Source organism: Mytilus californianus, unplaced genomic scaffold (genome assembly GCF_021869535.1).
Source record: "Mytilus californianus isolate M0D057914Y unplaced genomic scaffold, xbMytCali1.0.p SCAF_12, whole genome shotgun sequence".
In the NCBI taxonomy this organism is placed as follows: Eukaryota; Metazoa; Mollusca; class Bivalvia; order Mytilida; family Mytilidae; genus Mytilus; species Mytilus californianus.
The window spans coordinates 27,108,427-27,626,583 of NW_026262604.1; the positions used below are offsets into that span (position 1 = coordinate 27,108,427).

At 33.1% G+C, this 518,157-nt stretch overlaps 5 protein-coding genes across 7 annotated transcripts; 2 read left to right on the top strand and 3 right to left on the bottom strand.

Annotated features, from left to right (window-relative positions):
• Window positions 1-4,988: 4,988 nt before the first annotated feature.
• LOC127721615 (sortilin-related receptor-like) lies at window positions 4,989-304,682 on the bottom strand. Of its 2 annotated transcripts, XM_052228397.1 has the most exons (11): window positions 304,594-304,682; window positions 17,215-17,299; window positions 15,865-15,993; window positions 14,949-15,074; window positions 12,944-13,078; window positions 12,298-12,426; window positions 10,501-10,629; window positions 8,087-8,215; window positions 7,184-7,372; window positions 6,030-6,133; window positions 4,989-5,110 (listed from the first exon to the last, which is right to left on the bottom strand). In XM_052228397.1, exons 2-10 carry the CDS (start codon window positions 17,279-17,281, stop codon window positions 6,039-6,041), a joined length of 1,128 nt encoding a protein of 375 aa, XP_052084357.1. In that variant the 5' UTR covers window positions 17,282-17,299; window positions 304,594-304,682; the 3' UTR covers window positions 4,989-5,110; window positions 6,030-6,038. The 2 variants fall into 2 exon arrangements, with proteins under 2 accessions (XP_052084357.1, XP_052084359.1); XM_052228399.1 differs by lacking the exon at window positions 14,949-15,074.
• On the top strand, window positions 40,016-47,433 carry LOC127722372 (uncharacterized). The gene is made up of 3 exons (XM_052229252.1): window positions 40,016-40,055; window positions 45,583-46,664; window positions 47,420-47,433. Exons 1-3 carry the CDS (start codon window positions 40,042-40,044, stop codon window positions 47,431-47,433), a joined length of 1,110 nt encoding a protein of 369 aa, XP_052085212.1. The 5' UTR covers window positions 40,016-40,041.
• Window positions 48,872-53,220, top strand: LOC127721616 (uncharacterized). The gene is made up of 6 exons (XM_052228400.1): window positions 48,872-49,123; window positions 49,447-49,623; window positions 49,851-50,027; window positions 51,058-51,302; window positions 52,335-52,497; window positions 53,149-53,220. The coding sequence occupies exons 1-5, from the start codon at window positions 48,920-48,922 to the stop codon at window positions 52,390-52,392; spliced, it is 861 nt and encodes a 286-aa protein (XP_052084360.1). The 5' UTR covers window positions 48,872-48,919; the 3' UTR covers window positions 52,393-52,497; window positions 53,149-53,220.
• A 124,272-nt stretch (window positions 304,683-428,954) lies between the features above and the next one.
• Window positions 428,955-473,193, bottom strand: LOC127721632 (uncharacterized). Its single transcript, XM_052228402.1, has 19 exons — window positions 473,008-473,193; window positions 472,470-472,649; window positions 470,513-470,578; window positions 468,355-468,623; window positions 465,680-465,766; window positions 458,618-458,715; window positions 457,678-458,005; window positions 453,333-453,418; window positions 447,690-447,762; window positions 446,074-446,277; window positions 445,173-445,399; window positions 444,570-444,870; window positions 443,567-443,722; window positions 440,031-440,226; window positions 437,877-438,064; window positions 434,587-434,841; window positions 434,194-434,218; window positions 432,966-433,077; window positions 428,955-430,610 (listed from the first exon to the last, which is right to left on the bottom strand). Exons 1-19 carry the CDS (start codon window positions 473,075-473,077, stop codon window positions 430,433-430,435), a joined length of 3,099 nt encoding a protein of 1,032 aa, XP_052084362.1. The 5' UTR covers window positions 473,078-473,193; the 3' UTR covers window positions 428,955-430,432.
• A 14,758-nt stretch (window positions 473,194-487,951) lies between these two features.
• LOC127721633 (von Willebrand factor A domain-containing protein 7-like) lies at window positions 487,952-511,401 on the bottom strand. 2 transcript variants are annotated; one of them, XM_052228404.1, is made up of 21 exons: window positions 511,332-511,401; window positions 510,653-510,912; window positions 509,529-509,645; window positions 508,862-509,035; window positions 507,179-507,251; window positions 506,659-506,750; window positions 504,176-504,367; window positions 502,277-502,495; window positions 501,620-501,739; window positions 499,919-500,086; window positions 497,471-497,589; window positions 496,602-496,761; window positions 496,081-496,151; window positions 494,697-494,850; window positions 493,910-494,076; window positions 492,922-493,033; window positions 492,282-492,477; window positions 491,463-491,532; window positions 490,724-490,932; window positions 490,012-490,138; window positions 487,952-489,102 (listed from the first exon to the last, which is right to left on the bottom strand). In XM_052228404.1, exons 2-21 carry the CDS (start codon window positions 510,879-510,881, stop codon window positions 488,812-488,814), a joined length of 3,060 nt encoding a protein of 1,019 aa, XP_052084364.1. In that variant the 5' UTR covers window positions 510,882-510,912; window positions 511,332-511,401; the 3' UTR covers window positions 487,952-488,811. The 2 variants fall into 2 exon arrangements, with proteins under 2 accessions (XP_052084364.1, XP_052084365.1); XM_052228405.1 differs by lacking the exon at window positions 511,332-511,401 and adding an exon at window positions 511,156-511,287.
• Window positions 511,402-518,157: the final 6,756 nt, after the last annotated feature.

Here is a 518,157-nt window from a genome sequence, read left to right on the forward strand (position 1 = left end):
CACAATTAATTTGTGATGATTCATCAACAAAACAGCAAATTTCATCTTTATTACTTTATCATAAAAAGAGGTACGAAAATATATCATGAACATGTCATCTAAACAGAAAAAAGGACAGAGAAAAAAACATCACCAGACTATTTTAAATATGATTTTAACTTTAAAACTCATCGCAAAAACTAAAAGATGGATAAAAACGCACATACACAAACACTTTAAATCAAGTTATGTATAAGACCTAAATGTCTAGAGGGACCTACAGAAAAGCCAACACACAGACAACAGTAACTACAAACTTATCTACGTATATTAATTCAAACACAGACCTTTAGTCAGCAAATTGATAAACAACTATTTTGTCCTTCAACTGTAAAAAATCTTTGCACGAAGTGAACGAATTTAATAACATTAATGAAGCAACGAGACAAGACATATGGTATATTAATGTTATTTAAATTAGCTTTTAAAAAATTATCCTCAGTAACTCGTTATTTTGTATGGAAAACATTCTGGTGGCGTTTAAAACATTTAAGGATTGTAATAACAAGTTACATTATTGATTGTAATTGCAATAATTTTATGTCAACGAAAAGTCATCGACAGTTTAGAAATTAATCAGAAGGTCAATCAGATAATATTATATCAAGTAGATAATTATATATGCTTTGAGTAGTTTCCGTTCATAATTATATTCCGATCTGTTAGGCAGTAACCTTTTGATTTTCGGGGGAAGGGGGCTTTGGATTTTTTTCTGAGACAATGTTTTTTCTGCTGTTTTTAAGGCCATTTCCTGTCAACAGAAAGACACAAAGCAGGGCCAGAGCTGCAAAGAAAATGTGCCTCTCAAAAAGTGGTACCAGTAGTTTCCAATTGCCTTCTTTGTTCAGAAATATTACAGTGCATACAAGTATACCATCCCCGGCGCCTTTCTATCCTGCTCCAATACCTTGCAGACTGTGGAAGCAACTATTAACTAGCTTGAAAATTTTGAATATGTTCTTTGTTGCAGTTTTACTTTTTCAGTTTTTGTTTGTTTTCCATGCTTTAAATTGAGTTGTGTGAGACCTGTGAATATCTTTTGTTATCAAAAATAAAATGTTTGATTGATAGTTTGCCATGTACATGTATATTTTGTATCCCCCTAGTCAGGTATGGCTTTTAAATTCAATTTCATTTTATAAACTTGTAAGGGCATGTAAATATTCTTCAGCTTACCCTTTGGTATGAAGGTGCCATGGCCGTTGATGTAGGAACCATGGATACCACTTGGTGATAATTATCCTAATTGGATTGTTGTCTCTTTGACTTAATATTCCCAATTTTTATTTATTTCATTGGTCATTTATAATTTTGCCATTGTGTCGCTGAATACTGAATAGTTTTAGTTGACTTCAAACTTACTACATGCATGCAACTTTATATTGAGTATGGTCGTACTCCTAGATAGATGACTATTGGGTTGCTGATATTATAAATCATAGAAATTTTATACTGATAGGGATACTATATACATTTGATGCAACTATATATGCTATTAAATGATTTAATAATAGAATCAAACCTTATATTCCCCTGTCACTTTTCAGTCAGTTAAAAATACACGATGTCCAACTTTGTTTTCATATTTTAAATTAGGCAACAATTATTAATTTTTAACAAACTTTTTTTTCTATACAGTAATGCGTAAAATAATTTGTTTCCCACATTTCCCAGAAACAAACTTTTTGGAATGCTTTGGACGGAACATCAATTTGCTAAATTACAGATTATATAAACAAGAATATTATTTTACAATTGTTTTTGGCAATATGAATACACATAAAAGTAGTGACGAAAAACAATCATCCCCTAGTTGAAGAAAATGTGCAAGATGTATTAAACCCTAGGATAATGAAATTTAGCAATAAAAGAAACACATTTAAAAAGTTGACTTAAAAGGTCAACCGACAAAATGAGGGCATGTATATGTTATATCAAATAGTACTCAGTCCCGTGACTAGACACGATAAACATGAATTAAAGTTTCTTCAAAGACAACTGATGACCTGGTTCCTGTATTTGCAAATTAAAGTAAATTGTGGCCGGGTTTGAATAGATATGTGAATACTCAAACGTCTCCCTTACTTTTGATGTATTACTGCAATATCAAAAACATAACCGAGAAGACCGCATGATAATTGGCCCTTCAATTTTAACTTGAAAATTAAATATATGTTTAATTCCTTTCTACAATAATCTCATGTATAATTACAATAACAGTCTTGATCTTCCAACATTGTTTACTCATTCGTATATGATTAAAAAATGTTTAATGTCGTACTTGAGAGTCTTCTAATGAGACAAAAAAACTTACCAGACAAACAGTTGGATGATTGGCAATTACTGTAAAACGTTAATTTGACAAATACAGCAGTGTTATAAGTAACTTGACATGCACCTCGTCCGTCCGAAAACGGAAGTGCATCATTAATGTTCATGTCAGCATATAATAAAATAAGGCAGTATAAGTATGTATCAATAAAATGATCTAATGTTCCCTTCCTTTAATTACGTATTAAGTTAATAGAGGAAAGCAACTACATGTATCCCAATCATTAAGTTATCACATTAAACTTTACGACAAAAGAGATGATTTCAGCTTCCCAATTGTGAACTTTCCATTTCTATGTAGCAACATTCCAGCAGCGCCTGCATACGGAGTATATATCTCCCAATTGATACGATATTCCCGGGCTTGTGTTTCCTATCATGATTTCCTTGATAGAGGATTGCTGCTCACAAGGAAGCTATTAAACCAAGAGTTCGAAATGGTGAAGTTGAAGTCATCCCTTCGTAAATTTTACGGACGCCATCACGAGTTGGTTGACCGTTATGGGATAACCGTTTCACAGATGATATCGGATATGTTCCTTATGTCGTAACTACAATACCCTTCCCTTTTCACGAATGTGACTTACCAAATTAGACTATTTACCGGATTTGTAATAACATAAGCAACACGACGGGTGCCACATGTGGAGCAGGATCTGCTTACCCTTCCGGAGCACCTGAGATCACCCCCAGTTTTTGGTGGGGTGTGTGTTGCTTAGTCTTTAGTTTTCTATGTTGTGTCATCTGTACTATTATTTGTCTGTTTGTCTTTTTATTTTTGGCCATGACGTTGTCAGTTTGTTTTCGATCTATGAGTTTGACTGTCCCTCTGGTATCTTTCGTCCCTCTTTTTTAACACAATTAATTATTGACAGTTCGTCAAGAAAATGCCATCTTTTAAACTTTATAATAAAAAGAAGTACGAAAATCTATCATTAAAATGTCATCTAAACAGTAAAAGGACAGAAAAAAAACATTACCAGACTATTTAGATTTATTTATATATAAACTTAACTTTAAAGCTCGTAGCGAACTTACTGTTAATAAATTGTAAAAGTCGGACGAAAACGCGCGAACACAAAATATAAAGTGATGTATACCACCTTAACACATGGAGAGCTATTTTTCCAAAGGGACCTACATAATAGTCATATCTATATAATGTTTACAGCTTGAAAGATTTGGAATCTAGATTCTAAATATTTCTGAATTCATCAACGGAGAAATGAAGAAAGTTTGTCAAAAAATCATGCCAGTATGGAAGAACTGACTACTGAGTTTTTGACATACTTTAATTATAAATTACCAAAATGTATGCAGTAGAATTTCGTCCTTCTTTGTTTAATTTCTATACAAATATGTAAAAATGTACTGATTGTGTTCTGTTGCGTCTTGTGAAGCTTTAACTGTATTGGCATCATGGTAATGCATGCACAGAGTTAAACGTTAATCTTGTCGCTACACTAGCTCGTTCCGTTTTGACTTTATGCAATCTTCTCGTATATTTGTAATTTTGGCTTTTAAATTCAACAAAGATTGTGCGATTGTACACAATTTAAATAATGATGCCTTCTTATGGCAATGTGTAAGTATAGCTGTCTACTGATGTGATAACAGCACATAACACCCTGATTGAACCTTTATCAAGTGCAATCGTTATCGAAAGCCAAAGTATAAAAGTTATAAAACCCGCTGTTTAAACTGTCCAATCTTAACCTTACCTGAGGAATATATCACCTTTCTATTGACAGAAGTAAGTAATCTAATATACTAGAAATTATAAAAACAATGAACCATACCAATAATGTCAATATTTTTCTCTATTCGGTCCAGCCTTTTTTTTAATAGTTTATCCTGACTGTTTTTACATAAATTGTCATCCTGCCCTTAGTGCTGGAGGAATCAATAACATGTATTAGAGTTTTATTTTGAAAATTGTATTCAATGAAAGAATGTATTTCCATGATGTATATTTCTGATTCATTGTTTTGATTTTGCATTACAATTTGGGCTGTAAATCCACATCTTAAGGTATCGTCTTCATGGAAAAAAATATTGTTTTAACTATATACAGCCATCTCTCAAATTGGTTAACAGTTATAGCCTTCAAACCAAGTCAACCTTTTTAAAATATTACAAAAGGGTAGCAGGAAAAGCAATATTGGACAGTTCACCAAACTTTTCCGAACAATAAATGCTATGTTTAGAGAGCTTGAATAGTACAAGCACAAGATGCGGTAGGGTCAAACCGGTTTGAGGTGAGGACATACTTCTTTCCATGCATATATGTTGGACTGAAATCAAACACAAAAGACATTTACAGTCTTATATGATGATTACTTAATTTATCAATCGAATAAACGACGTCGAATATTTTTGAAAGCATGTTTAAAATGTGCTCGCTACTACAGGAAGCTATAGATCATGAAATCGTGTACGTGATAAGATAATGCAATGACAGCAAATAACTGTTAAACATGATTTTGTGTTTTCAAGTTATTTCTTTTTTTTTACAATAACAGATTAAGAACTTTTTTTTACAATACTACATGCAAATGTTACACTTAGGGAAAGGACTATTCAGCAATAAAAACACTACTTCGGTAAAACATCAACGATACGATAATCAGAAATTTATTTATATTTAAAATGTAGCACGATTGATAACAAATCAATCAAACGGAGTTAACTGCTTTTTCTTCAGCACATTTCATTAGTAAGCAGTAAGCCATAGCTACACCTGAAAATGGAAGTTCCAAGTTAATGACTATTTTGGCGGGTGTGATTTTGCATTGCTTAACGACGTGTTTTGGTATTAATACATCCAACATTCATGTATTTGTTTATGATGTTTCGGTTGAATATATTGTTAAGTCTTATCGTTTGTGGTTTAAACTCTGTATGTTCGGTACATTTCACATATGTCGTATATGTTAGTATAGTTAATTTTCATTTTCCATGGATAAAGTATTGTATTAGCCAAACAATTATGACGTCGTCACAGCATTTCTTTTCTTTTAAAAAGACTTCTTTCAATACCGTTTTAATCATGATAATTGTTTGGACTAGTATTGTGAAATAATTGTATGAATTTCAAGATTATATATACGTTACAAAAATACGTCACTGTCTGTGATGTCCTGTGCTATCGTTAATGGAAGATGTTCGTTGTTATTCTGCGGTTTACATGTAGTAACGAATATTATATTATATATTTGTGCATTTCTCTGTGCTGAGTGTTCTTCCATTTGTTTGTGCTGTATTTCTGTCACGTTGTGTTGTCATTTTAGCAATATATTTTTTATATTGCCATGTAAGCGGGGGGTTTGGCTAGCAATAACAGCAGGTTCAACCCACCATATGTTTTTTAAAATGTCCTGTACCAAGTCAGGAATATGGCAGTTGTTATCAAATTGTTTCAATGTATGTTGGCGTTTGTTTTTGTTGCATAAACATAATAGCTAAATTCATCTAAGCTCACCTTTGTATGAGAGAGAATATTATAAATTATGTCACAACCCAAGTGCGCTCTAAAGAGCTGATATAACTGCCAGTTTAACGTTAACATGTTATTTGGAAAATATTGTTAATCATATAGTACATAATGTCATAATTGATACGTATTATCCCTTTTTATCATAATTATATATTAATATTACCTTCATAGTTTATACTCCAGGAGTCATCGCCTTAATGGTAACTTTCTGTCCTACGCCCAATTTGTTATACGTTACGACGCTTATTGAATAACTAGTATTTGGTTCTAAAAAAAAGAATACTTTAAGTTGGTTGTTTGAAATCCCAAAATCTTACCTCATGTTGTCTTGTAATACGCCGCATAGTTGACAAATTACACTTACACCTGGTGCAATTGTTAAAGACGTATGTGTAATATCTATGTAAGGCAGATTGGGATCTAAAGTTTAATCGATAGAACAATTCGAATTTAACCAAAATGTAGTTTATCCTTTTTTTTCAATATGATAAAGCGTTTGACTTTATGGGTGCTGGACAGAAAGAAAACAAAATATAAAATTAAAAACAATATGAGAGGATAGCTTTCTAGAAAATGATTAGAAACATGTTGGTCACACGACACGCTTTCTTGCTACACAAGTATATTTACTACACATTCATTTATAAAAAAAAAGTTATTTCACCTTGTATGGTTTAAAAGAATTTTTCAAAACAAAAAAATCAAATCAAATGCAACGTGTTCCTTTTAAAATGTTTCACATATTGACTGCATGAACACCGTAATTCCTTTAAAATCACGTGACCTATCGATAAACGGTCAACAAAAGATCGGTAAAATGAATTGATATATACTGCTAATATAAGATTTGAATACAGATTTTCTAACTGTCCAATTTGTATGATTTTTTTAATAATATTCCTTTTGGAACACTTGTTTCTTTTTTAAAAGAAATCGGAATATATTTCAAAATTTGAATTTGTTGTATCAGTTTAAAATGATTTTAAGTTTTTATCATGTTATTGTATTGATAAATTGTAATTTGTAAATAAGTATTTTCGCTTTAATAATTGAAAGACTTTTTGTCGGTTAAAAATAAACAACGTTTTGTTATACTATTAAAAATAGCTCTCGCCGCGATACAGCCTTTTGTGCTGATGCGGCGTAAAGCAATCACAAATCAATCAATTAGTCTAAATTTCCACCGATACCAACATAACCAGTAACGTAACAACGTTTTACGTTTTCTCTTAATTGTGTTGTTCTACATCTCTGGCATTCAAAACATTTTTTTTATCAGGGTATATTCAAGTCATCTGTGTAACAATAAAATATTACCTAAGTTATTGATTATGTGCATGATTCTGCTTGGTCCAAGGTCTTGTGTATATCTTAAACTTGACAGTTCCTTGCCATAAATTATTTTGTATCCACTTGCAGATCCAGCAAAGTCTGGCCATGCCCAAAATACTTTGATATATCCTTGATACGGTATTGCACGTAAATCTTTAACGACTGGGGGTAGCTCTGGAATAGAATAAAACCATCATATTAAAACTCTTAAAAGACATAAAACTAAAGTTTGAACACAACGAGCCCCACCAAAACAGGGGTTGATCTCATGTGCTCCGGAAGTTAGTTATTCAAACAGAATAAAATTTCGTGAAATGACGAATGCTGCACACATTTTTTTTTATTGATCAAAATTCGGACAAAGGATTCAATGTAGGAAAAGGTCAACTATTTCATTACAACAGACTAAAGACCCCTCAAGTTATTGCAATGATTCTCTTACTTGCAGATACCGGGAAATCGGCGTAAACGTCTTAAATTCTTGATATCGTAGATGTTCATCTCGCCCAACCGAAATGACGCACTTAACAAGGAAAGCGTACCTTAGACTAAAAATATATGAGAAAAACTTTACAATTCGTTGTACTAGACTTCCCCAGAACAATGGGTACGATATTGATATTTAATCAAACTAAATGTCATATTAATGTTTCTGAGATGGATGAACAGTTCAGCCTATATAGCTCACATTCCGTATTTTACTGTTTTATAGGAGATAAAGTGTGGTTGCAATAGGACCAAATGATGTTTACAATTTTAGAGCATTGTACGGCTTTCATAAATAAGCTAGCCCGTACCCATAAACACGTAACATAACCGTAAGTAGTAATCTAGTTGATTGAAACTGCGTGAACGTTATGGTCAATAGAATTAATACTAATGACTTACTGTTTTGACAAATCTCAGGTGATTCGTCTGAGTGGTCCCTACATTCGCTATCACCAGTGCATGCCATTCCATCAGGAATACACTGTATTCCATCGGCACATTTAGAGTACCCAGATATACACTGTCTGTCTTGTAAAATATAAAAGAGAATGACATATACATCTAAATAAAAATATTTCAATTTTAAAGTTTTGTTAATCCCCTTTGGCTAAATTTTGAGTGCTTTGTTGATTTGTGTAGCGGCAGCCACTACAATAAGATTATACATGATCGAAAAATAACATGTTTCCATATAAGTTCTTAAGTTTCCTCAACAATTTGTATGCAAATAGGTGAATCGTACACGGGTTTTTGCCTTGTGATTGTGTAATGATGATCTTTGGACTTTTAGTTTAAAAAACATAAGCGTCACATTCTTTTTTGAATTTGCCGTGTTCTGTATTTTGTATACTTTTTTATTTAACCTGAAAATTCAACCTCCAAGATGCTTCCCTTTATGCGGATTGACATATTTTTATACCCCAGACTCAATTTAAATACATAATTGACTAATTTTAATAGCATTAATATGCTAAGGTTTAAAATAAATGTAACAAGTTTGAAAGCACAGTTTTTGTGAGGTTTATGTAAAGGCTTGCACATTGACTGGTTTGTGAAGCAGCAATTTGCCAATTAGTTCAATAGTGACTTTGTTATTTTACTAATTTCGAACAAGAAATTAGCCTACAATTTCAATGAAATTGTCAATTTTCAACTTCCATTGATAAAAATAATCAAATTGAATAAGAAATGTTAATATCGTTTATTTTTTATGATTTATTATTTTAGTTCATGTATTTTATTTGTTGGGAACACAATTCAGTGTTTTATTCTTGTAAGTAAGATTAATGCAAGTAATTATTAGGTACATTGATTATCATTGATTTAAGATTGATTGATTGGTTGATTAATTAGTTTTTGCTTAACGCTGCCTCAGCACAAAAAGGCTTTATCGCAGCGATGAAATTAAAAAACACAAGAAGTTAAATATACCTGAAAACCATTAGTTATATGATTTTTCAACCGCAGTGAAATAGAGGCAGTTGTAGATATCTTAAGAAAGTAGAAAATTACATTTTTTTTACATAATTATATGGTTCTGTTAACCTTTTGATCAACTATGGCAAATATGCTTGACTAAGGAAATATACATCATTCTCCGATAAAAAAGACTTATGCTTAAGAAAACATAGTAAGAAAAAATACAAAATATGGGTTTCTGTAAAAGGACCGCGATACAGGGCGGGGATTTGGACGATCACTGGAAGAAACGGATGCATTTTGAATAGAAATCAAGCCTTGCAATGCCCCAGCAAAGGACTCTTAAAAGTTGTTGCCATAGTTCTTAACAAGTAGGATGTGTGTCACTGTCACTACACTAGGCGTTGAATTTAATGTCCCTATTCTGACCGGTCGTGGCTGCGAAATTATACATCCCGCAAGATAACGGACGACCTAATTTTGCCACGGTTCACTTTCGAAGGAAGAAGACCATATTTCAATCCCCCAGATACCTTCGTGGCCTCTTTACTTTGAACCCTCCAAGGGTGACTCGGGAATAGAAGTATGGTCACTTGGTCTTCTTCCGACCGGCAGTAAAACTCTTGCCAAAGTGGGGTGTCCGTTTGGCTGTGCGGGATGTACAAGTTTGCAGCCACGTCCGGTCAGAATGGGGACGTTAAATCCAATGCCTCTTTTAAAGGGAGTGCCACGCTCTCTGCACGTTAATAACCCTTGCTACAACTCTTTGATGGGTCCGTAGGTGGCCTGTTGCAAGGCAAAATTTCTGTCCCTATCCAATTTACCCTCATTTTCAAGTGGCAGTCCAAATTTCCCCGACCTTCATTCCGGATGGCCTCTATTACAAGACCTACCTATTGTATTTATTGTTAACTTGTTCTCGTCCTGAACATGCATGAAATATTTGCCACTGGACGGTAAGCAACCAACAATCAATCAATCAATCTTAACTTTGAACAAAATTTTGCATATAGCGTAGAATGAAAATGGGTTATATGTCCACTCCGGTTTACTATGTACAATGTAAATGAGGAATGAATTACTATTACTAGTATATCTTCAAAAGAATGGTGGAGAGTTGTGTTTTACAGTAAAAATTGTACGTTATATGATAAATTATTTTGTTTTTCTTTTTACGAATTTTATGTGATATTTAAGTTTTATTATTTATTAAAGCTCTATTTGGCTTCAAGTAGGCATGCAGTATCATTTACAAGTTTTCACTTTTTCTTTAAAATGGTTAAGCGAAATAGATATCGTGGATGAAGGGATGAGTTCTATTGTATGACATCAAACATGGCAAGGGTCATCTTTAAAAAGATATTCAGATCTTTTTGAGAATAATTGTATTATACCTTGAGTGCACAGTTCTGGGTTCTCGTCTGATTTGTCACTACAATACCACCAATTGTCACAGACACGCATTTCGTATATACACTCGACTCCATTGGCACACTTCCATAAACCATATTGACATTGACTGTCTGTTATGATATGTTAAAAGGATACATATAAAGATAAGTCACAGATAAGGATTGGATCACGCTGTGGAAGACAGGATTCCGGAAATTATATATATTTGCATTAACTTTTCTATCTAAAATGCTAACATCACAGTGTATCCTAAACTCTGACCGACAAAATGTCAGACAAAAATTCATTCGGTCAGACAGAAATTTCGAGATTTTTTAGTTGAAAATATAGTAGAAAAGGCCAAATTTCTTTTTCGGTCAGACAAACTCTAAAACAGTTTGGCACAGACTGAGTCGTCAAGTTTTTTTTTAGTTATTACAGCCGGGCTTCATAGTAATTGTGAAACTACTTGCTCTTGAGTGTATAATTGAATTGGTTGGTCATTCTAGAGAGTATATACAATCTAAGTCTCATGAATCATGCAATATTATTAAAACGGTTAACTTTTCTACCATTTACACAAATACTCCTCATTCAAAACTAACCTACACGTTGTTCTAACTTTGAAAAGAAAAGAATGGCCAACGTAGATTCAAATATCGTGTTTCAAGTAGAAATAAATGGAACTTTGTGAAAACACCACTCTGATTTACAGAAAACATTATCTGAAACGGACATTATGCAGATGTTTAAAAGAAGCTAGTATTATTCTTTAACTTCACGTTTCGTTATATAAATTTTGTCTTCTCACTGAATAATTCAATGTTTAGTGACTAAGATAAACGCATGTATCCCACTCAAAGTAAGGATACAAAAGACTCAGCTATTTCTAATTTAAATCTGGACTAACATCTACAAATTGACAATGAGGGTTTGTTGAAAAACAAAACCAACTAGAAAAGAGAGGATATCATCTTTCTTATTGTGAACCTTTCATTTCAATGTAGCGGCATTCCAGCATCATCTCCATATAAAGTATTTATCTCTCAGCTGATACGGTATTCGAGAGTTTGGGTTTCCCTCACAGGCACTTTTGTCAGAAATTTTTTTCCCTATATACCTTAATATAACACAAGGTACTTAACTCGCATTTTTGCCTTTAAAAAATGTCACCCGGTCACGAAATTCCTTTATATTTCGATTTCTCGGATGTCAACCCCACTAAAACTTGTTACACCGTAAACTTAAATTGAATTATCTACACAATGGTGTATAACACGCCAACCTTTGTTGTCGGAATCATCCGTAGCAGGCTTACCCAAGTATGTAACCCGTAATTATTTTGTCTACCTACACTCGATTGGAAACATAAGACTCGCATGATTGCAAGTGTACTTACTTGCGCACACCATGGCGAAAGAAGCAGACTCTTCCTACCCTTCAGGAGCACATGAGATCCTTTCGATTTTTTGGTGGGGGTTCATATTGCTTGGTCTATAGTTTTCTATTGTTATGTTGTATTTTGTACACGGTTGGTCTTTCGGTCGTTTTCGACTGACGAGTTTAACTATCTTTTGGTATCTCCTCTGCGTCTGGTGAAAGCATATGCATACTCTTTCAATCAAGAAACCACGAATAATCGTTTTACAAAATTATATCAATGAACCGAGTTATGATTTAGTGTCACAGTTGTTTTTGCGAAATGATTATGACGTTAGAAATTGATTCATCCACTTACCATTTTAAATCCGTTTATTTTCTATTTCATTTTTTATTTTAATTTTATTTGTTTTACTAACCCTTTGTACAATTTTGCGGTGCTTCATCACTGCCATCGGGGCAGGTCTGAAATCCATTACACATTTCAGCTTCATATACACAGTGAGTACCATCATCACACTTCCTTGCGTTTGCACCGCAATCTGCATCTGCAAAAAAGTATACATATAATACATATATATATATATCAGATTGGATTTCTTCCTGGTACACGATATCGAGTAAGCAAGAAGGCATAAAATATATCGCAAATAATTGATCATTATTTAACAATGAGCAATTACAATCTCGCAATACATACCAGGTATTTGTCAGCTGCATTTATAAAACTTTTAATATTTCGAAGAAAAAAAAGGGTTTTTTACACTAGGAATATATTACCGTAGCTATATTTGGCAAAATCTTTCGGAATTTCAGGTCATCAGTGCACTTTAACGTTGTGTTTTATTTGGTCTGGCTTTAATTCAGGCGTATTGCGTACATAATCGAAAGCCTGGAATCTTTGATGAGGTTATTTACACGTCATATTTTATACTATTTACTTGTTAACATTAAGATTTTAATTATTCTTTACTTTGAATGTTTTCAAAGAAGAAGTCTAATCTCAAGGAAGTAAAAGAGGGACGAAAGATACCAGAGGGACAGGGAAAAGTAAACTGCACTGACCTTTACAAAATTCTTCGTCCATATCAGAGCCATCATTGCAATGATTACGCCAAGTAATATCCCGACACATAGCATCTACCCTAAAGCATTGTTGTCCATCACGACATTTTATGTATCCATCCAAACATTTATAGTCTGAAATAAAGAACTATACATCTGTCAAAAAATGGAACAAGGACTTTTAAAGAAAGGGTAACATAATAAAAAATGACAATGAAAGGGCAAAAATTGACTTAATATCGAAGTACGATTAATTATCGACAATTTATTTCTATAATGGTTTTCTTAAGTCTAAAGCTTAACGTTCCTCTTTATTACTGCGATATAGAGAAGGTTTGATGTGTGTAGAAAACGAGAAACTAACATGCAAAGGAGTAACCATATAACTTCAAGGAGAGGGGGATGGTTATGATATGAAATCAGACTTAGAAAAATAGTTATTATACGATTGCACGTGCTTGCGTCTTTGCCTGTATATTTATATTTATATTAATGTTTACTTCAGGTCCTACAAACTACGGAATTCTTGATGATTATTTCGATGACGTCTAGTCTATGAAGTCCATAAATTGTAAACTATTTTTTAATGTTATTTGCAGAAAAGATCAATTGTGTTATTTCTAGATGCCGTATTTGTCATATTAGAATAACACATACAAGAATATTACCACAATGTTTACCTAACGATTGCAAGTATACCATTAAACATGTTACTTTTACAAATTATGACTTGGATGAGAGAGCTGTCTCATTGGCACTCATACCACATCTTCTTATATCTATTTAAGATAATGTATTGATTTTTCTAGAAAACATTGTAATGCAAATAACTTGTATGATGTATTCAATATTATTCATGTTCAAATAATTGTTTAATTATGAAAATGAATTCCAAAAAAATCCAAATATAAACAAGATGTACAAGTTTAAAATGATATTGGTTTTTATCACATTATCTTTTTGTTGAATTTTATTTGTAAATAAGTAATTTCGTTTAAAGTTTTAGTAAATTGAAATACTTTTTTTCTGCTTTCTAAAATTGTTTTTTGTTTTAATATTTGAAATTGCGTTCGTCGCTATATAGCTGATGGCCTTAGTGAATATCTCTGAGGTTGATCAAATATTTTTCTATTATGGTTGTGGCCTGTTATCTATTTCTTGCATGAATAGATATTTCTTGTATCACACTGCACAGAGTGTGATACGATCATCTGCGTTAATTTGATTGGATGATCATCATCACAAGAAGATATTACGGCAATTCCAATGGTTATTCGTTAGGGTAAATGATGACTTTCAAAGGCTACATTTTGTCGATGGCAACGGACATTGTGATTTCTTCAATAATATACAAAACATTCAAACATTTCACCTGACAATCTTCTTTTTGTCAAATTTTATTTCCTTCCGAAGCGTACAAAAAGTGTTAAAATGTCTGATGTTGAAGTTTGACACCGGAAAAGGACATATGGCGTCATACTGGTATATGCAAAAGGCTAGATCGACATTTCGCGGAATTTTTCATTTCAGACATTCAAGAGTGCTGACCATAAGAGAAACAGGTCTAACAACTCATTTAATTCAATTTAATGATAAACGAGCCTTCGGTTAGTTATGTTTACTATTTATATTAGATGACAAGAGTTGATATCAATTAATATCCAATTTTTACAAAGTTGTTAAATCTGTTTCTCTTATGTTGAAATTAAATAACTCGAGTTGATATCAAGCGATATCCCATTCTCACTCGTTATGAAAACACATATAAGTATCAAACCCAAACGCTAACAATTGTATAACGGAATTTAGTTAGAACAAAAATAAAATAAGACAAACTAAAAAAATCATTGCAGGAAACGTAAAAAAAAGATCAAAAAAAGCAAACACTCAAAAACAAATTATACTTTTTGCCTATGTACTCCTTTCAAATATGAACACGAAGTCAGATGACCATAGATGATAAGCAGATCCTACTTTCTATACATATATATTCCCTTGAATTTACCTTGACAGAAATCTTCATCCTCATCGCTACCATCCGTACAGTCTACTTCTCCGTCACAAAACTGGTGTCTGTACAGACATTGGAATCCGTTAGCACACTTTGTTCTATATTTTGAACATGTATATTCTGAAACATATTGATACACATTACAATAAATAAAAGTTCTCAAATGTTTTTTTTTTTAATTATATGATAGATTACAAAAAAGTAATCTATAGGGAGCACAAAAACTAAGCAAGAGGCTCTTAAGGACGGACCATTATCGCTCATCTGTCTTTGTATTGTTGATAATTTCTTTTTCAATTTCAAGTTTCTACTTATATAAACGGTTTTTAAGTATAAGAAATCGTTTCATGGCAATAACTTCTTACACGGTTTCGTTAATATTTGGCATTTTTTGTAGATCTTGTACTGTAGATAATTTTTGCTTTTTATGTTTCTACTAATCTATTAGATTTTGAGAATATGCCAAACATTATAAAATAAGTCTAAAATTGTCCTTCCCATACTAATCATTTGTCTATAAAATTCCAGACAATTCTTTAAGGTTTTACTGATCAGTACGGTTTGAAAATAATAGATTTTAAAGTTCAAAATTTATTAAAAAAAATCATTTTATGCCAATAATTTTTTAAATGGTTTCGTGAGTATTTGGCATTTTTGTAGATCTTGTATTGTAGATATTTTTTGCTTTTTCTGTGTCTACTGATCTATTAGGTTATGCCAAAAATTGTAAAATAAGTCATAATTGTCCATTCACGGAAATAACATACTAATCATTTGTCAATAAAATTCGCATTTTGAGGGAACTTGTGAGCTTATTAATTTGTTCCAAATGGGTCAAATAATGGTCATTATCGTACTCCCTCATTTTTTTCAAATTACTCGAAACATTTTGTCATAGACAATCGCATACCTGTACAATTGGCCTCATCAGAAAGGTCAGCACAGTCCGTCTTTCCGTCACACCACTCATTCAGCCAGACACAATCGTTATAATCAGTACTACAATGTTTGATCATAACGAAATTACACGTATCATCATCTGCAACAAAATAAAGAAAACATGACTTTAACGTGTCTTATCGTTGTTGGTATTATTATACACCGTAGGATATAATGTTTTTAACCCGTCCGTCCGTCCATCCGTCACTCCCGTTCTTGTCATCACAACTCTCTGGAACCGCAAAACAGAATTTCATAAAACTTTGTAGATAATAAGGACATACTATGTAGAAATGCATATCGACAGGAAATTATGATTCAATTTTTTATTCTAGGAGTTATGCCCCTTCGAACTTAGAATTTTGGCCGAAATATACTAGCGCAACAGTTTGTCATCGGAACTCCTCTGAAACCACATAATAGAACTGTCTTCCCATATTCCTCTTATCGTTTCAAAGCAAATACATAGCCAGATGAACATACGGGTTATGTGTGTAGTCTTGTTTTAATTACTGTATATTTAAGGCAAGCATGCTCCTTGTTGATGTCGGTTATATTATTTTTATAATATTTAGCTCTATATTTTATATCAAATAGCATTAACGTATTTACGCAACTCAGCAACTCTCTTTTATTATCAAATACACAGGAAGTTACAATCCTAAAAAGTCTGATTTAAAAATTTCGCAAAAGATGTTTATAGAAAATATTTCTTAACAGCATACATAAAAACAAAAGAACTTACGTGTCCCACCCAATATTCCCATTCCAATACTTAAATAGTAAGAGCACAGTAATTAAGTATTAAGACCGGCAGTAAAATCCTCGCCAAAGTTGGGCGTTCGTATGGTTGTACAAATTCGCAGCCACGTCCGGTCAGAATGGGGACGTTAAATCTGATGCCTCGTGTATAGAGAGTGCCACGCTCTTTGCACGTTGGGAACTCATGCAACAACTCTTTGAGGGGTCCGAAGGCGGCCTGTCACAAGACTAAAAGTCCCTATCCAATATACCTTCATTTTCCAGTTACAATTCAAATTTCCCCGACCTTCATCCCGGACAGCTTCTGTTAGGGACCTACCTATTGCATTTATAGTTAATTTGTTCCCGTCCTGAACATGCGTGACATATTTGCTACTGGATGTTAAGCAACCAACCAACAATCAATCAATCAATCCAACATGTCCAAGGCATATTACACCTATGTTTAATCCTTGCTATCTTGTGAATTAGCGGATATATTACGTCGCAGGTGTAAACTTCCGAAAGTACACCAGCAGCAAGAGAACGCTTTTTATGTGATATTAAAATCATGGCTTACATGTTCTTGCAATTGCCAACACCATTGTAGTCAGTATTAATATCTTCAGGTTTCTTGATCCCATCATAGTTGTGAACTTGTCCACCTATAAAATAATAGAAAGCTTAATATTAATGACGTCAGGTGTTCCTTAAATTTTTTAGAAGAAAATAAAAGGTTAAAAAATGACCACATCTCCTTTTTTGTTGATGGCACAAAACTTTAAACAAAATGGAGTCAATTGGAATAATACTCTAGATGAAGGACAGACTTCCCATGTTAGAAATACATTATACCTAATTGTATGGTTAAAAGTTCATGACAAAATGCCAAAAAGTAAATAGTTGAGATAGTAAACATACTTACCTGAATACTGTGGATTCATTTATTGTCGAGGATTAAGAAAACTTTTTTTACTACCAAATGTACTTGGTTGACCTATATTTATGAAATCTATGAAAACTGGTATCCCACGAAAATTGATGAATCCACAGTGTGTAACAGTAGATATGGTTAAGTAAATTACAGTGTTAAAAATAAAGACCTGATGTTTAGAGAAGGAATAATAGAGACACAAGGATGTAACAGGTCAGGTTTAAAAGATTAAGAATACTTTATACCTTGACCTATAATGGTTTACTTTTATAAATTGTAACTTGGATGGAGAAGTGTCTCGTTGGCACTCATACCACATCTTCCTATATCTACTTATAAAAACAAAACAAATATTCTAAATGTGCCTCCTATAAAAGAAAATCTTCGAAGCTAGAAATTTTGTGATGTTTATCATTCTTATTAAAGAACCGAGGCATGTTGCAAAAAGGTAGAGCCAGTTTTCCTTTTTTTTTTTGTCTCCACATAGGGTCAAATGCTTTTGTTTTTATTTTGTTTAACTGGAGTCAAATATGAGGATCTAAATAAAACAGATTAAAGATTTCAAAATTAATTTAAACATATTTCTTTAATCTAATTATTATTTATCGTTAACCATTGATATTGATTGATATTAGACGATATCAAATGAACCATTCATACAATGGGTAGATCCTGAAGTAGAGGTTGACGTGGTGGATTTCAGGTTATGAAATTGTAGACTATAAAAGAGTTGTTGCAAGGGTCCAAAGCGTACAAAGAGCGTGGAACTCTACACGTGTACAATGCCAGTCGGGAAAAGGAAGAGAGATGATTAAATTACTATACGTCTTGGGGTTCATCAATGTTAAAGACAGTTTTGATATATCGCAATTTTACATTATTCGAAAAAAGTGCATTTAAAAACCATCAGAAAACAACTGAATCGGTTTCAGTTGGACCCATTAAATAAAAACAAAAGCTAAATAAATAAAAAAAAAACAAAAAACACAAAAAAGAAACAGGAATATAAACATCGCAATAATTTCTGAATTTACAGTAACAAATTTATTTCACAATGCAGACCAACACCAACCACAAACAGCCGATACCATCTACAGACATCAACGAACAACATATGGTCAACAAAACTCGAACTTGTAAAGGTACACAATGTGGCAATGTGCGAGAGCTGTCTACATATTGCTGAAGTGTGGTATACAATATGTAGGACAAACAGGACGGTATTTTTTTTAAACGAACACAGGAACAACTATACCTCTTCCGAAAACCTTAGAAATTCAAAAGTATAATTTACCAACATTTAGGTAAACACAACCAGAATATTAAATTTATAAGATCCCAACCACTCGAAACGATCCAGAAACAACAAGGTCAATCGCTTAAACAATTTGAAGATTCGCTTAAAATTATCGAACTGTCTTGGATTAATCGACTGCAGACAGCATACACCTGGGTCTAAATGACAATATACTTGGTCAAGGGACATATCTTAAACTTCTTCTATTGATATCATGAATATTTTTGATAAAACACAACGTAATAATAGGTCTTATGACAAACGTATTAATCGAAATCAACGAATTAAACATCGTATAAATTATACACTTGATGATCTATTTATATTTAAAAACAATGGTAGGTATCAGCTATTATGTAGACTGGGTCAAATACAAATTAGTAAATTACATAATATTTTCAAGGAGTGTGACAAAGTCTCGTTCTTCAGCCCACTGTAAGAATATTTGCGTATAATTACAGCTTTTTGCCACCATAGGTTGTTCCCGCGTATCGATAAACCTGAGGATCATAAACGGTAGTTTCTGAAAATTAAATATATTAACAGCGGTATTGATTTCATCATTTTATCGAGTATATTTAATGGCTCTACCATTCAAAACTTTACACCTCCCTATTTTGATAAAACAGAACCACCTATTATTTCGTATACATACAAAAAAAACCAGCAGAAATTTAATTTTTAATTATACGTCAGTCACATCAGACGTAGATGTAGAAAATAAAACTCATCTAACTTAAAAATGTGAATCGTCGAATTTTAGATATGATCCATATGGCCATGTTATTACGGGGGACCTCAATATCATTCAAGGGGGTCTCATTGGGGGGTTCTGATCCCGGATCCCGATTACTGTTTTGTCAGATTCCCGTATCCCGCTTACACTATGTACGTAAGCAATTCTCATTTTTTTGTAATTTCCCGTGTTCTGCTAGACTTCATTTCCCGTTTTCACGGCACAATAATTTGACTTTCACGTGTCACGCTTACAAAAAATCGGCAATCCCGGGTCACGCTTAGACCCCAATGAGACCCACATTCAAGACCGAGAGGTTAAAAACTATTTGAAAAAGGACCAAAATATCGTCCTCCATCTAAAATAGAATGGAAACAGTGTCGTTAGGTCACAAAAGACGCTCTTTCTTCGTATTGTAAAAATTGGTGTAAACGGGAAAAATCTGATAAAAAATCCGTTGATTCTTATTTAAATAAATGTATGAATGTTGTGGATATTCGAATATCAAATTTTGAAAATAATTCAGAAATAAAAGAGTACTAATACGCCTATTTCTAGAATAAGAAACAAACTTCAAGAACTTTCAAAGCGGTTGGTAATTGTACCGGCCGACAAAGCAGCCAACAATGTGGTGGTGGTATGCCGTAAATACTACATGGACGTTCTTAAGAATGAAATTTTAAATTCATCTACATTCAAGTCCGTGCGCTCCACAGAGAGTCATATAGTAAACAACCATATCATAACCACATCACAGCTAAAGGCCTCTTTTGAACATTTGAAGGTCCCTACTATGCATTGGTTACCAAAACTACACACACAAAAAACAACCAAAAAACCAGTAAAATATCCTTTCATCTCGGCCTATAGTAAGTGTTCTATAACAAATCTTTCAGTGCTCATTACTAGTTCCTTAACTACCATCAAAGAAATTATCATTAACTTTTGTAATAAAATATATGAAAATAGTGGAATTATGTTTTAGATAAATTGCGTGCTTTTGATGGTACTTTTGAGATTCTGTTGACAGTTTTGACTTTTTTCAACTCTTTACACTACACTTCCACACAATCTTATCAAACAAAAGTTTTCCTATTTAATTAAATGGTCGTTTGGTAAATCTAAATGCAAAAATATTTGCTGCAACTCATTTGAAGCATTCTTCTCTAATGAGAAAGGTAAATATGCTAGATATACTTACTGGAGGTGTGATGAGATGATTGCTTTTAATTGATAAATTCAACAACACTTGCAGTTATCTTGATGATTTTTGTTCGTTAAATTATCAAGATCTTTCTAAATATACTTCCGAATAGCTGTCCTTTCCTAGATTTAGATATTTCAGTTTTACACGGGAAACTTTTTACTAAAATTTACGACAAAGGGACGATTTATCGTTCCCTATTGTTAATTTTTCTTTTTTTGGATGGTGATGTTCCAATGGCACCATCTTCGGTGTTTATATATCATAACTCGTTCGCTATGCCCGTGTCTGTTGTGACGTTTTGGATTTTAATGAACGTAATCTATGTACTACTTGTAAATTATTTAGTCAGGGATTTCGTTACCACAAATTACTTAAAACCTTTACTAATTTCTTCCATAGATATACAGATTTGGTTTTGAAGTTTGGTTACCTGTAGAAAAAACTTATTTCAAACGGGATAGCACCTCCTCATTTTTAAGGAGATGTTTTTTTACCGAGCCAGGAAATTTTAAAACGATCCGGGTAAACTTATCGATCCTTTAAATAAACTTATTCTAAAAGGTTGCCAATTCAACACTGTAATTAGATCTTTGAATATTGAATTTATTTGTATTAACATTGACTTTTTTATCAATAAATTAAAAGCAAACTAAATATTATTGTTAATAAAATGAGAATAGAAATGGGGAATATGTCAGAGACAACAACCGGAGGCCACCAATGGGTCTTCAACGCAGCGAGAAAATCCCGCACCCGCAGGTGGTCCTCAGCCGGTCCCTAAATAAAATTGTTTACTAGTTCAGTGAAAATGGACGTCAAACTAAGCTCCAAAAAATATATAAATGAACTAAAATTAAAAAAACATACAAGGCCTGAGGCTCCTGACTTGAGACAGGCGCAAAACTGCGGCGGGGTTAAACATGTTTTGTGAGATCTCAACCCTCCCCTATACCTATAGCCAATGTAGAATAAAGAAACAATTAGCAATACGCACAACTACGTAAAACTCAGTTTAGAAGAAGTCCTAGTCCGATGTCAGAATAGGTAACAAAAGAAACTAAGCAAAACGACAATGATACACAAATTAACAAAGGACAACTAGCAGTTACTGACATGCCAGATCCAGATCTCTATTAAACTGATTGAAAGATTATGTCTTCATCATATGAAAATCAAGTACATATGCACATTCATAGCTCTACAACCTGTCGATACCTGTATCTTGGCATTGCAAAAGGTCATGTATTTTTTCTCTAACAGTTTATGACGTCTTTATATTAAATATATTGGATGTTGGATGTGTATTGATTGATAATTTAGTCTTAGATGCATGATTTTTTTAATTAGTTGTTATTGGCTTTGAACTTGCTGTCAGTAACTTCGAGTACTCTCAGATCTGTACTTACTTTTTACACATTGTGATTTGGATGGATAGTTGTCTCATTGGCACTCATACAACATCTTATTTATATTTAGTGTCTTTTTGTTGTTGGGATGTACAAGTACCCGTCCACGTCTACTGTGTTTTTGTTAGATGTATTTCTATTTGTATCCATCTGGTGAGTTAAGCCTTTTTCAACTGATTTTTATGGTTTGTTCTTATGTTGTACTGTTACACCACTGTACGCCCGCTAACATGTTTAACCCCGCCACATTCTGTATGTGCCTGTCCAAAAACAGGAGCCTGTGATTCAGTGATAGTCGTTTGTTGCTGTGTTATATATTTGTTTTTCGTTCATTATTTTGTACATAAATTATGCCGTTGTTTTCTCGTTTGAATTGTTTTGCATTTGTCATTTTGGGCCTTTTATAGCTGACTATGCGGTATGGGCTTAGCTCATTGTTGAAGGCCGTACGGTGACCTATAGTTGTTGTTAATTTCTTTGTCATTTGGTTTCTTGTGGAGAGTTGTCTCATTGGCAATCATACCACAACTTCTTTTTTATATTAGATTAGTGTTACGTGACAACAAACCATTAGTTGTCAGCCTTGACCATACACAGTGTAACTCTCTAATCTTTAATGAGTTTTTCCCGACAGAAAAAAAGGAAAGGAGGAACCCTTTTAACTGATTTGAGAGTTCAAATACTCTTGTTTCAACTTTTTGGATCTATTCAAGAAAGTAGGATAAGAAAAAGGGGCATCTTATATTTTTTTTAAACAAGAAAAATCTTATTTACAGAAACCCGAAGGGTTGACGGAATTATAGAACTATGAATATTCCTGAGTATTCTCCCGACCGGAAGTAAAACCCTGAAAGTGGGGTGTCCATTTGGACGTTTAGGGGTGCAAGATTATAAAATTGCAGTCAAGTCAGATCAGAATAAGGACTTTAAGTCCAATGCCTCTTGAAGAGAGTGTTCCATGCTCTTTGCGCGATGAGAACAATTGCAACATCTCTTTCAGAGGTCTGTATGTGGCCTGTTGCAAGTCTTAATTTCTGTCCCTATCCATTGTACCCTCATTGTCTATTGCATTCCAAATTTCTATTGTTTATCGTTAATTTGTTCTCTTTCTGAAGATGCATGAACTATTGGTCACTGGGTGTAAGGCAAACGATAATCAATCATTCTTTTTCACAGATAGGATTATGATGCACGATATCTAAAAGTATTTGATATCTATGACCCTGTAATAAAAGTGAGTTTGTTTGAAGCCAATGTTACGATGATTTAAATAAGCTTAATAAGAGAGTAAAATCGATTCAGAATGAGTTGAGGTTGAGAATTATAAATCTTAAAATAATTTTTTTTTTTTTTTTTTTAATTTATAAATTTTATTGCAACTTTGCTGTTAACAATTTACTCAATCTACAGCTCCAATTACGTATCCCTTTAAATTAGTTATTGAATATCTAGGGAACGATATTCAATAAAGTATATCTATAAAGTAAGTTATATTAATACAGATCAATACATTAGAACAATTCTACTTTTTTTTTTAACCGGAATACGGTACGTTTTTTAACCTATACAGTGTATATAATTTTTTTATTAAAGCTTCACTGAACCGCGAAATTGATGATGTATTGATATTTGATACTGATAGCATGACTCTTTAGCCGACAATAGAATTTTTAACTCAAAACATTTTGTTTTGTTTACACCACTGAATTATATAAGAAGTCTTGGATGATGAGGTAAGAATGTTTTTTTTCACACATTATTTTTTAACAGTAAATGTTAGTTTCTATGATAAAGCCGAAGATCGGAAGTTGATCGAAAGTACACGTGGTTTTCAAATTATACTTGTATGCAGTAACGTTGCATTGTGTTGTGTATTCTGCTCCGCCTTGCTCTCCTGCTCATTATAATTTTGCATTGTGAACAGGAATAAACATATTTAATAACAATACTTATTCAGTGTAGCTGTAATAATTCATAAAAGAGTAAAATTGCGAATTTCAGTTAATGCACACCAACTGACTGGACACATGTGCAGTCATGTATTAATGAGGTCACAGCTAAGACTTTTATCTAATAATTATCATTTCATTTAAAGTAATTCGAAATATTCCCTTGTTTTAAGTATTATTTTCTTGTTTTTTTTTTTTGCTTCTGATTTTATTTATGTTAATAATGTCCCAGATTTCATTTTTGAAGATATCAATGACCTTATCTTTCTTGTCAGACATATAATATGCTTTATAGATGGAAAAGAAAATTATAGTTAATAGATAGTTCATATCAAAATAAGCTTCATCTTCAATTTTATAGCCGGGTTACTAAACTTTCAAAACTAAGTATATGCTTATCAGTTCTTAAAAATACTAATAGCTGGTAAACTTTATGCCAATAATGAACATTATATGAACAGGAAAAAAAGAAGTGTTTATAATCATCATGTTGCTTACAATGGAAGCACAAACCACTTGGTACTTTTTTCCATTTATAAAGTAATTCATTACAGGCTAATATATAATGTATTATTTTCCATTTAAACATTTTAAATTTGTTGTTTTCAAGGTAGTTAAATATTTTTTTCTAGATGCTATTGATGTGTTACCTCGGTTGATTCTAAATTTCTAGATAATCGTGTTTACTCCAACAAATCTCCACCTAAACATATTTAATGTTAATTTCTTGGAACACCGGATTCCATTCGTGTGGATCGCGCATGAATACATCTCAGTTAACCAGACTTTAGTGTCAAGATATGTTACGAAATTAGTTTCGGCAGCATGGTATAGCCACCCCTACAAGTATTTTCAACAGAATTTGTGGTTTTGGTATTGAATTCCGTTTTCATTTATTTCAAGATAAAAAGACTTTAAACATTTTAGATAGTTAACATGTTAGAACAATATGCTGTTATCTTTTCAGAACCTCCTAGTACACATATAAAGCGGTGTCAATGTACATTTTATATAGTATCCCCCTCCAGTTTAAATGTTTGGCCTCGGTCTTCTACGATGATATAAATACTGGTCTTCAAATTTTGCATGGCTGGTGCAGTACATTTGATACTGTTTTATGTAATTAGTTACATTAGAAATTGAGCATTACCTTTATTGCTTTCAGCAATATACTGGCAATCATAATATATATATATATATATATATATATATATATATATATATATATATATATACTCACAAAAGGCACATTGGCTGTACGGTGGTACAAACGTAGATAAAGTGGACTTTTTAAAATCTCAATTTTTTTATTGTGTAGACTAGATAGGCAATCCATATTAAGTATTTTTCAGTATATTTATTCTAAGAATTGAATAGAAGATTTTATTTTTTAAATAATTTATTTTTGGGAGAGATAGGTTTCTGAATCCTTATTTGGTATTGCCAAAAAGCCACCTTAACTTTGACCTAAATTTAGAAAGCCACTTTACTAGAATTCATTCTTGAACCTACAATTGGGATATAAGGTGGATTGTTGTCACGTGATCAGAGAGGTACAATAGTAGATAAGGTGTACAGAGATATACAGATTATGTGACGTCATTGAAATATATTGGTAGATAAAGTGGACATCGTGGTTACAACGGGAGTTAAAGTGGCTGATCATCGAAAATATATATATAATCGTGGAAATTCCAATACGTCACAAAGCAATATGGCGATTGTTTACATCAATGAGATGACATGTTAAAACATGAAAAGGAAAATTTTTAATAACATTCTAATGTGAATAAACTGCATGTAAACGTAAGTGAAACTATATATCAAATATGTTACTTACATATGTAGCATAGAATGATAAGTATTCTAAGAGGCTTACCTATCCTTTACAAAAAAGTCTTTGAAATTGAAATGGAATAAACTTAAATTCGGCAATTTATCAAATAGTTTGAGGGACAGTATATCAAAGCTAATGTATTTTAACGTACAATGAAAAAGAATATTAATTGTGGTAAATGTAACTAATATGTGTTGCATGAATATAAATATTTGAAACTTTAATATTTTCACAACCGTAAAAAATGTTGTGATTTTTCTTTTAAATATTTGGAATTGTATTTTAGAACCAGAATTTGCGTAATAATATTCGTATTCTTGAACAGGTAAAAGAAATTACAAAAAAAAATCGTACAGTACAAAGAACAAAAAAATCCAACATCAACACCCAACTCCTCAAAATTTTTCAGGACAATTTTAACTTCATTAAGTATCACAATAAGCAGGTTTGCCACTACTGTATTTGGTTATAATACTATAATATATATACCGACAAAAGATGTAGTTCTGATTCCTGCCTTCGCTACCTTCTCAATATTGTGATGCCTACCCTAACAAATGTTATAAGCCTTTTTAGTCAAATACTGTTTAAGTCCATATATTTTTGGTGAAGCAGTGTAAAACTCAAAACTTGTTACTTCATAAATAAAAATTTAAATAATAAAGTAGTATAATGTATTTGTGCTGTATTAATTAAAAATTCTTAAATTTGTTAAACGATTTTTTACTAAGATAGAATTGTGTATTAGCATTGAAAATTGTGCATTAATATTTCACTTTTAAAATAATGTAAAGGTCACAACAAAAAGACTTAAGGGTGTTCAGATTGAACCGTAGGAACTACAGAAAGGTCCTGGGGAATTGCACACCTCAATGTTTGGATTGTTATAAGGTTAGGACAACTTGTAAAACAATGGGTGCTTTTTAGCTGGAATCATTATTTTATATGATTACAATGTGTGTACTCAGTGTAAATAAAAGAAAACAAAACAAGTCTTAGAAATAAAAATTATAACAAAATGAACACATCTTTCTATACCTATAGGAACTTTACATAATTCTGCATTTTCAACCCTTTTTTTAATTCTCCCAATAAAGCCTTATATTATGGTAGTATAATATCTGTACATTTATATCGACATAGAAATTCAAAGTATCAGGTCCATTCGCACTCATAACACGTTCGAACGCTACACATTTGCAATCCACACAATCGCGCCCTATTTTTGCAAATATAGGTTACATTGTTAGATGCTTTTAAGATGTATTTATCAAAATATTTCTATTATCATAAAAAAAAAATGTTTAAATGATTTTTTTTTTTTATAATTAGATAATTAATAATTAAATGTTTATTATTTTAGATAATTAATAATTATATGTTTATTATTTATGATCACTGTTAATTGGTCATGTTGGTATTTGCAAAACTAATTTTGTATCTGTGTTATGTGTTTGAAAAACATGATTCAAGTTATAACTAACTTTGGTTTACATATCTTAAAAATTCTAGGGATCTTTTTGATTTGGAAAGGACCGTACATGATTTTAATGATTATGACAATTTGTATCATCATGACACTATTCATTATTCATTTCGTAAAAATAATAATAATAAAAAAACACTTAACTACTCTAAACTGGGACAATTACACATAATGTACAAATATTAGTTTTAACACAGTAAAAAAAAAACATTATCTTTATTATTTAGCAATACAATAACTAAAACATGATGAAAAAAATTATTCAATACAAAACCTTTAAAAAGGATGCAAAAGTGAAAGAGGTCGAACATGAATGGGAGCAAACGTGATTTTTGGTGAAAAGATCCGGTTTCGAAATTTAAACATATTGTTGCGCTGCCAAAAGCAAAGTGATGGAAGCTGACAGAGGAAAAGTTTTATTTGTAACAAACTGCTATAGCTGACTATGCTGTATGGGCTTTGCTCATTGTTGAAGGCCATACGGTGACCTATAGCAGTTAATTTCTGTGTCATTTGGTCTCTTGTGAAGAGTTGTCTCATTGGCAGCCATACCACATCTTCTTTTTTATATGCAACGATTTATCAAGATTTTCCTGCCTTAATACCTTCAATGTATAGCCATACTTTATAAACATTAAAAGAATAAAATAAGAAAAATAAATGCGATAAAAATTTATTAACTTTATCAAAAGACACAGTATATGGAACAGACAAATAAAAACCTACCTTGGATCCATGAACTACTATACCAGTACAAAAAATAAAAACAAATTAAATATAAAATCATAAAAAAATATATAAATTTGTCAAAAAAAATGGTTTAGGCATGAAATTACCCTCTTTGCCATGTCATTATCAATTTGTTTTTGACTTATGAATTTGAATATCCCATTGATGTCTTTCGCCTAAATTAGCCTAAAATTGTTATCGTCATTTGCAAAATTTTATTCTTGACCTACAATTAGCTTAAACCGTATGTCAATCGTCAACTAATTGCAACATAAATCAAACTATTATTCTTCAAATTTTTTACCGTAGACTTTAAATCTTTAAAATGTATATCGTTGTAATTCACCTTATTCATGTAGTTTCTGAATTCAATTAATCACAATATTTCTTGTTTTTTTTTTATTGGGGGACTAACATTTGATATCCTAGTTAAGCGGGGAATTTTTCTGGATCGGTCATTTATTTTCATATGTTGCTATGCATGGTTATATTTTTGTGCGGCTGTGCTGCATGAAAATTTACTTCACTTTTGTACACATTTGATTCCAGCTTTACTAAATCCTAACATATGCACTATAAATTTATAGTTTAAGGCAGATATATTCTATTTTTGGTTAACTCCTCTACAGCTGATATCATACTGACTTAATTTACTCCCTTTCTTTATGTTTTTGTTTTAATTAACTTTATTTATATCTTTTAATTTTTTATATATTTTAATTTTTTTAACTTTTTAAACATATGATATAAACATCCCTCTGTCTCAAAGAAACTCAAATGTTATTTTTAATCCTAAATCTTAACCTAGGTAGATCTATAAATGATGCAAACAAATCATAATTTTAAATACTTTTTTTAAATCCACAGTTATCACATGTATATAAAACTTTTAAACTTAAACACCCCACCACACTATGTAAATATCTTTGTAAATATATTTTAAGTGTTAAACCTATATCCTAAGTGAGGGTGCTCCGATATATAACGGAGGAAAATACCTGCACAGAACAGTTGAGAGCTGGTACCTTTCAACCTAAAGACTCGAGTGCGTAGTTGAATTTGCCCAGTCTGGTTACCAGATCTATTTTCTGGTTTCTGGTTCTAGTACATGTCTGCGTCGCGAGACAATCCAGGCTAGTTCCTTCACTTGAAAGGGACCAGCTTATTTCATAACCGACAAACAAAGTAAATGCAATATATTATATGTAAGTATTGTAGAAAATCCAGACAATTTTCAATCAGCCAGAGCACATCAACATGTACTTGCATTTGGGTGTTTGTGCTACGAAAAAAACAACAAAAGTATTGTGAGTTCGCAAAATCACTGATGTCAAAAGACCAAATATAAAAATTGGCAACTATCACACAGTATTAAAGCCATCCAGTAAGTACAGTATACATTGACATTGTACAATGTCAATGTATACTGTACTTACTGGATGGCTTTAATACTGTGTGATATAACACAAGAACGTAAAACACCTCAAATTCTTTTTCCCAAACTAGCATGTGGACCCTGTAGTCCTTATGTAGTACAAAGGTACACATGTAGGAATCGAGGATGCTTCAAATATCTACAACAATTGGTTCTAAATCAGACCCCATTCATAGTCCAAATTACTGCAACAGGAAGGTGTCAAAGCAAAAAATTGAAAAAGCTTTTCAAGACGTCATAATTTGGGTTGCCCGATATTCTGACACCCCACTATTCCGATGCCCCATTGGTCCAACACCCCAATAGTCCGACAACCCATTGGTCCGACACCCCATTGGTTTGACACCCAATTAGTCCGACACCCCAATAGTCCAACAATGGAAGGTACATTACTGCCTTAATAGAAAAATTATTTCATAGAATCGTTTTTGGCGTGGTATTTGAACTACTCTTTCTTATAAGTATGTCAAAGAAACAGAAACAGATAATACCATATCTCCCATCTGGTATTTAAGAAATACCATTACAATATGCATATAAAGCAATCGAGAACCTTGCAAGTTTTGGTTAACAGTGTGATCTATGGGAAAAACACTCCACTAAAAAGAAAATGTAAAGAACAGTCCTCAGTATAGTGCAGTCTCTCATTGTTCACATAATTTAGTCTCGGAAACTGTCAATACCGAAAAAGTATCATTTGACCATGGGAAGCGAATATTGTTTTCAAGGAAAATGATTTCTGTTCATCTACACTGTCATGACTGTACACTAACTTATAGATCGAAAACTTTTAAAACTGAAAGTTGTCCAGTTGTTAATTGATAATACATGTAGTATAATCGAAAATAAGTGAGTTTAAAAGTTTGTTCGAAACATCGATAGTAAAATTGTTCAATCACTATATATGAAGACTGTATTGAGGTTGAAACTTCAATAAAACGGATGAAATTTGCTGTCAGAATGAACTTGTATTATAAATACATGAAACATTTGCCACTGGACATTAAAAAAAAAAGAATCATGTACAAATAGCCATGGGAATGTACATTTAATATCAGCAATTAGATTTGTAATTGCATATCATAAATCAAACTCTTTTTATGTACATTGTTATTTCCATTTGAGTTTAATTTTTCCTCTTTAAAAACTAATGGGTTGTCTTTTCTTTCCACTTTACAAATGATCGATCACCGGTCGAAATTTAAATCGATTGCACAGCAAAAGCAAACACGTTGCGTGAAAATAGCTCGAGCAACCCACAAAACTTCTCTGACATTGAGACAGGAATGCAAAGAGATTTAGGATGCAAGAACCCCTCAAGAATAACAACTTTTAATAAAAAACAAGACTTTACATGTTCCAATCTATTATGTATCTTTTTATAAAAAGGAGGGAAAACATGAAACCTCCTTGCCCTTCTATACGACAAGATTATTATGTCTCCATGCTTTGCTTTATCACAAAGTAAAATCTAAAAACACTTTGACCAGAGTATAAGGAAAATTTTGTTTAATTTCTTGACAAAAAGATTGTGTCTCTGTCAGCAGTCAGAGCTGTATGGGTCAATTCCTATACAAATCACTTCAAATTATATTCTTGATATTGTTTTATATATATGTTTTTAAAACAGGCCTGTTAATTAAATTTATTTTTCTTTTTTTTTTTCCAAAAATGTCTATTAACAGTTATTATCCATAACATCGTTTAGTTGATATAGGTGTTTTTCTGAATTTGAAGCTGACTTAATTTCTTACCGATTCTCTCCAAATAATCACAGTTTTTTTTAGGATTGATATTCAGTTAACAAACTATTTTCCTGTTTGAATTGTTTTACACTAGTCATTTTGGAGCCCTTTATACATGTAGCTTGCTGTTAGGTGTGAGCCAAGGCTCTGTGTTGAAGGCCTTACTTTGACCTATAATTGTTAACTTTTTATACATTGATTGTGACTTGGATGGAGAGTTGTCTCATTTGCACTCATACCGCATCTTCTTATTTATATAAAAGAAAATATGAGATTTTTTAGTGGCGGTTTAACGTCAAACATCAAATATTTCACTAATATTCAGGGCAACAACATATTGACACGAAGACACCAATTTGAGATTGGCCTGACCTGGGACATAATATATTATACTATTCTAAGGTCTGACGGCCCAACAAATCCTTAAAAGGCCGTCAGATGTCAGAACAATATGGGACTGGAAGATATATCCTGCGTTATACAGACCGACATGCTAAGTGGGATATTAAGGTGCATTTTCTTTGCTTCGTATCGTTTTTTTTTTTTTGAGCCTGCGACTTTTGTCGCAAAAGCCAGACATAGCGATCCTACATTGCGTCGGCGTCGGCGGTGTCCACAAATATTCACTCTGTCATGTCTGTGGTTAAAGTTTTTGAAATTTTAATAACTTTCTTAAACTATCCTGGATTTCTACCAAACTTAAACAGAAACTTGTTTATGATCATAAGATAGTATCCAGAAGTAAATTTTGTAAAAAAATAAATCCTGTTTATCCGTATTTTACTTATAAATGGACTTATTTTTTCTGCCAGTTAACATTACATTCACTCTGTGGTTTAAGTTTTTAAAATTATAATAACTTTCTTAAAATATCCTGGATTTCTACCAAACTTGGACAGAAGCTTGTTTATGATCGTAAGATAGTATCCAGAAGTAAATTTTGTAAAAAAAGATCCTGTTTATCTGTATTTTACTTATAAATTGACTTAGTTTTTCTGCCAGTTAACATTACATTCACTCTGTAGTTAAAGTTTTAAAATTTTTAATTACTTTCTTAAAATATCCTGGATTTGTACCAAACTTGGACAGAAGCTTGTTTATGATAAAAAGCTAGTATCTAGAAGGAAATTTTTCAAAAATTTATTTCCTGTTTTTCCGTATATTACTTATAAATGGACTTAGTTTTTCTTCCAGTTAACATTACATACAGTCTGCAGTTAAAATTTTTAAAACATTTATTAGATTCATAAACCATCCCGGATTTTTACCAAACTTGGACAGAAGCTTCTTACAATCAAAAGATAGTATCTAGAGGAAAATTTTTAATAATTTTTTCCCCATTTTTGTTGAGCCTGTGACTTTTGTCGCAAAAGCTAGACATAGCGATCCTACATTCCGTCGTCATCTGAATTAAGGGATAAATCATCAAGCAATGTAAAAATTATCTTCTTTATCATTTGTTCATTCAATAAAGTTATGTTTCAACTCTTTTATAAATCTATAGATTTGATTGTATACTGTATTCATTTTTTAAAAGCATAACTTTTTTCATACATTTCAAACGTTTTATTTCATTAACTGTAAATCTATTATGTGCATTCCCCTATCACACAGAAAACATGGACAACAGCAAAAGTAGGCGAGACACTGGGTTCCGCGAAACCCTTACGAATTTTTTTATAATAAGAATAGAATAATACAGTTATTTACATTTTGTACTTGTCTCAACTTGGCAGGAAATAATGTATGATTGATTGATTACGTCACTATGTACATGGTTTATATTCGTGATATTCGGGAGTATCAGGACGGCAACAGAATATGTCCATTATGATTATGCAAAATAGGTCTTCAAATATAAATAGCCTATTTAAACAGAGGACCGTGACAAAGATAGGGCAAAAAAGGTGAGAGAGCGAAGTAGTGCTAGTACATGTAATACAGGAAGTGTAACAGGTTGTTATGACATAGCTAAAAATACTAAATAAAATTGAGAATGGAAATGGGGAATGTGTCAAAGAGACAACAACCCGACCATAGATCAGACAACAGCCGAAGGCCACCAATGGGTCTTCAATGCAGCGAGAAACTCCCGCACCCGGGGGCGTCCTTCAGCTGGCCCCTAAACAAATATGTATACTAGTTCAGTGATAATGGACGCCATACTAAACTCCAAATTATACACAAGAAACTAAAATTAAAAATGATACAAGACTAACAAAGGCCAAAGTATACATCTCGTGCATGAGACAGTCAGGGGTACTACTTGTACAAGTAATTTTTATTTACTTGAAGAAGTAAATATTAATATACTTATATAAGTAAATTTGTAGGATACTTATACAAGTGTATTTTATTTACTTGTATAGGTAAATTATTTTTTGGCTTAGTTATGTCCCTTAGACATTCAGATTTTTTTACTTATACAAGTAAAAAATTCATCCTATCTTCTTTTGTTGAATTCTTAGGACTTCTTTGCTCTAATAGAATTTTAAATTGTCTGTCCTTTGCAGATGTCTTAACTTATCATTTAAGTGTAATTTCATGGACAATGAAAATCTCATTTGTCTGTTATCTTCAGAACACTGCTCATTTACAAGCCCCCAAGGAGCAATTTTTTAAGGCCTTGCGCAAATACTTAAGATCTTTGCGCAATCAGTTTCTTTGTTGAATTAATGAGATGACACATTGAACTCTAATAAAAAATTATGAGCTAACCTGGGAAAAATCAATGGCATGTTTTTACATCTCAAAACTTGAGAATGTTTGTGGGATTGTAAAAAATTTTTACTTATACAAGTGAATTTTTTATAAAATTAAGGGGAGATTATTCAAACATTATAATTAACTTATACAAGTATATTTTTTTTACTTCTTCAAGTAAATAATGATTACTTGTACAAGTAGTACCCCTGAATGTGAGAAAACAGTTTATGGACTCCACATTCTTGACATAGCACTCGCGACAAAATTTGTTAATATCATTAAAATAATATATTTATGTGGCATAGAAGTATAAAAGGGGATAGATAATATGTATGGACCTTGTAAATGCAGGCTAAACAAAATCTGGTAGAAATTTGTTGTTACATGTATGAGTAAGCATGGTAAGAGCAAGCTTAAGGACAGGTTTGATACAAATCAGAATAATGTATATTACCTAGTGCTCCATATGATGTCTTTTAGTGAGATTTTACATGTACCTTGTGAGCTTGCAAGTTGCAGAAGGTAGAACTGATTTTAATTGTGTGGAATCAAGTATTGTTTACTTGTGGCTGCTAAAATGGCTTAGATAAAAATCTGGCACATCATATCAGTCTTGTTCTATACAAGCATTTATAGTATCACTATGGGTAGTACCAGGACAACTACTTAATATTCTGGTTGATAATTTTGGCATGATTATCTATTTTCATCAAGTTGTATGAACAATAATTTACGTTATCTTTTTTTATAACACATATTAATTTTATTGCACCTTTAATCCGTTAATATAAAAATAAGGAGATGTGGTATGATTGCCAATGAAACAACTATCCGTCAAAGTATAAACATGTTAAATGAAGTGAATGTAAGCATTAACAAGTTTGAGCTTTTTAAAAAGCTGTGGACTGCTTCGCTTTACCCTAATTTATGGTAATATGTGTGCATGTGGTTGTTGAATTAGTATTCTGGAGGTGTGCCTATATTGGCAGAAGTTATAAAATACAGATAATGCATTTTTGTAAACATTGTATAGGAACATTGTTTAGCTAAACAAATCGTGCATATTGCAGATTAACAAAGCAAATAAACACGTATTAATAATTGATATTTCAATATTGAATTTCAGTGTGCAATATATGCATAATAAAACGAACATGAACTAATGACAGTTGATCGGAATACACAGTTAATTTTCCGGCATTTGGTGTCTTATCCTGAGACAAGAAAAGTCTGTAATTCTTTATCTCATTTAAGCCAATAGCTGTTGCTGTATCTCAGCCGCATCATAAAGCAACCAATCAGAATTTATATGTGATTAGTAATTATTTCAAGATGGCTTGTTTATCGACTGAAACTAATAGCTCCGCACTGTGCGAAGCAATTATAGGCACTTGTATGGCCTTCAACAACAGAAAAACACATACTGTATAGTATTGTCTATAAAAGCATGTTTACTGTTAACAATTTACCTATTCTATTTATATAGCTTCAATTAAGTATGCATATACATATGAGTTTTTGAATATTTCGGGAAACTATTCAATAAGGTAGACAAATTTAGATACATTGATCAATGTTGATATTGTAAATTCAGAAATTATTGAGAGGTTTTTATTGTGATTAATGCGACTACGTGAGAAATATAGAATAAAGGACTTTTTGTTTTTGATACTGACTTTATCATGGTAAAATATATTTTACAGTGATAAAGTCAGTATCTTAAACATGTTAAACAAAAAGTCCTTTATTTTTTTTATCTGTAATTATGAAAAAATGAAAAATACTATAATAAAAAAAGAAAAGAACAAACAATCTACAGTACTTTATTGTGTTGAATCACAGCGAATCACACTTGACGTCACAGGTTGCATTACACCATTTGAAGTTTGTCATAGTCATGACAGTGCATAAAACATGTTGTTCTCTTTCACAAAGTATTGAAAATGAATAATTAATGCATGCGTTCCATTGTTTCTGCTTTAAACATGCCTTAAACAATGCAGAATGTCATGAATGTATTGCAAACATACCGATAAGTCAAATTTCTTTTATCTGTATGATGCAGTAAAGGGCCAAGTGAGCTTTTCTCATCACTTGGCGTCCATCGTCCGTAGTTATCCGTTAACTTTTACAAAAATCTTCTCCTCTGAAACTGCTGGGCCAAATACAACCAAACTTGGCCTAAATCATCCTGAGGGTATGTAGTTAAATGTATCCGATGACCCTGGCCATCAACCAAGATGGCCGCCATGGCTAAAAATAGAACATGGGGGTAAAATGCAGTTTTTATATGACAGCAAAAAATTTATTTGGATCGTATAATGGTATGAAGTCGTAATCATCGTCTGCGTCGTCATCCGAAGACACATTGGTTTCCAGACAATAACTTTAGTTTTAGTGAATGGATCTGTATGAAATTTTTTAAGAAGGTTCAATACCACAAAAGGAAGGTTGGGATTGATTTTGGGGATGATGGTCTCCAGTCAGGGATATAACTCTATAGGGTTATTACAGAAAAATAACATACATTTGTTATTGTGGACTAAAAAATCAAAGAACTGTGATAACATATGTATGTTACATGTTTCAAAGGGACAATATACATCACTAGTTTAGTTAAAATGCATACAAGTTCTATTGATATTACTATTGTCTTTATGTATACTTAACTAAAGAAAGATATAACAGTTCGTAGTTCGCCAATTTTGCATAGTACACCTATATGTTATTACAGAAAAAATATGCCTGTAATAACTAAAGGGTGTTATCACAGCTTCTCTTTTATCACTCCAAAGCATTTTCTCAGACATACATCATGCTTAATTACAATGTATTTTAATTTATTGTAAGAAATAATGACCAGAGCATGTAATGAGGTTCTGCGCAAGCTTCCCAGTAATTCCCAAGTGTCTCATATTATAGGTTACATTCCTTTAATAACTAAGCTATGTTATTACAGCTAATTTTATCCCTTAAAAGCCTCGTCTCATTGATTAACCATGGTTATTCAATAATGTATTAATATAATTAAAGAATTAATTATCAAGGCTATGCATTTAGTTTCTGCGCAAAGTCTCAAGAGTTCCCTAGAGCCAATAATAAATTAAAATATTTTTGATTTATTTTACAAGTAACAAACATATGTTATTGCAGATTTAGAAAATTTAAGGAATAAAGAGTAGACAACTCATGAAAGTATCTGTAATAACACACACAAGTTATTTTCTGTAATAACCCTATAGAGTTATATCTCTGACTGGTCTCAACTGTTTAGGAATTAGGGGCCCAAAAATAGTCCAAAACAAGAATTTTTCTAGTTTCAGGATAATAACTTGTGTATAAGTATTTCGATTGCTCTGAAATTGTACCACAATGTTTAATACCACAAGTAGAAGGTTGGGATTCATCTTAGGGGTTATGGGGCCAACAGTTTAGGAATTAAGGGCCAAAAAGGGGCCAAAAACAAGCATTTTTCTAGTTTCCAGACAATAACTTGTGTGTAAGTTTATGGATCCCTCTGACATTGTAACACAAGGTTCCATATCACAAAGGGAAGTCTGGGATTGAGTTTGGGGTTAATTGCCCAAAACATGTAGGAATTAGGGGCCAAAAAGGGCCAAAAACAAGCATTTTTCTAGTTTCCAGACAATAACTTGTGTTTAAGTGTATGGATCTCTATAAAATTGTACTACAAGGTTCCATACTACAAAGGAAAGGCTGGGATTGAGTAATGGGGTTATTGCTCCAAGGAGGGTTTCAAAAAGTAGGGGGGGGATTTTTTTTCCAATTTTTTTAAGGGATACATATTTTTTTTTCAAAATTTTTCATATTTCGAATTTTTGAAAATTTTCAAGAAGAAATCTTTCATTGCACAGTATTGCGCAATAAATTTGAAAGATCTTTGACCACATTTATTTTGTGTCAGAAACCTATATTATGTCAAAAATTTGATCACAATCCAAATTCAGACAGTATCAAGCTTGAATATTGTGTCCAAATTTGCCCCAACTGTTCAGGGCTCGACCTCTGCGGTCATATCAGGCTGCGCTCAGCGAAGCATTTTATTGGCTTATATCTCTGAAACTAAAGCATTAAGCATGTTAAGAGCAAATTTGACATGCGGTAAAAATGTTCATCAGGTCAAGATCTATCTGCACTGAAATTATCAGACGCATCAGACAACCCCTTGTTGGGTTGCTGCCCCTGAATTGGTAATTTTAAGGAAATTTTGCAGTTTTTGGTTATTATCTTGAATATTATAATAGATAGAGATAAAATGTAAACAGCAAAATTGCTCAGTAAAGTTAGATCTACAAACAAGTCACCATCACCTAAACAGAGAATTTTGTCATGAATTCTTTTCTTGTCTTTAATGTTGTAGAGTGTCCTTTGTTTAATATGCACTGCAGCACATAGACCAAGGTGAATGACACAGGCTCTTTAGAGCCTCTAGTTTTACATACATGTAGCAAAGAAGCATACGATTTGAATCATTGTTTTAGAAGTTCCGGTAAAATCTGTTATTTACTTGTAAATTATCAGATGGATAATTTCCTTTAAAATCACATCTTATCCTTATACGCTTGGCGTTCAGCCAGAAGACGATCACACTCATTCATGATTTTAGGAAAGCACTCTGAAAGCAGACAATTATTTTTTCAGGTGTGGGCAGCATGTTTGTAGATTATCTGAAAGCTCATGTCTTGTTAACCTCATAATTATTTCAAATATTTCAATGAATGTAACTCGAGCTCAACTTTGGTCTATTATTTAGTTTTCATGTTTTTTTTTCAAGTCATGTCATTTATTTTTCAACCTGGACCGTTGAAATATTGAAGGCCCTACCGTAACCTGTAATTTGTTCACTTATTTGTTTTTCGGTCTATGAATCATCATAAATAACTGTCGATACATTGGCAATAAAATCACATCTCCTTGTCCCATAAAAAAAAGATAAAAAAATGTGTATATTTTATTTTTTTGATTTTAGGGTCCATCCTGTGATTGCGGTACCTTTTTGGTCACCATTTATGTGTTGCGTCTAAATATGAATTGTAACACTTTATAGTGACTGAACAGGTTGAAAAAATCCTCCTCGAGAAACAGAAAAAGAAGACACATTGGAACAGCACCATACTATTTAACATTCAAGCTAAGCTGCTTATAGATAGATCTATAGGGATAGTAAGGTAAGCTATCAATAGATTAAATAATAAAGGGGATATATGAGTCATTCCACGGTAGTGGCTAAAAATAGACTTCTCATTTAAAACAAGTAAAAACTAAGTCTTTGGTCTATATTTAAGGTCATTTCGTAATGTTATGCTTTAAATAGCATATCAAAGAAATAAAAGAAGATATAATTTCGGTTGTTAATGTTTTTTTAAATATATTTTGAAACCAGTTTATGATGAAGTAGGGTAAAATAATCGGCCATTTTCTGGGACATCCTTGGTACGGTGTTTTCAATTATACACAAATACGTTATATTTGTATATTTATGTTTTATTGAGTAATCTATGGTGAAGTAGATGGTTTAAACCGTTATTATACGCGATTTTGTTGGAGAAAAATAAACAAAAAAGGTAAAAATATTGTTTTGAAATTAATGTAAACGATCGCTACTGTCGTGTCCACTGTCAAACCCAAAACTAATGGTCTCAGGATTTTTAATTGTAGGTGCCATGCATGAGCGATTATGTTTAAATGCACCAATTATGTCTTCTCTGTGTAAAATGTGAAAACAATAACATAAAGACGTTCCGTTGACACGTGATCGTAATTGAAATGCACCGGCTGACATTCGCGTCCAGTTTGTAACGATCATTCATTCACCTATATTTTCTTACTGCGCATCAGCAAAACCTCAATTTTTGTGTTAGTGACATAGCATGTGCACATGAATCATTGACGTGTACAAGCGGGGAACACAAATGGAATATGGCGGAGAATGGGTAGGTAACGTTTTTGTGTCCTGAAATTTAACGATCGACACAAGTAACGATCATTCACAGTTCTTTATTAATAGTTGAAGTATTGTATAATAATGCAAATATTTACCAGTCCTATGAAGAAGAAATGTATAAAGTCTATCGATATCCACGAACTTTATATTTCCCTTGGTTACAATAAAAAAATGTTTTTATATTATCATGCAAAAAGACACCGTTTTAAGAAACGATTGTTACATACGGACACTTAGATCTTGTGTCTAGGTAACAATCAAGCAAAATTGTGGAAAACACATAATTTTTAAAGCAAATATTAATGGTTAAATATACCACGGACTTTAATGTCACAAGTTTTCATTTGCATACATGCAAATACACTGCAACTATTGTAATGCCTACTAATGACAATACAGTCCCTATTTCTGTGATGATTGTAACATTGAGACACCAAATTATGTAGCGATTGTTACAAATTAGACACAAGAATTCAAAGTGATTGTAACATAGGGACACCAAAATTATGCGTCTCTGTAACAATCATGTTGAATTGCAGAAAAACATGTTTATTTTAGAAAATATTTATGTGCAGTAATGCCATCTTCATTTTAATGGACTTTAATGTCAATTTTTTTCATTTACATACTTGCAAAATGCTCTGTAAATATTGAAGTGACAATATAGTCACTATTTTTGTGATGATTGTAACATGGAGACGCCAGAATAAAACACAATTGTTACATTGAGACTCCAAAATTTTAAGTGATAGTTACACAGGGACACTAAAATCTTGAATTGCAGAAATAAACATGTTTATGTTAGACTTAATAAATATTATAATGCCATCTGCATTTCAAATGTCAAAAGTTTATTTTTGCATACTCCCAATGCACTGCCACTATTGTAATGATTATACTGGCATTTCTGTGATGATTGTAACATTGAGACACTAGTACACCTAAAGATTGTTACACATGGACACGAAGATTTTATATTTAAACAAAGATCTTGTTGCATTAAAGAAAATATTATATTTCAGGAAAAATTTATTGAAATAAACTTTGCGCAATAATATCGGATAAGACTAAAATGTAGTGTGATTGCCTGATACCGAAGAAACCACTTTAAATCCGGTATATTATATACGTTTCATATACTATACTTCCACTCTAAGAGTGGGGGCTATATTGCAATCACCTTGTATAAAAATCCGTCTGTTTGTCCATTTGCCTGTTAAATATTTTTGTCAAACACTACTTCAAATTAATGAGCGGAATGACCCATACTTGGCCACCAGCTTAACAGTGATGAGTTGTAATGTGTGAATATAAAAAAGAAGATGTGGTATGATTGCCAATGACACAACTCTCCACAAGAGACCAAAATAACTCGGAAATTAACAATTATAGGTAACCGTACGATCTTTAACAATGCGCAAAGCCCATACCGCGTAGTCAGCTTTAAAAGGCCCTGAAATGACAAATGTAAAACAATTCAATCGAAAAAACTAAAGGCCTTATTTATATAAAAAAAACCAATATGTAACACATAAACAAACGACAACCACTGAATTACAGGCTCCTGAATTGGGACAATCACATACATACATAATGTGGTGGGGTTAAACATGTTAGCAGGATCCCAACCCTCCCCCTAACCTGGGACAGTGGTATAACAGTACAACATAAGACCGAACTATTAAAATCAGTATATGGATGCCTCATGTTACGAAGTTTCCGTCAGTCACATGTCTAATGTCCTTGACCTCATTTTCATGATTCAGTGACTACTTGAAAAAAAAGTTAAGATTTTTTGTAATGTTAAATTCTCTTTTATTATAAGTAATAGGATAACTATATTTGGTATGTGCGTACCTTGCAAGGTCCTCATGCCTGTCAGACAGTTTTCACTTTACCTCGACCTCATTTCATGGATCAGTGAACAAGGTTAAGTTTTGGTGGTCAAGTCCATATCTCAGATACTATAAGCAATAGGTCTAGTATATTCGGTGTATGGAAGGACTATAAGGTGTACATGTCCAACTGGCAGGTGTCATCTGACCTTGACCTCATTTTCATGGTTTAGTGGTTATAGTTAAGTTTTTGTGTTTTGGTCTGTTTTTCTTATACTGTATGCAATAGGTCTACTATATTTGGTGTATGGAATGATTGTAAGGTGTACATGTCTAGCTGGCAGGTGTCATCTGACCTTGATCTCATTTTCATGGTTCAGTGGTCAAAGTTAAGTTTTTGAGTTTTGGTCTTTTTTTCTAATACTATATGCAATAGTTCAACTATATTTGGTGTATGGAAATATTTTATGATCTATTTGTCAGTCACGCAGGTTTTTTTTTACCTTGACCTCATTTTCAAGGTTCATTGCTCAGTGTTAAGTTTTTATACGACTGCAAAAAAATTTTTGTGGTTGTATATTGGTATGACGTTGGCGTCGTCGTCGTCGTCGTTGTTGTCGTCGTCGTCCGAAGACACATTAGTTTTCGCACTCTTACTTTAGTTTAAGTGAATGGATCTCAATGAAATTTTACCATAAGGTTCAATACCACAAAAGGAAGGTTGGGATTGATTTTGGGGGTTATGGTACCAACAGTTAAGGAATTAGGGGCCAAAAAGGGGCCAAAAATAAGCATTTTTGTAATTTCCAGACATAACTTGTGTGTAAGTGTATGGATCTCTCTGACATTGTACCACAAGGTTCCATATCACAAAGGGAATGCTGGGATTTATTTTGGGGGTAATTGTCGCCAAATTTTAGGAATTAGGGGCCAAAAAGGGGCAAAAAACAAGCATTTTTCTAGTTTCATGACAATAACTTGTGTGTAAGTCTATGGATCTCTCTGAAATTGTATCACAAGGTTCCATATCACAAAGGGAATGCTGGGATTGATTTTGGGGGTACTTGCCTCCAAATTTTAGAAATTAGGGACCAAAAAGGGGCAAAAAACAAGCATTTTTCTAGTTTCATGACAATAACTTGTGTGTAAGTGTATGGATCTTTATGAAATTGTACTACAAGGTTCCATATCACACAGGGAAAGCTGGAATTGAGTTTCGGGGTAATTGCCCAAAAAGTTTAGGAATTAGGGACCAAAAATAAGCATTTTTCTAGTTTTCAGACAAAAACTTGTGTTCAAGTGTATGGATCTCTCTGAAATTGTACTGTGAGGTACCATACCACAAAGGGAAGGCTGGGATTGATTTTGGGGGTAATTCCCTCAAAATTTTAGTAATTTGGGGCCATAAAAAGGCAAAAAAACAAGCATTTTTCTAGTTTCAGGACAATTACTTGTGTGTAAGTGTATGGATCTTTATGAAATTGTACTGCAAGGTTCCATATCACAAAGGGAAAGCTGGGTTTGAGTTTGGGGGTAATTGCCTTAAACGTTTAGGAATTTGGGGCCAAAAAGGGGCCAAAAAATAAGCATTTTTCTAGTTTCCAGACAATAACTTGTGTTCAAGTGTATGGATCTTTCTGAAATTGTACTGCAAGGTACCATACCACAAAGGGAAGGCTGGGATTTATTTTGGGGGTAATTCTCTCAAAATTTTAGTAATTAGGGGCCATAAAAGGGCAAAAAAAACAAGCATTTTTCTAGTTTCAGGACAATAACTTGTGTGTAAGTGTATGGATCTTTATGAAATTGTACTGCAAGGTTCCATACCACAAAAGGAAAGCTGGGATTGAGTTTATGGGTGATGAATCATAAGGGGGTTCAAAAAATTTGGGGGGGGGGATTTTTTTTCCTTTTTTTTCTTTAAAATTTACCATTTTAAATTGGTTATTTCTGATTTATATATAAAAAGCAAATAATAATGATATGGTTTGAATAGGTAAATTAAAATTTTTTAAGTTATTAGACCACTTTCATTCTGTGTCAGAAACCTATGCTGTGTCAAATATTTAATTACAATCCAAATTCAGTGCTGCATCAAGCTTGAATGTTGTGTCCATACTTGCCCCAACTGTTCAGGGTTCGACCTCTGCGGTCGTATCAAGCTGCGCCCCAGCGGAGCATTTTATTGTGTTTTGGTCTGTTTTTCTTAAACTATAAGCAATAGGTCAACTATATTTGTTGTATGGAAGAAATGTTAGCTGTACATGCCTGCCTAGCATGGTTCATCTGACCTTGACCTCATTTTCATGGTTCATTGGTTAACTTAATGTTTAGTTTACTTGGTTAATGTTAAGTTTATGTGACAGTTGTAATAAAGCTTTATATTTAGGACTATCAACATAATATCAATGATTAGTAAAGAAGGCGAGACATTTCAGCGTGTGCACTCTTGTTTATCAGCTCATAGACATAATTTTGTCATGTGATCGTGACGTCATCAACGTTTTTTCATGATTTACTCCGGTTTGAAATGGAATTAAGAATTAAATTATAAGAAATGACTGTAATATTTTTTCTGCCTATTCAAAATAAGATATAAAATGTGGTGCACACTTTAAATAACCCGCTACGCGGGTTATTCAGTGTGCACCACATTTTTTATGTTATTTCTTCATAGACAGAAAAAATATTACAGTCATTCCTTAAATACATTATCCTATGACATGGAATTATTCAATAAATTTTCATCTAATAGGTGTAATACCACCAAATCATAGTACGTCACATCCGGTTGCATACGAAAATAGGTCGAAAAAAAATATTCCCTTGAATTTGACAGTTGTAAGTTATTGATCCTACATTTCATTGCAGTAAAACATTTCTGTGTCATAAATATATATCTTGGGTTTTTCAAAGCACCATTATTTTTTTATTTGGGGTTTCTATAGAATATTTTGTTAACTTGAGGTTGCATGGTTACTAAAGCTTGTACACAGGTTAAAAAAGGGGGAAAATTTGATTGGTTAACTTCCAGTGATGGTTATTGTCTTATATGCAATGAAATGTTATGTGAATTTTTTTCTATAGTACTGGACAGGATAAAACTTTACTCATGCCAAGTATTTCTTTATTTGAAACAAAGATAAATTCTGCACATTTTTTTGAAAAGTGCAAATTTAATATAGACTAATAGGGGAAAATCAATGGTGGTATTACACCTAATAGCAAGTACATGTAAGGGCGAATAACCCTCAAAATTGACACTTAGCGGTAAATAACCTTTTCAGCCATTTGTTTTTGCACAATTATCTCCCCCATAAAGATTATTTGACATCACATTTTCAGTCATGGTTCATTGACTTTGAAAATTTTTCAATAGTTTTCATGTTTAAATGTTGCTGTTTTAATTTAAACAATTGCATTAAACTATCAAAATTGCATATAGGCGAGACATATCCCTGTGTCAACAGTTTATTACATTATCACATTTCTAAGTATAGTGAACCATAAAAATGAGATCAAAGCCTTTATTTAACATACAATTTAGAAAGATCATACTATAAGGAACATGCACATACCAAGTTTGAAGTTGATACGACTTCAACATCATAATAAACAACTTTTACCAAAAACATCTGGGACAGACCAGAAAGCATAATGCCACTGTATTATTTCTTTCAGGTCGTTTTTACGCTTAAAGTTGAGGTCGCAAATGCGGCCACAGATCAGCAATGATGTCCAAACAAATACCATACATTTATCAGAATCTGCATCACAAAAAAAAACTGCTGCACAAAGGTCAAAGAATTACAGGGACAAAATAAAACAAGACCCTGAAAAATATATTGCATACTTAGAAAGAGAAAAAGAACGAAATAGAAAATGGAGGGAAAATTGGTCTTCTGAACAAAAAATCAATCAGAGGGAAAAAACGAGGTTACGAGTACGTAAATGGGGAGAAGAAAGAAAACCAGAGGAAATTGTTAAATTAAAAAAAAAACCTAAACCAAAAACACGTGCACAAGTAAGTTCAGAAAGAGAATACTGGCAGAGAAAAAAAGAAGAACAACGAGCAAAGTACTCAAGCCAAAAGAGAAGAAGAATTAATGAAAAAAGGCGGTTGCAATACAAATTGAATAAATCCAAGAGCACAACTGAAAACCTAATGCCAGCTGAATCAACAGAAACTCACCAAGGGTATTCAACAAAGGAAGCAGAAAGAAAGGCTGTGTACAGAGCCTCGTTGCATCTACCTTCATCACCTGAAAAGTTTGCATCTGTAGTTGGGGGGTTGACTGCTAAGGCAACTCCAAGAAAAAGAGAAGCATTGACCAAACATGGCCTTTTACTGACACCAACAAAAAAAAGACATCTTAGGATAAGCCAAGAAATAATCTGCAAGATGAAAGATGATTTGCATAAAACCAGAAAACATCGCACTAAGGAGGTTTTAAAGAAAAGAAGACTTTTAACTAGCTTCATACTTAAAGATGCTGAAAAGAGAAAGGCTGGCATTTCTTGGAAATTTGCAGTTAAATGTTCAAAACTTAAAGATGTATGGGAAGAAGATTCTGAAACACCAAAAAGAAGTGATGCTTTGACAGAAGATACAATTGACAAGATAGAAAAATTCTACAAAGATTTTGACACTGTATGTCTGCCGGATAAAAAACAGGCATCATTGAAATCTGAAGAACCAAAAAGAATCTTGCAGAGCAGTTTAAGGGACAACTACAATGAATTCTTTAAAGAAAACCAAGAATGTACATTAAATTTTTCCAAGTTCACTGCACTAAGACCCAAGACTGTACAGACTATGAGTAAATCTATTTTTAACAATTGTCTTTGTGAGTATTGTACAAATATTCAATATAAAGTAAAGGCACTAAATATTAAAGGAATTAACACCAGATATGACTTGTTAGCAAGAACTGTATGCCAAAAACCAGAAGGATCTAGATATTACAAAATTGAATGTGTTAAAAGGTTATGCAAATTATGTGGGGTAGATAAGTTTATTTCCCAGTTAGACTTGAACAAAAGGCATATTATACAATGGTATAAATGGGAAACGCAGACGTATATGCATGCAAATGAAAAAAAATCAAAGAAGGTTCTAAGTTTAAAGAAAGAGAGTGTCAATAATTTCCTTGAAGAGCTCAAAAAAGAATTACAGCCATTCAGTGCTCACTTAAATACTGCCTGGTGGCAACATGACCAATTCAGACATGTGACACAGAATTTGCCGTCTGATTGGACTGTTTTCTGTAGTGATTTTGCAGAAAATTACACATGTATATACCAGGATGAAGCACAAAGTGCACATTGGTCTCATGACACAGTTACTCTTTTCAGCATTGTTGCCTACATCAGATGCAAATTCTGTAAGTTAGTCGTAACTCAAAGCATGATCTATGTGTCAGAAGACAAAAAACATGACTTTCATTATGTTCAACATTGTATTTCATTGGCAAACGAGTATATACAAAGAGTTTATGAGATTAAATCTAAGAGGCAGATTCACTTCAGTGATGGAGCAGCATCACAGTTCAATTCGAAAACCCCATTTGCAGATGCTCTTCACAGCAAATCAGACTTTGGTTTTCCTGTTGAGAAACACTTCTTTGGAAGCAGGCATGGTAAAGGACCATGTGATGGTGAATTCGGGGTTATTAAAAGAATTGTAACAAATGCTGTAAAAAACAGAAAAGCCATGGTGAAAAATGCAAGTGAATTCTTTGATTTTGCAGAGGCAAATTTAAGACGGCCAACACTAGACTCGCAGAATGAATGTTGTCATTTTAGAAGAAATTTCTTCATAGTAAAGGAAGGTGATGTCAACAGAAAACGCCAAGAGAGGACCAATGTGAAGGCTGTTCCTGAAACCAGACAACGTCATTCTGTGAGGGCTTCCAATGATTCGGCTTCTCTAGAAAAGCGCACACTTAGCTGTTTTAGCTCAACATGCATACAAGGATCTGGTTCCTGTCATAATGTAGACATGGTAGAAGGTTGGATAAAAGAGACACAAAGAAGACAGTTGAACAAGAAAGACACCTCTAAAAAAAGTAAGAAAGTTGACAAGAAAAATGTCAAAGGTTTGTTTAAGGAAACTCCTAGAAAACAGTTGAGCAAGAAAAACCAAAGAGCAACTCGTTCAAATAGCCACAAAAAAAGCAGACTCACAAGAAAGAACACAGGATTTACCAAAACAAAAAGAATTTAACAGACAAGACACAACAGTTGAAGAATTGCACTCTCTTGAAAATACCTCACCACAAATCAATGAACTATCAGTCAATATTGCAAGAGTGCAAGATGATAAGGACACTCTTTTTGAAGTTATATTACAAACTTTGAAGAGCTCTACTACAGTAGATGACATGATGATTAAAGGAACTGAACTCGCAAGTGTAATACCACATCTTAGGTGCAACAAAGATGAAGACATTTCTATTTCTGGAAGTGGGTTACATATTGACAAGTTCGGGATGGAACTGTTGCCGGCTGATGTCAAGGAAGAAGGATATTTCCCTGCAAGTGTACTTGGTGATGGAAATTGCTTGCCTAGGTCTGCTAGTGTGATAATGTATGGAACAGAAAACAATCATACGGAACTACGTGCCAGAATTGCATTAGAACTGGCATGCTATTTGCCGCTGTATGTGGACCATACATATTTAAGGAGAGGTGAACAACTATCTGATAAAGAAGCGCTTGTTCTCCCAAAGTCTTACGTTATGTATTCAGAGCTGTATACACCTGGAGATATAATTACTTCATCTTTGATAGAAAGAACACTATTTGAAGAGATTAGGAAAGTATGCAGTGCAAATGAATTCATGGGAATTTGGCAGATTTTTGCACTTGCATCAGTTTTGGGAAGGCCTCTGCAATCAGTTTATCCAAATCGTGGAAATCCAAATGTGAGAAAAGATCTCAATCGATCAATCTTGCCAAGGGAATGGAAAGCAACACACCTCCATATATCCTCTGGTCATCAAACAGAAATGATGAAATGACATATGCTCATTGGATTCCAAACCATTTCTGTCCAATTTTGAAGATGTCCATAAATGATGATGTCCTTGAATACAGTACTGACACTCTTGGAGATATAGACCTGGAAAACATCAGCGGGTTGTCTGAGCAGCTGGCTTCATGGGTCATGGATTTACTTGATGACAGTGATTCAGACGTCAGCAATAACCAATATAATATGGTAAATATTTCTATAATGTTAGATGTGTTCATGATCATACAGTAATGGACAATGATGGAGCAACTTTTTTTTAATAAGTTGTTTACTTTATTTAGCCTTTTTAACTTTATTGGATTCCAGCGTCACTGATGAGTCTTTTGTAGACGAAACGCGTGTCTGGCTAGATACAAAATTAATCCTTGTATCTATGATGAGATTTTTAAACAGTTAATGTATTGCTTTCACTTGGTACGTGGATTTGTTTTCACTTGATTATCACAGTGTGTAAGAATTATATGAATTATATGCTATTACATGCATTACAATTTCATGCTGTTTTTCAGGATGAGACCACAGCTGATCAACACTCCTCATTGGATAAACTGACAGATAACCAGTCCTCGATGACAGTTAAACCCATGGATGTCCAAACTTTTGCTTCAGTTCAACCGGAAGAGGCTCTGATGTCCAACTTGCAGGACAACAGTGAACAGAGCAACAATAGTATTGTTGTGTCTAAGGTATCTATATTTGTTATGTAAATTGCAGACCCAGACTTTGGGCATGATCATACAGTTATAATGGACAATGATGGAGCCACCCATTAAAAATTTTTTTTAAATAAGCTGTTTTAGACCCATTAATGTATTGCTTTCATTTGGTACGTGGATCTTTTTTGTCTTGATGATGAAAGGTGTGCAAGAATTTTATGCCATTACATGCATTACAATTTCATGCTGTTTTTCAGGATGAGACCACAGCTGATCAACACTCCTTATTGGATAAACTGACAGATAACCAGTCCTCGATGACAGTTAAACCCATGGATGTCCAACCTTTTGCTTCAGTTCAACCGGAAGAGGCTCTGATGTCCAACTTGCAGGATAACAGTGAACAGAGCAACAATAGTATTGTTGTGTCTAAGGTATCTATATTTATTATGTAAATTGCAGACCCAGACTTTGGGCATGATCATACAGTTATAATGGACAATGATGGAGCCACCCATTAAAAAAAAAATTAAATAAGCTGTTTTAGACCCATTAATGTATTACTTTCATTTGGTACGTGGAACTTTTTTGTCTTGATGATGAAAGGTGTGCAAGAATTTTATGCCATTTCATGCATTACAATTTCATGCTGTTTTTCAGGATGGGACCACAGCTGATCAACACTCCTTATTGGATAAACTGACAGATAACCAGTCCTCGATGACAGTTAAACCCATGGATGTCCAACCTTTTGCTTCAGTTCAACCGGAAGAGGCTCTGATGTCCAACTTGCAGGATAACAGTGAACAGAGCAACAATAGTATTGTTGTGTCTAAGGTATCTATATTTATTATGTAAATTGCAGACCCAGACTTTGGGCATGATCATACAGTTATAATGGACAATGATGGAGCCACCCATTAAAAAAAAATTAAATAAGCTGTTTTAGACCCATTAATGTATTGCTTTCATTTGGTACGTGGAACTTTTTTGTCTTGATGATGAAAGGTGTGCAAGAATTTTATGTCATTTCATGCATTACAATTTCATGCTGTTTTTCAGGATGAGACCACAGCTGATCAACACTCCTTATTGGATAAACTGACAGATAACCAGTCTTCGATGACAGTTAAACCCATGGATGTCCAACCTTTTGCTTCAGTTCAACCGGAAGAGGCTCTGATGTCCAACTTGCAGGATAACAGTGAACAGAGCAACAATAGTATTGTTGTGTCTTAGGTATCTATATTTATTATGTAAATTGCAGACCCAGACTTTGGGCATGATCATACAGTTATAATGGACAATGATGGAGCCACCCATTAAAAAAAAATTAAATAAGCTGTTTTAGACCCATTAATGTATTGCTTTCATTTGGTACGTGGAACTTTTTTGTCTTAATGATGAAAGGTGTGCAAGAATTTTATGCCATTACATGCATTACAATTTCATGCTGTTTTTCAGGATGAGACCACCACTGATCAACACTCCTTATTGGATAAACTGACAGATAACCAGTCCTTGATGACAGTTAAACCCATGGATGTCCAACCTTTTGCTTCAGTTCAACCGGAAGAGGCTCTGATGTCCAACTTGCAGGATAACAGTGAACAGAGGGACAATAGTATTGTACTGTTCCAAGAGAAGCCCTTATATGACCAGCTCTTAGTCTCTGAGCACTACACTAAAAGATGTAATGAGCAACAGAGGTAAGGAAAATATTAGTGATGAATAGACTTGTTGTTTTAATGTACATAAGACAATAACATTCAAAATCAAGGAGTAAACAACAGACATTTACAAACAGTTAAAGTAAGTAAGTAACAACACAAACTCCACTTAAAACTGGCAGTGAAATCAGGTGCTCTGGAAGGGTAGGCATTTCCTGCACCGTATAAGGCACCTGTTGTGTTATTTCTTTGTCCAGTCCTTTAATGATGGAAGGCTACTTGTGACTGAGGAAGAATACTAGATACAATTTCTGACACACTTTTGTCATAATGGCAGATCAGCTCATGATGGCTATGATAAAATTTCTTGAGTGCTGACTGTAATTCCTGTCCAAGTAATGTTTCTACATATGTCTGATAACCATGTATGCAACTGTTCATAAATTATTGAAGTTGACTTCAGATATCAGTGTAATTATTTGTTCATAATTCAGCTTCCAAATTTACTCAACTTTATATTTACATTGTATTAGTTATATGAGTGGCAATATTTGCTTATTGCCCAAGGGACAAAAACATACCCTGCTGTTGTAAGTATTGCAGTTTTGTTCAGTTTAAGTTAAAGTTTTATTATGTTTTACTGTTATATTTTCTAGGATTGTTTTGCAGAAACTTCTAAATGTCTAATTAACCACTATTTTGTATCATACTTTTGTAAAAATTTTGAATTTCCAGAATTTTAATAAAGGGTTCTTGTATTCTAGATTGATCTTTAGTTCAAATAATTAGATATTATACATGTAGTAGGTTTTATAATTTCTATATAATTACATAAATTTCTAAAATGTAACTTTAAATTACACAATTTTAGAGGGATAAATAGTTAGTTTACACATATCATAATTATTTGTGATTGGGGTTTGCAACAACATCAGCTTACAGTTGTAATAAGCAGTTGCTTTAACTTTTTGCTGATCTGATGACATTGAACTGTATGGTATCGATATATAAGTGGTTGTTATTTTTTATACCTTTTTGAACAATAAAAAAATCAATACTGTGTTGTTTTAGGTTGATGTGTGGCCCTATGTTTACTTCTATACCCACAAGAAGGAGGACTTGTGGATAAGTGCATCGATACGCCATTCCATAATATCATCAGAGGTGGTCAAACCAATAGACCCGCCAGATGTCTGTTTGATTGGAACTAGACGATTTATGTACAAATTCAAAGGTAGATATGAGATTATTTATTAAACATAGTTGACATTATCCAAAGATATAGATATAAAAAAAATACAGTGTTTAAACTCAGATCACCCTTTTACAAAGTAATTCAAGTCCGATGTTTGTGAGTGATAGGCCAAGTCCACACATACAAATAGAATAAGTCATAAATTATAATTCCAAAAAATGTTCAGTGATGATTCTGAATTATACCCTAAACTAAATTCAAGATGATCTATAACACATACATTGACATATATATTGAATGTGTAAATTTGTGTCCTGGCTGATACCAATTGAAACAAATACCTCAATTGAATGTAAATTTTTAGAGCCATTTGTTCACCAAGTATGTGGAAATTCATGTACATAATACATGTACATGTAGATAAAGTTATAAATCTTTCCAAGAACAACCAAGAAATATATACATTGTTTGTACTGTACAATGAAGGAATACATGTACCTTAACAGTTCAGATGTTCACACACACAGAGCAATGTTATTTTATTCATATAAATTTATTAATTTGGTTAAAATAGATATTTTGCCACACATGTATCATAGCAAAATGTAATATATATATATATATGAATACTATAATGAAAAGTTCAGTTAATATCAAAAGTTAATGCTGTACCATTTTCCTCTTTTGCAGATCTTTGAACTTCAGGAATCTGTGCCAGAGAGTGTTCCAAGTTTTATGTCAAATAAAATATTTGGTTAACGTCTTTATGCTTGAGTTTTACTACTGAAAATTTATTCTTGATTCCCTGTGTTTACATCTCTTCATGGCTTTACTTAGTACTTATAATGTACATGTGTTCTGGGTAGCCCTTTAAAAATCAATTTTAAAACTGTATTAAAGATTCCATTTCACCGAAACTCCCTCCCAGCGGTTCCATGTTATTGACCAATGCGGAACAAGCAAATCACTGCCCACCTTAAATATATATGTTATTAACAATTAAGAAATTATGAACTGACATTTCATAAGAATCTAGACAACCAAAGCATGAGTAAAAAAGGGCAATCAATGGACAAAAGACATAACCAGGTGCAGGTCTGTGGTTTTCTCTGGGCACTCCGGCTTCCTCCAATAAAGACTGGCAGCAACAAAAAAGCCTAAATGCAGTGGTTAAAAGTGGTGTTAAAACACAAAAAAACAATCAATCAATATAGCAAAAGAGATATTCTAGATAGATCTAGACATTAAAAAACTCAACACAGAAAAAAACAGACCCCCAATAGTGTATTGATCACTAAATTTACCCCTATGGTGTTTCAATGTATTAATTACTAAATTTATTCTTATGGTGTTTCAATGTGTAACAGACATTTGGTTCGCTCAAAATTTGTCCACATAACCTAGATTTAGACCGAAAAGAAAGATTTTTTGATGAGTTCTACACATTTATAGGTCAGTGGATGCTTTCTACAAAACTCAAATGACTATTTGAACATACAACAGGTTCTATAATTGTACGGGGGCTGTTACATTCTGTGACGATTGTTACATGGAATATTTAGACTTGTATTGAATTTCAACATCCTCTTGTTTAGTAGATGTTATATCTATTCTTTGTATAACTATTTTGATGGAGTTTCTATAAAATTCATTATCAAAATATAAGAAAACTTGACGCTTATTTTTTTTATTAGGATATTAGTTTTTGACACAATTTTTGGTGTCCATTGTAATGATCGTTACATTTTTTACAAATTTTCTTATTTTTCTATTCCATACTCATAAAAAAATAACTTCGTATATTTTTCACTAAAACTATCTCTTTAAATTGTTTTCAAAAGGCAGTTTATATTGTGTTGTCTCTGTGTTAATCTATAATAGGTTAAACATGAATAAGGATGTTTCGTGAGGCTTGGTCAAAACTGTAGAGAGTCAAACATCCAAAAAAAATAGTATTGAGACACTTAACAGAGAAAATGTGCATTAGGTTCAATGGAATGAACTGAAAATGCATAAACTTAATAGTCACTATTACAAAATATGTGTATTTAAATCATTTTACTGGACACCAATGTAACCTACGTCACTTTCCCACAGTCATTTTTCAGAAGCACATTTTGGCATTTTATCTGCTTAATTTTATCTTTTTATTATCAATATCATGTAGTTAAACGTTTAAACTCTCTGTTATATCCAGTTATGGCATTATACTATCACTTTAAAAAAAAAAAAAACACTGTCCCACTTTTTGAAACCACTATTGTGGAATGACTCTAATAACGAACTTTTTCAGTTCAAATTTTTAACGCAATTTAGACAAAACTGTTCAAATAAGCTAAACAAACTTTATTTAAGTCATTATATGAACAGCGTTGTAGGGTGACCAGAGGTAACCAACGTCAATATATGTGTTTTGTGACCAGAAGTAACGAAAGTGAATGATTGTGTTATCTGAGCATTATTGTAAGGTGACCAGAGGTCAACATAGTGAATATATGAACAAGGTGGCCAGAGGTAACCAAATTAAATGAGCGTGTAATGTGACCAGAGCATCATTGTACGTGGACCAGAGGTAAACATAGTCAATATGTGTCTAAGGTGACCAGAGGTAACCTAAGTCAATATATGAACAGCAGTGTAAGGTGACCAGAGGTAACCATAGTCAATATATGTGTTTGGTGACCAGAAGTAACCAAAGTGAATGATTGTGTTATGTGAGCATTATTGTAAGGTGACCAGAGGTAACCAACATCAATATATGTGTTTGGTGACTAGAAGTAACCAAAGTGAATAATTGTGTTATGTGAGCAATATTGTAAGGTGACCAGAGGTCAACATAGTGAATATATGTACAAGGTGACCACAGGTAACCAAATTAAATGAGTGTTTAATGTGACCAGAGCATCATTGTAACTGGAACAGAGGTAAACATAGTCAATGTGTGTCCAAGGTGAACAGAGGTAACCTAAGTTAATTTATGAACAGCGGTGTAAGGTGACCAGAGGTAACCAACGTTAATATACATGTTTGGTGACCAGAAGTAACCAAAGTGAATGATTGTGTTATGTGACCATTATTGTAAGGTGACCAGAGGTCAATATACTGAATATATGTGTTTGGTGACCAGAAGTAACCGAAGTGAATGATTGTGTTATGTGAGCATTATTGTAAGGTGACCAGAGATCAACATAGTGAATATATGTACAAAGTGACCAGAGGTAACCAAATTAAATGAGTGTGTTATGTGACCAGAGCATCATTGTAACTGAACCAGAGGTTCGCATAGTCAATATGTGTCCAAGGTGATCAGAGGTAACCTAAGTCAATATATGAACAGCGGTGTAAGATGACCAGAGGTTACCATAGTAAATATATGTGTTTGGTGACCAGAGGTAACCAAATTAAATGAGTGTGTAATGTGACCAGAGCATCATTGTACGTGGACCAGAGGTAAACATAGTCAATATGTGTCCAGGGTGACCAGTGGTAACCAACGTAAATATATGAACAGCGGTGTAAGGTGACCTGAGGTTACCAACATCAATATATGTGTTTAATGACCAGAAGTAACCAAAGTGAATGATTGTGTTATGTGAGTATTATTGTAAGATGACCAGAGGTCAACATAGTGAATATATGTAGAAGTTGACCAGAGGTAACTTAATTAAATGATTTTGTACTGTGACCAGAGCATCATTGTAACTGGACCAGATGTTAACATAGTCAATATGTGTCCAAGGTGACCAGAGGTAACCTAAGTCAATATATGAACAGCAGTGTAGGGTGACCAGAGGTAACCATAGTCAATATTGGTCCTGGAACAGAGTTATCGTCCCTTCAATTTCGGTGTCTACGAATATAGTCCCTAGTGTGAACAGTGTGTTTCTTGCTATTTTTTTTATACCCTTTCCACATTTATTTCTTCATGTTTCTTGCCTCACATAGCAATTAGGGGAATGAAACTACACTGTAAAAAAATTAGGTCATGGATTTTAGAGTAAAGAAGTGATTTGGTCCAAGTAAAAATGGTTAAAAATTAGTATCTCGGAAGCTGTCAAAAGAATTCAAGACCCCTTTAACATAAAATTGTCCATATTTTGAGTTTTCTATAATTTTGCTATAATTTGTCCCAAAAGTAGTACACCATACTGTAAAAATATTATTGAGAAAGCGCAGGTGGGATTTTTTTAATTTCCATTTATTGTCTAAAAGAAATGCACTTCGAAATAACTGTGTTCTCCGGCCTTTAGTTGAAATGACCCGAGGTAACCAACGTCAATATATGTGTTTGATGACCAGCAGTAACCAAAGTGAATGATTGTGTTATGTGAGCATTATTGTAAGGTGACCAGAGGTCAAAATAGTGTATATTTGTACAAGGTGACCACAGGTAACCAAATTATATGAGTGTGTAATGTGACCAGAACATCATTGTAACTAGACCAGAGGTAAACATAGTCAATATGTGTCCAAGGTGACCAGAAGTAACCTAAGTTAATATATGAACAGCGGTGTAGGGTGACCAGAGGTAACTAACGTCAATATATGTGTTCGGTGACCAGAAGTAACCAAAGTGAATGATTGTGTTATGTGAGCATTATTGTAAGGTGACCAGAGGTTACAAACGTCAATATATGTGTTTGGTGATCAGAAGTAACTAAAGTGAATGATTGTGTTATGTGAGCATTATTGTAAGGTGACCACAGGTCAACATAGTGAATATATGTCCAAGGTGACCAGAAGTAACCTAAGTTAATATATGAACAGCGGTGTAAGGCTACCAGAGGTAACCTAAGTCAATATATATGTTTGGTGACCAGAAGTAACCAAAGTGAATGATTGTGTTATGTGAGCATTATTGTAAGTTGACCAGAGGTTACCCAACGTCAATATATGTGTTTGGTGACCAGAAGTAACCAAAGTGAATGATTGTGTTATGTAAGCATATTGTAAGGAAGCATTATTGTAAGGTGTAATTAAATGAGTGTGTAATGTTATTTACACTGCTGAATGTACAGCGCTAAGAGTAATTTTAATTTTTTATATAGGGCGCTATATAAATTTTCATTATTATTATTATTATTATTAATGTGACCAGAGCATCATTGTTACTTGACCAGAGGTAAACATAGTCAATATGTGTCCAAGGTGACCAGAGGTAACCTAAATAAATATATACGAACAGCGGTATAAGGTGACCATAGGTAACCAACGTCAATATATATGTTTGGTGATTAGAAGTAACCAAAGTGAATGATTGTGTTATGTGAGCATTATTGTAAGGTGACCAGAGGTCAACATAGTGAATATGTGTACAAGGTTACCAGAGGTAACCAAATTAAATGAGTGTGTAAGGTGACCAGAGCATCATTGTAACTGGACCAGATGTTAAAATAGTCAATATGTGTCCAAGGTGAACATATTTAACCTAAGTCAATATATGAACAGCGGTGTAAGATGACCAGAGGAAATCATAGTAAATATATGTGTTTGGTGACCAGAGGTAACCAAAGTGAATGATTGTGTTATGTGAGCATTATTGTAAGGTGACCAGAGGTCAACATAGTGAAGATATGAACAAGGTGGCCAGAGGTGACCAAATTAAATGAGTGTGTAATGTGACCAGAGCATCATTGTACGTGGACCAGAGGTAAACATAGTCAAAATGTGTCCAGGGTGACCAAAGGTAACCAACGTCAATATATGAACAGCGGTGTAAGGCTACCAGAGGTAACCAACGTCAATATATGTGTTTAATGACCAGAAGTAACCGAAGTGAATGATTGTGTTATGTGAGCATTATTGTAAGGTGACCAGAGGTCAACATAGTGAATATATGAACAAGGTGACCAGAGGTAACCAAATTAAATGAGAGTGTAATATGACCAGAGCATCATTGTAACTGAACCAGAGGTTAACATAGTCAATATGTATCCAAGGTGACCAGAGGTAACCTAAGTCGATATATGAACAGCGGTGTGAGGTGACCAGAGGTGACCATAGTCAATATATGTGTTTGGTGACCAGAAGTAACCAAACTGAATGATTGTGTTATGTAAGCATTATTGTAAGGTGACCAGAGGTCAACACAGTGAATATATGTACAAGGTGACCAGAGGTCACCAAATTAAATGAGTCTGTAATGTGACCAGAAGATCATTCAAACTGGACCAGCGGTAAACATAGTCAATATGTGTCAAAGGTGACCAGAGGTAACCTAAGTTGATATATGAACAGCTGTGTTAGGTGACCAGAGGAAACCAACGTCAATATATATGTTTGGTGACCAGAGGTAACCAAAGTGAATGATTGTGTTATGTGAGCATTATTGTAAGGTGACCAGAGGTCACTATAGCGAATATATGTGTTTGGTGACCAGAAGTAACCAAAGTGAATGATTGTGTTATGTGAGCATTATTCTAAGGTGACCAGAGGTCAACATAGTGAATATATGTACAAGGTGACCTGAGGATCCAAATTAATCGAGTGTGTAATGTCACCAGAGCATCATTGTAACTGGACCAGAGGTTAACATAGTCAATATGTGTCCAAGGTGACCAGAGGTAACCTAAGTCAATATATGAACAGTGGTGAAAGATGACCAGAGGTAACCATAGTAAATATATGTGTTTGATGACCAGAAGTAACCAAAGTGAATGATTGTGTTATGTGAGCATTATTGTAAGGTGACCAGAGGTCAACATAGTGAATATATGTACAAGGTGACCAGAGTTAACCAAATTAATCGAGTGTGTAATGTGACCAGAGCATCATTTTAACTGGACCAGAGGTAAACATAGTCAATATGTATCCAAGGTGACCAGAAGTAACCTAAGTCAATATAAGAACAACGCTGAATGGTGACCAGAGGTAACCAACGTCACTATATGTGTTCGATGACCAGAAGTAACCAAAGTGAATGATTATGTTATATAAGCATTATTGTAAGGTGACCAGAGGTCAACATAGTGCATATATGTACAAGGTGACCAGCGGTAACCAAATTAATCGAGTGTGTAATATGATCAGAGCATTATTGTAACTGGACCAGAGATAAACATAGTCAATATGTGTCCAAGGTGACCAGAAGTAACCTAAGTTAATATATGAACAGCGGTGTACGGTGACCAGAGGTAATCAACGTCACTATATGTGTTCGGTGACCAGAATAAACCAAAGTGAATGATTGTGTTATGTGAGCAATATTGTAAGGTGACCAGAGGTTACCAACGTCAATATATGTGTTTGGTGATCAGAAGTAACCAAAGTGAATGATTGTGTTATGTGAGCATTATTGTAAGGTGACCAGAGGTCAACATAGTGAATATATGTTCAAGGTGACCAGAGGTAACCAAATTAATCGAGTGTGTACTGTGACCAGAGCATCATTGTAACTGGACTAGAGGTTTACATAGTCAATATGTATCCAAGGTGAACCAGAGGTAACCTAAGTCAATATATGATCAGCGGTGTAAGATGACCAGAGGTAACCATAGTAAATATATGTGTTTGGTGACCAGAAGTAACCAAAGTGAATGATTTTGTTATGTGAGCATTATTGTAAGGTGACCAGAGGTCAACATAGTGAATATATGTGTTTGGTGACAAGAGGTAACCAAATTAAATGAGTGTGTAATGTGACCAGAGCATCGTTGTACGTGAACAAGAGGTAAACATAGTCAATATGTGTCCAGGGTGACCAGAGGTAACCAACGTCAATATATGAACAGCGGTGTAAGGTGACCAGAGGTAACCAACGTCAATATATGTGCTTGGTGACCAGAAGTAACAAAATTTAATGATTGTGTTATGTAAGCATTATTGTAAGGTGACCAGAGGTAAACATAGTGAATTTATGTTCAAGGTGACCAGAGGTAACCAAATTAAACGAGTGTGTAATGTGAACAGAGCATCATTGTAACTGGACCAGATGTTAACATAGTCAATATGTGTCCAAGGTGACCAGAGGTAACCTTAGTCAATATATGAACAGCAGTGTAGGGTGACCAGAGGTAACCATAGCCAATATTGGTCCGGGGACACAGTTATCGTCCCTTGATTTTCGGTGTCTACGAATATAGTCACAAGTGTGAACAGTGTGTTTCTTGCTATTTTTTTTATACCCTTTCCACATTTATTTCTTCATGTTTTATGCCTCACATAGCAAATAGGGGGATGAAACTACACTGTCAAAGAAATTGGGTCATGGATTTTAAAGTAAAGTAGTGATTTGGTCCAACTAAAAATGGTTAAAAATTAGTATCTCGGAAGCTGTCAAAAGAATACAAGACCCTTTTAACATAAAATTGTCCATATTTTAAGTTTTCTATAATTTTGCTATAATTAGTCCCAAAATTAGTACACCACACTGTAAAAATAATATTGAGAAAGCGCACGTAAGATTTTTTAATTACCATTTATTGTCTAAAAGAAATGCACTTCGAAATAACTGTGTTCTCCGGCCTTTTGTTCAAATGACCTGAGGTAACCAACGTCACTAAAAATGGTTAAAAATTTGTATCTCGGAAGCTGTCAAAGAATTCAAGACCCCTTTAACATAAAATTGTCCATATTTTGAGTTTTGTATAAGTTTGCTATAATTTGTCCCAAAAGTAGTACGCCACACTGTAAAAATATAATTGAGAAAGCGCAGGTGGGATTTGTTTAATTTCCATTTATTGTCTAAAAGAAATGCACTTCGAAATAACTGTGTTCTCCAGCCTAATAGTTGAAATGACCCGAGGTAACCAACGTCAATATATGTGTTTGGTGACCAGAAGTAAGCAAAATGAATGATTGTGTTATGTGAGCATTATTGTAAGATGACCAGAGGTCAACATAGTGAATATATGTACTAGGTGACCAGAAGTAACCAAATTAAATGAGTGTGTAATTTGACCAGAGCATCATTGTAACTGGACCAGAGGTAAACATAGTCAATATGTGTCCAGGGTGATGAGAGGAAACCTTGGTCAATATATGAACAGCGGTGTAAGTTGACCAAAGGTAACCAACGTCAATATATGTGTTTGGGGACCAGAAGTAACCAAAGTGAAATTATGTTATGTGAGCATTATTGTAAGGTGACCAGAGGTCAACATAGTGAATATATGTACAAGTCGACCAGAGGTAACCAAATGAAATGAGTGTCTTATATGACCAGAGCGTCATTGTAACTCGACCAGAGGTAAACATGGTCAATATGTATCCAGAGGTAACCTTAGTCAATATATGACCAGTGGTGTTAGGTAACCAGAGGTAACCAGCGTCAATATATGTGTTTGGTGACCAGAAGTAACCAAAGTGAATGACTGTGTTATTTCAGCATTATTGTAAGGTGACCAGAGGTCAACATAGTGAATATATGTACAAGGTGACCAGAGGTAACCAAATTAAATGAGTGTGTAATGTGACCAGAGCATCACTGTAACTGGATCAGAGGTAAACATAGTCAATATGTGTCCAAAGTGACCAGAGGTAACCTAAGTCAATATATGAACAGCGGTGTAAGGTGACCAGAGGTAACCAACTTCAATATACATGTATGTGTTTGGCGACCAGAAGTATTCAAAGTGAAATTATGTTATGTGAGCATTATTGTAAGGTGACCATAGGTCAACATAGTGAACATATGTACAAGGTGACCAGAGGAAATCATATCAAATCAGTGTGTAATATGACCAGAGCATCATTGTAACTGGACCAGAGGTAAACATAGTCAGTATGTGTCCAAGGTGATCAGAGGTAACCTTAGTCAATATATGAACAGCGGTTTAAGGGGATTAGAGGTAACCATTGTCAATATATGTGTTTGGTGACCAGAAGTAACCAAAGTGAATGATTGTGTTATTTGTGCATTATTGTAAGGTGACCAAAGGTCAACATAGTGAATACATGTACAAGGTGACCAGAGGTAACCAAATTAAATGAGTGTGTAATGTGACCAGATCATCATTGTAACCGGACCTGAGGTAAACATAGTCAACATGTGTCTAAGTTGACCAGAGGTAACCTAAGTCAATAAATGAACAGCGGTGTTAGTTGACCAGAGGTAACCAACTTAAATATATGTGTTTGGCGACCAGAAGTAACTAAAGTGAAATTATGTAATGTGAGCATTATTGTAAGGTGACCAGAGGTCAATATTGTGAATATATGTACAAGGTGACCAGAGGTAACCAAATGAAATGAGTGTGAAATGTGACCAGAGCGTCATTGTAACTGGACTAGAGCTAAACATCGTCAATATGTTTACAGGGTGACTAGAGGTAACCTAAGTCAATATACGAACAGCGGTGTAAGGTGAATAGAGGTAACCAACTTCAATATATGTGTATGGCGACCAGAAGTAATGAAAGGGAAATTATGTTATGTGAGAATTATTGTAAGGTGACCAGAGGTCAACATAGTAAACATACGTACAAGGTGACCAGAGGAAACCACATCAAATGAGTGTGTAATGTGACTAGAGCATCATTGTAACTGGACCAGAGGTAAACATCGTCAATATGTTTTCAGGGTGATCAGAGGTAACCTTGGTCAATATATGAACAGCGGTTTAAGGGGATTAGAGGTAAACAACGTCAATATATGTGTTTTGTAACCATAAGTAACCAAAGTGAATGATTGTGTTATTTGTGCATTATTGTAAGGTGACCAAAGGTCAACATAGTGAATATATGTACAAGGTGACCAGAGGTTACCAAATTAAATGAGTGTGTAATGTGACCAGATCATCATTGTAACCGGACCAGAGGTAAACATAGTCAACATGTGTCTAAGGTGACCAGAGGTAACCTAAGTCAATATATGAACAGCGGTGTTAGTTGACCAGAGGTAACCAACGTAAATATATGTGTTTGGCGACCAGAAGTAACCAAAGTGAAATTATGTTATGTGAGCATTGTTGTAAGGTGACCAGAGGTCAACATAGTGAATATATGTACAAGGTGACCAGAGGTTACCAAATTAGTCGAGTGTGTAATGTGACCAGAGCATCATTGTAACTGGACCAGAGGTAAACATAGTCAATATGTAACCAAGGTGGCCAGAGGTAACCTAGGTCAATATATGAACAGAGGTGTAAGGTAACAAGAGGTAACCAACGTCAATATAAGTGTTTGGTGACCAGAAGTAACCAAAGTGAATGACTGTGTTATGTGAGCATTATTGTAAGGTCACCAGAGGTAAAGATAGCGAATATTTGGACATGGTGACCAAAGGTAACCAAATCAAATGAGTGTGTAATGTGACCAGAGCGTTATTGTTACTGGATCAGAGGTAAACATAGTCAATATATGTCCAAGGTGACCAGATGTTACCTAGATCAATATATGAACAGCGGTTTAAGGGGATTGGAGGTAACCATTGTCAATATATGTGTTTGGTGACCAGAAGTACCCAAAGTGAATGATTTTGTTATGTGAACATTATTGTAAGTTGGCCAAAGGTCAACATAGTGAAAGTATGTAAAAGGTGACCAGAGGTAAATAAATGAAATGGGTGTGTAATGTGACCAGAGCGTCATTGTAACTGAACCAGAGATAAACATAGTCAATTTGTGTCCAGGGTGACCAGAGGTAACCTTGGTCTATATTTGAACAGCGGTGTAAGATGACCAGAGGTAACCAACGTCAATATATGTGTTTGGTGACCAGAAGTAACCAAAATGAATGATTGTGTTATGTGAGCATTATTGTAAGGTGACCAGAGGTCAACATAGTGAATATATATACAAGGTGACCACAGGTAACCAAATTAAATGAGTGTGTAATGTGACCAGAGCATCATTGTAACCGGACCAGAGGTAAACATAGTCAATATTTGTCCAAGGTGACCAGAGGTAACCTAAGTCAATATATGAACAGCGGTATAAGATGAGATGAGGTAACCATAGTAAATATATGTGTCTAATGACCAGAAGTAACCAAAGTGAATGATTGTGTTATGTGAGCATTATTGTAAGATGACCAGAGGTCAATATGGTGAATATATGTGTTTGGTGACCAGAGATAACGTAATTAAATGAGTTTTCACTGTGATCAGAGCATCATTGTAACTGGACCAGATATTAACATAGTCAATATGTGCCCAAGGTGACCAGAGGTAACCTTAGTCAATACATGAACAGCAGTGTAGGGTGACCAGAGGTAACAATAGCCAATATTGGTCCGGGAACACAGTTATCGTCCCTTGATTTTCGGTGTCTACGAATATAGTCACAAGTGCGAACAGTGTGTTTCTTGCTACTTTTTTATACCCTTTCCACATTTATTTCTTCATGTTTTATGCCTCACATAGCAAATAGGGGGATGAAACTACACTGTAAAAGAAATTGGGTCATGGATTAAAGTAAAGTAGTGATTTGGTCGAACTAAAAATGGTTAAAAATTAGTATCTCGGAAGCTGTCAAAAGAATTCAAGACCCCTTTAACGTAAAATTGTCCATATTTTGAGTTTTTCTATAATTTTGCTATAATTTGTCCCAAAGGTAGTACACAACACTGTAAAAATATTATTGAGAAAGTGCAGGTGGGATTTTTTTAATTACCATTTATTGTCTAAAAGAAATGCACTTCGAAATAACTGTGTTCTCCAGCCTTTAGTTCAAATGACCCGAAGAAACCATCGTCAATATATGTGTTTGATGACCAGAAGTAACCAAAGTGAATAATTGTGTTATGTGAGCATTATTGTAAGGTGACCAGAGGTCAACATAGTGAATATATGTACAAGGTGACCAGAGGTAACCAAATTAAATGAGTGTGTAATGTGACCAGAGCATCATTGTAACTGGACCAGATGTAAACATAGTCAATATGTGTCCAAGGTGACCAGAGGTAACCTAAAATTGAGAATGGAAATGGGGAATGTGTCAAAGAGACAACAACCCGACCATAGAACAGACAACAGCAGAAGGTCACCAACAGGTCTTCAATGCAGCGAAAAATTCCCGCACCCGGAGGCGTCCTTCAGCTGGCCCCTAAACAAATATATATACTAGTTCAGTGATAATGAACGCCATACTAAACTTCAAATTGTACACAAGAAACTAAAATTAAAAATAATACAAGACTAACAAAGGCTAGAGGCTCCTGACTTGGGACAGGCGCAAACATGCGGCGGGGTTAAACATGTTTATGAGATCTCAACCCTCCCCCTATACCTCTAGCCAATGTAGAAAAGTAAACGCATAACAATACGCACATTAAAATTCAGTTCAAGAGAAGTCCGAGTCTGATGTCAGAAGATGTAATCAAAGAAAATAAACAAAATGACAATAATACATAAATAACAACAGACTATAGCTACTAGCAGTTCACTGACATGCCAGCTCCAGACTTCAATTAAACTGATTGAAAGATTATGTCTTCATCATATGAATATCAGGCACAATCCTTCCCGTTTAGGGTTTAGTATCATACCATCATAACATATATGAAAAGAACATAACCCGTATCATACCAACAACTGGTTTTTAAATAAATGTGTTTAGTGCCGATGCAAAGACCCTATAAGTGAATCAATATTAACGCCAAAATATGCAATCTTTAATGACCTGACAACAGTATCGTAACTATATCCCATCTTAATAAGTCTATTTAAAGGTTTTTTTTAGCTTCAGAGGTGAATACTGACATTTTTGTGCTTTATAAAGAATATTTCCATAAAAAATTGGATGTGAAATACCTGAACGTATAAGAAGTCTGCATGTTGAGCTATATTTACGAATGATGTCCTTATACCGATGATAAAATTTAGTAAATGTTTTGACTAGTTTGTGATATCGAAAACCCTGGTGTAATAATTTTTCAGTAATACATAAATTTCTCTCGTTAAAATCGAAAACATTGTTACATACACGAGCGAATCGTACAAGTTGAGATATATAAACACCGTAAGATGGTGACAAGGGAACGTCACCATCTAAAAATGGATAATTAACGATAGGAAATGAAAAATCATCTCTTTTATCATATATTTTAGTATTAAGCTTTCCGTTAATGATATAGATATCAAGATCGAGGAAAGGGCAGTGGTCATTGTTAGTATTAGCTTTATTTAAAGTAAGTTCAACAGGATAAATTTCTTTAGTATACATACTGAAGTCGTCATTATTGAAAGCCAAAATATCATCCAAATATCTAAAAGTATTATTAATTTTGTGTATCAGATGTTGTTTCGATGGGTCTTTGCTGATTTTTGTCATAAATTGTAACTCATAGCAATACACAAAAAGGTCCGCAATAAGTGGTGCACAGTATATGAACAGCAGTTTAAGTTCACCAGAGGTGACCAATGTCAATATATGTGTTTGGCGACCAGAAGTAACCAAAAAATGAAATTATGTTATGTGAGCATTATTGTAAGGTATCCAGAGGTCAATATAATTAATGTATGTACAAGGTGACCAGAGGTAACCAAAAAAAATGAGTGTGTAATGTGACCAGAGCGTCTATGTAACTGGACCATGGGTAAACATAGTCAATATGTGTCTAGGGTGACCAGAGGTAACCTAAGTCAATACATGAACAGCGGTGTAAGGTGACCAGAGATTACCAACGTCAATATATGTGTTTGGTGACCAGAAGTAACAAAATTGAATGATTGTGTAATTTGAGCATTATTGTAAGGTGACCAGAGGTTACCAACGTCAATATATGTGTTTCGTGATCAGAAGTAACCAAAGTGAATGATTGTGTTATGTGAGCATTATTGTAAGGTGACCACAGTGTAAAATAGTGAATATATGTCCAAGGTGACCAAAGGTTACCTAAGTCAATATATGAAAAGCAGTGTGAAGTGACCAGAGTTGACAATAGTCAATATATGTGTTTGGTGACCAGAAGTAACAAAATTGAATGATTGTGTTATGTGAGCATTATTGTAAGGTGACCAGAGGTCAACATCGTGAATATATGTACAAGGTGACCACAGGTAGTCAAATTAAATGAGTGTGTAATGTGACCAGAGCATCATTGTAACTGGACCAGAGGTAAACATAATCAATATGTGTCCAAGGTGACCAGAAGTAACCTAAGTCAATATATAAACAGCGGTGTATGGTGACCAGAGGTAACCAACGTCAATATATGTGTTCGGTGACCAGAAGTAACCACAGTGAATGATTGTGTTATGTGAGCATTATTGTAAGGTGACCAGAGGTAACTAACGTTAATATATGTGTTTGGTGGTCAGAAGTAACCAAAGTGAATGATTGTGTTATGTGAGCATTATTGTAAGGTGACCACAGGGCAACATAGTAAATATATGTCCAGGGTGACCAGAGGTAACCTAAGTCAATATATGAACAGCAGTGTGAGGTGACAAGAGGTGACCATAGTCAAAATATGTGTTTTGTTACCAGAAGTAACCAAAATGAATGATTGTGTTATGTGAGCATTATTGTAAGTTGACCAGAGGTAACCATCGTCAATATATGTTTTTGGTGATCAGAAGTAACCAGAGTGAATGATTGTGTTATGTAAGTATTATTAAAAGGTGACCAGAGATCAACACAGTGAATACATGTACAAGGTAACCAGAGGTAACCAAATTAAATGAGTGTGTAATTTGACCAGAGCATCATTGTAACTGGACCAGAGGTAAACATAGTCAATATGTGTCCAAGGTGACCAGAGGTAACCTAAATCAATATATGAACAGCGGTGTAAGTTGACCAGAGGTAACCAACGTCAATATATGTGTTTGGTGACCAGAAGTAATCAAAGTGAAATTATGTTATGTGAGCATTATTGTAAGGTGACCAGAGGTCAACACAATAAATATATGTATAAGGTGACCAGAGGTAACCAAATGAAATGAGTGTGTAATGAGACCAGAGCGTCATTGTAACTGGACCAGAGGTAAACATAGTCAACATGTGTCTAGGGTCACCAGAGGTAACCTAAGTCAATATATGAACAGCGGTGTTAGGTGACCAGAGGTAACCAACGTCAATACATGTGTTTGGTGACCAGAAGTAACTAAAGTGAATGATTGTGTTATATGAGCATTATTATAAGGTGACCAGATGTCAACACAGTGAATAAATGTACAAGGTGACCAGAGATAACCAAATTAAATGAGTGTGTAATGTGACCAGAGCATCATTGTAACTGGTCCAGAGGTAAACATAGTCAATATGTGTCCAAGCTGACCAGAGGTAACCTAAGTCAATATATGAACAGCGGTGTAAAGTGACCAGAGGTAACCAACGTCAATATATGTGTTTTATGACTAGAAGTAACCAAAGTGAATGATTGTGTTATGTGAGCATTATTGTGAGATGACCAGAGGTCAATATAGTGAATATATGTAGAAGTTGACCACAGGTAACTCAGTAAAATGAGTTTGTACCGTGACCAGAGCATCATTGTAACTGGACCAGAGGTTAACATAGTCAATATGTGTCAAATGTGATCAGAGGTAACCTTAGTCAACATATGAACAGCGGTGTAGGGTGACCAGAGGTAACCATAGTCATTATTGGTCCGGGAACACAGCTATCGTCCCATGATTTTCGGTGTCTACGAATACAGTCCCTAGTGTGAACAGTGTTTTTCTTGCTTTTTTTTTAATACCCTTTCCACATTCATTTCTTCATGTTTTATGCCTCACATAGCAAGTAATGGGATAAAACTACACTATAAAAAAATTTGGGTCATGGATTTTAAAGTAAAGTTATAGTGATTTGGTCCAACTAAAAATACATAAAAATTAGTATCTCGGAAGCTGTCAAAGAGTTCAAGACCCCTTTAACATAAAATTGTCCATATTTTGAGTTTTCTATAAGTTTGCTATAACTTGTCCAAAAAGTAGTACACCACACTGTAAAAATATAATTGAGAAAGCGCAGGTGGGATTTTTTTAGTGTCCATTTATTGTCTAAAAGAAATGCACTTCGAAATAACTGTGTTCTCTGGCCTATTAGTTGAAATGTCCCGAGGTAACGAACGTCAATATATGTGTTTGGTGACCAGAAGTAACCAAAGTGAATGATTTTGTTATGTGAGCATTATTATAAGATGACCAGACGTCAACATAATGAATATATGTACTAGCACTACAAACTGCTCCAGTCTGAAAAGACCAGTTTTTGTGCTCGACCAGTAAAGTCGAGCACACATTTTACTCGACTAGTTTCGTTATTGTCTCGACAGTACTTAACTGTACTTAATTGTTCTCGACTAGGTCTCGACTTTACTTAATTAGTCTGATTCAGTACTTGATGATCTTGGTGTAGTCTGAAATGGTCTCGACCAAGGCTCGATCAGTCTAGACCTGTCTCAACCAGTCTCGACCTGTCTGGACTAGTCTGGACCTTCAAATTTAGTCTTCACTGGTGTAAATCAGCTCATCTAACTAAATTATATATAGATCTTACAAAATACTAGTCTATTTGGTAGTTTGATTCATTGCTGTGAAATGAAAGAATTTAATTAATAGGTAAAAAAAAAGATTAAATTCAGATAGGCATCTTTAATTTTTTTTATAACTTTTTCAAATCAACTTGGATTTTCATCAAACTATGAAGCTATCTTAGCAATATATTGATCTTACTTAATCCCAGGTCATTATGTAGTTTGATGTATTACTGTCAAATTTAAGATTTAAATTAATCTAGGTAAAAAAAGTTAGGATTTGCAGTTTGGACAAAATTCAGACAGTACACTTAAATTTTTTTTATAACTTTTTCAAATCAACTTGGATTTTCATCAAACTATACAGCTAGCTACCTTGGAAATATATTGATCTTACTGAATCACAGGTCGTTATGTAGTTTGGTGTATTGCTGTCAAATTTAAGAATTAAATTAATCTAGGTAAAAAAGCTAGAATTTGCAGTTAGGACTATATTCAGATAGTACACTTTAATTCTTTTAATAACTTTTTCAAATCAATAGGATTTTCATCAAACTATACAACTATCTTAGTAATATATTGATCTTACTGAATCCCAGGTTGCTATGTAGTTTGGTTATTGCTGTTAAATTTTAGATTCAAATTAACCTAGGTAAAAAAAGCTAGGATTTGCAATTTTGGACAAAATTCAGATAGTACACTTTAATTTTTTTTATAACTTTTTCAAATCAACTTGGATTTTCATCAAACTATACAGCTACCTTAGTAATATATTGATCTTACTGAATCACAGGTTGTTATGTAGTTTGGTGTATTACTGTCAAATTTAAGAATTAAATTAATCTAGGTAAAAAAGCTAAAATTTGCAGTTAGGACTATATTCAGATAGTACACTTTAATTCTTTTAATAACCTTTTCAAATCAACCTGGATTTTCATCAAACTATACAACTATCTTAGTAATATATTGATCTTACTTAATCCAAGGTTGTTATGTAGTTTGGTGTATTGCTGTAAATTAAAGATTCAAATTAACCTAGGTAAAAAAAGCTAGGATTTGTAATTTCGGACAAAATTCAGATAGTACACTTTAATTTTTTTTATAACTTTTTCAAATCAACTTGGATTTTCATCAAACTATACAGCTATCTTAGTAATATATTGATCTTACTGAATCATAGGTCATTATGTAGTTTGGTGTATTGCTGTCAAATTTAAGGATTAAATTAATCTAGGTAAAAAAGCTAGAATTTGGAGTTAGGACTATATTCAGACAGTACACTTTAATTCTTTAAAAACTTTTTCAAATCAACTTGGATTTTCATCAAACTATACAACTATTTCAGTTATATAATGATCTTACTGAATCCCAGGTTGTTATGTAGTTTGGTGTATTGCTGTTAAATTTAAGATTCAAATTAACCTAGGTAAAAAAAGCTAGGATTTGCAATTTTGGACAAAATTCAGATAGTACACTTTAATTTTTTTTATAACTTTTTCAAATCAACTTGGATTTTCATCAAACTATACAGCTACCTTAGTAATATATTGATCTTACTGAATCACAGGTTGTTATGTAGTTTGGTGTATTACTGTCAAATTTAAGAATTAAATTAATCTAGGTAAAAAAGCTAAAATTTGCAGTTAGGACTATATTCAGATAGTACACTTTAATTCTTTTAATAACTTTTTCAAATCAATTGGATTTTCATCAAACTATACAACTATCTTAGTAACATATTGATCTTACTGAATCCCATGTTGCTATGTAGTTTGGTTATTGCTGTTAAATTTTAGATTCAAATTAATCTAGGTAAAAAAAGCAAGGATTTGCAATTTTGGACAAAATTCAGATAGTACACTTTATTTTTTTTTATAACTTTTTCAAATCAACTTGTTTTTTCATCAAACTATACAGCTATCTTAGTAATATATTGATCTTACTGAAACCCAGGTCATTGTGTGGATTGGTGTATTGCTGTCAAATTTAAGAATTTAATTAATCTAGATAAAAAAGCTAGGATATTTGAAATATATCTTTTATTATAATTTGGGATAAAGTATATATGATATAGTTATATAATTTCTTAAATGTTTTATCCCTTTTTTATATATTTGATATGAATATATCAAAAAGGGATCAAACTTTAAAGAAATTGTTAAAATATTTCTTCTGATTAGTGGTGATGTATAAAGCAATACCTCCTGCTTGGGGAAACTTATTAAAAAGATCACACCTACCAGAGAGTTCTAAATTCTAAATAACATTCATTCAAAATTGCAACATCCTGTTAAACTTAAATCGCAGAGTTTTTTTAATTCACTAGAAAAGTAATACACGAGTTTAAGAAAAGTAGGGCTTTCGTTTTACCTGTAAAACTCACTTAATTAAACCATATTAAAGTGGTTCTTGTATGCCATGTCTTTAAATTTGATTAAATTACATTTTTACTGTAACTTTGGAACACATTTCCTTTTTTAAAAGGTTATCTAGGATTGTTATCAATATATGTGTTTGGTGACCAGAAGTAACCAAAGTGAATAATTGTGTAATGTCTGCATTATTGTAAGGTGACCAGAGGTCAACATAGTGAATATATGTACAAGGTGACCAGAGGTAAACAAATTGATCGAATGTGTAATGTGACCAGAGCATCATTGTAACTGGACCAGATGTAAACATAGTCAATATGTGTCCAGGGTGACCAGAGGTTTAAGGGGACAAGAGGTTACCAACGTCAATATATGTGTTTGGTGACCAGAAGTAACAAAATTGAATGATTGTTCTATGTGAGCATTTTTGTAAGGTGACCAGAGGTCAACATAGTGAATATATGTACATGGTGACCAAAGGTAACCAAATCAAATGAGTGTGTAATGTGACCAGAGCATCATTGTAACTGGACCAGAGGTAAACATAGTCAATATGTTTTCTACGTGACCAGAGGTAACCGAAGTTAAAATATGAACAGCGGTGTAAGGTGACCAGAGGTAACCCACGTCAATATATAGGTTTGGTGACCAGAAGTAACCAAAGTGAATGATTGTGTTATGTGAGCATTATTGTAAGGTGACTAGAGGTCAACATAGTGAATACATGTACAAGGTGACCAGAGGTAACTAAATGAAATGAGTGTGTAATGTGACCAGAGCATCATTGTAACTGGACCAGAGGTAAACATGATCAATATGTGTCCAGCGTCATCAGAGATAACCTAAGTCAATATATGTACAGCGGTGTAAGGTGACAAGAGGTAACCAACGTCATTATATGTGTTTGGTGACCAGAAGTAACCACAATGAATGATTATGTTATGTGAGCATTATTGTAAAGTGAACAGAGGTCAACATAGTGAATACATGTACAAGGTGACCAGAGGTAACTAAATGAAATGAGTGTGTAATGTGACCAGAGCATCATTGTAACTGGACCAGAGGTAAACATGGTCAATATGTAACCAAGGTGACCAGTTGTAACCTAAGTCAAGATATGAACAGCGGTGTAAGGTGACCAGAGGTAACCAACGTCAATATATGTGTTTGGCGACCAGAAATAACCAAAGTGAAATTATGTTATGTGAGCATTATTGTAAGGTGACCAGAGGTCAACATAGTGAATATATGTACATGGTGCCCAGATGTAACCAAATCAAATTAGTGTGTAATGTGACCAGAGTGTTATTGCAACTCGACCAGAGGTAAACATAGTCAATATGTGTCCAGGGTGAGCATGTAACCTAGATCAATATATGAACAGCGGTTTAAGGGGATTAGAGGTAACCAACGTCAATATATGTGTTTGGTGACCAGAGGTGACCAGAAGTGAATGATTGTGTTATGTGAGCATTATTGTAAGGTGACAAGAAGTCAATATAATGAATATATGTACAAGGTGACCAGAGGTAACTTAATTAAATGAGTTTGTACTGTGACCAGAGCATCATTGTAACTGGACCAGAGGTAAACATAGTCAATATGTAACCAAGGTGACCAGTTGTAACCTAAGTCAAGATATGAACAGCGGTGTAAGGTGACCAGAGGTATCCAACGTCAATATATGTGTTTGGCGACCAGAAATAACCAAAGTGAAATTATGTTATGTGAGCATTATTGTAAGGTGACCAGAGGTCAACATAGTGAATATATGTACATGGTGCCCAGATGTAACCAAATCAAATTAGTGTGTAATGTGACCAGAGCGTTATTGCAACTCGACCAGAAGTAAACATAGTCAATATGTGTCCAGGGTGACCAGATGTAACCTAGATCAATATATGAACAGCGGTTAAAGGGGATTAGAGGTAACCAACGTCAATATATGTGTTTGGTGACCAGAGGTGACCAAAGTGAATGATTGTGTTATGTGAGCATTATTGTAAGGTGACAAGAAGTCAATATAGTGAATATATGTACAAGGTGACCAGAGGTAACTAAATTAAATGAGTTTGTACTGTGACCAGAGCATCATTATAACTGGACCTGAGGTTAACATAGTCAATATGAGCCCAAGGTGACCAGAGGTAACCTAAGTCAATATATGAACAGCGGTGTAAGGTGACCAGAGGTAACCATAGTCAATATTGGTCCGGGAACACAGTTATCGTCCCTTGATTTTCGTTGTCTACAAATATAGTCCCGTGTGAACAGTGTGTTTCTTGCTATTTTTTTAATACCCTTTCCACATTTATTTTCTTCATGTTTTATGCCTCACATAGCAAGTACGGGAATGAAACTACACTTAAAAAATTTGGGTCATGGATTTTAAAGTAAAATAGTGATTTGGTCAATTAAAAATGATTAAACATTAGTATCTCGGAAGCTGTCAAAAGAATTCAAGACTCCTTTAACATACAATTGTCCACATTTTGAGTTTTCTGTAGTTTTGCTATAATTTGTCCCAAAAGTAGTACGCCACACTGTAAAAATATAAACGAGAAAGTGCAGGTGGGATTTTTAATTTCCATGTATTGTCTAAAAGAAATGCACTTCGAAATAACTGTGTTCTCCGGAATATTAGTTGAAATGAGCCAAGGTAACGAACGTCAATATATGTGTTTGGCGTCCAGAAGTAACCAGAGTGAATGATTGTGTTATGTGAGCATTATTATAAGGTGAGCAGAGGTCAACATAGTGAAAATATGTACAAGGTGACCAGAGGTAACCAAATTAAATGAATGTGTAATGTAACCAGAGCATCATTGTACACATCAATAATCATTTCAACTGGGTGTATGTAAGTTGCATTGGTTTGTACTAAAGGTACAGTTGATGTGTACATCAGGTAGACAAAGCCTGTCGAAAGTTTTGATGGTAATACACATCAATAATCTCCAAAGTTAGGTGTATGTAGATTGAATTAAACTGTATTTGAGGTACAGTTGATGTGTACCTCAGGTAGACAAAGCCTGTCCAAAGTTTTGATAGTAATACACATTAATATTCATCAGATTTGTGTGTATGTAAGTTGAATTGGTCTGTACTTGAGGTACAGTTGATGCGTACCTGAGGTACACTAAGCCTGTTGAAAGTTTTGATGGAAATACACATGAATACTCATCAGAGTTGGGTGTATGTAATTTGCATTGGTCTGTACTTGAAATACAGTTGATGCGTACCTCAGGTAGACAGACCCTGTCAAAAGTTTTGATGGTAATACACATCAACATTCATAAAAGTTGGGTGTATGTAATTTGAATTGGTCTGCACTTCAGGTACAGTTGATGTGTACCTGAAGTAAACAAAGCTTTCGAAAGTTTTTATGGTAATACACATCAATATTCATCAAAGTGAGGTGTATGCAGGTTATATTGGTCTGTATTAGAGGTACAGTTGATGTGTACCTCAGGTAGACAAAGCCTGTCGAAAGTGTTGACGGTAATACACATCGATAGTCATCAAACTGATATGTATGTAAGTTGCATTGGTCTGCACTTGAGAGACAGTGGATGCGTATCTCAGGTAGACAAAGCCTGTCGAAAGTTTTGATGGTAATACACATCAATATTCATCAGAGTTGGGTGTATGTAAGTTGTATTGGTCTGTACTTGAGGTACAGTTGATGCGAACCTGAAGTAAACAAAGCCTGTTGAATGTTTTGATGGTAATACACATCATTTACATCAGAGTTGGACATATGTAGATTGAGTAGGTCTGTACCTGAGGTACAGTTGATTTGTACTTCAAGTAGACAAAGCTTTCGAAAGTTTTGATGGTAATACACATCAATAATCATCAAATTTAGGTGTATGTAGATTGAATTGGACTGTATTTGAGGTACAGTTGATGTGTACCTTAGGTAGACAAAGCATGTCGAAAGTTTTGATAGTAATACACATCAATATTCATCAGATTTTGGTGTATGTAAGTTGAATTTGTCTGTACTTGAGGTACAGTTGATGCGTACCTGAAGAACACTAAGCCTGTTGAAAGTTTTGATGGAAATACACATCAAAACTCATCAGAGTTGGGTGTATGTAATTTGCATTGGTCTGTACTTGAAATACAGTTGATGCGTACCTCAGGTAGACAAACCCTGTCAAAAGTTTTGATGGTAATACACATCAACATTCATAAAAGTGGGGTGTATGTAATTTGAATTGGTCTGCATTTCAGGTACAGTTGATGTGTACCTGAAGTAAACAAAGCTTTCGAAAGTTTTTATGGTAATACACATCAATATTCATCAAAGTGAGGTGTATGCAGGTTATATTGGTCTGTATTATAGGTACAGTTGATGTGTACCTCAGGTAGACAAAGCCTGTCGAAAGTGTTGACGGTAGTACACATCAATAGTCATCAAAGTTATATGTATGTAAGTTGCATTGGTCTGCACTTGAGGGACATTGGATGCGTATCTCAGGTAGACAAAGCCTGACGAAAGTTTTGATGGTAATACACATCAATATTCATCAGAGTTGGGTGTATGTAAGTTGTATTGGTCTGTACTTGAGGTACAGTTGATGCGTACCTGAAGTACACAAAGCCTGTTGAATGTTTTGATGGTAATACACATCATTTACATCAGAGTTGGACATATGTAGATTGAGTAGGTCTGTACTTGAGGTACAGTTGATTTGAATCTAGTAGACAAAGTTTTCGAAAGTTTTGATGGTAATACACATCAATAATCATCAAAGTTAGGTGTATGTAGATTGAATTGGACTGTACTTGAGATACAGTTTATGTGTACCTGAGGTAGAAAAAGCCTGTTGAATGGTTTGATGGTAATACACATCACCTACATCAGAGTTGGGTGTATGTAGATTAAGTAGGTCTGTACTTGAGTTACAGTTGATTTGTATTTCAAGAAGACTAAGCTTTCTAAAGTTTTGATGGTGATACACATAAATATTCATCAGAGTTGGGTGCATGTAAGTTGCATTTGTCTGTACTTGAGATACAGTTGATGTGTACCTCAGGTAGACAAAGCCTGTCGAAAGTTTTGATGGTAATACACATCAATATCCATCAGAGTTGGGTGTATATAAGTTGCATCAGTCTGTACTTGAGGTATATTAGATGTGTACCTCAGGTAGACAAAGCCTGTCAAAAGTTTTGATGGTAATACACATCGCTATTCATCAGAGTTAGGGGTATGTAGATTTAATTGATCTGTACTTCAGGTACAGTTGATTTGGTACCTCCAGTAGACAAAGGCTGTCAAAAGTTTTGATGGTAATACACATCAGTATTCATCAGAGTTGGGTGTATATAAGTTGCATCGGTCTGTACTTGAGGCATATTAGATGTGTACCTCAAGTAGATAAACCCTCTCAAAAGTTTTGATGGTAATGTACATCAATATTCATCAGTGTTGGGTGAATGTAAGTTGAATTGGTCTGTACTTGAGGTACAGTTGATGCGTACCTGAAGTACACTAAGCCTGTTGAAAGTTTTGATGGAAATACACATCAATACTCATCAGAGTTGGGTGTATGTAATTTGCATTGGTCTGTACTTGAAATACAGTTGATGCGTACCTCAGGTAGACAAACCCTGTCAAAAGTTTTGATGGTAATACACATCAACATTCATCAAAGTTGGGTGTATGTAATTTGAATTTGTCTGCACTTCAGGTACAGTTGATGTGTACCTGAAGTAAACAAAGCTTTCGAAAGTTTTTATGGTAATACACATCAAGATTCATCAAAGTGAGGTGTATGCAGGTTATATTGGTCTGTATTAGAGGTACAGTTGATGTGTACCTCAGGTAGACAAAGCCTGTCGAAAGTGTTGACGGTAGTACAAATCAATAGTCATCAAAGTGATATGTATGTTATTTGCATTGGTCTGCACTTGAGGGACATTGGATGCGTATCTCAGGTAGACAAAGCCTGTCGAAAGTTTTGATGGTAATACACATCAATATTCATCAGAGTTGGGTGTATGTAAGTTGTATTGGTCTGTACTTGAGGTACAGTTGATGCGTACCTGAAGTACACAAAGCCTGTTGAATGTTTTGATGGTAATACACATCATTTATATCAGAGTTGGACATATGTAGATTGAGTAGGTCTGTACTTGAGGTACAGTTGATTTGTACTTCAAGTAGACAAAGCTTTCGAAAGTTTTGATGGTAATACTCATCAATAATAATCAAAGTTAGGTGTATGTAGATTGAATTGGACTGTATTTGAGGTACAGTTGATGTGTACCTCAGGTAGACAAAGCATGTCGAAAGTTTTGATAGTAATACACTTCAATATTCATAAGATTTGGGTGTATGTAAGTTGAATTGGTCTGTACTTGAGATACAGTTGATGCGTACCTCAGGTAGACAAACCCTGTCAAAAGTTTAGATGGAAATACACATCAACATTCATCAAAGTTGGGTGTATGTTATTTGAATTGATCTGCACTTGAGGTACAGTTGATGTGTACCTAAAGTAAACAAAGCTTTCGAAAGTTTTTTTGGTAATACACATCAATATTCATCAAAGTGAGATGTATGCAGCTTATATTGGTCTGTATTAGAGGTACAGTTGATGTGTACCTAAAGTAGACAAAGCATGTCGAAAGTGTTGATCGTAATACACATCAATAGTCATCAAAGTGAGATGTATGTAAGTTGCATTGGTCTGGACTTGAGGTACAGTTGATGCGTACCTGAAGTAGACAAAGCCTGTTGAATGTTTTAATGGTAATACACATCGCTTACATCTGTGTTGGGCATATGTAGATTGAGTAGGACTGTACTTGAGTAACAATTGATTTGTACTTCAAATAGACAAAGTTTTCGAAAATTTCGATGGAAATACACATCAATATTCATCAAAGTTAGGTGTATGTAGATTGAATTGGTCTATATTTTAGGTACAGTTGATGTGTACCTGAGGTAGACAAAGTCTGTCGAAAGTTTTGATGGTAATACACATCAATATTCACCAGAGTTGGGTGTATGTAAGTTGCATTCGTTTGCAATTGAGGTCTAGTTGATGCGTACCTGAAGTATACTGAGCCTGTTGAAAGTTTTGATGTAAATACACATCAATACTCATCAGAGTTGGGTGTATGTAAGTTGCATTGGTCTGTACTTGAGAAACAGTTGATGTGTACATCAGGTAGACAAACCCTGTCAAAAGTTTTGATGGTAATACACATCAACATTCATCAAAGTTGGGTGTATGTAATTTGAATTGGTCTGCACTTGAGGTACAGTTGATGTGTACCTGAAGTAAACAAAAGTTCTGAATATTTTGATGGTAATGCAAAACAATATTCATCAAAGTTTGGTGTATGTCAGTTGGATGTTTCTGTACTTGAGTACAGTTGATGCGTACCTGAAGTAGACTAAGCCTGTTGAAAGTTTTGATGGGATTACACATTAAAACTCATCAGAGTTGGGTGTATGTAAGTCACATTGGTCTTTACTTGAGATACAGTTGATGTGTTCCTCAGGTGGACAAAGCCTGTCGGAAGTTTTGATGGTAATACACATCAATATTCATCACAGTTTGGTGTATATAAGTTGTATCGGTCTGTACTTGAGGTATATTAGATGTGTACCTCAAGTTGACAAAGCCTGTGGAAAGTTTTGATGGTAATACACATCACTATTCATCAGAGTTGGGTGTATGTAATTTGAATTGGTCTGCACTAGAGGTACAGCTGATGCGTACCTGAAGTACACAAAGCCTGTTGAATGTTTTGATGGTAATACACATCATTTACATCAGAGTTGGACATATGTAGATTGAATAGATCTGTACTTGAGGTAGAGTTGATTGGTACTTCATGTAGACAAAGCTTTCGAAAGTTTTGATGGTAATACACATCAATAATCATCAAAGTTAGGTGTATGTAGATTGAATTGGACTGTATTTGAGGTACAGTTGATGTGTACCTCAGGTAGACAAAGCCTGTCGAAAGTTTTGATAGTAATACACATTAATATTCATCAGATTTGGGTGTATGTAAGTTGAATTGGTCTATATTTGAGGTACAGTTGATGTGTACCTCAGGTAGATAAAGCCTGTCGAAAGTTTTAATGGTAATACACATCAATATTCACCAGAGTTGGATGTATGTAAGTTGCATTGGTTTTCACTTGAGGTCCAGTTGATGCGTACTTGAAGTAGACAAAGCCTGTCGACAGTTATAATGATAATACACATCAATATCTACCAGAGTTGGGTGTGTGTAAAATGCATTGGTTTGCACTTGAGGTCCAGTTGATGCGTACCTGAAGTACACTAAGCCTGTTGAAAGTTTTGATGTAAACACACATCAATACTCATCACAGTTGAGTGTATGTAAGTTGCATTGGCCTGTACTTGAGAAACAGTTGATTTTTACCTCAGGTAGACAAACCCTGTCAAAAGTTTTGATGGTAATACACATCAACATTCATCAAAGTTGGGTGTATGTAATTTGAATTGGTCTGCACTTCAGGTACAGTTGATGTGTACCTGAAGTAAACAAAGCTTTCGAAAGTTTTGATAGTAATACACATTAATATTCATCAGATTTGGGTGTATGTAAGTTGAATTGGTCTGTACTTGAGGTACAGTTGATGCGTGACTGAAGTACACTAAGCCTGTTGAAAGTTTTGATGGAAATACACATCAATACTCATCAGAGTTGGGTGTATGTAATTTGCATTGGTCTGTACTTGAAATACAGTTGATGCGTACCTCAGGTAGACAAACCCTGTCAAAAGTTTAGATGGAAATACACATCAACATTCATCAAAGTTGGGTGTATGTTATTTGAATTGATCTGCACTTGAGGTACAGTTGATGTGTACCTAAAGTAAACAAAGCTTTCGAAAGTTTTTTTGGTAATACACATCAATATTCATCAAATTGAGATGTATGCAGCTTATATTGGTCTGTATTAGAGGTACAGTTGATGTGTACCTAAGGTAGACAAAGCATGTCGAAAGTGTTGATGGTAATACACATCAATAGTCATCAAAGTGAGATGTATGTAATATGCATTGGTCTGGACTTGAGGTACAGTTGATGCGTACCTGAAGTAGACAAAGCCTGTTGAATGTTTTAATGGTAATACACATCGCTTACATCTGTGTTGGGCATATGTAGATTGAGTAGGACTGTACTTGAGTAACAATTGATTTGTACTTCAAATAGACAAAGTTTTCGAAAGTTTCGATGGAAATACACATCAATATTCATCAAAGTTAGGTGTATGTAGATTGAATTGGTCTATATTTTAGGTACAGTTGATATGTACCTGAGGTAGACAAAGTCTGTCGAAAGTTTTGATGGTAATACACATCAATATTCACCAGAGTTGGGTGTATGTAAGTTGCATTTGTTTGCAATTGAGGTCTAGTTGATGCGTACCTGAAGTATACTAAGACTGTTGAAAGTTTTGATGTAAATACACATCAATACTCATCAGAGTTGGGTGTATGTAAGTTGCATTGGTCTGTACTTGAGAAACAGTTGATGTGTACATCAGGTAGACAAACCCTGTCAAAAGTTTTGATGGTAATACACATCAACATTCATCAAAGTTAGGTGTATGTAATTTGAATTGGTCTGCACTTGAGGTACAGTTGATGTGTACCTGAAGTAAACAAAAGTTCTGAATATTTTGATGGTAATGCAAAACAATATTCATCAAAGTTTGGTGTATGTCAGTTGGATGTTTCTGTACTTGAGGTACAGTTGATGCGTACCTGAAGTAGACTAAGCCTGTTGAAAGTTTTGATGGGATTACACATTAATACTCATCAGAGTTGGGTGTATGTAAGTCACATTGGTCTTTACTTGAGATACAGTTGATGTGTTCCTCAGGTGGACAAAGCCTGTCGGAAGTTTTGATGGTAATACACATCAATATTCATCACAGTTTGGTGTATATAAGTTGTATCGGTCTGTACTTGAGGTATATTAGATGTGTACCTCAAGTAGACAAAGCCTGTGGAAAGTTTTGATGGTAATACACATCACTATTCATCAGAGTTGGGTGTATGTAATTTGAATTGGTCTGCACTAGAGGTACAGCTGATGCGTACCTGAAGTACACAAAGCCTGTTGAATGTTTTGATGGTAATACACATCATTTACATCAGAGTTGGACATATGTAGATTGAGTAGGTCTGTACTTGATGTACAGTTGATTGGTACTTCATGTAGACAAAACTTTCGAAAGTTTTGATGGTAATACACATCAATAATCATCAAAGTTAGGTGTATGTAGATTGAATTGGACTGTATTTGAGGTACAGTTGATGTGTACCTCAGGTAGACAAAGCCTGTCGAAAGTTTTGATAGTAATACACATTAATATTCATCAGATTTGGGTGTATGTAAGTTGAATTGGTCTATATTTGAGGTACAGTTGATGTGTACCTCAGGTAGACAAAGCCTGTCGAAAGTTTTAATGGTAATACACATCAATATTCACCAGAGTTGGATGTATGTAAGTTGCATTGGTTTTCACTTGAGGTCCAGTTGATGCGTACCTGAAGTAGACAAAGCCTGTCGACAGTTATAATGATAATACACATCAATATTTACCAGAGTTGGGTGTGTGTAAGTTGCATTGGTGTGCACTTGAGGTCCAGTTGATGCGTACCTGAAGTACACTAAGCCTGTTGAAAGTTTTGATGTAAACACACATCAATACTCATCACAGTTAAGTGTATGTAAGTTGCATTGGCCTGTACTTGAGAAACAGTTGATGTTTACCTCAGGTAGACAAACCCTGTCAAAAGTTTTGATGGTAATACACATCAACATTCATCAAAGTTGGGTGTATGTAATTTGAATTGGTCTGCACTTCAGGTACAGTTGATGTGTACCTGAAGTAAACAAAGATTTCGAAAGTTTTGATAGTAATACACATTAATATTCATCAGATTTGGGTGTATGTAAGTTGAATTAGTCTGTACTTGAGGTACAGTTGATGCGTACCTGAAGTACACTAAGCCTGTTGAAAGTTTTGATGGAAATACACATCAATACTCATCAGAGTTGGGTGTATGTAATTTGCATTGGTCTGTACTTGAAATACAGTTGATGCGTACCTCAGGTAGACAAACCCTGTCAAAAGTTTTGATGGTAATACACATCAACATTCATCAAAGTTGGGTGTATGTAATTTGAATTGGTCTGCACTTCAGGTACAGTTGATGTGTGCCTGAAGTAAACAAAGCTTTCGAAAGTTTTTATGGTAATACACATCAATATTCATCAAAGTGAGGTGTATGCAGGTTATATTGGTCTGTATTAGAGGTACAGTTGATGTGTACCTAAGGTAGACAAAGCATGTCGAAAGTGTTGGCGGTAATACACATCAATAGTCATCAAACTGATATGTATGTAAGTTGCATTGGTCTGCACTTGAGGGACAGTAGATGCGTATCTCAGGTAGACAAAGCCTGTCGAAAGTTTTGATGGTAATACACATCAATATTCATCAGAGTTGGGTGTATGTAACTTGTATTGATCTGTACTTGAGGTACAGTTGATGCGAACCTGAAGTAGACAAAGCCTGTTCAATGTTTTGATGGTAATACACATCATTTACATCAGAGTTGGACATATGTAGATTGAGTGGGTCTGTACTTGAGGTACAGTTGATTTGTACTTCAAGTAGACAAAGCTTTCGAAAGTTTTGATGGTAATACACATCAATAATCATCAAAGTTAGGTGTATGTAGATTGAATTGGACTGTATTTGAGGTACAGTTGATGTGTACCTCAGGTAGACAAAGCCTGTTGAATGTTTTAATGGTAATACACATCACTTACATCTGTGTTGGGCACATGTAGATTGAGTAGGACTGTATTTGAGGTCAAGTGGATGTGTACCTCAGGTAGACAAAGCCTGTCGAAAGTTTTGATGGTAACACACATCAATATTCACCAGAGTTGGGTGTATGTAAGTTGCATACGTTTGCAATTGAGGTCCAGTTGATGCGTACCTGAAGTACACTAAGCCTGTTGAAAGTTTTGATGTAAATACACATCAATACTCATCAGAGTTGGGTGTATGTAAGTTGCATTGGTCTGTACTTGAGAAACAGTTGATGTGTACATCAGGTAGACAAACCCTGTCAAAAGTTTCGATGATAATACACATTAACATTCATCAAAGTTGGGTGTATGTAATTGGAATTGGTCTGCACTTGAGGTACAGTTGATGTGTACCTGAAGTAAACAAAAGTTTTGAATATTTTGATGGTAATGCAAAACAATATTCATCAAAGTTTGGTGTATGTCAGTTGGATTTTTCTGTACTTGAGGTACAGTTGATGCGTACCTGAAGTAGACTAAGCCTGTTGAAAGTTTTGATGGGAATACACATTAATGCTCATCAGAGTTGGGTGTATGTAAGTTACATTGGTCTTTACTTGAGATACAGTTATGTGTTCCTCAGGTGGACAAAGCCTGTCGGAAGTTTTGATGGTAATACACATCAATATTCATCAGAGTTTGGTGTATATAAATTGCATCGGTCTGTACTTGAGGTATATTAGATGTGTACCTCAAGTAGACAAAGCCTGTGGAAAGTTTTGATGGTAATACACATCACTATTCATCAGAGTTGGGTGGATGTAATTTGAATTGGTCTGCACTTGAGGCACAGTTGATGTGTACCTCAAGTTAACAAAGCTTTCGAACGTTTTTATGGTAACACACATCAATATTCATCAAAGTGAGGTGTATGCAGGTTATATTGGTCTGTATAAGAGGTACAGTTGATGTGTACCTCAGGTAGACAAAGCCTGTCGAAAGTGTTGATGGTAATACACATCAATAGTCATCAAAGTGAGGTATATGTAAGTTGCATTGGTCTGTACTTGAGGTACAGTTGATGTGTACCTGAAGTAGATAGTGCCTTCTTAAGTTTGGATGGAAAGATACATTAATATTCATCAGAGTTGGGTGTATGTAAGTTGCATTGCTCTGTACTTGAGATACAGTTTATGTGTACCTCAAGTAGACGAAACCTGTCGAAAGATTTGATGGTAATTCACAACACATCAATATTCATCAGAGTTGGTTATATGTAGATTAAATTGGTCTGTACTTTAGGTACTGTTGATTTGTACCTCAAGTAGACAAAGCCTGTTGAACGTTTTGACGGTAATACACATCATTATTCATCAAACATAATTGTATGTACATGGAATTAGTCTGTTCTTGAGGTACAGTTGGTTGCACTTCAAGTAGACAAAGCTTTCGAAGGTTTTGATGGTAATACACATCAATATTCATCAAATTGAGGTGTATGTAGATTCAATTGGTCTGTATTTGAGGTACAGTTGTTGTGTACCTGAGGTAGACAAAGCCTGTCAAAAGTTTTGATGGTAATACACATTAATACACATCAGAGTTGGGTGTATTTAAGTTACATTGTTCTGTAATTAAGATACAGTTGATGCGTACCTCAGGTAGACAAAGCCTTTCGAAAGTTTTGATGGTAATACACATCAATATTCATCAGAGTTGGGTGTATATAAGTTGCATCGGTCTGTACTTGAGGTATATTAGATGTGTACCTCTAGTAGACAAAGCCTGTCGAAAATTTTGATGGTAATACACATCACTATTCATCAGAGCTGGGTGTATGTAGATTGAGTAGGTCTGTACCTGAGGTACAGTTGATTTGTACTTCAAGTAGACAAAGCTTTCGAAAGTTTTGATGGTAATACACATCAATATTCATCAAAGTGAGGTGTAAGTAGATTGAATTCGTCTGTATTTGAGGTACAGTCAATGTGTACCTCAGTTAGACAAATCCTGTCGAAAGTTTTGATAGTAATGCACATCAATATTTATCAGTGTTGGGTGTATGTAAGTTGCATTGGTCTGTACTTGAGATATAGTTGATGTGTACCTCAGGTAGACAAAGCCTGTCGAAACCTTTATTTGTAATACACATCAACTTTAATCAAAGTTGGGTGTATATAAGTTGCATCGGTCTGTACTTGAGGTATATTAGATGTGTACCTCAAGTAGATAAACCCTGTCAAAAGTTTTGATGGTAATACACATCAACATTCATCAAAGTTGGGTGTATGTAATTTGAATTGGTTTGCACTTGAGGTACAGTTGATATGTACCTGAAGTAAAGAAAGCTTTCGAATGTTTTTATGGTAATACACATCAATATTCATCAAAGTGAGGTGTATGCAGGTTATATTGGTCTGTATTAGAGGTACAGTTGATGTGTATCTCAGGTACACAAAGCCTGTCGAAAGTGTTGATGGTAATACACATCAATAGTCATCAAAGTGAGATGTATGTAAGTTGCATTGGTCTGCACTTGAGGTACAGTTGATGTGTACCTCAGGTAGACAAAGCCTGTTGAAAGTTTTGATGGTAATACACATCAATATTCATCAGAGTTGGGTGTATGTAAGTTGCATTGGTCTGTACTTGAGGTACAGTTGATGCGTACCTGAAGTAGGCAAAGCCTGTTGAATGTTTAGAAGGGAATACACATCACTTATATCAGTGTTGGGCATATGTAGATTGAGTAGGTCTGTACTTAAGGTACAGTTGATTTATACTTCAAATAGACAAAGCTTTTGAAAGTTTCGATGGTAATACACATCAAAATTCATCAAAGTGAGGTGTATGCAGATTGAATTGGTCTATATTTGAGGTACAGTTGATGTGTACCTCAGGTAGACAAAGCCTGTCGAAAGTTTTAATGGTAATACACATCAATATTCACCAGAGTTGGATGTATGTAAGTTGCATTGGTTTTTCACTTGAGGTCCAGTTGATGCGTACCTGAAGTAGACAAAGCCTGTCGACAGTTATAATGATAATACACATCAATATTTACCAGAGTTGGGTGTGTGTAAGTTGCATTGGTTTGCACTTGAGGTCCAGTTGATGCGTACCTGAAGTACACTAAGCCTGTTGAAAGTTTTGATGTAAACACACATCAATACTCATCACAGTTGAGTGTATGTAAGTTGCATTGGCCTGTACTTGAGAAACAGTTGATGTTTACCTCAGGTAGACAAACCCTGTCAAAAGTTTTGATGGTAATACACATCAACATTCATCAAAGTTGAATTGATATGTACCTGAAGTAAACAAAAGTACTCGACGTACACATCAACTGTACCTCAAGTACAGACCAATTCAGTATACATACAACCAACCCTGATGAAAACTAATGTGTGTTAAAATCAAAATGTTCGAAAAACTTTGTCTATTTGAGGTATACATCAACTGTACCTCAAGTACAGAACGATTAAATCTACATACAACCAACCCTAATGAATACTTATGTGTGTTACCATTTAATCTTGAGAATTGTCTACTTGCGGTACATATCTACTGTACTTCAAGTACAGACGAATTCAATCTAGATACACCCAATTCTGATGAATATTGATGTGTATAACCATCAAAACTTTCGACAGGCATTGTGTACTTGAGGTACACATCAACTGCACCTCAAATGCAGGCCAATTAAATCTACATACACCCAACTTTGATGAATATTGACGTGTATTACCATCCAAACTTTCGACAGGCTTTGTCTACTCGACGTCCACATCAACTATACCTCAAGTAAAGATCAATTCAATATACGTACAACCAACCCTGATGAATACTCATGTGTGTTACCATCAAAATGTTCGAAAGGCTTTGTCTACTTGAGGTGCACATGAACTTGCCTCAAGTGTAGACCGATTGAATCTACATACAACCAATCCTAATGAATACTTATGAGTGTTACGTTTTAATCTTAAGAATTGTCTACTTCCTGTACATATCAACTGCACTTCAAGTACAGAAAAAATTATCCTACATGTAACCAATACTGATGAATATTGATGTGTATTACCATCAAAACTTTCGACAGGCTTTGTCTATTTGAGGTACACATCAACTGTACCTCAAGTTAAGACCAATTCAATCTACACACATTCAAATATAATGAATATTGATATGTATTACCATCCAAACTGTAGACCGGCTTTGTCTACTTGAGGTAAACATCAACTCTACCTCAGGTACAGATTATTCAATCTACATACAACCAAATATAAAAAATACTAATTATATTACCATTAAAACTTTGTAGAGGCTTTGTCTACATAAAGTGCACATCATTTGTATCTCTTGTACAGACCGATTGGATCTAAATACAACTAACCCTGATGAATACTAATGCCTCTTACCATTAAAAGTTTTAAGAGGCTTTGTCTACTTAGGTATACATCAACTGTGCCTCAAGTACAGACCAATACAATCTACAAACAAGCAACACTGATGAATACTAATGTGTGTTACCAGTTAATCTTTTGATAGGCTTTGTCTACTTGAGGTATACATGAACTGTACCTCAAGTACAGACCTATTCAGTCTAGAAACATCCAACTCTGAAGAATATTGATGTGTATAACCATAAAAACATTCGACAGGCTCTGTCTACTTGAGGTACACATCAACTGTACCTCAAGTACAGACCAATTCAATCTAGATACACCCAACTCTTATGAATATTGATGTGTATAACCATCAATACTTTTGACAGGCATTATGTACTTGAGGTACACATCGACTGCATCTTAAATGCAGACCAATTCAATCTACATACACTCAACTTTGATGAATATTGACGAGCATTACCATCAAAACTTTCCACAGGCTTTGTCTACTCGACGTACACATCAACTGTACCTCCAGTACAGACCAATTCAATATACATACACCCAACCCTGATGAAAACTAATGTGTGATAAAATCAAAATGTTCGAAAGACTTTGTCTACTTCAGGTATACATCAACTGTACCTCAAGAGTAGAGCGATTTAATCTACATACATCCAACCCTAATGAATACTAATGTGTGTTACCATTTAATCTTGAGAATTGTCTACTTGGGGTACATATCAACTATACACCATGTACAAACAACAAACCCTGATGAATACTAATGTGTGTTACCGTTTAATCTTTCGTTAGGTTTTGTCTACTTGAGGTATAAATGAACTTTACCTCAAGTACAGACCAATTCAATCTACATACACCCAACTCTGATCAATATTGATATGTATTTCCATCAACACTTTCGACAGCCTTTGTCTAATTGAGGTACACATCAATTGTACCTCAAGTTAAGATCAATTCAATCTACATGCATTCAAATATAATGAATATTGATGTGTATTACCATCAAAACTTTCGACCGGCTTCGTCTACTTGAGGTAAACATCAATTGTACATCAAGTACAGATTATTCAATATACATACAACCAAATATAATGAAAAGTAATAATATTACCATCAAAACTTTGTAGAGTCTTTGTCTACATGAAGTGCACATCATTTGGATCTCAAGTACAGACCAATTGGATCTACATACAACTAAGCCTAATGAATACTAATGTCTGTTACCATTGAAACTTTTGAGAGGCTTTGTCTACTTGAGGTATACATCAACTGTGGCTCAAGTACAGACCAATTTAGTCTAGATACACCCATCTCTGAAAAATATTGATGTGTTTAACCATAAAAACATTCGACAGGCTCTGTTATCTTGAGGTGGTACACATCAACTGTACCTCAAGAACAGACCAATTCAATCTAGATACACCCAACTCTGATGAATATTGATGTGTATAACCATCAATGCTTTTGACAGGCATTTTGTACTTCAGGTACACATTGACTGCATCTTTAATGCAGACCAATTCAATCTATATACACCAAACTTTGATGAATATTGACGAGCATTACCATCAAAACTTTCCACAGGCTTTGTCTACAGGACGTACAGATCAACTGTACCTCCAGTACAGACCAATTCAATATACATACAACCAACCCTGATGAATACTAATGTGTGATAAAATCAAAATGTTCGAAAGACTTTGTCTACTTCAGGTATACATCAACTGTACCTGAAGAGTAGAGCCTTGAATCTTCATACATCCAACCCTAATGAATACTAATGTGTGTTACCATTTAATCTTGAGAATTGTCTACTTGGGGTACATATCAACTATACATCATGTACAGATCAATTCAATGTACGTACAACGAACCCTGATGAATACTAATGTGTGTTACAGTTTAATCTTTCGTTAGGTTTTGTCTACTTGAGGTATAAATGAACTGTACCTCAAGTACAGACCAATTCAATCTACATACACCCAACTCTGATAAATATTGATGTGTATTTCCATCAACACTTTCGACAGCCTTTGTCTAATTGAGGTACACATCAATTGTACCTCAAGTTAAGACCAATTCAATCTACATGCATACAAATACAATGAATATTGATGTGTATTACCATCAAAACTTTCGACCGGCTTCGTCTACTTGAGGTTAACATCAATCGTACCTCAAGTACAGATTATTCAATCTACATACAACCAAATATAATGAAAAGTAATAATATTACCATCAAAACTTTGTAGAGTCTTTGTTTACATGAAGTGCACATCATTTGTATTTCAAGTACAGACCAATTGGATCTACATACAACCAAGCCTAATGAATACTAATGTCTGTTACCATTGAAACTTTTGAGAGGCTTTGTCTACTTGAGGTATACATCAACTGTGCCTCAAGAATAGACCAATTTAGTCCAGATACACCCATCTCTGAAAAATATTGATGTGTTTAACCATAAAAACATTCGAAAGGCTCTGTTATCTTGAGGTTGTACACATCAACTGTACCTCAAGAACAGACCAATTCAATCTAGATACACCCAACTCTGATGAATATTGATGTGTATAACCATCAATACTTTTGACAGGCATTTTGTACTTGAGGTACACATCGACTGCATCTTGAATGCAGACCAATTCAATCTACATACACCCAACTTTGATGAATATTGACGAGCATCACCATCAAAACTTTCCACAGGCTTTGTCTACTCGACGTACACATCTACTGTACCTCAAGTACAGACCAATTCAATATACATACAACCAACCCTGATGAATACTAATGTGTGATAAAATCAAAATGTTCGAATGACTTTATCTAGTTCAGGTATACATCAACTGTACCTCAAAAGTAGAGCGATTGAATCTACATACATCCAACCCTAATGAATACTAATGTGTGTTACCATTTAATCTTGAGAACTGTCTACTTGGGGTACATATCAACTATACATCATGTTCATACAACCAACCCTGATGAATGCTAATGTGTGATAAAATCAAAATGTTCGAAAGACTTTGTCTACTTCAGGTATACATCAACTGTACCTCAAAAGTAGAGCGATTGAATCTACATACATCCAACCTTAATGAATACTAATGTGTGTTACCGTTTAATCTTTCGTTAGGTTTTGTCTACTTGAGGTATAAATGAACTGTACCTGAAGTACAGACCAATTCAATCTCCATACACCCAACTCTGATAAATATTGATGTGTATTTCCATCAACACTTTCGACAGCCTTTGTCTAATTGAGGTACACATCAATTGTACCTCAAGTTAAGACCAATTGAATCTACATGCTTTCAAATATAATGAATATTGATGTGTATTACCATCAAAACTTTCAACCAGCTTTGTCTACTTGAGGTAAACATCAATTGTACCTCAAGTACAGATTATTCAATCTACATTCAACCAAATATAATGAAAAGTAATAATATTACCATCATACATTTGTAGAGTCTTTGACTACATGAAGTGCACATCATTTGTATCTCAAGTACAGACCGACTGGATCTACATACAACCAAGCCTAATGAACACTAATGTCTGTTACCATTAAAACTTTTGAGAGGCTTTGTTTACTTGAGGTATGCATCAACTGTGCCTTAAGTATAGACCAATTCAGTCTAGATACACCCAACTCTGAAGAATATTGATGTGTATAACCATAAAAACATTCGACTAGCTCTGTCTACTTTAGGTACACATCAACTGGTCCTCAAGTACAGACCAATTCAATCTAGACCCCCAACTCTAATGAATATTAATGTGTATTTACATCAAAACTTTCCACAAGCTTTGTCTACTCGACGTACACATCAGCTGTATTTCAAGTACAGACCAATTCAGTATACATACAACCAACCCTGATGAATACTTATGTGTGTTAAAATCAAAATGTTCGAAAAGCTTTGTCTCTTTGAGGTATACATCAACTGTACCTCAAGTACAGACCGATTGAATCTTCATACATCCAACACTGATGAATACTAATGTGTGTTACCATTTAATCTTTCGTTAGGCTTTGTCTACTTGAGGTATAAATGAACTGTACCTCAAGTAAAGACCAATTCAATCTACATACACCCAACTCTTGATGAATCTTGATGTGTATTACCATCAACACTTTCGACAGGCTTTGTCTAATTGAGGTACACATCAATTGTACCTCGAGTTAAGACCAATTCAATCTACATGCATTCAAGTATAATGAATATTGATGTGTATTACCATCAAAACTTTCGACCGGCTGTGTCTACTTGAGGTATACATACACTGTACCTCAAGTACAGAACGATTGAATCTACATACAACGAACCCTGATGAATACTAATGTGTGTTACTATGAAAATGTTCGAAAGGCTTTGTCTACTTGAGTTACACATCAACTGTACCTCAAGTACAGATCAATTCAATCTACATACACCCAACTCTTGATGAATCTTGATGTGTATTACCATCAAAACTTTAGACCGGCTTTGTCTACTTGAGGTAAACATCAATTGTACCTCAAGTACAGACCAATTCAATCTACATACACCCAACTCTTGATGAATCTTGATGTGTATTACCATCAACACTTTCGACAGGCTTTGTCTAATTGAGGTACACATCAATTGTACCTCGAGTTAAGACCAATTTAATCTACATGCATTCAAGTATAATGAATATTGATGTGTATTACCATCAAAACTTTCGACCGGCTGTGTCTACTTGAGGTATACATACACTGTACCTCAAGTACAGAACGATTGAATCTACATACAACGAACCCTGATGAATACTAATGTGTGTTACTATGAAAATGTTCGAAAGGCTTTGTCTACTTGAGTTACACATCAACTGTACCTCAAGTACAGATCAATTCAAACTACATACACCAAACTCTGATTAATATTGATGTGTATAACCATCAAAACTGTGTGTTACCATTTAATCTTTCGTTAGGCTTTGTCTACTTGAGGTATAAATGAACTGTACCTCAAGTACAGACCAATGCAATCTACAAACAACCAACACTGATGAATACTAATGTGTGTTACCAGTTAATCTTTTGATAGGCTTTGTCTACTTGAGGTATACATGAACTGTACTTCAAGTGCAGACCAATTCAGTCCAGATACAAACAACTCTGAAGAATATTGATGTGAATAACCATCAAAACATTCAACATGCTCTGTCTACTTGAGGTACACATCAACTGTACCTCAAGTACAGACCAATTCAATCTAGATACTCCCAACTCTAATGAATACTAATGTGTATTACCATCAAAACTTTCCACAAGCTTTGTCTACTCGACGTACACATCAGCTGTATCTCAAATACAGACCAATTCAGTATACATAAAACCAACCCTGATAAATACTTATATGTGTTAAAATTAAAATGTTCGAAAAGCTTTGTCTATTTGAGGTATACATCAACTGTACCTCAAGTACACAAAGATTGAATCTACATACAACCAACGCTAATGAATACTTATGTGTGTTACCATTTAATCTTGCGAATTGCCTACTTGCAGTACATATCAACTGTACCTCATGTACAGATCAATTCAACCTACATACACCCAACTCTGATGAATATTGATGTGTATAACCATCAAACCTTTCGACAAGCATTGTCTACTTGAGGTACACATCAGCTGTACCTCAAATACAGACCAATTCAATGTACATACAACGAACCCTGATGAATACTAATGTGTGTTACCATCAAAATGTTCGAAAAGCTTTGTCTACTTGAGGTACACATCAACTGTACCTCAAGTAGAGACCGATTGAATCTTCATACAACCAACACTGATGAATACTAATGTTTGTTACTATTTAATCTTTCGTTAGGCTTTGTCTACTTGAGGTATTAATGAACTGTACCTCAAGTACAGACCAATTCAATCTACATACACCCAACTCTGATGAATATTGATGTGTATTACCATCAACACTTTCGACAGGCTTTGTCTAATTGAGGTACACATCAATTGTACCTGAAGTTAAGACCAATTCAATCTACATGCATTCAAATATAATGCAAATTGATGTGTATTACCATCAAAACTTTTGACCGACTTTGTCTACTTGAGGTAAACATCAGTTGTACCTCAAGTACAGATTATTCAATCTACATACAACCAAGCCTAATGAATACTAATGTATGTTACCATTAAAACTTTTGAGAGGCTTTGTTTACTTGAGGAATACATCAACTGTGCCTCAAGTACAGACCAATTTAGTCTAGATACACCCAACTCTGAAGAATATTGATGTGTATAACCATTAAAACTTTCGACAGGCATTGTCTACTTGAGGTACACATGAACTGTACCTCAAGTACAGAGCAATGGATCTACACACAACCGACCCTAATGCAAACTTATGAGTGTTAACTTTTAATCTTTAGAATTTTGTACTTGCTGTACCTATCAACTGCACTTCAAGTACAGACAAATTCAACCTACATACAACCAACTATGATGAATATTAATGTGTATTACCATCAAAACTTTGGACAGGATTTGTCTTCTTGGGTTAACCATCAATTGTACCTCAAGTACATATTTTTCAATCTACATACAACCAAATATGATAAAAACTAATTATATTACCATCAAAACTTTGTAGAGGCTTTGTCTACATGAAGTGCACATATTTTTTATCTCTTGTATAGACCGATTGGATCTAAATACAAAATGTACAACAAACCCTGATGAATACTAATGTCTGTTACCATTAAAAGTTTTGAGAGGCTTTGTCTACTTGAGGTATACATGAACTGTACATCAAGAACAGACCAATTCAGTCTAGATACAAACAAATCTGAAGAATATTAATGTGTATAACCATCAAACATTCAACAGGCTCTGTCTACTTGAGGTACACATCAACTGTACCTCAAGTACAGACCAATTCAATCTAGATACACCCAACTCTAATAAATATTAATGTATATTACCATCAAAACTTTCCACAAGCTTTGTCTACTCGACGTACACATCAACTGTACCTCAAGTACAAACCAATTCAGTATACATACAACTAACCGTAATGAATACTAATGTGTGTTAAAATCAAAATGTTCGAAAGGCTTTGTCTACTTGAGGTACACATCAACTGTACCTCAAGTGCAGACCGATTGAATCTTCATACAACGAACCCTGATGAATACTAATGTGTGTTACCATCAAAATGTTCGAAAGGTTTTGTCTACTTGAGGTACACATCAACTGTACCTCAAGTACAGATCAATTCAACCTACATACACCCAACTCTGATGAATATTGATGTGTATAACCATCAAAATTTTCGACATGCATTGTCTACTTGAGGTACACATCAACTGTACCTCAAATACATACCAATTCAATGTACATACAACGAACCCTGATGAATACTTATGTGTGTTACCATCAAAATGTTCGAAAGGCTTTGTCTACTTGATGTACACATCAACTGTACCTCAAGTACAGATCAATGCAACCTACATACACCCAACTCTGATGAATATTGATGTGTATAGCCATCAAAACTTTCGACATGCATTGTCTACTTGAGGTACACATCAACTGTACCTCAAATACAGACCAATTCAATGTGCATACAACGAACCCTGATGAATACTAATGTGTGTTACCATCAAAATGTTCGAAAGCCTTTGTCTACTTGAGGTACACATCAACTGTATCTCAAGTACAGAATGATTGAATCTTCATACAACCAACACTGATGAATACTTATGTGTGTTACGATTTAATCTTTCGTTAGGCTATGTCTACTTGAGGTATAAATGAACTGTACCTCAAGTACAGACCAATTCAATCTACATACATCCAACTCTGATGAATATTGATGTGTATTACCATCAACACTTTCGACAGGCTTTGTCTAATTGAGGTACACATCAATTGTATCTCAAGTTAAGACCAATTGAACCTATATGCATTCAAATATAATGAATATTGATGTCTATTTCCATCAAAGCTTTCGACCGGCTTTGTCAACTTAAGGTAAACATCAATTGTACCTCAAGTACAGATTATTCAATCTACATACAACCAAATATAATGAAAAGTAATAATATTACCATCAAAACTTTGTAGAGTCTTTGTCTACATGAAGTGCACATCATTTGTATCTCAAGTACAGACCGATTGGATCTACATACTACCAAGCCTAATGAATACTTATGTTTGTTACCATTAAAACTTTTGAGAGGCTTTGTTTACTTGAGGTATAAATGAACTGTACCTCAAGTACAGACCAATTCAATCTACATACACCCCACTCTGATGAATATTGATGTGTATTACCATCAACACTTTCGACAGGCTTTGTCTAATTGAGGTACACATCAATTGTACCTGAAGTTAAGACCAATTCAATCTACATGCATTCAAATATAATGCAAATTGATGTGTATTACCATCAAAACTTTCGACCGGCTTTGTCTACTTGAGGTAAACAGCAGTTGTACCTCAAGTACAGATTATTCAATCTACATACTGGGCCTCAAGTACAGACGAATTTAGTCTAGATACACCCAACTCTGAAGAATATTGATGTGTATAACCATTAAAACTTTCGACAGGCATTGTCTACTTGAGGTACACATCAACTGTACCTCAAGTAAAGAGCAATGGATCTACACGCACCCGACCCTAATGCAAACTTATGAGTGATAACTTTTAATCTTTAGAATTTTGTACTTGCTGTACATATCAACTGCACTTCAAGTACAGACAAATTCAAACTACATACAACCAACTATGATGAATATTAATGTGTATTACCATCAAAACTTTCGACAGGATTTGTCTACTTGGGGTAAACATCAATTGTACCTCAAGTACAGATTATTCAATCTACATACAACCAAATATGATAAAAACTAATTATATTACCATCAAAACTTTGTAGAGGCTTTGTCTACATGAAGTGCACATATTTTTATCTCTTGTATAGACCGATTGGATCTAAATACAAAATGTACAACTAACCCTGATGAATACTAATGTCTGTTACCATTGAACGTTTTAAGAGGCTTTGTCTACTTCAGGTATACATCAACTGTGCCTCAAGTACAGACCAATTCAATCTACAAACAATCCACACTGATGAATACTAATGTGTGTTACCAGTTAATCTTTTGATAGGCTCTGTCTACTTGAGGTACACATCAACTGTACTTCAAGTACAGACCATTTCAATCTAAATACACCCAACTTTAATGAATATTAATGTATATTACCATCAAAACTTTCCACAAGCTTTGTCTACTCGACGTATACATCAAATGTACCTCAACTACAGACCAATTCAGTATACATACAACTAACCCTGATGAATACTAATGTGTGTTACCATCAAAATGTTCGAAAGGCTTTGTCTACTTGAGGTACACATCAACTGTACCTCAAGTACAGATCAATTCAACCTACATACAACCAACTCTGATGAATATTGATGTGTATAACCATCAAAACTGTCGACATGCATTGTCTACTTGAGGTACACATCAACTGTACCTCAAATACAGACCATTTCAATGTACATACAACGAACCATGATGAAGACTAATGTGTGTTACCATCAAAATGTTCGAAAGGCTTTGTCTACTTGAGGTACACATCAAATGTACCTCAAGTACAGATCAATTCAACCTACATACACCCAACTCTGATGAATATTGATGTGTATAACCATAAAAACTTTCGACATGCATTGTCTACTTGAGGTACACATCAACTGTACCTCAAATACAGACCAATTCAATGTACATACAACGAACCCTGATGAATACTAATGTGTGTTAACATCAAAATGTTCGAAAGGCTTTGTCTACTTGAGGTACACATCAAATGTACCTCAAGTACAGATCAATTCAACCTACATACACCCAACTCTGATGAATATTGATGTGTATAACCATAAAAACTTTCGATATGCTCTGTCTACTTGAGGTACACATCAATTGCACCTCAAGAAACGACCAATTCAATCTAGATACACCCAACTCTAACGAATATTAATGTGTATTACCATCAAAACTTTCCACAAGCTTTGTCTACTCGACGTACTCATCAGCTGTACCTCAAGTACAGACAAATTCAGTATACATACAACCAACCCTGATGAATACTAATCTGTGTTAAAATCAAAATGTTCGAAACGCTTTGTTTATTTGAGGTACATATCAACTGTTCCTCAAGTACAGACCGATGGCATCTACATACAACCAACGCTAATGAATACTTATGTGTGTTAATATTTAATCTTGAGAATTGCCTACTTGCGATACATATCAACTGTACCTCATGTACAGATCAATTCAACCTACATACACCCAACTCTGATGAATATTGATGTGTATAACCATCAAACCTTTCGACAAGAATTGTCTACTCGACGTATACATGAACTGTACCTCAAGTACAGACCAATTCAGTATACATACAACTAACCCTGATGAATACTTATGTGTGTTAAAATCAAAATGATCGAAAGGCTTTGTCTACTTGAGGTACACATCAACTGTACCTCAAGTACAGACCGATTGAATCTTCATACAACCAATACTGATGAATACTAATGTGTGTTATCATTTATTCTTTCGTTAGGCTTCGTCTACTTGAAGTATAAATGAACTGTACCTCATGTACAGATTAATTCAATCTAGATACTCCCAACTCTGATGAATATTGATTTGTATAACCATCAAAACTTTCGACAGGATTTGTGTACTTGAGGTACACATCAACTGCACCTGAAATTCAGACCAATTCAATCTATATACACCCAACTTTGGTGAATATTGTCGTGTATTACCATCCAAACTTTCTACAGGCTTTTTCTACTCGACGTCCACATCAACTGTACCTCAAGTACAGACAAACTTCAATATACGTACAACCAACCCTGATGAATACTAATGTTTGTTACCATCGAAATGTTCGAAAGGCTTTGTCTACTTGAGGTGAACATCAACTGTGCCTCAAGTGCAGACCGATTGAATCAACATACAACCAATTCTAATGAATACTTATGAGTGTTACCTTTTAATCTTTATATATAATTAGTATTGTCTACCTCAAGTACAGACCAATTCAATTTAGATACACCAAACTCTGATGAATATTGATTTGTATAACCATCAAAACTTTCGACAGGCATTGTGTACTTGAGGTACACATCAACTGCAACTGAAATGAAGACCAATTCAATCTATATACACCCAATTTGGTGAATATTGTCGTGTATTACCATCCAAACTTTCTACAGGCTTTGTCTACTCGACGTCCACATCAACTGTACCTCAAGTACAGACAACTTCAATATACGTACAACCAACCTTGATGAATACTAATATGTGTTACCATCAAAATGTTTGAAAGGCTTTGTCTACTTGAGGTGAACGTCAACTGTGCCTCAAGTGCAGACCGATTGAATCAACATACAACCAACCCTAATGAATACTTATGAGTGTTATCTTTTAATTTTTAGAATTATCTGCTTGCTGTACATATCAACTGCACATCAACTACAGACAAATTTACACTACATGTAACCAATACTGATGAATATTTATGTGTATTACCATCAAACCTTTCGACAGCCTTTGTCTATTTGAAGTACACATCAACTGTACCTCAAGTTCAGACCAATTCAATTTAGATACACCCAACTCTGATGAATATTGATTTGTATAACCATCAAAACTTTCGACAGGCATTGTGTACTTGAGGTACACATCAACTGCACCTGAAATGCAGACCAATTAAATCTATATACACCCAACTTTGGTGAATATTGTCGTGTATTACCATACAAACTTTACAGGCCTTGTCTACTCGACGTCCACATCAACTGTACCTCAAGTACAGACCGATTGAATCTTCATACAACCAACACTGATGAATACTAATGTGTATTACTATTTAATCTTTCGTTAGGCTTTGTCTACTTGAGGTATAAATGAACTGTACCTCAAGTACAGACCAATTCAATCTACATACACCCCACTCTGATGAATATTGATGTGTATTACCATCAACACTTTCGACAGGCTTTGTCTAATTGAGGTACACATCAATTGTACGTGAAGTTAGGACCAATTCAATCTACATGCATTCAAATATAATGCAAATTGATGTGTATTACCATTAAAACTTTCGACCGGCTTTGTCTACTTGAGGTAAACATCAGTTGTACCTCAAGTACAGATTATTCAATCTACATACAACCAAGCCTAATGAATACTAATGTATGTTACCATTAAAACTTTTGAGAGGCTTTGTCTACTTGAGGAATACATCAACTGTGCCTCAAGTACAGACCAATTTAGTCTAAATACACCCAACTCTGAAGAATATTGATGTGTATAACCATTAAAACTTTGACAGGCATTGTATACTTGAGGTATACATCAACTGTACCTCAAGTACAGAGCAATGGATCTACACGTAACCGACCCTAATGCAAACTTATGAGTGATAACTTTTAATCTTTAGAATTTTGTACTTGCTGTACATATCAACTGCACTTCAAGTACAGACAAATTCAACCTACATACAACCAACTATGATGAATATTAATGTGTATTACCATGAAAACTTTCGACAGGATTTGTCTACTTGGGGAAAACATCAATTGTACCTCAAGTACAGATTATTCAATCTACATACAACCAAATATGATAAAAACTAAGTATATTACCATCAAAACTTTGTAGAGGCTTTGTCTACATGAAGTGCACATATTTTTATCTCTTGTATAGACCGATTGGATCTAAATACAAAATGTACAACTAACCCTGATGAATACTAATGTCTCTTACCATTAAACGTTTTAAGAGGCTTTGTCTACTTCAGGTATACATCAACTGTGCCTCAAGTAAAGACCAATTCAATCTACAAACAATCCACACTGATGAATTCTAATGTGTGCTACCAGTTAATTTCTTGATAGGCTCTGTCTACTTGAGGTACACATCAACTGTACTTCAAGTACAGACCAATTCAATCTAGATACACCCAACTCTAATGAATATTAATGTATATTACCATCAAAACTTTCCACAAGCTTTGTCTACTCGACGTATACATCAACTGTACCTCAAGTACAGACCAATTCAGCGTACATACAACTAACCCTGATGAATACTAATGTGTGTTACCATCAAAATGTTCGAAAGGCTTTGTCTACTTGAGGTACACATCAACTGTACCTCAAGTACAGATCAATTCAACCTACATACAACCAACTCTGATGAATATTGATGTGTATAATCATCAAAACTGTCGACATGCATTGTCTACTTGAGGTACACATCAACTGTACCTCAAATACCGACCTATTCAATGTACATACAACGAACCCTGATGAATACTAATATGTGTTACCATCAAAATGTTCGAAAGGCTTTGTCTACTTGAGGTACACATCAAATGTACCTCAAGTACAGATCAATTCAACCTACATACACCCAACTCTGATGAATATTGATGTGTATAACCATAAAAACTTTTGACATGCATTGTCTACTTGAGGTACACATCAACTGTACCTCAAATACAGACCAATTCAATGTACATACAACGAACCCTGATGAATACTAATGTGTGTTACCATCAAAATGTTCGAAAGGCTTTGTCTACTTGAGGTACACATCAAATGTACCTCAAGTACAGATCAATTCAACCTACATACACCCAACTCTGAGGAATATTGATGTGTATAACCATAAAAACTTTCGACATGCTCTGTCTACTTGAAGTACACATCAATTGCACCTCAAGTACAGACCAATTCAATCTAGATACACCCAACTCTAACGAATATTAATGTGTATTACCATCAAAACTTTTCACAAGCTTTGTCTACTCGACGTACTCATCAGCGGTACCTCAAGTACAGACCAATTCAGTATACATACAACCAACCCTGATGAATACTAATTTGTGTTAAAATCAAAATGTTCGAAACGCTTTGTCTATTTGAGGTACACATCAACTGTACCTCAAGTACAGACCGATTGAATCTACATACAACCAACGCTAATTAATACTTATGTGTGTTACCATTTAATCTTGAGAATTGCCTACTTGCGGTACATATCAACTGTACCTCATGTACAGATCAGTTCAACCTACATACACCCAACTCTGATGAATATTGATGTGTATAACCATCAAACCTTTCGACAAGAATTGTCTACTCGACGTATACATGAACTGTACTTCAAGTACAGACCAATTCAGTATACATACAACTAACCCTGATGAATACTAATGTGTGTTAAAATCAAAATTTTCGAAAGGCTTTGTCTACTTGAGGTACACATCAACTGTACCTCAAGTACAGACCGATTGAATCTTGATACAACCAATACTGATGAATACTAATGTGTGTTACCATTTATTCTTTCGTTAGGCTTCGTCTACTTGAAGTATAAATGAACTGTACCTCATGTACAGATTAATTCAATCTAGATACTCCCAACTCTGATGAATATTGATTTGTATAACCAAAACTTTTGACAGGATTTGTGTACTTGAAGTACACATCAACTGCACCTGAAATTCAGACCAATTTAATCTATATACACCCAACTTTGGTGAATATTGTAGTGTATTACCATCCAAACTTTCTACAGGCTTTTTCTACTCGACGTCCACATCAACTGTACCTCAAGTACAGACAACTTCAATATACGTACAACCAACCCTGATGAATACTAATGTTTGTTACCATCGAAATGTTCAAAAGGCTTTGTCTACTTGAGGTGAACATCAACTGTGCCTCAAGTGCAGACCGATTGAATCAACATACAACCAACTCTAATGAATACTTATGAGTGTTACCTTTTAATCTTTATATATAATTAGTATTGTCTACTTGCTGTACATATCAACTGCACATCAAGTACAGACAAATTCATCCTACATATAACCAATACTGATGAATATTGATGTGTATTACCATCAAACCTTTCGACAGGCTTTGTCTATTTGAAGTACACATCAACTGTACCTCAAGGTCAGACCAATTCAATCTACATACAACCAACTATGAAGAATATTGATGTGTATTACCATCAAAACTTTCGACAGGCTTTGTCTACTTGAGATACACATCAATTGTACCTCAAGTTAAGACCAAATCAATCTACACACCTTCAAATATAATGAATATTGATATGTATTACCATCAAAATTTTAGACCGGCTTTGTCTACATGAGATAAACATCAATTGTACCTCAAGTACAGATTATTCAATCTACATACAACCAAATATAATAAAAACTATTTATATTACCATCAAAACTTTGTAGAGGCTTTGTCTACATGAAGTGCACATCATTTGTATCTCTCAAACAGACTGATTGAATCTAAATACAACTAACCCTGATGAATACTAATGTCTGTTACCATTAAATTTTTTGAGAGGCTTTGTTTACTTGAGGTATACATCAACTGTGCCTCAAGTACAGACCAATGCAATCTACAAACAACCAACACTGATGAATACTAATGTGTGTTACCAGTTAATCTTTTGATAGGCTTTGTCTACTTGAGGTACACAAGAACTGTACCTCAAGTGCAGACCAATTCAGTCCAAATACAAACAACTTTGAATTATATTGATGCGTATAACCATCAAAACATTCAACAGGCTCTGTCTACTTGAGGTACACATCAACTGTACCTCAAGTACAGACCAATTCAATCTAGATACACCCAGCTCTAATGAATATTAATGTGTATTACCATCAAAACTTTCCACAAGCTTTGTCTACTCGACGTACACATCAGCTGTACCTCAAGTACAGACCAATTCAGTCTACATACAACCAACCCTGATGAATACTAATTTGTGTTAAAATCAAAATGTTCGAAAAGCTTTGTCTATTTGAGGTATACATCAACTGTACCTCAAGTAAAGAACGATGATCTACATACAACCAACGCTAATGAATACTTATGTGTGTTACCATTTAATCTTGATAATTGCCTACTTGCGGTACATATCAACTATACCCCATGTACAGATCAATTCAACCTACATACACCCAACTCTGATGAATATTGATGTGTATAACCATCAAAACTTTCGACAAGCATTGTCTACTTGAGGTACACATCAACTGTACCTCAAATACAGACCAATTTAATGTACATACAACGAACCCTGATGAATACTAATGTGTGTTACCATCAAAATGTTCGAAAAGCTTTGTCTACTTGAGGTACACATCAACTGTACCTCAAGTACAGACCGATTGAATCTTCATACAACCAACACTGATGAATACTAATGTGTGTTACCATTTAATCTTTCGTTAGGCTTTGCCTACTTGAGGTATAAATGAACTGTATTCAATATACATACATCCAACTCTAATGAATATTGATGTGTATTACTGTAAACTTTTTCGACAGGCTTTGTCTAATTGAGGTACACATCAATTGTACCTCAAGTTAAGACCAATTGAATCTACATGCATTTAAATATAATGAATATTGATGTGTATTACCATCAAAACTTTCGACCGGCTTTGTCTATTTGAAGTTAACATCAATTGTACCTCAAGTACATATTATTCAATCTACATATAACCAAGCCTAATGAATACTAATGTCTGTTATCATTAAAACTTTTGAGAGGCTTTGTCTACTTAAGGTACATCAACTGTGCCTCAAGTACAGACCAATTTAGTATAGATACACCCAACGCTAAAGAGTATTGATGTGTATAACCATTTAAACTTTCGACAGGCATTGTCTACTTGAGGTACACATCAACTGTACCTCAAGTACAGACCAATTCAATCTAGATACACTCAACTCTAATGAATATTAATGTGTATTAACATCAAAACTTTCCACAAGCTTTGTCTACTCGACGTATACATCAGCTGTACCTCAAATACAGACCAATTCAATGTACATACAACGAACCCTGATGAATACTAATGTGTGTTAAAATCAAAATTTTGAAAGGCTTTGTCTACTTCAGGTACACATCAACTGTACCTCAAGTACAGACCGATTGAATCTTCATACAACCAACACTGATGAATACTAATGTGTGTTACCATGTAATCTTTCATTAGGCTCTGTCTACTTGAGGTATAAATGAAATGTACTTCAAGTACAGACCAATGTAATCTACATACAACCAACTCTGATCAACATTGATTTGTATTACCATCAACACTTTCGACAGGCTTTGTCTAATTGAGGTACACATCAATTGTACCTCAAGTTAAGACCAATTGAATGTACATGCATTCAAATATGATGAATATTGATGTGTATTTTAATCAAAACTTTCGACCGGCTTTGTCTACTTGAGGTAAACATCAATTGTGCCTTAAGTACAGACCAATTCAGTCTAGGTACACCCAACTCTGATGAATGCTAATGAGTGTTACCATTTAATCTTTCGTTAGGCTTTGTCTACTTGAGGTATAAATGAACTGTACCTCAAGTACAGACCAATTCAATCTACATACACCCAACTCTGATGAATCTTGATGTGTATTACCATCAACACTTTCGACAGGCTTTGTCTAATTGAGGTACACATCAATCGTACCTCGAGTTAAGACCAATTCAATCTACATGCATTCAAATATAATGAATATTGATGTGTATTACCATCAAAACTTTCGACCGGCTGTGTCTACTTCAGGTATACATCAATTGTACCTCAAGTACAGAACGATTGAGTCTACATACAACCAACGCTTATGAATACTTATGTGTGTTACCATTATATCTTTAGAATTGCCTACTTGCGGAACATATCAACTGTACCTCATGTACAGATCAATTCAACCTACATACACCCAACTCTAATGAATATTGATGTGTATAACCATCAAAACTTTCGACATGCATTGTCTACTTGAGGTAAACATCAACCTCATGTACAGACCAATTCAATCTAAATACAATAACTCTGATGAATATTGATGTGTAAAACCATCAAAACTTTCCAGTCTTTTTCTACTTGACGTCAACATCAACTCTACCTCAAGTACAGACCAATTCATTATACGTACAACCAACCGTGATGAATACTAATGTTTGTTACCATCAAAATGTTCTAAAGGCTTTTTCTACTTGAGGGGCACATCAACTGTGCCTCAAGTGCAGACCGATTGAATCTACATACAACCAACCCTAATGAATACTTATGAGTGTTACATTTTAATCTTTAGAATTGTCTAATTGCTGAACATATCAACTGCACATCCAGTACAGACCAATACTGATGAATATTAATGTGTATTACCATCAAAACTTTCGACAGGCTTTGTCTATTTGAGGTACACATCAACTGTACCTCAAGGTCAGACCAATTCAATCTACACACATTCAAATATAATGAATATTGATGTGTATTACCATCAAAACTTTAGACCGGCTTTGTCTACTTGAGGTAAACATGAATTGTACCTCAAGTACAAATTATTCAATCTACATACAACCAAATATAGTTAAAACTAATCATATAACTATCAAAACTTTGTAGAGGCTTTGTCTACATGAAGTGCAAATCATTTGATTGATTGTTGGTTGCTTAACCTCCAGTGGCAAATATTTCATGCATATTCAGGTCGAGCAAATCATTTGTATCTCTTGTACAGACTGATTGGATCTGAATACAACTAACCTAATAAATACTTATGTGTGTTACCATTTAATCTTGAGAATTGTCTACTTGTGGTACAAATCAACTGTACCTCATGTACAGATCAATTCAACCCACATACACCCAACTCTGAAGAATATTGATGTTTATAACCATCAAAAATTTCGACAGGCATTGTCTACTTGAGGTACATGTCAACTGTACCTCAAGTTCAGACCAATTCAATATACATACACCCAAATATAATGAGTATTAATGTTTATTACCATCAAAACTTTTGACAGTGTTTGTCTACATGAAGTGCACATCATTTGTATCTCAAGTACAAACCAATTCAATATTCAATCTGTCGAACTTAATGAACAGGAATGTCTTTTACCAAAAACAATTTTGACAGACTTTTTCTACTTGACGTACAAATCAACTTCACATCAAGTACAGAAAAATTAACCTACATGTAACTAATACTGATGAATATTGATGTGTATTACCATCAAAACTTTCGACAGGCTTTGTCTATTTGAGGTACACATCAACTGTACCTCAAGTTCAGACCAATTCAATCTACATACACCCAACTATGATGAATATTGATGTGTATTACCATCCAAACTTTCGACTGGCTTTGTCTACTTGAGCTACACATAAACTGTACCTCAAGTTCAGACACATTCAATATACATACACCCAAATATAATGAGTATTAATGTTTATTACCATCTAAACTTTTGACAGTGTGTGTCTGCATGAAGTGCACATCATTTGTATCTCAAGTACAAATCAGTTCAATATTAAATCTGTCGAACTTATGATTAGGAATGTCTTTTACCAACAACAGTTTTGACAGCCTTTTTCTACTTGACGTACAAATTAACTGATAATCAAGTACAGATCAACTACGTTTACATAAACCAAAACCTAAGAAACATTATTGTGTATTACAATCAAAACATTCGAAATGCTTTGTCTACTCGACATACACATCAACTGTACCTCAAGTACAGACCAATTCAATCTGCATACAACCAACCCTGATAAATACTAATGTGTGTTACCATCAAAATGTTCAAAAGGCTATGTCTTGTTGAGATACACATCAACTGTACCTCAAGTACAGAGCGATTCAATCTACATACACCCAACTCTGATGAATATTGATGTGTATAACCATCTACACTTTCGACAGGCATTGTCTAATTGAGGTACACACCAATTCAATGTACATACAACCAACTCTGATGCATACTTATATGTGTTACCATCAAAATGTTCGCAAAGCTTTGTCTACTTGACGTACACATCAACTGCACCTCAAGTATAGACCGATTGAATCTACATACAACAGACCCTAATGAATAATAATGTGTGTTACCATTCAATCATTCGATAGGCTGTGTCTACTTGAGGTATACATGAACTGTACCTCAAGTACAGACCAATTCAATCTACATACATTCAAATATAATGAATATTGATGTCTATTACCTTCAAAACTTTCGACCGGCTTTGTCAACTTGAGATAAACATCACAGATTATACAATAAACATACAACCAAATATGTAAAAAAAAAATAATTCAAAACTTTGTAAAGACTTTGTCTACATGAAGTACACATCATTTGTATCTCAATTACAGACCGATTGGATCTAAATACACCTAAGCCTGATGAATACTAATGTCTGTTACCATTAAAAGTTTTAAGAGGCTTTGTCTACTTTAGGTATACATCAACTGTGCCTCAAGTACAGACCAATTCAATCTACAAACAACCAACACTGATGAATACTAATGTGTGTTACCATTTAATCTTTCGATAGGCTTTGTCTACTTGACGTATACATGAACTGTACCTCAAGTACAGACTAATTAAATCTACATATACCCAACCCTAAGGAATACTTATGAGTGTTACCTTTTTATCTTTAGAATTGTCTACTTGCTGTACATATTAACTGCACATCAAGTACATACAAATTCAACTTACATACAACCAATACTGATAAATATTGATGTGTATTACCATCAAAACTTTCGACAGGCCTTGTCTAATTTAGGTACACATCAATTGTACCTCAAGTTAAGACCAATTCAATCTACATACATTCAAATATAATGAATATTGATGTGTATTACCATCAAAACTTTTTAGAGCCTTTGTCTACTTGAGGTATACATCAACTAAGCTTGTGGAATGTTTTGATGGTTATACACATTAATATATTGAATTGGCCTGTACTTGAGGTACAGTTGAATGTACCTCAAGTAGACAGAGCCTGTTGAAAGTTTTGATGGTTATACACATCAATATTCTTCAGAGTTGTTTGTATTTAGACTGAATTGGTCTATACTTGAGGCACAGTTGATGTATACCTCAAGTAAACAAAGCCTGTCAAAAGATTTAATGGTAACAGACATAAGTATTCATCAGGGTTAGTTGTATGTAGATTCAATCACTCTGCACTTGAGGCACAGTTATTGTGCACCTCAAGTAGACAAAGCCATTCGAACATTTTGATGGTAACACACATTAGTATTCATCAGGGTTGGTTGTACGTATATTGAATTGATCTGTACTTGAGGTATAGTTGATGTGGATCTCGAGTAGACAAAGCCTATCGAAAGTTTGGATGGTAATACACGTCAATATTCATCAAAGTTGGGTGTATGTAGATTTAATTGGTTTGCATTTGAGGTGCAGTTGATGTGTACCTCAAGTACACAATGCCTGTCGAACGTTTTGATGGTTATACACATCAATATTTATCAGAATTGGGTGTATCTAGATTGAATTGGTCTGGACTTGAGGTACAGTAGATATGTACCGCAAATAGACAATTCTCAAGATTAAATGGTAACACACATAAGTATTCATTAGGGTTGGTTGTATGTAGATATAATCGTTCTGTACTTGAGGTACAGTTGATGTATACCTCAAATAGACAAAGTTTTTCGTACATTTTGATTTGAACACACATTAGTTTTCATCAGGGTTGATTGTATGTATACTGAATTGGTCTGTACTTGAGGCACAGTTGATGTTTACGTCGAGTAGACAAAGCTTGTGGAATGTTTTGATGGTTATACACATTAATATTCATTAGAGTTGGGTGTATCGATGTTGAATTGGTCTGTACTTGAGGTACAGTTGATGTGTACCTCAAGTAGACAGAGCCTGTTGAAAGTTTTGATGGTTATACACATCAATATTCTTAAGAGTTGTTTGTATCTAGACTAAATTGGTCTATACTTGAGGTACAGTTGATGTATACCTCAAGTAAACAAAGCCTGTCAAAAGATTTAATGGTAACAGACATAAGTATTCATCAGGGTTTGTTGTATTTAGATCCAATCGGTATGTACAAGTGATACAAATGATGTGCACTTCATTTAGACAAAGCCTCTACAAAGTTTTGATGGTAATATAATTAGCTTTTATCATATTTGGTTGTATGTAGATTGATAGTTTGTAATTGAGGTACAATTAATGTTTACCTCAAGGAGACAAAGCCGTTCCAAAGTTGTGATGGCAATACATATCAATATTCATTATATTTGAATATATGTAGATTGAATTGGTCTTAACTTGAGATACAATTGATGTGTCCCTCAATTAGAGAAGGCCTGTCGAACGTTTCGATGGTAATACACATCAATATTCATCATAGGTGGTTGTATGTAGGTTGAATTGATCTGTACATGAGGTACAGTTGATATGTACTGCAAGTAGACAATTCTCAAGATTCAATGGTAACACACATAAGTATTCATTAGGGTTGGTTGTATGTAGATTCAATCGCTCTGTACTTGAGGTACAGTTGATGTATAACTCAATTAGACAAAGACTTTCGAACATTTTGATTTTAACACACATTAGTATTCATCAGGGTTGGTTGTATGTATATTGAATTGGTCTGTACTTGAGGTACAGTTGATGTGTACGTCAAGTAGAAAAAGTCTGTGGAAAGTTTGGATGGTAATACACGTCAATATTCATCAAAGTTGGGTGTATGTATACTGCATTGGTCTGCATTTCAGGTGCAGTCGATGTGTACCTCAAGTACACAATGCCTGTCGAAAGTATTGATGGTTATACAAATCAATATTCATCAGAGTTGGGTGTATCTAGATTGAATTGGTCTGTACTTGAGGTACAGTTGATGTGTACCTCAAAAAGACAGAGCCTGTCGAATGTTTTGATGGTTATACACATCAATATTCTTCAGAGTTGGATGTATCTAGCCTGAATACTTCTGTACTTGAGGTACCTTTCATGTATACCTCAAGTACACAAAGCCTATCAAAAGATTAAATGGTAACACACATTAGTATTTATGAGTGTTGGTTTTTTGTAGATTGAATTGGTCTGCTGAATGTTTTGATGGTTATACACATCAATATTCTTCAGAGTTGTTTGTATCTAGACTGAATTGGCCTATACTTGAGGTACAATTGATGTATACCTCAAGTAGACAAAGCCTCTCAAAAGTTTTGATGGCAATACACATCATTGTTCATTATATTTGAATGTATGTAGATTGAATTGGTCTTAACTTGAGGTACAATTGATGTGTACCTCAATTAGACAAGGCCTGTTTAAAGTTTTGATGGTAGTACACATCAATATTCATCAGTATTGGTTGTATGTAAGTTGAATTTGTCTGTACTTGATGTGCAGTTGAAATGTACAGCAAGTAGACAATTCTAAAGATTTAAAGGTAACACTCATAAGTATTAATTAGGGTTGGGTGTATGTAGATTGAATTGGTCTGCACTTGAGGTACAGTTCATGTATACGTCAAGTACACAAAGCTTATCGAAAGATTAAATGGTAACACACATTAGTATTCATCAGTGTTGGTTGTTTTTAGATTGAATTGGTGTCTACTTGAGGCACATTTGATGTATACCTCAAGTTGACAAAGCCTCTTAAAATTTTAATGGTAACAGACATTAGTATTCATCAGGGTTAGTTATATTTAGATCCAATCGGTCTGTACTTGAGATACAAAAGAGAGACGAAAGATACCAGAGGGACAGTCAAACTCATAGATCGAAAACAAACTGACAACGTCATGGCCAAAAATAAAAAGACAAACAGACAAATAATAGTACAGATGACATAACATAGAAAACTAAAGACTAAGCAACACGAACCCCACCAAAAACTGGGGGTGATATCAGGTGCTCTGGAAGGGTAAGCAGATCCTGCTCCACATGTGGCACCCGTCGTGTTGCTTATGTTATTACAAATCCGGTAAATAGTCTAATTCGGTAAGTCACATTCGTGAAAAGGGAAGGGTATTGTAGTTACGACATAAGGAACATATCCGATGTCATTTGTGAAACGGTTATTCCATAACGGTCAACCAACTCGTGATGGCGTCCGTAAAATTTACGAAGGGATGACTTCAACTTCACCATTTGGAACTCTTGGTTTAATAGCTTCCTTGTGAGCAGCAATCCTCTATCAAGGAAATCATGATAGGAAACACAAGCCCGGGAATATCGTATCAATTGGGAGATATATACTCCGTATGCAGGCGCTGCTGGAATGTTGCTACATAGAAATGGAAAGTTCACAATTGGAAAGCTGAAATCATCTCTTTTGTCGTAAAGTTTTGTTTTCAACCGACCCTCATTGTCAATTTCTAGATGTAAGTCAAGATATGAGGCAGACTTAACTGTATCTGTAGTATCCTTTATCTCTAGTTCGATGGGATAGATTCGTTCAACATAGTCACCAAATTTTGTATTATTTAGTGAGAGAACATCATCTATATAGCGGAACGTAGAGTTAAAGGATATTGCTAACTTCTTATCTCTCTTCCTAAGAAGCTCCTGTATGAAGTCAGCCTCATAATAATAAAGAAACAAGTCGGCAAGAAGAGGGGCACAATTGGTTCCCATTGGAATTCTGACACTCTGTTGAAAAACACGTCCTCCAAACGTAACAAATATGTTGTCAATCAAGAAATCAAGCATCTTGATAATGTCAGTTTCAGAGAATTTTTTGTTTTGAATCAGAGTGATTCTTTACAAAGTAGGATTTATCCCTCCCCAAGACAAGATACTTGTATCTACATTGGCCATTCTTTTTAATGAAACAAAGTAATACCAACTCTTTCAATTTGTCTTTTAGTTTGGAATGGGGAATACTTGTGTAAAGTGTAGAAAAGTCAAATGTTTTAATACTATTGCAAGATGAGAGAGTCTTAGATTGTATGTACTCTAAAAGATCTTTGGAATTTTTTAGTATCCACATCTGATTCCCGCCACCTCTAGAATAGGCAGTTTCACAATAACTTTGGAGCCCGGCTTTGATTGCTGATAAAATAGATGTTAATAATTTAGAATTAGGTTTCGTGGAGCACTTGGAAGACCCAGCAATATACCGTTGTTTGTAAGGACACTTATGTAGTTTAGGTATCCAATACAGTGATGGAAGATCCAGTTCTTCGTCTTTGGTTGAAATTCCAAAGGAACACAGAACAGAGCTATGATTATCTAGGGTTTCCTCTTTGGTAAGTGTCGTGAGGGTATATGTTGAGTTTCCAAGTGAATTGTCAATACCTAATTCATTTATCAAGCAGTTTATGTAATGATATTTACACACAAAAACGATGTTGTTTGGGGCTTTATATGCGGGGACAACAACATATTTGTCATGGAGGTAGGACAAAATTTGGGTCTTTAAAAATTGATGTAGCTTGGGTATTGATATGCCCATTTAGTTTCTTAATTCGGATTTGTATCAACGACCTCTCAGCCTTAATCCATTCGGAAAGAGTATCTACGTCTTCTTTCTCGCGTTTAGCCCATTGCCTGGCATAATCCTCGACTGAATCCATCAGTATTTTGAAGTTGTATTTACAATTGATGGATTTAGGCTCACGATATTTCGGACCTTTGGATAACAAATTTCGCTGGGAAGTGTTATTAACAATGTTGAGGTCTCCGGTAATAACGTGGCCAGCCGGATTATATGTGAATTGGGAACTAGCACAGGTGCGATCAGGAGGTTTAGACTTGAAGTCGTCAATGTTGAGATCCTGCAAAACGTGTTTGTAATTGAAAATTTTAGTTGCAATTGGTTTGGTATAGGTATAAGAAATTATTGGTACAGACTGATCTTTAAAATAAGGAGCTATTTTCGACTGAACTAATTTATGATGAAGGATATTGCCTAAGTTGACGCCATCGAGACCTATGTTGGCAAAGGAAAGTTTAAGAAAAGATCTTTTCTCTTTTTCATCTTTTCCAATGCGAACTGGTTTGAAAAGTCTGTGACTTGCAATATCCGAAATAATAGCTGTAAGTTTGTATTGGTTTGAATGAGGGTTTGTAACAGTGGTTTCCAAACATAAATTGAACGGAGAATGAAGTTTTTAAAGGGGTAATGAATACAGTTTCGTGCGAATGTGATGAATACCTAAGGGCTTTTGTATAAATGGCAGCAAGTCATTAATAGAGACATCATGCAAAGTAGGTGATGTATAATGACGATGACCATGACTGCGTTTACGTCGAGGAGTAGAGTTGAAAATATTCATCACATTCACCGAGCTACAGGAAGGACTAGATAGTATACCTATACCATCAATTTTGTCATTGCAACCATATGGTGTCGCAGTTCCCAATTGTCGAATCCAGTAGTCCTCTTTTTGTCTACGGAGAGGCGTTGCAAGTTGAGTATTGTTAGTCTTGTGGTATATTTTTTTGATTATACGAACTGTCATAGAAACGATGGAATAATCAGGCTGATTAAAATGCTGGTACAGAATGTCGTTTGCATTGAGGTTGATATCTGTTCTATGGCCGCACATACGTTTGTTTAGCCTTCCTTTCGTTTCACCGACGTAAACCAATCCACAAAGGTTACACTCTAATCCGTAGACGACATTTATAGATTTACAATTCAGATCATCGTAACTTCTAGTAAAGTAAGACTTTTTAGTTAAATTGCTAGTGAATTGAGCGTCTGTTATTAAAATTTCACAAGTTTTGCAGCCATTAGTTCCACGTTTCGAAATGAGACAGTGTTGTTCAGAGTCATCAAAATCCAAAATGTCTTTAAGGAGAACTGAACATGGCTGTGTATGTGTACTATTGCTATTGTCACTAGTATGATGATCTGAATGCGTCATGTTTGGGATATTTGTCATGTCTGGAGATGAGGGAACACCTGCCTTATCAGACGACACCGTGTCCATGGTGACGTCTGTTTCGGACCTTTTTATACTGGGCGACGTCCGAGCCAGTATCCTGTTACATCTCCGTAAATTCATGCAATTTTGCTACTGGGCGGATGATGTCCTCGGGGACAAAATGTCCACCAGCAGAGACATCGACCCAGTGGTTATAAAGGAGGGACGAAAGATACCAGAGGGACAGTCAAACTCATAGATCGAAAACAAACTGACAACGTCATAGCCAAATATAAAAAGACAAACAGATAAATAATAGTACAGATGACACAACATAGAAAACTAAAGACTAAGCAACACGAACCCCACCAAAAACTGGGGGTGATCTCAGGTGCTCCGGAAGGGATGTGTACTTCATGTAGACAAAGCCTTTACAACGTTTTGATGGTAATATAATTAATTTGTTTAAAATATTTGGTTGTATGTTGATTGAATAATCTGTACTTGAGGTACAATTGATGTTACCTCAAGTTGACAAAGCCGGTCGAAAGTTTTGATGGTAATACACATCAATATTCATTATATTTGAATGCATGTAGATTCAATTGGCCTTAACTTGAGGTACAATTGATGTGTACCTCAATTAGACAAAGCCTGTCGAAAGTGTAGATGGTAATACACATCAATATTCATCAGAGTTGGATGTATATAGATTGAATTGATCTGTACTTGAGGTACAGATCATTTATACCTCAAGTAGACAAAGCCTAACGAAAGATTAAATGGTAACACACATTAGTATTCATCAGTGTTGGTTGTATGAAGATTCAATCGGTCTGTACTTGAGGCACAGTTGATGTATACCTCAAGTAGACAAAGCTTTTAAAACTTTTTAATGGTAACAGACATTAGTATTCATCAGGGTTAGTTGTATTTAGATCCAATCGGTCTGTTTAACAATTTAAAATTATGTGCACTTCATGTAGACAAAGCCTCTACAAAATTTTGATGGTACTATAATTAGTTTTTATCATATTTGGTTATATGTAGATTGAATAATCTGTACTTGAGGACAATTGATGTTTACCTCAAGTAGACAAAGCCGGTCTAAAGTCTTGATGGTTATACACATCAATATTCATCATTATTGGTTGTATGTAGATTGAATTGGTCTGAACTTGAGGTACAGTTGATATGTACCTCAAGTAGTCAAATCCTGTCGAAAGTTTTGATTGTAATACACATCAATATTCATCAGTATCGGTTGCATGTAGGTTGAATTTGTCTGTACTTGAAGTGCAGTCTAAATGTACAGCAAGTACAAAATTCTAAAGATTAAAAGGTAACACTCATAAGTTTGCATTAGGGTCGGTTGTGTGTTGATCCATTGGTATGTACTTGAGGTACAGTTGATGTGTACCTCAAGTAGACAATGCCTGTCGAAAGTTTTAATGGTTATACACATCAATATTCTTCAGAGTTGGGTGTATTTAGACTAAATTGGTCTGTACTTGAGGCACAGTTGATGTATTCCTCAAGTAGACAAAGCCTCTCAAAAGTTTTAATGATAACAGACATAAGTATTCATTAGACTTGGTTGTATGTAGATTGAATAATCTGTACTTGAGGTACAATTGATGTTTACCTCAAGTAGACAAAGCCGGGCGAAAGTTTTGATGGTAATATACATCAATATTCATCATATTTGAATGCATGTAGATTCAATTGGTCTTAACTTGAGGTACAATTGATGTGTACCTCAATTTGACAAACTTGTCGAAAGTGTAGATGGTAATACACATCAATATTCATCAGAGTTGGATGTATATAGATTGAATTGATCTGTACTTGAGGTACAGATCATTTATACCTCAAGTAGACAAAGCCTAACGAAAGATTAAATGGTAACACACATTAGTTTTCATCAGTGTTGGTTGTATGAAGATTCAATCGGTCTGTACTTGAGGTACAGTTGATGTGTACCTCAAGTAGACAAACCTTATCGAACATTTTGATAGTAACACACATTAGTATTCACCAGGGTTCGTTGTATGTACATTGAATTGGTCTGTATTTGAGGTGCAGTTGATGTGTACCTCAAGTAGACAATGCTTGTCGAAAGTTTTGATGGTTATACACATCAATATTCATCAGAGTTGGGTGTATGTAGGTTGAACTGATCTGTACATGAGGTACAGTTGATATGTACCGCAAGTAGGCAATTTTCAAGATTAAATTGTTACACACATAAGTATTCATCAGCGTTGGTTGTATGTAGATTCAATCGTTCTGTACTTGAGGTACAGTTGATGTATACCTTAAATAGACAAAGCTTTTCGAACATTTTGATTTTAACACAAATTAGTATTCATCAGGGTTGGTTGTATGTATACTGAATTGGTCTGTACTTGAGGTACAGCTGATGTGTACGTCGAGTATACAAAGCTTGTGGAAAGTTTTGATGGTAATACACATTAAAAATATTCATTAGAGTTGGGTGTATCTAGATTGAATTGGTCTGTACTTGAGGTACAGTTGATGTGTACCTCAGGTAGACAGAGCATGTTGAATAATTTGATGGTTATTCACATCAATATTCTTCAGAGTTGTTTGTATCTGCACTGAATTGGTCTGCACTTGAGGTACAGTTCATGTATACCTCAAGTAGACAAAGCCTATCAAAAGATTAACTGGTAACACACATTAGTATTCATCAGTGTTGGTTGTTTGTAGATTGCATTGGTCTGTACTTGAAGCACAGTTGATGTATACCTCAAGTAGACAAAACCTCTCAAAACTTTTGATGGTAACAGACATTAGTATTCATCAGGGTTAGTTGTATTTAGATCCAATCGGTCTGTTCAAGAGATACAAATGATGTGCACTTCATGTAGACAAAGCCTCTACAAAATTTTGATGGTAATATGATTAGTTTTTATCATATTTGGTTGTATGTAGATTGAATAATCTGTACTTGAGGTACAATTGATGTTTACCTCAAGTAGACAAAGCCGGTCTAAAGTTGATATGTACAGCAAGTAGAAAATTCTTAAAATTAAAAGGTAACACTCATAAGTTTGCATTAGGGTCGGTTGTGTGTAGATCCATTGGTCTGTACTTGAGGTACAGTTGATGTGTACCTCAAGTAGACAATGCCTATCGAAAGTTTTAATGGTTATACACATCAATATTCTTCAGAGTTTGGTGTATTTAGACTAAATTGGCCTGTACTTGAGCCACAGTTGATGTATTCCTCTAGTAGACAAAGCCCCTCAAAAGTTTTAATGATAACAGACATAAGCATTCATTAGACTTGGTTGTATGTAGATTGTATAATCTATACTTGAGGTACAATTGATGTTTACCTCAAGTAGACAAAGCCGGGCGAAAGTTTTGATGGTACTACACATCAATATTCATTATATTTGAAGGTGTGTAGATTGAATTGGTCTTAACTTGAGGTACAATTGATGTGTATCTCAAGTAGACAAAGCCTGTCGAAAGTTTTGATGGTAATACACATCAATATTCATCATAATTGGTTTAATGTAGATTGGATTGGTCTGAACTTGAGGTACAGTTGATGTGTACTTCAAATAGACAAAGCCTGTCGAAAGGTTTGATGGTAATACACATCAATATTCATCAGTATTGGTTACATGTAGGATGAATTTGTCTGTACTTGATGTGCAGTTGATATGAACAGAAAGTAGACAATTCTAAAGATTAAAAGGTAACAGTCATTAGTATTCATTAGGGCTGGTTGTATGTTGATTCAATCGGTCTGCACTTGAGGCATAGTTGATGTTCACCTCAAGTAGACAAAGCCTTTCGAACATGTTGATTGTAACACACATTAGTACTCATCAGGGTTGGTTGTACGTATATTGAAGTTGTCTGTACTTGAAGTACAGTTGATGTGGACTTCGAGTAGACAAAGCCTGTAGAAAGTTTAGATGGTAATACACGACAATATTCACCAAAGTTGGGTGTATCTAGATTGAATTGGTCTGTACTTGAGGTACAGTTGATGTATACCTCAAGAAAACAAAGCCTCTCAAAAGTTTTAATGGTTACAGACATTAGTATTCATTAGGCTTGGTTGTATGTAGATCCGATCGGTCTGTACTTGAGATACAAATGATGTGCACTTCATGTAGACAAAGACTCTACAAATATTTGATGGTAATATTATTACTTTTCATTATATTTGGTTGTATGTAGATTGAATAATCTGAACTTGAGGTACAATTGATGTTTACCTTAAGTAGACAAAGCCGGTCGAAAGTGTTGATGGTAATACACATCAATATTCATTATATTTGAATTCATGTAGATTCAATTGGTCTTAACTTGAGGTACAATTGATGTGTACCTCAATAAGACAAAGCCTGTCGAAAGTGTTGATGGTAATACACATCAATATTCATCAGAGTTGGGTGTATGTAGATTGAATTGGTCTGTACCTGAGGTACAGTTCATTTATACCTCAAGTAGATAAAGCCTAACGAAAGATTAAATGGTAACACACATTAGTATTCATCAGTTGGTTGTATGAAGATTCAATCGGTCTGCACTTGAGGTACAGTTGATGTGTACCTCATGTAGACAAAGCTTTTCGAACATTTTGATGGTAACATACATTAGTATTCATCAGGGTTCGTTGTATGTACATTGAATTGGTCTGTATTTGAGGTACAGTTGATGTGTACCTCAAGTAGACAATGCTTGTTAAAAGGTTTGATGGTTATACACATCAATATTCATCAGAGTTGGGTGTATGTAGGTTGAAATGATCTGTACATGAGGTACAGTTGATATGTACCGCAAGTAGGCACTTCTCAAGATTAAATGGTAAAACACATAAGTATTCATTAGTGTTGGTTGTATGTAGATTCAATCTTTCTGTACTTGAGGTACAGTTGATGTATACCTCAAATAGACAAAGCTTTTCGAACATTTTGATTTTAACACACATTAGTATTCATCAGGGTTGGTTGTATGTATACTGAATTGGTCTGTACTTGAGGTACAGCTGATGTGTACGTCGAGTAGACAAAGCTTGTGGAAAGTTTTGATGGTTATACACATCAATATTCATTAGAGTTGGGTGTATCGAGGTTGAATTGGTCTGTACTTGAGGTACAGTTGATGTGTACATCAAGTAGACAGAGCCTGTTGAAAGTTTTAAAGGTTATACACATCAATATTCTTCAGAGTTGTTTGCATCTAGACTGAATTGGTCTATACTTGAGGTACAGTTGATGTATACCTAAAGTAGACAAAGCCTGTCAAAAGATTTAATGGTAACAGACATAAGTATTCATCAGGATTAGTTGTATTGAGATGCAATCGGTCTGTACAAGAGATACAAATGATGTGCACTTCATTTAGACAAAGCCTCTACAAGGTTTTGATGGTAATATAATTAGCTTTTATCATATTTGGTTGTATGTAGATTGAATAGTCTGTAATTGAGGTACAATTGATGTTTACCTCAAGGAGACAAAGCCGGTCCAAAGTTTTGATGGCAATATATATCAATATTCATTATATTTGAATATATGTAGATTGAATTGGTCTTAACTTGAGGTACAATTGATGTGTCCCTCAATTAGACAAGGCCTGTCGAACGTTTTGATGGTAATACACATCAATATTCATCATAGTTGGGTGTATTTAGGTTGAATTGATCTGTACATGAGGTACAGTTGATATGTACTGCAAGTAGATAATTCTCAAGATTAAATGGTAACACATATAAGTATTCATTAGGGTTGGTTGTATGTAGATTCAATCGCTCTGTACTTGAGGTACAGTTGATGTATAACTCAATTAGACAAAGCCTTTAGAACATTTTGATTTTAACACACATTAGTATTTATCAGGATTGGTTGTATGTATATTGAATTGGTCTGTACTTGAGGTACAATTGATTTGTACGTCGAGTAGAAAAAGCCTGTAGAAAGTTTGGATGGTAATACACGTCATTATTCATCAAAGTTGGGTGTAAGTAGACTGAATTGGTCTGCATTTCAGGTGCAGTCGATGTGTACCTCAGGTACACAATGCCTGTCGAAAGTATTGATGGTTATACTCATAAATATTCATCAGAGTTGGGTGTATCTAGATTGAATTGGTCTGTACTTGAGGAACGGTTGATGTGTACCTCAAGTAAACAGAGCCTGTCGAATGTTTTGATGATTATACACATCAATATTCTTCAGAGTTGGATGTATCTAGACTGAATAGGTCTGTACTTGAGGTACAGTTCATGCATACCTAAAGTAGACAAAGCCTATCGAAAGATTAAATGGTAACACACATTAGTATTCATCATTGTAGGTTGTATGTAGATTGAATTGGTTTGTACTTGAGGCACAGTTCATGTATACGTCAAGTACACAAAGGTTATCGAAAGATTAAATGGTAACACACATTAGTATTCGTCAGTGTTGGTTGTTTGTAGATTGAATTATACTGCTGAATGTTTTCATGGTTATACACATCAATATTCTTCAGAGTTGTTTGTATCTCGACTGAATTGGTCTATACTTGAGGTACAGTTAATGTATACCTCAAGTAGACAAAGCCTCTCAAAAGTTTTGATGGTAATACACATCAATATTCATTATATTTGAATGTATGTAGATTGAATTGGTCTTAACTTGAATTACAATTGATGTGTGCCTTAATTAGACAAGGCCTGTCGAAAGTTTTGATGGTAATACACATCAATATTCATCAGTATTGGTTGTATGTAAGTTGAATTTGTCTGTACTTGATGTGCAGTTGATATTTACAGCAAGTAGGCAATTCCAAAGATTAAAAGGTAACACTCATCATAAGTATTCATTAGGGTTGGGTGTATGTAGATTGAATTGGTCTGTACTTGACATACAGTTCATGTATACGTCAAGTACACAAAGCCTATCGAAAGATTAAATGGTAACACACATTAGTATTCATCAGTGTTGGTTGTTTGTAGATTGAATTGGTCTCTACTTGAGGCACAGTTGATGTATACCTCAAGTAGACAAAGCCTCTTAAAATTTTAATTGTAACAGACATTAGTATTCATCAGGGTTTGTTGTATTTAGATCCAATCGGTCTGTACTTGACGAAGCCTAGTCAATCTCTGTAAAAGGTAATCAGAGGTAACCAAAGTCAATATATGTGTAAGATGTCTAGAGGTAACCAACGTCAAAATATGTGTTAGGTGACCACATGTAACCAAATTCAATATATGTGTAATGTGACAAGGACATCATTGTAAGGTAACCACAAGATACCATAGTCAATATCTGTGTAAGATAACCAGAGGTAACCAAATGAAATATCTGTTTAATGTGACAAGAACATCATTGTAAGGTAACCACAAGATACCATAGTCAATATCTGTGCATGGTGACCAGAGGTAACCAAAGTCAATATGACTAGAGGTAACCAACGTCAACATATGTGTAAGGTGACCAGAGGTAACCAAATTAAATAATTGTGTAATCTGACCAGATTATAATTGTAAGGTGATCAGTGGTAAAACATAGTCAATACCCTTGTAAGGTTACCAGAGATAACCAAATTAATCATATGCGTAAGGTGACAAAAACATCAGTGTAAGGTAACTAGAGGTTACCAATGTCAATGTATGTGTAAGGTGACCAGAGTTATCCAAAGTGAATTTCTGTGTAGGGTGACCAGAGGCAAAGCCTTTCGAAAGTTTTAATGGTAACACACATTAGTATTCATCAAGGTTTGGTTGTACGAAGATACAATCTGTCTGTACTTGAGATACAGTTGATGTGTACGTCGAGATGACAAAGCCTGTCGAATGTTTTGATTGTAATACACATTAATGTTCCTAAGGTTTTGGTTTATGTACACGTAGTTGGTCTGTACTTGAGATTCAGTTGATTTGTACGTCAAGTAGAACAAACCTGTCAAAATTGTTGTTGGTAATAGACATTCCTGTTCATTAGGTTCGAGTGTATGAAAATTGAATTGGTCTGTACTTGAGGTACAAATGATGTGTGCTGCATTAAGCCAAAGCCTGTCCAAAGTTTTGATTGTAATATACATTAATATCTATGATATTTGGGTGTATTCAGAGTGAATTGGTCTGTACTTGAGGTTCAGTTGATGTGTATCTCAAGTTAACAAATCCTTTCGAATGTTTCAATGCTAACATCCATTAGTATTTATCAGTATTAGTTGTATGTAGATTCAAACGGTCTGTACTTAAGATGGAGTTGATGTGTACCTCAAGTAGACAAAGCCTTTTAAAAGTTTTAATGGTAACGCACATTAGTATTGATCGGGGTTGGTTGTATGTAGATTCAATCGGTCTGTACTCGAGGTCCAGTAGATGTGTACGTCGAGCAGAAAGAACAAGAATATCATTGTAGGATGACCAGAGTGAAGCCTAGTCAATCTCTGTGAAAGATAATCAGAGGTAATAAAAGTCAATATATGTGTAAGGTGTCCAGAGGTCACCAACGTCATAATATCTGTTAGGTGACCAGAGGTAACCAAATTAAATATATGTGTAATGTGACAAGAACATCATTGTAAGGTAACCACAAGATGCCATAGTCAATATCTGTGCAAGATGACCAGAGGTAACCAAATCAAATATCTGTGTAATGTGACAAGAACATCATTGTAAGGTAACCACAAGATACCATAGTTAATATCTGTGCAAGGTGACCAGAGGTAACCAGTCAATATGACTACAGGTAACCAACGTCAAAATATGTGTTAGGTGACCAGAGGTAACCAAATCAAATATCTGTGTAATGTGTCAAGAACATCATTGTAAGGTAACCACAAGATACCATAGTCAATATCTGTGCAAGGTGACAAGGAGTAACCAAAGTCAATATGACCAGAGGTAACAAACGTCAATATATTTGTAAGGTTACCAGAGGTACCCAAATTGAAAAATTGTGTAATCTGACCAGATTATAATTGTAAAGTGACCAGAGGTAAACATAATTAATATCCTTGCAAGGTTACCAGAGATAACCAAGTTAATCATATGCGTTAGGTGACCAAAACATCAGTGTAAGGTAACCAGAGGTAACCAAAGTCAATGTATGTGTAAGGTGACCAGAGTTATCCAAAATGAATTTATGTGTAGGGTGACCAGAGATAACAAACGTGAATATATGTGTTAGGTTACCAGTGGTAACCAAACTAAATATTTGTGTAATGTGAACAGAACATCAGGATAATGTGATCAGAGATTACCAAAGTCACAATTTGTGTTTTGTGATTAGAGGTAAAGAAATCGATATCTGTAATAGGTGATATTGTGTAACTAAAGTTAACATCTGTGTAAGTAAGGTGACAAAAGATTACCACAGTCATATCTGTCTAAAAAGAACCAGATTATCCTTGTAGAAGAGGGACGAAAGATACCAGAGGGACAGTCAAACTCATAGATCGAAAACAAACTGACAACGCCATAGCCAAAAATAAAAAGACAAACAGACAAATAAGTGTACAAATGACACAAAATAGAAAGATGACCAGGGTGAAGCATAGCCAATATCTGTGCAAGGTGACTTGAGGTACAGATGATGTGTACGTCGAATAGACAATGCCTGTAGAAACTTTTGATGGTAATACACATCAATATTCATCAGTGTTGGGTGTATGCAGATTGAATTGGTCTGTACTTGAGTAGCAGTTGATGTGTAACTTAAGTAGGCAAAGCCTTTCGAAAGTGTAAATAGTAACACACATTAGTATTCATCAAGTTTTGGTTGTACGAAGATACAATCGGTCTGTACTTGAGGTACAGTTGATATGTACGTCAAGTAGACAAAGCCTGTCGAATGTTTTGATTGTAATACATATTAATGTTCCTTAGGTTTTAGTTGATGTCAACGTAGTTGGTCTGTATTTGAGATTCACTTGATTTGTACGTCAATTAGAAAAAAACCAGTCAAAATTGTTGTTGGTAATAGACATTCCTGTTCATTAGGTTCGAGTGTATGAAAATTGAATTGGTCTGTACTTGATGTGCAAATGATGTGTACTGCATGTAGACAAAGCCTGTTCAAAGTTTTGATGGTAATATACATTAATATTTATCATATTTGGGTGTATGTAGATTGAATTGGTCTGTACTTGATGGGCAGTTAATGTGTACCTCAAGAAGACAAATCCTATCGAATGTTTCGATGGTAACACACATTATTATTCATCAGGGTTGGTTGTATGTAGATTCAATCGGTTTGTACTTAAGGTGCAGTTAATGTGTACCTCAAGTATGAAAACACACATAAGTATTTATCGGGGTTGGTTGTATATAGATTCAATCGGTCTGTACTTGAGGTACGGTTGATGTGTACGTCGAGCAGAAAGAACAAGATTTTTCATTATAAGATGACCAAGGGGAAGCCTAGTCAATCTCTTTGAAAGTTAATCAGAGATAACCAACGTCAAAATATGTGTTAGGTGACTAGAGGTCACCAAATCAAATATCTGTGTAATGTGACAAGAACATCACTGTAATGTAACCACAAGATACCATAGTCAATAACTGTGCAAGATGACCAGAGGTAACCAAATCAAATATCTGTGTAATGTGACAACAACATCATTGTAAGGTAACCACAAGATACCAAAGTCAATATCTGTGCAAGGTGACCAGAGGTAACCAAGGTCAATATGACTACAGGTAACCAACGTCAAAATATGTGATAGGTGACCAGAGGTAACCAAATCAAATATCTGTGTAATGTGACAAGAACATCATTGTAAGGTAACCACAAGATACCATAGTCAATATCTGTGCAAGGTAACCAGGGGTAACCAAAGTCAATATGACTAGAGGTAACCAACGTCAATATATGTGTAAGGTGACCAGAGGTAACCAAAATAAAAAATTGTGTAATCTGACCAGAGTATAATTGTAAGGTGACCAGAGGTAAACACAGTCAGTATTCTTGCAAGGTCACCAGAGATAATCAAATTAATCTTATGCGTAAGGTGACCAGAACATCAGTGTAAGGTAACCAGAAGTAACCGAAGTCAATATATGGCAAGGTGACCAGAGTTATCCAAAGTGAATTTCTGTGTTGGGTGACCAGAGGTAACCAAAGTGAATATATGTGTTAGGTGACCAGAGGTAACCAAATAAAATATTTGTGCAATGTGAACAGAATATCAGGATACGGTGAATAGAGATAACCAAAGTCAAAATCTGTGTATTGTGATCAGAGGTAAAGAAATCCATATCTGTGATAGGTGATATTGTGTAACTAAAGTAAACATCCATGTAAGTAAGGTAACCAGAGATTACCACAGTCATATCTGTCTAAAAAAAACCAGATTATCAATGTAAGGTGACCACGGGGAAGCATAGCCAATATCTGTCCAATGTGACTTGAGGTACAGTTGATGTGTACGTTGAGTAGACAATGCCTGTAGAAACTTTTGATGGTAATACATATCAATATTCATCAGAGTTGGGTAAATGCAGATTTAATAAGCCTGTACTAGAGGGACATTTGATGTGTATCTCAAGTAGACAAAGCCTTTCGAAAGTTTAAATCGTAACACACACATTAGTATTCATCAAGGTTTGGTTGTTCGAAGATACAATCGGTCTGTACTTGAGGTACAGTTGATGTGTACGTCGAGTAGACAAAGCCTGTCGAATGTTTTGATTGTTATACACATTAATGTTCCTTAGGTTTTGGTTAATGTAAACGTAGTTGGTCTGTTCTTGAGATTCAGCTGACTTGTACGTCAAATAGTGAAAACCTGAAAAAATTGTTGTTGGTAATAGACATTCCTGTTCATTAGTTTTTATGGTATGAAGATTTAATTGGTCTGTACTTGAGGTACAAATGATATGTACTTCGTGTAGACAAAACATGTCCAAAGTTTTGATGGTAATATACATTAATAATTATTATATTTGGGTGTATGCAGATTCAATTGGTCTGTATTTGAGGGGCAGTTGATGTGTATCTCAAGTAGACAAAGCCTTTCGAAAGTTTTAATGGTAATACACATAAATATTCATCAGAGGTGGGTGTTTGTAGATTGAATTGGCCTTTACTTGAGGTACAGTTGATGTATACGTCGAATAGAGAAAGCCGGTCGAATACTTTGATTGTAATACACATTATTGTTCTTTTGATTTTGATTCATGTATCCGTAGTAGGTCTGTACTTAAGATTCAGTTGAGTTGACGTCAAGTAGAGAAACAAACTGTCAAAAGTGTTTTCGGTAATAGACATGCATGTTCATTAGGTTCGAGTGTATGAAAATTGAATTGGTCTGTACTTGAGGTACAAATGATGTGTACTTCACGTAGACAAAGCCTGTCCAAAGTTTTGATGGTAATATACATTAATATTCATTATATTTGGGTGTATGTAGATTGAATTGTTCTGTACTTGAGGTGCATTTGATGTGTACCTCAGGTAGACAAAGCCTGCCGACAGTTTTGATGATAATACACATCAATATTCATCAGAGGTGGTTGTATGTAGATTGAATTGGTCTGTACTTGAGGTACAGTTCAAGTGTACCTTAAGAAGACAAATCCTTTCGAGAGTTGAAATGGTAACACACATTAGTATTCATTGTGTTGGTCTGTACTTGAGGTACAGTTGATGTGTATCTCAAGTAGATAAAGCCTGTCGAAAAAATTGATGCTAATACACATCAATATTCATAAGAGTTGAGTGTATGTAGAGTGAATTGGCCTGCACTTGAGGTACAGTTGATGTCTACGTCGAATAGAGAAAGCCGGTCGAATGTTTTGATTGTAATACACATTATTGTTTCTTGGATTTTGGTTCATGTAAAACATAGTAGGTCTGTACTTCAGATTCAGTTGATTTGACGTCAAGTAGAAAAAAAACTGTCAAAATTGTTATTGGTTATAGACATATCTGTTCATTAGGTTCGAGTGTATGAAAATTGAATTGGTCTGTACTTGAGGTACAAATGATGTTTACTTCATGTAGACAAAGCCTGTCCAAAGTTTTGATGGTAATATACATTAATATTCATTATATTTGGGTGTATGTAGAATGCATTGTTCTGTAGTTGAGGTGCAGTAGATGTGCACCTCAAGTAGACAAAACTTCTCGAAAGTTTTGACAATAAGACACATCAATATTCATCAGAAGTGGGTGTATGTACATTGAATTGGTTTGTACTTGAGGTACAGTTGATGTGTACCTCATGTAGACAAAGCCTATCGTAAGTTTTGATGGTAATACACATTAATATTCATCAGAGTTGAGTGTATGTAAGTTGCATTGGTCTGTACTTGAGGGGCAAATGATGTGTACTTCATGTAGACAATGCCTGTCCAAAGTTTTGATGATAATATTCATTAATATTCATTATATCTGGGTGTATGTAGATTGAATTTGTCTGCACTTGAAGTACTGTTGATGTGTACAACAAGTGGACAAATCCATTCGAAAGTTGCAATGGTAACACACATTAGTATGCATTTGGGTTGGTTGTATGTAGATTCAATCGGTCTGTACTTGAGGTATAGTTGATGTGTATCTCAAGTAGACAAAGCCTGTCGAAAGTTTTGGTGCTAATACACATCTATATTCATTGTTGGGTGTATGTAGATTGAATTGGTCTGTACTTGAGGTACAGTTGATGTGTACGTCGAAGCCGGTCGAATGTTTTGATTGTAATACACATTATTGTTCCTTGGATTTTGTTTCATGTAAATATAGTACGTCTGTACTTGCGATTCAGTTGATTTCACGTCAAGTAGAAAAAACAGTCAAAATTGTTGTTAATAATAGACATGCTTGTTCATTAGGTTCGAGTGTAAGAAAATTGATTTGGTCCGTACTTGAGGTACAAATGATGTGTACTTCACGTAGACAAAGCCTGTACAAATTTTTGATGTTAATATACATTAATATTCATTATATTTGGATGTATGTAGATTGAATTGTTCTGTACTTGAGGTGCAGTTGATGTGTACTTCATGTAGAAAAAGCATGTCCAAAGTTTTGATGGTAAAATACATTAATATTCATTATATTTAGGTGTATCTAGATTGAATTGTTCTGTACTAGAGGACAATATTTATCAGAGTTGGGTTTATTTAAGTTGCATTGGTCTGTACTAGAGGTACATTTGATGTGTACCTCAAGTAGCCAAAGCCTGTCGAAAGTTTTGATGGTAATAGACATCAATATTCATCAGCGTTGGCTGTATGTAAATTGATTTGGTCTGTACTAGAGGTACAGTTGATGTGTACCTCAAATAGACAAAGTCTGTCGAAAGTTTTGATGGTAATAGACATCAATATTCATCAGAGTTGGATGTATGTAAGTTGCATTAATCTGTACCTGAAGTGCAGTTGGTGTGTACCTGAAGTAGACAGAGTTTGTCGAAAGTTTTGATGGGAATACATATCAATATTCATCAGAGTTGGGTGTATGTAAGATGCATTTTTGTCTGTACTAGAGGTACATTTGATGTGTACCTCAAGTAGACAAAGCCTATCGAAAGTCTTGAAAGTATTACACATCAATATTCATCGGAGTTGGGTGTATGTAGATTGAAATGATCTGTACTACAGGTACACTTGATGTGTACTGCAAATAGACAAAGCCTGTCGAAAATTTAGATGGGAATACACATCAATATTCATCAGAGTTGGGTGTATGTAAGTTGCATTGATCCGTACCTGAGGTACAGTTGATGTGTACCTCAAGTAGACAAAGTTTGTCCAAAGGTTTGATGGGAATACATATCAATATTCATCAGCGTTGGGTGTATGTAAGTTGCATTGGTCTGTACGTGAGGTGCAGTTGATGTGTACCTCAAGTAGACAAAGCCTGTCGAAAGTTTTGATGGTAATACATATCAATATTCATCAGAGTTTGATGTAGGTAACTTGCATTGGTCTGTACGTGAGGTGCAATTGATGTGTACCTCAAGTAGACACATCAATATTCATCAGAGTTGGCTGTATGTAAATATTTGGTCTGTACTAGAGGTACAGTTGATGTGTACCTCAAGTAGACAAAGCCTATCGAAAGTCTTGATGGTATTACAGATCAATATTCATCGGAGTTGGGTGTATGTAGATTGAAATGGTCTGTACTATAGGTAAAGTTGATGTGTACCACAAATAGACAAAGCCTGTCTAAAATTTGGATGGGAATACATATCAATATTCATCAGCGTTGGGTGTATTTAAGTTGCATTGGTCTGTTCTAAAGATACATTTGATGTGTACCTCAAGTAGACAAAGCCTGTCGAAAGTTTTGATGGTAATACATATCAATATTCATCACAGTTTGGTGTATGTAAGTTGCATTGGTCTGTACGTGAGGTGCAGTTGATGTGTACCTCAAGTAGACAAAGCCTGTCGAAAGTTTGGATGGGAATACACATCAATATTCATCAGAGTTGGGTGTATGTAAGTTGCATTGGTATGTACCTGAAGTAGACTAAGACTTAAGAAAGTTTAAATGGTAACGCACATTAGTAATCACCAGTGTTGGTTATATGTAGATTCAATCGGTCTGTACTTGAGTTAAAGTTGATGAGTACGTCGAGTAAACAAAGCCTGTCGAAATTTTTGATTGTAATACTAGTACACATTAATGTTTTATATTTTTTGTTTATGTAATCATTGTTGGTCTGTACCTGATGCTCAGTTGATTTGTTCGTCAAGTAGAAAAAGCATCTCCAAAGTTTTGATGTTAATATACATTAATATTCATTATATTTTGGTGTATGTAGATTGAATTGTTCTGTACTTGAGGTGCAGTAGATGTACTACTCAAGTAGACAAAGCCTGTCCAAAGTTTTGATGATAAAACACATCAATATTCATCGGAAGTGGGAGTATGTAGATTGGATTGGTCTGTACTGTTGGTACAGTTGATGTGTAACTCAAGTAGACAACTCCTTTCGAGAGTTGTAATGATAACACACATTAGTATTCATTAGGGTTGGTTGTAAGTAGATTAAATAGGTCTGTACTTGAGGTAAAGTTGATGTGTACCTCAAGTAGACAAAGCCTGTCGAAAATTTTCATGGTAATACACATCAATATTTATCAGAGTTGGGTGTTTGTAGATTGAATTGGTCTGTACTTGATGTGCAGTTGATGTGTACTTCATGTAGACAAATCATGTCCAAAGTTTTGATGGTAAAATACATTAATATTCATTATATTTGGGTGTGTCTATATTGAATTGTTCTGTACTTGATGTCAATATTTATCAGACTTGGGTGTATGTAAGTTGCATTGGTCTGTACTAGAGGTACATTTGTTGTGTACCTCAAGTAGACAAAGCCTGTCGAAAGTTTTGATGGTAATACACATCAATATTCATAAGAGTTGGGTGTATTTAATTGCATTGGTCTGTACATGAGGTGCAGTTGATGTGTACCTCAAGTAGACAAAGCTTGCCGAAAGTTTTGATGGTAATACAAATCAATATTTATCAGAGTTGGGTGTTTGTAAGTTGCATTGGTGTGTACATGACTCTTGAACTCATATAATATAAAAACCATTGTCTGAACCACATTTCCGTTAGACCATCGGACTTTAGTGTGATATCTGATCGCACTAAAACACAAACAACCATCGCACTTTAGCGTGACCATCGAACTTAAGCGTGACCATTGCACTTTAGAGTCCAACATACATATAAGCTATTGCTTATAGCATCTTAGAAATAGACTTTATGTAGTTCAGGGGTATAGAAAAATAAAATGCTCTCAGGGCGCAGCTTGATACGACCGCAGAGGTCAAACCCTGAACAGTTGGGGCAAGTATGGACACAACATTCAAGCTTGATACAGCTCTGAATTTGGATTGTGATTAAATATTTGACACAGCATAGGTTTCTGACACAGAATGAATGTGGTCTAAGAACTTAAAAATTTTAAATTGGACATTCACCTATTATGGTCCAATATCCAAAATCTAAATACATGGTTAGATTCAGCATATCAAAGAACCCCAAGAATTCAATTTTTGATGAAATCAAACAAAGTTTAATTTTGGACCCTTTTGACCTCAATGTGGACAAAGTTGATAACGGGGCCCAAAAATCTAAATACATGGTTAGATTCAGCATATCAAAGAACCCCATATATTCAATTTTTGTTGAAATCAAACTAAGTTTAATTTTGGACCCTTTGGACCTTAATGTAGACCAATTTGAAAACGGAACCAAAAATTAAGAATCTAAATACACGGTTAGATTCGGCATATCAAAGAACCCCAATGATTCAATTTTTGATGAAATCAAACAAAGTTTAATTTTGGACCCTTTGGACCTCAATGTGGACCAATTTAAAAACGGGGCCCAAAATCCAAAAACTTAATACACGGTTATATTCAGCATATTAAAGAACCCCAAGAATTCAAGAATAAAACCCCATTGAAATTGATCAAGAAATAAGCAATTTATAAGAAGTATCTTCTTTTGCACAATACTGTGCAATTGAATATTTCTTGCTATTGCGCAATACTGTACAATTGACAATTTCTTGCTATTGCGCAATATTGTCCTATTGGATATTTCTTGCTATTGCGCAATACTGTGCAATTGAAGATTTCTTGCTATTGTGCAATACTGTGCAATTGAAAATTTCTTGCTATTGCACAATACTTATTATATAAAAATTTACACATCCTGTTTGGTGTGTATCTCCTACCATATCATTATTATTTGCTTTTAAATATAAATCAGAAATAACCAACTTAAAATGGAAAATTTAAAAAAAAAAAAAAAAAAAGGAAAAAAAGAAAGAAAACCCCCAAACCCCCCCCCCCCCCCACAAATTTTTTTAACCCCCTTATGATTCATCACCCCCAAACTCAATCCCAGCCTTCCCTTTGTGGTATGGTACCTTGCAGTATAATTTCAGAGAGATCCATACACTTGAACACAAGTTATTGTCTTGAAACTAGAAAAATGCTTATATTTGGCCCCTTTTTGGCCCCCAATTCCTAAACGTTTCAGGCAATTACCCCCGAACTCAATTCCAGCTTTCCCTTTGTGATATGAAACCTTGTAGTACAATTTCAGAAATATCCAAACACTTACACACAAGTTATTGTCATGAAATTAGAAAAATGCTTGTTTTTTGCCCCTTTTTTGGCCCCTAATTCCTAAAATTTTGAGGCAATTACCCCCAAAATCAATTACAGCCTTCCCTTTGTGATATGGAACCTTGTGGTACAATGTCAGAGAGATCCATACACTTACACACAAGTAATTGTCTGAAAGTTACAAAAATGCTTATTTTTGGCCCCTTTTTGGCCCTTAATTCCTTAACTGTTGGTACCATAACCCCCAAAATCAATCCCAACCTTCCTTTCGTGGTATTGAACCGTATGGTAAAATTTCATGGAGATCCATTCACTTAAACTAAAGTTAGAGTGCGAAAACCAATGTGCCTTCGGACGACGCCGGACGACGCCAGACGACGACGACGACGACGACGACGACGCCAACGTCATACCAATATACGACCAAACATTTTTTAATTTTTGCGGTCGTATAAAAATGACAGAATTTTCTTATACTTTGTGAACTTAAATTTTGTAGCATGGTAATTGAAAAAATCCAAAAAAAATTGGGTGTCACCAGCCATCTAAGAGATTTTTTGACCTCTGAAAATGAGTGCAAATAGGCTATATGGATATATAGGGAAAATGGACATAAAGCCTCTTTGATTGAATTTTCACAGCAAACAAAAAGACAGACGTTGCTCATTTTTTCATACTGAAAAGTTTGATGTCTCTATTTTATGAAATTGGAATAAAATTTGGGGGTCACCGGCCATCCAAGAGATTTTGTTACCTCTACAAATGAGTGCAAAAAAGGCTAAATATAGGAAAAATGGACATAAAACCTCTTTGATTGAATTTTCACAGCAAACAAAATGACAGAAGTTGCTCATTTTTTCATACGGAAAAGCTTGATGTCTCTATTTTATGAAATTGGAATAAAATTTGGGGGTCATCGGCCATCCAAGAGATATTTTGACCTGTGAAAATGAGTGCAAAAAGGCTAGATATAGGGAAAATGGACATAAAACCTCTTTGATTGAATTTTCACAGCAAACAAAAATGACAGAAGTTGCTCATTTTTTCATACTATAAAGCGTGATGTCTCTATTTTACGAAATTGGAAAATATTTGGTGGTCACCGGCCATCCAAGAGATTTTTTGGCCTCGGTAAATGAGTGCAAAAAGGCTAAATATAGGGAAAATGGACATAAAACCTCTTTCATTAAATTTTCACAGCAAACAAAATGACATAAGTTGCTCATTTTTTCATACTGAAAAGCTTGAAGTCTCTTTTTTATAAAATTGGAATAAAATTTTGGGGTCACCGGCCATTCAAGAGATTTTTTGACCTCTGAAAATGGGTACAAATAGGCTAATTTCTGAATGGATATAGGGGAAATTGGAAAAAACCTCTCTTTTTGAATATTCACAGGAAAAAATTACAGAAGTTGCTAATTTTTATGCCCCATCGTAGCTGAGGGGGCATTGAATTTTACCCTTGTCCGTATGTAAGTCTGTTCGTCCGTATGAACGTCCCAGATTTGATTTCCGTTCTCCAGCTTTTATTTGCCTCAACCAAATGTTATGAAACTTTATCAAAATGATTTTACCACACAACACACACCAAGTTTTAATTTTGTTGGTGTCACTTTAACCGTTCTAGAGTTATGCCCCTTTACAAATTGAAAAATTGCTGAATTTTTCCTTTCCTTTCTCTAACTTTAGTTTGCTTTTACCAAATGTTATGATTGATATCTTGCAGTTTCCTTCGCATTTTCTTATCAAACTTTGAAGTATTATTAAGTATCATGTGCAGATTAGATTTCGGTGTAAATAGGCTGTGTTTGCTTTAAATATAAGACTCATTTCTAGAGGAGCACCAACATAAAATATTATGTAAATGAAACATGGCATTTTCTGTTTATTTTCTTATTATGATATGAGCTCGAATGTCCCATTAGTATGGTTAATCTTTCTTTTATCACACATTAAAGATTCATATAAATGTGAGCATTTGTTCTTGTTTTCTTTTCATTTCTTTTTAATATTAAAAAAATACATTCCGAATAAATTTGACAAAAAATAGACTTACCATCACTACCACACATAATCAGCACAGTAAGTGCCCCTCTTTTTCCACTCCATTTGATTATCCAGTATTATGTGGTGATTATAATTATAATTGTTTTTTTTTGTGTGTTACCGAGTTGATTTAGGGAATTAACATGACTAAGCATATTTCTTGATAGAAGTGAAACAACAACATGTGATCTAATACATTTATTTTATTTTCAATGGATATCTGTTCTTACGTTTGTTTGTACATATATAATTAAATAAAGATGCCAAATAAATAACATGTTTTTCTCAGTTAGAAATCGTCCGTGTACATTCACGCCAACCATTTTTCATTTTAAGATAAATAATAGATTTTGCATTTTGCTCTGCAACTTTTAAAGGTAGTTGGTTTGAAAAATGTAACAAAAATCTATTGAAGTCACTTTCGAAAAACCATTTGCTCTATGAGATTTGAAAATTGTTATTTTCATGAAATTATATTTTTGATTTCACGAAGATATTGAAACAAATATCAATAAGTTTGTGTTAAAAATGATTTTATTTTGTCAAAAGTTTAAATATAGTAAAACATTTGTATTTGCTTGTTTTAGAAAACAAAACATATTTCAATCTCATTCTTAAAAGCAAATATTGAAAATGCTGACCTTTAGCATTTTTCAATTTCACTTACAATATTGAAAAATGAAAAATGCTCTAACGTGGAGCATTTTTTCAATTCAACTTACAATATTGAAAAATGAAAAATGCTCTAGTGTGGAGCATTTTTCAATTTGACTTCAAATATTGAAAAATGAAAAATGCTCCAACGTGGAGCATTTTTCAATTTGACATTTGATATTGAAAAATGAAAAATGCTCCAATTTTTCATTTTTCATTTTGCTGTGCAATATTCAAATTTGAAAAATTTTCATTATTTAAATGTCTAATAATGAGAACGAAATGTAATTTGTTTCAATATAGGCGTTTTAAATGTTTAAATTGTTGACACTTTTTATTAAATGTTATACTATTTCCGTTTTCTTTTTTCTTGTTTTAAGCGCAATATCTTGAAGATATTTTTAAGGTGTGTGTGTGTGTGAACTATGTGTGGTATCAACAAATTCCGAACAAGAATGGTACACTGACAAGTACGATAATGACCACAAAAAATCATTCTTTCTTTTTATCTATATATCTAGCTGTCTTTGTAGCTACATGTTTATATCTATCTTTCGATCTACCAATCTGTCATTCATTGTTTCTATCTATCTGACTTTTGTTTATCTTTGTCTTTTCTTTCTTTGAATTGTCGGGGTTGAAATCTTTAATTTAGTTCTCTCGAAGTGAAGAAGTCACTTGTTTACATACATGTACATGTTGTAAGAATGGAAGAACTTTTATCGTTCTTTACTACTCCCAAATGGCATGACAGGGACTTGAACCCTACAAACATTCTAAAACAGTAACTTTCTTTTCTGTACCTGTCTACTAGTATCCCAAGCTATTAATTTGTATGAATGTATTACAGTTGTGGTTCTTATTCAATTTGCTGTCAGTCAAAACTTATTTTTTCATCGTTTTATTAAAATCTTGACCGTGTTTTTCCTCGTTTCTTTTATTGTTTCGATTTTTGGGTTTCCTATAATAATGATGATAACAAACTAAAAGTTATAATTAGTTTATTTCGCTTCCTCTACCTAGTATTTGTTTAGCAACCAACAATCAATCAATCCAGCTCTTAATTATTTGTAACAAACGTATATACACGGCCGTCACTCGGCTAAACGAGAGATTGGTCGGTTAATCTATGTTGAGTATGCGGCTATATCGGCGGTTGGTCTGTTAATTGGGTTTGCTAAAGTCTGTTAATCAGGTGTTATCGAGAAAATACTTGCAAGTTCAGTATGTTTCATTGTATAACTTTTTAAATATATTTTTTATCATAAAAATTATTCATGTCTGACAAAACAATTCAATGTACTGAATCCAGTGGTGTAATTATTTTTTTTCTAGCTTCGATAAACAATCAATAAAATGAAAAGGCGGGTTACTCATCAATAAATTTATACACATTTTACACACACACAAAATGTACACAAAATGACAACTTGGCTGAATTTACTTGCATGCAATATTTTGAACATCGAAAAAAGACAGGCATTATGTTTGTTAACATATTGATATCATTGTGTGAAAAATCTACACGAAAATCTGTATTTTGGTGATATTAATCAATTTCTATTAAAAACCTGGTTTGTTAATGGGTCGGATGTATAAAACCCGGTCTGTTATTTGGTCTGTTAAGAGTTATGAATGGCAATGAAAATATAATTTGATTGCTTTATGGGGAGTTATCGGATCAAATGGGTAGACTCAAGACGAGTGGCTAAAATATACGGAAACAACACATGAACAATGAAACATAAATTTAGACAATGGAAATTGGAAATTGATAAAAATGGTTTCGAAAAGTGTAATATTAAAGTAATATTAATTTCATTCAAGAATGGTCGCATATATCATGTGAATTCTGTTTCGTTGTTATGAATGACACCAATTTGTCATCTACATTGGTAACCAGTATATACATCATTTTTATAGTTCGTTCTTATGTTGTACTGTTATACCACTGTCCCAGGTTAGGGGAGGGTTTGGATCCCGCTTACATGTTAAACCCCGCCACATTATGTATGTATGTGCCTGTCCCAAGTGAGGAGCCTGTAAATCAGTGGTTGTCGTTTGTTTATGTGTTACATATTTGTTTTTCGTTCATTTTTTTTATATATAAATAAGTCCGTTATTTTTCTCGTTTGAATTGTTTTACATTGTCATTTCGGGGCCTTTTATAGCTGACTATGCGGTATGGGCTTTGCTCATTGTTGAAGGCCGTACGGTGACCTATAGTTGTTAATTTCTGTGTCATTTTGGTCTCTTGTGGAGAGTTGTCTCATTGGCAATCATACCACATCTGCTTTTTTATATCAGAGATAAACGTCGTAATGTAACTAAACATCAGTAAGTAAAATATATTGGGATGCTAAAATATATATAAAGAATAGAGAAAGAATAATGAGAAAAATAAATAAAATGTAGAGAAAACAGAAATAAACAACATCCCCAATCCGGACCCTCATGGTATACACGAGAATCTGGATGGAGACGCAGAATATAGAATAATAGTTAAGGACAGTAGAGAGTGATGCAATGCTCAAAATGAGAGAAAAATAACAATTGTTTAAGAATACAGACATGAAACACCCCTTTTTATTATTTAGACCCTCCAAGATGATTGTTAAAATAATTTTTGGCATTTATTCCACATCTCCTTATTTTTAAATTAATAGTATAGACAACGATATCTATATAGATGCTTTGCAATTTTTTTACTGTATATCACTTTATGTTATTTGAGACTGGAGTCCGATAAACATTGGCCTACTGTCAACCGCTGAATCTGATAGCTCAGTAAATATTGTAAAGTGCAAACAAAACAAAATTTCAGGCGGAGGGGGTGGTTGAAACAGTAACGGATTGCAATGTACTCAAATTGGTGACAAATGCTAGAATTTTACAAGCGCACAACTGCATTTCTCCTCTGCACTTATGTAGAAAGGAACTAAACGGAATAAAATGAATTAAAACTTAAGATAATCAAATGTAGCTGCATTCGCTTCTTTCCATTTACTTCTTTAAAATGTTTTGTAAACAACATATGATTAAGTAATAGAACAAAAGAACCAATTGGATGATGCTGACGAATTATGGTTTAACGTCCAGTGGCAAATATCATGTCCATATGAGAACGACAACACGTTATATGTACCCGGTGTTGTATAAGACAGACACTTTCAGTCGGATTTTTGAACGTGCTTCTTTGAACAGACACAAAAATCAAGGCTGATTGAAAACGTTAATAATAAATTCATGCATATTCCAGAAGCCAATCCATATCACGCTATATTGCAGTGACACACCTTTCAAAAAAATACAAAGAAAGTCAAAATAAAAATGCTCTTACTACAAGGATATTGTTGCACCGTATTGTCATTTTTTTTTTACTCAAGTACATCTCATTCTTAACTTTTTTAATGGGAAATTATAAAGGTAGCAAAACTATTGTCGTGGCTAAATAACCCTTAACTGACACAATTTTAATTGTCCAACCCATTAACAGGCTTTATTCCCCTAATAGTCACTAAAACGTGGTATTACTCACGTTATGTTACGATTATGAAATATTTACTAATGTCAATTTATTTTTTAGAACCAAAGTACTATTTTGTTTCCTTTAAATGATATTTAAAATTGTTTGTTTCGCCTTTTATTAAAACAATTGCTATGCGTATAAGCATAAATACCACATACTTGCGCGAAGCCTTTTAGTTTTACTGAAGTTTGCGCAGACTATGAAATGTTTTGACAGGTGGAAAATGTTCTGTGATAGATATCATTTTGTCAGACACTTTTCTTTTTTTTTATTTGGTTCTTATAATATGCCAAAAATCTGTATATTTAACAGAGTTGAACATTTAAATTGTGCGTTTTACTCTTAACAGACGTATAACCGACCCGATTAACAGACCAACCGCCCATATAGCCGCATACCCAACCGCATAGATTAACCGACCAATCTCTCGGTTAGCCGAGTGTCGGCCGTGATATAATGGTCTTTTTTTTTATAATTATTATTTCTCTGCAGGGAAGGATGTTTTGGAATATTGTTTCATATCATTTTGTAATACGCTTACGGAAATATAATTGTGCAAGGTTTAACTTAATGTAAATGGCAGAAAGTTCATATACTTGGTAGCATAGCAGTCATTACTCTCCTTTTTATGTGACAATATTTAAGAGTTATGGAACTTTAACCACTGTAGGGTAAAATCAACTGTTTCATACTAATTACTTTTCCCTGAATTATAAATAAAAATCAAACTTTCCTTTCTGTTGTCAGAATAGGAACGAGAATTGGACAAAGAGACAACAACCCGACCAAAAAGCAAAAACAGCCCAAGGCCACTAGTGGGTCTTCAATACAGCGAGAAAATCCGGAAGTCGTGCTCCAGTTGGATCCTTTACACAAATGTGTACTAGTTCATCGAAAATGGACGTCACATTAAATTCCGAAACATATTAATAAACGTTAATAAAAAAATATATATACAAAACGAACTAAGGCTACCAGCTTCTTTTTCATTCTATTAAAGTACTTAACTTATTTATAAGTAGTTTGTGCAAGCGAATGTACTTCCAGTGTGACTTTCAAAAATAACTTGATAGTTGCTTAAGGTATATCATACTTTTCAAACGATTCGGAAGTTGACATAATATATGTATAGAGACACCTGTCTTCTGTTGAATACAATATAAGTGCTTCGCAAGAGACTTTTGGCTATGTGTTTAGTTGGGTTGTTATTTCGCTGCCGTGTAAGCGACATCTTTTTCTGTTCATATCAGTATATATCAAATCGTCGTGTTGCGATGTAATAGATAAAAGGTATGAAGAGAATTATAAAGCCATAGTTTTAATAGAGATTCTGCTGAGAATACTAACTTACAGAAAAAAATTGATAAAAAAATTAGCTGTCGATATATTTGATACATAATTGATTTATAATCGTAACAGGTGTCGATAATAAAATTACAGTAATTTTTTTGGTCAAAATCCATTGCAATTGTACTAACTGATTTTGTAGGCACAGACACATGATGGTTTATAGGTTGTTATTCGCTGTGAACTAACTATCACGAACTTCGAGCACGCTTATATCTGTACTATGTGTTTAGTCTTTTTTATAACTTGTTTCTCGGTTTTTATACGCCCGTCTAAGACGGGAAATATTATGGTATACCGTTGTCCGTCCGTCCGTTGTCCACACTTCGGACAATTAATAAAAAACGCTTCCACCAACTTTTATGAAACTTTGTTGAATTGTTTATATCTATTGACGTAAGCTCCCTTTTGATTTTTATAAATTTCAAATTTTTCGTTTCCATGTTATGAAATTTTATCCTTAAAAAAGGGGGGATTTTCCAGTTTTAGGACAATAATTCAAAAATGCTTCCATCAACTTTAATGAAACTTTGGTGAATTGTTTATATCTATTGACGTATGCTCCCTTTCGATTTTTATAAATTTCAGATTTTACGTTTCCGTGTCTTGAATTTTTATGCTTAAAAAAGGGGGGATTTTCCAGTTTTCGGACAATCACTCATAAACACTTTCACAAAATTTTATGAAACTTTGGTGAATTGTTTATATCTGTTGACTTAAGCTACCTTTCAATTTTTATAAATTTCTGATTTTACGTTTTTCAGTTATGGATTTTTATATTGAAAAAAGGGGAATTTTTCCAGTTTTTGGACAATAACTCAAAAACACTTTTACCAACTTTTATGAAACATTTACATTTTTGGAGTTATTCAGTCTTATTCATAAAAAAATGAGGTTTTTTTTTCAGTTTTTCGGATAATAAATCAAAAATGCTTTCGGCAGTTTATGATGAAACTATGGTGACTAGTTTATATCTATTAAACTAAGTACCCTTTTGTTTTTATATAATTTCTGATTTGATGTTGTACAGTTGTGGAATTTTTTCTTCTTACGCTAATCATGTTTTCATAACGACAATACATGCACGATTTATCCGATTGCAACACGATCTTAACACGGTTCTTCTGCGATTATAGAACGCTCTTACATCGATCAGTCTACGACCTTTCCACTTTCATACCGCGATCTAACTACGCTCTCATCAATAAGGTCAACATCATGTTCCATATAAATACTGTTCCATATAATTCCTTCTAATTGTCATTAACACGTAGAATTCTCGAAAACAACACAGGCATACCACCAAAATATACCAGAACTAGTGGTCGTGATGGTAGGGATAGAGGTAGAATCAGAGGAGCCCCTGATACGAATTCTGATCCAGTAGACATGTCGGATCAACCAATCCAATCTGATTCACAACGCATTGCTGATCCATCGAGATCAAATGACGATATTTTATTGAACAATAGAGGAAATGGTATAGATGTGTCAAGCATGGTTGTGCTCATCAGACTTTGACATGGTTCCGTGGTCAAAGTTAAGTTTTTGATATTTGGTCTTTTTTTCTAACACTATATGCAATTTGTCATCTTTATTTGGTGTAAGGAAATATTTAATGATGTGCATGTCAGTCTGGCAGGTTTTATTTGGCCTTGACCTCATTTTCACTGTTCATTGCTCAGTGTTCAGTTTTTTAGTTTTGGTCTGATTTTCTATAACTATAAGCAATAGGTTAACTATATTTGCTGTATGGAAGAATTGTTAGCTGTACACTTCTGCCTGCCATGGTTCAGATCCTTGACCTTAATTTTATGATTCATTAGTCAGTGTTTAGTTTTCTCGGTTAAGTCTGTTTCTTAGAAACTATGAGCAATAGGTCAACTATACTTAGTGATTTATTGTAAGGTGTACATGTATTTCTTGTTTTGTTTATATGACCTTGACCTCATTTTCTTGGACCATGTTAAGTTTATGTGATAGTTGTAGTAAAGCTTTATATTTAGGACTATCAACATAGAGGGTGGGCAGGACCTTTTTCGGGACGTCGGGATCGGGTGTTTTTAAGCTCGGGATTTCGGGATTGACCCTTTCGGGATCCGGGATTTCTTTTTTCAAATTCCAGGATGTCGGGATTTAATTTTTATACGCCCGTCTTAATTTTGACGGGACGTATTATGGTATACAAATGTCCGGCGTCCGTCTGTCCGTTCGTCTGTCCGTCCGTCTGTCCGTCTGTCCGGCGTAAACATGTCGCACCGTAACTTCAGAACGACTCATCCAAATTTCATGAAACTTAATACAGTTGTTCCTTATGATGGTCAAACGATCTGTATACTTTTTGGTGAAAATAAGATTAAAACTTTTTGAGTTACAGGACTTTGTAACTAAAACAGGGGTGTGTTTTTTTTTTCAAATGTCGCGCCGTATCTCAAAAACGATTTATGATACTTGCTTAAAACTTCACACACTTCTTAGTTATATTAATCTTAAGATCTGTATAATTTTTGGTGATGATTCAAAATTTTATTTTTGAGTTATTGAGTATTTTGTAAAAAAGGGGGATGGGGTTTTTAACATGTCTCGCCATATCTCAAAATCGATTTATGATTATTGCTTAAAACTTTACACACTTATTAGTTATATTAATCTTAAGATCTGTTTACTTTTTGGTTTTTATTCAAAATTTTATTTTAGGAATATTGAGTTTTTTGTAAAAAAAAAGAAGGGGGGGGGGGGGCTTTCACATGTCACGCTGTTTCTCACAAACGATTTATGATAATTGCTTAAGACTTTACACACTTCTAAGTTATATTTATCTTAAGATCTGTATACTTTTTGGTGATGATTCAAAATTTTGGTTTAGAGTTATTATTGAGTTTTTTGTTAAAAAAGGTGGGTTTTCATATGTCACGCTGTATCTCAGAAACTATTTATGATTATTGCACACAAGACGAAGTGCGTATCATGCGATCATGACGCAGCTGTTTATTTTTTTATTCGGGACCTCGGGATTTCATGTTTTTAAGCCCGGGATTTCGGGATCAGGACCCATCCGACCCCCTCAACATAATATCAATGATAAGTAAAGAAGGCGAGACATTTCAGCGTGCGCACTCTTGTTGTAATTTGAGAAATTTTAAATAATTTGATTAAAACATTTATCGATATTGCCTCTTTGTTGATACTATCATATTTTTTGTAGCTCGTCCGCTCCCATTTTATATTCGTTATGTAAACAGAAAGTCACAACTGTTTTGTTTTTTAACAGGGATCACGAAACTTTAATCCTGTTCCATATCAGGCTGATAATTTTGGGCATAACATTCATCTTGATCAAAATGAATCTTGCAAGTAGCCCTCGAAGTGGGATATAGAGAGGGGGTGATGTTGAGGTTACAAAAAGGGGATGTTGGATATAGGATTATAAAAATTGGGGTAATGAAATCAAGGGGACAACAAAGGTGGGATCTGGAGAAAAAAAAGAGAAATTTAGGAAAAGGCGCACACCGAGTCACTCCGAACTCATTCACGTTGATGAAATAAAATTCCATCTGTAATATCGGAATAAGATTTTAGTGTTGTTCAGACATAATAATTTTGTACCTTTTGTTTTTTTAAACAGACAATACCTTTTCTAAAATTGACAATGGAAATGGGGAATGTGTCAAAGAGACAACAACCCAACCATAGAACAGACAACAGCAGAAGGTCACTAATAGGTCACCAATAGGTCTTCAATGCAGCGAGAAACTCCCGCACCCGGAGGCGTCCTTCAGCTTGCCCCTAAACAAATATATATATACTAGTTCAGTGATAATGGACGTCATACTAAACAAATTAAACACAAGAAAACTAAAATTAAAAATAATACAAGACTAATAAAGGCCAGAGGCTCCTGACTTGGGACAGGCGCAAACATGCGGTGGGGTTAAACATGTTTTTTGAGATCTCAACCCTCCCCCTATACCTCTAGCCAATGTAGAAAAGTAAACGCATAACAATACGCACAGTAAATTTCAGTTCAAGAGAAGTCCGAGTCCGATGTCAGAAGAGGTAACAAAAGAAAATAAACAAAATGGCAATGATACATAAATAACAACAGACTACTAGCAGTTACTGACATGCCAGCTCCAGACCTCAATTAAACTGATTGAAAGATTATGTCTTCATCATAGGAATTGTGACTTAGAAGGCGAGCTGTCTCATTGGCACTCATACCACATCTTCTTATATCTAGAGAAACGTAAACTAGCTTCACATTTGAAGTTCATTTTTAACTGAAATGCCACCTCACATTCATTCCAGATAATAGAAAATCTGTCTCAAAATGAAGAAAGTAATCAGCAATATCAGTGTTGACAACATCAAACCTATTTTGACTATACATTTACCAAATAAACCATACTATAAAAATAAAAGACCACAGGAACAATTATACACCTAAATCTTCAAAACTTGTCTCCTAAAGACAGTCGTATCTAATTCCACCAAGCACTGACTCAAATGTCTGCTTCATTCCTGATTAGTTTCCCAAAATAATGTATTTCAGTTAAAAACAGAAAAAATGCTGTAAAATTCAACATCCAACTCGCGGGACCAAAATGTAGCATGAGTAATTTTGATTGAGATTCGGAGATGTGGACCACAGCTTGTTCTAGTTGTAAACAGAGACGATGGATGCCAAATGTAAAAGCACTATTGGTATCTAAATAGCTAAGTAAATAAAAACCAAAAACAGTGAAAATTATATCATTTTATCTAGTTAAGAAATGGTGCATTCAATGACTTCCAAAATAAGCCGTATTCAGATGGAATATGGTATATTCATCAACCTTATACAGGGAGACTGGGAGTAGAACAGCTTTCCTATGTGTTGTTTTTATCTTTACACCTTTTCTAGGTTGTCACCGAGGGTATCACCAAACCCGTAGCCAGTGCATGAAAGTACGAAATTTTATGTTAATAAAATTTCCTGTTTCAATATTTTTTTATTTACTTTACATTCACGTCAGCTCTCTCGGCTTCGAGTATTTTATTTAGTCATTGGGGGCTCAGGGAACATTGTTTTTGCTTTCTGCTATGCATAATCCTTTGGGTAGTCACAACAAATACGTGTTTTTAAGAGCAGACACAATTATGCTTAGATGTACACACAGGGCAATTGCTCAGATCTTATATTCAATGTACATTAACTTTTAAAAGAAGTTTACAAATGTTTTGCAACGATGCAAATACTAAACTTGAGAGTAAAAATAAATATCTTTCTCAATGAATTCAAGATATCAATATCTATTTAATTTAATAGATATATAGAGAATATTTAGTTAACCTGAATGTAAATAACAAAATAGGGAAATATAAAATTCATGGTTTTAAACAAGGGAAATAACAATTGCATAATAATCCTGCGCCACATCAAATAATTTTGCTGGTGCGTTGTTGTTCTATCTTATCGGGGTAAGGTAATAAATGTGTATATACAGGTTCACACATACACACATGTGTATTATATTTAAAGCATAAAAACAAAACTTCTAAAGTGTTAACAATGAATGAAAAAATTATTTGATTATCTATTTTTCAATATCTTTGATAAATTTGAAAAATGAAAAATGCTCCTCTTTGGAGCATTTTTCATTTTGTCAAACGATTACAAAAATTGAAAAATGCTCCACACAAAAACATTTTCATTTTTGAGAAAATTTTCTTTAGACGAAAATTCAACCAATACGGGACATTTTTCATTTTTCAATATTTAAAGGCAAATTGAAAAATGCTCCACATTGGAGCATTTTTCATTTTTCAATTTAAAGGCAAATTGAAAAATGCTCCAGGTTGGAGCATTTTTCATTTTTCAAATTTTTAAGGCAAATTGAAAAGTGCTGAAGGTTAGCAATTTCAATATTTTGTTCTTTAGAAGGAGATTGAAATTTGTTTTTTTCTAAAGCAATCAAATTCGAATGTTTTAATTTATTCAAACTGTTGATAAGATGAAATCTTTTTAAGACAAACTTATTATTACTTTTTATATTATCCTCGTGAAATCAAATAATGTAATTTCATGAAAATTACAAATTTAAAATCTCATAACAAAAATGATTATTCAGAAGTGACTTCAACAGATTTTTGTTACATTTATCAAACCAATTAACTTTAAAATTTGTAGCGTATTTTGCAAAATCTATTTTTTCAGCTTAAAATGAAAAATGTATGGCGTAAATATACACGGTCTAGAAATACTGTTTGTAGTAGCTAGGTTAAATAATTTCACTGAATAAAATTTGCAAAAGCCTTGCTAATAATATACATTTTTAAAAACATTAAGACATTTTGCTTTGGACTTCAACATGACAAATTCTAGATTTAACCCTAATTTGGTTTATTATACAATTCTTTGCAAAATGTAGATCATAATGAATATGTGTAAAATTTCATTAACTATGTTCAGCACAAACATTGACCTAACCAATAAGTGAATACATGTATCATCTTGTAAACATCAAATAGTCATGATTGAAGTCATCAAAATAGTGTTTGTTTGAATATATTTGCCGTAACTTGTATAAGTCTTTCTGATATCATTTTATCCCATATTCAATCTTTTAAAGATGGAGATCTCCTTCTTTCCCATCCACAGAGGTAGGAGTATAATTATGCCAGACATCTCATTCAAAATTTTACTTTTTGAATATACAGTATTTTGATACTTCTGTACAAACAGATGAAAGTATGTTATCTATAAATAGATTTTTTAAAGTTCCAACAGCAATAACATTTCTAAATAACATTGGATGTCTTTTTACTAATATAAACACCTGAGAGACTACAATTGTTCCTGCTGCTTTTTTATAATTGTTAAGCTATTTTCCAAAAATTTCTATATACTTGTTCTAATTGCCTGTACAAGCAATAAAAAAAATCCACCAAAATATATATAAAAAAACACAGAAAAGACTAAGATTTATAGAACTGTTAACTCAACATATTTTGAAACTCTTATCTCAAGTTGAACTTTTTTTCAAGAAACTGTACAGTCAAAATTTATCATACTATGTTCATACAGTCTATCTTTATGATCAAAATTTGGGTTATAGCTGGATAGATTACTTCACTGGATTATGTATGCATTAAAAACTCAAATGCATCTCCTCCAGTAAGAAATGGTTTTCCAATCAACAATAAATTATTACACAAACTTAAAAAAATTGATATCTAAACAAATTCAAGGTTCATATAAAGTTGTATAACTATCAAAACTATTTGGTTTATATCATGAAGATATGTCTACAATACATTTACAAATATTACAGCAGGGCTCACACTACCATTTACACTAATTTACAGTACACATTAATGTCTATCTCTGATCATGAATTTCAACAAAAGGTTAGTTAAGGTAAAGTTCTGCATAACAACGATCAATTTTCTAATTCTTATCATACAGGAGGAATAATATTTTACGTTAAAACTTCATGACCTCCCATGTAACTGTATCATATGCTCTTAAAGTATTACCACTGACTGACTACCTTAACAAACATATTTTTCCTTTACTTGTGACTAATTAGATACTCATATACTCTTTGTATAATTATTTTGTTTGATGTCACTCTAACTACCCCAGTTGAAGACTTTTCTGTCATTAAGGCTTTGAGTCCTGCCATGTCATTTCGTTGTACTGCTAATTGGAAATGTTGAAACCTTAGGTTAGACCTTTTGGTCTTTAGTGCCATAGCTTTTGACAGACATTTTGATTGAACTAGCTCTTCAAAAGTTTTCAAGTTGGCCAATTGCATCTGGTATAACTGAGGGTAGCTAGGTGAAAAAAGCAAGTTCACTAATAAATTGAGAAACATTACCTTTCTCAGTGACTAAATTAAAAAGTAATTTTGTGTCATACACAGCATTATGAGATTCATACTGTTGACTAATAGTTTATCAACGAGAAAAGACTGGCTATAAGATGACAAGCCAGGTGAAACGAGTTTAAACAAATTCAAAGAGTCTAAAAATGCAACAGTTCTTGCACATAGTTCACTGTACATATTCATAGATTTTAAGGTATGAAATAAAACATGGCAGTCAAATCGTTTTATATTATGTCCTACCAATACAGGTTTATCTGTGAAACTTGACAAATACAAATAAGTTAAAAATCAGTCATTCTTTCATGTTTATGCTTATAAACAACAGCATTACCATTGTAATACATTTTTTGTCCTACAATAGTGATTTTTGTTATTTCTGATGCTTCTCTTGAAATTTGTTGGTCTGGAAATATATATCGACTGAAGGAACTGTCTTTGATGCATGCAGCTATCTGGGTTATATCAGAATATATACCTGAAGTTAAACATTTTGTTTATTATTGTTCATCTAAACTGTAAAAGGTATTTCGAAAAAGCAATTAATTGTCAAAAAATTATAAACAGGACTAAGTCTTCTATCCCCCTCATTTGAACTTTCGTTGATGGTCTTATTGGCAATTATACCACATCTCCTTATTTCATATCTCTCTTCATTGAAATAACTAAAAAAAAAAAGTTTTGCTCCACTGGTCTGTAAATATTTTTCTAAAATTATCATCTTTGTATTTTATCTCACTTCCAAAATAAGGTAGATGCAAAGTGTAAATTGCTAAAAAAAATGAAAGAGTTATTGCCCCTTAAATGTATTGTTTCAGCAATTTTCAGTTTTTGGTTTTATTTCAACTAAAAGAAAAAAAGAACATTAGAATAATCATCAAAAGCAAGCTAAATTATCAAGGTGAGTCATTCATGATCCTCTTAATATACTTTATTCATAAGGCAGCCAAAATGCATTGACTTTAAAATTTGGCTTTACACAGTATATACAGACATTGATAATGTGTTTCTGTAGATATTGTTATATCTTTGATGTCATGAAAAAATCCAGTTCTTTCAATTTTAATATTATCCACTGAAATATTTTTTTATAATTGAGGTAACTCATTTCTGAAGTATAATTATGTATAACATACTTAAACCATTTGTCTTTAATCAAAACAAACTATTGGTGCATCATCTATGTTGTAAAGGTTTCAGCTTCAGGAACTGCAGGTATTTCTTCTATGTCTATTGTTGCAAAATCTTCTAACCCTAATTAAAATAATATATACCAAGTCTTTGAAAGAAAATAATTTCAACTTTATAAAATATCAAAATCTACTAAAATTCATTAATATTTTGTGACTAAATTGTCCCAAAAATTACAATACTTCAGAAGTCTGGTAAATTTCATGATTACATCTTCATGTTAATTATATAACTTTAATGTCTGGCTGAAATCTCACGCATTTTCACAGTTGGTGATTAATTGCACAGTCACTTTATAATTTGAAAACTTTTTTGACCTGGAGACATAAAAATATATACATGAATATTACATATGCATGGACCTGATGGTGTTGCATTCTTCTATTTGGATATAATGATCAAATGTATCAAAGGTTATTTTATATATCCTAAGCCTTGTTTCTATTTTAAAGTATATATTGATGCTATGTTTCTATTATAATAATAATTATGTATATTGACCTCTTCAAAAGTAAAAAGCACATCATACTTTCTGTCAATATAAGAATTATTACCGATTGAACTGTGGTATGTTCTCCCTTCTTTGACTTCAGCCACTGTTGTTTTTTGTAGGCGTTTCTTTTTGAGAACTTTATGTTGTTTTTTTCCCTGTTTGCTTTTTAATCTGTTTTTGTTGCCCTCTCTCTTCTTGTTTAATTTATTACCCCTGCTTAGGGTCTCATTTCCAGGTGACAGGCCTATAGATGTGTTTAACTGAAAAATCAATTCATTTAAAATCATGCAAGTCTTTATCATCTTTATAATAATTCCTTAAAAAAATCATATTTTGTATGCTTTTGTAATGAAAGTTGAAGGCATTTTGTAGTATGAATATTACATTTTGAGCAGCAATAATCAATCATTGAATAGAATTCGGCAAAATTGAGATTAATCTTGACCTGATGTAGAATAATCAGAATATTTAACCAGGAATCTTTAACAGTTGATATCATAATGTATTGGTTTTTTTGCTCATTTTTAAAGGCTGTAAAAGTAAGGGCTTTTCCAGAATTAATTTATGGGAAGGAGGACAGCACTTTTATTAAAATTTGATGGGTGGTGGTTATCCAATGAAAGATTGCCTGAACATTTATATGAAATATCCAATTTAAAATGTATGCATGGTTGGGTCAAATAAAAAGTGCCTTCCTACCCCCCCTCATTTGCAATCATACCGTATTTTCTTATTTTTATATTTTTTTAGTTTATTTTTTTTAATAGAGAAGTATATATATATATATATATATGAAGTGAGATTGCATTTATTACATGTTCATTGTGATTATTAAAGCCTTAATGTAAGTTGCTAATTTCTGTTCATTTGTCTTAATTGCAATTAAGTATAGGATGTTTATCAAATAATACCTCAGCAACATAATTATAACCCTCATTCTTTTGGAGTACGGCTGAGCTGACTCTGTAATTTAAAGATGCTGATGTGGAGAAATGTTTGGTTTTTAGAGCTTTGAGAGCAATTAAGTTATTAAAGCTTTCATTTGCCTGTGATGAGCCCAAGTTAGATAGCTTTTTAGACTGTGGAACCATTTTTTGAATAAACAGTTTCTCAAGATCTGATCTGTGTTCAGACGAACATAGGTCTTTTCCACGAGGAAGATTTGAATGGATATAGGAATCCTTGTCTTTAAGGTATCCACACCAAGTTTCATTGCAGTTATCATGTTCGCCAAATATGTGTTTTATTGATGCATGTAGGCCGTCCTCAATACCACTTGGATTACCTACATTCTGGTTGACAACGTATGTAAAGTTTTTAACAATTGCGTCACAAACCATTCCAGTTAACTCTTTGTGTTTTGGCTTTAGTTCATTTATCTTTGAAATAATGTTATGTTTGAAATGATTTCTATCACTTATTTTTTCCATTTTTGAATTGGGCATTATTAATCGCTTGGCTCAGTCAAAACCTGTGGAATCATCATCTCCTACTACTTCTAATATATCCACTCCTTTTTCATCTAATTCCTTTAACATTTCGACTTCCATATCTGGTTCCATACCCTGAAATAGTTTTTAAAATAATGTGTATTCAGTAAACATTTAGATGATACCACAACCCCATATTTGATTATCAAAAGCCTTAAACTTTGCATTGACAAAATTTTTTGTAAAAATTCCTCAAAAATGAAAGCGTACAAGGTTTGATTAATTCAACAGTTGTATCTAACAATTCTAATAATCTGTCAATTATTTAAAATTGAAATGTTTTGGAAACACTAAAGAATGAATGGTCCTCACATTCACTTTCATCAACTAAACATTGAATATGCCAATTCAAAATTACAACTTATTTTCAAAGTAAATATTGAGGTGTTGTTTGTTTTCACAATGCAATGATGGCGGGACGTATCATGAGATATCGTTGTCTGTCTGTTCTTCTGTTGTCAACATGTAGGACATTAACTCAAAAACGCTTTAACTAATTTGCATAAAACTTTGATGAATTGTTATATATATTGATGTGAGATCCCTTTGGTTTTTTATAAATTTTAGATTTTACATTTCCGAGTTATGGGGTTTTATTCATTAAAAAAGGGGTGATTTTCCAGTTTTGGACAATGACTCAAAAATGCTTTCAGCAATTCTCATGAAACTTTAGTGAATTGTTTATATCTATTGATGTAAGCTCCCTTTTGATTTTTATACATTAGAAATATGACATTGAGAAGTAATTGAACTTTTTCTTTGAAAAAGTGATGGGCGTATCATGTGCTCATGGCGCAGCTGTTTATTACCATTGTTATTGCTTTCATATGGTAAATACCTTTGCCGAACCACTCCAATTCTTTCTACACTTATGTTGTCGTGGTAAGACACCTCTGCCCTTTGCCCTTTCACAAATTCTACAGCTTGATATGCGAACCTTATGGTTTACAACTTTGCCTGTGGTTTTTCCAATCAGTGTTGAAACTTCTTCAAAATGCAACATATTGAAGTTTTATATCTAAATCACAATGTTCAAGCCAAGATTTGAAAAGAACAGGTTTATATTGAGCATATCAAAGAACCCCATATACTAAAATGTTGTTGCTCATGAAATGTACAAAACCGAAGAGTTATGGGTATTTTTTTGTTTTTTTCATTTAACAAATTGCAAATATGTGGCTTTGTGACCATTTTGAAAAAATAATGTGAAAGTTTGGTTTAGTTTATATCTGTATATTATATTTGTTCAGCATCTACCAGTACCTTGTTTAAAGAAACTTTAAACCACAAAAAGAAGAATATATGCTGTATTATTTTTATTAGATTTGAGATTTTTTACCTTGACTTGTTGAAAAATTTAATAAATGGTCAACTAATGAATGACGAAATCTAGAATGTAGCTTGATGAAAGATAGGAAAACACCTTAAGAGTTGTTTGTTATACTCTAAAGAAGGCTAAAATATCAACAATCAATACATTCTATAGAATAGAAGCAGTAAAGTTATAATTTTTGTATCAATTTTAATTGATATTTCTGCCTTTTTTGCAGAGTTATCTCCCGTTTTCAATGCAAATCTCCACAGGAATTTTAAATCATGATTTTTTAGTCTTCCTCAAGTAAGAATATATAAAACTTTTTGCTGTGTATATTTGGGGTATAATGCCTGGACTAATGGGTATGACTATGCGGTATGGGCTTTGCTCATTGTTGAAGGCCGTACGGTGACCTATAGTTGTTAATTTCTGTGTTATTTTGGTCTCTTGTGGAGAGTTGTCTCATTGGCAATCATACCACATCTTTTTTTTTATAATGGGGTATATTCCAAAAAGAAAGTAACTAATATTTAACAAGCAAAATGCATTTCTATAGATCCACCCCACCAGGTGATCACACTGAATGGACATGAAATAAGCACTGTCATTTTTACCTGATAAGCTGTAGTACGATCGGCCAGATCCTTTTTTCTGCCAGCATGTATCAGTACTTATGCATATTCCACTTCTACTGTCTGTTTGATCTTCTAATTTAATAGGAAAAAAACGCACATATAATATATATATATATATATAGAAATAAGCAGTAATTATAGACCACTTCTGTAATCCACTTTGGTCTTGACTGTCCTTAACTAGTGTGATTAATTAATATCAATCTTGGTATAGTCTGTATAATTGATTCGAAAAATGCTCGTCCAGTCTTGACTCTGTCTCGACCTGTGTCTACAATCTTGATCTTCAAATTTAGTCTAGACTGGTCTCAATGAGCCTATCTAACTATATAATGAATTTTATATTAATTTTACAAAATTTCAGGTTATTTGGTAGTTTGTTCATTGCTGTCAAATTAAAGGCTTTGATTAATAGGTAGAAAAAAATAGAATTTTCAGTTCTGAATAAATTAATATAGTGACCTTTAATTATAACTTTAAATTTTTCCAATTAACTTAGATTTTCATAAAACTTTGCAGCTATCTCAATTATATATTGATCTTACAGAATGCCATATTGTTTGGTAGCTTGGTGTATTGCTGTCAAATTAAAGGATTTCATTAATAGGTAAAAACAGCAAGAATTTTCAGTTTGGACTAAATTCTGATAGTCACATTTAAATTTTTATAAAACTTTTCTAAATCAACTTGGATTTTCATTAAACTATATAGCTATCGGAATTATATGATGATGTTATAGAATGCAAGGTTGTTTGGTAGTTTAGAGTGTAGCTATCAAATTTAAGGACTTAATTAATTGGTTAAAAAAAGCTAGAATTTTCAGTTTGGACTAAATTCTGATAGTCACCTTTAAATATTTTCATAACTTTTTCAAGTTATAATTCTGATTTTTCATCAACATCTTTAGCTATCTCAATTAAATATTGATCTTGCAAAATACCAGGTTATTTGGTAGTTTTCGCAACTTTTGTTTATTGCTGTCAAATTTTAAAATTTAATTTATAGGTATCTTTATGCATTTAGACCAAACTGAAAATTGTGACTTTTTTTTACCTATTAATTAAATCCTTAAATTTTATGGCAATCAACAAAATAGCCACATTACCTGCATTTTGTAAGATCAATATATAATTAAGATAGCTGTATAGTTTTATGAAAATCCAAGTTGATTTAGAAAAGTTAGAAAGAAAATTAAAGGTGACTATCTGATTTAAGTACAAACTGAAAATTCTTGCTTTTTTTTTTGGTTGAGATTGTAGAGACTGAGTCCAGACTGGTTGAGCATTTGTCGAGACCATATTCAGACTATACCAATATTATCAAGTACTCATCAGGCTTATAAAGTAAAGTATAAGAAAATGTATATAAATACAAAATAGCCATAATTGTTATCAAACCTGTTGTGGAATTCAATATTTCCCTTTGCAAGTGTCTTTGTTGTGACATGATGGCCTGATTATCAAGAACACTGCCGGCTTCATTTTCTCTAATTTTCAAGGTCTTTGCATCTATGCAATGGACATTAAGTGATGACAAAAAGTTTTTGAGCTGAGTCTCGCCAATACCAGTATGTATCATTTCTGTATTGTTTATTAAAAGATGTTTAATAAAAATGAATTGTGAATACATCAAAAAAATTGGTTCAATGTGTATTTTTTAACATGTTTAATGAATGAAGTGTTTTTCACAAGGCCTTTCATCATCACTACAAATTCTGTAATTGAGGCTATCAGAATTGTTTTTTAATGTAATATGTATATGTGAAGCCTAGGTGGTCGAGTGGTCTAACGTGTTGGATATAGTGCAATACGATTTTGTGCCACAATATCTCAGTAGTATGAGTTTGAATCCCGGCGAGGGAAGAACAAAATAAATTTGCGAAAGCAAATTTACAGATCTAACATTGTTCGGCTGATGTTAAGATGAATTATATATTTATATACCAGTAGACAGATGGTGTTATAAATGTGTTTGATGCTATAATTTATATATTAAATCCAAGATATAATTAATGATTTTGTACATGATGTGCTTTTTTTTTTCATTTTTCTCAATCAAGTAATTCTTTCTGTCAGTATTGTTCTTTTGTATTACTTTAATTGTTATTTTCTTATTATGTTGCCCCTTCAAAAGCGCCTTGTTTCTTCAATTTGAAATAAAGTATAATTTATATGTTATTCTTCTATACATGTACAGATGTACAGGGTTATGTTTTTCTTATATATTTTATGATAGATATAGGAAGATGTGGTATGAGTGCCAATGAGACAACTCTCCATCCAAGTAACAATTTAAATAAACTGCTTCGCTGAGCGCAGCTGGATACGCTCGCAGAGGTCCAACCCTGAACAGTTGGGGCAAAAATGGACACAATATTCAAGCTTGATACAGGTCTGAATTTGGATTGTAATTAAATATTTGATATATTATAGGTTTCTGAATAAATGTAGTCTGAGAACTTGAAATTGGTTATATGAAAGATTTCTTGCTGTTGTGCAATACACTGTGCTGTTGCGCATTACTTAGTAAATCTGTAGTCAGACTATAAACAAATAAAATCTTATAACTCGGAAATGTAAAATCGAAAATTTATAAAAATCAAAAGGGAGCTTACAATATAGATATAAACAATTTACCAAAGTGTCATAAAAAATGCTGAAAGCATTTTTGAATTATTTTCTGAAAACTGAAAAATCCCCCTTTTCGTAATGAATAAAACCCCATAAATCGGAAACGTATGGTCTGAAATTTATAAAAAGCAAATGGGAGCTCATGTCGATAGAAATAAACAATTCACCAAAGTTTCTTGCAAATTGGTAAAATTGTTTTTGAGTAATTGTCTGAAAACTGGAAAATCCCCCCTTTTTTAATGAATAAAACCCAAAAACTCGGAAACGGTAAATCAAAAATTTATAAAAAACTAAAGGGAGCTCACGTCAATAGATATGAACAATTCACAAAAAGTTTCATGCAAATTGGTGAAATATTTTTTGAGTTATTGTCCGAAAACTGGAAAATCCCCCCTTTTTTAATGAATAAAACCCCAAAACTCGGAAATGGTAAATCTGAAATTTATAAAAAACGAAAGGGAACTCACGTCAATAGATATAAACAATTCACCAAAGTTTCATGCAAATTGGTAAAAGCGTTTTTGAATAATGTCCGACATGTTGACGACGGACGAACGGACAGACGGACTGACAGACTGTCAACTGTATACCATAATACGTACCGTAAACGGGCGTATCAAAAGTAAACCATTATAGGTCAAGGTACGGCCTTCAACACGGAGCCTTGGCTCACACAGAACAGCAAGCTATAAAGGACCCCAAAAATTACTAGTGTTAAACCATTCAAACGGGAAAATCAAAGGTCTAATCTATATAAAAACGAGAAACGAGAAACACGTATGAACTACATAAACAGACGACAAATAGTATGATACTAAACCCCTAACGGGAGGGATAGTGTTGATATTCATATGATGAAACATAATCTTTCAATCAGTTAAATTGAGGTCTGGGGCTGGCATGTCAGTAACAGCTGGTAGTCATTTGTTAATTTATGTATAATTGTCATTTTGTTTAGTTTCTTTTGTTACCTATTTTGACATCGGACTCAGACTTCATTTAAACTGAGTTTTATGTATATAGCCATGCTGTGTGTTTGTTTTTTCTACATTGGCTTGAGATCTCACAAAACATGTTTAACCCTGCCGCATTTTTGTGCCTGTCCCAAATCAGGAGCCTTTAGCCTTTGTTAGTCTTTTATGATTTTTAATTATAGTTCATATTTATATATTTCGGTCTTTCAGAGTTTACATGTACATGATGTAGCTATATTTATATAGTATGACGTCCTTATTCAATGAACTAGTACACATTTTTGTTACGAGACTAGCTGAAGCATGCCTCAGGGTGCAGGATTTTCTCATTGTTGAAGACCCATCGGTGGCTGTTTTCTGCTCTTTGGTCAGGTTGTTGTCTCCTTGACACATTCCCCATTTCCAGTCTCAATTTTACAACAAAGAAAATGTTATGCTATTTTATAAATAACAGATTTATGATGAGATGAACATAAAAGAAAGTCAACAGACACTACTATTTTTCCAGAGGACTAATAAAAATGTCAGGTGACATATGTGCGGTTGGGAGGGTTAGAAACTCTACATGAAAGAAACCTGTTGCAGCTTTCGTATTGACATCAAAAATTCCAACACCATTCATTTCTCTCCCAAAGTGGACCTTGCCTAGTTTAATTCTGTTTAAGGTTTGACATGACCAGTGTTTACAAATAATGTACACTATGCCGGTCAGACCATAGCACCGGACTCCCTTTATTTTGCATCATGCAAATGTAAAGGTAAACTACATTCTCTGCAACCTTTTAGCTGGTTAGCCAATGTGTCCAGTTCGGTCACTAGTCTACAGTGACTTAACGGTACAAGATCAGGTGGTATATATGTTAGGCCAAGTAAATCTAATTAGTAGATTTTCATCCAAATTTTTGAAAAAAATGGGGTGGGTGGGAGGATTTTATTTTTTATTTTTTATTAAATATGAAACGCTCTTGTGACGTGTTCTTCATATATGCAAGTGTAATAATAAGGTTCTATCATGTATATACATGTATAACGAATCAAACATAAAAAGAAATGCAAAAACCAAAATTTGAAACAGGAAGTTATTAATGAAACGAAATTATCGACAGTTACCGGTAACGAAAATGAACAAAATCCGGAAATCGTAAATTTTTCAAAATAAAAAAAAATGGGGCGGAACGATTTCAGAGGGGCGGGCCGGGATGAAAATCTATCAATTAATTTAAATTGGCCTTAAGTCATCATCCGTTAATGTGCTTGCTGTAATGTTCTCTGTTGGTGCTATGGGCTTACAAAATGTAGCATAGGAATGATCTGATACTCGGTTGTTGTTTTTATGTTTTTGCAGAACTCTATCTAGAATTAATTTTGTTATTTTTTTGACAGATTTTGTTTGTGAGAATTGCCCCTTGTGGTTTCTGATCGACGGCATAATTTCTTTAGAGCAGACTATTATTTATTGCGATTGTCGCATTGCGAAATTAACATCTTACCTCCATGGCCATTTTTTTCAAAGGGTGCTCCGTCACTTTCAAGTCCAGTTTCAGTGATGTTAATTTGTGAGCCGCTTAATAATACACCAAAATGATTCTCAATATGTATTATTCCTGAGAATCAAGTCAGTCATCTTAATAAGCGGTTCACTTGTTTCATATCTTCTCTTTTTTCTTGAGATTTTTTTCGACTACTCACCATTCACTTTTACCGGAAGTAAACATGCTACATTTCGTCATATAATAAGATAAATTAAACATATTCGTTTCATTGAATGATTGCAAAAAATATTATTCAAAGTAAGTTATCCGCTGAAAAAAATTGTTTACGAATGTTTTTTGTATTTATCAGGTTATCGTAAAAATATTTGTTTACGACAAGAGAATGCGTAACTTTCTGCGCAGAAGGCGCGAAAATTTAAACCCCCGAACTACCTTTACCAGGAAAACATAGCGAGGATAGGTTCAAATGAAACATTCCAGACAATGTACACCTGATAATAATTCAATGCACCAAAAATAGTGCCTTGTTGCTTTTAATATCCAAGAGAGACACTTACCCAAGAAAACTAAGTATTGACCAATGCACAATGAAAATGAGGTCAAGGTCAAATGAAACCTGCCAGACAGACATGTTAATTTTACAATTATTCCATACAACTAATAGAGTTGACCTAGTGTGTACAGCATTTGAAAAACAGACCAAAACAAAAACAATTAACATTGACCACTGAATCATGAGGTCAAGGTCAGAGGAAACCTGCCAGACTAACATGTACACCTTTCAATCATTCCATAACATGCATATAGTTGACCTACAGCTTATGGTATCTGTATCTGAGAAACAGACTTAATAACATAACTTTAACATTAATCACTGAATCATGAAAAGAGGTAGAGGTCAGGTAAACTGTCTGTCAGAACCCATATACCAAATATATAGAGAATTAAACTAGAAGCAAAAGAGCCTGTGTCACTAACCTTGGTCTATGTGCATATCCAAAATTGTACAGGAAGTTCAGAGACTAAAGCTAAAAGCACAAAAAAAATGGTGAAAATCGTCATAAAGAGCAATAATTCGAATAAGGAGTTTTGGACAATTTCCTCCATTCCATATTTAATTGTAGATCTTGTCTTCCTGATAATTGTTTTCTAATTTAAGTTTCTATCTATCTATCATAATTTATAGGATATAAGACAAAAATATATACTAAATATATAGAGAATTAAACTAGAGGCTCCAAAGAGCCTGTGTCACTAACCTTGGTCTATGTGCATATCCAAAATTGTACAGGAAAATAGACTTCATGAAAAACAATCTGTTTTGTTATCTTGTATAGCTGATCATTAAGTCTGTTCACATTCTCTCTATCTTGTTAAGTTTTTACTCAAAACACAAAAGACGGTTAAAAAAAAATCCTTATTTAAGGGCAATCACTCCTTAAAAGAGTGACAGCCTACTAACTATATCGGCAAAATTTGACTTGTTAGTATATCTTGACTTGTTGATCATTTTTGTGATTTAAAGTGTCTATTTATCTATTATAAGTTCGGAGATAAAAGCCAAAAGCACAAAAAAAATGGTGAAAATCGTCATAAAGAGCAATAATTCGAATAAGGAGTTTTGGACAATTTCCTCCATTCCTGATTTAATTGAAGATCTTGTCTTCCTGATCATTTTTGCTAATTTAAGTTTCTATCTATCTATCATAACTTATAGGATATAAGACAAAAACACAAAAAATTGGTAAAAATCATCATCAAAGGCAACAACTCTAAGAAGGAATTGATTTGAACGTTTCAACCATTAGACTTATTATAGAACTTGTCTTGTTGATCATTTTTGCATTCTAAAGTCTATCTTTATCTATTTTAGATTACAAGATAATAGGCAAAAATGAAAAAAATGGTAAAATTAGTCTGACAGTTTTGACATATCAGGACAATTGGTAAAGCTCAATGTTCTGAACATTTTAGCGGCTGTCAAATTTTCTCTTTTTATAGCAGTTTCAAAATAACAGACAAAACTTGCATTTTACCCCTATGTTCTTTTTTTAGCCATGTTGTCCATCTTGTTCGGCAGTGGGTTCACAAGACACATTTTTAATCAGATACCCTAATGATCATTGTGGCCAAGTTTGGTTAAATTTGGCATAGAAGTTTCAGAGAAGATTTTTGAAAAGGTTAGCAGACAATGTACAAATTGTTATTAAAGGGCAATAACTTGAATAAGGAGATAGATGTAGGAGGATTACCTCCATTCCATCTTAATTAAAGATCTTGTCTAGCTGATTATTTTTGTTATTTAAGTTTCTATCTATCTATTATAATTTTTAGGATAAAAGGCTTAAAGGCAAAAAAATTGGTAAAAATCATCATCAAAGGGCAATTACTCTAAGAAGTAGTTGACTGACTATTTTCACCATTTGACTTATTTGTAGAACTTGTCTTGCTGATCATTTTTTCTGATTTTATGTTTCTCTATATCATGTAAATCTATCATAGTTTTTCAAGACAGTAGGCAAAAATGAAAAAGAGATAAAAATTGTCATTTAAGGGCAATAACTCCTATTAAAAGTCGTCTTACAGTTTTGACATATATGGACAATTGGTAGAGTTTAACAATTTTGTAAGTTTTGCTACTGACATATTTCTCTATTGATAATAGTTTTCAAAATAATAGACAAAACTCACATTTTACCATTATGTTCTATTTTTAGCCATGTCGACCATCTTGCTTGGTAGGCGGGGTCATAGGACACATTTTTTACTAGATACTCCAATGATGATTGTGGCAAAGTTTGGATAAATTTGGCACAGTAGTTTCAGAGGAGAAGATGTTTGTAAAAGTTAATGGATGACGACAACGATGGACGGCGGACGCCAAGTGATGAGAAAAGCTTGAGCGGCCCATTTTTTTATCAAGCAGTTGCTGAACCATGAAAATTAGGTCCAGGACAATGGACATATGACCATGGTGACAGACAAGTACTTTGTAACATAAAACACCTACATTCAAGGTATGAAGCATCCATGTCTTCTTACCTTCTAAAGTATAAAGCTTTATACAAATAGTTTATGCCACTGCTGCCGGATAGCAATCCTTAAGTCTTGCATGTCACAGGCCTAGGGGAGACAAACTAGAGGCTCTTAAGACCCTGTGTTGCTCACATGTATCTACTGTGGTTTTGGAGGTCATGTAAAATCAGTTTGAAATCAAAATAAATAGTATTAGATACCCTAATACAGATTGAGGCCAAGTTTGGTTTAATTCGGCCCAGTAATTAAATTTAAAGCAGGTCATCCCATTGTAGTCTTAAAATATATATAGTTACTGAAGACCCCTTATCATTATTTTAATAGTTTTTGTGACCGATTAAAATTGTTTTTTTACAATTTTCCCATAGACTTCTATAGTAAACCCCTTTGTTCTATTTTCAGCCATGGTGGCCATCTTGGTTGGATTACAGGGTCATCGGATATATTTTTCAATCAAAATACCATATTGAAAATTGTGGCTTAGTTAAATTCTATTTGGCCCAGTAGATTAAGTGGAGAAGATTTTTGTAAAAGATTACAAAAATTTACGAAAAATTGAGAAAATTTACTTTAAAGGGCAATAACTCATGAAGGGGTCAATTGACAATTTTGATCATGTTGACTTATTTGTAGAGCTTACTTTGCTGAACATTTTTGCTGTTTACAGTTTATCTCTATCTAGTATAATATTCAAGATACCAGTAATGACCAAAAGCTGCAAAATTTCCTTAAAATTACAAATTCAGGGACAGCAACCCAATAACGGGTTGTCTGCTTCGTCTGAAAATTTCAGAGCAGATAGATCTTAACCTGATGAACATTTTTTCTTCATGTCAGATTTGCTCTTAATGCTTTATTTTCAGAGATATTAGCCACTTATGTTGCTATGCATTGTCAAATATATCTTTAATATATATTTTGTTTATTTTGTCAAAATTTTATTTTTGATTTATTGTACATTTTGTAAATTCTTTTTATTTTTACATTTAAGCAACAAACAAAATATAGCTTTCTATTTTGGTAAATTTTCTGATTTTCTTTTACTTTTGGAATTTCTTTCGGTGGAATTTTACACTACAACCATATTCATTTTGAAATGTATTTTTTCTAATTGAGACACAGAAACGTCCATATTGTCATTACAAAGTCTAAGACCAGATATTTACACATATTAGCTTCATGAGAAATATTTAGGAAAACAGCTGACATTGACGATAAACCAAGCCTGCATAGATCTTCCTAATGGCAAATAATTTGTTCATTGGATGTCTCCTCAGTTTTTCGAATGGTTTCTAGCAATGCAATTCTCCAATTGTATCTTCTACCGTAACACTGTATTCCATTTGTTTGAATGGTTGCAAATGGAGACAATAAAAAATCAAAGCCTTAAAAGCTGTTAAAGCAATTGCTGCATAGTTGATGTTTTTGTGACTTTTATTTTTCATCCACATGTAAAATAATTAAACCTGACATTCTATAAAGTTTCTCTGTATCTATTATGGTTTTCAATTTAGTAGGCAAAAATTAAAAAAAATGGTACAAATTTGTCATTTAAGGGCAATTACTCCTATAAGAAGTCATCTGACAGTTTAGACATGTATGGAAAATTGGTAGAGCACAACAATCTGAACATTTTTACTCTAGGGTCAGATTTTCTCTCTTTATGATGGTTTTAAAAACTAGAGGCTCTTGAGAGCCTGTGTCGCTCACCTGTATTTACTGATGCTTTGGAAATCATGTAAAATAAGGTTAAAATCATAATTAATAGTATTAGATATTAGATATTATAATGATATCTAAGATAATAACAAAAAATAAATGTGGATAGTGTCCACATGTGGACACAGATGATGCCCCAGCTTGCATATCATATAGTTATAAAGGGACATAACTGAAGAACAGTAAAAGTGACGCTACCCAAATTTGAACTTGATCTGAGTTTTGTGTGTAAGTCTCATAACATTTGGTTGAGGCTAACTTAAGTAGAGAACAGAAACTAAAAATTCAGCAATTTTTCTATTTATAAAGGGGCATAACTCAATAATGGTTAAAGTGACACTACCCAAATTCAACTTGATCTGTGTTTTATCAGTGGAAGTCAAAATTAAACATTGCATTGTATAAAGCATTGATTGTAGTTGATTCAACTATAATCATGGAAAAAGGAAGATAACTCCAATTTTAAAAATAACTTGATATTTAGAAGAAAATAAAAATTTTGCAATTTTTTCCATTTTAAAGGGGCATAACTCTAGAACGGTTAAAGTGACGCCACCAAAATTCAAACTTGATCTGTGTTTTATGGTAATAAGCATTGTGTATAAGTTTCATAACATTTGGTTGAGGCAAACTTAAGTTAGAGAACAGAAACTAAAAATTTTGCAATTTTTCCATTTATAAAGGGGCATAACTCTAGAACAGTTAAAGTGACGCCACCAAAATTCAAACTTGATCTGTGTCTTGTGATAATTAGCATTATATATAAGTTTCATAACATTTGGTTGAGGCAAACTAAAGTTAGAGGACAAAACTAAAAATTTTGCAATTTTTCCATTTATAAAGGGGCATAACCCTAGAACGGTTAAAGTGACGCCACCAAAATTCAAATTTGATCTGTGTTTTGTGGTAATAAGCCTTGTGTATAAGTTTCATAACATTTGGTTGAGGCAAACTTAAGTTAGAGGACAGAAACTAAAAATTTTGCAATTTTTCCATTTATAAAGGGGCATAACTCTAGAACAGTTAAAGTGACGCCACTAAAATTCAAATTTGATCTGTGTTTTGTGGTAATAAGCATTGTGTATAAGTTTCATAACATTTGGTTGAGGCAAACTCAAGTTAGAGAACGGAAACCAATTTTGGGACGTACGGACGGACGTACGTACGTACAGACGGACAAGGGTAAAACTTAATGCCCCCACCTCTACGGCAGGGGCATAAAAACTGCAAAATTTCTGTAAAATTACTAACTCAGGGGCAGCAACCCAACAACGGGTTGTCAGATTCGTCTGAAAATTTCAGGGCAGATAAATCTAAATCTGATGAACATTTTTGCCACATGTCAGATTTGCTCTAAATGCTTTAGTTTCAGAGATATAAACCAACAAGAGTGCACACGCTGAAATGTCTCGCCTTCTTTACTAATCATTGATATTATGTTGATAGTCCTAAATATAAAGCTTTATTACAACTGTCACATAAACTTAACATTAACCAAGTAAACTAAACTATGACCAATGAACCATGAAAATGAGGTCAAGGTCAGATGAACCATGCTAGGCAGGCATGTACAGCTAACAATTCTTCCATACAACAAATATGGTTGACCTATTGCTTATAGTTTAAGAAAAACAGACCAAAACACAAAAACTTAACACTGAGCAATGAACCTTGAAAATGAGGTCAAGGTCAAATAAAACCTGCGTGACTGACATATAGATCATAAAATATTTCCATACACCAAATGTAGTTGAACTATTGCATATAGTATTAGAAAAAAAGATCAAATCTCAAAAACTTAACTTTGACCCCTGAACCATGAAAATGAGGTCAAGGTCAGATGACACCTGCCAGCTAGACATGTACACCTTACAATCATTCCATACACCAAATATAGTAGACCTATTGCATGCAGTATTAGAAAAAAAGACCAAAATTCAAAAACTTAACTTTGACCACTGAACCATGAAAATGAGGTCAAGGTCAGATGACACCTGCCAGCTAGACATGTACACCTTACAATCATTCCATACACCAAATATTGTAGACCTATTGCATACAGTATAAGAAAAACAGACAAAAACACAAAAACTCAACTATAACCACTGAACCATGAAAATGAGGTCAAGGTCAGATGACACCTGCCAGCTAGACATGTACACCTTACAATCATTCCATACACCAAATATTGTAGACCTATTGCATACAGTATAAGAAAAACAGACCAAAACACAAAAACTCAACTATAACCACTGAACCATGAAAATGAGGTCAAGGTCAGATGACACCTGTCAGCTAGACATGTACACCTTACAATCCTTCCATACACCAAATATAGTAGACCTATTGCATACAGTATAAGATAAAGAGACCAAACCACAAAAACTTAACTATAACCACTGAACCATGAAAATGAGGTCAAGGTCAGATGACACCTGCCAGTTGGACATGTACACCTTACAGTCCTTCCATACACCGAATATACTAGACCTATTGCTTATAGTATCTGAGATATGGACTTGACCACGAAAACTTAACCTTGTTCACTGATCCATGAAATGAGGTTGAGGTCAAGTGAAAACTGTCTGACAGGCATGAGGACCTTACAAGGTACGCACATACCAAATATAGTTATCCTATCACTTATAATAAGAGAGAATTTAACATTACAAAAAATCTTAACTTTTTTTTCAAGTAGTCACTGAACCATGAAAATGAGGTCAAGGACATTGGACATGTGACTGACGGAAACTTCGTAACATGAGGCATCCATATACAAAGTATGAAGCATCCAGGTCTTCCACCCTCTAAAATATAAAGCTTTTAAGAAGTTAGCTAACGCCGCCGCCGCCGCCGTAGCTGCCGCCCGGATCACTATCCCTATGTCGAGCTTTCTGCGACAAAAGTCGCAGGCTCGACAAAAACTGCATTTTACCCCCATTTTTAACCAAGTCGGCCATGATGGTTGGAAGGCTGGGTCATCGGGCAAATTTTTTAAACTAGATAGCCTAATAATGATTACGGCCATGTATGGTTAAATTTGTCTCAGTAGTTTCAGAGAAGAAGATTTTTGTAGAAGATTACAAAAATTTACAAAAAAATGTTAAAAATTTACTATTAACTCCTAAATGGGTCGACTGACAATTTTGGTCATGACGACTTATTTGCAGATCTTACTTTGCTGAACATTATTGCTGTTTACAGTTTATCTCTATCTATAATAATATTCAAGATAATAACCAAAAACTGCAAAATTTCCTTAAAATTACCAATTCAGGGGCAGCAACCCAACAACAGGTTGTCAGATTTGTCTGAAAATTTCAGGGCAGATAGATCTTGACCTGATAATCAGTTTTACCCTATTTCAGATTTACTCGAAATGCTTTGGTTTCAGAGATATAAGCCAAAATCTACATTTTACCCCTATGTTCTATTTTTAGCCATGGCGGCCATCTTGGATGATTGGCGGGGTCATCAGACATATTTTTTAAACTAGATACCCTAATGATGATTGTGGCCAAGTTTGGTTAAATTTGGCCCAGTGGTTTCAGAGGAGAAGATTTTTGTAAAAAGCTAACGACAACGGACGACGAAGACGACGACAATGGACGCCAAAGTGATGAGAAAAGCTCACTTGGCCCTTCGGGCCAGGTGAGCTAATAATAGACAAAACTTGCATTTTACCCCTATGTTCTATGTTTAGCCATATGCAAGTCGGCCATGTTGATTGGCAGATGGGGTCATTGGACACATATTTAAACTAGATACCCATATGATGATTGTGGCCAAGTTTGGTTAAATTTGTCTCTGCAGTTTCAGAGGAGAAGATTTTTGTAAAAGAATACAAAAATTAAAGAAAAAGTGTTAAAAATTGACTATAAAGGGCAATAAATCATTAAGGGGTCAATTGACAATTTTGGTCATGTTGACTTATTGAAGATCTTACTTTGATGAACTTTATTGCTGTTTACAGTTTGTCCCTATCTATAATAATATTCAAGATGATAACCAAAAACTGCAAAATTTCCTTAAAATTACCAATTCAGGGGCAGCAACCCAACAACGGGTTGTTTGATTTGTCTGAAAATTTCAGGGCAGATACCGGTAGATCTTAACCTAATGAAACATTTTAACTTATTGTCAGATTTGCTCTTAAATGCTTTAGTTTCAGAGATATTAGCCTAAAATGCATTTTACCCCTATGTTCTATTTTTAGCCATGTCGGCCATCTTGGGTGGCAGGCGAGGTCTTCAGACACATTTTTTAAACTAAATATCCCAATGATAATTGTGACCAAGTTTGATTTAATTTGGCCCAGTAATTTTAGAGGAGAAGATTTTTGTAAAAGTTAACACAGACAACAACGTCAGACGACAGACAACAAGTGATGAGAAAAGCTCACTTAGCCTTTTTGGCCAGGTGAGCTAAAAAAAGTGTGGAAAACTGATTATTTGAGTGAATTTTCTAAGTCAAAAGACCATAACTCTGCACAAAATCATCAGACTGGAACAAAATTCAAACTTGATCTGTAACTTGTCATGATTATTAAAATAATACACCAAATATCAAATCAATAACTTCCAGCACAAAGGAACTAGAGGCTCTAAAGCACTGGTGTCGCTCACCTTGGTCTATGTGCATATTCAACAAAGGACACTCTCAACATTGTAGACAAGATATAATTCATGACAAAAATCTCTGTTTTGAAGACCTTTAATTGTTGATCATTTAGGCTTCAGACAGACGGAACGAGTGCAAACCTAAAGTCCCCTTTGACTTCATCGGTAGGGGACTACTAAAGGGAGGTTATCTTAATAGATATAAACCAGTCACCAAAGTTTCATGAAAACTGCTCAAAGCACGTTAAAGATATTGTTCGAAAACTGGAAAATCACCTCCTTTTTATGAATAAAATCCCATAAATCGAAAACATAAAATTTAAAATTTATAAAAATCAAAAGGGAGCTTATGTCAATAGATATAAACAATTCACCAAACTTTCATGAAAACTTTAGAAGAAAATGCAATGTGGATTCATTATTATTCATTGGATACCAATTTTCGTGGATTTCGTAGGTACAGGTGAACCATGAATTTTAATGTTCAGCATATTACAAATTTTCCATCAGGTTGTATGCAGACTTGAAAAAAAACCCTCAAAAAAATAAATGTTTACGAAAAAAATACAAGTTTTTATCAATCCACAAAAAATTGATACCATGAAAATAATGAATCCACATGTACAGTAACTGTTATTTTCAAAGTCGAATGCCAGTAATTTTTCACAAAAATCAGTGGAGCAGATCCACAAACATAAACTCGATCTATAACTCTATAAAATCAGCTAATTATTAAAGTCGTTTAGAAAAAAGTCTGCATAACTATTGTGGAATGACAGATAAAGGTAACACTACATGTATGTGGCCCCGACCACTTTGTGGTGGGGCCATAAAATCACAGAACATCATATCATACCCTTAAATGCATTGAAGTTATCATCTACATGTACTGCTTCTTCATCTCTTTAACCATCATCCCTCTAAAAATCAAAAAGAAAAAGTTAGAGATAATGTTTGACTCACAGTGTAACAAAAAGTACAGTCAATTGAAATCTACAAGGATATATTGATAATCAAAGTTGTTAGTGCTGTGAACCAGAACATTTTACATGAACAACTACACATGTAAACTATAACATAAAAAAAAACACAAATCAGCATTGTTGGAAGATCTCTTTTCAAGTATCAAAAGGGATATTCATGTGACTTACTTTATAACTGCATGATATTGAATTGTAACCTTATAAGGCTCATAAATCTTTTCAGCCATCTAGGTATTTGTATATATCATTTTTTAAACTTTTTTCACTACATAAACTCTCGTAACAGTAAGGCATACATTTTTTGTCAAGAAATTCCATCTGCTGAAGTGTAGGTTAGACGATACTTGGTCATGTTTTATGAAGATTTAAAGCCCAAGGCATAGCAAATTGTTTTGATTGGAAGAAATTGCAAAGTAAACATTTTAATTGTTGCGCACTTGTAACTGGAAGTGATAACACTAATTAACCAAAGATCAAATGATCTGACAACAGATTAACAATTATCTTCAAAGGTTTTAATTGGGTCATTAACATATCATTTAAAGAATCAGTCACATAAAAAATGCTACAAATTTAATTTGAGTTGTAGAATTAATTCTTATGAAATAAACTAGAGGCTCTCAAGAGCCTGTGTCGCTCACCTGTATTTACTGATGCTTTGGATCATGTAAAATAAGGTTAAAATCATAATTAATAGTATTAGATAATAGATATTATAATGATATCTAAGATAATAACAAAAAACTGCAAAATTTTTGTAAAATTACTTACTCAGAGGCAGCAACCCAACAACAGGTTGTCTGATTCGGCTGAAAATTTTAGGGCAGATAAATCTAAATCTGATGAACATTTTTGCCACCTGTCAGATTTGTTCTAAATGCTTTAGTTTCAGAGATATAAACCAAAAACTGCATTTTACCCCTATGTTCTATTTTTAACCAAGTCGGCCATGATGGTTAGAAGGCGGGGTCATCGGACAAATTTTTTAAACTAGATACCCTAATAATGATTATGGCCAAGTATGGTTAAATTTGTCTCAGTAGTATCAGAGAAGAAGATTTTTGTAAAAGATTACAAAAATTTACGAAAAATTGTTAAAAATTGACTATTAAGGGCAATAACTCCTAAAAGGGTTGACTGACAATTTTGGTCATGACACTTATTTGTAGATCTTACTTTGCTGAACATTATTGCTGTTTACAGTTTATCTCTATCTATAATAATATTCAAGATAATAACCAAAAACTGCAAAATTTCCTTAAAATTACCAATTCAGGGGCAGCAACCCAACAACAGGTTGTCAGATTTGTCTGAAAATTTCAGGGCAGATAGATCTTGACCTGATAATCAGTTTTACCCTATTTCAGATTTACTCGAAATGCTTTGGTTTCAGAGATATAAGCCAAAATCTACATTTTACCCCTATGTTCTATTTTTAGCCATGGCGGCCATCTTGGTTGGTTGGCGGGGTCATCGGACACATTTTTTAAACTAGATACCCTAATGATGATTGTGGCCAAGTTAGGTTAAATTTGGCTCAGTGGTTTTAGAGGAGAAGATTTTTGTAAAAAGCTAACAACGACGGACTTCGGGCCAGGTGAGCTAAAAAGCAAATCAAATATGAAATTATTATTTTTTTTGTGTATCAGATTTATGAGGAGATAAAATGAACCCTTCATCGTTTCATATCATCACCAGAATGCTGACTTTCATCAATCAAAACAAATTTTTCATGAGAATTAAAAGTTTAAAGTCGTACAGTTTATTTTTTTAAAAGATGAAATTGGTAAAATTCTGGCTGAAGTTGTATATATAGTTCATGGTGCGTTTGCTGTTGTTAGATGTATTCTCTAAATTTCCATGTCTTGTACAACAGTTGTTATATTTCGTGGATAAAGCCAAGCATGAAAACCATGAAAATTGGAATCCCACAAATAAAAGTACTTTGAAAGTAATTCTATCAAATCTTTTAGGGTCCCCAAAAGCATTGATAAATACTGTCTGGTGTAATAATACAAGCCGTTTTGGACTAAAGAGTCGCCAAGAGCATATTGATATGAGATAGGGAGATCTACAATTGATGAAAACTTCTTCTGGAGAAGAATATCTTTAATACAATAAAAGAAACACAAAGACAAGAACTGGTGCAACCAGAGACTAGAAACCTTTCCACCAAACATGTTTGAGAACAAATTTTGAGGTAATTTTGTGTTAATATATACTGTAAGCTAAAACTTATTGTTCCATGCTTGCTATTTCAACAGACCTTTTTTAAAGAAGGGTTTATTAGTGCAAATCATATGGTGAGGATAAATGTACTAAATCAAAAATACATATTCATGTTTATGATAAACTCAGCATAGATACCAGATTGAAATATTGTATGATTTTTTTTTTTTTTAAGGGGGGGGGGGGGGGGGTAATTCCATTTAATTATTTTAATTTTAAGAAAAAATACAAGATTGTTTTTATTCTTTCTAGCTTTAAAAACATTGTTAATCAAATTTTGATCTACTCATTTATATTTATAACTCTGACTACATGTGTAAATGTACATTTCCCAACTTATTCGGTATTCAAGAGCTTGCAGCTCCTACTAAGACTTTGTAAAACGTCACCAGTGTCTGAGCAGAAAGTTGATGAACCAGGGGTATGTCAAAGAACGTCTCGTCCTTTTTCAAAAAAAGCTCATCGGAAGGTACCAAGACCTTGTTGATAAATATTCCATATCAACTTCACAAATAATACACGATGGTCCTGAAGTATAGCTTCTGCATACTGACGTTGTTTATCATCTTTATAACGTGTTATAGTATTCTTTTATTTGTCTTTATTGATATTAATTTTACTGTCGTCTGTTTTTTGTGATATCCATTTGACCTGACTCTGTACTTATGTATCCCGTCATACTTTGAACGACAAAATTATTTTATATCTACCTGTGTGACGTCAAACGCGCGTTTCTACGCCAGTACTTAAAACCTTTCATCCTTTATGGGTGGATTTTACATAGATAGATAAAATTGTATAATAAAAAAGCAAAATGAGGATGTTAAATTTGATGTATGCCTTTTGCGCTTCTTTGTTACATTTGTTTGTTGACTGCTGTTCCACTTTTTTGACATTTTTACCTATTGTGTCTGTTTGTTTTGTTCACGCATCATTGTCAATATAATGGAATTTGATGGGACTGTCATACAAGTGAGAGGTTTAGCTAGCTATAAAACCAGGTTCAATCCATAATTTTCTACATAAGAAAATGCCTGTACCAAGTCAGGAATATGACAGTTGTTATCCATTCGTTTGATGTGTTTGAGCTTTTGATTTTGCCATTTGATTAGGGACTTTCATTTTTGAATTTTCCTCAGAGTTAAGTATTTTTGTGATTTTACTCTTCATTGCAGGAGGTTGACGTCATGGGCAATAAATAATCCAAAATCTTCTTATTTGTCTGGTTTTTGTTGGAAAGTTGTGTCATTAGGAATCATATCACGTCTCCTTATTTCTACATAGCGATCAAGAAATGTGAGCTGTTTACTTTTCTGTTATTTGAACCTGTCCAAAAGCACAAAACAAGTAAATATCAAGTGGTGAGATACATTCTTTCGTTAGTCAACCCAAAAATGACACATGATAATTGGGCTGAAACAAATGGAACATGAATGTAGTCCTTGAGTAACACAAATTTCCTGTTATAGTCATTAAATAGTTGTCATTTCTAAAATTAGTTTCAGATAAATGCAAAATTTCTTTAAAATTACCCTGATGCCTGCAAGAGTTGTTCAACATCTTTACAAGGTACTGTTGTCTCTATAGTACATGGATTTGGATGTATAATTTCAGTTAATATCAGGTTATTGTTTCCAATAGCCGACTGTAAAACTCAGAAGACTGTAAAACACTAATGATGTCAGACAACTTTACAATTCCAGAATACTGTGATTCATTAGTACTCACTAGCTAACTCTGTAATCTGTCCAGGGAACAGCAAGTTGTTGATTCCACTGGATGACTTCATGAAGACGAAAAAATGATCATGAAGTAAACTATTACAACTTCTTTTTTTTTATCTTTTTTCATTTGTGTAATATATGGTTGCAATGCTGCATCATTGGTGTCTAATGAAATAATTTTTGATTTATAAGGAGTTACAGATGCAGACTGTGGAATGATGAATCAACTATAATGAAAAGATGGGGTTTCCTAATTGCTGAAAGTAGTACAGTGAATTTTTATATGTTCAAATATCTGCATGTCCTTTTGATGTTTGGTCTATTGGCAAAAATACAAATCTACTTATGTTTATAAGATACAGTGATCCGGGTATATTACCGACTTTACTGAGCAGAGATGAAAAAAAAATTGTAGGAGACTTAAAGCATAATATTCCTACATTCATAAATATACAATTAATATGCTTACAGTCACTTCATTTAAACTTAGTGGATAGTTGTCTCATTAACAAACATACCACATCTCCTTATTTTTATAAAGACAAAGTTCCATGCACAGTTGTTGAGTTATATATAGCAAGTATGATACAGTAAGATACAGTACTTAATGTTATTATATGATTAGATAGTGTGAAGATATAAATTTCTTATTACATGCATGATAAACAAGCTCACAGCCAGGATGTCTCCAAAGAGGGAGATTTGGGGTCATGATGCTCTGACTATAATAGTCAACTAAATTCTTAATCTCTACCTTAATATAGTCTTTAACATGTTTAAGATAACCATTGGTCTTTAAAAGTGGTACAGGTCCATCAAACAAACCCTCACCTCTGCTACAATTGTAATAGATATTTATCTTATACTTTTAATAATGTATATGGAAAACATAAGTTGACCTTAATTTCCCTTCATTTAAGTGTTAGACATGAGTTTCATTAGTTCTGATATATTTAATAGGCAACAGAAAATCACTGAAGTTTAAATCTCATAAATCCTTTAAACCATAAAAATTCAATTTAAAAATCAAAACTGAGGAAATGGCATGAACTCTTAAAGGAGCAAGTTCAGGAGCATCTACAGGGGTTAGTGTCTCCAGCTTTGCATGTACTGTAAATTCAGAAATTATTGCGTGCATTTATTATTGCGATTTTGTCATTTTAGACTAAAATGCGATTTTAATTTTTGTAATATTGAGAAAAATCCTGTTTAATTCATACAAAAAATTTCAAAATGCGAGTTTAAATTATTGCAATTATAACCCTGTCGCATTTTGCGCAATAATAAAAACATCGCAATAATTTCTGAATTTACAGTATCACCCTCCATGGGATTCCACAGTCAGTCAAAATGTCATAATCAGGGATAGGATACAATCAGTAACTTAACAGAACGTACAACTATTTTAATATCTAAAGATCTAAGACCATGAAAACATGTCACAAGTGAGTTGACAGAGATATCATATTGGTTAAACACTTGGTAATGGTGACAGATAAACATGTGTAATATCGATTTCAGTATTCTTCATAATTCTGTCTCCCCTATTTTGTTTGAGGAGCACACCCCTGTTAAACATTAATAGCCAATAAGACATAACATACCTTGACAAATCTCTTTAAAATAATAGACTGATATACTTTTAATCGACCTAAAAAAACATAACTCAAATTCAGAGTCTTACGAAAAGAGTCTCTTGTAATATTTTAATGTTATATAAATAATGGAACCAATGCATGCAAATTGAACTTTTTTTAACAGTTGTTAAATAATTTGTTGTACAAATGTATTAAATTTGTTCGTTAAGAATCAGTTATAACGAGAGGTCTCATAGTAAAAGTCACTGCATACGGGAAAATATTGGCAACTTAGTGTACAGAAAGACAATAATTCAATAGCAGTAAATTTCTGAAGTTTGATAATATAAAGGATTTTTTCTTTTGTAAATAAACAAGAAAGTTCACGTACAGTTGTTTTCTAGTAAAACTTAGCCATTCAAGTATATAAAACATATATTCAACTTTTTTTTCAATTTGAAGTTTTGAATGACATTAATATAAAAAATGCATTGAAACTGTTAAAAACTTAAAATCAACTTTAAAATTGTTATCTTTCACATATGTAAGGTATACTAAATATGACAATAGGAATGAACTCTCATTCATATGAAAAAATAACAAATATCAATATATTTTTCTAAATTCAGTAAAGTAAGGTTTAAATTCTAGCATGTAGACAATACATCTTTTTCTTTCTTAAAAATTCAAAAATACACAACTGATACACACTCCATTTCTTTTTAACAAAAAAGCTTTACTAAACTTACAATTGTGATTAATGATACTGTATCTCAAATGTTTATAAAAAAAAATTGAAAATAAAAGAATGTAATCTACATATTATATTTCAAAAATTCTCACCACATATGACAGCCCAATGAGAAAACATTACTGATTTAGATCTTCTACTGTCATAACAAACTGGACATCACCAGCAGAAAGAAATGTTTCAGCCATCTTGAAAACAAATGACTACAAAATTCAATTGTCATTTATATAAATAGTTATACAATTTGACCCTCAAAGAACTGCCAATGCTTCAACAATCTACACAATAAAATAAAATTACAAGCTCAAAATATTCGTAGAAGGTTTGCCATAAACCTGTTTTGCCTGTGACTGCTGTTGTTAAAGGTATTATTTCCATACCAGAGTTCAAGTCCATTTATAAGTCAAATTCAAAAAATAATTCTTAAGATGCTATTTCTTGACAATGAAGAAGGTTTGGTAAAATTCTATGATGTTTTTGTCAAGGTAATTAATGTAGGAACAAATCTTTTATCTGGACTATATCTTAATCTTCTGACAAGACTTTTTTGGCAGAAGATTAGTCATATTTAATATCTTAGTCTAGGAGTAATACCACCATTGATTTTTCCTTATTAGTCTTTGTTAAATTGAAGCTTTTCAAAAAATTGTGCAGAATTTATCTTTGTTTCAAATAAAGAAATACTTGGCATGAGTTAAGTTTTATCGTGTTCAGTAGTCTACAGTGAAAATTTCACATAACATTCCATTGCATATAAGATAATAACCATCACCGGAAGTAAACCAATCAAATTTTCACCCCTTTTTTTCTTGTTAACAAGCTTTAGTAACCATGTTGCCTGAAGTTTCAAAAATATTTTATAGAACTAGCAAATAAAACTAGAGGCGCTAAAGAGCCTGTGTCACTCACCTTGGTCTATGTGCATATTCAACAAAGGACACTCTCCAACATTGTAGACGAGAGCAAATTCATGATATAAATCTATGTTTTGTTGATTTCGTATTGCTGATCATTTAGTCTGTTAAGTGTCCCTTTTTTTTCTTAAATTTTTGCTCAAAACACAAAAGAGGGTAAAAAAAAATTCCAATTTAAGGGCAATAACTCCTACAAAGAGTGACAGTCTACTAACAATATCAGTAAAATTTTACTTGTTAGTATAACTTGCCTTGTTAATCATTTTTGTGATTTAAGTGTCTATTTATCTATTATAGTTTTTTAACATATAAGGCAAAATGCAAAAAAAATGTAAAAATCGTCATCAACGGGCAATAATTCCATTTTAAGGAGTCGTTGAACCATTTCCTCCATATCCTCTTATTTAAAGATCTTGTCTTGCTGATCATTTTGGTTATTTAAGTTTCTATCTATCTTTTATAATTTGTAACTAAGATATAAGGCAAAAACACAAACAATTTGTAAAAATCGTCATCAAAGGGCTATAACTCTAATGAGAAGTCGACTGACGATTTCAACCATGCAGACTAATGTGTAGAACTTGTCATGTTGATTATTTTTGCGATTTAAAGTTTCTCTCTATTTATTTAAGTTTTCAAGATAAAAGACAAAAATGAACAAAAATGGTAAAATTTGTCATTTAAGGGAAATAACTCCTATAAGAAGTCGTCTGATAGTTTGGACGTATATATGTGGACAATTGGTAGAGCTCTTCATTCTGAACATTTTTATCCGTCAGATTTTCTCTATTTACAACAGTTTTCAAAATAATAGACAAAACTTGCATTTTACCCCTTTGGTCTATTCATAGCCATGTCAGACATCTTGGTTGGCAGGTGGGGGTAATCTAACACATTTTTAATACTAGATACCCAAATGAGGATTGTGTTCAAGTTTGGTTAAATTAGGGCAAAAATGTTTCAGAGAAGATTTTTGTAAATGTTAACAACAACGACACCGGACGACAGATGCCAAGTGATGAGAAAACCTCCCTTGGCCTTTAAGATTTACAAAAATTGTTAGAAATTGACTATAAAGGGCAATAACTCCTTAAGGGGTCAATTGACAATTTTGGTCATGTTGACTTATTTGTAGATCTTACTTAGCTGAACATTATTGCTGTTTACAGTTTATCTCTATCATATTCAAGATAATAACCAAAACCTGCAAAATTTCCTTAAAATTATTAATTAGGGGGCAGCAACCCAACAACAGTTTGTCTGATTTGTCTGAAAATTTGAGGGCAGATAGATTTAAACCGGATGAACATTTTTCCCCATATTGTATTCGCTCTAAATGCTTTAGTTTCAGAGATATAAGCCTTTTACCCCTATGTTCTATTTTTAGCAATGGCGGCCATCTTGGTTGGCTGGTGGGATCATCAGACACATTTTTAAACTAGATACCTTAATGATAATTGCATATGTGGCCAAGCTTAGTTAAATTTGGCCTAGTAGTTTCAGAGAAGATTTTTGTAAAAGATTACAAAAATTTATGAACAATTGTTAAAAATTGACTATAAAGGGCAATAACTCCTTAAAGGGGCACTAGCTACGAGATATATAAAGAATTAAATTATGATTTTTTTTTTTTGTTCAATCATTAATGAAAGTGAAATAATAATTCACTTTTAACAGCCAGTATGGTTCAATTTTGTCAAAATAAGCCAAGAAACATTGCTGATGAATTATTCACTTGCAAGTGAATAATTTGACCTCATTGAATCCGTATTCATGTGAACTTCAATTTAACCCCTTAGCTAGAGATGAATTAAGCATGATTTACGCATGTTTAGTTATTAAAAGAAAAGAATGTCAACATTGAAAGTGAAACAAAGGTAAATCATTTGATTGACTGATTGGATCAACAAATCAAAGCACCAAGGGCGCTATAGGCAGTTAATTAAAAAACCAAAGGCAAACTTGGCAGAAGTTCAGATGAATATTGTGGAAGAATTAGTGGAAATATATCTCAGGCATTATTCTCAGCTATTTCTGGTGTATCAAATAATGTTTGTACAGAAATGTGTACACTATCCAATCCTATCACTTTCAAAAGTTATTTCCAATTTATATTTTTAAAGATTCAGTCTGAGATTATGCACATACACTGTCCCATGTTAGGGGAGAGTTTTGTGCCAGCTTACATGTTTAAGCCGCCACATTTTGCATGTACCTGTCCATAGTGAGGACCCAGTAATTTGGTGATTGTTGCTGTATATCATATTTATTTTTTATAATTGTTTTGTACATAAATCAGGATGCTTCAGTTTTATTGTTTTACATTTGTCAATTCATGGTCGTTTATAGCTTACTATGCAGTATAGGTTTTGCTAATTGTTGCAGGCTGCATGGAGGAATATTCTTATCAGAATAATAATTTCAATAATGGTGTCCAACAGTGGTGTATATATGGTTTAATTCCACTATGTACTAGAGTTTGAATATGCCATATTAGTGGTTTTAGTTGGATCAGCTGGTGCCACTAGTACTATGCACAATTATCAAATCATACCTGCCTACTAATATTCATGGTGACTTGCTCTGCCTACTAATATTCATGGTGACTTGCTCTGCCTACTAATATGCATGGAATAGTCCTATTTCAAGGCAAGTTCCCCTAAAATGTGTTTTTGACATTTAATCCACTCAGAATATTTCAAGACTGAGTGAAATAGCATGAAATTTAAAAAAAAAATAAAGAGTACATACAAGGTCAAAGGTGCATATGCAGCTTTCCATTTAGGAGTAATCCACCAATGAATTTCTACTATAAGTCTTTGTTAAATTGGCAATTTTCAAAAAAATTGTGTAGAATTTACAAATGATTTATCTTTGTTTAAAATAAAGAAATACTATGCATGAGTAATGTGTTATCCTATCCAGTACTACAGTGAAAATTAAGAAATAATTCAAGGAAGCCATAGATTTGTTGGAAATTTACACGTGGCCTGGGCAGTGATATTCAAATTTTATCCTGAGCGTTACCTTCCATGTCTAATTTTTATGTTGGGGATTTTCTAGCCAACTATATGGTATGAGATTTTCTTATTTTTGAAGGCCATACGATTCCTATGCTTATAACTGATGATATTCACTTCATTTGAACTTTTGTGGATAGTTGTCTCATTGGCAATCAAACCACATTTCCTTATTTTTATAATAGATATAAATCATGCTTTCCCCGACTAAAATAACTACTGTGGATACATAAATTTTTAGTGTGTATCAATTTTCCTAGATTGAGAAAAACTTGCATATTGGTGGATATTGGATTTCGTGGTTTTGCAAAACTCTGCATACAAAGCCTATTAAATAATTTGTAATTTGTTGAACATTTGAATTTGTGGTTCACCTGTACCCACGAAACCCATGAATATTGGTATCCAACGAATGATAATGAATCCACAGTAATCAAATTAGTAGTAAAATCCAAAAGGCATATAAGCAAATTATGATTATAAAACTGCTAGTATATGATGTTAAACAAATCTTACTGCCTTTAGGCATAAACTCCACAAGAAATGCTGTAAAAAGAATTAAAGTTAACATGATGGTATGGGTTATGCTCATTGTTGAAGATCATACAGGGACCTATAGTTGCTAACCATATACATCATTTGATCTCAGGTGAAGATTTATCTCATTGGCAATCATACTAATTCTTCTTATTTTCTATATATGTAGGACTCGGAGGTGCGATGGAGAGGCTGAATTGCGATGGTCACGCTGAAGTGCGATGGTCCACGCCGAAGTGCGATGGTCCACGCCGAAGTGCGATGGTCCTTTCGCTGAAGTGCCTTGGTTTGGCATGCTGCTTGAATATTGTGACGTTTTCAAATACATGTTACTTTTAAAAAAACAACATGGATTCGCAGGCAAGGAAAGACAGAAATGAAAAAATAAACTTAAAACAGCTCTGAATTTAGATTGTGATTGAATATTTGACAAATCATAGGTTTGTGACACATAATGAATGTAGTCAAAGAACTGATATATTTGAAATTGGACATTTAAATACCTATTATGGTCCAATATCCAAAATCTAAGTACAATATTAGAATCAGCATATCAAAGAACCCCAAGAATTCAATTTTTGATGAAATCAGACAAAAGTTTAATCTAGGACCCTTTGGACCTCAATGTGGACCAATTTGATAAAGGAGCCCACAATCCAAAATCTCTCAATACATGGTTAGATTCAGCATTTCAAAGAACCCCATAAATTCAATTTTTGTTGAATCAAACAAAGTTTAATTTTGGACCCTGATTTGGACCAACTTGAAAACTGGGCCTAAAAATCTAATATTTAAATAGAGTTTAGATTCAGCATTTGAAAGAACCCTATATATATATTTAATTTATGTTGAAATGAAACACAGGTTAATTTTATCCATAATATTTTCTGTGCAAATGGAAATAACTCAAACTGGATAAATAGTTCTCTTAAATAAGATATGATGCAATTTTTCAAATTATAATCAATAATATAATAACAACAATCAGTGATGACTATTAAAGTTCTCAAAAATTCAATATGATTTAACACTCAAACATTGTTAGAATCAGCATATCAAAGAACCAAAGAATACAATTTTTGATGAAATTAAACAAAAGTTTAATTTAGGATCCTTTGGACCTGAATGTGGTATTATCTTATTAATAATGAAAAGCTTGACCGTTTACAAGTTCTTAAACAGGAGGGGGTGGGGTGACCCAAGGGGACTCACCTTATATTTCATTTGATTTGTTTTATTGTCCCATACAAGAATATATATGGTTTCGGGTTGGGGATCTTGACCATTAACAAGTTTTCAAAAAGAAGGGGGTGGGGGTTACCCCAGGGGACTTTCCCACAATTTCATTTGATTTGTTTTATTGTCCCATTCAAGAATATATATGGTTTAGGGGTGGGGATCTCGACCATTTACAAATTATCAAAAAGAAGGGGGGTGGGGGTTACCCCCATGGACTTTCCATATATTTCATTTGATTCTTTTTATTGTCCCATACAAGAATATATATGGATAAGGGGTGGGGATTTCGACTGTTTAAAAGTTCTTAAACAGGAGGGGGTGGGGTGACCCCAGGGGACTCACCTTTTATTTCATTAAATTTGTTTTATTGTCCCATACAAGAATATATATGGTTTCGGGGTGGGGATCTTGACTGTTTACAAGTTTTCAAAAAAAAGGGGGGTGGGGGTGACCCCCCTGGACTTCCCCTATATTTCATTTGATTTGTTTTATTGTCCCATACAAGAATATATATGGTTTGGGGTAAGGATCTCGACCGTTTACAAGTTCTCAAACAGGAGGGGGGTGGGGGTGACCCAAGGGGACTCACCTTATATTTCATTTGATTTGTTTTATTGTCCCATACAAGAAAATATATGGTTTCCGGGTGGGGATCTTGACTGTTAACAAGTTTTCAAAAAAAAAGGGGGGATGGGGGTTTCCCCATGGACTTCCCCTATTTTTTCATTTGATTTGTGTTAATGTCCCATTCAAGAATATTTATGGTTTAGGGGTGGGGATCTCGACCGTTTACAAGTTATCAAAAAGAAGGGGGGGGGGGGGGGGGGGGTTACCCCCATGGACTTCTATATTTGATTTGATTTGATTTATTGTCCCATACAAGAATATATATGGTTTCGGGGTGGGGATCTTGACTGTTTACAACTTCTCAAAAAGAAGGGGTTGGGGATGACCCCCATGGACTTCCCCTATTTTTTCATTTGATTTGTGTTAATGTCCCATACAAGAATATATATGGTTTAGGGGTGGGGATCTCGACTGTTTACAAGTCTTCAAACAGGAGGGGGTTGGGGTGACCCCAGGGGACTCGCTTAGGAAAAAGATAATTTTCAAATAAATCTGTCACACCAATTTTTATTGTGAGATAAGACAAGTCATAAAATAATAACTAGAGATAAATATTTTAAAATTCCACTTTTGGATATTAAAAATGGATTTGATGTGTTTTATTGTAACATACAAGAACATAGGTATATGGTTTCAGGGTGGGGATCTTGACCGCTTACAAGTTATCAAAAAGAAGGGGGAGGTAGTTACCCCAATGGTCTTCCCCTATATTTCATTTGATTTGTTTTATTGTCCCATAGAGAACGAAACCCAATTTTGGGACATACAGCATACGTACTTACAGACAGACAAGGGTAAAACTTAATGCCCCCTCAACTACAGGCATAAAAGTGTGGCAAACTGATTCGCCAAACTGAAGGACAAACAGACAGAAAGACAGACAGACAGACAGACAGACACACAGCCTACCAAAAAAGTTTCAAACAATTTAACAATGATATTTCGCCAATAACTCAAATTTATTTCCATGAACCAGTAACAAAACACCAAAATAATTCTCTAAAATTAGATATGACTTAACCACTCATAAATCTCTAAAATTAGATATGATTTTATATCTATCAATTAAACACATCACTTTTCAAAACAAATAACTCAAACTTATTTCCAAAAACCAGTAAAAAACCAGCAAAATACTTCTCTAAAATCAGATATGATGTTATATCTATTTCCATATTATAATCAAATTTAATTAATAGTTGCTAATATTGTTTCTTTCATGTGTCAAAAAATAATACAGATCTGCAACTTATCTATCAATGTCAAAAACTTTATCTTATAATAAAAATAGATTATTATCTAATTAAAAACAAGTTTAGATTCAGCACTTGAAAGAACCCTATATATATTTAATTTATGTTCAAATATAACACACACAAACTGATTAATTTTCCCAGGGGACTTGCCCTTTATTTCATATGATTTGTTTTTTTGTCCCATACAAGGATATATATGGTTTAGGAGCGAGATCTCGACCATTTACAAGTTCTTAAACAGGAAGAAGGTGGGAATGACCCCAAGGAACTCACCTTTTATTTCATTTCATTTGCTTTATTGTAACATACAAGAATATATATGGTTTCGCGGTGGGGATCTTGACCGTTTACAAGTTTTCAAAAAAAAGGAGAGTAGGGGTTACCCCAGGGGACTTCCCCTAAATTTAATTTGCTTTATTTTATTGTCCCATACAAGAATATATATGGTTTAGAGGTGGGGATCTCAACCGTTTAGAAGTTTTCAAAAAGAAGGGGGGTAGTGTTTACCCCCCTGGACCTCCCCTATATTTCATTTGATTTGATATATTGTTCCATATATACTAGAATATATATGGTTTCTGGGTGGGAATCTTGACCGTTTACAAGTTATCAAATAAAAAGGGGGTAGGGGTTACCCCAATGGACTTCCCCTATATTTCATTTGATTAGTTTTATTGTCCCATACAAGAATATATATGGTTTAGGGGTGGGGATCTCGACCGTTTACAAGTTCTTAAACAGAAAGAAGGTGGGGATGACCCCTATGTGCAAACGCTATGTCGATTTCGCTGTGTTAAAAATTACAATTAAAAAAAATCCACAGAACCTTTTTTCTTATTCTGAGGCATAACAAAAAGAACTTATGCATTAGAGATCGAAAAATGTACAAAATCAAAATAAATAAAAATTCCACGAAATTCCATGAATGTTTTTGGCGCATTAACGTCATTTCAAAACATGACGTCATATGAATGAAAACGACAAAGCTGAAGGGTTTTCCTTTGCGTTTACCTTCTAAACTCGGATAATATTGCAATAAAATAAAATTTTGAGGTAGGTGTTACTTTTTTTTCTATTCTATTGCATTATTCGAACATTTACTGATTTCAGCAAGTCAACATGGCGGCTCCTTGGTTACAAAATGTCAACAGTGAATTTGATGGTAGCTTACGAGAAAAAAATGTAAATTAAAAATGTCAAATGATGGGTTTGAGAATTAAAAGAATCAATCACTTTTTTCTAGTGGTTATTTAAGAAATGATTCATGCCAGCTACAGATTTATTAGATTTTTTTTTACATTTATCTAACAGTGGGTAAAATAGAACAGCCACATACACGGCATACCCACCCTCGCTTCAGTTTTTCAATGACAGAATTTGTCCTATTAGAATCGAAATAATTCATGGAAGCCATAGATTTGTTGTAAATTTACACATGGCCTGGGCCGTGTGTAAATTTCCAACAAATCTATGGCTTCCATGAATTATTTCGATTCTAATAGGACAAATATCTAATAAAATATCCTATTGGCCATTTTGAACAGTAAATCAACACTTGGTCAGCACCTCATAAGGAACATTCATGCCAAGTTTGGTTTCATTCCATTCAGTGGCACTCTAAAAGAAGACATTTGTATGTATTTCCCTTAGGGTCCTATGTTAAACTAAGTCCACCGCTGGTGGCCATCTATGATGATGGACCGACTGCAAAGTAACAACACTTGGTCAGCACCTCATAAGGAACATTCATGCAATGTTTGGTTTCATTCAATTCATGGGTTCTCTAAAAGAAGACATTTGTATGTATTTCCCATAAGGTCCTATGTTAAACTAAGTCCCCCGCTAGCGGCCATCTTGGATGATGGATCGGCTGCAAAGATACAACACTTGGTCAACACCTCATAAGGAACAATCATGCAATGTTTAATTTCATTCAATTCAGTGGTTCTCTAAAAGATGACATTTGTATGTATTTCCCTAAGGGTCCTATGTTAAACTAAGTCCCCCGCTGGCAGCCATCTTGGATGATGGACCAACTGCAAAGTAACAACACTTGGTCAGCACCTCATAAGGAACATTCATGCAATGTTTGGTTTCATTCAATTCATGGGTTCTCTAAAAGAAGACATTTGTATGTATTTCCCTTAGGGTCCTATGTTAAACTAAGTCCCCCGCTGGTGGCCATCTTGGATGATGGATGGGCTACAAAGTAACAACACTTGGTCAGCACCTCATAAGGAACATTCATGCCATGTTTGGTTTCATTCCATTCACTGGTTCTCTAAAGGAAGACATTTTTTATGTATTTCCCATAGGGTCCTATGTTAAACTAAGTCCCCCGCTGGCGGCCATCTTGGATGATGGACAGACTGCAAAGTAACAACACTTGGTAAGCACCTCATAAGGAACATTCATGCATTGTTTGGTTTCATTCCATTCACTGGTTCTCTAAAAGAAGACATTTGTATGTATTTCCCTTAGGGTCCTATGTTAAACTAAGTCCCCCGCTGGTGGCCATCTTGGATGATGGATGGGCTACAAAGTAACAACACTTGGTCAGCACCTCATAAGGAACATTCATGCCATGTTTGGTTTCATTCCATTCACTGGTTCTTTAAAAGAAGACATTTGTATGTATTTCCTATAGGGTCCTATGTTAAACTAAGTCCCCCGCTGGCGGCCATCTTGGATGATGGATCAGCTGCAAAGAAACAACACTTTGTCAACACCTCATAAGGAACATTCATGCCATGTTTGGTTCCATTCCATTTAGTGGTTCTCTAAAAGAAGACATTTGTATGTATTTCCCGTAGGGTCCTTTGTTAAACTAAGTCCCCCGTTGGCGGCCATCTTGGATGATGGATTGACTGCAAAGTAACAACAGTTGGTCAGCACCTCATAAGTAACATTCATGCCATGTTTGGTTCCATTCCATTCAGTGGTTCTCTAAAAGAAGACATTTGTATGTATTTCCCATAGGGTCCTATGTTAAACTAAGTCCCCCGCTGGCAGCCATCTTGGATGATGGACCAACTGCAAAGTAACAACATTTGGTCAGCACCTCATAAGGAACATTCATGCCAAGTTTGGTTTCATTCCATTCAGTGGTTCTCTAAAAGGAGACATTTGTATGTATTTCCCATATGGTCCTATGTTAAACTAAGTCACCCACTGGCGGCCATCTTGGATGATGGATCGGCTTAAAGTAATAACACTTGGTCAGCACCTCATAAGGAACATTCATGCCAAGTTTGGTTTCATTCCATTCAGTGGTACTCTAAAAGAAGACATTTGTATGTATTTCCCATAGGGTCCTATGTTAAACTAAGTCCCCCCCCTGGCGGCCATCTTGGATAATGGACTGCCTGCAAAGTAACAACACTTGGTCAGCACCTCATAAGGAACATTCATGCCATGTTTGGTTTCATTCCATTCACTGGTTCTCTAAAAGAAGACATTTGTATGCATTTCCCATAGGGTCCTATGTTAAACTAAGTCCCCCGCTGGCGGCCATCTTGGATGATGGATCAGCTGCAAAGAAACAACACTTGGTCAACACCTCATAAGGAACATTCATGCAATGTTTGGTTCCATTCCATTTAGTGGTTCTCTAAAAGAAGACATTTGTATGTATTTCCCTTAGGGTCCTATGTTAAACTAAGTCCCCCGCTGGCGGCCATCTTGGATGATGGACCAACTGCAAAGTAACAACATTTGGTCAGCACCTCATAAGGAACATTCATGCCATGTTTGGTTTCATTCCATTCACTGGTTCTCTAAAAGAAGACATTTGTATGTATTTCCCATAGGGTCCTATGTTAAACTAAGTCCCCCACTGGTGGCCATCTTGGATGATGGATCTGCTTAAAGTAATAACACTTGGTCAGCACCTCATAAGGAACATTCATGCCAAGTTTGGTTTCATTCCATTCAGCGGTTCTCTAAAAGAAGACATTTGTATGTATTTCCCATAGGGTCCTATGTTAAAATAAGTCCCCCCCCCTGGCGGCCATCTTGGATAATGGACTGACTGCAAAGTAACAACACTTGGTCAGCACCTCATAAGGAACATCCATGCCATGTTTGGTTTCATTCAATTCAGTGGTTCTCTTAAAGAAGACATTTAAAATTGAGAATGGAAATGGGGAATGTGTCAAAGAGACAACAACCCGACCATAGAACAGACAATAGCAGAAGGTCACCAACAGGTCTTCAATGCAGCGAGAAATTCCCGCACCCGGAGGCGTCCTTCAGCTGGCCCCTAAACAAATATATATATACTAGTTCAGTGATAATGAACGCCATACTAAACTCCAAATTGTACACAAGAAACTAAAATTAAAAATAATACAAGACTAACAAAGGCTAGAGGCTCCTGACTTGGGACAGGCGCAAAAATGCGGCGGGGTTAAACATGTTTATGAGATCTCAACCCTCCCCCTATACCTCTAGCCAATGTAGAAAAGTAAACGCATAACAATACGCACATTAAAATTCAGGTCAAGAGAAGTCCGAGTCTGATGTCAGAAGATGTAACCAAAGAAAATAAACAAAATGACAATAATACATAAATAACAACAGACTACTAGCAGTTAACTGACATGCCAGCTCCAGACTTCAATTAAACTGATTGAAAGATTATGTCTTCATCATATGAATATCAGGCACAATCCTTCCCGTTAGGGGTTTAGTATCATACCATCATAACATATATGAGAAGAGCATAACCCGTGTCATGCCAACAACTGGTTTTTAAATAAATGTGTTTAGTGCCGATGCAAAGACCCTATAAGTGAATCAATATTAACGCCAAAATATGCAATCTTTAATGACCTGACAACAGTATCGTAACTATATCCCTTCTTAATAAGTCTATTTAAAGGTTTTGTTAGCTTCAGAGGTGAATACTGACATTTTTGTGCTTTATAAAGAATATTTCCATAAAAAATTGGATGTGAAATACCTGATCGTATAAGAAGTCTGCATGTTGAGCTATATTTACGAATGATGTCCTTATACCGATGATAAAATTAAGTAAATGTTTTGACTAGTTTGTGATATCGAAAACCCTGGTATTTGTATGTATTTCCTTTAGGGTCCTATGTTAAACTAAGTCCCCCGCTGGCGGCCATCTTGGATGATGGACCGACTGCAAAGTAACAACACTTGGTCAGCACCTCATAAGGAACATTCATGCCATGTTTGGTTTCATTCAATTCAGTGGTTCTCTAAAAGAAGACATTTGTATGTATTGTCCATATGGTCCTATGTTAAACTAAGTCCTCGGCTAGCGGCCATCTTGGATGATGGATCGGCTGCAAAGAAACAACACTTGGTCAACACCTCATAAGGAACATTCATGCCATGTTTGGTTTCATTCCATTCACTGGTTCTCTAAAGGAAGACATTTGTATGTATTTCCCTTAGGGTCCTATGTTAAACTAAGTCCCCAGCTGTCGGCCATGTTGGATGATGGACCGACTGCAAAGTAACAACACTTGGTCAGCACCTCATAAGGAACATTCATGCCATGTTTGGTTTCATTCCATTCACTGGTTCTCTAAAGGAAGACATTTGTATGTATTTCCCTTAGGGTCCTATGTTAAACTAAGTCCCCTGCTGGCGGCCATCTTGGATGATGGACAGACTGCAAAGTAACAACACTTGGTTAGCACCTCATATGGAACATTCATGCCAGGTTTGGTTTCATACCATTCACTGGTTCTCTAAAAGAAGACATTTGTATGTATTGTCCATACGGTCCTATGTTAAACTAAGTCCTTGGCTAGCCGCCATCTTGGATGATGGATCGGCTGCAAAGAAACAACACTTGTTCAACACCTCATAAGGAACATTCATGCCATGTTTCGTTTCATTCAATTCAGTGGTTCTCTAAAAGAAGACATTTGTATGTATTTCCCTTAGGGTCCTATGTGAAACTAAGCCCCCCGCTGGCGGCCATCTTGAATGATGGACCGACTGCAAAGTAACAACACTTGGTCAGCACCTCATAAGGAACATTCATGCCATGTTTGGTTTCATTCAATTCAGTGGTTCTCTAAAAGAAGACATTTGTATGTATTGTCCATACGGTCCTATGTTAAACTAAGTCCTTGGCTAGCGGCCATCTTGGATGATGGATCGGCTGCAAAGAAACAACACTTTGTCAACACCTCATAAGGAACATTCATGCCATGTTTGGTTTCATTCCATTCACTGGTTCTCTAAAGGAAGACATTTGTATGTATTTCCCTTAGGGTCCTATGTTAAACTAAGTCCCCTGCTGGCGGCCATCTTGGATGATGGACCGACTGCAAAGTAACAACACTTGGTTAGCACCTCATAAGGAACATTCATGCCATGTTTGGTTTCATTCCATTAAGTGGTTCTCTAAAAGAAGACATTTGTATGTATTTCCCATAGGGTCCTATGTTAAACTAAGTCCTTGGCTAGCGGCCATCTTGGATGATGGACCAAATGCAAAGTAACAACATTTGGTCAGCACCTCATAAGGAACATTCATGCCATGTTTCGTTTCATTCAATTCAGTGGTTCTCTAAAAGAAGACATTTGTATGTATTTCCCTTAGGGTCCTATGTGAAACTAAGCCCCCCGCTGGCGGCCATCTTGAATGATGGACCGACTGCAAAGTAACAACACTTGGTCAGCACCTCATAAGGAACATTCATGCCATGTTTGGTTTCATTCAATTCAGTGGTTCTCTAAAAGAAGACATTTGTATGTATTGTCCATACGGTCCTATGTTAAACTAAGTCCTTGGCTAGCGGCCATCTTGGATGATGGATCGGCTGCAAAGAAACAACACTTTGTCAACACCTCATAAGGAACATTCATGCCATGTTTGGTTTCATTCCATTCACTGGTTCTCTAAAGGAAGACATTTGTATGTATTTCCCTTAGGGTCCTATGTTAAACTAAGTCCCCTGCTGGCGGCCATCTTGGATGATGGACCGACTGCAAAGTAACAACACTTGGTAAGCACCTCATAAGGAACATTCATGCCATGTTTGGTTTCATTCCATTTAGTGGTTCTCTAAAAGAAGACATTTGTATGTATTTCCCATAGGGTCCTATGTTAAACTAAGTCCCCCGCTGGCGGCCATCTTGGATGATGGACCAAATGCAAAGTAACAACATTTGGTCAGCACCTCATAAGGAACATTCATGCCAAGTTTGGTTTCATTCCATTCAGTGGTTCTCTAAAAGGAGACATTTGTAGGTATTTCCCATATGGTCCTATGTTAAACTAAGTCACCCACTGGCTGCCATCTTGGATGATGGATCTGCTTAAAGTAATAACACTTGGTCAGCACCTCATAAGGAACATTCATGCCAAGTTTGGTTTCATTCCATTCAGTGGTACTCTAAAAGAAGACATTTGTATGTATTTCCCATAGGGTCCAATGTTAAACTAAGTCCCCCCCCCCCCTGGCGGCCATCTTGGATAATGGACTGACTGCAAAGTAACAACACTTGGTCAGCACCTCATAAGGAACATCCATGCCATGTTTGGTTTCATTCAATTCAGTGGTTCTCTAAAAGAAGACATTTGTATGTATTTCCCTTAGGGTCCTATGTTAAACTAAGTCCCCCGCTGGCGGCCATCTTGGATGATGGACCGACTGCAAAGTAACAACACTTGGTCAGCACCTCATAAGGAACATTCATGCCATGTTTGGTTTCATTCAATTCAGTGGTTCTCTAAAAGAAGACATTTGTATGTATTGTCCATACGGTCCTATGTTAAACTAAGTCCTCGGCTAGCGGCCATCTTGGATGATGGATCGGCTGCAAAGAAACAACACTTGGTCAACACCTCATAAGGAACATTCATGCCATGTTTGGTTTCATTCAATTCAGTGGTTCTCTAAAAGAAGACATTTGTATGTATTTCCCTTAGGGTCCTATGTGAAACTAAATCCCCCGCTGGCGGCCATCTTGGATGATGGACCGACTGCAAAGTAACAACACTTAGTCAGCACCTCAAAAGGAACATTCATGCAATGTTTTGTTTCATTCCATTCAGTGGTTCTCTAAAAGAAGACATTTGTATGTATTTCCCTTAGGGTCCTATGTTAAACTAAGTCCCAAGCTGTCGGCCATGTTGGATGATGAACCGACTGCAAAGTAACAACACTTGGTCAGCACCTCATAAGGAACATTCATACAATGTTTGGTTTCATTCCATTCACTGGTTCTCTAAAGGAAGACATTTGTATGTATTTCCCTTAGGGTCCTATGTTTAACTAAGTCCCCTGCTGGCGGACATCTTGGATGATGGACAGACTGCAAAGTAACAACACTTGGTTAGCACCTCATAAGGAACATTCATGCCAGGTTTGGTTTCATACCATTCACTGGTTCTCTAAAAGAAGACATTTGTATGTATTTCCCATAGGGTCCTATGTTAAACTAAGTCCCCGCTGGCGGCCATCTTGGATGATGGATCAGCTATAAAGTAACACTTGGTCAGCACCTCATAAGGAACATTCATGCCATGTTTGGTTTCATTCCATTCACTGGTTCTCTAAAAGAAGACATTTGTATGTATTTCCCTAAGGGTCCTACAAATGTCCTATGTTAAACTAAGTCCCCCGCTGGTTGCCATCTTGGATGATGGACCGACTGCAAAGTAACAACACTTGGTCAGCACTTCATAAGGAACATTCATGCAATGTTTTGTTTCATTCCATTCAGTGGTTCTCTAAAAGAAGAGATTTGTATGTATTTCCCTTAGGGTGCTATGTTAAACTAAGTCCCAAGCTGTCGGCCATGTTGGATGATGGATCGGCTACAAAGTAACAACACTTGGTCAGCACCTCATAAGGAACATTCATGCCATGTTTGGTTTCATTCCATTCAGTGGTTCTCTAAAAGAAGACATTTGTATGTATTTCCCTTAGGGTCCTATGTTAAACTAAGTTCCCCGATGGCGGCCATCTTGGATGATGGATCGGCTACAAAGTAACAACGCATGGTCAGCACCTCATAAGGAACATTCATGCCATGTTTGGTTTCATTCCATTCAGTGGTTCTCTAAAAGAAGTCATTTGTATGCATTTCCCATAGGGTCCTATGTTAAACTAAGTCCACCACTGGCAGCCATCTTGGATGATGGATCGGCTACAAAGTAACAACACTTGGTGAGCACCTCATAAGGAACATTCATGCCATGTTTGGTTTCATTCCATTCAGTGGTTCTCTAAAAGAAGTCATTTGTATGCATTTCCCATAGGGTCCTATGTTAAACTAAGTCCCCCGCTGGTGGCCATCTTGGATGATGGATCGGCTACAAAGTAACAACACTTGGTCAGCACCTCATAAGGAACATTCATGCCATGTTTGGTTTCATTCCATTCAGTGGTTCTCTAGAAGAAGTTCAAAATGTAAAAAGTTAACGCCGACGACGGACTACGGCGGACGACGACGGACGACGGACGACGGACGCCAAGTGATGAGAAAAGCTCACTTGGCCCTTCGGGCCAGGTGAGCTAAAAAAGGAGGGTAGCTGTGAACCCGAGGACTATCCCAATATTTCATTTGATTTGTTTCATTGTCCCATACAAGAGTATATATGGTTTAGGAGTAGGGATCTCAACAGTTTACAAGATAAAAGCACATTATCAAATTGAAAAGGGGGTAGGGTTAAGAATATATATGATTAACGGACACTTAATTATCTACAAAATGTCTAATAATGAACAGTAAATTCCAAACTTCATTTATACAGTAATACTAGTTAGTTTCAAACTGTATATATACAGTCCTACAGATCTTATCAGAAAACAGAAAATTTTCAAATAAATCTGTCACTCCAATGATTATCATATGCTAAAATATTTCCAAGATCTAATTAATAATGAAAATAAATCATTATCATATGCTGAAATATTTATAATATCTAATTGAACAGAACTATGGTTGTTTAATATAGTACTCTAACATAATTAATAATGTAATAATCTTTAAAATGTCTAATGATATAGCTTATAATCATTACCACTTAGGAAATAGATAATTTTCAAATAAATCTGTCACTCCAATTTTTATTCTGAGATAAGACAAATCATAACATGATAACAACAGTAAAATATTTAAAAATTCTACTTTTGGATATTAAAAATGGCGATAACTCACAAAGGAGATATACTAAAATCTTGAAAATTAACAGAGACCTTCATTAAGTCCCAGGAAACAACATATTTAAATTAGAAAAAAATTTGTTAAAGCGTTTTCATGTTATTGTGCTGACACTGTTTAGCAGCCGCCCGAATCGCCCAGCGCCCGCCGTATATCACCATTTTAATAACCGATATTTCCTTCGAAATTCCGGTTAATAAAATGTAACGAACAGTTTTGAGCAGTACAGGTGGAGGTTACAAAAATATGTTTAACCATTTCAGGCAGAAAATCATGGGGAGGAAAGCAACTGAAAGATGAACTTGGGACAGCAAATGTGCTAACCAGTGTTCAGAAGTATGCCACAAACTTTTAGCACACAATAGATAAAATATATTGATTTAGATATAAATTTTGACTTCTCTTCAAGTATGCGTCACATGATTTGTGTAGACAATTTAATGATAAAATTAATTATTAGCTATGTTTTTGCTAAATAAAGTTGATATAATGTTGTTTTATTCCCGTGATAAATCCTGCTTTATAAGAACACCGGCACTCTAGCATAATGTTATTGTGGTTACAGTGTTAATCTTCTACAACAAGTTCAGCCGAAAATAAACCCGACTGGTCCCTATGTGTACTTCCAAATTTCTCCACCTCAGCCAGAAGCTATATGTCAAGCATAAATATAATCGGCTAATTTTTACTTCTTGGACACTGTTCCGACATCAGATAAATGAATGAATGATTGTTGGGAGAAATTTCTAAGTTTGTCATGATGTGAACAAGTTATATTTTATGAAATGAGATGGACCCTGCTCAGTACTATATATAGACACATACGCTGGACCTTTTTATATCGCCCATGAACACCCCATAAAAAGACATTTTCTTCCACTAAAACCCATTAATATGCTTATCTGAACCATCCAATCTGACTCCATACTGTTACGTGCTAATCGGAGAATTGGCAACTGTAAAATTAGATTTTAAAAAATCTTTGGTTTGACCTGAACAGAAATTAAACGATCTTCCAAATGCGAGGCTAGCAGCTACTTTGGTCAAATCTTAATGATGTTATTTCATGCAGCCCATGTACATTTTGCATTTTACTCAATGTCACAGGAAGACCATCCCACTTCAGTGTAGCCACCATCGCAGGTCAGAGTAGCTATCAACAAGTTAATGTCACAATGTCACCATCGCACTTCAGCGTGTTAACCAACGCACTTTAGCGTGGACCATCGCACTTCAGCGTGACCACTGGGTTCGCAGTACCAACGCAGTTATGAGTCCTACATATATATATATATATACACAGCCATGTATCACCATCACTGCTGGTGATCCAATGAATAAATCTGTTGTAGAGTCGTCACTGGTTCAGACGTACTTATAAATATAATTATTTCTGTGACTGTATCTTGCATTAACTTTTAGGATCCTTTACAATAGATATATTTATAGATTATCGCTATTTTACCTATGACGATGTTGTCAATTTCATGTCAATTTCATTAGCAACGGCACATGCCTCCTTAGTTTCTAGCAATAATTTTCATATCACTCGACTCCGCTGAGAAAGGAAATTATCAGTCAGTAAGATCAAAGGAAATTTTTCATAAAATAGCGATAATGCAGCTTATCTGTAACAATTCCATATTCATGCCTTATATATCATGTAGTGTATTACGATGCTAGATTAAAACTGATGAGGAAAGGTAATACCCGGCCACCAAAAGCTTTATTTTTAAGCCTAGGTGGTCGTGTGGTCTAGCGCGTCGGATACAGTGTAGGCAATATGGTGTCACGATATCTCAGTAGCATGAGTTTGAATCCCAGCGAGGGAAGAACAAAAAAATTTGTTTTTACAGATCTAACATTGTTGGGCTGATGTTTAGACGAGTTGTATATATATATATGACAACAATCTTAAAGCACCTAGGACATATTAAAGACTTACTAATGCAACATTTTCATTACATAGCAGAAGAGTTCACTGGTTTTCTTCCTCGTTCACTGCACCAATTAGTTGACAGTTAGTTGACCTATAAATAAATTTATTTTAAAATATTTCACATTGAAGTATATTGCCTTGATTGCAAAAGTTAAAAATTCGAATACAAGTTACAATGTTAACAAGTCTGTTAATATCCTCCTAAAATATACTTGTACCTTCCTATCTGCAAAACAATTGCTCTTATATGAAAATGTCTATGTGGGAAGGATTTTGATTAGTTTTAATTTTCCATAATTTTTTTATATATACTGTTATAGGTTTATATCTTTGTAATGTTTGCATCTAACTCCTTCTCACCACCTTGAAGATGTTTCTATACCTCCTATACATAATCATGTGTCTCTTTTTGCCTGTTTGCACTGACTGTTGTAATAGAGCTGTTGATGTAAATTGTTCCAGTTAATCCTATAGTCAGCTGATTTAAAGTTAGGGTTTTTCAGGGAAAAAAACATTCTTTCACATTTTCCATAGGCTCAAATATAAAATAAGTCAATGGCGAGGAAAGAAAAAAGTAACAACTCCATGTATGAATTTTATAATTAACTTATGTTTCTAATATGGTTAAAATGGGTTGAGTAATCATCATGAACATGATTTTTTCTGTATATTTTCAAACAAAATATGAAGCACTCAGGTCTTCTACTTTCTGAAATATACATTTGTACACAAATAGTTTACTCTGCTGTCAATGCCGACAGATAGCAATCCTTATATCTTGCATTCTGCAGCTTTCTCAGAAATTAATGGAACTTTAAACTATTTTGAGAGTAAAATGTAACTGTCTTGTTTGATAAAATAGAAGATTTAGATCACGATAGCTATAAATCTGATGTTTGGACCATGCGAAATCAATATGTTTACTCGATTTATCTCAGAACATAAATGAAACTCACCTAAATCAAATTGGTAAAAGAACTTCCCCACTTTAGTAATTTCTTGTATTGCCAATGGACATTGATAAACGTGTTTGTTAACTTCTTCAGAATGTCCCATATGTCTTCTCTTGTAGCACCTCCAAAGTGGCAAATACAGTTGACATGTAATGCCTCATCTGAGTAATCCTTTTTGATAATTCTGCCTTCTTTCAAATTTTGTTTACACTTTTCCAGCCGCATACATGAAAGTTTGAATCTTTAATATAAGGGAAATACATATAAATTAGTTTGTTTAACACCTGCTGCTTGTCTAATGTACTGATCTGTTAGCTTTGTCATGGCCTTCCATGTGTCTTCAGGGATGATAATTGAGAGAAGTTGACTAACACATTTACCAGATTGATATGTCAATTTATATTTCTGAAAAAGTTCCCACTCCTCTGGGTTTTTTACCTTTTTCATTTGGTTTTCATCTACCCATGCATCCTCCTTTGCATCTATCCATTTCTTTAAAGTGAGTCTGCTTGGTTCCCCTCCTCTTATTGCATGGAATAATGTTAGTCTACTAACTATAAGATCTCTGAGAAAGGTATATATTCATTTGGTTCTAAAAACTTATAAGGGTCATCCAACTCTTTATTTGTGTTGAGATAAACTGTCTAAGCATATTAATGTCATCCTATACTGGTAACTGTTGAGGTCGTTTCAAGTTTTCTTGCCTATTTCTTTTTTGCAATTATATACTCAGCATCACTAAATATTTCTCCTTTATAATATTCTAATAATGTTTGAAATCATCAACTTTACTCATTTCATTTTTCTTGGTTTGTAAAACATATTGTCCCTTTAAGTGTGAAAGGACATTCTGTATAAGATGACCAACACCCTTTTTCAGTCCTGACTTCATCCCTCCATCATCTTTCGCTGCCATTGAATAAATTCCATCCATAAAAACAGAAAAGTTCTCCATTTTAAAAGATCTAATGCAGATATTACAGTTATACCCGATTTCTCAGCCTCTCCTTTTACATAGAAATATAAATTGGCGATTGTTCTCATCTGCTTCATAATGCTTTTCCTATTTTGCTGAGACTTGTCTTTTCTTGATACCATCTTCCTATATTAATGAAAAAGGAACTCAAAATATCTTCCTTATATTCTTCTGTGTGTTTGACATCTTTAACAGTTTCCTTGGGTATAGCAACAGGTACCCTAGTGTATCCTTCTGCTGCAAAACATTTTACTTTGAAATTCTTCATATGTTCTTTTACAAAAAAACCGTTGCAAGAAGAGCACATTACTCTTTTCTCTATCTCACCATCTCTGTCTTTTCTTGGTTTTCGTTCTTTAATAGATTTTTTTCGATAAAATTATCCTCTTTCATTTTCAATAAGTTATAATTAAGGTAGCCTTTTCTCTTTAACATAACAAATGCCTGGTTTCTATCCCTTGGTGGGAGTTGCATTGCAACTATTACATCCTCTTCTCCTTTATATATTGTTTTTAGATGTCTGGTCAGATGAGTTTGAAATTTTCAACAAAACACACAAGGTCTTTTTGGTTTGCCAATCGCTGCAAGAATTGAATTATTATTATATTATATTTTATATACATATATGATACTTGCTAACTGGCAACTTTGAAGACTTCCTTTGACAAATTGTAGCTATATGCAGCTAATATTTTTTTTTATTATGTACCTGACATATGACTTAAAACATACATTTCTTAAATTCTAATATTATTTAAGTTCTTACACATCCTTGGCTCTCACATTTTTTGGTTTGAGAAATCCTGAAAAAGCTAGGCAAATCCAGTAACTTGCTTCAGAAGCACCAAAGGAGTATGTTTCATAAGGGTTATATTTGGCTCCAAATGATGTCCATTGTTTCAAGATAATAAATATTTCAAGCTGATGAGACACATAAGAAGGTGATTTTTTTTCTTATAAAGCGATAAAATTTACAACCAAAACAGGCCATGCAAAAGTAGAGATTTTGGTGTAATTTGATAAAATCCTCTGGAATTCAAAACATATTAGGTCCATAAAACATTAGAGTGCAGGCATTGACAAACTAAATATTGTCAAAAGTTTGTAAGTCAAATATGGAAAGTGTTATCACAAACAGTATGTGAAAAGATAATTTCTGTTAACAAATGTACATGCATGTTTCCAGCCCGAAAAATCAATGGAAATTTTGACCTTTTTTTTTTTAAACTGATATGGAAAAATAAATTATGTGACATTATGAAAATAATGCTTATATGTAAATTTTCAACAAAAAGATGCATCTTCCATATATAATTATCATTTTAGTACTGATTCATTATGATAATTAGTCAACAAATCCTTATTTGAAATTTAAGCTGGAAATAGGGGCCATATGAGGACGGTTAGTATATAAATTGAATTTGTTATTTTCTATGTATGTCCTTAGTTTTGGTTGCATATTAAATGAGTGATTGTCCTCTTTGATTTTCTGCATGTGAACATAATTCTGGGTTAACATTTCATATTTACGTCGTTCTTCTAATGAGTTTCTTTTTGCGCTGTCTACGATCCTGTGTGTAATCAAAGAATGCCACGCTCCATCATACGTAAAAAAGAACTTGTAGATTTTCAGAAAAAAAATCTGCTACAGAAGGTTGACTCTCCCTTTTACGCCAATCACTCCTCGTTTCCTTTAATATATGGGTTTTATAATCCCCTTCTTAACCGAAAAAAGTCCAAAAAATGCTTCTTACAAACAAATTGTCTTCTATATTGAAAATATACTTTATATGATCCATCGAACTTCCGCGTTACCACAATTGCACTTCAGCTATCAACAAGACAACTCACAATGCTACAATTGCACTTCAGCGTAATCAAAATCGCACTTCACCTTCAAACCTTTGCACAGCAGTAAGACCATCGGGATTCGGAGATCTTTAAATGTTTGAAATAAGGAGTATACTTACATTGCTAGAATTATAAGGAATATCCATATATGTGTTAACCTGTCTAGAGAACTGATCATCAACTTTTGGAGGAGTCCACAGTGTTTCCTAAAGCACAAATTATATGTGAATTTATTTGTGACTGTGATGCATGTCATATGTGTTTTTAAGATTAGATTTGCCATAGAAATGAATAAATAAAAGACATATTGGGTATTGATTAAAGGTTAAACACACAGTACAAAAAGAGGATAAAATTTATCACCATTTGTTAAGCGTAAGTAGTTTACTAAAAGTAGTTCTGTGAACTGTTCACATCTTAATAAACTTACGTAAATATCAGTTTTCCTCTTATCTGTTTAATTGTTTTAATGAAAATTGAGAAAACTGTTGAAAAGACAAATTTAACATGAGTAACTAGAGGCTCCAAGGAGCCTGTGTCGCTCACCTGATATTTTTGTTTACAATTGATGCATGAAATAATGAAACCATTATACTTTTGCTTTAGTTTCAGAGATATAAGCCAAAAACTGCATTTTCCACTATGTCCTATTTTAAGCCATGTCAGCCATGTTGGTTGGCAGGCTGGGTCATCAGACACATTTTTTAAAATAGATACCCTAATGATGATTGTGGCCAAGTTTAGTTAAATTTGTCTCAGTAGTTTCAGAGGAGAACATTTTTGCAAAAGATTACAAAAATTCACGAAAAATTGTTAAAAATTCACGAAAAATTGTTAAAAATTTACTTTAAGAGGCAATAACTCCTTCAGGGGTCAATTGACCATTTTGGTCATGTTGACTTATTAGTAGATCTTACTTTGCTGAACATTATTACTGTTTACAGTTTATCTCTATCTATAATAATATTCAAGATAATAACCAAAAATTTGTAAGGGTTCCGTGGAACACAGTGTCTCGCCTACTTTTGCTGTTAGTCGCAGGCTCAACAAAAATGGGGAAAAATTATTAAAAATTTTTCCTCTAGATACTATCTTTTGATTGTAAGAAGTTCTGTTCAAGTTTGGTAAAAATCCAAGAAGGTTTATGAATCTAATAAATGTTTTAAAAACTTTAACTGCAGACTGTACGTAATGATAACTGGAATAAAACTAAGTCCATCTATAAGTAATATACAGAAAAACAGGAAATAAATTTTCACAAAATTTCCTTCTAGATACTAGCTTTTGATCATAAAGAAGCTTCTGTACAAGTGTGATACAAATCCAGGATAGTTTAAGAAAGTTATTAAAAATTTGAAAGCTTCAACCACAGAGTGAATGTAATGTTAACTGGCAGAAAAACTAAGTCCATCTATAAGTGAAATACGGATAAACAGGATTTTTTTTTTAACAAAATTTACTTTTGAATAATATTTTATGATTACAAACAAGCTTCTGTCAAAGTGTGGTACAAATCCAGGATAGTTTAAGAAAGTTATTAAAATTTGAAAAACTTTAACCACAGAGTGAATGTTATGTTAACTGACAGAAAAACTAAGTCCATATATGAGTAAAATACGGATAAACAGGATTTTTTTTTTTTACAAAATTTTCTTCTGGATACTATCTTATGATTATAAACAATCTTCTGTCCAAGTTTGGTACAAATCTTGGATAGTTTAAGAAAGTTATTAAAATTTCACAAACTTTAACCACAGAGTGAATGTAATGTTAACTGGCAGAAAAACTAAGTCCATTTATGAGTAAAATACGGAAAAAAAAGGATTTTTTATTTACAAAATTTTCTTCTGGATACTATCTTATGATCATAAACAAGCTTCTGTCCAAGTTTGGTTGAAATACAGAATAGTTTAAGAAAGTTATTAAAATTTCAAAAACTTTAACCACAGGGTGAATATTTGTGGACGCCGCCAACGACGAAAAAGTCACAGACTCGACAAAAACTGCAAAATTTCCTTAAAATTACCAATTCAGGGGCAGCAACCCAACAACAAGGTTGTCTGATTTGTCTGAAAATTTCAGGGCAGATAGATTTTGACCTGATGAACAATTTTATCCATGTCAGATTTGCTCTAAATGCTTTGGTTTCAGAGATATAAGCCAAAATCTACATTTTACCCCTATGTTCTATTTTTAGCCATGGTGGCCATTTTGGTTGGCGGGCCAGGTCATCGGACACATTTTTAAACTAGATACCCCAATGATGATTGTGGCCAAGTTTGGTTAAATTTGGCCCAGTAGTTTCAGAGAAGATTTTTGTAAAAGTTAACGACGGACGACAACGAAGGACAACGGACGACGAACGTCAAGTGATGAGAAAAGCTCACTTGGCCCTTTGGCCCAGGTGCGCTAAAAATTTCACATTTCATTCATTTATACTAGCATTTACAGTAATTGCACATTATATGTAACAACTTAAAGTCCCTTTCCTAACAAATAAATAAAAAAGATCATGTGCAAAACTTCAACATATGTGCAATCTTTCTGTGAAGTTTCAGGAATCTGGATTGAAAACTGTAGGAGGAGTTAATTACACAAGTTGATTACACAAATTAGGTATCCAGATGTCCCTACCCAACCGCCAATCTGCCAAACATTACCATACATTTTAGCCATTTTTTTTAAATTGTATCAAACCTGGCCAAAAAGCTGTCTACTTCTTGAAAACTCAATTTTCAAAACTGATAAATTTTACTGAATATAAAGCCTATATTACATCATTACCTAGTTAAGACATTGAAATTATAGGTTTTGCCCGTTGAGTCCTTGGCATCTTTCCAGTTTGGTGGTAGAACAGGTGCTATGAACTGAGAGGGTAATGGTGGTGGAGGAATATCTTCTTCATCGGAAAAATCCAATTTTGAAAAATCATATGAAATCTGAAATAAGAATAGAAAGAAGTTATTTTGTGGATACCAATTTTTGTGGATTAAGGAAAGTTTATGGTTTTGTGGATATTTGATTTTGTTCTTTTTCCAAAGTCTGTATACAAGACAAAAGAAAATTTACACTTTATTCAACATTTATATCCACAAAATACACAAAGATTGGAATTTCATGAATAACAAGAAATGATTGTAACAGGATGCTGTTACGAAGTCTCCCAAACGAAGCTCCCATAATTCTTATTCCAAGGGTCGCCTGACATTGGGCAAAGTCCAGTGAAAATTGGTTTGGTCCAATAAAGTTAAATGCATTAGTGATGCCTGGGGACTAACCCTGTATATCATTCAAATCATCTTGGCATGACAAACCTGAATATATATGGTTTAGGGGTGGGGATCTCGACCATTAACAAGATACTAGAACATTGGGGGTGGTGGGAACCCCTGGGGACTGACCCTATACGTCATTCAAATGTTCTAGACATGACGAACAGGAATATATATGGTTTAGGGGTGGGGATCTCGACCATTTACAAGATATTAGAACTTTCTCAAATGGCAGGGGGTAGAGATGACCCCTGGGGACCAACCATGTATATCATTCAAACCATCTTAGCATGACAAACCTGAATATATATGGTTTAGTTGTGGGGATCTCGACCATTTTAATACAAGATACTAGAACATTGGGGGTGGGGGAACCCCTGGGGACTGACCCTATATGTCATTCAAATGTTCAAGACATGACGAACAGGAATATATATGGTTTAGGGGTGGGGATCTCGACCATTTACAAGATATAAGAACTTTCTCAAATGGCAGGGGGTAGGGATGACCCCTGGGGACTAACCCTGTATATCATTCAAACCATCTTCGCATGACAAACCAGAATATATATGGTTTAGGGGTGGGGATCTCGACCATTTACAAGATACTAGAACATTGGGGGTGGGGGGAATCCCTAGGGACTGACCCTATACGTCATTCAAATGTTCGAGACATGACAAACAGGAATATATATGGTTTAGGGGTGTGGATCTTGACCATTTACAAGATATTAGAACTTTCTCAAATGGCAGGGGGTCGGGATGACCCCTGGGGACTAACCCTGTATATCATTCAAACCATCTTCGCATGACCAACCAGAATATATATGGTTTAGGGGTGGGGATCTTGACAACTTACAAGATATTAGAACTTTCTTAAATGGCAGAGGGTGGGGGTGACCCCTGGGGACTAACCCTTTATTTCATTTGATGTGCTTTATCATGACAAACCAGAATATATATGGTTTAGGGGTGGGGATCTCGACCATTTACAAGATAAGAGAACTTTCTCAAATGGCAGGGGGTTGGGATGACCCCTGGGGACTAACTCTGTATATCATTCAAACCATCTTAGCATGACAAACCAGAATATATATGGTTTAGGGGTGGTGATCTTGACCACTTACAAGATATGAGAACTTTCTCAAATGGCAGGGGTTCGGGATGACCCCTTGGGACTAACCCTGTATATCATTCAAACCATCTTAGCATGACAAACCAGAATATATATGGTTTAGGGGTGGGAATCTCAACCATTTAAAAGATATTAGAACTTTCGCAAATGGCAGGGGGTCGGGATGACCCCTGGGGACTAACCCTGTATATCATTCAAACCATCTTAGCATGACAAACCAGAATATATATGGTTAGGGGTGGGGATCTTGACCACTTACAAGGTATCAGAACTTTCTTAAATGGCAGGGGGTGGGGGTGACCCCTGGGGACTAACCCTGTATTTCATTTAATGTGCTTTATCATTTAGAACATTTCAATTAAAAATATTGTGTCTATCACAAACGGTTTTCAATTTATATTCATTTGAAAATTTTAAAAAATAAAATCCCATAGGGTTCTATAGTAAAACCCTCCTTTCTTTTTGCCCCTCAAAGTACCCCTTTATAAACCCTATTGCACAAACAAAACCCTGATTGCACCACTAGACATGTTAGTCTAACATATTGTGAAACCCTAAGTTAATCTGACAAGTGGTTTTGGAGAACGGGTGCGGACAAGTTGAAATTTAAAAGCGACAGAAGAAGAAGAATTATAAATATAAATCAATTGCTTTAAAAAGCAATTGTAAACCTTCTTTCCCCCTTCTGAAACATGATTGATTGATATATGTGTATGTATGTTTGTTAGTTTGTTTGTTTGTTTGTTTCTTTCTTTCTTTGAAAGGTCCATATTAGTGTGTTGGTTAAGTTTCTATATTTAGTTTGGAAAGTTTTTATTCTATTTTAGGTCCCGCGCGCGTCTTTGTCTCGCGCCAGATTGTGGCGTCACGCGACGAAGCTTTATAATAGCGAAAACTTAGTATTTTTATTTCTTTTTAGGTGGGGACGTTGGACAGACAACATGTATAGCGACGGAATACACACAATGTATTTCTTTTGTCATTGTAGGTAATTGACGTTTCGATCACAGTTCACGAGCAGTGCATGCTTTGGATTTAATTGATCCTGTGTAACTTTAAAACACGTTTATTGATTATTTTCATACAATGTACATTTTTCAGCAGCAGTTTGTAACACAGATTTGTATTTCAATCTAGGAGCGGACATTTTATCGAAGGATTTCACTGAGATTTACGGAACTAGCAAGCGATTTTTACGGCATTGCAATTTCTTTTCTCGAGGAAAATTCTTGGGAGATATCTGCACCACGTTGTTTTATGAAGATGTAATACATGTATACCCTGCTGACTGCAAATGTTGGGGTCAATTGGACATGTAGTTTCCCAGAACATCTGATAACAAGCATGTGGATTTTTTTTTCTTCAGAAGAGATGTAAATACAATATTAAACACATGAGACGGAAACATACATACAATGAATGAATGATTGATTGGTTGGTTGGTTGGTTGGTTGGTTTATGGATTGATTGGTTGGTTAATTTAACATGTGGGATATGGTCTCTTGAAACAAGCGAAAAAGAAACAAATGAGATCTTGGACCCCATATTAAACACATGAGACGGAAACATGTATGCATGCAATGATTGATTGAATGGTTGGTTGTTTATTGGTTGGTTGATTATTGATTGATTGATTGATCAATTAATTAATTGATTGATTAAACACGTGGGATATGGTCTCTTCAAACAATCGAAATAGAAACAAATAAGATCTTGGTCCCCATATTAAACACATGAGACAGAAACATGCATGCAATGATTGACTGACTGACTGATTGATTGTTTGATTGATTGTTTGATTGGTTGGTTGGTTGGTTGGTTGGTTAGTTGGTTGGTTAATTAAACACGTGGGATAGGGTCCCTTGAAACAAGCGAAAAAGAAACAAAGGAGATCTTGGACCCCGTATTAAACACATAAGACAGGAACATGCATACACTAAATGATTGATTGGTTGATTTGTTTGTTGGTTTATTGATTGATTGGTTGATTGATTGGTTGGTTGGTTAATAAATTTAACATATGGGATATGGTGGTCTCTTGAAACAAGCAACAAAAAAAACAAATGAGATCTTTTACCCCATATTAAACACATGAGACGGAAACATGTATGCATGCAATGATTGATTGAATGGTTGGTTGATTATTGATTGACTGATTGATTGATTGATCAATTAATCAATTAATTAAACACGTGGGATATGGTCTCTTCAAACAATCGAAATAGAAACAAATAAGATCTTGGTCCCCATGTTCAACACATGAGACAGAAACATGCATGCAATGACTGACTGACTGACTGACTGACTGACTGACTGACTGACTGACTGACTGACTGACTGACTGACTGACTGACTGACTGACTGACTGACTGACTGACTGACTGACTGACTGACTGACTGACTGACTGACTGACTGACTGACTGACTGACTGACTGACTGACTGACTGACTGACTGACTGACTGACTGACTGACTGACTGACTGACTGACTGACTGACTGACTGACTGACTGACTGACTGACTGACTGACTGACTGACTGACTGACTGACTGACTGACTGACTGACTGACTGACTGACTGACTGACTGACTGACTGACTGACTGACTGACTGACTGACTGACTGACTGACTGACTGACTGACTGACTGACTGACTGACTGACTGACTGACTGACTGACTGACTGACTGACTGACTGACTGACTGACTGACTGACTGACTGACTGACTGACTGACTGACTGACTGACTGACTGACTGACTGACTGACTGACTGACTGACTGACTGACTGACTGACTGACTGACTGACTGACTGACTGACTGACTGACTGACTGACTGACTGACTGACTGACTGACTGATTGGTTAGTTGGTTAGTTGGTTGGTTAGTTAGTTAGTTGGTTGGTTGGTTGGTTAACACAGAGAATGGATCCACTTTGATCATGCAAAAATGGAATTGAAAGCCTAAATACTATATCTAAACACATGGGATTTATCTTTTGAGAGATCACTTAACAAGTAGTAAGGTTAAAGGTCAATGTCAACCTACAAAAGCATTAAAACACACATCAAACCCTTTAAATAAGGTCAAAAACACATAATTTGCCTTTTTTGACATGACCTTGACCTTTGACCTTGTGACCTTGGTCAAGGTCAGTGGTCCACAATGCCATTGCAAAAGACATTATGGGTCTAGGACCTTTTGTTAAAGAGATTTGCCTAATAATGTCTTTTAGTAAACCGTCAATGGGGGTTATGTCCCTTACATAATGGTAAAACTAATACAATCATAATGTAACAAAGTTGCCCCTTGAAGTACCAAGCATTTTTCACTATTTAAATTTTCTCTATCTATAACCGTTTGAGAATTGTAGGGAAATCAAAGACATATAAAAATCTAAAATATGATCTTGACCTTTGACCTTGACCTATATTTTCAAGTTATGGTCCAATGATCTCAAATCAAAAGACCCTAGGTCTTTACAACTTACGGTTCATGAGATTCATATGCATATTGAAAAGTAAAATATTCAAGGGGAAATAACTCCTATAAGAAGTCACTGGATCGCTTCGGTTAAAATTATTTAAAGTTGCGACATGTGGCAAGAAACATTTAAAAAAAAACCATTTGCCGCTAAATCTTATAGTTTATGAAGAGTAGCGATACTTGGTACCAAAGATCATTCTGATATGTTACGTACTTTTCTTGACGTTTGACTTTGAAAACGGCGGAGGAAAAAAAACAAACGAAATACAGTTAGGTCTTTCCATTAAGAAAGGAAAGACCTTAATAATAAGAACTGAGCAAAACCAATAAGTCTTCCCAAACTTCGTTTGGGAGACTTAATAAAGAATCCACAGTATCCTTTCTAAGCATTTTCTGATGAAACAAAGCTGAACTAAACAAACTTTTGAGTTCGAAGTCATAAAATATCAGAGACTCATGCATTCTTGATTAAAAAATATATACAAAAACAAAATTGATGTATGTGACATAGTGCAAGAGAGAATTTTCAGCAGAACTCTATCTTTTTAAATAACAACAAGTGAAACTGCGAGCTACTGCTCACTGATGATACCCCCGCCCAAATACTTGACGGTAAACAAGAAGTTGTTGAGAGATGAACCTGACAGGCATCACACAAGTATAGCTGACTTATACAAACCCTGAAACCAAATTTCAGAAATCCTTGTATTGTAGTTCCTGAGAAAAATGTGACGAAAATTTTCAACTTGAATGTCATGTGTAAAATGATGTAAGTGTTCAGTAAACAGGAAGTTGTTGAGTGATGAATCTGAAAACGCATCACACAGTAAAGCTGACCTATCTAAACCCTGAAACCAAATTTCAGAAATCCTTGTTATGTAGTTTTTAAAAATGTGACGAAAATTTTCAACTTGGATGTCATGTGTAAAATGTTGTAAGTGTTCGGGAAACAGGAAGTTGGTGAGTGATGAATCTGAAAATACATCACACGGTAAAGCTGACTTATATAAACCCTGAAACCAAATTTCAGAATTCCTTGTAATGAAGTTCCTGAGAAAAATGTGACGAAAATTTTTAACTTGGATGTCATGTGTAAAATGTTGTAAGTGTTCAGGAAACAGGAAGTTGGTGAGTGATGAATCTGAAAATACATCACACGGTAAAGCTGACTTATATAAACCCTGAAACTAAATTTCAGAAATCCTTGTAATGTAGATCCTGAGAAAAATGTGACGAAAATTTTCAACTTGGATGTCATATGTAAAATGTTGTAAGTGTTTGGTTAAGAGGAAGTTGTTGAGTGATGAATCTGAAAATGCATCACATAGTATATATAGCTGACTCATATAAACCCTGAAACCAAATTTCAGAAATCCTTATGATGTAGTTCCTGAGAAAAATATTCATGGGACAGACCAACTGACGGACGGACGGACGGACGGACGGACGGATGGATGGACGGACAGACAGAGGTAAAACAGTATACCTCTACTTTTTTAAAGCTGGGGTAAAATAAAACAGTATACCCCCACTTTTTTAAAGAGGGGGTATAATAATGCGGGGGTATAAATATCAACATAAAGTAATGTCCTCTTATTGTTTTCTTCACACTTTCTTTTAATACTGAGTATTATAAACCCCAACTATAACAAGAAATCAGTTATAGCAAATGTGGTCCTTAATACACAGGAGGCAGGTAATGAAAAAGAAGATATCACTGTTGCTTACATTCTGTGCAACATTTGTAGACCACATGGATTAAAAGGGATAACAAAATTAAATGGTTACAAATAGTTAAGGGACACTCATTTCTCCAACAGATATATATACATATTGAATTCCCAGGTGTGATCTACAAAAATCAGGTCAGTTGACAGTAATGATTGGGACATGAGATGTCAAGCTATTTCAGATTAGAGACAAAGTAACAAAAGATTTAAATTTAACATCTATGTGGAATGGCAGCTTATGCCAGTGCAATCCAAGCCCACATTTCATTGCTTTATTTAAAGTTCAAATACTGTGATATCATGCTGCTTAAGATATGCCTAGTGCCTTAATTTCAGTGCTTTTGTATTAAACACTGGATGCATGTATGTGTGTATCTATCTTGTTTTAAAATGTATTGTATTGTTTCATGTAGCCAATTCAAAAGCTCTTTTCAAAAAGCTACTTGTGAATTTGTATATTGACGTATTTTGATTTTTATTGATTTCAGGTTAAACTATCAAATCAAATACAATGAACATATATAACTGGATACAGAACCTCTGCTTACACAAATTTCATTTTTTTCTAGCGGTTCAATGTTAACAAATTTCAGTGTTATAATTGATCTAATTACTTTAAATTCAGCAAATAATTGAAATTATTGAAAAAAATCATTGTCTTACATCATGCGTCTTCATTTCTACTGTCTTTGTTTTAGCAACATCTTCTTTATCACCTAGAGATATAATAAGCACAAGTGAAAAAGTGGAATACTTTCCTGTTGTATCTTGGAACCAACATAATTTCTAAGAACTGTTTTTTGCACACTTCACTGGTTTCCTGTTTAACTTATTGTGATCAGAAATCATAACTTTAAATTATTTAGCCAGAAAGATAAAACAAGTGAAACAACTGCTCATTGATGATACACCCGCCCAAATATTTCAGTAAACAGGAAGGTGTTGTGTGATGAATCTGAAAACGCATCACACGGTATAGCTGACTTATATAAACCCTGAAACCACATTTCTGAAATCCTTGTATTATTGTTCCTGAGAAAAATGTGAAGAAAATTTTCAACTTGGCTACTCATGTGTAAAATAATGTAAGTGTTCGATAAACAGGAAGTTGTTGAGTGATGAATCTGAATACGCATCACAGGGTATAGCTGACTTATATAAACGCTGAAACCAAATTTCAGAAATCCTTGTATTGTAGTTCCTGAGAAAAGGTAAACAGAAAGTTGTTGAGTGATGAATCTGAAAATGCATCACATAGTATATATAGCTGACTCATATAAACCCTGAAACCAAATTTTAGAAATCCTTATGATGTAGTTCCTGAGAAAGATGCGACGAAAAAATATTCATTGGACGGATGGACAGACTGATGGATGGACTGATGGATAGACGGATGAACGGACATACAGAGGTAAAACAGTATACCCCACTTTTTTAAAGCGGGGGTATGAAAATTAAAATTTCACGAACTCTATTATAAGAATCTATATTTCAATAATGTTCTGAAAACAACAAAACTTGTCAGCTTAAATGATTTAACTTTAAAAAACTAGAGGCTCTCAAGAGCCTGAGTCGCTCACCTGATTCTACTTTGGTTTTGGAAATCATGTAAAAATAGATTAAAATCATAACAGATACCCTAATAATGAGTGAGTCCAAATTTGGTTTAATATTGGTCCTGTTATTTAATAAAAAAAAAACCTGGTGGCCATCTTGAACAGTAAATGGGCAACAAAGTAGCAACACTTAATCAGCACCTCATAAGAAACATTTATGCCATGTTTTGGTTTCATTCCATTCAGTGCACCTCTAGAAGAAGCATTTGTATGTATTTCCCATAGGGTCTTATGTTAAAGGAAGTCCCCCCCATTGGCGGCCATCATGGATGAAGGATCAGCTTCAAAGTCAAAAAACTTAGTCAGCACCTCATAAAGAACATTCATGCCATGTTTGGTTTCAATCCGTTAAGTATGTGGTTCTCTAAAAGAAGACATTTGTATGTATTGTCCATAGGGTCCTTTGTTAAACATTGTCCCCATCTGGCAGCCATCATGGATGAAGGATCAGCTTCAAAGTAACAACACTTGGTCAGCACCTCAAAAGGAACATGCATGCCATGTTTGGTTTCATTCCATTCAATGGTTCTCTAAAAGAAAACATTTGTACGTATTTCTCATAGGGTCCCATGTTAATCTAAGTCCTCCGCTGGCAGCCATCTTAGATTATGGATCAGCTTCATAGTAACAACACATGGTCAGCACCTCATAAGGAACATTCATGCCATGTTTGGTTTCATTCCATTCAGTGGTTCTCTAAAAGAAGACATTTGTATGTATTTCCCATAGGCTCCTATGTTAAACTAAGTCCCCCGCTGGCAGCCATCTTGGATGATGGATCAACTTCAAAGTAACAACACTTGGTCAGCACCTCATAAGGAACATTCTTGCCATGTTTGGTTTCATTCCATTCAGTGGTTCTCTAAAAGAAGACGTTTGTATGTATTTCCCATAGGGTCCCATGTTCAACTAAATCCCCCGCTGGCGGCCATCTTGGATTATAGATCGGCTTCAAAGTAACAACACTCGGTCAGCACCTCATAAGGAACATTCATGCCATGTTTGGTTTCATTCCATTCAGTGGTTCTCTAAAAGAAGACGTTTGTATGTATTTCCCATACAATCCCATGTTAAACTAAGTCCCCCGCTGGCGGCCATCTTGGATTATGGATCGGCTTCAAAGTAACAACACTCGGTCAGCACCTCATAAGGAACATTCATGCCATGTTTGGTTTCATTCCATTCAGTGGTTCTCTAAGAGAAGACATTTGTATGTATTTCTCATAGGGTCCCATGTTAAACTAAGTCCCCTGCTGGCGGCCATCTTGGATTATGGATCGGCTTCAAAGTAACAACACTCAGTCAGCATCTCATAAGAAACATTCATGCCATGTTTCTTTCAATCCATTCACTGGTTCTCTAAAAGAAGACATTTGTATGTATTTCCCATAGGGTCCAATGTTAAACTAAGTCCCCTGCTGGTGGCCATCTTGGATGATGGATCAACTTCAAAGTAGCAACAATTGGTCAGCACCTCATAAGGAACATTCATGCCATGTTTGGTTTCATTCCATTCAGTGGTTCTCTAAAGAAGACATTTGTATGTATTTCCCATAGGGTCCCATGTTAAACTAAGTCCCCCGCTGGCGGCCATCTTGGATGATGGATCAGCTTCAAAGTAACAACACTCGGTCAGCACCTCATAAGGAACATTCATACCATGTTTGGTTTCATTCCATTCAGTGGTTCTCTAAAAGAAGACGTTTGTATGTATTTCCCATAGGGTCCCATGTTAAACTAAGTCCCCCGCTGGCGGCCATCTTGGATTATGGATCGGCTTCAAAGTAACAACACTCGGTCAGCACCTCATAAGGAACATTCATGCCATGTTTGGTTTCATTCCATTCAGTGGTTCTCTAAAAGAAGACATTTGTATGTATTTCTCATAGGGTCCCATGTTAAACTAAGTCCCCTGCTGGCGGCCATCTTGGATTATGGATCGGCTTCAAAGTAACAACACTCAGTCAGCATCTCATAAGAAACATTCATGCCATGTTTCTTTCAATCCATTCACTGGTTCTCTAAAAGAAGACATTTGTATGTATTTCCCATAGGGTCCAATGTTAAACCAAGTCCCCTGCTGGCGGCCATCTTGGATGATGGATCAACTTCAAAGTAACAACAATTGGTCAGCACCTCATAAGGAACATTCATGCCATGTTTGGTTTCATTCCATTCATTGGTTCTCTAAAGAAGACATTTGTATGTATTTCCCATAGGGTCCCATGTTAAACTAAGTCCCCCGCTGGCGGCCATCTTGGATGATGGATCAGCTTCAAAGTAACAACACTCGGTCAGCACCTCATAAGGAACATTCATACCATGTTTGGTTTCATTCCATTCAGTGGTTCTCTAAAAGAAGACATTTGAATGTATTTCCCATAGGGTCCTATGTTAAACTAATTCCCCCGCTGGCGGCCATCTTGGATTATGGATCGTCTTCAAAGTAACAACACTCAGTCAGCACCTCATAAGAAACATTCATGCCATGTTTCGTTTCATTCCATTCACTGGTTCTCTAAAAGAAGACATTTGTATGTATTTCCCATAGGGTCATATGTTAAACTAATTCCCCCGCTGGCAGCCATCTTGGATTATGGATCGGCTTCAAAGTAACAACACTCGGTCAGCACCTCATAAGGAACATTCATGCCATGTTTGGTTTCATTCCATTCAGTGGTTCTCTAAAAGAAGACATTTGTATGTATTTCTCATAGGGTCCCATGTTAAACAAAGTCCCCTGCTGGCGGCCATCTTGGATTATGGATCGGCTTCAAAGTAACAACACTCAGTCAGCATCTCATAAGAAACATTCATGCCATGTTTCTTTCAATCCATTCACTGGTTCTCTAAAAGAAGACATTTGTATGTATTTCCCATAGGGTCCAATGTTAAACTAAGTCCCCTGCTGGCGGCCATCTTGGATGATGGATCAACTTCAAAGTAACAACAATTGGTCAGCACCTCATAAGGAACATTCATGCCATGTTTGGTTTCATTCCATTCAGTGGTTCTCTAAAGAAGACATTTGTATGTATTTCCCATAGGGTCCCATGTTAAACTAAGTCCCCCGCTGGCGGCCATCTTGGATTATGGATCGGCTTCAAAGTAACAACACTCGGTCAGCACCTCATAAGGAACATTCATGCCATGTTTGGTTTCATTCCATTCAGTGGTTCTCTAAAAGAAGACATTTGTATGTATTTCCCATAGGGTCATATGTTAAACTAATTCCCCCGCTGGCGGCCATCTTGGATTATGGATCGGCTTCAAAGTAACAACACTCGGTCAGCACCTCATAAGAAACATTCATGCCATGTTTCGTTTCATTCCATTCACTGGTTCTCTAAAAGAAGACATTTGTATGTATTTCCCATAGGGTCATATGTTAAACTAATTCCCCCGCTGGCGGCCATCTTGGATTATGGATCGGCTTCAAAGTAACAACACTCGGTCAGCACCTCATGAGAAACATTCATGCCATGTTTCGTTTCATTCCATTCACTGGTTCTCTAAAAGAAGACATTTGTATGTATTTCCCATAGGGTCCTATGTTAAACTAAGTCCCCCCCTGGCGGCCATCTTGGATGATGGATCCGCTACAAAGTAACAACACTTGGTCAGCACCTCATAAGGAACATTCATGCCATGTTTGGTTTCATTCCATTCAGTGGTTCTCTAGAAGAAGTTCAAAATGTAAAAAGTTAACGACGACAACGGACAACGCCGGACGACGGACGACGGACGCCAAGTGATGAGAAAAGCTCACTTGGCCCTTCGGGCCAGGTGAGCTAAAAAAGGATATTTCATGAGGTAAACAATTTTTGAAACTGGAATATTGATGAAATTTGGGTCAGTGTGGTCACCTTGCCAACATTTTGTAGTTTGTCAAATCATTGGACACTGGTTTCATGTTTTACTTTTAATTGTTGTGGTCAGAAATCATAACTTAAGATGATTGTGTCTGCAGGAAATGATCATTTCAAAGATCTATATTTCAATGATGTTCTCAAAACAATTAACATTTAGGCAAAAAAGACTTACAGTGTATGTTCACTGGTGTTAATATGTCTTTTGATTAAGCTAAGCCATTTCAATTGATATTTTATAGTGTGTCTTTCTATGTTGTGATGTTACACTATTGTTTCAGATAAGGGTTTGGTACCATTAAAACATTTAAACCCGCTGCAATTGTTTGCACCTGTCCTAAGTCAGGAATCTGATGTTCAGTAGTTGTCGTTTGTTGATGTGGTTCATAAGTGTTTCTTGTTTCTCGTTTTTTATATAGATTAGACCGTTGGTTTTCCTGTTTGAATGGTTTTACACTAGTAATTTTTGGGGCCCTTTATAACTTGCTGTTCGGTGTGAGCCAAAATTTGGGTCAGTGTGGTCACCTTGCCAACATTTTGTAGTTTGTCAAATCATTGGACACTCGTTTCATGTTTTACTTTTAATTATTGTGGTCAGAAATCATAACTTAAGATGATTGTGTCTGCAGGAAATGATCATTTTAAAGATCTATATTTCAATGATGTTCTCAAAACAATTAACATTTAGGCAAAAAAGACTTACAGTGTATGTTCACTGGTGTTAATATGTCTTTTGATTGAGCTAAGCCATTTCAATTGATACTTTATAGTGTGTCTTTCTATGTTGTGATGTTACACTATTGTTTCAGATAAGGGTGAAGGTTTGGTACCATTAAAACGTTTAAACCCGCTGCAATTGTTTGCACCTGTCCTAAGTCAGGAATCTGATGTTCAGTAGTTGTCGTTTGTTGATGTGGTTCATAAGTGTTTCTTGTTTCTCGTTTTTTATATAGACCGTTGGTTTTCCTGTTTGAATGGTTTTACACTAGTAATTTTTGGGGCCCTTTATAGCTTGCTGTTCGGTGTGAGCCAAGGCTCCGTGTTGAAGACCTTACTTTGACATGTCATGGTTTACTTTTATAAATTTTGACTTGGATGGAGAGTTGTCTCATTGGCACTCATACCACATCTTCTTATATCTATTTACAAACTGAAAAAAAACAGAAATTTCATGATGTGAATAAATTTTGAAAAAAAGGAATATTAATAAAATTTTTGAAAATGGAATATGTATGAAATTTGTTAATTTAATCAAAGAAATATTAAACATACTTCCTGTTTCTTCAGGTTGGATTAAACCATCTGCCATCATGTAATCAGGACCTTCAGGCGAAAAAGATTTACCTAAAATAAATTTAATGATGGAAACATTAAACATACTTGCTGTCACTTCAGCGTGAATAAATCCATCTGCCATCACATAACCATGACCTTCAGGTGCACAAGGTTTACCTAAAATGAATACAAATCATTCTCAAAACTAAAATTAATGTGATGAAAAAGGTTGATTTAAAATGAAATCAAAATGAATTTTGTTTGAAATGGCTATTAACTAAACAAAAATTATTGTCTGATCAATGAAACATAAAAACTCAGGTATCAGACCATTAACAAGACCAATACCATGTCTGGACCTGAGTGTCTACATGCAATTGATTGAAGTTATCTGTTACTTATGCATACTGTGAATTAATTTATTTTCATGGGTACCAATTTTCGTGGTTTAAGGAAAACTCGCATTTTCGTTGATATTTTATTTCGTGGTTTTGTCAAAGTCTGTAATCATTCCTATAGAATATTTGTAGTTCGTTGAACATAGAAATTCATGGTTGCCCTGTACCCACGAAATCCACGAAAATTGGTATCCCACGATCTTGAATGAATCAACAGTAACTGATTATACCCTTTCATTGAAGCCAAGAAAACTTTTACAATGTTCCTTGTACAAAGAGTATTGTAAAATGTGTTAGTAAAGTCATTCCCTTTGATAGATTGCCAAGAAAAATTCTCACCATTGGCGAACTAAATCATTTTTCTTCATGACTACATTTATGTATCTTTTCATCAACAATGAGTTCATGTTCCATATTTACTGATTAAAAAAAAACAAGGCTATATTTTATGAAAAACATGAATGTGTCCATAGTACACGGATGACCCACCCGCACTATCATTTTCTATGTTCAGTGGACCGTGAAATTGGGGTAAAACTCTAATTTGGCACTAAAATTAGAAAGATCATATCATAGGGAACATATGTACTAAGTTTCAAGTTGATTGGACTTCAACTTCATCAAAAACTACCTTCACCAAAAACTTCAACCTGAAGCGGGACAGACAGATGAACGAACAAACAGACGGATGGATGAAGAAAGGATGAACGGATGAACGAATGGATGCACAGACCGAAAAACATAATACCCCTAAGTGGGGTATAACAAATAATATAATTATACTAAATTTGATATATTTGATTTTTTTTTAATTTTTGGTGTTTTAACGCCACTTTTAAGCACCGCTTTTGGGCTATTTCGTGGCGGCCAGTTTTTATTGGTGGAGGAAGCCAGAGTGCCCGGAGAAAACCACCGACCGTGGATAGGAAAACTGACAATCCTAGTCAATTAAGATTGGAGTCGAGTGTTTAGTTTCTTTTGTTACCTATTTTGACATCGGACTCAGACTTCTTTGAGTTTTACTGTGCATATTGGCATGGGTTTGTTAATTCTACATTGGCTAGAGGTATAGGAGGAGGGTTAAGATCTCACTAAACATGTTTCAAACCAGTGTAATTTTGCGCCTGTCCCAAGTCAGGAGCCTCCTCCGTTAGTCTTGTACGGTTTTTAATTTTAATTCATTTTAATGTTTTATAGTTAAGTGTGACATCAATTTTCACGAACTGGTACACATTTTTGTCTAGGGGCCAGTTGAAGCCCACCTCCAAGTGCAGAATTTTATCGCCGTGTTGAAGACCCATTGGTGGCCTTGCACTGTTTTCTGCTCTTTGCCCATTTCCCAATTTCCATTCTCAATTCTATTCATAATAACCTACAAACCTGTTGGTCTTTCTTGGCAAAAATTCACACTGAATATCTGCCTTTTTCACAATTTGAAATAATAACTCTAGCTGCAAAACATTAATAAAATGCTCCGCTGGGGCGCAGCTTGATACGACCACAGAGGTCGAACCCTGAACAGTTGGGGCAAGTATGGACACAACATTCAAGCTTGATACAGCACTGAATTTGGATTGTGATTAAATATTTGACACAGCATAGGTTTCTGACACAGAATGAATGTGGTCTAAGAACTTAAAAATTTTTAATTTACCTATTCAAACCATATCATTATTATTTGCTTTTATATATAAATCAGAAATAACCAATTTAAAATGGAAAATTTTAAAGAAAAAAAAAATCCCTCCACTAAATTTTTTGAACCCCCTTATGATTCATCACCCCCAAACTCAATCCCAGCCTTCCCTTTGTGGTATGGTACCTTGCAGTACAATTTCAGAGAGATCCATACACTTGAACACAAGTTATTGTCTGGAAACTAGAAAAATGTTTGTTTTTAGGCCCCTTTTTGGCCCCAAATTCCTAAACGTTTAGAGCAATTACCCCCAAACTCAAACCCAGCTTTCCTTTTGTGATATGGAACCTTGTAGTACAATTTCATAAAGATCCATACACTTACACACAAGTTATTGTCCTGAAACTAGAAAAATGCTTGTTTTTTGCCCCTTTTTGGCCCCTAATTCCTAAAATTTTGAGGCAATTACCCCCAAACTCAATCTCAGCCTTCCCTTTGTGGTATATATGGTACCTTGCAGTACAATTTCAGAGAGATCCATACACTTGAACACAAGTTATTGTCTGGAAACTATAAAAATGCTTGTTTTTAGGCCTCTTTTTGGCCCCAAATTCCTAAACGTTAAGGGCAATTACCCCCAAACTCAAACCCAGCTTTCCTTTTGTGATATGGAACCTTGTAGTACAATTTCATAAAGATCCATACACCTACACACAAGTTATTGTCCTGAAACTAGAAAAATGCTTGTTTTTTGCCCCTTTTTGGCCCCTAATTCCTAAAATTTTGAGGCAATTACCCCCAAAATCAATCCCAGCATTCCCTTTGTGGTATGGTACCTTGCAGTACAATTTCAGAGAGATCCATACACTTGAACACAAGTTATTGTCTGGAAACTAGAAAAATGCTATTTTTGGCCCCTTTTTGGCCCCTTATTCCTAAACGTTTTGGGCAATTACCCCCAAACTCAATTCCAGCTTTCCCTTTGTGATATGGAACCTTGTAGTACAATTTCAGAAAAATCCATATACTTACACACAAGTTATTATCATGAAACTAGAAAAATGCTTGTTTTTTGCCCCTTTTTTGGCCCCTAATTCCTAAAATTTTGCGACAATTACCCCCAAAATCAATCCCAGCATTCCGTTTGTGATATGGAACCTTGTGGTACAATGTCAGAGAGATCCATACACTAACACACAAGTTATGTCTGGAAGTTACAAAAATGCTTATTTTTGGCCCCTTTTTGGCCCTTAATTCCTTAACTGTTGGTACCATAACCCCCAAAATCAATCCCAACCTTCCTTTTGTGGTATTGAACCTTATGGTAAAATTTCATGGAGATCCATTCACTTAAACTAAAGTTAGATTGCGAAAACCAATGTGTCTTCGGACGACGACAACGCCAACGTCATACCAATATACGACCAAAAAATTTTTAATTTTTGCGGTCGTATAAAAATAAAATGAATGGAGACATATCAAAAATTTGTTAGAAAGGTACTAGAAATTGATATAAATTTTTAATAGGAAAGAAATATACATTCAAACCACAATCTGTAAGTAAGAATTTTATGATAAAAAATGCTTATATCAGTATTCCTGATGTCGAGGACAAGAGACAATTTTCAGTACTCATCCACTTGCCCTTTGGTCTCTGCTACAAAGTTATCTCATTGGCAATCATGCAACAAGTACTCATTTTATTATTGTAAAATATTTGGTAGACAGTTGAAAAATTTGAATGAAATTAAATTTTAGTAAGCACAATGTGTGGGAGAGTACTTATACATCCCAGTTCCTTATATGAAATGACTCTTTACTCAATTGCAGAACAGGATATTTTTACATTGTTTACTTAAACACAATTTTTGTGAAATTTTATACACTATATTTGGTTGTACAGCATATTTTTGTACCAATTAATATGAAATAAGGTATACCAATTTCCTGATGATAAAATTAACATAAATCTTTATCACAGTAATGAAAGCATATTTTTGTACCAATTAATATGAAATAAGGTATACCAATTTCCTGATGATAAAATTAACATAAATCTTTATCACAGTAATGAAATCTAATTAGGTCATAATCAGTCTATTAGATTAAAAAAAGAAATGTTTACCCTTTCAAATATTTCCTGTTTTTCACTATCTTTCTTTCTCTTTATTCTATGGGTCAGTATGTGCATCATGATATTTGCATTGCTTTTGATCTCATCCAAATCACATTGTAATACTTGCGACTGAACACTGTCCAATTTGAAATAATAACTCTAGCTGCAACACATTAAAAATAAAGTGAATGAAGACTTATCAAAAGTTTGTTAGAAAGGTACTAGAAATGGATATAAATTTCTACTAGGAAAGAAATATACTTTAAACCACAATCCGTAAGTAAGTATCTAACGATAAAAAATGCCTATATAAGTATTCCTGATGTAGAGGACAAGAGACAATTTTCAGTACTCATCCACTTGCCCTTTGGTCTCTGGTAAAAAGTTATCTCATTGGCAATCATGCCACAAGTACTCATTTTATTATTGTAAAATATTAGGTAGACAGTTGACAAATTTGAATGAAATAAAATCTTAGTAAGTGCAATGTGTGGGAGATTCCTTATACATCCCAGTTCCTTATATGAAATGAATCTTAAAATTTTACTCAATTGCAGAACATGATATTTTTTTACATTGTTTACTTAAAATGCAATTTTTCTGAAATTTTATACACTATATTTGGTTGTACAGCAAATTTTGTACCTATTTATATGAAATAAGGTATACCAATTTCCTGATGGAAATTAACATAAATCTTTATCACAGTAATGAAATCTAATAAGGTCATAATCAGTCTATTAGATTAAAAAAATAAATGTTTACCCTTTCAAATATTTCCTGTTTTTCACTATCTTTCTTTCTCTTTATTCTATGGGTCAGTATGTGCATCATGATATTTGCATTGCTTTTGTTCCATCCAAATCATATTGTAATACTTGTGGCTGAACACTGTCCAATTTGAAAAGATAACTCTGGCTGCAACACATTAAAAATAAAGTGAATGGAGACTTATCAAAAGTTTGTTAGAAAGGTACTAGAAATGGATATAAATTTCTACTAGGAAAGAAATATACTTTCAAACCACAATCCGTAAGTAAGTATTTTACGATAAATAAAATGCTCCGCAGGGTGCAGCTTGATATGACCGCAGAGGTCAAACCCTGAACAGTTGGGGCAAGTATGGACACAACATTCAAGCTTGATACAGCTTTGCATTTGGATTGTGATTAAATATTTGACACAGCATAGGTTTCTGACACAGAATGAATGTGGTCTAAGAACTTGAAAATTTTAAATTGGACATTCACCTATTATGGTCCAATATCCAAAATCTAAATACATGGTTAGATTCAGCATATCAAAGAACCCCAAGAATTCAATTTTTGATGAAATCAAACAAAGTTTAATATTGGACCCTTTTGACCTCAATGTGGACAAAGTTGATAACGGGGCCCAAAAATCAAAAATCTAAATACATGGTTAGATTCAGCATATCAAAGAACCCCATATATTAAATTTTTGTTGAAATCAAACAAAGTTTAATTTTAGACCCCCATTTGGACCAACTTGAAAACTGGGCCCATAATAAAAAATCTAAATACATGTTTAGATTCAGCATATCAAAGAACCCTAAGAATTCAATTTTTGTTAAAATCAAACTAAGTTTAATTTTGGACCCTTTGGACCTTAATGTAGACCAATTTGAAAACGGAACCAAAAATTAAGAATCTAAATACACGGTTAGATTCGGCATATCAAAGAACCCCAATAATTCAATTTTTTGACGAAATCAAACAAAGTTTAATTTTAGACCCTTTGGAACTCAATGTGGACCAATTTAAAAACGGGGCCCAAAATCCACAAACTAAATACACGGTTAGATTCAGCATATTAAAGAACCCCAAGAATTCAAGAATAAAACCCCATTGAAATTGGTCAAGAAATAAGCAATTTATACGAAGTATCTTCTTTTGCACAATACTGTGCAATTAAATATTTCTTGCTATTGCGCAATACTGTACAATTGACAATTTCTTGCTATTGCGCAATATTGTGCTATTGGATATTTCTTGCTATTGCGCAATATTGTGCAATTGAAGATTTCTTGCTATTGCGCAATACTGTGCAATTGAAGATTTCTTGCTATTGTGCAATACTGTGCAATTGAAAATTTCTTGCTATTGCACAATACTTATTATATAATAATTTACACATCCTGTTTGGTGTGTATCTCCTACCATATCATTATTATTTGCTTTTAAATATAAATCAGAAATAACCAACTTAAAATGGAAAATTTAAAAAGAAAAAAAAAAGGAAAAAAAGAAAAAAATGAAAAAAAAAATCCCCCCCCAAATTTTTTGAACCCCCTTATGATTCATCCAAGCCTTCCCTTTGTGGTATGGTACCTTGCAGTACAATTTCAGAGGGATCCATACACTTGAACACAAGTTATTGTCTGGAAACTAGACAAATGTGTTTTTTGGCCCCTTTTTGGCCCAAAATTCCTAAACGTTTAGGGCAATTACCCCCAAACTCAAACCCAGCTTTCCCTTTGTGATATGGAACCTTGTAGTACAATTTCAGAAAGATCCATACACTTACATACAAGTTATTGTCCTGCAACTATAAAAATGCTTGTTTTTTGCCCCTTTTTGGCCCCTAATTCATAAAATATTGAGGCAATTACCCCCATCATCAATCCCAGCCTTCCCTTTGTGGTATGGTACCTTGCAGTACAATTTCAGAGAGATACATACACTTGAACACAAGTTATTGTCTGGAAACTAGAAAAATGCTTATTTTTGGCCCCTTTTTGGCCCCAAATTCCTAAATGTTTCGGCAATTACCCCCAAACACAATTCCAGCTTTCCGTTTGTGATATGGAACCTTGTAGTACAATTTCAGAAAGATCCATACACTTACACACAAGTTATTGTCATGAAACTAGAAAAATGCTTGTTTTTTTTGCCCCTTTTTTGGCCCCTAATTCCTAAAATTTTGAGGCAATTACCCCCAAAATCAATCCCAGCATTCCTTTTGTGATAAGGAACCTTGTGGTACAATGTCAGAGAGATCCATACACTAACACACAAGTTATAACTGGAAGTTACAAAAATGCTTATTTTTGGCCCCTTTTTGGCCCCTAATTCCTTTACTGTTAGTACCATAACCCCCAAAATCAATCCCAACCTTCCTTTAGTGGTATTGAACCTTGTGGTAAAATTTCATAGAGATCCATTCACTTAAACTAAAGTTAGAGTGCGAAAACCAATGTGTCTTCGGACGACGCCGGACGACGACGTCATACCAATATACGACCACAAAAATTTTTTTGCGGTCGTATAAAAATGCCTATATAAGTATTCCTGATGTAGAGGACAAGAGACAATTTTCAGTACTCATCCACTTGCCTTTGGTCTCTGGTACAAAGTTATCTCATTGGCAATCATGCCACATGTACCCATTTTATTATTGTAAAATATTAGGTAGACAGTTGACAAATTTGAATGAAATCAAATCTTAGTAAGCGCAATGTGTGGGAGATTACTTATACATCCCAGTTCCTTCAATGAAATGGTTCTTTTTACTCAATTGCAGAACAGGATATTTTTTTATATTGTTTACTTAAAACACAATATTTCTTTATTTTTATACACTATATTTGGTTGTAAAGCATATTTTGTACCAATTAATATGAAATAAGGTATACCAATTTCCTGATGGAAATTAACATAAATCTTTATCACAGTAATGAAATTTAAGAAGACCATAATCAGTTTTTTTTTTTGAAAAATAAATGTTTACCCTTTCAAATATTTCCTGTTTTTCACTGTCTTTCCTTCTTCTCTTTATTCTATGGGTCAGTATGTGCCTCAAGATATATATCTTTTAATCTCATCCAAATCACATTGTAATACTTGCTGTTGAACACTGTCCAATTTGAAATAATACTTTTAGCTGCAAAACATTAAAAATAAAGTGAACGGAGACTTACAATGTACCAAAAGTTTGTTAGAAATGTACTAGAAATGGATATAAATTTCTACTAGGAAAGAAATATACTTTCCAACCACAATCTGTAAGTAAGTATTTTACGATAAAAAATGCTTATATCAGTATTCCTGATGTCGAGGACAAGAGACAATTTTCAGTACTCATCCACCTGCCCTTTGGTCTCTGGTACAAAGTTATCTCATTGGCAATCATGCCACAAGTACTCATTTTATTATTGTATAATATTAGGTAGACAGTTGACAAATTTGACTGAAACTAGAGGCTCTCAAGAGCCTGTGTTGCTCACCTGTATTTACTGATGCTTTGGAAATCATGTAAAATAAGGTTAAAATCATAATTAATAGTATTAGATATTAGATATTATAATGATACCTAAGATAACAAAAAACTGCAAAATTTCTGTAAAATTACTTACTCAGGGCAGCAACCCAACAACGGTTTGTCGGATTTGTCTGAAAATTTGAAGGCAGATAAATCTCAATCTGATGAACATTTTTGTCACCTGTAAGATTTGCTCTAAATGCTTTAGTTTCAGAGATATAAACCAAAAACTGCATTTTACCCCTATGTTCTATTTTTAACCAAGTCAGCCATGATGGTTGGCAGGTGGGGTCATCGGACAAATTTTTCAAACTAGATACCCTAATAATGATTATGGCCAAGTATGGTTAAATTTGTCTCAGTAGTTTCAGAGAAGAAGATTTTTGTAAAAGACAACAAAAATTTACGAAAAATTGACTATAAAGGGCAATAACTCCTAAAGGGGTCAACTGACAATTTTGGTCATGACGACTTATTTGTAGATCTTACTTTGCTGGACATTATTGCTGTTTACAGTTTATCTCTATCTATAATAATATTCAAGATAATAACCAATAAAATGCTCCGCTGGGGCGCAGCTTGATACGACCGCAGAGGTCGAACCCTGAACAGTTGGGGCAAGTATGGACACAACATTCAAGCTTGATACAGCACTGAATTTGGATTGTAATTAAATATTTGACACAGCATAGGTTTCTGGCACAGAATGAAAGTGGTCCAAGAACTTAAAATATTTTAATTTACCTATTCAAACCATATCAGTATTATTTGTTTTTATATAAAAATCAGAAAAAACCAATTTAAAATGGAAAATTTTAAAGAAAAATAAAAAGGAAAAAAATCCCCTCCCCCCAAATTTTTTGAACCCCCTTATGATTCATCACCCCCAAACTCAATCCCAGCCTTCCCTTTGTGGTATGGTACCTTGCAGTACAATTTCAGAGAGATCAATACACTTGAACACAAGTTATTGTCTGGAAACTAGAAAAATGCTTGTTTTTTGGCCCCTTTTTGGCCCCAAATTCCTAAACGTTTAGGGCAATTACCCTCAAACTCAAACCCAGCTTTCCCTTTGTGATATGGAACCTTGCAGTACACTTTCATAAAGATCCATACACTTACATACAAGTTATTGTCCTGAAACTAGAAAAATGCTTGTTTTTTTGCCCTTTTATGGCCCCTAATTACTAAAATTTTGAGGGAATTACCCCCAAAATCAATCCCAGCCTTCCCTTTGTGGTATGGTACCTTGCAGTATAATTTCAGAGAGATCCATACACTTGAACACAAGTTATTGTCTGGAAACTAGAAAAATGCTTATTTTTTGCCCCTTGTTGGTCCCTTTTTCCTAAGCTTTTTGGGCAATTATCCCCAAACTCAATTCCAGCTTTCCCTTTGTGATATGGAACCTTGTAGCACAATTTCATAAAGATCCATACACTTACACACAAGTTATTGTCATGAAAATAGAAAAATGCTTGTTTTTTGCCCCTTTTTGGCCCCTAATTCCTAAAATTTGGAGGCAATTACCTCCAAAATCAATCCCAGCATTCCCTTTGTGATATGGAACCTTGTGATACAATGTCAGAGAGATCCATAGACTTACACACCAAGTTATTGTCATGAAACTAGAAAAATGCTTACTTTTGGCCCCTTTTTGGCCCCTAATTCCTTAACTGTTGGTACCATAACCCCCAAAATCAATCCCCACCTTTCTTTTGTGGTATTGAACCTTATGGTAAAATTTCATTGAGATCCATTCACTTAAACTAAAGTTAGAGTGCGAAAACTAATGTGTCTTCGTACGACAACGACGACGACGACGCCAACGTCATACCAATATACGACCACAAAAATTTTTTTGCGGTCGTATAAAAACTGCAAAATTTCCTTAAAATTACCTATTCAGGGGCAGCAACCCAATAACAAGTTGTCCCATTCATCTCAAAATTTCAGGGCATATGGATCTTGACCTGATAAACAATATTACCCCACGTCAGATTTGCTCTAAATGCTTTGGTTTCAGAGATATAAGCCAAAATCTACATTTTACCCCTATGTTCTATATTTAGCCATGGTGGCCATCATGGTTGGTTGGCTGGGTCACCGGACACATTTTTAAACTAGATACCCCAATGATGATTGTGGCCAAGTTTGGTTAAATTTGGCTCAGTAGTTTCAGAGGAGAATTAAGATTTTTGTAAAAGTTAACGGACTATGGACGCCAGACGCCGGACGCCAAGTGATGAGAAAAGCTCACTTGGCCCTTTGGGCCAGGTGAGCTAAAAACTGCAAAATTTCTGTAAAATTACTAACTCAGGGGCAGCAACCCAACAACAGGTTGTAGGATTCGCCTGAAAATTTCAGGGCAGATAAATCTCAATCTGATGAACATTTTTGCCACCTGTCAGATTTGCTCTAAATGCTTTAGTTTCAGAGATATAAACCAATAAAATGCTCCGCAGGGCGCAGCTTGATACGACCGCAGAGGTCGAACCCTGAACAGTTGGGGCAAGTATGGACACAACATTCAAGCTTGATACAGCTCTGAATTTGGATTGTGATTAAATATTTGACACAGCATAGGTTTCTGACACAGAATGAATGTGGTCTAAGAACTTAAAAATTTTAAATTGGACATTCACCTATTATGGTCCAATATCCAAAATCTAAATACATGGTTAGATTCAGCATATCAAAGAACCCCAAGAATTCAATTTTTGATGAAATCAAACAAAGTTTAATTTTGGACCCTTTTGATCTCAATGTGGACAAAAATGATAACAGGACCCAAAAATCAAAAATCTAAATACATGGTTGGATTCAGCATATCAAAGAACCCCATATCTTCAATTTTTGTTGAAATCAAACAAAGTTTAATTTTGGACCCCGATTTGGACCAACTTGAAAACTGGGCCCATAATCAAAAATCTAAATACATGTTTAGATTCAGCATATCAAAGAACCCTAAAAATTCAATTTTTGTTAAAATCAAACTAAGTTTAATTTTGGACCCTTTGGACCTTTATGTAGACCAATTTGAAAACGGAACCAAAAATTAAGAATCTAAATACATGGTTAGATTCGGCATATCAAAGAACCCCAATAATTCAATTTTTGATGAAATCAAACAAAATTAAATTTTGGACCCTTTGGACTTCAATGTGGACCAATTTAAAAACGGGGCCCAAAATCCAAAAATCTAAATACATGGTTAGATTCAGCATATCAAAGAACCCCATATATTCAATTTTTGTTGAAATCAAACAAAGTTTAATTTTGGACCCCGATTTGGACCAACTTGAAAACTGGGCCCATAATCAAAAATCTAAATACATGGTTAGATTCAGCATATCAAAGAACCCCATATATTCAATTTTTGATGAAATCAAACAAAGTTTAATTTTGGACCCTTTTGATCTCAATGTGGACAAAGTTGATAACGGGGCCCAACAATCAAAAATCTAAATACATGGTTAGATTCAGCATATCAAAGAACCCCATATATTCAATTTTTGTTGAAATCAAACAAAGTTTAATTTTGGACCCCGATTTGGACCAACTTGAAAACTGGGCCCATAATCAAAAATCTAAATACATGGTTAGATTCAGCATATCAAAGAACCCCATATATTCAATTTTTGTTGAAATCAAACAAAGTTTAATTTTAGACCCCGATTTGGACCAACTTGAAAACTGGGCCCATAATCAAAAATCTAAATACATGGTTAGATTCAGCATATCAAAGAACCCCATATATTCAATTTTTGTTGAAATCAAACTAAGTTTAATTTTGGACCCTTTGGACCTTTATGTAGACCAATTTGAAAAGAGAACCAAAAATTAAGAATCTAAATACACGGTTAGATTCGGCATATCAAAGAACCCCAATAATTCAATTTTTGATGAAATCAAACAAAGTTCAATTTTGGACCCTTTGGACCTCAATGTGGACCAATTTAAAAACGGGGCCCAAAATCCAAAAACTTAATACACGGTTAGATTCAGCATATTAAAGAACCCCAAGAATTCAAGAATAAAACCCCATTGAAATTGATCAAGAAATAAGCAATTTATACGAAGTATCTTCTTTTGCACAATACTGTGCAATTGAATATTTCTTGCTATTGCGCAATACTGTACAATTGACAATTTCTTGCTATTGCGCAATATTGTGCTATTGGATATTTCTTGCTATTGCGCAATACTGTGCAATTGAAGATTTCTTGCTATTGCGCAATACTGTGCAATTGAAGATTTCTTGCTATTGTGCAATACTGTGCAATTGAAAATTTCTTGCTATTGCACAATACTTATTATATAATAATTTACACATCCTGTTTGGTGTGTATCTCCTACCATATCATTATTATTTGCTTTTAAATAAAAATCAGTAATAACCAACTTAAAATGGAAAATTTTAAAAGAAAAAAAAAAGGAAAAAAAGAAAAAAAAAAAAAAAAAAACCCCCCCCCCCAAAATTTTTTGAACCCCCTTATGATTCATCACCCCCAAACTCAATCTCAGCCTTCCCTTTGTGGTATGGTACCTTGCAGTACAATTTCAGAGAGATCCATACACTTGAACACAAGTTATTGTCTGGAAACTAGAAAAATGCTTATTTTTGGCCCCTTTTTGGCCCCCAATTCCTAAACGTTTCGGGCAATTACCCCCAAACTCAATTCCAGCTTTTCCTTTGTGATATGGAACCTTGTAGTACAATTTCAGAAATATCCAAACACTTACACACAAGTTATTGTCATGAAACTAGAAAAATGCTTGTTTTTTGCCCCTTTTTTGGCCCCTAATTCCTAACATTTTGAGGCAATTACCCCCAAAATCAATTACAGCCTTCCCTTTGTGATATGGAACCTTGTGGTACAATGTCAGAGAGATCCATACACTTACACACAAGTTATTGTCTGGAAGTTACAAAAATGCTTATTGTTGGCCCCTTTTTGGCCCCTAATTCCTTAACTGTTGGTACCATAACCCCCAAAATCAATCCCAACCTTCCTTTTATGGTATTGAACCTTATGGTAAAATTTCATGGAGATCCATTCAATTAAACTAAAGTTAGAGTGCGAAAACCAATGTGTCTTCGGACGACGCCAGACGACGCCGGACGACGACGACGACGACGACGACAACGACGACGACAACGACGACGACGACGACGCCAACGTCATACCAATATACGACCAAAAAATTTTCAATTTTTGCGGTCGTATAAAAACTGCATTTTACCCCTATATTTTATTTTTAACCAAGTTAGCCATGATGGTTGGAAGGTGGGGTATTCGGACAAATTTTTCAAACTAGATACCCTAATAATGATTATGGCCAAGTATGGTTAACTTTGTCTCAGTAGTTTCAGAGAAGATTTTTGTAAAAGATTACAAAAATTTACAACAAATTGACTATAAAGGGCAATAACTCCTAAAGAGGTCAACTGACAATTTTTGTCATTACGACTTATTTGTAGATCTTACTTTGCTGGACATTATTGCTGTTTACAGTTTATCTCTATCTATAATATTCAAGATGATAACCAAAAACTGCAAAATTTCCTTAAATTACCAATTCAGGGGCAGCAACCCAACAACAGGTTGTCAGATTTGTCTGAAAATTTCAGGACAGATAGATCTTCATGTGATAATCAGTTTTACCACGTGTCAGATTTACTCTAAATGCTTTGTTTTCAGAGATAAAAGCCAAAATCTACATTTTACCCCTATGTTCTATTTCTAGCCATGGCTGCCATCTTTGCTGGTTGGCAGGGTCATCGGACACATTTTTTAAACTAGATACCCTAATGATGATTTTGGCCAAATTTGGTGGCCCAGTGGTTTCAGAGCAGAAGATTTTTGTAAAAAGCTAACGACGACAGACGACGACGAAGATGGACGCAAACGACGAACGCCAAGTGATGAGAAAAGCAATTTTTCCATTTGTAAAGGGAACTCTAGAACGGTAAAAGTGATGCCACCAAAATTCAAACTTCATCTGTGTTTTGTGGTAATAAGCATTGTGTATAAGTTTCATAATATTTGGTTGAGTCAAACTAAAGTTAGAGAACGTTTCCATTTGTAAAGGGGCATAACTCTAGAACGGTTAAAGTGACGCCACCAAAATTGAAACTTGATCTGTGTTATGTGGTAATAAGCATTGTGTATAAGTTTCATAACATTTGGTTGAGGCAAACTAAAGTTAGAGAACGGAAACCAATTTTGGGACGTACGGACGGATGGACGTACAGACATACGTACAGACAGACAATGGTAAAACTTAATGCCCCCTCCGCTACGGCGTGGGCATAACAAACTTAACATTGACCAATGACCCATGAAAATGAGGTCAAGGTCAGATGATACCTGCCAGAGAGACATATACATCTAACAATCATTCCATACAACAAATATAGTTGACCTATTGGTTATAGTTTAAGAAAACAGACCAAAACACAACAAGAGTGCACATGCTGAAATGTCTCGCCTTCTTTACTAACCATTGATTTTATGTTGATAGTCCTAAATACAAAGCTTTACTACAAGTAACACATAAACTTAACATGATCCAAGTAAAATGAGGTCAAGGTCAGATAAACCAAACGAGAAATACATGTACACCTTACAATCATTCAATAAACCAAACATAGTTGACCTATTGCTTATTGTATCTAAGAAACAAACTTAACCATGAAAACTTAACATTGACCAATGAACCATGAAAATAAGGTCAAGGTCAGATGATACCTGACAGACAAACATATACACCTTACATTATCCTTCCATACATCAAATATAGTTGTTCTATTGCTTTTAGTTGAAGAAAAACAGACCAAAACACAAAAACTTAACACTGAGAAATGAACCATGAAAATGAGGTCAAGGTCAAATGAACCATGCCAGACAGACATGCATGTACACCTTACAATCAATTTAGGCATTAAATATAGCTAATCTATTGCTTATAGTATTTAAGAAACAAACTTAACCATGAAAACTTAACATTGACCAATGAACCATGAAAATGAGGTCAAGGTCAGATGATACCTGCCAGACAGACATATACACCTTCAATCCTTCCATACATCAAATATAGTTGATCTATTGCTTATAGTTGAAGAAAAACAGACCAAAACACAAAAAACTGAACACTGAGAAATGAACCATGAAAATGAGGTCAAGGTCAAATAAAACCTGTGAGACTGCGCTATGACATGTACATCATAAAATATTTCTATACACCATTTATAGTTGACCTATTGCATATAGTATAAGAAAAAAAGACCAAAACTCAAAAACTTAACTTTGACCACTGAACCATGAAAATGAGGTCAAGGTCAGATGACACCTACCAGTTGGACATGTACACCTTACAATCATTTCATATACCATGGACTTGACCACGAAAACTTAACCTTTTTCACTGATCCATGAAATGAGGTCGAGGTCAAATCAAATTGTCTGACGGGCATGAGGACCTTGCAAGGTAGACATACTAAATATAGTTATCCTATTACTCATAATAAGAAAGAAATTAACATAACAAAACATGTTGACTTTTTTTTCAAGTAGTTTCCATTCTCAATTTTACTGAACCATGAAAATGAGGTCAAGGACAATGGACATATGACAGACGGAAACTTCGTAACATAAGGCATCTATATACAAAGTATGAAGCATCCAGGTCTTCTAGCTTCTAAAATATAAAGCTTTTAAGAAGTTAGCTAACACCACTGCCACCGCTGTAGCTGCTGCCGCTGCAGCCGGATCACTATCCCTATGTCGAGCTTTCTGCGACAAAAGTCGCAGGCTCGACAAAAACTATTCAAACACTGACCAATGAACGGTGAAAATGAGGTCAAGGTCAAATAAAACCGGCCAGACTGACATGTACATTGTAAAATATTTCCATACACCAAATATAGTTGACCTATTGCATATAGTATTAGAAAAAAGACCAAAACAAAAAAACTTAACTTTAACCACTGAACCATGAAAATCAGGTCAAGGTCAGATGACACCTGCCAGTTAGACATGTACACCTTACAATCATTCCATACACCAAATATAGAAGACCTATTGCTAAAAGTATCTGATATATGAACTTGACCACGAAAACTTAACCGTGTTCACTGATCCATGAAATGAGGTCGAGGTCAGATGAAAACTGTCTGACGGGCATGAGGACCTTGCAAGGTACGCACATATTAAATATAGTTATCCTATTACTCATAATAAAAGAGAAATTAACATTACAAAAAATCTTTACTTTTTTTCAAGTAGTCACTGAACCATGAAAATGAGGTCAAGGACAATGGACAGACATGACAGACGGAAACTTCATAACATAAGGCAACTATATACAAAGTATGAAGCATCCAGGTCTTCTACCTTTGAAAATATAAAGCTTTTAAGAAGTAAGCTAACACCGCCGCCACAAAATCACTATCCCTATGTCGAGCTTTCTCAACAAAAGTCGCAGGCTTGACAAAACCTTAACACTGAGAAATGAGGTCCAATAAAACCTGCAAGACTGACATACATGTACATTGTTAAATATTTCCATACACCAAATATAGTTGATCTATTGCATATAGTACAAGAAAACTAGAGGCTCCAAGGAGCCTGTATTGCTCACCATTAGCCATGTCGGTCATTTTGGTTGGCAGGTGGGGTCATCGGACAAATTTTTCAAACTAAATACCCTAATGATGATTGTGACCAAGTTTGGTTAAATTTGTCTCAGTAGTTTCAGAGGAGAAGATTTTTGAAAAAGATTACAAAAATTTATGAAAAATTGTTAAAAATTGACTATAAAGGGCAATTACTCCTTAATGGGTCAATTGACAATTTTGTTCATGTTGATTTATTTGTAGATCTTACTATGCTGAATATTATTGCTGTTTACAGTTTATCTCTATCTGTAATAATATTCAAGATAGTAACCAAAAACTGCAAAATTTCCTTAAAATTACCAATTCAGGGGCAGCAACCCAACAACGTGTTGTCTGCATGATTTGTCTGAAAATTTCAGGGCACATAGATCTAAACCTGATGAATATTTTTATCCCTGTTAGATTTACTCTAAATGCTTTAGTTTCAGAGATATAAGCCAAAAACTGTATTTACCCCTATATTCTATTTTTAGCCATGGCGGCCATCTTGGTTGGCAGGCGGGGTCATCGGACACATTTTTTAAAACTAAATACCCCAATGATGATTGTGACTAAGTTTTGTAAAATATGACAGAGTAGTTTCAGAGGAGAAGATTTTTGTAAAAGTTAACAGACGACGAACAACAGGCAAGGTGAGCTACATCTAAATATATGCCACCTCCATTGTCCAAGGCTTTGTCATACGTGAATGCCCACTCAAAAATGCTGAAATGCAAATCAACGAAGTCTTGAAATGTATCATAAAAATGGTACTTTAAACAGTACTATAGATAAGGCCTCAACACATCAACTTAACTAATGGTTAACAGGTCTAAAGATTATCTGAGTAACCATTTAGGCAAAAATGTTTGATTCAACTACACTTATTTATAATTAACCTTTGATATGAATTTGTTAAAAACCTGGCAAATTTGGACAAGTGAGAGCGCTTTATACAATACAAATTTCCATATAATCAATACTTCCAAGGAGCATAACTAAAAATAATGTGATCGGCACTTATTTTTAAACTCATCCAAGACATCGCTGATATTAACCTACAATATAAGTTTCATAAAAATTTGGCAGGAATTGTGCACAGGGGAGGGCTAACAATGCAATTTCCCATATTATTTATATTTCTAAAAGCCATAACTCTAATAGAAATTATCAATCGGCACTGATTTTCGACCTTGTCTCAGACATATTTGATATAAACCTACAACATAAGTATAACCCTATGATATAAGTTTTATATAAATCTGGCAAAGAATTGTACACATGAGAGCGCTAACAATGCAATTTTCCAAATTATCAATATTTCTAAGGGTCATAATGCATTGCACAGGAGACAAAAAAAAACCCAAATGATTTGCACCTTCTTTGCTGTTTTTCATCTTAAATAGGTGCATGAGTGAGGACTCAAAAATGAAGCAAACACTCAAACATTGCATGACAGTGCAAGTTGAAGGCTCCCTAATCTGGAACAATCAGATAAAACTCAAACAATTCCATAAAAGCACAATGGGTGTCCCTTTTTGCTGAGTGAAATATATAAATATGCATGCAAAGTCACATTCTGTCGAAATCTAGACAGTATTATACTAAAACCAAAATCACTTTAAATCTTTTGTGACTTGTATTTTTGTATCACAAAAAGGTTAGTAAGGCTGACCCTAGAAATTACCGAGGGATTTCTATCAGTTCAAACCTAGGAAAAGTATTTAACAAGATTATACATGCCAGATTGTTAAAATTTACCCAATGCAGCAATAAAATGCTCCGCTGGGCGCAGCTTGATATGACCGCAGAGGTCGAACCCTGAACAGTTGGGGCAAGTATGGACACAACATTCAAGCTTGATACAGCACTGAATTTGGATTGTAATTAAATATTTGACACAGCATAGGTTTCTGACACAGAATGAATGTGATCTAAGAACTTAAAATTTTTTAATTTACCTATTCAAACCATATCATTATTATTTGCTTTTATATATAAATCAGAAATAACCAATTTAAAATGGAAAATTTTAAAGAAAAAAAAAGGAAAAAAAAATCCCCCCCTAATTTTTTAAACCCCCTTATGATTCATCACCCCCAAACTCATTCCCAGCCTTCCCCTTGTGGTATGGTACCTTGCAGTACAATTTCATAGAAATCCATACACTTGAACACAAGTTATTGTCTGGAAACTAGAAAAATACTTGTTTTTTGGCCCCTTTTTGGCCCCATATTTCTAAACATTTAAGGCAATTACCCCCAAACTCAAACCCAGCTTTCCCTTTGTGATATGGAACCTTGTAGTACAATTTCATAAAGAACCTGATACACTTACAAACAAGTTATTGTCCTGAAACTAGAACAAGAGTGCACACGCTGAAATGTCTCGCCTTCTTTACTAATCATTGATATTATGTTGATAGTCCTAAATATAAAGCTTTATTACAACTGTCACATAAACTTAACATTAACCAAGTAAACTAAACATTGACCAATGAACCATGAAAATGAGGTCAAGGTCAGATGAACCATGCTAGGCAGGCATGTACAGCTAACAATTCTTCCATACAACAAATATAGTTGACCTATTGCTTATAGTTTAAGAAAAACAGACGAAAACACAAAAACTTAACACTGAGCAATGAACCTTGAAAATGAGGTCAAGGTCAAATAAAACCTGTGTGACTGACATATAGATCATAAAATATTTCCATACACCAAATATAGTTGAACTATTGCATATAGTATTAGAAAAAAAGACCAAAACTCAAAAACTTAACTTTGACCACTGAACCATGAAAATGAGGTCAAGGTAAGATGACACCTGCCAGCTAGACATGTACACCTTACAATCATTCCATACACCAAATATAGCTGACCTATTGCATGCAGTATTAGAAAAAAAGACCAAAACTCAAAAACTTAACTTTGACCACTGAACCATGAAAATGAGGTCAAGGTCAGATGACACCTGCCAGCTAGACATGTACACCTTACAATCATTCCATACACCAAATATAGTAGACCTATTGCATACAGTATAAGAAAAACAGACCAAAACACAAAAACTTAACTATAACCACTGAACCATGAAAATGAGGTCAAGGTCAGATGACACCTGCCAGTTGGACATGTACACCTTACAGTCCTTCCATACACCGAATATACTAGACCTATTGCTTATAGTATCTGAGATATGGACTTGACCACGAAAACTTAACCTTGTTCACTGATCCATGAAATGAGGTCGAGGTCAAGTGAAAACTGTCTGACGGGCATGAGGACCTTGCAAGGTACGCACATACCAAATATAGTTATCCTATTACTTATAATAAGAGAGAATTTAACATTACAAAAAATCTTTACTTTTTTTCAAGTAGTCACTGAACCATGAAAATGAGGTCAAGGGACATTGGACATATGACTGACGGAAACTTCGTAACATGAGGCATCCATATACAAAGTATGAAGCATCCAGGTCTTCCATCTTCTAAAATATAAAGCTTTTAAGAAGTTAGCTAACGCCGCCGCCGTAGCCGCCGCCGTAGCCGCCGCCGTAGCCGCCGCCGCCGCCGGATCGCTATCCCTATGTCGAGCTTTCTGCGACAAAAGTCGCAGGCTCGACAAAAATGCTTGTTTTTGCCGCTTTTTGGCCCCTAATTTCTAAAATTTTGAGGCAATTACCCCCAAAATCATTCCCAGCCTTCCGTTTGTGGTATGGTACCTTGTAGTATAATTTCAGAGAGATCCATACACTTGAACACAAGTTATTGTCTGGAAACTAGAAAAATGCTTATTTTTGGCCCCCTTTTGGCCCCTTATTCTTAAACATTTGGGCAATTACCCCCAAACTCAATTCCAGCTTTCCCTTTGTGATATGGAACCTTGTAGTACAATTTCAGAAAGATCCATAGACTTACACACAAGTTATTGTCATGAAACTAGAAAAATGCTTGTTTTTTGCCCCTTTTTTGGCCCCTAATTCCTAAAATTTTAAGGCATTGACCCCCAAAATCAATCCAAACATTCCCTTTGTGATATGGAACCTTCCAGTACAATTTCAGAGAGATCCATACACTTGAACACAAGTTATTGTCTGGAAACTAGAAAAAAGCTTATTTTTGGCCCCTTTTTGGCCCCTTATTCCTAAACATTTTGGCAATTACCCCCAAACTCAATTCCAGCTTTCTCTTTGTGATATGGAACCTTGTAGTACAATTTCAGAAAGATCCATACACTTACACACAAGTTATTGTCATGAAACTAGAAAAATGCTTGTTTTTTGCCCCTTTTTTAGCCCCACTATTCCTAAAATTTTGAGGCAAAAATTTTACCCCCAAAATCAATCTGAGCATTCCCTTTGTGATATGGAACCTTGTGGTACAATGTCAGAGAGATCCATACACTAACACACAAGTTATGTCTGGAAGTTACAAAAATGCTTATTTTTGGCCCCTTTTTGGCCCCTTTTTCCTCAACTGTTGGTACCATAACCCCCAAAATCAATCCCAACCTTCCTTTTGTGGTATTGAACCTTATGGTAAAATTTCATAGAGATCCATTCACTTAAACTTAAGTTAGAGTGCGAAAACCAATGTGTCTTCGGACGACGACGACGCCAGACGACGACGACGCCAACGTCATACCAATATACGACCACAAAAATTTTTTGCGGTCGTATAAAAACCAAATTGGTTTTATGGAACATAATCGAACAGCTGATCATATTTTTTCATTGGAATCAATTATTGAACAATACAGAACTAAACATAGGAGTGGTTTATGCTGCATTTATTGATTTAAAAAAAGCCTTTGACATTTTTATTAAAAAAGAGAAAACAACATATGGACAAGTAATATGAAGAAATGTATCCAAAATCTAGGCTTCTCGTATTTAACATCTTTCCATGTACCTATTAAACCTATGCTTGCTCAAATAAAACAACGAATTCATGACCAAATTTTACAGGAACAGAATTCATATATTACGGAATCATAAAAATTATAATTTTTTCGACATTATTGTTTTTCAAATAAACGTGCACACTATGTTGATCAATTGAATATGTTGAAAGATAGCTAGGGCACCTTTGACAAAACTTAGGCTAAGTGCACACAATCTTGAAATTGAAAGGGGCAGGTACCTGCGAGTTAACAGAGAAGAAAGGTTGTGCAAATTATGTCATAATAATAAAATAGTAGACGAAAAACATTTTATCTTGCACTGTACAAAATATGAATCACAAAGAAATGTCCTTATATCAAAATTGTCCAATTTTAAAAATTATGACAAACAATCCAAAACTGAGGACGAATATATCAAACTACTACTTAATAACAAGTGTAGAAAACACTTAGATTAATATCATCTTTTATTAATCAATCATTTGAATTAAGGAAAAATGTCCTGACAAATGAGTAATATGAACATTATGAAGCTATAACATACAATGTATGTATGTCAGTAGCCTATTCTACATTAACCTATGTATATTAATATATATATATAACTGCAAATTTCATTGTTCAAATGTGCCTATTAATATGTTATGTAGTATTGTTTAATTGCTGCATCATTACCATTTGTGTACTAGTTGTATGGGCTGTTGCCAATTATTGTAATTGAGTTTGTGTCAATAAAATATTTGTATTTATTTGCATTTGTATTTTATGTTTCATATCAAATATATACCAGTATGTGCTTTTGTCACAAACATTTTTAATTTGTTTATATGACATTTATGACAATATATAAAGAATTAATTATGCAATAGGTTACAAATATCAAAATAGGTACCAATAATAGATTTCATAAAATATTTTAAACACAGCCAAATAATCCCATATAGTGCCTCTATTTCACAGTGGTGGAGAATGTGTGTATGAAAATTACAAATTATATATCAAATAACCACATTCTGTTTGACCTAATTGCAACTACCATCCTTGAAAATGAATTTAAAGCAAAGTTAGTAAGACAGGTTATTTTAGTGCGATCTTGATGAGTCATATTATGTGTATTACTTAAGCTCTTTCAATATTTTTGGTAGACTTTATATTGTTATAACTGTATTAGATACTTTGGATAAATATATAAAATTTAGAACTGCTGATACATTGTCATGATTTAAATTCATTAACTTAAAGATTATATAAACCTTATTCCATAATTAATGAAATAAACACTGCAGGTCCAGGACCAATCCAGTATATCTTATTATAATCCTTCGTAATTTATCCATTTTCTATGTGCATATTATTTAGGATAATTTAGAGCTGGTACAAAACTGTATACTCAGTGAATGATACATGTTTCTTGTTGTGGAATACATTTTTCAGAGAGTTGTTTCATTGGCAATCATATAATAACCACATCTTCTTATTTTTATAAACCTATATATGTCTCGCTTTTTGACTCCTTCAAGGCAAGACAAGAGGAATTCATGTCAAACATGTCATATAGGCCTTGAATGTTTAAAAGTACTTTAATATAACCATTAAAATTCAGGCAAAGTATTATCTGTAAATTTTTATATATAACTTTATTGCAAAAAGTGAAACCCTGAAGGGTTAAAATGCAAACATGATATACACAAGTGACAAGAAACATACAATTAAAACATGAAAAAAAGTGTTAAACAAGTCATGTTAATATTAATAATATATATATATAGATAATTGACCAATGTGGACCTTATTTTTTGCAATTCCATTGATTGCTTTATATAGCATACAACATTAGACAAAATATCTTTATCATGTTTATTGGGATCTAAAATAGTTTTAAGTTTAGAGTTTGAGTCAAGCTGGTTAAAATTAGAATAATGGGTTTTAATTGCATTTATTAGGGGTTTCTAATATTACTGTTGATTTGGCAATGAAGGAAAAAGTGTTCTTTATCATCTAAAATTTACAAACTTTACACACTCTGTGTTCTCTTTGAATTTTTTTTATATCGAGTGACCGACCTATTTCAATTTCCAAGTTATGGTCACTTGTTAAATGTGGACGACTATTAAAATTGTTTAGATTGAGCAACTTTAGTCTTCCAGTTTAATTTCATTTTTAAGTTTACTATAAAGGTAAAGTTTTGAACTGTTATCGATATTTGAAAGTTTTTCAAGAGTGATTTTATCATACTTTTCTTTAACAATATGTTTAAAAGTTTTTTTAAGTGAAATTTTTATGAGTTTAAAAGGTTTATCAAAATCAATGTATTCTTGTTCATCAATATTAAAATTTTTAAAAATGTGCTTGGCAGAAGTGTACCAAGTATATATTCCATCTTCAGACATAGACTTATTTACTTTGGAAGCTTCTTTAACAAGAGGGTTTATTTCATGGCAGTTAATTCTACAAAAATATAATAAAACTTGAGTTTTTATAAAGGAGTCAAGTGGAAACCGTCCTAACTCAGAGTTTGCAGCTATATTACATGAGGTTTTTTTAAATCCAAGAACAGTTTTACAAAATTTATGAAGCACTTTCTCAAAGCTGAATCAATCTGTCAAGGATAAAATATCACAGTTAGTTCCATGCATTTTGGCTCTGTTTATGGCTCTAAAAATTGAGTAATATAATCTTCCATAAACCAAATTTCGCTCTTATATAAAATTATGGGTTTAATTAGTGAATCAAATAATTTGCATGATAAATCGACAGGGACATGATGAAAATTAGACATATATTTTTTTAGTGAATATATACATATGGGTAATTTATTTTATTTTGATGAAAATTTGTATGCATTAATTATAAGAACTTGTGAAACTGCATTTGAAAATAAAAATTGATATATACATATGTAGGTTTTAACATTTCCATCAAATAAAACAATCAAAGATTAGTGAAATAGGTCAATAAATATATATATAGAATTTCTATAGAAAGAGGGGATTCCCTTTAATGGAGATTACATATATCTTAAAATTTCATCCACAGAATTTTGTTCAATACTCCGTTGATAATTATAAGTCTTGCTTGTATATAATTTTGATATACTTTAAAATGCAATGTTGAAATTAAAATGGCAACTACCTTCAAATGTAAACTAATGATGTAAAACATCCAAAGTCAATTAACCATGACTAAAGGTTCATAGCCATATAGTCTATGTTGGAATGAGATATGACAATTTATGCTTATAATTTTTTGCGTGAACCCTCCCTGAGGCAATATATTTTCAAGGTCAAATGGCTTGCACAGGTTTATATTGGCGAGTTTTGGATGTGTCTATGGGCCACTCGATATCTCTCGGCCGGAAGTCGGAATAAAATTCTCGGAACGTCTCTAAAGTTTTCGATCATTTATACAGGTTGTTATCTACTCTTTGATACGGTCCCTCTATGGCTAGGCTACCACGTGACATTACACCATCAAAGTAAATTGGAAAGTAAACAATAAGGCTAGGTTGCAGTCAATAAATGGTTTAAATATAAGAACCTTTTTGCCTTTTCACAAAACATATGTGTTTTTAATAATGTGAATGTTTATAAGCACTTTGATGTGAAAGTTTCTAAACAAGTATTATGACAACGCAATTATATTTGTTTTAAACGACCCCTGTACGCTGTGTGTATCTAGGTCAATTATAACGTGGTATTGTGCATTGTCATGATAACATGTAAACTAATTATGTCTGAAGATATAACCACGTGTGTATTTTCATCATAGACTAAGGAGAGAACATTCACATTTGAATGTGTATATTAGATCGGAAAACAGAAAGATAATATTATTATCAAAAGTATTCAATTTAATTAATTCAATAGAAATCAAAGAAATATATACAAAATATATACTGTATTTATGTTTCTGTAGAAACTAAATATTAAATTGAAGTCAGAATATTTTCAGAGTTGCAATTAAGAAATAAGTATTTATATGACAAGATACTCTAGATCTGCTTTGGTATTTTTAAATATTCATTTGTAAATGAAACATGCATAATAATTAAATCTGAATAAATCCTTGCATCATACAAAAACAAGAGTGCACACGCTGAAATGTCTCGCCTTCTTTACTAACCATTGATTTTATGTTGATAGTTCTAAATACAAAGCTTTACTACAAGTAACACATAAACTTAACATGATCCAAGAAAATGAGGTCAAGGTCAGATAAGCCAAAGAGAAATACATGTACACCTTAAAATCATTCAATAACCAAAACATATTTGACCTATTGCTTATTGCATTGTTTCTAAGAAACAAACTTAACCATGAAAACTTAACATTGACCAATGAACCATGAAAATGAGGTCAAGGTCAGATGATACCTGCCAGACAGACATATACACCTTACAATCCTTCCATACATCAAATATAGTTGATCTATTGCTTATAGTTGACATGGTTGAAGAAAAACAGACCATAACACAAAAACTTAACACTGAGAAATGAACCGTGAAAATGAGGTCATGGTCAATAAAACCTGTGAGACTGACATGTACATCATAAAATACTTCCATACACCATTTATAGTTGACCTATTGCATATAGTATTAGAAAAAAAGACCAAAACTCAAAAACTTAACTTTGACCACTGAACCATGAAAATGAGGTCAAGGTCAGATGACACCTACCAGTTGGACATGTACACCTTACAATCATTCCATATACCAAATATAGTAGACCTACTGCTTATAGTATCTGATATATGGACTTGACCACGAAAACTTAACCGTCTTCACTGATCCATGAAATGAAGTCGAGGTCAAATCAAATTTGTCTGATGGGCATGAGGGCCTTGCAAGGTACGCACATACTAAATATAGTTATACTATTACTCATAATAAGAAAGAAATTAACATTACAAAAAATGTTGACTTTTTTTTTCAAGTAGTCACTGAAACATGAAAATGAGGTCAAGGACAATGGACATATGACAGACGGAAACTTCGTAACATAAGGCATCTATATACAAAGTATGAAGCATCCAGGTCTTCTAACTTCTAAAATATAAAGCATTTAAGAAGTTAGCTAACGCTGCCACCGCCGCCAGATCACTTATCCAGTTATCATCCCTATGTCAAGCTTTCTGCGACAAAAGTCGCAGGCTCAACAAAAGTCGCAGGCTCAACAAAAATGTTGATAAACAACAATAAATATATTTCTACATTAATTATTTCCTACCGTTTTAGTAAGGTTTTATAAGTAATTGTTATTTATTTTTTTGTATTGTAATATAAAAGTAAGATAAATTAATTAAATATTTAAATTTTAAACGGTCGTGAATAAAAATACTTGTGTGTTTTCAATTCACAAAGATTTTAAATCCTTGCAGCTCACAAAAAAATGTAATATATAATTTACAATAATCATAACAAAATTTAATTAAGTACTATCATAATGTTAATTTTTTTGTACTGTTTTAGTATGGATTTATAAGTCTTTGCTTATATTTTGTATAGTATAAAATAAAATTGAGAATGGTAATGGGGAATGTTTCAAAAGGACAACAACCCCGACCATAGAGCAGACAACAGCTGAAGGCCACCAATAGGTCTTCAATGCAGCGAGAAACTCCCGCACCCGGAGGCTTAATCTATTCATATAGTAGAATGGTAGAATTTAATAAAATAATCCGCAGGGCGCAGCTTGATACAACCGCAGAGGTCGAACCCTGAATAGTTGGGGCAAGTATGGACACAACATTCAAGCTTGATACAGCTTTGCATTTGGATTGTGATTAAATATTTGACACAGCATAATAAGGTTTCTGACACAGAATGAATGTGGTCTAAGAACTTAAAAATTTTAAATTGGACATTCACCTATTATGGTCCAATATCCAAAATCTAAATACATGGTTAGATTCAGCATATCAAAGAACCCCAAGAATTCAATTTTTGATGAAATCAAACATTGTTTAATTTTGGACCCTTTTGACCTCAATGTACACAAGGTTGATAACAGGGCCCAAAAATCAAAAATCTAAATACATGGTTAGATTCAGCATATCAAAGAACCCCATATATTCCATGTATTCAATTTTTGTTGAAATCAAACAAAGTTTAATTTTGGACCCCGATTTGGACCAACTTGAAAACTGGGCCCATAATCAAAAATCTAAATACATGTTTAGATTCAGCATATCAAAGAACCCTAAGAATTCAATTTTTGTTAAAATCAAACTAAGTTTAATTTTGGACCCTTTGGACCTTAATGTAGACCAATTTGAAAACGGAACCAAAAATTAAGAATCTAAATACACAGTTAGATTCGGCATATCAAAGAACCCCAATAATTCAATTTTTGATGAAATCAAACAAAGTTTAATTTTGGCCCCTTTGGACCTCAATGTGGACCAATTTAAAAACGGGGCCCAAAATCCAAAAACTAAATACACGGTTAGATTCAGCATATTAAAGAACCCCAAGAATTCAAGAATAAAACCCCATTGAAATTGGTCAAGAAATTAAAGCAATTTATATGAAGTATCTTCTTTTGCACAATACTGTGCAATTAAATATTTCCTGCTATTGCGCTATACTGTACAATTGACAATTTCTTGCTATTGCGCAATATTGTGCTATTGGATATTTCTTGCTATTGCGCAATACAGTGCAATTGAAGATTTCTTGCTATTGCGCAATACTGTGCAATTGAAGATTTCTTGCTATTGTGCAATACTGTGCAATTGAAAATTTCTTGCTATTGCACAATACTTATTATATAATAATTTACACATCCTGTTTGGTGTGTATCTCCTACCATATCATTATTATTTGCTTTTAAATATAAATCAGAAATAACCAACTTAAAATGGAAAATTTTAAAAGAAAAAAAAAAGGAAAAAAAAAAATCCCCCCCCCAAATTTTTGAACCCCCTTATGATTCATCACCCCTAAACTCAATCCCAGCCTTCCCTTTGTGGTATGGTACCTTGCAGTACAATTTCAGAGAGATCCATACACTTGAACACAAGTTAGTGTCTGGAAACTAGAAAAATGTGTTTTTTGGCCCCTTTTTGGCCCCAAATTCCTAACGTTTAGGGCAATTACCCCCAAACTCAAACCCAGCCTTCCCTTTGTGATATGGAACCTTGTAGTACAATTTCAGAAAGATCCATACACTTACACACAAGTTATTGTCCTGAAACTAGAAAAATGCTTGTTTTTTGCCCCTTTTTGGCCCCTTATTCCTAAAATATTGAGGAAATTACCCCCATCATCAATCCCAGCATTCCCTTTGTGGTATGGTACCTTGCAGTACAATTTCAGAGAGATCCATACACTTGAACACAAGTTATTGTCTGGAAACTAGAAAAATGCTTATTTTTGGCCCCTTTTTGGCCCCCAATTCCTAAACATTTAGGCAATTACCCCCAAACTCAATTCCAGCTTTCCCTTTGTGATATGGAACCTTGTAGTACAATTTCAGAAAGATCCATACACTTACACACAAGTTATTGTCATGAAACTAGAAAAATGCTTGTTTTTTGCCCCTTTTTTGGCCCCTAATTCCTAAAATTTTGAGACAAATACCCCCAAAATCAATCCCAGCATTCTTTTTGTGATATGGAACCTTGTGGTACAATGTCAGAGAGATCCATACACTAACACACAAGTTATGTCTGGAAGTTACAAAATTGCTTATTTTTGGCCCATAATTCCTTTACTGTTGGTACCATAACCCCCAAAATCAATCCCAACCTTCCTTTTGTGGTATTGAACCTTGTGGTAAAATTTCATAGAGATCCATTCACTTAAACTAAAGTTAGAGTGCGAAAACCAATGTGTCTTCGGACGACGACGACGCCTAACCACGACAACAACGACGACGACGCCAACGTCATACCAATATACGACCACAAAAATTTGTTTGCGGTCGTATAAAAATAGATTCACATTTGATAAATAAAATGTCCATCCGTAAGTACTTGATGTTTGTGTTTATTGATACTACATGTATACATATTAAAAAATTTTGGAAAAAAATTACTAACAGGAACGTATCTTTATTATAAAATTTCAATTCTATTTTGTTTGTTTGTTTTAATAGTTTAACCTTATAACATCTACATATTTGTACTATGGTACGGTTTTGAAAATTGTATTCACTGTGTTGCCCAACTATCCTACACGTCTTGATTCATTCACATTATAGATCACATTTCAAACGCACACTATCAGTTTGCGTTCTCAAAAATTCCAATAATACTAATTTCACTCGTGAATGCGCATTTTCGTTTTTCTTTAATATCTGGTTATAATTAATATCCAATTTAAGACCACCAAATAAATGCAAAAATACATTATAATCAATAAAAAGTACTTACATTTTCCTGGCCTAATGTTTTATGATTCATTTAGATTTTCCTAGTCCTGTTTAATATAAAGAACTACTAACTAATACTATATATATTTTGAAGCTTTTAGTCATGTTTTATAGTATATTTATATAATGAAGATTTATGAATCAAGTACTATTATCATGATTATGTTGTTGGCAATATACAGTATAGTCCTATTTATAAATATATATGCTTTTTATAAAGAATTCTCAGAGGCGATGTTACTACATAAAGGCTCTCAGGAGCTTGAATTAAATTGTTCACCTAGTTTTAATTTACCTACTGTGACCAGATGCCTTAGCCTTACTTATCATAACCAGCCAAATTTCATAGACACCATCCAGCATATCCATTCTCAGTTCTTCATGCCAAATCATTTTAAATGTGTCATTTAATATATTGAATTTGAGTTGGTTGTAATCAAACAAGCTTATTAAGGCCATCACACAATTATTCTGATTTAACAGGCTATTATTTCAACTTGGAATTATTTTTAATTATGGAATTTGCATAATTTCTTGTGCTTGAAATTTTTAATAAATTCCATGTTCATTCTGTATTATAATGTTTTAAGTGGTGCATAACACTTTCCATACAATGTATTTTGTATAGATAGTGTTGTGAGCGGCACAGTACATTCTATTGAAAATGTGCTATCCTCTATATAATAGAAAGTGTTGTGCACCACACAGAACATTAAAATACAGAATAAACATGGAATTCATTAAAAATTTCAAACACAAAAAATTATTCAAATTCCATAATTAGAAATAATTCCAAGTTGAAATAATAGCCTGTTATTTATTTATTAAATTTCTTGATGACATAAATTCCTGTTCTTAGTGACATGCAAGGTAGCAACTATACATATATATGTGTATACGTTACAGTGCTCAGTGTTAGCATATTTGTTGGTCTGTTGGCCTCATGTCTGACAAAATTTGAGACTTTAGTATCCTTTAATATATCTGGCCAAGTTGTGTCAGGGGAGAAGATTTTTGCCAATGCTTTATATGAATGCTTCATGTTGAATTGAACATTGAGTAGACAGTTCCTTGGCTTTATTTATGACAAAGAACTATGGGAAGACACTTATTTAGCAATGGCTGTCATTTCTATTGTTGGCAAGTGTGTGTGGTAGTTAGTATCAAAAGGTACTTCTAGATGACCATTTTGCCAAAACTTCCTTTATCTACATCAGTCAAGGGTCTAACTTAAATAAGTTATTAGAGAAAAATAACATACATGTCGTTATTGTGGGCTGAAATATCAATCAAAGAGCTGAAAGCTCTGAGGAAAAATGACGCCACTGTCTCTAATATTGTGATATTTTTTATGCAAGTCTTGATTTTCACATACCATAATAAGTTTAACATTGCAACATGTCTCGTAAGCATATAATTGATATTCGTATATGTGTCTGTTTTTTCAGTACAAATGAATAGGTCAAGACTACCTGAATGATCTACAGTATCCAATTACTACTGGCTGTTTTTTTGTATAAATAAATAGGTCAAGACTACCCGAATGATCACAATATCCAATGACTACTGGCTGTTCTTTTGTACTAATAAAAAGGTCAAGACTATTTGAATGATCTACAATATCCAATGACTACTGGCTGTTCTTTTGTACATATAAATAAAGACTACCTGAATGATCTAAAGTATTCTAAGTAATGTGATTTTTTTCTTGCAATTACATTTTTCTAAATCAAGAATATAGACTACTAGTATCCTTTTCAAACCAAATGATTATGAAGAGTCTGTTGTTAGCAAGCTCTTATACCCCACATACTCATTAAATAAGTTACTAGTGACCTAGTTATTTCTGTTACTTGAAGCAAATTATATTTCTGTATATTTAGACAATAGTATAATATTGTTTTACTAGTTTTATTTCACCTTGAAGATTAGACAAATAGGGATACTCCGTCGATTTTTTATTTCATGTCAGTCAGATCGCTTTATATGAAACTTGAAACCACTTCTCTGCCATATTGTTATTTTATAACAACTCTGCCCTTGACCATGTTGACCCATGTAATTGATATTCATTCTTTAACCATATATCATAGTCAGTTAGTTTTGATTTTGCACTCCCACACCACCTTTCATGTCTTTCAGGTCAAATGTCTGTCTCCATTTAAGTTAATGACATTGAACAATCACGGTATTAAACACAATTTCAATAGTGATAATGCTGTTCTCGTGGGTCACCATATATTCAACTTGGGTAGCATTCCAGTTATTGAAATGTGTGTCAGATTAGAACAATGATCTAGATCTTTAGGAATGGATCTTATAATTTAATATGGAGCCATAGTATGGGACCCCTACACGGTAACAAAAAAAACAAGCTTGAAAGGATACAATGTCAAGCGGCAAAATCTATCACCAGAGATTACAAGTCAAAAGAGGATGGATGGGATACGTCTCTAAAATGCTTGCTGAACTGGAACTACAGCAAGGTCTCCAGACAAGACGAACAAAGCGTTGAAGCCAGAAGTTAATATTTATGTAAAAAGTAGTTGAGGGGCTGATTCCCACTATTGAACCATACTGTCTTTCTATAATATCATTGCGTAAGTATTTCTGTATTGGCCTTGTTATTGTTCCATGTCTTGGGTGTATTGGTCTGAGCCGAAGCGGAAGGCCAATACTGCTGGCCGAGGACCAATAATAAGGCCAATACAGAAATACACGTAATAGTATCTTTATTAATTAACTACAGTGTTACAATATTTTTTTTATTTCATTTCACATGAGATAAACATTTTTACCTTTAAGTGGAACTATCCAAATCACAGTTTCCTTTTATAAGATGCAATATCTAATGATTCGGTGCCGTTTGACTGCTGGCCGAGAACCAATAATAAGGCCAATACAGAAATACACGTAATAGTATCTTTATTAATTAACTACAGTGTTACAATATTTTTTTTTATTTCATTTCACAAGAGATAAACATTTTGACCTTGAAGTGGAACTATCCAAATCTCAGTTTCTTTTTATAAGATGCAATATCTAATGATTCGGTGCCGTTTGAAGTATCTTCAGCCTTTTCTCATCTGATGAATTTTTCTACCCTTTCCAGTCACTATAAAGTGTTACAACTTTAATTTAGACACAACACATAAATAGAAATTGGAAAGGTACTGCCATTGCATGTGTAATGCAAATATATTTAAAAAAAAAAAATGTAAGAGTTGAAATTGATACAACTATATATCCATAAGCCAATTGACCAAAGTACGAAGATTTGCACAATTACAGAATGCATATGCCTGGTTCGGGTTTAAAAATAAACGACCGTAAATACAAAACATGAGAAGCGACAGTAAACAGTAAAAATCGATTTGTACCATCGACATGATGAAATTATGAGGTCGTCAAGAAATGAACTTTTTGATAATTTACTCGTTCCCCAAACCTGAAATAATCCCATCGTCTACTTTCATAATGCTTTTTAAATGAATGGGACCGTCTTTAACCTAATATATATGCCATACTGAACGTTTCAGCTTGTTTATGGTGAGTAAACCTGCGTCTTACAAACAACTGTTTACTTTCAGTTTGAGTTTATCGTGACTTACGATCTAAAAACTAGAGACGTTCCGAAATCCTGTTTTGTAAACAAAGATTCATACGCACCGCGTTGGTATAACCGTAATTACTAATTTCCGATTTTTAAAATCTTCGTAAATCTGGATAAAGACCAGTTTCTATCCAATGGATATCAAATTGATTCCGATTTTCACTTTTTTTAATGATTGTAAAGTTGAAATGGCATGAAAGGCTGACATTATTTAGGAGAACTATTTTGTCTAGCGATTGCTGATCATTGGAGGGTAAAAAGTCCAACACCATAACAAAACAGATCTATTTATCATGTATACATACCGATTGTTTACGATTGTAAGACATGTGCATAAAAGTGAAAGCTCGAATAAATATGAAAAATATAACAAAGGGATAGCTCCAAATACCATTTAATAACAAAAAACATATGGACAGGTCAAGATATCTTTTTGGTAAATAAAATAAAGTATGTAAACTGGTTCCCGTCCGACTACAACACTTTGTTCGAGTGTAGCGTAATACAAGCAGATTCCAGTTTGTATGTAAAATAGTAAATATGAAACTGAGTGCGGTAGGCGGAGGCAATAATCGACTTCCGTAAGTTCTGGTCAATTGTATTGGAAACATGCCGCTGATAGCGTCATTTTCCAAAAAACTGTGATAACATATGTATGTTACATGTTTCAAAGGGACAATATACAACCTTTATTTTGTTAAATTTTTCACAAGTTCTATTGATATTATAATTTTCTTTATGTATATTAAACTTTGCAAAGATATAACAGTTCATAGTTTACCAATCATACATAGTACACGGTAACACCTATGTTATTACAGAAAATATATTCCTGCAATAACCAAAGGGTGTTATTACAGCTTCTCTACATCTCTTTAAAGCCTTTGCTCAGACATCTATCACAATGTATTTCAATTCATTGTAAGAAATGATGATCAGAGCTTGTAATGAGGCACTGTGCAAGATTCCAAGTAATTCCCAAGTGTCTCATTTACTCGATCTCATATAATAAGTTACATGCCTGTAATAACTAAAGCCTTGTTATTACAGCTTAGTTTTCCCTTAAAGGCCTATGTCTCATTGATTTACCATGGTTGATCAAAATTGTATTAATGGAATTAGAAAATTAGTTATCAAGGTAATATATTAAGCTACTGCGCAAAGTTTCAAGAATTCCCAAGTGCCCACTAAAGATAAAATATTTATGATATATTCAACTGATAACCACCATATGCTACTACAGATTAAGGAAAAAACAGTAGACAACTCATGAAGTGTCTGTAATAACGCATGCATGTTATTTTTCTCTGATAACTTGTTTAAGTTACACCCCTGACTGTACATTGTGATCTATGCTCAAAAATTTTGAAACAAATGTTTATTAAATACAATTTTCATCTCTATGAGAGTATTGTTCTCTTGCTGCGTCTTGCAGTTGATGAAAAGCTTATAAAGCATGTAAAGTATTGCTATTTATTGTCACTGAAACATAAAGCAAGTTATTGTTGAGCCTTGAGGTGATTTTTGAGTAAAATGTAATGGTACGAAGACATTAAGTTACTGTCATTGACCATGTTGATGATCTAAAGTCACTAAAAAATTTGTAACGGTATCCAAAAAAACTGTGTCTCTTCTGTGATTGCTACATTTTGTACATGTATAATGTTACAGTAAGCTACTTGTATACATGCTATAAATGTAAATTAAGATAAAAATCATTATTCTAATTCAGTATTTATTCATAAATATATAGATTATAAAAAGAGATTCATGTATATGAGACAATAAAACTGTGAACTGAAAGTTTATTTTTAAATTTTGTTTACCAAAGGAAAATCTGTTAATAAAATTGAGAATGGAAACGGGGAATGGATATGACCACAGAGGTTTAACCCTGAACAGTTGGGGGAAAAATGGACACAATATTCAAGCTTGATACAGGTCTGAATTTGGATTGTAATTAAATATTTGACACATTATAGGTTTCTGACACAGAATAAATGAAGTCAAAGAACTTGAAATTGGTTATTGGATTGGAATTTATATTCAAATGAAGATTTCTTGCTTTTGTGCAATACACTGTGCTGTTGCACAATACTGTTTTCAGACTATATACAAAGCATTAGCAAAATAAATTGTGACCCCAAATTTTTCTTTGGAAAATTGACAATTACCCCCAAAATGAATCCCAATCTTCTACTTCTGGTATTGAAGTTGTTGGTTTTGTTCTTCAAAATAATTTGCGAGAACAACATTTCATTATGATTGTCTATTTTAAATTATCGTCCTTCCCTACACCTATATCACCCTGCTCAGTCGCTCCGTAATTCTCGTATCACGGCTTTGAGACGAGACCAGGCATTATCAGCGACGTCACAATGTCTGAGGAAAAGTTATCAGCGACGTCACAATGTGAGAGGAGACATTATCAAGCTTGCTTTTGTCAAGCGAAAACTGTCTTAGGGAGGGGAAAAAGACCAGTAATAGAACGATAAACAAAGAATCGGGTTTTCTTCGTATAGATAACGTAAAATATCAGCCGCTTGACACAATGTGAAGCTTTTTAGCTTTTTAGCTCGTTCACTGCGCTCACTCGACAAAAAAGTTCACATTGTGGCTCGCGGCTGATATTTTATGATATAAATGTGTAGAAAACCCAATAATCTATACATACGTAGACACTCCAGATTATTATTGAATTTTTATATTTTTACAACACAATGTGTAATCAATTCTGTTCATGTTTAATGCATTTAATGGCATAAAAAAGATTTTTATTTATATTTCAGGGATAATGTATTTGTTATGGCCATCAGAAATAAAAATGCATGAAATGTCAATTTTATTTTTATTCTGCTAAAGGAAAAATAGGGTCAGCAGATCCATAAATCTACAAATTAAAAAACCCTGGCCTGACAAAAAATGTGTTAGTATATAAGAGGTCCCAATGGAGCTAGTGTGTAACTCGCAAAAACAAAATACAAAACCGTCTTATAAGTTGCATGCCACAGATCCACTACAAAAGTCTAAAAGTCTGAAAAGACCAGTTTTTGTCTTAATTTGCATGAACTTTTACTCGACATTCTCCAAAAGTATGACTTGTGTCTTAATTTTTCTTGACAAATTCTCATTTATATTAAATTTGTATGAAATTTACTCGACATATTCTCGACATTCTGAATATGGTCTTAAAATTTCTTGACAAATTCTTGACATTTGAATACTGTCTTGAAATTTCTCGACATATTCTCGACATTCTTATTTTTTCTCAGTATGGCTTGACATATTCTGAACATTTTGAATCGTGTCTTAAATTTACTTGACAGGTCTGAGTTTTACAAATCATGACCAATATTCATGATATAACTTTAATCTTTATTTCTCTTTATATGATATACTGTTGTTTCAAGTTACACTTCTTTACAACAAAAATAAAAGTTGGGCATGTAAAATAATTGAAAATTGGGTATATAAATATTTTCAGAGACATATATAAATATGTGTATATATGTCTCTGATATTTTTACAAATGCAAATATGGCTATGAAATCTAAAGTATAAAATAATTCAAATGTGGGTGTGTTGATATAAAACAATTTCAATGTGGGTTTTTAAATAATTACAAATTTTGATTCCTAAATCTTATAAATTAAATGATTCAAACCAATCATACTGTAGACATATTTCATTCTACATTCATAATATTCAATGTTGATATGGTAAATAATTATTATACCAAAATGTGGTTTATATAAATAGCAAATTATGATGATATACAAATCATTCATTTAACAGAAGAAAAATTTGTGTAATGTCATCTGTTGGAATATATTAAGTATTACACATGGACAGGATGTTCCCCATAAACTAAGGTATTCCACACCCCAGAGTACACGCAACTGTCAAATAGAAGTTATTGCTTTACCTGTAATCAGCCATACAACTTATCAGTTGACCGACCATGCCACTACAATTTAAAAAGTTTGTTGATAGATGAAAATGAAAATCATAATTTTGATGAAAAAAAATTGAATTGAAATGGATTTTCTTCATCAAAATTATGAAGTTAATTATTTCAACATAAAAACAAATTGAATAAATCCCAAAGATTAAAAGAAAATTATTATCTACTCCAGGAATAATAAAAAAAATGTATTTATAATGGGTCCCATCAATGATTTCTATAGAAATCATCGGTCTTATGAAATGGTTCTCAAACAGACATGCATAATATAGATCTAAACATTTTTTTTTTTCAGGAAGGAGTTATCACAAATATTTATTTTTGTTAAAAAATTATAAAATTCAACACTCAAATTTGAATAAAAAATGTTTTTGGGTTGTTCTAAAAAATAAATAAGGTTTTTGAATCAAGATGGGAACAAATTCTTTGACCTAAACGAAAGCCCCCCCCTCTTTTTTTAGCCACACACACCCAAAAGATGAATTGTGGGGTCCAAAAGAGATACAAGACACCTATTTTAGTAAAGCAAATTTGACTGGCAGTTTTGCGACCGGCAAAAATCTAAATGCTGTTTGTCAATACCTTCGACTTATATTCCAAGTGAAAACAATTACTTAAATGTTTTATAACAATAAATCAAAATTAAACTACATGGGGGATTATTCGGGGTATTCCAACTTAGTTGCACCAAAAGGGTATCTTACTATACCAAATTAATCCTTGATTCTTCAAAGTTTAGTTTAGCCATAATAAAAAGGAGTATACAACAGCAATAGAATGTCATAAACAGTGCTGAATAAGTCTGTTCACATTTCAGGCGAATTTTATACTGTTTAGATAGTGTCAAGACATATCTAAGACTGTCAAGAATGTGTCGAGACATATTCAGACATTATTTAGAATGTCAAGAATATGTCGAGACATATTCAGACATTATTAAGAATGTCAAGAATATGTCAAGACAGATCGAGACAAATTTAAGACAGTCAAGAATTGGTCGAGACTAATCGAGACTCTTATCAGATGATACAGGAAGTGTCGAGAAATTTTAAGACAATGTTCATAGGTAAACGGACAGAAAGTCACAGGACAAAAAGTCACAGGACATAAAGTCACAAATTGGATAGGACAAAAAGTCACAGGACAAAAAGTCACAAATAATTTATTGACAATTGTTTGAATATATAAGAGAAAGATCTTCAAATAATTTCTTTTTTTACATTTATTCATTTTTAAGTTCAGAAAATTGTTCATAAGCCTTGATAAATGAAAAATTATTAAATTTTAATCATGCAAATAATATATTTCTTGGCACCATGAAGCCATTTAAGTGCCAAACCACTTTGACATTTTGTTATCATAACAATTATTTGATCATCATTGATATTTATTGAATAAATTTTAATTACAAAGTTGCTTCATATATTATAGTTCAATAAAAAATTTTAAAAATGTATTTTTAAAATTAGTGTTTTCTTGTTCAGAGAAAAATAATCTCAAAACTGAATTGTGACTTTTTGTCCTGTGACTTTCGTCCGTGACTTTTTGTCCGTGACTTTTTGTCCTGTGACTTTCTGTCCTACATTCTGTTCATACTGTCAAGACACTTGTCAAGAAAAATTAAGAACCTTATTAGACAAATTCATACTAAGTCAAGAATTTTTAAAAATTATTCAGACAAATTAAGAATGTCGAGTAAAAATTCATGCAAATTCAGACAAAAACTGGTCTTTTCAGACTTTTTGACTTTTGTAGTGAGAGTTACACTTCACATGGACCTGACCTAATCACAAACTAATACATGTTAACTTGGCAAAATTTTTAAAGTCTATAGACCATGACTAAGGGGGCGGAGCCAAATAATCTCAATGGAAATGAGATATGCCAATGCTTATACAACTGCATACCAAATATCATTGACCTACCACTAGTGGTTCCCCATAAATTGACCTAATCACAAACTAATACATGTAAACTATGAAAAATTTCAAAGTCAATAGACCTTGACAGAGGGGGCGGGGCCAAATAATCTTCATGGTAATGAGATGTGCCAATGCTAATACAACTGCATACCAAATATCACTGACCTACCACTAGTGATTCACCATGAACTAGACCTAGTCACAAACTAATACATTGTTGACGCCGCCGCAAACAGTATACCTATGTCTCGCTTTTTGACTCCGTCAAGGCGAGACAAAAACAAAACAAAAAGAATTGAAATTTAATCAACATACATTCCTGTTAATGAATCATTTCCAAAATTTTTAAAATATAATATCAATAAAAATAAACATTTACTGATGGACATTATATATATATATTAAATCAATCCGTTCTTCAACTCTATATATTTCCATTATATGAATATATTGCTATACAAAATATAAGCAGATACTTATAAAACCATACTAAAGCGAAATTAAATAATTATAACGTATAAATATAGTAATTAAATGATTATTGCAAAATATTTTGATACGTTTTTTTGTGAGATGCAAGGATTTAAAATCGTTGTGAAGTATTTTTTTCATTCACTAAAATTTATATTTAACTAACTTGTGTGTAAACATCCCTGATAATTGGTGCTCATAAGTTGCATAAAATTTTCATAATGTATTCACTGTTCAGACATGTTGGACATAATATAACATTATACATTATATTCTATTACTGACGAATTAAGTCTTAGTTTATACATAATAATGTTAATGAATATTTTTTTGGTCTGTTAGTGTATCTTAATGAAATTAAATATTTTGACAGAAATATCGTTTTGTTTAATTATAATGATGCTTTCCGACCTAAGATAAATATTTATAACAGAAATAATCGTTTAGTTAATTTTCTTCAAGCTTGCTTTTACATAATCATGATAATGTCACGTGGTAACCGTTTAGAAATAATCAGTTTATTCTGAGACATAATACATTAGTATACTATTCCCAGGTTTATTGTCACAATGCTCAATACACAATAGTAGGAGCCCCTTAAGTGCCAAAGATGAAATTTAAATTATTTGTGCACGCAAATTTAAATCTTGTGCGCGCGACTTGTAATCTTGTGTGCACAACTTTAAATCTTGAGCGCACAAAACTTTAAATTTTTCATGGTTCAATTGCACCAGACTGAGTTATATTTGAAGAAGCAATGTTTGGTTAGGTAAAACCGGATATTATGGATATCTTTTTAGTACCGGTCATGTGAGAATGAAGCTGTGTTATGTGCTTTGGAAAACTTTGAAGAGGTCGACAAAATAAACCTTGCAAATTTTCTAGATAGCCACTCTTTATATAAATTTTTTATTGATCTTTTTGGTGTTCAAACTACAGAGCATACACATACATATATTTTTACAAGACATAAGTGAATGACATGACATTTATGGCATTGTTATAATTGTTATTATGCGAATACGAAATAGTAAAAATTTACAAGTTTACGATGTGAATACTGTACACAGTATACATCTTAAGAATACTTTGGAGTTCATTACATATACAATCATATTTAAAAAAAAAATTAAATAACTTCCATAAATCCCATTTAAATCATTATGACGTGTGTGTAGTGATGTCATAGATTTTAACGAACGTAATCAATGCATCACTGGCAATGACTGGTAAATTATTAAGTCAGGGATTTCGTTACCATAAATTACGTAAAACTTTTACTATATTCTTTCATAGATACAAAGATTTGATTAGTAAATTTGGCTGTACCTGTAGAAAACTGATTAAAAACGGTATTTCACAACCTAAATTTTACGGTAATATTGTACTTAAAGCGCGGAAATCACTATGTGGTCCGTGTAAACTCATCAAACCTTTAAACAAACTTATTAGTAAAGGTTATCTTACCAATGTTGTAATTAGATCTTTGAATATAGTTTACATTGGCACTAATATCGATTTTGTCATCAGCAAACTAAAACATAACTAAATTTGTATTCTTTTCAAAGGGGATGTATAAAGACACACCCACGTTCATTTTGATCTATAAAGAGGTTAAAATCCTAACTATCCTACTGCCTGTCGATACATTTATTTTTGGCATTGCACAAGTCATGTCTTCTTTGACTGTACCTGACATTAAAATACTAAATCCCTGGGATGTGTTTTAGTTGATTTTAGTCTCTGATGCATGATTTTTTTTATTATTATTTGTTTTTGGCTTTTAACTAGTTGTCAGTAACTGCAAGTACTCTCAAATCGTACTTTCTTGTTTATTTGACCTGTTGATACTAATTGTAATGCTATTTTGTTATTTAATGTTATTCAGGGTTATATCTGGTCTATATACCAGCTTTGATAAGTGTTTGGTATTAGTAATTACTATAAATTTTCACTTCGTACTATGAACATCAAAACTATTTGTTTTGTAAAAATATTTCATTTCTCTATTTGAACTGTTATTTTTGTTCGAGCATATTGTTTTTCTTAAATTGTTTAACATTTCATAGCGGTATAACATGTTACTTTTATTATTCTTCCCTTAGTTTATTTATTTTGTATTTACATTGTATCATAGATCAAATTATTTGTTCAGTGTATGTTCACTGGTGTTAATATGTCCTTTGATTGAGTTAAGCCATTTCTGTTGATATTTTATAGTGTGTCTTTCTATGTTATGATGTTACACTATTGTTTCAGAAAAAGGGTGAAGGTTTGGTACCATTAAAACGTTTAAACCCGCTGCAATTGTTTGCACCTGTCCTAAGTCAGGAATCTGATGTTCAGTAGTTGTCGTTTGTTGATGTGGTTCATAAGTGTTTCTCGTTTTTTATATAGATTAGACCGTTGGTTTTCCCATTTGAATGGTTTTACATTAGTAATTTTTGGGGCCCTTTATAGCTTGCTGTTCGGTGTGAGCCAAGGCTCCCTGTTGAAGACCGTACTTTGACCTATAATGGTTAATTACTTTTATAAATTTTGACTTGGATGGAGAGTTGTCTCATTGGCACTCATACCACATCTTCTTATATCTATATATGCCATGCAGTACTTGAGAAAATACATCAAAGAAATATACCAGGCCAAATTAAAATTGTTTTTATGCTTTTGTACAGTGTCTGACTTAATGTTGAAAGACTAGGTAGATACTTCCATTCAGTTTGGTTCACAAGATGGTCTGGGGTCATGTGGGAGACTTTTGGAAGTAACAAAGAGTTACGAAAATTATCCCTCATTTAGAACAGAATTTAACAGTTTCTTAAATCGATGATATTTTGGGTAATGGACATCATTTAATTACCAAATTGAAGTTTTGATAGATACATGTTTGTCTGCATATCAAAAAGTATTTTTAATTTTTGGAATTTATGTTGATCATAATTGACTCTTTTTATTCATAGCCTAGTTAACTTTTTCCAGAAACATGTAGAACCATTACATTTTTTAATGTGTAGAGCATCATTAAAAAAAAAAAATACCCTCAACTTTTAATATTTTGCACACAAATTTCCCAAATGTCTATACTGATGCAAATATTTGATTTATTATCATGTGTAGGTCTGTCGTTGTCTGTTCACAATAATTGTTTGGGTAATAAGAAACAATGAATATGGTGTATAAATTCATGACACGAAATTTCTACATACACTTGACAAAGATCAAAGCAACGGAACAGCAGTTTTATTGCTATTCTTCATCTCAAAGTCACAGTGATACTTTAAACAATCTCACTGCAATGCAAGTTCAAGACGGAATTCTTTGCTGTATGTCTATAACGATACGGGACTATGTGAGGCTTTTTGATTCCATGATTACCAGGACATTTTGAGGCTGATTATTTTATCACAATGTGTTATTTTTAATGATTAATTGGTTGCGTTATTTCATTCACTTTCAGGTGAGGTAATTTTATTACTAAAGGAAATGGTTTAATGACAACCGAAGATAACATTTCATTTTTATGGGATTACCAATTGCAAAGCACAACAATGAGTGATTACTGATTCCTCCATTTAAATGTTCAGTTATAGTCATGATTCTTCAAGACATCTACACAAATATGTCCTTTTCATGATAATTGATTTTTAAGCCCTGTCAATATATATATAGCACCTTGGTAAGATGAGCTTCAAATGTTTGTAAAATGCTGGGATGAAAAAGGCCCTGTAATGCCCCTTGTCCTTTGAAGTTGCAGTGGATTGATTTACAAAATGTACTTGATGCCTAGGAAAGGGTTACCAGGACCAAATGCAGATCAGAGTTTGCTATTAGTTTTTTCACTTCAATTCTGGAAATAGGGGCACCAAAAATGGTCGAAAGTCAACATTGTTAAAAGCAGGTTCTAAGATTTACTTATCAGATCGAAGTTAGGGGAACGTACATGTCAATCCTATTTAAGACATCCCCTTTCTGCCACCTGATAAAGTGCTGGTTAGCTATGTGAGCTGAGAAGGATGCGCTGTATTCCGACAGTCCACAAGTCAGACTTCCCCATTTGTCAGACAGTCTACTTTTCCGACACCTCCTTTAGTCGACAGTCCAAAAGTTGGCTCATTAACCCCTTTTTCCAGAAATGTTTTGACTACAGGTACAAAAATTGTGTCTATTTCATTTTTATCTTTAAATGAAAATGAAAAAGAAGGAGTATGTAGTAATGTCAAAGAGACAACATGCATCCCGTAAGAAACTAGACATCTGGAGTTCACACTTGATCTCCAATAAAGTTGGAAACCAATAACCATATGATGAACCTTAAAATATCTCCATCAAAATAACCAAGTGGATAAATTGGCGGACACAACACTTTATCTTCAAATATGTCGAGCAATTACAACATATATAGAGACAATCACAAATTTCTGACTTTGGACAGACGCAAATTATTTTCAGAAGATTGAATAGTTTTGTTCAAGGGTTAAATTTCATGTGAAAACAAAACATACACACACACACAAAGAAACAGTCGAAATTAACTGGAAATGTACTGGTCTTAAATTCCTCCAAAAGTACTTAATCATCAATTGACAGTATTAAAGGACAAGCAAACCAAATATTAACGATGAATGCTCGAAGTTCAGGACGCAAATACTGATGAAGTACTGCAAATTTAGAAATTGTTGCAATGATTTTATTAATGCGAATAATTCAACAGGATGTTCGTTGCATTAATAACAAGAGGCTCTCAAGAGCCTGAATCGCTCACCTGTATTTCAGAGGAGAAGATTTTTAAATGTTAGCAAACTTGATGAACAAATTGTGTAAAATTGTCTTTAAAGGGCAATAACTCCTTAAGAGGTCAATTGACAATTTTGGTCAGATTAACTTTTTTGTAGATCTTACTTTACTGAACATTATTGCAGCTTACAGTTTATAATTATCTATAATAATATTCAAGATAATAACAAAAAACTGCAAAATTTTGTTAAAACTACCAATTTGGTGGCAGAAACCCACCAATGGGTTGTTCGATTCGTCTGATAATTTCAGGGCCGACAGATCTTGACCAATTGAACAATTTTACCCCTGTCATATTTGCTCTAAAAGCTTTAGTTTTTAAGATATAAGCCAAAAACTGCATTTGACCCTTATGTTCTATTTTTAGCCATGGCAGCCATGTTTGTCAATGGATCAAAACTTCGGATACATATTAAAAACAAGATACCCTAAGGAACATTTAGTAAAAGTTTGAAGGTTATTGGCATAGTAGTTTCAGAGGAGAAGATTTTTAAATGTTAGCAAACTTGATGAACAAATTGTGTGAAATTGTCTTTAAAGGGCAATAACTCCTTAAGGGGTCAATTGACAATTATGGTCTGATTAACTTTTTTGTAGATCTTACTTTGCTGAACATTATTGCTGTTTACAGTTTATATCTATCTATAATAATATTCAAGATAACTAAAAACTGCAAAATTTCCTTAAAACTACCAATTTAGTGGCAGCAACCCAACAACTGGTTGTTCGATTTGTCTGAAAATTTCAGGACTGATAGATCTTGACCAATTGAACAATTTTACCACCATGTCAGATTTGCTCTAAAAGCTTTAGTTTTTAAGATATAAGCCAAAAACTGCATTTGACCCCTATGTTCTACTTTTTGCCATGGTGGCCATGTTTGTCGATGGATCAAAACTTCGGATACAATTTATAAACTAGATACCCTAAGGAACATTTATTTAAAGTTTGAAGGTATTTGGCCCAGTAGTTTCAGAGGAGAAGATTTTTGAAATAGTTTACGACGACAGACGACGATGACAGATAAGGACGGACGCCAAGTGATGGCATAAGCTCATATAAGGGCCCCGGTGAGCTAAAAACTAGTATTTTGATTTTATCAGTAACCATTTTATTTAACATTTACTGAAATCGCAATACAAATATTAAACGCAAATTTTGATTCGCAAAAAAAAATGCACACATTGATCTCTGAATATCAGTACTTATCTAGCCGACATAACAATTGTATCAGTTGCAAAACTTTTATATTTATTTCGTATTTCTGCATCATAGACGATGATATTCTCTTACCGGCCTTCTTCATACAATAACCCATATATATGACAGGACATAATAGAGAACGTCACACATCTTATGTTTATTATTTATTCTTACGTATACATATACATGATATATTACATGTAATATAAATATAAAGGACTTTTATCTCGACCAAAGCGTTGTTATATGGACCTGCTAAATCAAAATATCAACCTCAGTACGTTCTTTGTCGACATAGCTTCAACAGGTCCATATAACAACGAATTGACCTCGTCAAACGTCCATAATTGATAAGTAATTGATGGCATTAATATTCAGGTCGAGGTCGAAGGCTTTTGATCATTATAAAATATTTTGATTAAATCAGTTTCAATAAATTTATATTTTACAACATCAAAGGAAAAAGTAAAAGAAGTGATGCTAAATGCAAAATATAACTGCCATGTCATTGCTGGTTCTAGAGAGGATTTTGATAGCGTTTTTTCCCAATTAGAGTTTATTTTAATCTTTGGACTTCCACTGCTTGCATCCCAGATCTCCATATCCTACTTGTGCTTCATTCAAGATGACTGCATTATCATTGTTGGTTCTAAAGAATATTTTTAAAGCTTTTGTACATTGATGACTATTATAAGCCTTGTCCTCATAAATGCTGGTACCCACAGATCACTGGGCATTGATTTATATAAATTTGAATCTGTATGTCCTATTCATGCTTCATGCAAAACATGACTGCCTCATCGTTGCTGGTTCGTGTAATATTTTTCATTGTTCAAAGTTGAATATTTTCATATCTTTTTGATGTTTCATGCAAAATATGACTGCATTGCTACTGTTGATTCATAAGAACAAGACTTTTACAGAATTTTCAAACTAAAGCTAATGTTTAAACTATGGACCCCAGTTGCTCGGACCCCATGAACCCCAAGACTTTCATTTATATAAACTTGAAACATCATGTCCTTCTGATGAGTCAGACAATATGACTGCCTTGCTACTACTGGTTCTTACGTTTTTTAAAGCTTTCCCCTTCCTTTGAAGCCTATATTAAAACTTTTAAGTTAACCTCAAGTTCTTAGGCCCCATAGACCTATTGACCACCACTTGAGACAAAAAAAAACATAAATCCCCTCCTACCAAGGATCATCCCTGCCAAGTTTGGTCCGAATTGGCCCAGTGGTTTCAGAGGAGAAAATTAAAATGTGAATTGTGGACGGGCGGACTACTGGCGCTTATTGTTGACAATAGCTTACATGGTCCTTCGACTAACACCTCAAATATTCAAAATAGCTTCAATGCCAGAAAATGCAGTATATGTATATATATCCTTATGAATTATTCCCAAAATAATATACGTAAAAATCAGGTCCACCCTTTTTGATTGATTAGCAAATGCAAGCATGTTTATAGACATATATGACTGACAGTTCTGTGGACAGTTTAAAAAGTCGTACGTTCAAGTTTACAAAACAGTCAGGGATATCCATAACTCTATAGGGTTATTACAGATACTTTCATGAGTTGTCTACTCTTTAATCCTTAAATTTTCTAAATCTCTAATAACATATATATGTTTGTTATTTGTAAAATAAATCATAAATATTTTTTTTAGTGGGCTCTAGGGTACTCTTGAAACTTTGCGCAGAACTAAATGCATAGCCTTGATTACTAATTGTTGAATTATATTTAATAAATTTTTCATTAACCATAGTAAATCAATGAGACAAGGCTTTTAATGAATAAACTTAGCTGTAATAACAAGGCTTATAGTTATTAAAGGCATGTAACTTATAATATGAGACACTTGGGAATTACTGGGAAGTTTGCGCAGAACCTCATTACATGCTCTGATCATTATTTCTTACAATAAATTAAAAGACATTGTAATTAACCATGATGTATGTCTGAGCAAATGCTTTGGAGTGATGTAGAGAAGCTATTTCATGCCATGTTTGGTTTTATTCCATTTAGTGGTTCTCTAAAAGAAGACATTTGTATGTATTGTCCATTGGGTCCTATGTCAAACGAAGTCCCCCACTGGCGGCTGTCTTGGATGATGGATCGGCTACAAAGTAACCTTGGTCAGCACCTCATAAGGAACATTCATGCCATGTTTAGTTTCATTCCATTCAGTGGTTCTCTAAAAGAAGACATTTGTATGTATTGTCCATCATGTCCGTAGGGTCCTATGTTGAACAAAGTCCCCAGCTGGCGGCCATCTTGGATGATGGATCGGCTACAAAGTAACAACACTTGGTCAGCACCTCATAAGGAACATTCATGCCATGTTTGGTTTCATTCTATTCAGTGATTCTCTAGAAGAAGTTCAAAATGTAAGAAGTTAACAACGACCATGACGGACGCCGGATGCCAAGTGATGAGAAAAGCTCACTTGGCCCTTTGGGCCAGGTGAGCTAAAAATGATTACAAAGTGTGACAAACACGGTAAAAAATCAAGTCCTTGCAAATCTATTTTTTACCATCCTACTATCATGACTATAATCAATAGACATTCAAGTTTACAAAACTTCCAGAGGTTAATGCACAAAAAAAAAAAAAATATATCAAAGAAATTTTTTTATTTGTTAAATTAAAGGTAATCATGGTAATAGCTATATACATGATATAGTTGAATCATTTTTTTTCTCTTACACCATGTACACTGAGGGATTTTTTTTTTAAATATATCATGTATATATATGTAAATTTCACCAATTTTCAGTGTATTCTTTCATATCTAATAACAAAAGTTTGTATATCTCATTGCAAAAGCTTAAACTTTATATAAAAATTATAAGAAATCAAACAAATATGATCTCATCCATGTCATTACATCCTCTGAAAATTTCACACCAATTGCTTCAGTCAACATGGTCAATTTTAAGCTTTCTTCTTTTAAAAAATACATATATGTTTTTGATCCTTTTGATACACTCCTGACATATTTTTTCAGTAACTTTAAGACTGTTTTTTAATGGAATGTATAGAAAATCAGTAGTGATATCTATTTTTAATGTACAATCTCACAAAAAAAGTAACCTATTAGACACCTGATTACACTTTTTTTTAATTTCTGAACGAAAAGCTAACTTTTAACATGTTTATATTAACTTTAATGTGAATAACTGAATTACTCTATAATCATGATAATTCTTAAATAATCTTGGGTAAAAAGTGTCAAGAAAAATCATTTAGCAAGACAGATTGAATTGACTATTCTCTTACTTTCTAATTACATTGTAAAGAAGTTACAATTGTTGTAATAAGAAATCATGTTGAATTTTGTTTTAGATAAGCTGTACATCCATGACATCAGGAACTTGTCCTGACCAGAAATAACTGATACCATTTTTTAACCTAAATCTTACAAGTACAGTCTTTATGTCAAACATATAATTTTGGTGCACATAAAGAACTGGTTTAAATTTTTATTCGCCCGTTTACGGGACGTACAATGTATTATGGTATCGTCCGTCTGTCCGTCGTCAACATGTCGGACATTAACTCAAAAAAGCTTTAACCATTATGCATGAAACTTTGGTGAATTGTTTATATCTATTGACGTGAGCTCCCTTTCATTTGTTATAAATTTCAGATTTACTGTTTCTGATTTTTGGGGTTTTATTCATTAAAAAAGGGGGGATTTTCCAGTTTTCCGACAATAACTCAAGAATGCTTTCCCCAACTTGCAAGAAATTTTGGTGAATTGTTTATATCTATTGACATGAGCTCCCTTTCGATTTTTATAAATTTTAGATTTTACGTTTCCGAGTTAAAGGGTTTTATTCATAAAATAAAATGCTCCGCTGGGCGCAGCTTGATACTACCGCAGAGGTCCAACCCTGAACAGTTGGGGCAAGTATGGACACAACATTCAAGCTTGATACACACTGAATTTGGATTTTGATTGAATATTTGACACAGCATAGGTTTCTGACACAGAATGAATGTGGTCTAAGAACTTATAACTTATTAATTGACCTATTCAAACCATATCATTATTATTTGCTTTCGAGCGTTTTGAGCAATTACCCCCAAACTCAATTCCAGCTTTCCCTTTATGATATGGAACCTTGTAGTACAATTTCAGAAAGATCCATACACTTACACACAAGTTATTGTCATGAAACTAGAAAAATGCTTGTTTTTTGCCCCTTTTTTGGCCTCTAATTCCTTAAATTTTGAGGCAATTACCCCCAAAATCAATCCCAGCATTTCCTTGTGATATGGAACCTTGTAGTACAATTTCATAAAGATCCATACACTTACACACAAGTTATTGTTCTGAAACTAGAAAAATGCTTGATTTTTGCCCCTTTTTGTCCCCTAATTCCTAAAATTTTGAGGCAATTACCCCCAAAATCAATCCCAGCCTTCCCTTTGTAGTATGGTACCTTGCAGTACAATTTCAGAGAGATCTATACACTTACACACAAGTTATTGTCATGAAACTAGAAAAATACTTGTTTTTTTTCCCTTTTTTGGCCCCTAATTCCCAAAAGTTTGAGGTAATTACCCCCAAAATCAATCCCAGCATTCCCTTTGTGATATGGAACCCTGTGGTACAATGTCAGAGAGATCCATTAATTTACACACAAGTTATGTCTGGAAGTTACAAAAATGCTTATTTTTGGCCCCTAATTCCTTCACTGTTGGTACCATTACCCCCAAACTCAATCCCAACCTTCCTTTTGTGGTATTGAACTTTATGGTAAAATTTCATAAAGATCCATTCACTTAAACTAAAGTTAGAGTGCGAAAACCAATGTGTCTTCGGACGACGACGACGCCAACGTCATACCAATATACGACCACAAATTTTTTTTGCGGTTGTATAAAAAGGGGGATTTTTCAGTTTTCGGACAATAACTAAAAAATGCTTTTAGCAGTTCTCATGAAACTTTGGTGAATTGTTTATATCTGTTGATGTAAGCTCCCTTTAGAATTTTATAAATTTTAAATTTTTAATTTCTGAGTTATGGGGTTTTATTCATTAAAAAAGGGGAGATTTTCCAATTTTTGAACAATAACTCAAAAATGCTTTCAGCAGTTCTCATGAAGCTTTGGTGAATTATTTATAGCTATTGATGCAATCTCCCTATTGATTTTCATAAATTTCAAATATGACATTGAGAAGAAATTGAACTTTATTTGTTTGTAGTCTGACAACAGATTTACTAAGTATTGCGCAACAGCACAGTGTATTGCACAACAGCAAGAAATCTTTAATATGTCAAATATTTAATTACAATCCAAATTCAGACCTGTATCAAGCTTGAATATTGTGTCCATATTTGCCCCAACTGTTCAGGGTTGGACCTCTGCGGGCATATCCAGCTGCGCTCAGCGAAGCAATTTATTTATATTTTTCTTACAAATTTACGAATTTTGCTATTGGTCTATTTAAAAAAAAAGATGACTTTCCTTTATTAAACCTTGTTCAGTCTCTTGTTTGATACTATATATATGGTGTATTTATGTCAGAGTCCCAAGCTGATCACAAGCTTATACAAGTAAGAAGATGTGGTATGATTGCAAATGATGCAACCATAGGACATGGTACGGCCATCAACAATGAGCAAAATCCATCCTGCATAGTCAGATACTAGAGGCTCCCAAGAGCCTGTGTCGCTCACCTGATTCTACTTTGGTTTTGGAAATCATGTAAAAACAGATTAAAATCATAACAGATACCTTAATAATGATTGAGGCCAAATTTGGTTTAATATTGGTCCTGTAATCTAATCAAAAGCAAAAGACTTTTGTAAAGTTTATAGAAATTACCAATTAATTCATTGAAATTGTAGTAAGTGACTTAAAAAGGACAATGACAAATCAGCTACAAAGTAACAACACTTGGTCAGTACCTCAAAAGAAACATTCATACCATGTTTGGTTTCATTCCATTCAGTGGTTCTTCAAAAGAAGACTTTTGTATGTATTTCACAAAGGTTCCTTTGTTAAACTGAGATCCCCACTGGCAGCCATCTTGGATGATTGATTGGCTACAAAGTGACAACTCTTGGCCAGCACCTCATTAGGGACATGCATGCCATGTTTGGTTTCATTCCATTTAGTGGTTCTCTAAAAGAAGACATTTATATGTATTGTCCATAGGGTCCTATGTTAAACGAAGTCCCCCGCTGGCAGCCATCTTGTATTATGGATCAGCTACAAAGTAACAACACTTGGTCAGCACCTCATAAGGAACATTCATGCCATGTTTGGTTTCATTCCATTTAGTGGTTCTCTAGAAGATGTTCAAAATGTAAAAAGTTAACGACAACGACGGACACCAAGTGAAGAGAAAAGCTCACTTGGCCCTTCGTGCCAGCTGAGCTAATACACCTTCATGACCTTATCACTATTTGTCCCCCATTACTGTACATCACAAAGGTTCTCGTAAAATTTTGACGTCATAATCCAAAATATATGACGCCACGATGGAAAAGTGAATGTTGTATGATGTCAATAGTTCAAGCGGGGCAGATACTCAGGTCAAACGGGACAGATTTCCAAATAGCGATGTCGTATAAAAGGCATGGAAATGGTGCATGTGACATTTTCTGTACTGTGCATCATACATATCTTCATTAAAAAAATCAATATCACATATACAGAAATAATTACTTTCCTATTATTTTTAATTCAAATAATTGATAGAACATTTAGGAAAAAAGTATAATGGCCGAAACGACCAAGGCTGGACTGGTGTATGGATGAATCGACATAAGCATCTGAGAGAAAAAAAACTGTGCTTACCAGGGGCGTAGCTACCCAGAGGCACGGCAGCACGTGCATCCACGTCGTTTTCACACAAAAAAAAAGAGAAAAAAAGAAAATAAAAACAGAGAGAAAGAGGGGGACAAAGTTAACATATACAGGAATTGGTCTTTCTATGTATGCATTTTAAAAACAGCACAAAGAATAAAAGCAAGAGGAATACACATGCAGCGAAATTTGTAATCATGTAAGATATGTATGTGTACCATAAATACATACAACTGGTGTAAACTGTTTATATTACGGGCATTGTTTAGAAAATACCTGCTACATAGTTGTCGGTACCACCACCATAACGTAGACTCGCTTTGAGTGCAAAAAAAAAACATAATCCCTTTAGCATGTTTAGGGTTAACAAAAAAACTTGCAAATTTTTATTTTCCGCTTCGCCCCATAGCACACATCGTACTAGAACGAAGACTCTTCAACTCGTATCTATCCGGGAATAATGACTGTTACCTTGTGAACTAGTTCAAAATTGACCAAGTATGTAGGTCTTGACAACACGAATAGTTCATTTTCACATCACGTCAACGTATTCTTGACCTGGTGTGCATTTAATATTTGCTACCGGACATTAATAACAATTCAATCAATCAATAGTTTCCGTATACTAGCAGATGAGAAGTTGGAACTGCTGTTATTATAAAAAAAAAAGTACATATTTTCCAGTACATGTATTACGTTTTCATCTATTTAACAAAAAAACATCTTGTATATAGATTCGATAATTGGAAGTCGTTTCTATATGGACCGGCTATACGAATGGTTGATTGTTAAAGCATTTAAATAAATTGTTAATTCTAACTCGTTTTACTGGACTATTTGGTCATTCAATTTTATAATGAATTTTCTGTCCGAGTCGGACACTAAACTGCAGATTCTTGTTCGAAAGATACACCAAACTTTTAATACACGTATCTTCACTGTTATCATCTAGATATTGTCATACAACTGGTCGAATGCACACAGTATTTGTTGATTAGCTGGATAAACGCAGATCATGAAAAAGATCGTGATCAAAGTACCATTCCCTATGAAAAAGTTCATTAATTTCAACTTCGACAATTCCTAACTGCGTAAAATTAGAAATTCATATCCCTCTGTCTTGTAGAGTTAACCCACAAAATTTTTAAACATCTAAATACATATATGTTAAGCAAAATATTGGAGAATGTGTCCACCAAGTATTTGGTATCCAATGATGTTTATGCTAACAGAAACAACACATATAGTATTGTGTTTATGTTTATTGTTTGTTTTTTATACTTCTTTGCTCAATACATTAATACTAGCATATGGAACAATTAATCTCCGTGATTTTAAAAGCTTTCACGGCGTACAAATACGCAAACGACAATGTTTAGTCTTCATTCGACTCGAAGTTAAACAAATAGTTGACAAAAAAAACACAACAAAAATGTCCAAGTTTTATTACGGTTGTGATTGTTCTGAAACACTATATATGCGGAGCTTACGGGGGGCAAAGCTGGACCCCTACCAGGGCAAAAGCCCTGGACATACTGGGGGCCTTAGGCGGCCCCCAGAACCCTCGCCCTTTAGTTTGTGATTCCACTTCATTTAGAAGGTAGCTACGCCCCTACTTACATTAAATTATGTGGTTATCAATTATTATCAGTGAATATGACATGTCCAGTTTATCTTTGGTCATGTTGCCATTGTTGGTACGTCTGCAGCGTCTGACAGTCACATAATGTACGTCGATGACGGGAAAGAAGTTAAACGTAAACGTATACACAACGCTAGAGAACTTTGAACTGTGACATGGTCAGGGATACCCGTCATGTTTTGGCTTTTGCGGTTGGTTATTTGCTGCTTCAAACTAGTATATAATATGATTAAAAAAATACTTACATGATGAATAATGAAAGTTTGATGTGATCGAATAAATATCCAAATTACTAAAACACTAATTGTAATTGAAGATAAAAAAAAAATACACAAAAGTGGATAAGTATAAACACACACAGAAATATTGTCACTTTCAAATTCTGGAAAACCCCACAAATTTGTGCATGCGCACTGCCACTGTGAAGCTGCAGGGCTTAATTTATGATTTTTATCGATAATTACAAATATGGGGAGGGTGTCTTCTTCGGCGACCTCTTTGAGGTATCATAATCTTTTCTCTGTATAAACAATAAAAATCAAAATTTATCTTTATAATAGAAAAAAGAGGTCTCTCAGGGGCGGATCCAGCCATTAATGAAAAGGGGGGGGGGGGGGGGGGGGGGGGGGGGGTTCCAACTTTATGTCCCCATTCAAATGCATTGATCGTCAAAAAACAAGAGGGGTTCCAACCCCTCCACCCCTCCACCCCCACCCCCCTGTCTCTTTATTCATCTTTACGTTGATTTTTTTGTTTTTATGTTGTTGTTGGTTTTTTTTTTTTGGGGGGGGGGGGGGGGGTGAGTTTTCCCTTATTTTGAAAAAAAGAAACCACAATATTCGGATTTTGAAAATGGAAAGAAGGCTGTAAAATGATTAATTGCGCTATGAAACAAAATAAATATGTACTGGGCATTTATATAAAAATAAGAAGATGCGGTAAGATTGTCAACCGTGCGAGGGCTTAACAGCCAGTCAAGGTCGTTAAAAACCACCTAGATAGATAGATTGCCAACCATGAGACAAAATCACGTAGATATAAATAAAGTTCTATAGGTCTTCGTCACATGCAGGCACTTGTTTTTCTTTCAAAAGATCATATATATATATATATATATGTTAATAAAGTAAAGGTACTTGTTTTTCAGTCACAATCTTTCTTGTGCCTGTGGTCGTCGTGTGGCCTTCAACAATGAGAAAAAAAAACAGACCGCAAGGTAAGCTACACAGACAAGGTATGACTAAATGATTAACAATTAAAACGAGGAAAAAACAGCCTGATTTATGTACAAAACAACAAACGAAAACAAATATGATAATCAGCATCCAATAACAACTACTAAAATACAGGCCCCTACAGACTTGAAACAGTTGCATGCATACATAGTTTGACGGGGCTAAACATTTTTGGAGCGCTCAACCTTCCATTTACATGAACATAAAGCATATAAACAACAATAAAATGATACTAAAGACACAAAGTACCGATATAAGATTACACGCAGTTACCGAAAGCTAGTCCAAAGACAGTTGCAAGCAATATAAGTAATTCTCCAACTGTTTATTTTCATGCATTGAGATATATACATTAAGATGACTTTCAAATGTTTGAATCTAAGTGTTCCTTGTGAAGGCAATGATGCGTAGATTCATTGGTAGTTGGATGTGGACTGATTGATCTTTTAGTCTTAAATACAAGTACATGTTTTTCTTAATACTTATTAACGTGTATGGGTTTTGAACTAGCTTTCAGCAATCGTGAGTACTCTCAGATTTGTAATTTGTTTTGTAAGTGTTTTTTTTTATAGATCTGATGAGTTAAACCCTTTTTAACACAAGCACGCCCTCAAACATGTTTAACCCCGCAATATCATGTATGTGCCTGTCCCAAGTCAGGAGCATGTCGTTGATTCATTATTTGTGATTTGTTGATGCTACACCGGTTTTCTCATTTGACTGATTGTTTTCATTTGTGATTTTGTCGTCTTGTATAGCTTGCTATGCCGCGGTATGGGTTTTGCTCATTGTTGATGGCCGTACGATGACCTTTTAATTTCAAAGGGTTTAAGTTTGTTTCGGCCGACAAAGCAGTCACCAATGTGGTGCTGGTATGCCGTAAATACTACATGGACGTTGTTAAGAATAAAAATTTTAATACAAGAACAAGTCTGAACTATGTTTGTTTACTATTTGACTCTCTGTGGAGCGCACGGACTTGAATTTAGATGAATTAAAATGTTTATTCTTAACAACGTCCATGTAGTATTTACGGCATACCACCACCACATTGGTGACTGCTTTGTCGGCCGGTACAAACACAAACCCCTTTGAAGTTTTGTTATACCTGTAGAAAAACTTATTTCAAACGGGATAGCACATCCAATTTCTTCAATTTATATCCATCTGATCAGTTAAGTCTTTTTCAACTGATTTTTATAGTTTTGTAGTACAGTTACAACATCACTGTCCCAGGTTAGGGGGGCGCCCACTGACATGTTTAACCCCGCCACATTCTGTATGTGCCTGTCCAAAGTCAGGAGCCTGTAGTTCAGTGGTTGTCGTTGGTTGCTGTGTTACCTTTTTGTTTTTCGTTCAATATTTTGTACATAAATTAGGCCGAAATGTTTCTCGTTTGAATTAATTGCATTTGTCATTTCGGGGCCTTTTATAGCTGACTATGCGATATGGGCTTTGCTCATTGTTGAAGGCCGTTCAGTGACCTATAGTTGTTATTTATTGTGTCATTTGGTCTCTTGTGGAGAGTTGTTTCATTTGCAATCATACCAGATATACTATTGTTTTAACGAAATTTCACAGTTTAAGGTTATAATCTTAAAAACTATGATAGATAATGAGAAATTTTAAATAGCAAAAAATGTTCAGCAAAGTAGGAAAAAATCATTTGTGTGCGATGGATTTACTTTCCATATCGACAGAACATCTTAGTCAGAGGATATTTCATGGCAATGTAACGCTAATAATTGCAAAGGTATTTCAGTAAATCCCCGATTTACCGTCTTTGGGCATCACCACCGTCAGCAAAATACAGACGTGATTCGAACGGTCCAGAATCATCTATGGTCACTACAATGAACAATGTTATTCAGCACAGCTATGTACATGTACTTATAGTATTTTAATGTTTTCTTAAAACAGTTGGCTTCAAATATGACTACAACGTTATGACATGTAAAACGGGTACTTTTAATCTTTTGATTATAATAAAAAGGACTTATCCTGTTCGAAAATAGTGTAGATATATAAGTAAATCTACCTGTGATTACCTGAGTTTAACGCAAAAGAATGCGCGCAAATGTAATAAAAAGCTGCGCGCAAACGTAATGATTTTTGCGCGCAATTGTATTGCACCGGCACGAAACAGTTGTCACTAGACGTTTCGCTAACAACAATCTATAAATCAAAATTGAAAAAAGCATGATTTTTTTCAAGATTCCAAATAGAAATTTTGCCATATTTTTCAAGTAATTAATAACATTGGACTTTTACTACTAGGGAAACTAATTTTTATACAAACAGTTATAACAATTCACTGAATTTGAATTCGCTCCTTGTTTGACAAGTTCCGTGTTTTGCAAGAAAGATGAAACACGTTAACATCTGAAGAATTTCACAAGAAAAATAATTTTCCAGACATATTCAACTAACCACGGACTCATTTTCAAAGGAAAGGTTTTCCAGAGAATTAATTTCCAAGCAAAAGATGGAGTTGACCTTTCTAACGTTTGACGTTTCATCTCAAAAACAGGGCTTTTCATCTTTTATGTTAGACTTCACATCTCATCTCCTGACTGGGGTGTAGAAATATTGTCATTAATGCGTCCATTGCGTTTCAATATAAATATACCGCTACGCTCGGTCGAAATAGGGACGTTAAATTTGATGCCTCGCTTAGGGTGCGTGTGACGCTCCTAACCTTTGCAATGTCTTTATAAGGGGTTATGTATTTCAATTAAAAAATGCTGTCTCTATCCAAAATAAACCTGGATTTCCAGACAAGTCAACATTTCATGGCTTCATCCTACGTATTGTAATAATTTGTTTTTCATCCTACAAATGTATTAGATATTTGCCACTGGACGTTTAGAAAACAAATTTTAATCAACCAATCTATCCCTTACGCTGAAATAAACATCTCTTGTTATTATTTTCCTTCTTTACCTCACGCGTCTCAGTGGATGCTTGATTTTTTTAGGGGGGCTTTACTGTGTAGTCCTTCAATACAGTTGGGTTCATTTGCAGATCTTAAGAAGCCTCTGTTTAGTTTATTCACATCTGTTCTAGACTAAGGACAATTTAGTAAGGAGTCGTGTTTTTACGCAGGCTAAAATCCAGCAATAGACTTTACATCTCAAGTGCCGAATTGTCCATTTAAAGTCCTAGCCTTTGGTCTACAGCGAAGTACTATTTATCTCTAATGCTAGACTTCATACAATATTGCATGGGTTGTATTGTATATCGCCAGCGCAAGGCTTTACATCTGAAGCTCTACTGTTTACATCTGAAGATTTATACGGCTATCCTTCACTGCGTTGTCCTGTAATAATGGTGTCAACAGCAGATCTTTAAAAGTGTAGGTTGATTGTATTCGCATCTTTTTCCGTAAAGTAGAATCTTTCAGATTAGTGCTTGACTTGACAAATTTAGCACTGCACTTAACACTTAACCAAGTGCTGTACTTAACATCTATAAGGCTTGACTTTTGATCTCAAACGCTGGACTTTTCAGCTTCTGCAATAGATTTCATATGTCAATTTTTGCATTCAAATGATTGACAGGGTTGCAGAAAAATGGTAAACCAAAGACTTCACCAGTTCCTGCATCGTAAGTGGGGCATCCGGCCGTTTGACGATGCAGTATGTATAGATACGGCGCCACGCCCTGTCGGAATACGAACGTTAAATCCGGAGACTCATCTAGGATGAGTGCCACTGTCAATGAACGTGCATTGAGGAACACTTTAACAACTCTCTGATAGGTCCGTATAGGTGACAAGATGCATGGCGAAATTTGTATCCACATTAAACGTACCTTGAAAAACATATCCATTGAATACATTTGTGTTCGTCCTTAATATACATGAAATATTTGCCGCTGAACTTTTATTTAAGGATGATTTATTAAACGATCAATCCCTTAGGCTGAACTTTACATATTAAATGTCAGACATTATACATTTTCAGTATGTCGAAATTATTAAAAGCTTGTCAGTAACACTCATTACTCAAAATTTCATATTTCGAAATTAACAACAAATAGCGAATTTCTACATTATCAATTCCCGAGGTTTTACCAACGAAATGTAACGTTTAGAGCTCACTGTGACCCTTTCTCGTCACTTAGCGTCCGTCGTCGTCGTCGTTCTGCTGCTAATTCTTCTGAAACCACAGGTCAAACTAGTATGGAGCCCCTTAAGTGCCAAAGATGAAATGTATAATAGTTGTTCGCGCTACATTAAATCCTTTGCGCATAACTTTAAATCTTAAGCGCACAATTTTGAATCTTGTGCGCACAACGTTTGTTCAAGATTTAAAGTTGTGCTCACAAGAATAAAAAATTGTGCGAACAAGATTAAAAATTGTGCACACAAGATTACAAGCTATTCGCACCATGTTTTTGCGCTGGACTTAAAATTGCAAGTGCTCGTGCAATTGTTGAAACTATATAGCTTACAGAATGGAACTAAATAACAAAACAAGATCGGCAACATATGATTTACAAACAATTTTTAAAAGTTATGTGCAAAAGATTTAAAGTTTTGCGCACAAGATTTAAATTTGCACACACAAATAGTATACATTTCATCTTTGGTACAAAAGGGATTCCTTAAATTAGAAACAATCTTTACCGAAATCGTCCTATATGTATCTTATTTCAAAAAAGAGTTCGCCTTTCAACCAATATGGTAGCCAATTTAAAAAAAAGAATATAGCGATAGGCTGCAAGTAATGTCTTTTATCTTGTAAAATATTATCTATTAATAGAGGCCAAATTGCTCAAAATGGCATGAACTACTTACTACCCATTTCTCCAAAACTATCAGACGACTCTTTTATTGACTTAAGATGAAGAATTTTACCTATTTTTGCGATTTTGTCTATAAGCAATAACAACAGATGACGTAAATCTTTAATCGATTCCTTCCAAGCAATTATCCGTACTCATATTTATGCAATGGTCGAAACAGAATATACATTATACAGACTGAAACTAAATGACAAAAAAAGATTGGCAAAATATGATTTAAAAACAAGTCACACGTGCACCGATATCATCAGTCAACTTCTTGTAGCAGTTAGTGTTTTTGCATGCTGATTTTACCAAGTTTTTGCCTTTTTGCTAGAAACTATTCGAAATATTTTGATTTTATGCAAAATTCCGGTTGAGCGACATCTGCTCCTTGAAGCGTGTTCTTTGATGTGTGATAAGATAATTAGGCTGAATAATTAGTCTTTAAATATGTTGAAGTTAGATCTATTCTGACTCTGCGCTACATGTGCATTCAAAGTGTGTTAAAAGGATCAGGATCACCCTCGGCATGCCAAGAAATCCTCGCTCAATACTCCGAATATAGAATTCATAAGATAAGAAAATTCCTTGTGGAACCCCTTGAATTAGGCTTTCCAATCCAAACCTTGCTTTCTAACCGATCTATTCATGTACAAGATCGTCAACTCTTTTTTATTCAAATAAAAAAATCTACTGTGCCGTTATATATATATACAGGTATGTTGTCTTCCTGGAATACCCGCATGAAAAGAAAGAAATATCCCTCCCCCTCCCCCCCCCCCCCCCCCCCCCCCATATAATATATTCCTGCAACACGTGATGTTTTACCACGTGGGGTTAACATTAGAATAAATGCCGAATATAGTAGTGAATAAAATTGAGAATGGAAATGGGGAATGTGTCAAAGAGACAACAACCCGACCAAAGAGCGGAAAACAGCCGAAGGCCACCAATGGGTCTTCAATACAGCGAGAAAATCCCGCACCCGGAGCCGTGCTTCAGCTGGCCCCTTAACAAAAATGTGTACTAGTTCAGTAATAATGGACGTCATACTAAACTCCGAAATATACAAAAGAAACTAAAATTAAAAATCATACAAGACTAACGAAGGTACCTAGAAGAAGAAAAAGGTATTTTTGTTCAAAGGGTGCCGGTGTACACTCTCTGTGTCCATAATTTACCTGAAATATTTGCCGCTGTACCTTGTCTGTTCTATGAATTCTTACCCTGAGTTTTCTATCTGTTCCATGTCAAGAAATCTCCAATGGACCCCCTACGGCACCCATTAGTAGTGAAGTATTTGATTTCAACAAATTTATGACCTTCATGTACGTGTTGCTGAGAACCATTGAAAATTGTTGGTAATGTACAATCTAAAATCCTAGTAACGGTTTTTTTTGGGTCTGGATGGGGGGGGGGGGGGGGGGCCTTCGTTACTGCATTCTTTATTATTTAGATCATTTTCTCTATTCTTCATACTTTTTTCCATAATTATCTGTCCTTTGTATTTTAGCACCTCATTATTTTCTATTCTTTACTTTTTTTTTGTCTCATTTTTTGTTTCATTCTTTATATTTTTTTGTCATTATTCTATACTCTGTAAACCCCACCCACGCCCTCGTTTATATGTAATTTTTCGATAATGAAAGATTTCCAAAATTATAATGCCAATTTGCCTTTTGTGTATTTTTTAGCATTGCTCGCAAGTGTCAATGGTTTAAAATTAAGGCAAATGTATAAAAGTGATAGTTTAGCAGGTCTTAAAAATCCTTCAGATGTCTCTTTGACACAGGATATACAAAACAGAGTTCCCATCTTATGGTACTATTGCTGTGTTTCAAGCATAAAGTACATGTAAGAATCCCACACAAAAAAACTTTTGATATTTGTTTGGTTTTTATGGTTTCGAGGCTTGTTGAAATGACACCTTATAACACTGAATATGACTTCCTAGTCAATAGTTTTTAATTACAACTCTATCCAAGCAAACATCTTAAAATTCAGAGTTAGTTGCAGCTGGTTCAATTGTTTACAAGAAGTTCTTAGAATTTTCTGTAAATCATCAGACATGGGAAGCATTATTTCACAGATATGAATGAAAAAAATCAATAGAGTTTTTTTAATGTTTTTTTTTCTCTTTGAAAAGATACTTTATTTAAAAAATTTGGCTGAAATTCTGTCACGGATGATATCCAAGCGGGTAAAACGAACAATGTCCATTGCGAGTCATTTCTATTGTAACTGCATCTACAAAATTGTAGCTGCGGTAACTCATTTGAACTCTTTTTAATATTGAACACATTTCAGAGGGAGGGTTGAGCACTCACAAACATATTTGGCCTTTGGTCGGGTTGGTGTCTCTTTGACACATTCCCAATTTCCATTCTCAACTTTATTAACCGCGGCATATTCTTTAAGTGCCTGTCACAAGTCAAGATTCTGCAGTTCAGTGGTTGTCGTTGGTTCGTGTCATATTTGTTTTCATAAACTGTTTTGTTATAAATTAAGCCGTTAGATTTCTCAATTTAGTTGTTTAATATATTTCATGTCGGGGCATTTTATAGCCGACTATACGGTATGGATTTTTTTTCTCATTGTTGAAGGCCGTATACGGTTGCTTATAATTGCTTACATCCACTTCTTTTGTACTTTGGCGGGTAGTTGTCTAGTTGACAATCATACCATATCTCCTTATTTTTATTTTAACATTAACATTATTCAATAATGAAGATTAGAGAAAAAATATTTAAAGACTTTACAATATCCCCCTCTTTGTAAAATTGACCACATTAACATTATTAAAAAATGAACATAGAGAAAAAAATAAATCTCACTTAAAGATTTGCTCACCATCTGCTTAAAAATTTAAACGAGTTTGTACAGCAAAAATCGTTTGTTGCATTTTAATACTTATATCAAAAACAGAAAAAAATACCCGGATAGTTTCTACAACTTAGTAATATTGTGGTTTAACAGAATGGATAGTTCCAGTAACTGCAATGGTAAAAAATGAATATAATTTAAATGTTCGTTGTTATAATTTTAACGTAGTATTAATGCATAGAATTTGAGGGGAGTGGATAAATTTGAATAAGGCATCTGTTAAATAATGGGAGCGCTTAATATTCAATTGTCGTCAGAACCACGTAACATAATCACAATTCCGATAACATGCATGTTGTTGTTGTACGTCCAGTGACAAATATAACCGTTAATTTGGCAGTGAAAATGCCGGGGTTAATCATGCTTGAAATGTTTAAATGTAACCAAAAAGAAGTTTTACTCTTAAGTTAAAGACATACAATGCGGAATCCAGAAATGTTTTTAATTATACGGATCTTTTTTTAAACTTTTTTGTTTCCTTTCTGATGTATAATAGGAAAGAATGAAAAATACTTTCAGATTGCTTGAATTGCTATTTAACTCATTTAAAAAATTCATACAATTTTTGTTCGTTGTATTGACCAAAGGGGAAGACGAAATATGGTTTGTGCATGAACCACTGTTTTCTTGTTTAATTCTATCTCATCTATTAGAATGGTTTGGATAAAGAACCACATTTTGTTTCCGAAATGACTTATATAATTGAGCACACCCTTATTAGTTAAATAACTTAGACTAAAGTGTTACATGCCTGGTAAATAAATCTAGTTGTATCATCATTTCATTTTTCTACATTAATATTTATCAAACGAAAAACACACATAATTCAGGAAAATATATGCATAAATATTTTATTGATATCTCTCCTGAGGTACACAATAAATATCCTTTATCCCGCCGCAAGAATGACGAGTGTGTCGAATGGTTTAAAAAATAAATTTTGTAGATTTTTTGTCTGATTGTTGATTCAAGTCGAGAAAATTGATATTTTTGTTCCTGATTGCTGCTTCTAGTATAGAAGATCGAAATATTTTTTTCCTTCTTCTTATTGCTTCAAGTAAAGAGGAACGATAGAATTTTTTTCCCCTGATTGTTGCTTCAAGTACAGAAAACTGATAGATGTTTTTCTTCTTCTGATTGTTGCTTCAAGAAATGGATTATTTGTTTGATTGTGCTTCAAGTAGAGAAGATCGATTGAATTATTTTTTTTACCTACCATTACCAAATAAGGTTTCTCATTAAAACCGACCCATCATATCAGTATATTGCAATCAGTTCATATTATCGACCTTAGTATGCATGTTCGATAAATTCTATGCATGGTGATCTGACGTCTGACAGTTCTTTTCAAGACTATCATGTTGAAAAAGCATCGTATGTAATTCCCAACAGTGGCCGATATTAGAGTGTTAGAATGCTTGTTTTCCATGGCAGCTTATATATCTACAAATTTATCTTATAAAAAGTTTTTTTATGGACCTTGATTGGTAGTGTGGGACTTTTATTAACGACTTGTATAAACTATATGCACTTCTTAGAACTTGGTTTAGTGTTAATCAAAGTTAAACAGTATATATTATTTGGCATGAACATAATTATTATTTACCAAATTGAACTTAATTATAAGAATCTGGAAACAAACTACTTGTATATCTCATGTTTGTTGCTTAAGTTGTCATATCAATCCATTTCCTAATATTACCAAGCACATTTTATATGTTAAATACTCATGAATTAGAATGTATTGAAATAAAAAAAATATTCCACTAAATGTAAAAAAAAGTAATAAAAACCCCAATCAGATGCGGATCCAGGATTTTGAACCCTGAACAGTTGGGGCAGGTATGGACAAAAGGTTCAAGCTTGATACAGCTCTGAATTTTGATTGTGATTAAATATTTGACATGCACAGCACAGGTTTCTGCCACAGAATGAATTAATGTGGCCAAAGAACTGAAAAATCTGAAATTGGATTTTACCTTTTATGGTCCAATATCCAAAATCTAAATCCATGGTTAGAATCAGCATATCCAAATGCACCAAGAATTTAATTTATCTATTTTGTAATGGACCATAATATCCAAGTATACCAAGAATTTAATTATAATTCATTAATGGACAATACATATTGTGTATTAGCTCTGTTTTTATAGGAGTTCACTTCATAAAAAAAATCGTAAGGGTTCGATGGAACCCAGTGTCTTGCCTTCTTTTGTGGATGACGACAGAAAGAAGGATCGCTATGTTTCGCTTTTGCAACAAAAGTCTCAGGCTCACCAATAATGGGGAAACATTTTGTTAAAATTTTCCTCTAGATTTTATCTTTTGATTGTAAGAAGCTTCTGTCCAAGTTTGGTAAAAATCAAGGATTGTTTATGAATCTTATAAATGTTTTGAAAAATTTAACTGCAGACTGTATGTAATATTAACTGGAACAAAACTATGTCCATTCATAAGTTATATAGGGAAAAATAGGAAATACATTTTTACAAAATTTCCTTCTAGATACTAGCTTTTGATCATAAATAAGCTTCTGTCCAAGTTTGGTACAAATCCATGATAGTTTAAGAAATTAATCAAAATTTTTAAAACTTTAACCACATAGTGAATGTAATGTTAACTGGCAAAAAAACTAAGGCCATTTATAAGTAAAATACTGATAAACCGGATTTTTTTTTTTCAAAATTTACTTCTGGATACTATCTTATGATCATAACCAAGCTTCTATCCAAGTTTGGTAGAAATACAGGATATTTTAATAAAAATATTAAAGTTTTAAAAACTTTAACCACTGAGTGAATGTAATGTTAGCTGGCAGAAAAACAAAGACCATTTATAAATAAAATACAGATAAACGGGTTTTTTTTTTACAAAATTTACTTCTGGATACTATCTTATGACCATAAACAAGCTTCTGTCCAAGTTTGGTAGAAATCCAGGATAGTTTAAGAAAGTTATTAAAATTTGAAAAACTTTAACCACAGAGTGAATAATTGTGGATACCATCGACAACAGAATGTAGGATCGCTATGTCTCGCTTTTGTGACAAAAGTCGCAGGCTCAACAAAAATGTATATATAAATTAATGTGGATCTATTTGATAATGGGGCTAAAAATTCAATACACTACAAACTGCTCCGAGTCTGAAAAGACCAGTTTTTGTGCTCGACCAGTAAAGTCGAGCACACATTTTACTCGACTAGTCTCGACATTGTCTCGACAGTACTTAACTGTACTTAATTGTACTCGACTAGGTCTCAACTTTACTTAATTAGTCTGATTCAGTACTTGATGATCTTGGTGTAGTCTGAAATGGTCTCGACCAAGGCTCGACCAGTCTCGACCTATCTCAACCAGTCTCGACTAGTCTCGATTCAGTCTCAACCAGTCTCGACCTGTCTCGACTAGTCTGGACCTTCAAATTTAGTCTTCACTGGTGTAAATCAGCTCATCTAACTAAATTATATATAGATCTTACAAAATACCAGTCTATTTGGTAGTTTGATTCATTACTGTGAAATGAAAGAATTTAATTAATAGGTAAAAAAAAAGATTAAATTCAGATAGGCATCTATAATTTTTTTTATAACTATTTCAAATCAACTTGGATTTTCATCAAACTATGAAGCTATCTTAGTAATATATTGATCTTACTGAATCCCAGGTCATTATGTAGTTTGAGGTATTGCTGTCAAATTTAAGATTTAAATTAATCTAGGTAAAAAAAGCTAGGATTTGCAGTTCGGACAAAATTCAGACAATACACTTTAATATTTTTTATAACTTTTTCTAATCAACTAGGATTTTCATCAAACTATACAGCTATCTTAGTAATATATTGATCTTACTGAATCACAGGTTGTTATGTAGTTTGGTGTATTGCTGTTAAATTTAAGATTCAAGTTAACCTAGGTAAAAAAAGCTAGGATTTGCAATTTCTGACAAAATTCAGATAGTACACTTTAAATTTTTTTATAACTTTTTCTAATCAACTTGGATTTTCATTAAACTATACAGCTACCTTGGTAATATATTGATCTTATTGAATCACAGGTCCATATGTAGTTTGGTGTATTGCTGTCAAATTTAAGAATTAAATTAATCTAGGTAAAAAAGCTAGAATTTGCAGTTAGGACTATATTCAGATAGTACACTTTAATTCTTTTAATTACTTTTTCAAATCAACTTGGATTTTCATCAAACTATACAACTATCTTAGTAATATATTGATCTTACTGAATCCCAGGTTGTTATGTAGTTTGGTGTATTAATTGCTGTTAAATTTAAGATTCAAATTAACCTAGGTCAAAAAAGCTAGGATTTGCAATTTCGGACAAAATTCAGATAGTACACTTTAATTTTTTTTATAACTTTTTCAAATCAGCTATGATTTTCATCAAACTATACAGCTATCTTAGTAATATATCAATCTTACTGAATCATAGGTCATTATGTAGTTTGGTGTATTGCTGTCAAATTTAAGGATTAAATTAATCTAGGTAAAAAAGCTAGAATTTGGAGTTAGGACTATATTCAGATAGTACACTTTAATTCTTTTAATAACTTTTTCAAATCAACTTGGATTTTCATCGAACTATACAACTATCTTAGTAATATATTGATCTTACTGAATCCCAGGTTGTTATGTAGTTTGGTGTATTGCTGTTAAATTTAAGATTCAAATTAATCTAGGTAAAAAAAGCAAGGATTTGCAATTTCAGACAAAATTCAGATAGTATACACTTTATTTTTTTTATAGCTTTTTCAAATCAACTTGTTTTTTCATCAAACTATACAGCTATCTTAGTAATATATTGATCTTACTGAAACCCAGGTCATTGTATAGTTTGGTGTATTGCTGTCAAATTTAGGAATTTAATTAATCTAGATAAAAAAAGCTAGGATATTTGAAATATATCATTTATTATAATTTGGGATAAAGTATATATGATATAGTTATATAATTTCTTAAATGTTTTATCCCTTTTTTATATAGATAATATGAATATATCAAAAAGGGATCAAACTTTAAAGAAATTATTAAAATATTTCTTCTGATTAGTGGTGATGTATAAAGCAATAACTCCTGCTTGGGGAAACTTATTAAAAAGATCACACCTACCAGAGAGTTTTAAATTCTAAATAACATTCATTCAAATTGCAACATCCTGTTAAACTTAAATTGCAGGGCTTTTTGAATTCACTAGATAAGTAGTACACAAGTTTAAGAAAAGTATGGCTTTCTTTTTACCTGTAAAACTCACTTGTACTGAGGTAATTAAACCATATTAAAGTGGTTCTTGTATGCCATGTCTTTAAATTTGACAAAAATAATTTTTAGACATGATAAAAATACATTTTTACTGTAACTTTGGAACACATTTCCTTTTTCAAAAGGTTATCAAGGATTGTTATGAAAGTTAATGATATGAAATTCTTGTTTTAACAAAAAAAGGTGTATTTTTTTAAAATTTCATAACCTTTTTCAAATCAGCTTGGTTTTTTATCAAACTTTTCAGCTATCTTTATTATATATTTATCATGCAAAAAAACAGGTTGTTTTGTATATTGGTGTATTACTGTCAAATTTAATGACCTAGTTAATAGGTAAAAAAAGGCCAAAATTTTCAGTTTTGACAAAATTCAGATAGATACCTATAATTTAGATATTTAAATTTGACAGCAATAAACCAAATTACCAAATAACCTGCTTTTTTGGAAGAATAATATATAATAAAGATAGCTATAGATTTGGATGAAAATCCAAGTTGCTTTGAAATAATCTGAAGTTTACTATCTGAATATAGTCCGAATTGCAAATTCTAGCTTTTTTGAACTAGATTAATTTAATCCTTAAATTTGACAGCAATACACCAAACTACATAATGACCTATGATTCATTAAGATCAATATATTACTAAGATAGCTGTATAGTTTAATGAAAATCCTAGTTGATTTGAAAAAGTTATGAAAAAAATTAAAGTGTACTATCTCTATTTTTATCTGAACTGCAAATCCTAGCGTTTTGGACCTAGATTAATTTAATTCTTAAATTTGACAGCAATACACCAAACTTCTTAACAACCTGGGATTCAGTAAGATTAATATATTGCCAAGGTAGCTGTATAGCTAGATGAAAATCTAAGTTGATTTGAAAAAGTTATAAAAAGAATTAAAAGTGTACTAACTGAATATAGTCCGCACTGCAAATTCAAGCTTTTTTGACCTAGATTAATTTAATCCTTAAATTTGACAGCAATACACCAAACTACATAATGACCTATGATTCAGTAAGATCAATATATTACTAATATAGCTGCATAGTTTGATGAAAATCCAAGTTGATTTGAAAAAGTAATAAAAAAAATTAAAGTGTACTATCTGAATTTTGTCCAAAATTGCAAATCCTAGCTTTTTTGACCTAGATTAAATTTGACAGCAATACACCAAACTACATAATGACCTTTGATTCAGTAAGATCATTATATTACCAAGGTAGCTGTATAGTTTGATGAAAATCCAAGTTAAATTGAAAAAGTTATAAAATGATTTAAAGTGTACTATCTGAATATAGTCTGAACTGCAAATTCTAGCTTTTTTGACCTAGATTGATTTAATCCTTAAATTTGACAGCAATACACCAAACTACATAATGACCTATGATTCAATAAGATCATAATATAACTAAGATAGCTGTATAGCTTGATGAAAATCCTAGTTGATTTGAAAAAGTTATAAAAAGAATTAAAGTGTACTATCTGAATATAGTTCGAACCGCAAATTCAACCCTTTTTTTACCTAGATTAATTTAATTCTTAAATGTGACAGCAATACACCAAACTACATAATGACCTGTGATTCATCAATATATTACTAATATAGCTGCATAGTTTGATGAAAATCCAAGTTGATTTGAAAAAGTTATAAAAAGAATTAAAGTGTACTATCTCTATTTTGTCTGAACTGCAAATCCTAGCTTTTTGGACCTAGATTAATTTAATTCTTAAATTTGACAGCAATACACCAAACTTCTTAACAACCTGGGATTCAGTAAGATTAATATATTGCCAAGGTAGCTGTATAGTTAGATGAAAATCTAAGTTGATTTGAAAAAGTTATAAAAAGAATTAAAGTGTACTATCTGAATATAGTCCGAACTGCAAATTCAACCTTTTTTGACCTAGATTAATTTAATTCTTAAATTTGACGGCAATACACCAAACTACATAATGACCTGTGATTCAGAAAGATCAATATATTACTAATATAGCTGCATAGTTTGATGAAAATCCTAGTTGATTTGAAAAAGTAATAAAAAGAATTAAAGTGTACTATCTGAATTTTGTCTGAACTGCAAATCCTAGCTTTTTGGACCTAGATTAATTTAATTCTTAAATTTGACAGCAATACACCAAACTTCTTAACAACCTGGGATTCAGTAAGATTAATATATTGCCAAGGTAGCTGTATAGTTAGATGAAAATCTAAGTTGATTTGAAAAAGTTATAAAAAGAATTAAAGTGTACTATCTGAATATAGTCCGAACTGCAAATTCTAGCTTTTTTGACCTAGATTGATTTAATCCTTAAATTTGACAGCAATACACCAAACTACATAATGACCTAAATTCAGGAAGATCAATATATTACTAAGATAGCTGTATAGTTTGATGAAAATCCTAGTTGATTTGAAAAAGTTATAAAAAAAATTAAAGTGTACTATCTGAATATAGTCCGAACTGCAAGTTCAATCTTTTTTTACCTAGATTAATTTAATTCTTAATTTGACAGCAATACACCAAACTACATAATGACCTATGATTCAGTAAGATCAATATATTACTCAGATAGCTGTATAGTTTGATGAAAATCCTAGTTGATTTGAAAAAGTTATAAAAAAAATGAAAGTGTACTATCTCTATTTTGTCTGAACTGCAAATCCTAGCTTTTTTGACCTAGATTAAATTTGACAGCAATACACCAAACTACATAATGACCTTTGATTCAGTAAGAACAATATATTACCAAGATAGCTGTATAGTTTGATGAAAATCCTAGTTGATTTGAAAAAGTTATAAAAAAAATTAAAGTGTACTATCTGAATAAAGTCCGAAATGCAAATTCAAGCTTTTTTGAACTAGATTAATTTAATCCTTAAATTTGACAGCAATACACCAAACTACATAATGACCTATGATTCAGTAAGATCAATATATTACTAAGATAGCAGTATAGTTTGATGAAAATCCTAGTTGATTTGAAAAAGTTATAAAAAAAATTAAAGTGTACTATCTCTATTTTGTCTGAACTGGAAATCCTAGCTTTTTGGATCTAGATTAATTTAATTCTTAAATTTGACAGCAATACACCAAACTTCTTAACAACCTGGGATTCAGTAAGATTAATATATTACCAAGGTAGCTGTATAGTTAGATGAAAATCCAAGTTGATTTGAAAAAGTTATAAAAAAAATTAAAGATGCCTATCTGAATTTAATCATTTTTTTTTTACCTATTAATTAAATTCTTTAATTTCACAGCAATGAATCAAACTAACAAATAAACTGGAATTTTGTAAGATCTTTATTTAATTTAGTTAGATGGGCTGATTCATACCAGTGAAGACTAAATTTGAAGGTCCAGACAAGTTGAGACAGGTCGAGACTGGTAAAGACTGAGTCGAGACTGGTTGAGACAGGTCGAGACTGGTCGAGCCTTGGTTGAGACCATTTCAGACTACACCAAGATCATCAAGTACTGAATCAGACTAATTAAGTAAAGTCAAGACCTAGTCGAGTACAATTAAGTACAGTTAAGTACTGTCGAGACAATGTCGAGACTAGTCGAGTAAAATGTGTGCTCGACTTTACTGGTCGAGCACAAAAACTGGTCTTTTCAGACTATGAGCAGTTTGTAGTGATATATGACTACACAGTTAGATTTGTTATTCTCATCGGATTTTGTCAAATGTCTTATCGTTTGTAGTTGTAAATCTTGTATTTTTCTGTTGTATTCATGTGTTATGGTAAAGATAATTAATCACCCAGTTTATTTATTAGATTTTAGTTTGGGTCAACTAAATTTATACAATATATTTGGTTTACAGTTTGATTTAGAAGAAACACCTACATAGCTAGATAATACAATTATTTATCTTATTACTACCACAATTTTAAATTAATTAGTATTGTAATTTTCATTGTTATTAATAAATGTTATATGAGTATTACAAACCTAATCTTGAATTCTATCCTAATTCTATCCTATTTTGGGGAAATTTTTAGAAATTCAAATGTGACATCACTTTGTGCGTTGATTTCTTTGGCTAACTCGGCTGTAAATTTTTATGTGCTGGTTTATGTTGTTTTATGTATCCGTTTTTATTCTGTAATTAGTCACCACTTCGGTGTTATCATGTATATCTATTATATAGTCATTTTTATAAATTTACTGTGCAAAAGTATGAATTATTCTAAATACTAAGGATTTTCTTATCCCAGACATATAACCTTAGCCGTATTTGGTACATCTTTTTGGAACTTTTGGTCCTCAATGCTCTTGAACTTTGTACTTGTTTTGGCTTTCGAACTTTTTTGATCTGAGCATCACTGGTTAGTCTTGTGTGGACGAAACGCGCGTTTTGCGTATTAAATTTTAAACCTGGTACCTTTTGTTAGCTATTATTCATATGTTTCTCTGTCCTATATGTTCTCTTATTTATTTGTATTGTAGTCCTGTCATGTAATGTTGTCATTTTAATGTTATATTTAACATTGCCATAAAAGCGGGAGGTTTGGCTAGCCACAAAACCATGTTCAACCCACCATTTTTTTCTTAAAATGTCCTGTACCAAGTCAGGAAAATGGCCATTGTTATATTATAGTTCGTTTCTGTGTGTGTTACATTTTAATGTTGTGTTTCTGTTGTGTCGTAGTTCTCCTCTTATATTTAATGTGTTTCCCTCAGTTTTAGTTTGTAAACCGGATTTGTTTTTTTCTCAATCGATTTATGAATTTCGAACAGCTGTATACTACTGTTGCCCTTATTAAGATTCAGTATACCAAGGAACTCCATAAATTCAATTTTTGTTAAAATTTGGACCAACTTGAAAATTTGGCCAAAAATCAGAAATCTTAAGATATGTTTGGATTCAGTATATCTAAATACCATCAGAATACAATTTTAAAAAAAAAATATTAAGATTAGTAAGATTAATTTTGGACCTTAATGTGGACCAATTGGTAAACCAGACACATAATCCAAAATCTTAATTACATGGTTAGATCTAGTTTATCAAAAAATTTGTAAGGGTTCCGCGGAACCCAATGTCTCTCCTACTTTTGCTGTTGTCTATGTTTTCAGAGTGAATGTAGGATCGCTATGTCTCGCTTTTGCGACAAAAGTCGCAGGCTCAACAAAAATGGGGAAAAAATTATTAAAATTTTTCCTCTAGATACTATCTTTTGATTGTAAGAAACTTCTGTCCAAGTTTGGTAAAAATCCAGGATGGTTTATGAATCTATTAAATGTTTTAAAAACTTTAACTGCAGACTGTATGTAATGTTAACTGGAAGAAAAACTAAGTCCATTTATAAGTAATATAAGGAAAAACAGGAAATAAATTTTTACAAAATTTCCTTCTAGATACTAGCTTTTGATCATAAACAAGCTTCTGTCCAAGTTTGGTGCAAATCCAGGGTAGTTTAAGAAAGTTATTAAAATTTCAAAAACTTTAACCACAGAGTGAATGTAATGTTGACTGGCAGAAAAACAAAGTCCATTTATGAGTAAAATACAGATTAAAAGGATTTTTTTTTTACAAAATTTACTTCTGGATTCTATCTTATGATCATAAACAAGCTTCTGTTCAAGTTTGAAGGAAATCCAGGATAGTTTAAGAAAGTTGTTAAAATTTCAAAAACTTTAACCACAGAGTGAATGTAATTAATGTTAACTGGCAGAAAAACAAAGTCCATTTATGAGTAAAATACGGATAAACAGGAATTTTTTTTTACAAAATTTACTTCTGGATACTATCTTATGATCATAAACAAGCTTCTGTCCAAGTTTGGTAGAAATCCAGGATAGTTTAAGAAAGTTATTAAAATTTCAAAAACTTTAATCACAGAGTGAATATTTGTGGACGCCACGCCACCGGTGATGCCAGACGACAACGACGACGCCGGAATGTAGGATCACTATGTCTCGCTTTTGCGACAAAAGTCGCAGGCTCGACAAAAACTCTAAGAATTTTATTTTTGTTGAAATCAAATAAAGTTTAGTTTGGGACCCGTTTGGACCTTAATGTGGACCAATTTGATAATTGGGCCAAAAATCAAATATCTGATACACAGTTAGCAGTCTACACAATATACTTATGAATCTAAAGGCCCAAAGCTAAATTTTAAGAAAATTGTAGTTAAAGATTATATTGGCCTGTGGAGATGATTTTTACAGGCCAGAAAGAAGTTTTATAAACCTGGGATGGTGGGCCTGTGATTGTTTGCGAAGATCAGGTTTGATCCAGCGTATACCAAAGAATATGAATTAATTCAATTTTTGTTGAAATGAATAATAAATTTAATGTTTGACCCAAAATCAAAATCTAAATACATTTTTATATTCAGCATACCAATAAAAGCCCTTGAATTTGTTTTTTATGCCCAGCCTAGGGGCATAATGTTTTTTGGTCTATGCGTCCATTCATCCTTCTGTTCGTTCGTATGTCCCTCTTCAGATTAAATTTTTTTGTCAATATAGTTTATGATATGAAGTTGAAGTCCAATCAACTTGAAACTTAGTACACATATGCATGTCCCCTATGATCTATCTAGTTTAAATGCCAAAGAGTTTTGACCCCGATTTCGCGGTCCACTGAACATAAAAATGATAGTTGGTAGTACACATCTTTGTATTCTGGACACATTCTTGCTTTTTTTTAAAAAATCAAACTAAGTTTAATTTTGGACCCTTTGGACCTTAATGTGGACAAATTTGGAAGCCAGGTCCATAATCCGAAATTTTAATTACAGGGTAAGATTCAAAGAACCCCAAAAAATCAATTTTTGTTAAAATAGAATAAAGTTTAATATGGACCCTGTGGACCAATTTAAAGGTAAAAAATCCAAAATCTAACAACATGGCTAGATTCAGCATATATTAAAGATCCCCAAAAATTTAAAACCCCATTGAAATTGCTCAAGAAATAAGCAAAAATGTTAAAAAAGAATTGTTTTCAGCTCCTTTTCAACCCTCAAAATCATTCCTACCATTCCTTTTTTGTTATGGAACCTGTTGTACAATTTCATAAAGATCCATAGACTTTTGCTCAAGTTATGTTCCCCAAACATGAAAATCCTAGTTTTTGCCTCTATTCCTAAATGGTTTGGGCCATCACCCCCAAATTCAATCATAACCTTCCTTTTGAAGTTTGGAACAATTTCAGAAGAACATTCACTTATACATCAGTTTTTGTCCTGAAATAAGAAAAATGCTTGTTTTTGGCCCCTTATTCCTAAACAGTTAGGACAATAACCCCCACCCCCTCTCCATTTTAATCTCTAGCTTTCTATTGTGGTATGGGACCTTGTGTGGTCTATTTCATAGAGATCCATACATTTATACTCGAGTTATTGTCTGGAAACCAAATGACCTCGGACGACGACACTGACAAGGCGATAACATTATACAACCGCATTAATTTAGAGGTTGCATGAAAGCAGGTAGAGTCAGATGCATCGAGATGTATCTTCAAGACACAAGCTTTACCCTGTTTTATAGAATAACAAGAAATGAATGTAACAGGATGCTGTTACGAAGTCTCCCAAACGAAGCTCCCATAATTCGTAATTCCCAGGGTCGCCTGACATTGGGCAACTTCCAGTGAAAATTGGTTTGGTCCAGTAAAGTTATATGCATTAGTGATGCCTGGGGACTAATCTTGTATATCATTCAAATCATCTTGGCATGACAAACCAGAATATATATGGTTTAGGGGTGGGGATCTCGACCATTTACAAGATACTAGATCATTGGGGGTGGGGAGGAACCCCTGGGGGACTGGCCCTATACGTCATTCAAATGTTCATTACATGACGAACAGGAATATATATGGTTTAGGGGTGGGGATCTCAACCATTTACAAGATATTAGAACATTGGGGGTAGGGGGGACCCCTGGGGACTGACCGTATATGTCATTCAAATGTTCGAGACATGACAAATAGGAATATATATGGTTTAGGGGTGGGGATCTCAACCATTTACAAGATATTAGAACATTGGGGGTGGAGGGGGCCCCTGGGGACTGACCGTATATGTCATTCAAATGTTCGAGACATGACAAATAGGAATATATATGGTTTAGGGGTGGGGATCTCAACCATTTACAAGATATTAGAACTTTCTCAAATGGCAGGGGGTGGGGGTGACCCCTGGGGACTAACCCTGTATTTCATTTGATGTGCTTTATCATGACAAACCAGAAAATATATGGTTTAGGGGTGGGGATCTCGACCATTTACAAGATATTAGAACTTTCTCAAATGGCAGGGGGTCGGGATGACCCCTGGGGACTAACCCTGTATATCATTCAAATTATCTTAGCATGACAAACCAGAATATATATGGTTTAGGGGTGGGGATCTTGACCACTTACAAGATATTAGAAATTTCTTAATGGCAGGGGGTGGAGATGAACCCTGGGGACTAACCCTGTATTTCATTTGAAGTGCTTTATCATGACAAACCAGAATATATATGGTTTAGGGGTGGGGATCTCGACCATTTACGAGATATTAGAACTTTCTCAAATAGCAGGGGGTCGGGATGACCCCTGGGGACTAACCCTGTATATCATTCAAATTATCTTAGCATGACAAACCAGAATATATATGGTTTAGGGGTGGGGATCTTGACCACTTACAAGATATTAGAAATTTCTTAATGGCAGGGGGTGGGGGTGACCCCTGGGGACTAACCCTGTATTTCATATGATGTGCTTTATCATGACAAACCAGAATATATATGGTTTAGGGGTAGGGATCTCGACCATTTACAAGATATTAGAACTTTCTCAAATGGCAGGGGGTCGGGATAACCCCTGGGGACTAACCCTGTATATCATTCAAACCATCTTAGCATGACAAACCAGAATATATATGGTTTAGGGGTGGGGATCTTGACCACTTAGAAGATATTAGAACTTTCTTAAATGGCAGGGGGTGGGGGTGACCCCTGGGGACTAACCCTGTATTTCATTTGATGTGCTTTGTCATGACAAACCAGAATATATATGGTTTAGGGGTGGGGATCTCGACCATTTACAAGCTATTAGAACTTTCTCAAATGGCAGGGGGTCGGGGTGACCCCTGGGGACTAACCCTGTATATCATTCAAACCATCTTAGCATAACAAACCAAAATATATATGGTTTAGGGGTGGGGATCTTGACCACTTACAAGGTATTAGAACTTTCTTAAATGGCAGGGGGTGGGGGTGACCCCTGGGGACTAACCCTGTATTTCATTTAATGGGCTTCATCATTTAGAACATTTTCAATTAAAAAGATTGTGTCTATCACAAACGGTTTTCAATTTATAATCATTTGAAAATTTAAAAAAATAAAATCCCATAGGGTTCTATAGTAAAACCCTCTTTTCTTTTTGCCCCTCAAAGTACCCCTTTATAAACCCCACTGCACAAACAAAACCCTGATTGCACCACTAGACATGTTAGTCTAACATATTGTGAAACCCTAAGTTAATCTGACAAGCGGTTTTGGAGAACGGGTGCGGACAAGTTCAAATTTAAAAGCGGCGGAAGAAGAAGAAGAAGAAGAAGAAGAAGAAGAAGAAGAAGAAGAAGAAGAAGAAGAAGAATAATAATAATAATAAGAACTGAGCAAAAACAATAAGTCTTCCCAAACTTCGTTTGGGAGACTTAAAAATTAAACTATAAAAATAAATAATACAACTTATGATTCCCATTAATATGAGTCAAATGGCTGTGAAATGAAAATTCCAATGGAGACATTTACTTAGCAAAAAAAAAAAAAAATGCATCTACTGCACATGTACATGTAGCTGTAGCCTTTTGCTAAAGAAGTTCATTGCCAGCATGGTTTTCTGTTCTGTTAATCCACCAATCGTCTATGGAACTTTGCTGTATTATGCATACCAGTGGATTGAGAAAAGTGCAGCAGATTTTACAACAATGCATGCTGACTGTCACCATGCTCAAACCAGTGAATTTGCATTTCATTGATACACAAAACTTCAAGTCTCACTCTGTTGAAAAAATTAAAATCATCATTATAAACAACTTATATACAATTAAAAAAAAAACTGTAGAAGGTTCTATTTGTGCATGTATAACAACAACACTTTAAGGAATGCTCCAGTAATTTATTGAGATCAACATGTTTTGATGGCTAGACCACCTTCATTAGGATAAAAACAAATAATAAAATCCTGCTGATGTACAAAATCAGGTTGAGAAATTAAAACCTCACAATCTTGCTATGGTGAGTAACGATATAAATAGCAATTGAAAGAGAAAGTGAAAGTAAGTTAGTATATATGGAAGTAAACTATAAAAAAAAATATATAATGTTTTTGTTGTTAAAATGTTTTTTAAAATTATTCTGCCATCAGTGTGTTAGCACACTTGCACAGTGGAACGAATAATAGAATTATTATCAGTTGTGTTCTGTGTAAACTTTGTATTCAATTAATGTCTTTATTTCCAAATATCATGAAGATAGACAACATTTCATTACAATTTAGACTGGCTTCCCTTGGCCAGAGGTACTACTCTCAACGTGTCTGGATTGCTGTAAAAGAGGGACGAAAGATACCAGCTGAAAGGACAGTCAAATTCATAAATCGAAAATAAACTGACAACGACATGGCTATAAACGAAAAAGACAAACAATAGTACACATGACACAACATAGAAAACTAAACAATAAGCAACACGAACCCCACTAAAAACTAGGGGTGATCTCAGGTGCTCTGGAAGGGTAAGCAGATCCTGCTCCACTTGTGGCACCTGTCGTGTTGCTCATGTTATAACAAATCTGGTAAATAGTCTAATTCGGTAGGTCACATTCATGAAAGGGAAGGGGATTGTAGTTACAACGTAAGAAACGTATCCGATATCAACTGTGAAATGGTTATTCCATAACGGTCAACCAACTCGTGATGGCGTCCGTAAAATTTACGAAGGGATGATTTCAACTTCATGGAAGGGGGGATTTTCTATTTATCTATTTTTACTTCATTATAAAGCCAGGATATACATGTATATTCATTTTCTATAGTGCTTCTTAATAAGGTGCTAAATATAATATAATGTGCCAACATACACATGATACAGGTAGTCTAGCTATGACTGCAATTTTATGAAACATTTGTTTAATGATTTAATTAAATGAAAATGATGAATGTCTTGTGTGTGTTGTATAAAATGTGAGTTTTACTGTGTTTGTTTGTATTTTTCATTGGTATTATATATAGTGACCGTATATTGGGCATTTTTGGGAAGGTTGACACATGGTTGAAATCTTACAAAACATGTTTAAACCCACCACAATTTTTAATTCTAGTCAAATCAGCACCTGGTTAAATCGGCACCTGGTTAGGCTGGTATAGTCAAATCGGCACCTGGTTAAATCGGCATCTAATGTAGTCATTTCGGCACCCATGTAAAATATGTGGAATATGCCTATTTTTTTCATTAAAATGAAGGTGTTATCTACAAATATTGACTTTAAAACATCTTTGTGGATTTTAATATGTTTTTTTGTTGTTGTTCAACTTAATATGTCTTCAAGGTATTGGATATTTGTTATGCATGTTTTGAACAGTTGAGATCTTGCATGGCTGTTGGTTTTAATGCTGTTTAAACCTTCCTGACAGGGAAATGTAGGTATAAGAATTATTCATTTTGTCCGTTTTATTTAGAGATGAATATTTTGCATGCTCTTTGGTTCATGGTTAATTGAACTTTATAAAAGTTCCAACTTTTAGTTGAAGGGGGATGTCACCCGTATTACCGGTTCTGTGCTACCAGCCTGAACATTTTTCACACTGTATTGCCTCTTGTCTCGGCCTAACTACTTTGGTATACTTAATACAGCCGTTGTCTGACATTGTGATAGTGATGAGGGGGGCTCATAGTTTTCCCTTTTATTGGTTCTAATTTTCTCATGATTTAATAACAGCTTGGGTAATGGCTTTATTGTTTCTTATTTAAGTTTTTGAAGAAAAAACATCAATAACTACCTGTTTATAGAGTTAAAACAATAAACATGTTAATTGTTTAATTGATAAAAGTTATTACTTAATTAATTAAAAAGAGAACTAATCAAAACATCAGTCAAAGAATGTTGAGAAAACTTCAAACAAATTAACTTATGTATTCTAACTGCTTAATGATTAACATGTGATGATTTTTTTTTATCGATTTAATCACAGGCACTCGTCTCAGAAAAAAATTCCTATATACCTTTATATAACAAAAGGTACTTAACTCACGATTTAAAAAATGTCAGCCGGAGATTGACATACTTGGGTAGGATTGCTATGGATGATTCCGACAACAAAAGTAGGCGTGTTATACACCATTGTGAAGATAAATCAATTTAGATTTACGACATAACAAGTTTTAGTGGGGTTGACAGCCGAGAAATTGGCATATAACGGAATTTCGCACCGGCTGACATTTTTCTAAATCGCGAGTTAAGTACCTTGTGTTATCATGGTTATATAAAGGTATATAGGAATTTTTTTTCTGAGACGAGTGCCTGTGGATTTATTTGATGAAATAAATCCCACCTAAATTTTGTTAAACCTAATTAGAAATTGAGTTTATACATATGAATAATTATTTATATTATATCAATTATTATCTGATGCAGATTTGACTTTGAATAGTGCTGATTTGACTATAAATAGATGCCGATTTGACCAGGTGCCGATTTAACCAGGTGACGATTTGACTTTTCTTTAGGTGCCGATTTAACTTGTATCCCACAATTTTGTGTCTGTCCCAAATCAGAAGCCTCTGGTCTTTGTGAGTCTTGTATGATAGTTTTTAATTTTGGTTCATTTATGTGGCATGTGTATGTTTTGGAGTGTGACGTCCATTTTGGCTAAACTATCACACACTTTTGTTTTGCCCGCCTCTGGGTTTGCGATATTTGACATGTCTGATGTCTATGCCAATAACTAACAGTTCACTTCAATACACCTTATAGCTATTCCCGGCTGACCCTAGAATCTGTCCCACTTGAATTATTGACGTCAATCGTCATACAACATTGTACAACAATCACTTTTACATTTTGCGTCATATATTTTGTATTAGGTCAAAATTTTACTGGAACCTGTGTGTAGTACAGTAATGGTGGACAAATAGCGATAAGGTATATGGTTACATAAAGACTATAGACTTTACAAAAGTGAAGTTCCCAAACTTCTTTCCCCTCCTTGTTTATCTTTTTTGGTACCTTCTCATGATCAGTTCTTGTCACTAATATTACATGTAGTGAGGCTGCAAAAGTCACAATGGGTGTGTATTTTGAGGTGTAAAAAGCTCCACGTGGACATTAGTCATTAAAAAATTATCATACATACATGTACTATAAATCATTTTCATATGAAAATATACGAACAGCCGACTGATCTTGAAATGTTTATTCCCTGCATCTAAAAATTATAGCTCAGACGATCACCTAGTCTTCTTTTAAATTGTCTACAGTTATAATTCGCAGATATACAAGCTCCATGTTGTTCCTCTCAGATCCAATCATGAAACTTATTCAACTTATGTGATTGCATCCAAAGGGAAATAACTCGAAATGGTATTACAATGTACTAAAAGATGGCTAGCAGAACCGATCTCAAATTACGACAATGCGTTTTAGCTATAAAAAAATCAGAGGGGGTATAACACTATACATTTATTTCCCGTGCCTGAGTGATATATGAGTTTGTTTACCCAAGAAAAATCATATTTCACGAGGGCATTGCCCGAGGGAAATATGACTTTTCGAGGGTGAACAAATCTTCATATCTCACGAAGCCAAGGGAATTGAATGTTTTATTCCACTGCCTATACTTTTTTTTTTACTTCTGAATATAAAATTTACATAATTGTTTTCTTATTCGTTTTGTTTAACTAAACACAACATACACAATGATAATGAGTACCGCTTTAAAGTTAATTAATTAATTATTTATTCTATTCTATTTGTTTTTATATTTGAAATATTTTTTTAAATAAACCCTATCAAAATAATTTATTTAAACACTAATCGCAGGTAACGTCGCATAAGGCAATCCTGACGTTCAGAGGGGAATATGATACTCAGAGGGGAATATGAAGTTTTGTTCGACATCACGTGTGATAGTTTCAACCAATCAAATGTTGATTTCGCTATCAAAATCAATATGCAGTGGAATAACAACATTTATTATAAAATACAAGTCATGGTTTCTAAATTCTAATTCAAAGCCAATTACAAATTGTAAATAAATCATGTACTCCTTGATAGTATCAATTATTGCATAAACATGTATAATGTAAGGGAATGACCATTCAACTTTAAAGGAATAAAGAGGTGGAGATGGGGGTATTTGGGTGTAATGTTTTTTTCTCTTAAAAAATATATTCTGATCCCCAATATGATAGCTACAAGTACGTTGAAGCTAAACAGTAACAAAACATGATTGTTTAATTTCAGTTCAATTGTCAGAATGCAATTTAAGATCAGCAACCATAAATTACATTTATCAAAAAATTGTTGACTCCTGTCAGCAAATATTAAAAATAGAGTTTGTTTCGCAAAAAACTTACGAATAAGATTGATCGTAAGTCATGAACAATTCAGTATACTTACAAAGTTTTTTTTGTGAAACTCCTGGCTTGTATAATTAGGTCTTTCCATTTTTCTGTGGAAAGACCTATTGTATTTGTTCTGATTATTTTTTTTTCTTTCTTTCAGCCTAATTTTGTTCTTGCGATAAATATTTGTTTCGCAATATGTTGCTTAGATATTTGTATATGATATCGAACAGTTTATGCACCTTTGAAATTTACCCTGCGTAAAAAAATACTTTTCTTTGTAGGAGTTATCTCCCCGAACACTGTTTTCCTTGTGACTGCATCTCCTCCGTAACCGTAAAAGAAAGCGACAAATTTATTTTATAAAATTGCTCGTTATATCCTTGGCATGATTTGTCCTAAGCGATATGAACACTCCATATGAGAGTTATTTCCCCTTATGTATTTGATATAAGTGATATGCATTTCTATCTTGTAAACCATAAGTGATAGAGACCTAGGATCTTTTGATTTGAGGTTCTTGGTCCAAAAAAATGAAAATTAGGTCAAGGTAAAAGGTCAAGGTCATATTCTAATTTTTGAATTTGGCTTATTTTCACTTATTTCCAAAAACCGTATAAGATATAGACAAATTAGTTTCAGTAAATTGTTAGTTGCGACATGTCGTAACACGTAAATTTCGATTGCAATGGTACGTTGAACGTAAAAGGGAGTTTTCTCCCCTCTTGTATTTAAAAATATGCGTATCGTGATATAACTCATTAACCAAATATAATTAAGACCTATGGTCTTTTGATTTGAGGTCCTTGGTTAATGACCTTGAAATTGATCCCAAGGTCATAGCTTAATTTGACGTTCTAGATTTTGACCTTTGCTTTTACTTCATATGTTTATATGATAAAGCCATGAGACTTTTTGCAGTAGGTTTCAAACCATTTAACCTTGAAAAAAACAACCGGAGGTGACCTTGTGTAAACCGGAAGTAGTTTTTTTTGTACTTTATTAATATAAAAGTATATAGAACCAGATATTTTTGGAATCAGTGTCAAGTAAATATTCAAATAGAATCGGAAGTAACATTTTTCAAACCGGAAGTAACAAATTATCTCCCTTATTTAAAAAAAATTATATAGAAACCATATATTTTTGGAATAAGCGTACAATAAGCTATCATTTGACGATTGAAATGACATTTTAAACCTAATTTTACTACTTTTAATATTAAAATACATGGTTTTTGGTGGAAAGACCTTCAATTGTTCTCTGAACAATTGGTTTTTAATTATGTTGTGCTTTTCCATTTCAGTCATAGGATATTGAAAGACAAATTGAACCGTACATTAGTGATGGACATTAAATAGAGAATCTAAGCAGACAACATAATACCACTTCATATGTTTCCTACAAAACCATTGGAAGAAAACATAACAGTTTTGAAGATAAAAAAGCACTTTTCATCCAAAACATGGCAGTAACTGAAAGATTGCATTACATCCAAAAGAAAAGAGGTGTTCAAAACCGACATTCACTAGCTGCCACATTGCAGTGTCAGTTGTTTGCGATTGCTGCCTTACCAATAAATAGTGATCCTTGGATATTAAAAGATGAGTTGAAACTTATACCAGTAATGGACAGTAAATAGAGAATCTTAGCAAACAGCATAATACCACATCTTATGTTTTCAATAAAATGTTTGGATGGAAACAATACTATTTGGAGGATGAAAAAGTAATTTTCATCCAAAGCAAGGCAGTTACTGAAAGATATAATTAAATCATAAAGGAAAATGGCAAAGTGAAATGTTTGACTTGCAATTTAACCTACATCATGTACTGCCACATTTGTATCGGTTGTTCGTGATGACTGTCATTCCAGCAAATGTTAAAACATATTATTTAGTAACCTATCTATAACGTAATTATTTTTATGTTTTAATAACGTTGGTTGTTGTTGTGAATTTTAAGTAAAATTTTTAATGTACATGCAGCGTCATAATGATAAAATTGGTATTTGAATGAATTTATAGTGTTTAATTGATATGATAGAGTTTTTACCTAAATATCATTTTTGAAAAACATTAGTTTTTATAATATAAATTTAATGTTTAATAAAATCAACATATACTAATTCAATGTTTAATTACTACACATTCTATAACTTAATGTCCCACACTTGTGACATTATTTTTTAACCAAGAAACTAAGATAGCATTCATTTACAAGTTGTCTTATGTATAAATGCACAATGAAATATTTCCGCATTTTGATTTGCAAAAATAAAAAAAGTTAAGTAATAAGTAACACTGGCAAACTAACTCATTCAGTTGTATAAATATGCATTTCTTTCAAAATGTCAATCCTCATTACCTTGTTCTTATGTTGGTGCATAATTTTTTTTTTATCTTTCAACATACAGCCATGTAGGTTTTTATGACTTATAAAAGAAGAAATTATGTACTCACTATGCTTAAAGTCTGCATTTTTTAACTCCCAAAGTATTCCATGATGCTTAAACACATTACATACATTGTATTAGTTTAAAATGACACAAAAAAACTTAAATTTTTTATGTTTTAATAACATAAGTGTAAAATTAAATTCATAATGTTTTATTAGCAATGTTGATCTGACTTAACCAAATGTAACATTAAAATATTAATTTTTCATTTATATAAAATTATTACTTTTTAAAAAATAGATTGACAAGTTCAACGACTAAATAAAGTTTTTTAAAAATATATTTTTTTAATTATTTTTTTTTAAATATATTTTTAAAACAGTATGTCCCATCTTAAATACTAAGTAATAGTAAATCACACACTTATTTTGAAAATATAATTTTAAAAGCAAAATTTACATCAACTTGGGGAGATAATAAGCCAATTTCAGTATACCAAAGTCACCTTCAGTTTCAAATAATAGCTAACTTTACACTGATTTCAAAAATATATAGTTCCCATAACCTTTTTCTTCAAATAAGGGAGATAAGTTGTTAAAAGGTTACATCTGGTTGACATTTTCAATGTCATATGTCTTCCAACCTTATTTTTAAGACCCAATGGCTCTATCATGTATAAATAATGAGATAGAGTAAAGGTCAAAATATAGAACGTCAAATTTACCTTTGCCCTTGAATACATTTCATGGTCATAAAGCAGGGACTTTAAATCAAATGACCCCAAGTCTCCACTATAATATCGGAAATGAGTTCTATCCCAATACAGCTAATTTTAAGTATAAGAGGGGTGGAAAGTCCCATCAAAAGTTAACGCACCCTTTATAACTAAAATAACATTTTGAGACATGCTGCAACTAACAAAATAAGGAGAAAAAATTGTCCATACCTAATCATGCTTATGCGGTTTCTGAAAAGAAGCAAGGATAAGCCAAAATCAAAATTTATAACCTGACATTGACCTTTGACCATGAACTTATTCACTGAAAAAGGGCAATAACTCCTTAAGTGGTCAATTGACAATTTTGGTCATATTAACGTTTTTGTAGATCTTACTTTGCTGAACATTATCGCTGCTTACAATTTATATATATATCAATAATAATATTCAAGATAATAACAAAAAACTACAAAATTTTGTTAAAACTACCAATTCGGTTGCAGCAACCCATCAATGGGTTGTTCGATTCGCCTGAAATTTTCAGAGCTGATAGATCTAGACCAATTGAACAATTTTACCCCATGTCCGATTTGCTCTAATAGATTTAGTTTTTGAAATATAAGCGAAAAACTGCATTTGACCCCTATGTTCTATTTTTAGCCATGGCGGCCATGTTTGTCAATGGATCAAAACTTCGGATACAATTTATAAACAAGATACCATAAGGCACATTTAGTTAAAGTTTGAAGGTAATTGGCCCAGTAGTTTCAGAGAAGATTTTTAAATGTTAGCAAACTTAATGAACAAATTGTGTAAAATTGTCTTTAACGGGCAATAACTCCTTAAGGAGTCAATTGACAATTATGGTCATATTAACTTTTTTGTAGAACTTACTTTGCTGAACATTATTGCTGTTTACAGTTTATATCTATCTATGATAATATTCAAGATAATAACACAAACCTGCAAAATTTCCTTAAAACTACCAAATTTAGTGGCAGCAACCCAACAATGGGTTGTTCGATTCGTCTGAAATTTTCAGGGCTGATAGATCTTGACCAATTGAACAATTTTATCCCAGTTAGATGTGCTATGAAAGCTTTAGTTTTTGAGAAATAAGCCAAAAACTGCATTTGACCCCTATGTTCTATTTTTAGCCATGGCGGCCATGTTTGACGATGGATCAAAACTTTGGATACAATTTATAAACAAGATACCCTAAGGAATATTTAAGTTTAAATGTATTTGGCCTAGTAGTTTCAGAGAAGAAGATTTTTTAAATAGTTTACGACGACAGACGACGACGACAGACGACGGACGACGACAGACGCCAAGTGATGGCATAAGCTCACTAGTGGCCCTTCAGGCTCTGGTGAGCTAAAAAAGCGTATTGGAGATGGGACAAGAAAAACAAACAATAACAACAATTTTGTCTCAATCATTTTCAGATTGATCATACGTATGTGTCCCCCCTTTTTTGTAATTGTTTATAGACAAGATTCGCCCCCATTTTATAGATTGTTGCCCAACTATTCAGGCTTATACATATATTGATGAGAACAATATATATTTTAATTATCTAACACTGAATTATCAATTAGAATGGATATAAAAGTCGTAGGATACAGATGTCAGGCAATTGTTAACGACGATCGTTGTTTCTTCTTTCAGGAATACTTTTGTTTGTTGAAGTCGTTATTTCATATAATTGAATAAAAACTTACATTAATTTACGTATTTCAATCATTGTAAACCATTATCCGACGGCTAAATGATGATATAGGTCATCGCTTGGACATCCTCCATTTTGTTTTAAAATGAAAACAAACATTCAAATGCCCGGATGTGTATATCTTTTTCAAGCCGATCGAAAACCATGCATATATATGTCAGGATCGATTATATATCTTAGATTATTTCTTAACGGATAAGTTCCGATGCTTGTTTGAAGTATCAAAAAATGAAAGATATATTAAACTATCATTTGAGTGCAAATTTCATAACATATATATGGGGGAACCAATAATTAATCGTGATTAAAGTTAGTGTACACTTTAACTCGGTTTGTACCGATTTGGTGCAAAGTGACATATATAGAAAAATGGGGGTATGTCACTTCAGAAATCAATATCTTTCTTATTCCTCAATAGTTTTTTACCACCAAGACCGTTTTGTGATCGCAATATATCGATCCTTCGTGTGGCATTAGTTTGACATTGCTAATATTTATACTTTTTTTTTTACATATACCTAAAGTTAAGGTGTACAGCTCAACTGTACAGTATACTGAGGTGTACAGTTAATGTCCATTTGTACCCCCGAGGTGTGCATCTTACTACCCAAATGTAGGTATATATATATATATATTGAAGTATGAGTAAAGTATCTAAACACTAACCTTAATCCAAAACAGTGATAGGAATTAACGTTCTTTTTATTCAGACAGCTGTTTTGTATATCCTCACCTATGACGAAAATTTACACAAAGTGAACAAAATAAGTTAAATTATTGAATAAATGAGACATGACGTTCTGTTATCTTAATTACTTTCCAATTACATTTTAGAAATTAGCCTCAGTAATTGCTAATTTTGTATTAACAGAGCCAGTGACGTTTAAACATTTACGAAAAATAATAACGCCTTATTACAAATTTGACTGAAGTTACAGTATTTCAAGGCCGACAAAAAATTATTGACATTTTAAAAGTTCAAAGTGAATAATGTAAGAATCAGGTCGCAGATAGCTGTTAAGATCTTTTTTCACAATTTAGGAATTTTAATAAGCGATTAAAAAGTATTTTAATGAAAATTCAAATTTAGTACGTACAGGATTTTCTACCTCAGGAGTAGATTACATTAGATGTTTTCGGCGAAATCTTTCGTAAATAGTTAGCGCTCTTCAACTTTGTACTTTATGTGACCTTTTAATGTTTTCTTTGTTCGAACGTCACTGAGGAGTCTTTTGTAAATGCCTGATATATTTGATGAGTTATTTTTAACAAATGCACGAAAAAGTGAAATAATTACAGTGAATAATTATAACATTATTTATTGAGTTATTTTTAACAAATGCACGAAAAAGAAAAATAATTACAGTGAATAATTAATACACTCAAAAGAAAATTACAACAAACGTTTATTGTTCAATAACAGTTTACACAAACTACGACATGATTCATTTCTTTATTTTTCGATGCACATGAAATGGTGCAGAAAATTTAGACATTTTCATAACATTTTAAATTAATTCTTCCTTGACAATCCATCAAACAAACCTCAGTTTAGTCTGGTTTAAATTCTTACAATGCAAGGGTTTTTACAATTTATAAAAAAATAGGAAAAGAATATATTCACAAAGAGGATAAAAAGTAGAAAGTTACAACAGTTGATAGATTGATTGTGTGTTGCTTAACTTCCAGTGGAAAATATTTCATCCATGTTCAAGAGTAAACATTCAAATAAACTTGTATACAGTTAAGTCCCGATCGAATTGTTTTTCGAATGTTATGGGTGGATTTTTCGTGGGAAAGGGGGGGGGGGGGGGGGGGGTCGTATAACAAACCAATCTTCAAAAAAGGACTTATGATCGCTTACAGAAAAACAAGTGGTTTGGGTGACTGAAAACAAAAATAAAATTGTTCTCTCATCGCTGAATAATAAGATATTTGCTTGTTTTTTTTTCAAAAATTGTGATTTGTCTTATCTAACGCTATATATATATATATACAAGTATAAATTGAAAACAACGTTAAAATCTATGATTGCGTTGGATAAAAACCGCAATTTGTATACGTGTGCATGCAAAACAAATTTCTTGGTAGAGGGGTCTAAATACAGCACAAACAAACATTTTCCAAAAGACCAAAAAGTGAAAAAGTATATTTTAACAAAACGCATTTGACTAACAGGTCGAACAACTGATGTTTTTAACCCTGCTGACTGCCATGGCGATTGCCAAATAAACGTATCACAAGATGTAACAAAATGGATCTTAATTATTAATTTAATACGATACAGAAAACAATAAACTTGCGGAACAAATGGTATACCGCAAACATGAGGTGCAAATATTTGTACACCATATCCGGATTTCGACAATTAATGTCTCTTCAGTGGTGTTAGGAATCTAAACAGTATTTGGAAGGCCATATAATTTACCTAAATTTAGGATAGATTCTTTTGAAAGAAAATATAATACAAGCCCAAACGAAAAATTATAAACAAGTCTAAATTGAAAACAACGTTCAAACGTATCACAAGATATAACAAAATAGATCTTAATTATTAATTTAATACAAATTTAATACCAAACATCAACCCTTCTATGGGGAAATTTAAATTTAAAATTAAAGTTTTCTGTTTAAAGGTGTATTGTTGAGTTTGCATTTGTTTTGGTAAATAACTTTTTCATATTCTTATTTCATATAACGAGTTTTAATACCTTCGTATCTTTGCTATTAATTCTTTGGAATACTTCAGATCAAAAGCCTGGTCTATGTATTTTGCTTTATTACATTTCTAACAGATCGTCAGAATATTGTCTGAATTATATAATCGTACGGTATAATTCATTTGAACTCTGTTGGCAAGTTGTCTCATTGACAATCATACCACATCTCCTTATTTTTATATATCCTTTTTCCACCAAATATACTATTTACCTGAGGCTCCTTGGTATCCACGTTGTCCATTGGGTCCTTGTGACTTTGTACAAAAATAAAATTATTATTAACTATTTCAAAGTAATTAATTATTGATAACTATACTGGAATTGTAGTATGATGTTTTTGATTAAAGTTTAATATATATTTGAAAATTTAATATCTTGAAACGGAAATGAGTTTCCCGAGTTCACGGAATATTAGAAAAGAGAATTAGTTTCAATGATATTAATTTAATATTACCCAAATAATTGAAGAACAATTAACAATGAATAATAATACTGTAAATATTTAAGAATAGCAAAAAGTTAAATCACAAAAATACTGAACTCCGAGGAAAATTCAAAACGGAAAGTCCCTAATCAAATGGCAAAATCAAAAGCACAAACACATCAAACGAATGGACAACAACTGTCATATTCCTGACTTGGTACAGGCATTTTCTTATGTAGAAAATAGTGGATTGAACCTGTTTTTATAGCACTAAACATCTCACTTGTATGACAGTCGCATCAAATTCCATTATATTGACAACGATGCGTGAATAAAACAAACAGACATAAAAGGTAAAAATGTCAAAATAGAGGCATAATGGTGGTTTTTAAAAAGAATTCTTAATAAAATATCAACCTGAAGAAGGGGATGTCCAGTTGCTCTATATAAGCTTTCCCAGTCGTACAGTTCAAACGCAAAACTTGTTGTCTGACGTCATAAGACATAAGACCGGCACTGGCCGTGCATACCGGAAGAAGACTGGTAGGCGTGGTAACCTCATAGCTAACTACGGCCAATACGGCAGTTTAGAAGCTATATGTATAATTCAAAGTTGGATAAACACGAATGAACTATTAAGTAAAAACCAACCACCATTACAATCTATTTGAGAAAAAAAAAGATTTTTTTTTTATTTCTTATTTTATGGAAAATAATACTTTATATTATTAGTTTAAATGCTATTCGTGTTATAGGCATGCAATTATTATAAATATACTTCAATAGTTATCCGTCTTTATCTGTGCGTTTATTCAATATGCAAATTTCATGTAATCGAATACTTTAAAATACCTCGTGCTCCTCTTGGTCCATGTGGTCCTTGTGGGCCTACCTTTCCTCCGTTTCGTGGTGTTCCTTGTTACCTGGTTGATCTTGAGCTTCCTGTGAAAATACCCATCGTTTCAATAGGTTAATCATCAGAACAAATACAAAATGATGATTTAAATTATAAGGATATTTCATTTGTTCCGTTTTAAATATATTTTTATTCATTGCAAAGAGTTATAATACTGTTGTTTCAAATGTTTAAAAGTCTAATGGAATTTTTAGTATATATATTAGTGACCTGTGAAAGTGTTTTCATATTTCAAATAAATCTTTCTCTTTTACGGTGTATGATTTAGTTACTACAAATTTATGATAATGTGTGATTTTGTTACTTCAAATTATAGGTTTTTTTCATATTTATTTATTTAAATTTAACATTTACTTCACGTTGAAATTTGGCCATAAAATATCTTGCCAAAAAAAAAAACCCAGATTATTAAAGTATAAATATTCAGGACAAAATATCAAGAAAAACATTTGAAGTTGTTAATAGATAAAAATATTTTTCTTTTCTTATGTAAGTTGGGAGCTAAACATAAAAAAATGAACTGACCTCTTGGTCCTCTGTCTCCGCGGGCTCCATTTTTTGCCTGGTGTTCCTGGTAATCCTTGGCTTCCTCGGTCTCCATTTGGTCCTTTTTTACCTGGTGCTCCGTTGTCCCCACTTGGTCCCTAGGATCCAGCTGGCCCTCTTGGTCCTGTTAACCAAAGCAGTATTTGTCTTAATAAAATTCAAACTAAATGGAAGTTAAATTAAAAAAAAAAAAAAAAAAAAAAAACATCATGAAAGTCACATCATTTTGACTAATGGACAATCCGTGAGATATCTGAAAACATGTTTAACCCCGCCACATTTTTGCCCCTGTCCCAAGTCGGGAACGTCTAGCCTTTGTTAGTCTTATGTTTTTTTCCAATTTTGGTTAATTTATATGTTTTGGAGTGTTGTTGTGGCGTCCATTTTGCTTAATCAGTATACATAATTGTTTAGGGACCAGCTGAAGACCGCCTCTGGTGCGGGATTTTCTCGCTGCGTCAAAGACCCATTTGTGGCCAATGGCTTTTTGGTTTGGTGGTTGTCATTTCGACAAAGTCCCCGTTTCCATTCTAAATTCTAATCGTACCTCATATTTAATAAAGCGAATAATTCAATTCAATCTAAAAAAGCTACGTTTCATGTTTTTTTTCATTTTATCATTTAATTAAAAATATTAATTGTTACAATGTCGGAACAAGGAAAAAAAAATAAATGGTCTTAGTTGTAGCATATTTCATTTTTTTTTAAAGTCCTGTGTGGTTCTTAGTGAAAATAAAACATTAAAGGTGTGAATCTTTAATTGTAAAATTTCACATCAAACGAGTGAACAATTCTGTGACTCATATTTAATACCCGGACTTGGGGATCTACCATCCCGGATGGCCTCTATTACATTACTTTCCTTATTGTATTTATTGTTTATTTGTTATCGTCCTGAATGTGCATGAAATATTTGCCACTGAACTTTAAGCAACCAACAATTCAATCAATCAATCTGTCAACTTTAATTTGTATAAGGTTCTGTATTTTTTTTAAATTTTGATCTCGTGAGTCATTTAAAAGACATTTATGGTAAAAATGCGTATCTGGTGAATTAAATTTAGTTTACAACTGTTTAATGTTATTAGTAAAATTTTGAAGAATTCCTGTGAAATTGGCCATTATCTTTTCTATTTTCAACAATATACTGTCAATTAAATACAAAAATTTACAGATCATCCTAAAACCAACTTTAGTTCAATAAAGCAATAGGTAGTAACGTCACGTATTATAAATGCTGGTATTTTATGTCCTCAACAATATAAAAAATAAGTGAATAAAATTAATAAAGTTATTGAACCAATCAGACACGAAGTTGTGTTATCTAGATATTTTTCTTTCAAATTAAGTATAAAAAATTAGCTTCATCAACTAGTAATTTTGTATTGAAAATAGCCAAAGGCGTTTAAGATTGAAGAAATATATTAACGCTTTGTAAAAAAGACAAAAATTGCAGTAATTTTCGGCTTACAAGTAGTTATTGACACTTTAAAGTTCAAAGTGAATATGAGCATTATGGAACACGACTAATATAACTGTTTGTATCACAATGTAGGAAAAATAAAAAAAAAAAAAAAAAAAATACTCAACTCCAAGGAAAATTCAAATGGCAAAATCAAAAGCTCAAACACATCAAACGAATGGAAAACAATAGTCATATTCCTGACTTGATACAGACATTACCTTACGTAGAAAATGGTTGATTAAACCTGGTTTTATAGCTAGCTAAATCTCTCACTTGTATGAAGTTCTAAATTGTCTAGTCTAGACAAGATGTATATAACTTTATAACAACACGCTAAAAGAAAACAATCTAAAAAATACTTGCATGCGTGTATAAAGATAATACAACCGCTGACGAGATTTCAAACTTTGGACATGTACAGTTGCTGAAGAACTGACGTTTTCTTAGTTTACATAGCCTTTTACAATTTTCTGCGATATAAATATTGTTTTGCACAAAATATAAATGGTTTGAAGCCTAAGTGCCAATATGTGGGACAAAATTCAAAAATATGATTCATGATGTCCAACTTACTAATCTGCTGTGAATATCCGAAGAATGTTATTCGGTACATGTATAATACGTTTTTGATTTTTAAATTCAAAAGGCCAAAACATTGGTCTTATCACACAATTTTACCTTTTTCTGTTGAAAATTTAAATCGGCCTCAGTCTAACAAAAGTTGAGAAAAAACATAAACAAAATAAAAATAGCAAAGGTATGTCATCATGTCACAATTATCATGTGGCGGAATTACTTTTTTTGGAAGTTTAAACCCCTCCCCCTGTACTTGTTTAATCTTGATCAGTGAACTGACAGGATGTACAACAAATTCTATGACAAAGAATTTCTAAGCAATAAATGATTAAATCAAATGCATATCATCCTGGATACTGGTAGTTGTCGATTTTCATAGGAATTATCTTTTTCTCTTCGTCAAAGATGTACCGTAGGTAGCGTGTAAGCTGTATCCGAAAGCCCATTGAAACTTTAAGACATTATTCTAATATCGTTATCATTGCGCCTGTACCCTATGAGATAGAATGACAACGGAGGAAGGTTAATGTACTTTAAAAAATAAATTGGCACTGCATATTGGTGTTTGCATTGAGATTTAAACCTGACGTCATTTACTTACTTATATGCAAAATCTGATTGGCTAGATCGTTTCTTTGACTTCAAGGTGGCGTTTGTACACCATGTCATACTTCGTGATCGTTAGCTGATTGGGCACCTTGTCATGAGGGTCTTATCAACTAAGCACACGTTTAAAAGATGGGTATTGCTTTTATTTTGAGGTAAGTTTGTTTTAAATTATTCTATTCCACTGTATGTTAAATTTTATAGCTTAATCAATATTTGATTGGTTGAGAACATTCAACGTGACATTGAACAAAACTTTATATCCCCCTCTGAGTATCATATTTTCTGGATATGCTGAACATCGGGACTTCCTCGTGCGACGTTACGCGCTGTTAATGTACGTAACAATTTGAACGTTTCAAGTTGCGATAGTAAAGTCACCATCGTGTTCAAAATTATTTCAGACTTAAAATGAAAACAAAAATACTAGTTATTTATGTTTTAATCGGTACTGTTTATTATTGTTTTAAATTAGGTCGTGTTTAGTTATGAAAACAATCGGTTACGAAAAATATAAATTAATGTTTTATGTTTAGGTACTTAGTAGTAAATAATTTATAGGTAGTGGAATAAAACATTCATTTCCCTTGGCTTAGGGAGATATGAAGATTTCTTCACCCTCGAAAAGTCATACTTCCCTCGGACGAGGGCCTCGGGAAATATGATTTATCTTGGGTGAACAAATTTTCATATCTCCCTCAGGCACGGGAAATAAATGCATACTGTCCTATTACTGCCGAGGCCCATATCCTCTTTTTCATTTAAGAATGAGTAGGCATTTAGATAATACTGTACCTTTCTTTTCAAAGGGGGATAAAATTGTTACACGTTTCTCTGACTGCTTCAAAACGTCAATCACGCAGGGCAGTGTTTAAAGAAAATAAAAATCTAATGTATAATTTCAGGCAAACTAAAATTACTTTACTGCGTTAAAATCATGTCTCGCTGACTATTGAGTGTTTATGAAAAAGGTTTGTCAGAATGACTTGCCTGGCATGGTTATTACAAACACAAAGAAGAGGGTCAAAGAAGGAAAAAGGGAGTAAACAATATATGCATGTACAGATCATGTATATTTGGCAAGAAAAAGTAATAAATAAATAGCCTATTGGTTATGCAGTGATAAGATATCAGAAAATATCAGTTTTAGTATCATGTTGTATATATTATAATTTTAAAGAAACCTTTTAATTTGGAAATGCATTTTTATTTACAAGGTTAGTCATTGTTATTATTAAGTTTACTTTTATGCCATTTAGGAAAATAAAATGTTTTAACTTTTTTTGGAAATTCTCTTATTTTATGCTATTTATTTTATTTTATCATCATTTGTTTAAAGGTTTGGACCTAATTAAGTACTGCATGTACTGGATTGATTGGTGATAGAAAAATGCTCTCACAAGGATTTGTTAGTAATATACTATACAAATCCTTGCTTCACATGTTTGTGAAATATGAAACACCCACCCCTTTTTTTCTTTTTCGAAAACCTACTTCATTAAGGGCATGGCATTCTATGACAATTAACGAAAATTATTAAATTTCAAATAGGAGGGATTTACTGAATATGCACGCGTGATATTATCAGACATAACAGCGCTATCATGTTTTTATTTTTCATAATAAAATTCCCGTATACGCAACTTTGGAACGTTTTACCTTGATTACCTCTCTTAACCCGGTCAGTAAAACGTTTATTCAGTGGTCGCCTTTTCAGACGATATATGCGGACAACAAACAAACGAATAGAATAAGTTACCATCGGCAATAGTATTCCAAACAATTTGAGTCGCTTAAATAAGAATTAGTCAATTTAATAAAAATTGCTAAACGCTTATACAATTTTTTTTCTCAGAAAAACGTGGTATTTTTAATGATAAAACTCACAACAAAGGAGGTAAATTTCTGGTTTTTATGTTTTTTTAAATAAAGGAAAACATTTTGGCAGTGGGCGAGCAGCAGTTTTCATGGAGTAAACGGCATCTTTTATCACACTTTAAATTATCATGGCTAAATATTTAGTATGGGAATTTGTTCTACAGGCTTAATTGTATGGGAAATTAATCATATCGTAAAATCACGTGATGACTTAGACTCGAGTTTACAGTAAATATTTCAATTAATTCCAATATTCACGTGATCGATTTCTTCTCTATTGCTCATTTAAAAGTGTTTGTCATAATTCTACGAAAAAAGAATGTTTAATAAAATAGATAAAAGAGGGACGAACGATACTAGAGGGACAGTCAAACTCATAGATCGAAAACAAACTGACAACGCCATGGCCAAAAATAAAAAGACAAACAGACAAATAATAGTACAGATGACACAACATAGAAAACCAAAGACTAAGCAACAAGAACCCCACCAAAAACTGGGGGTGATCTCAGGTGCTCCGGAAGGGTAAGCAGATCCTGCTCCACATGTGGCACCCGTCGTGTTACTTATGTTATTTCAAATCCGGTAAATAGTCTAATTCGGTAAATCACATTCGTGAAAAGGGAGGGTATTGTTGTTACGACATAAGGAACATATCCGATATCATCTGTGAAACGGTTATTCCATAACGGTCAACCAACTCGTGATGGCGTCCGTAAAATTTACGAAGGGATGACCTCAACTTCACCATTTGGAACTCTTGGTTTAATAGCTTCCTTGTGAGCAGCAATCCTCTATCAAGGAAATCGTGATAGGAAACACAAGCCCGGGAATATCGTATCAATTGGGAGATATATACTCCGTATGCAGGCGCTGCTGGAATGTTGCTACAGAGAAAGTTCACAATTGGGAAGCTGAAATCATCTCTTTTGTCGTAAAATTGATGTTTAGAGTTGTAGTCGAAATTTTCAGATTTTGTCTTTGCTATGATGTATAGTTTTATCCATGACCATACCATAAAGTCGTACATTACGATTTCATTTTGATACTGGAATTTAATGTTTTTCTACTATGTCCAGTGGGAAAAAACTCTTCACGAAAGAGCATTCAAAGATGAATCTTACGTTTTATCATATTCAATGATGATTCAAAACCTTAAACATTATTCAATAGACATGTCGAAACACTGGAAAATCGCTGAATAAGATGATTGACAGCAAATTTTCTGGTCGAATATTTCTTAAACTTATAAAATGGATTCAGTTTCAGTGACTTTAGAATGGAGACAAAATTGTACTAGAGGTAACGAATGAATGCTTTCATGTATATCGTAGAATAAAATATCGAACTTTTCTTAATTTATCCGGCTCATTCAAAACATTATTTCCAAAATCACATTTTGGAATTCAATACGAATGCTATACTGATGGGACCATCGGAAACTGGCAATCCAAAAGCAGTCGCTTCAAACGACGTGTGTATTTATGGATTATCGATGGTTTTTCAAACGAGAGGGTGTTTCTCAGCTACAATCTCTTCGAAGGGCTACAGCCCTGAGATGAGATATGGCTGAACAAACATCCTCGAGTTTAAAAGACCATTGATAATCTGTTTATCGCTATTTTGCCTATGAGGTTATTCATGTTTACATTGACAACGTCACGTGCGTCCATAGTTTCTGACAATACTTTTCTATCTCAAGCGAGTAGCATGATATGAAAAATTATTACCAAAAAAGATCAAATGAAAATTGCACAAAATAGCAACAACATTAACGCAATTGCGTACGGCTTAATCTTTATAAATTTGATTTATTGACTTTTTTATGATTTAAATGACTACAAAATATTAATAGGACATAATTTACCGATGTCCATGCAAAATGCACGTATTTCAAGTATAAATTTTATCAGTACGTTCAAAGCTAAAGAGTTCCGGATGAAAAATAAATCGAACTCTTACAAAGTCAGAAGCAACCAACTTAACCAGCTCAAATTGAAGGACTAAACACATTCAAAGCTGACTTTAACATACATATGTATATCTAAAATGTTTTTACTTAATTCATGAACTGCAACTTTTCAATAGAAATTATCATAATTATAATAACATACGAAATAACAGTACCGATTGGATACTTTCCTAATTGTACTATCGGAAACTGGCAAACCACAACCAGCCGCTTGAAACGCGGGGTGCATAATATTATTTCAACAACACCAACTCCATTACGTACGACATCATCATATTGGCTATTAAAGCCTACAACTTTTAACTAGAAAATAGAATATATTTGTTGATACATACAAAAATTAAAATATGTCCTGTACACCTGATCTTTATGATGTCTCGATTACCTGTACGAATTGACAAAGAATGTTAAATTGTTCAATGAACAAGTTAATTACAGCTTAGCTTTTATAATTATTTTAAAAGAAGTAAATACCTAGAGGACAATTTGAAAACAATAAGTCATGAAACACATTTAAAAAAAATCTAACTTCAAACATTTCTCTTTATAAAACTGAGCAACACAGGACGCAACAAAAAATCCGAATGAAGTCAGAGGGTTCCGACAGACAAGTCATTTCTGTTCAAAAAGAGCATTTTGATATGCAATTGGTATAAATAAAGAAGAGATATATAAATAAAAAAAAAAACAATTATATACAACAAGCGAACCAACATGCGGTTTTCAGTGATTCACTGTTCTTAGGCTGTCAGTCCTTACTACTGTCAATGCATTCAATATAGTTTAGCAGTACAATATAAAATTCACATCATAACTTTATTCTATAAAATATCAACTTTTATTATTATTAATACATGCTGATCGTTCCATTGATTGTTTGGTGTTGGTTGCTTAACGTCTAGTGGCAAATATCATGGTCAGGACGAGAACAAATTAACAATAAAATAGTAGGTCCTGTTAAAGAGGACTTCCTGGGTGGAGGTCTGGGAAATTTGAACTTCCGCTGGAAATTAAGGTGAAAAGGAAAGAAACAGAAATATTGCCCTGAAACAGGCAACATACGGAGCCTTATTTTCAAATTGTATAAATACTTTATTAGTCTATTTATTTATATTATACACGCAAATGTAAAATATTGAAAGTTATGTAAATAGAAATATTATCTACATAAGCAGATATTTTAAAAACATTTTCAGGACTAAACACATTTAGTGTATTCAATTGCAAATCGTTGTCTGTAATGCTACACAGAGATTGACATTGATTTAATTCGAATCTTTGGAAATAAACTCATCATATATACCAGGATATACAACATATACAAACAGTGTACCAAGAGACGAAGTTTGAATTCCATGCTGGTAGAATCACAATTTAATTTACTGCAAGTTCTGTACATACATATATCAGGCCGTATGTGTTCTTTCCGTATTTCCTGTTTTCCTTTATTTCAACCAGATGTATATTTCCGAAGGATACAGAACAGATAGTATTAATGTATTTGCCTCCGTTCATATAGACACTGAGTATAGAGATTGCAGCTTTTAAAACAATGAAGTTTTTTTCAATATCGTTGTAAGACATGCATGGTCATTAAGATACAAAAAAGTTTGTTTCATTTACAGCTGGTCGTTTTTGGAGAGTAATTTGTGCAGACAATTTAAGTTTAACAGTAAAGTCGTTGGAGGCTAATATAAATATAAAAAAAGGTGGTCAAACAATTTGTTTCAGTCATCCTTTTGTCAACTGTCTGGCGATATCGGGTTAGCAATTGATATGTTTACTCATTCACTAGGTTGTAAAAAAGAGTAATATTGATTTATTATATAAAAATAAAAAGATGTTGAATGATTGTCAATGTGACAACTCTCCACCAGAGACTATATGCTGTAGAAGTTAACAATTATAGTTCACCGCAGGTCTTTCAACAATGAGCAAACCCATATCACATAGCTTGCTATAATAGTTCCCGAAATGACAAATGTAAAACAATTCAAACGAGAAAACTAACGGCAATTTAATGTACAAGAAAAAAAAAACCAAAACAAATATGATACACAACAACAAACAACAACTGAATTACAGGCTCCTAACTTGGGATAGGAACATAAAAAATGTGACAGGGTTTAACATGTTTGACTCTCCTAAACACTTCCCTAACCTAGGACTGAGCTGTAAAAGTGCAGCATAAAACAAATTATAAAAATCAGTTGAAAAGGGTTTAACTCATCAGATCGATACAACGCACTAAGTCTTTCTAAATGATTAATAAGTCTACCTGTATCGTATCTAAATTTACGGGCTCGGTAAACAACATAACCGTTATCTATGAAAGAATTAAGTAAAAGTTTTCAGTACTTTGTGGTAACGAAACATGATCAACTTATGAAACAAACACACTTTAATTCACTGTCAAGTGTGCACATTTAAGTATATATAGGTCAACGGTTCTCTCCTGGCACTCCAGTTTCCTCCACAGATAAACGCTTACCGCAACGAAATAGCATAATGTAGCTGAAAGTGGTGTAAAACACCAATCAATAAATCAATTAAGTATACATTCTGTAAAATGTGTTTAATAACTGATAGTATAGTCTTCCTGGAAATATGGAAAACAAAAATAGCCTAATTTGAGCTTACAATTATTAACAAAGGGGAGGAATACGAATGGCTAGAATTGGCCCTAACATTTTTTTTAATCAAGCAAAAAATACTACAAATTTCACAAACAAATAGTTGTGATATTATTATCAATACAATATAACTGACATTAAGAATTACGAAGTTATGACCCCTTTGTTATGCATAATTGGTATTGTAACGTCAGTTTTGGGTAATTTTTCATAATTAATTACGGATTTAGCATAATTCACCGCAATACCTAATCCAAAATAAATGTTGTGTTTAAGGAATCAATTTCAACCTTGGTATCTTTCGATTACATAACATTTTGGATTGTCGGTTGTAACCAATGTTTTTAGGTCCGAAAAATGAAAAACAATCATCGCCTTTTAAACAATATATTCAAAATGTGTTGAAATTTCAGTACATCAGAAGGGGGGTTCACACCCTACCACACACATCTCTGGTACCCAGACTAAAGTTTAAACTAAAATATGTACTTTGGGTTCCTCGGTTGGTCAAAGAGTTCCCCGATTTTTACCTAATTCGGCTTCCTCCACCATTATACCATTATAAAAGACTGCCCGGTTTCGTAAGACTCCCTTGGTGTTAGGTTGGGGATAGTCCTTGTAAATATTTTTGAAAATTTTGTTGTATTTTGTCGTTTATTTTTAAACTGTTTTCTTTTTCTGTATTTAGTTTTTAAAAATTGTTTTTCAATCAAAATTAAAGTAGTGTTTGTTAAGTTGAAAAAGAGAAGAAGTCATTGTTGAAGTGTAATATTGAATTTCATTTAAACATGTTTTAATATGCGTTTTAGCTCATCAACTGTTGGTCCCAAAGGCCATTGTTTCGAATTGTAATTGAGAATTTAATTTCATAATAATAAATGGTACTTTGAAGTTATTGACGTTTTTGTTAATCTGAAAATTACAGTTGTATCTATGAAATAAATCTTGATTATTTATAATATATGAGAGATCTAAGAATCAAAATAAATAATAATGTTGAAAATAATAACTTTGGCCTTCAAATTATGCATGGTTTGTGTCTACCAGAAAATAAATATACTGTTAAGTATAGAATTTATAATTTCAATGCAGGCTATAAAGGGAACGTGTGGAAAAAGGTAAATCCTTGGAGACAGCCATTTAAAACGAAATAATATTTCCATGCATAACATTCATCGGTACAAAACACAACTATACAATTAATAAAAAAAAACAATTAATTTAAACCTATCAATCGTTTGACTTCTCATTAATACACATCAAATTGGAAAATAGACGCGCATTTTCGAAAAAGTTGGCCAAAATGTACAAAAGCCTCGCCTAGCAGTGATACTCAAGAAATGATGACCTTCATTTGAGATCATTAGACAGCATCATTCACTGGCTATGTAATTACTTCATTTGAAACATTCACAAAATCAACATGAGCATAGATATAGCTACTGTTTATACGGTTATGTCATGTTAACTATATGACCATTGTATAACGACGACAGTAAGTAATCATCGGCAAATGGCTAATTAAAACTATCCATGAAAAACTTTTCACAATTACTTTTGGCATCAACAATCTGAAAATGGAATAGTGTATATCAAACTTCTCCCGACGCCATAGATATATGAATGAGCTACCTGATGCATCTTCAGTTCGAATGAGATCCTTTCCCTTCAATCATCATAAATAAAGCCAATATTAATCACATGCCTATGATGAATTCGTGCATGAATTTCTCATTTCTAAACCAACAAATATTGAGATTATTTTTCACTGGCTTCGTAACTGGAAACTGAATTGTTTGTGTTTAGTATGTCATGATCATCTCCAATATTAATAGTTACCTGTATTAAATTACCTCATATGATGTACCTGTATTAAATTACCTCATATGATGTATCTGTCAGTCACTATCATGTACATCATTATTAGACACATATTTATTGAATGTTTTTGTAACCCTTTCTGATTCTACTATTTTTGCATCGGGCATCACTGAGGGGACTTTCGGTAAAGGTGACATCTATTTTATTCGAAAGCTTGATTGTCGAAATGCAAAGCTAGTATAACACAGTTTGACCGGTTAGGAAATAATAAATTTTATTATGAAAAATTGATAACACCAATCATTTCTTACCTTATTTTGGAACTTAAAAGGGTTCAGTTATGGGACAATTTGTTTGGAAACTGCTAATTAAAGATTGTCCCTGTATGGAAACTGCTAATTAAAGATTGTCCCTTATTTTTTCAAATAATATGCAGCCCAGAAGGCATAACTAGTCCCTAACACAATTAGTGCATATATGTCTTGTGTTTTGGAGTTAAATTTTTTCGATTTAAAAATGACCACAAATGACTATATACAAGTGTGGATTTGCAGCGTTTAATGCCATGTTTGACATTCTTTTTTTCTGGATATTGGATAACATCTAAAGTAATATTCAAAGGACATATACAGAAATATTATGATAATAGATCTTTGAAGATATACATGTCGTTTTGTTGGTTAATAGCTAACGATAATATATTTGTAGTCTTTGTAGCAATAATATGTATTTAAACATCAAAAGTATTGTACCTACCGATTAATGACATGAAAAATATTAACGCATGATTTATTACCCTACTTGATTAATAGCAACAAACAGAGGTTTAACACAGTACGAGCAGATACATTATAACACTTATATTGGCACTTTGTAAATACAGCTGTTTAAGAAAAACGCCTCTTTTGGGGAGATATATTTTATTAATAGATGTTTTGCTTTGTTTACGTACTGGTTCCCAGATATGATCTCTATGTTTCATCTCATAGAGACATAACTTGGGAATGTTACGAGTATAAATACACATTGATATCGGCTAAATCGAATTCTGAGGAAGACCTTAAGTGAAGGAAGGACTAGTACAGAATTTAAATATAAGTTTAAACTCTTGGAAGTTTGGGGCATATAAATGTTGAAAATATGCCGCACAGGCCTATGTTTTGACCTTTGAAAAAAAAAATAGTAGTGCATATGAACTTTCCATTCTAGGATATGATTTCTTACGAAACTTCATAGTAAAAGTGGGACAGTTTTAGCCGTAAAAGGGGTTCCTATAGGAAATCACATTTTCTATATTTACAGAAGTGCAACCTATATTGGGTGATAAAAGAGAAGATGTAGAATTCATCAAATCTGGTTTATCTCCAGAGATTTTAATGAAGCTAACTGAAATATAAAGTTTTATAAATATTTCATGAAGATTGAGAAAATCCTGGGCCTTGACTATGATGACTCAGCATAATTTCACAGTTTACAGTATGCATAGTTTACCTAAAATACTGTATGCAAAGTTAATTAATAATATATGTATTTGTAATTTAAATTATTAAAAAGTGCTTATATTTACTCTTTGACTGTGTTAAAACACTTCTAGTTCAGTTATTAACCAGATTATGTTAGATATATGGTAAAAGATGATATTATTGTGACAAGATTTCTGAATTGACCATTTGCAGAAATTGTGAACTTTTATAGATAACCAGGCATACAGTAAGATGATGGACTGGAGACAGAGGCAGGATTGGATACTTTATATAATCTTGAATGTTGGAATGATTAACTACTAAACTTTACATTTAAAGTATTCTGAAATGCTTTTAATTTGTTATCAGAATAGTTTCTTTAAGGTTCTAGGCATTTCATGTCAGAAAACATGCACACAGGGTAAGCTGACAATATTTAAAGTCTTGTTTTCAAATTCTTTAAAAATTGAAACAGAGGTGGGGGCATAAAATGTAAAAGAAAAGTTAGAGTATATGCAGTGATTTCTGTAAGGCTATGATTCTGATAAATAAGTATTGTATTGAGAAAAAGTGTTTGCCAATATGTCTCTATTTAAATAAATGTAAGAATAGGTTGCACTTTGTAAAAACAGCTGTTTCACAAACCACGCCTCTTTTGAAGAGATATATAATATTCATAGATATTTTGTTTTGTTAGCGTAATGGTTCCCAGATATGATCTTGGAAATGTTACGAGTATAGATACACATTGATAGCGGCTAAATTGAATTCTGAGGAAGACCCAAAGTGAAGTGGGGGATAGTGCAGAATTTTACTATAAGTTTAAACTCTTGGAAGTTCGGGGCATATAAATGTTGAAAATATACCACACAACCCTATGTTTTGACCTTTGAAAAAAATAGTAGTGCATATGAACTTTCCATTCAAGGATATGATTTTTTACGAAACTTCATAGTTAAAGTGGGACAGTTTTAGCCGTAAAAGGAGTTCCTATAGGAAATTTCATTGTCTATATTTACAGAAGGGCAACCTATATTGGGTGACAAAAGAGAAGAAATAACAATGAGAATTTCTCATATATTTTCCAATTTTTTCTTTACGCTTGCGATTTATCTTCTATAACCAACGTGTGGTTAGCTTTTTCTAAGTTTGTCTTTATCAGTCAATTTAATTGTGACGTAATGTTACATGTTTTCCCAGATTTTGCTATCTTAAAGTCACAAAAAGGCATCAATGCCCAATGACGTCACACAAAAAGAACAAATGTTTTTGCATATTGATAAGGTCTAATTACATATAGTAAAATAATCGATAGAGAAACGGATTCAACTCCGTATGTCGAGCGATACAATATTTTTCGTTTAAAGACAGCAAAATATTAACAAGAAGATAAATACAGTAATCCCCCAAAATGAATATACAAAGACACCACAAAAGGAAATAAAAGACAAAATGATTAAAATGAAAAGACATTAGAAGTTGAAATGATAAGGAGGCTACGTTTAATTAATTTTATTGAGCATTATAATCAAATGACTTTGGTATAGTCATTGCGTAGTTGGGATTTTGTCCGAATATGATATCAATATAAAGATAATTCAATGAACCGGCTTATATTTTAAATAATCTTTGTAAACTGTTTTCTTATTTATTTATTTATTTTTTGAGGGGGAGAGGGTTAACTGGGTGTTGTTTTTTCCATTTTTGTATTAGGCCTACAGTAAAATGAATACCAACACTTTAAATATCTAGAAATTTTGAACACCTGATCACAACTGTTAGACAAGGACTAGCTTTTTAGTACTGTGTGTTTATTCCTGTTATCATTTGCTATTTAAATTATCGAGCCAAAAGTGGCAAAGGGTTTGTATATAAGCCGGTGGCAAGTGAAGTTCTCTGTCATTGAAAAATGTTTATATATATTTAGTAACTCAATGCTGACGTGTCTTAGATGCCACTTTTGTAACTACAACCGACCTAGATTTATATGGAGTTTAAATCATGATTAACGTATTGTTTGTTGTTAATGATGACAATGTGTTGATTTCCGTCGGCCTTGTGTTGTTGTTTGTTTTTACTGTTTCGTGATAATCATGACTGGCATTTCCTATCATGATGTCCATGTTTTTGTTATTATAAAACACCTTTGCAACCACGCATTCCTTATTGCCCAATAGGACCTGACACTATTTTAGTGTTCCTGCAGTTTAAATAAAGGCAACAGTAGTATACCACTGTTCGAAAACTCATAAATCGATAGAGATAAAAACAAATCCGGGTTACAAACTAAAACTGAGGGAAACGCATCAAATATAAGAGGAGAACAACGACACAACAAAAACACAACATTAAAATGTAGCACACACAGAAACGAACTATAATATAATAATGGCCATTTTCCTGACTTAGTACAGGACATTTTAAGAAAAAAATGGTGGGTTGAACCTGGTTTTGTGGCATGCCAAACCTCCCCCTTTTATGGCAACGTCAAACACAACACAAAAACGACAACATCACATGACAGGACCACAATACAAATATATGGGAGAACATATAGGACAAAGAAACACACGAATAATAGCTAACAAAAGGTACTAGGCTTAAAATTCAATACGCCAGACGTGCGTCTCGTCCACACAAGACCAACCAGTGACGCTCAGATGAAAAAAGTTTGAAAGCCAAATCAAGTCCAAAGCTGAAGAGCACCAAGGTCCAAAACTTCCAAAAAGTTGCGCCTAACACGGCCAGGGTTTTTCTGCCTGGGACAAGAACATCCTTATTATTTAGAATAATTTATAATTTTGCAAACAGTAAATTTTATAAAATGACTATATAAAATAGATATACATGATAAAACCAAAGTGGGGACTAACTACAGAAAAAAAACGGATACATTACATAAAACAACTTAATCCAACACATAAAAAAATACACAGCCAAGTTAGCCAAAGCCTCAACGCACAAAGTGACGTCACATTTGAAATTCTAAAACAACACACAGAGTGACGTCATATTTGAATTTGTAAAAATATTTCCCAAAAATAAGATAGGATTAGGATTGATTAAATATTAGATTTGTAATACTGACATAACATTTATTAATAACAATTGAAAATTACAATACTTATTAATATCAAATGGTAGTAATTAGATAATTAATTGTATTATCTAGCTATGTCGGTGCTTGGGATGGTCATCCTAAGATGAATTACTTTAGTATAATCAAATAGGAAAATTATTCATGTTTATATTGAGATATTTATATCTTAATTCTTCATCAATAGATCTAGATATTATGACAGATCTGCCATCATCAGGGGTTCATCTGTCAATTTTATGTTTAAGTCTTTAATTTTGATCTAGTAAGCATGTCTTGTGCTTGTTATAAGCAAGTATTGGTGCATCATTGAATACTTGTACTCATTCTTCGTCAAACCTACAATAAATGCCAATGTTTCATTATTCTTTTTTGTTTTATTGTACATATATATGAGTTACATCTAGTTATTAAAACTAACGGAATCTTTGCTTTTTCCTTATATTTTTGCTATTATAATTCAGTATGGTCAATTGATAAAGCGTCAGTAATACTATCATCCATATCGACGTATCATAAACCCATTCTAATAGTTTCACCTTGAAATTAGTTAAATTGTTTATTAATTTGTTATGGTCACTTGTGTTTCTTATCTTCCGTATTGCTTCACCTTTAATAAATCCTCGGAATACATGCTCACGGTGAGTGACAGCTATTTCGGTGCAGATAGAGATACGAATTTGTTTCTTTAAAATGTATTTCAAGGTCAAAAATGCCATTTGTTGTAAATCTTTGACCTTTAATTACATCAACATCTAATAAAGACATTTTATCGTTTGAGATTTCATAGGTGAACTTCATTAAGGGGTTGTAGTTATTGCTAGACGAAACAATTCTGTACTTTCACCTGATGTTCCATCATATATTATCAATAATAACAAAGAGTTTGTTGCTTTCAATACAATTAGTACATGTGTTCTTTAGTGTATAGTAGAAGTCACAGTACAAATGTGTAACAGCCGCAATCATGATGTGAAAAGGACCGTCGGGAATATTTGTGTCTTTCCTAAAAGAAATTTCACAGAATTTTGATCGTTTTTTCTAGAAAACGAGATGAGCTTCTTTTTGTTTAAAACACATGAAAAAGATTGATATTCTTCGTAATGACAGTGTTTTTTTAGAACTCGATTATTGCATTTAAGATGTTATCTGAATGCTTTCATTATTTTTACGATACAGCTGGATAATCTAAACGGTAAGCTAAATTGAAACATTTAGTTGTTCTAATATGAAATGCAAAGATGATAGAAATTTAAATAATTAACGAGAAAAATATTGATAAATATAAATAATCAATTTGGAAATGTTACATCATAAAAGTGTCCAATAGATTCCGATATTAGGCAGCATTACTTTAAAAATTGTGTTCTATTATTTTACTGAGATTCTTAAAATAACGGACAATTTATGTAGTACTTGATGAAATGTATAATATAATGAAAATTATTGTATCCTTTTTCTTGGTGATTGTATTAAAGTGTGCAGGTAACATTATAATCATCATGACAATGCTTAGAATTGTATTTAATAGTTGAATTAAATTTCCAAAAGGGGATGCACGCTTTATAGATTATTAATTTGATTTAATCAAAACTGTTAGATCAAAAAGGTTTGGTTCCAGTGGCACCGCAGCAAAATGATTAAAAACAAAGCAGGTGATTTTTTTATTTTCTAAATCTTAATCAAACTGACTAGTTTATGAAAGCACGGATTCTGCAAACCGTGTTCTTAATGAATTGCATATGCATAATATGACATCGCGTAAACATTTTATTTGTTTCTTTTATTGGGATAAGTGCTTAGACATGCGTAAGTATGTATCAACATTTTTATTATAGAATGCTCCATACAAGTAATGGATACATTTAACGAGACTGTACAAGATTTTCTCTAACAAAAGATATCATCAATAACAAACTTATTAAGATACTAATACTACTAAGACCCTAGTGATGAGTTGGGAAATACGATAGTTAAAAGAAAGAAAAAAATATTCTAACAACTTTATGAAAAGCGTTTGAACACTTTGGAATAATATTCTCTAATACGGGTATTCTAAAACATTAAATCTATATTGGATTTTATCAATTTTTTTATTCCTTTATTGGTCTTATTACTATACATATTTGGTGTGCGCGTTACGAGTTTTTCTCTTAACACATTGTTGTTCATATGATAAAAAATCGTACGACAGTGCTGTTCGAAATCAACCACCTAATCTCTAAGGTTATCCAGGTGACAAAACTGGATGCAATGTTGTGTTTTGTTAAGAAGTAAGATCATTGGTATACTACATGTATACTACATGTATTTTGCATTCCTTTACAGTTAGGGAAGACACGCAAAAAACCGATAGGATGAAAACTCCCTTATAAGGCATAATTACTGAAAGCTTCGTTGAATATTCGTTTGTTTTGTCTGACAATATCAACTCATTGCAAACAAAAATTGGTTGTTTAGATTATGATCCAGATTTGTTTCATACTTCTATTCTCTAGAACTGTAATATCTGTGTCTTTCCTTTAAGAAAAATCTACAGAGTTTGGATCGTTTTTTTCAGGAAAACGAAATAGGTTTCTTTTTAGTTGAAAATACAAGAACAAATTAATATCCATCGTAATGACAGTGTTTTTTTTAGAACTCTATTATTTCATTTAAGATATTATCTGAATGCTTTCATTATTTTTACGATATAGCTTGATAATCTAAACTGAAAGCTAAATTGAAACATTTAGTTGTTCTAATATGAAATCGAAAGATGATAGAAATATAGATAAAATATTAACGAGAAATATATTCTTAGCTATAAAAAATCAATTTGAAAATATTATATCATAAAGGTATCCAATAGACACCAATATTGCGCAGTGCAGCATGACTTTACAAAACTGCATTCTATTATTTTACTGAGATACTTAAATTAATGGACAGTTTATGTAGTGCTTGATGAAATGTATAATATATTGAAAATTGTTGTGTCCTTTTTCTTGGTGATTATATTAAAGTGTGCAGGTAAGATTATAATCATCCTGACAATGCTTAAAATTGTATTTTAGTAGTTGAATTAGATTTTCAAAAGGGAGATGGGCGCTTTATAGATTATTAATTTGCTTTAATCAAAACTGTTAGAGAAAAAAGGTTTCGTTCAAGTGCCAAGAAATAAATTAAAAACAAAACAGTTGAATTTTTATTTTCTAAATCTAGATCAAACTGATTAGTTTATGAAAGCACGAATTATGCAAACCATATTCTTAGTAAATTTTATATGCCTAATATGATATCGTGCAAACATTTTATTTTTTTCTGATATCGGAATAAGTCATTAGACATGCGAAAGTATGTATACAAATTTTAATTATTGAGTGATCCATACAAGTAATGCATACATTTAACGAGACTGTACAAGATTGTCCCTAATACAAAATATCATCAAGAACAAACATATTAAAATATTACTAAGACCCCACTGATGAATTTTGAAATTAGATAATTAAAAGAAAAAAAGTCTGACAACTTTAAGATGCATTTTCGAATGATATTTATCATTCAGACAGATTTAACTTGAAAACGAGTTCATGGACCCCTCTTTTTAAAAATGACATTTGGATTGATTTTGTATGAACATTATTTGTGCCAATTTTTACGAACAAATCGTAAATGATTTTTTTTTTTTAAATTAGATAAATATACAGCAAAAAATGCCGTTCTTTGACTAAAATGATGAAAATGTGATACAAATGAATAATTTTCAAAGAATTGTTTTCAAAAATTCAAAGCACACTCATTTCAAGAAGATATTCCAGATGTTTTTGCAAAAATCCGCATGCGTTTATTTTTTAAAACAAAAAAGTTATGTTTGTCTTTCTAAGGGATAGAAATGACCAAGAAACCGAAATTTCTAGTAAAGGTCTTAAATTTCGACCCCATGTATCTCTAAAAGAAGCATATGAAGGTATATTTTTTATAACATATCTGAATTGACTAGGTGAAAAATATCTTGTTTGCAAACTTTCGTCAAATATTCACTGTGGGATCAAACTGTATCGTATGCCCTTAAAGGCATAACTACTGAAAGTTTCGTTGAATATTATAGTGTTATTAACTGGCTGTTTCTGTATTGGCCCTGTTATAGATTAGAGGTTAGCTGTATTGGACCCGAGACTCGAAAAGTCGAGAGCCAATACAGCTGATCGAGAATCTATAACAGGGCCAATACAGAAACAGCCAGTTCATAACACTTTTATTAAATGATTTTAATTTTTCGATTAAACTAAGAAACTTACCGTGAAGAAGATACAGAAATTAATTTCTGACCTTTTCTTTTCGCATTCACGATGGATTTTTTTGTCATCATTGTCAGATGTTATTTTCTAATTTCTCGTCCAATTACTTAATCTTATGCTAGTACAATTCATTTAATCTAGCAAATATAAAGTAGCTGGGAAGAATAAATCAGACAGTTTAACTATTCTTACTCTTGAATCGCCTGCGTTCTGATGATTGATCAACGGAAATGAAACAATGATAATAATCGAAAGTCGTACTCGAAAAGACTGGGAAGTATGTCCGTTTCAAGACGTTACAAAACACTAAACATCATTTAAAATTTTTTATGATATTTAGTTAAACAAATATGATACAAATGTGAGAGGTTCAGCTAGCTTTAAAACCAGGTTTAATCCATCATTTTCTACATAAGAAAATGCCTGTACCAAGTCAGGAATATGACAGTTGTTATCCATTCGTTTGATGTGTTTGATCTTTTGATTTTGCCATTTGATAAGGGACTTTCCTTTTTGAATTTTCCTCGGAGTTCAGTATTTTTGTGATTTTACTTTTATGCGTAACGATACGTCAAAAGGCGTTAGAAAATTGAAACCGGAAGTGAACGTCCCGTATTAGCCTATGGGCCAATATGGCTTTTTTCCGTATTAGCCAATAGGCCAATACGGCTTTTTCCGTATTGGCCCTGTCCGAAAAGCAATTTTAACTTTTGATCTATATCGACAGGACAACGTCATCAGTATTGGACATGCTGATTTATCCGTATTAGGGCTGATTTGGTCATATCATTTAATAATCGTTTGTTTTGTCTGACAATATCAAATAATTGTCCAAAATATTGATTGTTTAAATTATAATCCAAATTTGTATCACACTTCTATCCTCTAGTACTGTGAAAATAAAAGAAAGTGTATTATTATAACAGCATATCGGTAAAGTGATAATTTAGTTTTTTTTTTTTTAATTTCGGCATAAACCCTGAACCTACTTACACGATCGACTTTTTTTAAAAGACTTCAAAAATGTGAATGTTTGATAAGGTAAGTATTTGGCCCCATATTCTAGCCAAAATTTCAAATAAGGATGTGATAGCATGTATTACAACATTTGTTAATTTTAAAAATAAATACGTAGGAAATAGGTAATTATTTTGACTTAATCATGAGCTTACACTTTAATTTAAAAACATACCAATTTCAAGAGGTTTTTTTTTACCGGAAACAGAAAGTGCATTTGTTGAAAAAAAAAGATCTTTTAACTGATAACGAATTAACAATCTGACTTTGATATTGAAGTTGTCGAACCATAACCTAACCCATATAGATAGATGATTCGAAGTCAAGGATCAACAAAAAATCTGACGATTTCATATTTTTCCATTGACAGTCCCACCTTTCACAATAACCGTTTGCCTCATTATATAGCGTATGCATTTATCTTTTAATATGTGAGGGGTGTGTTTGGAAAAAAATGTGTCCTAGATGACAACGATAATGTTTTTCTTTTTGAAGTCAAAATTATCTTTCCATCACTAACACGACTAGGGCCACTTACTAAGAAGTAACTGCTTGCCCTTCTGGAGCACCTGATATTATATTAAGTGTTTTATTTGGATCGTGTTGATGCCTTTTAAGTTTTCTATGAGGTTTACGTCTACTTTTGTTGGTCTTTTCGTCGTTTTTCATTAGGTGTTGGTTTTCTGTGTTATGGCGTGCCCTAGTAAAAAGGTATTTTATAATGTCTAATACATTATATCAATCAAGGTAGATGCATAACAACAACCAATATAGATACAAATGACCAAAAAATAATAATGATAACAAATTTCGTACATAAAAAATACAACAGAGTTAAACAATTATTTAGCGCCTGATATAACTTTATGAAAAAAAATAGTTATCAAGATCATCAAGATCAGTTATGACAGAGCGTGTTTATTATCAAACAATATTATATTTAAAATAGATGTTAATACTTTCATTAGATATTCAGTTTAAATGTATTACTTACAATACAAATCTATTACGAATCAAATATTGTATCTAGTAAACTATCTATATCTCATCGGAGAAAGCATAGGTAACAGAGCACCGTGACTACACAAGAAAAGTGGAAGTAAAATGTTGCTAAGAGATCTTTGTATATATTTATCATAAATAGCAAGACATTTTCTTGTGATTTGCTGAAAAGGATTTAAAAGATGAGTTCTGAGATATCTGAAGTAAAATGCTGATATAGCGTGTATTAATGCAAATATATTTGTCGTTTATTTCTCTAGTAGATCGATTTTGAACTTAAGGGTCATTTTGATCTGAAATGCTCTTAAAAGACTGAACAATAATTTTTAAAGTTTTCGGTTTCAAACTTTGTAGATGGTGGTAATGGTTAATTTACTAGTGTTTTCTCGTAAATTTGTGTTCAGGTTAGAAACAATTGGAATTTGCTTTATCATGATAACGCTTGGAATTACATCTAACAGCTTAGCAGCTTAGTTACATTTTTACTGTTTACGGAGAATATTTAAAGTATGTTACTTGCTGACAACAAAACGAAACAGTTGATGTTATTAGTTTAGATTTGCAAATATATTTCTGGAAAAACAATTTAATTTTCCAATCAACATCTTAATCAAATTGTACAGTTCCAAACATTTGCTAGGATTTGACCATGACATCGTCTTTTATAACCCTGATCAGCAAAATATGATTGCATGCTAATTTAATCATCCTTTCGGTAGATCTACTGATCGGGTTGATAGCTTCAATAATGTTTAAGTACATTTCACGATTTAAATCATGTTGGATCAAGATAAATGGTAAAATATTTAACAAGACTTTACAACATGAACAAGATGTAGCATCGACATGAAACCTCATACAGACCAAAAATAGTAAGATCTATGTTAAGAGGTTTCTGATGAAATTGATATAGATCAGGGCAAAACAAACTGATTTGTTGTAACTTCACGTAGCACAATTGCAATACTTCCAATCGACCTTATCTTATACATATTTTTTTTGTATTTTAGTTTAAAGTTTATGTTTTTTAATCCTGCCTTATTGTTCGTATTGTAAAACATGTTTTTCAGATTAATATAGTGAATATTAGACACTTTGCGCGTTTGCAATTTTAATCGTGGTATCTATGATGAGTATGATAATTACAACCACAGGCCCGATGCCATCGCTGGTAGAGGTTTCCTCCACGAAGGTATCACCAACCCAGTAGTTGACACTTATGTTATAATTATTAATATGGTCATAATTATAAATTAACTGTTGAATTTTTCGAAATACTAAGGATTTTCTACCCCAGTTATATATTACGGTAGTTGTATTTGGCAAAACGATTCTGAATTTTGGGTCCTAAATGCTCTTCATTTTTGTTATTTATTTGGCCTTTTAAATTTTTTTGATTCGAGCATTACTGATGAGTTTTGTATAGACAAAACGCGCGTCTGGCGTACACAATTTTAATCCTGGTATCTATGATGAGTTTATTTACAACAACTTGGACGATGCCACTGCTGACGGAGGTTTCCTACCCTAGGTATCACAAACCCAGTAGCCATCACTTCTGTATTGATACAAAATGGTCATAATCATACATTAACAGTTTACAAAACTTTGAATATAATCGTCACTGATGAATCTTATGTTTCTCTCGGTATTAGTTTGTTTTGATTTGTTTTCTCTTAATCGATTTATGACTTTTGAACAGCGGTATACTACTGTTGCCTTTATTTGTGTAGACGAAACGCGCGTTCTGGTATTATTAATCCTGTGATGAGTTTATCTTTCCAGTAAAATGTTACACTTGCACATGCTCACGATATATGTATTTCAATAACAATGGTGTGACCCTTACACGAATACTTTTCCAACAGTAATGAGGAAAACGACTCATTCGACACTGTATAACTTCTATGTTTACCATCACGAACTGGTTGACCGATAAGATATATCTGTGTCTTAACTTAATAGCAATATATTTTTCTGGTCTTAAATCATTTATACTCGTCTGATCTGTAAATATACCGGTAACCGTTATGTTCTTTTCCCGATTTTGACATTTAAGCGAGTGTGGATTCATATAGTTGGTGAGGCGCTCTTACCCTGTCGACTCACACGGTCTCGGTCCTGTTGGAGTTTATTCAATTCCCTTCGGTTAAGTTTGTAACCTTGATTTATATCTTCTTAATCGATTTATGAAATTTGAAGAGAGGCGAAAGTTACCAAAGGGATTTTTAAACCCGTAATTCGAAAACAAACTGAAAATGCCATGGCAAAAAACGAAAACGACGAAAAGACGTACAAAAAACACAACAAAGAAAACTAAAGACTGAGCAACACGAACCCCAACAAAAGACGGGGGCGATCTCATGTGCTGCATACGGGTTAGCAGATCCTACTCCACATGTGGCACCCGTCATATGTTGTTAATGAACACATCTGGTGATAAGTTTTTTTTCGGTAGGTCACATTCGAGGAAAAGAGAACTAGGCTGTGGATTCGACAATTTGAACATATCCGTCGTCATCTATGGAACAAATATTCCATAACGGTCAACCTTCTTGTGCTGTCGTCCGTAAAATTTGCGAAGGATGATTTCAACTTCACCACTTTGAACTCTTGGTTTAATAGCTTCTTTGTAAGCAGCAACTCTCTATAAAAAAATGATGATCGGAAATGAATGCTCTGAAATATCGTATCTATTATCTATTTGGAGATATACACTCCATATGCAAGTGCTGCTGTAATGTTGCTACGTAGTAATGGAAAGTATGAATCAACTCCTTTGTCAGAAAGTTTTCTTCTCAACCAAACTTACTTGTGAATTTCTAGATGTAAGTCAAGATATGAAGCTGTGTTGAAGACCCATTGGTGGCATTGGGCTGTTTTCTACTCTTTGGTCGGGTTGTTGTCTCTTTTACACATTCCCCGTTTCCATTCTCAATTTTATTAACTGTATCTGTTGTTTATTTGAAGTTATATATGATCGATGCGTTCAATAAAGTCACCAAATTTTGAATTATTTAGTGAGAGAACATCATCTTTGTAGCGGAATGAGAAGTTAAAGGATAATGCTAGCTTCTTTTCATTCTTTCTAAGAAGGTACTGAATAAAGTCAACCACCCAAAGGAACACGTCGACAAGAAGAGGAACATAGTTGGTTCCCATGGGTATGCCGATTGCTTGTTGAAATTCATGTCCTCCAAACGAAAAAAAAAATGTTGCTAATCAAGAAATCAAGCATCATGATAAGGTCAGTTTCAGAAAAAAAAAATTGTTTGAATCAGAGTGATTCTTTACACAGTATGATGTATCCCTCCCTAAGACAAGATATTTGTATCTACTTCTGATGCTTTATTTCTTTGTAAACGATAAAGACATTTTTCCACTGGTGGAAATTTTAAGTTGACCACTTGTGTTCTACTTGTTTTACGTGTCATCCCTTTTAATATCCATGTATGTTCAATACAAATCCAAATCGAGATACTGTATATCAATTTTGTTACCATATGTTAATAAAGTCTTTAAATGATGCAAACTTCCCATTTAGAGCGTACACTATCACACCGTGCACTATGCACCATAACACTACAAATAATTGCACAACACACGTTTTATTGGGAAGTTAATATGGAAATAATGTAACAATAGGTATTCCAAATCTGTATTTAATGATTGTTGAGGTTGTGGATTCAGTAAAATTTATCAACTAATCTTTGGGAATTATAAAAAAAATAACACGGCGCGTACTGAACAGTTATATTCAATGAAGGAAAATTTGAAAATACTATGTTTTTTAGATATGGAATGAAAATCTAGTTTTTCGAAATGTAGCTGTTTCCATACATTTATATCCAATTCACACGGTTTATATTGGGGGAAAAATACTTTAAAAAACTGGACATTGAACAAAATCTTCTTAATTTAAAAAATGTCTTATTTTGCAGATTGTGCAGTGGTTTATCATTGCTATAAGTTATTCTCATCAGCGTGGGATGTTCATGTTTTGGATGATGCCGTTACTAACATTTGGTGTGAAAACAAATGTAAAGATTTAGCTTTAAAGTATCAATATTCTGGAACAATTGTAAGTTTTTCAGCTAAAAAAAGAATCTTAAAAATCTGTAATCATGCTAACGATACATATTTCCTGGATACAGTACATTCGGCGCTCATATTTTGTTGGGCAAAAAAGGAAATCTTTTATAGAATGAAAAACGAAACCAGCATCCTCAAAACAGACAAAACCGTTCATTATCTTTTTGGGCTGTAGAATTCGAAATTGCAACCTTTATTTCAGGTTCAATTACATTATACTAACATTAAAAATTTCGTCATAATAAATGCATGATTATACTTATTTTATGACACCTTCGCACACGACAAGAGTAATAAAAAAGACAAAAATATAGACGTAAATACATCTTTTTTATTTATATTGTGTCATAGATCAAACTTATTCGTTAAGTGTATATTTACTTGTTTTTGTGTATTGTCTTTTTGATCGAGTTCAGCCATTTCAATTGATATTTTATTGTGTGTATTTTTATGTTGTAATGTTATACCACTGTTTCAGGTTAGGATGAAGGTTGGCGCCTGTTAAAACGTTTAAACCCGCTGCATTGTTATGCACCTGTCCTAAGTCAGGAACCTGTTGTTTAGAGGTTGTCGTGTCTTGGTGATATTCATAAGTGTTTGTCGTTTCATGTTTTTTTTTATATAGATTAGACCGTTGGTTTTCCTGTTTGAATTGTTTTACACTAGTCTTTTTGAGGCCTTTTATAGCTTGCTGTTCGATGTGAGCCAAGGATCCGTGTTGAAGGCCGTACTTTGATCTATAATTGTTTACTTTTTACACACTGTGACTTGGATGGATTGTTGTTTCATCGGCAATCATACCACATCTTATTTATACATATTAATTTGTTAAGTTGGCCAGTCTTTGGACAGGACAAATAGCAATGCCTTACTTAGTGGTGTGTGCATATTTGCCTTTTAAGAAATAAAAAAGAAAACAGACATAAAACGCACACAAAAGTGTTTTTGTTTTCAATATCAAAATGAAAAAACAAATACTGTAAATGTATTATTGCGAATAATGCGACTGGGTGAGTATCGCAAAATAAAATGTCTGATACATATATCTGAATGCACATTTTCCTGAAATCGCAATAATTAATCTCGTATTTTTGTCAATACTTGAAAAATGGCTATAATAGATGCACGCAATAATTTCAGATTTTGCAGTATGTTAATGTTTCTCGGTTTTTAAATCTTTAAACAAAAACAATAAGTGACATTTGGACTCTTTGTCTCTTTTCAATATTGAGTGTTTGTTTGAAAAATGAACCATTTGTTTAATAGTCACAGATCAAACAAGTGCTAACGTCCGTCTTAACCTTGTTTAGGGAGCTTGTATTGAGGAAATTATAAATGCCATTCTAAGGGTACCACGATCGTGTGTCCCTATTATTCTTTGTAAAATTGGCAATTTTCAAAAATATGTGCAGAATTTATCTTTGTTTCAAATAAAAAAATACTTTGCATGTTTTATCTGTCCAGTACTACAATGAAAATTTCACATAACATTTCATTGCATATAAAATAATAACCATAAACGGAATTAAACCTTTACATCTCTTTAGTCCTGTAGAAGCTTTAGTAACCAGGTTACCTAAAAAAAAAACACCGAATAAAAAAATTAATGGTGCTTTTAAACACCCATGATATATATTTATTGTTTTTTGCAATGAAATGCAGGGTCAATTTTCCACAACTGTCGAATTCAAGGGAATATTCTTTTCGATCATTTTTGGTTTCCGGTCTGAAAAAATAAAATACAGACTTTATATTTTTTTTGCGTCCGAGGGGCTTTTCTGGATTTACCTTCATCAGGAACACTCCAACCTAATCATTTAATAGCCAGGCATGCGTAAATCCGCTGCACCGTTAGGAGATATATAAACAACAAAGACTCAAACAGATGTGTCAAATTAATTTACGGTCAACTTTGCCACTGGAAGATACCACCGTCTGCCGAAATATTAATAAGGGATTTATGTTGTTTTATATATGATTTAGATTTTCATCAATCTATATTGTTGAAAAGAGTGAAATTATAAATGAAGTTTTCCCATTTGATTCTATAATCTATAATCTCAAAGACGTCATTATACGAGAACAGAATTTACCACACATACTTTTGTTAGTATGCGTAAAACTGTGTTGGAAGGGAAAAAAAATACTTTGGTTTTCTAGTTTGAAAAAGATAACAAAAACGAAACAGACATTTTCGGTTTTTGTTTTTCGTTTTTGATTTCTCAAAGCAAAACAAAAAACGAATGGACGCAAATATATACGGACTCATTTTTTCAAACATCTATTTTTTTTTATCATACTATGATTTCTAAAACGGTAGGGAAATCTTCAATTGTTGTTGTCTCTAACGGTAGAGAAATCTTCAATTCTTGTTGTCTCTAACGGTAGGGAAATCTTCAATTCTTGTTATCTCTAACGGTAGGGAAATCTTCAATTCTTGTTGTCATTAACGGTAGGGAAATTTCCAATTCTTTTTGTCTCTACCGGTAGGGAAATCATTAATTGTTGTTGTTTCTTTGGTTTCTTGTGATTGTTTTATTCATGTTTTATTTTATCCATTTTGTTTCAGTCAAACAAATGCTATTGTCGAAAATCAATACCGAAATGGATTGATGACAAGTCTAAATTTGAATGTACAAACCCTTCCCAATGTAAAGGTGAAAATTCTGAAGTTTGTGGAGGTAGTTACATGTACACAGAAGTGCGGATGACAATTTCGAAAATAGGTAATAATATCATAAAACGTTCAAAGTAATAATAATAATAATAGTCATAATTAATAACAATTATCATAATCATACCAAACAAACATCATTAAAAAATTAAATAATAGAAAATAAGTTACGTACATATTACCAGATACAGAAGAAGAATTCGGGTATCATGTGTGCAACTTGTATCTTTGTTTCTTTTGGTCAGCTTTTCAACATTTGTGCAACGTATGATGTTTTGGATTTTCAAATATATGGTCTCGAGCATCACAGAAGAGACTTTATTATCGAATTACGTATCTGGTGCAGTATTATTTGTACATTTTATATCAATAATGTGAAGGGAAGGTTAACAAAAAGTTTCTAATTTAGTAGGATTATTTTATAATGAACCTAGCGATAAAAATGATGATGATCGTCATCATCATCACCCCGACCAAACGGGGTCACGCGGAAAAGTGGTATATTATGAAGTGTATGGAAGGATGGTTGGATGTTTAACAACCAGTGGATATTTATATTTCTGATGACAACATTTGGATGTATTTTAATTAGATATTTTGACTGACATATCGAGCCTCTTTTTCCAGTGTTGCCCAAAGCATACTAAGTAATAATTCAGAAGCACATTTAACATCACCCAGGAATACATTTTTATGAGCTGAGTTCAGAACCAACAAAAATAATTATGTAAAACAGATAATCAATAGAATAGATATAAAGAATAACATAAGAATACCTTCACATTTTTGTGTTATAAGTGAATTCAGCTTAGTAATTAACAAAGTTAGCTGACAAATTATATATTTATAATATACTTCTTCTTCTGATAGCTAACCTAGGCAATGCAACTGTTTTTCTTCGTATTGTTTGTGTCAACTATCTCGTTATATGCCGGTCGGATAATAAAGCTCGGTGTGTATTTCCACCGGTCTTTTACTTTGGTGAAACTATAGTCAAACTATAATGAAGATAATGTTGGAAATATCTCATGCTTCTAATATTTACCCCGATTATTGTTAGGGTTCGAGTTGTTCAGTTAAGTTTGTTCTTACTTTCATTTTTTCCATTATTTATTGGTTTGTCTTTAACATCATTTTCTCCTGTCCCTTTGGTATATTCGGCTTCTTTTTCAAGAATAAATAATTTTATTATTTACAGAACGGTCAACTAGACCTGTGATCGTAAAAACTACTCAGGTGACTAGTTCAACGTCTGTGTTTATCAGAGAATCAACAACGGTAGATTTCATTAGCTTGATAACCACCGACACATCTCCAGCAACAGTTAAGAAGACTTCGCCTAATACTATTAGGGAATTATCCAGTACAACTTCAGAAAATGCTAATACTGTCATTTCAACTGTAATGACTGAGACTTCAACACAAGCAAGAACAGGTATTGACCATGTTGACAGTGAGTTATCTTTGCAAAAATATTTATGGTGTATCAATATAGATTCTACCAATGCATCGCGTATGAAACAATATTTAACTACTCGAGACCGTTAAATTTTTAAATTAGAACGCGAAGCTCGCCGAGCGATTTAATATTTAAAATGTAACTGTCGAGAGTGAATACATATCGTATTACATACGATTTGGTGGTAGAATCTGTTTCTCTAATGATTTTTAGACGATATGCATGCAGACAAAATTATAATAATAAAACTAACAAAGATAATAATAACATAATAAAATATGTATAAATAATAATTATAGTAAGAAGTAGACAGAAAATATTAATTGGTAACTTGATGAGAAATCCAGTAGATCCACAATAATACGTTTAATTCCTTGTGTGTTTTGTGTATTCGATTATCGTTATACTGAATCATATGCTGCTACTTTCTATGTTTAAATCCAAAATGCAGCTAAATCTTGTCGTCGGTGCCATTTTTACAACACGAACAACAAATGCAGAAGCGCACCAACCAAGAAGTGCAATTGTTTTTATATTTTCAGTAGTTTTGATTCCTCAGGCTGACTTGTATAACAAAATTATTTTAAAGCATCAATCAAAACTGACCATATTTGCAACGTTTGCATGTTTGACGAGAAAATTCCCAAGCAGTTGTTTTACTTGAATTTGGCACGGGGCAAATGCATTGAAGGAAAAACCAATAAAAATATTGACGACGACGACGATGATGATGATGATGATGATGATGATGATGATGATGATGATGATGATGATGATGATGATGATGATGATGATGATGATGATGATGATGATGATGATGATGATGATGATGATGATGATGAATTCAAGACAATCTTGATGATGATGATGATGATGATGATGATGATGATGATGATGATGATGATGATGATGATGATGATGATGATGATGATGATGATGATGAATTCAAGACAATCTTTAGTTGTATCACTACCAATCGGCGCGTGTTATTTTAAACGGCAACAATAAACAATGAAGAAGTAAAAGAAAATAAAGAAAGTGTGGATTGAACTTACATTTAGGCAGGTCACACTATCATGCGACCAATGATAAAGTGTTGTAGACAAGACTGTCAAACAAAAAATAGCTGACTGTTTTTTTTTTTTGTTGGGCTATACATCTGCTGCCGTATTTGTTCCTTTTTTGGCAAATTCTCGATTTTAAACATTTTTTTTCGATAATCCAAACAATTTCAACATCTTTTCAATTTTTGTTAATCAAGTATCTCACACACCCACCATTACGTTGTTTGCAAATGCTGAAACATTATAATTGAAAAAAAAAACAAAGTTCTCATTCTTACAGTTGGTCTTTGTTGAAATATCCGTTACTAAATATAAAAATTCAATACTATCACATTTAAAACTGGAAAAACTGTTTATTTTTCCAAGGTGGGGTATGAATAGAAACGGCATACAAAGTAACAATGGACAATCTAGAAATTGCATGTAGTAGTAGAAACATTTTATATCTTTATAGACTGGTGTCTCATTATTACTTACTCATATATATATATATCTCGTACGAAGCACTTGACTTCATTCCTTATAACATTATAAGGGCTTCATCTCAACTGTTCATACCTCCTAGCCTCGTGTAAACGTCCTGTTAATTTAAACTTATGCTGTTGAAGCTTTAGCAGTGTATAACTATTGTTTACAATATATTTTTAAAAATTATATTTATCTATATATTTTGTTATAAGGAAAGCTAGAAATATTTTAATCTTACTATTCATTCACCAAATAGTTATAAAGCTAGAACTATTTGAATTATATTTTATTTACTCAATATTTCACAACAAAAACTTAAAACTCAAAGATAAAGATGCATTATATATGTTATATTAGATAAAAGACCAAAGAAACTGTTGTGTAGATGTCCAAAGAAATTTTGTAATACTAAATGGCACTTTCTTGACGGATTGGATATAACAGATGCCGAAGTATTGAAAATAATCCTTGATGATTTTTACCAGAATATACTATCGGAAATCACTGTCAACAAAAAATCTGTAACAAAAGAAGTGCGAAAAAGGAACTCAGCTGTTAACAAAAACAAATCTGCAAAATTCATTGGATGGGGGCACATTGTTTTTCTCATTCTTCCAATGGTTATCTTGATTGCCATAGACTTACTGAACTGCTGTGTTCATTTCCGGACACGGTCTCTTGGCAGTAAACATGGTAAACGTAATCGAATTACCACCATTTCTCACTCTTAACATCACGGAGATAACGATATTTCTCCGCAAGAAAAATTTCGTTCCAACGAGGTCTATAACGCTAGCAGAAGTGGCAATAATTTAGATTCTGACGAAATGAAATGAACGGGCAGACACTTATTATATAAGCAGAATGGACCTTTTGTAGTATATTTAACTCGCTTGAACTTGTTATCCATGCATATCATATTTGAAACAGCAGTCACTGCAGTTATGTTCAAATAAAAATAAGAAGATGTGGTATGAATGTCAAAGAGACAACTCTCCACAAGAGACCAAATGCCACAGATATTAACAACTATAGGTCACCGTACGGTCTTCAACAATAAGCAAAACCCATAGTCAGCTATAAAATGCCCCGAAATGACAATTGTAATACAATTCAAGCGAGATTACAGACAGCCTTATTTAAGTAAAAAATAATGAACGAAAAACAAATATGATACACAGCAACAAACGACAACCACTGAATTACCGGCTCCTGACTTGGGACAGGAATCTACAGAATGTGGCGAGGTTAAACTAGTTTGAAGGTGCCAACCCTCCACTAACCTGGGACAATGGTGTAACAGTACAACATAAGAACAAATTATCAATATCAGTTGAAAAAGACTTAACTCATCAGATGGATACAAATAGAAATAAATCTTACAAAAACACAGAGTGGACGTGGTAGGGTACTTATACATCCCCACAACAAAAAGACACTAGGTACCGATCTGAGAGTACTCGCACTTACTGACAGCTAGTTCAAAGCCAATAAAAACTTATTAAAAAAAATCATGGATCTAAGACTAAAATATCAATTAGTACACATCCTACATCCAATGGATTTAGTGTAAAGACGTCATTAACAGTCTGAAAAAAACATGACCTTGTCCAAATCTTTATATTTATGGAAGTATTTAGTAAAGGTTTTAAGTAATTTGTGGTAACGAAATCCCTGTATTTACCAGTAATAAATAGATTACATTCATTGAAATTCAAAAACATCAAAACGAACAAGGGCATAGCGAACAATATGTGATATATAAACACCGTAACACCACCATCCAAAAATGGAAAATGAAAAATCTAGGGAAGGACAGTTATTACCGTTTATATTACATTTATCTAAAGTAATTTCCTTTGAGTAAATTTCGGCAGTATATTTAGAAAATTCTTGATTTTTTAACGACAAAATATCATCAAGTAAACGGTAAGTGGTGTTGCATTTATCAATCAAATGCAATTAAGACGGGTCTTTACTGAGTTTGGTCATAAACTGTGATTCATAACAGAACAAGAATAAGTCTGCTATTAAAGGGGCGCAATTGGTGCCAATAGGAATACCTACAAACTATCGATAAACTTTATTGCTGAAACTTACATACATATTATCAAGGACAAAATTAACAGCTTCAATCAGCTTACCACACCTCCAGTAAGTATATCTAGCATATTTACCTTTCTCATTAGAGAAGAAGGCTTTGAATGAGTTGCAGAAAATATATTTGCTTTCAGATTTACGAATTTAATAGGAATTATTGTGTTTGATAAGAATGTGTGGAAGTGTAGTGTAAAGAGAATCAAAAGGACCACCAAAAGCACGTAATCTATCTAAAACACCAAAAGGATTTTTTACACTTCCAAAATAGATAATTCCATTATTTTCATATGTTTTATTACAAAAGTTAATGATAAGGTCTTTGATAGTAGTTCAAGAACTAATTAAAAGTACTGAAAGATTAGTTACTAGAGGCCGAGATGATACGATATTTTTCTGGGTTTTTTTTGTGTATTTAAGGTAACCAATACATAGCAAGGGCCTTCAAATGTTCGAAAGAGGCATTAAGCTGTGATGTGGTTATGATATGATTGTTTATTCTATGACTCTTTGTGGAGCGTATGCACTGATATAGATTTCATTCTTAAGAACGTCCATGTAGTAATTACGACATATCACTACCGCATTGTTAGCTGCTTTCTCGACCGGTATGAACACAAACCGCTTTGAAAGTACTTAAAGTTTGTTTATTATTCTGAAAATAGGCGTATTATGTACTTTATTTATTTCAAAATTATTTTCAAAATGTGAATATCCACACCATTCATGCATTTATTTAGATAAGATCAAGAGATTTTTTATCAGATTTTCCCCGTTTACAGCAATTTTTACAATACGACGAAAGAGCGTCTTTTGTGACCTGACGACACTGTTTCCAATCTATTTAAGTTGGAAAATGATATTTTGGGCCTTTTTTCAAAAAGTTTTATACCTCTCGGTCTTGAACGATATTGGTGTCCCTCGTAATAACATGGTCATAAATTCGACGATTCACAGTCTCAAGTTAGAGGAGTATTATTTTCTACACTGACATGATGTTACTGTGTTAATAAAATATGGAGGTATAAAGTTTTGAATGGTAGAGTCATCAAATATACTCGATAAGTTGATGAAACAAATACCTTTGTTAATATATTTAATTTTCAGAAAATGCCGTGTATGATCTCATGGTCATTCTTTTACGACCTGCAGTAATATTGTACTAAAAATCAGGAAATATGTATATGTCGTGCTTTAAGAGATACATGTTTTGAACTGTTATGATTTACACGAATCACTGCAGGATGGGGTATACATTATTCTAAAAGCACTGTTTGAACACCTACCTTTCAACAATTAAAAACTAGAAAATATGTCAATGGGTCAATGGGTCAACAAACGGTCTGAACCATTGGATATTTTTTATACTGCCGGACTCAAGTTGTAAGTCTAAACAAGATGTGTATAACTTTTTCACAGTATACCAAAACTAGTGTAAAAACACATCGATTTATTCAAGACATCAAAAACAGGCGAAAACAAATTGACAAATCCAGGAAAAAAACCAGACAAATAACCATAGAGTAACAACAGTCAACAAAACACAAAATACAAAACCAAAGACTTAGCAACATGAACCCAATTAAAACTCGGGGTTGATCTCAGGTGCTCCGGGAGTGTAAACAGATCGTGCTCATCTGTTGCATACACTAACGGGATTCTAATTTGGGACATTCCTCAAGCATAGGTGTTTGGTTGATGCGCACCCTTTTATTTTTTTTTTCTGTGTTATAGATATCTTCAATTAGATATTTGTATTCTTTTAGGATAGTTTGCCTTTATCGAATGTGTTCTTGCAATTACTACTACAATCATAAATTGTAGGCAGTTCATATGTACTACCCGTCTCCGGTTCACACTATGCACCATATATTCTTTGATAACACAAGTTTTATCAACTCGAAAAATCCATCTGCTACTTGGAAATTTATGTATGTCATTTGTATTTTATCAAGTCCATTTTTTAATAACAGAGGTGAATGAGCCAAATCAACTTTCGTAGAATTTTTATGAATTGCAAAATTTAAATAAGGTCGACTAGTTGTTTTTCCGTATTGTTTTGTTTTTTATTTTTTGTTTTTTTTTCACTTTGTGTCTGTGAAAGAACTTAGAAACCTTTCATATGTGTCTTGCTTCGTGATTAATACCATACATTTGGAGCTCAGGGCATGTTGATTGAAATTGCACTGAAATCTGCCCAAATGATCAAAAACGAAGTTCACTAAAAACTAAGGGACCGAGGAGTGAAAATTCATTGGTTTGATGGATACGTGCATTCAAATTAAAGTTTCCATGTTGGATGTTGGATATATTTCGTGCCAATAGCTATCAAACAATGAACTTACGACATGTAAATACTTACAATATTATAAATATGCAAATCAAAAATAAAGGGCATGCTTTCTTCTTTCTATTGTTTTCTTTATCAGCCAAACTTGATACATATGACTTGATCGTCCAATGAACATGTGTAAGCATTGATCGACATTTTAATTTGAATTCTTTAATGTATTGAAATCAGATTGGAATACAAGACAATAACAGCCAGTTTCGTTTTCATAATTTTTGGACGTAAATCGTTAACTGCTTGAAATTTATAATATGTTACCTTCACTGAGTCATTACCACTGTGTAAGGAATTATTTAGAAACTAAGGCTCCTATTCCCTAAGGGAAAGGTTGCCTTTGGTAAATCTGGTTATTCATTTTAGGTGCATTTTGTTCATATGGTTCCTCACACATTAAGTTCGAGATTCAGTTATTCATATATATTCTTAGCTTTCAACCATTAAAGTTTCAGCGTTCCTAATCAAGATCAATCAAGAAAATCGCTTCAGACGAACGGAATTTTATGAATTTTTATTTAATGTTTATATCACTGGTTCAGTATACTTGCTTTACGTTTAATTGTTGTCTTCCTTTCTTTATGCATAGGTAGAGATAATGAACCTTGTTGACCTTTTCTCTCTATAGTGTTAACGTTAATACCAATTTTACGGAAAAATCGTTTTTCAAAAATAATTGAAGAACTTTAACAACGTGTCCTGTAAAGTTTTTCAAAAACACCATTTGTACCTTTTTCGGATGGACTTGCTCATTTTCAAAGTTAAAAAAAAACATTGTCGAAAAAAAAGGAAATAGAAAATACTCATAATACTTTATGTCCAACATTATAATTCTATGCGAATTTGGAAAAATAAATATCCATAGCAAATAAATTCTTCCCTTAGCAACCATTCCTATCGACAGAAAGTCCATATTCCCCATAATTTAGTGACGATTTGTAGTTCGGCATCTATCAAAACATATAGTTTGCATAAATATAAAAATAAGGAGATGAGGCAAGATTGCCAATGAGGCAACTATCCATCAAAGTTTAAATTAATTAGAAAGCACATCTATGATATGTTGAATTTCAAAAAAGTTATGGCAAAATCAGCAATTTATTATACCAAGAACGGGTTTTGTACTGTAGCCGATATCACCTTTATGAGCGAGTTCATGCAAAAAGGTACAAAAGCGAAAATGTGCGAAATTCTAAAAAGTATCCATCATTATCGGTAGCAAACTTGTTATCTATAAAACACCGTTACTTTCCGCATACGATTAAACTGATTTACGGTTGATTTATATAATATTAAATTATTTAACTTAACTTCAATTTCAAAAACACAAGATGACATCATTTTTGCATTTTCCATTACGTCGTCTTTGTAGAGATGATGAAAATTGTTGACCTTTTTCTCTCTATAGTGTCGTAAATGGTTTAACTTCGGCTCAGTATAGCATTGGTCCGGGTAACAAATTATTTTATACTTGCCTAAGTACAAACAATTCAGATATTGCTACGTCTTTTTTCCGTTTTAACAGACAAATTCGGGACAGAATTGCCAATTTAATGAATGTTAACATTAATACCAATTTTTACGGTTTTTCCGTTTTTCAAAAATATTTTATCGAACTTTAACACAGTGCCCTGGAAAGTTTATCAACACACTTTTTGTACATTTTCGCATGGACTGGCTCATTAATAATAACAACGTCGACCGATGAACATTGGTGAACTATGCTGTGGAGGATAATTAACATTGATATTAATTTTTATTGATACAATGCATATGCCCATCCACATATTTACGATATGTCGAACCTGAGTTAGCGATTATTTGTTGTTATTATGTCATCATTCTAAATACTGGATTGATGCAAAATTTAAAGTGGCATACAAAGCCCATCAGTGCAAATGTCGAATTGCACATGAAATGTCCCTAAAAAAAACACACCGGCAATACATAATCATAAATATAACTTCTTGTAGTTGAAGAATACCAATATCGTAAGAATGAAAAATTGTCATACATTGTATTTCAAGCAGGTAATTAAACATTCAGTTGTAATTTACCTAATATGTGATTACGGCGAGACAGAAATGTAACGTAAAAATTGTTACTGTCAAACTCATAAACACATATCAATTGAGAGAAATTACACAACAGGTCGAAGTCACACACACATTTCTGGTATTATAACATTTGAGTAAAAAATCTGAAACATCATCTCGTATAAATGTAGTATAATTTTTATAATATACATATACCCAATTAAGTTGTGTTGGGACCTTTGCTTAATATTTGAACATCCTTATACATGTAGCAACTACATCATAAGGACTGTTATGCACTTTTATAAGAAAAGAAAGTTTAGTCGTATAAAAACAGTGTAACAATTAACCAAAAAAAAAAGCAATATACGACATTTTATTTGTTTACGAATGTCATTATCAAATAATTAAAAACATTTAACTTGTTGAGTAAATAACTTAGATATATGTGATTTTTCTTTATCTGTTCTATGTTGGATTAAGCATTCATCTACTTATTACAATTGTGTATGTTTGTTTTTTTTCAACAACAACAACAAAAAAAACCCGTACATTTCCTTGTTTTTTTCAATTTATAGACGATTTAATGTTCCTACTGTTATTTGGTAGTTAGTATTTTAGAGTGTTTCCTTCAAAATTAAAATTTGTTTATTTAAAAAAGAGAAGTAGTCATCATAGAACTGGAATATCAAAATGTACGTTAAACATGTTTAAATGTGCGTTTCAGCTCGTCAATTGTTGGTTCAAAAAAGTATTTTCCTGAAGTTATCATTCTGTTGAGTTCAAAATTCAAAATTGTACATCATAATAATAATAACTTTGTCGTAATTTGCGTTTTTGTGGACCTGAAAATTATGGTTTTATCTATAAAATAAATCTTCGTTATTTTTAATATGGTATAAGAGATCTCAGAATGAAAATTAATCATGATAAAAATAATAACTTGCACCTTGCAATTCATTGGGTTTTTCTGTCATGTAAAAAATTCATAATTACAATGCTTAATGAGATTGACAGGGCTATTCAGTGAACGTCTTTGAAAAGGTAAATCTCCGGAGACAGCCATTTGAAGGAATGATATTCCCTTACATAAGAATAATTGATACAAAACATAACTATGAAATCAGTAATCAAATAATTAAAACCTAACAATCGTTTGACTAATATTGATGCAGCTTTTAATGATCTGTGTGACATTCTTTTTTTATGTATATTGGGAAACATCTACAGTCAAAATCATAGGATATAGAAAGTAATATTATTATAATAGATTGATATAAATGTCTTTTTTGACGGTTGGTTGCTAAAGATAACATATATGTAGTCATTGTTGCAATAATATCTGTTGAAATTGTATTTAAACATCATAAGTATTGTTCCTAATTAATCGTTGTATGACAAATCCTAACACAGTGGAAGCAGATAAAATCTAACACAAATATTAAATAATCATGAGAATTTTCATACATTTTCCAATTCATACTTTTTTCGAGCGGTTTATCATTTTTTTCTATGATCAAATATGATTCGCTTTTTTCAGTTATTCATCGGTCTAAATGTTATTGAAACTTAATATTCTCGTGTTTTTCCCCTGATTTCGCTATTGTGACGTCAAGAACAATGCACAATGCCTGATGACGCCACATAAAAAGAACAACTGCTTTTGCACATTGATAAGTTCTGATTACATATGGTTTAAAATCATTAGAGAAACAATATCTTTTAAAAGCAGCAAATTATTTATAGGAAGGAAATACAGTGATCCCTTGAATGAATATACAAAGACACCACAAAAGGAAATTAAAGACAAAATAATAAAATGGAAAGACATTAGAAGATTAAATAAGAAAGAAACAAGATTCTTATTTAATTTAGCAGTTATTGTTTGTTATTTTATCACATTTTATTATTAAATTAATTTTGAACGGTAACCATGAAGTTGGGATTTTTTTTGTACATAGTGTCAATATAAAGGTAATTCAAGGTAGCCGTTTAAATCTTATATAATCTTAGTAAGTTTATAAACCTGTTGTTCAACATTGTAAAACTCATCATTAATGTCCTTCTATTAAAGCTTCTGGATATTGAATCCTATTCTATTGTTTGTTTTGGTCACAGAGAGAAATCAAAATTATTAACCCAGGTCCTTTCAAATTTATTTTGCTTTTCTTACTGTTAAATGCTCTTATTGTTGACCTGTTCCGTTTATACCAACTTGTTCTTTGGTCTTTTTATGAATGTTTGATATTATGACCATAATAACAAATCTTCGTTTTTGAATCTTGTATTGAGAAAAGAAACTTGATGACAGTTATAAAATCAGATTGACAGGTAGCTTTCATATAAATACGTCAACATAGGAATGGTTGAGTGATTTAGTGTCCTATGTATTGGAAAATGAAATGTGAGGAGGAGGTTCGCTTAAAATCTAATTTATTAAGATATTTTAAAAAAAAATAGACACAAAGATATCAACATGCCTTTCCATCAATATTATTTGTTTGTTTGTTTTTGTTGTTGTCGTGTTTTATTTTGTGTGTTTTTTTTTTTTTTGGTTAAAGGTGGGGGTGTACAGTGAATCTCGTGTTTCCATCTTTTATAATAGACTTACAGTAAAATAAAAACCAACACTTATAGTTTCCAGAAATTTTGAACACTTAACCACCTTTGTGAGACAATGACTTGAATTGATCATACTGTGTGTTTATTCCTATGTATCATCTATTATTTCAATTATCGTGAAAAAAAGTAACAAAAGAGGTTGTTAATAAGCCTTTGGCGAGTGAAGTTCTCTGATATAGTTGAAACATGTTCATATGTATTCAAGAACTCGGGGCAAATGTATGTTAGAGATCTGTTGTAAATGTTATGACCAAACCGATCGAGACCAATATGTAATTTAAAGCATAATTAATTATTGCTTGCTGATAAATGATAACCATGTGTTGATTTATTTTTGTCTTGTATTGTTGTTTGTTTTTTACTCTTTCTTGATATTTCCAAAACCCATATTATGGTTTCAGTTTTAGAGTTTGTTGCTTCCAATACAACTATTAAGCTATTTTTCCTTATAGTATCGTTGAAGTCACGAGTACAAATGATTAGCGGTCACTATCATGACAAAATTGACCGCAGGGAATATCTGTGTCCCAGGTGATCACAAATATGTTGGAATTTGATATAAATATAACTCCTTTTTTATATCTATTGTGATAATTGTCGACCATGAGCAACACGTAGGTTTTAATAGTTTTAATTGCTCTTGATAACTTTCCTGTTTAACCATAAAAATGTATCTATAATTCTTCATATTTATAAATACGCTAGTTATCAACAACAGCCAAGGTACATTGAGTTAAACGATACACTTGTTTCCTAAAAGACAATTCACAGACCACGGATAATGTTTTACTAGAAAACGAGAGTTAATTTCAAAACACACGAATGAGATCAATATCTCTCGTATTAACAGTGTATATTTTTAAAAATTAATAATCTATTATGTAATTTAAGATATATCTTAATACTTTCATTATCTTCATAATATAGCTTGATAATCTAACAGAAAAAACTAAATTGAAACATTTATTTGTTAAACTTTTATCTTCATTTCATCCATCGGCTGATATTCGACCCAAACTATATTGAATTTTAAATATTAACGAGAAATACGAAAAACCAATTTTAATCATTGAAAATTATTACAATAACGTATCTAATATTCAAACACGTACGTCGAAGTGACACTGAGACAGCGCAGCATGATTTAAAAAAATTGAGTTCATCTATTGAGATACTTAAGATAATAGACCATTTCAATTTTGTTTGCTGAAATGTTCAATGCAAACCTTATTGTGGTGTCCGTATTTTCAGTGATTGTCCTCAAGTGTGCAGGTAAGATTATACTTATCCAATATATAATTTCTATTGGACGTTATCATTTTCGATACTGCTTTACTGATCTTATTGCTGAAAATATATATCTGTTTTGCCTCTCTATTACGAGTTTTCTGTCGAAGGGTGTGGCTTATATTTCTTTTGACGGAAATAGACCTTTCAAATGCATACAAACAGTCAATCTGACTAAAATCCGGAAAAAATCATACTTTTGAAGCTTTCAAAATTTTGCCTTTTTAGCTCTTTTTATTCGAGCGTCACTGATGAGCTTTTTGAAGACGAAACGCACATCTGGCGTAAAACAAATTTAATTCTGGTATCTATGATGAGGTTATTGTTAAAATTAGTAGGAGACAGAAAAACAAATATTCTTGTTTATATAAATTTGCATTTTCAAAATCGTAATTATAGGTTTTTGCATGTGACATTAATCAATTAATTATTTAGGACGAAATTAAAGCCTTCGTGGCCCTACTTCTTTATTACATAAAACCAACAAAAAAAAACATTAACATTCAAAACATTTTTTTTCATAAACTGTCTATGCAATCTGTTGTTAGATACTTCCTTGTGTAAAATATTAAAATATCAATAAAAGGAAGCATTAAGAACTTTCAGAAAAAAATCAGAATACGAATAAATTATGGTAAAGACACAATGCTACTACTCTTAACCTTCTCCAGCGATCAAAACATACGTAACATAAAAGACTGCACAACGAAAGTGGAAGTCATATATGTCTAAATAATTATTGTTCATACAAGATATTTATCATTAGACATGTGTTTAAATATTTTTTGTTTGCTGACTTGTATTAATTCATAAATTTTTTATTGAAAATATAAGTGTGGGTTACTGTTTACAGGTGTGAGTATAATTTGCTTTACCGTGATAATGCTTCACTTTATATTCACTTTCATGATAACAAATAGAATAATACGGCTTTGTTTACACCTCGAAAATAACTATGAGTACAGACAAAAATATAAAGTTGGACAAGTTTTAAGACTAGCATCCAATAGATATTTAAAGTTAAATGCATGTTTTGGTACAGAAAGATTAAGTCTGTTTTTTAATTTATTGGGCATTTGTTAATTACTACATATGATGGTGAAATAACCAAACAACTGAATTACATTTGATAATGTCCACACAGTGATGAAATTGAGAATGGAAATGGGGAATGTGCCACAAAGACAACTACCCAACCAAAAGATCAGAAAACAACCCAAGGCCACCAATGGGTCTTCAACACAGCGAGAAAATCCCACACCCAGAGGCGGGCTTCAGCTGGCCTCTAAACTAAAACAAAAGTACTAGTTTAATGAAAATAGACGTCACGCTAAACTTCGAAACATATAAATGAACTAAAACTAAAAACACATACTAGACTAACAAAGGCCAGAGGCTCCTGATTTGGGACAGATTACCTTAGTTGTATTTGGCAAAATCTTTGAGACTTTTGGGTAACTTCGTACTTTATTTGGCACTCTTCAACTTTTTTATTCGAGAGTCACTGATGAGTCTTTTGCATTCGAAACGTGCGTCTGGCTTAAAAAAGTTTAATCCTAGTATCTATGATGAGTTCGTTTACAACCACTGGCTGATGCGATTGTTGTTGGAGGTTTCCTCCCCGAAGTCATCACCAGCCAGTAGTCAGCACTTCTGTGTTGACATGAATTATCATTGATATGCTCATAAATATAAATTAACTGTTTACAAAGCTTTTGTTTTTTTTCTTAAATACTAAGGATTTTCTAACCTAGGAATAAATTACCTTAGCTGTATTCGGCAAATCCTCCGGAATTTTGATTCACTTTAATTAGCTTTTTTTGTGTTTTTTTTTGTTCGACCGTCACGGATTAGTCTTTTGTGGGTGAAACGAGCGTCTGGCTTACGAATTGTAATTCTGGTATCTATCTCCACTGAGTCCACACCATTACTGGAGGATGTTTCCTCCCTGGGGGTATCTCCAGCCCAGTAGTCAGCACTTCTGCATAGATACGAATAATCATTGATATGGTTATAATTAAAGGTTTCATAACGAGTTAGATTGGACATCGCTTGATATCAACTCGAGATTTTTTTATTTCAATACAATAATAAACGAGCCTATGTCAGTTTAGTTTTTCTATTTAAACTAAATAATGACAGTTGATATCACGCAATATCCAATTATAATGAGTTGTTAAACATATTTCTCATTGTGCTAAATAAATAATTCAGCGAATCTTAGATCTAGTCTTTTGCATTAACAAGAGTGACGTCATATGTCTTGTTCCAGCATCAGACATTTTCATACTTTTTGTACGCTTCAAAATGTAATAAACTGTGCTAAAAAGATTTTCGGGTAAAAAGTGTGAGTGTTTCGTTTATTTTGAAAAAAAAATCTCCGTCGCAATAGACGAAATGTACATAGTCAATACCTTTTGAAAGTTATCAATGACCTAACAATTAACAAAATGTAAAAATATCATCTTATGATACTTTATAAGCCAACCAAATTTATGGATTTTTCGTACCACTTTTTCGTTTCACACTCCGTACCGTGTGATATATACAGCCCTTGGATGGTGTAAACTTCCCCAAAAACGTGTATGGTGTAATGGTGTATGGCATATGGTGCAATGGTGGAAGGTGTATGGTGCTATGGTGTATGGTGTAAGGGGAATGGTGTAATGGTGTAGCAAGCGATCGGGAATGGTGTGAATGAATGGTGTACGACATTTAAAACTATGCAAAATATTGATAAGAACTGATTTTTAATTTTATACATTAATTTACAATATTGTGATCAAAATTCGTTTTTTAAAATGAATAAATAATTTTGTAGTCGCACGCTTTCTTTGAAATTAAATTGCATTAACGTGTAATGTGTATGGTGTATGGTGCAAAGGTGTAACGTGTACGGTGTAATGGCACAGGGTGTATGGTGTAATGGTGTATGGTGAATGGTGTAATGGTGTATGGTGAATGGTGTAATGGTGTATGGTGTTAGTGTGAAGTTTACACCATCCAAGGACTTTAAATATATCTTCATGCGAGAAATAGACCACACCCATGAGATAATAATAAATTAACTGTTTACAAAGCTTTGAATTGTACTTTATTTTGCTTTTTTTTTATTCGAGCGTCACTTATTAACCTTTGTAGACAAAACGCGCGTCTGGCGTCCAAAATTGTCATCCTGGCATCTATGATAAGTTTATTGGGACGTTCAATTACAATGTCTCGTGTAGGGTGAGGGCAACGTTTTTCTAATCAACAATTCTTAGAAGAACTTACTGATGGGTCCGTATGTGGATCATGTAACAGAAGATAACTTATATTTTCCTACAGTTTCTCATTCAATGTCGAACACATACCGACATTTATCACTTGATTTAAATCGAAATCAGTCTCGAGTATAATTTATTTTATCATACTTTATGTCAAAATGCCAGATTTTGATCGGTTAATACGAGGGAGACAATTTACTCTATCCCATGGCAAATACTCTATTACCCTTCACGGAGACGCTTGCTCAAGTGTGCGCTTTAATAAATACGGATGATTGTGATGTACAAGACGTCACACTTAATTACTTTGAATTTGAAATTTAATAGACAGTAATAACAGAACATTCAGTATAATAAATTAAATAACACATATCTGAGAGTCTGATAGAGCAGATTGTTACCCCTCGAAAAGACATTATCAACCTTGGCCTCGTTTCAGTTGACAATGTTTTCTTGGGTTAACAATCTGCTCTATTACCCTCTCAACTATGTGTTATTTATATAGTAGACATCTTAATAATTGTTATTTGATGAAGATAAATCCAGTAATATCTTAATAAATTATTATAGCTTCTGAAAGCACTGATTGCTTTGAGTACAAAAATGGAACCCTATCATACAACGGGACAACTAATGTTACCCATACAGGCAAGATCTGTCAGCGGTGGGATAGTCAGTATCCGCATGAACATGGATATATATTATCTAGCGAGCATCGAAATTACTGTAGATCTACAGAAAAATATGGAAAATTATGGTGTTATACAATGACTATTACAAGATGGGAAGATTGTGACATACCGGAATGTGGTAAGTTTTTTTTTATAAATGGAACTGAGTAAATGTTCTCTTCAACCATATTGTTTTCATTTCTGTGCACAATTGGAGACAATATATGCATGCACTGTGATAACACATACAGAGAATTTTATGTATGATAAAAATGTTTTCTTTTCATGCAAAGCGGTAGGTAATTTACTTCCGATTTAAGTCCGTAAAGACAAGGATTAAAAAAGAATCAATAATTCCGGTGGCCAATGAAATGTTTCACCAGATGATTTTGTTAAGAAAATCCGTACACAATAGTATAGGATTCTTAGTAAAAATGACAAAATAAAAAATAAACACATTCAACAACAACAATGAGCAAATAAATATGGAAAATTATCTTGTTTCACATCTTGATCATTCCCGATGAAGGTGAATTAAGACAAACCATTGGATGCATAAAATTATTTCCATCTTCACCTCAGCCTTGAACGATGTTATGGACTCTTGTAGTAACATGCACATAGAGACCATACCTAAGCTGTTTTGCTCTCTCCATTTCACACGATGACATTCTTTTTTCCCTCGATAAAAAAAAAAATGGTTTACATAAAAGTTATCATGGGTATTGATTTTATGGTTAAATGGGGTCTTGATTGAATTTTCCAAATAAAACATGCACTGTTTTTGTAACATCTGGTAAAAAAATGAAGACATTTAAGCGATCCTTCCCACCTTATGCTTTTCTTTTTTGGTGATTGCGGAGATGTCTTGTTGCAGATTCAATACCAATGTTATTGTATTGTCATCTGCATGTAATCATGACGATTTCCCGATGCAAATGAAAAGGTAGAATCTAACACAGAAACGTATCTAAAATCAAAGATTATGCAAAACTGATAAAATATAAAATTAGAATTTTCTGACTTTAAAGAAGAACTTCGGATGAAACATCTAGAATTTAAAAATTCTGAAGTCTATACCTACAACTTTAAACGATTCATCCCGTGATCATACAAATGTGTCATACAAATAATTTGCAGATTTTTGCATTTTTCCCACAATTTTGTTTCATGTCGAACCATGCCATATTTGATTACAATTTTATCCGTAAACAGTTTCTTCGCCCACTTACATCTTATATAACAAGTCTCATAATTCGCTGTTACTGAATTTTCTAATTTACCACTATTGTATATTTTGTGTTCACCAGCTCGTTAAAATATGTCTCATAAGGCGGATTGATACGCATTTGCACCAAACTGTTCACTCGATGACACATACGACTTCGTAAATCATTAGAATTCAATTATTATCATTTATAATACAACATTTTACAATAGAATTTCATCACAGTCAAATCAACAAAACCAAACAGATGCATTGACAACCATGACGGAAAAATAATAGAAAACCTGTCCGGATAGTTTCCGCCAAAAATGATGATGTCGTATAAAGAAATCCGGTTATTATGAACGAATATAGAAAATTAACAAATCGATTATTAATTTGAATTTAAAAAAAAACAAAGCGCTGTTAGTAAGTAGTTGATTAGAACCATACTATTTCGGACAAGTAATGTCTTAATACTACAAGAAGTTAAATAAAGGCAACAGTAGTATACCGCTGTTCGAAATTCATAAATCGATTGAGAAAAAAACAAATCCGGGTTACAAACTAAAACTGAGGGAAACACATCAAATATAAGAGGAGAACTACGACACAACAGAAACACAAAATTAAAATGTAACACACACAGAAACGAACTATAATATAACAATGGCCAAAACGTCTTTGTATCGCGATTTAAAGATAATTTTGTGATGCAATTAGACGATTAATCAAAGATTTCGAGCTGAACTTCAACAAAGCATCGCCATACTGTTATCTGTTTAGAGAAGCAAAATGTTTGCATCTGATATCAACTTATTATAAGTTGTTTTTCATGCTATCCGATTTAGGTCTCTTTTGATCGTACTGCTCCTAACGTTTCTACGTATTTTAACATTCCATGGCTTTAAAAGTTTTGGTTTCAACGTTCCTGATTGGGTTAAATATAGTGGAGAATTTAGGGAGCACGAAATTTCTAAAGAAATTTGTTACAAAGATGCAATAGCTAGAAACAATTGATAAACACTATCAATGCTACAAAAATGATACATTGATGACTGATTAATGTCGATAACATTACAACTAGACATGAATATACCCAGTTTTATTGTATATTCTAGTATCTTTTAAGTAAATTTAAGAGATTTAAACTATGGCGGTGAATTAAACAATTAGCACACCATTTAGTGTTTAAATAATACGTTTTCGAAGATCGATCCAAAGACCTCCCGCTCTCATAGTAGTAATAGAAAAAGGTAATAGCAGTAGTAATTATACATGTAATATTGTAGTTATAATCATCATGATCATATTGGAAAAAAATATCATTTATAAATTAGAAAATCCATAAATATTACTTGGTTAACACGAAAAACAGGGGAAAGTAAACAATAAGTGTCTCATCTCTAAGTACTCTGTTATAATTAACCTAGAAATAAAAGTGATGATCGTGATCATCATCACTGGCACAGACAAGATAAAGCAAAAAGGTAACATGCTATGAAATGAATGAAAAAAGATCTAAAAAAAGAACCGAGCTCAAAGGTAAATTAAAATAAGGAAAGTCCATTAAACCTGACAATATGTAGATGAGGGTAGGAATGCCCTTTACCGTCAGGTGTCAAACGGTCATTTTCGGCTACCATTAGCGTCAAATTAGTTAAAATTTTACCGTGATTCGTAAAATATCCTTATCGTGATTCGTCAGAGGTCGCAAATAATTATCGTTACCGTTATATTTGGAAAAAAATTAACGTGATTCGTCAAAATCAGTCGATTGTTTTATAGTCTGTAAGAAAGAGTACATTTTATCGTCATGCACCAAAAATTACCGTTAACGTCATTTGGCAAGATTTTTTACCGTTATTTGTCATGAAGGTACCGCCTTTAAGACCCTCGTAGATAACTTTTAACAACCATTTGGCTCTCTTATTGTCATGTTCAGATATAACAGTGATGTTTTGTAGCAAATGGAGAATGGAGTATGTGGAGTGACTGGAGGTTCTGTGAAGTAAATTGCGTTCGGGAGGATACGACCGAAGGTAAACAGAGGAGATGGCGAACATGTAAAGGCTCAGAATGCTCTGGTAATAACATGGAAGAACGAGCATGCTCAGATCAGGGAATATGCAAAGGTATTCACGCTTCATTCATCGACGTTCAATGTCACCTTTCTATAGCCACTTAAAAAGACGGTATTTTGTTAGATTGTTTTTGTTTAATTCTTTGTTTTCATTTGTCAAGGCATGTTTTGCAAATCCCTTCTCTTTGTATGAATTGTGTTCATCTCCTTGATAAATCTTATTCTATTCTTGTTTTATCTAAATGTTTTTAATCTTATAAGCTTAACTTAGTTTTCTATTACATATCAATTAGAAATTGACTCGAATTATCGCGTGGACGAAGAACACTTTAAATATATATCTATAACAGCTGAGTCCTTCTTCAATTTTACTTAATTCGTTATTTAAATGAATTTACCGGTATGAATAATATTCTAATGGTTCAAACAATCAGAAATAAAATTTATCAAAGAACATTACTCATCTTGATAGATTATAATCATTAAAATAAAAATCTCCAAAAGCCTACATGTATATAGCCTTTGTAAAACTTGGTCGATGGGAAGGGGGACAGCACAAATAGCGTTTAAAATCCAAAAAAGCCTGAATTATTTTAATTGTCAGTAATTATTGCAGACTGAACAAAGGTAAAACATAACTTGATAAGTCTTAAAAGCTCAATACCTAATAGGAATATATGTGACGTCAAGCAGGATTCAGAAAAATACGTAAGGTTACGAGAATGTTTTTTTTGAAAACTGCCTACACAATCATTTTGTTAAAGATACGCTATGCTTTAAGGAGTTTATATGCCAATGGGGAATAACTTGGACAATCTGAATTATATCACCTTCAGTTTGAGACAAGCTTTTTCCTAAAAATTCGGCTAATTCGTTCCTATATTATCATTAAACATGTATTAACTTACCAGTACAATTTAGTCCCTTAAATCATCTAAACTGACTGTTCGTTCATGTATTTATCCAGCACATAAACTAATATTATGTTGCTTTTCTTGTTCATTTACTCAATAGGTAAACAAATAATATACATTGTATAACACAAGAAAAATACACTTTCATTTTGTTTTTTTAGGAATGAGATCAAGGAAACTGTTATGTAAATGTCCAAAGAGGTTAATTAAAACAAAATGGCATTTCCTTGATGGAATGAACATAACAGATGCTGAAGTAAAGGAAATGGTCCTCGAAGATTTCAACCAGAATGTAAAATCTAAGATCTCGATAGACAAGAAAACTGTATCAAAGGAGGTACGAAAGAAAAACTCCTCGGTAAACAAAAGAAGATCTGCACAATCTATAGGATGGGGCTGCATTGTTTTTCTCATTCTTCCAATGGTTTTCTTGATCGCCATTGACATACTAAACTGTTGCATTCACTTCCGAACGCGCTGTGGTCGAAGGAAACGAAATCGAACTAGATCATTTTCTGTTATCCGAGATCACGCAGATAGTGCAAAGCCTCTGCAGGAAAATGTCGTTATCACCGAAGAATATTATGCAGGTAGAAGAAGCAATAATTTTCAACCTGACGAAATGAAACAACAAACTTATCAGAGAAGACGGGAAGAACAGCACAGCAGAATGGAATGGAAGCAGTACATCTAATTTTTTGTCATATTATATTTTAAACTGCGCTCATAAGGATGGTGTTCTTTCCTTTACGAACTGTATAGATAATGTAAGAATGTAGTACTCTATGAGAAAAAAAAGCATAGTTTGTAAATAAAGACTTCTTTTAAAATTATCATAATTTGTAGGTAAAAATGGAGTTTCTGGGGGTATAAATGTATTAAAAAACGAAAATAAAGCAACAACAAAATACTAGCAACGACGTCGATAGGTCAACATTCAATACGGTCTTGCTAATTTAACAATGTCCCTACCAAAAGTCATGTTCTAAATTGCCTAGTCTAGACATCTTTATAACTATGAATACTGATGTAGACAGACTAATCTGGTAACAACATCTGGAAGAGGTTATTTTGTAGATCTATAATACTTTTTTATGTTAAAATTCAAAAGACCAAAACGTTGGCTGTATCATACATTTCTACCTTCTCTCTTGTAAATTCAAGTCGTCCCGAGCCTAACAAAATTGTGAAAAGACATAACATCACTTTTATAGTTATCTTATCACAACCAGATTCATAAAATCATGTGGCGGGTCTAAACTATCAACACCTACCCCCTCTAGTTGTTTAAGTGTTATTTTGATATCGTTATCAAAGCGATTGGTGAACTAACAACATGTACAAAACATTCGGTAACAAAGAAAATCGCAGTATCCAAGCAATTTTTATAGGAATTATCTTTTTCTCTCAGTCAAAGATATACAATAAGAAGCGTGTATCTGAAAATCAAATTAAAGTTAAAATGTTATTTTGATATCGTTTTCTTCGCGCATTTAACCATAGAGATAGAATGACAATAAATGTTGATGATCGATCGAAAACCCAATAGAATAAATTATTAATAAATGGTTGTACTGTTACACCACTGTCCCAGGTTAGGGGAGGGTTGGGATCCCGCTAACATGTTTAACCCCGCCCCATTCTTTATGTATGTGCCTGTCCCAAGTCAAGAGCCTGTAATTCAGTGGTTGTCGTTTGTTTATGTGTTACATATTTGGTTTTCGTTCATTTTTTGTACATAAATTAGGCCGTTAGTTTTTGTCGTTTGAATTGATTTACATTGTTATTTCGGGGCTTTTTATAGCTGACAGTGCGGTATGGGCTTTGCTCATTGTTGAATGCCGTACGGTGATTTATAGTTGTTAATTTCTGTGTCATTTGGTCTCTTGTGGAGAGTTTACTCATTGACAATCATACCACATCTCCTTTTTTATATTTACTTATTATGAAACATTTAATATAGGTTAGCAGTACATTTCAAAATACAACGCTTTAACACTATTCCTCAAAATGCAAAGCTCCGTTTGTAACATAATCAATAAATACGGATTGTTAAAAAGTTTTGCGTGCAGATTTAAAATTGACTAGGATTAGTAATTCTAATAATAGAAAATACTTAATATAAAAGAGAGGCGAAGGATACCAAAGAGGAAGTCAAACTCATAAGTCGAAAATAAACTGACAACGCCATGGCTAAAACCAGTACACCGAACACTACATAGAAAAATAAAAATTGCATCTAAATAAGCATACATTTACATATTTCTAAAAAAAGCTTTTATGTTTTTGCTAAAATCAATATACAATGTATGTATTTGAACGAGTAATTGAAATAGGAAAAAAGTGTAACACGACAAGTCCTTTCTCGTGATTTGAGTGCACATACAATTTCATTGTCCGGCACTGTTTTTATACTACAATTTTACATTGACTCCTTGTAATCTGGTATTCAATTTTTTAATGCTTTAAGAAGTAGAACTGAAATTCGACGTGTTGATTTAATTTAAATGAACCGTTATTTAATATAACCGTTTGCTAAAAATACAACAAATATAACATGAGAAGATACTTGTAGACTATGCGGATGAAAACACATTTTACTTTATTATACATTTTGTAAATGTAAATGAATAATATATGCTATCAATTAATTTCTCAAGCAATCTATATTCTTCGAGGTATTGTTGAAAAAATATAAAACAAATGGCATTAATGCATTTGCTTTCTTTACGTATATACATTGAGTATATTTCAATATCAACTCATTCGGTATTCAAGAGCTTGCAGCTGCTACTCAGCCTTTAAAAAATGCCACCAGTGTCTGAACAGAAGGTTGATGAACCAGGGTTATTTCAAAGAACGTCTCGTCCTTTTTTCAAAAAATTTCATCGGAAGATACCAAGACCTTTTTGATAAATATTCCGTATCAACTTCAAAAATAATACATGATGGTCTTGAAGTATAGATTCTAGGTTCTGACGTTGTTTATCATATTCAGTGCGTTATAATTATAGTGTTCTTTTATATGTCTTTTTAAATTATAAACCTTTACTGTTTAGTCCATTTTTGGTAATATCCTTTTGGTGTGGCTCGGTACTTATGCATCCATCAATTGTGTTGTCGTGCTGTGGTCATTTTTTGTATTCAACATGCTTTTTAGAACATGAATGGGCTTTGTGATACAAGTCTATTTCCTTTACAGTTGACCTTTTAGAGTAATACTTTGTGCATACAATTTAAGTTTAACCAGAACGTAGTTGCAGACAATTGTAAATGAAAAAGCTAATCAAACTATCTTGTGTTAAATGTGACGTGAAATGACTGGCTTGTTATTAATATTTTAACTCTTTTACAAGGTTGTAAAGAGAGGTAATATTGAGTTAATGATCAGCCAATCAAACAAAGACATTTTATTTCACTGTTATTCGTTCAAACTAAAGTATATATGCTGTACTATGTGTTAAATCATTGATATAATAATAGTCCGCCTAAAAATATGGAAAACAAAGATAAAAGAATTTGAGCTTACTTTATTGAAATGTATGTCACATATCAGAAAGAAGAGACATATAATCATATTTAAGTGGTAATCATCCTCACAAATACCATTATAATAAAGTGGTCATATATATACGTTGTACAACATGCAATAATTCTCAGAAATATATTCATCAGCAGTACACGCGATCTAATGTTTTCTACCGTGGGGTTCAATCAGGAACCGCGTAAAATTAACAATTGACACTCTACAAAATTCACCGAGTATATGCATTTTCCCTTTAAAGTGTTTATTTATTTTTATTTTAATGACTGGTGTTCCATTGATATTTTTCCATATCTCCATCATTTGTACGAAACACTTTAGTTCATCCATTTTTTTATACTTCAACTCACCTGTCCGTATTTAGACTTCACGCTTCCTAGCCGCTTGTACTGCTGCCTGTTTTCAAACTCATCTTCTGAACTGGGTTTGATATTGCTTAATCTTTAACTATCTGTGTGATGTTCAAGAGAACTTTTGTTTGCTATACTTGTGACTACTGTATTCATTTCGCTGCGTGTAGTCTGTCGATGTTATTTTTTTAAAATTATCCGCTTGATATATTTTGATGTATTCTTAACATTTTGTAGGCTTTTGAAGTTCAAATTATAAGTACAATTTATTTTTTATCAAACTTACAGTTCGTCTTTTTGTAAGTTATCTATAAAGCTAGACTTAGTTCAATTTTATTTGATATACCAAAAAAATCAAAAATAAAACGTATTACTCAGGGATACATATGTATCAGTTATGTGATTTCCGGAAGTACACCAAGGAAATATTATGTTATTGTCCAAAAAATTTTCGATACTGAATTACTCTTTCATGATGAAAAGATGAACCAGAGTACGAAGTGAGTAAAATAATAATTCAATATTTGAACCCGAATATCGGAGTTGATTGAACTTCCGTTATACATTTACCAGAAAACAGAAAAGGACTTCACGTTTGGTGAATAAATCACAACCATTTTCAATTGGTTTAGTTAGGAAATAACACAATGCATAGTTTCAGCGACATGAAAAGCAAAAGAAAATAAAAAATCGATAAATAAATTATTAGTAAAAAAACATTGTTTTCAAAGATCAAAGTCGGATATTTATAAAAATTAATAAACTCGTATGAAAAAGTGTCCGAATTGTATAAACGAGAACACAAAAATAATACAAAATTAGAAGGAAAAAAAATGATGATGAGAAGATTATAAGTTATTGATTCATGTTTTGAAGCTATAAAATATATGAAATGGAATAAGTTTGACGGTTAATATTTTTACTAGTAGTTGAACCTTACCATGTATACAAGATATTTTTAGGAGAAGCTAAATACGTTCTTGTAAATTTTTATAATTAGGGTCACAAATTGAATGTATTAGCCAACTCATAACGTTCGTGAACACGTATAGTGCCGGTGATATAAACAAATAGAGGGACATAAAATTAGAAAAAGTAAAGACCAAGTTAATAATTAGATGTCTGTTCTAAAATTCTAGTGTATGTGCTAGTACAATATGTTCAAAGATTGGAAAAACTTTACTTAAACTGATAAACAGCAACAACGGAACAAAAACGTGTTACTGTATATAAAGGAAATATTTTATCAATAGTTAAAAGCATAAACTTAACAGTATGCTTTAAAAGCTTTACAAATAAACGTTACTATTTTACAAGAATATTGATTATGGCATTACGGTTTATTAAATTTTCACATAAATATTGGCGTTGGTTTCGCTTTATTTAAATTTGTTGAGCATGGCATTAAGTCACGCTATATATTTCTAAACAATTGGAAAATTTCAAATTTGGTTTGTGTTAATGCTATTATAGATAACAACAGGAGTTATTAAAAAAAGAAAAAAACAAACGAGATACCTGCTTTGTTCTTATTTAGATCATTCAATAGGGATTGAGTGCAATGTCTTCGATCAGAGAGCTCGAATTCTGTTGTCGATTGCATTGAAACAAAAATCCTTCTTTGGAGACAAAAATCAAGTTATATATCATTTGAGCCAGTCAATGCAAAAATGTACAAAAACGAAAGATTTGCGAAATTCTTAAAAGTATCGTACTTATTGGTATCAGACTTGTGATTTATAAGACACCGTTACTTTTCCTCATACGATTAAGCTGTAAGCTATACACACCTTTCAGTTCTGACAACCTCATTCTTTTGATTTTTTAAGATTCTGCTCAATCATTTCACATTTTTTTTATTCATTTTCCATGTATAGTGTAAATTTCTTAACTTGCTACTTGATTATGTTCATTATGAATTGCTTAGAACATAATTACTCTGATGATCAAAAATAAGCATAATAATCAACAATATTGTCATCTGAGATCTTTAATCTTATTTACCATTCTAATGAAATAGCGAACACAAACATACGAATCCACTTGCCCTCATTAAACTTTCCCGTGAAAATCGCCTCATCCGACGCTAAAGTAAAGGTCTGTTCCTTCTGAAATATGATCACATTACTTGAACTGTTGTAATATTAAACCCACTCTTTACTTCCCAATCAGGAACATTAACAAGTGTATTTCCACTTGACTCTTCACAAGTATGTACACAATATATCTACCAATTATAACAACTTATTTATTTGTACTTAGCCAGCATTAGTCACACTTTAAAAAGGGAAAATTTCTTCGTCTACAATCCACGTGGAAAACCACTAGGGAATCAGTGTCTCTGGAACTGTAGACAAAACAAATAAATTAAAAATTCAACCATACATAACATTTTAGTATACGTTGGTATAATAAATCATTCAACATTATATTCTTTAATCAAAACAAAACAAAAAATGTGGCAACAATCTTCTCCCAAGCCAAACAGATTTTTGTGACATCTTCAAACACATCAATGAAATTATAAACGCATCCATTAGTAAACATCTCAAAATTAAGGACAAATATTTAGAATTACTTTTAAATAGGTTAATTTAAATATATGGCTATTTTCATCATAAATTAACTATATATTCCAATTAAATCAAAGTTCAACTCAATATCATTGCAATTGTTTTTGTTTTAATTCATCTACCCATATTGGCATCTGATGCCTTTCCCCATAATACAGACAAACATAGATTAGGTATATCCAACTTCAACTGATGTCTATTAACATGTCTTGCTAACTGCTTAAAAACATCTGCCTCTTCAGGTATAAAACCAGTAATTCATTGCCCCATTGCTTTCTATGTAAAATTATGTTTCAAGCATTAATGGCTACTTTGTCTTAAGTTCAAACAAAGTGACAGTTATGTCATGTCAAAACTATACCTTATCCTGACTTGTGCTTAAAAATTCAACATACCTTTAATTGCATATTAGAGCGTACTGGTTCCCGGAAGTTTGATAGTACAAAAACTGGTACTTCTGATCTGTACAACAGGGCAAATGTGCCCTCCTATTAAAATTTTATATACTTCTTTATAATTCGAAAAGAAACTTTCGACAAGGGTTCTACAGTGATCCCAAGTCCCTAAGCCTTCATTCGATACGACAACTACCCAAATATTTCACCTATTGACAAAGATATAGCTATGCGTAGGGTCTATTTTGTTTTAAATATGTACTACTTTCTTGTATGTTCTTTCCGACCGGGCCTGAATTAGTGGTTCTATACCTATAACAGCACCAAACCTGTTATATTGACTTCTGCTTGACTTAATGTCCTTATTGGATCTGTTTCTAGCATAGAAAACCACATAAAGCTTTTGTCATAACACTATATCACTGAATTCAAGCTCAAATTGGACTGGTAGTAACATATGCGTTATACAAAGAAAACTCCATATGGATAATTATAGTGACAAATATGACACTTTTTCAATTTTTACCAGTTCTTATTTGTTAATATCTACTCAAATAACAATATTCTTACCTATATGTCTTATTTTTATCAGAGATTCTTCCTTAAATATAAATACAGTGGTCCAAACATAAAATATAATTGATAATTTTGACCCCCCCCCCTTTTTCTACATGTTGAAAAGGGGAGTGGTTTTATAGAAATCATACTTTTATGTATAAACATGGATTAACAAGAGCAATTTATGCATATCCCAGCTATTCAACTTGCTGAAGGGGTAATAAAATGCATTTCAAGTGAGATTTTGGAATTCCTATATAAGTATACACCAATTTCCTTTGAAATAAATGATACACTAAGAAACCCAATAAAACATGAACACTCACTAGATAATTTGGTTTAAAAGAAATATTTACACTATAAACCAGTCATAATACATGTTTCATTGGTTTCAGTCTTAGATAATGCAAAAATTTAAACTTCAGGTAAAATCTTAACTGTGCGCATGCTAAATGACCAAAAAAGGCTGAAATACCTTATTGTAGCAATTTGAGGGGTGTAATTTGACACCAACATAATTATTTCATAAAAAAAATAATGTAAAATGATAACTTACAGCAAATGTGACCAATTTTCATTGTAATGGCTATGATTTCTAAAAATTGAATTTCACATGCCTTTCAGTAATAGGTATAAATCCACCAATTTATTGCCCCATTGCTTTCTATGTTAAATTATGCAACTTCAAGCATTAATGACCTCTTTGTCTTTAGTTAAAACAAAGTGGCAGTTATTTCATGTCAAAACTATACCTTTTCCTGACTTGTGCTAAAAAATTCAACATACCTTTAATTGCATATTAGAGCGTACTGGTTCCCGGAAGTTTGATAGTACAAAAACAGGTACTTCTGATCTGAACAACAGGGCCCTCCTATCAAAACACTTTATATACTTCTTTATTATTCAAAAAGAAACTTTCAACAAGGGTTCTACAGTGATCTCAAGCCCCTAAGCCTTCATTCGATACGACAACTACCAAAATATTTCGTCTATTGACAAAGAAACAGCTATGCGTAGGAACTATTTTGTTTTAAATATGTACTACTTTCTTGTATGTTTTTTCCGACCGGGCCTGAATTAGTGGTTCTATACCTTCATGGTTGTTGTTCCTGCGTGCAAAGCTTCAAATAATATTGTTTTTGTATGTTAATCGTACTACTACGAGTGTTGTGTAATAGAATTAGAAATAAATAAGAATTCAGGTAATCCCACATACAAAAACATATCATTTGACAAGAATGAGATTTTGGCGAATCATAAGTCCTTCATGGCGTCAATGAACATAAAATTGAACAGCCAATCGGAGGATTTACCTTGTATGTATTGGATATCTAAGTTACACAAAATTCCGTACAAACAACGGTACATTGCCGGCACATCTGCATGTTCGACGAAAGAATTGTCCATTAGATTGACAAAGATTCTGTCCGCAGTAAAAGAGGGTCTTCAGAAATACTGTGAAATTGTTTACTCTCGTAGTGGTATTAACCATATGTGGATTCTAAAAAATTCAAAAGAACTTTGGGATACCATACGGCATATTTTGTTAATAGTGAACAAAAAAATAAAACATGCTACACAGAGGAACAAGTGATCAGTATGCTGGAGTTTCTGATTGACAACGCAGTAATATTAAGGCACTTTACAAGAAAAATGCGTAAAATTGCATGTTATATTGAAGTGCATATCATAAAAAATGGCAAAAAATCAGGAAAACAGAGATCGTAGAATGAAACATAAAGACCTATATTCAATATTGCATGGGTGTTTCATATCGAAAGTGAAAGTAGTCACGTGACCTGAGTCGACACTGAAGGTCATACATTACATTTTCAACTCAAAAGTCCAGCGTGTTAAAGGAATCTTTGAATGTGAAACAAAGTATCAATACATTCGTTTAAATGTATATTTCCAAAGATTGAACTATAATGTCTTACGGTAAAAATTAATGTAAATCCGATGAAAAATGTGATTTTTTAATGAAATCCCCATTTGATACTATGATATCTCAATGATATGAACATGATGAACGCATACCAGTGTTTGGATAGCAGTTTTCTTTTAAAAAGTAAATCCATCTTCAGTAACACACTGGACTTTTTAATTTTTTAATCGCGTACCGTGTAATATTGTTTTACGTTCATTATCAACAAAGGTACATTTTTGCAAGACCGCTCAATCATGAGGTTTTCAGATGAATTGAAGAGGGATACAAATCTTCATTCATTCATATCTGTTTCTAAAATAAAAAATGTTATAGATAATTGCAAATAACTGTAATAAATATTATTCTAAACCAGATTTACGCATATCTACTACTAGTAACTAATATTACAAGAGCCTATATGATATATAATCATGTAAATTCAGAAGTTATTGCATGCGTTTATTATTGTGACCAGTGAAAACAGCACAAAAGTGCAAGATTAAATATTGCTCTTTCAGGAAAATATGCAAACAGACTGTTTAAACATAACTGTTTTCAAGCAACAGAAGCAGGATACCAGAAGATTAGATATTCCTATAGTAAAGGTCACTTTAGATTATCTGTTCACCTGTATTTGTACAGTAAAATGTTCCATTATTTTTAATTATAGGCTCCTAAATTTAAACCAACTCTATTGATGTGAGCTGATGATTTTTTTGTATCACATACATGCCTTTTCCATAAATTGTAATTATATTTGAACTAGCTTTCAGTAACTGCAATTACTTTGTGCCTTTTTTTTGGTGCTACGTGATGATCGAACGATTTAGTTGAGCCTATTTCACCAACTTCGACCATTGTTTACAATTTGTTCATATGTTGTAATGATACACTACTGTCCAAGGTTAGGGGAAAACAAAGGGAGTGTGTGTGTGGGGGGGGGGGGGGGGGGTGGGGTGGGGGGGGGGGGCTTTTATAGCTTAATATGGTATGGGTTTTGTTTATTGTTGAAAACAGCAAAGCAACCTATATTTAGATGCATACATCTACATCATTTGGTCTCTCGTGGATAGTAGTCTCATTTGCAGTCATACCACATCTTCTTATCTTTATATCAATAGATTTTTTATGTAACTATTTGTTATATATGAATGTAATGATCCATATATGCATATAGGTCACTGTGCTGCCTGATTTATGTACATGTACAATTTCAATAAATGAAAAACAAATATGATATACAAAAACGAATGATAACCAGTCTTTATAAGGAGCAAAAAGAAAAATGCATCAATTTACCTGTTTAAATAATAAAGCTTTCCTAATTCCAACCATTGCGTCTAATAAAATTCATCAAAGTGGGACTGGCACTCTGTATCTTGTATTTGACTGGTCAACTAAAAATAAGAGAAAGTAATTATTTAGTACATAAACATATCCTTTTTTTTCAGACGTAAATGTATAAGGACTGCAGGCTTTATTTTGAACATTTCTAATTGATCAGTTTCAAATACTAACTTGTCCTTTAAGAATTGACAGAATCTGATTTCATGGCTGTCATGGTTTAATTTTAGACACTGACAACAGGACACAAAGAGTTCTACAAAATCTGCTGGTCCTCACTTTATTTCTATTGCAAAATACCAAACTTGCATTTGAAAATTATTGGTAGTCAAAACCTGCGGACAACCTCTTTTTGAGAACTCTGGTATTTTAATACTATTTGAAAGAATTAAACCCTACATCATGTACACCAACCTTTGTTAAATTATATATTTAATTTAAAACCACAGCAACTATAGATAATTTTCTAAGGGAGCAACCATTTAACTTCCATGGGAGGGGGTTATGGTTTTCGCTACCGTTAGCATCAAATGAACCTATAGTATTTTTGTTTATCTCATATCTAATATTGTAGCTACTTGGCATCAAATGGAGTAAAATGTTTTATCTTTAACGTTATTTAAACAAATATTTTATCATAATTCGCCATTTTGGGTACCCCATTCTTACCCTCTTAAAGTCCTGTAACTCTGGAATGACACAGCCAAATTTTTTTTAAATTAAATTTTGATAATGTTGTGATCAAATTAAATCTTACAACTTTTGTCATGAACATCATGGACATTGGTACAGTTAATATGTCAGGTCTTCGACAAACGTATTAAAAGTCAAGTGGTATGTATGAGTTTCATAAAATTTGCATTAGTCTTACTAAAGTAATTGCTGAAACTAAAATTTTGGCTGGACAGACAGTCAAGGGTAACACTAAATGCCCTCGTTGCCTAGAGCAGGGCATAAAAACACCCACAGATTTTAGCAATTCATGTGTCCAATGTAATTTGTATGTTTTAAGGGAGCAATGTTAACCTTTACTAAGATTATGAAAAAATCCCAAGCACCTATAACATTTATAAAAAAGTACTACATTTTTTAAACCATTTAACAATAAAATGCAGAGGTCGAACCCTGAACAGTTGGGGCAAGTATGGACACAACATTCAAGCTTGATACAGCTCTGAATTTGGATTGTGATTAAATATTTGACACAGTATAGGTTTCTGACACAGAATGAATGTGGTCTAAGAACTTAAAAAAATTTAATTTACCTATTCAAACCACCATATCATTATTATTTGCTTTTATATATAAATCAGAAATAAACAATTTAAAATGGAAAATTTTAAAGAAAAAAAAAGGAAAAAAAATCCCCCCCCCCAATTTTTTGAACCCCCTTATGATTCATCACCCCCAAACTCAATCCCAACATTCCCTTTGTGGTATGGTACCTTGCAGTACAATTTCAGAGAGATCCATACACTTGAACACAAGTTATTGTCTGGAAACTAGAAAAATGCTTGTTTTTTGGCCCCTTTTTGGCCCAAAATTCCTAAACGTTAAGGACAATTACCCCCAAACTCAAACCCAGCTTTTCCTTTGTGATATGGAACCTTGTAGTACAATTTCATAAAGATCCATACACTTACACACAAGTTATTGTCATGAAACTAGAAAAATGCTTTTTTTTGCCCCTTTTTTGGCCCCTAATTCTTAAATTTTTAGGCAATTACCCCCAAAATCAATCCCAGTATTCCCTTTGTGACATGGAACAATGTGGTACAATGTCAGAGAGATCGATACTAAACAATTTACCGCCTTGACAATGTTTGCTATAACTGAGATACATACATGTACATGTATATAGATATCATATGCATGCATGCTGTGTTCTTTTTAATTTAAATACTGATGATTATACCATATCTAAAAAGAACATGTCAAGGTGGGCAGTCTGGCATGATTAACAAACTATATAATATATCTATTAGTCCAATAACATTTTGTCATGAAAGGCTTTTTTATTTTTTCTGTGATGCCTTCCTATGATGGAGTGTCATATATATGAAGGCTTCACAGTAAAAAATCAACAAATATGCCTTTCAAGAAATCATAATATTATATTATTTGGACTAAGAATTTAAATTGGTCAATTCAATCAACAAGTATATAAATTTGGTATTGGTCATATTGATGACTTTGAGTTCATGTGAAAAATACTATTTCTTAGATAATTTATCCAAGGTGAAGGCATTTTTCAATGAGAAAAGAGAAAGTTGCAAGGTCCAGGATAATTCCAAATAATTTCATGTTGTATTTTGCTTTCGACGCTTTCAACTTTAAGTTGGAATCTATAAAAATATAGTGTTGAAAAATTCCCAAAGCCTTCAGCAAACAATAATATAATCTGGACTTGGGGGATAACATCATGGTCTGTGGACTCCAAATTAAGGGATCATATGGTACCTTGTGTCCCAGGCTCCAAATTAGGGGCTTACGGTTCATTTGAACAAGGTTGTGTGCCCAAGGCGCCAGTTTTCTGTCTCCATGATTTGGGGGTAGGGATCCCGGCTCCAGCAATGTGGGCATCGGGCTCCGAAGCAACTGTGGAGCCAGTGTTAAAACTTACCCGACAGGATGCCTACAAAACGTAAATTAGGGACGAACTACAGGGCGAGTGTTGAGAATGGGATCTTGGCAAGATGCAAAGAACTTATTTCATTCGATATTCTGTTCATGTACTGACTAGTACTTCTATAAATTATTCTAATTTCATATATTTTTTTGCAGTCTACTTTCGTTTTGACCACGTGTTTATCATACTTGCTAACACTGAACTCGTTTTTTTCTTATACTGTGCCATTTTTTCGCCATCTGAAAGAAATGATTAACATAAGAAACGCTGTATGTTTCATAAATTTTATAAATTGGTGTCTTAAACTTACTTTTCTTGTTAGATTTTCACGCAGAAGTGAAAATATTTTCCGCAGCAAGGTGCTTTCCATTCTGAAAACCACAAGCATCTTTCCGACGGCGATCGTCTTCTTATTGATTGATCCGCAAAAGGAGGCGGGGTCCCGGAAGCGGACAATTTCCGCAAGAAAAAACAGCTATTGCATCCGTTTACAATATAATTAAGGCACAAACATACAATATTCGCGTTTCAGTAAATAAATTACATTATATTGATACCTGTTTTTAATTCAAATGCATGTATGTAATTTGTTATCATACATTTTTATCGATAGACGCAGCTTTCGGGCTCATCGCCATTAATGAATATATGAATATTTAATGAGGTCTTAACGGAGTTACCTCCCCCTGACCAAATCTAATCGAAATTGCCTTAACATCACTGCGAACATATTTGTTGAATTTGGAGGTAGACTTTTTCAACAAATTGTCGGCATTCCTACGGGAACGAACTGCGTGCCTCTCTTTGCCGACCTCTTTTTATTTTTATATGAGTCAGAGTTCCTTCAGACACTTCAAAAACATGAAGATCAAAGAAGCCAGATCATTTAATTTCACATTCAGATATATTGATGTTCTTTCCATAACAATCCAAATGTTTCTGATTGGGTTCCATTAATATATCCTCCGGAACTAGAAATTAAAGAAACAACTCATTTATAGACTTACACCTCGAAATTGACATAAGCGGTCATCTTAGTACAAGAATCTATGACAAACGTGACGATTTTAATTGTGAAATTATTAATTTTCCCCACCTTAGTAGCAATGTATATACCAACTTCATCTGCATATGGGATATACATTTTCCAACTCATTCCATATTCAAGAGCTTGCAGCTGCTACTCAGACTTTGTTCAACGTCACCAGTGTCTTAGCAGAAAGTTGATAAACCAGGGGTATGTCAAAGAACGTCTCGTCCTTTTTCTATTAAAGTGTATCGGAAGATACCAAGACCTTGTTGATAAATATTCCGTATCAACTTCACAAATAATACACGATGGTCTTGTAGTATCGATTCTAGGTACTGACGTTGTTTATCATCTTAATAACGTTATATTATTCTTTTATTTGTCTTTGTTAATTATTACTTTTACTGTTTAGTCTATTTTTGGTAATATCCATTTGACGTGGCTCGGTACTTGTACATCCCTTTATTGTGTTATTGTGCTATGTTAAATTTTTGTATTCTACTTTTTCGTTTTTGCCAATGTGCTTTGTCAATATGTCTTTTTGTTTGTCTTTGTTTGCATATTTGCTTTTTTTTTGTAGTGATTAAGATTATAACACAATGTTGACTGCTGTTCCCCTATTTTTGACATTTTGACATTTTGCCTATTATGTCGGTTTGTTTTGCTCACACATCGTTGTCAATATAATGGCATTGTAGCTAGCTATAAAACCAGGTATAATCCACCATTTTCTGCATAATAAAATGCCTGTACCAAGTAAGGAATATAACAGTTGTTATCCATGCATTCGTTTGATGTGTTTGAATTTTTTAATTTGCCATTTACTTAGGGAATTTTCGTTTAGACTTTTCCGCGGAGTTTGGTATTTTTGTAATTTTACTTTTTACAACAACCAAGTCGATGTCATGACTGAGACTTCAACACATGCAACAAAAGTTATTGAATATGTTGCAATGATATATTTTGTTTGTAAAGATAAATATGTGGAATGAATTATTACACCAAAATATATACAATCATGTCATAAAACATCAATGAAAGGTTCAGCTTTTCTTATCTTAAATCACATGCCATCATCTCTAATAAAGGGTTATAAGTTCGCCGAAAAGACACGACAGAACCTACTAAAATCTAGAAATATAGTAACACAATATAATGATAATAATGATAACAATAATAAAAGCAATAATAATAATAGCAATAATAATAATAATGATAATAAAAAAATAATACTAAAGATACTGATAATGATAATTCAAAATAATTAACATTGTTTTACATGTTGAATTTAATTTCATGAATTGATCATTTTTTATAGTCTTGTTAGACGAGACATAATGGTTTGTATTAAGATCTCATATGAGTTGAATCATGCGTTTAGATTAGTTAGTGTTCGTTGCATTGGACCAACCGATGTTTAAGTCAACGATTAAAATTGCAAATTTTAAACGATATGTTTAATTGGTTTGATACCGATTTCACTTTCTTGCCTATTTCTAGTATTTCCTTCATCAGGCCTTTTGTTGTCTGAAACTTAAAGTTGTTAACTGCGTCAAATACTGAACGATTTAATACAGAGACGGTTTATTGGAGGACAGGGGACCCATCCCTCATACGGAGCTTCATATATGGTAAATGCATAGACTATGTGCTATTTATAAAGATGCTTAGTTTGAGCCTCTTTTTCTTCAGAATCCTGTAGTCTATAATTAAAAATGGTTGAGAAACTCTGGTGCATCTGATATCAACTTAGATAACTAATAGGGTTCCAGTCCTTTTTTTTTTACTCTATCTTCAAGACTGTTTGTGTGTTTTCGTGTTTCCGACACATCTTCAGCAATATAAACGCCTTCAACTAAACAGGAATTTATCAGTATAACTTTTGCAAATGCAAATACGGCCATTTCCACTTTAACGACTGAGGTTTCAAAACAAGCAACAACAGGTATTGTCAATGTTGTCAGTGATATAGTGGTCTTTGCAAAATTATACGGTGTATAAACTGTCTACACTTTTATGACAAAACTTCAAGCAAAGGACCAGATTTTTCATATCTTTTTTTTTAAATTAAGTTACATGCCATCACCACTGATAAACCTTTATATCATTTTTCATTGTTTTTATAAATTGTTCATTTTATAGTTCCTTCTTACACGAAAAAATAAAGAGTTCGTTATAATATCTCATATGAGTTGAATTCTGCGTTAAAATAAGGGTAAATAATTGAAATAAGTTTACAAACTGTTTTTTAGATTCCACATTTCAAACGCACCTACAGTTATTCACGTATTGAACACCCACCTTCATGTAACCCTTGAGATCAGGCAGTATTATTGTGCATTTGTAAGTTATTTTTGATAGTTTTTTTTCCATTTCCAGTAATTTTGGTGCAGTCCCTTGACATTGTATACAAATGTTCCTCCTCGTGGTATATCTTATTTAATTCTTAGCTTCTTAGCTTATATAATTTTGGTTTTTATTTTTTTTAACTAATTATTAAAACAAAAAGATATTGCAGAAAGATAAAAAGACTTGTGTGTTGTTATTTTATGATGGAGACCAAGGAACCTGTTATGTAGATGCCAAAAGAGGTGAATTGATACAAAATGGCACTTCCTTGATCGAAAGAATATAACAGATGCTGAAGTAAGGAAAATGGTCCTCGAACATTTCAACTAGAATATAAAATCTGAGTTCTCGGTTGACAAGAAAACTATATCAAAGGAGGTACGAAAGAAAAAATCCTCGGTAGACAAAAGAAAATCTGCACGCTCTGTAGGATTGGGCTGCATTGTATTTCTCATTCTTCTAATGGTTTTACCTATCTTTATAGATATACTTAACTGCTGTATTCACTTCCGAGCTCGCTGTGATCGAAGGAAACGAAACCGAATCGCGGCAATTTCTGTTATCCAAGATCACGGAGATAGTGCAAATCCTCTGCAAGTAGTAAATGTCGATATCACTGAGGAATTTTATGCCAGCACAAGTGGCATTAATTTTCATCTTGACGAAATCAAACGAGAAACTTATCAGAGAAGACGAGAAGACCAGCACAGCAGAACATATTTTAAACTTTGCTCATAAGAATGATGTTCTTTATTTTACAAACTGTGTAAATAAAGTAGAAATGTAATACTCTATGAGCAGAAATCTCATAGTTTGTAAATACTAACTTCTTTAAAAATGATCACGAAAAATATAGATGAATTGAATTTCTGAGGGTATACATATATAAACAACAAAACACTAAAAATGACGTCAATAAGTTGACATACATCTTTAAAATTGAACCTGCTACAAGTCAAGTTCTATATTGCCTAGTCTAGACAAGATATTTTAAACTTTAAAAACAACACGCGAAACGAAAACAATCAAGAAACACTTGCATGCATATACAAAGATAATATAACGACAGACGAGATTACAAACTTTGTACATATAAAGTTGTTGAAAAACAGGCTTTTTATGTTTACATTCCCTTTGATAATTTTCTGTGGTATAGGTATTGTTTTGCTCTAAATATGAAAGTTCGAAACCCTAATGACAACAAAATTTAAATATATGAATACTGATGTCCGATAGACTAATCTAAAGAAGACATCTAAAGGTGGTTATTTTGAGGATGTATGATACTTTTTAATTCTCAAATACATGAGGCCAAAACATAGGCCTTATACTTTTCTATTTTCTACTTTGTAAATTTAAAACAGAGTCTAACAAAAGGTAAAAAAAAAATACAACAAAACTTTCAAAGGATATTTCATCAACACCATTTTTTTTAAAAGGACAGTATGACTAGATGAAGACAACAGTTTAAGGTCTTGGATTTCGGACAGAGGCATTATCATGTGGCGTGTTTAAATTATTGTTTAAATCTCAACCTTTATCCCATCTCCTTATTTAATCTACATCTGAGAACTAACAAAATATAAAAAAAGGTTAATAAAGAAAATTGCAGTATCCAAACAATAAATGATTTAACCAAATGCAACTGATAGTTATCAATTTTTATAGGATTTATATTTTGTTTTCCGTCAAAGGCAGCGTGTTAACTGTATCCGAAAGCCCATTGAAAATTTAAAATGTTATGTTTATGTCGTTATCATAGCACCTGTACCCTAAAAGATATAATGACAATAAATTTTGATCGACCGAAAATCAAATGATCGATTCCTTCTGTTTTGCTCATTATAAGTTGTTTATCATAATACTACGAAAGCAGAATTTGTTATAAAATAGATACCGTTGATGTAAAGAGTAATCGCTCTTTATTCGGAAAATCATATTTTTTCTTTGTAATTATGTATAGTTGTATTCATGACCATACCATAAAATAGTACATGATGATTTCGTTTAGATATTAAAATTGGATGTTTTGCCACTCTGTCCAGGAGAAAAACATTTCACGAGAGATTGTACAAAGATAAATCTGACCTTTTATCATAGTCAATTGTGATTCAGAACCTGAAAAAATATTCAAGTATAATGTTAAAACAAAGGAACAACCACTAAAGGAGATGATTAACAGCACATTGCCTGATATAATATTTCTTATATTTCTTTACTTGGCTCAGTTTTAATGATTTTAAATATTGAAACAAATAGATACTGAAAGAAACGGATGCAGCATTTTAGGTATATTTCTTGCACATTAAAAACAAGTTATTCCACAATTTCTATTTTAAAATTATTATCACCATGCTTCTTCAAGTCAATCTAATCATTTATATAACCAACATTTACGAAGCATAACATATATATGCTTATGTAATAGGATTGAGAATGGAAATGAGACATGTGTCAAAGACACAACAACCCGACCAAACAGAAGAAAAAAGCACAAGGCCACCAACTGGTCTTCAAGTCAACGGGAAAATTTTACACCCGAAGGCGGGCTTTAGCAGACCCCAAAACAATATTGAATACTTGTACAGCAAAATGGACGACACAGTTAACATACAAATGAACCAAAATTTAAAACAAACACAAAAAACAAAGACACGATATTTCAGACTTGGGACAGACGATATCTCTAGCATCCCTTTTTACCTCTAGCCAATGTGGAATAAACAGCAAAACTCAGTTAAAAAGAAGAACAAGTCCGATGTTAGGATAGGTAACAGATGAGAATAAGTAATATGACAATGATCTGATCAACATAAATTAGCAAAGAGGACTTCTAGCAGTTACTGACATGCAAGCTCCAGACAATTAAACTGATTAAAAGATTATGTCTTCATCATGTGATAATGAACCACAATCCCTTTTGTCAGGGGTTTAATATCATGCCATCATAAATTTGTACGAGAAAAACATAACCCGTATCATGGCAGCAACTGGTTTTATAGTAGGTATGTTTATTTCCGATTCAAAGACCTTATGAGTGAGTCAATTTAATAAATGCCATCTTTAATAAGTTGACACTAGTATCGTAACTACATCCCTTGTAAGTAAGTCTGTTTAAAGGTAGTTTGGTTAGCTTTGATGTGAATGACGACATGTTTGTCCTTTGTATATTACCATAAAAAATTGAATGTGCAATATCTGACCGTATAAGATGTCTGCACGTTGATTTATATTTACTTACGTATTTTGAAAATAATATAATCAGAATGCTCAAATCCAAAACGTTTCGGATGTCAAATAAATCGAACGTTTACGAACTTCAGGTGTCAACAAAGCTCGTAAATTGAAGAACCATATACGTTTATGCTTTTTCCTCAAATATTTACTATCTTAATTAAGGAACAGCAAATTTACAGTACAAAGTTTTATATAAGACACAAAGAAAATGACAGGACCGATTAACTGCATACTATACTGATTGTACCATCAAATACTTGAAATCCACAACAGCTACTCAAAACGAAGAGTAGTAACATAAAACATTTCAATTCCATTGTGTTTGACTTCATTATTTGTTCAATAAAGCCTATAACGTTTTCAAGGGAAAAGGAAAATAAATCTTTAAATACACTTATAGTACATGGTTTTTTTTTCTTCTAATGTTTCGATCAATATAGGGATGACAAAGAATGCTAAAATGTTCAATAAACAAGTGAATAACGTATCAGATTTTATCATTTTCTACTAAAGAAAACAATACTAAAAGGACAATTAAATAAAGGCAAAAGTAGTTTACCGCTGTTCAATAGTCATACGTCGATTTAACTGAAACAAATCCGGGTCACAAACTAAAACCGAGGGAAAAACACCAACTATAAGAGGAAAACAACGCAACAACATAAACACTGAACTGCTAGAAAAACAAACTCCAACATACATAGAAACGGACTATTTGATAACAAATGCCATATTCCTGGCTTGGTACAGGACATTTTAAGAAAAAATGGTGGGTTGAACCTGGTTTTATGGCTAGCCAAACCTCCCACTTATTCTTTTCAATGTATTTAGAAAATTAAGATTACTTTTTGAGTTAAGATAACAATTCTATTATTGCTTCAGAACATTAAAGGTAAAATCGTATCCTACACAACAGTCAAAGGCAGCTAACTATTCTCTTTATTAATGGATCAATCAATTTCAAGAAAATAAGTATATTTTCTATTGCTAAATAAAATTGAGAATGGAAATGGGGAATGTGTCAAAGAGACAACAACCCGACCATAGAGCAGGCAACAGCCGAAGGCCACCAATGGGTCTTCAATGCAGCGAGAAACTCCCGCACCCGGAGGCGTCCTTCAGCTGGCCCCTAAACAAATATGTATACTAGTTCAGTGATAATGGACGTATGTCAACAGAAATTTGACAATTCCGTAGAACATAAAGGGAAACATTATGTAGAACATAATAGAAAAACAAAAGACATACACGTAATAGTAAAAACATAATTTAGATTATCAGTCAATCAGTTTCAACAAACAAGGGGGAATGGTGGAAAACTTTAATGACGAAAGAACTAGCAGATTGTGCAATAATTAACACATCTTAAATGTTAACTGTTATTCAGTCCTTAGTTTTTTGTGTAATGTTCAATATTGCTGTTCGCCCTTTCGACCTTTGTTTTATCTTGGCCGTGGTATTGCTTGATTTTATTGAACTGATTTTCGAATGCACACTTGCATGGTAGCCCTCCTTTTTTTACTGCACGATAGCTGATGAATAATATTAAAATACTCAATTCGTGAAACAAAAAAATGAAGAACAAATGTATAAAACAAATTTAACAAAGCAAAAGACAAGTATTGAAAAAAACAATTTCTGATTTGCATTTAAATGAACTTAAATCTAAAATGTATCAGAAATATTCCTATTAGTTTAGTTAACACTTGTTAAATCCTTGTTGTATCTTACGGATAAATTTATGACTTCACATTGAAAGCAATGTAAAGAATCATTCGCAATGACCACAGAACGAAACAAGGACTCCAATCCTTTTTTCCGCAAAAAACCATAGATTTCAACAGCCTTATTGTTCGTTGTTGATTAACACATTGTTTTAATTCACTAAAATGACAACGGTGTGCACACAAATCATTTAATACACATACATTACGAACTTAAAGAGGTTTTACATAGTTTATACGATTAGAATACATATTACGGATGATAGAATTGGCAAAAGAACCAACTTGCAAATCTGAGAATCTTCACGGAATATTGAATTTGTGCAGACATTTATAACTTATTGAAAACAATTGGTTCTTAAATCGATCAATTTCAATGCCTTACTGCAATTTTAAATACATCTCTTTAAATTAAAAACATATAGCCCTCAAAGTCATAAAAAATTAGAGAAGTCAACATACGATGATGGTGATCATTTTCTGGATCTAAAAGCTTCAGGAAAACCTTAGCCGAAACCCACGATCCAAAATGTTCTGCAACAAAAAGGTGTCAATGTGTATATTTGATTGATTGAATGTTGGTTGCTTAACGTCCTGTGTATATTTGATTCCCAGAAACTAAGATGTAACGAGATGAAAGCAAAAGTTTATAAAGCTTTACTCTCATAATTTATGGGAAAATTGGACCAAAAATATATCATATTTTACAGGTCATATCTTCATATTATATAATATGAGTTGGCAAAAACAAAATTTGTATTAATATTAATATTACAATTATCTCTATGTGATAATTGTAGTATTTTGACTTGATTAAAGAACACAAATATCTTAGGGCAAATTGTAGCCCTTTGTGAACGTACTCTTTTCATATATAGAACCATTTGAAATCTCTTCATTGAGAGAGGTCAAAATTCGATGGTTTGATTAATATTATGTTGTGTTAGTTATGATGAATAAATATGTGGTGTAAAAGTAAAAAAATAAAAAAACCGAACTCCAATGAAAATTCAAAACGGTAAGTCCCTTATCAAATGGCAAAATCAAAAGCTCAAAACGAATGGAAATCTACTGTCATATTCCTGACTTGGTACAGGCATTTCCTTATGTAGAAAATGGTGGATTAAACCCGGTTTTATACCTAGAAAGATAAAAAGATATATCGGGTAAGCTCACTTTTTGGGTCGATTGATATTGACACATCAATTATTACCCTAACATTTCGGTTGGTTTTGATATTTATTAAAAGTGTTTGGTCCGCATTAAAGGTATAGACCCATATCATAAACTTGAAGTAATGCGTTATTAAGAATTTTCGTTTTATAAATAGGATGTGCTTTCTTTAATTTATTTTCAGTTGTCCACAAGTGATATTTTACTGTAAACTAAAAAAAAAAAAACCAACCCATTCATGTCTCTGTATATGGAACGAATCTACGTTGACCTAGAATGAATACTAACAACATTGTCAAAGCATTTATTTTATCTGTAATAAGCCTGAAACATATGTATAATCATTGTCATTTTTGTTGATGATGTCCTATATAGGGATAAACTCTCAGTATCTGTCGATGTTTCTGATATTTTAATTATTTCGGTTTCATTTAAAAAAATGTAGTTTCTACAAATTTTTGGATGAAATTCACGCCATCTTTAAGTAATTGATACTGACATCGTCGTAAAATGCATAAAAAGTTGGAATTGCTTGACAAATTGATATTCTTCGAGTCATTTGTTTATAGTAATTGACAACTGAGCAACATAAAGAATAAAACAAACATTGTTGACTTTTAACATAATACTGCTAAAACGTTTTTTCATGAATATATATCGCTCAATCTGACTATCCCAAAAAATTTCCCGAACAATCGTGTACGTCTTTCCTTTTTTTTTTTTCCGATTGTTGATCAACATGTAGAAATACAATCTATATGCAATTAAAGACTTACTGCATACATCAATGTAAAATGCAAATGATATTAAATTATTTCCTTTGGCAAAGTTGACCTGATATGGATTGGAATATTATTGTTAGGTCCATATATCTCTTCAATTGTTTCGATTCTTATAAATCCTTGACTTTCAAATGTTCGGATTTGAGCGTTCCTGATGAAGGTTAATCCAGAAAAGTGCTTTGGACATATGAAATTTATAAAGTGTTTTAATTGTTATTGCTTTATATGTAAAACAAAAATCGAATATCATTCTCTTTTACATCTACGCAATGATGACGTTCATAAAAGATCATCACACAGCATCAGTCACTGGCTTTGTAATTAGTTCATATAAAACACTCATAAAATCAACATGAGAATAGATATAGCTACTGTTTGTACGACTAGGTCATATAAACTAAATAATCATCGTATAACGACGACGATAAGCGAATGAAGACACAACACCCGTTCCCAGAGGAAACTTTCTTTTTAATCTAACCACATTTTGCAATTACTTTTGGCATAAACAATCTAAAAAATTGTATTAAAATTGTGTAGATGAGACTTCTCCCATAGATATTAATATGAGCAACCACCATGTTCAGGTTCACTTCAACTGAGATGCATGTACTTTCCCCTTCAATCAGCATAACCAGAGCCACTGTCAATCACTTGCCTGTGACCAATTTGTGCACGAACATCCCATTTCACCACCAACATATATAGAGATCATCTTTCAATGGCGACGTAACAGAAAACGTAACAAATATCTGTGTTTTTTTTTTATATCATCATACATTTTTTCTCACTGTTTATGTACACGAAACAATAAGCAGCACTATTAATGTCAACATATACGTGTTTAGTGATTAGTCTAGGAATAAATCGATGACCACCACAGTCACCACAGATGTTAACTACATTTGTTCTTATCGCTTATCAATATTTGCGTTATTCTACCAGTCAAGGTCCCGTGACTAAATACGTCAAATCTTGCGTAAATTATAATGTAACTATCCACGTAAAAACCAACTCGCATTAGGCCAGAATGTGATTTCGATTAGGCTCCTCCGAATGATTAGCGAAGCGAACTTTAAACTTACGTCACATACTTTGTTATTTGACAGTTACCCATCCACCCCTTTTTACCTGATACTTGATATGTCATTCGCTTTTACAAATAATTGTAAATAAGTTATAATATTTGTAAAATGAGTTCATTCAGATTTGATTACAAACTTGTTTTTGAATTGAAGCATTTACACTTGTTTTAAACATACAGGATATTATAACACCTGAGACAATATCTGAAAAAGTCAAATTTTTGGCAATAGGAAAAAAAAAATGTGTCTTTAGAACCGGTATTTTAATAGCACAAATCGAAGAACACACATTGAGGATCTAGGAACTATTTTCTGTAATTCAAACAATTGTTAAATGTGGTAACAATGGCAATTTTAAAAATGGTACAAAAAATTCCAGTTCTTTCCTGTTACCAAAGTGAATCCATTTTAAAAAGTTTCTAACGGGAATAAGGAATAAGTTTAAGATTCTATTTGTGGTTTACTAGTATACCCTGCAATAGTTTATCAAATGCCAATTATTTAGTTTAGCATTTGCAATACAAAAGGTTAAGAAACATACTAAAATATAGTCCGATATGTCGATAACATGAAAGAATCTTGAGTAACAGGACAAGTAACAGGACAGAGTTGGTAACAGGAAGGAATTGTTTTCAAAACAAATGCTTTATTTCATAGTTTTAGAAAAATACATCATTTCAGATTGGTCACAATTGGAAGATAACAGCAAACAATGTCATTTATCTTTTGAAACTGTATTTTCAAGATGAAAAATCTGCCTAGGTAATGAAAAATTCTAAAATAAATTCCTTTCTGTTACCATCTACTATACTAGGATTGCACAATGTTCTCTGCTGTTATCAAAAGTAAAAAAAAAACTGTCTTTTCATTCAATATACTGTATATTATGTTGAGATTTATTTAATATGATGATCATAACTTATATTAAATGAAATGTTTGACATATAGTAGATTAACTTTGTGATTCATCAGTGAAATTGTCTTTAACATCCTTCCTGTTACTGATTATGATTATGCTGTTACTTTTTATCAGGTAACATGACAGAATGTAACTGAAAGGAATTATACAGTACTTTTTGTCCTTTTATTCGAATTGTGTAGAAGTTAACTTCCATCTACATATCAATTTAATAAGATACTATTAAAACACATTTACTGTTATACTGCTGACAATGAAATATTCTCAGAAGGTACACAAAAAGGCTGTAACAGGAGAGAACAACAAAAGTATTTTACTCTAAATTCTGATCTTTGGGGAGTTCGGATTTTTCAAACTGGCTGCCATTCACCTATACATATGGAGTCATACATTTAAATTATAATATTTTATTAGAAGAAATATAAGAAAGAGTGTTTAATTGGCAATTGTTGGTGCATAATATACTCTAGTTAATACTGAAACTTAAAAATTTCCAAAAAGATGCCTGAATAAAAATACAATTGCTGGTGAAAGATGGAACATGGAAATTAGACTTTTTCAGATATTGTCTCACCTACATTTTATATTTTTTATTCTGCGATTTAAAGTCCATTTATCTGTTAATTTTTTTTGTCACTTGACATAAAAAGCAGTAAATAAAATTAAAATGCATTTGATGTATGGAAACCTATTCATGTTTATAATGTTTTATTATTTATTTACCTTTAAATTGCTTCTATATCAATATACTGATTTCAAATTTTTAACAATAAATAATTTGATTCTGGAAATTTAGCTTTTTATCATTATGGAAATTGACTCTGACAAATGGCGCATTCATCTAAGCATATATTGCGATCTCTAGTCATGGATTTGATGCTTGTTTCATAAATTGAATCAACAGATAGTATCATCTACAAGCATTATGTTGTTTAACATAATGAAAGAGATACAAATCAATTTCAACATACAAATCAAGTAAAACAGTTGCAGAAATCACGTGAACTCAAAGAGTAGCGAGAACGGGTGCATCAATAACATGCATCACAGTATGTTATGACAGTCATAATATCACGATAGGAAACATAATTAAGATACGTTTCAGACCTTTTTGTGGTAACTAACGATCTAGGAGCGCGTTACATGTCTCTGCTGAGTTGACCCTTAATTTCCCCGTTTATATGAAGGCCAGAAAGCACAAATAGTCACTAACAAATTTAGTGCATAATAATATATTTCTTAAATTGTGGAGTTAAATTTTTCCGATTTTTAAACTGACAACGAAATACAGCGAGAAAAATGACTTAAAGACCAAACAGCCTATAGTTTATGCGCATTAGCTAACGCAACTTGATTGTAACATAAAAGCTCTCTGACGTTGTGTCCAGCTCGGCAAAATGCGACAGATAGGAACGTCCCATTTCACGTATTCCACGGATTCAAACATGATGTATGAGTCAAAATACGTTTTGTCAAGAAAAATGAGATACGGCGTTTTTTTTTTTTAATTTCCAAAAGGACATTTAAATTCATAAGACTATAATCTTTTTCATTTATTCTGTTTTGAGAAATACTTTTTGATTTCTTTCAGTGCAAACGAAAATTGTCAAATTCTTAACTAGACGTCTTTTCCGGCTTATTTGTACTTTGTATTTACTGTATTCAAGACCGTGAAAGAGTAATAACAGAAATTATATTTTATAATAGGCCTTTTATATGTAACATTTTAGTATACCTATCATTTCAACTTCTTTAGATTTTTAATATTTAGAAATTATGAATCTACAACTTAAATGGAATAGTTTGTACACTCCTGACTTAGTCGGAAAGTTGTATGGTATACACTAGTCTAGCGTGCTTCTGTCCGTCCGTCAACAGTCTATGATCTAAAATAATAATAAAATGTGGTTTGATTGCCAATGAGACAACTGTCCACCAGAGACTAAATGACGTAGAAGGTTACCGTACGACCTTCAACAAGTAGCAAAACACGGGCGGTGTTTCTGAAAGTTTATTTTAAAGCTGAAATTCTCGATTTAGTGAGGCAACAGAATGCGATCTGAAAAGTACTGATGCAAAGATAGGATCTCTCGTATCATAGATAAAACAGTGGGTGTATATTGTTGCTATTATTGGAACAAATATGTGCTTCAAACGTCCAATTTGGCATATTTGAAAACGTGTACTATGACGTCAGATTCAGTGTTCTATAGAAAGACAACTCTTTTCTTCAAAACAAATTAAAAAAAACATGAAAATTACTCATGAAAACTTTTTTGTAAGGGCGGTGACATACAGTTTTTGGGGCTTTATTTGAATGATAATAAAAAGCACTTTCTTTCCTAAAATTTTTAAGAAGTTATATTTTATTATACTGGAAATTTTTTTGATTCTTAATGTAAACCAACTTATTTTCAGGAATACTTTTATTGGCGTTTAGCCCTTTCTAGTCCACTTTGCGGCGATTAAATTTCGCGATTTTCTAATTTACTTGATTTAGTTAGATAAGGAAAGATCCAAGTTTTACATATTTGCGACGATTTATATTCGCGTTATTTTTCTACTCGCAAAACTCGCGAACATAAATCGCTCGCGAAAATTAGTTGGTTTACAGTATGGTTCATTTTTAGCGGGAATGAAATAAATCATACTTTTTAAAATCAAAATACCAAGAATCATAACTCTACTACCTTAAATTGATAGACACAAATCTACTGTTTAATGTGAAAAAAGAATTGCGCTCCTAGGGTCGGTATTATTTGATTATTTGAAATTTTAAATAACAAACAAACAATGTTCATATCGCGGAAACACATGAAACTGAGGTTGCTATAGAGACGAAACGAAGTCGGTGACCAATGCCTATCATTGGTAGACATTATTAGGCTGTTTGGTCTTTACCGACAAAGGATAAAAATGTAATCTAAAAGCTACAGATTTGCAGCGTTTAATGCCATGTGTGGCATTATTCTTTTATGCGTATTTGGAAACATCTACAGTTTAAATCATAGGATATAGAAAGCAATATTATGATAATAGAAAGATATAAATGCCTTTTTTGACGGTTGGTTGCTAAAGATAATATATATGTTGTCTTTGTTGCAATAATATCTGTTGAAATTGTATTTAAATGGAAAGACATCAGAAGTTAAAATAAGAAGAAAGCCAGATTCTTATATCAGCAGTTATTGTTTGTTATTTTTTCATAAATAATTAATGAATTAACTATGCTTACTATGAAATTGGGATTTTGTTCGTACATAATGTCAATATAAAGCTAAATCAAGGTACCAGTTTAAATATTATATAATCTTCGTAAGTTTATAAAGCTGTTGTTCAACATTGTAAAATTCATCATTAGTGTCTTTCTTCTTAAGCGTCTGGATATTGAATACTATTTTATTGTTTGTTTTGATTACACAGAGAGGTCAAATTTATTAACCCATGGCCTTTGCTATAGTTTACTATGCGGTTATTGTTTTTCTTACTGTTAAATGTTCTAATTGCTGACCTTTGCTTTTATACAAACTTGTTCTTCGGTCTTTCTATGAATGTTTGATATTAAGACCATAATAATTACTCTCCATTGTTTAACCTTGTATTGATAAAGGAAAATTTAGGACAGGTAGCTTTCACAGATTACGAAAATATAGGAATGGTCGTGTGATTTAGTGTGACAAGTTTTTGGAATATGAAATGTGAGGAGCAGGTCCCCTTAAAATCTGATTTATTTGTTTATCAAGTCCACCCAAAGATATCAACATGCCTTTGAATCAATTTTGTTTGTTTGTTTGTTTGTTTTTGTTTTTTGTTTTTGTTTTTTTTTTTTTTTGGGGGGGGGGGGGGGGTCTGGGGTGCGGGTGGAATCGTGTTTCTATCTTTTTTAATAGGCTTACAGTAAAATTTAGTTTCTAGAAATCTTGAACACGTAACCACCTTTCGTTCGTACTGTGTGTTTTTTCCTTTGTATCATTTAATATATATCAATTATCGTGAAAAAGTGTCAAAGAGGTTGTTTATAAGCCTGTGTCGAGTGAAGTTCTCTGTCATTGAAAAATGTTTATATGTATTCAAGAACTCGATGCTGCCGTATGTTAAGGACCTATTGTAACCTTAATTACCACCGATCTAGACTAAGATTGAATTTAAAGCATAATTAATTATTGCTTGTTGATAAATGATAATCATGTGTTGATTTCTGTTTGCCTAGTTTTGTTGTTTGTTTTTTACTGTTTCTCGATATTTCCACAATCCATATGATGATGTCAGTGTTAGAGTGTGTTGCTTTCATTACAACTTTTTAACTATTGATCCATATAATATCGTTGAAGTCACCAGTACAAATGATTAGCGGTCACTATTATGACATAATTGACCGTAGTGAATATCTGTGACTCAGATGATCACAAATATGTTCGAATTTGATATAGTTATAATTCCGTTTTTATCTATTGCCGACTATTCGTAACACGTAGGTTACACAGATGGGGAATAACATACTTTTTTTTTATTTTCGCTGATTTTTAATGGGGTTTGTTTTGCGTAGTCTTGAAATTCATGTGTAGTGGATATTTTTTTAATTGTTTTTGCCATATATCTTTTGATCCTGTCTATTTTTCTTCGAATAATAGTTTTTAATTCATCTTGATATCTTCTCTTTTTAACTTTTTTTTTATAATCCTTTTTATAAATACGTTTGTTATCAACAACGCACAATGTACATTGAGTAAAATGATACATTGCTTTCCTAAAAGACAATTCACAGACCACGGATCGTTTTTCTAGAAAACAAGTTTGAAGTTCAAAACACACGAATGAGATAAATATCTCTCGTAATGACAGTGTATATTTTAAAAACTTTAAAATCTATAATTTAATGTAAGGTATACCTGAATATTTTCATTAGTTTCATAATAAAGCTTGATATACTAAAAGAAAAGTTAACTTGAAACATTGATTTTCAAACATTTATCTTCACTTCATCTTGTGGTCTTAGATGCAAACATGATCAAACATTTTAAATATTAACGAGAAATATGAACAACCAAATTGCGTCATTGAAAAATATTACCATGAACGTATCTAATAGGCAAAAACGTAAATCGAAAAGACACTGGGAAAGCGCAGCATGATTTAACAAAATTGCGTTCATTTATTGAAATACTAAAGATAATAGACAATTTCAAATTTGTTTGTTGAAATGTACAATGCAATCATAATAGTAGTGTCTATTTTATCGGGGATTGTCTTACAGTGTGCAGGTAAGCTTATACTTATCCTGACAATTGTTTAAATTATATTTTAGCAGCTTCATTTAAGCTTAACTATATATGCAATCTGTTTTTAGATACTCCAATGTGTAAAATTTTTAAATATCAATAAAAAAGAAGAATTTTTGAAGAACTTTCAGAAAAAAAATCATAAAACGAATAAATTATGGAAAAGACACTACTGTACTTCTCTTAACTTACTCCAGCGATCAAAGTAAACGTTACATAAACAGACTGCACAACGAAAGCATAAGTTCTATATGAATAGTTTTTTTTTCAGATATAGTTTATGTAGATATATTCTGTCGTTCAGTTGTCCATTACACTACATTCCCCTTCACACCACACCACACCACACCACACTACACCATACCCCAACACCACACACCAACCAACCCCACCCCATAAAAATACAAAGAGTTAAACGCAAAGGCGTCACACAAGTACAAACTAGTTAACGTTCTTTTCTTTTGAATGAGGATAAAATTAATAGATTGAAGTAGTGCGCAACATTTAAACAATAAAAATATATGATATATTTTTAACTGCCATTATTCAAGTTGTGTTTGTGTTCCTTGTGTATATACAGTTCAATCTTAGCTACGTATACTACTTTGCTAATTTTTCTATTATGGTATTTTAAGGGCCACAAAGACCGATAAAAACGAGTGAGTTTAGACAAATACAGAATATATCGGTCGATAAATCATTATCTTGTAAGAAGTCAATTTATTTTCTTGTTATTTTGGAGGATAAACATTAATCCGCTAAATTATTTCCTTTCAGTACAGGTCAATATTCTTTATAACTGTATTTTTTTATCTGGTAAACTACCTATTAAGTGCATGCCTGTATGGATATATTGATTTGTTGGATATTATGTTATGAACGTTTTAGGTCTATAGATCTAGATTAAAAACCGGGAGGTTGAGGTCTACAAGTCCTCGCGAGATATTCATATGCCTGCCTCAAGTCGGGAACTTCGTCTGTGGTTGTCTAGTGTCCTATCTTATTGGTTTGTTTTTTTTTAATTTGATGTGGTGGCAGATCTTGGATTGTTTATTTTCATAGAATGAGGACGAATCACAGCTTGCCATATCATATACACACCTATCGTTGTTTTTCCTTTTAAATCTTTCAATGTGAATTTTGTTAACTGAGGGCTGTATCATTATCATCGTCGACGTCATCATCAAAATGTGATCGGAACTAAATAAAGCAAGTCATAGCTGTTGAATACTGCAACTCAATTAAGAAAACATATTGTCAGAAACAAAACTCCTTGAAATTTAAATCAAATCAAATTCAATTGAAAATTCAACATTTCTGACAGGCCTGTAAGTACTTAAAACCGTTTAACTTTTAGTTAGAAAGAACCATTTTAACTGAATTTGTTAGGGTATGCTTACTACGCCTGTTGCTCATACTGCTTGAACATAAAACTGTGTTATCAATTAATATCTCCCGTGCTGTGGTAAAGCAATTTGATGGAGAGAAGACTTCATACGTTTGATTAACTTGTGTCTCATCCCTTTTGCATATTTAAGCAAATAAAATATGTTTAAACTAACAATTTCATTGTGCTGGATGTATAAATACGCAGCCACGTCAGGTCTGATTTTGGATTTTAGATCACTTCGTACTTTATTTGGCTTTTTTCACTTTTTTATTCGAGAGTCACTGATAAATCTTTTGTAGACGAAACGTGCGTCTGGCTTACAAAAGTCCAATCCTGGTATCTATGTTGAATTTATTAACAACCACTGGGTGAAGCCTCTACTTGCGAAGGTGTCCTCCCTGAGGGCACCACCATCCTAGTATTCAGCACTTCTTGTTGACATGAATAATCATTGATATGGTCATAAATATAAATTAACTGTTTACAAAGCTTTGGTTTTACTTAAATACTATGGATTTTCGAACCCAGTGATATATTACTTTAGCTGTATTCGGCAAATCCTTCCGGAATTTTTAGTCACTTCGTACTGTAGTTGGCGTTCTTTCGTTTTGTTTTTATTCGAGCATCACTGATGAGTCTTTCGTGGATGAAACGAGCGTCTTGCTTACAATATTGAGTATCTATGATGAGTTTATTAACAGCCACCTAGTACACGCCACTGCTGGAGGATGTTTCTTCCCTGAGGGTATCTCCAGCCCAGTAGTCATCACTCCTGCAAAAATATAAATTGTCATTGATATGGTTATAATTATAGGTTTCATAACGAGTGAGAATTGGATATCGATTGATATCAACTCGAGGTATTTTATTTCAATTACTTTTTAAACTAAAACATGTAAAAAACGATAGTTGATGTCACGCGATATCCAATTATCATGAGTTGTTAAACACATTTCTCTAATGGTAAACAGTCTCATTGTGCTAAATATATTATGACGTCATATGTCTTGTTCCAGCGTCAACTTTAGCTTCAGTCATTTTAAAACTGTGTGTGCGCTTCAAAATGTAATAACATTTTACCAAAAATAAGATTTGCAGGTAAAAAGTGTGAATGTTTTGAATATTTTTGAAGAAATCACCCATCTTCGTTGCCTTGGAGGAAATATACTTCGTCTTAACCTTTGAACGTCATCAATGACCTTACGAATAGCCAATCAAAATGTGGTAATATCATCTTATGATGATTGATAAACCAACCAAATTTATTGATTTTTCGTATCACTTTTTCGTTTCATACTCCGTACCGTACGACACAAAAAAATGCGAGAAACAGATTACAGGCCACACCCATAAGATAATAATAGATTTACTGTAATATAAATAAACTGTGTACAAAGCTTTGAATTTTCGAAATACTAAGGATTTTTTACCCCAGGAATAAATTACTAAAGCTGTATTTAGAAAAACCTTTGTAGACGAAACACGCGTCTGGCGTAAAACATTTTAATCCTGGTATCTATGATAGGTTTATTGGAGTGCTAAATCACGATGTCTGGTAAGAGCCACGATTTGCTAACAAACAATTCTTTGAAGAACTCAATGAGGGCTCCGTCTGTGTCTCATTACTGTATGTAACATAAGATAATTTGTACTTTCCTGCAGTCTCTCATTCAATATGGAACACATGCCGATATTTATCGCTTGATTTAAATTAAAAAAGCTTCAATTTTAATTTATTGTAGACATCTTAATAATTGTTATTTGATGAAGATTAACATAGTAATATCTTAATAAATTATTATAGCTTCTCAAGACACTGATTGTTTTGAGTACAAGAATGGAATCCAATCATACACGGGCACCATTAACGTCACACATACAGGCAAGACCTGTCAGCGGTGGGATAGTCAGTCTCCACATAGTCACATATATGCATTATCCAGCGAGCATCGAAATTACTGTAGATCTCCAGACAAATATACAAAATTATGGTGCTATACAATGACTGATATAAGATGGGAAAATTGCGACATACCGGAATGTGGTAAGTTTGTTTTGTAAACCAACTTAGTAAATGCTCTATTGCGACCATATTTTTTTTTTCATTTCTGTCCACAATAGGAGACAATATATGCGTGCGCTGTGATAAAACATAGCGGTAGGTTATTTAATTCCAATTTCAGATCAGAAAAGACAGATGTTAAAAAAGAATCAATAATCCCGTTGGAAAATGAACTGTTTTACCATTTGATTTCTTTTAGAAAATTCCTGATAAAATGGTATAGGGTTCTAAGTGAAATTGAAAAATACAACATAAACTCATTCAACAACAACAATGAGCAAGTAAATGTGGAAAATCTTGTTTCACATCTTGAGCATTCCTGATGAAGGCGAATGCAGACAAGCAATTGTACGCATGAAATTTAAATATGTTATTTTTATCTTCACTTCAGCTTTGAACGATGTTGTGGAATCTTGTAGTACCATGGGCCTAGAGACTATACCAATAAAAATAAGAGGATGTTGAATGATTGCCAATGAGACAACTCTCCACAAGAAACTGTTTTGCCCTCTTTATTTCACCTGATAACCCTCTTAGTCCAACGATCGAACATAAAAGTTGAAGTAAAAGTTATTAGTGGGTATTGATTGTATGGTTAAATGGAGTCTTATTTGAATTTTATGAATGGAAACTTGCACTGTTTTTTTTTGTAAAACCTGGTAAAAAATAAAGGCAATAGTTGTATAACGCTGTTCAATAGTCATAAATCGATTTAACTGAAACAAATTCGGGTCACAAACCAAAACTGAGGGAAACACATCAACTATAAGAGGAAACAAAACGGAACACCAGAAACACTGAACTGCTTCAAAAACAAATTCCAACATACATAAAAACTGACTTTGTGAAAACATTTAGCAATCTTTCCTACCTAATGATTTTTTTTTGGTGTTTGCTTTGGATAAAAACATCTAGAATTTCTAAATTTTAAAGGCAACTCTAGAGCAGTTACCATACTTACAACTTTAAACGACTCATCATCAATTGATGTTCCCCAAGTGTTTTTTTGCTAAGTTATAATAGTTTTGAATTGAAAATTGAAAAATTTAATTTAATAAGGATAATTGGTACTTTGAAGTAATTGGTGTGGTTGTTGATCTGAAAATTACAGTTTGATCTATAAATTTTTTTTTTGTAGTATAAGATAAGAGATCTAAGAATCAAAATCAAGGATAATGGCATCAGACCACAATTATTCTTCCCATTGGTTACAATGCATTTCTTCAAATTGAATTAAAAAATTTGCATCGCATCAAACATGAAGTTAATTTAACTGCTTATAGACCATTATGATTCTAAAAAAATATGCATGTCCCAGGACAATCCATCAGTGCTTTTTCTTTTGAGAGCCATATTAACATGCCAATGGTAGGATTTGAATCTTGAATAAATGCCGAGGGCTAATTTTTACCCTACTTTCATTTCGACAAAATCACTACTTTCACTCTCAACAATAAATTTTTCCCACATGTTTTACTTATTTCAGTATATATGATAGGACCACTTAAATAGTAAACATTTTAAAGAAAACAGTAGTTAGAATACTCAGGAAGAAAAACCCCATATAATAATTGGGAACTATATTCCTAGACCACGAACAAAGGGAATTAATTGTGATCTGAAGCCTAATATCAAAAATAATAACTTATATAAGTTATGGGAACTTTTTGTTCACCGAAAGATATAATTACGCTCAAAATTATAAAAAAAGCATAATTCCAATGCTTAATGAGATTGGCATAGCTATAAAGTGAAGATGTGGGAAAAGGATAAGGATGCCATTTGAACGAAATAATGATACCTTATATAAAAATCACTAGTACAAAACATACTTATAAAGTCAGTAAGCAATTGATAAAAACCTATCAATCGTTTGATAGCACATTGATGCAGATCAAACTGAAAATAGACGCGCATGTTCACACAATCGACGGAAATGTCCTATAGCCTCGTCTAGGAGTGATAATTAAGTAATGATAATGTGTATGCGACATCACCAGACGGCATCAGTAACTGGTTGTCTAATTATGTCATATGAAACACTCATTAAACCAACATAAGCATAGAAGCTACCGAATGTAAGAGCAGTTCATGTTATTTAAATAAATAAACGAAGGAGACAATAAGCAAGTGAAAGCACAACATGTCCCCGTTGTTTTTCAATTTTAATCTGACATGGTCGATATCTTTGAGAAATGGATAACTAAAACCTTTTTGATAAAATGTTGTCTTACTTTGGTCACAAAGAATCTAACAATTGAAATATAAAAAGGAAGATGAAACTTTTAAGGGGATACCCAACACTATACTAGAAAAAACCTGTCGTTTAATTTTTCTTGTTTTTATCTCATTGATGAATTAGGCAAAGGTGAACATCTGTTATTCTTTTTTTAAAGATTTGAACCGTAGGTAAAAAAGATATGGCTACCCACATATGGCATGGGTCACATGCTAGTTTCGGCCGAGCTTGGAAGCTCTAGAAATATGGATACAGTAGTATATATATGTTGTTTTTTTAAATTTTGCCTAAATTGACAGAAGCATAGTTAATATTGATAACTCATTTTTAGTTGATTGATACCCTTTACCTGTAATGCGGCGTTCAAACAGTGCCGATTATGGCTCCCGTTTGAGATCAGACAGCGCTAAGACATGAAAAGCGAAAAAGTCTGATTACCATCCTCAACGATCTGGAATGTCCTATCATTGTCTGAAAGCAGTCGTAAACGTTCGTAACAGATTCCTATGGACCGTGAAAGGTCCGGAGAGGTCGGCCAAGCAACCAGACAGTTAGGTGCGTCCCGTAACATTCGTGGAAACTCCGCCTATTTTATCTATTCGGATTACAATCGTGACTATGTCGAGACAGATTCTGCTGTATAGGATCAAAATCGTAACAAAGTCCTGAGTTTTCTGGACGGTGTCCTGTGGAACGGGCATGATTTGGAGCAATTTGTCATTGCTGTTTTTTCTGCCGTTTAGGTCCAGATTGCATCCAGATCTTGGCGAATGCGAACCGTCTTTGTTCCGGAACAGTTCCGTTATTAATACAAAATTTGGAAATAATACCAACGTCGGAGTCCCGACATTTACAGAACACGATACGACGGAGTCCAGACAAAGCTGTTTGCAATACGGTACAGCAGACTGTGATAGGATTGCGTTCCGGTAGTACCTTATCATCCCGAATATGGCGACGTTTAATAAGCAAAAATCAATCAAAATAAAAAGTGACAATTGTCTTTATAAAATATTCCCCCCTTTTGTGTAATAGCATAAAGGGGACACCAATATTTTCTCTATGATAAACCTATCTAATTAAAATATAGATGTCTGGTTTTGTTATGTTTATAAGAGCAAGCAAATTATTATAGATCTGAATTTTAATCAAAGTGATGAAAAAGTTATTTCGGGCTTGACATGTGGTGTATATACACCTATATGCTGTCTTCTATACTTCTATTCGTTATTTTGTTGTTTGTTGTTTGCTGTCTCAGTGGTGTATATCCTGCATCTCCTCTTGTTCATAACTGTTCAATATTAAAGATAGACTTAATAGACAAACCAATCAAACTCACTTCTAAAAACAAAATAGTGTAGTCAGTTTATTATTTAGTAATTTTTGGCAAACAGGTATAGTGAAACTAATGTATTTCTTTCGTCCAAATCAAGTTAGGGGAAGGCTTTAAAAATAAACCTTCCATTAAATGTTTAATTACAGTGTTTCCTTTATTTGCTGTCGAATTTCCTTTTCTTGCTATTCAATAATTATAAATGAGTATTTTAATTTCATTCGTACATCCCAACTTTAACTAAATTACAGTGTTCGTTCCATTATTATTAAAAATAACTCATATGTAGTTAGCAAATTGTCCCAAAATATGACTGTACATAACCTTTTTATTTGATTTGAAGCAAAACAAACTTTTTGTTAAGAATATATGAATTGGAAAATAACATTTACAATTCCACGTTGAGGCTATAACGAACAAAACATCCTATTCTCATCCGCATCTACATTATGTTTGGCTATTTTATTCCTTTTTGCAAGAAGTTTTCTCACAAAAAATGATAAAAAAAATTGAAATTAAAGTGAAATAAAAAAAAAAACAAAAAAAAAAACACAAATTCAATTTGTATTGCATGGTTCTTTGAATTATTTAGATAATGAAAACGTTTTTAATACTAGCACATTTGTGTACTTGAATTATCACCTAGTCTGAAAACGATTTAACGATTAAAGAGACTGCAATAAATAATTCTATGTCCTGCTCTTTTAGGACAAAGTATAAAACTGTATATGTTTTAGTTAAGTACACTTTTTCTACATGTATTAAAATACATTCTGGGTGTGATTCGTTTTAGCAGAATGTTTTTATTTTTCTCCACTGGGTCGAAAGGACGTCCAATCCGGCTTGTGATTATTTATTAAGTAATGTTTTTTAATTGGATTTCGATAAATGAAAAGATATTAGTAGACTTCGGCACGATTTATAAAGAACTATTCCAGACTTCAGCAACATAATTCCGAATCACCCGAGTTAATACATAATGTACAACAAGACAGTCAATCGTTTTTTAATTTTTTTTTTCCATAATAAAAACTTCTTTAAGTTAAATAATTTCAGCAGATATCAAATGCATAAAAAAAACCTGCAATAGTAAGGAATTAGAAGTCTGGCAGTCGATAACACTTGACACTATATATGAAAATCGATTAAACAATAACCGTTTTTCAAGCCATTGCCTTATTAAACGAGTGTATGTCTGCTGTGAGCAACAATGTAAACATTCTGATCTGGATCTTTTAAATTCTTGCAGATTGCATGTGATTTTAAAACGCTGCAATGAAACAGACTATGAGTAAGGGTTATCTTTCTTAGGTATTATGTACCCCCTTAATATGAGCAACCTAATATCATATTCAGTTCAAATGAGAGCCTTACCCCTGCAATCATCATAACCATAGTCCCTATCTGTCACTTAGCTTGCCTTTGTTCAATTTCGTAAAAATCTCCTACTTCAGCTCCGATATAGAGATCATCCTTTACTAGCGACGTAACTGAAAACGTCACAAATACCTTGTGTGTATATGATCACCTGTGACATAGTGACTATACATTGGAAATGTTATTGATTGGATCATCATGATCATCTCCAATATCAATAGTTAGCTGTATTTAAATGCATCTGATGTATCTGTCAGTCTCTACACTATCTATATTATTCGCATTGCTATACGACGTGTCTCGGTATTTATACATTCAACATTCATGTATTTAGTTATGATGTTTCTTTTGTAAATCTGATACGATATTGTGTTATGTATTATTGTTTGTTGTTTGAATTCTATTTTTATTTTCTATATGTATGTAAAAGCTAAGATAATTAATCAGCTATTTCATTTATATGATTTTTAGTTTAAAGCAACTATATGCACAGGTTTTTTTTATACACAGTTTTGATTAAGTAGTGGAAAAACCTGCATGGTTAGAAAATACAAATAATTACACCATTACAAACACAATTCTTGTCATGGTTAGAAAATACATAAAATAATACCATTACAAACTCAATCCCAATTCTAATATGACGTCCCTATTACGCTTTGTAAACAAAGCTGTGTTCTAATTAGCACAAAAAATATGTTTGACACATGCGCATAAACTTACTATTTGCATTCTCGTTGTTTTCATTTTTATCTTCATAAAATTCATATATTTTAACTGCTTACATAAAATTTATCAGTTATTGATGGACACCATATTCAATTTTGAAAATAATGAACAGTCACAGTCAGATGAGGAACTATCTCAGATTGATGAAAACTTAACTGCTAAATGTATAAACCAAGAACCACCTGCCAAAAAGCCAAGATTTAAGGAGCTGCCTAGCAAAGAAGAAATTGAAAAGTTAGCGCTGGCAAGAACTGAGCCAAGAACCAACCAGCAGACAGTATGGGGTGTCAAAGTTCTAAGAGGTAAAAACCATAAAATGCAAAAATATTACATTGGAAAGAAAATATAATCATAAATTGATGGTAAATTGATTTCAATAAAACATTTTAATGATAAATATAGAAAATCGTGAGGTAATGCCGTACTAATGGTATTCGGCAATGAGTCAGCAACCTAGCAATATTTTTTTTACCGTTTTCAAACATAAAATTTACTCTTCAGTGTTATGGAATATAACTTAAATAACAAGAAATTAAAAAAATCAAATGATGCAAATTACAAATGTTGTATTCTTAAATGAGATGTACTTTCGATTGTCAAGATGTAGAATTAAAATAAAAATATTCCTTGATATTTGGTTTTTTTTATTGTACTTGACGTAGTGTTATTTATCATATATGCAAGAATACTTGAAAAAATATATTAAATAAATTATTATAACAGTTATGAGCATGCTGAAGTAGTAAACAAAAAACCCCAGTGGGGAATCGAACCCCATCCTCCTATAGATAGGTGTACTTCCAAAATACTACCAGGGTTTACTGTTTCGTTAAGTATTACAGCAGCAAAAGCATAACTTATTTTCACTACAAAATTTTGAATGACATGAACATGTTGGTACATGAAAAGAAGACAAGCTGAATATCATGTTTTTAGTCTAAATAAAAAGATTGATAGAATACTGTATACGTAGGTCGCTCTAGTCTACATGTACAAAATATGCACGAACACCAACATGCTTTTGGCATAAAACGCTAAATTAAAACATGCATAAAGCAATATACAGTCCTCTATTATTTATTTATATGAATCAAGTCTTTGAAATAAATTAAATGCATATAAAATTCATCACAATTAAATAAAATATTTATAAGAATTACTTGAATACGTAAAAACATGGTACAAATAATTTCAGGTTGGCTAACTGAAAATAAGTACAGCAGCAGTTTTGAGGAACTGGATGAAACTATCCTAAATGACAGATTGTGCTACTTTTATGCAAGTTTGCAGACCAAACAAGGCACTGATTATTCAAAGTCAGCACTCGTCGGAATTCGATCTGCTATTTCTAGGCATATAACTGGTCCTCCTTATAATCGAGAAATTAACATAATTACTGACAAATCATTTATGCCATCAAATCATGTAATCACGGGTATGATGAAAAAATTGAAAAGGGAAGGGAAAGATATAACTGTACATAAAAAGGCTGTAGCTGAAGGTGATATCCAAAAGCTGTATTCCAGTGGAATCTTCAGTACTGATCACCCAGTAACTCTCCAAAATAAAGTTTTCTTGGACATTATGCTGAATTTTGGAAGGAGGGGACAGGAGGGGCTTACTGATTTGAAGAAAACAACTAATGCAAAATGTAAAGATGACAAAGGACATGAGTACTACAAAATGACTTACAATGAGTGTGACAAAACACATCATGGTGTAGACTCAAAAGAAAATTCAAGGGACGTAAGAATGCACGCTAAATCTGGGGTCATTCACTGTCCAGTGTTTAGCTTGGACTTTTATCTAGGATAGCTTAGTCCAAGGTGTACAGCATTTTTTCAGCAAGCACTCCAGTATCCTAAACCAACTATATGTTATGCTGCACAACCAATTGGCAAAAACAAATTGGCAAGTATGATGTCAAGAATATCTGAAGAAGCTGGTCTATCTATCAGATACAAAAACCACTGTTTGAGAGCCACTGTGGCAACAGGATTGAAAAGAGCGGGAGTCGATGACCGGGCTATTATGTCTGTAACGGGACACCGGAATGTTAAATCTTTGGACAGCTACATTGAAGGTCCAACTGACAAGCAACGTAGAGAGCTTTCCAATACACTTCAGCGAGTTGCAACCGCCAATTCAGATTCTGCTTTGAATGAAAACAAAACAGAGTCAAATGCTAGTGCCACATCTGCACAGAATAATTCATGCCAGATCGCTGTTTCATCCTCTTTAGCGAGAAATCCACTGTCCGATTTAAACATTTTCACCAACGCTACAATCACTGGGGGAACAATCACTATTAACATGGTAAATAAGGAATAAATGTGTCTTACCTTCATGTGCAACTGTCACCCGCCTTTTCCACCATCGTTATGAGCTGTGACGTAAAGAAATCTCTGAACAGAAACAAAAACTTGTTTGATATTAATTGTTCTATTTTAGAATAATAAATGTTAGAATTATTTATCAAAAGTTTTTTAAATCTGTTTATTTCATAATTCCATTGCAGAACCGTTTTTTCGGTATATTTTGTACACGTTTATTTGGGAGGAAATAGGAACAGCCAAACATTCCTAAGGTATACTTGTACGCTTCGACCTATAAAAATACCGTATTTGTCCTATTTAGAATCGAAATAATTCCTTCATGTCATGATTTATGCTCATTTTAACATGGGTAGGCATTATATTTGTCGATATTTTACACCTCGCTAACGCTCAGTGTAAAATATCGACAAATATAATGCCTACCCATGTTAAAATGAGCTTAGAGCATGCGCTCAGTGTAAAATATCGACAAATATAATGCCTACCCATGTTAAAATGAGCATAGAGCATGACATGAAGGAATTATTTCTTAATTATATATTCTGTTTTTTTAAAATTTACCTGTGATAAAATAAACGTTACAAAAATATGTCACTTTTTGTGGCGTTGAAACATTTGTGTGACGCACAGTTTATAATTATATTGCGGTGTCCTGGTGTACTGTCGTAAATGCATGGGAGGTGTCCGTTGTTATTCTGTGGTTTACATATTGTAATGTACTATTATATTATTTATATATGTATCTCTCTGTCATGAGTGTTCTTGCGTTTATTTGTACTGTATTCCAGTCGTAATGTTGTTATTTCAACGATATTTTTAACATTGCCATATAAGCGGGAGGTTTGGTTAGCCATAAAACCAGGTTCACCCATTTTTTTCTTAAAATGTCCTTTACCAAGTCGGGCATATGGCAGTTGTTATCAAATAGACCGTTTCAATGTATGTTGGCGTTTGTTTTTGTATCAGTTCAGTGTTTCTGTTGTTTCGTTGTTTTCCTCTTATAGTTGATGTGTTTCCCTCGGTTTTGGTTTGTGACCCGGATTTGTTTTCGCTTAATCGATTTATGACTATTGAACAGCGGTATACTACTGTTGCTTTTATTTATTATAAGACTCATTCATGATTTAACCCTTTTCATCTATTTTGGCCTCCAGCATCACTGAAAAGGCATTTCATGGATACAAAACTTAATAAATTCCGTGCTCCGAACCGCTTGCTTGCACAATACACATCTAGAGTATAACAAATTGGTACCGGTAAGGAGGATATTATGAAGAATTGACAATACAAATCCTCTATCTTAACTTTTTTTATTGGTAGTTTTAGAGGGTGCAGTTGTGGAACAATGTTTTACGTAGCGTATTTCTCACCTGTAATACACAATTTTTCTTTGCATGTAAAGCAAAATATTTAAATACATATACAGACATATAGATTCGATTTTTTGCTACTTTAATAAATTCATGTTGAAATACACAAACCTAACATTTTATTCAACAACAGCCAAAAGCGAAGGTTTAGATATGAAAATCCCTGCCACATATTCCTATGCCTATTCAAAGTCAGCAAGAACGTCTAAGTTTGTCTTATGTTATATCAATTGGTTTTTTCTTTTATTTGGAGATGTTTTCCTGTATATAGGTTAAGGGACATTCAGAGCTTGATTTATAATAAAGACACCTATGTATTACTGAATGTTGTATATCATCCTCTATATGTCTTTTGGTTATTTTTTCACAGTTTTCAATGTGGTGCTGTCTCATTGATGTAAACCCAATAATCATTTATCCCTCTCTTTATTGACAAACATGTTGTGATAAAGACATAATCTTTCGAACAGTTTGATTGAGGTCTGGAGCTGGCAAGTTAGTAACTACTAGTAGTCCTTTGTTAATTTGTGTTGATCATTGTCATTTTGCTTAGTTTCTTCTATTACCTATTCCTATATCGGACTCGGATATCTTTCAAACTGAGTTTTACTGTGCGTATTGCTGTGTGTGTGTTTATTCTCCATTAGCTTAAGGTTTAAAGGAGGGTTGAGATCTCACAAAACATGTTAAACTCCATCGCATTTTCGTGCCTGTCCCAATTAAAGAACCTCTGGCCTTTGTTTGTCTTGTGTATATTTTAAATTTGGTTCATTTATATTTTTGTGTGATTTAATAAAATGCTGGGAATATTGATATATAAATTAAAATCATGAATAAAAATTTAAATATTTGAAACTGGATATTAAACATCGACCAACCGTTGACCTTATTATCATCCCAATGGACTCTCGACGTCAGTAAGATAACTGAGATAGTCACATTTGTTGGTTGAATATTGCGAATACAAAAAATGCAGACACTACGCTCCTCGCAGGTTTTATGAAGTATCATCATAAAATGTAATTGCAACATCAATATAAAAATAAGGAGATGTGGTATGATTGCCAATGAGACAACTATCCACCAAAGTTCACATAAAGTGGATGTAAGCAATTATATGCAACCGTACGGCCTTCAACAATGAAACCAATGTCTGTTAGAGGTAGGTACAATTGCAAGTACTTAAAAAATAGCTAGAATTTTAGACGAAAGAACATTTGAAGTTCGTGCGGTTCCCTCAATTTTTATTTGTTACCCTGATTTGTCTGCTCAAAAGATTTATGAGATTTTATTCGGTAAATTACTGTTGCCTCTATTTGATTTAGTTAGTCAGTATATTACTCGTGTAGGCCCTGTTGCGGGTACATATAACTATAATCATCCATGGTTTGCTCACGGCCGGTAGTAGAACTCTTTTTTTCTGTGAGATATATGAATATAATATGGATTAGTGTCAGGCTCTCTGACATTTATACTATGTTGTGTCATCTGTACTATTATTTGTCTGTTTGTCTTTTTATTTGTGGTCATGGCGTTGTCAGTTTGTTTTCGATCTATGAGTTTGACTGTCCCTCTGGTATCTTTCGTCCCTCTTTTATGCAAAATCCTTTCAACAACTCTCCGAGGGCTCCGTGGTCTGCCTGATGCTAAAATTAGAGTAAATGTGTGTTCAAACCGCCTCTTATTTAATAGTGTGCATATGACGTCTGACAGCTCCCAGATAAGTAGAAACAACATCTTCAAAAGTTTTGTTAAGATCACACTAGTAATATCATTTATATTTATTATGGCTTCTCTAGGCACTGATTGTTTTGAGAACGACAATAGCGTCATATTTTATACTGAAACAACTAGTGTAACACATACAGGCAAGACCTGTCAGCGATTGGATACGAACTATCCGCATGACCGATATTATATTAGGCAGTGAGCATCATATTACTGTAGGTCTCCTGATAAAGAACCAAAATTGTGGTATTATACAATGGATGTTAATACAAGATGGGAATATTGTGATATATAATGGACACCGGAAACGATATTTTTCATCTAAGTACACAACAGGAGGTAATAAATGTGTGCGCTGGGATTTGACATTAAAAATTAATATCTATCAACAGAGTAAAAGCCAAAAAAAAAGCACAAAATAATGAATAATGCAAATACGGCCATTTCAATTTTAATGACTGAGACTGCAACACAAACAACAACAGGTATTGGACATATTAACAGTAAGTTATCAATGCAAAATAGATTATAAATATGATTTATTAACTTATTTGAAAAAAATATCAACACTTGTATATAAAATTCAAGCAGAGGAACATCTTCACATGTTTATCATATCTTTTTTTTATATCAAATTACATGCCTATTACTCTGTGATATAGCTCTCCATGCATTACATGATCATGACAGAACCTTCTTTAGTCTGAAAATATTTTCACAATAATAATTTGAATAATAATAATGATAGTGATAGAAAATAATAATAATAATAATACTTATAATAATAATACAAATATTGATAATAATAATCAGAATAATCAGAATCAAAATAATAATGATAATAATGATAATTTTTGTATTTGTTAGTTACTTGATGAGAAATCATGCAGATCCACAAGAATACGTTCCCGAAACTTCCTTTGCATTTTTGTTATTTTCTTATTATCATACTGAACCATAAGTTTTTATATACTATTTTTAAATAAAAACTGCAGCAAAATCTTGTCGTCTGCTCCATTTTTAAAATAAAATAGTAAATACAGAAGCGCATCAACCAACAAAGTATAATATTCATTAAGAGGATATTCCCGAGCCGTTATTTTGCTACGTTTAATTGTTACATTCAATTTGCCATGGTGCAATAGGAAAAGTGAAATAAACAAAAATACCGAACTCTAAGGAAAAACAAAAAACGGAAAGTCCTTTATCAAATAGCAAAATAAAAAGCTCAAACACATCATACAAATGGAAAACAACTGTCATATATCGGAATTGGTACAGGCATTTCCTTATGTAGCATAGAGAGATATAATTGAAATATTTAATTTTTGTGATTTCACTTTAAATATTTCAATTATGATTTTTTATTCACATGTTGGCAACTACATTAATTAAATCTCGCATTTTTTAACCAGAAATAAGCGATTCGTAATAATAAATCATAAAGTTACTCAAAGTACTAGTATAACGCCTGTAATGCCAATGGTTGTAGAAAAATCAATTAGTACAACCTTCATGAAGATTTTAAACACTTACAAATCCCAGCAAAAATAACGAAGAGTATGCCTTCAAATTTGAAGAAAGCAAGAACTTCGTCATCTGAAAATACACAACAACCAATATTAACTGAATATACTCAGACTTCAACACATTCTACAACATTATTTCAAATTTTCATTATCATTTGGCTTGTCAACACCATGCTGTATTAGGCATTTCAACATTTTTGATTCGAGCGTCACTGATAAATCTTTTGTAGACAAAACGTGCGTCTGGCCTACAACATTTTAAGCCTGGTATCTTTGATAAACATTTTATTCTGATTTGTTTGAATTCGGCACTTTATTACAAGTCCCGAGTTCATCACCGGTTTTTGATTTGAATTCGTATTTTGTTTAATCTATAGTTTTCTAAGTAATGTTTGTTATTTTTTTCCGTCCTTTTATCTTATACCGTACTTGGATATTTCGTTCGAAGTCATACGATGTCTGATTAATACATTACAAGCAATAGTTTTAAACAATACTAGAGGATATATTTTAGGTTCGAGCTCAGTATCCATGATCTATTTCCCTCCCTGGCAAAAAACTAAAGTGGCTGTCATTTTATGTAAATCTCTAGATCATTTCATTAAAATCAACTAATTTAAATGCTGGATTACACGTGAAAGAAATGCGATTTGTCCGCAGCAAAAACAATCAGAATACTTTGAAGCAATGCATTTGTGAAAAATAAAAATCCGCTATGCAGTTACCATCAATTGGAAATACAACTTCAAAATCCTGATGGATTCAGTCGGGGATTATGCCAGGCATTGGGCTAAACGCAACAGAAAACGTAGATACTATTTCCGAATGGATTAAGACTGTGAGGTCGTTGATACAAATCCGAATTAAGAAACTAAATGGGTCTACCAATACCCACGCTACGTCAATTTTTAAAGACCTAAATGTTTCAAAACACTTGTCCTACCTCCATGACAAATGTGTTGTTGTCCCCGCAGATAAAGCCCCAAACAACATCGTTTTTGCGTGTAAATATCATTACATAAACTGCTTGATAAATAAATTAGGTATTGACAATTCATTTGGAAACTCAACATATACCCTCACGACACTTACCAAAGAGGAAATCCTGGTTAACCATAGGTCTGTTCTTTGTTCCTTTGGAATTTCAACCAAAGATGAAGAACTGGATCTTCAACCACTGTATTGGATACCGAAACTACATAAGTGTCGTTACAAACAACGGTATATTGCTGGGTCTTCCAAGTGCTCCACGAAACCTCTTTCTAAATTATTAACATTTATTTTATCAGCAATCAAAGCCGGGTTCCAAAGTTATTGTGAAACTGCCTATTCTAGAGGTGGCGTGAATCAGATGTGGATACTAAAAAATTCCAAAGATCTTTTAGAGTACATACAATCTAAGACTCTCTCATCTTGCAATAGTATTTAAACATTTGACTTTTCTACACTTTACACAAGTATTCCCCATTCCAAACTAAAAGACAAATTGAAAAAGTTGGTATTGCTTTGTTTCATTAAAAAGAATGGCGAATGTAGATACAAATATCTTGTCTTGGGGAGGGATAAATCCTACTTTGTAAAGAATCACTCTGATTCAAACAAAAGATTCTCTGAAACTGACATTATCAAGATGCTTGATTTCTTGATTGACAACATATTTGTTACGTTTGGAGGACGTGTTTTTCAACAGACTGTCGGAATTCCAATGGGAACCCAATTGTGCCTCTCTTCTTGTCGACTTGTTTCTTTATTATTATGAGGCTGACTTCATACCGGAACTTCTTAGGAAGAAAGATAAGAAGTTAGCAATATCCTTTAACTTTACGTTCCGCTATATAGATGATGTTCTCTCACTAGATAATACAAAATTTGGTGACTATGTTGAACGAATCTATCCCATCGAACTAGAGATAAAGGATACTTCAAATACAGTTAAGTCTGCCTCATATCTTAACTTACATCTAGAAATTGACAATTGGGGTCGGTTGAAATCAAAACTTTACGACAAAAAAGATGATTTCAGCTTCCCAATTGTGAACTTTCCATTTCTATGTAGCAACATTCCAGCAGCGCCTGCATACGGAGTATATATCTCCCAATTAATACGATATTCCCGGGCTTGTATTTCCTATCATGATTTCCTTGATAGAGGATTGCTGCTAACAAGGAAGCTGTTAAACCAAGAGTTCAAATGGTAAAGTTGAAATCATCCCTTCGTAAATTTTACGGACGCAACAAAAGTTGATTGACCGTTATGGAATAACCGTTTCACAGATGATATCGGATATGTTCCTTATGTCGTAACTAGAATACCCTTCCCTTTTCACGAATATGACCTACCGAGTTAGACTATTTACCGGATTTGTAATAACATAAGCAACACGACGGGTACCACATGTGGAGCACGATCTGCTTACCCTTCCGGAGCACCTGAGATCACCCCCAGATTTTGGTGGGTTTCGTGTTGCTTAGTCTTTAGTTTTCTATGTTGTGTCATCTGTGCTATTATTTGTCTGTTTGTCTTTTTATTTTTGGCCATGACATTGTCTGTTTGTTTTCGATCTGTGAGTTTGACTGGCCCTCTTGTATCTTTCGTCCCTCTTCCTTAATTTAAAGCTCATTTTGATAACTATAAATCATATGTATCTTTGTTTGTATTCAAACTTTTCCTAAATCGGTTTATGTCCAAAAATATTGAAAAAAAGAATAAGAATAGAATTATTTAGCTTAATTATTTGATAGATTGATGTATTGGTAAGGACCATGTCTCTGAAATCCTGTCAAAAGTTGTAGAGAAGAATATGAAAATGCAACATTTAACCAACGATGGATGCCAAAAGATACAAATTTATCATGTGGAACCTTCAGGCTAGGAGATCCAATAGTTCATACTGAATGCCACGAAGGATTTATAGTATTTTGAAAGTGGTGCACACAAGCCTGAACTTATTGTCCCCAAAATGTACTTTTCTACTTTGGCAGCAAAGGTTTATATAAGAAATGAATCTGAAATCTTCGCGATTTTCATAAAATGTTTTGACTGTCAAATGCACAGAACATCTAAAGTTGTGAATACAAGTTGTACTCATAATTATGTAAAAAATGTACATTTCGTCAGACCCATAATTGCAACTCCGACGGTGCAGCATTTAACAACCATTGGGTACCCTTTGTATCTTATTTTTGTTATATACTTATAATATTTCTTTGACACAATATCGCACATCCTTTTTCACTCGTTTATTCACGAGATTTCCGCATACAAACTCCCCCAAGGGTGACTGGGGAATAGAAGTATGGTCACCATTGGTCTTCCTCCGACCGGCAGTAAAACCCTTGCTAAAGTGGGGCGTCCGTTTGGCTGTGCGGGATGTACAAATTTGCAGCCACGTCCGGTCAGAATGGGGACGTTAAATCCGATGCCTCGTGTAAAGAGAGTGCCACGCTCTTTGCACGTTAAGAACCCTTGCAACAACTCTTTGAGGGGTTCGTAGGTGACCTGTTACAAGGCTAAATTTCTGTTCCTATCCAATATACCCTCATTTCCCGTGGCAGTCTAAATTTCTCCGACCTTAATCCCGGACGCCCCTATTACAGAACCTACCTATTGTATTTATTGTTAACTTGTTCTCGTCCTGAATATGCATGAAATATTTGCCACTGGACGTTAAGCAACCAACAATCAATCAATCAATCCGCATACAAACAACTAAACAAAGTACCTAATTTTATTTTTATTTTGGCGTGCAAAATATCGAATAAAGTACTACTTTTAACACTTGTTTTTCAATGTAGTATTACATAATTTTGTTAACCCCAAAATCTGCTTTATATTTTATGATTCAATGTAAAGATTGATTTATTGATTATCGTTGATATATACCAATATATCATTATATTCATATTGAGCAATGTTTAGAAATTTTTCGTACGACGATTTTGATAGTTTTTACTTTATCATTATCATTATGATAGATCGATTGATTTTCACTTCTAAAAATAGTTGTCTTATTATATCCATATTGAGCAACATAATGAACGTTGATGTTTTGTAGGAAATGGCGAATGGAATATGTGGGATGACTGGAAGTTCTGTTTAGTAAATTGCGTTCGAGAGGATACAACAGATGGTACACAGAGGAGATGGAGAACATGTAACGGTTCGAATTGCTTTGGCAAAGACATGGAAGAAAGAGCATGCTCAGAGTCGGGAATATGCAAAGGTATTTACGCTTCATTTTATCGACGTTCAATGTATTTATCCCTGATATAAAGTTTTTCAGCCTTACGTACCAATTACCTTCACCTAACGATATTCAGAGTTCACGTTCAAACTTCACCTTTCTATAGCACAATAGAAAAGCCAGTATTTTTTTAGATTTTGTTTGGTCTAATTGTTTGTTGTTTTTTTTTTTATTTGTCAAGGCATATTTTGCCATTCCCTTCGTTCACTTTGTATGCATTTTGTTTATCCTTTTGAAAATAGAATTCCATTTTTGTTTTATCTAAATGTTTGTACTCTCTTATAAGCTTATTTTCTAATTATCTATAAACTAGAAATTTACGCGCGCAAGTGCATATACGAAGAAGACTTAATGCAATATCTATGATAGCAACTGAGTCCTTCTTCATTTTTACTTAATTTCAGTTTAAATACATTTACCAGTATAAATACTATTTTAATGGTCCAAACAATTAGAATTATGATTTATAAAAAAATATGGCATGCTTTAACCATTTTGATTGATTATAATCACTCAAATTGAAAATATCCGACAGCCATTATAGGATTTGTAAAACTCGGTCGGTGCAAAGGGGGACCGCACAAATAGCGTTTATGATGTGGGATGGATATATACCCTGCCAAGTCCTGTCTGTGTTTTTGTTTTATGTTTTTCTTAGTATTGATCTATTGAGTAAATTCTTTTTTCAACTGATTTTTATAGTTTGTTCTTATTTTTTATGCTGTTACACCACTGTTCCAGGTTAGGGGAAGGTTGAGCGCCCACAAACATGTTTGACCCTGCCACATTCATTTTGTGCCTTTCCCATGTCAGGATCCTGTAGTTCGATCAGTGGTTGTCGTTGGTTGACGTCTGTCATATTTGTTTTTCGTAAATTGTGTCCTTATAAATTAGGCGGTTAGTTTTCTCAATTGAATGTTTCATATTTTTCATGTCGGGGACTTTTATAGCCGACTATACGGTATGGGTCTTTCTCATTGTTGACGGTCGTACGGTTGCCTAAAATTGCTTACAGCCACTTTATATGAACTTCGGGGGATAGTTGTCTCGTTGGTAATCATACCTTATTTTCATATACAACATAAAAAAGCCTGATGTTTTTAATTGTCAGTAATAATGGCAAATTGAACAACAGTGAAACACAACTGGATAAATCTTATAAAATACATAATACCTAGTAGGAATGTGTGCGACGTCCAAAAATTCCGTAAGATTGGAAGAATTTCATTTTCAAAACTGCATACGAAATGAATTTGTTAAAAAAATGCAAAAAAGGTCTATGCTTTAATGCGTTTATATGTCAATGCGAACAATTAGGAAAATCTAAATAATACCACCTTCAGTTTTAGACAAGCGTTTTCCTGAAAATCCGGCAAATTCTTTTCTTAATGATAAATAAGAATGCATCAACTTAGCAGTACAATTCAATCCTTTTAATTATCTAAACTGACTATTCATTTACGTATTTAGCTGATACATAAACTTACATTTTTAAGTTTTTATTCTTTTTTCTCAATAAGTAAACAAATGAAATATTACACAGGATAAATACACTTTCATTTTGTTATTTTAGGAATGAGACCAAGGAAACTTTTATGTAAATGCCCAAAGAGGTTACTTAATACAGAATGGCACTTCCTTCATGGAAAAAATATAATAAATTCTGAAGTAAAGAAAACGATCATCGAAGATTTCAACAAGAATATAAAATTCGAGATTTCGGTTGACAAGAAAACTGTATCAAAGGAGGTACGAAAGAAAAACTCCTCGGTAAACCAAAGGAAATCTGCACAATATATAGGATGGGGCTGCATTGTTTTTCTCGTTCTTCCAATGGTTTTTCTGATCGCGATAGACATACTTAACTGCTGCATTCATTTCCGAGCTCGCTGTGGTCAAAAGAAACGTTTCCGAATCGGCGCAAATTCTGTTATCCAAGATTACAGAGATAGTGCGAATCCTATGCAAGAAGATGTCGATAATACTGAGGATTTTATGCCAGCGGAAGTGGCAATAATCTTCATTCTGACAAAATTAAACTAGAAACTATCAAAGAGGAAGAGACGACAACTATCAGCAAAACGGAGAGGAATGAATGCAGTACATATGATGCGTTCTAATTGTTTACCTATCCTTATTACATTTGAAACTGGACTCATCAGAATGATTTCTAAATAAACATGTTCTTAACTTTACAAATTTGTATTGTAGTGTAAAAAATTAGTTCATAAATTCTAATGTTTTACATAAATAGATTAAGTTGTGTGTATACACCAATGAAACAACTAACCCACAAAACAAAACTCCAAAAACACTTCATTAGGGCCGTATGCAGTAGAGTTTAAATTATACAATTTCTATACTACCCGTCATGTGCAAAATCGCATCAAGACAAGATGTTTACTACTTTATAACATAATGTAAATTATACAATCCGCTCAATTATTTCCCAGGAATGGACAGTTATTTGGACTTTCGCTAACTTAAAATACACCTTAAATATTAAGAACGAATCTTCAGATTATAACATTTTAAATAATTTAGTTTCATTTTGTAATGGTTTTCTTTTCATTTTCCCCGTGTTGTACCCATTAATCCGCAGGCAAAATTTAAGATCAAGCTGACCATCTACTCACTTAACGAAGTATTTATGAACAGTAGAATAATTACTATAAAAAGATCCTGAATAAAGTTCATTCAGATTCATGTTTTATGTCATTGGATACTCACGTCTTTCTTGTAGTGGGATTGAAAGAATATTTATTTGCCTCTTTAAGTGGTATTTCGGGGGAGAGAAAAAAAAACTAGTATTCATGAGTATTTGTTAATGTATTATGTGTGCTTTTCGTTTGAGAAATCTTGGATGTAGAATCGTCTGATAAAATTGACATGGTACAACTAGAATAAATTTCCAGGTATGTAACTCTCTAGTATAGGTTATTTAACTAATAAGGGTGTGCTCGATTATAAGTCATATCTGAAACAAAATTTGATTCTATATTTCAAACCATACTATTACATCACATAAAATTAAACAAGAAAACAGATTTCATGTTTCATGCATAACCCAACATTTTTTTTTCTTTGCTCATGACAACGAAAAAAATGTTATGCATGTTTTAGATCAGTCTTAAATGGCAATACAAGCAAACAGAAAATATTTTTCATTCTTCCCTATTATCAGAAAAGAGGCAAAAGTTTTAGAAATAAAAACCCGCGTGATTAAACTCAATTCTAGATTGCGTTTTGTATGTCTTTAACTTAAGTGGAAAACTACTTTTTGATTTCATTCAAGCATTTCAAGATTAACGCCGTCATTTGCACTGCCGATATAACTGTTATATTTGCCACTGGACATATAACAACAGTAAAGGAATTCGATCATGTTACGCGTTTCTGTTGAAAATTGAATAAAAATCCCACCTAATATTTCAAGCCTCATTCTAATGTTATCCATACCCCCTCAAATTATATTCATTAATACTATATTTCTAACAAATTTTAACAACGAAAAATCAAATAATATACCGAATACGCCATTTTGACCATTTCAGTTTCTTGAACTATTTTTTCTATTTTACCACAATATTAATGTAGAATGTATCCGAGTAATATTTCTTTTTTTTAATATACATATTACAATGGAACAAACGATTTTTGCTGTACAAATTCAAAATACAACACTTTAAATTTCAAGCAAATGATATCTTAAACGGTAAAATCAAAATCAAATCTGTGAGTGAAATATATTTTTCTCTAATTTTTCTTATTGAATAATGTTAATGTGCTCAAAATTACAAAAAAAATCAACTGAGTTAACACATTTGATATATTGTAGATGCACAGAAGAGGAACGCACTCAATGGAAAATATTCGTTTTACCCGCTTGGATACTATCCGTGACAGAAATCAGCCAAGATTTGCATCGGAAAAAAATTTGGATATTGGTGTGCATGAAATTTTAGTGAAAACGATACTATATGTTATGCGATCGATTTACGGCTCGCAAATAAAAGCTGTTTATGAATAATGAGATATTTTTTGTACATTGTATTACTACGATCCCAATTTTAAACATCCAGTATCAGCCGTTTTAGTAAGTGTTCATCTTCATTCAATATCGCATTACGTCCTTTAGAATTATTTCCATGGGTGAACACTTTTTAAGAAAGTGCGCATGGGAATATCCAAAGGGCAAAACGTCCGAATGAATGAAGATGAACAATAGAAAATAACTCTCCATTCCTGAAAAATAATGGAGGGTTTGAACAAAAGATTTACGTCACAGGTGTATTTTAATGGAAGTATCTGCATGTACGTAACCACACACATAATTATACGTGGCATAAAAAAGACGTTATTTCTCTTTGTTGCCCCTTTTATTATTTTCTTGACTGTACGGTAAAAAAATGAAAATGACTGATTATTCTTACTGTGTTTCCTTTATTCAATATTTGCCTCCTATATTTCAACAATATGTGTAAGGTTCATATGTGCAGTCCTTGAGCGAAACTTTTTTTATGACAGTTGTTCAATTGTGGTGCCTGTACAAACCGTGATCGCGCTTTAATGCAGTAGATTCGGAGTGCAGTTTATTCTTAGGCTGTGCTGTGACATCAAGATCCTATTTTATGGGGCTGGGTTCTCATTTTAATGTTTAACACCTGCATCTTTATGGCCTATCTTACAACAGGGATATGTAGTGTTATGATATTGTTATTATCATGTTTATTTATCTTGGCCTAATTATTTTTGTGTGGTCTTATAACAGGTATAATATGTTTACATAATATTTATAGTTGTTTACAAAATAATATTATAACCGTGCAGTTTAGAAATCACTGGAACAATCATAGATACTGATGGAATGATTGGAATTTTCTATTTGACTTACATAATGATTCTGGAATGATAATAATCTACGATGTTTAATTTAAACTTCTACCGTATTCTAGGAGTTTCCGTTCCACTTTTTCTTTGAGTTTCCTTTCTACAGTGTTCCAGAGATTTCCGTGACAAATATATATACAGACACTAAAGTTAGACTTTCAGATTAGACATTAACATTCTTGTGTTCTCAGATGTTGGATTGACACTTTCATTTACGTTAACTACATCATACTAGATTGTAACTTATTGGACATAATATTCTGTTTGGATTCCCGCAACAGTGAAGAGAAGAATTCCGGATAAAGAAAAGACAAAAGGATCGGACATATATATTTTTAACAGATAAGTTGACATTTCCAGTTGTATATTATTCTTGTAAACTTGTGTATGATAAATCTTGTTAAATTTTATTATTGATTTGTGTCTTTTGTTGGCTACAATTTAAAGCTGATTTCTGGCCGTAACAGAAATTGGGGGCTCGTCCAGGATAACGTTAGTATCAGATTAAAATTTTCTGTATTTATAGAATTAGAATTAGCCAACAAAATTCTACAAAATAGCATTTGATGCCGGTAAATTTCTGAAAACGCCAGACCTGGAAGTGTTTTTGAGGGCAAGGCCGCTGACATTTACTCAGAACTTTCATCAGAAAAAGGATCTGATTATGACACTGTAAAACAGGAAGTGTTGAAAGCTTATGAGCTAGTGCCAGAAGCGTATAGACAGAAATTAAGGTCTATTAAAAAGGTTGATTCACAAACATATGTTGAATTTGCTAGGGAAAAAGAGATCTATTTGATAAATGACTTACGTCAAAGAAAATAGATAACAATTTTAATAACCTAAAACAATCAATGTGTTCATTTAGACTTAAAAAACAAATTTAGATGACAAAACTATTGAGACATTACAAGATGCAGCAGCTATAATTTACGATAATTATACCCTTTCACATAAAAGAAGATTCAAAGGTCAAAATTTAAATACTAGTACTTCGAGCGGAAATTACAAAAATCAAAGTACTGAGTGTACTGATAGTAAGGCTGTTACACAGAATAAGAGTCAGTCTAGTTATAATATGTCTAGTCCAAGATTTGATACTTTTGAGAAGAAGTCACTAACTTGACGAACTTATTGTAGGAACAATGGTCACCTGATGGCTGATTGTTTTAGACTCCAGAAGAAGAATGAAAGAGATAATAAGCCCAAGGCCAGTGCTTGTACGACACCCCTTGTTACCAATAAGTTGGAATGTCCTGCGAGTCAGGCTTTTAAGTCAAGTTTTTTTTTGTGATTACATGGAGGAGTGTAAACCCTTTATGTCTGATGGGTTGGTTTCTATTGTTGATAATAATACTCCTCAGCCCATTAATATTTTACGGTACACTGGAGCTTCTCAGACTTTGTTATTAGAAGGTGTACTGCCTTTGTCCGAGGAGACTTTTGTTGGTGCCTCCGTTTTGTTACAGGGTGTGGAGTTAGGTTGTATAGATGCTCCCCTCCATCGTATTTATCTGAAGTCAGATTTAATTACTGGACCAGTTGCTGTGGGTTTTCGTCCTAATCTATTTGTTTAGGGTGTTTCATTATTGCTAGGAAATGATCTAGCTAGGAACAAAGTGGTTGCTGAACCAATTGTTGCCAGTGAACCGGTGGTGGATGTTAAATCACCTGAAGGTGATGCTGAACTGTAGCCAGCTTCTGTTGTTACTAGGGCGATGGCAAGAAAACAACAAAATGAGGATTTACAAGATGACCAGTTTAATTAGATGGACCTTTCTGACACTTTCCTTGCTGATATCGAAGGTCCCGGTAGCTAAGAAAAGGCCATAGTAAAACCACCTAGTACAAACACGCATGTAATTATGCCATGGCCAGACGTGAACAGCCATTCATTAGACAGAAGAAAATTTGTAGATGAACAAAAAAAAAGACCCAGAGGTTCTTCAGCTCCGCAAGAGGGCTCAACCACAGGAGGAAGCAGACAAAGAGGCCGAATGCTACTACCATCAAGACGGCATTTTACCGAGGAAATGGAGGCCACCTGATGCTATCCCAGAGGAGGAATGGAGAGTGGTATACCAAGTGGTGGTGCCTAAAGTCTATAGGCATGAAATTATTGGTCTTGCCCATGACACCCCCTTGGCTGGACATTTAGGTATTAGGAAGATTTGCCTTAAGATCTTGCAACATTTCTACTGGCCCGGGCTTAGAAATGATGTCACAGAATATTGCAAATCAAGCAATATATGCTAGGTTGTTGGTAAGCCTAACCAGAAAATAACACCAGCACCACTTTTGCCAATTCCAGCCTTTGAAGAATCTTTCAGTCGAGTACTCAGTGATTGCGTTGGACCTTTACCGAAGACCAAGACTGGAAATGCGTATTTATTGACGATCATGTGTACATTCACTCGCTTTCCTGAAGCAATTCCGCTAAGGAATATTAAGACACCAACTATTGTCAAAGCTCTTATCAAATTTTTCACGTTAGTAGGAATTCTCAGTCTATACAGTCCGACCAGGGTTCAAATTTCATGTCAGGTTTATTTAAGCAAGTCGTTTACCAGTTAGGGATTACTCAGTATAGGTCAAGTGCTTATCATCCAGAATCTCAGGGTACCTTAGAACGTTTTCATCAAACATTGAAGAACATGATTAGAACTTTTTGTCTTCAATTTGACAGAGACTGGGATGATGGTGTTCACTTTCTACTTTTGCAGTCTGAGAGGCTCTTCAGGAATCCCTTGGTTTTAGTCCCTTTCAGTTGGTGTTTGGTCATACTGTAAGGGGACCTTTAAAATTGGTTAAGGAAAATGGCTTACTGAACACACTGACTTGAATCTTCTAGACTATGTATCTAGATTTAAAGAAAAATTGTATACTGCTTGTCAAATTGCTCAGAAAAACTTAAAAACTGTTCAGAATAAGATGAAAATATGGTATGATAAAGATGCCAGTGACAGAGTTTTTGAGCCTGGTGATAAGGTACTTGTATTTTTGCCAGTCCCTGGGCACCCCTTACAGGCTAAATAATGTGGTCCTTATACAATAGAGAGTAAAATTGGTGATTTGAATTATATTGAAAAAACACCGGGTCGGCGTAAACAAAATAGAGTGTGTCAAAACCATATTTTGAACGTTTTGATAAAGGTGAGAGCAAACCAGTTGCCACTTTAGCCATGGTTTAATTGGAGAACAATCATGACGAACCAGATATTAATGAACCATCTTTTAACTATGGAACAAACAGTAAGATAGAAAAATTCAGAAATTTGGTCAAATTTAGACTCAAAACTTGCACATCTGACTTTTGATCGTAGAGAAAAATTAAAAACTTTGGTATTTTCTGTTAAAAATCTTTTTCCAGATGTGCCAAACAAAACCACTGCTGTTTGTCATGATGTCGATGTAGGTGATGCTTCTCCAATTAAGCAACATCCTTACCAGCTCAATCCCCAAAAACTTGAATATATGAGACAAGAAATTATGCTTGACAATGATATTATTGAGCCGAGTAACAGTGAATGGAGCCCAAACCAGATATAACCTTTCGTTTCGTAACTGATTTCAGAAAAGTAAACTCAGTTTCAAAATCGGATTCAAAGGATAGACGATTGCATTGATGATATTGAGCAAATTTGATTTATTGAAAGGTTACTGGCAGGTGCCCTTGACAGAGAGATCGTGAAATATCAGCTTTTGTCAAACCAGATGGTTTATTTCCGTATACTGTCGTGCCGTTTGGTATGGAAAGTGCTCCAGCATCCTTTCAAAGAATGATCAATAATGTTATAAAAGATGTATAATGTTGTTATGCTAATATTGATGATCTTATTGTATGTAGTGATAGCTGGGAAGAGCATTTAACACATTCATATTTTGATAGATTGTCGCAATCAAATCAAGTGAATTTTGTCAGGCCACTGTTGACTATTTAGAGCATACAGTTGGCCAAGGTCAAGTGAAACCTATTATGGCTAAAGTTGATGCAATACCCTCCTCCTACAAATAAAAAACAACTTATGAGATATTTAGGCATGATTGGATTTTATAGGAAATTCTGTTCAAATTTTGCTACTGTTGTTCAACCATGGACTCATCTTTAACGGAAAGATTCTAAATTCATCTGTAGTGATAATTGTCAAAATGCTTTTGAAAATAGCAAATCACTTTTAAGTAAAAGTCCTGTTCTGATCACTCCAGACTTTGAAAAACATTTCAAACTTGCCGTTGATGCAAGTGATGTAGGGGTTGGAGCCGTTTTATATCAATAAACAGATGGTAATGTTGAGAAACCTATATCATATTTTTCTACGAAATAAGATAAACATCAGAAAAATTATTCAACTACTGAAAAAGAGTGTTTTGCACTGTTGTCACTTTAACATGTTGATGTATATTTAAATCCCACTATGCATCCTACATGTCCTATTCTGGTTTATATTGATCATAATCCTCTCACCTTCATACATAAAATGAGAAACAAGAACCAGAGGTTGACGAAGTGGAGTTTATTGTTACAGGAATATGATATTATTGTAAAACATACTAAAGGTAAAGATAATGTTATAGCAGATGCTTTATCTAGATCTTATTGAAACACTGTATACATACTATTTTTGTGTATATTATTCATGAAAAGTTCTGGTTACACTCTAACTTCTTGTAACGGGGTAGGTGTTAAGATATTGTTATTATTATGTTTATTTATCTTGGCCTAATTTGTTTTGTGTGGCCTAATAACAGGTATAATATGTTTGCATAATATTTATAGTTGTTTACAAAATAATGTTATAACTGTGCAGTTTAGAAATCACTGGAACAATCATAGATACTGATGGAATGATTAGAACTTTCTATTTTACTTACATAATGATTCTGGAATGATCATTATATTTTTGTGTATATTATTCATGAAAAGTTCTGGTTACTCTCTAACTTCTTTTAAGGGAGGAGGTGTTATGATATTGTTATTGTCATGTTTATTTATCTTGGCCTAATTTGTTTTGTGTGGCAAAATAACAGGTTTAGTATGTTTACATAATATTTATAGTTGTTTACAAAATAATGTTATAATTGTGCAGTTTAGAAATCACTGGAACAATCATAGATACTGATGGAATTATTAGAACTTTCTATTTGACTTACATAATGATTCTGGAATGATCATTATCTACGATGTGTAATTTAAACTTCTACCGTATTCTAAAAGTTTCCGTTCGAAAGTTTTCTAGGAATTTCCAATCTACAGTGTTCTAGAGATTTCCGTGACAACTATATATATGTTTACAGACACTAAAGCCAGACTTTCAGATTAGACATTAACATTTTTGTGTTCTCAGATGTTGGATTGACACTTTTATTTACGTTAACTACATCATACTAGATTGTGACTTATTGGACATAATATTCTGTTTGGATTCCCGCAACAGTGAAGAGAAGAATTCCGGATAAAGAAAACACAAAAGGATCGGACATATATTTTTAACAGTTAAGTTGACATTTCCATTTGTATAATATTCTTGTGTATAAACTCATCATAGATACCTGGATTGAAATTTAGTATTTGCACCAGACGCGCGTTTAGTCTACAAAAGACTCATCAGTGACGCTCGAATAAAAAAAAAAGTTTAAACTTGTGTATAATAAATCTTATTCTATTATTGATTTGTGTTTTTTGTTGGCTACAACTTAAAGGTGGTGTCTGGCCGTTACAGTAGTTCGATGGTTGTCGTTGGTTGAAAGCTAAACTTCAATAAATCTTATTTGTCTAAATTCGGCAGTTCATTTTCTCGTTTGAATTGCTTTATAATTTGCTACCCAGATGCCATTTACAGAGAACATTGTCTTTTCACTAACCTTTTTTTTTGTGAGGCTACACATATCGTTATTGGACAGTTTTCACTGATTAAGCGCCTAATAAATATTAATAGTTTTACTCTTTCGAGATCTTGTTAAATAGAATATATATGATGCCAATGTGTTTACAACACTCATAACTATTGTACTGTTCGTAAAGTTGGTTCTAAGCATTCCTCACGTCGGTTATATTATTGACTGTTAATGCTATTCACCATTCTGATATTGTTGGACATATTGCCCACGCCTAACACCGACCAAGTATTACGATTCTGTACAATTGATATTTATCGATCTGCATACGTTATTGAAGACGCACTTAATGTTGTGAGTCGTCTTTGTCCCTTTGGGTATATTCCACTTTTTTGGCAGGAAACATCTAAAGGACATACATTTCCCAACAAAGGATATTCAAAGATGAACACGTGCGGCGGCTGTCTTTCTCATTATTGTTATAATAAAAATAGTCAGCAACGTACTAGTAAGCCATTCATAAAAAATTTAGATGTGGACATTTTTTATTTTGAACACTTATTGAATACTTTTACAACTTTATGTAACATGGTCCAAATTTTATTTCCGGAAGTTCTAAGGTAACGCTCACGATGCGATTGTTGTCTTCAAGTGGCGGTGAAATTTTCCCTCCTTCAATCCGGTCGAACCACTTTGAAGAATCTACCTTTAAGATTTAAAGTTTATATGTTCTCGTCATGAAAATACATGAAATAATTGTAATAATATTATTATGAAAATTTACTCTGAAAAATGGAGCATTCATCTAAGCATATATTACTCTCCAATCATGGATTTGATGCTTGTTTTATAAGTGGAACCAGCAGATAGTATCGAAATATAGTCATTTCGTATCCTAATCATTTCTTACCCCCCATTTCGTACACTGGTAAAAACCCTTTCGTACTCAGATCATTTCGACCTTGACCATTTCGTATCTCATGGACTATTTACATGTATACCATTTCGTACTACATTGGAAATTTATATATATATTATTTCGTAACTCGTGGAAGATTTGTATGTATACCATTTCGTACCTCATGGAAGGTTTTTATGTATGCTATTATGTACCTCGTGGAAAGTTTATATGTGTTTCATTTCTTGGTTATTGTGGATCCTCGGTATATATTTCATCAGATAGAATTTTTTTATACTTTGCCGAAACGAAGTTTGTTTATGCTTTTTTCAAAAATACAATAAAAAATATGGGTCCCTGTGCTATTTTTTATGCTACAAGTCCTGCAATATTGCCCAAATTTATAGATTGTTCATGATAAAACACATTTTTGTGAATAAAAAGAAATCCTTGAGATAGAATTTTGAAATAAAATATGAGAAGATAGGTTTTATAATATGCTTTAAGAAAATAAAAAGAAAAAATTGTGTCACCGAATTTGTTTTCTTGCTACAAGTAAAAAATCAAAATTTCACTATTATTCCAGTATAATTTTATTTACCATGATAAGAGTTATCTCCCCTTAAATGGCCAAGTTGAAAAATTGATTCTAAAAACATAAATATTTGGTTTTGTTTAAACATTTTGGATAATGCAACAAATCACTTATTTTTCTTTATACAAAGAAGCAGTCTTACACATTAATTGCAAATCTATCTCAAAATTTGAAGATTTAGGCAAAGAACTTGACCGATTGTGTACTGCTACTGTCCAAGATGGTGGTATACAGTGAATCCACCTTAAAACAGTCATATTGGCCTTTTACTCTAAGGCGGTAGAGGTCAAGAGAAATGACTAAAATTTAAAATCAAAGCACCTATGAAATATTATATAGGAATAAAGTCAATAAATAAAAACTGTAAAACCTTTTTTTTAAGATATTTATTTCAAATATTAGCTAGCGCTTTATAACAGTGTACATTTCTTCAATGTTTTATATCTTCAAAAATTATAACTTTTAAAAATATATGATACGAGATAGTAAACATGGATCTAGTCAATGAGGTACGAAATGGTAGATGCATTTGGCCTATAGGATACGAAATGGTATAGTTGGTATAGTTGGGTACGAAATGGTAATTTTTGGTATGGAATGGCAGAAGTACGAAATGACTTGCTACCATAGTATCAACTAAAAGCATTAACATAATGAAAGAAATCTCGCAAATTCATTTTACCATGCAAATCAAATAAAACATTTGCGGAAATCATTTGAACACTTAGAGTAGTGAGAATGGTGTAATGAGTATATTGACAGCATGCATCACAGTTATGCTATTCCAGTCAAAATATTACGATTGGAAAAATAATTCAGTCGATACGTTTCAGACGTGTTTCTACTATCTAATGATCTAGGAGCGAGTTACATGTCTCTGCTTAGTTGAGACACAAACACATTGCATTGGTCATGTCAAGTATACAAGGACAACTGCATAACACCAATAGGGTGTAGTCGGGACAGTCATATCTGTATGAAGTCAACTAAATTTTAGGAAACATGATTTATGTATAAGTTGTAATTGACTTTAAAATAACTTAAATTAACTGAGAGTAATCTGATATATGTAACCTGTGTTTGCAGCCTGTTTGTTAGGTTTTGTTATTTTTTTTTTTAGGTCGATCTGATAAGTTAAACTCTTTTCAACGGTTTTGTAATTGGGTTGTTACGTGGTTAGGGGGCAGTTGAGCACCATTTGTTTTTAAACTTTTATCCACGCAATATTTCGCATGTCCAAAGTCAGAAGCTTGTTATCGACGTTGATTGCTGTCTGTCATATTGGTTTGTTGTTAATTATTTGGACATAAATCAAGCAGTTGGTGTTCCTGATTGGATTGTTTTACATTTTATCATGTCTGGGCCTTTTATAGCTGTCTTAACGGTTTTGCTTATTGTTGAGGAAAAAACACAAAGTATACCAGACTTATAGAAGCCTTAGGGTTTCGATTTATAAAAGTTGGAAGATTAAATCAAACATGAAGTCGTAAATCTAGAGCATTGCATGCCAAAAAATTCGACAAAGTATGCCAAAATACGATTAAGACTATCATATCAATGTTTTAAGGTATAAAAACTAGTTTTTACAAAAACTCTTAATTTTGTAAACAATGATAGTTCGTGTCAACACTACGAGCTCACTACAGGGTTGGTGATTCCCTCGTGTGCGAAATGTCTAAAAACAATTACATCGACCAAGTAATTTTAAGAACGTATCAAAAATACCAAGTATACCATTTGTTACGCCAAATTTCTGTCTACCACCAATACACCCTGATTTACCGGTGGCAGTCTAAGTTTCCCCGATTTTCATCCAGGATGGCCTCTATTACAGAACTTACCTATTGTGTTTCTTGCTTTTTTGTTTTCGTTCTGAAGATGCATGAAATATTTGCCATTTAACAAGAAGCAACCAACAATTAATCAATCAATATAATAAAAATGATACTACTACTACTTCTGCTACTACTATATGCCTACTCTTGACTAAATCTAAAGTAGTTAAGTACGTGAAATATTTGGGGGAGTCAACCCATAATGAAATCATCTTGTGCGTCTGGTATCAAGCCTTTTAATTGTGGGGTTTGAGTTGTTATCTCTTCAGTTTTCTTTATTGTATGCTAAAGGCTGTTTGTTGTGTTTTTGTAGTTTTAATTTCTGCCATTGTTCGGATTTTCGTATTATTGTCCATTGTGCCTTTCGTATAATAGGCTTTTTTTTAAACATCAATAATTTCATTATTTGCTGGACTATCAACTGAGACTGTGACTGTAACAAATACACAAGCAACTAGTGCAACATCTGTGTCAACAGGTATTGGACACATTGACAGTAAGTTTGTATGGCAAAATAGATATGGTTTATTACTTATTTTGAAAATATACCAACACGTGTATGATAAAATTCAAGCAAAGGAACAGCTTCACATGTTTATAATATATTTATCATTTTAAATTACATGTTTATAACTCTGATAGGGAGCTCTCACATCGTTACGAGATCATGACAGAACCTACTTCAATCTGAAAATATAGTAACAATCATAATTTGAATAACAATAATAATGACAATTATAAAAAAATAGAATAATAATACTAAAGATAATTATAAATAATAATAATAATAATAACAATAATAATAATGATAATAATCAGATAATAATTATAATAATAATAAAATTAATAATAATAATAATAATAATAATAATAATAATAATAATAATAATATGGTCATAGTAATACTAATAATGGTTGGAAGTAAACATAACGTATCGATTATTTACTTGTTGAGAGGTCAAGCAGATCCACAATGATACGTTCTCTAAACTTCCTTTACTCTTGTATTATTTTATTGTTATTAAACTGAACCGTATGTTGTTATTTCCTATGTTAAAATCAAAACTGCAACAGAATCTTGTCGTCGGCCCGTTTTGTACAGCAACAAAAAATTAAACAGAAGCGCGTCAACCAACAAAGAGTACTTTTTGTTATAGCCTTTACTTTGCTAGGATCAATTTGACATGGGGGAATATCATACAGAGATATAATTGAATTATTTATCTTTTGTGATTTCAAACTCAACATGTTAGCAGTGAATTTCCTTCACATGTTTGTAATTGCATTAATTAAATCTTGTAATTTTTACCTGTAAGAGTTAATTCGTAATAATAAATGATACAGTTACTCAAAGTACTAGTGTAAAGCATGTAACACTAATGTTTGTAGAAAAATCAAATACTAAAACCTTCACATCCCAGCAAAAGTAAAGACGAGTTTGCAGTTAAATGTAAAGAAATCTAGAACTTCGACATCGTAAATGATTATCTTAAACTTTCATTAACATTTTGCTCGTCAACACCATGCACTTTTGTTTGACTGTCAAATGCACCGAACATCTAAAGTTGTGAACAGAAGTTGAACTCATAATTATTTTAAAAAAGTACATTTCGTCAGACTCATAATTCGAACTCCAACGGGAGAGCGTTTAACAACTATTGACTACCCTTTTAATCTTATTTTTGTTATATACTCATGATACTTCCTTGACACAATATTGCACATCCATTTTTGGGTCGATCATTTACGAGATTTGCGCATACTACATGTACAACAACTAAACAAAGTATCTCATATTATCTTTATTTTGAAGTCAAAACTATCGAGTAAAGTAATATTTTTTACAGCTGTTCTTCAATGTAGTATTACATAAGTTTGTTAACCCGAAAATCTGCTTCATAATTTATCATTATTGTTAAGATTTATTAATTGATTTTTGATTATACATACCGATATATCATATTCATATTGCACAATATTTATATATTTTTTCGTACAACAAATTTTGATAGTTTTTACTTCATCATAATTATTATGATTGATACATTGATTTTAATTGCTACAAATAGTTGTCTTCTTATACTCATATGATTTGCCACTGGACGTTAAGCAACCAGCAATCAATCAATCTTATACTCATATTGAGTATGTGTGTTTTGTAGCAAATGAAGAATGGAGTATGTGGGATGACTGGAAGTTCTGTGAAGTAAATTGTGTTCGGGAGGATACAACCGAAGGTAAACAGAGGAGATGGAGAAAATGTAATGGATCAAAATGTTCTGGTAAAGACATGGAAGAACGGTCATGCTCAGAGGCAGGAATATGCAAAGGTATAAAAAGCTTTGATTAGCGGTCAGCTGAAGCCCGCCTGCGGATGCGAGATTTTCTCGCTGTTTTGAAGACCCTTGGTGGCCGTTGGCTGTTTTTTTGCTCTTCGGTCGGGTTGTTGTCTCTTTGACTTATTCCCCATTTCCATTCTCAATTTTATTCATTGTATCGACGTTCAATATATTTGTGTTTATCTTTAATAATAAGTCTGGCAGCCTTATGTAGCAAATACCTTCACCTACCGGTATTCAGACTTCACATTTCAAACATCACCTTGTTATAGCACATTAGAAAAGCCGGTATTTTGTTATATTGTTTTTGTTTAATTACTTTGTTTTCATTTGACAAGGCATGTTTTGCCAGTACCTTCACGTTGTATGAATATTGCTCATCTTCTTGATAAATCGAATCCCATTTGTGTTTTATCTAAATGTTTTTAATCTTATAATCTTATTTTTCAATTATATATTAATTAGAAATTGACACGAGTAATCGCGTGTCCGAAGGACAATTTCAATATATATCTATCATAACAGCTGAGTCCTTCTTCATTTTGACTTTATTCTAATTTAATTGAATTTACCAGTATGAATAATATTCTAATGGTTCATACAATCAGATATCAAATTTATCAATCAACATTTACCATTTTGATAGATTATAATAACTAAAACTGGAAATTGCCGACAGCCAATATAGCATATGTAAAACTTGGTCGATACGAAAGGGGTACAGCATAAATAGCGTTTAACAGATAAAAGAAATCCGGAATTTTTTAATTGCCAGTAGTTATTGCAGACTGACCAAAAGTGAAACACAACAGAAAAAAGTCTTTTAAACTAAGTACATAGTGGGAAAATGTTTGACGTCAATGAGGCTTCCAGAAAACTCCGAAAGGTTTGGAGAATTTCATTTCCAAAACGGCATACACAACGAATTTTTTAAAGGAACACAATTAAGGTCATACTCTATGCTTTAAGGATATTATATGCCAATGCGGAACACATTGTAAAATATTGATAATATCACTTTCAGTGTGAGACAAGCGTTTTCTGCAAATCCGACAAATTCGCTCTTATATTATAATAAAGAATGTATCAACTTACGAGTACAATTTAGCACTTTTATTCATTGAAACTGACTGTTCATTAACATATATAGCTGATACGTTTACTAACATTTTTTTGGTTTTTATTCTGTTTTTCTCAATAAGTAAACAAATGAAATGTTACACAAAATATAAAAACTTTCATTTTGTCATTTTAGGAATGAGACCAAGAAAACTTTCATGTAAATGCCCAAAGAGGTTGATTAATACAAAATGGCACTTCCTTGATGGAAATAATATAAGAAATTCTGAGGTAAAGAAAAAGGTCCTAGAAGATTTCAACAAGAATATAAAATCAGAGATCTCAGTTGACAAGAAAACTGTATCAAAGGAGGTACGAAAGAAAAATTCCTCGGTAAACAAAAGAAAATCTTCACAATCCATAGGGTGGGGCTGCATTGTTTTTCTCGTTTTTCCAATGGTTATCTTGATTGCAATAGACATACTTAACTGCTACATTCACTTCCGAGCTCGCTGTGGTAAAAAGAAACGAAACCGAATTTCGGCAATTTCTGTTATCCAAGATCACGGAGATAGTGCCAATCCTCTGCAAGAAAATGTCAATACCACCGAGGAATGTTATGCCAGCGGAAGTGGCAATAATCTTCATCCTGACGAAATGAAACTTGAAACTTATAAAAGAAGGGATGACAACAAACAGAAAAGTGGAGAAGAATGGTTGTAGAACATATAACGTGTTCTAAATGTTTAACTTTCCTTGTTACATTTGTATGTTTTGCTCAAACATTATCGAAATACAATGGAATTCTATGCGACTGTCATACAAGTGAAAGTTTTAGCTAGCTATAAAACCAGGTTCAACCTACCATTTTCTACACAAGGAAATAAATTTAGTTTTGTGTATACACAAATTAAACAACTGATCTCTGAGATAAAACTCATAACGTGGTATGTAGAAACGTCGTTCCTTTTCTTTTGTCCTCTACGATGAAGAATATTTGCACGAAGTGAACAAAACAAGTAAAATTATTCGATAATTGAGACAGGACGTTCTGTCATCTTAATATTTTTTCTTAATTCAGGAATATATCAGATTAGCCGTTTTTCGGCAACACCTTTCGGACATTTGGGTCCTAATTGTTCTTCAACTTTGTTCTATACTTGACCTTTTCATTTTGTTTTTTATTCAAGCGTCTCTGATGTCTTAAGTATACGAAACGCGCATCTGTCATGTTCATATGTTAGGGGAGGGTTGGACGCCCGCTAACATGTTCACCAGCGCCACACTCAGCGTGTGTCTGTCCCAAGTCAGTAGCCTCTAATTCAGTGGTTGTCGTTTGTTGCTGTATATCATACTTGTTTTTCGTTCATTGTTTTCACATCAATCAGTCCGTTAATTTTCTTGTTTGAATTGTTTTACATTTGGCTTTTCTGGGCCTATTATAGTTGACAATGCGGTGTTGGTTTAGCTCATTGTTGCAAGCCGTACAGTGATATATAGTTTTTAATTTCTTTGTCATTTGGTCTCTTGTGGAGGGTTGTCTCATTGGCAATTATACCACACCTTTTTTGTTTTCATATATCATGTATATAATTTTTCCACTTGATACGGCTATAGTATCGAAAGTAAAACACAATATTATTACGATGATTGATCTTTATTATCATACAACTGATGCAAATTTACAGTGGATAGAATTTCAATAATACATATAATGAATATTGAAGGTAAAAAAATCGGAAATACAGATATTTATCACATAAGACATATATACATGTATATAACCATCTATATTAACGTGAAACTTTACGAAATTCTCTTTTGGAATAACTTTATTGTTTTACAGAGCTAATACGCGCCACAAACAACATCCATTTCACCTGAAATTAAGCACAACAGTAAGGATTTGCAAATTTGCGGTTGCAAATTTTTGTTCTTGCAAATATTTATTTCTTTAGTGTGCGTTTAACCATGGGGAAATACTTTCATAGAAATACATTTAGTAAATTAAAAAAAATTCTCTAGTTCTACATAAGTTAGTGTGGAATATACTTGATTAAATTTTAAAAAAATCTACATTTTGTTATTATAATATTGTGGTAAGTATTTCTTTCTTTCATTTCCGAAAAATTAATATGACATAATATGGTAGCATTCTTTTCGATTTGAGGTAACACAGTATAAAATACCATGGTATATTGTGTAACCTTTTCGTTTCCATTGGAAAACGGTGATTCATTCGTCTAAATTTACCCAATGTGATAAATACATTAAATGGTTACTCTATTGAAAATTGGTCGAACGTTTGTTTTAACTATTTTTTTAATTAAATGGCCATAATCACAATTTATTACAATCAAGTTAGATCTGTTTTCAGTTATTTGAAGGACTTCATCTCAGTTATAAAAAAAAAACCGAGTGTGTGTGCTTGCTTATAATTATAACTAGCTATAAAACAAATAATTATGTATTGTTATACTAATTTGTGTTAACAATATTAGTTATAACTAGTCATGTGTAAACGTGCTCTTCACTAGTTTGAAATACAGTCCTTGACATTAATCCTACATCTCATTTTATTAAATACGATTATCTTGAAATCAAGACATTCATTTAAACTATTCTAAAAGAGAGTTACTAAGTTAAAATAAAACTTTTTCATTTGAGTCAGTTGTTACTATTTACCTGCCTCATATTCAAGTGCTTTTGCTTACATTTTTTATACACTGGTTCCACGCAATTGTGCGGTGGGCGAAATTTCAAATAAAAAGGACTTGTAGTTAAGATCACTGTATATGGAAAAAATATCGGAAATTAATGTACGGGAAGACAACCATTCAACGCATTATATTTTTCAAGAAATTTGATAATTTGAAGGTGACATATTTTTTTTTCCAAGAAAGTCTACGTACAATTGATTTTAAAGTGAAAAAACCATTCAAGTATATAAAACATATTCAACATTTTTTTTCAATTTGAAGTTTCATAAGATTTTAAGAGAGAATTCAACATACCCTTTCGAACTAATATACATAACTTTTCATCTTATAAACATTCTGTATAATTTATATAAAAAAGATCTAATATTAGAAAAATATTCCTAAAATAAATATTCACTATGGTAAATTTTCATATTGTGGATTTTCTAATCCTACTGAAGAGCTCTCTCTCATAAGATTTTGGGGAGATGCCAAAATGGATGAGTATTCGTGGTAATTTGATATACTGATACTCGATACTGTTTCATACTGAGGATGTGGATTCTGTTGACTAGTATTTGACACATCATACTTTCTACAAAAAAACAAAAACGCAGGTTAGCATTACAATTTTTAAAAACGAGCTCATATTAAAACTAAATGAGACGACAGATATAATTAAGTTAAAGACAGATTGTTGTTTGAAGAAGGAAACATTATACGCACATTTAAATCAATTGAGTAAAAACATAGAGAGAAGATATCAAGCGTCAATTCAAACCAAAAACAAGCTACATAGTGACCACGAGAAGAGCAGTTTATGGTTGTTTTGTTTGCATATTATATGTGTTATATTGTTCTAACCAAAAAAGTTTGTAAACATTTTGATGATTTTGTTTTCTATCGTTGATTTGTTGACTGAGAATTAAATATGTAGTATGACATTTTTTTATGTTGTCTTTTCACATAAATCAGATATCCCGTAGCGCTGTCAAGTAAAACAAGTTGAATTAATAAAAGTCAGAATCAGCAAGATACGCTAATTTCACAGTTGTGCTTGCAAATTGTTATTTAGTTACTTTAAAAGTCGCTATCCAAATACGGCATTAATATTTTAATATAACTAAAATAACGATATGAGCCTCCTGCAGCAACACATACACTCTTTATGAGACGTCCTTAAAGCATCTCTTAATTTTCATAACATCATCTCCATACGGAAACAAATAGTAATTTCCACATTCATCGGTTTTAAAGCCTGATATACCACATCTAAGTGTATCGTCTGCCAGTTTCAAAGCAAAATGAAAGTAGAGAATAGTCCCGAAACAAATATGCAAATTCACATGAAAACTAATAAGTAATAGCAATTTAATGTTTTATCATATATTTTCACACTAAAACATATCTTTATTTAATTTGAAGTTAATTTGACCGTAAACTTCATTTTCAAACCACTATAACCTTGAAATATTCTTGTTTGTTTTGATGAGTAGGAGTTAGCTCCCTAAGTTTATTTTTGAATTCACAACATCATTTCACTAGTGTATATTGAAATTGGGCGTATGTGCAACTTGGTGATACTTTGAAGTTCTAAACAATACGTAGCTCTCTTCCATTTGACATAATAGTGTATACAAATTGCTTGGGGAAATTTTGTAGAAATGACTCACATATTACAATACAATGATAGAGAAATTTCGGAAGGGGATTCAAATCTTTGGTATTAAAGGGGAAACCATGGATATATCTCAATAAACTTTTGCAAAAGGTTTCCTACTTGCATGGTGCTTTAATCACTGAGGTTTCATCAACTTTCAGCTATTTTGGGAAATCATCATTACGCAACACTCTGCAAGTTTCTAAGGTAGACAGGAACTTAAATATTTAAATAATCAGAAAAAGTGTGAGGAAATGCTAAATGAGTATATGGACGAACGATTCATATTTTCACCAAATTGAGAGGCAAAAATAAAGGGTTATTTTGATTGAGTAGGGTATGCATATGATGGGACGGGCCCATTTTTGTCTTGTCTTTATTAATACACCCATGACTCTCAATGTTTTGGGTTTTGGTGTTCAGAAAATCAGAAAAACAGTTCGAAAAACCAAAATTATAATGTGTTATTTTCAGTATTTACTTTGCATAGTTGTGAGAAATTTTAAAACACTTTCAGAAAAAAATCCTATGTTTACTAATGTAGCATATTTCATTATTCAGGCACGTTTCCCGAGATATGGCTTTATCTAATAGATGTCCAATTTTTCAATTTATCTAATTGATCTTCATTAGAATGAAAATGTTTTAATAAAAGTTAACACATTGTCTCTCGAAGATTTCAGAAGCGTTTAATTTTAGTTTTCGAAAAAAATAACAAAACCAAATGTATTTTAATGTTTTCAATACTCTTCTAGTTAATGATTCATTTGACAGTCCAACTTTTTGCCATTGAGCACCACTGATAAGTCTTCGTACACGCAACGCGAGTTGTGTTTAACAAATTGTAAGCCTGGTATATATGATGAGTTGTCACTAGCTTTCATGTAGAACATTTTCTTTTGATTGGATTTATTCGTGACACTAAATATAGAAAAACAATCCTGTTTCCAGAATTGATGTGGCTGATTGAATTGCTTTTTCTCAATCAACATAAACGTGTGCATCAAAGAAGGTAGTAAACGCTTTTCAGATATATAGCTAAAGGACTTTCAATCTTCGGCAGTATTATCTATCTAGTCAGTGATCGCCCATGCATGATTTGAGTGTTATTGTCTAATCCTATTGACGGTGAGTTTTTTTTATATGCAATGTCTTTTTGTTCATCCTTCCATACACATTTTGTATCGAAGTCAATATTGCATTATAGCATATCAACAGAAACAAATGAAAACATTTGAAATCAATTTTATCATTCTCATAGGGCAAACTATATTATATGTAGAATAATACCTGGAAATGAATCTCTTCTTCTCGAACACTATTACAATTACCAAAACGATTAAACCAGCCATAGCAATGCCAAATCCAATTCCAAAGTATTTAGATGTATCGGATGTTTTGTCTGCAATACAACGTTAAACAAAAATAAAGTATAATGAAAACCGTTTTTTTTCTCTCTCTCTCTTGAAAAGTGTTTTTAATTTGCCAATGAATGAGAAGGAGTGTCACACTTTTATGTCCTTTTTGCTCATGTAGCTCTTCAATTTAGTTGATTCTTGTACACCATTGGCTTTTAAATATTCGACTCTGATTAATCCTGATGAATGTAAATCCCGACAACGCTTCGTACGAATGCACATTATAAAGTATTGTTCATTTTTTATAGTAATAACTTGCCCTTATTTTTCAAAAAATAAAATAACACCAACACTTCAAATACTGTCAAATCAATAGATCTTGCAAAAGTTACAGCATATCATATCTTCGTAGTTAAGTTAATACAAACTATGCAATTGGGATACATTTGTTTTTGCGTTTAAGAGGTTTAATTTGCAAATTGAAAACGAAAGGTTTACTAGAATTTTTTAAATATATTTGAATTTAATTGTCGAGATAATGTATATCGTATCATAGGGGTATCATTGGTGAAAACTGATCTTCAATGATTTGTGATGATATTCTAGCAATACAAACTTGATATTTCTATGTTACGTCAACATATATGGTCACTTTTCTTTTCTCTCATAAACATTTACATTTCACCTATGAAGAACTATACAGCAAATCATACGTTGAATAAACAAAATAATCAACCATTGGAGAAAGGTTTAAGTCGGCTACATATAAAATTAATTGATAAATCTGAACTATCAATTTGGCCAATCGATTTCTGTTTTATTTGCCGTTGTTTTAATCCGCTTCATTTTGGGCTTTATTTGATAGTTGCCTCATTTGTAAAAATACTACATCTATCTTTTAAAAATTAATTGAAAGTTCTGTAATACCGAAATCGATGAATCAAATATCACTCCATTCTCTAAATGGAAACTCTTTATATTCTGTAACTTATTAATATTCATTTCGTGGACAATCTGTTATGATACAAATGCAGTCTAAATGATCTCGTGGAATTACCGGTTAATATCATTCAAAATTTTGATGCCACGCAGCTGCAGTTCTCTTAAATTTCAATAGGTTTGTCTTATATCCTTTTTCTCTTTTGTTATTCTATACTTACACATTGTTTTTGCTGGACATGTATCCTGTGAAAGAAATACCATTTTTAACACTTGGTTAGTACAAATGTATAGTTAAATTTAAAAAAAAAACACATTATTGATATAACGCAGATGCTTTTATGTTTTGTTTATTTATTTTATATTTAAACAAGCTTTATATGCTGTTCGGTGTGAGCCAAGGCTCCGTGTTGAAGACAGTACTTTGACCTATAATGGTTTACTTTTATAAATTTTGACTTGGATGGAGAGTTGTCTCATTGGCACTCATACCACATCTTCTTGAATCTATTTATAACAATACTAAAATTATGCATTGAAAACGTATCTAACAATAGTCACATGACATATATTAATGTATTCATTGATGCCTTAAAGTATAGGCATGTACTTACCACTTCATTGCATTCAAATGTTGTACTGTTGCATGTATAACATCTTGCATCAAAGATAATAACAGTCAATTCCTCCGTGAATTCATTTCCATTATTTGACACACTTATAAAGTATCCAGATGCAACATATTCTTCGGCAACTGAACGTTTTTTCCTTGACTCTGGTAAGTTACAATACATCAAGAAAGAACTTGAGTAAGTACCTGGGTTGGTAAAGCTTTCGGTCTCGACTGAATACGAACTGTTTTCATGAACCTTTTAAATATAAAAAAAACATATAATTATACTGTATTTTCAAATCGTTGGATCATATTATTTCATACCAAGTTTTACAAAAATAGAATAGAAATATAGTCATCCTATGTCCTCTGCCGACCGGCATTGAAATCTTTTTTAAAGTCGTTCGTTCGTTTGGCTTTCCAGTCAGAATGGGAATGGTAAGCTTGCAACAAGTCTTTTAGGTGGTCTCTAGGTGTCATGTTGCAAGGCTAAATGTATGTCCTCTCATTTTCCTTCTAATTTCCCGACCCTAATCCGGGTATACCTCCTATTGCAAGACCTATTATTATAATAATTCTTTATTTGTTCTCGTCCTGAACATTCTTTAAATATTTGCAACATCAAGCAAACAACAATCAATCAATAACTAATATGATCCAGTCAATATAATTATCTTGGTGTGTCATTTAATGTCAAAAGCAAATAGAAACTTCATCTATCACAATACGAAGCCAATTACTTGATTGCCTTAATATGAAAACTTCCAAAAAAACATGTCCATTCGCACTGACCATGACATCGTTTGGTAAAAAACCAATGCAAAAATGTATAAAAAGTATAAACAAAAATACCAAACTCCATGTGAAATTCAAATTGTAAACATTCAAAAAAACCTGTGTCAATGTTCAATCAGGAAATGATTACAGCGAGTGCATTTGAGTTCAATAAGTCAAAGGCCAATAGGACATCATTTAAATGAATTGATTAAAACTTGGGATTTCCAGGAGATGGAAGGGACTTGAGGTATCTGTATATCACATTGTCAGCATTGACTTTCATACTAGTGAGAGGTTAAGCTAATTTTAAAACAAGGTTTAATCCACCATTTTCTACATATTAAGAAAATGACTGTATAAAGTCAGAAGTATGACAGTTGTTATCTATTCGTTTGAGGTGTTTGAGCTTTTGATTTTGCCACTGGATTAGAAACTTTCCGTTTTGAATTTTCCCGGAGTTCGGTTTTTTTGTTATTTTTACTTTTCATTTGAAATGAATGACCAGCTGAATTACAATTTTCAACCCCCACTTTCATCCCCCAAAAAGTACACGACAGTAAACATTGCAACCTAGTTTATATGCCATAGTTTTTGTTCTTTTAAATATCAGAAATATGATTCAGATTTAATGCTTAAGGAACTTATCAGTGCAGGCCAAACATGTAAAACACTATAAAAATATCAAAGAGAGTATCCTTTGAAGTTTGATATCAAGAAACATGACGGGTGTCATAACCTGACCAGGAACTGCATTCTCGTCTGAGTTTCAATTGTTTATATCCAGTTTGTTGGATTTGTGTTTGCTGAATCTAGTTTTCTGTACACTTGCTTTTGGTCGGTCTCTCAAGTTTTTCCTCATCAATGATGTAGTTGTTACACTGTAGTATCAATCTGATCAAGGCTATCAAGATACACTTCAATTTGGAAGAAAATTCACACATTATCATCATCCCATTAGAGTCGACTTTTTTTAAGATATTGTTTTTATATTTCTGGTCATTTTCTTTCTTTTAGAAGTTTAAATGACTTTGATATATCTAGGCAATTAGTCAATTTTAGTTGTCTGTTAGCCTTTTTTTTAGATGATTGAGCCATATCTGATATATTGGTTAAACTTATTTTGGATTTGGTAGTATTGATGTGTTCGGAATGGTCTATATGCGAATAGGACTGCAAACTTGTAGATATTGACTTAAAACTGGAATGTTTTGACTTCGGGCTGGGATCATTTATGGCAAACCGTAAAAATACTCCAACATTATGCAAAGATATCATTATCTCACCTCCTATACATTTCTAGAAATATGACTGGTTAAAAGCAACCGCGTGGAGACCATGTATATTTCATATTTGGATAGAAGGCGTGGTTTATTTCAATACTGCGTTAGTAGTGGTGTTACGTCCCTTTGTAAGCACAATGTAAATATGAAATGTTTTTTGTCTAAAGAAGATGACTTTTGATGATTCGGGTTTGCGTTTGTGTTTTATTTAGTGTAAATGCAATAGTTTACCTCTGCACCAAAGCGATAAATTGACTGTATGAGATTACAAATACTTATAAAGGAGTTTTGTAAGTTTTACTTAACTTAATACACTGGCGTAGAAATTAAATATATTGGGAATAAGTATAAAAATATCAGCGGAATAAACACTTTATACTACTTTGTCCTAATTATGCATTTGAAGATGCGTATAAGAAAATTTTGTTTTAGGAGAAAACTAGTTTTTTTAAGGGAAATAATTAAGTCAATTTAAAGCCATCCGGAGACAGTCGGTGCATATTCAGGACTATATCATATTATATGTCTCACTGTGTCTTTGAGATGAGGAAAAGCAAATAATATGTACTTTTATTCTTAAACAATGATAAGTGTGTAGCAGAGAAGCAATAAAAACAATTTGAATGTATGTGGTTTGTCCGAAAATTGGGTTACTTTCTACGACCTTTAACTGAATCCATAACTTTCGATTAGTGAAACACCATAAAAATGCCAAACACAACAGATAAATCATGTAAATGGTAGGTATTAATGTCTATAACAAATCTACAATAGAGGACACAACCAAATGAACAGGTGATAATGAACGATACTACTGCTTTTTCAGAGTGCAGAGTGTTAAATTTCTGATATAAATCAAGCCGTCCGTTGATACTACATTTAAATGCACATTGCCTCATTTTGTTTTGAACAAGTACATTATTTCTGTCAACTATTATAAATGTCTTCTAATTCTGACTATATTTAAAATGGTGAATTTTTAGAAACTTACGAAGAAGTTTGTCTGTAATCGTTTTTCGATGCTGGTCATGACATGACAAATAAGCATTTATAAATGTTGCTTCTAATACAAAGCTTAATTTCTCAATTCATCAGAGAAATTAATAGATATCAATTACTAGGTATATCTTTCTGTGTATATATGCTTCTTTTGCCTCCAAAATGTCTGGCTCTATGAATTAATGTAAAATGTCTTTTGATTGTATATGTATGTGATTGAAAATTTAATACTTACATGGAAACTTCTAAATTTGCATGTCAAATTAGCAGGAATAAAGTCTATACCGGGTACTGTAAATTTCCTACATGCTTTAACAGATCTATCACAATTATCGGCAAAGGCTTTTGCAATCAAACGTGGCTGTTTATTAATGCCGAGTGAACAATCTTCACCATACGCTCCTTCATTACAAATACATTTGCCTACCAAAACACAAAAATAAAGGTACATCGGGTAATCAGGACACACAAAAATACCTTAACAATCATGTATTCATATCAATTACAAATATTTATCAATAGGTAAACCGTGTTTACAAATCTTATCAAAAATGAATATATCTGAATATTATCGCTTTTTTATTCCCCGAGGGTATCTCCAGCCCAGTAGTCAGCACTTCTGTATTATCATTGATATAGTCATAATTATAAATTAAATGTTTACAAAACTTTGAAAATTTGAAAAACTAAGGCTTTTCTATCTCAGGAATAGATTACTTTAGCTGTATTTGGCCAAACTTTTAAGAATTTTTGGTGCTCAATGCTCTTCAACTTCGTATTTATTTGGATTTTTATTTTTTTTATTCGTGCGTCACTGATGAGTCTTTTGTAGACGAAACGCGCGTCTGGCGCAAATACTTAGTGATCTATTGTAATCGTAAAAAATTATGTAAAAACCATAAAATATGCATGTATCTGTCTATAATCAAGAACCTCGTAGTAGCTGTTTTCTGCACTATCTGTAGGTTTTGATTTATAAGAAGAATTTGGTGTTGTTCACAGAACTCTATGTTTCTGTTAGCTCTCACAATTTCTATAGACTTTGCTTATACATCTTTTATTGAAGACTGGTAGTTGCTCTTATTTGTTTTATTGTTAAATGTGTTATTGGCCTGCTATCTCAATTGCGAGCATCGCACATCTGCTCTTTTCTTTTTATTTACATACATTGAAAGTTAACAGGTTCAAAATTATCGAAGATATAACTGCATGTATTTTAAGATTTACACATCTTAAATAAAAGATAATAAAAGAATTAAACCGCTTTTAAACAATTGATTACAAATAATTAAAAGCTCAATATTCAAATTTACCTCCTTATAGTCACTATATAGTATAAGAAGACAATTTGCTCTTACTTACGATTTTCCTATGATTAGTATTTCAAAGTTAATATTTATGTATAAGAGGAAATAGGCAAATTTTTACTTTAGGCGTATATCGAAAAAACAAACTAACATTTATCTTGAAATATTATTTTAATCAAATGTCATTGATACTGGTAGCAAATATACCTAAAATTCATTTTTTTCGTTCCTGCGTACAAGTTTTTTTAATAAACGCAGAACGCAAGACATACTGATTGTGATGCACACGAAGTTTAAGATTAGATACAATTTCAATCTAAATTTGAAATTATGAGTGACTGAAAATATATGCTATTTACTATTGCGTACAAATGTGTGTAGTACCTTTAGGCATTTTAGTTTATAGCAAATATATAAATTAAGGTTTGGATTGTTACCTGTGGACATAACCGTTCAAATCAAGTACTTAATTTTGATTTTGGTGTGTTAAATTGTTACGTGTATATTATTTAACTACACCGAAAATGGTACTTTCCTGTATATGTGCTCTTAAAAGTATAAAATTTATAGAATTCGTGTAACATTGAATAATTATAGTAATAATATTGATAACAATAATAATATTGATAGCAATAATAGAATTGATAATAACAACACAATGTTATAGTATTCTTGGATGAGTGTTTTCATATAAATCCTGTATTAATTCAAGTACAGTGGTATTGGACGGAGGGTAGCTGTATTGGCTCGAGGCGTAGCCGGTGAACAATACTGCTTATAGATTCCCAATACGACTTTTCGAGGACATTATACAGAATTTTTATGAAAATACCTATTTTATGACACCTTTATTAACCATTGACATTAGCAAACGATCAACAACTACTGAATGAAATATGATTTGTCGATAATACGTTATAGATGTAATAAACATTAAATAAATAACGTGCATGAAAGACTTTGTTTAATATATTTGCATGCATTGGTTCAATAATTTCGATAACAATAAAATGTCAACAAAATTCGTTTTATATGACTTTAACGGAAATATAACTTGAAAAAAACATGTAAGACAGACAAACCTTCAGTGCAATATCCTTTTCCAGAACAATTTCTTGGACATGTAGACTCAAAAATAACGGTTAAAATACTTTTTGATTCTCCTGTAGGGCTGTTAGTTTTTTTGTCTGTAAGGTTTTCAAATTTTTTGGCATCATTCAAGCACATTGTCTCAAAGTTTCTGATATTGGAATATAAAAATATGTCTGATCCTACTATCTAAAAAAGTCAGATAAAATTTTCATAACAACATATGATAAGTACTTATTGTTCAGAATGATATAAATAGTAAAGACATGAATAGTGACAACAATATTTGCTTCTGAGTAAAAAAGAGAGTTTCTATTAATAAGGTCCTTCAATGAATAATTAATATACTTGTATTCATAAAAGATTGAAGAATTTTTATTATAATATGTAATTTTAATTTATAACAAAACAAGATACGCGTTGTCATTTTATCCAGTTCAGCCCACATTTTCAAAATTAATTAAAGACCACATGTTTTTAGTTCGCTACATGGATACATGATATATGTGTGTGTTTTTGCGTTTTTTTTTTTTTTTTTTGTTCTGAAGAAAATGTTTTTATTACAGATTTACTTTTTGCTTTCAATGTTTCATCGTGCGTTATCGATTATTCAGCTCGATGCTCTTTTCGAAGGAATAAGACATTTTACATTAAAAATGCTTTTAAAATTTGTTATTGTTTCAAATAGCTGTTATTCGGTTGTGTGTGCTGTCTTTGTTTGCTTTAATGGTCTCTTATAAACTTACAATGGAATTTATTAATTTTAGAGGTTATCAGTTACTGACTATATTAAAAGGTACTGCAGCTGATTGGTCCTTCAAATTATGTTTCAATTTTGTATATGAAAAATCTAATCTAAGATACCAGGTTTATAATCTTTCACGTCAGACGAACTTTCCGTCTTCTAAAGACTCTCCAGTGAAGCTCGAGTAAAAAAGTTAAAATGTCATAATAGTACAAAGTTAAGAAGCATCGACAATCCATAAAATTCGAAAGGTTTTGCCAAATACAGGTAAGGTAATATATGCCACTGAAAAAATTAATGTGAACTTAAAAGGAATAAAATTGTCACCTAGCAACGGTCCACCAAAGAATAACTCGGAGAGTTATTGCAAAGAATATTATATATCACGATTGTGACCTTCTTTCTACACAAGGCATCAAATCAAACGTCCAAATTCTGACCGAACATGCCTGCAAATTTATACATCCTGCACAGCCAAAGACACGACCCACTTTTGCAGGGTTTCTCTGTCGCTTGATTGAAGTCGTCTAGCCAATATTACCATATGTCTATAACCCACTCACCCTTGGGATAATCGCACAAGAGAGATGACCTCCTACAAGGAGTTCCTGATTTAAACATACTACATCTCAGTTACGTACGACAATATGGATTAAATTCATGAATTATATTTCAGTGAATAGAAATCAATTAAACTGCAATCTTTAAACATGAACAAATACGAATGCTTTATTACTTGTATTCAAGTCGAAAAGTACTCAGCATGTATTCCTTCACAAAAAAAATATTTCATAATGCCTCAAATCAAGAACCTCTCTCTTTTTGCGTCCTTAGTCATTTATTATTGATTAGATTTAGTTTTCAGAAGGATAAAAATGCAAGATAAAGAAGAGATTTTAGAATGTTCATTCCATGACAACATCTCTGCGATTATAAATATAATCCAAAAGATCCAGGCATTTATAGAATACATATCAAATTCTCAGAGGGTGGAGTCCTCATACCAACGAGACACCGATTCTGAGTTATACACACTTCAACAACTGAATGTCATATACCAACTTTAAAGACTATGCCATCACATAATCCTACCTTCTTTATTTGGACCAAATTACTTTGTTATCAGTATGTGTTAAATCAACATTGAAGATATAGTACTTCTTCAAACAGTACATATCTTCAACTTTTATTGCAATAAACACACATCCTTCATATATAAATTGTTAGGAGAAGTACGTTCATAGCGCTTATCAATGTTTTTTTTTAAATTTGACATAGTGCTTCCTAAAAAAAGGTGTCCAATTAATAGAATACTTTGTCAGAAGTTGCTGTTCGGGCTCTCGGTACAACTGATATATTAGGAAAACGTTGATAATTGATATTAATGGTGTTATGATGATTGCTATTAACGTTCCAGTTAATTTTACATGATATTATTTTTTTTTTTCATTCATTTATTTATTTACGAAAAAGGGAACTACAATGTGAAAAGTGAATCTATTGTATACACAAAAATCATCAATATAATAAATTATCTTATACTCATTAAACCCTTTATTTTTTTAGTTTATATAACTAATTATTACCTGTCGTAATAAAATGTGGGCAAACGAGCGTTAACAGCAGGTTGAAACGCATTTCGTAAATAATCGGCTTATTTGACAACTTTAATGACAGTTAAGGTAGATTCATGGTATACCGCCATCTTGGATTGTACAATTGCAGTACAAAATGGGTCTAGTTATATGCCTAAATCTGCAAATTGGAGACAGATTTGCAATTTAATGGTTAGACTGTTTATTTATATAAAGAAAACTTGGTGAATTATTGTATTATACAAAATATTTACACAAATTTCAATTTTTTTGTTTTTAGAATCATTTTTCTCAAATGAGCCATTTAAGGAGAGATAACTCTTTTAGTAAAAAAATTATACTAGACTGATAGGGAAATTTTTAATTTTTACTTGTAGCAAGAAAACAAGTTCGGTGACACCATTTTTTCTTTTTAATTTCTTAAAACATATTATAAAACCTATCTTCTCACAATTTATTTCAAAATTCTATCTCATAGAATTTTTTTTATGCACACAAATGTGTTTTTTCATGAACAATCTAACCAAATAATGGCAATTTTCAGCGACTCATAACTTGAAAAATAGCACGGTGACCCATACTTTTTATTATATTTTTGAAAAAAGCATAGTAAAATATTCATTCTGGCAAAGTATAAGAAAATTCTATCTCAAAAAATATATACTTATGATCTACCTTAACAGGTAAACATATACTAATAAAATTGAAAATAGAAACAGGGACTGTGTCAAATGGACAACAACCCGAATATAGAGCAGAAAACAGCCAACGGCCACCAATTAATTTTCTATACAGCGAGAAGGACTTCAGCTGACCCCTAAACGAAAATGAACGTCACACTTACCCCAGGAACAAATAATGAACCAAAATATTAAAAACATACAAGACTAACATAGGCCAGAGGTTGGAACAGGCTTAAAATTCGGCGGGGTTTAACATGTTCTATGGGATCTCAACCCTCCCCTATACCTCTAGCCAATGTAGAATAAAAAGCGAACAAGTGCGTTTGATGGATTAAAAAAAATCTACGTAAGATAATGTTAGTACCTGTTTTTTTTTATGATTAAACCTTGTCTCGCGGATGCACGGGTTCAATGAGACTTTGGATGGAAAACAACTTTCACACATTATTATATAGTGCAATATGCAGACTCCTATTTAAAGCTAATACAATGGTTATTATTCTTACCTTCATGTCACTAATACATTGATCTATGTAATTGACAGAGTGTACAGTTGGGACATACGCTTCACATATTTCAAAGACTGGTAACGTGTGAAATGAACTTTCACATTTTTGTCTTGCAATTTCTTCCGTCAATCCATTTCTCCATACTGCAGGTTGCTATGAAATATGATACAAATATATTAAATTTTCACAAGTAGATATTGATGCATTTTGATTGATCTGTGTCAAAACCCTGTTAATGGAATAAACGTGTTCCTTATGAAATAAGAACAACAGGAAATAAATATGTGATCATTTCAGAAATGAAAAAAAAACATACATGCGCAAAAAGATGGATATCATTTTTCAAGGTCATCGTTGTCCATGTGATAAACTGGACCTTTTCTTGCTAAAACAACGTACCGGTTTTGCTCATTCTTTTAGGTCTTTAGTGTATTACCATATGGTTTGGTCTTTAGTGGATATTAGTCTTAATGACAGTAATATATCATTTCCTTATTTGTAGTGAAGGAATTTTTTAGTTAACTATTCTGAGAAATAACAAAGCCATTTGAAATGAATATCAAATATTCAAGGTACATATATTCGAACATACTCGTTTGCATTAACCAAACAAGTATCAAAACCGGTAATTTAAATGCTTTGCTCACATTTTGTGATATACCATACAAAATAAGAAAGTTTTGAATAAAGAGAAAGACTTCATTACATGATTTTAGATGTTTTGATTGATTTGAATATGGATGAAACTTTTGTCCATTTATTAACATATCAGAGCGAAAACAATAAAGTGTAGAACAAATTTTGTGATCTTTTCATAAGGAAATAATCTGGATTATGATTACGTATCATTGATAAATCACTGTAGCATGAATAGTGCAATATTGTATGAGTTCAAATATTTTAATAAATATATTAAATACTTGAACATATCCTGCACATTTCTTTGTTGACATTCTAAAATCATTTTGGATTATATCATGACAAAAAAAAAAATATTCACGTCATCAACTTCCACTTGTTCATCATCCATCATGTCATACATTGGTGGCGATTCATCTCCCTCCTCAAGCGACCTTTTTTGCCTGTGGCTTGATGTAATGCAGGATGCATGGTAAATGGTTGTTGTTGTTTCTATTTTCCTGCATGTTTTCATACGGTGACTTAACCTACATTCAAAGTTGGGTTCAGACGTTTGGCCTTGTATTGTCTCATATGCATCACAGGTGCAATACTCTTGCACTTTGTAGTTCAACAGTGGCAATCTTTTTGGATTAAAAAACGTTTCTGTTGAATTCTCTATCCTACAAATATAATTGACCATATTTGTCTTTTTGGTTTGTTTAAGAATAATAATGTCAAACTATAACTTGGGGATTGCCAAATAGCGAAAGTAAAAGACATAAACCCGACAACCTTATGAAAAATAAAAACCGATAAAAGACAACAAAAACAGTCTATAAAATATCAAATATACATGTTAAAGACGTGAAAAGAAAACTGCTCAAATCGTGACACCTGTCGCGCTGAGTATGGCAGGTAAGTTGAACATACATTACGTTTGTAACAACTGAAACAATATATGTAAGATCAGTTTCTGACTTACAGCCAAGATTTAGCGAACTGCCTTATGTTATGTTTTAAATCTACGTTTTCTCTGGTAAAAAAGTCGTCCGTAGAATTGTTGTTGTATCGGCCGCAGAGTCCAGTTGTTAGGTTGAGATCGAGGTTTGAAGGTGTAATATCAATCTTGCTGAAGATGGTAAATGGAGAATCAGTAGTCCCCAAATCGTCTCCTTTCATGAGGACGACAGTTCCAGAAGGGAAGGTTATCTGAAAAGACATTAAATACAACCAGAAATTAGTTATGATTTACCCTGTAAATTGTAGAGAATTGCATTTTGTTCGTGCGTCAAAAATTGGCGGATATAAAGCCTTACCAAAAAATACTATTTATCCTGAAAATATGAAATATATGTTTGAAACAAAATGCAGATCTTGAAATGAACAAAAAGATTAAATAAAGATGATTAAAAGAGCTTTTTTTAACATGAAGTTTTGTATATAACAATGATGATTTTCGAAAATGCCAAATAACTACTAAATGCACCATATGAAAAAAGTAAAATCACAAAAATACTGAACTGCAAGGAAAATTCAAATCGGAAAGTCCCTCATCAAATGGCAAAATCAAAAGCTCAAACACATCAAACGAATGGATAACAACTGTCATATTCCTGACTTGATAAAGGCATTTTCTTATGTAGAAAATGGTGGATTAAACCAGGTTTTATAGCTAGCTAAACCTCTCACTTGTATGACAGTCGCATAAAATTCCATAATATTGACAACGATGTGTGAACAAAACAAACAGACATAATAGGTAAAAATGTCAAAAATTGGGGTACAGCAGTCAACATTGTGTTAATATCTTAATCATATACATTGATAAACGACATTTAAACACGAAAATAATTACATCACACAATGTTGACAATTTAACTTACCTCAAACGTTTTATCTGTAATTTTGTTCACAATAAGATTTTGATCGTCGCATATTCTTGCGGTAATGTACCGGTTTATTTTTCTATTTGATAAAATTCCCGTTTCACAGAAATTAGCAATAAATATGCTACTAGCACTTCTTACAGCCACTGCACAGTTGCATAGTCCTGTTCCGTGTATACAGCGAGAGAAATATACGTTCACCTAAGAAAATAAAAGAAAGAAAGACGTACAGTGTTACCATTTAAAAAAATCAATATCAATGAAATGTAAAATTACTGATCTAAACCCGGCAATATCCAAAGTTCGATATAAAGAAAAAAAACGTTATAACGCCCTACGTTAAGAAACAAAACGACACGAATTTTCATGAAATTAGCTTTTATTAATATGCTTGGAAAATTAACCAAAAAGCCGGACGTCCTATTAAAATAAAAAAAAAAACAAATATATTGATGATAAAACATTTAACAAGGACTATTTTTGTCTATCAAAATCATATTTTTTTACAATTAAAACGACAAACAATAAATATTCAAGAACCAAGGACAACAAGTAATAATTTGCAGCAGTATAAATGTAGAGAGACACTTAATGGAAGGACAAATACAAAACTGGCCTAAAAATATGAAAAGATCTGCATCATTTTAATTCAAGTAAACTTAAACTTAACATCAATACAACATTTACCAAGAAATAAGATTATTCTTTGACAATTTATTAATAAGAAAGTTATCTTACATTATGTTTTTCATATACTTCCTCTGATTTGTTTTCCTTTTTTTTTGAAAACTAGAAGAATCATAACATATTTTTTGTTACGAAAAGGTTAACCATAGAAAAAATATTATGTCGAAAAAAGTTGAAAGTTACTAAATGACATTCAAATCAATCTGATTCAAACTCATACAGTTCTCATCATTTCAGTATCTTTAAAACTACTCAACCTGGACTGTACACGTGGAAAACATACATGATTCAGATTAAATAAACTCGGTTGAATTGACATGCCACTGCCATTTGCTAAAGAATTTAGCTTAATACAGTTCAGATAAGTGAAAAGTACAAGTTAGAGTTGTTGATACACATGCAAAGCATCACTTGGTATAATGAGCTTATTACAGACATTTAAGTGTTGTAAGGCAAAATTAATTTTATAAAAAGTAAAAATAAAAAAAATACCGAACTCCTAGGGAAATCTAAAACGGAAAGTCCTTTATAAAATGCCAAAAATCAAAAGGTCAAACACATCTAACGAATGGAACACGACTGTCATATTTCTGACTTGTTACAAGCATTTCCTCTCTTTAAATCAATACTACAACAATACTTCTTTGACGTTCTAAATTGTTATTCTAGACGAATTATATACATTGGAAAGGTAAAGAAAAATGCTTATGTTGAGACGTTTTATTTACCTCATGATGTCTGTTTACGTTTTTGTTGTTGGATTGATGTCGTCCTATTGAAATTCATCATTCATTTCATGTTTTTATTTGTCAAAATTGTTTTAAAAAAAACTCATCGTAGATACCAGGGTTGAAATTTTGTATTTTCGCCAGATTTACATTGTATATCTAAATTTAAAACAAACGAAATAATCTAAGCATAGTTACCTGCTGTGGTAGTCTTTCGTGTTTGTACATGACATATTCTCCGTAGTCGTTTGGAGAAGTAATATTCCATAAACTACAAAAATAAAACTTAATCAATTAAATCTTAATTACTGCTTTTTTCACAATTGTTGTAATTATGGCTCAAATATAAATAGAATATGAAACCAAAACCATCTCAGCGAGTGATTGTATGCTGCATGTATGGAAAGTGTATAACTCCTCTTACAATAACTTTATTAGAAGTTAATTTCTTATAGCCTGACACTTTTTCATTGAATTATTCTTCAACATGCAGAAGAAAAATTAACAGATGTTCCTTTTCCTTGGTTTGGAAAGGGGTTGTCCTTATGATAATATTGAGTATGGATTTATCAGCATCGAATGAATATCCGCGCTATATTATTTCTGGCGGTTATTTAATCGATGTTGATAAATGTTATTTTTAGCTTGCTACCTTAAATTAAATAGAGGCGTTGCACGTTGAACATACATTCATGGTATAACTGTCTTTTTCATATACTCAAACATAAGGCATTAGGTTTATATATCACCACTTTCATTACATTGATATGAATAATATGATATGATCATTGTACTTACATGGGACAGCAATACAACTGCATTTTTAGGAAAGACATTACCTTATGGTACAACAGTAGACATAGTTGAGCAGTTTACCACAGAAATCATGCAAATAGTGATACAAGCATGAAACTTTATAAGAACATGCCTGTAAAGTGTATGTAACCATATTAAGGGGGTAGCCACGAAAAAAATTCATCCCATCACAGCGGCTATCTTTGATTTTCAATATGACCTCTTTCAAGGCAAAAGACATCAAATGTATGTTCCCTTTTGTGTACATATTGCTTGTATTTTATTCAAAATGTTACTAAAGATAGAGTGAATGAAGGTTTATTTGATTATTGTAGTAATAAAAAATCACTTCCGGTCAAATATCGGTCGATACATGTAACTCACTTCCGGCTTAAATATCTTACATTTGATCCATACTACTACACGCCAATGTTTAAATCGTAGTACTTTGATAGTTATTAATTAATTGTCGTATGTGGTTGGTCTCTGGGACTCATTTATAACCACTTAATGTTTAGTCTTTACTTGGCGTCCGTCCTTAACCATTGATTGGTATCAGTCCATTTTGAAGTGGCTTGACTTTGCCAAATGGCATTCATTACTTAATGTTAATCCCTTATCACTAGTCTTTGAGAGAGTGATTTATTTACACTTCCAGAGCACACTGGTATAGATCATTGCCGATAATCTCGGCATTAGGTCCAGTGTCAGCTTTATAAGATTAAAGTGCTTCCAAATACTCCATGATTGCCCCAATTATTAAGTCATGGTGTCGTACCTGAATCGACAGGATGACTTTGTTTTAACATGAGAGAGCCGAGCCAAGGAGGAGGGGCTCATACCTCTGGATGGTGTACAGATCGCACGGGAGTTAAATGATACTGGATAAACGATCTGGCTGAATGTAGGCAAACCTTTAATTGAATTAACCAAATTCAGTTAAATTCAATACAACAAAGCACTATACTGGTGGTATTAGGATAATCCTTCGACTTAAATATCAGAAGTGATCAGATATTTTATTCAGACAGTAATGGTTCTATCGTTACATTGTTGATCTCGTTGGTTTATTTATATAATAGTTGATTTTTTTAAATGGCGAAAAGAACAGATAGTTAGGAAACTGATTGGACAAAATGTTGTTAATGTCAGGAAGACACAACTGACCTACTGAAATCGTCAGTTGACGGATTTCTAATAATGGGCAAAAATATCCCTCTTTTTCATGAAGTAAATGCACTCCCTATTCCTCAAGATATTAGGTGATTTAACAACGTAGAGGGAATTGAAATCACAATGAAAAAGAAAAATGATAAGTTTTATAATTTGCGCAGAATAAAATTTTAACAATACAAAACTTGATATAACTCAGAAACGCCATATGTCACCAATGCCATCTGGAAGTTCGAGTGAATGCAAGTCCCCTAAAACTGTTAGAAGTACACTTCGTTCGAAAGACCAACAACCAGATCCCGTAGAAAATTTTTGCATTAATATTTCATTTGTGATAAATATTTGCCTTTATCCGCTTAAGAGATCCAATGACAATGAAACTGAATCAACAATTAGTGGAACAGTTCTACAGAATAAACAGCTGTTGGCAAAACTATGAAGAGGTGACGTAATAGCACAAGAAATGAAGTATCACTCATCTTGTCTCGAAGCTGCATACTAGTACAACAAAGAGACAGAGCAAAGAAGAGCACAACATAGACCACAACCCCAGCTCAACAACATCAAAATAATATTTCATTGGACAGGAATCTCTATTTATCAACATCCAATGGCGTTAGAAGGGATCAGATAATATGACCTACAAGTAAACCAAAATCTAAAAAAGGTACCTGACCTCCCTGATGTTTACATGAATATGAAACCTGCATAACTTATAACAAACCCGAACCACTCATTCTGTCTGAGGATGTTACTGCCATTCGTAACTACGACTATCTATTCATGAGTGTACAGAATGAGTACGAGTGGTTATTTGTAATCACGAGGAAGCAGACACAAGGACATTTGTTCATATCAACACTGATAATCAGCTCAGCTCAGCTTTTTTCAAGACACTACAAGTAGAAAAACTTTGGGTTGCATTTGGAAAAGGAAAAGACCTGCGTCCGTTTAACGAAATTGATCATGCTCTCAGAGGTTTTGCCTTTTTCCCACGCTTTAACTGGATGTGACACTGTCTCCACTTTTCGTGGAAGGGAAAGAAGTCGGCACTGCAGACGTGGGAAATATTTGATGATGTAACCGAGGTGTTTTGGGCCATTGAGTAGGAAATCTGTATTGGTCAGAGAAGCTTGCATGGAGTTGATAGAGGCACTTGTTGTAGTTATGAACGACATACCCACAACAACATTTGACATCAATGAATCCAGACTTGAATTGCATATACGAAAAAAAAGACAGCATTGCACAATTCCGCCCACCAGAGCTGCACTGCTTGTGCAAACCAAACGAGCTGCACATCAAGGTAGTCATGTCAGGGGACAGGCAGTCAAACATGAACAACGTCTACCTAGTCCGGGAGATTGGGGATAGATTGATGAGACTGCAGATGGGTTGTGGATTCGAAATTGTAGCCATTGCAGCATCCTTCCAGGAGTTACACAAATGTGGATGCAAGAAAACTTGTTCTGGTAGATGCAAGTCATACAAACCTTGTTTGACCTGTACAACACTGTGTTCTTGGAGCTGTTAAAACGAAATACATCGGAAAATATGGTAGAATAAAACTTTTATCGACCTTCCTGCATTTCTCAAATAATTACTATATACCAAACGGATAGCATATCTTGATCATTATTATTCAACTCTATTGTATGAACTTTTAAAACCCTAACCGGAAGTTGTGATTTATATTTACAATTACTGTCTTTTTAACATATTTTCATGTCATTTTGTTGTAGTTGAAATAGTTTTCATGACCTATATCACATTAATAGGTGTGGATCTGTTTTTAAATTTCAAATATTTAGCAAAATGATGTCAAATTTGAATTCAAGATGGCCGCCGTGAAAAAATTCAAAAACATGATGGCTACCCTTCTAATATGCTAAAGTACACCCTAAAGAACGTATGTGCTAAATCCTATGCTTGTATCACCATTTGCATGATTTTGTCGAATTTCGGTACTAAGCCGCCCCACTAACAGTTGATGTACAACATCAGTATTGAATTGTCTAGAGTCTCAAAATATGTTAACATATGAACAGGAGTATAACAACGTAACTTAACTATAGATTCTTCTAACTAAGATACGACGCTGAATGAAAAATCTCTAAACTAATTTATCAATTTATTTTGTTATCAAACATAGACATTGAATGCATATGGATTAGGTTTTTAACATACACCAACTGCATGGTCTAAGGAGAACAACGATTATTTCATATTTTTGGCATAATTTTTTGTTTGTTCGTAGATGGTATTTATTCATATCGAAACAATAATATTAAAGCAATTGGTAATTTACGGAACCTTTATACATATATTCAGGAGACAATTGCTCTGGAAGCTTATCCGATCAAATCGGTTTGACATATCATATTACTAGTACCAAGAATGAAAGCAAATATTGGCTATAACGTGATGAAATAATTGATTAAAACTAATATGACCAAAACGACATTTTTTTTTATGGTATATATATTTAGTTCCAAGAAAAATAAAAAAAATATAATCCTATCCGACCGAAGGGCTTACTTTAGTCTGTTCAAACAATATATACACTTATAAGTAGTATATATTATAAATCTACAAACAAAAACCTTTTACTACCTTGAAAAATAAAAAAAAATGAACGTCATTGGGTATTTTCTTTGGCAAGGATCATAGAAATAATAATTAATGTCAATGCTATTGTAACTATGACGGAAAAGGTCACAAGTTTTTTTTTCATTATCAATACGGTCAAAGCTTACACTACATATATAATATAATTCGCCTGAGGTTTAGAGAACAGTGTTATATATAAAATCCCTAGCAGAATAAAGCGATTAAAATCCATGTTATTGTGTCATTTCTGTATCTCCATTACCACTTTTTCACCAGCCATAGCGCTCTCTTTTAACTTAGTTACTTGTACATGTTATATAGCTTTTATTGTAGGAGTATGGCTTTCCTTGCAGATTAGCTGTTTTGTTTGCCGTTAAGGATGACCAAACTAGACATGCAGTCACAGCAATATGCTGTTATTTTATTCAACTAAATATGCGTCAAAGTGCATTTTAGATTGAATATGCGAGAATTATACACGGCTAACGATCCATATAACATATACTAAAAAGTAACCTTTAAAAGATCTTCAAAATTTGCATAAACAATTGATGCCTTCTCTCAGTAACATTCGTATACGTGCTCATGTAAAAGCTATGTAAACTTTCTCCGTACCATGATCAACTCCGCACACCCTTCATCAACTTGGGTCTTGATACAATAGCTTCGCTGATCAAGAGACACATTTTCATACGCAGCTCATAAAATGTTAAAGGACTCATGGTTGTATGCATGGAAATTTCATATCAGCTGGTTTTTATTTGCATCGTGTTTATACGTCATATAATTATTTAAAAATAAGCTTTTTAACCGGCAATTTAAACTGTTAATATCTTGGCTAATCCTGTTTTAACGTCAAATCTTCGGCATTATTTGTTTAACCAGAACTTAAATAGATTCTTGACCATTACAATAAAGCGTGTCAAGTGTTCTCTTATTCTATTGTGTTGTTATGTAGCTGTCTTGTCAACATATACCTCGTGTCTTCTTTTTTACTCTGAGTAAAATATTTGTTTAAACTCTAAGAGTCACTAAGAATATTTATAAAGTAAATAACGTTCTAAAGATGACCTAAAAGCATGAAATGTTTCCAGCATAAATTCTGGAATTTCTAAATAAATTTGTTGAATGTGAATGAGTATAATAAACTGTGTATATAATTGTCAAGTTCTGTGTTATTTGGTCTCATGAGGAGAATTGTCTCATTGGCAATCATACCACACCTTTTTATTTTCATAACATATATAAGAAAAATGGACATACCTTTGGTCAAAAGTTCTCAAGTAAGGATCGTTGCTAGAATAACAACTTTTGTTGATATGTGTTAAATCCTTGTCACTAATGTAAATCTATAACATAATTTATACCAACAAGTTATTTGATATACACAAGTTGTAAAATAACAACTATAATCGATTGTGTAAACGTGTTTGTTTAAAGATTGATCATGTTAAACATATTTGATTAGAAGTAGAATGTTGTAAATATTTGAATAGCTGTAGAAATGGGAAATGTTTACCGGCAGTACTCTAACTAACAATAAAATATCATCACAGATATATGTCTCGCCTTTTAAAAGTAAAATGCAGATGCTGAAATTAGCTTCAACATATAAGTTATGCAAACATTCAAAGTCAAATTCAATGAACCATGAATGAAAGCACTGGACCAATCAATCTCAATGGGAATGAGATGTGACGCATGTAAACTAAGCAAAAGTTTCAAAATCAATCGACCATGACTGAGGGGTCGGGCCAAATAATCTCCATGGAAATTAGATGTACCAATTCTAATACAACTGAATACCGTATATCATTGACTTTCAGCTAGTGGTTCCCTAAAAACTGACCGAATAACAGAGTAATACATTGTTGACGCCGCCGCCTCCGCCAAGACGAGAGAAGTGAGAGGTCGACAATAACCATATATATATATATTAACTTAATAGTCATCAGAACGTCCTGATCTGACTCTTCTACACAAACAGGTAATTATTAAAATATATAAATACGAATAAGATGAAATAATATCATATTGAAAGACAAATATATCGGCCAGAAATTTGTTTTTGCCAGCGTTAGTTTTGAATAAACGTAAATAAATCGTGTATTGTGATTAGTCATTCTTGTTTAATACCTTCGAGAAGGTAACAGCTATAGTCAAAGGCGGTTGTGCAATGCTAGGCAGTATAGCCGTTGAAGTGAAAAGTAAACGTACAGTTTCCAGTGCCGATTTGGGAGGAAGTTTGAATAAGATCTATTCTAGCATTGATCGATTGCTTTTCTGTGCACTTTATATACATAAATAGTAAAAAGTGAAAAAACAAAAAAACTAAGTACAATATATACAAAAATACAAAAAGAAGAAAAACATATGAACCGTTGTATTAAAAATTTTTAACACTATTCCTACCGTAAACATCTATAGTACAACAGAACAATATAACACAATACAAGACATATGCACATTAATTTATTTAAACATGTTGTTAAAAGGGATGTTAAGAAATATTCAAGCCGAATTTAGATATAATAAATCTTTTGAGGCTTGTTTCTTTATCTTCTTCTTCTTTATATACAGAAAAAAACCTCAACTGGATGATAATTACTTTCTGGCGCATGCCTGGTTTAACAGTATTGTTAATAATTACAATTTATTTTTCTAATTTCATAATAATTTTTCAATTTTTATATTTGTAAGTAATATTTTTCAATTTTTATTGCTTTTTTTTTGGTATAAGATAAACACAAGATACATATTATGCACGAAGGTATTTGTAATTGTCAAGGAAAATTTCTATGGTGAGTTTCTCCTTGAAACACGCAGGTTTCTTGTATTTCGATGTCAAATATCATGTTTTCAATATATTTCCATTATGAATTTCGCATGTCTTTCTGTAATTGTGTTTTAATTTGTTTGAATTTTTTAAGGTGTTTTCCATCATGTTTGTTCTATTTATATAATTTGTTTATCTTATTTATTAGTTTATTCAAGTTTGAATCCATCGATGGTGGGTGAGTTTTATTTCCTATTAGCTTTGTTGGTATATGCTTTTGAATACTTTCTGTTGTCTGTGTTTTGAAGTAATTCCACATATTGTCTATATCTAGTTCTAACTGTTTCTTTCAAATCTTTTCAAATTTTTTCCCAGTCAACTTTCTTGTAAATGAATACCTTGTGTGGTGACTGTTTTTCTTTTCAAAGGGAAAGGTTTATTTCACTGAAAATTATATCATGATCTCCTAGTGGTGGTAATGTTTCAACTCTGTTTACTAGTGATGGATTTGACATGCACAGTAGATCAAGTGTGTGGTCCTTTCTTGTTGGTTTGTCTACTACCTGTGTGAGATTGTGATATTGTAGTATGTCTAATAAGTTTTGATGAAGAGAAGGATCTGGTTTGCTAGGTATTACTGATGAATTTGACCAGTCAATATTGCCAAGCTTGAAATCACCACTGAGCATGATGTTTGCACTAGATGTATTGGGTATCCTATTTAGTGAGGTACTAAGATGTTCCAGTGATTCCCCTTTGTCTGAGGGTGCTCTATAATATGCTCCAAGATAAGTGGTTTTATTTCCTGTTGGAGTTATTTTTGCCCAGATTAATTCGCAATCTGTGTCTAGTTCAGGCACCTGTGATGTAGTCAGTGTGTTGGTGATTGCGAGTAGCACACCTCCATAGCCATCTTTCCTGTTTTTAGTGTAGATAGTGTATTTGGATGGTGAAATATATTCATATGCTGATACGTGATTTGAGAGCCAGGTTTTAGAACCAGAGATTAGTCTATTATCTCATCAAGTTCTGGCTTTTTGTTTTTAATTGATTGAATATTGATAGTGAGTACTCGAAGAGGTTGAACAGTACTTTGTTTCTTTTTCTGCTTTAATTGTTTCAATTTTTGTTTGTGAATTAGTGATGATGTATTAGTGGGTCATCCACTATGTTCTAAGTCATTTTCATTTGTGCTCAAGTCTACAAAGCTTTTAGATGTTTCAATGGTGGTGTTAAAAATGTGGTCGAAAAGTTTGGCGTGCCATATTTAAGGCATTCCTAAGATATGTTGCTATTACTTAGAATTTCATACATGTGCTGTTCCATTCCCTCACATGTAATGTGATACCACTCATCGCAAGTGTTACAGCAGACTGCTTTTTGTCGCCATGTGACTGCTTTGGTACAAGAACCGCATTGGTATTTTGTAGGACCTTGATTTGGCTCAGGTGCATATGAGTTGACTAGGAGGAGGCTACATAGGTAAGTCATTACTAATTTATTATATTTTATTTCTCTGCCTCTCCCCATAATGATGTTTATTGAGAGGGTAAATATGTTTGACTTACTTGGTTCTTGACTAATAGTTGACCAAGTCTTGTCTGGAAAACTGTTGTTGTGGTGCAGACTACTTTGTCTTGACAGATCAGTGATGTGATTGGCAGTAGTACTTAAGTTCGGTACTTTTGCTGTTAAAGTTGTCACAGCAAGTGTGATAAGTGCTATGTGTATGATTTGCATTTTGCTTTTGTTTATTTGATACTATTAAAATGGTCTGTGCACGAACTGAGACAGTGCCGAAGTGCAGAGAAAATATATGGCAGGATTGTTAAGTAAATTTAACACAAGTTAGTCTTCCTCCCTTTCGCAAACTCAAGGATACTGGGTATTACTTATTCAAAGTTCAGCCATGTTAATAAAACGATAGAAAAGTCTTGAGACAGGATAGTAAATGTGGTGTTTGTTTACTTCCGGTTTTTATGTCTGGTCATGTGACTGTTATTGGCGGTAGTTACTGTCAAACTCAGGAAAAAGTCTTAATCTTTGATTTTTTACTTTTTGAAAAATGTTGAATGAAAAATGTTATTTTTATGATTGGTTTGTTGTCTGAAAAAGCTTTTGTGTATTTTGGATCGTTCAATATGTAGGTAATTCACCAAAATAAGGAGCCCAAATCAAGGAAGTCTTTCGAAGTCCAGGCATGCGCATATGATGCAATATCATCTAATTCAAACACACAAACGTGATTGAAAGAATGACCCTTGCTTAGTTTCATCACATACATAAGGAAGAACTCAAAACAGTTTTGAAGTCTTACCACAATCAGTTTGTTTTGTATATTCATGCCTACATCAAATGCAAGGCAACGTATCATCGGACAAGATACGTAAATTTAAAAATGACATGAAAAACTAGGCATTTGATATACAACATTCAATGTAACAACCTCAGCGACATATATATAGGACACACTAAGAATGCATGATAACAGTATAAAACATAAGAAGATATATAAAAGAAAAATTAAATGTTTTATTTTTGTAACAGTATTCGGAGGCGAAAAGAGTTAATATGCAAATAAGATTACGTCATAAACGTCAAATAGTTACTATTATTACATAGTAACGTTATTCACATAGATGTAATAAATTTAAAACTGTAAAGTACTATTGAAATGGTTATACAATATGAAACTCCTGCTATATTCGACGTTTAATTGATTGTTATATACACAGTGTTCTATTACCATACAATGTATATATATGTATAATATAAATTTGTGCATCTCAGTTTATATGTATATGATATTGCATCTTCTTATATGATACTTACTTTTATATCTGGTAGATGTATTGAATTCCAGATTTGCAGACCATCCTTTTTATTAGCACGATCAATCGTAGTATACAATCGCAGGAAAACAATTCGGTCTACCTTGTTTACAATGCCGTCCGATACACCAGTTACATTGATAAAATAGCTGCTACTCCATCCAACATGTGGTATTTTTAGGCGACAATTCTGTTGAGCAAACTCTAATTTGGTTTGAACGAAAGTTTCATCAGAACAGACCACTTCATTATTGGCAGTAGACTGATATTTTGGAACCCCATTATATAGTCCTACGTAGCATCCTGATTTTGATTTTTGAACATTTATCCTTGAAATTATAAAAAATATATATATTTTGCAGGACAGTGAAACTCATTGATACTGGACCATGACTATAACAGAAAAGTTCTGTTATAATGTATTGTCACTGTGAAAAAAAATATGAAATGTGTAAACAAAATAGTAGGTAATCGTAAGTGCATATCTGATGAGTTGAGTTGATTAAGCATTTTCTATTAATTTATAGACGTTATTTTAGTAATGTCATATAATTTTGTAAATATACTTATTTACACGAAAACATATCATTGCTTATGGTAAAACATATCATTTCTTATGGTAAAGCATTTAAAACTAAGAAGAAGAATTGTACAGATACTATTGTATGTAATGTTCATTTTGAATCTAAAAAATAACAAACTTTCTATTTTATGCAGAATTTGCATTTCATATTTACATTTGATTTTCCTTGTGTATTATATTTTCATCTTTTTACAAATCGTTGTCAAGCTGTCAACTATGCTCACTTCAGGTTAAAAAATCAATCACATTGATTATCAATATAGCATAAAACAAATCGTTTATGTCTTTGATACTGACTTCATTTGACTTAAAATCGTTATTTGTATTTAGTTAACTTCAAAGATGTAAAAAGATTTACCCTTCTTGATATGAACATCCAATGGGCAGAGTAGATTTTATTTCAACGCTTTTCGGTTTATTTTCTTCTACATGTATTCCATTTTCACCATCAACAACCTTTAAATAAAGAATTTTGAATTGTATTTGAAAAGTGTACAAGGCAAATATATATATTACTTCTTTTTTGTTAACATTTGTTTGAAATAAAAAAATATATTGCTTGTCCTTCATTTATCATTCTTTGTGGTTGCTAATTAGGGGGAAAATGACATGATAACAAAGCTGTGCATGTTATTTGCGATATTTTATTGTCGATGTATGACGTCAACCTTCGTATAAAGTAGTCAATGAATATCTTTTCCTCATTTTGTCGATGACACAATTTATGGAAATTTTAGTTTCAGTGCACTTCAACTTTGCAATTGTTTTGAATCGAAAACCGATGATGAGTTTTGTTTATGCGTCTTGAGTAACGACAGGAACAACGTTTATGGATAACACATGTATGAGGAAAATGAATTTACAGGTATAAGTTTAAGACAACTTCTATAATTTCTTATTTCATCAACTTTAACACTTCATTGATGAAATTGACCGTGCCAGACCCTCATGGGAAGTAAAGGCCGTTGAACCCCCTAGTATTGAAGATTTGATTGCAATCTAACACTTGGAATTTTCTGTTGAATTGCTAAAGTGTATGTTTTAAATAAATACGCAGTCAGTTCAAAGATGAAATTTCTAAGTTCCAAGTTGACATTTCTTATATAGAAATCTAGACTTCAAATTTAATATTGTCTATTTGGAACTGAGCAAGGTCAATTAGGATCTGAGAAATGTCACATTCAATCTGAGAAATGTCGTCTTGGAACTGAAAAATATCAAATTGGATCTGAGAAATGTCGACTTGGATCTGCGAAATGTCAAATTGGATCTGAGAAATGTCGACTTGAAACTTAGAAATGTCAAATTGGATCTGTGGAATGTTGACTTAAAACTGAGAAATGTCAAATTGGATCCGTGGAATGTCGACGTGAAACTGAGAAATGTCGACTTGGAACTGAGAAATGTCAAATTGAAACTGATGAATGTTAACTTGGAGCTGACAAATGTTTGGAATAAGAAATGTAAAGAACAGGCCGTCTTTTGTATATCTATATTTTTCTGTAATTTATATATACTATAAATTGATACGCAAGAGCATTTGTGTTGGGCTGCACAGACATAGTCATACTACATGATTTTGAGTCAAACGTTCTCTTAAGGATGTATTCTTCTGACGTTTCAGTCTCGTTGAAAACTCGTTCTAGAATTATTTCCAAAACATGTGATACAAGTGGAAAATATCAATGAATTCAAATAATATTATAATCAACCTTAACTCTGTGAAAAAATTATGTTTTTACAATAAGTAGTTTTTGAGTAATAAAATTTTTAAATTATATAACCAGTCAAGTCATTCTCATTAGCCAAAATGTTGAAAAAATGGGTGAGGGATACAAGAAATGATTTTACCAGATACATGTACATCCCATATTAATTTTTTTTCTTTTCAAATGTCTTAGATATGTATTTTTTCAATCATTTATAACAAAGTAGTTGAAATAATATGATTTTTGTTCTAAAAAAAAGAGAAAATCCCAAATTTACAAAATTGACTACATGGTAAATTTGACACGAAAAAGCAACAAAATTTTATAAAACGTTCTTATGTTAACACCTACCTATAGTTTTTTTAAGTTAAATTTATTCAGATTGGTCCACTTCATCTTTATAACAAAGTAGGGAAAAAAAAATTTATCGTGATACTGTGATTTTTTTCATGATTATAGCCCAAAAATAGGTAAAAATTGATGAAAAATGGGAAAATCATCAAAATTAGGTACTTTGGAATGGCTGTAGCAAAATAAGAAGTGCACCACCATGTGATTTTTTCTTCACCAATTATTTTTTTACAGTCAAATAAACCCAAAAATCAGGTTAAGAAAAAAAGTTTTAATTCTAGAAATTTGCACATCTATTCTGATCTTAATGGATAAATAAAGGCAACAGTAGTATACCGCTGTTCAAAAGTCATAACTCGATTGAAAGAAACAAATCCGGGTTACAAACTAAAGCCGAGGGAAACACGTCAACTATAAGAGGAAAACAAAGGAAAAACAGAAACACTGAAATGCAACAAAAACAAACGCCAACATACATAGACTTGAACTATTTTATAACAACTGCCATATTCCTGACTTGGTACAGAACATTTTAAGAACAAATAGTGGGTTGAACCTGGTTTTATGGCTAGCCAAACCTTTCGCTTATATTGCAATGTTGAAAAATATCGCTAAAATGACAACACTACGTGCATGACAGAAATACAGCACAAACACACGCAAGAACACTCATCAGAGAGAAACGCACAAATAAATAATATAATAGTCGTTACAACATGCAAACCGCAGAATAACAAAGAACATCTTCCATTAACGACAGACAGCACAGGACATCACAAACACTGACATATTTTTGTAACGAATATATAATCTTGAAATTCTTACAATTATATTCACAATACTAGTCCAAACAATTATCATGATAATGACGGTATTGAAAGGTTATTTTAAAAAGTAAAATCACAAAAATACAGAACTCCGAGGAAAACTCAAAAAGGAAAGTCCCTAATCAAATTGCAAAATCAAAAACCCAAACACATAAAACGAATGGATAACAACTGTCATATTCCTGACTCGGTACAGGCATTTTCTTATGTAGAAAATGGTGGATTAAACCTGGTTTTATAGCAAGCTAAACCACTCACTCGTATGACAGTCTCATAAAATTTTATCATATTGACAACGATGTGTGAACAAAACAAACAGACATAATAGGTAGAAATGTCAAAATAGGGGTACAAAAGGGTGTTAAAATCTTAATCACTATAAAAACAAACAAATATGTAACAACGAACCAACATAAGGGCATATAGACAATGCACATAGACAAAAATGAAAGACAAGAATTCAAAAATTTACCATAGCACAATAACATAATGACGGGATGTATAAGTACCACGTCAAATTGATATCACCAAAAATAGACTAAACATTGAAAGTAATATTCCAAAAGACAAATAAAATAATACCCTAACACGTTATTAAGATGATGAACAATTAATTTCCCCATAGGCGACAAAATGATAGCCTTTTTCGAGATACAGACTTTAGGAAGTTGATTTTTTAAACGAAACCTTGCTAGAATTATTCGGACAGTATTTTTCGGTCAAAAACATATAGGTTCCCGTTGCTTTTCTTAACGTAATTTCTACTTTTCTTCCATGCCTATCAATTTTGCACTTACAAACACGTGTCTCATCCTAGCGTTGAAAAGACATCTCAGTTCCGTTTGTGCTAAGGAAAATAGTCTATTTTACCTTATGTATAATGCAGAGTGCACGAAGTTTCTATTAATAAAAAAAAAACGGGCGCACATATCGACCAATCAGGATGAGCCATACTCTTAATTCTGAACACCATGTTATCTTCATAAAATGGCTGCGCCCATAAAATCTTATGGTTTATTGTAACCTATACGGTATTTAATACTTTCTAGAATCATGCAGTTTATAGTGCGTTAGATGCACAAATATATATGCCACACATAAATCATCCTCAAAACGTTCTCGCATTACTCTCTGAATTTTCACAATTTTTTATCAGAGGTGACCCCGATCGAAAAATAAAAAAATAAAATCCTGATTTTTTTAGTAAATGCGGTACTGCTAAAAAGGACCTGAAGATAATGTCCACCTACTCTAACGATTCTTTATATGTCATCAAGTACTGATTATATTGATACCAAAACCAATCCAATATGTAACTACTACGGTGAATTTTGAACAACAGTTTTAAATGAAACCATGTTTGTATAAAAGTACATTTTTGAAACAGACTTATAGCATTTCAAAATATGAAAAATGTGTAAATATTTGTGTTTTAACATTGAAAACTATTCTTTAACTACAAAATGTCATGCCTATTCTAATTTTTATAGTTTGCCATTCGAGTGAACATTTTAATGTTTGAAGGGGATCATTTCTGTCCATTTTCACTGAATTTGGTAATTTCGATAACAGCACTTGGGTCGAGATTGTCATGTTAAAAAAATCGATTTTTGTATCCAAACTCTAGACGTGTACGCGCTTTTTTCAAACAAATCAGCAGAAGTTCAGAAAATGACATATTCTCTCCACAGTAAGTCAAAAGTCGAGCCCAACCTTGTTTCTAATGTAAAACGAAATACAAATATGAAACAGCTATAGCTTAAAAATTAGTTGATCAATTATTAATTTGTCACCAGAAAATACGGTTTTACATCCAATATCTAGTAAAATTACTGTTTTTGGCACTATGATAAAGAACTGTCGATGCTTTATAGATTGTAATAAACAATTAATTTCCCCATAGGCGACAATGATAGCCTTTTTCGAGATACAGAATTTAGGAAGTTGATTTTTTAAACGAAACCTTGCTAGAATTAAAGAAAAATTATTCAGACAGTATTTGTTGGTCCAAAAAATATAGGTTTCTGTTGCTTTTCTTAACGTAATTTGTACTAATCTCCCATGCCAGAGTGCACGAAGTTTCTAAAAATAAAAAATAACGGGCGCACATATCGACCAATCCGAATTAGCCATACTCTTAAATCTGAATACCATGTTATCTTCATAAAATGGGTGTGCCCATAAAATCTTATGGTTTATTGTAACCTATACGGTATTTAATACTTTCTAGAATCATGCCATTCATAGTCTTAGATTGCACAAATATATATGTCACACATAAATCATCCTCAAAACGTTCTCGCACTACTCTCTGAATTTCACAATTTTTTATCAGAGATGACCCCGGTCGACAAATGTAAAAAAAAAAATCCTGATTTTTTGAGTAAATGCGGTACTGCTAAAAAGGACCTGAAGATTATGCCCACTTACTCCAATGATTCTTTATATGTCATCAAGTACTGATTATATTGATACCAAAACCAATCCAATATGTAACTACTACGGTGAATTTTGAACAACAGTTTTAAATGAAACCATTTTCGTATAAAAGTACATTTTGAAACAGACTATAGCATTTCAAAATAGGAAACGTGTGTAAATATTTGTGATTTAACATTGAAAACTATTCTTTAACTACAAAATGTCATGCCTATTCTAATTTAGATAACAGCACTTGGGTCGAAATTGTCATGTTTAAAAAATCGATTTTTGTATCCAAACTCTAGACGTGTACGCGCTTTTTTCAAACAAATCAGCAGAAGTTCAGAAAATGACATATTCTCTCCACAGTAAGTCAAAAGTCGAGCCCACCCTTGTTTCTAATGTAAAACGCAATACAAATATGAAACAGACTATAGCTTAAAAACTAGTTGATCAATAATTCATTTGTCACCAAAAAATACGGTTTTACATCCAATATCTAGTAAAATTACTGTTTTTGGCACTTTTTGAGCACTATGATTAAAAAATGTCGACGCTGTATAGATTGTTATAGCCATACTCTTAATTCTGAATACCATGTTATCTTCATAAAATGGCTGCGCCCATAAAATCTAATGGTTTATTGTAACTTTCAGTATCCAGCATCTATACTTCAAGACCATCGTGTATTATTTGTGAAGTTGATACGGAATATTTATCAACAATGTCTTGGTACCTTCCGATTAACTTTTTTAGAAAAAGGACGAGACGTTCTTTGACATCCCCTGGTTCATCAACTTTCTGCTCAGACACTGGCGAAGTTTTACACAAAGTCTGAGTGGCAGCTACAAACTCTTGATTACCGAATAAGTTGGAAAATGTATATCCCATATGCAGGTGAAGTTGGTATATTGCTACTAAGGAGGGGGGAATTTCAAAATTAAAATCGTCTCGTTTGTCGTAGATTCTGGTATTGAGATGACCGTGTGTGTCAAATTCGAGGTATAGGTCTAAATATGCTATGACGACGTCATAATTATTTGGAGTAACACTATACTTCATCCATGGAGAATGGAAATTGACTCGACTATACTGACAAATAAGACATATGTGAAATGTACCATATGTACAGAATTCTAACCACAAACGATAAGACGTAACACATAATCAAACCGAAACCACAACAGAAACATCATAAATAAATACATAAATGTTAGATGTATAAAATACCGAGACACGTCGTATAGCAATATCTGGGAATAGGTCACGTTTGGTTGTAGATGTAAAACCACAATCTAAGACGTGGTAAAAATGTCATTAGTTAGTTTAGACACAGACACATCGTTTAGATCAACCAATTCGTGATAGTGTCCAGAAAATTTACGGAGTGTCATTTCTAATCTTTCTTCCTCATAACTCTGTTTGGAACAGTTTCTGCTTAAGGAGCACTATCCTGTATATGAAGTCCGTATAGTGTGAGCGTGCACGAGCATAACGTATCAGTTGAGATATGTTAACACCATACGACGGAGCAGAGGGTATGTTACTGCTGAGAAAAGGGAAATAGATCATTTTGAAGTTGAAATCATTCCGTTTGTCTTAGATTTAAGTGTGAAGTCGTCCATCTGTGTCAATATCGAGGAAAAGTTCACTGGGATATATGAGATGCAAGTACCGATCGAAATATGGGTTATTCAGTGATAGGACATCATCAAAATATCAGAAAGTAATTTATTTTGCAAGGTGCTTTTTCTTTTTGTCTTTCAGAAGGTTCTGATTCATACGAGCACAAAAACAAGTCGGCCAGAAAGGGATGCACAATTAGTGCCCATTGGAATACCGACTGTTTGTCTAATAAGTGTTTAATTTTTTTTTATCTGGTATGTATTTTAAGGATAAGAACACCATCGAATTGAAAAAAATTACTGCTGTCATATTTTTTTTTTGCGATGTTGCTATCTGTCTTCTTCAAAATGTGTGTTTTTTTTTTCTTTTTCTCTTCTTTTTAAAGTTAAATGTTTATTGTGAAGCAAGACATCGGATCTAAATATAATCGATGTTGTCGGAGCTAGCTGAAAAATTCAGGAATTTAATCTGTAAATTGTTTTTTACCTTAATTCCTGCGAAATAAATCTCTGAAAAATATTTGGGTCCTGTAACACCTCTGTCCTTGTACCTAGCTTGCACCGAACAATTGACCTGAAACATTTGTGTTTAGAATTATATATTTAAAGGTAAGATTAGGTCGATTTCAAATAATGTAGCCAACCATTAAAATTTGGACAAATGAATGGAAATAATAGTTTATAAATTATATTAGCCTAAAAGTTTTTTATGATATATCTCTACATGAAAGCTCAACTTTAATTCACTTGTTGGTTGCTTTCTTCAGAAAATGAATAAAAAGTAGCGATCGAGGAGTAAGAAAAAGGAAAATAGTATTGATGAGGAATTTCAACTAGAAACAGGTAAACAGGACAAGGTTAAATAATTTTTGTTCAGAGAGTTACTACAATAAATCAAATAATCTCCAATACAAACTGTTCGTTACAATTCTATTCAACCGATCAATCAATAAGTGATGTCCAAGACAAGGTCAAATTTGATTTGCTTCTTAAATATTTAAAATTTACTCAAACGCTGAAATCCAATCATATTAAAAATTTCATTTACAACTAGTTATTCATTAACAAAATTTACAAAACCAAGGACTTAGAGCAATAAGACGACGGATAGGAGACACACGGTAAATGATTGACATTATATTACAATACACTAAGTACATGACATATGCACCTCCAAATAATATGGCTTATTATGTTTTCCCCCTGGAATGTTTTAAATATGGTACATGGCGGGGGGGGGGGGGGGGGGTGTATATATTTAACAAAAAAGAGTCCTCAGGTTTATAGGATTAATGACTTTTCACCTTGAAATTGATGTCAAAGTATAATTTGAAGTTCTAAATTTGGCCTTTGGTATAACTCATACTGGTATATGATAAAACCATAGGATATTTTGCTAAACCTGCCCCTCTTGTTTACCAGTCGAACCTCGTTGTGTCGAACTCGGTTGTGTCGAAAACTCGGATGAGTCGAAGTAATTTCTCGGTCCCGGTAAAATTCCCGTTTGATCAATGCATAATTACCTCTGATGAGTCGAACTCGGTTGATTCGAATACTCGGTTAAGTCGAGTAAATTTTATTGTCCCGTCGATGTAAAATTCATGTAAATTGACCCCGATGACTCGAAGTTCGAAAGTAAGAATTTTCAAATGATGCAGACCTAATGATAAAAATTCAAATCGGATGTATTTCTTATGTAACCTACTCATTTTCCAAAGAGATTAAAGCTGAATAAACATACTTGTTTGTATAACAGTTAGAATGACATGTTTATGGTGATCGGTAATTAACACCTTTGGTTGATCGTTCAAGCGGAATGTTAGTGTGTTGAACATGTTTCACATCAGATAAAAACAAAACGAATTTAAATGACCCAAGCCGAGATTAAATGAATCGTTAGATTTAAAACTCATTAATTACAATAATTAAAAAGATTAGGACAATTATGATAAATTCATGATAATTTAATGTAAAGCAGACGACCTCTGGCTCATTAGAGACCGTTCATAACTTAATTCGTTCTGATAGTGATTTCATAATTTATAGTGACTGACCTTTGTAAATATTTGTGTAGACTATTGATTTTATTTGTACATGATTTGTATCTGTACGTGTGTGTTTAATTATTATGCAGGACCAAAAATGGAGATTGAATACACAATCATAAAGTGTCATATCGAAAAAAAGGCACACTGTTCATTGTATCTAGTTTACACAAATCATATCGTATTTCATGCATTCCAAATTTATGACGACACACTCGACCTCGGATGAGTCGAACCTCGGATGTGTCGAATACTTTGGTCCGGTCCCTTCGACTTCGACACAACGAGTACGTGTAAAGTCACCAATCAAATGAAACTAGTAGTGATTTTTGTAACCCGGAAGTGGCAAACTAAAACCTTTATTTCAATTTTTAAATTAAAAGTACATCCTTACAAAATATTTTTGGAATTACTGTTAAGTGCCCTATTATTTGACATCTGAAGTGACTAATGAAATCCCTTATTTCATATGAATAACAAAAAAGTACAAAAAACAATGCGTTTTTGTTTCAGTGAAATATAAGCTATATTTTGATAGTGAATATGAAATATTAAACCTGAAGTAAATATTTTCCAATAACAAGATATTGATTTAAGGTGGAAAGTTCTCGATTGTTCTCCCTTTACTTTGATATAACGTTTAGCCCTACGACTAGCGCATCCATATTGCCCAACTTAATTATTTTGATCCAACTATAAAACAAAAATTAAAGCAAAGCATCAACTAGCCCCACCATAACGTTTATTACCCAATGTACTAAATGTTTCCACTGTCACCAATCGCACACAAACAAGAAGATACAACATTGCATGATTAGAAAAAATTCTAGATCCAAGTTTATTGGAATTAAAACTACTTACGTTTATCTTCCCTTTGAATTGGTTATTTCGTTACCCTTACAAAGAAATAGTTGTTGATATTTGTTTATGCCTTTCATCTTTTTATTCTCTTTATACTTATTTTTATTTCAATCGTTTGTACACATGCGATTTTGATAGACAATATGTACTTGCACATTATATACCAATCATTAAAATCATTATTAGTAGAAATTGTAAAAATAAGTAGTACAATTGTATTATTAGAATAACGCTGTTCTAAATGTTTTATACATACCATCATATTTGGTTTGAATGTACCCTCCCAGTGTTTTTGTAAAAGAACTGCTGTTCTTATGTTTGTTTTAGATAAGTTTGTGTATTTTGCATCAGTAATGAGAACATTATTGATGTAGAAGTTAATATCATAAGTATAGTCATCTGTTGCGTCATTTACTCTGCACAAAAACTTTGGTGTTTCATTAATATATTTTCTGGATTCGTTAATAACAATATCGTAATGCATATCGACTGTTATTGTTGAGGTAAACCGTAAAGAAGGATACACTGTAAAATAAATAATTTGTATAAGATAAGTACCGGAACATAAAATCATGCGTTTACGTTTTCTTTGACAGAAATTAAGAAATGGTCGCATGATTGATTAGAATGAAAAATAATCGACTCATTTAAATGCTTTGATGAAAGACATTGAAACACGCAATATGACTTAAAACTAAGGCATAAGAATAAGAATAAATCAGTTTAGCGATGATTATGTTACACGCTACTATATAGCTATTTTTCAACTTAACGAATCAAAATGGGTGCCTAGTCAATAAGTTAACTTTAATTCCAGCAAAAGTGTATATGACTGTCCGAAATCTGGAACCTGTTTTATTGTCTTTTACAATATATTGCTTGATACAGAGCGAGTTTGGTGTTGACGGATGTTTCTCTATATGTTTTTATTCTTTAAATCACATTCCGCTATATAGATGATATTCTCTCACAAAATAATTCAAAATTTGGTGCCTATGTTGAACGCATCTATCCCATTGAACTTGCGATAACGGATACAACAGATACTGTTCAGTCTGCCTCATATCTTGACTTACATCTCGAAAGTGACAATTAGGGTTGGTTGAAAACAAAAAAAAAACTTTACGACAAAAGAGATGATTTCAGCTTCCCAATTGTGAACTTTTCATTTCTATGTAACAACATTCCAGCAGCGCCTGCATAAGGAGTATATATCTCCCAATTGATACGATATTCCAGGGATTGTTTTTCCTCCCGTGATTTCCTTGATAGAGGGTTGCGCTCACAAGTAAGCTATTAAACCGTGAGTTCCAAGTTGTAAAGTTGAAATCATTCTTTCGTAAATTTTACGTACGCCATCACGAGTTGTTTAACCGTTATGGAATATTCGTTTCACTGATAATAGCGGATATGTTCCTAATGTCGTAATAACAATACCGTCCCCTTTTCCCGAATGTTACCTACCGAATTAGACTTATTATCGGGTTTGTACTAACATGAGCAACACGACGGGTGCCACATGTGGAACAGGATCTGCTTACTCTACCGGAGCACATGAGATCACACGTAGGTTTGGGGGAAAGGGGGTGGGGAGGTCCGTGTTGCTCAGTCTTGAGTTTTCTGAGTTGTGTTTTGTGTACTATAGTTTGTCTGTTGGTCTTTTTACTTTTTTTAGCCATGGCGTTATCAGTTTATTTTTGACTTATGAGTTTGAATGTACCTTTTGTATCTTTCACCTCTCTTGTACAGATTAACTAATATCACACAAGAGAGTTTCAAGCTTTTACATATAATACAGATGTCCTTTTTGCTGGAGACTGTATGAAGACATTTATATGATTTTTTTTATTTTACTCTGTGTCTGCTTTCTCAGATACATGTATGTAGATTTTCCTGTCTCTTTACAGTTAAAGATAATAATATTGTCTCCTTAAAACATGTTATCCCTGACATGACGATGAAATATATATGCAACGTAAGTTTTTAATAAACACACCTTGTCAATGCAAAGATGATATTTTTTATGGTGCTTTGACTAAAATACATTACTGGTATTGATTATATTATACACTTACAGCCCTTGTATGGGGTCGATACGAGGATATATCTACCTTGACGATGTATATCGATTGAGAAAGATGAATTGACTTCACACAAAGGCATCGATTGTTATATAAGTATTGTCAATACACCGAAAATAGATAAGAAATTGATTTAATTTGTGGTTACGACTGTATTGAGGTTTCTATATTATTATTTTTTTTCATTTTAAAAATAATTGTGCAATAACACTTTCCAGCTGCAGATTGTAGTCTATCTTTGAAAATACAGTTGAACTTGTGAACTGTCTGAACGAATCAAATAGGTTAGAATAAACAAAATAATATTGTTACATATAATAAAAAAATACCAACCTTTACTACATCCCGGAGAATATCCCGTCTGTGACAATTGTCCATCTGGACACGGCAGTTCTGCACCTAAGATAGTAAAGTGATTTTTTTTTTCTTTTCAAGAAATTGAAAGATGCTAAAAAGTAATTTTATTGGAATCGCCATTATTCTTCATATAATGTATTCACTAACGTGTAAAGGCCTTTAAATTAAACGGCCATTTAAAGATATCTATTATCTACAGCAATATTCATCACTTTCTAAGGAAGGTTAATTGTTTTATGAAGAAACACGCTATTAAATTATTTCTGGCATTGGTGCAATTGGTCCATTTTAAAACAGGATCAAATCCTCAATGTATAATATGATTGTAAAGCATGCTTGAAGTATTAACGATCTTTTTTTTTCTTTTCAGAAAAGAAAACATACCAGCTTATTTTGATCATGCGTTGCTTTTGAAGTTGTTTATCATATTTTTTGGTGTTTATATAACATATATCTTTTTGATTTTAAGTAAAAAATCTGTATGGTAATAAGTTCGCATTTATTTTATTTGTTTGCTGGAGGAAGGTTTTTTCTGTATATCGATTATATAAGTTTCATAAGACCGAGAAGTAACCAATTCGAACAAGCCATTTGTTTGAATCTAGAGATATTGAACACTATAACAATAAAAAACTAATTGACAAGTTTTATATAGGCATTCTTGGTCGGATGCATTTGAAGCTTCATGAATTGCTAAGAGAAAACAAAAAAAAACAACATCAGTTTATTAAGCTATACACATAAAGGTTGAAATTGTGTAACAAGACCCCTCTCCCCCAAACAAAAACAACCACCACGACCACACAACCTTCTACCACAAAGAGAGTGAACATGGGAATGAACTTAGGTGCTAGGTATTCAGGAAGAATAACATAGTAAAGGAACAGCTGTATTTTAAGTGCACCTGTGTTTACTTCCAATCATTGAGAAGCAAAATATATCCTTTTTGATCTTGTTTGTATGAAGGAAGACATGATTGCGTCACCTCCTCGTTCATTACCCTCCGTCCAGGGTTACGGTACCTATGTTATAGTCGTTATAAAAAGATCAAAGCGTGATTTTGTTCTCTGTTGGCTTATATTATGAAATTTTATTGAATAAGTGTGTTCAGTCTATAGTAGTAAATGTGAGCTCTTTATAAACTTAAAGCTTGAAATTTCATGAGAGGAGACAATAGAACCTACGAATTTAAATTGATTTTGCTTCATATAATTTATATGAAATAAGTCCAAGATTGACACACGAAGATATATGGTTAAAATATAAATCTTTCTGTGCGATTGTATGTGCAGGAAAGTTTATGTTGTTTGTCACTTGATTAGTTAAGTGGTAATATACGGAAATGTATTTTAAATGATTTTCACTTAACTTTATGTTGTTAAAAGGGACGGTCTCGCAAAGAAGCCGATAATAATGTGATATCTCTTATTGCTGCAGTTGACTAACTGACAGTTAAGGTTTTTGTAATCACATGTACCAGTTTCAGTTGTGGAACACATCCGTTTAATTCTGAGTTTTGAATATAAAATTTACACAAACAACCACGTCGGATTTATGTTGTGGATTTGTAATTATGAAATACTGTTATAAAGCCAGAAGTTCTTGCTTGACAAACGCTTATAGTTTCATGGTAATGGTTGGGTGTTCATCAAAAAGAAGTCACTCTAGATTATAAAAGACAAGCGTCTATCAAATAGTCATAAAATGTTTAGTTTGTATGAATTACAGATTTCATATGAATGTCATTTTTACATTAGCGACTAATACTCATGCAGCTATATATGGAATATTATGATATGAAATATTGATTGCATTTACATTATTTTTTTGTCTGTAGAATGCTGTATTGTCATAAAACTACATTTATGTGTACATACTGGTTTATACATTTAAATCACATTTTTTTTTCTTAAATTTATTACGGAATACAAACCAAAACAGTATGCTGTGTCGCAACCTTTTGTCGGTTGCAGGTAGTACACCAAATATAATGTACAGTTTTTTATTCTTATAGGATATTCTTCATTTACACATCGGTCATCAAGTACTTCGTACGCTGTTCTGTTAACAATTTTACCTGTTGCCGGGAAAATGTCTTCACCAGTAGTTACACCTAAGATGGTTAATTATTCATATAACAGTATGGTCACAAAATTTAACATACCAATGAAATTAAACTGAAAATAGGGAGACTAAAGCAAAAAAAAAAAAAACCTTAAATTTTGAAAAGCATTTTCGAAATATTAATGAAACCACCATAAATGACCATTTACGATATTATATGATTACCTTTTTTCATATATGCAGATACATATCAAGTGAGTTTTTTCGAGTCTCTTTGTATCAAACATTATTATGTAAGTCTTAATTGTCATGTTAAATAAGATTCTCTCAGTTTCAGGAGGTTAATTTTACATAGTATCGATTCTAGTCATTTAACAAATATACATTTCTATCTTAAATGAGGTTACCTTTCCTTGACAAATATATCGGATATGCTGTGCCACATCTGTATCCGCCGATCAAGCATTCTGTAGGCATTCGTTCACCAGCTTTGCTAGTAATTCTATACCAGCCTTCTTCTAACCATGAGTCACACAGGAACGAATTGTCTGTTAGATTATTGGCTGCTGATCGTTTCCAATTATCTATGAAATTGATAGTTTCACAGGGTTCTATAAAATATAAATGGTCATACTTAATAAGCATTTTAGGAAAAAATATATTTCATTAACATGTTTTGTTTTAAGTCATAACAACATTTATTCTGTCTCGTTTTTGGAATTTGGTATACTTTGTTCAAATTATCATAGTCACTATCATTTCATTTATTTCTGGTGCAAGGTACTCGACCAGAAATAGATTGATTGATTGTTGGTTGCTTAGCGTCCAGTGGCAAAAATATCATGCATGTTCACAACGAGAGCAAATTAACAGTAAATAAATTAGGTAAGTCCTGAAATAGGAGCCGTCTGGGATGAAGTTCGTGAAAATGAGGGTGTATTAGATAGAGACAGAAATTGTGCCTTGCAACAGGTCACGTACAGAGTTGTTGCAAGGGTTCTTAACGTGTAGAGAGCGTGGTACTTGCTCTAAACGAGGCATCGGATTTAACTTCTCCATTCTGACGGGATGTGGCTGCGTTTTATGACATCCATCAAAACCAAACTGACGTCCCACTGTGGAAAATGGTTTACCTCCGGCCAAAATAAGTAAAAAAAATGACCATATTTCTATTTCACTGTTACCCTTGATGTGCCAGAATTGGAAAGATGCATAGAGTGGTTAAAACACCATTTATTGGTCTTAAGCAAAGGTATTTTCTTCACACTAGTTATCGTTTGTTTTGTGTTTTAAAGTTCTCTGTTTTAAAGAGTTTACCTTCTTCGTTTTAATTGATTTGATATCTGTCCTTCATCGACAAATGTAGTTTCACTGCTTGGAAACTATATATATTGCAAAATTAAACTGATAATAGGAATAGCATAGACATTGTATCAATTACAGCATTGATCACATTATATATTGCAATGCCACGAATGTTGTAGATAATGTTAACTAGTGCATTCTATTATTGACTGTAGTTGCAATAATAGAAATGTGTCTTCGGAGATGATGTCTGTTCATCGACAAGTTATTGCAAGTTATTTTATAAATCATTGTTATGAGAAAAACACTCTATTTATTACTGTGCAACTTATTTTCTAAATACAATAGATTCAAAGAACATACATGCAAATGTAATAGCAATCCAACACTATCGCTACAAAACAAGCATATATTGGCAAACATACGGTTCGCGAAATAGCCACATGTTCCTACTATATGTTGCAAGTGTAATGTGAGCGGTTAATGTATTTTAAGGATAAATGTTTAGTTGCGTTCAATTATAACTAGCGAAATATAGGTCCAGCCTTATATTACCAGTATTTTGCGGGATTTCAGGATCAGAAAAAGGAGTCAAATAAAAAATATTAAAATTCTATACATCCCACGTCTACATCTATAGTGGTATAGTATAGAGTACGATATTGTCAAAATAAATTGTTATTTATTTATGTACATTTGCTTTACATCTAATTACCCATGTACAACATGCATACATTCATTCATTCACCAACCATTAAATCTAATAATCGAACACTCGCAACTTCCCTAGGGTTTTTACAAAATTTAAGCCATATAAATTGCTTCATTGGACATACCAATTTCAAAATTTTCGAGTTAAAGTAAAGATGTAAGATTTGAGTTCAAATTTTAAATCTTAAAGTAGGACATTGAATTTCAAACATAAGATATAGAATCTCGAACTACAAAAATTCTGATCCTATTAAAACAAAATCGTAAAAAAGGTTAGTTGATGGGTCTTTTTATCCAGTGTTATTCGTATTGATGACGTCCGAATTGCCATGTCACTTCTACATAATTCAAAATTAAGGTAAATATGAAGATCGAGTGTATAATTTTACAGTAGTCGATGTATTAGGATTCATATTGTATTATAACTCGTTGACATGGCTGCATATAAATGGTAGCACCACAAATACATTGGGTGTACAGGAGAAACGTTAAATGCTTAGTAAAGTATACGTTATGTCTCTTCCTTCCGGTCGTCTCTTTAAGTTGAAAACCAAAATGATTGACAATTTACCCCTTATGTACACCTTGTTTAATACAAAATACTTAAGATGTATGGTATAGTAAAAAAAAATATGTGATTGCTATCTTCATTATTTGGATTGAAGCATATCTAAGATTCTTACCTGAAAATGCATATCCCAAGGAAATCAAAACGGATATTGAAATAAGTTTAAAACACATGTTGGTTTGGAAAATGTCTTTCGTCTGCATTACGCAAATATTGCCCGATATTTCTTTAGTGCATATAAACCGTTCAAATCACAGGTCGACCTTGTCTATTATTCGCTCAATGAATTAATCATGCACATCAAACTTCCGTGTTTCATCTAATTATGTACGACATTAATCATTGGTTGCTTATATTTATAGTAAGACTTTCAACGACATGATATTACATTACCAGATCAATAGATTTGAAACACTAGTCTTTCGAAAAGAGTGCACATTAAACAGTTTTGGTTTTGTGTTTTTTTCTTTAGGTTAAATACACCATTAGATATTCTGGAAACATAATGACTAATATATCTGGAATACTCAGTGAAATGCTTTTCGCTTAGTAAATTTTTAACAGTAGTGTGTAAAATAATAATTATTAGTTATATTAAAAATAATTCACCTCAGTTGTTTGGATATTGTATGATACACAATAAGGTTGTTCTTAAGTTTGGTTTGCATTAATGTCTAGCTGTAAACACCTTTTTTCTAACTAAAATACTTTTTTTTAAATTTTCCATTCGTTCGATGTGTTTGAGCTTTTTGTTTTGCCGTTTGATAAGGGACATTATGTTATGAATTTTACTCAGAGTTTCATTTTTTTTGTCATTTTACTTTTTAATTAAAATCTGAAAGATGTTTTTTTTCTTATAACAAAAAATGTCATATGAGAAGTTTTGATATAATTTGTTCAGTAATGACCTTTTATAAACATTATAACTGATGATCGTTGCATTAGTTCTGATTGTGTGTATCAATGAACATCTTGTCCCTTTTCACTGGCTTTTGTTCGTGTTGAAACATGTTAAATTTGTAATAAATGTTTAGCCTACCAAGTCTAAAAGGCTATGTGAGTTTTTGTCATCTCTGGGTTTACGTCGTCGTCCTGTGTTGATCTTTTCTATTAAACTACTTGACAAATTTCAACCAAATTAGACGGTGATCCTAAGGGTATCAAATATAAAGTTTGCGGTTTTGTTTACTAGTCAACTAACATGACTTCCATGGGAAAAAAACCCATACGGGTAAAAAAATGCAGTAATTTTTCTATATCTTGACAACCATAATAGATAGAGAAGGTCTAACGAGACAAAACTGGACATATTGTAAAGATTTATCAGATGCTGCTTTAAAAGGTGGAAACTGTAAACAGGAATATTATGAGGCATTAACAATCTGCAAACCGCCAAGCAAAATTATCAATTGGACGGCCTCTAAAGGAATTAAAACCTAAATCGAGGCTTTAGAGATTATTTTCTTCCACCAACTATTATCGCAGACATGTCTAAAACAAGAACATTGTTGAAAGTTTCAAAAAGCCTCTTTTGCTGAAGTAGCAAATCATAAAAGAAATAACTTAAAGGTACTTTCTGAAAATGCCAAAATATCCAGAAATTGTATATTTGTTGGTGTCACATGTTTATAGGGTAAAATGCAGGTTTTCTCTTTTATCTTTAAACCCTTATTGATAGAGAAAATCGAAATAAGAAGAAATGTTTAAAGTCTCAAGATTAATTTACTGTACGTTCGGCAAAAATTGTCAGAAGTAGAAGGTATTACTCTAAGAATCATTTTCAGTTTTACCTAGTATCTAAACAAAAGTATAATAGATAGAGAAACTTTTATGTTCTAAACCAATCAACAAAAATTTAACAAAAAGACTGAAATTATTGGATAACTCCTTTAAGTTATTATTGTAATTAAATGACGATTTTAAAACATTTTGCTAATATAAGAAAACAATTAAATGACTTCTTAAAGATTTATTACCCCTTGAATACGAATTTGTATCCATGTGTTACATTCATGACAAAATCTTTAGAAGCTAGAGAGATACTATTAACAGCAAAAATTAATAGCAATTCAAAAGTAAATTTCGAGTTTATTATGTTTGTGAGTGGCAAGCGTAATTGAAGGTGCAAATATATCCAGTCGAGTGACACATACTCTTTAGAGCCTCTAGTCATCTATGTAGTCCTCTTGTTTTCCGTTGTTCTGCCTAATTCTAAATGCCAAACTTAACATAAAAACAATTTGTATGTCTGTCTTATAATAAAGAGATATGTATTATGATCTAATAGTATATATGTATTTTTCTAATTCTTACACGATTTATCCGTTTCCTGACCTGTTGAAATTTTTTATTTATCAACGTGTGGTTCGTTTGATTTCAGTTCTTTATTGGTCAATATTCGATTGATGACGGCAAATTTTCTTGCTTTCTTCAGAATAACCTATTGTGACGTCATGAAAAAAGGCGACCATGCCTGATGACGTCACATAAAAAGAACACATGTTTTTGCAGATCATTTGAAATAAAGGATTGAGTTTGTCTGCATATTACTTAAAAATTATTAGAGAAACAGATTCAACCACCAAATCTTGTGCATTACGATATTTATCCACTCTCGACAGTTAAAGTTTCATATGTTAAGCGCTCGGCGAGCTGCGCGTTTAAAATTTGAAAATTGAAAATTTAAATGTCTCTATTGGATAAATATCGTATCACACTCGATACAGTGGTAGAATCAATATATATATATATATATATATATATATATATATATATCCAACGTAATCATAGGTTTGAACGTTGTTTCAATTTAGACTTATTTATATATATATATATATGCACCTCATGTTTGCGGTATACCATCTTTTCCGCACGTTTATTGTTGTCTGTTTGGTATTAAATTAATAATAAAGATCTATTTTGTTACATCTTGTGATCTGTTTATTTGGCAATCGCCAATTGCAGTCAGCAGGGTTTAAGAACATCCGTTGTTCGACCTGTTAGTCAAATGCGTTTTGTTTAAATATACTTTTTAAATTTTTTGGTCTTTTGGAAAATGTTGTTTGTGCTGTATTTAGACCCCTCTACCAAGAAATTTGTTTTGCATGCACATGTATAAAAATTGCGGTTTTTATCCAACGCAATCATAGGTTTGAATGTTGTTTTCAATTTATACTTATTTATATATTTTCGTTTGGGCTTGTATTATATTTGCCTTTGGGTTTATATAATCCGTTCATCATATTTCGACTCTTCAAAATTCAAGAGTCTATCCTAAATTTAGGTAAATTATATAGCCTTCCAAATACCGTTTGGAATCCTAACATCACTAAAGAGACATTAATTGTCGAAATCCGGATATGGTGTACAAATTTTTGCACCTCATGTTTGCGGTATACCATCTTTTTCGCAAGTTTATTGTTTATTGTTTTCTGTTTGGTAATAAATTAATAATAAGATCTATTTTGTTACATCTTGTGATCCGTTTATTTGGTAATCGCCAATGGCAGTCAGCAGGGTTTAAGAACATCAGTTGTTCGACCTGCTAGTCAAATGCGTTTTGTCAAAATATACTTTTTCACTCATTTGGTCTTTTGGAAAATGTTGTTTGTGCTGTATTTAGACCCCTCTACCAAGAAATTTGTTTTGCATGCACACCTATAAAAATTGCGGTTTTTATCCAACGCAATCATAGGTTTGAACGTTGTTTTCAATTTAGACTTGTTTATATTTTTTCGTTTTGGCTTGTATTATATTTGCCTTCGGGTTTATATGATCCGTTCATCCTATTTTGACTCTTTCAAAATTCAAGAGGCTATCCTAAATTGAGGTAAATTATATAGCCTTCCAAATACCGTTTGGATCCCTAACATCACTGAAGAGACATTAATTGTCGAAATCCGGATATGGTGTACAAATTTTTGCACATCATGTTTGCGGTATACCATCTTTTCCGCAAGTTTATTGTTTTCTGTTTGGTAATAAATTAATAATAGGATCTATTTTGATACATCTTGTGATCCGTTTATTTGGCAAACGCCAATGGCAGTCAGCAGGGTTTTTAAGAACATCAGTTGTTCGACCTGCTTGTCAAATGCGTTTTGTCAAAATATACTTTTTCACTTATTTGGTCTTTTGGAAAATGTTGTTTGTGCTGTATTTAGACCCCTCTACCAAGAAATTTGTTTTGCATGCACACGTATAAAAATTGCGGTTTTATCCAACGCAATCATAGGTTTGAACGTTGTTTTCAATTTAGACTTGTTTATATTTTTTCGTTTGGGCTTGTATTCTATTTGCCTTAGGGTTTATATGATCCGTTCATCCTATTTTGACTCTTTCAAAATTCAAGAGTCTATCCTAAATTGAGGTAAATTATATAGCCTTCCAAATACCGTTTGGATTTCTAACATCACTGAAGAGACATTAATTGTCGAAATCCGGATATAGTGTACAAATTTTTGCACATCATGTTTGCGGTATACCATCTTTTCCGCAAGTTTATTATTTTCTGTTTGGTTATAAATTAATAATAAGATCTATTTTGTTACATCTTGTGATCCGTTTATTTAGCAATCGCCAATGGCAGTCAGCAGGGTTTAAGAACATCAGTTGTTCGACCTGCTAGTCAAATGCGTTTTGTTAAAATATATTTTTTCACTCATTTGTTCTTTTGGAAAATGTTGTTTGTGCTGTATTTAGACCCTTCTATCAAGAAATTTGTTTTGCATGCACACGTATAAAAATTGCGGTTTTCCAAACTATCCAAGAGATTTCCCGAGCCTCCCATGATAGCTTTTAGGCAACCCAATAGTCTGCGGAACCTGCTGGTGCGGGCTGAAGTGTCTGATAAAAGAAGTACTTCTGGTGAATGTCGTTTGTGTGATGAAAAATGCTGCAAATGCTGCCTACAGATGCATAACTCATCAACTTTTCATAGTAAGGCAACCGAAAATAACTGTAGGATATTTTACAATGTTAACTGCAAAAGTATGAGTGTTATTTACTATACAAAAGATAAGTTATGTTTACCTCTAGTTGTGTTAGATATGAATATTCGATTCCCTTGTAAGTGTATATATTAATAATGTGTAATGGACAGATTCTATCTCGTCGTTTAAATGTTTACTAGTATGATCACGTTCAAACTGTTTTGCTATTGTATTAACCTGAATATGTCAATGGTTTTATTCAAAATACATGTATAGAGCGTTTAAAAATAATACGTTAATCGTGGTTAGATTGCAATAACAAATTTAAAAATAGGAATATTATTGTATGTTGGGATTGGTAAACCTAGTTTCTTTGTGTTTATTTTTCAGTTCTTTAGACTGTAGATTGACTGAATGTTTTTACAGTTGCAAATTTCAATTAATTTATGAAAAGTGTATGGTGTTTTATAGTGTCAATTTTACTCTTTCATACGTTCCTTAGAAACTATGTGAATATTCCTTTTTGTTGATAATGGTAAATATATACAACAAAAGTTTCCCGGCGTTCAGATGTCATAAATTGGTAAATAACAATTACGGTACAAATTTTACTGCATCAAATGGGCATTTCTACAATTGATATCTCTTGGCCAAAATATTAGAACATCCTAAACCTTAGCAAACTATGAACGCCTAAAGAAATCTAAAAGGACCCCAAGTATAGCCAAATCCGGACAAGTAAATAAGAGCTTTGCTTGAAAGATTTATATGTCTCAATTAAAAATATTTATAAAGAAAAGTGACAAAAAAATCTGAGAGAATTGTATAACTCGGAATAAGTACAAGACTGGTTGTGTCGTATGGGTAAATGTCTCAAATGTACAAATTACACGCCATGTGTATCAACATTTAGGCAAAATGTCACTATTAGAAATAGGACACATTCTTGAGAATAACGGATCACGACTACTATTGAAACAAGACATATTTTATATGTCAACTAATATGTGCTAGTCACTGTTTAACTTATGTAGTTTCGATTTCAGTGAGTCTTCCTAAGAACTGTTTTGAAACAGTTTGTATGTCAAGAATATACCCGTTGCTAATGAAGTCTGTATATTATGATTATACATGAGTGTGCAGTATCAATTAATATATGTAAACAGTGGAGCAGAGGGTATTTTAATGATGATAAATGAGTAGATGACAATTGTAAAGTTAAAATCATCCCATTTGTCATATTTTCTAGCTTGGAGTTAATATCCTGTAAAAGATCAAGATATGAATCAGCCCTTCAGTTTCAGTATTATCTATAAGCAGATGTTTAATTGAACTTTATTTGGACCTATACGGTTCTGACGAATAATCAATGCATGACAACCTGCGGCTCATTGGAGTAACCTATAAATTTTATGAAATTTGAATAAAAACGTCGCAGGATATTGTTTTGCATAAAGCATATTTTCATAGAAATTCTTTAAAACTGAGTTTTACTGTGCGTATTGCTGTGTGTTTCTTAAGGGTACATTGGCTAGAAGTATAGGGGGAGGGTTGAGATCTCACAAAACATGTTAAACCCCGCCGCATTTGTGCGCCTGTCCCAAGTCCGGAACCTCTGGCCTTTGTTGGTCTTGTATGTTTTTTAATTTTAGTTCATTTATGTTTTGGAGTTTAGTATGACGTTCATTTTCACTGAACTAGTACACATTTTTATTTAGGGGCCAGCTGAGGCACACCTCCGGGTGCGGGATTTTCTCGCTGCGTTTAAGACCCATTGGTGGCTTTCGGCTGTTATCTGCTCTTTGGTCGGGTTGTTGTCTCTTTGACATATTCCCCATTTCCATTCTCAATTTTATTCTTGTATCAGTGATGTTTAGTTGTGCACTGGAACCTTAAATACTGCGTATAAGTGACTTCATATAATACATGATGGACAAACAATGGATTCATGTAAAATATTCACTGAGTACCGGCATGTATAAGAATCATAATATTATCCTTAGAATTTTCTTGAATTGCTGTATCGAGCAAATTCTTAAATAAAAAATGTCTTTTATTGGTCCATTCAATTGTAACAACGTTGTCGCGAGAAACTTTAATCTAAAATATTTGAAAAAATAAAGAATTCTTTCTTATGAATGACATATCTCTTTTGCCGTACCAATCTTGAAATATTTTGACAAATACAGAGTATCCTATTGTGTAATTGTTTACAGATAACTAAGATAACCATATATAAGTGTCCTTTGTTGTAATCATCAGCGACGTTTAGATACAAATAGATGCCTAGAATGATCTGTCAAGTCCAAATGACGTTTTCGATCAAAGAATGACCATTCGTTCATAACTATACAACAGAAAATTGAGACAAATGTTTGTACGTTTAATTTGAATGGAAACTTCATGTGTTGCAAAGACGCACAAATTATTACCTTTGTTTTTGGCATTCGAATATTCCACTATGGCATTGTTTCATGACCAAAATTGTTGTGTCCGTCTTTTTTGTTATACCCCTCAATTGGAATAAGCAAGTGAACATTGCAAAAGGTTGAATACCAAAATGCAGCATCAAAACTAAAACAGAAATAATTAAGAGACGGACAAAATCATTGCAAAAAAACCCGACAGAATGACAGACTTCAGTCCACATAACACTACATCAAAACTAAAGAAGGGATACTACGAATCCTAAAAAAACAACACAGCGTCATAGCACGTTCTCCGAAAGGTACAAGCGATTCATGGTGAGTTAAGTCTCATTTGGAGATGAAAATCGTGCCTGTCTCAAGTCAGGAGTCTGTTATTCAGTGGTTGACGTTTGTTGCAGTGTAACATTTTTGTTTTTCGTTCATTATTTTGTACATAAATTGGGCCGTTAGTTTTCTCTTTTGAATTGCTTTACATTAATTTTGTCATTTCGGCGCCCTTCATAGCTGACTATGTGGTATGGGCTTTGCTCATTGTTGATGGCCGAACGGTGACCTATAGTTATTAATTTCTGTTTCATTTGGTCTCTTGTGGAGAGTTGTCTAATTGGCAATCATCCCACATCTTCTTATGTTTATAATTATAGAACATATCAGTAGTCATCTCGTATATGTCATAACGGTCAACCAACTCTTTTAACAGATCCCTAGAGATAATAACAGCATTACGCGTTGCAATACATATTGAATTTACAGGTAGTTGCATTATTTTAAAAATGCCATATTGATGTGTACTCAATAACTATATCACCGTCTCGATAATAATACTGCGCACTTTATAATTGTCTATCTAAAAGATTTAGGAAAACCTTGCTCTTGATAATGATCCGAATGAACAAGTAGGTTATTTATTGGCAATATCAAATTACAGGAAGATCATAACAATAACAAGGCATTTAACGTTTAGTGCAACATAACATAATTACTAGATCAATTAAAATTCATTTAAATTATGTACAAGTGGTAGCAAGGTTCGGGAAAAATAAACAATATTCATAGTCATATGTGTTACATGACATTTCTCATTGAAACGTTGGTTTAAATTCTAATGTGGTTATACATGGTATATATTTTATATACTATTGCTTCCTAAATTCAAGGCGAATATGCTCATTTTGTATTGTTCTTTTATATATTATGATCTGTTGTTTATACGAGGTGACATTTCATTACCGATGTAAAAATCTTACTTATCTAATTATAATATCCAAATGAATAATGACAAAACAGAAGGGAATCACATGAACTCTTTACCGAACACAATCGGCAAATTTAGAGATAGATTAAAGCAACAGTAGTTTATCGATGTTCAAATCTCGTTAATCGATAAAGAACAGACAAATCAAGGTAACACACAACTAGAGGCTCTCAGGAGCCTGTGTCGCTCACCTGTATCTACCGTGGTTTTGGGAATCATGTAAAATAAGGTTAAAATGATAAAGGATAGTATTAGATACCCCAATGATGATTGACACCAAGTTCGGTTTAATTTCGCCCAGTAGTTAAATTAAAAACAGGTCATCCCCTTGTAGTCTTACAATAGTTACTGAAGACCTCTTATCATTATTTAAATTAGTTTTCAAGTTGTCGCCATTTGAAATTGTTTTTTTTTTACAATTTTCCCACAGACTTCTTTAGTAAAACCCTATGTTCTATTTTTATCCATGGCGGCCATCTTGGTTAATGGGCAGGGTCATCGGATAGAATTTTTATACTAGATACCATAAGGATGACTTAGGCTAAGTTTGGGCTAATTTTGTAGTTTCAGAGGAGAAGATTTTTGTAAAAGATTACAACAATTTACGAAAAATTGTGAAAAATTGACTTTAAAAAACTCCTTATGGGGTCAGTTGACAATGTTAGTCATGTTGACTTATTTGTAGATCTTACTTTGCTGAACAATTTTGCAGTTTCAGTTTATGTCTATCTATTATAATATTCAAGTTAATAACCAAAAACTTCCTTAAAATTAACAATTCAGAGGCAGCAACCCAAAAACGAGTTGTCTGATGTGTCTGACAATTTCATGGTAGATAGATCGTGACCCGATGAACATTTTAACTCCGTCAGATTTGCTCTAATTGCCGTAGTTTCAGAGATATGAGCCAAAAAAAATTGCTCAAATGTTCTTTGTTGAGCCATGGCGGCCATCTTGGTTGATGGGCTGTGTCATCGGATACATTTTTAAAACTAGATACCCTAAGGATGATTTAGGCCAAGTTTGGTTTTATTTGGTCCAGTAGTTTCAGAGGAGAAGATTTTTGTAAAAGTTAACGGACGACGACGACGACAACGGACGACGACGACGACGACGGACGACGGACGCCAAGTCATGAGGAAAACTCACTTGACCCTTTGGGTCAGGTTAGCTAAAAAATCATGTATCTAAGACTAAAATACGAAACAGCACGCATCCAACATCCAATGTTTTTAGTGTAAAGACGTCTTGAAAAGTCAGAGAAAAACACGACCTTGTGCAACGCCAAAATATAGGTATCCAAAGATTGAAGTACTGTGAATGTGCTTATACATATAACAATAATATTTAGTATGATTTCAATCAATATGTATCAAGTTTTTTATGATATATATAAGGATCATTTGGTGAAACTGTACAAAGAAGTAAGCGAGAATTTTAACTTTTTTGTTCAGCAATTATTATTATTTTTTTTTTTTTTTTTTGCAAAACAAACTTGCCCCAAGGTGAATAGGATGTGTAGACTACCAACTTGAATGCAATCGTAATCAAACAGTTAGTACTTCGTTGCAGTTTTGGTGATGTAATGTTTGCAGTTACCCTTGTTTATCAAACGAGTCTTGTTGTTGTCTTTGTTCAACCTGTCATAAGTCGCGTTAACGTATATCCATTTTGAATTACATAATTTCGCACGAGCACGGACATTAACGATATACTATTTGATAACATTGAAGTGAGCGAGAATTTTAACACTTTTTTGTTCAGCAATAATTTTTATCTTTTTTGGGGGGTAAAACAAACGTGCCTCAAGGTGAATAGTATGTGTAGACCACCAACTTGAATGCAATTGTAATCAAAAACTTCTTTGCAGTTTTGCTGATGTAATGTTTACAGTTACCCTTGTTTATCAAACGAGTCTTGTTGTTGTCTTGGTTCAACCTGTCACGTATATTCATTTTGAACTACATAATTTCGCACAACATCAACGATATAAAAATTTGATAGCAGATGATAATACATACTAAAATGATATCATGAATCACAAACATTACTTGACATTAAAACAGATCCATCATCCACCAAAACCTGGCTCCACAAAAAGCAATTACTGACATGCAAACATAGACAGGTAACAACAAACAACACACGGTCCGGTTAGCCGGATTGGTACAGACACAAAATATGGTATTTTTTATCAAGTTTAATGTGAGCACAGCGCTCCAACTTATCAAAACTGTATGTCGGAAAACTAGACCAAACTAGCCAAAGCCTGTAAAATGTAGCGAAAAACAATATATCAGCTAACAAGAACCAAGGAATAAAAAGGCGCATATTTTTTTAAATAGGTGTAAAAATGTGCTCGCTTTTACAAGAAGCTAACTATGGTATCCGCAGAAGTTGTTAAGATACCTGGGATAAAGGAAACGATGAGAATCAGAAAAAAGTCAAATAACCAAAATACCGAACTCCGAGGAAAATTCTAAATGGAAAGTCCCTAAGCAAATGGCAAAATCAAAAGCTCAAGCACATCACAAAAATGGATAACAACTGTCATATTCCTGTCTTGGTACAGACATTTTCTTATGTAGAAAATAGTTGTTATAACCTGGTTTTATAGCTAGCTAAACCTCTCACTTAAATGACAGTCGCATAAAATTCAACTAAATTGACAACGATCTGTGAACAAAACAAACAGACATAATAGGAAAAAATGTCAAAATTACGGGTACAGCCGTCACCATATTGTTAAAATATTAATCACTATAAAAACAAGCAAATAATTCAACAAAGATAAACAAAAAGCATACAGACAAAGCACATTAGAAAAAACGAAAGACACGAATGCAATAATTTGCGATAGCACAATAACACAATGACGGGTTGTATAAGTAACGAGCCACGTCAAATGGATATTGCCAAAATAAGACTAAACAGAAAAAGTAATAATTTACAAAGACAAATAAAAGAATACTATAACGCGTTATTAAGATGATAAACAACGTCAGTGTCTATAATCCTTACTTCAGGACCATCGTGTATTATTTGTGAAGTTGATACGGAATATTTATTATCAAGGTCTTGGTATCTTCCGATGATTTTCTAATTTTCATTAGAAAATGGACGAGACGTTCTTTGACATACTCCTGGTTCATCAACATTCTGCTCAGACACTGGTGACGTTTTACAAAGTCTGAGTAGCAGCTGCAAGCTCTTGAATACCGAATGAGTTGGGAAATGTTGAGAAACCACACTCAAATAGGTTTTATGAAGCCTCATCAAATGATTTAATGATAATCAGCAGTAGTTGTGAGAGGTCAGTAAATATTTATTATTTTCTAAATTCCCTTCGTTGAAACGGTCATAAATAACTTATGTCCTAGTACAATTGCTAGTATACAACTAGATGCTTACAGAAAGACAACTCTAGCTAGAATAGAATTACATGTTATTACATTACGTCTCATTAAAACTGTTTCCAAACACGTAATATATATATGTATACAATATTGGCAATTGTTTAACCTTATATACGTATGCATGTTTTAGCTAGTTCTGAAAATAACTATTTCTAATTGGTTTCTGCGCAAATAATTTGATAATTTGGTTGTGCCGTTTCTTACAACGAAATTGTCAAAATTTCAATCTTCGAGAAGTAAATTAAGAGAACATTCTCTAACAGATTTGTAAAAAAAAAACTATCAGGGAAATTGTTGAAATTTTATACGTTTTAAACAGCGTCCATTTGAACATTTCCCTGTATATAGCTATATCAAATGTAATAGTCTTAACAAGTTGCTAAACCAAATGTCAATAGTGCTTTGAAATGAAAATTATACACTCTTAATAACAGGTTGATAACCCTTACCTCAAGACTTTTATGAAATAAAAATTGAATACACGTAAGAGCCTCTAGTTGTTCTCGTTGTCATTGTCATTCTTTATTTTGAAATAGCAATATAAGTATGCTGCTTTATATTTTTCGTTAATCGTTATTTTAAGAAATTCAAGTTTAAACTGTAAATGCTGTTTCGGTGAAGCTTGGAATATATAACAATTTAATATTGATATCATGAAAGTTAGGTTACACAGAGACACTTGGACCGGGAAAATACATAATGAGGTCTTAATAAACATAGCAAATGAATTTCCTCAAAAAATTCTAATGTTTTATATTCAAAGAGACATCAAGCCACTATAATTATAAAACCAAAAATGAAATTCAGATATACATTCAAAATGCAAGTGTCTATAACACATATCTGATTATCAATTATTCATTGTTTTTTTTCCATTGCATTACAAACATACTGCCTTGGGATAAAGGTGTTAGGGGAGATAAACACACGAGTGAAAAATTATGACCCAAGACGAAGTTGCGGGTGATAACTACACACCTTCATCCAAGGGCAGTATGTTTTTTTATTATTATATTGAATGCCTTATGGTTCAAGTTTGCACTATGTTATTAGAAGGACAATTGTAAAAAATAATGTCATATATTAAGATAGATTACTAATAACTGTAATGACTTTAATTGCGCTTAACACAACGTTATACTTTTACAACTATAAGAAAATTTCTTATTATCACATTAAAATGATAATAATGATGTCAATAAAAAAGAAAAAAAATGTTAACGATTACAAAAATATTATACTATGATTAATAATATGCATACCATTGACAAATGATTAAGAATATATTAACATAATTGTGTTTCTTAATAAAAGTTTTCAATATTTGAAATTTATATATCATATGAATGAGTGTCTGGATGGGGATCCTTCTTTTTCTTTATTCTTTAATTCTAATGTCATTATTCTCTATTCGTTACATATCAGTATCATATTATTTTGTTCTTTATTTGCATGCCTTTTATTCTACACTTTGTGCCCATTATTTGCTATTTGATAAACCATCAAGACCCTCATGAATGGATGTGGCATAGTTCATTTAATGTCTAATAAATAAATCTGTTATAAGAGGACCAAATTTTAGTTGCTTTTTAAGTCTTATTGAATATCACTTATTTCCAATTCTAAGCCATGTGGAAAATGTGTATCTCGTGGTGGTTGACTTTTAAAGTCACATTTCAAAGTCATAAAGTCATCATAAAATAGTTGTTTTGAGGAGTAATCCTTTTTCATAGGAAAATCCTTTACTGCCTTTCTATTCAGATTATCGACCTTCATGGCATTCAGCTTTGGTTTTACACCTTTACGGTAAACGACTATCACAAATGTCAATGTTGCCAGCAAACAGGCCACAACTATTCCTGCTATGACACCTACAGCTATCTGTTCCTGTAAATGTATTTAAATAATTGTACTCCTTAGTGAGTATGTGTTTGTTGTTATGACTAACATTTGATTTATCATTATTTTTTTTCAAATGGCATCTTACAATTAGTAAGGTACTGTAAAGAGGTATATTTTAACGTTTCGTTTCTTAAATTGGGATGTTAAGCTAGTTATAAAACCATGTTTAGCCCACCATTTTCTCCTGAAAATGCCTGTACCATGTCAGGAATGTTACAGATGTTTCGTTTCGATGGTTAATGTAGTCAAAGGTTGATTTTGTCAGTTTTAATGGACTTCTTATTTTCGAATTTACCTTAGAATTCGGTATTTTTGTTCGAACATTCCTTATTACAAAGACCAAACCTGTTCGCTTTGTTTTATTTTCGCTTTTACTTTGTCTATGATACTAGTCAATAATAAAGAACACAATTACACGAGGGGGGGGGGGGGGGGATATTTTCGCGATATTAATTTTTTTCCCACTTGAGTTTTAGATATCGTATTGAACGTATTTCTGTTAATATGATTGATCAATACAAGAAATGGGTGAAAAATTAACATCCTGTGGTATACATTATATCAAGATATCAGAACGATAACCTGTTATATGAAATAAGCACAATCATATCCTATTTGATACTAGATCGACACGCTGAGTGGAATTTTAAGGTGCTAGCTAATACGGAAACAATCCAAAAAAAAATTGTTCTAACTCCGAAAAAACTAATCATTGTTGTATTCCTGAAAGATGCGTGCTTTAGAAGTGGCAAATACCATCTTTATATAAAGCCTTTGGTACCACTCAGCTGGAGTTCAATTCTCAACATCCGAACCAGAGAGAGCGATATCCCTGAAGATGTGTTCTGTAGATATGTTAAAAACAATTTAAAGTAAAACAATTCATTGACTTACAGCTGTCGACAATACAGATTTAGAATCATCTATATAGATTACATCTCCGAGGAAGAAATGACATCTGACAAAATTATTATTTTTGTCAATTACAGTTAGGTATGTCGATGGTGTACAACAGGTGCCGCTGAAATATATTTTTCATATTTTAAACCTTGGAAATTCGAAACTATTTGTAAATTGGATGAAAAATATATGTGTATACATATTACAAATAAACAATCAAATAAATTGTTTTAAACATCAAATGTTTGCCTCAGACAAAATGACATGACAATAAGGAAAGATTGAAGCAACTATGAAAATTTGGTGTACATCAACGTCCTGCGCGTACTGTCGACGCTAAAATTTGTGTTATAAGCACAGGTCTTATTTTAAAGTCACGTTTGACAATTCTGATATTTTGTTGCAAAATATTTGGACCTGCTTCTAAATAATAAGAAGCACAAAAGATCCAAAAGTGAGAGGTGTAAGCTAAAATTACAATTTAAACATTACAGTGAAATTCAGAAATTGTTGTGTACATTTATTATTGCGATATTTGAAGAATGTACACAAATACGAGATTAATTATTGCGATGTCAGGAAATTCTGTATACATATATATGTATCAGATACCAGAATGCTAGTTCTTATTTTTGCAATAATCACCAAGTTGCATTATTCCCATTAATAAAAACCTCATTATAGTTTCTGAATTTACAGTACTAACCTCACAGATACCACTGATGGAGATGATAATAAACTGCTCGTGTCTACATTCATACCATTAGATCCCGTGACAGACAGGAGATCTGTAGTAAATGTTATTGTTGCTTGACCAGTCCATGTACTGTCCAAACAAGTACCGTTACCATAGTTGTTGTCACAATGTCCATTCAAAGTGTCAACACTGCACGTCGGTGGAATATCTGGACTTATCTTAGAAGACAATAGTCAATGCGAATGTTAAAACAAACATAGTAATTACTTTAAATTCAAAATTTGGTTCGGATATAGATTAATGTAAAATATTTTAATATTTTATTTGTGACCGTCATATAATGTCAATCTAATTTCAAAAATATAATAGAATATATAAGTTTAAACCATTGAAACAAAATTAAATCATACAAAAAGCATGAAAAGACCAATGCATATCAAGGTTCAGACATAGAAGAGTATCTATACAGCTTGTCTAGATACGATTGTCCCCAATTGTGTATGATTTATTTTATTTTGCTTGTTTGACGTCACGTTACTAAATATTCAGGACGAAAACAATTTAAAAATGAATACAATGGTATGTGTATGTTCTGCGACCGGGATGAAGGACTGTAAATGGACGGCAACTGGCAAATGAGGATGTGTAAGATCTCCCCGACAACAGACCACCTACACTCCACCAATAGTTGTTATAAGGGTTCTTTAAAGCATGAACAACAAACAATGAACTCAGTTAAGATACTTACATATAATGTTTTACTTTCTTTTTGGAGTGTATTTGTTGAGCCAGATCTCGTTACAGAAATAGTATATGTCCTGGACAAAAAATACAAATTTCATATTACATATGCTTTATGGTAAGGATACCATATATATATAATCCTTAGATTTGTAAAAAGACCTATTAGTATTCTTTCTGTATATCCACATATATACACCTTGGATAATTATGAGACAACTTTTATTTAAAAGCAATAGTAATCTATTCAATAATACACGTTTTGTTTTGTCATGTACAATTGAAATCCTTTTCACTAATAAATAAGTTCCAGTTTGTTGGTATTAAAGTCTTTTTAGTGTGTAAGACTTTGTGTTTCATAATAAAAGAAGAGTGTGATATTGAATTTGAATGAAATTAAATAAAGAAAGATGTGCACATAACTACGGGTTGTATGATGAACTACTACCACAGTATGTTTGTATGGGACGAAAGGTTACCAACAAGTATAAAAGCAACGGTTATCGGAAATGAATAAATTTCATACGGAAATATGCAGTTAATTAAGCTGCATGAGAGGTGTACTGCATTTCTTTGTTCAAAGTAGTGAGAGATCAATGGAAGAATAAATAGACAGATACACAAAGAGGAGGCTTGTAAACAGGCAAAACTGGTTTAACACAATTACATTCTCATCTATATCAAGTCAGGCTAACTGGACAATGTATTCGTCTTTGTTTGTATGATAGTATTTCCGGAGGAGTAATCGTTGGTGGTTTATGCAGTCTGTTGTACTAGACGGAATTGTTTTTGCGATTCCTGTTCCTTTTTCAATTATTAGACTTACACAGTGCTAAAGGAACTTGAACCCTGTAACTGAAATATGATTTCTGAAGATTCATTACTGGCAATGGTTTCTTCAAAATATGTCTGGCCTGTCAACAATCCTCTGTTGTCCACAAGTGTAGCTGTAAATGTTTCGTTTGTTGTTCCTTTGTTTTCAAGAATGTAGGACACATTTTGAAACGTATTTATATACAGGTCTGTAAATGTAAATTTGTTGTACAAAATGTTGAAAAACTAGAATTGATAAAATGCTGGTCGAAAGAATTTAGCCTGTAACTCAATAGTTGTCGTTTGTTACTGTATATCTTATTTGATTTTAAATTGTTAATTCTATATCATTTGGTCTCTGTTGGATACTTATCTCATTGACAATCATAACAGATCTTCTTAATTTTATATTGAATAAAACAAAATATATTCGATATCACTGTTCTGTTTTCCATAAATCATAAATTTTTATTTACGTCTTTTTAAATATCGCTGTTACAACTGGTAGTGTTTCAAAGTAATACAATTATCAAACAGGCCTATGTAAATCTTAACAGAGGGGTAAAACCAGTGCTTTATAATGTTAACTATATAGTATTTAGCTGCATATTGGTTGGTTTTTTTTCTTATGTTAAAAGTCACATGATACATACCTGGAGTTGAAGAAAGGGTAAGTCTGACATTTACTGGCGATATCGTGTAAGGTGAAGTTCTCATCCATGTAGTCCCATTGTCGTCTGTTCCATGGATACTGATTTGATATAACTGAATGATGATGAAATAAGTACTAATAAAATTCGTTGTCTATAATTGAATGAGGTTCATGCGATACAAATGTGCTTATATGTTTTGTTGTGTGCATGTACTGATTTTGTGTCATGGATGGATACCCCATATCCTTGGTTTTTCTATCATATCATATTTAGTTAGCTTGAGTTGGTCTCGCATTTTGGCGTATAAATTGCACCTCCTTTTATTCAGAATCAATATACGTAAGACGACTTTTAAAGCATGAAAAAGGATGGATTTTCTAAAACTGCGTGAATATAATATTACACAGGGTTCCAGGGCAGATATGTAAATAAACAGCAATATATAGAAGCTATCAGAACGTTGAAAGCTGTAAGTACGAAACTGAAAGAGGATGTAACAAAATTCAAAATCAGTGACCATATCTGAGTTTAAGATCAAATATTCAGATTAAAGGATAATTCATTAATGGTTGATGTGAATTGGTACTAAACAAGAATATCAAAATATTATAGGATTAAACACAATTTTCATGGAGGTTTATTTTCCGGTTATTAATGAGCAAACTGAACCGATGTACCAACAAACGGAATGATGACTTTTATTTAGTTTGAGAATGCATCGACCATTTTTCTAATCAATGTGTTTAAATCATATAATACTCAACCAATGTATTTGTTGTAAAGCAAAATTTCATCTTTATTGGAACCCAAGCATTCCATTAATGTGTATCTAGCATGAATATAGCACAGTGAAATTGAAACCATGTATACAAAGGAAATAAAAGAGGTCCAAAAACATTGTTTATCGAAGTGAAATTAAGCAAAGCAATTATATCGGATCAATCACATTCAAATTTTTGTAGAACTATCAATTTGTAAATTCCTTTACCTCTGATATTAGAAGAGCAGTAGTAAAATACGTTGAATCAAAATCTGATGGCATTTGTGTTAAATTGAAAAGGTTTTTACTTCCAGAACCTTCTGTAAGTAGTATTGTAGTGACTGTTGCATTCTCTGGTAAGTTATATACAGTTAGAAAGATTGTATATGTTTCGCCTGCAACGAAAAGGTTTCTAGAGTGTTTCATCTGAAAGTACTTTGCTATTCAAAGGTCATATATTCAAATCATCTTTTCTATATGTTTGTGTTGTTCAAGCTTCGGACAGAGTTTTTGCTCAATCATATTAATTTGGATATTGTGTGTATTTCCAGACTTATTATTGATATAGAATCCTATTTGCAGTATGCATTTGATAATTTTCAAAGGCCATAAATTTCATTCAATATCTTTTCGAGGACAAAGACTGTATGTAAAGAGATCTGGCTCGACAAATAAACTTCAAGTAGAAAGCAAAAACATCATATGTATGTATTTGTACTGAGAACAGTTTTGGTTTTTTTTGCGTTACATAACCCTTATAACAACACTTTGATGGATCATAGTTGGTCTGTGTTGTAAGAAAAATCAAACTTATTCTCTGATTCTGCTTTTTGTTAATAATAACGAATTTCATTTATCATTTAATTTTAAAGTGATACAATCTTAGGATAAGGAAATAGTGTCATATCAACTGAATATGTCACATAAATTTCAATATGATTTCTATCGTTACGGTTTAGGTACAATATAGCTGGGGGAATGACAAGGAGATATAAACAAATACGACATAACAAACCTATAATAGGATTTCCTAATACTTTGTACAAATACCCATCACCGGCTTCTTTCGTAATGGTATAATCAAAATCATTTGCTGACTGAGCAGTTATGTTAACACTCCAGTGGTTGTTTCCTGTTCTTGACAAAGTGTACATACCAGGAGTTGGACTCTTAATACATAAAAATAAAAAGATTGTTTTTATTTACTCATTTGATAACAAATCATATTCATGGATATCACGGTAACATGTAGACAATATTTTTTTTCAGAGTTCAGATGTTTAGAGGAAAATATGGAGAAGATTCTAAGAATGGCAAAATAAATCAGTCGAACAATAGGAAACTACGAACTAAATTAGGCACCGGTGGTATACTCGGGTGTTTCAGAAGATTAAGCTCTTCATTATATATAGTATCTTTCTTAGCTTTACAACCAGAATAAAGAATAGTAAGCATTTAGTGAAGGACTTTGGATGTTACAGAAAATATAAGTAAAACAGGAACTCGTTAGTTATAGCTAATGAGCATATTCTGAATAATTCGTTAATTATGGTTTAATTTAAAATGGTGTTTGCTAATTTCAATCACAATCATTTGTATATAGTCAAGATAGAATTAACAGAAAACTGAAATTATTTAACGTTACTTCTTACTATTTTTATCAAGTGTATAAATATAAATTGTTATTGCTTAACGTTGTTTCAATTCACAAAGACATGTCTATCGATAGAAAATTTATTCAAGGAAGCTAATCAAAAGATGTCTGTAACAGGTAAAGAACACGTCATGTGTTCGAGCGCTTTACAGACACAAGCAATTCATGTTGTCGTCTACTCCTTTTCAATAACATTAACGGTACCAATTTTACTGCACCAGATGCACATTTCGACAATAAATGTCTCTTCAGTGATGCTCTAGGCCAAAATATTTTAAAATCCAAAACTTATAAATTGAATAGCTGATAAAGCACAAATGCCAAAGAACTATAGCTGAAGCCTCATATTTGTCATTTCCATTATTTTCTTGGGTAAATCCAACACAAATGCCGATGCTAAATTGTGAATTCGTTTGCAAACCAAGTGAAAATAAATGTCAAAAGTTAATTGCACTTTATTTTAACTGTTCATCAACATGATCAAATATGGGCAACAGTAGTTAACTGATTTTCAAATCGCATATACATTGTATATAAATCGATAAACACGGAATAGATAATAGGTATGTCAAACCTCGTAAAATGATAGTTAGTTTACGGAATTAAAGGTAATAAATATGCAATAGTAGCATTTTATAGACCGTCCCAAAATGTTTTCAGGCATCTATTGAAATTCTTTTGATTTTGAATTTATTTATTACAAACTTATTTTACATATTGAGGATTATGTACATTAGATTCTTACCGCAACTGTAACAACTACTTTGTTTGGGCTTTCAAATAAAACTTGTGTACTTGAACTCGTCAACACTGATCCTGGAAAAAGTATGCAATTTATGATTATAATAAAACAAAATAATATTTAACCTACAATTTATAACTATTCAAATCGGAAGAATAATTATTTAATATGAAATTGAATTGATATGCTTATTCACCTCATTCAGTCAGCAACTATGTCTTTATTTTATGTTTTTTGTTACAAAAGACAAACATTCATATAGTTATTTAAACTGTACAGTGATCGATCTGCAAAACATAATAATCTTTGGTAATCTTAAATTGAAATAGTGTTGGCGAAATCAGGTAAACGTCCATTGGATAGTAACCTTACACCATAATGTAAAAAACAAATAAAAATTGTTTTGTAATATTCAAAATCTCAGTACGAAAATTTTAAGCACAGAATGTTCACCGGTTGCTAAGAAAAAGTAGAGTTTCACCTAGTTTGTTGATTGATCCAAATTCAGTTACAATATAACATACCAAGAGGGGAGTGCACGTCAACTTCAGCGGTAGAAGCGGCTCCAAGTACAGTTACTTTCATATTAGTTATCATATTGTCAACGGGAAAGGTTACAAAATCATCTGTAGTAGTATCGAGATTAAAAACATTAATCACAGCTGTTGCTGATGGTAAGAGATCCTAAAAAATAATTCGGTTAACTAACAAAAAAGTTTTAATATAACTTTCGGTTAGCTGCTCATAATCAAAACCATTTCCAACAAAGTTATAAGAAAGCAGGCCTGAAATCGACATTTCATATGTTCCAAAGATTATTGTTATCATTCTGTTTGCAATGTCAGTTTATTGTATGTACTCAAACAACAAAAGAAGTATGATTGAAAAAAAACTTTCTTTTGATATTGACAACACTCATTTACAATTGGAAGACACTTTCAAGTAATATTTAACCACAACATGTCAATTGTCAGATGACACATAGAAACATTGTATCGCTCAACCAAATCGTTATTGTGCGGGATAACATATATATATATGTATATATATATGTATTCAATCGTATGATAGCGTTCTTCAACTGTGTTGTTAAGATTCATCAATATCCGTCAGCGGAGGAGATTCCTGTATAAGCCAAGAAAGTTATTTTGGTGGTAGAAATAAGTTCATGGTTTTAAATGTTTATCGCATGCCACTTTTTGTGAAGAATACTAAATTCGGAGCCTGCATTTCAAATGATTTTAAGAAATATATTTCCTTACAAACAAAATATTTCATAAACATGCAGAAAGAGAATCCTATGACATCGAGTAACAAGCACGCTATAATTTATATATCAGTCTGTAAATAAACGTTGAACTTTTGTCGCCTTTTAATATCATATACTTCCTACCTGTGTGATATGTTTCATTACGTCAGCTATTTCTGATGTACTAATCTGGTAAACTTTTCCGCCTGTAGCCTCGGCTATTGCATAATACACAGCAGATCCTGTTTCTCGCTTCCATCGACCTTGATAAATAAATAAGTTATGGCTATATAACTATGGTAAACGTATTTTATGTGAACCATTTTCATCGTTTTAATGTTATTGGATGTTTGAACATACCGTGCTGAATTCATAACTGAATGACCAATTCTAATAAAATTGAGAATGGAAATGGGGAATGTGTCAAAGAGACAACAAACCGACCATAGAACAGACAACAGCAGAAGGTCACCAACAGGTCTTCAATGCAGCGAGAAATTCCCGCACCCGGAGGCGTCCTTCAGCTGGCCTACCTGTGTGATATGTTTTGATCTGATTATGCTTAAGACGGTGATTTTTAACATTGTCCACATGGTTTAATTAGCACCTGATATTGAATGTGAACATGCATATAACATGATCATATCATATACCTGCAATAAACTGTAAATCAATAACAATAAAATCTCCTTATATTTTATGTCAATTCAAAACTCAACCGGTTTCATTTTATGTCGATCACCATCATTCATAGACAAAAATACAGCAGTGTACAGCCCAAAACATCAATCACCAATACCTGACTCCTTCCAAAAACCAAAAATACAAAGTAAATACAAACAACAACGAAAAACACATGGTTAAGGTAACCTGACTCAATACAGGCATAAATTGTGGTGGGGTTAAACCAATAATTTGCGTTTGAACACCCCATCACTTTTGCATATTCTGACTAAATGTTGTAAAACTAAACCAGGCAATGACAATTTTGCACAGTGCCGTTACCAATAGAGTGAAAACTTGAACAGCAAATAAAAAATGAGCACATAGCTGGAAAACAGGGTCAAAATGTGTTTGCAAATAAAAGAAGGTAGCAGATGTATCTACAGTTATTTCGTTGTTCAGTGGTTTAGTTTATGTAACGACATTGCAATACCATGTATTTTGAGAAAAATCGTCTAATATTATTTTTTTCCGAGAAGATGCTCATACCTACTGTAAACTTTATTAAGGTATTCAAAAGTATTTTTATAACCATAAAAGTCACGTTTGTCTCCATGCAAGGTCAAGTTCATTGAACTCAGATTCATTACAGCATGTTCGAACAAATTGTACAAGAAGGGAAATGTACATTCTGTATGTGCCTGTCCCTAGTCAGGATCCTGTAATTCCGTGGTTGTTGTTGGTTTGCTGTATATCGTATTCGTTTGATTTTTCTGTTTATTGTTTTGTACATAAAGCAAACCGTTAGGTTCCTCGTTATATTGATATACATTTGTCATTTCGGGGTCCTTTTTGCTTGGTGTGCGGTATGGGTTTTGCTCATTGTTGAAGGCCGAATGGTGACCTAAAATTGCTTGAATCTACCTTATTTGTTTTTCACTTGTTCCAATGATTGATACCTCATTTCCTTATTTGGCAACCGATAGAGAGTCGTCTCATTGGCAATTATACCACATCGTCTAATTTTCATAATGCAATATGATGCGATAAGAAGAACAACGCCGTCCAAAAAAAAAGAATGTTTGTAAAACAAAATTGAATTCGTCCATTTTGTTGTGTATTTTATTTTAATTCTATTACATTTTATACCACTACAGTAATGTAAAAACAATGAATGTAAGGCAATATTCGCCTCATTATCTATATTGCAGATTAAGTAAATTTCTAGCGTATGTCTGTCTTATTTGCGTGGTTTTTTTTCATGTTTTGAAGAGTAAAACTTAAACTCTTCAAATTTTTTTCTATAAATCATTACATTACACTGCATTTTTGATGATAACAAAATTTATTTTTAACTGACTGATGATGATCAACATGGCAGATGAAGAGGTAACAAAATCCGTTCAAATCGCTGTCCTCGAAGAAGTCCACATCTCTGGATCATTATGTTTCACTTTTAATTTGTTAAAGATCCGATTTCGCTTTCTTTTACTATATCTAGCAGATTGCATTGGATTTTAATATACTCCAACCGTATTATACCCTATAGGAGTGATAGGAACTTACCGATTTCCGTGCAACTAAAGTCGGAAAATTATTTTATTCCTAGCATGGAGTCCCCTGTTATGATTCTTGAACTCTTTATACAGTGACATATAAAATATATATACTTAATATGGATTTTTTTGAAAGGTCAAATTAATGCACAAATAAAAAATGTGCCCCTTTTATTATTTTGTTTCGTAATTCATGCAAACGACAAATTGGTCAACAAATACATCAAAAAAATAAAACATATATGCCCTTTTAAAATACTTTAAATGAAGCAAACCTATCATTAGAGTGAGTTAAGGAAAAAAGTATGATTTGAAGGTGAAAGAAAGTGAAACGAAAATCATATCCCCAGAATAATTTCTACGGTATAATTACCTGTTTCTCTCTTTTTGCGTTTTTTACACAAATCTTCCTGTAGAAAAATCATTAGCTGAATATGTTTCGCATTTGCAGCATCGATAACTGCTTGTCGGTCACTTTCATCTTTTGCAGGTGCGTCCGTAAAGAAAAATAGAATTGAATGTTCTCTACACAATTCAATACCTGGAATGGACATCAGATAGTTAAATAAGTAATCGAACATTTATACATCGAATTTTGATGAAAATAACGTGGCGAGGTGTGTTCGACAGCGAGTTTAATTGATAAGGGTTGCCAGTTTCGATGGTTCTCTTCGGAAACAACGGCTTCTTCCACGAGAAAAAAAATGGGAGGCATGGTATTCTATTTAGTGATTGGTCTTAAAGTTCTAATGATGTGCTATAAACCAGCCTATATACAAAGTTTTACTTCCTTTACTGTATATATTAGTCAAAGCTGTCTCACAAAGTTGTTTCTCCTGACACTATTGCATATTTGTGTATTGCATTTAGCACTCCACCCCCTTTGTGACCTTCAACGAAATTGTTGTCCTTTCTCTGTTCTCAATAAAAGTAAGTTTCTAGTATTTCGAATGTTTTTGGATTTTTTCAAGTGTGCTGCGTTCTGTTGCATTGATTTTATAAGATTTATCATGTCTGAAGTGATCGATAAGTGCCAGGATTTGTTGCCGTTTAAACTTACTTATTAATCGTTTACAGTACAAATTTTTATAATTTGGTGGATAAAAAAAAGTGAGGCGAAAAATACCAAAGGGACATCAAACTCATAAGTCGAAAATAAACTTACAACGTCATGGCTAAAAAAGAAAAAGACAAACAGACAAACAATAGTACACAAAACACAACATAGAAAACTAAAGACTGAGTTACACGAACCCCACTTAAAACTGGGGGTGATCTCAGGTGATCCGGAAGGGTAAGCAGATCCTGCTCCACATGTGGCACCGGTCGTGTTGCTCATGTTAGTACAAACCCGGTGAAGCTTCCATAAATGAATTCGACATTGATGTTTCAGACATAGAATCATAAGGTTTATGTGTATCAATAGGTTGTCGAAAGAAATGAGGACATTCCTATGATAGCATTTTATTTGTCTTGAACTGACTATATTCCCTGAGTGATATACCTGCACATTTAATATGTTCCCAAAACTGACGCTCTGTGTTTTAGTTGCAACATATTTACTTCAAATATGGTATGCAATTGAACGGGTTCAGGACTACTTAGCATTATTTGTTGTGGTAGTGTAATTTGTAAGCACGTGATGAGGCACCTTTTAGTGTTCATCCATTTGAATTCAACTATTACGAAATGTATCACTAATTCTATCTCTAAGGTCATATTTTGAAATGTTAAAGTATTTGCAGGCAGGAACCAGGTCTGTTTTGTATGAAAGGGTAAGTGTAATTTACAATCTAATGGAAATTATGGAAATCATTTAATAGAATCACAAAACCTGAACATGAATACTGAAGCATTCATATAAATTAATATTGGTGTTATTTTCAGTATATATAATAGCCATATGTTTTGTGGTTGTTTGGTTTGTTACCATTTTCTCTGTGGTGGTGACAACGGTCTTTGTTCGGTTTCAGGATCATAAATGAACCCTGAAATCGAAAATAATGTCCGTCTTTATAAAGCAGGTGTATAAACTTAAAATATATAGAATATACTTTCTAAGCATATCTTTTACCTTTCATTAATCCACTCATAGCATATTCCGGACAATCGCCTCCTCCATACACGATAAGGGATTCCAATTTTTCAATCATCTCAAGTCCATTTGTCGTGGTCAAACGATGGATATGCGTATCTACAAAACAACACAACGATGCATAAATCGATGATGGTTGTACCAAGACTGTTTCAAATTCAATTAATCAAATATATGTCGGTGGATAAACATCAAATACTAGTAATAAAAATTTCCTTGAATACTCATCCGTAAGGTAAATAATATACAACTGTTTATGATTGACAAACGTTTTTATAGTAACATTTTGAATGAGTCTTGATTTGTCTGTTTAGGTTGCTCACCCAATTTTTTCAATAAAACGGAACAAAAAACAACTGTCATACAAGTCAGAAGTTTATCTAGCTATAAAAGCAGGTTTGACCCACCATTTTCTCCCTCACCAAATGCCTGTACCAAGTTATAAATACGGCACCTGTTTTTCACTTGTTCCGTTGATTGCTAGCGTTTGATTTTGTCAGTTTTTATGGACTTCCCTTTTTGAATTGCCTTGGAGTTTGGTATTTTGTTATACCTCTTTTTTCATATCAAGTAAAGTACTGTTATCTCTCATATAGTTGTCTGATTGGTATTTCCTTATACTTTTTTGATACTTACCCGGATCATTGAATGTAACCAAAATATAATCACTTGGTTCATTAGTCGAATCTAAAACGTCTGTAATTATATCTACACATGCGTCTTGAACTTGAGCAATGTTATTTCCCATAGATCCAGTGTCATCAATTACAAAAGCTAACGATGCCTTATGTTTTTCTTTCAAGTTAAACACTTCAGCAAATATGTCATTTTGTAACTCATTGATTATTCCGATTTCTACAAAAGAGACATGCTACATGATTTAGGATGATAATTGACTATTGTATGATATGCAGTCATTTTCGCCGTTCGAATTCCAAAGTTCAATATCTGAGGTTTAATCCATCACACAATATAAATATAAGAATTGAAGAAATAACCTTGATAATCCTGAAAAAAAATATTTGCAAAAATCACAAAACAATGGTTATCATATGAGGATGACACTTCATGGGTTTGGTCCATCGAAAGCGTTTTTCTGTATGTACCTTCATTAGGAACGTTACAACCCCAAAATTTTTTAAGGTCAATATGAAAATCAGAAGATGTGGTATGATTGCTTATTGGATGACTTTCCACCTAAGTCTAAATGACGATGAAGCTAGGAACAATTGGTCATCTAAAGAATTTCAATAATGAGCAGAATGGATTCAAGGCTGTATAACAAAATTTACTGTGTTATATCGTATGCACTTCATTTGGTTAGCTTCTTGATTTATCGTAGCTTTTAAAGTTAACAAAATAACCAAAAAAAATTGAACGTAAGCCCTTTCCGCACACTAAACTGTAGTACAATACTAATTAGATTTATTTGTATATTAAGATGTGTTTGATTTATTAAGAAAACAGATTGCTTATTACCATCAAAGGACAGAAAGTGCTTATTCGTACAAATGTACACATCACGTGCATTCATACGGATTTGGTAAAATGAGAGCGATTATTGATGCTTAATCATAAGTATCTTTTTCAAAATCACGGAACTATAAACAACTGTCATGCAAGTGGAAGGTTAAGATAGCTATAAAAGCAGGTTTATCCCACCATTTTCTTCTAAAAAATGCCTGTACCAAGTCAGAAATATGAAAGTTGTTTTCTATTCGTTCTGTTGATTGATATAGGCGAGCGTTTGGTTTTGTCAGGTTTTATCTACTTCCCCTTTTTGAAATAATCTTTTGATTTCGGTATTTTTCAATCTATCACTTTCTGTGGGTTTTTTTCTTCATCTTGTACAAGTTTAATATGATTTCTCATTTATCTTTGATGATGTTATACCTGTATTCGTTTGTTATGTTTCAATACTGTCATACAAATAGTCAACTTATAAAGTTATAGATAACTTAATTCAGGAAAATCAAGGCTTCAAACAATTAATCTGTGTATAAAGTTTGTTAAAAACTTGGAATCAAACAGTTTTTTTTCATAAGGCTTTCATTTTACATCGCCACTTCTGAACGAAAGAATTGCATCTTAAGATCCTTGGAATAAGGAAAGAGCTTCCAGTTGAAATTATACTAACAATAATCAATCATGTATTTGTTCTATATGAATGTAAATTACTACACCAAGGTAAGAAAAAATAATAATACGCAAGGAAAAACGGAATTCTATATATAAGATAATATATACTTCCAGTGATTGAAATCTACTTAGATTGTTTAACAATTATAAGGGTTGCCATAGTACATCGAATGTAAATTCGTATGGCGATTAGTGCATGCATAGTAGGAAATGTTATCCTGTCGACGCACCTTTCGGAGTTCATTCAATTCCCTCAGTTTCAGTTTGTTACCTTTTTTTTTTTATCTCATTGCAATCGATTTACGAGTTTTTAACATCGATTAAATTAATGTGGGCTTAATAATGATGTTTGAATAAAAAAAAGTATTCGTAGATTTGTTGATTCAATAATAATACCTGGATCTATCAAAAACTGTTCTGTTGCCTTCCTTGCGGCAAAGAATGCTTGGTAATGAAGATGGTGATGTGGTGAATACTTTGGATCTAATCTGTCTTTGTTAATTCCGCCCGTTCCAGTTCTCTGCCCATTTTCAGTGTCAGAGCTTCCTCCAAATCCACACTTACCTTTATCCATATCACCACTTGTTTCTATCAGAAGAAAAAACAATTCAAAAAGCAAATATGATAAACTACAACAAACTAAAACCAATGAAATTCAGGCTCATGATTTTTCCACAGCCACACATCCAACTTGAACTCACCCCTAACCTGGGACTGTGGTGTTAAAGCGCAACATACATCAACAAAAGCGCTGTTCCTTTGTTTTTATTGTGTCTTTTGTTGTTCATGAACTGATTTCGTGTCATAGATGGATGCCTCATATCCTTTCTTTTCTATTATGTAAGAACTAATTGTAAAAACCATTTGAAAAGTGATTGACTCATCAGATTGATATAAAGCTAAAAACAAACTAACAAGAAGACCTATATAAAGTAACGATCAGAGGGTAACACATATATTCACTTTACTTTAAAAAATTCATTACTTTGGGATACCATACGGCATATGTTGTTAATAGTGAACAAACAGGTTAAACATTCTACACAGAGGAACAAGTGATCAGTATGCTGGAGTTTCTTATTGACAACATATTTGTTGAATTTGTGGGTAGACTTTTTCAACACATTGTCGGCATTCCTATGGGAAGGAACTGTGAGCCTCTCCTTCCCGACCTCTTCTTATTTTCATATGAGTCGGAGTTCCTTCAGACACTTGTCAAAAACAAGAAAAATCAAAGAGGCTAGATCATTTAATTTCACATTCAGATATATTGATTATGTTCTGTCCATAAACAATCCAAACTTTTCTGATTGGGTCCCATTAATATATCCTCCAGAACTAGAAATTAAAGAAACAACAGACACCGCTTCCTCTGTCCCGTTTTTAGACGTATACCTCGAATTTGACATCAGCGGTCATCTCAGTACCAGAATCTATGACAAACGAGACGATTTTAATTTTGAAATTATCAGTTTCCCCCACCTTAGTAGCAATATACCAACTTCACCTGCATATGGGATATACATTTCCTAACTCATTCGGTATTCAAGAGCTTGCAGCTGCTACTCAGACTTTGTAAAACGTCACCAGTTTCTGAGCAAAATGTTGATGAACTAGGGTTATGTCAAAGAACGTTTCGTCTTTTTTCTAAAAAAATTCATCAGAAGATACCAAGGCCTTGTTGATAAATATTCCGTATCAACTTCACAAATAATACATGATGGTCTTGATGTATAGATTCTAGGTTCTGACGTTGTTTATCATCTTAATTACGTGTTGTAGTGTTCTTTTATCTGTCTTTGTAAATTATTAACGTTTACTGTTTAGTCCATTTTTGGTAATATCCTTTAGACATCCCGCCATTGTGTTGTTGTGCTGTTGTTATTTTTTGTATTCTTGTATTTCAGGGTTGCGTATGTGCTTTGTCTGTATGCCGTTTTGTTTTTCTTTGTTTTTTTTATAGTGATCGAGATTATAACACAATGTTGACTGCTGAAACCCTATTTTCAACATTTCTACCTGTTATGTCTGTTTGTTTTGTTCACACATTGTTGTCAATATAATGGAATTTTATGCGACTGTCATACAAGTGAGAGGTTTAACTAGCCTTTAAACCAGGTTTACTCCACAATTTTCTGCATGAGAAAATGCCTGTACCAAGTCAGGAATATGACAGTTGTTTTCCATTCGTTTGATGTGTTTGAGCTTTTGATTTTGCCAATTGTTAAGAGACTTTCCGTTTTTAATTTTCCTTAGAGTTAGGTATTTCTGTTGTTTTATTTTTTTCTATAACATGCCAGTCTGTCGACTTTTTTAAGAACCGAATTTAAACCGATTTACTCTTTAAACATGTTTCGCAGGAACTATGTACCATTATACACTACTGGAACCTGCCGAAGTAGGATGAAGGGACAATTAGTTTCTGAATAACAAAAATTCAGTGGGAACTAAAACGTTTGTCAATTTGTATATCGGGACAATTAATGAAAGATATTGTTCACACTTATCTCAAACACAAACAAACAAACAAACAAACAGAGAGTAAATAAATGACATATCTGCTGAAAAATGAATTCATAAAAAAGTTTACCGAAATTAAAAAAAAAACGCAAGTGATTTAGAATTTCAGCTCTTTCCAGGGGTTAAAATTGCCACGCACAAAAAGAAAATTGTAACTCTTAAAATACTATATTGGCATTTCCAATGTTCCACTTTTTTTTACCCCATTACAATTTATATGCAGAGGAATATTCTGAATGGATGATATTGTATATGTATACAAATAAAAAAAAAACAATTTTCAACATAATAAGCTGTAAAACGGCAAGCTTTTTAGAAAAGCTATTACTAGTACTTGTGTTTGTTACACTTATACTTACTGTATGGAGGTTGAATGTCATGACCTGTCTGATATCCACTTGTTAACAAATCATTTATCAACAAATTATTCTTGCAGGAGTTTAAATCTGAACTGTAAAAGACAAATACACATTTAAACGTTAGATGTATCATTGTTATGACGAATTAGGAAAATATTTCAATGTACTCCAATAATTTAATTTTCGCTCTATCATACGTTACGATTATGGTTAGCAGTAATGATAAAAAAAAGTATAACATAAATAACGAACTCTAAGAATAAGGAATATGGATAAATTATCTATTTTACTCTTGTAAGTTAGACTATTAAAGATAGTCATGATAGTTATAATTGTAGAACTTGAATCATAAATGACGATGCTTTTCGTAATATGATTTATTAAATTATTTTAATCTTTAAATCTATATAACTTTTATCCAAAATGTTGATTTATATAATTCAAAAAATAACATAACATTGGATTGTGTTGACATGCTAATTAATCAATTGAAATATCGATTATCATAGTTTTGATTTACCCAGAATTGTCACAATCACGACACGTGTCCACTGTAGTATCAGCAACAGCCATTAACGTCTTATTTGGTACTCCTGTGGAAGAATCAACAACGACAGGTTGTAAATGGGGACGTTGTAAGCATGGCCGTGAAATTAAAGAATAAACTGAGGATAACAATAAACAATTCACTTCTGTCCATTTAATACGCAGACTACTACGAATAACGATCTTTCTGCAGTGAAGATGAAATATTTTCTATGCAAATACTTTGGATTTTTTCCTCTTTTATTAAACGTTATGTGCAAACCATACGGTTGATCCCTAAGTTTTTTTTATATATTCTATATTTGGGGTTTTCTAACAATTTTCCATCTTCAATATGCCTTAAATGAAATACTTGTACCAGAACACGTCTTTAACGCACAATTGTATGAGATAAATAATATAATTTTCTATCCTAATTCTCAATTGTAAAAGAAAAATTGTATTGCAAAGCAAAAAAAAAGTTACTAACTTTTATATCTAGATTAGTGGGCTTTATTTATAATTTATTGGCAATTTGCAAAAAGTTTTTTTTTAATTTTTAGTTTTTATCATTTAGTCTCTCTTTAAGCCTTACATTTTCGTAATATACAAATTTAATGTGTTTAAATGTACAAATTCGAATCATTTATTCTCGTGAACTTTATGGTTATGAAAAAAGACAGAGAACGTTCATGCTATAAAGTTTTCTCTGATTTAAAATGATGGAAAATGAATATACATAAATAACTGTGTTCACTCATATTTCGGATACATTTGAATCCGTCTTCAGTAAACAGGCGGCACATTGCACATGTACGACAAGACACCCAATACTTAGCAGGTGCTTTAATTAGATATTATTTGTCAGAAATATTTAATACTATCTATTTGATTGTAAAGTAATTCTGTTTTCATTCTTCCTGTTTAAACTCATATCAAATTGCTTGTTATATCTATCGATTTGCCTTTTCATATTATTATTTGGACAAAAAATACAACTATTTAACATTACATTACATTTATTTTACATATATTTGTAACACTTTATTCATATTTTTGTCCATTTAACTACACAACAATGAGCTATTCATGGTTATACCTTAACCGTGATTTATGATCGGTTTTTGTGATTATGTTGAAAATATACATGTACATATATATGAATTACAAGTCATATAAAATCAAATCAGCACTCATCAAATTATAAATTCAACTATATTGCATGTAATAAATAGGAAAATCGACTAAAAACTGTTTGTACTGACCTGAAATTAAATATCTGTTCAAATTGCCAAGTCTAATATATATCGAATATTTCGATGGAAAATACTATCAAACGATATTATATACCAGTTATTACAGCCTGTAATTATTTTGTTTAAATAATAGCTTTATTGTAGAGGGGCCTCGGGGACCGTGTGGTCAAAGAAGTCCAACTACTGTATCACTAGCCTGTCAACACTGAGGTTGTGCGTTCGATTCCCGCTCGTGGCAGGTGCGTTCCACTCAAATCTTAATTGAATAGGATAGTCAGTTTTCCTACCGAAGGTCAGTGTTTCTCTCCGAGCACTTCGGCTTCCGCCGCCAATAAAAACTGGCCTCCACGAAATAGCCAACAGTGCTGAAAGTAGTTCTGAAAGTGTCTCGAGTTTTTATACTTTGTATTTATCATATTTACCAAAATCTCTGTAAACTGTGTTGCCATTCATTTCGACCCAATTTGTTCCACTGTAAAACGCCTGAATGGTATATAAACATTTTCCAATCAAATCACGTATAAAAGATAGATCGGGTCCAGAACTTTGCGCCAGTTGTCCGATTTGTTTCCGAAGTTGTAGTATATGGATATTTGCTGGAAAAGCAGATCAAAATGCTTTAGTTGTATCTTTAAGAGATCATGTTTTGTAATAAGCATGCATACTCTTGAATGGTTGAGTTTTGAATATGATACTAAAAATAAATTGTCTTCTTGAAACTAATTCTAAAATTACTCATAGGACATACTGCTCATAAGATGTATATACACTACAATGGGAACGCTTTGTACATATAGCGTATTTAATGCATACGATTGGTAATTTAAAAAAAAAAGGAAAACGTGTTATTTTATCGTTGATCCTGGTTTTTAAACTGTTTATGTTGTAGGAGAGCACATTGGAACACATTATGGGTTCGGTGATTTTTCTTTCTTTCGTTTTTTCAGGTGGAAAGGTTTCATGCTTTTTTCTTTGTATGCGTTTTCGTCCCAGAAGCTGTATATACCAGTAATTGTCATTATCTAATTTGTCAGACGTGAATAAATTTATTCGTTTGGAAATAAACCAAAAGTGCAAAGTGATATTTACCTAGTTCTATTTGTTCAGAGTTGCAATGAATATAAGCAGTTTCAGATATTTCTTGGTTTTTAACATGTTGTATAATTTCATTTTCCCGTCTACTAAACTCTTGCAATCCGTCTTTATCTGAAAATATTTGTATTTCCAAAGTTATTCTGCAGATTAACTAATTAATGGAATGAAAAGGAGACAGCATGAACATTCTGTGATGAATAAACAATTGAAAAGATTGGAAACACTCATATGTAACATTTGCAAGAAGTGGTTTTTAAAAATGTAAACAATTAAGTTCGTGCACAAGGCAACAAATACTTCTAAGTTTACACTGTTTAATCAATGCTCTTCAACTTTGTACTTTATATGGTCTTCTGTAGAAGAAACACGCGCCTAGCGCACTAAATTTTCAGTCTGGTATATATGAAGAGTATATTTAAGCGTTGCTTACTATAACCGCTTGGGTCTTGAATGTTTTGTTTCTCCTCAACTAATAAATAAATGAGGTATTATTCTAGTATTCATCTGGTACCAAACAACTAGTGTAAAAACGCTTCATACTACAATATATTGTCGGCCATTGCATTTCATAAACAATCATATCAAAGTACGATATACATTTAATTCTAATACAATGTGATATAAAAAAAAAATAGCAAATTATATCAATACTTTTTGCAGAATGATTAGGTTTTTGTGAAGAATGTGTGTTATATAAGCACAAGCCTGGTATCTTTGATGAGTTTATTCAAATTGGTACCATATCAATACTATTGTATATGGTTATTTTCAATTCAAATGTGTAATATTATAATCAACATTATGAAAAAGTAAAGACAAACGTACTTGTTTCAAAGATACAAATATTCGAAAACCTATAAATGTCTTCGAATATATCTCCTGGTTTTAAGAGGAAATGTATTTGAAGAAATTAAGTCAATAGCAAATGTTTGAAATAAGTAGTACCAATTCAAGAATATATGCTATTGAAAATATCTAGCAAAGTGTTTAAATGCATTGCCTTGGAAAAAGTCAGATGGGTTCAAGATATTGAGCTTAAGTTGAAAATATGAGTTTCAACTATCCTAAAGGACTCTTCTTAATAAAATAATTTAAAAAAATAAAATGCTGATACCTACCATCTCCAAAAAAAGCATCGACTAAATCTATCACATCTATACTGTCATCGACAGCAGTCAGATTGTTTTCCTTTATAAATTTACCAACAGCAATACGGATTGAAATACGTGTTATTTCTGCATGATGTTTGGTATATGAGGCAGACCCTGTCAGGGCATCAGGCGGAAACCCATCCGATGAGTAAATCATCATAATTATTATCCCAAAAAGGGTCTTGAATATCGCCATCGTTTCAATTGGTGTTTCTTCTGTCGTTCATCTGTCAATTAAAATCATTTGTTTAATAGTAATGTAGCTTACAATTGTTTTAGCTTCTACATTGATATCCTTTTTCTGTAACTCAATTTCAAAATGTTTTTGAAATGTGTTTACTTCCTAAAAAAATTATAACATAAAAAAGAAACAAAAGAAAAAGTAGAAGAACTACAACAACTGTACCAAACCAATACACAATCTTTAAATAAACAGTTTCAGTTAAAGTTATGCTAGGTCCATTGCTTACATAAAATTTCCCTCAAACTTTAACGTCAGTATAACAGATGTTTACTAACTATTCGCTAAATACCAATTCTCATGAATAAAAAATATGTATATCTCCTATTTCATATACCAATTCTCCTGTATTTTAAAGAAACGAATAAATATTATTTTTTAAGAACAAACACAGATTATACGTACCGTATTTCCCAAACCGAATTAAAATAATCGTTTTGCAATTCATGTAGATCATTATTTGCATATCAACAGTTAGAACTTCCTGGTTTGAGATTTAATTGGTGATGATTCAATATTTTAAATCAAATTAACTATGAAGCTAACGCTTATTGGCTACTAAAAAATAAATGAATGAACGTGCCAATTGTTTCGATGATATTTATCAATATTTGTAATTTAGTCTAAAATAGTGTCTAAAACTGTTTACTCCCATATGAAATTAAGATGTCATTTGAGTTCCATTGAGACAAATTTTCATTAGAAATGAAAGGACGTGGATGTAAACAAATATAGGGCACAGTACGTCCTTCAACAATGAGCAAACCGGCCCATACAAAATAGTACGAAATGACAAAATGCGAATCAATTCAAAAGAGAAAAATAACGGCCTGAATTGTGATAAAACGAAAACAAAAACAAATTATGGCAGACAGCAACCAACTACACATTATCATGACTTGGGACATGTACAAAAAAACTAAGTTTTAGTCTTTAACATTTATTTTGCAAGTACATGTACCTCCATAAGATACGTACCGTCAGGGGTCATTTTGTGTGTGTTTGACTGTAATTTAATCCTACATCAGAACATCTTATATAATTGAGATTACTCTGACTTTAATATTGGGAATGTTCCCTTGGTGAAGAGAAACATATATACCAAAATCGACTCATTGATACATTAGGTTCATGCCTGTTTATATCCCAATCAGCAATACGAGATTTATTATTCCAGGTCCTCATTGGGGTTCGTTTTAATACAGTGTAAGTTCTCAGTTTTGTCACTCGTTTGCATTTACGTTTGGCCTTGTCATGTTTGTGATAAGAAATTTGCGGTATTGCATTTGTATTTGAAAATATATTGTTTTACATATAGAAAATCTTTTTTCTAAACTAATACTAATAATGCATATTTAAAAAAATACAATTTAATTGCTTGGCATTTACGTAGATCCAATTGCAATTTACGTGCAAGTTAAGGAGTATGTGGAAATTAAGTATTTGTTGAAATTCTGCATCTACTCACTTATTAGTTTTATTAGATGCATTTCTTCAATCCATTTTCCTACAAATCTATAGGCGCACAAACCTTCAACAGATGTATAAACTTACTATTTAGTATTCTAGAAGCTAAAACACTACTTTTAAAAGGGGGTTAACGACCTTGACCACCAATGAGGGTCTTGCACGGTCGGTAAAAAGCTGAACCATGAAGAAAAACAGTGGATGCAAGATTAAGAATAAATGCATTCTGTGGGAACAGACTTCAAAATCCACAAGGTGTCTCTACATACATTTGACAGGAATCTACTCTACCACAGTTCTGTCCGTTGAATCTCATTTTGGATTTATCATTCGTTATACATTTGGATTAAAATCAATAAGCATTTTCTATAATGTAGTTATAAATATTGTATGTGAAAGACATGTATATCATATGTGATTTAAATTTAAACTCTACGTAACAAATTGTGTATTTTGTAATTCAAATGTATTATTCAATATGCATTCATTTTATGATCTCAATTAAACTCTGTGTGTGGGAAAATATATGAAACATTTAATGACTGAATGGTAATTTAATTCCGTTATGTTTTTTTATCTATATCGTATGATTTAAAATAGCATGCCTCAACTTCCCGGTTCAATATTTAAAATTTAGATATTGTTTTCGTAGAGGGTCCATTTACTGGTATTCAATGAATACAAAAAATAAGACAAAAATATAAATGTGTTGTAAATTAAATGATACAAAAACCCTAAAATTTACAGCAGATTCCATTGAGTGTGTAGTGAAAGGTAATATCTTTGGTTTGCTTGCTTGTTAGCTGAACCGTGAAGTCATTATTGGGTCAGGTATACTACCCTCCTTTCAAAGTAGCATAGTCCAACAGACAGATCGATTGGTTTTCTGTCGGACTAGTCTATTCTTAAAGTAGGGTAGTTTACCTAACCTAACAATGACTTCACGGTTCAGCTAACAAGCAAGCTAACCAAAGATATTACCTTTGGCTACACACTCAATGGAATCTGCTGTAAACATTTTTTTTTAAATCAGACGACAATGGAAGAAAAAAATACTTTATCATGTTCAGCTCAACAAAGTAACCAACCCTCCCATTTTTGTCAAAATGGATACAGTTTAACATATACTAACCCAAAGAAAACTCTATCATGCTCAGCTCAATAAAGTAACCAACCCTCCCATTTTTGTCAAAATGGATACAGTTTAACATATACTAACCCAAAGAAAACTCTATCATGCTCAGCTCAATAAAGTAACCAACCCTCCCATTTTTGTCAAAATGGATACAGTTTAACATATACTAACCCAAAGAAAACTCTATCATGCTCAGCTCAATAAAGTAACCAACCCTCCCATTTTTGTCAAAATGGATACAGTTTAACATATACTAACCCAAAGAAAACTCTATCATGCTCAGCTCAATAAAGTAACCAACCCTCCCATTTTTGTCAAAATGGATACAGTTTAACAAATACTAACCCAAAGAAAACTCTATCATGCTCAGCTCAATAAAGTAACCAACCCTCCCATTTTTGTCAAAATGGATAGTTTAACAAATACTAACCCAAAGAAAACTCATTTGTTACTATAAATTATCCCAAGTTTCCCTAACATATATTAACTTGTTGTTGAAAAAAAATTATTTTGTCTATTCAATGTCTTTATTAATTGCATCTCCGTTTGCGCGTTCCTTAAACTGTAATGTAATTGTCCATGAGGGTCGGAAAAGGGTTTCATCAGTTCGTAAACCTTAACTTATCAATGTGAACAAGGAATATTGCAATATTCTATAATTAAAATGAAATTCAATGAGAATAACGTTTTATAAATTTCATTCATCTGAAGCGCTTTTCTGGATTTACCTTCACCCTGAACGCCCAATCTAAACCTTTAAAATGCAAGAAATACATAAACATGATAAATACGTAGAGATGTAAGGATCTTTATGAAGAAAATGGACATAAAAAGAATAACCAAAATTATGTAAGGTCAACTTTGCCTGAAGGAGTTAGAAAAGTATGTGATAAATCAGATTAGCACTGAAGTACCGACTACTGAGGTGATGATACCCCGGGGGTTTTAAGTCCACAAGCAGCGCTTTCGACCAAGTGCTAGTAAATGTAAATAGCACCTTATAAATGTTGTGCGTCCGAAGCACTTTTCTTGATTAATCTTCCCCAGGAACGCCCAAAAATAAACATTTGAAACAGAGATGTGTAAACACGGATAAACGCAAGGAGCTTAATGACCAAAATTGCCATAATGGTCGTGAATAGATACCCCCATATCCTTTCTTTCCTATTATAAACAGAATAGCCAAATTCAAAATGAGCCAGTTAGAAGTGTGAAACATTATGTTTGCAGATTGGTATAAATGGAAGACAAGTACATCTTGGTTTATTATTGAAATTTTTCATATACCAGCTTCATGGTAACCAATTAATGATTTAGTAATTGAGAATGAAGAGTGATACAAGATTGGAAAATAAGAACAAGTAAAAATGTTCGGCTGTGTTGACAATTAAATGTCGATAGCTTTAGTAAAAACTTTAACAACAAATTTGAGCGTATTGCTGTGTGTTGTTTATTTCACATTGGCTACGGGGAGGGTTGAGATCTCACAAAACATGTTTAACCTTCATCTTCTTATTTCTATATTAACCGCGCCGCATTTATGCGCCTGTCCTAAGTCAGGAACTTCTAGCCTTTCAAATTTGTTAGTTTTGTGTGCCTTTTTTAATTTTGGTTAATTTTTATGTTATGGAGTTTAGAGTGGCGTCCATTTCACTGAACTAGTATACATTATTGTTTAGAGGCCAGCTGAAGCCCGACTCCGGGTGTGGGATTTTATCGTTACGCTGAAGATCCATTGGTGGCCTTGGGCTGTTTCTGCTCTTTGGTCGGGTTGTTGTCTCTTTGAGGCATTCCCCGTTTCCATTCTCAATTCTATTTTAAAAACAAAGATCCTATCAAGGCCTATGAATGTACAGATCATTTCATATTATGTGGCCACCTTTTCCTTTGTCAATAGATATAAGAAGATGTGGTATGAGTGCCAATGAGACAACTCTCCATCCAAGTCACAATTTGTAAAAGTAAACTATTATAGGTCAAAGTACGGCCTTCAACACGGAGCTTTGGCTCACACCGAACAGCGAGCTATAAATGCCCCCAAAAAATGACTAGTGTAAAACCATTCAAACAGGAAAATCAGTCTTTTACTATATCATTTCATAAAATATAGTTTTATATTTGTGAAGTGAAGTTTAAGCAAAAATAACAACAATCATCAGAGAGTAGATAAATTGTGTCTACAATCAATTGCCTAGAAACGTATTATTGGTTGATTGTTGTTTGCTTTACGTCCAGTGGCAATTATTTCTTGCATGTTCAGGACAATAACAATTTTTTAATACAAAGATTGGCTACCTTATGCAAGATAATGATCGACCGGGACGATGGGCGAATAATTTTGACTGACATTTGAAAATAATGGTATGTTGGATAAGTCAGACATCTTGCCTTGTATTAGTCCATCTGCAGGTCCATCAGAACCTCTTGTAACAAAAGGATACTTTATCGTGCAAGGGGCGTGGCTCTCTCCCTACACGAGTTACCGAATTAAACGTCCTTATTCCTACTGACGGAACGGGATGTGTGCAAGCGATGAACATACGCCTTTACACCCCAGTCAATCCTTAGGGTCATACTAACATATGTTACGCCTTTGAGAACAGTTAATTGCCTACTTTGCTCACTCATTGTCATATGGAAGTTTGTAACGCCACAATCGAGAAAAAAGAAGACGGGATTGTTGCTATATGACAGGTGGAACACGTGACACAGATAATTCATATCGGTCAATTATAGCATAATGTGTGAGTAAATCGTGCAAATGGGTGACTTAATCATTTGGAACGCTTAGTTCAATAATTTCCTTTGGGCACCACTAACGAGTCATGTGTAGACAAAAATCATGTCTGGGGATACAAATTATTGGACTGACTTCTCTGCCGAGTTTTTTGTAAGCAACTACGCGCTATATCAAGAAAAGCGAAATAGGAAATCCAAGCCCTTGAATATTGTATCAACTACTAATATATGCTCAAATCGCTAATGGAATTTTTTATACTCAAAAATGGAACATTTAAAATAGGAAAATTAAAAAAATATTCGTATGTCGTAAAGTTTATTCTCTACCGATTTTAGTGTCAATTTCAAGGTACAAGTACAGATATGAAGCAGACTTAACTGTACCTGTGGTATCCTTTATTTCAAGTTCAATTGAATAAATACAAAAAACCTAGTCATCAAACTTTGAAATGTTCAGTAAGAAGACTTCATACATGTAACGGAATTTGAAATTAAAGGAGAGGTTTTCTATCTTTACGAGAATATCCTGAATGAAATATGCCTCATGCAGATAAAGAAACAAGTCGGCAAGTGGAGAGCACAGTTGGTTATCATAGGAATACCGACTGATCATATGGATCATATATGTTATCAATAAAAAATAAGTATCTTGATGATTTAATTTTCACAGAACTTTTTGATTGAATCAGAGTCACTGTGGTGTTTCACTCCCCTTCACAAGATATGTGTATCGTCTTTGGCCATTTTTCCTGGTGTGGATATATTTTTTTATATATTTTTCCGGTTGTTTTTTTCATCAATTTTGCAAGCGCTATGCTTTAATAGCAAGGAAACGTGATCTTTTAAAACTAAACTGCAAGAACTCTTCGGTGACATGAATATAGAAAATACATATCTAATCATCGATCATTTACACGTACATAGTTATAAATTGACTTGAATATAATATCATGATACTAGCATTTACCACTGGCAATTGTGCTTTCAAAACTTGTCTATCCTGATTAATGCGTCAGTAAACCACTGTTTTCTTTTCGTTTACCCAAAAAAAGTTTCTTTTTCTGGGACTTTATTTTCTACACAATATGATACGTTGCCAATCTTATTGACTTAAATATCTATCAAGTTAAAAATATATGTATAATATTTGTATAAATGTATGTATGTTCACTGTTTAAGATTGGTGTGAAGCCTTAGTCAAACAATTTTGTACAGCTGCAGTTCTCATGGATTTATCAAAAGCTTTTGACTAATTACCATATGATATTGTATTCGGTAAATTATAAGAATATGGTGTTCCCCACATTCAGTATCTTTCCTAAAATCATATCTCTCCGAGAGAAAACAGCAATTAAAGTAAACAATGTTCGGAGTAGCTGGGCTGCAAACCAAAGGGGGCTCTATATTAGGGCCCTTTTGTTTAGTGTCTTCTTTAACGATATTTTTTATTTCGTTAAACAGAGTACTGTGCTTACAACACTACCCAATCTTTCAGCAGTCCTGATTATGACCATCTCATATATACTTTACAATCTGAGTCTCAAGTGTTAATTGATTGGTCCAAAGAACATAAGATAAATTTTAGGTTATAACAACTGCTGTTGGGAAAAAAATCCGTCAATACAAATTCATCAAACTGTACTGTCATGTGAAAAAACCGTCAAGTTACTTGGTATTGATATTCATTACCAACTTAAATTTGCTGAACATATAAGTAACTTGTGAAATTATTCAGCATAACTGTTACAGTTGAAATTTTTTTATGAAAATTGGATCCTATTGAGTAATTTAATTTTTTGCTCTTTGGCTTGGCATTTTTGTAAAGAGAAAAATTCTAAAAAAAACAATTCTACCTCAGCTAGCTCGATGTGTAGATTTTAACAGACCATG

Bases quoted from the DNA above. Each gene is read 5' to 3' on its own strand.
- LOC127721615 (XM_052228397.1), bottom strand. From the start codon at position 17,281: ATGATGGGATCAAGAAACCTGAAGATATTAATACTGACTACAATGGTG. The intron at 15,994-17,214 runs GTAAGCCATGAT...ATTTTGTTGCAG, and splicing joins GTTGGCAATTGCAAGAACAT to ATGATGATACGTGTAATTTC. The intron at 12,427-12,943 runs GTCAGTGCAGTT...ACTTTTTTGCAG, and splicing joins GGACGAAGAATTTTGTAAAG to ATGCAGATTGCGGTGCAAAC.
- LOC127721616 (XM_052228400.1), top strand. From the start codon at position 48,920: ATGACATATGCTCATTGGATTCCAAACCATTTCTGTCCAATTTTGAAG. The intron at 50,028-51,057 runs GTATCTATATTT...GCTGTTTTTCAG, and splicing joins ATAGTATTGTTGTGTCTAAG to GATGAGACCACCACTGATCA. The intron at 51,303-52,334 runs GTAAGGAAAATA...GTGTTGTTTTAG, and splicing joins AGATGTAATGAGCAACAGAG to GTTGATGTGTGGCCCTATGT.
- LOC127721633 (XM_052228404.1), bottom strand. From the start codon at position 510,881: ATGGCGATATTCAAGACCCTTTTTGGGATAATAATTATGATGATTTAC. The intron at 509,646-510,652 runs GTAGGTATCAGC...AAATATTTTCAG, and splicing joins CGATGCTTTTTTTGGAGATG to ATAAAGACGGATTGCAAGAG. The intron at 497,590-499,918 runs GTAATTATACCG...TTATTTATCAAG, and splicing joins ACGCAAAAAGAGAGAAACAG to GTCGATGGAAGCGAGAAACA.
- LOC127721632 (XM_052228402.1), bottom strand. From the start codon at position 473,077: ATGCCTACAGAATGCTTGATCGGCGGATACAGATGTGGCACAGCATAT. The intron at 446,278-447,689 runs GTAACTATGCTT...TTATTTTCTTAG, and splicing joins ACGAAAGACTACCACAGCAG to GTGAACGTATATTTCTCTCG. The intron at 433,078-434,193 runs GTAAGTATAGAA...GTTGTATTGCAG, and splicing joins ATGTCCAGCAAAAACAATGT to ACAAAACATCCGATACATCT.